The 576,716-nt window shown below is 42.9% G+C and overlaps 6 protein-coding genes and 1 long non-coding RNA gene across 29 annotated transcripts in view; 3 read left to right on the plus strand and 4 right to left on the minus strand.

The window, feature by feature from the left end:
- Positions 1–4,254: 4,254 nt before the first annotated feature.
- Positions 4,255–160,711, minus strand: HLCS (holocarboxylase synthetase). Of its 2 annotated transcripts, none has more exons than XM_053308220.1 (11): positions 160,451–160,711; positions 153,721–153,873; positions 152,282–152,444; positions 149,786–150,738; positions 143,478–143,657; positions 117,783–118,054; positions 29,872–29,939; positions 28,365–28,525; positions 22,200–22,314; positions 14,981–15,194; positions 4,255–14,170 (listed from the first exon to the last, which is right to left on the minus strand). In XM_053308220.1, the coding sequence occupies exons 1-11, from the start codon at positions 160,709–160,711 to the stop codon at positions 13,999–14,001; spliced, it is 2,712 nt and encodes a 903-aa protein (XP_053164195.1). In that variant the 3' UTR covers positions 4,255–13,998. The 2 variants fall into 2 exon arrangements, 1 of the variants encoding a protein (XP_053164195.1); XR_008319210.1 differs by lacking the exon at positions 4,255–14,170 and adding an exon at positions 100,610–100,718 and having other exon boundaries at positions 15,172–15,194.
- Positions 160,588–173,736, plus strand: PIGP (phosphatidylinositol glycan anchor biosynthesis class P). Of its 12 annotated transcripts, none has more exons than XM_053308222.1 (5): positions 160,588–160,816; positions 165,081–165,179; positions 166,958–167,030; positions 167,687–167,805; positions 172,591–173,736. In XM_053308222.1, the coding sequence occupies exons 1-5, from the start codon at positions 160,765–160,767 to the stop codon at positions 172,719–172,721; spliced, it is 474 nt and encodes a 157-aa protein (XP_053164197.1). In that variant the 5' UTR covers positions 160,588–160,764; the 3' UTR covers positions 172,722–173,736. The 12 variants fall into 12 exon arrangements, with proteins under 12 accessions (XP_053164197.1, XP_053164204.1, XP_053164208.1 ...); XM_053308229.1 differs by lacking the exon at positions 160,588–160,816 and adding an exon at positions 161,569–162,144 and having other exon boundaries at positions 165,085–165,179; XM_053308233.1 differs by lacking the exon at positions 160,588–160,816 and adding an exon at positions 161,569–162,128 and having other exon boundaries at positions 165,085–165,179.
- Positions 173,737–176,817: 3,081 nt separating this feature from the next.
- On the plus strand, positions 176,818–316,027 carry TTC3 (tetratricopeptide repeat domain 3). Of its 5 annotated transcripts, none has more exons than XM_053306857.1 (46): positions 176,818–176,955; positions 187,513–187,592; positions 191,670–191,715; positions 192,382–192,520; positions 193,432–193,519; positions 194,475–194,528; positions 195,760–195,883; positions 197,586–197,671; positions 198,190–198,284; positions 199,233–199,295; positions 199,770–199,824; positions 204,649–204,811; positions 204,914–204,962; positions 217,339–217,447; positions 231,970–232,021; positions 232,902–232,959; positions 234,192–234,267; positions 247,113–247,250; positions 248,363–248,443; positions 250,332–250,444; positions 252,327–252,453; positions 253,390–253,509; positions 253,615–253,716; positions 255,021–255,113; positions 256,586–256,647; positions 257,666–257,802; positions 257,901–258,218; positions 265,683–265,952; positions 266,736–266,782; positions 269,740–269,793; positions 271,268–271,347; positions 273,833–273,991; positions 280,235–281,150; positions 289,615–289,680; positions 290,154–290,303; positions 291,745–291,884; positions 302,335–302,403; positions 303,657–303,753; positions 305,208–305,308; positions 306,066–306,153; positions 306,373–306,477; positions 307,217–307,635; positions 310,341–310,458; positions 312,053–312,280; positions 312,633–312,719; positions 314,424–316,027. In XM_053306857.1, the coding sequence occupies exons 2-46, from the start codon at positions 187,524–187,526 to the stop codon at positions 314,529–314,531; spliced, it is 5,919 nt and encodes a 1,972-aa protein (XP_053162832.1). In that variant the 5' UTR covers positions 176,818–176,955; positions 187,513–187,523; the 3' UTR covers positions 314,532–316,027. The 5 variants fall into 5 exon arrangements, with proteins under 5 accessions (XP_053162832.1, XP_053162831.1, XP_053162834.1 ...); XM_053306856.1 differs by having other exon boundaries at positions 176,848–176,973; XM_053306859.1 differs by having other exon boundaries at positions 176,848–176,973; positions 273,932–273,991.
- Positions 316,028–319,619: 3,592 nt separating this feature from the next.
- On the minus strand, positions 319,620–355,714 carry VPS26C (VPS26 endosomal protein sorting factor C). Of its 6 annotated transcripts, none has more exons than XM_053309210.1 (8): positions 355,564–355,714; positions 350,246–350,389; positions 338,830–338,979; positions 336,479–336,559; positions 326,657–326,731; positions 322,764–322,914; positions 321,280–321,432; positions 319,620–320,212 (listed from the first exon to the last, which is right to left on the minus strand). In XM_053309210.1, the coding sequence occupies exons 2-8, from the start codon at positions 350,318–350,320 to the stop codon at positions 320,130–320,132; spliced, it is 768 nt and encodes a 255-aa protein (XP_053165185.1). In that variant the 5' UTR covers positions 350,321–350,389; positions 355,564–355,714; the 3' UTR covers positions 319,620–320,129. The 6 variants fall into 6 exon arrangements, with proteins under 6 accessions (XP_053165185.1, XP_053165183.1, XP_053165182.1 ...); XM_053309208.1 differs by lacking the exon at positions 355,564–355,714 and adding an exon at positions 355,418–355,556; XM_053309207.1 differs by lacking the exon at positions 355,564–355,714 and adding an exon at positions 355,373–355,524.
- Positions 355,715–395,969: 40,255 nt separating this feature from the next.
- Positions 395,970–576,716, plus strand: part of DYRK1A (dual specificity tyrosine phosphorylation regulated kinase 1A) — a 192,351-nt gene continuing 11,604 nt past the window's right edge. The window contains exons 1-12 of one of the 2 annotated variants that reach the window (XM_053307634.1): positions 395,970–396,552; positions 450,253–450,327; positions 486,377–486,537; positions 552,601–552,800; positions 558,175–558,267; positions 559,801–559,989; positions 560,308–560,455; positions 566,064–566,350; positions 567,487–567,633; positions 567,842–567,982; positions 573,983–574,289; positions 574,724–574,848. In XM_053307634.1, the coding sequence (XP_053163609.1) occupies positions 552,678–552,800; positions 558,175–558,267; positions 559,801–559,989; positions 560,308–560,455; positions 566,064–566,350; positions 567,487–567,633; positions 567,842–567,982; positions 573,983–574,289; positions 574,724–574,848 (1,560 nt within the window). In that variant the 5' untranslated portion in view covers positions 395,970–396,552; positions 450,253–450,327; positions 486,377–486,537; positions 552,601–552,677. The remainder of the gene's footprint in view (positions 396,553–450,252; positions 450,328–486,376; positions 486,538–552,600; positions 552,801–558,174; positions 558,268–559,800; positions 559,990–560,307; positions 560,456–566,063; positions 566,351–567,486; positions 567,634–567,841; positions 567,983–573,982; positions 574,290–574,723; positions 574,849–576,716) is intronic. The other variant, XM_053307633.1, reaches the window with a different exon arrangement.
- On the minus strand, positions 456,223–458,513 carry LOC128350053 (uncharacterized). Its single transcript, XM_053307635.1, has 2 exons — positions 458,170–458,513; positions 456,223–457,956 (listed from the first exon to the last, which is right to left on the minus strand). The coding sequence occupies exons 1-2, from the start codon at positions 458,369–458,371 to the stop codon at positions 456,347–456,349; spliced, it is 1,812 nt and encodes a 603-aa protein (XP_053163610.1). The 5' UTR covers positions 458,372–458,513; the 3' UTR covers positions 456,223–456,346.
- Positions 560,632–573,342, minus strand: LOC128350054 (uncharacterized). The gene is made up of 3 exons (XR_008319135.1): positions 573,009–573,342; positions 565,725–565,855; positions 560,632–560,757 (listed from the first exon to the last, which is right to left on the minus strand). It is a non-coding gene; the product is annotated as an uncharacterized LOC128350054 (long non-coding RNA).

Here is a 576,716-nt window from a genome sequence, read left to right on the forward strand (position 1 = left end):
TTGGAGTGGGCCCAGAGACTAGATTGTAAAATGCCCCACCCTCACTGAAGCTCAGCTCATGAAGTAAAGAAATCTTAAATGAGGCTGAATAGTGGTAACAAAAAGCATAGTTATATATATTAATAGACGCTTGCAGGAGAGAGGAGAGACAACACCTGCTCCTAGGTAGATCCCAGGGAGAGAGACTGGGTGCCTGCCTGTTTGCTTCTCCTGCTGCCCCCGTCTGTTATCTGCCCCCCAGGACTGGCTGCTGTGCTGAGGTGAGGCCTTGCAGGATTGGGGCCGGAGAGAAGGGTGACTTGGCAGTGTCCTGCATTCCATCTGCCTAGAGCTGCCTGCTCAGGCTTATATAGGCTTCTGCCAGGGGCAGCGGGCCCGCCACCAGCGGGGTCACCACTGAAGGGGCGACACCAAAGGGGTTTGCCATTTGGGGGGACAGAGAGGGCCAGGTCTCTTGGTCAAGGTATTTGTATATGGGTGGGGATTTAATAGTGGAGCTTCTGTTTTAATTTGTCCTTGGTGAGATAATCTTAGAATGTGTCTGGGCTTAACTGGAGATGGGGAGACGGGGCGTGTCTACTGACTGTGGGGCGGCCGTTCTGGCCGTGGTGGGGAACAGAAGAAGCAACATTGGCAGGTCAGCGGGCCATTACAGGGGAAGAGGACTTGGAAAGCTAATAGCTGTTTCCCCTTCCGGCTGTCTTGCCAGCTCTTTGACCTTGGGGAGCAGTGCTGACCACCCATGGAACCTCACCTTGCTCCTCTGTAATGCCAGGTCGGTCCAGAACAAATCAGAAACCATCCATGATTTGATTATGGATGAAGGCACCGACCTGGTATGTATTACAGAGACCTGGCTGGGGGAGGCTGGGGGCCCAGTGTGGTCCCAGCTTCTTCCTCCAGGCTACTCTGTTGAGGTGTGGGTGAGGGACTGTGGACAGGGAGGTGAAGTGGTTGTGGTCTATAAGAATAACCTTTCCCATACCAGGACCCTTGTTAGAGTGTCGGACCATATTGAATGTGTGTACTTAAGTCTGGGGACCAGGGATAGACTGGGACTCCTGTTGGTGTACCAATCGCCCCGCGACTCAACCGAGTCCCTAACTGAGCTGACGGACTTGGTCTCGGAATTGGTGTTGGAATCCCCCAGGCTTGTGGTGCTGGGGGACTTCAATGTTCACTTTGGGACCAATTTGTCCAGGGCAACTCAGGAGCTCATAGCAGCCATAACGACTATGGGCCTATCCCAAGTGGTTTCGGGGCCGACACACATTGCTGGTCACACGCTTGGTTTGGTCTTTCACTTTGATCAGGGTGGTGTTCCGTGAGTGGGGAATCCTGTGATTTCCCCATTGTCATGGACGGACCACCATCTGGTTAAGGTCGGACTCACAATCACTTCCCACCTTCACAGGGGCGAGGGACCTATTAGGATGATCCGCCAGAGAAGGTTATTGGATCCAATAGGATTTCAAGAAGCCTTGGAGAGATTTAGTGTTGGCTCTGCTGGTGATCCTGTTGATGCCCTGGTGGAGAATTGGAACAGCAAACTCACTGGGGCAGTAGACATGATTGCTCCTAAGCGTTCTCTCCGACCCGCTTCAAAATTGGCCCCTTGGTATACAGAAGAACTACGGGGGCTGAAGCAGTAAGGTAGACGACTGGAGCGCAAAGAGCATTTGAAGACCTATGCTCAGGCGATCGTGCGGTGAAGAAGTGATTCTTTTCTGCCTGTATTGAATCCGCAAGTTCACGTCCGGTGGAGTTGTTCAGGGTTGTGAGAGGGTTAGTGAGTGCCCCTCCTCCCTTAAATAAGAACCTCAAACTATCGATTACCCACTGTTTAATCAATTCCTTGTGGAAGAAATCTCTTGTATACGGGCCAACTTAGACTCCATCTCCACAATTACATCAGTGTCTGATGTGGAGGTGTCCAGTGACTCCTCTTGTATGATTAGGTTGGATCAGTTCCAGTCTGTGACTCCTGAGGATGTTGACAAGCTGATTGGAATGGTGCAGCCTAACACCTGTTCTCTTGACCCTTGTCCGACATGGTTTATATTATCTGGCAGGGGGGTTATTATAGAAGGCCTGGTAGAGATTATAAATGCGTCTCTGAGGGAAGGTAGGCTGCCTCCTTGTCTTAAGGAGTATATTATTAGACCGCATCTGAAGAAGCCTACCCTGGATCCCTTGGACTTGAACAAATACAGGTCTGTCTCCAACCTTCTGTGGCTGGGCAAGGTAATTGAGAGGGTGGTGGCCTCCCAGCTCCAGACAGTCTTGGATGAAGCTGATTATCTTGACCCATTTGAAACTGGCTTTTGGGTGGCTATGGGGTGGAGACTGCCTTGGTCGTCCTGATGGATGATCTCCAATTGGCAATTGATAGAGGAAGTGTGACTCTGTTGGTCATTCTGGACCTCTCGGCGGCTTTTGATACTATCGACGATAGTATCCTTCTGGAGTGTCTGAGGGGGTTGGGAGTTGGAGGCACTGCTTTGCAGTGGTTCCACTCCTACCTCTCGGGCAGGTTCCAGATGGTGTCCCTTGGAGACTGCTGTTTTTCAAAATCTGAACTCTTGTATGGTGTGCTCCATGGCTCCATATTGTCTCCAGTGTTGTTTAACATCTACATGAAACCGCTGGAAGAGATCATCAGGAGATTCGGTAAAGGGTGCTATCAGTATGCTGATTACACCCAAATCTATTCCTCCATGTCAGCATCATCGGGGGAGGGCATAACCTCCCTAAATGCCTGCCTGGAGTCAGTGACAGGGTGGATGAGGGAGAACAAACTGAGACTGAATCCGGCTAAGACGGAGGTACTCGTTGTCCGGGGTCGGAACTTGAGAGATGATTTTGATCTGCCTGTTCTGGATGGGGTCACACTTCCCCAGAAGGAACAGGTATGCAGCTTAGGGGTGCTTCTCTATCTGAGCCTCTCCCTGCTGTCCCAGGTTGAGGCAGTGGCCAGAGGTGCCTTCTATCAGCTTCGGCTGATACAGCATCTGCATCCGTTTCTTGAGATAGATGACCTCAAAACAGTGGTACATCTTCTGGTAACCTCCCGACTGGATTACTGTAATGCGCTCTATGTGGGGCTGCCCTTGTACGTAGTCCAGAAACTACAGTTGGTCCAGAATGCGGCAGCCAGGCTGGTCTCTGGGTCATCTCGGAGAGACCATATAACTCTTGTATTGAAGGAGCTACACTGGCTGCCGATATGTTTCCGGGCAAAATACAAGGTGCTGGTTATAACCTATAAAGTCCTAAAAAGTTTGGGCCCTGGGTATTTAAGAAAACGCCTTCTTCTGCATGAACCCCACTGCCCACTGAGATCTGCTGGAGAGGTCCGTCTGCAGCTGCCACCGGCTCGTCTGGTGGCCACTCAGGGACAGGCCTTCTCCGCTGCTGCCCCGAGGCTTTGGAATGTGCTCCCTAGTGAAATAAGAGCCTCCCCATCTCTGACAGCTTTTTAAAAGTCTTTAAAAACACATCTCTTCACCCAGGCTTTTAATTAATGTGGTTTTAATGCTGTTTTAAAATATTATTTTAAAATTTTTAAATTGTTGTAATGTCTGTGTTCCCTCACCCCCTCATTTTTGTCTTATCGAATGTTTTACTTTGTTTTTATTCTGTTGTAAACCACCCAGAGATGTAAGTTTTGGGTGGTATAAAAATGTTTTAGTAATAAACAAACAAATAAATAAAATATAACCTATGTGCCACAATAGAACATCATCCTAAATTATTTTTTTAAAGGTTTTGTAAACTGAGGATGATGAAAGTAATTTAATGGTACTAGAGAAAGACTTGCTGTTCCTGTAGCTCCAGGTCTTAACACTCACATCAGTTTAGGAGAATGAATACAACTGAAGGAAGCCTGGGTGGGTTCGTGGCTGAGGGAGTCAGTCATGTGGCTTGCCTCGGGGAGGGGGAAGGCAGTGGGCCCCCAGACAACTGTCTCCTCTTGCCCTATTATAGTTACACCCCTGCTCCAAATAAAAATTGTAAGGATCAAGGTGATTACTTCCTTTGAAAATACAGTTATGGCAGACCTCAGGTGTGTTTAGTCTGTAGAGGGCATCTTTGTGACAGTACCAATGCTTTCCCAATGTATTTTGTATTTTAAAAACCCTATAAAAGGAAAGCATGAATCATAGCATAAAGATGTAAACAATTCATGATATTTTTTTAGACAGCTGCAGTATATTGACTTGTGGGACATATACTTCAAAATATTACAGAAGCTTATACACTACGAATACAAGTTTATTCTTAATCCTGAGTACTTGATGGAAATTTTATAACTCTGGGAAGGTAATCAGTTCTGCCTGGACACAATTCTTCTTCTCATTCTCTTCAAATCCACATACCAACACACTAGAGTTGCTGAAGAAATGTTGCTGTCAATAAATAATCTCTTCATTTATTTTCTTAATATGTAATGAGGAGTTCTATAACTTAGTCCAGAAGAAAAACTCATATTGCAAAAAAATATAGGCACTATAATGAAATATTTTCAAAACCACTTCATCAAGCAAACAGTCTGAAAGGCGACATCAGCCACACAGCAGAAAAGGTGTTTTACTAACCTGGACATTTTAATAGCATTACACATTTTCAGTGGGCTACTTCTGGATTTCAGGCTGCCTGGCTGGCTCCTTCAGACTTTGTCCAGACACATTTTGTATATTAGTCTCTCACAAAGACCGTTATAAAATCGTTTTTGTACAGAAATTGTGAGCAGTTGCCAAGTTTTATGCAGAAAACAATGTGATTACCAGCTGTACAGAACTCTCTATATACACCTTTAGTTGAGTGTCCTAAAGGAAGGCCCACAGACTTTCCCAATGCTACAGCTGCTAGCCAGAAAGACCTTATACAGCTGTTCTGTATAAAATAGGAATTCTTTTTTAGTACATCTGAAGCATTTTTTAAAAAGTCAGGCTTATGACAGTTTGTAAATCAATGTTGATGTTCCTTTCTCCTTCAAGACAATATGTCATCTTGTATGCACAAGAACAGGACATTAAAAAAGCAAATACAAAAGTGATACTCCCACTTAATCTACTTTTGCTTCAATATGTCCACACTTCATTAGTTTTCATTTACAAAAAGGAAATTAAATGAAGGAAAATTTCCAGTGCAAAATTTTCCAGAGTATAACTTGAAATAAAATAAACCATGTTTTTTCCCATAATTGTACCAAAATTTTGTACTCTTGTTAGTCCGGTAAGAAAAATCCATGGTTTATTTATTGATTTAGAAAAGTTTCTACCCCATTATTCTATACAAGCTATTTAAAGCAGATTACAATACTATATACCATACAACACCTATAAACGAAACATTTTACAACATAGAAACTAACATATACAAAAAATGCAGGATCAGAAAAACATTAATATTTTATTTATTTATTAAACTTCTATACTGCCCAAACTTTCGTCTCTGGGTGGTTAACATAAAACAAAACACAGATAGAAAGTTAAAACAATTTAACAATTTAATCAACCATAAAATTAAAACAGACAATTTTAAAAAGCTGGGAAAGCTTGGGTGAAAAGATGGGTTTTCAGATGTTTTTTAAAAAATTGCCAGAGATGGGGAGGATCATATGTCAACAGGGAGCGCATTCCATAATCTCGGGGCAGTAACAGAGAAGGCCCGTCTCTGTGCAGCCACCAGACGAGTTGGAGGTAACTGGAGATGGACCTCTTCAGATGACCTCAATGGACGGTATGGCTCATAGTGAAGAAGACACTCTCTTAAATATCCAGAGCCTAAGCCATATAGGGCTTTATAACTAGCACTTTGTATTTTGCCTGGAAACCAATTGGCAGCCAGTGAAGCTCCATGAGCAAAGGAGTAATGTGGTCTCTCTGAGATGACCCAGAGACCAACCTGGCTGTTGCATTCTGAACCAACTGAAATTTCTGGACTACGTACAAAGGCAGCCCCACATAGAGCGCATTACAAAAGTCAAGTCTAGAGGTTACCAACAGATGTACCACTGTTTTGAGGTCACAGATCTCAAGAAATGGGTGCAGCTGGCATATCAGCCGAAGCTGATAGAAAGCACCCCTGGCTACCACCTCAACCTGAGAAACCAAGGAGAGGTGTGGATCCAGAAGTACTCCCAGACTGCAAACCTGTTCCTTTTGGGGAAGTGTGACCCCATCTAGAACAGGTAGATCAAGATCATCTCTGGAGTTCTGACCCCGCACAATAAGTACCTCCATCTTATCTGGATTCAGCCTCAGTTTATTCTCCCTCATCCAGTCCATTACTGCTTCCAGGCAGGCATTTAGGAAGAATATGCCAGCTCCTGAAGAAGTTGACACGGAGAAGTAGATCTGAGTGTCATCTGCACCAAATCTCCTGATGATCTCTCCCAGCGGTTTCATGTAGATGTTAAAAAGCATTGGGGAAAGTATGGAGCCTTGAGGGACACCATACTTAAGCTCATATCTCAAAGAGCAACAGTCTCCAATCGACACCATCTGGAATCTGTCCAAGAGGTAGGAGTGGAACCACTGTAAAACAGTGCCTCCCACCTGCAACACTCTCAGATGTTCCAGAAGGATACTATGGTTGATAGTATTAAAAGCCGCTGAGAGATCCAAAAGGACCCACAGAGTCACACTTCCTCTGCCAATTCCCAATTGGAGATCATCCATCAAGCCAACCAAGGAGGTCTCCACCCTATAGCCCGCCTGAAAGCCAGTTTGAAGTGGGTCTAGATAATCAGTTTCTTCCTAGACCACCTGGAGCTGAGAGGCCACCACCCTCTCAATTACCTTGCCCAGCCATGAGAGGTTGGAAACAGGCCTATAATTGCTCAACTCTGAGGGATCTAATGCAGGCTTCTTTAGAAGAGGTCTAATGATTGCCTCCTTTAGACAAGGAGACATCCTGCCCTCCCTCAGAGAAAAATTTATGATCTCTACCAGGCCTCCAAGAGCCTCCATGTTAGATAGAACAAGCCATGTTGGACAAGGGTCAAGAGAACAAGTGGTAGGCCTCACCGCTCCAAGCAGCTTCTCTACATCCTCAGGAGTCACAAACTGAAACTGATCCAGATGAATCGCATAAGAGGAGTTGTTGGACACCTCCAGTTCAGACATCAAATTAATTGGAGTCTCCATCTAGGTCGGCCCAAATCCGAGAGGTTTTATCTGCAACAAACTCTTTAAACACATCACAGCGGTAACTGATGACTCCAAATTCTGGTTCAAAGGGGGCGGGGCGGATACTAGTCCCCTCACAACCCTGAACAACTCTGCTGAGTGTGAACTCGCAAAGGCAATACAGGCAGAAAAGAACTGATTCTTTGCCGCACATATTCCCTGGGCATAGATCTTTAAATGTGCTCTATGTTGTAATCTGTAGGATTTGAGCCGAGTCTTTCTCCACTTGCACTCCAGTTGCCTACCTTGCTGCTTCAGCCCCCGTATACCAGGGGCCAATTTTGAAGTGGGTCAGAAGGGACACTTGGGAGCAATCGAGTCTACTACTCTGGTGAGCAAGTTGTTCCAATTCTCAACCAGAGCATCAACGCGATCCCCGGCAAAGCCAACATTGAATCCCTCCAAGGCTTGTTGGAATCCTAAAGAATCCAATAACCTCTTCAGGCGGACCATTCTAATAGGCCCCTCACCCCTATGGAGGTGGGAAGTGGTTGTATGTCCAACCTTAACCAGATGATGGTCTGTCCATGTGGGGAGATCACAGGAGTCCCCACCCACAGAACACCACCTTGATCAGAGTAGACGACCAAATCAAGCGTGTGACCTGCAATATGCGTCGGTCCAGAGACCGCTTGGGATAGGCCTATAGTTGTCATGGCCGCTATGAACTTCTGAGCTGCCCTGGACAAATTGGTACTGAAATGGACATTGAAATCCCCCAGCACCAAAAGTCTGGGAGACTCAAACGCTAGTTCCGCAATCAACTCCGTGAGCTCAGTAAGTGATTCCGTTGGGCAGTGGGGCGATCGGTACACCAAAAGAAGTCCCAATCTATCCCTGGTCCCCAAACTTAAGTAGACACATTCAATATGGTCTGATACCCTAACAGGGACCCTGGTGAGGGAGATGTTATCCTTATAGACCACAGCCACTCCATCTCCCTGCCCACGTCCCCTCACCTGCTCCTCTGAAGAATATTCTGGAGGAAGAAGTTGGAAACAGACTGGACCACTAGCCTCCCCAACCAAATCTCGGTAATACATGCCAGGTCAGCCCCTTCATCCATGATCAAATCATGGATGAGTTCAGGCTTATTTTGGACCGACCTGGCATTGTAGAGAAGCAAGGTAAGGCTATGTGGGTTGGTAGCAGTGCTCCCCGAGATCAAAGAGCTGGCAGGACAGCCAGAAGGGGAGAAAGCTAATAAATTTCTTACTACCCTTCCCCTGGAACGGCCTGCTGACCTGCCAAAATTTCTTCTTCTATGCCCCACCACCACTGGGATAGCTGCCCCATAGTCAACGAAGGCGACTCCTGTCTCCCCATCTCCAGACGAACCCAAACACATTGCAGCAACTTCAACCCAATTCCCAAACAGCTAAAAACTGATTAAACAGAAGCCCTCTAGCCCTCACCCTCGTTCTCCCCCAAAGGGGTGACCCCCTTTGGTGGCGACTCCACTGCCACAAGCAGCGTTCCTATAAAGCCCAAGGCTGAGCAGATGACCCGAGGCACAGCAGAGTCACTTAGGGGCTGGTCTCAGTCCTGCACACACTCCCCACAGATGTTACCTAGAGGCAGCAACCCCACAGGGGACGCAGGAGCAGGCAGGCAACAGCAGAAGGAGCCCCCAGGACCCACCTGGTCTCTCAACCCAGGCAGCACTGGGTGGGAAGCAGATGGACTTCTCCCTCTCCTCTGCTGGGCTCCGCTTCAATAGAGCAAGTTCTATTCAGTCAACAAGCAAATGCCTGTTAAAACAAATAGTCTTAACTGCTATGTGAAAAATAAACAAGGATGGAGCGAGGCAGACCTTCCCCAGGAGGGTGTCCTAAAGCTTAGGTGCCCCTACAGAAGAAGTCATGCCTGTCCATCTAATGATGAGAAGGCACAGAGCAGGGTGTCTGATGCTAACTTTACTACTTGGACAAGTTCACGTGGGAGAAGGCAGTTTTAAACATACTGCAGTACCCAGACTATACAGGGTCACATTGGCCCCATCCAAAACCATTCAGCAGGGCAACCAAGCTGGTCTCAGTCCCACAACTAGGATGGAAGCCATATAGGAATGGTTGGATCCAAATAATCAGTTCCTACAGAAATACTTGGAGCTGAGTCTTCACAACATGTATAACCTTGTCCAAATAGGTTTTGATGCCAAACCATAGTGATTAACATCATTAGAATAGGGAGACCCTCATTTCCCATGGGGTCTCCTTTCACAGATTCATTTATTTGTGGGCCCCCATCCTGCATACTAATTCAGTTATTGTGGGGGTAACAAGTTCAGCTTATTAGCGGTTTTCTATCCCCCTCAATAACTGAATTTCCACCCGTTCGCTCATACCAGTTGGGAACCAGGGAGAGTGGCCATTAAATGGTCACTCTTTCCACTGCTCAGCCGGCATGCTGGGAAGCTTAAAGCGGAGCAAGAGTGACCAGGTGCCTTCCTTGCGGCCTTGCTGCTTCTTGAATGGCTGCTGCTTAAAGTCTCCCTGCTTCCCATTTGGCACACAAGGAGGGTTAAAGAGTTGGCATGATTGGTTGGAACACTCTTTAAGTGCCCCAGCCGTTTTCACGGCCTTAAGTGCTGAATCTTACCCCATATTTTGACTTAGGTTAAGCACTCAAATATCACGGATTCACTGTTCACTGTGCAGCAATTAATTAGACAAAAAGAGTAGAGAACCTACAGATATTTCAGCTAAATTAAATTTCATGGATTCTCTCCTGTGTCTGAAACCCTGAGGAGCTGCTGACAATCAGTGCACAGAATACAGAATGGTCAGACTAAATGTAAGGCAGCTTAATAAGTTTTGTGTTGAATACACCCTTATGCACATCACTATATACAGAAGTACACCTACCCACACAATCCATTCATCCTTTTTTTGCAGCAGATGACTCATGAGGGCAGAGCATATTCATGCAAGAGCTTACACTCATGAGTGCGAAAATGTTTTACTTGTTGAGATTTTGTGTGAACATATGAAGTTGCCTTATATTTGGTGAGACCACTAGTTTACTCTCCAAGTTCTCAAGCAGAGGTCTTTCCCAGTTCCTCTACCAGAGGTTGTGTGTATGTTGTTGTTTTTTTAACTGGTAATTGAACATGAGACTTTCTACATACAAAGTATGTGCTCTAACATGGAGAAGTGGATCCCTGCGCTATGGAATCAGAACTGCTCCTGTGCCCCCATTATGCATACAGCCTATATGCCAGGGTGAAGTGTGTTCTTTAGTCCCCATTTCCTTTTCTAAATTTGAAAGTTCCAAACTTCTTAGGATTTCTTCACAGGGACAATGCTTCAATCCCAATCATTTTAATAGCCCTTTTCTGTTCCTTCTCAAGCTCTCTGATATTTTTTTGAGATGAAATGATCAGAACTAAACACAGTTGTCTATATATGGATTCACCATAGATTTATATCACATATTTTTTCAGATTTTTCCCTAATGATAAATTGGATTTTTGTCATTCTCCCTACATAAGAAGTTGGCATTCAAACCTTTTGAATGATTAGAGGTGCCCCAAGTTAAGACACACAGCACTAATTTCTTTAAAAAATTGTTTTGATACAAACTATTATAAAACACCTAAGCAGTAGGCATCACATTAGCAAAATCATTCCCCTTCTCTCCTACACAGAACATCTCTTAATAGTGCCTGCTGCAACACGTGTGCAAAAGAAAAGAAAGTTGTTTCCTTCCATTATTCAAACTATTATTTATGCATTTGCAAATATATCAAGATTTAATCTCTTATTTGACTAAGATTTAATCAACCAAAATTCTTTAATTATGTTATATCCCTAATATACCTGTCAGCATATATGTAGTTAGGATTTACCCCCAAAAGGTACAACACTTTGTACTTAGACTTGTACTGAATTTCATCTGCTATTCTGTTGTTCACTCAACGATTTTGAAAATTTTCTTTTGGAGCTCTTTACTGCCTACTTGGAATCTCTTTATAGCTAGTTACCATTCTGAATAATCCACAAGCTTGGTTATCATTCATAAAACAAGCCAAAGCATATATTCAGTTACTAAAACTGTGTATTTATTCTGCTTCCTGATTTTTAATAAGTTCCTGATTTTTAAGAAGTTAATGATCCATAAGGGGACATATCCTCATTTTATGATGAATAAATTTTCTAGGGGGCCTCTGATGAGGAACTTTAATACATCCTAAGAGTCCTAAAAGCTAACTGTGGCAAAGTATCCATTTTCAGAAGCCATGCTGATTCTTACGTAGTAAGACTTGTCCTTCTATATATTTAACCACTAGAAGATTATTAGCAAGGCATTTCCCTATGTATTTATCTTGAGTACCTCCTGAGGGGGGAAAGTCATAAAAGCACAGGCATGCTATTCCTCATGAGTGGCACAGCCTTGCCTTTATTCATAATTCTGCAGCTAACAGCACACGTCAGCATTAAAAAGCGTGGAGGTAAAACATCTGGGTAAGAAGCCTGCCCGGAATACAAAAGGACCTCTCAAATACATTGCTGAAATTTCCATCTATTTCATTATACCAGTTCATGTTTAAAGAACACCTGAGTTATGAAATCAATATATAATATGCAATAATACATATTATATAAATAGAAAAGCTGTGAATTTAGAGTCCCAGAGAGTCTAGCATAATTGTTTCACTTTTTTGTTTGTTAAACAATATTGCACTATATAAACAATTATGGATGTTACAGTGTAAAACAATATAGAACAGGGGTCAAAATCCTCACTTTCAATTAAAGAACAGCTTAATCTCCAGTAATTTATAGTCAAGCTATCCAGCTTCCAATATGCAGGGATTACTCTAATCCACCATTACAGGACAACTTCTTTGCTTTCTTTAAGGCTTCTTGGATTTGGTATTTGAGCCAATAGAGTTACATTTTCTAATATTTTATGAAGTGAACTTTAACCTATAAAAACCCTGCTTCTTCTGTCTGTAAGACAGGCATGCACTTGGGGTCACTTTCTTAACTGAACATTAAGGAGTCCATTAGAACCAATGGCAGTTCTCATTAGGTCAGGTTACCTACAGTTCCTTGGCCTTATGTGTAGGAATTGGTTTCAGACTACTATCTAAGTGACCATGCTACAAGCTTGAATCCTGCAGGCCTCAGCAACAAAGCCCAGAAGCATATTCCTGCATTCAGGAGCTTAGGAAAGCACAGCAAGACGCTGAACATATCACATGTCTACTTGTTTTTGGTATTTTATTATGAAATTGTCAGGGTCAGAGGACTCAGCTGTGTATCCAACAAGGAAAAATGATACACATGCAAAAGCAAGATCTCTAAAAGCTACAAGATGAAAGAGCACGGAGTTTAATGCACAAGGTATGACCCAGCAAATAACACTGCGGTTGGGTTCTGCCACACATTAAGGGAGGAGGATGTTATAGATTTATATACAGATAAATCCTTTTTGTAGGCACTGCTATTTATGAAATGCTCCAGCAAAAGGAAGCTACCAAATGGTACAGTTAAACTCAGATCTACTTCTAAATAAGTAGAAGGCTATAGAGTCTTAAAGGAATCATCTCATAATACCAAAATATTTATGTGTAACCCTCAGAGACATATTTTAGAAGCCAAAATGTCCTTTTGGAGGGAGGAGAGGGCAGTGAAAATTGCTCCCCCTCCCACTCCATGTGCATTTGTCTGCTTAGCAACATGCTGGTTGAGTTCCAAGACACGGTTTCTGCAGGCACACTACTCTGTTTTTGCTCAAACAATGTTGCACAGAATGAGCAAGTGTTGGATGGTGGTGGGGAGGTGATCAGTTGGGAAAATTTTGACCTTTGTACATACTAAGCTTTTGTAAAGACTGAGGCTCCAAACCAACTCAGAATATGCAGAGCCCTTTCTAAAAAGCTGAAAGTATTCTTGATCAGCTGTTGTGTGAGGAAGAGGGAGTAGGGGTGTGTGTGGGTGTGTGTGTGTTGGGGGTGGGGAAGAGAATTAATCCCATTAATAATTGTACGTTATGACTTACAACTAATTTTCAAAAAGTATAACTAAACTTTACTTAGCATTTAGCCATTTTACACCAGAGATAGTGTGGTGTAGTGGTTAGAGTGCTGGACTAGGACCAGGGAGAACCGAGTTCAAATCCCCATTCAGCCATAATACTTGCTGGGTGACTCTGGGCCAGTCACTTCTCTCTCAGCCTAACCTACTTCACAGGGTTGTTGTGAGGAGAAACTTAAGTATGTAGTACACCGCTCTGGGCTCCTTGGAGGAAGAGCGGGATATAAAATGTAAATAATAATAATTTTTCCACAGACCGAGCTACTGTTAAACTATTACATTCTATCATTTTAATATCCTAAATACTATTTCACAAAATGTATTCATTCCCTCCTATGGATGCATACAAAAGAAAGCAGTATAAGTATTAGATTTAGAATATAGACTATAAATGGAAGTACTAAGATCTACAAGAACAAGATTACACAAAGTTCCCTATAACAAATTTCAGTTAATTGATTCATGTCAAACATTAGAAATTAAAGCTTTCATGCTGACCATAAGGTTCCTCTTATATCTATATGTAGACTAGAAAGAAAAACAAAAACAAAAAGCCCCCCAAATCAAGGGTCATTGAAGTGAGTTCCTAGGAAATTAAATGATGCAAAATTATTATTTTTTTGCTTGGTACACAGTGTTTGAATTCTTCAGCCTCAGGTAATTTCGGTTTGATATACTGACTCCAGGCAAGCATAAGCCAGTAGTGTTGAACACAAAAATGTCTTCTTAAAGAGTAGGTGTTTCACCTCATCCCAAAATTACTGCTGCTTTGGAATTATAAGGTTTCTTAACATATCAAAAGAATTGCCATCAGGGTGCACCGTCACTATGCCTTTGCCTTCCTCATGAACTTGAAGGAATCCACAATCATCTATTCCAACGATCCAGGCTACCGGCCCATCATCACTTCCAAGGCGGATTTGCTTACCACTGCAAACAGAACACAAAAATTGCTCACTTAATTAAGACAGCAGCCAACATGACCAGGCAGCCCTCTGTTAACATGAGGGACCTGCCAGGGCTGCCATGCAGCTTGAAAGACAGCCCCAAATGCTGGAGTATGGTGGGGATGCTTTGGAGGGACTTCAGACTGCTTCCAGGCAGCCATGCAGGGCTCCTTCTCTTAGAAACACTCAAGTAAAAGCAGTTTTAAGTCGCTCCACAGCAGTCCTGTCGTGCTTCACCATCAGGGCTGCCTTTCAAGTTGTGCAGCCGCCGCGATGGGTCCTTAACACTGACAGAGGCCTATTCCTCATGTCATCCAATGTATAAGGTTCCATAAAACAAAATTATGCTAGTTTTAACTAAATTCCTCCCCTTCATCAACCTTTATTTGAGATCTGATTATTTGAATTTTCTAGATTCATTTTGTGTAGTCCCATACTTTAGCAAACATTCCCGTTTAACCAATCATCATCATCATCATCATCATCATCATCCAGGACCACTGTATGCTATGCTTACAGAGTAGCATAAGCAAAAGATGCATCATTGCCCAGAGAAGATTATACATTTGATCAGCCAAATCCTCTGGATGTATTTTCAGACAACTGAATGACACTGTGGGTGAATAAATAATTCAATATTGAAAATGTGCTTATGTTTTTTAAAAAAAAGCTTTGAAAAATCATTATTAAGAGAATAATGTATCATTCAATTTGAAGGATAAATTAAGTTAGAATTGTTTCTAACGGAAACATTATGAAAAGCTTAGAAAATTGAAAGGATAAATTTATCTACCTGTGCACCCAGTACTTATAGTACAGGGGAAGAACTCCATTAGGCCCTTGCTCTTGAAAGGTGTTGATCAGTTTTTCCAGCACAGTCACACTTCTTGCAATCAGGGAGTCGGCACTTAAAGGCTTCAAGTTTGTATTATTTATCTTATTGTGCTCCATAATGAGATCATTGATGCATATAGTAGGATTGCTGTTATTTACATTAAATCCACAGCCTGAGGAAGAACAAGTAATCAAAAAGGTGGAATAGGAAATGTTCCATTTCTCTACACAAGTCTCCTGTTTGTTTTAATCACAAGACAAACCCATTCATCCAGACAGCTGCAAAAATCTTTCTACAGTTTTCCAGGAGAGCTGTGTTTTCAATAATGATGAAAGATGACACAATCTTGTATAAACTCAAATCCATCTTCTTTACTAAAGACCAGTCAGCTGGGCTCACATTTATAACAGTGCTTGCCCCTCTTTCCCCTCTAATAAAAGCCCATTCAAACAATTCCAAGGCAGTCCATATCCAGACATGTACCCTATGAATAAGCCTCATTTAAAAACAGGGACATTTTTGTGAAGTAGTGCAGCATTTTGTCAGTTGTTACGTGGTGAAAATAAACATTTCCTGTTGGTAGACAGGTAGGCACCCATCCCAGTCCACTTCTGGGAACAGACACTGTGATTGTGCACACATTGCTTCCTACCTGCAAGGGCTGTCCAATTAATTTCAATGGAGAAAGCACATCTGCAGGAACATTCTTCAGCCTGTGTCTGTTCCTTAAGTTGAAATAAATGGGGCATCCCATACATCGAATGGATGTGTGCACACTGGAATGCATACAAAACTCTGGATACAGGCAAGTGCATTTTAATTTGAGAGAGGGAGAAAGATGTGGCTAAGAAATGCTGCTATTTACCACAGTTCCAAAAACTGCAGGTTTCCCCTCAGCTTCCCTGAGAAAAGCCCAGAGGATTCCACCATCAAGCCAACTTTCAGATTTCTAAGGCTCTCTTGCCAGACGCTGTTTGAGCTTCATTTCTCACCCAGCTTTCTAGCAAGGGATAATATTATTGGCAGAAAGCCACTACGTTCAAATACAGTTCTCAGGACCATCTCGATCAGGCCTCCTAAACATGGCTCTAAGAAGTGTACACACAAATTTGGTGCTACCTGTTTATTCCCCACCCCTGCTTTCTTAGTAACGTAGGTTTTCCACTCCATAGGCAGGTGATGGCAGACCCAGGCTTGTCAAGTGTACTCAGGGTTAAACTCCCTGCTTCCACAGCAAGCTTTTGATACCATTACTCTAATAATTTATTACTAACATGCCCATTAAATATGGAATTAATTACTTGGTGGTATTCTTAACATTGACTTCAGGCGAATTAGGTAACTTTGACATATAAAAAGTGTGGAATGATGATTCTAAGACCTGTTTGTCAAGAACATTCTCTATTAACAAAACCCACAGATCAACATAAGATTGTGGGAGTGCTCTTTAAAAACATTCTGAAGTAAAATATAGTGGCTGGCTGACATCCAGAGCAACTAAGTGTGGATGCGCCAAGAAAATGTCTGCGCTGTGGAGAGCTTCCCCACTAGTGCTGAGCCCATGCGCACTGTGTGCGAGAAAGCAAAGGTCAGCAATTTGTCCTGGCTCTGGAAGTGATGTATGTCACTTGAAAATATGTTCCTGAGGGAACCTTCAGGGACATATTTTTGGGTCACACAGGGCACTTCCAGCACCTGAGGAAATAACCCAGATTTGCTCCTCACCACTGCACACCTGATGCTGCACAGCTAGGAAAGCTCTCCACAGCGGGGTTGCATCTTCCTGGCATGACCACACTGTTGCTCTGGGTGTCAACCAGTACTCCCCCAACTGGGTGAATACAAAGTTGTCTAAAGGTAATAATCCACTATAAATGCTCTTGAGAATGTATAAGGCTTGGGAAGAGGTAAATTTAATTGATGCTCATGATTATCAGAATAATATTATTATTTATTTAATTTATATACCGCCTAACTCCAAAGGCTCTAGGCAGTTCACAAAATTAAATACAATGAAGACAAAATAAAACAAACTGTTAAAACAATAATTTAAAACATTCAAAAATTACTAAAAGCCAGGCTAAAAAAATGCATCTTAAGGGCTCTTTTAAAAGCTGTTAAATAAGTTTCCTTGTCTATAGGGAGCGCATTCCACAGCCCAGGAGTGACTACAGAGAAGACCCACTCCTGAGTTGTAGCCAGACGAGCTGGAGGCATCCAGAGACGGACTTCTGCCAATGACCTTAATATGCGGTGGAGACCACGTAGAAGGCAGTGTCCTCCCAGTAACTCGGTCCTGAGCTGTTTAGGGCTTTAAAGGCAATTACCAGCACTTTGTATTTTGCCTGGAAACCTATTGGCAGCCAATGCAGTTGTTTTAAAACAGGCATAATATGGTATCTCTGAGAAACCCTGGAGACCAATCTAGCTGCTGCATTTTGGACCAATTGAAATTTCTGAACCACATACAAAGGCAGCCCCACATAGAGAGCACTGCAGTAGTCAAGCATAGAGGTTACCAGAGAGTGCACCACAGTTCTAAGATCATTATCTTCAGGGAACAAACGCAGCTATTGTATCAACCAAAGTTGATAGAAAGCGCTCCTGGCCATAGCCTCAACCTGAGAAACCAGAGTAAGGCCACAGTCAGAAGCACTCCCAAGCTATGTACTTGATCCTTCAGTGGGAGTGCAACTCCATCCAGAACAGGAGGTTCTATCATGTCCCTCGAAGTATAACTCCTTACTATGAGTACCTCCATCCTGTTTGGATTCAGTTTCAATTTATTATCCCTCATCCAGTCCATTACTGCCTGTGGTTAGACATTTAGTGGGGTTATGCCATTTCCAGAAGATGATGTCCTGGAGAAATAGATGTGGGTGTCATCAGCATATTGATAACACTCTGCTCCAAATCTCCTGATGATCTCTCCCAGCGGTTTTATGTAGATGTTAAAAAGCATCGGAGATAGGATGGAGCCCTGAAGGATACCATACAAATCCCCTTGTTTCAGAGAGCAACTATCTCCTAGTGACACCATCTGGAATGTCACTGATGTTCTATGCCCTCCCTCAGCAAGGCATAGAACAGAACCAAAAGAACTATTTTTCCACATTCGTTTCACTGGAGGTGAGGGTGGGTAAGAGTGATTGCCATGAATGAAGATGGGCTTTAAACACACACATTTTCTCTCTCACACAAATACAATTTTTAAGAGTAATTCAGCAAGATGGCTGGTTTTTGCAGATTGAAAATTGTGAAATGTCAGAGTCCCAGATTTTTCTCTTCTGATATGTAAATGGCATGAATCTCAAACAATTTTTCTAATTCCAAGAGAACCACTATCCCGACAGGCTCAAGAGCAGAGGTTCTTCCCTCCACCCCCTCACCTCCACCTTCAAAATAGGCTTAGGTAACAGAAAGATCTGGTCAGAGGAGATACTGAACCATTTCACATGCTATTTTAAAACAAGCAACATTTTCTGGCTCTAAAACGAACTGCTAAGCAGAGCAGATTGGTGATCCAAAGAGGAAGAGTTTGGCTTCTTGTAGTTGATAAGTATCCTTGTGTTTTGCTGAGGATCTTTAGAGATTAAGATGCATGTTGGGAACTTTCTTCCAGTAAGCTCTCCTCCCACCAGTTTAACTACATGTTAAAGCATGTGATTGACCCTTGTGTGCTTGATTTCTTCTCCTTAAATAGCAATGATAGAAGAGGGGGATGATAAGGATCAGGGACACAGTGTGGAGTTGTTGTTTTTTTTAAAAAAAACACTTTGCCCCTACTATGGTTCCAATCTAGATTGAGGAGCCCCCCTGTGACTGCTATTTGTCCCAAAAGAGTAACACAAAGGTCAAACAGCAGCCACAGAGGGACTCCCCATTCTGGACTGGAAAGGACCCCCTATTCCCATTGCTGCAGTCCCAATCCAGATTATTATTATTATTATTATTATTATTATTAATTGATGTGTGTGTGTGTATGCAGATGCTATTTAGGAAGAAAAAAATAAGCACAGTTAGGGCCCCTGGGAGACAGTTGACTTATATTGAGTGCATATTTTTGAGGCTGGGAACTAGGGACAGTGCATATTTTTGAGGCTGGGAACTAGGGACAATCTGTCCCTAGATTGGGGGTTCTGTTGGTGTACCGTCCACCCCGCTGCCCAACTGACTCCCTAACTGAGCTGACCGAGCTGGTTGCGGAGTTGGTGTTGGAGTCTCCTAGACATTTGGTGCTGGGGGACTTCAATATCCACTTTGGGGCTGGCTTGTCTGGTGCAGCTCAGGAGTTCATAGTGGCCATGACAACTATGGGCCTATCCAAATTAGTTTCTGAACCAATTGACGTTGCTGGCCATGCACTCAATTTGGTCTTTTGTTCGGATCAGGGGGGTGTTCCGTGGGTGGGGGATCCAGTGGTTTCCCCATTGTCATGGATGGACCACTACCTGGTTAAGGTTGGTCTCACAGCCGCAATCCACCCCTGCAGGGGTGGTGGACCTATTAGGATGGTCCGTCCAAAAAGGCTGCTGGACCCAGTGGGATTTCAAAAGGCCTTGGAGGATTTTGACATTGGTGCGGCCGGTGATTCTGTCGATGCCCTGGTGGGAACCTGGAACAGGGAACTCAACAGGGCAGTAGATATGATTGCTCCTAAGTGTCCCTTCTGACCTGCTGCAAAAATGGCCCCTTGGTATACTGAGGAGTTGCGGGGGCTGAAGTGGTTGGGTAGGCGACTAGAGCGCAAGTGGAGGAGAACTCGGTTTGAATCTGACAGGATTCAGCATGTGACCCATTTGAAGGCTTATGTAGTGGCAGTGCGTGCAGTGAAAAAGAGATTTTGGTCTGAGCGAATTGTGGCTGCAGGTTCACGATCGGCGGAGCTATCCTGGGTTGTGAGGAGTTTAGTTTCTGCTCCTTCTACTTCCAATCAGTCTCCGGAGTTGCTCTGCTGTGATGCCTTTAATGGGTTCTTTGCGAATAAGATCTCCTGCATTCGGGCCAACCTGGACGCCACTATTTCTGCAAGGTCTATGGAGGAGGTGTCCAGTCATCCCTCTTGCAGTATTAGATTGGATCAGTTTCAATCTGTGACTCCTGAGGATGTGGACAAGCTGCTGGGGGCGGTGCGGCCTACCACCTGTTCTCTGGATCCTTGCCCGACTTGGCTGCTTCTATCTAGCAGGGAGATTGTTGGAGGTGGCCTAGTTAATATCATAAATGCATCGCTGAGGGAGGATAGGATGCCCCCCTGTCTGAAGGAGGCAATGGTTAGACTGCTCTTAAAGAAGCCTTCCCTGGACCCCTTAGTGATGGATAATTACAGGCCAATCTCCAATCTCCCTTGGTTGGGCAAGGTGATTGAGAGGGTGGTGGCCGACGAGCTCCAGGCAGTCTTGGAGGAAACTGATTATCTAGACCAGTGATTCTCAAACTTGGGTCCTCAGGTGTTATTGGACTTCAACTCCCATAATCCCCAACCAAAGGCCACTGAGGCTGGGGATTATGGGAGTTGAAGTCCAATAACACCTGAGGACCCAAGTTTGAGAATCCCTGATCTAGACCTATTTCAAACTGGCTTTAGAGCTGGCTATGGGGTTGAGACAGCCTTGGTCGGCCTGATAGATGACCTTTACCGGGGAATCGACAGAGGGAGTGTGACTCTACTGGTTCTTCTGGATCTCTCGGCGGCATTCGATACCATCAATCATGGTATGCTTCTGGATCACTTGGGGGAGTTGGGGATAGGGGGCACTGCCTTGCAGTGGTTCTGTTCCTATCTCTTGGGTAGATTCCAGATGGTGGAGGTTGGTGACAGTTGATCCTCAAAACAGGAGCTGTTATATGGAGTCCCTCAGGGCTCCATTCTGTCACCAATACTTTTTAACATCTACATGAAACTGCTGGGTGAGGTCATCAGGAGGTTTGGTGCTGGGTGTTATCAGTATGCTGATGACACCCAAATCTACTTCTCCTTTTCATCTTCAGGAAATGGCACTCATTCTCTAAATGCCTGCCTACAGGCAGTAATGGGCTGGATAAGGGAGAACAAATTGAAGCTGAATCCAAGCAAGATGGAGGTGCTCATTGTGGGGGCTCAGAATCTGAGGGGTGAGTTAGATCTTCCTGTGCTGGATGGGGTTACACTCCCCCAGAAGGAGCAGGTGCGCAGCTTGGGAGTACTCCTGGACCCAGGCCTCACCCTGGTATCTTAGGTGGAGGCCATGGCCAGGAGTGCTTTCTATCAGCTTCGGCTGATTTGACAGCTGCGCCCATTCCTTGAAGAGTATGACCTCAAAACAGTGGTGCATCAGCTGGTAACCTCCCAGTTTGACTATTGCAATGCGCTCTCTGCCTTTGTACGTAGTTCAGAAACTTCAGCTAGTTCAGAATGTGGCAGCCAGATTGGTCTCTGGGGCAACCCAGAGAGATATTATTATTATTATTATTATTATTATTATTATTATTATTATTAATTCAATTTCTATACCGTCCTTCCAAAAATGGCTCATAATGGCTATTATGCCTGTCTTGAAACAATTACACTGACTGTCGATATGTTTCCGGGCAAAATACAAAGTCCTCGTTATAACCTTTAAAGCCCTGAATGGCTTGGGTCCGAGATATCTTAGAGAGCACCTTCTTTTACATGATCCCCACCGCACGTTTAGGTCATCTGGGGAGGTTTGTCTCCAGTTACCACCGGTTCGTTTACTGGCGACTCAGAGGCAGGCCTTCTCTGTGGCTGCTCCCGGGCTGTGGAATGCACTCCCAGCAGAAATTCGTAATCTTAATTCCTTACTGACCTTCAAGAGAGCCCTCAAAACCCATCTGTTTGGCCTGGCCTTTCAGGGTTTTTAATTAGTTCTAATCGTTTTAATGCTAACCTGGTTTTCAGGGTTTTAATTGTTATGATAGTTTAATTGTTTTTTTAGATGTTTTAATTGGGGTTAATATTTATATCTCTGTTTTAATTGTTATTGGTTTTAATGGTTTCTGTTTTTAGTTGTAAACCGCCCTGGGCCATTCCGGAAGGGCAGTATAAAAATTGAATAAATAAATAAATAAATAAATAGTGAATATTGTTTATTCCAAAAAGGATTTACATTGTTAATAATGACAAAAGCAGCTTTAAATTAATCAACAGAAATATTTGAAATAATATATGTCTTACCAATAAGTATGTGGAATGTATCTCCTGTTAATGTGGAATTTACTAAAACCCCACCAAGCTTCATAAGGTCACTATAGTAAATATCATTTGGCCATTTCACCCGGAGGTCAATATCCTAGGAAAATAAATATGCATGTTGATAGACTTACATTACTTTATTCTTAAAGTCTACAGATCAGATGTTCTTTCAAATATGTTAAGAAATACTGAGACCAAAGAGAAAAACACTAGAATCAGACATGAACATAGGAAACATAGGAAACTGCCATATACTGAGTCAGACCATTGATCTATCTAGCTCAGTATTGTCTTCACAGACTGGCAGCAGCTTCTCCAAGGTTGCTGGCAGGAATCTCTCTCAGCCCTATCTTGGAGAAGCCAGGGAGGGAACTTGAAACCTTCTGCTCTTCCCAGAGCGGCTTCATCCCCTGAGGGGAATGTCTTGAAGCAGTGCTCACACATCAAGTCTCTCATTCATATGCAACCAGGGCAGACCCTGCTCAGCTATGGGGACAAGTCATGCTTGCTACCACAAGACCAGCTCTTCTCTCCTGAGACCAGTTCTCCTCTCCTAGGAGAAGGTTAATGTGATTCCTGTGCTTCACTTAAAAGAAACAAAATATATAGCAGAACAAAAAGGGCTAGGAATATAGTTTTATATTAAAAGCACAAATACTGGAAGGAAATAGAATCAGCACCAAGAAATAGAGAATTGAGAAAGAACGTCATGGAATTCAAATGTATGTTTCAAGGGCAAATTTGTATTGTATTGGAAGCCTTGCAGGATAAAACATGGCTGGGAGGCAATTTGTAGCAGGGAAGGGGATAAGTAAGCACCCTTTACTACCCTGCTTCCAACTGCCCTCTTATGTAAAATCAAAAGAGGGGCTCGTTTCTTTCTTTCTTTTTTGAGAGTACGTTATCTTTTTATATTTTGAATGAGAGAGTATACGTTTAAAATTATGACAGCAAGAGTTTGATTATTTTCATTTTTAGTTGCCTCTGAGGAACACACACACACACACACACACACACACACACACACACACACACACACAGATATTTTTTCTGGATCAGGCTCAAGGCCAATCTAGTCCAGCATCCTGTTTCTCCCAGTGACCCATCAGATGCTTCTAGGAAGCCCACAAGCAGGAGATGAAGGCATGCACCTTCTCCTGCTGTAGCTTCCTTGCGACTAGTATTCAGAGGCATCCTGCCACTGAAGCTGGAGGTAGCCTATAGCCATCAAAACCAGTACCCATTAATAGATTTGTCCTCCATGAATTGGTCTAAGCCCTTTTTAAAGCCATCCAAGCTGATGGCAATCACCATACTCTATGGCAGAGAATTCCATAGATTATGTGCTATGTAAAAAAAAGTCTATCTGCTTGAAATGCATCAAGTGTAGGACTGTGCATGTTGGTAAAAACTGGAATCGTGCTTCGAAATTCCCAGTCCCCACAAGGAGGCAGCCCCTCAGAGGAAACTGCTCCAATAGGAAGGTGGTACCGTAGTGGTGGCCTTTTAAAAGACCCCTGACAAAGGGAAAAGGAACGTCCAGAGGGTGAATGGCAAGTGATGAGAGGAAAGCTGGGCACTAGTGCAGGGCAGTTGGGAACTGCAAGGATGCCTGGGGGATGCAGTTCCTCCTAAATTTCTCCCAGAAGCTTGGGAGGAACTACATCTCCCAGGCATCCCTGCGGGGCTTTAGCAAGCTGGTCAAGCTTTTTACAGTTAAGTCACTCCATTCCAATCTGCAAATATCCTTTACATTTTTATAATAGGAAGGTAGGATTTGTGAATACACATTTTTGTTTTAAAATGGTTTCTATGTCTTCATATGAATTTCGATACGAACCAATACAAACATTGGTTTAGACTCAAGGTGCATTTCTGCATGCTGGAGGTATCTTCCACTTACAGAAGGTAGTTTTATACTTCATAAACGAGTGTTCCTCCAGAAAAACTAAGTCCAACCACCTTCTTCCATTTGCATGTCTTGTTCAAGTGGAAGCCATCCTGCTGCAGCAAAACTCCACTGCCACATGTCCTCCCTGCTTCTCCAGCACAGAACTTCCTTTCTTGTTCCCAGAATTCCCAGCAACAGCTCTCTAGGTCCCCCCGCACCTGTTTGACTGACCGGTTGAGTTCTGGAGTTCACCAGCCTGTCAGTCAAGACAAGGGCCCACTTCCTGTTAACTCTTTAGCGGGAGGGGAGACTGGTCACTACAGTGCTTTACATCAGTTTGTTGGCAAAACCTCTTTTTGAACCAGCAAAAACCTTAAGCAAGCAGACGAACATTGTTCAAAAAAAGTCAATTTGAGCATACACAGAAATTTTGTAATGAGAACTTTCAAAGAGTTTGCTTCCTGAAAACTGGGTTTTCCAGTCTTTGCATCTAAGCAAGGCAGTTCTAGTTGCATTCCTAAAGACTGCTTTCCTCTTATCATGTTAATGATTATGTAAAGGCTCTAGTAAGTGCCTCTCCCTGGCATTTGCTGCAGTGTATTCAGAAAAACTTGCTTAAAAAATACATCAGAAAAGCTAGAATTCGGAAGATAAAGTCTGATTTGTGTGGGGGCATTTCAAAAGATCTTGAATGGACTTTGGGGTAAGTCTGGCCAGTGTGTGAATGCACACACTCTTCCAGAGGAGATTCGCAGTAACAGCCCTGTGTGGAAACCCTCCTGAACTTGTACAGATGCTTTGGGTTGTATCTGAATGGGTGTTTGAACTCCTTTCTATCGCCCTGTGTTGTATTTGGTAAGTGTTGTATTTGGTAAGATCTAAGGCACTGAGAGTAGGAAGACGGAATGCATGAGGATGTAAAGGTTTTCGCTGTGTAACAAAACTTGTTCATTTTCTCCATAGTCTCCTAAAGAAACCTTCTCCTTCAAAAGGTAAGTTCTCTATCTCCTCTTTTCTGGTTGGTGGAATAGAATGGAGCCAGGCATGGCAGCAGAGGGAGAGCGCTCCAGCTATAGCTCTGGATTCGGTTTCGGTCAAGTGTTTGGCAGTTCTCAAATGTAGCTTGGTTATCTCTGCAGATTTAGCCAAAACAGACTTTTCCCCTGAAGGATTCTGAAACATCATTCAGGTTTGAAATCATCCCACAGAGAGAAGTTATATTTCACCATGCATGCCATATAATTGGCGATTTTAATGACCAGGCAAGATGACGAATATGAGAATCTACCCATACTGTCAAGTTTCCTCGCTTCTTTGTTACATGGCGCGGAATGCGTCTTCCCCGACTTGCTAGACATGGCACACTCTACTACAAAAGTAAGGTGGGGGATGTTTAAATAAAAGAGGACGAGACTATTCCTGGATTCTGTACAGCCTCTCAAAGTATATAGACGTAGAAATGGAAGCAGCTGGGCTTTACCAGGCCACCTTTGCCGAATTAGCCAATACAGGAAGCATTGGTAGAACGGAAGACTGTGAGGAAGAGGAAGTTAATACAAAGTCATATACGGGATCAGGGACCGCTTGTGTAAGTGTCTTGACCTCAAGGCCTAGAGCTTTGGCCATGTCTAAGATGGGCAGCCTATACAATTTTTTCTCCTGTACTGGAGAACCAGACAGAAGGTTGGTAACATTCTCATTAGGAGACATCCCAGAAGGTTGTTCAGTTAAGACAGAGTCATCCTGAGAGGAAGATGTTGAGCTGTATTCACCATCAGAAGTATCATTCTGAGGTGGTGTTTTATCAGGCGGAGGCTGAGTATCAGAAAAGCTTTGGAGGAAAGACTGGCAGCACAGGCTCATGAGAGATGTCAGGTATCACAGGTGGTGTGGAAGGTATAGAAGGAAGGGTAGAAGGACTGGCTGGATCTTTTGGTGCAGGAGCATTCAGCTCTTCCCTAAGTTTCCTTGCCTTCCAAAGGTAATATTCATCAAAATCATATGGAAATGCTGGAAAGAGTGGGTGGTAAGGTTCTCTACAATAGCGAAAGTCCCTTATGTAGCCATGGTCCAATCCACCAGGTGAGCTCCAATAGTCTAAGGCATGAGAGGTGGGAGCCAAGTAATGGTATCACTCATGCCAAGGAGTAAGGTGACTGCTTTGGTATAAATTGCTTAGGTGATCCAGAAGGAATTTTGGGCACCTGAGGAGGACTGGATTCTTCATCTGTGTTCAAATCGAGCAACGGGAAACCTTTAAAAGTAGAGCCAGAAGGTATTGATGTAGTAGATCCCATAAGGGATTCCAAATACTTTTTTTGAATTTCCTGAAGCACTGGAGAGCCAACTGCAGATGAATGATGGTTGCATGCAGCAACAGAATGAGCCAAATGTGCCGAAGGCGGGGCTGGTGAGGAATCCAGCCTGATCATAGATTCAGCCGGTGTCAAAACTGTCAAAGGAGGATAGCTTGACTGATTCCTTATTGATGTTGTCGTCGGCAAGACCTGGGGGTGTTGAGAAGTTTTGGTAGGTAGAGCCTTTGATGTCGAGGTGATGGCTTTCAGTATAGAGTAAGCTCCTGGTGTCGGAGAAGAGTGACAAAGTGTAATTGTCGATACGGTCAGTGTCCATAAAGCTGACAGGGACGGTGAGATGTTGTGGTGTCCATAGTAACTCCTCTGCACTGTCGAAGGCGATGGTGTGTGGGGTGAGGTCTTCAGTATCGATCTTGACACTGAGGCAGAAGACAGAGAAGACTTTCGACGTTTAAGGGAGGAGATGTGGCTCGGCAAATGATTCATTCGCTTTTAATGCAGGGATTTTGAGTTAGACTAAGATGGTATGGCCGGAGTTTTAAATGTAACCTCACCCAATCACTGGCACAAGATGTTGCTTGGAGCTTGACAGCAAGCGTCAGTTAGTACTGACACCAGTGGAGTGGAGAGACCAGGTGATCTGGGTCCAGGAGTTGGAGGGCATAAAGTCAGCTGTTTGGGGTCTATCTAGAAAAGGACAGACAAATCTTGCAAGCTCTCGAATTGTAGCCTTCACCATGGCAAATTAGGCACTCATCTTGACAGTCTGAAGAGGATAGAGTCCTCTTACAGGAGGTGCACCTCTTGAAAATATTTCTAAGGTCCATACAGAAGGGGTAGAGTGGTAACCAGAGTAGAGAGAAAAACATAAACAGACTGTGTCAAGCTGAGTAGTCAGCTCAGAGTCGAAAACTAGTCCAAGAGAGTAACGGTAGATGGTCTGAAGTCAAAGCCAATAGTCAAATCAAAAAAGGTGACATAAAAACACAATGGGCTTCAAATGGGTTCATTTGCTCTGGTGTTATCTAACTAATATCAACAGGATTACACATGTATAATAAATGACTGAACTATCCTCATAATGTATAAGCTCTCTTTTTGCGGATTCCTGCATTAAACAGTCAATGCTCTAAACCACAGAGAACTATATGTTGCTTTATATTCGTCCATGAAGCATTTTTTACAGTCAAGTTATGAACTCCTGAAGTTGGGAAGTGTTAATAGAAGACAACCCCTAAACTATACAAAAGGCTACTGGGTACAACTGTAATGAAATTCATGTGTAAATGTGTGCAAGTCATTGATTTTGTATAATATAGGAAACATATGTTTTCATTAACTAGTCCTGTAAAATAGCAATGTTTTACAGTTAGCCAATATTAAGAATTCGTTACATTCAAAGGAAATGGATGAGGTACTAAAGAAGATTGGTTTGTAATTTGAGTGCTGATGACAGGACACTTGATTCCCTCTTGAGAGGATATGGTTAGCTTCTTGCTTCAGAATTTAGGCAAAGATTTTTAACATTAAACAAGGGCTGGGGGAAAAACTTTTTTAAAGGATGAAGTGGCCACTGAAACTGCTCCAACAAAAACCCAAGAGGCAATTGTCAGTTTTATTATTTTTTCTTCTCAGTTTCCCCTCAATATTTCTATAACCAAAAATTTTAAAAGTCTAAGAGTTAGACAAAAAGGCAAATCCACTGTTATAAAGCACATTCAATCAAAAGGGACTGATCACTTCACCCTCATCAGTAATACATGTTGTACACTATGGAAACATTGGTCTTATACATGAAGGGGTGGAAAAACTTGAGGGCAAAATAAATGAAATTCCCATGGTGGAGTGATGGTAAGGAGGTATGCCAAGTATACATTTTAGCTATTTTAGGTCAAAATAAGTGAAAAACAATGGAGTGGGAACATGAAAAGACAATACCTGATATCCAGGTATTGATCTGACAGACTCCACCACTGCCAGAGAAACCAGATGCTGAATAAAAGGAATCCTTTGTCCTAACTGGGAAGATGAAGAAATGGTGATATGTAAAGTTGATAATGCAGCTCCTACAGGACTCAGCCAGGTGTTCCTGCCACGACCTTAAAAAAGGAAACCAAGATTAAAAGTTATCTACTCACAAATAATATTTTGGCAGATGGAAAGAATGTTTCATCAAGTCGTTTAGAAAAACCTTTGTACAGTTAAGGCCAAGGAACAATCTCTTGCAGAAGGAACCAAAATCCATTCATAAGCACCTCACACCAATTCATGCATGAGAAAGAACACCCAATATATTCGGAATGAATAAACATTGCTTTAGTTGTATATTTTTTAAAATTCAGAATAACCATTGGGAAAGGTCATTCAATGCAATAGTAACTTGGTTAATGTAGGAATCAAAAGTCCATGCTTTTCTGGTTCTTTTGTATAACTGAAACAATATCTGACAATAGATCTGGAAGTTAAAACTTGTTATTTCTGGAAGATGAACATTGCTTTCTGGTTACAGTTTGCGCCAGTAAAGTTTTGGTATGGCAGTGCTGGCAACCTACAGTTAGCAGTAGCAATGATAGCTTATGAGGTAAACAACTTTCTAGTAATTACTAACATAAGGCTGAAAACAGTTTGGGGGGCTTTCCAGAAGACCAATAAGACAAGGATTGAAGAATAGAACAATATCGGACCTCTGAAAAGTATACAGTGTACTGTGCTTGACTGGCCAGCAAACTCGCCTGACCTGACCCCATAGAGAATCTATGGGGCATTGCCAAGAGAAGGATGAGAGACATGAGACCAAACAATGCAGAATTGCTGAAGACAGCTAATGAAGCATCCTGGTCTTCCATAATACCTCATCAGTGCCACAGGCTGATAGCATCCATGCCACGCTGCATTGAGGCAGTAATTGCTGCAAAAGGGGCCCAAACCAAGTACTGAATACATATGCATGCTTATACTTTTCAGAGGTCCAATATTGTTCTATCCTTCAATCCTTGTTTTCTTGGTTCCATGTAATATTCTAATTTTCTGAGATTGTGGATTTGGGGTTTTCGTGAGCTGTACGCCATGATCATCACAATTATAACAAATTAAGGCTTGACTTATCTCGCTTTGCATGTAATGTGTCTGTCTCATATATCAGTTTCACCTTTTAATTTGCATTACTGAAATTAATGGACTTTTGCACGATATTCTAATTTTCCGAGTTTCACCTGTATTCCAACAACAGAAGTACTATCCGGAGGAAAAACATCAGGGGCTTGGAAAAACTTGCATGAAAAATAGTTAGAAAAATCCCTTAGGATGGTTTCACTGTAGAGAGCTATAGTTACTTTAGCTATTCAAAATTATATGTATTAAAACACAGGGTTATCTATAAGACACGAACTTGCATTGCTGCCTTAATCAAATACATTCCACCAACACTGGATTCCCATCAATTTACCTTTCCCTTGAGTTTGTTGAATTGCAATCGCTATTAGACCTATTTCCTGTGGCACCTTGAACATCAACCTGCAAATTATACAAAGAGAATGCCTGTAGAACATTGTGTGGCTTCCATAAAAATATTGTAGAGGTTTTTACACTATAAATATTGTTTCAGTTACAGGTAAAAAGGGTAAGGGAATATTCAAAAGATGAAATGTATTGAAAAATATTAACATGAAATATCAAATCTATAATGAGACACAAGAGATTATTAAGATTAAGATTATATTTAATCCAAGTACCTGCATTTCCTACACTTCTTGAAGTGCTTATTCTTAAAGAGTGTCACTATCCTTCATAAGTGACAACTGGCAATTCCAGACATTTGTTTCTACTTACAGCAAATGCATGCTCGTTCACATACAGCAACAGCAGCAGTTTCTGATTATTTAGAAAACCAGTACGGTGGCAATAAAGCAGTTTAAAAGAGACACTATCCCTTGAGAACTAATTATGATTTAACTACAGTAAATAAATCTACACCTTCTGAGAACTCTAGAGAACACTGGCTTATTTTAGGTTTGTGCTCTGCTTTTAAAATGGTTTCACTTAAAAGCTTTCCTTTGGGGGATAAGTAGAAACTCACACACATTCAAACACCACCAAATGAGTAAATGTTAAACCTTTTTGTGAGAATATTCTTTAAGCTGCCTTGGTAACATTTGAACAGTGCTGAGATCTTTTTCATTTTATTTTTAGATTTGGGAAAGATGAGATTTATTCAATGGAAAAAATGCATTTGCTAGACATATTTGTCAAATTATTAAAGTTTCGAAAGTCTGGAAATGCATTTTTATGGCAGAGGTTACAGAGATGCCCACAACATAAATTGTAGAGAAACAACTGGTATACAAAGTAACTTTTTCTGAATATTGGAATATTTAAGAACCTCAAAACCCTGGAATTAAAGCTAGTGACCCTGAAGAGAAGCAGAGTTATAAGCACAAGTGCACCCTCTGCTGCTCACTGGGAATTAATGGTTGGTTCCAATGGTTACTGAAGGTGCTTCCAAATCCACTCCCACTGTGGTGTGAAAAGTGATATTTTATATTTAGTTCTATAAGCTAGATAAATTAGACATAAAGAACACAAAAAGTGATTCAAAATGTTTTTGAACATCATAATGGCTCAGTTTTCATATAACTGTAAAAGGAATAAGTTATTCTGAAGTCGTCGGTAACTACAAATACTTGAACCACATAAGAGGTAACGTGATGTTTTCTCACATTTATGCAAATATCAGCAAGTCAGTTCTCTAAGAAATGGCCAGAAGATCTCTTTGCCAGTTCTACTTCCATTATACATTAAATACAGCTTGATAATTGTTTCTCTTGGCCATCATGAATTGCTTATTGAGACCATCTACCATCAGCCATTGCTGTTAAAGTATATTTTGGGCGCTGGAAGAAAGATTATGAGAGAGGTTCTTTGTATCCATTTAAGTTTAATATTGTCTTCTAGAAACTCTGCAGGTAAGAGTTAAGCACTGCTTCAGCTTCAATGCTACATTCATGTTATACCCCCCGCCCCTAATTTAAATCTGGAAATGGTACTATGGACAGATTATAAATATAGGTGAAGCAACTGGCATTCCCTCAATCCTCTGTCTAGGCAGAACATAACAGGCAAGTCATATGTTACAAGGAAGAAAAATCAGGAGAGGAAAAAAGTTAGTTATGACACCAAACACAAGTCTCCAGAACAAAGATGTGATTAAGGAAACATATGCATGGAGTTGCTAAGTGGTTTGGCTGGAGTTACTAGAGTATACCAGTGACAAGACTGAGCTCCTGTGCTACTGAAGGCCAAGAGGAAATTCTGTACAGAGAAATACAACATAGAAAAGTTGCTAATACCTAGACTGAGACTACTGGAGTCAGACAGATTTATTTATGCTATCTGAGATAGCTCTAGGGGCATTACCACACAGTTCCAAGACCATAATAAAGTGCTTGTGAATTTTATAACTTATATCCCTAGTTTTCAGAAAATAAAGTTTGAGAGGGATTTCATAACAGAAAGAAGCAATTGTAAACAGTTTTACATTCTAACTACCTCTGTGCAGAATCATATCTCTGTTGATGCAGAAAAAGAGAAAAGGAAAAGTAGAATCCTTCCTGAACTACTACTAACAGACAAAACAGAATGCAGACTTTTGAGCCTCACAGGACTCCTATTCATTTAGAAATGATAAACATAGAAGAAAATACCACAAAACAGCATAGATTGATGTTGCATACTAATCACATTAATTAAGAATGCAGATATTTCACATATTCATTCATAATCATTTCACATATATGATGTTTCCCCACATTCAAGAAATACTGTCAAAGGTTTAAATCACAATAATAATAATCTACTTTCATGCTGATGATTCAACATGCACCAATTGCAACCATAAGCATAGGTATATGTTCTGAAATTTTATCTGAGGTTAAATGAACCTGCAGTTTGTTTAACCTCGGCAGGCAACCATCAGCACAATCGCTGCCGAGTTAAAAGGCTTCCACCTGCCTGCCACCATTTCCGGCAGTGAGTCAGGGGGAAGAACTGCTGCACTTGTGCCGCATGGTACTCTGGGATGCAGGAGTGGGGAATCTTCCCGCTCCCAACTCCTGCTGTGGCTGCGCTGCTGTGGGCGTGTGGCACGGCAGAGGGGAGGGCAGCTGCTGTTCATCTGTCGGGGATGACAGGGGAGCTCCTGCTTTCCCTGCAGCCCTTCACAGTGGTTGCTGGAGTTTGTGTGCATGACCTCATTGGGTGACACGATGCACAGTATTACAGAGACAGCAGTTGTGGAACTTTTCAGAAGCAGCCGTTGCAGAAGCAGCCTTTCCACAAGATTCCCCATTTGTGACAATGAGGAAACCTGCAGAAACGTTGCTTCTGCAACTGCTCCTTTTCACCAGTGTCATCATGGCTGCCTTAGAAGTCTGCGGCAGCCCTGGGACTTGGTGTTATGGCTCTGTAATGCTGTGTATCATGTCAATGAGTAAAATCAACATGTTTAAATACAATAAAAGTAAGAAAACTGTACAGCTAAAAACTTCTTCCTTACACATTACTGAATAATTTGTGGAAGGGTAGAATCAGAGCTTGTTTAAAAGCTAGGAAAATTGAGATATGGCAAAAACTTCTCTAGAAAGGAATTTCACAACTGTGGCACCCTCACCAAGGAGGTCCTCTGCCCTGGTACTTTCCAGTTGAATTTGAGAGAATGGTAGGCCAGAGAGTAGGGCCTGATTAGTGTAATAAGTGCAGACTGTCCAGCCCTCACCAACATTCTGGTAGCTACAGTTTGAATCACTCGAAGTTTCCTAATGATCTTTAAAGGCAGTGATTTATATTAGTCTAGTCTGGATGGGACCAGTGCATTATTAACTGAGGTCACTAAATGAGCTGGTAAAAAGGCACTACTAGCTATTGCTATCATCTGAGCATTCAGCGATAACAATGGATCAAGGACCTACCCATCCCATGTTGCATACCTGATATTTCAGGAAGTGTCCAGCCCCATCAAGGACTGGTTGTGCATGTCCACTCAGATAACCAGTCTTCTCAACCCATAGCATCTCTGTCTTGCCTGGAATAACTTGTCTGGACTGCCTCTACACACTGGTTCAAGCTATTCTCATTAACCATTTATTTATTTACTGCCCAAAACGCGAGGGATTTACACAATCCCTTTGCTAATCTCATCTTCAAAATTTCTGCTTTTATAAAATGTTGCATTTTGAAGGCACATTCACTGATGTGCAATGAATTAATTTCAAAAATGATAATGGTGCACTAGGCCAAATGGGAGAGTGAAATCTTCAGTACTCAAAATAGTGCTTCAGCTTAATCTCAAATTATCATTTCACATTGAAATGCTGAAGCATTAAAGTTTACAGAAAACTTTTATAATCCATGGAAAATAGTAAAAACAGGCAAAACTTTTTAAATAGTCTGCATTAGATCATTAAGCATTTTTAACAAAAATGCTTACAGCATAGACTGAAACCAGTATTAGTTTAATACAGAATAGTTAACTGAAATTTCATCAAGTCTAAAGACGCTTAGTCTTCATAGCCAGTAAATGACTTTTATTATACCTACTTAAAATTGGAACTAAAACCACAGAAACTATGTTTGACTAATGTTAATGACCTGACATCTATAAATTTCATTGATGTTGTGGTTTTCAGACTGAAACTCTCATTAACGTGCCCTGCTGTGTTATGGTATTGCAGAGGTATTACAAAAAACAACAAAAAGCAACATTACATTCCAGATGTTGAAAAACTTGGGGATCAGAAGTAACCTTTGCCACCTTTATACTGAGCATTTGAAAATTATTCTATTCATGTGACTTTATTAAGGGAGTCTGTGCTTCTATTTACAATATATGTTTTAGAACTGGAAGCATTTATACCTACCACAATACATTGCACTTTTAAAAACAGAAGTTTAACCCCCCACCCCCGAAAAAAAAACACCACCACCACCAACAACAACATTTTAACTAGACAGGGCTGGCTTAACTATGATACTAACAATGCTATGAAGTGGGTAAGTCAACTTGGGGTTCCAGATACAGTTTAATTATCTAAGAACATTTATGTGGAACAAGTACCAACTTACTCCGTTGTCAGGTTCTTTTAAGAACCCTACATAGCAGAGTGTATGGGCACTGCTTCTTCATCATCTGACAAGTCACAGTGAGTATCCCAGTAGTGAGGTAATTTTAAATGCTGGCAGCTGTCCTATACAAGGATCGGAACTACCATGCTTTCTAATATTGTGGCAGATCTCAAACGTGGGATAAATGTGTGTGTGTGTCTCCATCAGTCTCCAAAAAATGTGTGAGAGTATTGAAAGAGGAGGAAATTGACAAAATGGACCAGTTGTATTATTAGTTCACTGCTAACTAAGAGGCACCTTTCAAAGTAGTAATCCTCTTATATTTAGTATTCCTTCAGTAGCTGTTGCTGGAATCTCCCTTGTGTTTTGTGAGCCTTTGGGGGACAACACTGTGAGCCTTTTGGGAAAGGGCACTATATTATTAATTAATTAATTAATCAATCAATCAATCTATGTAAACTGCTTTGAGAACATTTTCATTGAAAAGCAGTATATAAATAGTAGTCATATTTGCTGTTTCTGCCTCATTGACAGAGTCATTCATAAGAGTATTCAGTAATCCAAAAATGTTTGGTTTAATATTAGAGTTAAGTTGCATTACATTTTCACTTGTGCTCTAAAAAGCGTGGAAATTACAAGTTAAGATGTCCCTCTTAACTTCCACACCATATACACTATAAAGACTTTTTATGTCTTGTATATTATGCTGGCTTTACAAACAAGACTCAATGCATCCACACTTTGCCTTGATCTTACAGCTCATGATTGCGCTGAGGAGGGAATGCCTCCAGGCAGAAATTCAACAGGTGTAGCTTTTCCAATTACTTTCTAGAGATGCCCCTGATGAATTTCTGCCATGTGTTCCTTCATAAGTCCATTGGCCACTTTGCTGCTGCCTCACATGCCGTCACAAGGCACTTCCCCCACCACCTTGGTTTCCCTACCACCTTGCTACTACCTCCATGAAGGGAGAAAACATAAGCCCATAAAAGGAAACGGAGAAGAAAGGGAAAATTTCTTTAATTATAGAAATGCCAGAGTGCTACTAGACTCTCCTGATCAAGCAGCGATGTTCAGAATAGTACATGAGCCAGCTGGGAGGACAAATGCTAATTGTGATTTTTGACAAGGTCCACGCCCTTAGAGATGATAAACATATGACAGCATTGCAATACTTTCAGCTTTCAGTGTATTAGCATGCTTTTATTATCCTGACCATTCGGCCTGCAGTGGCCAAATGTGCAATGATGTTTTAAAAGCTTTTAAAAGAAATGATTGCTTTTTACAATTTATCAGAGGATAAAAAGTATGCTATGTCTAATAATAAAATAAGTTATACTAACAAAGGCAAATTGATAGAAGTATTGTTACATAAGGTAAATTAAAATAATAATTTAGAATTAGGCTACCCAAAGTGCCAGGAAACATATTCAAATAAGAAAACAGATGCCAAAACTGATTTGCCAACAAAATGCCAGTAAAATTTGAAAGGTTGGTTCAGACTTGCTGGTATAATTCCAAAGCTCAAAGCTTAAAGGATGTCTTTGTTCAGTAAATCCATTTCCCTGTTAACATTGTCAAGACCACAAAGTAACAGAAAAAGAGGGAGTTTTCAACAGAGATGTATGAGGAGAACCTCAAATAGTTTTCCTTAAAATAAATAAAGTCATTCTGAATATATTTCCTTGAACACACAGGCTGACATTCTGACTCACAAAGCAACAGGAGAAGCACCGGTGCTTTTGAAAAGTTCAACTAACTCAGTGGCACTGCTGGCAGTGGGAGCAAATTATGATGACCCTCCACTTTCCATAAAACATTCTGTGCCATCTGAAATATGTCCTGAGGGTTCAAGTGAGTTTGGGGGCTGGCGTTTTCTGAAGCAAACAGTTTAGAATATTCTGAGATTGGTTGCAACATCCGAACCTACCAATCTTGACATCTTCTGAGAAAAGATGTTGGCACTTGCATCGGGATGTAAACGGGGAGTGTGTGCTCCCAGATCTGAGTAATGTACAGAGCTTGGCTTCAACTGAGGTTAAAGTGAATTTCAAAGCTCACCTTTGGGCTTCAGCTGAGGTTCTTGAGGGTTCAAGTGAGTTTCAGGGCTTCAGTTCTCTGAAACAAATAGGTTAGAATAGCCAAGATTGGTGGGTTCAGATGTCACAACCAATCTTGGCATAATCTAAACGAGAAAGGAAGCAGGTACTCACTCAGGGATAGGAGCGGGCAGTGTGCACTCTTGGGGCTGGGGGAGGTTGCTCAGAGCTCAGCTTCAATTTGGGTTTTGCATGTCATCAGAAGCTGCCCATAGAAATAATAGTACGATGCTAAGTTTACAACGAACTGTAAATGCGCTGTACATAAACTTTTACATAGGAGTCCTAAGTAACAGAAGATTTATAAGCCAATTTTAAAGATTAAAGTTAAAAAACTTTCACTTAGGAAAAAACCTATACATAAAAACATATGGAATTTGATGTGCTACAGCCAATATTCCAAGAGATTCCTCAACTTTTGACAACTGGATAGCACAGATAAAACTAACCTCAATCATTTTGCCCTTGCTGAATTATTAACTTCCTTGCTGTGATCAGCAACAAAAGGTGTGCATATATAGTATCTTTCTATGGTGAAAACATCTGTGTCTACAATATCAGATGATCAATTCTTTTCACACAGGCCACCAAGAAAATCTTCACCTGCTAACAATGTCTTATTACAACAAATCTGAGCTGGATTCAAAGTAATGATCTAAGTCAAAAACTTCATATTACATTACCAATATATCATTTCCCCCCAAATTATTTTTAGAGCCTCACTGAACAGAAGTTGTCTAGAACACTGAAATGCAAACTTGCTTACATGTAGATAATTCTGCCTTTAAATGAACACCTTTTAAAAATCATTACCAGGCACTATTGTCATTTCTAGACATTTTAGCTTAATTTTGGAAGAAGAATTATAATGTTATTTAAGGGAAAGAACAGTAAAGGGATATCCAATAGCCAACATTTGGGAGGCTATATTTTTTATAATGCCCTAATGATACTATATTCACTGGCAGAAAATGCAGAATTAAACCATAAGGTTAAGTCAACTGAAGTAAGAAAAAGCAATAAAATGCAACATTTAATATTTCCTGATCACAATGATCAGATAATTAAATAATGCTATGAAAGTATAGATAATAAATAGATTTCCTAAATATCAATACAGGGATTTAGCTCTTATTTTGGTATATACTCTGACAAGATTCTCCAGTTACTAAAAAATATGTCTCCCAAAAATCAAGGGAAATGTAAATCTCCCCCACAAAAGCATGAGACTTACTGTTCCCTAAATGTTCAATTTAAGGAACAGCAAGTCCCTTGCTTTTGTGGGGGAGGATTTACAGATTTCCTGTTTCAGACTTTTCTAGTAACTTATATAGTAAGACTACATAAGTACCAAATTCCAGCTTTCTATATGAAGTGTAGAAGTACCACTACTGTAATAATTCCAGGTACATGTATTCCATACTGGAATTTTATTTATACACAAACACACACACACACACCCCAAGACTACATAGGATATATCTGTAGATATATATGTTGAGATCTCTCTCTCTCTCTCTCTCTCTCTCTCTCTCTCTCTCTCTCTCTCTAATGTATATCATACATATGACATATATGTATATATGTAGATATATATGTAGACCAATTACCAGATAAGAAAAAACCTGCGCATTTTGCTATCTAACCGTCAAAATCTGTCATATGAAACATTGTAGCAGAGACCAAGGAATACTGAGATGAAAAATTTGGCTATAGAAATTCTGTTATACTTTCACACACTTTAAACAACTTTGCAGTTTTCCAGAAGCAGCAAAAATGTAGTATTTGTTGCTTGCAGAATAAAATATATATTTACTATTATTTTTATAATATAGAGCAGAGTGGCTCATGGGAACATACACGTTAGATTTCAGTAATAGGGTGCCTGTGAACACATAAGAACCATCCTGCTGGATCAGGCCCAAGGCCTATGTAGTCCAGTATCCTGTTTCACACAGTGGCCCACAAGATGCCCTCAGACAAGAGGTGAGAGCATGCCCCTCTCCTTATGTTGCTCCCCTGCAACTGATATTTAGAGGCATCTTTCCTCTTAGGATGGAGGTGGCACACGCTTAACCCAGAAGTTTGTTAGTATAGTTGTTTCAGTACCAGAACAGACCTCACAATTCTTTCATGCAAAAATCTATTCCTGATGTCTCTGAACGCTTTCTTAATTTTAGCAGTCTAATTTTTTGCGGGGTGGGCAGGGTTTGCTGCTGCCATAAACAACTGTGGGTCAGAAATCTTTGATGATTACCAAGAAATCTACCAGTAGATCCTGACTATCTTCAGTCCACCCCTGACATAGACCAGAGATACTTCAAGCACTAGAAAAACAGAGGGAACACTTTAAAAATCTTGCTAAACATGCAGGATGTGAACTTCCAATTAGCAGCAAACGTTCTTCTAAAGAGCATGTCAAACCATGTGATATGAGAGTCACATGTACAGGTATATGGAATTTCCCCTTTAACACAATTGAACCGTCCCTAAGATGGGGGAAAGTGGGGCTTGCAGTTGCAGTCAAGAACATATCTATGCTACAAGAAGGCATATGATGCTTGTCAGCCAGACTATTAGTCCACCTGGCTCTGGGTAGTCTAATAGCGTTTCAGGCAGTGATCCTTCTCATCACTGGCTACCTGAAACATGCCCCCACAAGGCAAACTGTATTTACTAGTACTTATTACTGTCCTCCATTGGCAATGTTTTGAAAAAAGAGAGGAAAAAAGCTGCTGCTGACATGTTCAGCACAATTTTTATATAAACTACACCTCTCCACAGATCTCCCAATCAGCATAACCATAAGCTCCTTCAAAGGTTTGTCTGAAGGCTTGCTGTACCCGTGAGCAGCAGGGCAGAGGGGGTGGAAGTCCTGCTGTGTCATTCATCCCCATGCCCCATCGCTCATGGGTCTGACGGGGCTTGTCTGAAGTGGGAAATAACCTCTCCATGATGACGGGCAGATTTGTTTGGTGGTTGCAGTCTAAAAAAAGTGGGCCTGGGGGAACAAAAAGATCCAGTGCATGCAATGAAAGTGGGCTGAAGTATGTGCATCTTTTACACTCCCCAAATGCCTGGCTGCGGGACAGTTTATCACTCTGGAGTGACTTAATATTTCAAAGCTGGGCTCTGGGGGAATTTAAACAGCAGAAGTGATCTCTTTCCCAATGTATCCCAGCCTTTTACAGCTTCCTTATATCACTGCCATGGTAAGCAGCAAAAGGAGGAGGCGGCGGTACAGCACAGCAGCAGAATAAGCAGCAGATAGGAGAGCGCTAATATTTTAATTCCCACAATGCCTTGTCCTGATGTAGTGTTGTTCTGGAGAGGCACTGTGAAAGATTGCATATTAGGGGAATTAACATGTGTGATTTCTAGCCTCTCAGCACTCAATGCTGGGAAAAAACTGAAAAGGGGCAGGGGAAAAGAAATTTGGGTTGGTGGGGGTTCTAGGGACCAGTATGGGCCCTTAGTAACTGCCTGCAGTTGCCACTAGATGATGAATGGGCCTGCCACAAAAGGTTATACAATTGCTATTGTGGATGGGCCTTAGAAAAACTATGTCCTTTTTGATTTGTAAGTGTAACTATTGCATAAAATAGCAACTGAAAACAAATGAAGACAATGTCAGGAACCCTGTAAATACCTAGAGTTCACTTTTGTAAGAGAGACAGTAAACACTCTTTCCAAAATCCTTATTTAACTGATACGTAAAATTCTTTCAGGCCTGTGCAAAACCATCAGAACAATGTGGTTCCCATGATAAGCATGTATGTACAAAAGGATTAGCATGCCATCCTTCTACTTGCACAATAAGACAAGAAAGCATTCCAGTGTATTTTTCACTCTGAAAAGGGTAAGGTACCCTTTTTACAATGCACAGGGGTTGTGTCAACAGAACAGTCTTAACAGCCATCCATCTTTTTACAACTGTGCAGCTGTTTATTAGTCTCCAGACATACACAGGGCTTTTCACTTTTTTAGACTGCAACCACCAACAAAAGGTGCTAAAAATACAAATAATAACTCACTTTATATAGGTAGTTCCTATGATTTATAGCATCTTTATTACATACATTTAAAAGGAGAACATTAAATCTATCTACATTCTATAGAAATCATTAGAACGTAATGCTCTGAACGTTTTTTGTGACAAAAATCTTTGGCCACCATATGGTGATTCCTTGTGAGAGCTCCAGTATGGACACTGAGCTGTCCTTCACAAAATCTTTCCTTCGTGTCCACTTTATTCAAATCTATTTTCAGTTACGATGTAAAAGGCTACACATATAAATAGTAACAATGACTCCAAAAGTTAGGAAATAAGCCAACTTTGATATATAGCAGCAAATATTGCTACTTCATGAATCTGAAACTGTCATAAATGTTCTTGATTCAATCCTTACCCACCTCAGGAAAACTATTTGTTGGGGTAATTGTTCTTTCTCTTTTTCAGTTATTTTATCTCATTACTAAAATTACTTAAGTGCTCTACTCTCTAAAATCACAATTATTAGCTATTCCAATCTTCAAGCCCAACATATTCACAAGTTGCAGTAGTTACTTTATAAAATGTTTGCTTGTGAGCAGCAAAATAAAAGTGAAACAATAGTAAAGTAAGTTATATGTTTTAAAAAATCACAAATACTACAACAACAACAAATATTTATATACCACTCTTCAACCAAAGTTTTCAAAGTGGTTTCCAAAGAAAAAGAAATAATACATAAATAAGATGGTCCCCTGTCCCCAAAGGGCTGACAATCTAAAAAGAAACATAAGGCAGATACCAGCAACAGCCTCTGGAGGGAAGCTGTGCTGGGGTTGGATAGGGCCAGTTACTCTCCTCTTGCGAAGTATAAGCAACTTTTCACCATGATCTTCATTTTGGAGAAGCTTCCTCTTCTGAAACTCAAAATGTCTGTGTTAGACTGCCTTGGTGATTCTCTCACCGCATGTATGCTGAATTTGATATATAGCAGCAAATACTGCTACTTCATGAATCTGAAACTGTCATAAAAGTTCTTGATTCAATCCTTAACCACCTGAGGAAAACAATTTGTTGAGGTAATTGTTCTTTCTCTTTTTCAGTTATTTTTTATTTTACCCCTGGTGGTGCAGTGGTAAAACTGCCGCCCTGTAACCAGAAGGTTACAAGTTCGATCCTGACCAGGGGCTCAAGGTTGACTCAGCCTTCCATCCTTCCGAGGTCGGTAAAATGAGTACCCAGAATGTTGGGGGCAATATGCTAAATCATTGTAAACCGCTTAGAGAGCTCTGGCTATGAAGCGGTATATAAATGTAAGTGCTATTGCTACTATTGCTATTTTATCTCATTAGTAAAATTATTTTTTAAGTGCCAACATTGAAGACACTGAAGATCAACATTTAAGACCAGCCTAGAACAATTGGTCTTAGAACCAAGCAGACAGAAGGAGACCTTGGACTTCATCCTGAGTGGCACCCAGGACCTAGTGCGCAATGTCAGTGTCATCGACCCTTTAGGGAACAGTGACCATAGTGCCATCTAATTCAACATACATGCGGGGAGAGAATCACCAAGGAAGTCTAACAAAGACATTTTGAATTTCAGAAGAAGATACTTCTCCAAAATGAGGAGTATGGTGAAAAGAAAGCTGAAAGGGAAAATCAGGAGAGTCACTTCACTCCAGGGTGCATGGAGTTTACTCAAAACCACAATACTAGAAGCCATTATAGTGTATACCCAAAAGGAGGAAAGGTACCACTAAGTCCAGGAGGATGGACTTGGCTAACAGGCACCGTCAAGGAAGCCATAAAAGGGAAGAAGACTTCCTTCCGAAATTGGAAGGCCTGTCCAAATGAAGAGAACATAAAGGAACACAAACTCTGGCAAAAGAAATGCAAAGTGACAATAAGGGAGGCAAAAAGAGAGTTTGAGGAACATTTAGCTAAAAGTATCAAGGGGAATAACAAATACATCAGAAGCAGGAAACCTGCCAGGGAGGCGGTTGGACCATTAGACAATGAGAAAGTGAAAGGGATTATTAAGAAGAGTATGGAAGTTTCAGAGAAGCTAAACGAGTTCTTTGTGTCCATCTTCATGGCAGAGGATACTTTAGGGATGGAGGTGAAATAACTGAGTCAGATAGAAGTGACAAAAGATGATGTTCTAAACTGTCTGGGAAAACGAAAAACTAACAAATTGCCAGGGCCGGATGGCGATCCAGGAAATTACAGGCCGGTTAGCTTAACAGGCAAATTGATGAAAAGCATCCTCAAGGATAAAATTGTAAAGCACATAAAGGAACAGGCCATGCTGGGAGTGAACCAGCATGGCTTCCGCAAAGGGAAATCTTGTCTCACAAACCTTTTGGAGTTCTTTGAGAGTGTCAACAAGTGTGTGGATCAAGGCGATCCAGCTGACATAGTATACCTGGACTTCCAAAAAGCTTTTGACAAAGTTCTTCATCAAAGACTCCTGAGGAAACTTAGTGGTCATGGGATAAGGGGACAAGTACATGTGTGGACTGCTAACTGGTTGAAAGACAGGAAACAGAGGGTAGGGATAAATGGAGAGTTTTCACAATGGAGGGAAGTAAGAAGTGGGGTCCCCCAGGGATCTGCACTGGGACCGGTACTTTTTAATTTATTAATAAACGTTCTAGAAGCAGGGGTAAGCAGCGAGGTGGCAAAATTTGCAGATGATACTAAACTCTTTCAGGTAGGGAAATCCAAAACTGATTGTGAGGTAGGGATGTGCACGGTCCGGAGAAGTCCGGACCGGCACCGAAGGGGGGCCTTGTTTTTAGGGCGGGGAGGGCTTGCTTAGCCCTCCCGCCTCCTTGCCCCCGCTAGCGCCCGTATTTAACATTATAGGGGCGCTGGAAACCAGCCGCCCCCCCCGCCGCCGCCACCCGCCGCGAAATCACTCTTAAAAACATCCAGCCCTCCCTCCCTCCCAGCTAGCTGCCCGCCCGCCCCCCCACCCACCCACCCAGTCGCTCACCCCGGTCGGTAGATACTAAGCGAGAGGAGTTCCGGCACAGAGCTCCTCTCGCTAGGAAGGCCTCCGGGAGAATGGTGGCTTGCGCGCGCGCGCATGCGCGCGCCGCAAACCACGCCGTTCTCCGGAGGCCCGGTCTACCCGCCGGGAAAGGGCCGGGTAGACCGGGCCCTTTCCCGGCGGGTAGACCGGGCCTCCGGAGAACGGCGTGGTTTGCGGCGCGCGCATGCGCGCGCGCGCAAGCCACCATTCTCCCGGAGGCCTTCCTAGCGAGAGGAGCTCTGTGCCGGAGCTCCTCTCGCTTAGTATCTACCGACCGGGTGAGCGACTGGGTGGGTGGGTGGGGGGGCGGGCGGGCAGCTAGCTGGGAGGGAGGGAGGGCTGGATGTTTTTAAGAGTGATTTCGCGGCGGCGGCGGTGGCGGCGGCGGGGGGGGGGCGGCTGGTTTCCAGCGCCCCTATAATGTTAAATACGGGCGCTGGCGGGGGCAAGGAGGCGGGAGGGCTAAGCAAGCCCTCCCCGCCCTTAAAGATATACCCCCCACCCGGACCCGAACCAGCCCAGTCCGAACCGGTCCGGCAGTTCGGCCATTCTTTGGAATGGCCGCCGGACCGGTTCGGGCACACCACTATTGTGAGGAGCTCCAAGAGAATCTCTCCAAACTGGGTGAGTGGGTGACAACGTGGCAAATGCGGTTCAATGTTGGCAAGTGTAAAGTGATGCACATTGGGATGAAAAACCCCAACTTCAAGTATACGCTGATGGGATCTGAGCTGTCGGTAACTGACCAGGAGAGGGATCTTGGGGTCGTGGTGGACAGCTTGCTGAAAGTGTCAACTCAATGTGCGGCAGCTGTGAAAAAGGCAAATTCAATGCTAGCGATAATTAGAAAGGGGACTGAAAATAAAATGGCTAATATTATAATGCCCTTATACAAAACTATGGTGCGGCCACACTTGGAGTACTGCATACGATTCTGGTCACCACATCTTAAAAAGGACATGGTAAAAGTGTAAAAGTTGCAGAAGAGGGCAACCAAGATGATCAGGGGTCTAGAGCACCTTTCTTATGAGGCAAGGCTACAACACCTGGGTCTATTTAGTTTAGAAAAAAGACTGCGGGGAGACATGATAGAGTTTCAGCTGAGTGTCTGCTTTCAGAAGATGAAAGTGAAGTTCTTTTTAACCCACCAACTTGTTTCAAACTATAATTTCTGATTCTGGTTTGTGGCCAGTCACAAGTCATGATTCAGTTATATGGACATAAAGGTTGCCTTCGGATATAATGGGAAACCTGAGGCTAACTCACCTCAGGTTGGTCTCTTGTGACATCTGCATTATCGGAACTGCCCTACCCGGACCCAACCATGGTTCTGATTTCTCTTCCCCCAACTTCCCATATAATCCTCGGTTTGTAGTAAGGTACACTTACCAAACTGAGCGTCCAGAGGCTGGGACAAGTTGTTTGGTTTGGGCAGATGGCCCAAACAGGAGTTCAGGGAGGAAGCTCCTCCCGCTGCTTGAAATCCTTTGGCTGGCACGGCTTTCCTCCTAGGCTTGGAGGAAACTCGTGCAGCCTATTCCTGCCCCTTTGCAGTCTCCCAGACTTCAGATCTTAATCATCTGGGAGTGCGCCATGGGATACAGAGGTAAACTACGCGTCTGTTGAACCTGCAGTTACAGCTATGTACAAAGGCAGCCAAAGCCCAACCACAGTTAAGGCTCCTTAACCATAGGTAAGTTTTATGCTTGCACTAAGTTATGCATACACACAAACTCTTCTTTATCTTAGCTTATTTTCAGCTTGAATATGATATTCCAATTCAGAGTCAAAGCCTACTTGGTATCTGTCATTGGATAACTAAAAAAATATCCATTATCCTTTGGAGAACAGATATCTTCACTTGCGTGTTTCTGCTATGCTGTCAGTTCTCAACAGCAAGTCAAACACCACTACTTAAGCTTGATTTATTTCTTGAAATAACTATTTCTAAGGCAGTTTTTTAAACTGTTTCCAGCCACAGTACTTGTCTATCAAAGTAGTAACAGGATACTGGATCTTTTTGTTCCCAGGGACATATTTTCAGGAGGTAGCTCCAGAGGGAAGGGGAGAATTGTCAGAAATTGCCCTCCAATCCATACACAGTGGAAGTTCTTCCCTTATACTAGTCTGGATGTTGAAAAAGTATTTATATTTAATTTATTATAAATATTATGGACCTCTTTCCATTTTAAAGAATATTGTCAAGGTGGCTCACAACATATACAACATTACAATAAAAACACAGAATTACAACACATAGATAGAAAGCAGCAGGTAAAAACTTAATTCCAATAGCATCAACAAAACTGCAGAGGCAGTTCAACAGCAGATCTCTCAAAAGTCTGTGGAACAGCAAGGTGTTTACCTGGCGGAAAAAGGCCACCAGAAAGGAAGTGAGGCATGCTTTCCCAGATAAATTGAGTTCCACAGCTTGGGTGTGGTAGTCCTTCATATCTGCTGATCCCAAGCCACTTAGGACATCAAAGGTAAAAAGCAACACTCTGAATCACAGGTGTAGCTACAGTAGTGACTGGTGGTGATGTGTAGTACCAACCATAACCTTTTAGTTACTGTGTCCAGTACTAACTGTGCTGGTAGTTACACAGTACTCCCTTCTCCTGTTTGCTTACACTGTGTCACCTGCAAAAACCACATACAGAAACATTCAGACATTTAACTCTAGTTTGCCAAAGCCAGTGTTTTGACCTCTCTTTCAACCTTTTTGTTTTGGGGACGTAAGTGGGAGACCCAGAGACTCCAGGGCCTTGTCTATCACAACCCACTGATGAGTTGATTTCCTCCCAGCAACTGTGTGTTCCTAGCTCTGTGAATCTGAGGGATGTCATCTCCTGTTGGTTGTGAGGATAACTTTGACCCTGCCTAGTCTAACTTGGCTTGATGAAGTCACATCTATCTCCCTCTCACCCCCATTGTTCCCTCTCCTTCTGTTTGATGTGGACAGCCCTGTTTGTTTCTCCCTAATTAAACTGGCCTGTAATCTGTAATTGTTCCTGCACATTAGGCCTGAAGAGAGAAAAATGGATTTGCAAGTTTTTACTTTTTAATATGTCTGGTATTTTCCTCTATCTATTGTCTAAATGGATATTAACTTCATTAACATTTTGCTTGTGCTGTAGTATAGAAAGTAGCTCTGCATTAATATTAAGAAAGGGGGTAGATCAAATATAATTGTGCAGAACATCTCAAAATTATTGTTTTTAAGTCACATGGCAGCAATTTTTCTGGTACATCACCAACTTAATCAGTCACCCTACACCCCTGCTTGGAACTGGGTCCAGAAACAGACTGGCAGCCAGTGAGGTTGTTTCAGCAAAGAAGCTACATATTCTTGATATCCAGTTCCAATCAGCAGCCCACTGATAGCATTCTGGAGCAGCTAAATGCTTTTCAAAAGGCACCCCCATGTGCAGCAAGTTGCAACAATTCACAGAGGTAGATCGTGCACACAACCTTGAGAGGGGCAGGTAGAGAAGAACCTAACCCCTCCCCCGCCACCAGATGGTCAGTACTGTTCAGAGCAGCTCAGATTACTGGAGGCCGGGAAAATGAGTCCCAATCTCCCAGCACAATGCCCAGCACGAGCAGCGGAGTGCATCAGGGGATTTCCCCATGAGTTGGGCGCTCTAGGTGATCCCAGTGCTGCCATGAGCAGCGCAACCCAGGGCTTAGGATGAAATTAAGGTGTGTGGCAATACAGCCAGCTCTGGCTTTCTCTAGGAAAAAGTGCAGTTGTTGCACCAACCTATATTGGGAACACACATTCCTGCCACCTGGATATTCAAGTTCAAGGAAGGGTTTGCAATCACTCCCACACTGTGTATCTTCAAGCGAAGTGCAACCCCATCCATAAGAGGCTGTACTCTAATTCTCAGATCAGCACTTAATGTTGCCCTCCTTTTTAGGATGTTGTATGGGGAAGTGGGAGGTGTATGTTTTAAATAAAATAAAAATCTATCTGTAAAATTTCCAGAGCTTTTCAGAAGTGTGCTTTTATCTTTATTTGCTCAGTGTAAATATGTTAGTTTAATTCCAACTGTAGGCTGCTTCTGATCTTATTTTTGAAGTCATCAGTGAGCACACATATATTTAACAGGAAATAAGATGTTCAAACAAATTGCTTAATCCATACAGGACAGAAGTGTTCCTTATCAAGAAAAAGGAGGGCAACATTAATCTTATGAAGTCTCTAGGATCAGTTGCCTTTAGTAACTATACTTACAGTAAAAGAAACATTTGGGCTCTTTTCTTGGATATTTTTTATTGGCAGTGCCGCAGGAAGGAACATGACCTCCTCAGCTCTGTGGTGGGTTAAGGAGCCTGATTGAACATTGGTGCTAATTAAGAGCTCTTGTTGTTTGGCAGGACCACCAGAGTACCTTCGGCACTTGTTCATGACAGCAGTACCTCTTTCAGAAATTAACACTTGATGAGTGCAGACAGGGAGCCCAGCTGGTTCTCCTGAGTCCTTCAACTATATAAATGAAGTGTAATAAGAACACTGGTGACTACTAAGGGAAGAAAGGCTATTCGTGACCTCTCTGTAAAAAAACAGAGTATACTTTTACATTGACTTAATTTTCTTCATTGGGGTTAGATAATGCACTTGGGGGGGGGTTTCTACAAATAGAGCCAAAATAATAGGAGGCAGCAGTATTTCTGTACCAAATATTTAGTTGTATTAATAAACCTAACATGTTATTTTGCTTCTAATATCAACTACATGTGTAGGAAGAAATTATAGGGGGAAATATGCTTTGTAGAGAGAAGCATTTACATTTGTTTAATCACAATGGCTAAAAATATTTTTTATGCCAGCTGTGATTGTGAGCAATGTCATATAAATTTATTCTGAGTAAGCCATATAAATGCATGACCTATTAAGCCCATCCTTTTAGAAGTATTATTTAAGGTTTCCAAGATCTCAGTACTAGCTGACAAATATATTTTAGACAGTGGCCTGGCCTACACATGCATCAGAGTGAGGTGAGAATCAGATGGCAGAATCCTGAGGTGGAAGAATGGATTGCATCATTTCAGACTGTAAGTGGGGCATCTCACATTATTGAGTGCACCCCTACATTTAAAAACAAAAAACAAACACCTGTCTGAAAACAGAAAACAAACACAACAAGCAGGCTCAGCTAGAACCTCTCCCTGCTGTGCTAGCTTTTTACTAAAAGGGAGGGTGTTGGTGGCGGGCGGGGAATGGCATCACATGCCTGCAGTCTGAAGTATTACAATATAATATTCTACCGCTTCAGTGTTCTGTCCTCTCATTCTGCTGGACATGGTCTATATCTGTCAGAAGAGTGGTTATGGGGGTATGTTTTCACCTTTGAAAGCAAAAACTGTGTGGGCTGAGAGGACCTGATATCAACAACAGACTCCCCAAACAAAACCCGATAATGGAATAATTGCACTAGTGATCATACTAATACGATAACTGGTTTCCTGTTTGGTTAGGCATCAGACAGCTAAGGTGGAGTCACAATATCCAGAAATCCTGACATTTTAGACTATTAAAATCAAAGATGGATATTTCCTAAAGCAGCTATTTTCAGATTTTGTATTAGCATTTGCAGCAGGGGGGATGTGGATCAGGACTGCTGCACAGGGGTGGGTTTAATCCTTTTGCCCTGCACTGTGGTCCTGAAAAAAATCCTTCCCATAAATCTGATACTGAGTGAATCTTACTTCCAAGTGAACGTATACATGATTGGGCTACAACTGCTGACTACATCCAGATGAGCAGTGATCCAGTCTTGGGTTAAAGGCAGGACATTTTTGTTTCTTTTTATTTATATGCTGCTCTTTCTCCAAGGAGCCCAGAGCAGTGTACATGGTTATTTTCCCTCACAACAACCCTGTGAGGCTAGCCAGAGAGATACATGACTGGCCCAGAGTTACCCAGTAAGCTTCATGACTGAATGGGGATTTGAACTCAGGTCTTCCCAGTCCTAGTCCAGCACTCTAACCACTATGCTGTGCTGGCTCTCTTGATGAACACAAGGGGAAAGAATGATAAATTTGTCTTTTGCAGTTAAGCTTGAAAAGGAAAAAAAAAATCTGCTGTAGCTATTAGTAACATTAGATGCAAAAGATACTGCCAGGCCTTTATATGAGACTACAGTTTTTACAAGCCACCTAATGGCGCAGCGGGAAAAGGATTGACTAGCAAGCCAGAAGTTGCTGTTTCGAATCCCCGCTGGTATGTTTCCCAGACTATGGGAAACGCCTATACTGAGCAACAGTGATATAGGAAGGTGCTGAAAGGCATCATCTCACACTGTGGGCAATGGTAAACCCCTCCTATATTCTACCAAAGACAACTACATGGCTCTGTGGTCTCCAGGAGTCGACACCGACTCGACAGCACACTTTATCTTTACAGTTTTTACTGCTGCTGCTTTGTGTTTTGTGTGTTACTTATATAGGTTTTTAAGCTTTTAAATAGAGAGATATTATATTTATATTTGTATTTTAATTGTGAATTGTTTTAATTATATTGTAAACCACTTTGGGATTATTTTAATGAAATCAAACAACAAAAAAACTTATGGTACAGTGCAAATCACACAGCCAATGTACAATACACACATCTGCATGATTTCAAACATACCTGTATCTCTTGCTCTGACAGAATCTCTAATTATGTCTCTGATAATTAATAATCATAGTGGGGGGGGGAGGGACACTTAAAGTGGTGTTACCCTAATATGGGTACAATAAAACAACAGAATAATTGTATTATGCACAGATATATTCTAAAAAAAAATTCTTAGCAAACATTTTGTATTACTGAATAATGAATTTTAAAACTGATGCAAAGGAATTTAATGGACAATACTAACTTATCTTTAAAAAGTCATCTTCCCCTTAAAAATATTAACTTATATACTTAATGACAGAACATTTAAATAAATAATAACAAATGATACAAAACCTATACCCCCATTCTGAAATTATTATTTTTAATCAGTGTGCTACTTTAAATGGGTTCCCAACAAAGTAGTCTACTAACAAGAGAGATCAGCAAGATAAAGCAATAGTTTTCCCCCTTTCCCTCTGGAAGTTCTCATCCTCAGAAGCAGCTCACCTTAATAAGCTGGGGGTGGGCGGGTATCAAGCGAGACACAGCTACTCCTGGTTTCTGGCAGCTCCAGGCAGCGGGACACTTGTTGATGCATGACAAGGTGGGATGGGAGAGTGATGCAACTGGAGTTGCCATGACCAGAGGCAGCTGCACCTTGTTTGGCACCCCACCGGCTCATTAAGGCAAGCTGCTACTGCTCATCCCTATTAAATTGCTACTAGGAACTCAAATAAACCACCATCCCCAAACAAAGGAAAGGAAAGATTGTGCCGTCGAGTCAGTGTAGACTCCTGGCAACCAGACCACAGAGCCATGCAGTTTTCATGGTAGAATACAGGAGGGGTTTACCATTGCCATCTCCCATGCAGTATGAGATGATGCCTTTCAGCACCTTCCTATACTGCTGCTGCCCTATATAGGAGTTTCCCATATTCTGGGAAGCACACCTTCAGGGATTTGAATGCCATTAGGTGGCTTCCACCCCATACAGCATGAATTAATTTCTATGATGCGGACAGCACAGCAGTGAAGTGCTTTAATGTGGGAGTAAACTACTGCTTCATTTTAAGGTTCACTGTGAATGCTGTCACAATCTGGGAGCAAATTTTGGAAAGATGAGTTTCAATTTGGAAACTCACAATTTAGGCAAGGACTCCAGATAATGTGTTTCATTTCCTTGACAAATTCATCAGTTCCTTTTCATTTGAAAATAGCCACATTGGCTACAGAATGACATGGCTACAGAATGACAGAATGACACATTGGCTACAGAATGACAGAGCCCCTGGTGGCGCAGTGGTAAAACTGCCGCCCTGTAACCAGAAGGTTACAAGTTCGATCCTGACCAGGGGCTCAAGGTTGACTCAGCCTTCCATCCTTCCGAGGTTGGTAAAATGAGTACCCAGAAATGTTGGGGGCAATATGCTAAAATCATTGTAAACCGCTTAGAGAGCTCCGGCTATAGAGCGGTATATAAATGTAAGTGCTATTGCTATTGCTATTGCTATGTGTCACAACTATGGTCTGCAGACAAAAAGGTAGACTTTTCATAGAATCATAGAGCTGGTGAGGGGTTTTAAGGTCATTCAATTTAACTCCCGGCTCAAAACAGGAAACCCAGAGCTAGAGCATTATCAAGAGATTGCTGCCCAGTCTCTGCTCAAAGACATCCAGTGAGACAGAGTCCCTTAGACAGCCCTCTTACCCTTATGAAGTTTGTCCAAATGTTCATCTTAAATCCACCCTCCTGTAACTTAAGCCTATTCAATACAGTCCTACCCCCGCGGGGCAGTAGAAACAAATCTTTGCCCTCTTCTGTGCGAAAGCCTTTCAAGTATTTGCACAGAGCCACCATGTCCCTCCTCAGTCTTTTCTTCTCCAGGCTAAACATACCCAGTTCCTTCAACCTTTTCTCATATGGCTTGCTTTCGAGAACCATCTTTGTTGACCCTCTCTGAATCTGTTCCTTCCTAAAGCGCAATGCCCAGAGCTGCTCAGAGCACTCCAGGGAGTTTTTCATACCCAGCTTTTAGTTCGCATCTACTCTGGAATGGAGGTGTGTGAATTTACCCTCAAGTCTATGTGAACTATCAGGGAGGACTTTACACACAATTCGGGTTTTTCATTGCGCATTAGAATGTAGCCCCATTTATATCCAGAGTTTTAAAAATCTACTTTTTGTGTCGGTTTTTGGGGGCAACTTCAAACTCACAGTAAAGTCTGCTGGTTGTGAAAGCTTCTGGCCATGGGTGTAGCATAGATTGGACAAGCAGGGACAAATGTCCCTGGGCCCAGAGGGTCAGGTGGCCCCCAAGCAGGCCGCCTCTGCCCTGCCCTGCCACTATTTCTTATCTGTTGGCCTCTGGGGGGGTGAGCCGAGCGAGGCAGGCCACCCCCGATGGAGGAGGAATGCATTACTAAAATATTGCAGATTGTGTTCTGCCTGGCTGCAGAAACAAGGGCATTGAGAACTGGCATCCATCACAAACAGATCCAGTGCGGGACAGCTCCAAAAAGCCTTTGACACTGTTTCCGAGTTGAGTCCATTTGTGAGACTGAGCAAAATTCCTGCTCAAGGAAGCTGTGAGTACCTTAATCTTGTCTTCAACATAAACTACTGAGATAAAGATTTGATGAAAGAGGCACCCATTCCACAATCAACTGTTTAAGGCAAGAAGTTTGTGAGTGATATAGCACTTTGCTGTAATGCTGTCAATGGCTATGAGTACCAATTGGTTTCAGAGACTGGAAGAAAAACACACAAGGCATTGAAAACAATATTGAAAGTTCCAAAAAGTTTATATAAGCTTTCTCATGAGGTGGCAGTGATTTTCAAAGAAGATCTTGTATTGGTCAGGGGCCCTGCCCCGCGGACGATTGATTGTGAATGCCTTCTTGTGATGTTGGGCCTAAGTGACAAGATTGGGCTTCTGCTGATGTACCGGCTACCCCGCTGCTCAGCCACTGCCCTGGCAATGGTAACTCATGCCCTTGTCATCTCTCATCTGGATTACTGTAATGCGCTCTACCTGTGGTTGCCTTTGAAGATGACCCGGAAGCTTCAGTTGGTCCAGAATGCAGCTGCCCGCCTGCTTATGGGTGCTAGGAGATATGATAGTGTGACACTTCTCTTGCGTTCGCTGCATTACCTATTTGCTTCCAGGTCCAATTCAAAGTTGCCTTTCTTTCAGTTCCTGGTCGCAGGGAGGTCTGTAGTACTAGGGCCTGTGGAATGGCTTTCTCTGTTGCCGCCCCTTCACTTTGGAATTCTCTGTCATGGTCTTGACCGGACTTGGCTGCATGCTGTCGACATATAGTGACGAATGTTGTTTTTCAGCAGGGAGTAGCCGACTGACGACGTGATATATAGTGCAAGCAACGAGAGCTCCCAGCTGGCAGGGATTTAAGGCTTATCAGCCCTCTGCAATAGGCGTTTGCTTTTCCTAAGAGTCTCTAATTGATCCCTGCGTCTCATGACACGCTGCTGTTGGGGGGTCGGCGGGGGTTGGTTACATAGCTCTTCTTCCAATTGGTCTTTCACGATTTCTGCTGCCTCAGGTTGTTGTGCCTGCTCAGAGTCATTATCCACAGCTGTTTCATGAATACTGACAGCCGGGCTCTGCCCCTCAGACACTCCTGCATCGCCTGGAAAGTTGACAGCTTCCCCTTCCTCTTCGCTGTCGGAGATCGAGGGCGTGACATTCTCTTCCTCCCCAGATTTGGTCTGCCTCCTCCCTTTCAGCCTTTAAGATCTTATTGAAGACGTTTCTTTTCCGCCAGGCGTTTGCCCTATAAATCTCTCTCTTTTTAAAATCTCAGATGCGGTTCTTGCCTTGTACACCACCCTGAGTCTGTGGATTGGGCAGAATATCAAATCTTTCAATAAGGTAGGTAGGTAGGTAGATAGATAGATAGATCTATGAATTTGTAAGGAGCACTGATGTCCACGAAGTGAGAGCCTCAGCATATCACTGAGGCATCTGTAGTGACAGTAATTGTCACGCCCTCGATCTCTGACAGCGAGGAGGAAGGGGAAGCTGTCAACTTTCCATCCGAGTCAGGAGTGTCTGAGGGGCAGAGCCCGGCTGTCAGCATCCATGGAACGGCTGTGGTAGATCCAACTAATGATTTAGAGCAGGCACAACAACCTGAGTCAGCAGAAAGCGTGAGAGACCAATCAGAAGAAGAACTAGGCAATGAAACACTGACACCACAACAACGCAGGCGCACTAAACGCAGAACGCAATTAGAATCTATTAGAAGGAGCAAACGCCTCTTGCTGAAGGCTGATAAGCCGTGAATTATTGCCAGCTGGGAGCTATCGGCTTCCACTATAAATCCTGTCACCAGCCGTCTACTCCTTGGTGAAAAACAACATACGTCATTCAGTCGACAGCGTTCAGCCAAGCCGTGAACTTCCCTGGCATTCGGCCAGACCTTGACAGTAATGGTATGTGCAGGTGGTGCGAATGTAGGTTTGATACAAATATTCATCAATGAAAAGCATGATTGACTTGAGAAGGAACTAAAAGAACTTCAACTGAAGATGGTGGGAAGACATATAAATGTCAAAGAACTAGCTTTGGATCTGGCACATACAAAGATGGGTGAAGAGTATGATTGAAGTGGTAGCTGTCAGGAGAGACTGAAAGGGTTGGGTAGAGATAGCAGGTGCAGATAGCAGTATGAATGAAGTATGACAGAGTATGAAAGCATGTGTGCTTTCATAGTCAGAGCCCAAAATTGCTCCTATAAACTTGATGGACTTATAGTTGAAGATAACTTTTTTAGGTTTAACATGAGAGTTAGATGATCCAGAAGTAATGATCTGTGGACAAGTGGGTGATATGATCCAATAGTTGATGTAACGAAACACTTTGATCCTTTCCCAACAGAGATGAGCTGTCAAAAATGCCAAACAAACTTACTTGTTTGGCCTGGCCTTCCAAGGTTTTAAAATTATTTTTGTATTTTAATTAGTTTTAAATGGTTTTTAATTGTTTTTTAATTGTTTTAATATTGTTTTTAGCACTGTGTCTTAAATGGTGTGTGTTTTTATGTCTTTTTAAATTTGTTGTACACTGCCCAGAGCCTTTGGATGGGGTGGTTTATAAATGTAAGGAATAAATAATAAATAGAAATAAACACTTTGTAAAAACTCTCAGTGCTGTGGATTGTCTGAGCCCATGCAGAACCAGAAAAACTGGATGCTTGAGTCAGAATGAAATATGGTAGTATACATCTGTTAGATATATGGATGTCTAGAGGAAAGACAGTGTGAAGCAAATTCATGCTGAAATTCAATACAGTATAAAGGTGTTAACATCCCTTATATCCATGACAGGACAGAGGCCTCCATCTCTCTTTGATACCAAGAAGTACCTGGAGTTAGGACGTTGGTATCCTCCTTGATTTGTACTTGACTAGCAAAGTGAAAACTCTGTGACAGAGAACGGGGGTTGGGGTAGAGGGTAGTACAGAGAAGATTGGAGGGTTCAAGAATTCTTACTCCGTTCTGCATAAGTACTCGCTGAAATGAGACGGTGCTGATTGGACTAGATGGCATGGTAGAAGCCAGGCAGACAATATGAGATCAGCAGAGGCCAAGAGGTAAAATAAGCAAAGCAAAGGCAGAGTCAGGCAGGCTAAAGTCAAACCAAAGAACAGCAGGTACTGAGGGCAAGGTGAAGGTAGAGTCAGGCAGGCTGAGGTTGAACCCATCAGGGCTCCACATGAGTTGTTGCTCCAACAAGGACCTGGAGCAGACTGCAGGCTTTATCAGTGTAGCTCTGGTTCGGAGAAAGTTAACTCCACTCCCAGACAAAGGATCCAGATTGTTTAAAGGGACCTTGCTTGCTGTTTTAGTCTCAGGCACTGTTGAGGCTGTGGTGGCTCTGTTAAAGATCATTCAGAATCTTGAGTCTGATGGCAATGCAATGTCATACCCAGAAGAGCTGAGTGGGGTCTTGGGTCATGGGATCCTTGGAGGGCTCTGAGGGTCCTGGGTCTACTAAATTATGCTGCAGTTCAGAGTCCTGTAACCCCATCCCTATCCTCCTTCTCAAAGGTATTGTCCAGAGTGGATGGGAGGGCCTGACTGTGGATAATTCCAGTCTTTAATTGGGCCCTATACATATATTCCAAACTCTGAGAAGTGGCAAGGACTGCCGAGGGCTTATCTCAAGACTGTTTAGCAACCTCCAAGCAATCTGGAAGCACGGGGAAAGCAACAGGTGGATGGGCAATCAGGTCAAATATGTTGGCATAGTCTGGTGGACTTGCAGACCAAAAGATGAGGTCATTCTGTCTCCCTGTTCCAGAATATTCCATAAGCGTTTTAAAATTCAGCTTGGATGGGCCAACTCTAATCCACAGTGGTAGAAAGGATCCTGCTAGGGCAGGGGTGGTCAGACTTGGCCCTCCAGCTGTTCTTGAACTATAATTCCCATCTTCTCCAGCCACAATAAATTAGAGGGCCATCTGGAAGTCTAGGCTTGCCCACACCTCTGCTAGGGTATCCATAGCAATAATTTATAAAATGGTACAGGGTTGGATAGATGCAGATAAACAAATAGAGTGGGAACTGGAGCATAAGGTCTAGAACCAAAGGCATTCCAAAATCAGGAAGCGAATATACAGATCTCAAGTCAATAAGATGACTAAATTAGAGGCATGTTAAGACCACGGAAAGCTCTGGATGTCAAGAGAAGGCACTGACAGATAACACACAAGTGGCTTGTGCTTTCCTACAAGGAAAAGGAAAACTTGAGAAGTTTTGGATTGATGTGCAACCTGTATGATAGGACTGCACAATTTGAGACCTATCATACCTGGCCCTCCAGCAGTTTTTGGACTACAATTCCCATCATCTCTGACTACTGGACACTGTGGCTGAGGATGCTGGGAGCTGTAGTCCAGCAAGAGCTGGAGGGTCAAAGTTGTGCAGCCCTACCATATGGTATTTTGAAGCTTGTGCATCTCCATTTTGTAAGGTATTTCTTTTTTTGGCATTACAGTTGAGTCATGAGGCACCTGCACATCCACTTCTGGCATTTCCTTGCCTGGTTTGGCTTACAAGAAGAGTACCTCACAACAGCCCTTCCATCTCAGCCATGCAATCCCTCAATTTTTAATTTTGCACACACAAAAGTGGATAGATGGTGTTGCCAATTTACATTCATTGTTCAGAAACAAATATAAAAAGCAAGGACAAAAATCAGAAAGATATCCACTTATTAAAATATTTTTTATAGGCCCTGCATATTACAAATTCATTCATTTAGGTCTTGCATATAATAAATTCATCATTTCTACATATCTATCACTAATAAGCTTTGGAGCAATGTAATATGACAAGTGATTCTACTCTGTTAAATGCTTTCTTGCAGCTAGAAAAAGCTATTTTAATGATAGGTATGCATTCTAGTTTCATTCTTCCCTAAGTAATTCAGTGTGCAAAGGTAGCTCTATCTTAAGAGTTTTCAACAGGTTTCTCTAACAAAGTATGTGGAAATAGCTATTCTAATTTGGGGTTAGGTTCCTGGAAGTTTAAAAAAAAGGCAAAAACGGTTTTAAAAGGCAGAAATAAGAGCAATAATGTACTGTGCCATGGTCTCCAGCTGTCCAGCAATGCCCCCCAAACCCCTAATTCTGCCCATTTTCCACAAAAAAATCACAGGGATTTTTATTTTTTATTTTTTCTCAAAAGAGCCACAGAATGGCTCCATTCAGCACAATGGTGGCTGGACATGACCTCAGAGGTCATTTCTGGCTACCTAGGAACCACGGATAGGCAAAATTTTACAGTTTTTTCAACCATGTATAATGAGGTCGAATATGCGAAACCATAGTTGCTGGGACCACAGATAACCTGCAGAGACACATGTTCAGTCTTTCTTTCTGCAGAAAAGAGCAAATATTTGTGGAAGAGGCAGAGTCTCTTTCGAAATAATACAAATCCCTCCACAAAATACAAAGTGCTAGTTATTACCAATAAAGCCCTTAACGGCTTAGGTCCAGGGTATTTAAGAGAGCGCCTTCTCTGTCATGAACCCTGTCATCTATTAAGATCATCTGGAGAGGTTCGCTTACAGTTGCCGCAAAATTTTTTGGTGGTGACTCAGGACCGGGCCTTTTCTGTGGTTGCCCTTGGGCTTTGGAACATGCTCCCTGCTGTAATAAGAGCACCTCCTTCTCTGTTTGCTTTTAAGAAGACCCTGAAGATATACCTGTTTTCCCAGGCCTTCAACTATTATGATTTTATCTTTTTATGATTTCTAATTGTGTTATGTTTTATGTTTCAATTCTGTACACCGCCTAGAGATTTTTATACTAGGTGGTATATACATCCAATCAATCAATCAATCAATCAATCAGTAATAGATAAATAAATAAATAAATAATAAATAGGTAAATCAAGCCACAGCAAATCAGTAAAGCAGGCAATACATACTATGTTATGTAGCCATAACGTACAGAGGCTACTCACACAATGGATGGGGTGATGGCGGCAAGCGTGGTGGGGAAAGCAGGGTGGAACCTATCTTCCCCAGATGAGCAGCCCTCTTCTGTGTGGTGCACGGCTCACACACACATACACGATCCATGCTGCTCTGGGCAGCACGGATGTATGGAGTCAGGGAAAATTAGTCCAGGCCTCCAGAAATCCCTTAATGCATTGCGTGACTAGATGCCCGACCTGAGCACATACATGACCCCGGCCCCGGGGTTAAGGATGCTAGGTTAGGCTGCTAGTAAGACTAGCCTTACTATGTTATGCATGTGTTATCACCTAAAGATGAGAGTAGAGGCAGTATATAAATCCATAAAATAATTAAATATTGCATATGGGCGAATTCACTGATGTCACAGGAATAACCTGAATGCAACTAAACACGTTGATCACTGAATTCTTTTGTTCTTTATAATTCGATAACACGATTTTTGTTCTATATAATGCTACATTCAATACACTTTCATATGGTATCACTTACACCACTTCTTTTGATTTTAAAACAGATAGGAATGAAGAACTGCACTTTTACATGGATGTTATGTTTGAGCAAAATAATTTTCTTGTATTTCTGAATTTCACATAAGAAATCTCTCTCTTTTGGTTGATTACACTTGTTCCACCATCTGTAAGTCAACATTTAAAATACACAGAGGAAGATGATGCAGTTTATGAATGAAAAGTGGCTTTGTGATAGTCTCACTTCAACTCCTAAACCATAGTGATCTAATCTATACACAGTGCAAGAAGAGCGCTTCTGGATCAGACCAAATATCTATTTAAGTTCAGCATTCTATTTCTAACAGCAGCCAGACAGATGTCTCTTGGAAATTCACAGGCAGCAACTTTTCAAGAGAAAACTGGTGTAAGGTTTGTTAGCAGAGGGCCAACATGCAGATTTCGTGCCTGGATTTATATATTTTATTATTTTGCAAAAACATACACTTAGATTCAAAGAAGCTGTTCCACAAGCAGAAATCATTTGTACTTGTATAAGATGGGCTCCCCATTTTTCAGTGATTTGTCTACTAGCTGTAGCCCTCTTTATCTCTCCAAAAGCTGCTCTTGAACACTGGAGATCTTCCAGAACAGCAGGAGATATGGCGTTGGTAGCTACAGCAAGCAGGAAAATTAGCAAAAACCAGGGAGCCTGCCCTGCACAAATTAAAGTGCTTCCCACTCATGCAAGGCACCTTTGGATCCAAGCCACAATTTGTGATTTATATAAACAGTGAGGCATATATATTTAATCTGGAAATACATTAATATTTACACATGCAAAATCTTAGTTATGATTAATGGTGGTAATATTTTAGCATTTCAAAAACTACATAATCACACTTGCAAATACATTTAATTAATTCCATATTTACATTGCTTTCTTTTATTAAAATGTATTACCACACATTTGTCGCAATGCAGCTATTGGTCTTTGTTGATAGTTTAGTTGTATACTACAGACATTATCTCTAATGAACAAATATCTACTTGCCACATACTGTGAACTTCTTGCTGTGCTTGTCTACTTTCTGCTTTAGCGACTATGCAAGAAAGCAGAGTCAAAGCATACAAGAGAAAAATCCAGGGACAAGTTGTTTTAATTTTTTTAGAACTCTGTTCATGTTGTCATTAAAGCATCATTCAATTATGAAGCTTTATGGTCCAAAGAAGACTGGACAGTCTATTATTCCCCAGGCTTTCAAGTTTAGTTGTGCAATTTGCAAACTGCAATTGGTTAATGAAGCTAAACTTAATTAGTTCAACTTTCTGCAGCTCACATCAAACAACGCTGTTTGATATATTCTGCAAGAGGACCAAGACTCCTACAGCTGGCTAAGTGCCACAATGAAAAGGCATCTATACTTAATTCTGGGAACTGAAATGAGCTGTTTTAAGTAGAGCTTTTATTCCATTTTCTGAGACTGCTCTACTCTGACCTTCCCAAAATCAATCCTTGAGGATTAACATGTAAAGCAGTGTCGAATTAATTTCAGAAAGCGAATATGAGATCAGCCTAGGATCATACAAAACATCTAACTCCTAAATACACTAATGCTTCTAGGAGCTCAATGAGAAGCTGTCAATAAAAAAGGGAGGGGGTGAGTTAGGAAGATTTGAAGCATAGAGCAATCTATCAGGCTGGTTAGAGCTTTGCCTACTTCTGTGGCATGGCTAATGCATTCCTCTAGAAGTTAATCCTATTTCTAAAGACTCTCCCGTGAGGAGCACATAGGCCATGCCGAATGAGAACTAAAATGCATTAAAATTCTAAACAACGTCACCAAAAGGCACACTATTGGATTCTGAATGTTGACAATAAGATGATTCATTAAAAGTGCAAGGCCCTAAAAGTTCACTTTATATTATATGTAAAATTAAGATACTTCATTTAAGACACTAAACTTTTCATTTCAAAAAAATAAATAAAACAAATTTAAACAAAATGATGAGAACTTTTTTTAATGGGCATTAAGAACATGTATTTTTGTATAGATATTTGTTGTCTAATTAAATCCAGTAAAAATGTCTTAGAATATGTCTATAATACTGTATAGAATGTTCAAAAATATTTCCATTCTTCAGAGTATTTTACTGTATATATTTTGTTATCTAAGGATTAACTTTTCCAATATGTAAACTCTCAGCGTATAACACTATTACATGCTCAGCTCTGAAAACAAACCACTGATACATCCACACAATAAGTTCATATTTGGATTTGGCATATTTTTCCAGCTATCAATTATTTCAGACTCGAGTCAGACAATGAGGTCATTCACACGACCAGATCTACCTGGGCTAGCACAGCCCTATCCAGGTAGACCTGATTGTGAGAACTGCGGGATCAGTCCCAATCCTGGTGCTTCTTCCCCATGTAGCCTGGATTGTTAACCTGGGCTAAAAGTGAGGTAAGAGAGTGCCCACCGCACAGTTGTGTGGGAGCATGGGCTGCTGGCAGCCATTGCTACCACAGAGGCCGGGGGAAGGAGAGACCTGTCCTCTGAAATTTCCACAATGCACAACACTGTGCATAGTGGGATTCCTGGTGGCTGGGCAGTATTTCTCTGTTTCTCTCTTGCTATGCAGCTTGCTGCAGCGGCAATCGTGTGTGAGCATGGAGTGGCAGTCGTGTGGGGGAAGGTAGAAATGATCCCACCTTCCCCCCCAGCCCTAGGTAAAATGGTTGTGTGAATGGCCTTAATGAGTATCATTGAACAAAGTCAAACAAAAACATTGCAAAAAGGTGCTGAAAAGTCAGACTTCTACTACTACGAATATTTATATACCTCTCTTCAACCCAAGTTCAAAGTGGTTTGCAAAGAAAAATACACAAATAAAATGGCCCCTTGTACCCAAAGGGCTCACAACCTAAAAGAAACATAAGGCAGGTAACCGCAACAGCCACTGGAGGGATGCTGGGCTGGGGCTGGAGAGGGCGTGTTGCTCTCCCCGTACTAAATATAAGAGAATCACCACTTTAGAAGGTATCTCTTTGCTCAGTTAACAGGAGTAACTGTCATGGAAAGGGAGTGCAAGGAAGGTCCTTCCTCTCTTTTCTGACTAGGTACACTCCCACTCATGTCAAAATACTTAAAATCCATGCCCCTACCTTTACGCATTAATTTAGCTAATAAAGGGTTAGCAATCATGAAGAGAACACGCAACTCAACATGCAGCTAAGTTGCCAAAGGTAGAAATCTTGGGTTGCAACTGTGCGTGTAAAGAGAGGTGTGTGTGTGTGTGTTCATTTTAAAGTAGGTGTTGGATCTCTCTAGTATATATGGTCTTACTAGGTCGAAGGGGTTTCCTCTATATGTTTTAGCAAATATTTTTGGTTTATTATATTTGCATATTATGGGTTATTCTTGTATATTTAATGGTTTGAATAATCAAGTTTTATGTTTAAAGTATGGAGATATTTTAATAATGGGATAGATAGAACATATGATGTATTTTATATATTTATGTACTTCCTAAAGTGTATATGTACAGATTTCATGTTATATTTTATTATGCATAGATATTCCTTGAAAACTATATTAATTAATCAAAATGTGTTGGAATAAAACCTCTATTTTGCAGTTGTTGTTTTGTTGTTGTTTCAACTGCCTCCCTTGATCCCCATTGGAAGTGCCTCTCAATGAAGACATGGCATGTATACTTTAACTACCATGTTACAGTGGCTCCAGTCCTACCTGGAGGATTGAACCCAGAAGATGATGTTGTGGGGACCTGGCTTTACACCAAGCACTGAAGTCATGGATGGATTGGTACCACCTAGGCTGGACAGTGTAATGCTTTCTATATGGGGCTGCATCTGAGAACTCAGAAAGCTTCAATTGTGCAAGATGCAGCTGCAAGGATGCTGTTAGGACACCCATTTTGCTTTTAATGATGTTTTTAATATTCTTTCTGTAGCTTTTTAGTCACTCATATGGCTATGTTGCTGCTGTTTGGATGTATTTATTATGTGTTGTAATTGTTTTATTGTGGCATCCACTTTATAAGCAGCCTTGCAAGAACCTGGCGCCAAAAATGTCAGATACAAATCTTTCAAAATATTAATAATAATTATGCGCCCCAACTCCTCAACAGGTAGAGCACAAATGATGTGCATTGCAACTCCCATCTGCACCCAGCACAATTACAGAACTAATCACCTAGTTTGACAATAACTTTTAGAGGGGCTGGTCTTCTCTGGGAACAGTTCTTGTTTGAGGAGAAAAAACCCAAGATGACCAAGGAAAACAGAGTATTTACCTGCTACTTAACAGTATTCAATTGTTTTGGGCGTCTTTGGGGCTAAAGTGTGAGCTTTTTTATGTACATGAGATTTTAACCCTAGCTGACAGAATAAGAGGTATTTTATTAGGCTCCATATTTAGGATATTCCCTCAATGGCTAAACTGATATAGAGGATTCTGATGTTTTCAATGTGCAGAACTTCATTCATTATAAAGCATGTATGTATGTAAATGAAATATGGATTACTGTAGAACTTATTGATAAGTGGTTAAAAAAAAATTGTACTAGCTTAACCCGCGCAGAGCATCTACGCACTAGTACTTGATTGCTCCCCTCACACCCTGCCACAGCCCCCCTCACCTCAGAGATCTCTTGACCCTCACCTGAGCTGCACTCCTGATCCTCATCCTCCATCTGGTTGCTTCCATCCCCATCACCCCACTTGGTTGCGGCTGCAGCATTGCTGGCGTTTATTGCCATGCTGCAGCCTCCTATCCTCGGAGACTTTCCCACTCTTACCCCAGCCCCGCTCCTGCTCCTCCTCACAGGAGCAGGAGCAGCAGCTGACCAGCCCTTCCTCACTGCCACCACCACCACTCGTTCCCCTCAGGCCACTGAAAGGCCTGGGCCCGTCCCTTTTCTGCCTGCCTCTCCCTGCTAATGGCCCAAACCACAGTAGTGGTTGACTGGGCCATACTTTGCTGTTGCCGCCATGGCCACTCATTCTCCTCAGGTCACAGGCTCAGGCCCATCCCTCGCCCTTCCTTCTTTCTCTATTTCCCTCTTTCTCTTTCCTCCACTCGCTCCCCCCGTCTGTCTTCCCCTCCTCTCTCTCTCTCTCTCTCTCTCTCTCTCTCTCTCTTTCTGTCCCTTCCTGAGTTAACAGATCTTGTTCATCTTGTTTCCTCATCTAATTCACACAACAGTAGCCTCCTTCTACTGAAGGGGCTCTTTCCTCCCTCACAACCCCTCTTCGCAGACCCCTGCCCACTATCCTTTCATATATAGAGATTCCTCTCCTCTACAATCAAGAACATCTTCCAACCAGTAACAGTTGCATTCCAACTGACCTTAACCATCACAGGCTCCTCCTCCCTATCTGCATATGGAATGCCCACTGTCCAATCAGGTGCTTCTGCTCACGAACTCTTGCGAGAGCTGCCACACATGGGATTAGCCACAGGTATGTCTTAAAGAATTAAATATATATAAGATAGATAGATAGACTGGAAAGAAATTAGCTTGGTTTGATCAACGTTTTAGGCTTTTAAAGAGACTGTTCTTTCATGTCAACTGATGTCTCAATATTGTCTAGACCAGGGATTCTCAACGTGTGGGTCCCCAGATGTTCTTGGACTTCAACTCCCATAATCCCCAGCCCCAGTGGCCTTTGGTTGGGAATTATGGGAGTTGAAGTCCAATGACATCTGGGGACCCACACGTTGAGAATCCCTGGTCTAGACGGTAGCCATTTCTCAGGAAGTATTAGGCCTTACAACATAGAGGAGACAAAGGGGAATTTCTACATGCACACAGAAAAACAACAACAGGTGTTGCAAGGAAAGTAAGACAAATATACTGGGCTTGTGAGCAAAAGGGGAATAATCAATTAGGGGTACGCGCAAAATTAGGAGACTGGATTTTAGCCAATCAATATGCATGTTAAGAAGTGGTAAACAAGCTGTGACATGTTTGGACATGGATTCCAATGAGGGAAAAGGATTTAAAAGTTTAAAGACAATTGTGATAAGGATCTCCAGCTCTTCAGAGGAAGCCTGTGTGCTCTCCTGAATTCTGGTCAACTTCAGCTAGCTGGAAAGAAATTTGCACCATCTCTGCTGCCATCTGTCTGATTGTGGTGAGTACAATAAACTGTTTGTATTTTGTTAACTGAATAGATTGTGCATGGCCACCTTTCCTGTGGGTTAAGTAGAGTAGATAGTTCTGGGGGGCCCTGTCTTTGTCTCACTGTGTGTCTACTGAAGTTGTGGCCACACCCATAGGCATACAAGTAAACTTCTAAATTTATTTAAATTAAATTATTACATTATGTACTTCTAACATGAATAGACATGTAACAGTTTTTATTTTTGATTCAGACAGTCACATAGGGCAGAAAATAAGAGAGGAAGGTCAACTTTCCAGTATGTTATCTGGACAAACATACACTGCACAGGCATATTAGAAAATATGCTCAATCTCACACAAGCATGTAGCTGTTCATACAAAATACAACACAGGAACCAACCCTGTCACAATGCAAATTATATTATAAAAGATGACAAGTCAGGGGTTTTTGAGTTCAGAGATAATCTGAATTATGCTGATACATGTAAACTAAAAAGGGCACATGAATTATTGTACATACAGAGGACACCATTCCTGTTCAGTGGAAGACCGTAATCTGGGCACAGATTTGTTTCTCTAGTGAAATTAATCAGAAAACTCTGATTAAACTCTGGCTTAAAACTCTGGCAGAACTGCATCAGAGCTCCAGTAGGCATAAGAATGATGTAGATCTAAATGACAATAAAAACATAAAATTGATCTTTTTATGATATTTTTGAGAAGCTCCATATCATTTATAATTGTCTAGTCAAATAAAATATGAAATAACCTGAAATATACTTGCAATATAGTGAAATATTAGCAGGCAAATACATTTACTAAGGAAAGCAGAATATTCATTCTAAATGCCAAATGATGAAAAATCACCATATACCTTTAAGACAGAAATGTGACAATTCTGTAACCCTAAGGCAAAATAACATATGAGAAGAGGTAATTTGGTACTAGAAACCATGATTTAGAATTTAAAGAAAAGGTAATTTGGTACTAGAAACCATGCTTTAGAATTTAAAGAATATTGATAGCAAACTTGAAAAGCATCAGTATTATCAGATTAACACTCTCATACGCATGTACAGGATTGGGGTCATTTTTCCTTCTGAATGGTAACAAAGTTTGCACTTAATTTTCCTTTGCAGAATATCAATTACTATCAGGTTACTAAGGTCAGCCAATTAGAGAGTAACACTCAGAGTGACTAAAAAAGGGGTCATCATAACCTACAGAGTTAAGTGTTATCGAACTGCCTTATGTATAAAGATAGTCACATATTACAGGCATGAAATGGGTAATGTGCTGATCAGACATTTTTACAGTTTATGAAGCCCTTCCTAATATTAACACTTAGAAACAAACGCAAAGCAAAAGTTGAAACACGAGTTAAAGTATTTGCTTTATAAACAATAGGATAAACCTCCTAGTCTTATTAAAAACACAAATTTACTGTACAGCTTGCTACATACTTTTGTTATCAGAAATGTAACTGGGCTTTGCTAGAATACAGGAGGGGTTTGTTTGCTTATTTATTTCATTTATATCACGCTCTTCCTCCAAGGAGCCCAGAGACATACTTGTTTAATTGTTGTTTTAAAATTGTTAATTGTTATATTGTTTTTTAATTCGTTTTAGCTCTTTACTGTTTAGTGGTTTGTTTTAATTGTAAACCGCTCTGAGCCATTTTGGAAGGGCGGTATATAAATCAAACAAATAATAAATAAAAAATAATAATAATACTTCAGTTTCTCTTTCACAACAACCCTGTGAAGTAGGTTAGGCTGAGAGAGAAGTGACTGGCCCAGAGTCACCCAGCAAGTATCATGGCTGAATGGGGATTTGAACTCGGGTCTCCCCAGTCCTAGTCCAGCACTCTAACCACTACACCACGCTGGCTCCTCCACTGCCTCCTCCCGTGAAGTATGAGATGATGCCTTTCAGCAACTTCCTATATCGCTGCTGCCCAATATAGGTGTTTCCAGAATTTTAACTGGCAACCTCTGGCTTGGTAGTCAAGCCATTTCCCTGCTCCGCCATTAGGTGGCTCACTAGCCAGCCATTGTTTGTGGCTTCTACCAATTCCCTCTCTTCCCTCAAATCCTTTCCTGGCACACCGACAGAGGACTTAGGAGGGAAGCAGGTCTTCTGTCATTTGCAATGGGATATGGAGATGGTAAGAAATAGTGGGAGCCTTCTCCTGCTGGCTCAGAAATGATTCCTGCTGTTTCTTAGCTTCTCAACAATGGCAGTGGAAATGAGATCTGGAGAGATCTGTGTGGCGCTTCATGTCCTGCTTGTCAGAGGGCTGGGGGCACTTACCACGTGCGAGTTGGAAAGTGAATTTATGGATGCCTGTTTCAATTGCCAATTGAAGCTGAGTTAGGAGCAAATGACCAGTAGTTCAGCAAACAGGCACAATAAAGTACAAAAGTGGTACCCTCAGCAGGATGATAAGATCAGGTAGAAAAGTATTTGGGGATGGATTATGTCCATATTTAATTCATGTATTGTAGAAATGTATAGAGTTAAGAAGAACCAATAATGAAAGGAGTGGACACCCTCTTTCATGGAAGGAAGGAAGGAAGGAAGGAAGGAAGGAAGGAAGGGGATAGGGATGAATGAACTAGGTTTGTTTTCTTATGTTCTAAGATAATTTACAAACATTACTGAAATCTACACTATTATGTTTAACAGAAATTTAGTAAATTCAGTTTAGGCTTTCTAAGTGATAACAATCTATGCAATTGGCTAATAATATACGAATGCTAATAAATCAGAGGAGTAATTTAAACTAAAACCTTTCAAAATATATCTGGATATTCCCACATTACGTATGTGACTCAGGGAATTAAGCAGACCAATTCAAGCAGTTTGAAACAATCTACAACTCTGTGGCTTGGAATGAGGACTTCGCAAGGATAAAATCCTGTAATTCTACTAACTAGAAAGCACTAAGCAACTACTAGTCTCAAAGGAAGCTTAGAGCTCTCTCTAACTCTCAGAACCTGACTGACGGTTGAAACTATTGTGGAAGGCAGGGATGCAAACGCTACAAAAGCCTCAAGCAAGAGACAAATCAGAAAAAATCTAGTTCAGAACTATCATGACATGGAACAAAGCATTTAACATTCAACGTGATGACAAGAGAAGCTTCTGAAAAGTGAAATAAGGGCGCACAAATGGGAATAGCACAATATATAAGGTATGCAGTGATTAAAAACACTCTTTTTAGAGCAGCTTGAATTATTAAAGTTATCTAGGCAAACTACTACCTCAATGAAACATGCAATATCTATATAATACCTGTGGTTAATCCCATGTGTGGCAGCTCTCACAAGAGTTTGCGAGCAACTGCCAATTAGCCATGGTGATGGGGAAGAAAATGGCGAAGGTTGCAGCGGGCGGCGGAGAGGGTGGCACAGCCTCCCTCTCCAGCCTGCCTGCCGGCCAAAAGGCAAGAGCACTGGGGAGGAGTGGCAGCGGGCAGCGGAGAAGGCAGCGCAGCCTCCCTCTCTGGCTCACCTGCCAGCCAAAAGGCAGGAGCTCTGGAGTTGGGGGCGGGGGGAGGGGAGAGAAGATGATGGCGGTGGACTAGAGACGCAGATGCTCTGCGGCTGGCCCAGCTAGTATCAATATAATATGTTGTTATTTCTAAAAATTCTAGGTACTCCTTTGGTCACAGAATAACAGTAGTGTTCCCAATTCACTGCCAAATTTGGTCAGTTTTGTTGACTTTTGCGTCTTCTTACAAGTATGAATGATGAGGACGACTGTTTTAATTTCAAGCATTCAGTGCAATGGACCATATAACTGAAGTCAAGATGAGAAAATGCAGTAAGTTTATGGTGGGGGTAAAATGGTCATCCATCTGCTATTAAATAAATAAATAAATAAATAAATAAATAAATAAATAAATAAATAAATAAATTTGCTATAAAAGAAAGAACATTCATGAATAGTCCCATTAAAACTGATGAGACAAGTTAGTGACTGATTAACTTGCCCCATTACTTGCAATAGGACTTCTCATGAGTAATTTAACAAATAATCTGCCCAGAGATGGATGTTTGGGGTGGCCTACAAAATCAATCAACATACATACATACATACATACATAAAGTATCCATCAGTCTTTCACATTTACCGTATTTTACGGACTATAAGACGCTACGGACTATAAGACGCACCTTAATTTTAATCCAGTTTTTCAGAGTTTTAACATATTAAACTGTTAAAACATATAAGACGCTCCTGAATTTTGGCGGATATTTTTTGAGGAAAAAAGTGAGTCTTATAGTCCATAAAATACGGTACTTATGTGCAATTGCATAAGCAAAATATATTGGGGAGATAAGGACCTTGATCCAGTGAGGAGTACATATGGATCATGGTTTTTGCGCACACAAGAGATAGTAGCAGACACGCAAAACACCCCAAATACATCAGCTCAGTTGGTGTGTGTGGAAGGCACACTAATCCTGAAACAGTGTGCACAATAGCTACTTGTCTGCTGCTGTCTTAGTGGAGCACCCTCCCTATCCCACTTGCTGAAGGGAAAAGTGCTGCTCTGGCATCCTTCTTCCCAGTCACCTGTTGGGAGGGGACGGAGGGTCAAGTCAGTGAAATTAAACCATGCTTCCATAGTACTGAACTATTAAACTGAAGAGGGTATTCCCAAATACTGCAGTTTTATTCACAACTATTGTATATAGCCACAAATGTAACAAATATAAGAAAATCAGTATTAAAGTAATTGACTTCAATTTGTATTATACTTTTTTTTTGCCACAGGGTATGCTTTCTTTTTTTAAATGGTAATTTGCTTGCCTGCTTCTACAAAAGGATTTAGTGAGTTCAGAAAGTACTTTTAGCACAGAAGAATTAAATTCTATATTAGCAAGGATTATACCAATCAATGGTACATTTAAAAAAAAAGGATTAACAATTAAAGATTCAAAGTACATTACCATTGATCTTCAGCATAAAATAGTTGTGATCAATAAAGAGCTAATCTGTAAATTTGATTAATTGAGTAAATCCTGTTTACTTTAGTACAGCATAAGCATAATTTACAAAACTAGCCCACTTTTAGTTATAGTTTGAAGCATTAGATCAGCCTTTATATATCTAAAGAGTCTAGATATTTTTCTTTGAATCTGAATTATGTATGTTTACACAATAAATTACCTAAAAATTACTAAAATTCACCAATATTTACAAATTTCCCATATTTTCGCTTAGCTGATGACTGGGGGGTGGGGTGCGGGAAGGATATAATACACACATTGTTTGAAGTATTTCTCTCTTTTATACTAGGCAACAATTTACAAATCTAGTAACCCATAGGAATTTTGTGACATTATCTAAAAACAACTCAAAGAACTGGAACTAGAAGGTGAGTTCACAAGACATTGGAAAAAAACTGTTCACTCCCCAACCCCAACTTTAGGGTATGGACCACATATCAGAAAAGTAGGTGTTCACTTAAGACATTTGTAAACTGTCATCTTGTTTCAACTTTACAACTGTGTTTCAACTTTATAACATTTGCGGTGGGAGGGGAGGCTCCACTAGACAACTGCTGGTGTATGGGGGCTAGAGGAGGTGGCGGCAAGTTAAGGCTCATATTATCAAGACTGGGAGACGTGATTGCTGCTGCTGAATCTGAGGCTATAGAGGAACTGGATGACTTGCCTGTCAGAGAAGCTCTTCCACTGCTGCTTCTGCTCCTGGCTCAGCACACGTGCCCAGGAGGAGGAGGAGGAGAAAGAAGAGGGAGAGGGAGGTCAGCTATCCGCTTGTGTCCCTTCCTTCCATTGAAAAGTGAAAAAGAACCAGAAAGGGACTGGAAAGCAAGGGTGAGCAACTTCTAATTATCTATAATCAATTTATCTGCTTTATGTGTGTGAGTGACACACTACCACTTTAGATATCAACAGAAAGAAGTAAGGGATCATGCCTTGGTTCAAGAACCAAAACCAATTTATAATATTATTCCTATCTCCTTTGTAGAACCTTTTATTGCGTATAAAAGAAAATTAATCCAACAAAATTCTGTAAAGAATCCAACAAAATTCTGTGAACAAGAAAAAACATAGCAGATGTTTTGACGTAAAAGCATCATTATCAATACTTGACATTTAACAATGTTTGTACCAGCATCCTTATATAGCAGAAGTGGAAACTCTCCCAGCCACCTGAAGTTATTGAGAAAAACCAGGGAGAAAAGATAAGAGTACTTTCCCAATCACAATACCAACAAGGAGGGGGGAGAGAAAAGGAGCAAGCTAAACAGTGCACCCTTTAGAGGCCAATATATCTCAGAATTTCTTTGAGTTCCTCTTTGCCATTCATCCTTGGTTTCAGTCATTGTATCAATATACAATGCTTCTATGATTTTTATTTTAAGGGTGCAACGTTCTATTTCCAAAATACACATTTTGAGTGACATAGTTATTCCTTTATGTCTGTCTCTCATGTGTATGGACCAAGGTCTCTCTCTATTAATATACTTTGCCTCTGCCAGGTGTTCTTTAAACCTAGCCAGTAGTGGCCTTCCAGTTTCTCCATAACATAACATTCACCACGGTCTACACAAGTGATCTTATAAACAAAACCTTTCTGTTTACAAGTCTTCACACACTGAGCAAGCTTTAGTTCCACATTTTCTATCATATAGTCTTGATCTCACTAAATGTTGCCTTAAGGTCTTAGCTGTTTGACAGACCACATTGGCCTTGACCCCATGCTTCATTAGAATTCTATGAGACTGTCTAATAAGACTTTCTCTTATATGCAATAAAAAGAAGGCCTACAAATGAGATTTGCTTTGAGTGTCATCATGCGTATTTCATCGCCACTATATCAGCTAATTATTTCCTATGGAAAAATAGGTCCCAAGTTAAGATGTTTAAACTTAAGAAACAATTTTCAGCAACCAATTGTGTTGTAAGTCTGAGGACTTCCTGTACACCAATGGGGAAATATTCTGCTTCTATTGTTGTTCATGCTTCAGAAGAGGAAGTAAGAGTAAAAACAGACATTATTTCTGCTTGTTTTGTTTCCCATAAGCAAAATAGTAGCCACAGCAGGGGGTAATCAGGATCAGGACCACAGTGCATGGGCAAACATTTAAAATTTCCTCTCATACTACCAGTAGCATACCTAGGTAATTTTGGTGCTCAGACTGTACCTGCTGCGAGGCCCCCTGCTGTGGCTGCGAGCTTTCCTCTGCTGCCATGAGGTCAAACCACTGATTTTTTTCAATAATTCTAGCCCCCCGGGGCAGGGTGGTGAGCCAAGCAGGCCTCCCTGGTCTCTCCCTGTGGTGGCGGCAGTGGTAGTGAGTGGAGTGGGAGAGGCCGCTGGGCCTGACCGTCTGGCATAGCAGCCTCTGAAAACTGTGAGGCTATCCAGCATGCCTGCACATTTGCAATAGAGCATCACTCTACTATAACTGCGCAGGTGCAGGAGCGCCCTGTAGTTCTCAGGGGCCACTGGACCGGTCGGTCAGGCTCAGCAGCCACTCCTGCTCTCGCCACTGCTGACATGGTGGGAGGCCTGCTCGGTTCACCCCCCACCCCCCAGTGGCTAGAATTATTGAAAAAAATTGGTGGTTTGGCCTTGCAGCGAGTGTGGGGTAGCAGCAGGAGCCCCCCGGCCTTTGGAGACCTCCCCAAACCCTGGAGGGGGCCCCAAGGTCCAGGGGTAGGTGTGCCTCTGCATACTACAGCATCAATGAAAACTGCTTCCCTAGGGTTGCTATAATTCCTAAGAGAGAAGCTTACACTGGTGTCTATGGAAGCTTCCTTCCTGGGGCTTAAAGAAGTTTGGGGAACAAAACTGCTGAACATTTTTCTCAGGACCATGATGGAATCTAACGTGTAAAATGCTCCTTCCAACATTGTGGTTACTACATTAGTTATGGGAAAAATTGAGTTATTTTGAACTTGTAGTACAGAGCTTTAGGACACTGCTGTCAGCCATTGCTGACAGAGGTAAATTGCCATCCAGAATGCACTTATGGATTTAAGCTTTCAATAAATGCAGGCAGAGCTACAGTCTTTATACGTTATTATAGTTATTTTCAGGTTACAAGCTTATTACTCTTTTAATGCTTTGTCCAATTCTGACAATTTTACACACAGAGGAAAGGTCTGCACTGACAGTTTTCGAAAACAAATTTATTCCAACGAGAATTAAAATGGCAGAGTAATAAAATTTTCTTTTAAAATGTTTCTAATAGAAGAGAGACTTGCACCTTAACTAATGGGCACAGCTCAACTCTAAAAAGATTCTTAACATCTCCAACAAGAATGTAACAGTTTTTAAAGCCTTTTCCCCCTCCCAGCAGAACTACCACATGTGAGCGTAACTAAATATTAGAAAGATCAACAGGTCAAAACCAGAGAAGTGAATGGCAATTTTTACACATTGATAGAGCTGTTTTCCTTACTGAAGTATAATTTTAGACAAATCTGCAAATGATCTGCAATCATGGACATTTTGCCAGCTTATAATGACTGCTACTGTTTCTACATAGTCCAATGTGAACCCATGAGATTATATTCAAGGAAGCAGGCCTTTTCCAGCACAATTAAAATTCCTATACAGCAACATTTAAGGAGCATACACATTGAAATTAACAACAATTTCTTCTAAAATAAAGAAAAACAATTATAGTTTATATAAACTCCACACAATCAGTGGCGTCGTGGGGGCGGATTTTCCTTTCATACAACAGAATGGGACATGTCTGCATGTGAAGGGTTCTATGGCTAAGTTAATATGTGCCACTATAGAGATACTGCTAAATCTGCAAAGTCAGTATGCCACACCGCAGTAATAACACCTGGAAGCAGGAACCATGTGAGCCATGGTTACTTCCTCCAGCAGACCCTCCCATTAGGGTCAGGCAATGTATGACTGATTTAAAGGTTTTATGCTTTCTTCTCATCTCTTCTCTGAACAAGCTTAGACACAAACAATCCTTTCTCCACCTTCCACTCCTAATGGTCAGGGGCGTATCTAGGGTAGGGTAGGCAGGGCATGTGCCCCGGGCACCACTTGAAGGGGGGGCGCAATTTCTTAAAATAAAAAAATAAAAAATGGCCACCAAAAACAAAATGGCCACCGTGCATACTCAAATGGCCTCTGTGAGGCCCTAGGCCATGCCAGGCCATGCAGAAGCCATTTGAGCATGTGCAGTGGCCTTTTTTTTTAAGCAGCCATTTAAAAAAAAAACACAATTATTTTTAAAAATGGTCACTGCACATGCTCAAATAGTCCCTGTGAGGCCCCAGAGGCCTGCGGAGGGAGAGGTAACCTTTTCAGACCCACCCCCACGGGCTATAGGAAGCACCCCAAAGGGGCTACAGGTAAAAAATATTTTTAAAATTTAATATAATATAAGTCACTGTACACATATTCAGTTTGGCACTATGTACAGAGAATCAGGGTTGTGAATACTGAGTTGAAGCTTATGATCTAGGATTGTATTCATTTGTTCTTACTTTGCCTCTTATGATAAGTGTGTATGTGTGTATGTATGTATTTGTTTATTTCGGCCCAAGGCCAGCATAAATACAAGAAAAAGAAGGGAAACAACAACAACAAAAACTTGTGATAAGTGAGTTAAATGTGAGTTAAATGTGATAATATGGCTATTAATGGTGAGTTTATCTTTGAATCAGTGTGAAATTCTTAGTATTAAAGCCCACTGGGAGTTTCTTGTTCTCTTTCTCTTATTTGAACTGTCTTTCTGAAATACTAGAATATATTCCAAGCAGTGACACAGTTTACTCTGCATATCCTTTGATTATTTTCAGAGTATCTGGGAAAAGCCAAATTCTCCATTTATTTTTAAAACTTATGTAATAGTGATGCTACAGTGCATAGTAGAGAATTAGATAGGCACTTCTGTTTAGTTTTCCAAGTACACTTCAGCATAGTATTTGGGTATTTCATGAGCCCCAGCATACTGAAATTTGTTGTTTTCCAGCATTTTTTGGTCTGGCTACGTCCACTGCTAAATAGTTTTTGAAATTTTAAAAGATTAGCGAGCTTGACTTGTATTTTTGAGCTGATATTATAGTAAAGTTATCTGAAAGATGGGTGTCAGATGTTTGGACAGGGGGCGCAATTTCAGTGCTTGCCCTAGGCGCTATTTCCCCTAGATACACCTCTGCTAATGGTACACACTCTACAATGTTGCTTCCTAAACATGGAAAGAATAACAAACAGTAAATCCTAATTTCTGTCAAGTGACATGTAACATTCCAATATTCCATTTCCACAAAATCTGCTCCAGGCAGTGTGCCATATATGCTATACTATGAACATTTGCTGTCATTTTTATTTTTATCTACTGTGTACAAAAACTTCAATTGTTTTAGACATATTTTATGTATTACATTTATATCCCACTCTTCCTCCAAGGTGCTCAGAGTAGTGTACATGGTTATTTTTATCCTCACAATATCCCTGTCCCAGAATCACCCAGTGAGTTTTGTGGTTTTTAAAATCTGTCTAGTCCACTTCTGGGCTAGATTCAAGGTGCTGGTTTTGACTTTTAAACCCCTACAAAGCTTGGGGCCAGGGTACCTGTCAGACCGCATTCAACCATATGAACCTGCCAGGGTCCTCTGCTAGACATCCCAGGCCCTGCTCATGGCCCTGACACTCACAGAGATCTGACTGGCAGGGACTAGAGAAAGAGCTTTTGGGGTTGTGGCCTTTGGAACGCCCTCCTGGAAGAGCTTCGCCATGCTCCACCCCTCAGTGTTTTAAAAAACAATTAAGACACATTTTAAAAAAAGAGGCTTTTAAATGTTTTATCCGCTGCTTACTGGTAGGGTGTTTTTTTTAAGTTCTTAGTTTTAAGCTTTTTAGAAATAACTTTTAATTTGAAACCTCTGATATTTGTAATTTTAAATGTGGTTTTAGCTTGGGTTCTTAAAAACTTGTTTAATTTTATTAATCTTTTACTTATACTGTATCTATATTTTCAATGTTGTGAGCCACCCCGAGCAGTAGTGTAATGGTGGGGCGAGGTATAAATATTTTAAATAAATAAATAAAACAAAAACTTTCAGCACCTTGTGCATGCCAATTATACATATGTATTATTTAGCTCTTCAAAGTCTGTACAATTTATTCATTATGGGAAAATAGGATCCTGATCACCCACTCCAGGTCCTATGTGACGATAATATTTAAATAGGTCCTACATGCATGGAGTCCAGTGGGTGGAAACCAAATCCCAGTTTTCCCCTAGATTCAGACTTACACCTGTTGGAGTCTATGGACACAAACCCCATTAAACACTGTGCCTAATGTACTTGGGCCATAGTCTAAGATGTTGGTCATTACCTTTAAAACTCTAAATGATTTGAGCTCAGGGTATCTTGAGTACTGTCTGCTCCCATGTGATTACTATCTGCTTAAGATCCGTCCGTGTGTGTGTGTGTGTGTGTGTGAGAGAGAGAGAGAGAGAGAGAGAGAGAGAGAAAGAGAAGCTGTATAGGGTTTTCTATGGTCAAGCTCAGGCTCTGGAATTCTTAGGAGATTCAGACTGCCCCTTCCCTCTTGCAGTTTCATTGACTGGTTAAGTCATGGCTGAGCCTCTGGAGGATATTGCGGAGTCTCTGTTATTATTGTATTAATATGTGGTTTTATTTTGTAGATAGCTTTAATCATATGTTTTGTCTGATTATATTGTGAGCCACTTTGGCATGCATGCAAAAAGTGGCATAAGAATTTAGCAAGAAAGCAAGCAAAATAAACAAACAGTATGTGAATGTGAGGTGGGCCTAGAAGCAGGGTAGGTACATCTCTGACCAAGTGGGGATAGATTCCACTCCAGTCTATATGTAGACTTTATGTACTAGGAACATAGGAAGCTGCCATATACTGAGTCAGCCCATTGGTCCATCTAGCTCAGTATTGTCTACACAGGCTGGCAGCAGCTTCTCCAAGGCTGCAGGCAGGAATCTCTCTCAGGCCTATCTCGGAAATGCCAGGGAGGGAACTTGGAACCTAGATGCTCTTCCCAGAGCAGCTCCATCACCTAAGGGGAATATCTTACAGTGCTCACATATAGTCTCCCATTCATGTGCAAGCAGGGTAGACCCTGCTTAGCTATGGGGACAAGTCATGCTTGCTACCACAAGACCAGCTCTCCTACTCTGGTTGCACATATGAATAGGGTTTATGTTTTACAATGGAGGATTTCAGCCGCAATTTTAAAACTTTATTTGTTGAATAGAAGCCTAAATGATGGGATTATCTGAAAACAAACAGTGGCTGATATCCCAAGCAGCCCAGCGCAGACATTCTCAACATCCCCATAATGCTCTGCACTCATTGTGAAGAGTATGCTGTCTTGCACAAGAGCACAAATACTCTTTAGAGTTCGCTGGCACTCGTGTTGGAAACATGTTGTTTGACCATCAGGGAAGTGTTTCTCATTTAAAAGAGCACTGGATGTCAGCCAGTAAGTTTAATATTCAAGCCCCCACCAACCATCATAGTTTTCTGAAAAGACTTCATAAACTGAAGATACATATAAATGCAAGGGATAGCACATTAAAAGAATATCTAATAGTGAAACATTGGTTTCCTATGACTGTTCTAGGTGGAGCTATGTTTACTTTATGTGTTTAATTATGTCATATGTCAAAGGAGATAATGGTACAGTACAGCATGTTTCTGAAGGCTCTTCAAATAAAAAGACATAAAGCTCATCAACAAGAAATGGTGTGCAATATTTTTAAAAAGCCAATAACTTTCTATTTTAAAATTGTGGGAAAAAGCACAAATATTCAAGGCCAGTAAGAAGATGCATGAAGTGCCCTTATAATTATAACTGCTTTGGTGGGCAATATTGCGGGTGAAACAGATGTTAGGGACCTATTAATGAAGGTTTTTCAAACATCTGCTTACAATTTGAAGGCAATTGTAAATACAGCACAGAAGGTCAATTGGGCCAATTAAGGTCTATGTGCAAATCTACTGCTACAGGTTTCTTTTCAGCTTATGCTGACTGTCTTTTAGCACAGGAAATAGTATTTAATAGCAACTTTGTCAATTTTGATTGTGATTTTATACAACAACAAACACTGATCACATGCCCTATGCTTCACTAAATAACCCATTTTCCTTCCTCCGTTTCCTCCATACCTACAGCACACCACCAAGTTCACTAAGGTGCGGCAAAAAGTGGTGGGACAAGTTATAGGCAAGTTGATTATGCACATAAATGCTTGACTCTGCTTTTAACAACCAAATCAGGAACTCTGCTAAAGAATATCCAGACATTCTCTAGCAAAAGCAAAACACAGAATTTACAGAATCTAGAGTATTCCTAACATATAGTTTGAATAACATTTCAGTGACAGATATGTGGTCACAAGAAATGTTAGGATGTTAATTTTATTAGACCAAAATTTCTGACATATTTTGCATCGCATCTGTCCTCCGAAGAGCTGAGGTCTGTGTACATAGGTTTATTCTATTTTATCCTCACAACCACCCTGTAGGTGGGTAACAAACCTGAGACACAGATACATTCAGCTGGTCCCCAATTGAGCTTCATGGTAGAATGGGGATTTGATCCCATACCCCCCCAGTCCAAATCCAATACTTCACTACATCATGCTAGCTCTCAGGGCAGCACTACATATTACATGCACACTTAAAAAAAAAAAATGCCTGACAATTGCTTTTCCTGGAGAAATGTAGGTTTCCGGGAGAGGCTTACAACAGAAAAATGGCAAGGTTGATTAAGAGTGATTGTCTTCCCACTACAAATTATTCCCTCTCAAGCAATTTTTCTCTTTATAGGGTTTCCAAACGTGTTAGAGAGACCACATGTTTGGAACCTCACCAGAGAGGTGGTGAACATGGCTTTGAGTGATGATTTGGAGTACAGAAACAGCAGTCAGGGAAAGGGTTAACTATCCTTTCCCCTGCCTCTACTTCTTTGTTCCAAATCCCTTTCCCAAAGCTTATATTCCATGAGTAAAGCAGATGTCAGGTTGTTATACAAGTAACATGTAATTAGGCCCTTATACCATTCTGACTATTAATAGTAATGTTCTGTATTTGAGTACAACCCTGGATCTGCTTGCTGATGCACCTGAGTGGCCACCAGTTCCCACAATTGAAGTTAAGGAAGTGATTTAACCCTTCAGAAGATTAAAGCACCTGGTAAAGAACATGATTCCACCTGAAGATTTCATTCTGGATCCTGACTGGTGGGCTTCAATTTTGGTCCAATTATTAACCTACATAATTTCATCAGGTAATGTTTCAACCCGATGGTTATCCAGTATAGTGGTGCCAATGCACAAAAAAGGAAATGCATCAGATCCAAAAAATTATAGGCCTATTTTTCTTTTTGATGTGGCCTCCAAAATATACACTTGGCATCTCATTTACAAATTGTAGTCAGAAAATTCCATCATTCATGAAGAACAGGCAGGCTTTAGGAAAGGTAGGAATAAGATTGACTAGGCATAGGTACAATCTGATATAATTTCTAAATAGACAAAGAGTCCAAATGCACATATTCTCAGCTTTTATTGACTTCTCATCTGCTTTCAGTCTGGTGGACAGACCAGTTGTGGCATATACTATACTAATTGCAACTAACATTGATAAGAAGCTGTTGTGGCTCATTTGGATTCTGCACCAGGAAAACATGATGCTGGTTACATGGAGCCCTGACAGAAACCATCTACATCAACAGAGGGGTAAAACAGGGCTGTATTGGGCTCCCTTTCTTTTTAATATATGTGTTGATGACATTAGTCACCAGGATGCCATCCCCTTCCTTTTTTGCTCCCTCTGTTTGAAATCGTAAGGAAGCAGTCTTACTACATGGTGATGATCTGGTTTTGCTCCCCCTAAACAGAATAGGACTAAAGTAAATGCTGGCCAGCTTTGGACATTACTGCAAGGAGGACAAGTTATTGGCTAATTATCAAAAACCCAAGGTTGTGGTTTTGGGGGAAAGATCCCAGACTTTTATATGGGTACTGGATGACCATTCCTTGGAGCAGGTTAACTCCTTTAAGTATCTGGGATTGAATTTTGATAAGAAATTACATTGCAAATGTTATCTGGCAGTACTAAACTATCTAGTGCCAGGTGCATCACTCAACTGCAAAAGCTCTTTTATTCTAGAGGCGGACAATTAGTAAATCCTGCTCTTACGGTTTACACTGCTAAGGCCTTAGCCCACATATTATACAGAGCAGAAATTGGGGGGAGGGGCTAAGGCGGACCTAGAGATCCTTCAGAATAAATTCCTGAGAAAGACACAAGGGCTTCCCCCAGGAACACCATCGCTCAGGGCGGTTCATGTTGTGAACCGCTTTGAGCCCTATCGGAAGGGCGGTATATAAATCTAATAAATAAATTAAATAAATAAATCTGCCCTAATCAGGGCAGAATTGGGCTTGCTGTCCATTGCAGCCAGGATCCAACTGCACTATCTTCACTATTGGCGTAGGCTAAACAGCAAGGAAGATGTCAGTCTTACTAAACAGTGCTGGCTGTAACAATTAAGAGAAAGGGGAGGGGTTCAACAATGCCAAGACCTGCTGAGGAAATATAACCTTTCTATGAAATACCACCTGTCTATTGATGATTATGCATTGAGAAACTGGGTCTTTAATCAAGACGCTAGGGAGGACAGAGTAGTAATTAACTCGTACTTCTTAGACTGGTTTTCTAAAATCAAGAAGAATCATTTCATGGCATCTTGTTTTCAAAACCTAACTTGCTTCCAGATATGCAGGGCCGAACCTGAAACATAGTAACTTTGTAAACTTAGCACAAATATGATACAATCTCCACAAACTTTTATATGAAGTAAATTGACTAAAATACAAAACTGATTTATTATATCCCAGATTTTAATTATCTTTTCCTGTCCTCATTGCAACGTTCAGCATGTTCTTTACTAACAAGAATAATTTTCTTGTGTTAATTGACTGGCCCAGAATTAGACAGGCTGCTATGATCTGTTGATAAGTATGAAACTGTTTATTCTCTTTCATGCTAAAAATGCCTCAAAATGTATGAACTGTGTGTAGCCTGCTCAGAGAGAATGCCTAGAAGAAAGCAAATATATGTCAACACCCTCCTGTCCATCTAAAACATATTGGCATTTGCACAAAAGAGCCAAACAATTATTTGCATTTATACCAGCTGGAAGTAGATATGATTGAGTCTGAGGAATCATAACTGATTTTATGAGGATTCCAAGAAAAACTGTATCTTAATAAAAGCAGTTTTATCTAAATTTATATTTTGCTGCATCATATCAGTAAAACATATGATTCATTTTCATCCAAAAATGTGATTATCTACATGCTTTATGTCTGCAAGACTACTAAAAGATGAGATTATATTGTACTACTAAGAAAAATCTGGCTTTATTCCCATCCCCCACTGCAATTATTATGTTCTACGTATTATAACAATGACATTTTTTAGAAAAACTGAGGTTTACTTATTAAATTTCATTACTGAATAGATTTAAATAAACTGGGGATGATATAAAATGGCATGCCTTAAATCCAAGGGACTTCTTAAAATGTGGAACAAGCACTAGCAATGCACAATCATCTTATAAGAAGCTTGTACAGTCTTGTAATTTGTAACTTTGAAACCATATTTACTAACAGGTGAAAAAAGAACCTATGGCCTCTATGACCAAATTGTTAAATCTGAAAGCAAACCTCAGAACTCTCAGAAAAACTTGTTATGCTTTCTGAACTCTCAGAAAAGACAATTAGGCTTTGCTCAGCTGGGCCCAATGTCATTTGCTTTGCAAATCTAGCACTTCATCCATCTAGCCTGCAGCTCATCAGCAAGGATATCCACTATGTTATAATTTTTTGCAGACTCATTTCCTCCATATTAGATAGTTGAATTTGTAAAACAAGACAGTGATTTATTTTCTCAAACATAATAGTGAATAATAAATATTTTAAAATATCTTATTTCAACACTTTTCTTTTACACATGCATACATCTATTATATACAGGAGAACCACATTACTCGTGGGGGTTTCGTTCATTGCCTACTGCTGTGAGTAGCGGAACAGTGAGTAATGAGGCATTATGGCTACGAGGAAAGGGGTGAAGGTTCCAGGGTGGAGGGGAAAAGCCAAAAAAACTGGCCCAAAATGTCAAAAAAAAATTTAGAGTGGCATGCACTGTGGGTTCTACATGTGCCCAGAAATGCCCACCAAAGGATGAAATGGCTCCAAAACCAGCAAAAAATCATGCGGAAAAGTCTGATTTTTTTGAATAAATCAACCTCAAAGTGGCTCCTTGAGACAAAATGGAGGGCAGCAGTGAACTCCGCGGACACTTCCAGCCCTCTGCAGATATGTGGGCTTTAACCTTTTATAACTGCAGATATGTGGGCTTTAACCCTATCGTATCCGCAGATACTGGAATCAGGTATCTATTAGACATCCTGTGGATACATGGAACTGCATATAGCGGTTCTGCAAATAACAAGGTTCTCCTATATTCTGAAGAGTTTTTGTTTGTGGGTGGGGTGGCGTTTATGTGACAGAAAGTCATACTTCCGGATTACCCACAGATATCAAATTTTGCATGGACAATCCTGCCATTGAAATTATCTAAATGCATTACATTTTAAATCAGGGAAAGGTTTAAATAGGTTTTTAAATATTTTTAGAAGAAATGCTGAATATAATTATCAGATTTTAACTGTTACTGTTTTCAACAGATTTTTAACACTCAATAATCAAATAATAAAAAATGATATAATTTATTTATTTATGAAACTTCTTATATACCGCCTCATCCAAAGTCTCTAGGTGGTGAACAACAGAAATACCAACAACAATCAATTAAAATATTTATTTATTATTCTTGTTTACACAGTCAGACAGGTGTTATTAACTGGTTTGTTTTATCCAGACATCGAGTCCTTCCCAAGGACCTCGGATGTCAGAATATTGTTATCAATATTGTTCTTGTTGTTACTATAGATATCGTCGCAAAATATAGGCTGTTCCCAGTAAAGTTGCTTTTTGTAATTGGCTGATGGTGATTTCTGTGGCCCCCTATGGTGTTGAGCTGCTCTTCAAGGTGGTTTGGAATTGCATGTAGGGTGCCAATTACTACTGGGATTATTTTGGTCGTCTTCTGCCACAGCCTTTCAATTTCAATTTGCAGATCTTTGTATTTGGTGATTTTTTCTATTTCTTTTTCTTCTATTCTGCTGTCACCGGGTATTGCTATGTTGATTATTTTAACTTGTTTTTCTTTCTTCTTGACTGCAGTTATATCTGGTGTATTGTGTGGCAGATGTTTGTCTGTTTGTAGTCTGAAGTCCCATAATATTTTTGCATCTTCATTTTATACCACTTTTTCAATTTTATGGTCCCACCAATCTTTGGCTACAGGTAGCTTGCATTTTTTTGCAGATGTTCCTGTGTATCATCCCTGCTACCTTGTCATGCCTTTGTTTGTAGTCAGTCTGTGCGATCTTTTTACAACAGCTGATTAGGTGGTCCACTGTTTCATCTGCTTCTTTACAAAGGCGGCACTTGCTGTTTGTTGTTGATTTTCCCCCTTTGCTCTTATTGCATTTGTTCTTAGTGCCTGTTCTTGTGCAGCCAGTATTAAACCCTCTGTTTCTTTCTTCAAGTTGCCATTGTTAAGCCACTGGAAGGTCTTGATGATATCTGATTTTCCAGTTATATTGTGCAAATATTGACTATGTAGTGGCTTATTTTACCATTTTCCTGCTCGGTTCTTGACTTGTTCTTTCATGCAGGCCTGCTTTGTTTCATAGGTGTTGAATAGTTTCGCGTTCTTGACCATTTGAAGTGCATCTTCTTCACTGTCCCTTATATATTCTTCAAGGCCTCTTTTCTCCTCCTCTACTGTTTGATGGACTTGCAGCATTCCTCTTCCACCTGAGCTGCAAGGGAGGTATAGCCTATCGACATCACTGCAGGGGTGCAGAGCATGAGTGATGTCATGATTTTCCTGGTTTTACGATCTAGTGTCTCTAGCTCTGCCTGGGTCCAGTCTATTATTCCTGCAGTGTATCTGATAACAGGTATAGCCCAGGTGTTTATGGCTTGTATGGTGTTCCCTCCATTGAGTTTGGACTTTAGGTTTTTTCTAACTCTCCTGATGTATTCACTTCCAATTTTTCTTTTAACTTCAGTGTGTGCAATGTTATCAGCCTGGAGAATGCCCAAGTATTTGTAAGGTTCTTTCTCTTCCAGGTTCTTGATCTTGCTTCCATTGGGCAGTTCTATTCCTTCTGTTTTTGTTATTTTTCCTCTGTTCATTATTAATGCAGCACACTTGGTCTAGTCCAAACTCCATTGCTATATCGCTACTGAATATACAGACAGTGTTTAGCAGTGATTCGATTTCTGACTGGGACTTTTCATACAACTTCAGATCGTCCGTGTACAGCAGATGGTTGATTTTACTTGATGTTTTAGATGTTTGGTATCCGAGGCCTGTTTTGTTTAGTATTTGTGAAAGTGGACTCATCGCGATTACAAACAACAGAGGATAGTGAGTCCCCTTGGGAAATGCCTCTTCTAATGCTAACCTGTCCAAGTGTCTCGCCATTGATTGTTAACTGTGTACTCCACATGCCCATTGCTTTTTAAAAATAAATATCTGAATGTTTTTGCTGACACCAGTTGTTTCTAAACATTTTTGTATCCATGTATGAGGCAATGAGTCTAAGGCCTTCTTGTAGTCAATCCATGCAACACTTAGATTTGTTTTTCTTCTCTTGCAATTTTCTAAAATCATTTTGTCAATCAGCAGCTGGTCTTTTGTGCCTGTGGTGTTCGGGAAATTTCATTTCTGTTCAACTGGAAGCTGCTTATTAGTTAATAAGTGTTGCATTACTTCATCTGCTATTATTCCAGTAAATAATTTGAACATGGTTGGAGTTATTTACTGGAATAATAGCAGATGATGATGATGATGATGATGATGATTGGTTTTGCCTGGCAGAAGAGGTGTGACTTAAGAAAGGTCTTAAATTCAGCCAGGGAGGGGGAAGAGTGTTCCAAAGAAGAGGGACGGCCACAGAGAAGGCCCTCCTACAGGTCCAGGCACCATGCACGACACCAGGGCCCAGGACTAATAATGCACCCCAAAAGCAGATGTTTCTCAGATTCAAATTTTCAACCATTAAGATTTACCATATATGGTAATTATTCAGTAAATTGCTTGAAGTTGATATTCTACACATTTCAAACAGTTCTTTTACTACCCTTCTGTGAGTACATTCATAAAAAATTCTATGATATATATTTAATTTCTTGAACTTTCCTATCAGTGTAATATATGCAAAATGATTCTTCCTGGTCAATGACAGCCTGCACTTCTTAGTTTTAAATATTTAAAATGATTTATTTCAATAAATCCAGTAGCCCAGGACCTACTAAACTACAAGGAACTCACTTTTAATTTTCTACCACAGATGTTCTTCTTTCTTCTCTCTAAGGTGACCAGATGCAAATAAGGATGGGGCAGCAAATAACTGCAGTATCAGGCAGTGGTGAGAAAAAATATACCTGTCAAAATCCCCTCTACTACACCACAATTAAAAGCTATAGGAGGTCTGTCCTCCTCTGCACTGGATATGTCTGATTTTCCCCCCTGTTCATACCAAAAGAAAATAAAAAATGAAATGGTGATGGTTCCATTAGTGAAGGACTGTAGTGTCCCTACCTATCAGTTGGAGGTCAATGAACTACTAGACAAAACAACATTAAACTAGAACAGAAGCACATTTCATGAAAGAAACTGGTTCCTCTATTCAATATAATATTTTAAATGTTACCGAAGCGACCACGTCCTTATTCTATACACTGCATATCTCAGATTCATTTTTAATGTAGGGAGTATCTCACATTTGTTTTCTTTTACCCCAAGCTTTTCAAGAAAGATTACCCACAACTACCTAAACAGGTGGGATAGTGCCAAAGTGGGGTGCTCAAAGATAGTGCCAGAAGAGTCAGCATGGTGTAGTAGTTAGAGTGCTGGACTAGGACTGGGGAGAACTGAGTTCAAATCCCTATTTAGCCGTGATAATTGCTGGGTGACTCTAGGCAAGTCACTTCTCTCTCAACCTAACCTACCTCACAGGGTTGTTGTGAGGGTAAAACTAACTAGGTACACTGCTCTGGGCTCCTTGGAGGAAGAGCAGAATATAAATGTAGAAATAAATGAATAAAATAAAAGAATAAATTAGACACAGATAGTTCTTAGAATAAAATTGCAGTTTTAAAGAAAAGCAAAAAAGGATCCAAACATACTGAAAGCAAATATTTATTATAATAGGATCAGTCTATTGGGAGGAGCTAGAACTGTGTGGGAGTGAAAATAAACTGGATTGTCTGTTGATAGACCACCTGACAGTTCATATCGTTTCATTTATTTAGTGGTTTATCATTGCAAGTGACTACACAAAACATTTGAAAGGATCATTTCATACAGTGAGTACTTGACTTGAGGCTGCATAACAAATTCATAAGAGTACTATTCAATACATAACCACCAAGAAAAGATTTGCTATTCAGGATGCAATTACCTAAACTGGAATTTGGCATCTGCTCTAAAGTTAACTTTGCTGCTCTTACAGAAGTATTGACAAATTCTGAATGGCTACAGTTAAGCCTCAGTCAGTATACCAACTTTTCCAGCTGAATGTATGGCTCTTACAAGAAGTCATTTTCTCTGAAGTCTGAAGAAAATTGAAAACAGAAACATAGCAGATCCAGATCAAGCTGCAATCCCATCCTACAACTTGGGACCAGCTTTACATTTCTCACTGTATATATCTGTCTTTCTCCTCTTCCCCCCAGCCATCTGTTTTTCTCATTTTCTCACTTTCTTCTCCCAGCTCAACCCTTTCTCTTTTTCATTCCTAAAAATAACCAAAAAGGCAAATAGTGGAAACAGAAGTGCTACAATTCATCTCAGATTAAGGAAACACCACATTCAGGTCACAAACCACAGGTTAAAAGATCAATGGTTTAAGCAATACAGACCATTATTAAACCACTTAAGAACATAAGAACAGCACTGCTGGATCAGGCCCAAGGCCTATCTAGTCCAGCATCCTGTCTCGCACAGTAGCTCACAAGATGTCTCTGGGAAGGCCACAGTCAAGAGATGAGGACATGCCCTCTCTCCTGATGTTGCTCCCTTGCAACTGGTAAGACTTTGGGTAAGATGCACTTTCTTAGCCATAAACATTCTCTAAGTACTCCAAGTATATTTAAGGAAGTTAAATATTACAACTTCCTATAAAAATTAGCAACAATTTTGGAATAGGAATATCTTTACGATGGATGCTATATATTCTGTGGGTTATCAATTCACTACAATAGAAAAGAAGGGGGAAATAGAAATTTAAGATCCTCTCCAAGAGCTTAAGAGATTAATAAATATAGTATGTTGTTCTAGAGTTTGTGTGGAAAACTCCAAGGAGGTTGATGCTAGGCAGATCAAATTGAAGAAGCTCCCCTAGGAATAAAAGGTAAAATATATAGGAAGCTGAAACAGAGATGGGCAAGTTTAAAGTTGAAAGGAGAATGACAATCAGGGTAGGAGCAAAACTTGAATCAAGGGCTATGCAAATATGCCAAGTCTTGATGTAGGCAATGCTGTAGCAATTGTCTGAGCACAGCTGGGAGGCAAACAAATCCTTGTCATGAAATGGCGGTCTTGAACCAGTTAGTCTAGAAGCAGAGCCTAGGCACTTTATTCCCCACTTGATCTCAGCAGCGCCCAGGAAAAGAATGTTATCAGCCAGACAGAGAAAGTTATCAGCAGTGTAGTACCACCCATAAAATTGTCAGAACTGGTACTGCATCTCTTCAAGCCAGCTGACATGAAGGGCTTGGTCATGTCAACCAAACCCATATAACATCTGCTTGCTTCTTCAATCTGACCAGCACAACTCGACAGGGCAACAGCGCAGCCTTGCTTCTACCTGAGTGCTTCACTTAGTGCTCCCCCTTAGCATAGCACTAGCTGGGTGGGTTCCGATGACCAGTGACAAGTGCAGCTGCCACCAACTGCTAGTTCCCAGGGTGCATGTGTTCCCTGCATGAGCCACAAGTTCCAGTCCTGGTGGGCATGTGAACCTGCCAAAATTGGGTTGCCAAGCTTTTCCTCCACCATCTGACATCTGTAACTAAGATTTGAAGTTGGGTGGCAGATGTTGAGTGATGGAGGGAAGTGCAGCTCAGCAACTCAACACTGGCAGGTTTGCACAACACACTGGAACAGGAACTTGCAGCTGCACTGGGAGCACACACTTCCTGGGAACCACTGGTTGGAAGCAGCCATACTTGCCGCTCCTCATCGGAACCTACCTTGTGCCTTCTAACTTTGGCTCTTCTGCTCTTCATCTACCCAGTCCAGCAATTGACCCTAACCTGTCGTGACCCTCATCTGCCTGCTCCACAATCAGTGCCACCCTTGCTGCTGCCTGACTCAGAGCCAAGCCAAGGCCTGACAGTCCCAGGAGAAGAGCACAGCTTTGCATTGTTCAAGAGCAATTTCAAACCTTCAGCCAGTTCACTGAAACTGGAAGCAAAAACTGACACTGCAGATCTTGACAATACAACAGATTTAAGTGATATTAAAAACATATATTCAAACCTTTAGTATTCATAAACACCTGAGGATTATCAAATCAAAATCCACATAAACTAAAGGCAAATAGCACAGAAAATTTTCCCAGAAATAGTCAACTATCTGTGGCCTGAATCCACTAACTAATTCCTCATCATTTATAGCTATCCACAGTTTTATATCTGAAATTCTAAATTCATAAATGAAATCAGCAACATTATCAAAAATGGAAACACAGGAAATGTACAGATGTGAACTGTGGAGTGCAAACACAGAACTAGATTTTCTTATATGAAAGGATTTCCTCTAGAAGGCAAAGTGCATGGAGCTAGAGACTGTTAAGTGTTTGTATGCTTATGGCAAACTGAACAAAATGCTCCAGTAAAGTAGAATTTGGCAAACACTGCCATTATGCATGCCAAATATTTTCCCTTAGTTTGAAGGAAAATGTAGCTATACACAGAGTTTGTTTTTGAAGGAACTCTTTGGCTAAAAAAACCTAAAACCATTGGCCCAGCATCATTTGTGGAGAAGCTTGTCAAGGAGAAAGGGATGGGGAGAAGCACAATGATTATACTCAACTAAAGTAGATAGATCACAGAATTAGGCCTTGTGCAGACTTTTAAAAAACAGCTTTGGGATTGGCTGCAACAAACACCTTCTACATCCTGCTTTTGGTGCAAAAAACTCCTGCTTTCATCATCTAGTTTGTGTAACACAAACCCCATCACAGACCCATGGGTTAACATCTTTCCCCACAGGCTCTTCTGATGGTTTACAAATGAATAAAAGACAAACTAGAATAGACAATAAACCTAGGTACACACCTACACCCACTTTGAAAAAAGTTGCTAGCAATGCTTTTCTGCAGGCTCCCAGAAGCCCCCCCCCCCGCTTGTTTTTGAGTCTCCAGGCTTGGAGATCTCACTCTTGTCGTGCTCAGGAGTCTGACAGGATCGTGAACCCTCAGCTTGTGGCACATGGGGACAGGTCACTTAGTTGACAGTGGGCCAGTTGCCCCTAAATTTGCCCCTAAAATTTACTAATAAGCAAATTGGAAAGGGGATCAGATGCACACCCTCCTTATGTTGAGATACCCTAAGTAGACCCCAGTTGTTAACTAAAGCAGGTTAACTTTCAGTCAAGGCCACTCTGCACTCAGAGTGAACTGCCCCAGCTTCCCCTCTTTTTGTAATGGATAGCAGCAAGCTAATGCACCAATTAACTCAGCAGAAAGGACACAAATAAGGCTCCCGAAGCTAACTCTCCCCGCTCACAAAAGCGGTTGAGTCAGCGATAAGGACCTTGAGGTGCACCCATTCAAAGTACTGATTGGATTATTGGACCCTCCGTCCATGCAGATTTCCCCTTCTCAAGTCTATGCACTCGATTTTCATGACCATCAGCCTTGGCTTGCCCCAGCCATTCACACATTGTTATACTCAGGAAGAGTGATCAACAACAATGCAATCCTTGTAGGTTCCACCCAGCACACCTATTTAGCAAAAAAGGGCAAAAGTAATGTTGCCACAGGCCATGTTCTTGGGTATATCAAGCCCCAATTCCATGACCCAGTGTGCTCTTTGCATACCATTTACCTTTGAGTCACCAGCTCCTTGGGTGATTTACCGTTCACAGGCCATCACACCAGGCTGTGTCAAGTTCTTCGTGCCACTCTCCAGATCAGCTTTCTTGCCAGTCTTCCATGCCAACATAGGAAGCTGGTTCCACGGAGAAGGCACCCTCATAGATTTACCTCTATTACTTAACCCCTCCGATCTTCTCACCAGCTTCTGACTGGGCTGTTCTTGAGGAACGAGGTCCTCCAGTTGTTCCAGGAGCCCCAAAATCTCTTCACCCAGATCAGGTGATATGAACATTTGCACCTTGCTGGACCCAACTCTATCCCTATTCCTTTTTCTTAAATCCAACCACTTCCTTCTCTAGTCCATCTGGGAATTTATACAATTAGGACTTTAAGCTAAAATGCCTCTTTGCAGTTGAATGTATCTTTAATAGGATTGCTTCAACCACACATTTCTTTCCATTGTATCCCCTCTCTTCAATAAACCCTCCTTTTGATTTTTGAAATTTCAACCTTACCTCAGTCCAATAATTTCCACAACTTTGTGCAAATTTAATCTGACGTGGAACTGTTCCTTTCTGAGCTACTCCCCCCCCCCGCAAGCAATTTTTGGGGTGTTCAAATCACCCCAGGGCAGTTCCATTAACAGAGCCCAAATGACTTGACTAGCAAGCCAGAGGTTGCCGGTTCGAATCCTCGCTGGTATGTTTCCCAGACAATGGGAAACACCTATATTGGGCAGCAGCGATATAGGAAGATGCTGAAAGGCATCATCTCATACTGTGCGTGAGATGGCAATGGTGAACCCCTCCTGTATTCTACCAAAGACAATCACAGGGCTCTGTGGTCGCCAGGAGTTGACACTGACTTGATGGCACACTTTACCTTTAACTAGAAGTCATAGGAAACCTAGAGTTGAAGGGGCTTGTCTAGCCAACCCCTGCTTGAGACAGGAAATCCAGAAGTAGATAATCCCCAACAAATGGCTGTTCAGCCTCTCCATCAAGACATCTAGTGAGGAACAGTCCTCTCTGCTGCCACCTCAAGTAATTTGTGCCATAATCAAATTACTCATACCATTAAAAAGTTTCTTTAAATGTCCAATTAAAATCCACTCTCCAATAACTACTTTGATTGTTTGATTAAGTGCCATCAAGTCAGTGTCGACTCTAAGCGACCACATGGATAGATTCTCTCCAGGGTGATCTGTCTTCAACTTGGCCTTTAAGGTCTCTCAGCGGTGCATTCATTGCTGTCGTAATCAAGTCCATCCACCTTGCTGCTGGTCGTCGTCTTCTTCTCTTTCCTTCAACTTTTCCTAGCATCAGGGACTTCTCAAGGGAGCTGGGAATTCATAATGTGTCCAAAGTATGATAGTTTGAGCACGGTCATTTGTGCCTTGAGTGAAAATTCTGGATTGATTTGTTCTATGATCCATTTGGTTGTTTTCTTGGCTGTCCATGGTATCCTCAAAAGTCTTCTCCAGCATCAAAGTTCAAAAACATACTTTTTCTATCTTGCTTCATCAAAGTCTAGCTTTCACATCCACAGAGTGTCACAGGAAAAACCATTGTCAAACGATTTGAATCTTTGTAGGTATAGACACATCACAGTATTTAAATATCCTTTCCAAGGCCTTCATTGCAACCCTACAAAGTACTAGTCTGCGGCGTATTCTTAACTGCTGGATCCTTTACTGTTGACAGTCAATCCTAAAAAGAAGAAGCTATCCACCACTTCAATGTCTTCATTATCAGTTCTGAGGCTGGTTTCTGTACCTGTTGTCATCAGTTTAGTCCTTTTTACATTCAGTCATATGCCGGCCTTGGGCCGAAATAAACAAATACATACATAAATTTAGTCATAGTCCCATCTTTTTACAGTGCTCCTTGACTTTCATTACTAGAGCTTGCAGATCATCCGCATTCTCAGCTATCAGAGTGGTGTCATCAGCGCTGCGCAGGTTATTGATGTTCCTTCCTCCAATTTTAAAACCATGCTCATCTTCTTCCAGTCCAGCTTATCTCAGTATATGCTCAGCATCTAAGTTGAATAAATAAGGAAAAAGCACACAGCATGTCGTACTTTTTGCCGATCTGGAACCAGTTTGTTTCACTATGTTCTGACTGGACTGTGGTTTCCTGTCCTGTGTACAAGATTCTCATGAAAACAATGAGATATTCTGGGATGCCCATTTTCCTAAGGATATTCCACAACTTGACATGGTTGACACAATCAAACACTTTTCAAGTATCAAGGGGAAAACAAAACCTTTTTTTAAATACATCAGAAGCAGGAAACCTGCCAGGGAGGCGGTTGGACCATTAGACAATGAGGGAATGAAAGGGATTATTAAGGAGGATATGGAGGTTGCAGAGAAGCTAAATGAGTTCTTTGCGTCCGTCTTCACGGCTGAGGATACTGAGCATATACCTGTTCCTGAACCAGGCTTTTCGTGGATGGAGGCTAAAGAACTGAGTCAGATAGAAGTGACAAGAGACAATGTTCTAAACTGTCTGGGAAAACTAAAAACTAACAAATTGCCAGTGCCAGATGGCATCCATCAAAGAACTCAAAGAATTCAAATGTGAAATTGCCGACCTCCTTGCCAAAATATATAACTTATCCCTGCAATCAGGCTCTGAACTGGAGGACTGGAAAGTAGCAAATGAAACACCAATTTTCAAAAAGGGATCCAAGGGTGATCCAGGAAATAACAGGCTGATTAGCTTAACATCCATTCCAGGCAAATTGATGGAAAGCATCCTCAAGGATAAAATTGTAAAGCGCATAGAACAACAGGCTCTGTTGGGAGAGAACCAGCATGGTTTCTGCAAAAGTAAATCTTACCTCACAAAACTTTTGCAGTTCTTTGAGAATGTCAACAAGTGTTTGGATCAAGGTGATCGAGTTGACATAGTATACCTGGACTTCTAAAAAGCTTTTGACAAAGTTCCTCATCAAAGTCTCCTGAGGAAACTTAGCAGTCATGGGATAAGGGGACAAGCACATGTGTGGATTGCTAACTGGTTGAAAGACAGGAAACAGAGGGTAGGTATAAATGGAGAGTTTTCACAGTGGAGGGAAGTAAGAAGAGGGGTCCCCCAGGGATCAGTATTGGGACCGGTGCTTTTAAATTTATTCATAAATGATCTAGAAGCAGGGGTAGGCAGCGAGGTGGTCAGATTTGCAGATTATACCATACCCTTTCGGGCAGTGAAATCCAAAACGGAGTGTGAAGAGCTCCAAAAGGATTTCTCCAAACTTGGTGTGTGGGCGACAAAGTGGCAAATGCAGTTCAGTGTTGGCAAGTGTAAAGCGATGCACATTGGGATGAAAAATCAAGTATACACTGATGGGATCTGAACTGTCGGTGACTGACCAGGAGAGGATCTTAGGGTTATGGTGGAGAGCTCATTGAAAGTGTCAACTCAATGTGCGGCAGCTGTGAAAAAGGCCAATTCCATGCTAGGGATCATTAGGAAGGGGATTGAAAATAAAACTGCTAATATTATAATGCCCTTATATAAATCTATGATGCGGCCACACCTGGAGTACTGCGTACAATTCTGGTCACCACATCTAAAAAAGGACATGGTAGAACTGGAAAAGGTGCAGAAAAGGGCAACCAAGATGATCAGGGGCATACAGAACATAAGAACAGCCTGCTGGATCAGGCTCAAGGCCCATCTAGTCCAGCATCCTGTTTCGCACAGTGGCGCACCAGATGCCGCTCGAAGCCACAGGCAGGAGATGAGGGCGTGCCCTCTGTCCTGCCATTGCTCCCCTGCAACTGGTACTCAGAGGCACACCCTTGAGGCTGGAGGTGGCCCACAGCCCTCTGACTAGTAGCCATTGATAGACCTCTCCTCCATGAAGTCATCCAAACCCCCCTTAAAGCCATCCAGGTTGTTGGCCGTTACCACATCCTGTGGCAGAGAGTTCCACAAGTGGATCACGCGTTGTGTGAAAAAGTACTTCTGTTTGTTGGTCCTAGACCTCCTGGCAATCAATTTCATGGAGTGACCCCTGGTTCTAATGTTGTGTGAGAGGGAAAAGAATCTCTTTCTCTCCACTTTCTCCACGCCATGCATGATTTTATAGACCTCTATCATGTCTCCCCACAGTCATCTTTTTTCTAAACTAAAAAGCCCCAGGTGTTGTAGTCTTGCCTCGTAAGAAATGTGCTCTAGGCCCCTGATCATCTTGGTTGCCCTCTTCTGTACCTTCTCCAGTTCAACAATGTCCTTTTTAAGATGTGGTGACAAGAATTGTACGCAGTACTCCAAGTGTGGTCGCACCATAGTTTTGTATAAGGGCATTATAATGTTAGCCGTTTTATTTTCAATCCCCTTCCTAATGATCCCTAGCATGGAATTGGCCTTTTTCACAGCTGCCGCACATTGAGTTGACACTTTCAACGAGCTGTCCACCACAACCCCAAGATCTCTTTCCTGGTCCGTCACCAACAGCTCAGATCCCATCAGCATATACTTGAAGTTGGGGTTTTTCGTCCCAATATGCATCACTTTACACTTGCTAACATTGAACGGCATTTGCCATTTTGTCGCCCACTCCCCCAGTTTGGAGAGATCCTTTTGGAGCTCCTCACAATCCGTTTTGGATTTCACTACCCGGAAGAGTTTGGTAGCATCTGCAAATTTGGCCACATCGCTGCTTACCCCTGCTTCTAGATCATTTATGAATAAATTAAAAAGCACCGGTCCCAGTACAGATCCCTGGGGGACCCCACTTCTTACTTCCCTCCATTGTGAAAACTCTCCATTTATACCCTCTGTTTTCTGTCTTTCAACCAGTTAGCAATCCACACATGTACTTGTCCCTTTATCCCATGACAGCTAAGTTTCCTCAGGAGTCTTTGATGAGGAACTTTGTCAAAAGCTTTTTGGAAGTCCAGGTAGACTATGTCAACTGGATCACCTTTATCCACATACTTGTTGACACTCTCAAAGAAGTCCAAAAGGTTGGTGAGGCAAGATTTACCTTTGCGGAAGCCATGCTGGCTCACTCCCAGCAGGACCTGTTCTTCTAGGTGCTTTACAATTTTATCCTTGAGGATGCTTTCCATCAATTTGCCTGGAACGGACGTTAGGCTAACCGGCCTGTAATTTCCCGGATCGCCCCTGGATCCCTTTTTGAAAATCGGTGTTACATTTGCTACTCTCCAGTCCTCTGGTACAGAGCCCGATTTCAGGGATAAGTTAAATATTTTAGCAAGGAGGTCGGCAATTTCACATTTGAGTTCTTTGAGGACTCTTGGATGGATGCCATCCGGCCCTGATGATTTGTTAGCTTTCAGTTTTTCCAGACAGTTTAGAACATCATCCCTTGTCACTTCTATCAGACTCAGCTCTCTAGCCTCCATCCCTAAAAAGCCTGGTTCAGGAACAGGTATATGCTCAGTATCCTCTGCCGTGAAGACAGACGCAAAGAACTCATTCAGTTTCTCTGCAACCTCCATATCCTCCTTAATAATCCCTTGCACTCCCTCATTGTCTAATGGCCCAACGACCTCCCTGGCAGGTTTCCTGCTTCTGATGTACCTAAAGAAGTTTTTGTTATTCCCCTTGATACTTTTGGCTAAAGTATCAAGGTTCTTATGAGGTTCTTATAAGGTTCTTATGCCCTTCTTATGAGGCAAGGCTACAACACATGGGGCTATTTAGGTTTTTTTTTAAAAGGACTGCGGGGAGACAGGATAGAGGTCTATAAAATCATGCATGGTGTGGAGAAAGTGGAGAGAGATAAATTCTTTTCCCTCTCACATAACACTAAAACCAGAGGTCATGCCATGAAATTGATTGCCAGGAAATCTAGGACCAGCAAACGGAAGTACTTTTTCACACAACACATAATCAACTTGTTGAATTCTCTGCCACAACATATGGTGACAGCCAACAACCTGGATGGCTTTAATAGGTGTTTGGATAACTTCATGGAGAAGAGGTCGATCACTGGCCACTAGTTGGAGTGCTGTAGGCCACCTCCAGCCTTCGAGCGAGGCAGGATGCCTCTGAGTACCAGTTGCAGGGGAGTAACAGCAGGAGAGAGGGCATGTCCTCAATTCCTGTCTGTGGCTTCCAGAGGCATCTGGTGGGCCACTGTGTGAAACAGGATGCTGGACTAGATGGGCCTTGGGCCTGATCCAGCAGGGCTGTTCTTATGTTATTTCACATGACTTCCAAACTATTAACGCAGCTTAAAATCACACCAGCCTTTTCTGCAGATGCATCACACTGATGACTCATGTTCAGCTTGCGATGACTGTATTCCTGAGATGTTCACATGTGCTACTGCAAGTCTTGTATCCCTCATCCTATACTCATGCATTTTATTTTATTTTTGGTCTGTGCAGAACTTTTCACACGTCTCTGGGCTAAAATCACAAGAATACTCCAGCTAGATTAGGCCCAGGGTCCATCTAGTCCAGGCTTCTGTTTCCCACAGTGGCCCACCAGAAGCTCTTGCCTCTGGGAAGCTCACAGCAAGGCATGCCCCATTTCCTGCTGTTGCTCTCCTGCATCTGGTATTCGGATGTATCTGAACCTGGAGGTAGCCTATAGCCATTCATATATTGAAACAAACAAAATGAAATTCAGTAGTTTCCCATTCTATCAAGGTCATTTTCAATTTTAAACCTGTTTCCTGGAGTGTTAGCTATCCCTCCCAGATTTCGTGTGTGTGTGTTTCTGCAAACCTGAAAAGGATTTCCTCCATCCTTTTACCTAAGTCAGGCCTGCTCAACTTAGGCCCCCAGCTGTTTTTGGACTACAACCCCCATAATCCCCAGCCACAGTGGCCAACAGCCAGGGATTATGGGAGTTGTAGGCTAGCTTCTGAAGGAGGGCCAGCATTGAGCAGCCCCAACCTAAGTCATTGATAAAAATGCTGAAGCATACGTGGCCCAAAACAGAGCCTTGCAGCATCCCACTCACAACTTCCCTCCGCTTCGATCAAGAGCCATTGATGAGCACTCATTGAGTACGGTTTTTCAAACAATTGTGAAACCACCTAGTATTATCATCTATTTATTTATTTATTTAACATATTTCTAAACCAAACTTGTGTCTCTGGAAAATCTAGCATGCATTTGATCAGTCTGCTAACCAAAATAGAAATAAGGGGAGAATTCACATTCAAGAAGGAGAGAGAACATTATTCCACAGGCCACTCCTGTTCCCTAAAAACAGGGATTTTGTGTTTGGGCATGTGCACCTCTAACAGAAATTCTCCTAAATATTTGGTTTTATTTCTAATGTTGCCCATTCTTCAAGGCTTAGAATAGATAGTGACTTTTTCAAACACAACCACAGAATATATTAATATTATATGGGTTCAGCTGTATCTATAGTTTCATGACTTAAAAGGTAAAAACAGAGTTACATTGTGAATCATCTTGTATGTTCAACTATGCAAAATAGAATACAGAACACAAGTTCTTTCCACAGTTTTCAGCAAATGGCATTTTATTAGTACAACGTGTTAACTGTCACTAGATCACATACATTTTCATAACTCTTATTCAGACCTTAAAGGTCACAATAGCTATGTCTGTGACCTTTATATACGTAATTACATATGTGTGTGAACTCCTGAGTCTTTGCCCACTTCAATGCACAAATAGCACTTATGTGAAACTAAGCTTTCCCATCCACTTCAATGGAAAGAGCAATTCTACATCCAAGGAATGCAAATGTGGAGCTGCTACGCCATTCACAATCCATAGAAAATAATTGACCGTATTCAACTTTGCATTGTTAAAATTCTTGTGTGGCAAGAACAAGGATGCCTTTCTACTATACTTACTTCAACATTACTTTAGTGTGAGGTGAATGGCTCATTTTGCCAGGATATCAATATACATCCTTCACTGAAACAGGGATTATTTTATAATACTTGCCCTCCTGCTGTGATCAACTCTGTGCTGTCAGGCTTCCATTTGTCATGATCAGCATTCCCTCTAGTTATATTAATAAGATTCTCTTTTTCCTTTTGCATTTAGAAACCCACCATAATAGCACTCTGGTGATTATTCAGGAAACATTAACAACTTATTATCAATATTGACATGGTGCCCAGGACAAAAGCCTTCAGGAAAGCTGGAATCTGGCCTAAGAAAGGTCTTCCACGCTAATGCCAAAAAATGAGACAGAATTTCAGGAACACCATGTGTGCTAACAGTCTGTCAGAACTAGATCTGGGCAACCAATGCAGGCATTAGGAGGTTATGCAAAAAGTTATTCAACAGTGTGATGAAGCTGGGGATAGTGGTGATGTGAACTCCAATGAGAAGAAGAGACATGCACAAAACGCAGCTGGATGACAGAAGGTCGCTGGTGAAAATATCAGGATTCACCAATTACACTTTGCTACCATCACCTTTACCATCACCAGTGATGTTTAGTGATGCTACTATCATGTTAATGATACCAAGAAATAGAGAAGAGAAGGCAGTAAGGGCTTCAGTTTGTTCAAGTTATCAAAGCAGTTAATCACTGACATTATACTAGTGCTATATTCATCATCATCATCATCATAATTCATATCTGAAAAACTGCTTACTATTGCCAGAAACATTACATCTGATTGTATTTCTAAAACAGACACTTTCAGAATTTGCTAAGCTACCCTGAGTATTTTTTTTAAAGTTACTGTAATACTCAAGATGACAAATGTGACTAGTCCATAACTTCTCACACTGTGGAACCAGATCTAGGGAAACCATCTGGCACACTACCGAACTGTACAAACATGCAACATCCATACCAATAGTAATCTAGTTAAACACGGGGGACTACGTCTAGAGATTATATTCCAACCCTTCATATAATGAGGTGGATATGAACCAGTGTATTAGATGACTACTTGCTTACTGAATTTTGAAATGTGAAAACCACAGATGGAGCACCTAAGATTTACTATAATGTATAAAACTGAAAGTACACACTAGGAAAGTGTAAATAGCAGTTTATTCCCCTAATGGCATCATGTAAGAACTCTAGAAATTATTATTAGTAGTAGTACTATTTCAAATATTAGGTATGCTACAGACAAAACAAAAAACAATCCACAGTATATTCCCAGTATATTACAGGGAAGTGCTACTGACTAAAATAAGACTTGCCTCAATGTTCTGTTTATTCAGTTTATTTGTGGTAGCTGACCAGAAAAATATATATACATGCAGTCCAAACAGTAATAATACACTAATCCAGGTATTCATAAACCTCATGGAATCTAACTATACAGGTTCTCTCTTACTACGAATTCTAATAGTGACAAGGCAAAACTTAGCGACTGCATAAGTTATTTTGTCATTGCTGTCAGATAAAAGACAGCATAGAATTCATATGGGCATTAATTTGCTAGAAGGGACACTATTAATTCATAGCGATGGTTCCTGTAGAAACTACAATAAAGTAGCACATGGGATACTGTCTCAATAGCTCCTGCCTTTCAAGGACAAAACCGCTCTGCATAAGGGACTTCTAAAATCCTACCCTCTAACACACTAGAACGTCAAAGCGTTCTAGTGTAAAAGCTCTACGGTATTTTGCTATTGTAAGCTTATCTAAATAATTTACAGGTTTCATATTCAAAATCTGGTTAACCACCATTAATCTCCTTGATATAAAGCTTCTATCGGATTGCCATGCTACATCACAAATTATTTGGGTGAGCGCCAGCAAATGAGCCAGCACCTTGGACTCTTAATAGTCTTATGGCTGCAAGAATAATACTTCCATGTAATATGTTCAGAAATGGGATGCCAATCTTCTATAAATATGATTTTCTCAGAAAACCTGTACGGACTTACATGGCTATACCCTATCTACCTTTTGAATAATGACTAATTTGAAACCTCTAAATAAATCCATATAGTAAATTATTTTTGAAGTAAATTACTTTAAAAAAAATAGAGTAGGTGGCATCCAGACCTTTGGTGGAGAGCTGTGCTGTTGATGGCAGTTCCTTCCATGTGCAGTAGAAGAGTTGAATTCCAAGAATCCCTTCTGTTGTGGAAAAAGTTCTGAGAGTGCAACTCTTCTGCGAGCAGAAGGAGACACTGTCAGTGGTGCATCACTCTGCCAGATTTGGACACCACCCATTATTTATACTGCACAATTTCAACTTGCTGAAAGCTAGTTAACAATAGAGATTTTGCTTCCCTTTGTGAAGCTAACTGGCAATCTTGTACAGCACAAGAATAATTCAGAACGACTGCTTAAATGAATAGCATAAAACAAAACAGGGGATAAACCTAATCCAAAAGGTAAACCAAAGCAATACTAAAGATCAGGCAAAATTACTACGACTACTACGAATATTTATATACTGCGCTTCAACCAAAGTTCAAAAAGCGGCTTACATAGAAAAATAAATAATACATAAATAAAACGGTCCCCTCTCCCCAAAGGGCTAACAATCTAAAAGAAACATAAGACAGATACCAGCAACAGCCATTGGAGGGGTGCTGTGCTGGGGCTGGATAGGGCCAGTTGCTCTCCCTCTGCTAAATATGAGAATCACCACTTTAAAAGGTGATACGTTCCAAGATCATTTATTTATTTATTTTATTTTATTTTATTTTATTTTATTTTATTTTTATACTGCCTGATATGTACATCTCTAGGTGGTGTACAAAATTTAAAATAATATTTAAAAGTCAACACAGATTAAAATACAAGAGGCACAGTTAAAAAAATAGTATACAACAATTATTAAAACAATTAAAATTACTCAAATGAATTCTAATTAAAAGCTAGTGAGAACATTAGAGTCTTGAGGGTCTTCCTGAAAACAAACAGAGAAGGAAGTGCTCTTATTTCAGCCGAAAGCATATTCCAAAGCCCGGGGGCAGCCACAGAGAAAGCCCGGGTTGCCGCCAGACGAGCCGGCGACAACCGTAACCAGACCTCTCCAGTAGATTGTAACAGGTGGCAGGGTTTATGACAAAGGAGGCACTCTCTCAAATAGCCTGGACCCAAGCCATTAAGGGCTTTATAGGCAATAACCGGCACTTCATATTTCACCCAGAAACATATCTGCAGCCAGTGCAGTTCTTTCAAAACCGGTGTTATGTGGTCCCTTCGTGTTGTCCCAGAGACCAATGTGGCTGCCGCATTCTGTACCAATTGTAGTTCCCGGACTATGTACAAAGGCAGACCCACACAGAGGCTATTCCCACGATCGACAGAAAGAAGAGCTTAGCCTGCTTCCCGTCAATCGTTGGAAACACTGGGCTCATGGGCGAGCCCGGTGCTCCCAAGATGGCTAGCCCTCCTAGAACACCCTCCCCTTAAATGAGGTTAACGGAGCGAGCGCGCTGTTAACCTCATTTCTTTGCTCATGTGTCACCGCGGTGTGCGGCGACACACGTGTAGACCCCTGACCGGGAGGCTGCAACCAGCCTCCCAGACTCGGGGGTCTCTCCAGGATGCCCTGCACACTTGCATGGGGCATCCTGGGATTTCCGGGGGCTGCGCAACCCCCGGTCCCTGCAGCCCCTGCCAGCTCCGTGATGGAGCCAGCAGTCATGTGGGAAGCCGATCCAGCCACCCCAGAGCTGGTTGTGGAGTTCGTGTTGGAGTCACCAAGGGTTTTGGTGTTGGGTGGCTTCAATGTTCACTTTGGGGCTGGCTTGTCTGGTGCAGCTCGGGAGTTCATAGTGGCTATAACAACTATGGGCCTGGGCCTATGACAACTATGGGCCGTGATGTGCATGGACCACGGAGGCGCAGCCCGACGCTGGGGTGGTGGTGTTATTTTAAGGGCGGGGGGTTGTACATACCCTTCCCGCCGCTTTCCCCCCTCCGGCACTCCAGTTTTAAGCCAAATCGTCAGCTTAAATCGTCAGCATTCCTTCCTGCTGCCCCTGCCCCCTTATTGTTGTCTAAACCCGGAAGTAACACGGGTGCATGCACCCGCTGCCGCGTGTGCCGCCGCCATGCGTGCACCTGCCACGCACATCACAGTGACGTGCGTGATGCACACGGTGGCGGGCAGATGTGCCCGTGTTACTTTCGGGTTTAGACAACAACAAGGGGGCAGGGGCAGCAGGGAGGAACATTGCCACCCCGAAGATTTGGCTTAAAACTGGAGCGCCGGAGGGGGGAAAGTGGCGGGAGGGGTAAGTACAACCCCCCTGCCGGCAGTTCATCGGACCGCCGGACAAGCGAACTGGTTCACAGGCCTCCAACATGGCCTGCGAATCGGTTCATGCACATCCCTAATCCTAACTGGTCATAGGGCCAACACACACTGCTGGTAACACCCTCAATTTGGTCTTCTGCTCAGATCAGGGTAGTGTTCCATGGGTGGAGATTCCGACTGTGTCTCCATTGTCATGGATGGACCACCATCTGGTTAAGACTGGTTGCATGGCCATAACCCACCTCTTCAGGGGTGATTGACCTATTAGGACGGTCCGCCCAAGAAGGCTGTTGGATCCTATAGGGTTCCAAGAAGCCTTGTGGGGCTTTAGGGTTGGTTCTGCCAGTGATTCTGCTGATGCCCTGGTGGAGACTTGGAATTGGGAGCCTATCAGGGCATAGACACTATAGTCCCTAAGCTCTTCTCCACTCTACTTCGAAACTAGCACCATGGTATACTGAACAGCTACAGGAACTGAAGCGGCAAGGAAGAAGACTAGAGCGTAAGTGGAGGAGGACGTGACTTGAATCCTATAAGACACTGTAGAAAGCCCATTTGAAGGCTTATTCTTTGGCAATACATGCAGTAAAGAAGCAATTCTATTCTGCACATATTGCGTCTGCAAGTTCATGTCCAGCGGAGTTGTGAAGGGATTGACTCAGGTTCCCTCTTCTCTGAACATAGATCTGGATATTTCATTATCCCACTGTGATGCTTTTAAAAATGTTTTTGCGGATAAAACCTCTCGCATCTTAGCTGACTTGGACTCCATGGTTATGGCAGGGTCAACTGCAGAGGTGTCCAGTATCTCCTCTGGTTCAATTAGAATGGATCAGTTTAAATTTGTGACTCCTGAGGATGTAGACAAACTTCTTGGAGGTGTTCAGCTTACCACTTTTCCTCTGGATCCTTGCCCAATGTGGCTAATAACATCTAGCTGGGAGGTTGTTAAGAGATAGCCTAGTTGACATCATAAATGCCTCACAGCAGGAGGGCAGGATGCCTCCATGTTTGAAGGAGGCAATTCTGAGACATTTGCTTAAGAAGCCTGCCCTAGAGCCCTCAGTGATGGATAACTAAAGGCCAGTTTCCAACCTTGCTTGGGTGGGCAAGGGAATTAATTAATTAATTAATTAATTAATTAATTAATTACATACTCGAGTTTCTCCTCACAACAACCCTGTGAAGTAGTTTAGGCATTAGAATTGAGAGGATGGCAGTGGCTGATCAACTCCAGACAATTTTGGATGACACTGATTATCTAGATCCATTTCAAACTGGCTTTAGAGCAGTTTTTTGGACAGCTTGATGGATGATCAATATCAAGGAATGGGCAGAGGGAATGTGAATCTGTTGGTTCTTTTGGATCTTTCTGCAGCTTTCGAGACTATCAACCATGGTATTCTTCTGGATCGCTTGGGGGATTTGGGAATAGGTGGTGCTGCTTTGCAGTGGTTCCGTTCCTATCTTTCCAGTAGATTCCAGATGCTGTGGCTCAGAGATAGTTGCTCTCTGAAATGAGAGCTATTGTATGGTGTCCCTCAGGGCTGGATCCTATCTCCAATGCTTTTTAACATCTACATGGAAACCGCTGGGCGCGATCATCAGGAGATTTGGAGCAGGGTGTTATCAATATGCTGATGACACCAAATCTATTTTCCCATTATATCATCATCAGGAAATGGCATAGCCTCCCTAAACGCCTGCCTACAGGCAGCAATGGACTAGATGAGGGTTAATAAATTGAAGCTAAATGCAAGCAAGAAGGAGGTACTCATGGTAAAGGGTTTGCACTCCCCCTGAAGGAACAGGTATGTAGCTTGGGAGTGCTTCTGGACCCAGGCCTCACTCTGGTTTCTCAGACTGAGGCCATGGACAGGACTGCATTCTATCAACTTGGGTTGATATGGCAGTTACATCCATTCCTTGAAGATAATGATCTCAGAACTGAGGTGCACTCTTTGGTAACCTCTAGCCTTGACTCCTGCAATGCGCTCTATGTGGGGCTGCCTTTGTATGTAGTTTGGAAACTTCAGGTGAACTTCAGTTCAGACCAACTAGATTGGTCTCCAGGGTTTCTTTTTATTTTACGTATGTATTTTAAAATCTTTAAAGTTAGATCTCTGTATTTTTTTAAGCTTAATATCTTAATTGTGTATTTTTAATAGTCTTGTTTTAATTTTACTATGTGAACTGCCTTGGGATTGTTTTAATGAAAGGCGGTATACGAATTTAACAATATAAATAAATAAATAAATAAATAAATAAATAAAAATGCCTGTTTTAAAGCAACTGCATTGGCTTCCAATAAGTTTCCTGGCAAAGTGCTAGTAATTATGTTTAAAGCCCTAAACGGCTTAGGACTGGGTTACCTGGGAGATCACCTTTTTCTGCATGATCCTCACTGCACTTTAAGATCGTCAGGAGAGGTCTATCTCCGTATACCTCCAGCTCATCTGGCAGTGACTTGGGAACTAGCCTTCTCTGTAGTCGCTCCTGGGCTGTGGAATGAGCTCCCTATAGACATTCGTGGGTTAACATCTTTACCAGCCTTTAAAAGAGTCCTTAAGACACACTTTTTTAGCCAGGCTTTTAATAACTAATAATCTTAATATTTGGCCCACAGAAATTATTTAATATGATGTATCTAGTAGCAGATATGCTAATTTCCAAAGATGCTGGTTAGTTTGTCATAAAATGAAGAATTAAGCACAGTATTAATATTTGAAAACTTGCACAGTGCCCTTAACACATTTGGCAGACCTCATCCAACAGTATATATATTCCTTATAGTGAAGGTAGAAAAATTGTGAGTGATAAAACAGAATTACAGAACTTTTTATTATGTCTTTCAGAAATCTAGGATTGTTACCTTTTATGAGCCATGTCTAATTTGTACGTGGCACATCTGGCATAACAGATACTATGCATAAACCAGGAATGCTTGCAATAATACATTTCCCAGTGTTAAAATAAACACCTCAGCACTTTACACTTTGGCACAGCACTTTCGCCACAGTGGGGAAGCACTTATCTACTTTAACACTTTGCTACTTATGAATTATCACTCAATTACCAAAAAGCGATTTTAATCCAAGGGACGACAAAAAGGTTTCATGTTTTCTTGACATTTTGATTTAACTGGAATAAGTAATAAGTAAATGTGTAAAAATTCCTTTCAGTATCTCTTTCAGACTCTTAATGCAAAAAATATCCCTAACAATTCTCAATTCATTCTATTTATACCAAGTACTACAAAAGTCATGGCTCTGCACAGACCAGGGATTTTAAAAATATTTCATTGTGGTCTCTCTTATTCAAGAGAGACATTCAATTTCCCAGTAGCACTCTCTGAAAGGAAGCACATCCAACAAGAAGGCAGGGACTATAGTTATTTGAGCTTGGAGAGAGACTAAGGAAGCAAAGGATTGTTGACATAGAGCTAAACGGAGGGCAGTGGGGATTCCATATTGCAGACAGGGAAGAGGAGCCTGTGATGGTTAAGGTCAGTTGGAATGTAACTGTTACTGGTAGGAAGGTGTGCTTGACTGATAAAAGGATAGTGGGTAGGGGTCTGTGAGTCGTGAGGGAGGAGACAGCTCCTTCAGGAGGAGGCTGCCACTGTGAGAAATAGATGAGGAAACATAATGAACAAGATCTGTTAACTCAGGATGGAAGAGAGAGAGAAGAAGAAGAAAAGAAGGGAGGGGAAGACAGACAATGGGGAAGAGTGAGCAAAGAACAGAGATAAAGAGAAAAAGAAGGAAGGTCAAGGGACAGGCTGAGGCCTGTCAGTGGCCTGAGGGGAACGAGCAGCTATGGCAGTGTTGGCAGCGAGGAAGGGCCTGGTCAACTGCAACTACTGCTGCTGCTCGGGGCTACCGAGCAAGGCCATTGGTGAAGGAAGGGAGGCAAGGGCCCAGGCTTGCCAGCATCCTGAGGGGAACGAGCAGTCATGGCAACGACAGCAACAAGGAAGGTCCCAGTCAACCACTGCTGCTCCTGCAGGAAGGAGCAGGAGTGGGGCTTGGGTGGGGAGGTCTCTGGGTTTAGGGGGATGTGGCTTGGCCAATCAGCACCGGCAACATCGCAGCCGGGACCAGGAGGGTTGAGGGGGACAGAGCAACAGGACAGACCAAGAGGGCTGAGGGGGATGGAAGAGGAAGAGAAGGAGTGCAGCTCAGGTGAGGGTAGAGAGTTCTCTGAGGTGAGGGGAGCAATCAAGTACTAACGCGCAGATGCTCTGTGCAGGTTAAGTTAGTAAGTAGGAATTCTTTGGTATTATAAAACCACTAGGAATTGATGGTCCACATGTTCTACAGCATTAGAGGGGTGGAAAAGGAGCTGCACCTTCACAAGATACCGTTTTGGAGCTTAGTCAGAGAATTAGTGAGCAGCTCTATGGAAAGTGGGAAGCAATTTTTACACATCTCTCTCTTTAAAAGTGATATTTGGCTGTCAGGAATACATCCCTGAGGGTAACGTAGTCCTAAGAGACATATTCCCAGGAGCCAAAAAGCAATTTTAGAGGGAGAGGAAATCAGCAAAAATTGCTTCCCCCTCTGGCATGTTTGGCTGCCTAGTAATGCTCTGGCTGAGTTCCAAAGCAGCTTCTTATGAGGACACAGAACCTGTTTCACTCTTCTAATGCTGTGGAACAAGTGAGCCTGTTATTTTAAATGAAAAGTGTGAGTTAAACCCAGAGCTATACTCCACCTATTTTATTATTAAAATAAGATTTAGACAAGCTTTTTAGCTGAAGTTTTAGCTGATGTTTTTGGTTGAATTTTGTGATGTGTGGCAGTTCCTCACCCTCACTTACCTGCTCGTTGTTCAGGGTATACAGGCCTCAGAACGGTGGGGAGGGGGTTAACAGCCACCCTGGTTCTCTTCCACCTGCCAGAGAGAGGGGTTGCCCTGATCTTCCCCGGGAGCCTTCAGGGCCTGCCAGCTCCCATCTCCTCTGACCATCTTATCCCTAGCCAAACCACTCTTTAAATCAGGGATCCTCAACGTTGGGCCCCCAGATGTTAGTGGACTTCAACTCCCATAATCCCAAGCCACAGTGGCCTTTGGTTGGGGATTATGGGAGTTGAAGTCCATTAACATCTGGGGGCCCAACATTGAGGATCCCTGCTTTAAATAACACCCTACATTCAGGGCACTCCCTTGTTCCTCCCCCCAGCTCCTCCTCAGCAAGACCTGCTGAATCCCCATTAGCCCTCAGGCTGCCTCTTAGGTTGCTCTCATGCTAGGCCCCACCTCTGTTTCTGGTGCCATCATGCAGCTCAGTAGCAAAGGGGCAGGGCAGGCCCTCCTCTCGTCGCAAGCAAGCAATGGCCAGTTGGGCCATGTCAGCTCAGCCCTGAGCAGCCAACCCCCAGTTTCCTCATTTGAGAGAGTTTGGGATCCAAGAGCACTCCCAAGTTCCGTACTTGTTGTTTCTGTGGGAGTATAACCCCATACAAAATGGGCAGTTCTAAACCACCTCTCGAGTTCTGACCCCTGCCCCCAGTTAGTAAAGGTAAAGTGTGCCATTGAGTCGGTGTCAACTCCTGGTGACCACAGAGCCCTGTGGTTGTCTTTGGTAGAATACAGGAGAAATTTACCATTGCCTTCTCCCACACAGTATGAGATGATACCTTTCAGCACCTTCCTATATTGCTGCTGCCCGATATAGGTGTTTCCCATAGTCTGAGAAACTAATCCAAATACGTTGGAGGTACTGACTGGGGGAGCCAACTAATGGTGCAGCAGGGAAATAGCTTGACTACCAAGCAGAAGGTTTGAACCACCAACTCTCTGCTTGGTAGTCAAGCCATTTCCCCACTGTGCCATTAGACGGCTCATACTAGCGGGGATTCAAACTGGCAACCTTCTGCTTGGTAGTCAAACCATTTCCCCACTGCGCCATTAGGTGGCTCCATCTTATGTGGATTCAATTTCAGTTTGTTATCAATTCCAGTACATTACCACCTCCAGGCAGGAATTTAGAGAAGTAATGCAATTACCTGATGAAGTTGATAGGGAGAAATAGATTTGGGTGTCATCAGCATATTGGTAACACCTTGTACCAAATCTCCTGGTAATCTCTCCCAGCAGTTTCATGTAGATGTTAAAAAGCACTAGAGACAATATGAAACCTTGTGGAACTCCAAACATTAATTCCCGCTGTGCAGAACAGTCTCCAAGTGACACCACCTGGAATCTGCCAGAGAGGTAGGAACAGAACCACTATAAACCCATGCTACCCAATCCCAACTCCCACAGGCAACCCAGAAGGATACTGTGGCTGATGGTATCAGAAGTCACTGAGAGATCCAAAAGGATAAACAGAGTCACATTCCCTCTGTCAATTGGAGATTATCCATCAGGCTGACCAAGTTCATTGGCCGCCCAAAAGCCAGAGAGAGTTTGAAATAGGTCTGGATAATCTGTATAGATTATCTAGACCCATTATATAGATCATTTTAAAGTTTGTCCCGTTTAGGGAATAAATGTCTCAATATTTTGGTCATAATCAACAGCATTAACTCCACTCGCTCATTAGACTAAAAGCATGCACAATTCCAATTACAACAACATAACTACAAAGAATTTCAGCTATGCAATGATATAGTAATTTCCAAAGATCTTAGTTACTGAATGAATCAAGTTATGGTATATCCCCCCACCCCTGCCCTATATAAATCACCTTTCTGGAGTCAGCCCATTGTCTGTCTCTAGATGGGTCAATTGACCAATTAATAATGGTCAATTGACCAGTTAACTGACAGCCTATTACTTGCCATGGTCAAATATTCCATAAAGTCAAGAATGCCAGTGTGTAGGTAGCAGCTTATCTTTTCCATTGTATGATGTTATTTTGTTAACAAGCAGAGAAGTAACAGCTGATTGTCCCTAGCCCTACTGCAGTCCAGGGCAAACTTAACATAGTAAATATTCTCTTATTGGCCACATTGTACTTGTAGACTGGCCCTAGTATTCCAGGAAGAAACATCTGCTAAGGTGGCAAAAAGGCATCTTCTAAAGTGGTGGCTCTTTCATATTTAGATATGGGAGAGCAACTGTTCCTATTCATCCCAATACAGCATCCCTTCCAGAGGCTGCAGCTGGTATTCCCTTGTGTTTTCTTTTAGACAAAGAGTCCTTGTGGGACAAGGAACCACTTTCTCTCCCTTTTCTATGTAACAGATACTTTTGTTGTTGAAAAGTGGTATATAACTATTTTAAAAAATAATTGCAATAGCCAAAGAAAAGAATTGTTCAGTGAATTATTCACATTTACAGTAACTTTCCCTAACATTTTAAAGTTATATAATTCATTACATCTTTAAAAAAAAAAAGCTGATTTCACTGTTTCACAATAACAATTAATTTACTTTTTGTAACTAGCATAAGTATCAAACCTGTTGATAATTAATATATGTTTGTTGTTCTAATAAAAGCTCATACTTAAATATCTGACCCTTCTTTCACCATCTTTGGCTGGCTAAATGCCCCACCATACACCCCAAATTGCTTTTTTAAAAAATGGGCAACATGTGAATATCTTGTTCCTCTTCCTGTAAAACAGATGGAGACAACGTGATGGAAAATGCTAACATTCCAGCAGCAGTGATCCTTACTAACCTGACATGGTCTGCTAACTTAGAATCATTCCTTATCAACATGCATCATCAAAAGTGATATAAAATTTTAATATTCAGCAAGCAGGTGGCCACCAGCTACTCCTCTTATACCTCAACATCTGGTTATGTAGTCTGTGTACAAAGGGTTGAGGGGTGTTTTTTTTTTTAATTTTTTTTTTAAGAAAAAGAGAAGTCAGTTGTATAATCACAACAAAAATGTAAAATTTAAGCTGCCAGATCCACTTTCCAGTCTGGAAAAGTTCAATTTTTACAGCACTTAATTTTCATCATTTGTTCAATTAAAGATAAAAAAGAGAGAATTTAATGAAATTGTAGTAGTAAAACCATTCAAATTTCACTATTATCTCATTCTTGGCATAATCGGAGAAATCCGCCACAAGTAGTTTGGAAGCAAGAATAATCAACAAAATAGCACAAAAGAGAAAGTGCTGCTTTCTCTTCAGTACCCATTTGCTATACTCAGCAAGGAGTCATAATGACCAAAAGGCAAGGACACTTGACTACAACCTTTGAATTGAAGGATGAGGCTTAAAGTTTGGACTTGCTTTCTCTTCCACTTGCACAAGACTGGTTTGCTTGGTTAGGTTCAAATCCAAACCCGATAAGAACTGGACCAGTTTTGTTCAGTTTTGAAATCCCCAAATGAGCAGCCCAGTTCAACTCAAATATGAACTGATTTGGGCCCAGTTCAGGGGTAAAGGTAAAGTTGTGCTGTCAAGTCAGTGTCGACTCCTGGTGCCCACAAAGCCCTGTGGTTTTCTTTGGTAGAATACAGGAGGGGTTTACCGTTGCTGTCTCCCACGCAGTATGTGATGATGCCTTTCAGCACCTTCCTATATCACTGCTTCCCGATATAAGTATTTCCCATAGACTAGGAAACATACTAGTGGGGATTTGAACCAGCAACCTCTTGCTCCCTAGGCAAGTTACTTCCCCACTGCACCATTGGGGTGCCAGTTGCCAATCAATTTAGTTTTTAAAAAGGTTGACTTACCGCCACTGAGGGCTTCTGTGGGTTCGGGGTGTGTGTGTGAAGGGGGGGCCTCTGGAGGCTCCCCCTTCCACGCTGGCCTTCCCTATGGGCTGTTTTGGGGACATTTCTGCCCTGTTTGCCCACATGGTGGCCATCTTTTGGCCCTCAAACTTGACCAGTTAAGGGCTCGAACTGGCTCAAGATTCACACATTGGTTCATACATCCCTATCTTGCACCAAATGATCACATTCAGACCTTAGAACTGTGAATGTATGGCTGGGTTACTGCACCATAGGCCACTGAAACTGATACATTAAAGTTGCATCAACTGAATTTATGGAAACCACTCTGAACACTTTCACTATAACATTTATGCAATATTTTTTCCAGGGGGCAGGGGGGGGAGGCATGGACAAAGTAGATTATGTTGTACAACTGTGCACAGAAAAATACCAGAAATTGCATTCTCACTTGATGATCTAATCCTCCTTTATAGAATATTTTGCATGATTTCCTGGAGTGATGCCAATGACTGGGAGTGGACAGCACATTCAATTACAGATTTCCTCCTGTTGAAATATTCCTCAAGCTAGGAAAAATGTGCCTGATTTCTTTTTTACTGATGGCAAAACTATGTTACATTCACTGCATAGTTGAATTTATTTCAACTAAGCATTTATTTTACAAGTATAAATAGCAGCTGTGGTGGGAGTGGTGGTGGGAATGTGGCATGTGAGGAGGCAATATTTAACCCTTCTCCATTGTGCTGTGGTGCAGACTAAAATTGCACCACTGAACCGGCTATTAGCCTTGGGAGCGAAGCTTCCACTGACAACTACTAGATATATTCTACTCTTTTGCCTTTTATCCTCTCAATACTGTATAGGGTAAGCAATTTAAGTCTGCTTCTGCTACTCTTTATAAATCTGTGGATTATAAATGCATACATTTTAATATTTCAAATAGTAAGAACAAGTTTAGCTCTACTTTGTATATGAATGAAATAAATAGGATATCATGCAAGATCCAAAGAAGAAAAATATTTGATTATCACCAACCTTTATTAAGAATTATCAAACCGGGGTGATAGGAGAGGAAGAGAGGAAGCACATTAAGAATGTTTCAAGATGGCTGTCACTATGTGTCAACTGATGGGATTTATTTGCCTATCCCACATATTTGTCTTCTATTTAAAAGTAAACACAAATACAACTGCTTTTCCATTTTTAATTCATGCACCTAGTACAACTAAATCACCTCAGCAATGTTAGCCTCTTCTCTCCCTCTTTTGTCCACTGTTTTTCATAGACATACTTGACTTTAACACAAAAGGGTATTCTCTTCACTTCAGTTACTGTAACAATTCACATTTTATGCATATTTAAAATGAATAATATTCTTTTGCTAACCATGACATCATTCTCCTGCTCAATAATCTGACCTTTTGTGTCTGAACATTTGTGGAAGAAAAGTTGCAGAAAAAATACAGTGTCATAAAAATAATGTACAACTGTTCATGTGATGCCTAAAAACATGCAGAATTTGAACAATAATGTGACAATCCGATCATGCAAACAATGAAATTAAAGGTGTGTTGTTTTTAAAACAAAACCCCAGAACCTGTTCCTTTCATTCTTTGTGCGAAATGAACATAAAGGCTGTACACATAATATCTCTTCTATATTCATAATAGACCAAGTTCTTACTTTTCTCAATTTCTCTACAAATCGTTTTCGGAATAAATAGTACCCCAAAGATAATATAAATGTGCTGTAGCAATCCGGTTTGGGAGCAACAAGTACCCTGAGTTATCCATACACTTTTTAAAAACTGAGGTTGCATTAACTGTGACACTAACTACAGAGTAAAAAATCAATACCTTATTTACTATTCAACTTTTTCTGGGGAGGAGTAAAATAACAAAAGTGGCACTAGGATATATGTCACACTACAACGTATGCTATATTATGAATTTAGAAAAGATAGTGTGTACAGCCTGAGACTGAGTTAGTCATAAGTCCCACTATAATAACTGGAACTTAAATTGCTCCTGAATATCTTGTCCCATTGGTTTTGATGGCACTTAGTCATGACTTCGTCTGGATGTTGTCCAAGAACATCAAGTAAATTACTTCCCTGCGGATTAAAGCTAAGATCCAAAGAATCCTGTAACTAGTTCCTTTCTCCCCTCATATGTGCTAGACTTTATAGAAGATTTCTAGGTTTGTTAAACTAGAGCTTTCCACAATGCTTAGGAAATTATGGTTTGAGCCCTGATCCTGGTTTGTGGAGAGTCCGGAAACCACAGTTTCCTGGTTCATATGTTATGGTAAGATGTAATTTAACAACCAGGAAGTCTTTTATGAAGCCAGGTGCACCAAGTAAGAGGAGGGAGCACACGAGCTCATTGCTTATTCCAATCCAATGCCCAATGGTTCGTTGTACTGAGAAGCCAGCTTTTTCAAGCCAGTTAAAAAAAATAAAAATGTAAAAGAGAAAACTATGAGGGGGAAATATATAATTTGCAGTCAAGCATTCTAAGTATGACACATGATGTGCTGTTCATTATTGGAGCAAAATCATGAATACTCATGACTCTTATCAACTTTATACAATATGAAGACACACCTTTCTGTCAGCCCTTACTTGTAGAAAGTTCTGGCCACTTGGGCCAGATTCCAAAAAGCTGTTTTGACACATGAAGGGGCTTGCATGAACCCAATGGGATGTTTCACTGTATTTATTTGAATAGCTAATCTTTTCAGCATATTACAATTTGCTTATAAAGCCCCTTCAGTTTCAAAAGTGATTTGTGTGGTGGCATAGGAAATAGATGCTGGAGAAAACACAAACCTAAATGTTCCTTAGGCTCATGGAATTAGTTTTAATCTATCTTTAATCTAAAGGTAAAGATAAAGTGTGCCGTCAAGTCGGTGTCAACTCCTGGCAACCACAGAGCCCTATGGTTGTCTTTGGTAGAATACAGGAGGGGTTTACTATTGCCACCTCCCGCACAGTATGAGATGATGCCTTTCAGCACCTTCATATATCGCTGCTGCCTGATATAGGAGTTTCCTATAGTCTGGGAAACATAACAGTGGGGATTCGAACCAGCAACCTCTGGCTTGCTAGTCAAGTCATTTTGCCGCGGCACCATTAGGTGGTTCAGCTTTATTCTACACATAAGTAATTTGCTTGATATTATTTGGCAGCCTCAAGACTAGTCAGTCACGACTAAGAACCACTGAAATCAGTAAGACAAGTCATTCATGACCAACTTAAGCCCCATTAATTTCAATGGAATTTAGTTATGACTAAGTTAGTCAGGATGTTGCCCCTTGTTATTCTTAAATAATACCAAGAGAAATAAATTAAGGCTGCAACCCTTATGCACACTTTCCTGCTAGTAAGTCTTACTGAGTTAAATGGAATTGATGTCTACATAATCCTGTTTAGGATTGTGCTGAAATTCACAATTGCCTCCTTGCCTTCAAGATACATATCAGGATCTAAACAACCATGCAACTAATTCCATGAGCCCGCAGGGGGTTTAGCCTTTTTAAAAAAAAACTCAGTTATCCCACATGTTACATGGCAAACTATGTCGTAAGGGTTGTTTTTTTTAAACTTAGGGTAGTTTCAAGGCAGTTTGTGACATGAAAGGTGTTTTTTGTATTCAAAGCACACACAGACACAAAAAATATCCTGCTGAGTTAACACAAACCCTTTACATGAGCTTAATCAATCTTTAGATTCTACCTACAGTTCCTTACTACAAAAAGCATGCAGAAGTTTCATGACCAAATGTTTTGAAACATGCTCCAAGGAACGCAGTGTAAAGATTATATTTAATATTTAATTGCTAACATATATATTTTAATTATTCTAGCACACTTGTTCTATAAATATATATATATATATATATATATATATATAACAAAACAGGGACTTTGATTTAAATCAGTTATTGAAAATGGGCTTTGTTTGTTTTAACCTTGATTTAAATCACTGATCTAAAACTGTCTTTATGTAAATCAATGAGCTTTATCACTACATACATATATTGAGCAACCCTTGAGTTATTCTTAACCTACATAAAATAATGAACAGATTTATACAAGCTTATAGAAGGAAGTGTTAACCTGTTCTTGTTACTGGTATTATGTCTGACTGACACACTATAAAATGAGGTAAATTTAAACTTTCAATTTCCACAACTGTGACAGTGACAATTTTGAAGGAATTATTTTAGAATGATAGCCCCAATGGATTTAACTAAATGTCTAATGAAAAGTCATAAAGCATTCCAGATCATTCCAAATTATTTAATATTTAAACAAATCTTTATTTTACAATTTTACTAATACTCCTTAATTTAAAGGTACTAATAGAGGTGTTCACACTTTGCTTGTTAGTTGTACATGCAAATATATGCCAACAATAATACAGCTTGTATAATAATATGTAGTACATCAATACAGGCCATCTGGAGAGCTAATGAATAATCAAGGGACTCCAAATTAAACTACAGAATTTTTCTTAGAATCTTTAGGACAACACTGTCAAGTTCAATCTATTCATTTAGACTCCAGAATCAATTTTTCAAACTTTATGACAGGTCTAATAGTTCCCACCTGTTTCTCTTGCTTGACTTTTGACTGGCAAGTTACCAACAAGGGTGGAAATGTAGACAAAGACCCCTATTAGACTCTGGCTGTTTCTCTACTGTGAGGTCACTCAGCCATTAAATTAGTTCCAGCCCACTTTCTCCTATGTCTCAATTTTGGGGAGATATGTAGATTTGGGGGATTGGGATGGAAGAGCTGGTATTCAGCTTGTGAAAAGATTTGGAAGCCTATTAAATTTAAGCTTCATTTCGTCACAGTCTAAATTCACCTGCAATTTCAAATGGAAACTTGTAATTTCATTCATTGATTCACAACAGACTTCTAACCCCTTAATTCTACAATAGAAAACCCCTAACATTATAGGATTGTTTCAAAGAAAACAAGGCTTGTTCAAGCCTTGATCTATAAATTTATAACCAGAATCACACAGAATAAGAATGTTGCAGTTCTGCTATAACTCTAGCACAAGTTCCAAAACAACCACACAGCTAGGTGATCATGCTTTGAGAGACATTTTCTATCACACCATGTAACAAGCTGTTTCTGAAACTCAGAGTAGTTTTCAAAGCAAATTGTAATAGGGTAATGGGAATGGTGGTGGCCTGATATTCAAATGGGTGGGGAGGGGATCTTTACGCATCATACCCAAGTCCACAGGTCTGCCTAAAGTAACTCTTAGGATCCCAGTCACTGAACTTATGCTACTCAATAATATAAGATAGCAATACATAAGCAACTTACATGAAGAATAAAAGTATATTCTACTTTTTATCCAGGCACAGATCAAAGCAAGCAAAGGCAATTTATATAAAAATGTATATAAATGTTCACATTGCAAACGGGGGGGGGGGGGGCGTTGTTTCCAAACTAAACATACTACTTAAGACTGCTCCACAAGGTAGTGATTTCTCCAACTGCCCAGTATACTATTTTAATCCACATACCCATAAATCAATTGAAGCTTACTGCTGTAATTTAACTACACTTGGCTCTGAAGCTAGTTCAGGGAAATAAAAATTAGTATGTTTTTTGCATATGTCAGAAACTGGTTATCTTACAGAAACTAATGTAATTTGTGATAGAAAACAATGCATGTTAGGTAGGGAAACAGTACTGTAAAGCCTGATCCTATGTATGTTATTCGGATGTAAGTACTACTGGGTTCAATGGCGCTTAGTAAGTGTGTTTAGGATTGTATCCTGAATTTCTCTATTCAGGCTAAGTTAAGGGATAGGGTAATCATAGAGGGATGTAGAGCAACTTATCTTAGACACTGTACAAAATTCCACCGTTACGATCTTGTCAAATTTGAAATATTTAACTTCCACTACAAAAAACAAAACAGAGGGCTAAGATCCTATGGCTCTGGAATGCACCAGCAATAGAACACAGGATAGCACTGGGCTTCTAGTGGTGGCACAAGACCATCTCCTTCAAGCACGGGGAAGGATTCAGGGTCCATGACCTGCACTTTATCGCAACTCAATATTTATTAAAAGATATTTTATGTGTGAAAATGCATATGTTAGAACATTTGTTTAATCTCCTTTGACAGACTTTGCAGGTCATTTTTAATGGTCCATTCTCTCCTATTCCAAACCTATTTATAGTAAAAATGGGAAGTCCACAAAAATGTGTGAACTCTCTTCTCTTTATGCCAAATAATTTATAGAAAGTGGAATTGTCATCAACATAATCTCTTACCCATCAAGAAGATTCATTGTGGTTGATGTAACTTCAGCAAACAGAACTACTTTCCCAAGGTCCTGTGTGTTTAGATTCTGTTTATATCTCTCAAGGCTGAAATGATCAGATGAGAAAGCCTCTTTTCCAGTGATGACCGGCATGACTGAAGATGTTACTTCTAGCTCTGCACTGCATGATGATACAAACTTAAGGGAGACCTTGCTAGATGTGATTAATCCTTCAGCATTCACACTTCTTCCAAGCCACTCCAGAAAAGAACATTTGACTTCCTGTTGGATATAAAATAAGTTATATGACAAGGTGCTAAAAATCTGATCTTTTCCAGCTTGTATAACATATTTTTGAAAAGGGGCAGCTCTAAAAGATGTTCCTGTTGCTTTTGCCCATCTCCATGTCCATCAATATTAATGCCTTACTACAGCTGCTATCACAACAGGTGGCAGCTTGGAAAATGCACAGAGATAGTGTCTTTTTATAGAATTTCTCCATGCTGAATGTTAAAACCAACTGAAATATTTTGCTTCAATCTTGTTATTTTAGTTAGATGAGTAAATAGGGCTCTTATTAAGCACCAGGGATTTTTATCATTCAAAATGCTATTATTTGTTGTGGTGATGAACCTTATGCACACAAATATAATGTACATTAAAATAAGGAGATTCAGTTCAAGTGCATCAAAACTTTGACAGCTAATTATTCCAACAGCCCTTTTCAGAAGCAAATCTGAACCTAGCTCAATGGTTGAAAGATAAGTAGCACTAACTGGTATCTTTTTTTGTCCCAAGAATTGCCATTTACTCATAAACTATTTTATTTCAAATGTCCATTTTATGTTTTATAAAGGGGAGGAAGTGTTTGTTGGTGTCATAAATGTATCTCCATAGTTTTGGGGTCTCCTTTCCATTGATTAAATCCACCCATGGAATTGTCCAGGCATATAGATCAGATGCAAATATTAATCAAAATGAAACAAGCATCTCCCTGTGAATTATTTTTTCAAGCCTGTTAATAAGTATAATCTGCATTCAGTTGAGGAGCTAACTGCTTTGATTCTAGGACTTGGAACTTAATACTATTTACAGGCTGTAAACAGAGAGGTGTGCATTGTTTTGTGGTAGCCTCAAGTGGCCACTTATAAATGAAAAGTGTTGGTTCTAATGTTCAAATATCTGACCTTCTATTCCCTTAAGATCTTGTCAGGATTACTACATAAAGCATGGAATTGTGAGACTGATGTGGTGGCGCTAGTTAAAAATCCCCAGCAATGATTCCCAGCATCAGATTATGGGAAATAATCCAAACCATGTATCAGTAGCCATGTATGTGTGATAAACTAAACCACATGTAATTAGCCAAAGATGCATACATTTGCTTGAACTGTGTTCCACACAGACACCTGCAGCCATGTGAAAAGTACCTTTATACCAAATCTTACTATTCCCGTCAGGATTTAGAAGGTGGTAGTATGAAAACACCATACAATTCTGTTAAATTTAACCTTAGTAGCATTCCAGGTGGCTTCTGATACTACCCTCAGCCAGCAGTGTACCTTACAAATTTGACCACTCTAAACCAGAGGAGAACGTTCTCGCTAGCACAGTTTAATGCTCTGCCTTCTGCCATTCTGGATGGCAGATTTAAGAGAATACCACTCAGGAAATGGCTACGTCCATGTGGTTCTGGCATTATCGAGTCCATCTCATGTGCTTTTATACTGTTTATATTATAGGGACATTCACATTGCCTGGGATTGAACCACTTATAAAAAGCATGCCAGGTTGATCAGAAGAGTATTACACTTCCTTTCTTCTGGCAGACCAGTATACAGCAGTTACAGCTGGGGTAGCAAAATTCTGTGCCGCAGCATGCAAATTGAGAAGGTAGCAGTTGATGAATTGTAACTGAGACCTCTCTATGTATATGTTTTGATACTCTATCACCCAGTCCTGTTTTTAATTTTATTCAAAATATCAATTCAAAAATTCTGTTAAAACCGTTATGTAGATTTATTCTCAAATTGGTAAAATACTACTACCTAAATTAGTTTTATTTAAGTAAGACAATATTAGATTCAACCCCCCTGAAGACATTTTGTTTTATAAGTTTCAAATATTATGCAATGATTTTATGTTCACAAATTAAATCCCTCTTTTAAAATATATTTTAGAATTATGATTTTTACCATCCATGAAGTAGGCCTCTTCAAGCAGACATGGACACTCTAATCCAATTTGTGTACATATCTTGATTAAGTCTGCTGTTAGGAACATGGACACTTGAGTGCAATCCTCTGCTTGTTGAAATGAAAGACATCGCTAAATGTTACAGATTACTTGCTTGGGACCAATTCCCATACTTATTTTTGAGATGGTAGAGCTATTACGTCACCTCATTGGTTTCACATTTGAATGTTTCTTATCAATGTATCATTATAGAACCATGGTAGGCATTCAGTGAGTAAGGGGAAAGTTAGAAGACTACTAACAAGGTTCATTGATACAGTAAATACCAGCTACCGTCAAATGGCACTTAACTCATTAACCTGAGATAGTAAAACTGCTCTCATGATTGCTTCAGTCAAGAAAAAGTGAACATACAACCCATATCTCAACAATCTTGCATTACACCATATACTTTACAAAGCCCTGCTTCTGTGTCAGGAAACAAACCACAGTGACTTGACTTGCAGATTTTCACTCTGACAAACTTTGAGTTGTCCTGATAAAATCTAAAAGAAATTTTATACACAATATAAAAGCTGCTTCATCTGTTACTTTTTAGATGGCACAATTTTAAAGTACCATGTATTAAAACCCATGGCTCACATTCTGTGCAGCATCAGTAGGGCAGAGCAGCGTCCCGGCAGAAATGCTGTTTTGGAGCTCAGCCACTGGGTTGCTGACTGCACACTAAAGGGAGGGGAGAGAGATTTTCATCGCTTTCTCCAAAAGTACATTTTGGTTTCAGAAATATGTCCCTGAGGACTGTGAGACATATTTCTAAAGAAGTGCTTTTGGAGGGAGAACAGCAAAAGTAGTTTCTACATGCATGCTGCTCTGAAGCACCCTACTATGCTGTGAAGAATGTGATCGCATATCAGTATTTGTGAGCAGATGTCCGGCAATTTCATCATAGTTGCACTATGAAGGCAAATGACAAAGACATTCATTTAGGCCTTTTAAAGTAATACAGATGCCAATATTAACTCACGTCTATTAACATACGTACACACCTGACAGTTCTCTGCTGGGATAATCAAGAGCCATTTTTGCCATGTGAAAATTATTGAATTCTTTTTCAAATAGTGTGCTTACTATTACATATTTGTAGTGCATGCATCAAAATAGATAGGCTCTAAAAATTATGTCAAATTATGAGGCTTCATTGTTCTCTTTTAAAGGGAGGTTATTTTTCCAACATTTGAGAAATGTTTATCTAATGGAAAGGTATAAACTCCATATAACATTTTTAAATTTTAATTTTTACACAGTGGATTACTGCTGGCTTTCAGAACAGATATGGGAGAAATCTATAAAACTTAGTGGACACATTCATATTGCTTGAGCTCAAAGTGAATTCTGTAAGGCCATGTGTTTATTAAAATTTTCTAACTGGCAGTTGAAGACTATACCAAGACAGAGCAGCAGTAGTTTAGTGATGACTATGAATAACCTATTTCTAACATAGTTGAATTTTATAGATATCACACCTTCATAGAGCCAAACTGTTATTTTTGTAGCTTATTTTCACATGTAAAACGTTTGGTTCAGATACCACCCTTTCTCAAATTTAGAAAGGAGAGGAAAGGTATCAATAATGTCTTTGATTTTAAAAAGTATTGCATTCTGGGCCTGAACTGGGGGGAAAATTAAATGCTGTACATACTTTATTTGTATTATATTACACTTAGACATATAAAAGTAAAACCATCAAGTGTCCTTTGGATACCTTCCAAGTCGTACTTCCAATCCAAGGGTAACAAATTATTTTCTGAAATAGTAGCAATTGAGGTGTGATGCTGGCCAAAAGGAAAATAAATAAATAAATAAATGGTGGTAACACCCAAAACTAACAATGGTAATACTTGAAACCGAAATTGGGGACAAAGTTTTGGATAACCAAAGAAAAAGAGTGACATCTTGATATAATCTCAGTAACCCAATCGATAATATTTTTTTAAAATGTGCAACATGTTTATGTTTATTAAGACATAAGTCTAATTAAGCTCAATGGAACAATGAAGCCAGTTTGCCATCTAACTGGTCTAACTCAAGGTCGAGCCGAACTCCCCCAGCTGGCTTGGGGATGGTTCGGGGGTTCTAACATTAAATTTTAAATTTTTAAAAAATTCACTGCTTTTGGGGGGCACTGCTGTGGCAGCAGATGGCCAGTGTGCATGCATGGCAGCCTCCGTTAACAAGGGGCATGACTGGGATCACGCAGATGGCCAGTGTGTATGCACGGTGGCCTCTAAAATGACGACCACCATCACAGAAAGGCCCAGAAAGGGCTGAAAATGGCCCAAACTGGGCCATTTGTGACCAGGGGGAGGGGGGACCTGCAACATTTTAATATTAGAGCACCTGAACCAACTCGAATTCAAGACAAGCCAGGGGGTCTGTTCAGGAGGACAAAACCAAACATGCCTGGTTCATTTTGAGTCCAGTTTGGACTCGAACCAAACCAGGCAAACTGGTTTTGTGCACACCCCTAACTTCTACTTAAATATACATAGGATTCTGTAGCCTTCGCATTCAAGAAAACAAGAGTAACTGGGCTGCCACATGACAGGGTTTTTTTAAACCAGTCCAGTGCTGCACGTGGGTGTCTCTCAACTAAATTATTTTAGTTCAGACCCAACTGTAACCAATGATCAGGCCATTTAAAATCTGCACAAATACAAATTAAGTAGCATGTACTACAAATCAAAGAGAATTCTGGATTTTTTTCCTCTGAAGGAGATAGCGGATATATTTGGGAGTCTAAATTTTCATAGAAGTTTTTTTAAAAAACCAAATTAATTGGCAACCTTATTCTGAATCAAGGACAAGCGTCAGTTTTAATTTCTTTTAACATTCAAAGTGTGCAATATATATATATATATATGTATGTAAGTACAGTGCAAAGTATTTCATTTCCAAGGATTCACAAGATAAAAGCTCTGAAACTATGACAAACAAAAACTCTACATAATCAATCTACTACGAGAATTTATTCAGTTTTCAACCAAAGTACTCAAAATGGTTTAGATAGAAAAATAAATGAAATTGGTTCCCTGTCTCCAAAGGGCTCACAATCTAAAAATAAACACAGGGTAGACACCAGCAACAGCCACTGGAGTGATGTTGTGCTGAGGCTGGAGAGTCTCACAATGCCACATACGTTATAGCACCATTCTGTGCTGTCAACCTAGAAATTAGTGTGGAATAGAAGTAAGGAAAGAAGCCATCTGAACACTCCAGACCGCTGTGATCCTTTCCAAGGCGTGCAAATATACGCAACCCCTCTCCAACTGCACATGAATATACTTAATTGTGACAATTTCATAATTTAGGAGGAAATTTTAACCAGAATTCATTAGAGAGCCATGTCACCATTGCATACGAGTTCTGCTTCAGATTGTTTGTAAACATCAATATCTTTTAGTTTTGAAGGAACAGGACTACCCTGTCCTATACTGTGTTACAGAATATGTTAATACATAAACATTCAGAGACTAATATAATATAATTGAACCATAGCAAAGATGGTTCTGGAATGCCAGGCCTCTGTAAGGTGCACTCTGGTTTACTTTTTCTCACTCAGTTCTGTGAGAACAGTCTGGAAGCAATCTTCCTAGCAGCTGCTCTCATCAACAAACTGTTTATTGTAAGAAAGTGCTTAGGTCAAAGGCTAAACATCATCCTAAGCTGAAAACATACATTATAAAAAATTAATACCGTTCATGCATAGGAAAACAGAGTCTCATATAAAAAGAGAACCATGTTAATGTCAGAAATGCCCAAAGCCTATTTAAACAAGTAGTTTTGTATTTGAATGAACAGCAATTTAATACACAAGAAATAGCTAATTTCCTTTCAACTTTCATAAATACGTAATTTCTAACAAGTAGTCATAACAAGGCAGCACATAATCTATACTTTATGTTGTCAATATGCATTTAATTTAATATTTAAAAATATTGTACAAGATTAAAATATTTTGACCATCTGTACTATCAGTGATGTCTCTTTCAGTCACAAAGGCAGCAGACCTGCCGCCATAAAGGATTAAGTTTGCCACAGCTACTTCAGCAAAATATAATAGCATTTCACAGTACTAAAAAAGCTATCAGTCATTGACAAAAACCATGGATACTGAATTCTTTATTGCAGTAATTCTAATGATATCATGGCCTGTACGTTCTTTTAGAATATTTAAGTGTGACAATATATATTTTAGAATGATGCTTCTAGAAAACTTCCATGACTGGATTTAGCTAACAACAGCAATCTGCCAAGTAGAAGATGATGCAATAGTTTTAAAAGTTTTGTATCAGCCACTGATTTTAAATATCACCAGGAATTTAGATATTTCAGAAAGCATAAATTAAATCATTTCAGGAATAATCCAGACACAATTTATCAGTACAATACCTAGGTATACAAGTGTCCCTCATAATTCACGGGCGTTCAGTTCTCGCCTACAGGTGCAAATGCAGAAACCGCAAACAACAAAAAACCCTTACCCCATGGGAATCTAGCGGTTAGGTTTCTACACACACACAAATTGCTAGAAATCAACGGGGGGGGGGCATAAATAAGAAAAATAAAGTACTCTTAACTTTCTCTCCAGATCTTCAGCAATGCCCCCCAAAGCGCCCCCCCCATTTTAGGGCGGGGGGAATCATAGGAATGTATTGGTTTTTTTAAAAAAAAGAGCTACAAAAAGGCTCCTCACTGCCTCCAGACCAGAAATAACACCTGGGAATGACTCTGGAAGTCATTCCCAGTGGGCCTGAAACTGTACAGACGTTAAAGTCACCTATTTTTGCTACTGTGGATATGGAAACAAGGTCTCTAGGAATGCACCGTAGATATGCAAAACTATGGTGGCTGGAACTGCGGAAAACAAGGGCTGCCTGTATATAATACCTAGCATATATACACACAGTAATACACACAGTAACACAAAGAACAATTAAAAAACAGCTTCGTTATAGAATATTTTAGCTGAAACTGACTGCAACACCTATTTAAGGGCATAGTAAGAGTGACAGCTTTTCAAACACTCTCCACTTTATAATAGTGCCAAGGTTTTGTGCACAACACTTTTTAAATTGTTACCTTTTAGTGCTCTAGTTCCATGACTTTATGCATGAACAGGTGCTACTATACAAATTCAAGATTATTAAAATCACTTAAAAAAACCCTACACCTGTAATTCTGCACAAAAGCACATCTTAAAAGTCAAAATGCAAAGATCAGTACTGGGACAGCAAGCATTTCATTTAAACACAAAACAACAAAAATGCTGAATTTATCTCAAGTCAGAAGTTTAGGTTGTTTTTAAATTAAGTTGATGTGCATGTGTGATTTATAAACACACAGAGATGCCATCCAAAAAGTGAGGCAAAATAAAAGGCAACACTCACTGTTCATTACAATGTTTTCATAAAGCATACTAAAAATATGACTGCTAACAAAACAATTTGTTAATCTTCATAGTAACAGAGACCAATCTATCTTTTCAACTCTTCATTTGAAATACACATGCATCAACTGAACTTCTGAAAGTACTAATCCTAGCAGAGAAATTATTTGGGTTAACATGGAACCCAGAACTACAAACCACTGTTAGCCTTCAACTAGTTTTACAACATCTAGTTATGTATCCCATACAGTGGATCCAAAGTTTTTGAGCAGAAAGCATATGATCTACAGTAATGCTGGGAAAGGACTGAGGCTCTTACAAGTTCCACATGTGCCACAACTCCCTCGAGATGCAAAATTAATGCTCCTTGTTAATATATTCCATATCTTTTTAAAAAACACATGTGATTAAATAAAAATTCATTTTAAAACATTAACATTTTCAAAAAAACTTAAGATAAACTTTCAACACACTTAAGGGGAAAATATACATGTCTTTCCCAAAACATCTACAATTATAACCAGATATATATTTCAAGACACAGACTCATCACTCATCCACAAAATTTGCTATGAAACCATGGGCACCCACAGTCTCTCTTAACCTCAATCTAAAAAATATTAACAGTAATTATTTGGATAGTTAAGTAACTGATGCATTAATAATCCTCAAAGTACTAATGTAAAGCTGAGTGAGCTAAAGGCTACTTAGCTTTTTACACAAATTGGAAATGCTATAAAATAATACCATCAGTATTTTCTTAGCAGTAACACAATATTTAATTGTTTATGCTATGCAATGTTATTCTGACTAAAATGAGGGAGCAAGGCATGTTTCTTGGAAACAGAAAATATATATTTAGTACCTCAAAACATTCTCTGAAGGCAATTTTCAGATATTTGCCATAAGCTGCAAGTACTAAAATTATCTTTTTCACCTATGGAAAAAAATCCTTTTAAAGGAGATGACCAATGAAGGTGAAAGAAAGACCAATAAAGAACAAGTGGTTGCCTACAAGCTTGCAGCATTCTGGACTAACCACAATAATTTCATTTAAAACCTGCAAATACAAGGTTCTTTGAAGTTTCCACCACATGCCAAAGAAGCGACTCACTTGTCTGTTTAAATTTTATGATTTTAAAATGAAGTTAACTTACCAATTCAGCAGTGCTTACAGTTATAATAGCATTTTTTTAAAAAAGCCATGCTATATGAATGGGTGTCCCCCCATATGTACATATGGTTTCCTTGAATCACATCCTCAGAATAAAAATGCAGCTACTGAGTTTTACTTTGGAAGTCTTTCAGTTTTTGTGAAAACACGATAGAGCTATAAAGCAAGAAAATGTTGTAATCCACAAAAACCAAAGCAACCAGAGTGGTGGTCCTCAGCACAATATTTAAGAACCATTCACTTGAGTAAGGGGGGGAAATGAAATCCACAAGAAATAAGTAAACAATGGAGAGACTGTTGCACAGTTCCTATTATAAAACATAAAAAGTTAATTACCAGTATTTAACAAAAGGTGAGGCGGGGCGGGGGTTGGACAGTATTTTCTTTGGGATGAATCATCTGGATTTGTCTGCTACAGTGGTTCTTCTAATCTCCCCACCTATATGACAGCTTTAATAACGGACCTGTTTCTGTAGGCAGCTGCAAAAGGGTGTTCGGTAGTGGTCTGTGGCAGAGAGGACAGAGGAAGTCCAGCTATTTTAATTTGATTGTAAGTGCAGAGGACAAAGCCTAGTTGTTTGTTTCATTTTCCTGAAAGCACCAGGAAAAGGAGGGGGTGGTGATGGTGAAAGAGAATGGTAATGAACCTATATGAACACAGTTTGAATCAATATACAAATAAGACAATTTATGGAGAAATAGTTTACAAATATTGGATATTCAGTGTAACTGGTGAGTTATCCAGAAGTCTGCCTTGCCAGCTAAAGACACACTGGAGGTATTTGTTGACTCTCACGTTGTCTTCAAAAGATAACATGTATACCCATTTTCTGCCAGTTTAAATCATAATTGAACACAGTATTGATGTAAGTCCACAATAATGATCTAATCTGACTAAATCCAGGTAGAAAATAGAGGTCAGATATTTGCTTAATTATATTCAATCATATTGTAGGAATGACAACTAGTTTTTATCTATAGCTTGCATCCAATTAGATAAAAACTAGTTGGGCCAGGCGCAGAGCATCTGTGCCTCTGCTGACCCACTTCTTCTCTCGCCCCTGGCTGCCCATGTTTTCTGGCTGGCGGGAGTAGCCCGCTTTTTCTGCCCCCCCAACCTGATGCTTTCGGGCTGACCACCTGCCCCCCCGCCAATTCCCGGCGGCCGGGCTGGCCTGCCACCGTCTGCTCCGAGGCCGGGCCACTGCCTGCTCCGCCGGCCGCCCACTGGCGGGAGCAGCCCACTTCTTCTGCCCCCCCACCTGGCGTTTTCTGGCTGGTGGGCCAGCCAGAAAGTCGGCCTGCCACCTCTGCCTGCCCGCCAAGTCCCAGAGGCTGGCCTGGCCTGCAGCTGCCTCCTGCTCCCGGTGGCCAGCCTGGCCAAATGCCTCCTCATCCCTATTTTCGTCCCTATCGCTAGTCCGGCAGCTGCTCGCAATCTCTCGCAAGAGCTGCCACACATGGGATTAGCGACGGGTACACCTAGGAGAAATAAATATATAGATAGATGGTAAACGTTCATAGGATGGCTGGGACTCCCATTTCAGCAATAAAAGAGTTTTATACATTATAACATTAATCACAATCCAGGTCATGATGATAACATAGCTGGGTAACTCATTAAAAGAAGGAACACATAACACATATATTTCTGCTCACTTTTTCAGCAAATCACAGATCATTATTTGGTCCATGGATCTCTTTGGGGATCAAACTGTTCTTTGTAGGGTTTTAGCTAACCCCGGAAAATGGAGCTTTCATAGGCACAGAACAGAGGAAGAAGGTATATGAATATAGAGAGAGAAAAACCAGCTCCTCCAGAGAACACTGGCAATTCAGTAGGGAGAAAGCTATGCTTTTTTGCCTGGATGGTTTACCTGGTCTTGGCAAATGAAGTTCTCTCATCAATTGTATATAAGAAGCTTGTAGCTCATGACTAAAGTAAAAAATAATAATTAAGTTATTTTAGTAACTTTTTAAGAAATGCTAATAATGTTGAGCTAGGGCCATTTATTCTACTTTTTATTGTTTAAATTATATTGGGGAGGGAGGTGGAAGATTCCCCTCTAAGTTCTTTATGTCAATAGAATGTTTATCATTTTAGGTCTTAAGTTCATTACATTGATTTTAAAATTAAATTGACTATGGTTTTGTCAAGTCAGTGAGTACTTGATTCATGGAGATAATTCCCACTAGTCTGATAAAATTTAAAAGGTCTTGGATTTTGTATAATTCTTACTTAAATTTTACAATTTACACACCTGTTGATGTTTTTACTTGTTTCATTTAATGTTTATGAGGGACCTCATCTAGTCATATTAGCCTTTTTCTGTTTATGGTTTATGTGCAGGATGTTTTGCTTTACATATGTGTCAATTACCTTAACATGTAATGGCCTATGGCAAAACAATAATCATCTTCATTATGCTTTTTCAACAATAAATTAATAAAACACTATTTCAATATAAAAGTAACTACTTTGTATCTTTCACTCTATATGGCATTAAAGTATCTCTGAACTTAACATTTAATTCAAACCTTATGTTCCTACAGTCCAATTTATCCATAAATAGTGCTCTTCCCTCTTGAGGCTTTAAATTTATCTTTCTTCTGCTAGTAATTCTGAATATATACTAACCACCATACAAAACTAACTTCAGGTCACAAATGAGGCAGTTTTTAGGAACCTAGGTTTTCTCCCAAAAGCCTAGGAAAGGACAGACAGGAAATATGCTTATTATTCCCACATTAAACTTTATACTTCTAGTTAGAAACAGCAGCAGCCCCGTGAGCCCAGTTTGGAAAACCTTTTTCTCTACCTTCTCCCTACACACAGTGGGGTAATGAGTTAGCACTTTTCCACCAAGTCCAGCAGGGACACCTGTCCCACAGCCAGCATACCCAGGAATCTACACGTGGGAATCAAGTTTGAATAGTGTTTATGCATGAAAAATCCAATGCCTGCAAGCCATTCAAGAAGGTGATTCCACATCCCCTAAATCCGGAAGTAGGCCATGTGATTTGGACCTAGATGTCAACACTCTAATAAAACAGTTTGCGCATGTGTAGATATCTGGGAGAATTCAAGGCAGAACAGGTGCACCCATTGTGTGCAGCAGGGAGGTGTGATCCTGATTCTTCGTTACATGTATGCAGGGGAGAGTATGATCTGATCTAGGTTAGAAATGAGCAAGTTGGAACATGTACTATAAATTACTTCAATATCACTTCCCCCCCGCTTACAAAAAATGCACATTAGAAGCAAGATTACATCTCAAGAATTGCCACCGAGCTCTTGTGGTCCTGCTCCAAACGCTCCCTCCATCAGATATATGGCAGATAGGTACAAGGGATAGGGGCTGACAACCTAACCATGCATGTTAGGAGCCTCTATGGGGACATGAGAGACATAAGCAACTCTTCCAGTCTTCCTTTCCACATGCTGTAGTGCCAAAGACGAAACTTCCCAGCTCTGCCTCCACTCAGCCAAGTGACATGTTTCCTCTTTTACAGAATACTGCTGGAGCATGGGCAGCACTGGAAGGTTTTTTCCTCTGGCACAACAGCGCACGCAGAGGAGAACTGGATAAATTATACACAGGCCTCCCATTGCATCCCTGCAAAGCCTTTTAATGTGCACACTTTGATAGGATGTTAGCCACAAAACTATTTATTATGGCTTGAATGCAAATGACCTTGAATGACTGGGGGGGAAAGAAAAGCTAACCAATCATAGCACAACACAATCTCAAACATTAAGCACAACTAGAAATGTTGATGAATATCAGTATTATCTTTGTTTTTCATTTCCACTCAGTATTTTCCATATCAATTCTGGGATATGAGACTGATACACTATTGGTGGAAGAAAAGTGATAAGAACAAAAATTAAGGTCTTAATTAACATTAATTAAGGTCTTAATCAACATTAATTAAGGTCTTAATTAACATTAAGACCTGGCAGTTAAAAAGATATGTTTATTTGTATTCTTGCTGGTTTGCTTACTAATCACCACTGACATACTACTGACTAGTGAATACATCCATTTCAAAACAGAGGTTTGTGTTCAATGGAATTTACTTCCAAGTATGCATGGAACTGCAGCTTAACATTAAAAATTATACAGTTTCAAGATTGTACCAAGGACTTGCAGGTTTCTTTTAATCTAAAAGCAGCTGTCTGCGTGCTCCTCATTGTAAGACCAGCATAATGCCTGCATTCCAGCCATATGTACAGATATACTAACTGTACAGCCACCATTTCCTTGTTTGTTAAAAACCCTATGTAAACTTCTTGATATCCGCATTCTCATGACTGGTATCACTTATTTCAAATGTCAGTTACAAATGCTACTGGTAGCCACTGGCTTGACTGATAGTGACACAAACACTTCACAAGATACCCAATAAAAGAAAAATACTATCAAAAGTAAAAACTGGATCAAGTTCTATGACCCAGGACTGAGTGTAGCAAAGATCACGGCAAATACTAAAGTGGAACTTTAAAACTATCAGTATTTTACAATCATTTTTTTTTAGAAAGGACCTGCAGTCGAGCCTTCTTTGCTAAAATATAAGAGAAAATTTCGCACACTCAGCAAAAGAGGAAACACCTCTGTATCTTGCAATCAGACTATATTTGAACAATGTCATTTCCCAAAATTGAGAGATGCCACCTTGGTTCTTTCCAGGTCTCTCATGTACGTTAGCTAGAGGCCACATTGAAGGGTTACAGAATCTTAAGCCTTTGCAGATTTGGAAATATTCAATTTTTGCCAGATCTTTACTGCTGATGTCATAGTTAAACAAACTACTGCCAAATGGAAAAGGCTCTCCAGAGCATTCTTTGTAAGACACAAAGTCTACATATTTAAAGCCACCCACCTGCTTCACACCAATCCCCTATAACTTTAAAGACTCAAAAGGCTATTTGCTATGACACATTTTAAGGCTGAAACTGAATCCAAAACAGTCACTTTCTTTAATTACTCCAAGTGCAGATGGTTCAGGCATCATGCGCAATTTTTTTTAAAAAAAAAATCAGTCATATTGTTACCAGACCTCAGACATTGTTTGAGTCTCTAGATTTTATTCTGAAAATGTAAAAACCAGTTATGGGAATGAAAAAGTAAAATAAATCACTTTAGTCCCACTTGTGAGCATGCTTACCTTTTAGTAAAATTGAGATCAGGAGAACTTCCTTCTAGAAAGGTTTGTTCAGGACTAAGACATAAATGGTCTTTCTCACACAACATCAGTCTACACTCTTGAAAGTTTGCACACATGTAGATTTACCACAGCTTTTTACAGAGGCAAGGAACAAACCAAGTATTTCCTTCTCTAGAACCAATTATGGAAATCCTGTGCACTTGTTGTCCACAGTACTGGGGGTCAAGCTTGCATTAAAGGCTTGGAGAGTTCTTTAACATGAGAATGTAATGCAAAAAGGAAGCAAAGTGAAAGACTCAAACAGATAGCTCCCTCATCCTTGTTTTCACACTTCTAGTCTAACTTACATTTGTAATAGGGCCAAACACACCCAATGATAAAATATACTTACATCCCACCTTTCTATTTTTAACCCTCATCTGGATTTTGGGGTTGATCTCTACCCACAGCTGCATAAAGGTGCATAAACAAACAAACCACTGCATTCCCCACTATCCTCTTATTGTCAAACTCTTACCTACACTCTAGTACATGACACCACTCTGAGCTCTTCGGAGGAAGAGCGGAATATAAGTGTAAAATAAAATAAATAATAATAATGATGATTATGTATAGCCCCTCAGCAGTTATGGTATTTATGTTATTAATAAAAATATATGACACATGGTAGAAAACTACCCCCAAATGAATGGGCTTTCTTTGGTGGCTTCTATCCCATTCCCATCATAAGTAAACTGGGAGAAAAACCACCTCAGAAATGAATAGGCTTTCTATGGTGAGGTGGTTTCTATCTCATGCCCATGTTAAACTCTTTGGGATGGGAGAGAACACCCTGTTTCTCTTTGGAAACTTCAGTTTCAATTCCCTTGATGATGATAGTGTCTCAAAACAAGTGTGAGCCACTGCATAGTTCTGTGCTCTCGTGTTAGGGCAGATGAAACTAATCCCTCCCACAATGTCAGACCTAGTGAACAAGTAGAGCATTCAGAAGTATCTGATCTCACAGAAACAGGGATTTTTGCCAGCAGAATAAAGCCAAAGAGATCACAACAGCAGCAACCACAACATGTCAGCTTCAGTAAGCTTGGCATCAGTGGATCAACCGTTCACAACACATCTCTCGTCTTTTCTCATTTATCATAGTGGGAAACAGCCCAGAAGCGGGGTGGGGGTGGAGGTTGGTTCCAGACGGAGAGAGAAAGAAGATTTAGAGGTGGGATGTGTGGCACTGAACAGTCAGCTGAACCTTACTCACCTGCCAGTAAAGGTACCAAGATAATGGGTTGTGTGATAAGCAGAAATGGTGGTCGACAACCAGTCTATCACTTGCCCACTGTACAGTGGTGAGGTGGGATCAGGGGCACTGTTCCCTCTAACAGGGATTCCAAGACATTGTTCACTACAACTCCCAGCATCCCCAGCTGCAATGCCCTTTGGCTGGGGATTATAGGAGTTGTAGTCAACAACTTCTGGAAATCCCTGTTAGAGGGAACACTGATTGAGGTCCCTTGGTGAGAGGCCAGACCATGAAAAGTTTAGGCTAGAAGGAGGCAGTGAGTGAAGCAACTCCTTCCCCTACAATCTGAGAGAGAACCATCATGAACCCTGAGGGATGAATCCAAACACTGCCTCAAGTCCTGGAGAGACATTGCCAGTCAGAGTAGACAATGCTGCTCTAGATGGACCAACAGTCTGACTCAGTAAGCAGAAGCTTCCTATGTTCTGTTGGGAAAACGTTGACCTAACAGAAGTGAAATATCTTAGCCTGTTAGTCCTAGCTGGTGTTTCATGCCAGTCATGAAGCGCTGCAGGGACTGTGGGCAGTACCTTTGGGGCCCTCCTATTTCTGTGCCATGATGCAGCTGAGATGATTTGAGGACATCACAAGTAATTTAAGGTTCCCAAAGCCACATGATAGGAGAGCAGAGTGATTCCCAAGCTGGCAACCATTAGAGGAATCTGGACCTTGTTTGTGTAGGAGATGCAGGACAGCTACATTCCTGGTTTGACCTAACAGTTGATGAGCAGCTGTTGGATTTCCAAGGTGCTGCACCTTCTGGCAACACATGCCAAGGAAGCCAAAGAAGTGCAGCTTGAAAACATGGTGGTACTGTGATACAAAAACACCTTACCCACTGACAGGAGATTTTGACCTTGGGAAGCAAACTGGAGAACTACAACAAAAGACAAGTAGGCCTACAAGTTGTGCAGTAATGTGTACACCCATGGAACATCTCTTGGGGCTGCTTCAGGTGAATTGCTCCTCTACATGCACTCTAAAACCTTGTTGAAGCACGTGTAGAGGGGTGATTCAGATAAGCATCCCTCCCATGCAATTAACAGATGTGCCAAGAGTGCATTGGCACATCCACTAGTGACATCAGGGGAGGTGTGTTCTTGCCACAGACTTAGTATTCTTGTGTGTGCAGGGCAGTGTTCCTCTGAACCTGGTGAGAGACAACTTTTTTCTGATAGTATAGCTGGCAGAGGCTCTCCTGAGCAAGGGGGCACTATGAGATATACCTGTTTGGGCACTATGAGACACAACAAGCCAGACATACCCCCAGAGATGCAACCACATTCACTCTCATCTGTGTTTGTCTTGGATGGACAGCAAATATTGGTATTGTGTGTGCCCAGGAAAATTGTGCCCAGGATAACTGACAAAAAACCAAGGAAAAGAAGTGTTGATTGTGAGTGACTGGACTGTAGGAGAGGAGAGCTGGTCTTGTGGTAGCAAGCATGACTTGTCCCCATAGCTAAGCAGGGTCTGCCCTGGTTGCATATGAATGGGACACTTGATGTGTGAGCACTGCAAGATATTCCCCTCAGGGGATGAAGCCGCTCTGGGAAGAGCATAAGGTTTCAAGTTCTCTCCCTGGCTTCTCCAAGATAGGGCTGAGAGAGATTCCTGCCTGCAACCTTGGAGAAGCCGCTGCCAGTCTGTGAAGACAATACTGAGCTAGATAGACCAATGGTCTGACTCAGTATATGGCAGTTTCCTATGTTCCTATGTAGAATGCACCTGACCAGCTCCCAGGTTGCCTTTAGCTCATTCATAATGTGTCCTTTCAGCTGAAATGTGGAGAACAGAGATGTTGACGTATATATCCTCATTAGTGTGAGGCTTAAAATGTTCATTTTTCTTTCCTAACAGCTTACATTCTTAGTGCATGGCACAGGGCACCATATTTGGGAAGTGTTGGTCTGAAAAGGTTGAGGGGGATCCAATGTATCTAATGGGACTACTTGCGAGTAGGAAGTCCTACTCATGTAAGACGCTCTCATGAGAACGTCTTCTTCGTTATGAGCCCCACTGCCCATTGAGGTCATCTGGAGAGGTCCATTTCCAGTTGCCGCCAGCTTGGGTGGTGGCCACACGGGGACGGGCTTTCTCAATTGCTGCCCCGAGACTGTGGAATGTGCTCCCTACTGAGATACAATCCTCCCCATCTCTGACAATTTTTAAAAAGCACTTAAAAACCCACCTCTGCACCCAAGCTTTCTCAGCTTATTAAATTTTTAAGGTTTCAATCTCTGGTTTATTTTTAAATTTTTAAATTGTTTTATGTTTTTGTATACGTTTTAAACTTATGCTATTGTTAACTGCCCAGAGACAAAGGTTTGGGGCGGTGTATAAATTTGAATAACAAATAAATAAATAAATAAATAAATAAATGTGTAAAAATAATTACTCTGGATGAGGGTTAAAGAGACCTCCAAGGTGGTGAACAAAGATCAATGAAACATTACAACAAATCAAAATATGAGAAGTATTGTAGTGACCAGCCTCCCCGCCCTCTAAAGAGTTAACCAGGAGTGAACCCTGTCTTGACTGACAGGCTAGTGAAATCCAGGGCTCAGCCAATCAGCACACCAGGTGGGTGGGACATAGAGAGCTGTTGCCAGTAAGAAGGGAGTTCTTTGTTAGAAGAAGCTAGGCTGGAGGTGTGGAGAAGGACATGTGGCCATGGAGGCTGGCTGAAAGAGAATAACTTTGCAGATCCTTGAAAGACAGGAAGGCAGGAAGCTTGAATTCTCATCAAGCATTTGGTGAGGAGAACTGGTCTTGTGGTAGCAAGCATGACTTGTCCCAATAGCTAAGCAGGGTCTGCCCTGGTTGCATATGAATGGGACACTTGATGTGTGAGCACTGCAAGATATTCCCCTCAGGGGATGAAGCCGCTCTGGGAAGAGCATAAGGTTTCAAGTTCCCTCCCTGGCTTCTCCAAGATAGGGCTGAGAGAGATTCCTACCTGCAACCTTGGAGAAGCCGCTGCCAGTCTGTGAAGACAATACTGAGCTAGATAGACCAATGGTCTGACTCAGTATATGGCAGTTTCCTATGTTCCTATGTTGAGTTCAAGGCAAGGAACCAGGACTTATGGCTTTGATAAGTTTAGTTTAGGGAAAGGTTTATTCAATCAAACTTTGCATTAGGGATATTATATTTCTTTGTTGTGTGCACGCATTTGCATATTCCTGATATTGTTATATTATTATTTACCTGTAACGTAACTGAAATAAAGAACACTAGCCTATGCTCCATACACCTAGGACGTTGCAAAAGCCTCTGTAAACATTTAAGTGTGCATTAAGACAAGCTATTTTTGTAATCCTACTAAATATTCTTAACTGTATTTAAAGCTGTGAAAGCCTCAGACAGAAGCAGTCTGTAGTAATTAGATAAAAATTTTTTTAGTTCTTTTCTTTCTACAAGCCTCTCCAAACTGGTTTTTGACTCAGGACTGGGGGTGCGAGGGGTTGTTCAGTTTTCTATCAGGCTTGCACATGGAAAATTTCCATACTTGTCCAAGAGCAAAATTAAGAGACTTTTCTCTGGGATTATCCCACCCCAAACCCAGAGAATTTCTGTAGACAAAAGGGGTGGCGGCGGCAGCATTTTAAACCTGCCAGGGATATAGACTAGTCTTATGAGAAGCTTAGCCCCAGGCAACTCAGCAGGGATGATTCGGCTTTTCTTTCCCTCACGTGAGCTAGCTCTGAGACAAAGGCTTTAATCCACTACAAGTATGCAAAACAAAACCAGAATATAATCCACACAATTCATCACCTTGCCAGGTTTCCAGCAAATGCTTTACAAAAATGCCAGCTCTCAATAGCACAATGGAAGGCTATAAACAATGGAGTCAGATGGACCTCTCTTGATTGAGCATTCTACGACTGTAGCACTGCAATCAAAAAGTTTCCGTCTCATGTTCTCTCCTGCTCTATCTCAGTTGATGAGGTGAAACAGAGATGGTGACCTAAGTGATCAAGTAGGACTGCTTGGGTGGAGATGGTCCTTAAGATATTCTGGTTCCAGACCATTTAGGGCTTTAAGGTCAAAACTGGTATTATTAATTGGGCCCAGAAATAAGTTGATTGTGTGGTGAAGATGTCTAACACTACAGTTGGATGCTCCATATGCTTTGCCCCAGTCAAGACTAGCAGCTGTGTTCTGGAACAGCTAAAGGTCTCACCAGACCTGGTCTTGTTGCCAAGGAGCTTCTCTCCTTCCCTGCAACCAGCATGACAAATGAATGGGTGATTTTAAGTGATAAGGGATACTGTAATACCATATCATTCAAGACTACCACAAATGCAAATATCATTGCTTAGTTGAGCAATGGAATAACCCACATTGCCTTTTCAAACAGACCACCACCCACACTGCTAGTCTCAAAGCCATCATGCCCAAGAAAATTCCCACCAAAGATCAGTCTGCCTCCCTCCTCTGCTGCCAGAGTCTGCTTCTTTGAGGTGTTCAGAAAATGCCAGATTCAGCACCCTTGATTCCCTCTCCCTGGATCTCTGTGACTATGTGGTAAGGGGCTAAATGTCAGCCAAAACACACCGTATATTCAAAAAAATCCCTCTCATTGGAGCAATTGCTAGTTGGTTCTCTGCAATGCCAGTCAGCTTCCAAAACCTGCCTCCTGTGTCTGCCCATCTACTCAGCTGAGCTCTCCTTCCATCCTTTAGTGATAAGCTGGAGTTTGTCTTGGGTCACTGTATCTATGGGATGAAGAGCCAAATGCCAGCCAAAGTGTGCCTGTCTTTTCTCTCTCCCTCTAGGGGTCACAGGGGAATAGGACCAAACGCCCTTCTAAACTTGTCCATTTTCCATCTGAATCCATGGGGCAAAGAGCCAAAAATTAGTGTGCCTGACATTTTCTCCTTGGGTTCTTTGCTAGCTGCTCCTTCATCCTGTTCACCTGGCTGCTTCCTCCACCAAAGCAATTTGCTGCCAAAGTCAAGTACACCTCACCCACCCCTTCTAATTGAGCAAAGAGAAACCTATTTAGCAAGGGCAGAATGATTGTCCCTATTCATCTCAGCATTGCTTCCCTTCCCAGTGCTAATATCTCCCTTGTGTTTCTTTTTAGATGGTGAGCCACTTTGGGACAGGAAGTCCTCACATTATGTGAACCATTTGGAGAACTTTTAAAAAAATCAGTATATATTCTTAATAACAGTAAGACTTATACATTGCGTTACTGCCATGCCAAGTCTGCCTGACAGGTACACCCATGTCCACTTTGTTACTCCTCTTCAGTGTCACTTTAAATGTTTATTTACCAATTAGGTTAGATGGTATTTAGGTTGAGAGCACCTTTAATAGTCCCTAAAACGGGGATTCTGTTTCTTATCTATAAGAAATCCAATATGTATGACTTGGTGGGAAGGGCACCAGAATATCTGAAAATTCTATGCCAACTGGATGGGAAACACTGATTGACATTCAGAAAAACCTAACACAGGTGGTGTTAATCCCTCACAGCAGTGCAGGGCAATCTCGTGCACGTTTGTGCAAGATTGCAAATACTTTGAAGAGCTAGTTCGCCCTCTGCAAGCACTCCTTAGACTGGAAGTATGTTGCTGGTGGGGAAGCAACATGTTTCCAGTCTAAGGAGCACTTCCACAGTGTAGAAAACTTCTTCAAACTATTTGTGCTCTTGCACAAAAGCACATAACCACCTGCATTTTGCTGCAAAGCAGCGGGGGGGTGGGGGGTGGAATTAGCAACTCCTACATTAGGCTGCTCTGGATGTTGGCCACTGAAATTAAACTCAGCAGAACAGCAGCTGGCTCTCCCATAGACATGAGTGGGTAATGGAAATGAATGTGTGTTAATGGAAAACAATGAAATAGTAGTGAATGAATAACAATCTAAATGCAAAATTAAAGAGTGAATGCATCTGTTAAAAACAAATGGAGTAAAAAAGAAAAAAAAATCATTTCCTTACACTCTCCTCAAATATAATAAATTGAATGTCTCGGATTCTACAACTTCCCTTACCAATGAAGTGTGTGACTCATATGCAGAGGCACTGAGTGCCAAAAAAGGTACACACAGAGGGCAGGAAAAGCCCTGGATAACTGGGAAGATGCTGAGATATACAGTCATAGACAGTGGGAAGCTCAATGTTGTTGTTTTTTAAAAATCAGAAGGGGAAAAATATTTGTGCTGCAAATGCATAGTGAAGGATTCTGGAAGACAAACAGCACAAGTTAAAGGCTCTGCAAAGGCAGAGGAAAGGAATACATATGGGGAATGAGGAGGATTACACTGAGCTTGCATTCCACTCAGCCTCTTTACATACCAGGGGTGGTAGAGGAAGACTGATCGGAATGTGAGTCAGACTGCCATCTGACATTATCTAAAGTTTTTTTTAAAGGATAACAGACAACATTATCAGAATACTTGGAGCATTTCCAAATTTCTGACCATATGAGGTATGGATAAATGAATCTGACAGTACTGGGAAAGGAAAAATGAAGAAATGCATTAAGAAAAATAATGGCAGGTAAGGGCAAGGACAAATGAAGAACACAGGAAAGTGATGGTTGGTTTGACAGGTATATATGTGAAAATCCATAACTAGCTAATAATTCACAGCTCCTATAGCTCTGAAGATCAGTTGCAGATTAAAACAGAGATCAGTTTCTGAGATTAATATATATGAGAGTGATAAGACACATAAGAGTCCAAGTGAAGAACAAAAAATCATATAGCGAGAGAGCATAATATTTAAAAAACAAAACAAAATAAAAAACAGATTAAAAAACATTGTACATCTTAAAAAAGAAGTACATAAAGTACTGGTAGTCAGAAAATAATAGATTAAAAGGTGTCCCAAGGACAACAATAAATTATAAAGTAGCAATGAGAAATCAAATACATGCTTTAATTCACACAATTAAATTCACGTATTACTGTTAAGGGGGGGGAAACCTTGTTGATAGTGGCATTTACCTTGAAGTAAAGGTAAATGGTAAAGTGTGCTGTTGAGTAGGTGTTGACTCCTGGCACCCACAGAGCCCTGTGGTTGTCTTTGGTAGAATACAGGAGGCGTTTACTATTGCCTCCTCTCGAGCAATATGAGGTGATGCCTTTAGAGCATCTTCCTATATCGCTGCTGCCTGATATAGGGGTTTCCCATAGTCTGGGGAACAAACCAGCAGGGATTCGAACTGGCAAACTCTGGCTTGCTAATCAGGTCATTTCCCTATTGAGCCATTAGGTGGCTTTGAAGGAAAGGAGCTGTTAGCAATTTAGAAAGTTAGACTAAACAGAAAGAAAAAAAGAAGTGTATACCGTATTTTTCGGACCATAAGACGCACTTCCCCCCCCCCAAAAAAGTGGGGGGGAAATGAGGGTGCGTCTTATGGTCCGAATGCTGTCCAGTAGTGGTATGCACCAGCCGCCCCCGCCGCCCCCCCACCTGATTAGGGGCCAAATCGGCCCCAGCTACTGCCGCGGCCGCCGCCAACCACCCGCCCTCCCAGCTGCCCAAGTCCTAACCTTGTACGCTGGTCAGGGACCCATAATTGGAGAAGGAGAGAGGAGCTCGCAAACAGAGCTCCTCTCTCTGCAAAGCCTCGGCCCGAACTGGCGCTTTGGGAGCAAAGGACGCCTGGGAGTTCCGAAGAGCGTCGGAACTCCCAGGCGTCCTTTGCGCCCAAAGCGCCAGTTTGGGCCGAGGCTTTGCAGAGAGAGGAGCTCTGTTTGCGAGCTCCTCTCTCCTTCTCCAATTATGGGTCCCTGATCGGCGTACAAGGTTAGGACTCGGGCAGCTGGGAGGGCGGGAGGGCGGGCGGCGGCAGTAGCTTGGGCTGATTCGGCCCCTAATACTGGGTGCGTCCTATGGTCAGGTGCGTCTTATGGTCCGAAAAATACGGTAAATAAAACAATAAAGAGTATTTAGAAAAAGGATGCAATAAATATGTTCTAAATATACAGAAAAGGAACTCTAAGTGCCTGAAAAGGTTTGCGTACAGTAAACCACATAAACAGAAAATGAAAAGCTATTTTTAAATACATTGAATTTAAATTAAATTCAATACAACTGCATTGAATTACCAAAATAAGTAGAACACTTAAACCATGAACATTTTTAATGGTCTATACTTTTGGGGGGGGAGTGGGGGATGGAGCCTGTTACATAATCCCCTGCCAGTGTTTCCTCTAACAGGGATTCCCTGATGATGTTGACTACAGCTCCCAGAATCCCCAGCTGCAACGGCTTTAGCTTGGAGATTATGGGAGTTGTAGTCAACAACACCTGGGAATCCCTCTTGGAACATTGTCCCCAGCCACAATTAATTGACGATGGGAATTGTAGTTCAGCAACATCTGGAGGTCCACAGGTTAGGAACCCCTGGCCTCTTACATTTAGAGAGAACAAAGCTGCTTAGGAAGTGATTTTTTACTATGTAGATTTCTACTAGACTGCACTAGTACATGGAAATGAAATGCCTTTAATTCATTCATCACTCCTTTAATATTTCTGAGCACAAAGATTTACTGTGAGACCACCTAGGTCCCCACCTTCTCTGTCTTCTCCTCTGGTTCCCTCCTAGCTCCACCCCTGGCAAGCCCACACAGCCGAAGCTGGCATGGCTGCTGCCACTTCCTTCAGCACTGCCTCCATAATTTTCTTTTCTCAGATGTGATCAGTGCAACCGCCCCTCAGCCAGGACTCCACATGGTGCCCCACAGCTATACATATGTTATTTATGGCAGGAAGGGATGGCCAGTTATAGATATATATACCCTCAAATTTGTCACTTGTTCCAACTGTGGCTTGAAACATGTTGCTATCTGGTACACAACAAACCTTTAAACAACAAAAACAAATCCTATGGCAAATTATTTTCAGTCTACCAAACACATCTAACAGAGGTAAAGCAAATGCTTCTGTAATATAGCTGGTTGTGACCTATTATATGTGCATTTTTAAAAGACAGAAGAAAAAAACTGGTAAAATTGTGTACTTCTTGCTTTCCTTGAGGAAGTGGGCTTAATTTTCAAACTTTGCCTAGGGCACACAAATGCCTTGTTCTGGCTCTACTACCAAATGGTTACAACAGCACAGAATATTGCCTTTCAGAGAGTGAATGCAAACCTCCAATTTATTATACTAAGATTCTGAGTTCTAAAGATAATTAGAAGCATCTATGAATCCCAGGTTCTCTTTGCCTTGAAAAACACCAATTGTCCCACCATTTTCTTTCTAAAAGAGATCCCTTAATCTTGACTACCACCTCCATAAGCAAAGGGAGAGAGAGAATAAAATTTTAAAATCTATAAGAAGAACCAAAGATAAAATATCCGGAACACATATTCAATATATGTATGTAAAATTGCAAAATTATTAAAACGCCGTGTTTGTTATTCATGACTTACAATTTTTGTAGTGCACACGTTTCAGCATAGTTTGCAGCACGATATCTTTTGAAATTCTTTAACTTGTTTACTTATCTGAAGACTTACAAAACAGTATCTGACTGAGTGACTGACTTGCCTCTGCCATTATCACTACTGATGAAATAATAATTTTAATTGTAGAAATCACTACTGTACTAGAAGTCCATTATGCACAAGATAAGCTCCAACACAGTTTAGAAGTGCCACCTTGTGGTAAAAACAAAAATCATTTACTGTGTTTAAATACCATCATTTCTAATGTTCAGGAACAAGTCATATTGGGTTTTTTAAAAGCAATATGACATTGTAAACACTCCAGTCAATTCTAGAACAGTACAGAATGAGTTTTATTCAGATGTGCATACAAGTTATGCCCTAGAATGAAGGTGAAAAGAATGTACTGTGTTTTAATACAAATATTAATTTTCGAAACAAGACATTAAAGGTGAAATAGAAGACAAAGGTGAAATAGAAATAAACACAGTTTAGCTAGCTAATAGAATCAGACAGAGGACACAATGATTGTCAAGTTGACATCTCTCAGTTCTTGCAGCAAACTAACTGCAGGGGAAATCAGTTTGTCATAGCACGTTTTTCTTCATTATAAACTACAATAAATTACCATGGAAATACACCACCAGGAAATTGTTGTTACCCAAACTACACATCCAATATTAGTCAGGAATCTAAAGGAAGAAGACATACCTAAGTTGTATGTAGTATTTATAAATTTAATAAAGAAATGAAATGTCCCATGCAGTGCTGCTGTTCAACAGATTAGATGCTTATGTTTGTGACAGAGCCACTACACACATCTATCACCCAAATACCATCTAACCACACTTTTGATTATTATACCTATCACTGGGCAAGAGCAACACAAGGTTAGTTATGTACATGATAAACTGTTGACTAATTATCACAACATTTTTTAAACCAGACCACAAAAATTTAAGAACTACAGTATTTTTAAATGCCTACTTTAAACTAAACACAGTCTCACCTTATCAGAAGAGAGCAGGTAAAGGGGAGTCAATGAGGGAAGCTTACTTAATTCACATCTCAGACCAAGCAGTGTCAGAATTTCAGTAAGAACTTCGTATCTTTTGGCATTGCTTATTTTGAGTGAATTGAAATCATCTTCTTGACAAAGCATATTTTTGACATTCACCTCCAGATGTGCCTATAAAAATACGGCAGGGGAAAACCCAACATTTATTAAAAGCCACTTTTCAGATGTGGGATTAATATAGCAACTGCTTAATCAATTATAGCTCTTATAGTCTCACCCTGTCACAATGAATTCCACTTTGATTTGGGAATTAGAAAAAATAAGACCCCCCAATGGCATCCTTCAAATGGGAATGCAGCTGTTGCTGAGGGCAGCACATCTGCTTTGGATGCAGGATGTCCCAAGTTCAATTCCTGGCAGCTCCAGGTAGGGCTGGGGAAAATTCCTGTCTGAAACCTTGGACAGATGCTGCCAGTCAGTTTAGACATTACTGAGCTAAATGGACCAATGACCTGACTTGGTATAAGGCAGTTTCCTGTGTTCCTAACTACTCCTATTGTATGTTACCTTCTGGCTCCTGATGTCACTTGGCTTTGACCCTTGCTGTGCTCCTGACCTCTGGCTTGTCTGACCATCCTGGTTCCTGCCTGCCTGGCTTCACCCTGGTGAGCTCTTGATTTTTCACCTAGGGATTGCTGCCCACAACTCAGCTGCCTGATAGAAACATGTACTTGAATCCAAATAACCACATTCTCAGCGGAAAAACAGGTTGCTTACCTGTAACAGGTGATCTCTCTGGTGATCCATGTTCACTTTGCAGAAGCTCCATGGAGGAAACTCTAGCTCCGATAGGTGCTCTGCGGCATTCTGAGGTACGAGGAAGCACCTGTTAAAACAGGTGGGAGAGCGCCTTCCCTTTCAGTTCCTGATTCAGCTGCTGCATCAAGAACGTTATTAAGAACATAAGAACAGCCCTGCTGGATCAGGCCCAAGGCCCATCTAGTCCAGCATCCTGTTTCGCACAGTGGCCCACCAGATGCCACTGGAAGCCACAGAAAGGAGTTGAGGGTGTGCCCTCTCACCTGCCATTACTCCCCTGCAACTGGTACTCAGAGGCATCCTGCCTTTGAGGCTGGAGGTGGCCCACAGCCCTCCAACTAGTAGCCGATGATAGACCTCTCCTCCATGAAGTCATCCAAACCCCTCTTAAAGCCATCCAGGTTGTTGGCTGTCACCACATCCTGTGGCAGAGAGTTCCACAAGTGGATCACGCGTTATGTGAAAAGGTACTTCCATCTGTTGGTCCTAGACCTCCTGGCAATCAATTTCATGGAGTGACCCCTGGTTCTAGTGTTGTGTGAGAAGGAAAAGAATTTCTCTCTCTCCACTTTCTCCACACCATGCATGATTTTATAAACCTCTATCATGTCTCCCCGCAGTCATCTTTTTTCTAAACTAAAAAGCCCCAGGTGGTGCAGTCTTGCCTCATAAGAAAGGTGCTCTAGGCCCCTGATCATCTTGGTTGCCCTCTTCTGTACCTTCTCCAGTTCAACAATGTCCTTTTTAAGATGTGGTGACCGAAATTGTACGCAGTACTACAAGTGTGGTCGCACCATAGTTTTGTATAAGGGCATTATAATGTTAGCCGTTTTATTTTCAATCCCATTTCTAATGATCCCTAGCATTGAATTTGCCTTTTTCACAGCTGCCGCACATTGAGTCGACACTTTCAACGAGCTGTCCACCACAACCCAAAGATCCCTCTCCTGGTCTGTCACCGACAGCTCGGATCCCATCAGCATATACTTGAAGTTGGGGTTTTTCGTCCCAATGTGCATCACTTTACACTTGCTAACAATGAACCGCATTTGCCATTTTGTCACCCACTCACCCAATTTGGAGAGATCCTTTTGGAGCTGCTCACAATCCGTTTTGGATTTCACTACCCGGAAGAGTTTGGTATCATCTGCAAATTTGGCCACATCGCTGCTTACTCCTGCTTCTAGATCATTTATGAATAAATTAAAAAGCACCGGTCCCAGTACAGATCCCTGGGGGACCCCACTTCTTACTTCTCTCCATTGTGAAAACTCTCCATTTATACCTACTAGAACACAGAGTTATTAAGTTGTGAAGAAGTTCAGGAAATACAGATAAGAACAAAACATGCTGTAGATGCATGCTAGCAGTGGGGTAAGACAAGAGGGTGCTGTGAGTGAACATGGATAATCAGAGAGATCACCTGTTACAGGTAAGCAACCTGTTTATCTCTGAGGTGATCCGTGTTCCTTCACAACTGGGTGAGTGACTGGCTCTGGAGATGGAGGTGGGTACTAGCATGCTAGAGCACTTTCTTGAGAACCACCAGACCAAAGCTAGCCTCGGCAACAGAGCAGAAATCCACAGCATAGTGTTTTATAAATGGCAGGTTTGAAGACCACGTGGCAGCTTTGCAGATGTCAGCCATACTGATGCCAGGCATGTGGGCTGCAGAGGTGACATTGCCCTGGTGGAATGGACCCTGACCCTTGCTGGAGGCTGAACCACTTGCTGTCTGTAAAAGGAGAAAATTTAGTTCCACTAGCCAGGATTCTTTAAATACTTTTTGAGACGTGTTTGACAAACCTATCCTTTTAAGGGAGGTCAAGTACAGAAGGATTTGCCTAATGGAAGTGGAGAAGGGGTCAAAGCCCCTTGATGAGGCATAGGACATGGAACGTTCCCACTTACACATGTAATTCTTCCTGATGGAAGCCTTCCTCTCATTGAGGAGGATCATGTCTAGTAGTTTAGCCTCCACACCATCAGATTGAGGTTTCCTAGGGCATGGTGGAGGACTTGGCCAGCTTCACTGGAAAGCAGGTGACTGTGTTGGCCCTTGGACAGAGTCAGGAGTGCTGGGAACCATGACTGCCTAGGCCACAATGGGGAGAATGCCACTGGCTAGACACCAGTCCCAGAGATGCAGAGCTAGGTTATTTAGGGTCCTTGTTTGGGCGGAACACAGAAAGGAACTAGAGCTGCAACCTGAGCATTTTCAGACAGGTGTGAGTGGTCGTTGTCATACAGGATGCCATCAGTCCCAACAGGCATTGTATGGAGTGGGCCCTTTGCTTGGGAGAGAGCTGAAAGGCAGATATCAGGATGCTAAGAGATAGGATTTTGTCCTTGGGGAGGTAAGTGTGCTTTGAGGCCGCATTCAGGACAGCACTAATATACAGTAAATGTTGTTGAGGTGTGAGATTGGACTTCTTAAGATTCACAGTCAGGTCCTGATCTGCGAGGAGAGAGATAAAGAGTAAACTGGATATCAGAACAAAGGGAGGATTCACTTCTTTCAGTCAGAAGCCAGTCATCCAAGTACGAGTAAATAGAAACAGTCTGCGAATGCGCTCATACACTTGGTGAATATGCAGGGTGCCATGGATAAGCCAAATGTGACTCTGTACCGATAGGCATGGGAGCCCAGACAGAAATGGGGGAACAGTTGGTGGTGCAGGTGTGTTGCAATATGAGAGTAAGCATCCTTTAAGTCTAGCATCAAAAACCATTCTTCATCTGATAGCAGAAAAAAATGGCCTGAAAGGAGATCATCCAGAATTTGCTTACACATACAAACTCATTAAGCTTCCTCAAGTCTATAATAGGGCAAAGACCCCCATTGTGTTTCTGGACCTGGATGTACCTAGACTAGAAACCACTGTGCATCACCTCTCAATGGTGAATGAGGCACTGGAGTAGAATGTTTGCTGCGGTCCACAGGAGCTGCAGGATGTTTGAAAGTGTCAGTAGGCTCCGGAGTATCCAGTTCAGATAGCAAACCTCTTAGTTTCATAGTCTTCCACCAGCAGTAGTCATCAAATTCATAGGGAAGACCTGGAGAGGCAAAAAGGGTGTTTTCTCTGTATCTGTCATGAAGTTGGAGGTGACCTTGATCAAAAGCACCAGGAGAGCTCACGTAATTGACAGGACACATTGGCAGGTGAGGACCTGAATAATGGTAAAGCTCTTTTACCAACTCATCCAAGTATGAATTAGAGCACCTAGGTGACTGGCACAGTGATGAATCCAATGGAGTCTTGGGCACAGCAGATACAGATCCTGTGTCACCATCATCCAGTCTCTCAGTAATAGGAAAACCTTTAAAAGTTGCAGTGGAGGGTGTTGTATTTGTAGAGCCCTGTAATGATTCCAACCAGCGCTTAGCCAGAAGACGCAGTTGGGAACAGATCCAGAGGGGATCTCTGTCCTCCTATATGGGAGCTCACCCTCACCACCCCCTTTAGGAGAATGGCCGGGTGTGGAGGCCACGATTGGTGATGGAGGTTGTGAAGAAACAGGAGGCCCGCTGGCATCATCAATACGGTCAAAACCGGTGGTTTAGCTGGTGTTGAGGCCAGGGTTGAGGTTGTTGGGACCATTGCCATCAACATCCAAGTGATCTTCTTTGGCAAAGGCTCCAATCCTGGATGCTTTGATGTTGAGGAAGTGGTGGATATAGCAGCAGTTGAAGTTTATGGTTTGGGGGCAGCGGCTTCCCTTGAAGTCAAGCTCGAGGTCAGCTTAGATAAGAGGGTCTCTGAAGCTCCCGTTAACGGTGAGAAGGACCCCTTAGGCTGGGCGGTGGATGGGGATGGCATGTATAGCAATGCAACAGCCAAACCTGACACCAACTTCAAAATCGGAGAGGAGGATATAGCTGCGCCCGACACTGACCTTGATGTTGTTTTAAAGGAGCAATGGTGCTTGTGCTCAGGCTGATCTTTTAGAATAATCTTCCCATTGCATCTTCTTCTTATGAGCACGGTCCACCTACTTTTTGACCGATGTTGACTTTTTAAAGGCCAAGTCCTCACGATGTTTAGAGAAGCTTGATGTTGACTGGATGGATGTTGGCGCCGATGCCAGTGGGCTCAGCCAGGGCACTGGACGTCGAAATACATTTTTGTAGAAAGCAGCTCTAAGTCTAAATTCTCTGCTTTTTCTGGTCTGCTTGCTGAAGGAAAGGCAGATAATACAACTACTGGTGTTGTGGCTTCCCCTGAGACATATCAGGCAGTCTTCATGCCTGTCAGAGGATGGTAAGGTCCCTCTGCAGGACTTTGAAAGTTTTAGGAGAATCCATAGTGATGTGAGAGACGAGCGGAGTCGTAACCACAATTTCACCACGGTTGCTAAATTTAAGTGAAAGACAAATGGATAGTTATAAAACAGTCCGGAATCAAATGGAAGGTCACCAGTATTTAACTAGAGGGGAATCCAAGTGGGTGATCGAGAGCCAGTCCAAGTAAAAAAACCAAGAAGAAGATACAACCAGAAGGAGGATCCGACAGAATAGTCAAAAACAATCCGAGTCAAGCTGAAAGTAAAATAAAGACAATTTTTCTTCACAGGGAGAGAAAAGCATGAACCTTCACGTTGCAGCGAGCACAGTGGACGAGAAGGAACTGAAAGGGAAGGCGCTCTCCTATCTATTTTAATTGGCATTCCCTTACTCCTCAGAATGCCAGAGAGTGCCAATTGGAGCTAGATATTCCTCCACGGAGCTACTGCACAGGTGCAGAAGACCCAGTTATGAGGGAACATGAATCACCTCAGAGGTCTTTTTGACACCTCTTCCCACTACAGCCTCTAACGCCTTATGAAAAGCTGTTTTTAAGGGTCAGAGATATCCTCTGGAACAGTGTGCAATTTGGAGGAGGCTGCAACCAGAGGTTGGGCGGGGGAAGTAGTTAATCTCTCTCCCTCTCTCTCTCCCTCCCCCCCCCCACACACGGCATTTTGAATCCATGCCATGGACAACTACAACTCAGCAAACCTTTAGGAATAATATTTAAGACACAGATGCTATGAGTTGCCATCCAAAACTGTAAAACAGAAAGGCTCCCTTCACCAGCATACTCAACATATGAAAGGAAAGCAGGACCACTGTCACTGGTCCCATGCCTGACATCAATGTCTCTGCCAGCTCCACCTCAGTTCTCTGCATGTTGAGCACAAAGTCAGAAATGGATATCTATTAACAAACACGTTCAACAAAAGAAAGAAATGCCCATGCACATACAGCTTGCACATGCTCCCTTTTCAGATACTGCATTAAATGTGCAGAAGTCAGGGGTGGAGTTGGCAGGGATAATGATGTCAGCACACACCGTCCTTCTTCTCCCTCTACACATCAGCTATACGTGTAGTGGATGGAACAGGCCTCTTACCTAACAAAAATAAATTTGCTTGCAAATCTTCTGTTTTCCTGCAAAAGTTATTAAGAATACATTGGAGGAAAACAAAGTGTTACTTACCTGACAAAGAATGGCTTCACCTCCACTATTTCCATACGGTAAGTGGACAATCATCATATCTTTATCTGTACTATCCAAGTAACCAAGTGGCTTCACAGGGCTGAATTCTTCTCCAATCTCTCTCTCAAAAACGTTCCCACTGGCTAATACATTTAAATTAATCTCATGATTCTTAGCTTTAGAAAACACGAAGGCCTGCACTATACCCATCAGTTCATTTTTACTCTTTACTTGTATACCACCAAAAGTGAAAGAGGTAGAAAGTCCCAAAATTTTTCCACCTTTTAACATGAAAGCTTGAAATTGTTTGGACACAACATCTGAAATGGGCTCTGGTGCAGCGATAATCAACAGCAATGTGTTATCAATCCAGGGAACACTGAGAACTTGTTCCTCTAACAGTTGGTAAACAGTGTAGGCATTAATATCAACACATTCAGTGATGACTGATTTTATTTCTTCAAATTTGACTTTTCCAGGGTCAGAACCAAGATAAATTAAGATATTAGTTGATGTCCCAGCAAGGTTTACACTTTTCAGGTCTTTTGCCAGATAGTCATCGCTAACATCTTCTAGACTGCCATTATAATCATCAGGAAGATCTGGAATATTTTCAGCAGAGGCAAACTTAACTGACTCAATTGTGCTATTCTCAAGTTCCAAGCACTCATTGCAGCTAGAAAGATGCAGGTGATGATGCTCACCAATATCCATTCCCTTTTCAGATGTAGGCTGTGGCTGTTCATTATGTTCACCTCCTTTCTGCAGTTTGCAGTTCTCTCTCTGAACTTCTTGATCACCACCTCCTATGCAATCAACAGATTTCATTTCTAGTTTAGTGGCAGTCTCAAAAGAAGAATCCTGACTCATTTCAAGAGGCTTAGACTTCTCCACCTTTTTGGTACTTTGTGCCAGTTTTAAATCCTCCAGTGCAGACTCCTGTAAGTGAACAGCTGACACATTGTAAAGTTAGTAAACAAAATACATAATAGTAGCCATGCTGAATAATTTTGCTTTTAGAATGACATACTACTCTACTCTTACAAAATTGTGCTAAGCTGTCTGCATTTTACTACCTGCATCTTTGCAATGCAACATAACATTAAGCTGTACAAAGCTAGAGTTTTATTTTTAAAAATTATACAACTATTAGATTTTGCCTTTTTTTTTGAAGTCCCAAACCCTCCCTCCAAGACACAACTGCCGACCTAAAGACTGCTAGCTCCCCTGCTGCATGTCTGGAGAATATTTAATTATAATTTTGCATTTATGAAGTTTCATAAATGCCCAAATACAAAAATGATGATGCAGTCAATCTCATGCACATCAGTGATTATTTTCAAAATTCAAAATGCATCAACATCAAATCCTACTGCACAAAGGAGTTGCTCCAATAAGTTTGCATGTTTTAACACACAATGTATAATGCAGAATAATTTAATAAGTTAATCCTGTGGTGGTCAACTTTTTTGGCAAGTGTTTCACAAGTCAAGTCCAAAGTACAAGATAGTGCCATTCATCACTCGAGTGAGCACTACGGTACCCACACCACTACATATCTTGGAGTAGGTATGTATATGTCTCTAGTCTACTGATCCAAGCAGCATGCAATATCACAATGTTCGAGGCAGGCAGGCCTGACTTCCTGCCATAACCTCCACTCCTGTCCAGCTATGCCACAGTTTCCCACTGCCTTTGCCATTTGTGGCACCCTTCAACACACAAGCTACTTGTGTTTCAACCCTACTTAGTGCCAAATTAATTGTTTATATATAATGTTTTAGATCTATAACACATCAACGCCAAGCACACCTACTTGGAAGTTAGTAAAATCGAGGATAAAGAGCTGGGAGATGCCCCACCAGTGCACGATCGTAGCTGCAGGGAGCACCGTGATTACTGAAGTGGTGATGAGCGGAGAAGGAGCAGGTATGGACCTGCTTTCCTCCATGTTAAAGGGGCCAGATCCTCAGTTTTAAAGGGACTGTGCTGTGATTTGGATGCTGAATCACATTTCGAGCACATCCTTAGTTAGGACTGGACTTTAACTTCATATGCACATGATAAACATTAGTAATAATGTTAGCAAGGAACATTAGTAATAATGTTAGCAAGGAGCCCCTGGTGGCGCAGTGGTAAAACTGCCGCACTGTAACCAGAAGGTTACAAGTTCGATCCTGACCAGGGGCTCAAGGTTGACTCAGCCTTCCATCCTTCCAAGGTCGGTAAAATGAGTACCCAGAATGTTGGGGGCAATATGCTAAATCATTGTAAACCGCTTAGAGAGCTCCAGCTATAAAGCGGTATATAAATGTAAGTGCTAAGTGCTATTGCTATAATGGAATTGCATGGGCAGAGAACAGCGCACAATGAACTTTACCCACTTTCTTGCACAGGATGCTGTTGAAGCTATGCTGGTGCAACCCACCTTGCATACCATTACAGACTAGGGTGTCCAAAGTGCACAATCACACATTTTCTTGTAAATATACTTACACACAATTTTATTAGGCACCATTCCATTATCCATTTGGAGTCTGTCTTCCATGAATGCTATCCCAAGACTACTGAAGTTATCTATGCTGGCTTCAGCAAATAATATGAAGGGTTCTCCGGGTTTAAAGGCCAAAGGGGAACAATAATCTGACCACTTCACAATCTGTGTAACAAGACAGAGAATATTTTGAAGATTAATTAAAACACATACACACCCACAAACACTGAAGGGGCATTACAAGAGTTAAGGTGACAATGATCTGCTACTTCTGGATGGGGCCACACTTCCCCAGAAGGAACAGATATGCAGTCTGGGGGTGCTTCGGGATCCAAACCTCTCCCTGGTGTCCCAGATTAAGCCCCTTTTGTTCACCCAGGCTTTTAATTAGACTTACAGTTTTTAACATTGTGTTAAATTTTAAATTATTTTAATACTAGCTGTACCTGCACAGATCATAGGTGCACTAGGGCTTTGTTGCTCTTCTTGCCCCACCCCAGCCCCTGCTTTATTGCTCAGTGTCAGCCACCCACACTCACTCGCTCACTCTCCCCCTCCCCACCGCTCGGCTTGCTCACTCGCCCACTCACTGCTCACTCTATCAATCGCCCCGCCTAATGCTCACTCACTTGTCCCCCTCCCCAACTCATGCTCGCTCACTCGCCGCCCTCCCCGCTCCTCTTTCCTATCTGCATATGGAATCCCCATTGACCAATCACCATGGTGCATCTGTTCTGTTACCTCCGATTGGTAAAGCACTGTGTGGGTGGGGCTTGCCATGTACGTCCTTAGTGTATTATATATAGAGATTTTAATTTTGTTTTAATTTGTACTGTTTTATTGTTAACTGCCCAGACACCTAAGTTTTGGGTGGTATATAAATATGTTAAATTAAAAAAAAAATTAAATCCCACCCCAAAAAGTTTACAATTCCAGTTGATTCACAAGTACATCCTTTAGAGCTAGAAAACTCCATGCAGATAGCAGAAGAGAACAAGAGAGAAATACCAATTTGTACCAGAAACATTAACAAATATAATTTAAACTTTACCAAAATGAATAAGTACACTAAGAACTAAGAATCTGTGATTTAGGACACAATCCTCTGGAAAATTCTCCTCTCCTATGCAAGCCCCATAAAAAAGAATAGCAATGGAAAAGGATTACCAAGCTCTTGTGTAGTTCTCACTTATTGCAAAGGGGTTTGTAGGGGAATAGCTTCCAGCGGATTAAATCCAAGCACAGATAAGTAGCAAACAAATAAATATGTAATGAATACATATTGTTGTATCCATAACTTATTGTTGTATCCATAACCTGAATACAACAATGTGATGCTTTTTACTTCTAGTAAGTGTACATTTCTTTAAAACACAAGGTAAGTTATTGATACAAATTATTAAAGAACTCTTAGGAAGAGCACCTTTAAAAACTAATGTACCTTTTCTGTTGAGCAAGTTACAGCCTGCAAATTACTTGCTTGAATGGAAATACTTTCAGTCACAAATGTGATATGTTCTGCTTCAAATAATTTGTTTGAATAACTAGAAGGTGATACAATAAGCAACGTCCACTTGCTTAAATCATCAAGAGCCTTAAAGAGAAAATAACAGATGCTTCAGCAAGATTGGGGAAGTCTACATTTCTTTTGTTCCCAGAAGTGAGTTCTAATATGTAATTTTAGGAACATACAACAGTTAAGACAACTTCATCTCATTTTTATGCTTTACATTACAAATATATTTAACTTACCTGGCCCATGCTAAAAGGATTCCTTTCCTATTCTGAACATACCATATCATATGATTGTTAGAATGACCACACTATTAAAGGTATATTTTTACAACCGCTTAATACTGGTATGTAGAGGAAAGGAGTCTACTACTTTTCCCCATAAAAATGTAATCAAGGATAACAAGAAGATCACATTAACATGAAACGGGGGGAGACTAATGCCACATCCAGCCTGAAAATCCAGTGGTAAATCTATGATAGTGATTCTGTTGTATAATTTGTTAATAATATTCAACAGAATAATTGATTTTATTCTATGCTCTGCTTTATTTATTGTCCTAAACTTTATATTACTTTTACTGTTGAGAGCCGCCTCGAGCAGTATTATACTGGAGGGAAGAGATAAATAAATAAATAATAAAAACTAGCTTAACCCTCACAGAGCATCTGCACGCTAGTACTTGATTGCTCCCCACAGCCCCACTCACCTCAGAGATCTCTCCATCCTCACTTGAGCGGCACTCCTGCTCCTCCTCCTCCATCCCACTGCTTCCATCCCCCTCACCCCTATTGGTAACTCCTCCATCCCTTTACTCTATCTCCCCCCTCACCCCTCTTGGTTGTGGCTGCAGCAGCATTGCTGGCACCTATTGGCCAAGCTGCACTCCCCTATCCCGATATCTACCTACCCTCACATGAGTCCCACTCCTGCTTCTCCCCACAGGAACAGCAGCGGTTGACTGGGCCCTTCCTCGCTGCCGCCGCCGCCGCCATGGCCGCTTGTTCCCCTCAGACTGCAACTTGAACATAGGAAACTGCCATATACTGAGAGTCAGACCATTGGTCTATCTAGCTCAGTATTGTCTTCACAGACTGGCAGTGGCTTCTCCAAGGTTGCAGGCAGGAATCTCTCTCAACTCTATCTTGGAGAAGCCAGGGAGGGAACTTGAAACCTTCCCAGTCCAGCTTCATCTCCTGAGGGGAATATCTTGCAGTGCTCACACATCAAGTGTCCCATTCATATGCAACCAGGGCAGGCCCTGCTTAGCTACGGGGACAAGTCATGCTTGCTACCACAAGACCAGCTCTCCTCTCCTTCAATTTTACACCCACTTTTATTGATATATTCTGCTTATTTCACCCTCAGATTGCATGGAATAAATTACTGCATTAAGACATCAGACCAGTGTTCTGATTTTTTTCATCTGTGTGCGGAGTGAGTTTTGTTCTGGGTGGCAGTATCAAGGCAGTGTGCATGGACATGTATACAGTGTGGGGGCCTTCCTTATTCAACCTGTGCGGGATCTAAAATTAAGTGAGCAGACATTAAAAACCTTGTGAGCGCACGCACATGTGCACGCCTTAGAGGGAACACTGTATCAGACTAATAGAATCCACCTTATTCTAATATTTAAATATGTAACATTCCTAAAGCACATTTTCGCCAACTGTAAATACTTGGCTTTGAACTATATCATGCATTTTAGAGTCAAGGGTACAATCCTATTAGCCAGTGTGGCACCAAGTGTCCAGCATGAGGCATGACTGACTGATATATCAAAATAATTCCCTCTGCTGGTATTATAAGCCATCCCTTGATATCATGCCAGTTCAACAGTACAAGTCAGTACTGTCAACTTTGATAAAGCATAGCAATGTCATGTCAGCTGTTACTTAGTGAACAACTAGGGAGAAGGGGCATGGCAGCTAAAGGGCTAGAAACGTGATGTCTAGCACTTGGTATTTCAGTGTGCACAGAGCCAGCAGCTATGCCTCTGCAAGCCCACACAGTTCACCAGTGATAATGGCATTTCAGCTGATAAGTAAAGTCGTCAAGCATGGGATGCTGTGATTATGTTGGTACACCTGGCTCCACATAGTCACAACTATAGGAATTAGATATAATGCACAAGTAAATACCATGGACCCTTATCGGTTACAAAAGTGTAGATAGTTGGATGAGTCCATAAACAAGCCTATGCATATTTATTCAAACGAAGTTCTACTGGGAATTATTCGAAGTAAATTCTGCTGGAGATGGAGAGACGTGTTCCCTCTAACAGCAATTCCTAGGGGTTGTTGACTACAACTTACAGAATCCCCAGCTGCAATGGCTTTTGCTTGGGGATTATGGGAGTTGTAGTCAACTACATATGGAAATCACTGTTAGAGGGAACACTGGTCTTGTGGTAGGAAACATGACTTGTCCCTTAACTAATAAGGGTCCACCCTGGTTGCATTTGAATGGGAGACCACATGTGAGCACTGTAAGATATCTCCCTCAGGGGATGGAGCCAGTCTGGGAAGAGCAGAAGGTTTCAAGTTCCCTCCCTGGCTTCTCCAAGATAGTGCTGAGAGAGATTCCTGCCTACAACCTTGGAGTAGCTGCTGCCAGTCTGTGAAGACAATACTGGGCTAGATAAACCAATGGTCTGACTCAGTATATGGCAGCTTCCTATGTTCCTAATAAGTGTTCATATGACTTAATGTAACATTTTAACAAGCTCCAGCTTCTTACTTTGTCAAGTTTACCTAAATCACATGTGTGTTTGAAGTGAAACATTCTTAGTATTCATACAGTGCTTTGCTTTCAAAGCACTTCATATATCAATAATTCTTTCCCTAACGTTTTCATAGATGTCAGCAACCTTCTAACATATGTTGCCAATATTCTTATCTCATATTATGGGGTGGGGAGAATAACGTGCAATTGGCTTGATCCATACTCCCTGCCTTAGCCCCCTTCTTGGTCCAAGTTATCTATCTATCTATCTATTTATATTTGTGTACTGCCCCCAAACATCCATCTCTGGGTGGTTTATAGCAACATTAAACAAATTATAACAGAAATTAAAATCTTAAAACAATTTAAACCTACAAGCCTAGTTAACAAGATCGTATGAATAAATGTGTCTTTAGAGACTTTTTAAAAGTTGTCAAAGATCAGGAGGCTCTTATTCCAGTAGGGAGCACATTTCAGAGTCTTGGGGCCAAATAATTAGCTAAATAAGGATCTGCATCAAAGCTCCAATCCGCTGTTTGGCACAGGAATACATCCATACTTGACGTTACATGTAAGAGTCACCTCACAACATATGCACTTTGGATCAATTTTTAGCAATGGGTATTTGTGTTATCTGCCATAAAACAAAGCAGCACTCAAAGAGCACTGAAACAGTTGAAACAGTACCAGAAAACTTCACACCCCAATGTATCACAGAGCTATATGCACCAGGGAACTAGAACTGGCCAGAGCTCCCCACTACATATATCAGGGCGGGACACATAGAGTTGCCACCGTGTAATGTATGAAGTAGCCCTGTGCTTTTAACACAGAGAAATAGAACATATGCAGCTTTCCCCCCCATCACTCTCAAAAAATGTGTGTAGCACCTATTCTTCTTTAAAGGTAAAAACTTATTTTCCTGAGCATTCAGTTAGTCACTCCTGTGAACTGGGTCAAGGAGCACTTTTTAAAGTGCTATTAATTTAATATTCCATCTTATTTATTTAAAGGCGTAACAGGAGGGGAGCAACTCTTCCACTTTATCTCAGCATGGCATCTCTCCAGTGGCGGCTGCTGGTGTTTTCTTTGTGTGTTTTTAAAAGACTGTGAGCCATTTGGGGACCAGTAACCCATTTTCTCATACTATTTGCTACATAAAGCACTCTGGGAGCTCTTTTTTTGTTTTGCAAAGTGTTATATACATATTTTAAATATTATTATTTTCTATAATTTTAGGAGTGCTGTTTTAGGCTGAAATCCTAAAATCTGCATTTGCCTCAGAGCGAGCCTCACTGAACACACTGGACTTAGAACTAGTGGTGTACATGGAACTGGCACCAGCCAGTTCGAAGATGGGGGGGATCTCTTTAAGGATATGTCTTTCAGGTGCACTTTCCCCTCCTACTGTATTTCCCCCACCGGCACTGCCTTTTAAATTGGTCGAGCGGGGTGGCAGCATCCTTCCTTGCCATCCTGGTGCCTCCTTGGACTGGAAGTTGCCGCTGCACGTGAATGCACAACAACCAGGTGTGGAGCCTGACTGCCAGTGGCCCGTGTGCAGCCACGCCGCTCACCCCGCCCCCTGCATCTGACATCAGACGCGGGTGGCGTGGTCTGGCTTTTTCCGTTCTTCCTGGGGGTGGTGCCAAAGGAACCCTCGAGGAATCAGTTTGGCTAAAGCAGCATGAGTAGCAGCTGTTCCAGCTGAACAGAGCTGCGTGGCTCCGTTCGGGAGTTGGAGTCTGGCCAGCACTGTGTTCGCAGCACCGGCCATTTAATTCCTAAAGGGGCCATGCGGCCCCTTTGGGGGCTAGACTTGGGCTGGCGCTGCATTTGCGGTGCAGCCATGAGTGGCTCTTCCCTGCCTTGAAGGCAGAGAAGAGCCGCTCCTGGCTGTGCCGCAAACACAGCAGCCATTTAACTCCTGAATGGGGTCCGTGCAACCCCCGTTTGGGAGCTAAATGAGCATCCCCGCGTCTGACATCAGACATGAAGGATGTGTCAGGGCCACGAGGCGTGGCCCCTGATTGGACGCAGCCTGGGTTCTTTGAACCCGTTCGCCCAATGGTGGCTCCTCCCCTGGCAACAACAACTTCTGGTCACTTCCAGTCCAAGGAACCACCCAGGGTGGCAAGGAGGTACACTGCCACTCCGCTGGACCGTTTTAAGAGGCAGCACCGGTGGGGGGAACGCAGCAGGAGGGGTAAGAATACCCTCCCCTATCCTTAAAGACATCCCACCCACCTTCGAACTGGCTGAACTGCTGGTCTTTTGAACTGGTTTGGAAGCCTAAGGGCCTCCAAACAGGTTCCATGCACATCCCTACTTAGAACTGCAGTATCAGTCATTTTTTATATTTGTAGACTGCTGTTTTATATGCACTGTTCTATATGTTCAATGCATAAGCAGTCTATGCATGTACAGACCTCCAGTCTACACACAGAGACTGGAGGTCTTTAACCTCTTTTAAACGGCAATAAAAATACTGCCTCTCCATGCCAGAAAAAACTATCCCTGTTAAGTGTCTGCCTATGATACAGCTTTCAGGCTCCCTAACAGGGAAGGCTGTCCCTAGAGGGACAAGGAGCTGGGGGCAAATCAGCATGTGTGGGGTCTCCTGGGGAAGTGGTTGTGGGGGAAGAGTGCATGCAGCCCACACCTGGGGGCTGCCACCTCCCACACACACGGGAAGAAAGCAGTTTCTCCTGGCTCCCTGCTGCATGCCTCCTCTATGAGGCAGCCACTGGTGGGGACAGGGAGGAAGCATGTGCAGGGTCAGGGGTGCCCCAGGAAAAGCCCATTTGAATATCACTGCACCACCCTGTTCAGAGGTGCACCTAGGCAATTTTGGAGCCTGGGCCTAAAGGCCTTTGAAGGCTCCCCACACCTGCAAATGTAAGCCTAGTTCTGCTCCTCCAGGCAACCCAGAACAGACTAAAGAGGATTTGGGGGCCCCCAGGGGCTGTGGAGGCCCTGGACTTTGGCCTCAAAGTCCAGGGGTAAGAGCACCTCTGACCCTTTTGCCTGCCTGGGTACCATCCTGGCCACAGCAGGCAGGCAGGAAGGTGCCAGGCAGGTGGCGGCGAGTGCATGCCTGCTCTCCTTGCTGCCACCTCTGCCTGCTGCCACTTTGCAGCAGAGGTAGAGGTCCCCCAGGCCCTGCTCACGCACTCTCCCGTACCAATCCCTGCAGCTCAGTGCCCAGCAGCGGCAGTGCGGCTCCTGCTCGGAGGAGGCGTGCCAGAACATGGGAAGAAATTTTGGTACTCTTCTCCCAGCTAGGGTTGCCAACATTTCATTGCCAGAATGAGGGACATAAGTTCCAAAATGAGGGACACAAGTTGCAGGGGGCTGGCTGGTGGATTACAGTGGTAATCAAAAGCCTGAGTATCACTGACATATATGTCATTGAATTATATGCTGTTGAATAATGCCAGCATTATTACTATTTTAGAACATATTCAAGTTATACCTATAGGGACCAATATTTCATCCCTGAAATGAGGGACGCCCTGCATAATGAGGGGCAGTTGGCATTGGCAACCCTATTCCCAGAGGAGGGAGTGCCCAGAGTTCCTCAGAGTCCCCAGGCTGCACACACCTCCTCGAGCAGCAGCCACTTGGGGGACAAGGTCAAGGGCACAAGAGCACGCAGCTGCAGGGCTGGGGAGGAGAGAGTGCACGTGCAGCCTGCACAGGGCCTACCGGCAGTGCTCTTTCTTCAAGCAGCAGAAACGCTGGCGCCAGGCTGCGGCGGGGTCTGGGGAAACCCAGGTCGCCTCGCCCAAAGGATGGGCTTGCGCTGCGCCCAGGATAAGAAGTGCCCACCCTTTTAACACTATGCTCGCTTGTGTGAAAGATAAGCCTCCCCGCGCCCCAAGTTTCGATAGAAGAAAGGCCCCGCCAAGCCTCCGCCCCTTCCACATCACACCTGAGTCTCGTCAGTGCAGAAAACCTTGTCCCCCACCCTGAGACAGATGCTCTCTTCCGAGGGGTGGGGAGCCTCCTGCCTGCGAAGCGGAAGGTGGAGGGGCTGGTGCGGTGCTTGGCGAGGGCACCGGGGGCCGGAGCAGCAGGAGAAGGTGAAAGAACAGCGGGTTCGGTGCAGCCGGCGCACTGTGCGGCGGATGAGCCCAGCAGAATAGGCCCGCCAGCGCGCCCAAAGATACAAGTAGCAGAGCGTGATCAGCATGGCGCACTAGCGACGCCCGGGGTGGGGAAAGGAGGCGACTCCGAGGGCCGCTTATGCCCTCGCCCCCATCCTGTGGCATCAGCAGCTCCGGAGGTGAACGAAAAGGTGTGTGCAATGCAACAATACAGCGGTGGTACCACCACTTCCTGATTGGCTGCCCCGCCCCTTCACTCGCAACTGCTTATTGGCTGACCTAAGGGCAACGCTGATTGGTCAAAGTACTTTTCCCTCCCTCCGTTTATTATGTCATGGTTCTGAACGAAAAGAAACGCAGACATGCAGCGCCACTTGTAGTATCGCTTTGCCCTATGGCTTCAAGTGGAAAGACTGAGCATGCTCCCTTCTTGCCCGTTCTCTAAGCCTTTCACAGAAAACATTCGTCTTTGGGATGCACTATTGTAGCAATAGCAATAGCACTTACATTTATATACCGCTGTATAGCCGAAGCTCTCTAAGCGGTTTACAATGATTTAGCATATTGCCCCCAACATTCTGGGTACTCAGTACCCATTGTAGTCATTCTTTATGTTTCAGAGTAATTTTGTTACATAATTGCACATCCAATCACATGTGATTTTTTTTTGCAGAATCTGGATTGCATCTCTTTGATATTTTAATCAGAAATGAAATTCTGATAGGGGTTTTGGGCAGAAAAAGAAAAGGAGCTTCATTTAACCATACTGAGCATGCTCCAATGCTTTTGAGCATGCTCAGGTGCATAGTGTACCACTCGTTGATGGATATGGATATGTCCTTTCTTCCCCTATCAATTCTACCCATAGAGATAAGAAAAGACCAGAGAAACTTGGCAGATCTTCGTGAGCATTTCCTGTCTAACCTTCAGCAAGTTTTCCACTTGAGCATCGGTGATGAAAAGTAGATTGGGCTTTTCAACATAGAGATGCGTAGGGCTAGAGCGACGCCATAGAGAATCTTGGTTAATGCGCGGACGTAGAAAAGTGTAGACTCATATTCATTGTCCAGCTCTCCGGTTGGACTCGGAATTTTAATTGGAAACTTTGCTTGCATAAAAGCATTTCCCGTAACCACCCGCATGTGCTCCGAAATTTGGGTTGAGTGTGGTCTTGGTGGAGAGGGTACTTTATCCGTTGCTGTATCTGACGTGCTTTGTATGACGATTTCTGTTCCACTAGAAATCCTAAACAGCCGTCTACGGAAGAATTGTAGAAGTGACGGTGGAGTTACTTCCTTTGCAGCGTTGTAAGGCACTGTTGTAGGACTGATGAAGCCTTTCTATTCTTTTTAAAATGTAGTTTCAGGAGAGGCTGATCACAGTAGGGGTGCAGGTGGAAGGTGAAACATTCTTTACTGGAGCTGTTTTTGTGGTTTTGGCTGTTTTGGGGAAATCGACCCTTCCCAACTGCTGTCCCACCAGCGGGGGTGGCGGCATAGGAAAGTAAGTGGTAAAGTAGGTGAGTGACGGGTTTGATTGCAAAACCGGCCTGGCTGTAGGAAAGGGTTACACACACGATTTGCAGTTGCACTGAAAGGGTAACTTTAAAAAAATGTTTATACATTAAAAGCTTCCACACGAAATAATACCTACGTTAAAAACCGCAGACGGGTCGGTTTTTTATTGCTCTTTGGTGTGGGGCGGGAGGCTTTACTACAAACCAAATCGCTGCTATGCTAATAACATCCTAGATTTCTGCATCGCTTCCTGTGTGAGTGGCTGTTTATTTCCGCCCTGGGAAAACCAAGGTAGAAAGTGGCCTCAGTGGGTATCTGGAGATCTCTTCTTTTGGCAATCACCAATCTAGAAATTCTTAAGTCCACTCTTATCCTTTGACGCCTATAGCGCTGAGCGCATGCTTGTAAGTCTACTAATTGTGGTCTTTGCCAGGGAAAGCTTCTGTTGATGCTTCCAGAATCACACGCAGGCGGCTGAAATGGTTCATTTAAGCACGCCAATGCCAGTCATGGTAGTAGGCATAAGCATTCGGAAACGCTTCTTCTTCCACTGTTGCGCTAGTAGTCATACTTCATTTGTCTTTTATCTCTCTCGAGGTGTAACGAAATGTGCTTTAATTTAGAACGTAGCCGTCCTTTGGAGAGACGATGCTGGTTCGGTGAGCTCGTGTGCGAGCAGAACGCGCCGCTTTTAAGCCTTTCTAGTGCTCTTTGTGGCCTGTGTGGATGTTGATAACGCGGGGGGTCGGGGGGCAGAGCCCAAATCGAAGGTATATTTTCGGCAATGTGGGTTTTGCGGTGGTTGCAACACTGACCAACTTAAAGTGAGAACACTGTTAATAATTTGATGCCGGTCAGATTTTGCATAGTTCTTATAACTACTGTAGATCGAAACGCAAGTCCAATTTCTTGTTCTTAGAGGCCTGGAACTTTGGAATTACTCTCTAGCTGTGATTGGGTGGCAGGTGCCCCTTCAGATCACAAAAGGAGCAGCAGAAAATAGCCCCTTAGCCTTCTAACTCGGGTCCTAAGCCCTATTAAAATGTATAAGATGATAGTTTCTTAACACTTAAAAACGGTTTTAAAATGTTTGTATGTAAGTCAGAGGATGAGGATTCTGCATACAGTTGGGATAATTTAGGCTAGGAACGAGTCTGAGATGATAATGTAAAGAGACTTGGTTTTCCTACATCGTGAGGAATGTTTGCCTTCTGTGGGGAAGGTAGGTTTAACTTTAACTGGAAATCCAAACTAGCCTCAGCCCCATTCTAACCTGCAAAATGAACACTGGGCTACACTGCAGATCTGTTGTAAGTATCACTCTTTAAAGCTCTGCTTCCCCTCCCCCTTTATGCAAGGATAATAGACTGTATTGACAATGGAATTTGTCTTGCCAGGACAATTTCTAAGTGTCTGACTTTAAAGCTTATCTTTTTCACATGAAACAAGACCTGACTGAGTTAGAACAGGAACTTCTCTTTTGTTAGTACTTTTTTGCTGGTGGGTGGGAGACACCATACTACTGACCAGTCACAGCTATGGTAAAATCAGATTTTTCATTGTATCTCATTTCTGCCCTGGGAGAGATTTAAAAATGGCTGTTGCAAAAAGAACCTGGAAACTCCTTATGATAATGAAATGCATCACTCAAATGTTTTCTAATCTCTCTTGGGCTTTCCTGAATTAGTGTGGCAATGAGTTACATAGAAACATAGGAAGCTGCCATATACTGAGTCAGACCATTGGTCTATCTAGCTCAGTATTGTCTTCACAGACTAGCAGCGGCTTCTCCAAGGTTGCAGGCAGGAGAGCCCTATCATGGAGAAGCCAGGGAAAGAACTTGGAACCTTCTGCTCTTCCCAGAGCGGCTCCACCCCCTAAGGGGAATATCTTACATTGCTCACACATCAAGTCTCCCATTCATATGCAACCAGGGTGGACCCTGCTTAGCTACGGGGACAAATCATGCTTGCTACCACAAGACCACAGTCCTTTGCTCAGAAGAGACACTCTGAAGGTGCTATGGGAATGGGGAAAAGAGAAATCAAAACTCTTTCAAGTGTTTATGAACAAGATACATCCACAACAGGAATAAGTATATCTGGAAAAGCTTGCATCAGTTAAGCTACAGCCCCCACAGGTCTGAGCTTCAGAGTCTGTGTTTACAGTACCAAGGTCCAGACTTAGAAGGAGCATAAGAAATAATGCTAGAGAGATTCTCATTGCAGATGTGCAGAATACCTTTCACAACTGAATAGTCTCAGCCAGCTGTTAGATGTCTGGGATTAAAGGAAAGGTCTTCTCTATTGGAGTTTGTCTAGTGTAGATTTGAGCTCATGTGTGATTTTAGAAATTTAGGATCCTCCATTAGAAAAGTTAGTCTGTTGGGAGCACCTGATATTCTAGTCATCTCAATATGAGCAATATTTATTCACTGCAGAGCTGGGCCATACTTAGCGCCCCCCAAAAATAAAAGCTGAAAAGGCTCATGAACAACAGAAAATAAACCCTAGATTTATTTTTAACTAAGAAGAGCCGTAAGTTGATGATAAACCTTAGAGTCATTATGATAGCTTATAATTTTCTCCTATCAATCTACCATGCTTAAAAGTGCTAGTTATTTTATTACATCACTGTCTACTCAAAGATTAAAATATTTGCATTTCCTATTAAGATTGTCCTGTATGCAGCTAAGAGTAAACCAACTTTCCATCTGAAGTCTTCTGTGTAACTTGAAATATTGAATAGACAAAATACTGGTCTGGTAAACAGTGTGTTGCCTATTTTGTATCTCTTATATACTTACAAACTTGACTGAGTGGCACTGGCATTTCATCAGCTGGTAAATGGAAAATTAAGGTGAAATCCTAAAATGTCTCTGCTTATTTCATAACAGGCTGTAAAAACTCTAACAATTTTCTGCCCCTCATTTTCTAAGAAAGAGAAGATACCGCCATGGTTGAAAATTCTCCAGCACCTTTGCCTGAAAGAGCTATCTATGGTTTTGTCCTTTACTTGGGCTCCCAGTTTGTCTTTAGTAAGTATGTGTGGTTACTGAGTAGCTCATTAAACCCAGTATTTCAGTTGCAGCTCAACAAACCTCTTGTTCACTGTAGTGGATCACCAGCCTTTGCCTCAGAGCAAATCCACGTGAGAGGAAGAAAAATGCTGAATCATCCCCTCTATGTTTCCATGCAAAGGCTTCTCCCTTTAAACTTTCCTGTACTTCCGGTAGTTTAAAAAATGGCTGCTGCTGCCACCACCCACTTATCGATAGAGCTTAAATCCCACCCCACCCCACCCCCCGGGCTTGGGTGGAAATCCCAGGGAAATTCCTTTGCTACTGGAAAAATATACAAAAACCTTCCACGTGCAAGCTTACACGTGGTGAGAAAACTAACAGCTGCCAAGCTCCTGAGGCATGTGTGTGCACCAGAGTGAGACCCCCTTCCAGCCCCCTTTCTTCTGAGTCAAAAATCCACTCAGAGAGGCTTTTAAAATGCAAAGAACAAAAAGGGCGGGGGGAGAAACCTTATTCAAAATACTACAGACAATTTCTGTCTGAGGCTCTCTCAGCTTTTAGCTACAGGTAAAAAAAAAGCAATACTCAGTGGTTACAAGAAAACTTCATAAAACACCCCAGATGATGTTGGGGCAGCACACTTTAAAAATCATGGTTACCCAGTTGCAAAGAATATGGATGTAGGAAAATACAAAAGCTAGCCTTTAAAGCTTACAGATAGACCATCCTAGAACAGTATCAGGGATTTACAAAGCACACAAAATAAATATGTTTCTAACACAAAATCTGACTAATAAACTGTTCTCTAGGGCAGGGTTTCTTAACCTTGGGCCCCCAGATGTTGTTGGACTACAACTCCCATAATCCCCAGACATGGCTTTTGCAGCTGAGAATGATGGGAGTTGTAGTCTAACAACAGCTGGGGGCCCAAGGTTAAGAAACCCTGCCCTAGGCTGAATTCCCCTTTCCTTGAAAACTCACCCACCATCTGATGAGAATCAAGCTTCCTGCAATCCTGTCTCTCAAGGATCTGTAGAGGTCCTTCCATGAGAGAAATTTCCAGGCTAGCTTTTGATCATGAGGGAGCAAAACTCCATTGCTCCTCATTAAGCCTTTTCTGCCCCTGCTTCTCACAGAGGAACCCTTCTCTTCCTCCTCAAGGCTCTCTAGGTCCCACCCACCAGGTGTGCTGATTGGCTGAACCCTGGAGTTCACCAGCCTGTCAGTCAGGACAGGGTTAACTTCTGGTTTACTCTTTAGTGGGAGCGCTTACTGGTCTTTACATGTGCTCTGGTGACTTTGTGGATTTGTGTTTTCTGTTCAAAGTTACATCATCCCCTACTACTGTATAATATACCACCGGCTGCTTTTCAAGCTGCCAGGAGTTTAGATGAAGTGTGGTGGTAAGGAGGACAACTCCATTACTGCAAACACAAATGCTTAGGGGTCATGACCATTTAGGGCTGCTTGGTTTCAGGCAACAATCCAAGAATGCTTGAGAATAAATCCCCTTGAGCTCAGTGGAACTTACACTAAGTAAACATACCTAGGATCTGGATGCATATGGAACATGTAAGCCTGCAGCAGGGCTCCTCTTTTGAATCTTTTATATATATTGTACAGTATCTTGACTTGAAAGCACTTCAGTAATATATTATATTTTTATTTTTATTTTATTTTGGGAAGCCCTTCAGGCCAAATACAAACCTGACCCTTTTCATATAGGATAAATGTTGCATAATGAAGTTGTATCATATTTGCCATAACTTTTCTTCCTTATTTTGTGTGTGCAGTTCTGTACCTTGTGTGGGCCTATGTGCCTGAATCCTGGCTGTTCTCATTGGGGTTAACGTACTGGCCTCAAAAGTAGGTTTAAATAATTCTCCCATTAATGTTATCAACATGAAATACATTTGTGTAAAGATTCATTCTGCTTTTTCAACATGGCTTCTCAAATAAGGGTTCATCCACTCCAGAGTCTGCTTCCAAAGTAGCCAGTAAGATGCCTCTAGGAAGCCTACAGACAGAGCATAAAGGCAATAGCACCTGACATTGACAGACTACATAATGCAGGTTCCATGTAGCTGATCACTGTTGATAAATGTGTTGAACTCTTTTAAAAAGCCATTTAAGCTAGTGGTCATCACCATATGCTGTAATAGTGAACTATAAAATAGTTCTTCCTTTTGCCCATTCCGAACCTACTGCCTATCAATTTCATTTGGTGATTCTGAGTTCTTGTGTTGTGGCAGAAGAGGGAAAAAAAATCTCTGTTTGCTCTCTCTGTACCATTCATAATGTTATAAATTGCGATCATTTCTCCTAAAGCCCCAAATGCTTTAGCTTTTCCTCACAGGGGGTGTGTTCCAACCCCTGATCATTTTAGTGACTCAGTTCTGTACCTTAGTTACTCTTTTCTATACCCTCTTAAGATGGAACCTTGCATTTTGTATCCCCCACCCCCCGCCCTGGATGTTTTAAGCTGTGTATGATCCTGCTCAAGATATTGTTTTGTTTCACAGGTTCTGGGCTGTTGCTTTGCCTGTATACCTTTTCGTTAGTTTGGTAATAGGCTACATACTACTCTTTGGTATTAACATGATGAGCACTGCCCCCCTGAACTCCACACATACCATTACAGGTAATTTAATTGTATGAGACTTCTCTCCTCTTTGTTCTGTAACTGTCAACTAAATACGGTTTTGAGAGATATAAATGTTCATATCAGTTTAGTTCAACATAAGGAGATAAACATGTAGGGAAAAGTATATTATAAAAGAAGCAGGTTAGAATTATCTTGGGCACGCTTGCAGACAGTGTTGAAATTAATGTAATCCTGCAAGTTACAATTGCTGTTCCAGGTACCTTAAGCTCTCATAGCACAATAATCTAAACCTGTAGCCTGCTCATCTTAAGGAATCTCCTCATGGATCTGATTCACACATGCATATACTTCTGAGTCTATGCAGGGGAAGCTTTGTCAAAGATATGGTTCTAGTAGTTTTGCGTTGGCATCAAATTACTTGTATGCAACATACATTGCTATGTGCATAGATTAGAACAGGCTTTCCACTGTGTAAAATCAAGATCAGAGCTCCTGTATTGCACTATACACTGCGATCCTACTTTTTTATCTCAGAGCTGATCTATACATTGAGGGAAATCACATGGTATAGATTTCCTGGGACTATCTTACTTGAAAATACAAGTTCTTAAATATTTAACACTTATATCCTGCTTTTCCAAAATTGCTCAAGGCAGCTCACACTAACAATGAAAGGGTTTCATACAATAAAATAAACTAATAGGACAACCTGAATGTTAAAACCTAAAGTTACCTAAGTTAGCATCCCCTGCTAACTGGGCTAAGAGGCACATTTTACCGTGGTGATTCTCTTTATTTAGCAGGGGGAGAGTAACTGGCCCTATCCACCCCCAGCACAGTACCTCCAGTGACTGTTACTGGTGTCTGTCTTATGTTTCTTTTAGATTGTGAGCCCTCTGGGGACAGGGATCCATCTTATTTATTTATTATTTCTCTGTGTAAACCGCCCTGAGCCATTTTTGGAAGGGCGGTATAGAAATCGAATTAATAATAATAATAATAAACAACCTAAAAATAACAGTACCAAAGCACATCCTGCTCATTCTCAATCTGACAAAGTCTTTCTGAAACAAATGGTCTTTCCAGAGGTCAGGAGAAGGAGTACTGACAAACCTCTAGCAGAATATAGACCTACAAAGCAGTCGCTGAGAAACCTACTTATGATTGGCAACTTAACTTCCTGAAAGAAGGGGCAGAAGTATATAGGGGAGCAAATGGGTGCAGTGCCCCTCCTCCCTCATTGATTCTGCCCCTCATATGAAATTATTTTAGTCCTCAACTTCCTAATAATTCAATAACTTGAAACCTCAGCTTCTAGAATTACAGCTTAAACATACCACAGTGTTTAAAATTAATTGGTTGCATAAAGGAAATGTGAACACGGATAACATATACAAAAGACAAAAAGTGTGAAGGATCTGTCTCAATTCACAAGTCAGACAAATTACAGTACACATCCAATGCCCAGAACAGACAAAACTTGTAAAAAAAAAAAAAAAAAAAGCTATGACAATAATGCAAGACAGGCAGCAACATAAAACATCTTTGTGACAGTAAGGCAGGAAAAGCAGATATAATGTGGGACCAAACAGGGCTCATTCAAATGAATACATGCGAACACAAACCTTGATGGATGAAGAAGGAGGTGGCATATCTAAGAGTTTGCAATTGGAGAAAGGAAAGCGGAGAGGACACGATTGTGATGCATTGCAGAGTATCTCCCCTTGCAACTCTCAACCAGCCTCTGCAGGTGCTGAGGGTTCTTAATGCATCTGTGGTAGTTTAGGCCTTCAGGGCTCCACGTGGAGAGTGCGCAGTGTAGCAGTTTAGCCTAATCCAGGCCATGAGAATCAGAGAGGTGAGTGAGCTGTCTCTCTGAGGCTCAGAAAGTTTGAAGGATAATATGGTCTAACTTTGTTCCCATTTTCTGGATTTGACTTACAGTGTTTTTGATATGTAACTTACAAGAAGCTGATCAGATTAGATTTTACAATTCTAAGAGTTTGAATTTCTTTTGCTTTATCTTGTTCTAGATACTTTTTCTCTACTGATGTAATTAATTAGAAAAATGGTTTTTCATCATGAAGAATGATTGGTTTTAAGTAGTTTTTATGGTGAAAAAAGAAAGAAAGTTTGAAGGAGCCCTAACTTAGCCCAGACAATGGGAAGCTGGAGCATGGTGTGTGAGGGAATGTCCCCCCCCCCGCCCCAGTTTAAAGCAGGTGAATAATATATAATCTTGCCAAGATAGCGAATATGGTGAGAGTTCTGTGATTATTTTAGTTCGTCCTTTCCTCTTTAAAATTAATTTGGTTGCTTGTTCACCTGTTACACGATTCCTTATCAAAACATTTTGCCAGAAACCTCTTTTATGCTAGCCTCCCTCAACTCTCCTCCTGCTCCTTCAATATTTGTCTTTGATTCCCCAGTGAAAAATGTCTTGCTATACTCCTGGGACCAGGGCTCTGGATGTAGATCTTAAAAGGCATGTGGGAAGATATTTTGAATGCTGCTTTTAAAAAAACAACAACCCATAAACCTCCACATTGAAAACTAACATAGAGACTATATTATGCCGGTTTTGAAACAGTTACACTGGCTGCCAATATGTTTCAGGGCAAAATACAAAGAGCTGCTTACCGTATTTTACGGACTATAAGACGCTACAGACTATAGGACGCACCTTAATTTTAATCCAGTTTTTCAGGGTTTTAACATATTAAACTGTTATCAACTGTACCGAAAAGTCCTGCTACCGGTAGCGCCAGGAAAGGACTCTCAGCCTTGCTTCAGTTTGTTCTCCTTTCTTCTTGCCTCAGATAAGTCCTCTTTCAATTGCTGCTACTCCACTCCTTGTTTTCTCTTCAACCTGCTTCTGACTCTATTAAAAAACAACAACACCTCTTTCGTTTCCCAGCTCTCCGCTCCTCACCAGTATGCACATACCAGATGAGGGAGCTCTGCTTTCTTAATTCTTTTCACTTTCTTCACTCCTGCTAGCTCCAGGAAAGGACTTTCAGCCTTGCTTCAGTTTGTTCTCCTCGCCTCAGATAAGTCCTCTTTCAATTGTTGGTACTCCACTCCTAGTTTTCTCTTCAACCTGCTTCTGACTCTATTTAAAAAAACAAACACCACCCTCTTTCGTTTTCCAGCGCTCAGCTTCTCATCAGTATGCACATACCAGAGGAGGGAGCGGCTACCACTTCGGCTTTCTTAATTCTTTACACTTTTTTCAGCTGAATATGCTTGCAGAAAGTAAAACAGAAAGCTGAAAACAATGGTGTTGCTGGTGGTGATGTAATTGCACGATCGGGGAGTTCACAGGCCTAGCGGCGGAGGGTGAGCTGGAGCGGCAGTCCCCAGGCTGCACAGAGTTAATAGCATCATTTAGCATTGTTTGCTGGGGGATACCCCCCCCCCTCGGGCAGGCTTGCGAGTAAAAGACGCGCCTGAATTTTGGTGGCTATTTTTCGAGTGAAAAAATGCGTCTTATAGTCCGTAAAATACGGTATTACCTTTAAAGCCCTGAACAGCTTAGGACCAGGTTACCTTAGCGAGCGCCTTCTCCTGCATGATCCCCACCACATTATGGTTATCTGAGGAGGTCCATCTCCAGTTACCACCCGTTTGTCTGGTGGCGACTCAGAGGTGGGCCTTCTCTGTAGCTGCTCCTGGGCTGTAGAATGCGCTCCTGGCAGAAATCCGTAATCTGAGCTCATTATTGGCCTTCAGGAGAGCCCTTAAAATTAAGAGCCCTTAAAAGTATATCTGTTTGGCCTGGCCTGCCAGGATTTTTAAACAGTTATAAATGTTCAGCCTGGTTCTCCAGGGTTTTTAACTGTTCAAATGTTTTAACTGTTAATTGGTTTTATTTTGCTTTTAATTGTTAATTGGTTTTAATTGTTTTTATTTTGATGAAAACCGCACTGAGCCATTTTTGGAAGAGTGGTATATAAATTAAATTAATAATAATAATTAATGAAGCTATTCTCACGATCACTGAAAAGCAGGCTAAGGGAACTTAGCCTGCTTTCCAGGGATTGTGGGAAGCACCGGGCTCACAGGCAAGCTCCCAAGGTGACTAGCCTGCCTAAGTACCCCCCCTTTAGCCGAGGTTAAAGGAGCGTTTTTTCGGTTGTGTGTTGCCGTAGCGCACAGCGACACATGAGTAGACCCCCAACTGGAAGGCTGCAAGCAGCCTCCCGGGCTCAGGGGTCTCTTCAGGATGCCCTGCGCACTCACGCGGGGCATCCTGGAACTTCTGGGGGCCACACAGCCCCTAATCCCTGCGGCCCCTGATGGCTCAGTGATGGAGCTGGCAGTCATGTGGGCGGCCGATCCGGCTGCCCAGGGCTGCCTTTTGATCATCTGTGGGGACAGTGGGCTAAACTCGCTCTCCCCGCAGAACCCTCTCAGGCGCTTCACACTGATTGTGTGAAGCGCCTCAATAATTAATAAATATCAGAAAGATGATTATCCTAGCCTAGAAACCCTCTTCTTGATATGGTTGGTTTTGATGGAGAGGGAGATATGCCAGAATATTCTGTCGTGACTTTTCTCACCTGCATTCTAAAGTGGTAGAGTCCCAAAAGGATTGCACCGCTTGATCTTGGAGATCTGCATGACTTGCATGGCAAAACTGTCTATAAATGTCAGCACAGTATAATGGAGCTCAAGATAGAATTTGGCTTGAAGCTTTGGGGGAATTTGAAGTATGTATGTTGACTTATTGGAAGTATATATGTATTTTGCTGTAAAATGAAGTATTGCCTTAAAAGAGTCAAAAGTAAATTCTTTCCCCCCACTTTGCATTTTCTGCAGACCACTATGCAAAGAATCAAAAATGGAAGAAACCCCAAGAAGAGGCCATTCCTGCACTAAGAGATATTCCTATCAGTGAAGTAAATAAAATGTTTTTTCTGACTGGCAGAGAGGTTTGTGGTAGAAATTGATGGGGGGGAAATACCTTATGTGCATGTATGTATGTGGTTTTAAAACACACACCAAAATAAAACCCCACCATTGTATAGAAAATTATGTAAATGCTTGAGTAAAAAGTACTGCCAATGAAGTGCTAAAATACTTGTATATAATCCCATTGCAGTCAAGCAGGTGGCTCTAAAACAGGCCTGCTCAACTTAGGCCCCCCAGCTGTTTTTGAACTACAACTCCCATAATCCCCAGCCACAGTGGCCAATAGCTAGGGATTATGGGAATTGTAGGCCAACATCTGCAGGAGGGCCGAAGTTGAGCAGCCCTGCTCTAAAATGAAGCTGCAATACTTAATGTGTATTTTCCAGGGACTGGGCAACCTCTTCCAGGCCATCTCGTGCCTGCAAGCTATATACTACCTCTCTTTGACCAGTAATGGTTCCCCACCTAACTACACTGCAGATATCCCTTGCACGTGCAGTGCAATTAGGTGTATCCTCTATACCCCAGCAGAAGCTCTGTCTGAGCAGGTTCTCTCTTGCTATATCATATCTGGAGGCTTTAAAATTATTATATTTATTTTAAAAGGATTTAGCTCTGTGCCTCTGTTGGAGCACTGAACCAGGAATCCAAAGTAATCTTGTGTGAATGTTTCATTACTTGAAAATGAGATTTGTGGATGTTGGTAGACCTTAAGGATCAGAAGCCCTGTACTGAATAATAGATTACAATGTTGCTAACAGCTCCAAAAATATTTACCTTTAAACTAGATCCTTTGACTTCTAATCTATTTTATTTATGGATTTTATTGTTTAAAGGGTTGAAAAGACAAACTCAACTCTATTTGTTGCTGAATTAGTTTTCAGAAACTTTCTCTTGCTGTTAACCACTTGTTCCACTATACCTTGGTTTTTATTACATTAACAGTTTCCAAAATGCTTAGTGTTGACTCTATTCCCCATTCCTCTTCTTTGCCAAAATGGATATCCCATTTCGTTTTAAAAAGCTCTGCCTTATTAAAACATCTACAATTTCTGCATTTTAATGTGTCTTTTTTTTAAAGCACAAAGATTAAAACAAAACAGCTTACATTTGAAGAAAAGCCTTTGGTACATTTTAAATGCTGTAGTATATATTGCTATGGTTCAAAGGTGGATTTTATGCTGCTCTATAGCAGATTTGCATTTGACATATTTTGGCTGGCCCACTGAGGAAGTCGCTGAACATTGTCTTTCCTTCAAATCAAGAAAAAAATTGATATAAAAGTTATGGTGTTAAGCTGTTTCTACACTTCTTTCCTAATCCACTTTCTCCAATAGAAAAGGGATGGCACACTCTGGATGTCAGGAGAGCTAACCAGGTATATATTGAAAGAACTAAACTTTTCAGAGCATTGGATTCTCTCTTTGTATCTTTCCATGCTTCCAGTTTAGGCAAAAAAGTCTTCTCCATCCTGGCCAGATGGCTTGAGGGTTGTATTGATCATGCCTATAAGAATTCCAGCAAAAGTGCCCCAGGAGGTGTCACTGCATACTGTACACAGAGCTTTGCCACTTCAGTCGTTTTTGCTTCCCAAGCCCCCTTGATAGAAATCTGTAGGGCAGCTACCTGGTCCTCTGTCTCCACCTTCTCCAGTCATTACAAAATACAGACCCTGGCGTCTTCTGATGCTTCCTTTGGGAGACGTGTTCTTGAACAAATAGTCAAAGTCTAGTTCTTTAGGAGATACATCCCACCACTCTTTCACTGCTGCTTTGTCTTATGGCAGATAACACAAATGCTCATTGCTAAAAGCATACAGTTGACCAGAAGTGCAAATGTTGTGAGGTGATTCTTACAACACATACATATAACGCCAAGCATGGATGTATGCCAAACAATGGATTGGAGTCTTGGTGCAGATCTTCATTTAGCTCCAAGACTCTGGAAGGTGCTCTCTACTGAAATAAAAGCCTCCCCATCTCTGACAACTTTTTAAAAGTCTCTAAGGACACATTTATTCATGCAAGCTTGTTAACTAGACTTGTAGTTTTAAATTGTGTTAAGATTTTGATTTATGTTATAATTTGTTTTATGTTGCTATAAACCACCCAGAGATGGATGTCTGGGGGCAGTATACAAATATAAATAAATAAATTAGACTGGGGAGGGGGCTACGGCAGGGAGAATGGATACTTGGTTTAAATAAAACCTCCTGCAAGAACTCAGTAAGTGGCCTTGTGCAAACCAATTGCATGTTACTCTCCCCACCCCATAATATGAAATAAGAATATTGGCAACATACCTTGGAAGGTTGCTGACATCTATGAGAATAATAGGGAAGGAATCACCGCTGTATGAAGTGCTTTGAAAGCAAAGCACAATATGAATACTAAGAAATGTATCTCAACACATACGGTATTTGGGTAAACGTGACAAAGAAAGAACACTGGAGCTTGTTAAGATTTATTTTTATTTATTTATTTATTCATTCATTCATTCTCTATAGCACCCTTCCAAAATGGCTCAGGGCGGTTTGCATTAAAACAAAACAATTAAAATCAACTAACAATTAAAAGAGATTATAAAACCCCATAAAACAATAACAATTAAAAAACATTCAAACAGTATAAAAAACAGTTTACATAGTTTTTGAATGTTACACAAAGGCTGCAGTCTTATTTCTAGTAGAACTTACTTTGAGTAAATATGCATAGGCTTGTTGGGTTGCAGGACTCATCCAACTATCTACACTTTTGTAACCGATAAGGGTCCATGGTATTTACTTGTGCATTATATCTAATTCCTATAGTTGTGACTATGTGGAGCCAGGTGTACCAACATAATCACAGCATCCCATGCTTGATGACTTTACTTATCAGCTGAAATGCCATTATCACTGGTGAACTGTGTGGGCTTGCAGAGGCATAGCTGCTGGCTCTGTGCACACTGAAATACCAAGTGCTATACATCACGTTTCTAGCCCTTTAGCTGCCATGCCTCTTCTCCCTAATTGTTCACTAAGTAACAGCTGACATGACATTGCTATGCTTTATCAAAGTTGACAGTACTGACTTGTACTGTTGAACTGGCATGATATCAAGGGATGGCTTATAATACCAGCAGAGGGAATTATTTTGATATATCAGTCAGTCATGCCTCATGCTGGACACTTGGTGCCACACTGGCTAATAGGATTGTACCCTTGACTCTAAAATGCATGATATAGTTCAAAGCCAAGTATTTACAGTTGGCGACAATGTGCTTTAGGAATGTTACATATTTAAATATTAGAGTAAAGTGGAATCTGTCAGTATGATGTGATGTACTAATTTATTTCGTGCACTTTTGTGACTCCATGTGGAACCATTTGCACGAACGTAATCACAACATCCCATGCTTGACGACTTTACTTATCAGCCGAACTGCCATCATTGCCGGTTACAGGCTGGTTTGTTCTGCAATCAATCCCGTCGCTCACCTACTTTGCCACTTTCGTATGCCGCCACCCTCGCTGGTGGGACAGCAGTTTGGGAAGGGTCGATTTTGATCGCAAAGACAGCTCCGGTAAAGAATTTATCACCTTCCACCAGCGTCCCTGCTGTGATCAGCCTCTCCTGGGACTACATTTTAAAAAAATACACTAGAAAAACAACCTCCCCAGGCGCTCTCATTCGTGCAACAATGCTTTACAACGCTGCCAAACGCCGCTCCTATATCTCTTCTGTCGGCAGCGGGCGGCTGTTTCGGATTTCCAGTCGGACGGAACTTGTCATACAAAGCGCGTCAGATACAACAACTGAGAAGCTGCGCCCAGCCCGGGGCCCACTCTCAACCCTAATTTTGGAGGACATGCTGGCGCTTACGGGATGTGCTTTTGTCCAAGCAAAGCGTTCAGTTAAAATTATGAGTCCAATCGGACTGCTGTGCAAAGAAAGTCTATCCTTTTCTACCTCTGTGCATTAACCATGATTCTCAATGGTGTCGCTCTAGGCCTATGCATCTCTATGTTGAAAAGCCCGATCTGCTTTCCATCACCGAGGCTAGAGTGGAAAACCTGCTTAAGGTTAGACAGGAAATGCTCACGAAGTGTTTCTGGTCTTTTTTTTTTTATCTCTATGGGCGTTTCGGAAAAACGTGATGTCGGGAAGGGATGAAGAGAGGCCAATCAGATGGCAGATTGGGAGCGGGCGGGTTGGAGATGTGTAGTTGCTGCAGGGCCTGGACAAGGAGTGGGCAGCGCGGAGGAATAGGAAGCAGCTGCGCAAAGACTCGGTGAGAGAAAAACCAGCGGTGAGATTGGTTGGGCCTTGGAGTGGTTTCGTCTCTGGGCTGCGAGGTCTTGTGGGGATCTCTCTTTTCTTCGCCCGCTTTAAAAAAGAAAAGCCAAACAGTGAGTGAAAGGCCGTTACTCATCTCTTCTGTGACAAAGGCTGTAACGTGGCTCCACTGTGGCTGGAGATGATGGGAGTTGTAGATTAAAATCAGCTGGAGGGCTGAAGTTGCGCGGCCCTGCCATAGGATCTTCGTCAAGAGGCGCTGCCTCTATTATTTCTTCTAATTTAATTTACGATCTTAAACAGACTAAATCAGAGCAAGCGCCCTGCATTGATAGGGCTGCTCGCATGGCCGTGCGTGTGGTGGTCAGGCAGCTTAAGCGGCGTAGGAAACGCCTCCTTTGTTTAAGAGTGGGCCTTCCCTTCGAAAAGTACAACGCAGAACGTTTTGCAATAAGGAAGGGAGGAGCCTTTGCAGATGGGATGCCTCCGCTCAGCCGGGCGAAGGGTGGGGTGTTGGGTGGGGCAAGAGAGAAAACGTGCAGTCTGGAAGGCTAGGAGGCGATCGTGGATCCATCTCTTTCCGAGCAGGCATGCTGGGAGTGTGTGGGGCTCGCTGCCTCCCGGCTCGCTCCACGGTGAAGGCGCCAAACCTTTTCCCGGCTCCTTTGGGATCCTCTGGGAGGCTTCGAGTTCTCCAACTCTAATCTAGAATCTATCCCCACATGTCATCAATTTGTGCAATTTAAGAAGCCCACCTCGCTTGAAGGTCGCTGTTTTTAATAGGTGGCTGACTGGAAAGGCTTACCTCTTGAATTTCTGCCGTCATTTTGAAATTTCAGCATCGTCATTGAATTCCCTATCGTCAACTTTTAAAAGAAGGAGTGGTGTAAAAATGGGAATGGATCGGAACCTTTTTGCCTGAAACAGACAATAAAAGCCAGTGGGTTGTATTAAATACAATGGTCATATTCAAATGTGTTGCACAGATGCCTGAACGCATGTATTGATTGCATTTTTTAGTTTATGTATTTGAAATATTTATACTTCTTTTTCCAGTACGCTACTGCTCGGGGTGGCTCACAAGAGTAAAATAGATACAATGTAAAATAAAAGTAATAAAATTAACCAAATTAAGTAACCAAGTTAAAAGTCAGGCCTTTTATATACCACCCTATCTGAAGGCTCTGGGCTGTATACAAACAAGAAACAAACAACCTCCATTTAAAATAATTGACCTAAAACAATATAAAACAAATTTTAAAAGTTTAAAACCATTCAAGACCAGTTAAAAATATTTAAGAACAACGTTAAAACTTTGGAAGTCCAGACCAAACAAGTTTTTAGGACTCTCTTGTATGTGTTTTTGTGTGAATGACTGTGCCTATGTTCCTTTTTAAAGTGAACCTGTGTACAGGCCCTTTCAAATACAGGGCATAGTACATGTGTTAAACATGGCTGTGGATAGGAGTAATGCTTGAGTAATAAAACCTTTCTAATATTATACTTTAATTCTTTCCTAATCAGAACTTGTCCCAAAGAGAATAAAATGATGGTTTTATAAATATTGTGGTTTTAAAAAGTAGGATGGTTTTAAAAAGTAGACATACTTCATATTTTTGGAAACAATACGCATGCATTGAATTGTTTTTAAACTCTTTATGGCCAGAACCCAATTTTAACCTAGTTGTTCCATTCCAGTTTTTACAGTGCCCCTTAAAGCAGGGATTCCCAACCGCTAGTACTCCGGATGTTGCTGAACTATAACTTCCATCATCCCTAGCTACAATAAATTGTCACTGGGGATTAGTGATGTGCACGGAACCGTGGAGGCGTTGTCTGATGCCAGCGGGGGTTTCCCTTTAAGGGTGGGGGCGTTGCACTTACCCCTCCCGCCACTCCCCCCTGATTTCAAAAAGTTCAAAAACAGCTGGAAGGCCAAGGTTCCCCACCCCTGATTTAGGTGCTCGCTCCTCGATAAAAAAGCAATTTGTCAATGCCTGATACAGTTTTCAAATATACAGCTTAAAATGTAATGTATGACTTGGACGAATGTATCATATAGGCATATAAGACAGTCAGGATTGATAATTGCCGATCTAGGTTGCACTTGATTGTAAACCTGAGTTGGTTGTCATATAAAATGTGATAAATTCTTTCCAGTGGTTAAAACAGTAGTTGTGTACTCTTAAGTAAATTAAAATCTATCTGTCTATCTATAGAAGTGGCCCTCAGAGTGATCTGCATTGCATAGCGCCTGCTTTAGATTTTCTCTTGGTTAGAACACACACAAGTTGCAGGTAGTCATGTTTGTCTATTAGACAAAACCTAAATGTTACAGTAGGACAATATCTTTCTTAACAGTGGCTGACATCGAAACGTGCTAGGTTTTTCTCCTTCCATCTGCAGCCACCTGGGCCTCACAAAACTGTCTCCCTGACAGTCCCCCGGCCAGCTCTTAGGGACATCACTTTGGAAGTCACAAGCACTGCAGAAAGATGGGGAGATCCTCTAAACATGGTATGTCCACAAAAGAGAGCCAGCGTGGTGTAGTGGTTAGAGTGCTGGACTAGGACCGGGGAGACCCGAGTTCATATCCCTATTCAGCCATAATACTAGCTGGGTGACTCTGGACCAGTCACTTCTCTCTCAGCCTAACCTACTTCACAGGGTTGTTGTGAAAGAGAAACTTAAGTATGTAGTACACCGCTCTGGGCTCCTTGGAGGAAGAGCGGGATATAAATGTACAGTGGTCCCTCGACTTACAAACTACTCGACATAAGTATTTTTCGAGTTACAAACGGCAGTTTTAGATCCGGTTTTAGATGGGGTTTCCTCGACTTACAAATTTTTAGATGGGGTTTCCTCGACTTACAAATTTTTAGATGGGGTTTCCTCGACTTACAAATTTTACATGCGGTTTCCTTGACTTGCCTGCCTGTTTACTGCCTGTTTATTCTTGAAAAGAAATGTTCCTGTGCAGTTTGCAAGCCTTACTGGGGGTCTGGGTCTTTTTTCTAGGCTCCGGAACGCATTAATCCGTTCCCAATGCATTCCTATGGGAAACCGCTTTTCGACTTACGAATTTTTCGACTTACAAATGTGCATTCGGAACGGATTAATTTCATAAGTAGAGGGACCACTGTAGTAGTAGTAATAATAATAATAATAATAATAAATAATCTGCGACGATATCTATAACAGCAGCAACAACATTGACAATAAAATTCTGGCATCCCAGGTCCTTGGGAAGGACTCGATGTCTGGATAAAACAAACCAGTCAATAACACCTGTCTGAATGTGTAAACAAGAAATAATAATAATAGGTTAGTCTGGATAGCAACCAATAACATAAAGTAGTGAGCAAGTTTCTCCAAACACTTCTTCATGCTGAATTTTAATAATAATTTGAGGGGGGAAAGATTATTGAGGGGGACAGAAATTAGGCATGAGGATCACAGCCTTTTCCCAGTGGGCCTCAATTTTTGACCCCTCCCTCTGGATTTATTTATTTATGCTGAATATCCAGCTTGAAGAAAAGCTTTGGAGAAATAGAAAGCTTGCTCTGCTTCTCTTGATTAGAATCAGCCAAGAAAACAGCTGTGAATAAGAGATATGTAATAAACAATTCCATTTACTCACCAGCACTGTTTACTCAGTGCTTTAGTTTGAGCGCACAAGTCCTTGGTGTCCCTGGTAGTTGACTAGAAAAAATCCAAAGGCCTCAATCTTGTAATACTTTCATTAGGACCAATAACAGTGACACACTGGATTGTACTCAAAAGAAACAAGGAAGCTGGCAATGATATACTGTGACATTTAGTTAGAACATTTTCCCTTGAACAAAGAAAGCCCCTCTTCCCCAGCTGTTACTGAAACAGAAGTTTTGTGATCACAGGGATAGGTTTTAAAAGGTGGCTTCTGCTGTTAGGATTGCATGTGGAGCCTTGAGCCATTGGATTATTGAATGTCATTGCTTCAGAATCTTACTGAAAACATTTTTTCTTAGGCAGGCTCTTCAGATTCTGGGGTTTTGGCATACAGTGAACATGTGTGTTACCAGACAGCCTACTTCCCACCTTGGGAACTTTTGGCCCCTGACCTAAGCAAGGCTAAGCAGTATGTGGGCAAGTGCTTGATACCAGGAGTGGAGAGCAAACTCCCAGACAGGTCAGATTGCTGTTTATGTAAATCTGAGCCAGTGCAAACCTACCTAGGAAAAGGTGTTCCACCTATCTTGAATTCCTTGCATACTTAATAAGGCTAGAGTTCCAAGCAAGGCTTGCAAAGGGTCTTAAACAAAAGATTGTTCCTAGGAAGCAGCTCTGTCCTACTGTTACAGGGTCCAGAATTGGGACTGTTGGAATACACACCCCATGGCACCCCTACAGAGGGGCCAGCCTGGCTTGACCTGTGTTTGAGAGAATCAGTCCAGGAAGAAGTTAGTGTCTATCGCTGAGCCAAGAGTAGGGAGGAAGTGTGACTACCATACCCTGCCTCTGTGGGAATTTTCATGACGCTCCCCAACACCCAAACCAGGCTTCTCACATGGCCATTCTCAGGATTCCTGAGACTCCACAAATCGGGTCTCCATGACTTCCCCCCCTTTCAGCATGTCCCTGCATTCCTTGCGTAGATGTCAAAGCCTATCAGTTTTTCTCCTCTGGAACTACAAAGCCTAAGGGCTAACAGGGCAACTTCCCTAAACGGTACTACAGTTATCAAGATAAACCCACCTTCCTGCCTGGCCCCTTAATCCATTGTTCCCCTTTGAAGGCCATTTTCGCATTAATTGGTCCCTCCAAGGCAGGATCTAGATTGACCCCACTGCTGAAGAGTAGTGAGTCAGAAATCCAATATGTGCAATCTCTGGGATGCATCCCAAGGCTGTAGACTCTCTGCTTTTCCCAATTATCACTCCCCAGCTTCAGCACAGAGAACCTGTCTTACTCTTTCTTCACAAAAGACAAGTTGTATATGGGAGCCTTCTCCCTCTTTCTGTGCTCTTGGGAATTTTCCTCTTTCCTTCTCATGGATGGATGTGTGCACACGTGCATTCTTGTGACTTGTTAGGTAAGGCTAGAATATTTGATTAGCTAGATCTGAAAAGTTCATGTAGGAAGCCCCAGCCCAAGGTGGAAACTGCTCTTCACTCCCTCCACCCTCTCTTCCTCCCCTTCATTTTGCTCACATTCCTGCCAGCAGGAATTATAATCCTCTAGGAATTAGAGCCAGCAAGCTATTAGAATCTTCATTCCCCCCCCCCCACCGCCTCCTTGTCTCTGTCTGCACAGGGAATGAAGGCAACTCCCAATTCGGATTTCACAAAGGTGGGCAACAACCACATGTTTATATCATGTCTGTGCTTTTTGAAATTAAATATAATTCTATATAAGCATTGCCTCAGTCTCTTTGTTCCTCTGAGTTCCCTAGCATGTCTTGCCTCTTCCTAGAGTGCAAGCAACACGTTTTGTTGTTCATGTTTGCAAGTTCAGTTTTGATTAAATTCCCCAATTTGATACACACATGTGTAGCATACATGGGGGTGAGCAAGCGTTAAGGTTGTCAACAGTCCTATATTGGGTGGGACGTCCCGTTATGGAGCCAAAAAGAGCTTTTCCCATATGGGACACTCCCCCCCCCCATAATTTGGGAGCTCCCTCTCATCCCGCACCTCCTTTTCCCTTCACATCCACCACCTCCTTGCTCCTCACTCGTCCCTGCCTCCGTATTCTGAGACCCTCCCAGAACAAGAGCAGCCAATACCAGCCACCAGTTAAGCTCTCTCCTCCTGCATCCTGCCCTCCCCTCCTACCCCACCTCACCACCAGTGTCCCTCTAATTTTTTCCTCTCTGAGCAGAATTAATTTTGTTATGAGCGGCAGTAACAAGGCAGTGTGTGTGCATGTGCATTCAGAGTGGGGCTTTCCTAATTCAACTTGAGCGGGATCTAAAATTACCCAAGCGAACATCAGAAAACTTGTGAGCACTTGCATGTGTGCACGCCTTAGAGGGAACGATACTCACTGCCTCTGATCAGCTGGTGACACGCGGGTCCAGCTGGCTGAGGAGCATGTGTGTGTGTGTATCCTTTGTGATCTCCTGCTGAAACTGAATTGCAGGTCAGCCTGGACAGTGGACTCTTGCCAGAGGATTGGGGAGGGGGTGTTCTTTGGATGTGGGAAGGCAGTGAAAGCAACACAAGTGGACTCTTCTCCTGTTTTGTTGTTATCTGCTGTTCGGGCAAGAGGACTGGGAGGTTGGATTGTTGGATGTGGGGAGGCAGTCAAAGCAACATTAATGGACTCTTCTTCTGTTCTGTTATCTGCTGCTCACAAGATGATTAGGGTTTGAGTTATTGTGCAGAGGTGGGGGGCAGCTTATTATATCTTCAGCCTGCAGCTTAAAGTAATTCAATAGCATGTAATTCAGTGTAATAATGCAATTCAGTAACCTATATGACACTGACACTCAGGCTCTTGATTACCCTGGCATACATCCTCCGGCCCCACCTGGCCCCCACCCCCCAAATTGTGTCTCTTATTCGGGCAATGGAATGTTGGCAACCCTAGCAAGCATGGCACTATGCATGCTTTTAAGTGCCTGAAGAGTAGATTCCTTCACTGAAAATTGATCTGTTCCTTGTGGTTCAAATGAATTTGTTTGTTTGTTTAGTTAGTTAGATTTATATGTCGCCCTACACCCATAGGACTCAGGGCGGCTTACAAGCAATAACATACATTATTGTATTTGTAGTTAATATTTAAGTATTAAATATTAAGTATTGTAAATATTTATTGTAATTAAATTAAATATTAAGTATTGTAGTTAATATTTGGAGCTCCTTATGTGTTTTGCTAGAGGGCTGAATCAAATGACTGATTGATGGATTGATTTTATATACCGCCCTTCCAAAAATGGCTCAGGGCGGTTTACATCAAAATAAAAACAATTAAAATCAAAACTAAATAAATTAAACAATTAAAATCATTAACATTAAAATAATGTAAAAACAACATTAAAAATTTAAAACCATAAATCCAATTAAAAGCCTGGGTGAATAAGTTGCCAGAGATGGGGAGGTTCTTATTTCAACAGGGAGTGCATTCCAAAGTCCAGGGACCGCAACGGAGAAAGCCCATTCCCGGGTAGCTGCTAAAAGAGTTGGCGGCAACTGCAGATGAACCTCTCCAGATGATCTTAACAGGCGGTAGGGCTCATGGTGAAGAAGATGTTCTCTTAAATACCCAGGGCCTAAGCTGTTTAGGACTTTATAGGTAATAACCATTACCTTGTATTTTGCCTGGAAACGTATTAGTAGCTAATGTAGTTCTTTCAACACAGGAGTAATATGGTCTCTCCTAGATGACCCAGAGACCAATCTGGGCACTGCATTCTGGACCAACTATAGTTTCCAAACTATGTACAAAGACATCCGCACATAGAGCACATTGCAGTAATCCAGCCTAGAGGTTACCAGTGTATGTACCACCGTTTTGAGGTAGTTCATCTCAAGAAACGGACACAGGTGGCGTATCAGTCGAAGCAGATAAAAAGCACCACTGGCCACCACCTCAATTTGGGACACCAGGGAGAGGTTTGGATGCAGAATGCAACCCCAGACTGTGTACCTGTTCCTTCTGGGAGAGCGTGACCACATCCAGAACCAGCAAATCAAAATCATCTTCCCAATTCCAATTCCACACAATGAATACCTCCGTCTTATCTGGATTCAGCCTCAGTTTGTTATCCTTCATCCAGCCCATTACTGCCTCCAGGCGGGCATTTAGGGAGGTTATGCCTTCTCCTGATGGAGAAATAGATGGAGATGGAGAAATAGATTTGGGTGTCATCAGCATATTGATATCACCCTGCACCAAATCTCCTGATGATCTCTCCCAGTGGTTTCATGTAGAAGTAAACAGCTTCAGAGACAATATGGAGCCCTGGGGAACACCAGAGAAAAGTTCAGATTTTGAAGAACAGTCTCCAAGGGACACCATCTGTAATCTGCCCGTGAGCTTGGAGCGGAACCATTGCAAAGCAGTGCCTCCCACTTGTAATCCCTTCAGACGTTCCAGAAGGATACTATGGTCAATGGTATCGAAAGCTGCCAAGAGCTCCAAAACAACCAACAGAGTCACATTCCCTCAGTCGATTCCCAATTGGAGATCATCCATCAGGCTGACCAAGGAAGTCTCCACCCCATAGCCCACCCAAAAGCCAGTCTGAAATGGGTCTAGATAACCAGTTTCCTCCAAGACTGCCTGGAGCTGTGAGGCCAGCACCCGCCATAGAAGGTTGGAGACAAACCTGTAATTGCTTAACTCTGAGGGATCCAAGGTGGGCTTCTTCAGAAGCAATCTATTGATTGTTTCCTTAAGACAAGGAGGCATACTGTCCTCCCTCAGAGAAGCATCTATAATCTCTACCAGGCCCTCTACAACTGCCTCCTTGTATAAGATAGTATAAGGCACGTTGGGCAAGGATCAAGAGGGCAGGTGGTAGGCTGCACCATTCCAAGTAACTTGTCCACATCCTCAGGCGTCACAAACTGGAATTGATTCAGAGTCATCACATAAGAGGAGCTGCTGGACACCTCGGCGTCAGACTCTGTAACAATTGTGGAGTTTGAATCTGAGTTGGCCCAAATATGAGATAATTTGCCCACAAAAAAAAAAAACCTCATTAAAAAGGTCACAGCTAGTGTTGTTTCCAAGTATCGATTCAAGGGGGAAGGGGCACACATTAGCGCCTTCACAACCCTGAACAACTCTGCCGGACATGAACTTGTGGACATGATACGGGAGGAAAAGAAACTTCTTTGTCGCACATATTGCCTGAGCATAGATCTTCAAATGCGCTCTCTGTTGTAATCTGTCAGAGTAGAGTCTCTCTCCACTTGCGCTCTAGTCATCTACCTCGCCGTTTCAGCCCCCGTAGTTCTTCCGTATACCAAAGCGCCAGTTTCAAAACAGGTCGGAGAGGATGCTTAGGAGCTATCATGGCCACTACCCCGGTGAGTTGATTATTCCAATTTCCCACCAGTGTGTCGACAGGATTACCAGTAGAGCCAACACTAAATCCCTTCAAGGCTTCTTGGAATCCTATTGGATCCAGTAACCTCCTTAGGAGAACCATCCTAATTGGCCCTCCGCCCCTGCGGAGGTGGGACCTGGTCGTGAGTCCAACCTTAACCAGATGGTTGTCCATCCATGACAATGGGGAAATCACCGGAGTCCCCACCCATGGAACACCACCCTCTTCATAGTGAATGACCAGATCAAGCATGTGACCAGCAATATGTGTTGGTCCTGAGACCACCTGGGATAGGCCCATAGCTGTCATGGCCTCTATGAACTCCTGAACCACCCCAGACAAATTGGTCGCAAAGTGAACATTGAAGTCCCCCAGCACCACAAGCCTGGTAGAGTCCAACGCCAAGCCTAAAACCATCTCGGTCAGTTTAGTTAGGGACTCCATTGGGGCGATCGGTACAGCATCAGAAGTCCCAGTCTATCCCTGGTCCCCAATCCTAGGTACAAACATTCACTATGTTCAGACACTTTGACAGGGATCCTGGCCAGGGAGATATTGTTCTTAAAGACCACAGCCACTCCACCTTCCCGCCTACATCCCCTCCCCTGCTCCTCAACAGAGTACCTTGGAGAGAGAAACTGGGACCAGACTGGGCCACCAGCCTCTCCCAGCCAAGTCTCTGTAATACATACCAGATCAGCCCCTTCATCCAGAATCAGATCATGGATGATTTCAGGTTTATTCTGGACCAACTTGGCATTACAGAGGAGCCAGATGAAGCTCTGTGGGTAGTTGACATTGCTTTCCGAGGTCAAAAAGCTGGCAGGACAGCCAGAAGGGGAAACAGCAACTGAGTTTCTGATTTTCCTTCCCTTGCAATGGTCTGCTGACATGTCAACATTACTTGTTCTATTTCCCACCACCACTGGAATAGCTGCCCCATAATCAGTGGATACACCCACTGTCTCCCCATCTCCAGACACATTAAAACTCAACTCACCCAGGAAGCCAAATTAAGATAGCCACTCGCTTTGACACACCACAAGGGATCCTGAGCCAAACAGTCTGGCCCTCACCCTCATTATTCCCCCAAGTGGCTCCCCCAAAGAGGTGACCCATTGGTGGCTGCCCGGCCACCACAGGCAGTGTTCCTATAAAGGCCCAGAACTGGGCAGCTGACCCCAGAAACTGCTGAGTCACCTACCCCTGTCCCCAGTCCTGCACACACTTCCCACATATGTTACCCAGAGGCAGCAGGTCTCACAGGCTTGCTTTTTTTAAAAAATAGTCTGGTTTGTTTGATATTATGGTCTGGTTTATTATTAGTTGATTATTATTATAGTCTGTTTTTTATGATAGTCTGGTTTATTTGCTACTTTTTAATGATAGTTTGGTTTATTTGTTCTTGGAGAAGGAGGTGGTCTTGCTAGTTGAAAGCTTGGATTAAAATATGCAGCAACAGCCAACATTGCCTATTGCCTACATTGATTTATTGTTTTCCTTATTCATTTTCAGGATCATGCAGCATGGATGGTTGTTTATTTGAACTCAGTCCCATCCCATATGGTTCTAATGTTAAACCATGTTGTAAATTGGTAAGTGGCTTAATGAATAATGTCTTGATGCCTGCTGCAGCATGTTAGCTATGAGTTTGGTGCACAGTGACAGCAGCAATAGGATCTGATGGGTTCTATATTGTTCATCTGAGGTGTGTACATCTCTTAAAAAAAAATAATAATAATCAGGGGTCCCCAAACTTATGCTTAACTCATTAGCCATCCGTTATTTGTGGTTGCCGCCAGTTCCATGTTTTCCTTCAGATTCTTTTCTGATACACAGGAAGAGGGCTTGGGGGCAGGGGGAGAAGTGGATCGTCTGTCATTTGCACTGGTATTTGGAGATGGTAAGAAACTGTGGGAGCCCTTCTCTCTTGCTTAGAAAGGATTTGTGCTGCTGCTTACCTTCTCAAAAATGCCAATGGAAATGGGACCTCTGGTGCTGCATGTCCTGTTTGCCAGAGGGCTGGAGGCATTCACAATTTGTAGATGCTTGTGTATAAATACATGTTGTAAGTTATTCTTGAAAAGGACAATGAGTTATAGCCTTAATGCTCAAAGTGTGAGCAGACTTGTGGAGGGGAAGGGGTGCTTTCCCCTTCTTTTGCTGGAAACCCGCCCCCCGCCCCCACACACACTCACTGTCTCTCACTTGCTTGTTGCAGTCCCCTGTAAAACATACCATCTTGCTCTGCAGGGTCCTCCAGTCTCTAGCAGCAGATTTGAGGGGGTTGCACATGAGACTGCAAAGGGGAAAAGGAGATGAGCAAAAATCATTCCTTCTCATTGTGTGAACTGCATTTATTCTGGTCATGCTATAAACATGGTACAGCCCAATATGTTTAGAACCGCAGGTAAAAAGCATTCTATGAAACATTTTCCTGAGCTAGTGTTAAGAGAACAAGTACCTTTGTTGAAAATTAATATGAACGGACAAAATATTATTGATAATGCTATTACCTAGAAGAAGCAGGGGAAGAAAGGACCAAAAGGGGTGCGAGGAAGAAGTTTATTATGATATATTACAAATGATGCTTTTCAGTTAGAAATCCTTCTTTGGGGAAACTCGGTCTGTTAAATTAACCAGGAACCTAGGATGGTTTGAGGCCTTCCTATTTTATACTATTTTTTCTTTACTTTTAGCTTTATCTTCTATCATATGTAAAGAGTTATTTCCTTAATATGGATTTTATAGTTGGACTGGTAGTTTGAAATGCAGATTTGGTAGATTAATGGGTTCCCCCCCCCCTTTTCTTTTTTTCTTTTTCTTTTTCCCTAAACTTCTTTTTTCCTTAAGTTTTAAATGTGTGTTATTGGTTTTTTTCTTTAATTAATTATAATAAGGTAAATTATAGTTTATAGTTGTTAATATCTAGACAACATTGTCTGTTATAGTTGTTAATATGTAGATAACATTGAAGTGGTATCTAAAGTGTTTCTTCAATATAGATCTTGCAGCAGATTTTGAAGGCTGAAAAGCAGGGAGGGTAGGCTTTTGGTTCTTTTTTTTTTTTAAGCTTTAAATTTATGGTGGTTTTTTTTAAAAATTAATATTGTAAGAAGATAACTTTATATTTGTTATTTCATGAAAAGAGATGAGCAGGAAGTCCAACTTTGTTAGTTGTGTTTGTTATGGATGCTATCATTGTTAAAAATCAATAAAAATTAAATGAGAAAAAAAAAATTAACCAGGAACCTGCTTTAAACCAGGGTTGATAAAAATGGATTATTATTATTTTTTAAATTATTTAAAATGGATTTTTAAATGTGAATTTTAAATCTGATTTTAATTTTTAAATTCATTTTTTAAAAGAATATAAGTATGAATGCTAATTATAATTATGTTCTATGAACATCTTAACAGCAGTAAATGGGGATGATAGATAACAGACCTGATCAACCCTATTCTGCAAGTGGTGTACATGCTGTGTGTGCGCATGCACACACACACTCAAGCCGCCCCCTCCCCCCCACAAGTGCAAAGACAAAAAATGGTCAATGAATGAATAGAGGATTTGTGGGGATGGAGTAGACCTGAGCAAGCAAGTTGGAGGAGTCTGGATATAAATGCAAGGGATAGGGGAGGGGAATAGAAAGTGGAAACAAAAATGAACAGAACATATTCATGCAGTCCTGAGGAAAGTCTTTCGGAGTGTATCCTCCATTGTAGAAAGGAAACACCTATTATGACAGTAGGCTGTAAGAGAGACCCCATTTGGGAATATTTTAATGCAGTTCCTGTACCCATGGTAAAAAGGCATGTGTGTGAAATGCAAACACTGCAACACAGAAATGCAAGGCCTGGTTGCCTGAATGAAACAGCATTATGAGAAGTGTTTACCTACCTTATAAATATGAAATGCACATCTGTCTCTGAATATGTATTAAGGTTATATTAGACATCAAAAATATACTTTTACTAGAAAATGATGATTAACTAGAATCTTCCTGACTAGTGAATCATTAAAATTGAGTCCTTCTGTGAAGCGATTTAAATCATGTTTTAAAATCAAATCCACCCTCAAAGATGGATTCAAAACATGTAATGCTGATAGTCTGAATGTAGAAGTATCTTCCTAGCACAGTTGGATTGTAGTAAAAAGGTAAAATGAGGTTTCTTAAGGGATCAAAGTTTATAGGTAAGTATGGCTAAACAGATTTTAATGGAAAGCATAGAAAGACTATAATATGGATCAGGCCAGGTGGCCTTATCTCAAGCTTCAAAGTTCTTCATATTTTGAAATAACACGACTGCAGGCCCTCCTTGTCAGGAGAATCTTCCTTTGAGCAGAAGGCCACCCTATGTATTTCATATCTGGGAAGAGGACCAGTGAACTGAGCAGGGCTCACTCCTCTGCCAAACAAGAAAAGGGGGAGGGGGGTAGAATCTGCATAGAAATTGGGTTTATTTTGACACATCAAGCACAGAGTTACAGGAAGACAGACCTTGCACTGGACGATTAAAGGGAGGTTGCTATAATTCAGTCGTCATGAAAGTCAAACAAACCCCATGGAGGAATACTTCAACTAAACCCATGGAGGAATAAATAAATGTCTGTCAAGTGATGCATTTGATTTACTGCAGAAATTTATTTATTTATTTATTTAACATATTTTTATACCGCCAAAACTCACGTCTCTGAGCATGCATTCATATGAATGCTTACACACCAAGTTTGAATGAGCTGTTGGAAATTAGGCTTGGCCCTCAAAGTGAAATTTAAGTTAACCAAACTTGGTCAGATATGGTCTGTGTCCTCTACACTGTCCTCCATCTTCTCCCCCTCACACCTTACATTATTTACTCCAAAGGGTACTTTATATACCCATACTCTTTAAATAGTATATTGCAAGCTGTTTTGTGTCTGTTTACAGCAAGGGTGTCAACTCCCTCCCGCTGGGTGGGAAATTATCTTCTGTCCCATTCCAGGATCAGTCCTTTTTCAACAGTGAAAAAAAAGCCAGCCTCCGTGACATAGAACAGGCTTTTCTGAGTTCAGATTGTTCTCTCAGTCCGACCTATGAGAAAACTGCTGTTGGACGGATGCTCTGCAAAGCGAACACATTTTGGTACTCTTGTGAGGGAGGTCAAACTCTTCAGAGTTCTACTCAAAATAAGCTGTTGGAGCTGATGGCTGACTATTAGTGGCTAAAGGTGTGTTATGGAGATGCTGCACACACTGAGGCTGCTGTGGGCATGTAAGTTAGCCCTGACCCGGTAGAGAACACATGGTTGTGCAAGCAGTGTTGCCACCATTTCGCTCATGCATGGCAATGGGAGAAACGGTGGCAATGCTGCTTGCAAACCATACATTCTCTACAGCAAGGGTGTCAACCTGCAGCCCTCCTGCTGTTGTTGGCCTACAACTCTCATCATCCCCAGTGAGTCACAGTGGCAAGTAGCCAGGGATGATGAGAGTTGTAGGCCAACAATAGCTGAAGCTGCAGGTTGACACTCCTGCTCTGCAGCCTTTTGAGTCTGTAGCAGCCCCAGTGCAGTGCTCAATGTCTCTGTAACTCTGCGTGTCATGTCAACCACTGTGTTTCCCTTGTGCTTCATATGCTTTGCCTTCAGAATGATAATTATAAATATCTGTGCACTGTGTTGTTTTATAGGTTCGGGCAAGTTCTGAAAGATGCTCATCAAAGAAATATGGAACAGGTGAGTAATCTGACCATGCAAATTAAGAGCCTTTTAATTCTCTATAGTTCCTTAATGACCCAGTTCTGTGCTTTGTTCTGTTGCACAGCAGCAGAGTTAGATCTGGTGCTAGCGGCCCAGCACTTCGGATGTGCACAGAACCGCAACGGGGCAGTTTGAAGGCAGTGGGAGTCTCCCTTTAAGAGCGGGGGAGGGTGCACTTACCCCTCCTGTTGCTTTCTCCCCACCGGTGTCCGTGTTTATTAATGCCCATTGGGGTGGCAGCATACCTCCCTGCCGCCTTGTTGCCCTCTTCTTCCGGATATGACCGGAAGTCGCCGATGCGCCTGTGCACGCCAGCGACTTCCGGTCATATCCCAAAGATGAGGGCAATGGGCTGGTAGGAAGGTACGCTGCCACCCCGATGGGCATTAATAAACACAGATGCTAGTGGGGGGGGGGAAGCGACAGGAGGGGTAAGTGCACCCTCTCCCCCTCTTAAAGGGAGACTCCCGCCACCTTCAAACTGGCGGAACCGCCGGTTCTTCAAACCAGTTCAGAGGCCCATAAAGAGCCTCCGAACTGGTTCCGTGCACATCCCTATCCAGCACCGATACAGACCTTCAGATTTGTGCAGTTATTAAAGATTTGTTTTGGTTCCTTACATTTTATTTCTTTGTTTTGCAGATAGTATCGTCAAAATATGGTGCAGCAAGCCAGTTGCTGAGCTTCGCAAATACTGTGATGTGATTAAAATATATACATTTTGGCCACTTTTATTTGAAAATGGAGATAGCATCACAAATAAACTATATGGAGATTTTGGGTAAACAGATTTTTATTTTTAGCGATCATTAATTTGTATATGTTTTGCAATATTAGAACAAAGAAAGAAATAACGATAGCAGGGGGGATCCCCCCCCCCCATTAAGACATGGGAACAGTAACTATAAATACCCTGGTTCTTCAGAATGACACCTTGAAGCTGGTTTAAATCTGAGGAACAATCTGCAATGGCTTAAGTTGATTATAGGTCAGCTTAATTTCTGTATTTTAAAATGCTTAGCTGGCACGTGGCAAACCCTGCCACAGCTGCAACCAATGAAAATGTGGACCTGTGCCTGGAGGAGGAGACACAGACAGAAAGCGGTCATGGCGGGTGGGGTGGCAGTGGCGGAGATGCAGCCGGAGGGGCACAGAGCTCCAGTGGTGTGGGCATCGGAGTCAGTGGTGACAGGGATGTGGCTGGTGCGATGCTGGCAGCGGAGAGTGGAGACAGAGGCAGGAATGGCAGTAGAGGCGGCACCCTTCTGCTTCCCAAATGATAGGTCGGGCTGTTTTTGGCCCATTTCAGGTTGCTCTGCGTGCGTGTGAAGAGAGCCCCCAAATGGGCTGAAAACAGCCTGAGCTGCCATTTGGACAGCAGGAGAGCCCATGGAAGGAGCTTTCACTGCCTCCACCACTATCCGGATGGCAGGCGGCAGCTTAAGTCAGGGGTGGGGAGGCAGGGCAGGGGCACAGATTGACCTGTGGGGATTAGAGGCAGGGAGAACTAGTGCACAGATTCTCTGTGCTGGCCCAGCTAGTTTAATAAATTGCTTCAATGGATTAAGAATGCCTGTAATTGCTGCCAGTCTTCCAAATCAGGTCATAAATACAAGCATTAGCTGCCCCCCCTTTCCCTCCCTTTAATAGTAGCAGAGAATATCGTTTAACATGAATCTGTTTGCCTCTTAGTGTTTGTCACCGCTGTAAACTAAGTTTGATGACATTGTTTCAAATGGAAACATTAGATGATGTTACAGATATAGTCAAAAGGTTTGCGGTAAGTTATTTTCTTGTTTCAAGTCTGCCTGAAATGTGTCCCTTGTGCTAGCACTTGTGGCTGTAATAGTTGTACTAAAAATAAAATAGAAAAAGACAGCTGCTATTTCAGTGAATTGTAAATACAGCTACCTTGATAATGTCTGTCATGATATTTCCCCCTCAAAGTTCTGTTTCAATTAGAAAATCTCTTAGGGTCACAAGAGCCTTGCTGGATGGCTCAGCAAATGCCTCTAGAAAGCCTACGAACAGGAGATGAAAGCATGCCCTCACCCCCGCTATCTTTTTGCATAGAACCTCTGAACCTGGAGATAGCATATAATCATTAAGACTAGTAGCCGTTGATACACTTGTCCTTCATGAATTTGTCTAACTAGCCTTTTAAGCCAAGCTAGTGGTCATTGCTACATCCTATGGAAGATAATTTCATAGGTTCCCTGCCTCAGGCCAGTCACTGAACTATGTTTTGGACTACAATAAGCCACATTGTTCAGTGACTTTTGAAACCTTCACTGCTGTTGAGTGTGACTTACTGCTGTGGCTTTTTTTTGTAAGTGCTGTGAGTAAAACTTTTTAAAAGAAGGTTGCAAGAAGATATTGCTAAATGATTTTTGCTTTTAATAAGTATCCCTGATATTGTGGTATTGGGCGACACCCAGGCTAACCCTCTGCAGATGCAGTTTGGGGACCCTCAGGGAGATAGTTTTGGAAGACACGGGCAGCTGTAGAGGGAAATTGTTGAAAATGGTCTCTTGCTGGAAAAACCTGGCGCATACATGGAAGGTTAGTCTGTATGTCGGCCATTATTTGCTGTTACAGTCATATGTCACAGATAGTTTCTTTGCTGTCATATTAGGGTCTATAGGTTCCTGCTGTTGTGTAGCTTCATAAACAAGGCACTTTAGCAGCCAATGAGCACACTGATGCCTCTGTTCTTCTTTTCTTCCCTCCCTAAGAATGTTCCACATTTCATCAGTGGCATATTGAAAATTGGAAATGATATAGACAAGGTAAGTTGTTTTTCCTGCCCCCACCTCCCAAACATAGCATTCAAATACTGGAAGTCTTTTTGATTTGACAGAATATCTTTAAAAAAAAAATTAAATGAACATAGGAGTCATGAATAGCAGGTTGGAGCTTTTTTCGATGTCTCTTTCATAATCCAAAATGCAATGGGGTCATAGGAAGCTGTCTTATACCGGATCATACAGTGGTCCTTCTACCTCAGGACTGTCGGCACTGACAGGCAGCAGCTTTCTAAGGTTTCAGGCAGAAGTCTCTCCCAGCCCTACCTGGAGATGCCAGAGATTGAATCTGGGGCCTTCTGGACGCAAAGCAGTTCTGCCACTGAGTTATGACATATGTTAAACTTGTAAATTATATAGAGAGCATGGAGCCAACTGAAAGTGAATACTTTTAAAACGCAAGCATGATGATCCACTAACTTTACTGGTTAACAATCTAATTTAATCTGCGAGGTTATTGGGAAGTCTCTTCATGCATAGACTGAAGTGTTTCACATTTTCTTGATGGGCTTTTTAAGTTATCAAAAATGGTGTGCTTTTATAGCTTTTTTATGGTTTCATTTTATAGAATGGCTTTTTGTGGTCTTCCTTTCACATCATATTATGAATGTGGCCTTGTGCATGGGAGCAAATTTGATAGGGCAGTGAAATTCACTGTGGTAAAGGAATACTGTTTGATTTTTGGTGTATAAGTATTCAGGTCTTGGGACCATTTGCTATCCTAATATGTCATCTAGTAGCATGATAAACTGCAGTTGAAGGCCAACAGTGTACAAATGGCAATCAAAAATGGGAAATTCTACATGTTTGGCAAAGGTTGCTAGTGCCAACAGTAGTATCCCCTACAATACAGATAACCTCTTGTTAGAGTTGCAGTATTTAAAAACTTATAAATTGAGTACCTATATTGACTGTGTCATAATTGGTATAGTATATTGAAAGGGAAGACTAATTAGTGCTGCTGCTCTTAGATTGTATCAAGTACAAATATCCTGTGTTCCTTCTTTTAAATGACTAATAAGGGGTTATTGAAATAAAGCTTTTTAAAAAATATTTTAAAATTTAAAAAATAGTAATACAAACAGATATTGGGGCATTAATTGCCAATAGTGCTCCAGAGGACATTTGTACATGTTACTGGATTATCAGATACTTTTATATAATGCTACCTTACATAGTTAAAATGACACTGACTTTTTTGCTTTTCTTGTAATAGAGAGAATTTGATTTTTGCGGCGCTCTTGCCTGGGTAAAATATGCAGATGACATTGGCCTTTTGCAGAAATTAGAAACACTTGGAGATTATTGTTGGCCTTTCTTAGAAGTTTTCTTTGCTGAATGTAAGTATACAAAATATTGTGGTGTAGTGGTTAGAGTGCTGGACTAGGACTGGAGAGACCCGAGTTCAAATCCCCATTCAGCCATGATACTTGCTGGGTGACTCTGGGCCAGTCACTTCTCTCTCAGTCTAACCTACTTCACAGGGTTGTTGTGAGGAGAAACTTAAGTATGTAGTACACCGCTTTGGGCTCCTTTGAGGAAGAGCGGGATATAAAAAATGATTAAAACTAAAAAAAACAAACAATTTTTTAAAAGGCTTTTAAACTGCTTATCTGCAGTTCCTAGGTGGCTGGAAATTATCTCTGAGGTCACTTCCAGCTACTGTTTTGCAGTCAGAGCCATTTTATGGGGGTGGGGGGCATTTCCTGGTATCTGTTTCTTATTCCTATAAATTCCTTATCTGTGCATCAGGTAACTAACAAGTATGCAGAGAGCAGCCCTTTTAATCCAACCTGCTTTTGTTTTTACTTCATTTCCCAGCCATGAACGCCTCTTAATTTCTTTTGTTTTGCTCATGCAGCTGATTCTACCCTGCCTGCCTTGCCTGCCTGTCTTCATAGACTTTTGTCCTGTTTCTTTAGCAGGACAAGGGAAGGAAGTCAGAGAGAAACTTTGACTCCTTGGCACTAGTACTCTTTTATTGAAGCTTCATGAGGGGTAAAACAGTTATATTCTACCTAACTTTGAGTAGCTGTGCTCTAGCTCAGTTTACATTCACCCCACTCATATGCACAGTTACCAGATTAGTTGGGGTAGTGCTTTGAGTGGCCAGCCTGAGCCAAGGCACTTGTTCAAGTGATCTTTCTCTTGCATTTAGTGGGGAAGAACAACTGTCCCTATCCAGTCCCAACACATTATACCTCTAGTGGTTGCTGGTGTCTTTCTTACATTTTTATTTTAGAGTGTGAGCCATTTCGGGACAGGGGACCATCTTTTATTTTATTTTTTCTCTGTAAACTGCTTTTGAGAACCTTTGTTGAAAAGTGGTGTATAAAATATTTGTTGTAGTAGTAGTGAAGTGGAGAGTCAGGTCAACATGCTGGCACTTCTTTGGGCAGAGTGTAAATCTCAAAATCATCGTGCTGCTGGAACACCTTTTAGCCAGTGTCCATCTCTTGTGGGTCTCCAGCTTCCTTATTTCTTAGAAAACCAACTGTCATGTTGATTTGTTGACTTGCTCTGCCTCCCAGAAAAGTAAACTGATTGCTTCTGAGAAGCGAACTCATTACTCTTCATCACTTTGGGGTCTTAAAGATCGCCCTCTCTTTCAGCCTTTTCTGTTGTTTTTCCAGCGCTAACTCCTCCTCCTGGTAACTTTCAATCACCCACTCACATCAGACACATACATCCTAGGTACACAAGAAGGTGGCTTTTACAAGAACATAGTAAGAATATACTAATCGTGTCACTGTATTGGTTGCGTGCCAAAGGTAATTATCGATTATAAGAGTATGGCATTATATATAAACACTATAATGGGACTACAAGCAGGATGGCAAGCTATACATAAGGCAGAATGGCAAAGTGGCTCAACAGATGACACTTCTTACCTCAGTTTGCCTCACAGTGTACTGTTCTCGGGATCAAGATGCCTCGGCTCTCCTCTCATGGAGGGGACTTCCCAGTACATCTCAGTTCTGTAGTTGGCAGTAGTAAATAGACAAACCTGTTGCCATTTGTGTTTTTGTTTTCTCCTTTCAGACAAACATTATATAAGTAAAGTTGTATTAGAAGACTATAATTTAGCAGAGGGATTTGAATCTCAGACTTGTGATAATTGTAGAAAGGTAAGAGTAAATCACAATATTTACATTTTAAATTCTTTTAGAAGCTGCCAGTAATGCTGAAACACTGTTCTTTTATATCTTTTCCTTTGCAGCACAATAGAACTCTGTAAGAATATACATGGAGTGTGAACTCAGTTTGAAACAACTGAGTCCAGAGTGGTTTTCCTATTCATTTCAATGGAGTGGTGAATCCTTTTAACTCAGGACTCTCTATTGAACTAAACAGGAACCCCTGCTAGTGTGAGAAGTCCACGTGCATAAACGCAACATGTCTGAATTAGAGTGAAAGTGTCCATTACTCCGAAAAGGCATTTTTAATTATCCAAGAGTGATTGGAAGGCTATCCATGCTGTATTTTATTTATCAAAATACTTTTTAACACCAGATGTTTAAGACAAAAATCTTAAATGTAATTTAGAGAGTTTTATTCCTTAAATTAATTCAGTACATCAAGTCTTCATTTACACTTGACAATAGCTTACAGTACAAGTTAATTTTAATTTCATGTTTTATTACAGACTAGTGAGGAATGGAAAAAGAAGGGAAATGACTACTTTGCTGAAGAAAACTTCTCGTTCGCTATCCTCGCCTATACAAAAGCTATAGAATCTTGGTAAAGGGATAAATCACAGCATTATGAATAAATTTATGCAGAATTTTTTTGCAGAGAAGGATGCACAGATAGTCATAGAATGGATGTACATATATCTGAAATTAGAACCATTTTGGACAAAAATTGTTTCCTGTGCAAAGATATTTTGGGAATACTATGAAGATAGGATACAGGAAATATGAAGTGTTCTAATAGGCTGCTGGATTTCCAATCCAGTTTGCCACAAGTTCCAATCAAGTTTGCCAAAAGATCTGGAATCTTTTGAATAGCGACATGGCTTGTGACTTTCCTGAAATGATCTGGTTTCACATGATTTAATCTTGTCCCTGGTTCTCATTACCAAATGTCTATGTAGCACACAATGTCTTTAGTGTACTGAAACAGCTTTAGCTGTGTTTAATCCAGATCAGTCTGCCAGTTATGGCTGTTGTTGTTTTTGCTCTTATAGGGACTTGTGAATACCCCACATTACTTGTCACCTGACTCTTGATTAATGGTTTGTATTTCTGCAAACAGATAATGGGTTCTGTTTGTTCCTTTTGGAAGCCATGCAGAAAGTTTTTACTGAACGCGATTGTGGCTGTAGGTGGTACACTCTGATGTCAGCAAGCTCCAACCATGCTACTTCATAACTGTGTCATTCAGCAGTTTGAACAAAGCTCAGCTAAGTAGACATTGTGGGGCAGCAGAATTCTCTGCTGAATTCTCCCTGCCCAGAGAGGTTGCTCTGTGTACATTTATCAGATACCAATTTGTAGAGCTTTTTAGAACTTAAGTTGAGTTTTACAGCTTCTTCATATCCCTGTAAGAGCATAATAGTTAACCTGGCTATTTTACATGCAAAGTTTCACAAAAGAGAGAGCGAAATATGGTTAAACTTTCAGAAAACCATTTAAATTGATAATTCTTTTGCTTTATAAACTGAATGCAATCTAACTTTCTCTCAAGGCCTGAAAATCACTTTCTTTATGGAAACCGGTCCCTCTGTTTCCTCCGAACTGAGGAGTATACGTAAGTATAATTTTACATGATAGTCATTATTGAGTTTATCTAAATTAAATCAAAATGTAGTATTGCATCAAAATATTTAAAAATCCAAAACATTTCAGTTCCATATTTATAGTTAAATTTTCATTTTTATGATCTAGATTCATCTTTCATTTTAATACTGAACCAGAGCAGAATGATGAAATCTAGTATTGAATCTGAGACTATTTATTTCAGTATAGCCTATCCTACCTACACTTACTTGCCTCAGTCAAGGCATGCACAAAAATGAGCTGATGATAATTACATTTTTAAAGCCAATGGAATGAGGATTTCATCATTCCTAGATCATGTAGGAATAGTTATGGGGTGTAGTGGGGAGTAATCGCTTAAGGGATTTGGGTGGAAGGGAAGAAATTAGAAATGGGCTAGGTCATTTGTCTTTGAATAAGAACATAATGCTCAACTACTAATGACATTAAAAAAAATTGTTTTCAGGAGCGCCCTGGGTGATGGGAAAAGGTCCATCATTTTGAAGCCCAACTGGCCAAAGGTTAGTTTTTCTTCTGAGAAATTTAAATTTGTAAGAGTTTCACCAATTGGTAAACAGGAGGCTGGTAACCTTGCATTTTTGAGCTAAATTTGCTAGCTCTAAACCATTGACCAAGTTGTAATCATTAGGCAGAAATCTACCTAGATTCCCCTGTGTAACTGAGAGCAAGAAAATGTCCTTGCCCTCTTTTCAGTTGAAAGGATGCTTGCCAGTTGTCTTTAGGGCATGCTGTCTTAGGACTTCGTCATCGCACTTTTAGCAAATACATGATCTTTAAGAGGGTCCACGGTCCCTCACAACTGGGTTTTGTACACATGCGTAAAATGACGGTGGAAGAATCACAAGCTCTTCGTGCTTGTAGCGCACCATTATTTAGGCGGGAAAGTGCCCAGTTGCCTCAGTTCCTCCATGACCGCTGCATAGGCTACGTCAGGAAGGTTCTCTGTCGCTCCTCGTTCCCATGGAGAGGGTTTCTTAAAACTATTATTACTCTTTCTCAGCCGTTTGATCTCGGCTGAAATCCCTACACTGGTGAATGGAACCAGCTTCTCTCTCAGGCACTCCATTCGACCCACCTGCTCTGAACCTCTCCATCACCTTGGAAGCATCCTTTTAGAGCTGGAGCGTTTACTGCCCAACTTTCAAAACTTTGGGCTTATGGACCCACTACAGTTCCACCAGCACATAGACTTGCTAGAGCTCTTGGCTGCCTTTTATGCCCTGAAATCCTTTCTACCCCATCTCAAAGGAAAAGTCTGGCTTCTCCTGGACAAAACCATGCAGATGGCCTATATCAGCCATCAGGGAGGAACTGCTTCTCAGTTCCTGTGTCTCCTGGCAACTTGCCTGTGGGATTGGTGCATATGACATTGTGACTGGCCTCTAGGCCTGTGCATCAAGGGTGTGGACAACCTGCTAGCGGACAGCCTCAGCAGGGATTTTGATCAGTCCCTGTCACACAAATGTTAAAACCCTTCAACATTTATTCACACTCTGGAGAACACTGTCTGTGGACCTGTTAGCAACGTTACTCCTCTCCCACTGATCTCCAGAGTACTGGTCAAAATTTTACAGGAATCCTCAAAGTGCATATTTATTACCCCATGGTGGATCAGGCAACCCTGGTTCCCTATTCTCCTTTACCCTGCCAACAACCTCCATCTCTGCCTTCCCCAACATCAGGACCTCTTGTCTCCAAACTTGGGAAAGGTGCTCCACCCCGACCTCCAGATTCTCAACCTGACAGATTAGAGGCTAAACGACTAGACACTATCCTTTTGAATGAGAGGAAGGAGTCCACATGTAGAAATTACAACTGCAAGTGAACCCATTTCTCTCTCTATGCTGGGTTGACCCCTTTACTGTCTCAGTCTGCCAGGTGCTGCTTTACTTAACCTCTCAAGTGCTCAGGACTCTCTTATGCCTCTCTCAAGGTACACCTTGCAGCCCTTTCATTTAGACATCCAGGTTGGGATGGGAGGTCACTTTTTTATCACCCAGATGCAAAGAAATTTTTGACAGGAATAAACAGTCTCTTCCCTCCTGTCCAGTCACCAGTAGAGTCTTGGAGCCTGTCCCTTGTTTTATCCTCACTCAGTAAACCACCGTTTGAGCCTCTAGATTCCACTTCCCTTAAGCTGCTCTCTCTCAAAACTGCTTTTCTTGTCGCTATCACTATAGCTCAGAGAGTGAGTGAGCTTACAGCTCTGCGGTCTGATTCTCCTTACACCAAGTTTCCTCCCACAGATGTAGTTCTTAGGCCTGACCCTTCTTAAGATGGTGACTGACTTTCATTTAAACATTCAAACATAAATCAAAATGAATTAAAAGATTTAAAAATCCAAAAGATTTTAGCTGCATGTTTAAACCAAGACATTATTTTACCTACCACCTTCTCTAATCATTCCACTGTACTTGAGAAGCTCATGCATTCACTTGACATGAGAAGAGTGTTGCTGTATTATCTGGACCTGACAAATTCCTTCAGAAAGTCCAATAAACCTCTGTTTCCTATAGAGGTAACAACAAGGGCTTACCTATTTCATGTGAACATTTATCTCACTGGCTGGTTGAATTGATTTACCTCTGTTACAAGCAGCAGGGTGTTCAACCCCCTACTTTCATCAGAGCCCATTCCACTTGGGCCATGGCTACTTTGGCAGCCCACATGTCTGGAATCAGCATGCAGGACATTTTGTAAAGCTGCCACCTCAGCTACAGACTTACACTTGGTTAGGCATTATGTCTTGGACATACACTTTGCTGGCAAAGCAAATTTGGGTTGGGTGGTTCTTAAAACAGTTCTTTAGCTGCATTCTAGTTCCCTCCACTCTAATGAGCATGCTACTCACCCAGTTGTAAAGGTAAGCAACTTGCTTATCTTTAAGGGGATCCATGGTCACACCACACACACCCAACCTCCCCTTCAACTAGGATGCTTCTAGATATAAATAAATATATAAAATATTTATAGATAGATATAAATAATATCTATTTATAGATATTAAATAGATATAAATAAATATACAAAAACATGAGAAGGGGAATAAGATCTCCCACATTTTTTTGGATGGAATTCTCTTACCTGTATATCTTCTCTCCACATCAAGTGCACACATTGTCCACTTAGAAACTGAAGCAATTGGGCGCTTTCCCACCTAGATAATGTTGCGATGCAGGCATGAGACGGTGGGGCGAAGACCATCCCAATAGGAGCTTGTGATTGTTCAACAGCTGTCTTGAGCATGTGCACAAAACCCAGTTATGAGTAACTATGGATCCCCCTAAAGATCACCTGCTAACTAGGGATGTGCACAAACCTGTTCAGAAGCAGAAATGTGATGGGAGAAGCGGGCTGGCGGAGGCACAGATAGTCTATTAATTTTATTTCTCTATGTAAACCACTTTGAAAACTTTGATTGAAAAGTGGTATATAAACATCATCATCATCATCATCATCATCATTATTATTATTATTATTATTTTATTTTATTTTACACAGTCAGACAGGTGTTATTGACTGGTTTGTTTTATCCAGACATCAAGTCCTTCCCAAGGACCTGGGATGGCTGAATTTTATTGTCAGTGTTGTTGCTATTTTTATAGATATCGTCGCAGAATATGGGCTGTTCCCAGTAAAGCTGCTTTTTGTAATTGGCTGATGGTGATTTCTGTGGCCCCTATGGTGTTGAGGTGCTCTTCAAGGTCTTTTGGAACTGCACCCAGGGCGCAAATTACCACTGGGATTATTTTGGTCTTTTTCTGCCACAGCCTTTCAATTTCAATTTGTAGATCTTTGTATTTGGTGATTTTTTCTATTTCTTTTTCTTCTATTCTGCTATCCCCTGGTATTGCTATGTCGATTATTTTGACTTGTTTTTCTTTCTTCTCGACTACAGTTATATCTGGTGTATTGTGTGGCAGAGCTTTGTCTGTTTGTAGTCGGAAGTCCCATAATATTTTTACATCTTCATTTTCTTCAACTTTTTCAATGTTATGGTCCCACCCATTTTTTTGGCTTGTATTTTTTGCAGATGTTCCAGTGTATCATCCCTGCTACTTTGTCATGCCTTTGTTTGTAGTCTGTGCAATCTTTTAACAACAGCTGATTAGGTGGTCCACGGTTTCATCTGCTTCTTTACAAAGGCGGCACTTGCTGTTTGTGGTTGATTATTATTATTATTAATTCGATTTCTATACCGCCCTTCCAAAAATGGCTCAGGGTGGTTTACAAAGAGAGATAACAAACAAATAAGATGGCTCCCTGTCCCCAAAGGGCTCACATTCTAAAAAGAAACATAAGACACACACCAGCAACAGTCACTGGAAGTACTGTGCTGGGGGTGGATAGGGCCAGTTACTCTCCCCCTGCTAAATAAAGAGAATCACCACTTTTAAAAGATGCCTCTTTGCCCAGTTAGCAGGGGTCATTTGTTGTTGTTGTAGGTAAGCAACTTGCTTTTATATGTGATTTAGATTTTGCTTGTGTACCAGCTAAATCTGCAATATTTGAGATAGCTGTGTACTATGTTTTTGCAACACGTTATACCGTTATATACGCTTAGTGTACATGTAGCGAGAAAGAGCGCACTTGAAAAGAGACAAGCTTGCAAAATTAGTATAGATGTAGTTGTTTTAATCTAGAGTGTTATGAACTGTGAAACTGAGTGCAAAAATAATAAGCAGTAAGCAATAGTTAAAATGCAAAGTCTATCAGAAGTCTTATTTGTGCATACTGTAACCATGTATTGTGTAGAGTTACAAAGCTAAGCAGAAAGCCCTGTACTGACATGCTATGTCACCTCACCTTCCACTGACCACAAGTACAGTGTTTGTCTTTTCAGACATATGCTGAATGCTTGATCAGTGAAGAGCAGGCCTACATAGCATGTTTGGTGGAGCTTTCCACTTAGCAGTATAACCATATGTACTACGCATGAATAAGGCTTTAATCTCTGTTTATCAGAATTCAGTATAGTAAATGTCCCCAATGTCAGCGTAAGTCTGAAAATTATATAGCATTCTCATAACAGAAGATTTGTGCCACTTGATATTCTGAACCAAGGAAGAATTTTATTTAACAGTTGCAATTACCATAAGGGTTGGAATGATACATTTGGAGAAATATATCCAAGTGCCTCTCAAGTCCATACCAGCTGTAAAAATTAGTGTTGCATTTAAGACTATTATAAGGGTATTTGATGGAAAAATTAGTGTTGCATTTAAGACTATTATAAGGGTATTTGATTTAAAAATAATAATTGTGAAATTTGACAAAGCTTGCTATTTTAGGGTGTCAAGCATTTTGTTTATAACTTTTTGTAGGGACATTATCGATTCTGTGATGCTTTGTCGCTTTTGGGAGAACACAGAAAAGCACTGGAAGCCAATGAGAGAGGTCAAGAGTTGTGTGGAAATAGTCTTGAAGGAATTAAGGATCTTGTTCAGCAACATGAAAAATTAAAAAAGCGAGTGGAAGAAATTAGAGGTAATCTTTCACCACTTCTAACCTTTTTCTCTAAATAAAGTAAAATATTTTGTATGATAACACTTATTCACTAGTTTGTTTTGTCTTTTTAAATTTATTTAGGTGTGAAACAAAAGAAACACAGAATAAAGAAAATAGCATTTCAGAAAAAGTAAGTTTGGTTACAGGTTAGATCAAAGTTAGATCAAAGATCAAAGTAAATTAAAAATCAAATGACTTAACAAACTCAGTATTCTACTGGCTTTAATTTAGTACCAGTAAAGAAGTAAATAGGGCATTAAATACAAAAATCCAATTTACTATTAGTTAGAATGCTTGGGTGTGCATCTGAGTGCTTAGTTTCCTTAAACTTTATATGTGTTTGAAAGAATATATTTTTTAAAAGATATAAAAAGAGAATTAATCCAGAAAAACTATTGACAAAGCTTGACTCTCACAGTCACTAGCAGGTGTTAGAATTGTTTTCTGAATATAGAGGGCTCAGGACTAGTCTACTTGTCCTTGAAGAAGGGAGAATGATGCTTGACAAGTGCAGACAGGCGGCTCCCTATTCTACTTTATGCTGATGATGGTGTCATTTTGGCTCAGACCCAGATTGACTTGAGGAAAGCTCTTAAAGCTTTTGCTCAGCATTGTAGGGAGAAGCACTTGGTTATCTACTATTAAAAATTGAAGATCATGTTTCTTAAAAACTTATTTAAGATTCACAAATGGCGTACAGATAACCATGACATAGAATAAGTTAACTGTTTTAAATATTTGAGACTCATTTTCTAGGCATCTAGAAGGAAGACTGCGCAAGTTAACTATGTCTATTCCCTGGCTCAAAGAAATGCTGTGGCCATATTAAGATTTCATTGAACTAAGGGAGGGAATTTTATTCCAGCTGCCATTAAATTATTTATATCATAATCAACAGCACAGCTTCTAGATGAAATGCAATTAGGCCCTTTTTCCAACTTTGGGCCTTTTGAAAAGTTAAAACTAGATTCTTAAGATTGTTGTTTTTGACCCCTAGAAGTGCTACATCTGGGTGGTGATCTGGTAACAGCCATACAAATGGGTTCTGTGCCTGTGCGGAACACTTTGAGTAGAATCTGTTAGCTCCTTGTGACACTGCCCAACCACCCACTGTGTGTGCTTTGCACCTGCTCATATCAGCGGTTTGGTGCCTGATAGTTCAGTTTCTTTCTGACCGCCAGTGTGTTCAGTTCTTTGTTAGTTCTTGGCTCCTCAGGAAGTGTTTATTGGTAAATTTATTGGTTTTGACTCAGATTGTGACTGGAATTATTAGACTGCCCTTTGGGAAACCTTAGTATTATTTCTTGTGTATGACTTTGAATAAGATTATTCTTTGTTTAACGGACAACAGTACCTCAGCAGTGTGATAGAGAATGTATGATTACAGACTGGTAAAGTTAACAATTCTGGGAATGCCCTTTACAAGAATATGCCTAGAGAAAAGACCACCGTTTAAGAGGTGTATGCACTGTAAGGGGAAGATCCCCTCTGTGGACAGCCACGACAGCTGTCTCCTATGTTTGGAGGAAGGACATAATGCCAGTGTTCCCTCTTAAGGTGTGCACATGTGCACGCACTCACACGATTGATGTCCGCTCAGTTAATTTTAGATTCAGGTTGAATCAGGAAGGTCCCACTCTGAATCCATGTGTGCACACACTGCCTTGATATTGCCACTCAGAACAAAACTCATTCCGTACACATGAAAAGAATTAGAGAACATTGCATAATGCCACCATGTGCTCTGTCAGCAGCTCGTTCTCGAAACAAACTTTGAAAAATAGGGCTACATGTTTATGAGTGGCTTTGTTGGACGAGGCACTGACACTGAAAGGTGCTAGCTCTCCAGAGGCAGTGGCCATAATTTTGAAATAGACATCCGGGACTGCAATGCAAACACAGTCTTAAATCCCGATGCCGGGACCTTCGACATCGAAGGGCTCTCCCTTTAAGGAGCCACAAGTCCCAGAGGAGCATTTGTCTCGCTATCAGGAGAAGGATGGGAAAGGTGAGAGGACAGATCAGACTCTCCTTCTCCTAAAAAGCATAATGAAGAGTGAGCAGAGGGAGAGGTGTCTATCGGCGCCCAACAATGCAACCCCTTCTCCATCTGGCTTACAATGCCTAATGCATCAATTGCCATTGAAATTGACGCTGGAAAGGAGAAGGACTGCTATGGTATTGACATCTGCACCTCGGCGTAGAATGGCTTGTTTGTCTACAGGCACCTACCCCACACCAATCCCCATTGACGCCAAGAACCCCCGTGTCTAAGTTGATGTTGGGACAGACAGACCAATTGCCTGTGGTGTTTGATGTTGACGTCGACACTACTGACAACACCAAGACCGTCTTCGATCCCAAAATGGCTCAGAACATCCTCTCCATGCTAGAATCAAATGAAAGCACTCTTTTGGCGGTGTTGCGAGGCTTCTTGAGCCAGGGTCTCGATGGCAAGGAGGAGGATTTGGTGGAGGTGCCGAAGATGCCTTCTATGACCTCTTTTCAATCCACCTCTAAGGGGTCGCGGCATTCTACTCCGACAGATAAAGAAAGGAGAAAGCTAAATGTATTGGTACGTAAGGCATATGCAGCTGCATACCTAGGTATTAAGACTGTCAACTATATGACGTGTTTATCCAGGTACACACATTCCTTATGGGATTCTCTCCTTCAAGAAGAAGAAAGTGTTACACCGGAGAAGTTCCAAAAGAAGTTTACTGACACGTTTGCAAAAACGACTTTGGCAACCAGACAGCAGCTAGGTAATGCTAAGCTGCGGAAACGGAAACGGAGTCTCATTGACTAGCAATGACAGTTCTGCTGAGGAGACATGTGTGGCTAGGCTCTACCAACCTACAGCAGGACATGAAAGACAAGATAGAGGCCCTGCCTTTGAATGGCAAGGGTCTGTTGTGCGACGATACAGATACTACTATGGAAAAAATCTAAATACACAGCAACGACTTTTACGTCATCTTCTGCGATGTCCAGATACTAACCATATAGTTGAAGACAAAGTAACTACCACCAGAACGACAGGGAATTCCATAAACCCTTCCAGAAGTATAATTTAAAAACATACTACCAGAAATAACAGCCAGGGGGCTTGTGGTAAGGCTCCCTGAATAGGAAAGGCAAGGATAACAAAGTAGAAATTTAAGTAAATGCAGTTGCATATACTTGGACAAAATTATTTGCTGTGTTTTTTATCTTTATGTAATTGTTCATGCATGCTTCGAATGCATTGATGCTAGCTCTCAGAAATATATCAGTGACCCATGACTCTTATTGTTTGTTCTGAATAAGCAACAGTCCTGACTTTCAGGTTGTGTGCCTGCCACTTAATTTCAAAAAGAGATTGAATTTGATACTACTTTCTTTGATTTTTTTAAAAATGTAACTGTGTATTTTATTAACTGGGACATGTCGATCGTGTACTCTGCACTATGTACACGACTAATTTGCCTTAAGGGCCGCCATCTCCCATATGTTAATGCTCAGGTTCTCAGATTAGCTTCAGAAGCCCTGTTCTCTGTCTTGCCTCGAAGAGCTGTCTGGCTTGCACCAGAGGGCTTTTTCAGTGGCAGTGTGCTGCTAATGTGGTTTCACTGATCAGATAAAAGGCCTGACAGACAGAAAGCATTTTCAACAAGAGACCTAGCCTGACATAGGAACATAGGAAACTGCCATATACTGAGTCAGACCATTGGTCTATCTTGCTCAGTATTGTCTTCACAGACTGGCAGCGGCTTCTTCAAGGTTGCAGGCAGGAATCTCTCTCAGCCCTATCTTGGAGAAGCCAGGGAGGGAACTTGAAACCTTCTGCTCTTCCCAGAGCGGCTTCATCCCCTAAGGGGAAGATCTTGCAGTGCTCACACATCGTCTCCCTTTCATATGCAACCAGGGCAGACCTGCTTAGCTATGGGGACAAGTCATGCTTGCTACCACAAGACCAGCTCTTCTCTCCATACCTCCTGACATACCTCCCTGTGGAGAGAGAGCCACATATTCACCCGTTCATGGTTCCCTCCATGTTACAAGTTGAGAGAGCAACAGTTGATCTCTGAGGTGATCCATGTTCCCTTGCAACAGGGACTCTCCTGCACCTGCGCAGTAGCCCTGTAGAGGAATCTTTAGCTCCATTAGGCATGTTCCAGCATTCTGAGGCGCAAGGGAGCACCTGGTAAAATAGGCAGAAGAGTGCCCTCCTCTTGAGTTTCTCCTTGTCTGTTGCTTGTGCTGCCTCGCAATGGTTCTTGCTATGTTCTTCCCTCACGTACCTGTTGAGAATGTGATTACTTTGGTTTTAATTTGGCTTGACTTGGATTGTTCAGCTTTTCCCTGGTTAGTAATTTCTCTCGTATTTTTGGACTTGGACCGGTTTGACTTTTGTCTCAGATTTTCCCTCAGATTTCCCTCACTTCCCCCCCACCCCCGACTGTTTACAGACTCTCTTTGGCTTTCCCCCTTTATTGAGAAATTTCCAGTGAATATTTTTGGCTACAACTTTTACCGTCCCTCACTTTGGTTATGTCTTCTCCTAAAAACTTTAAAAGTTATAGATCTTGCAGAGGCACCATGCCTTCCTCAGATGAGGATTGTTTAATTTCCCTGGGGGGCAGCCACAATACCAGCTCCTGTAAAATATTTCCTTCAAGAAAAAAACACAACTTAGTAGAGAATTGAAGCTTAAAGTCTCCCTCTATGAAAATACTCTTTGCCCGGGGATGCCCAGACTGAGCCCTCCATTAACTCAGAAACCTTCATAAGAACAGCCCTGCTGGATCAGGCCCAAGGCCCATCTAGTACACCATCTTGTTTTGCACAGTGGCCCACCAGATGCCGCTGGAAGCCACAGGCAGGAGTTGAGGGCATGCCCTTCCTCCTGCTGTCACTCCCCTGCAACTGGTACTCAGAGGCATCCTGCCTTTGAGGCTGGAGGTAGCCTTTAGCCCTCCAACTAGTAGCCGATGATAGACCTCTCCGCCATAAAGTTATCCAAACCACTCTTAAAGCCATCCAGGTTGTTGGCTGTCACCATATCTTGTGGCAGAGAATTCCACAAGTTGATTATTATTTTTTATTTATTTAGCACATTTTTATACCGCCCTAACCCAAGGTCTCAGATTATGTGTTGTGTGAAAAAGTACTTCCGTTTGTTAGTCCCAGATTTCCTGGCAATCAGTTTCATGGGGTGACCTCTGCTTCTAGTGTTATGTGAGAGGGAGACGAATCTCTCTCTCCCCACTTTCTCCAGGCCATGCATGATTTTATAGACCTCTATCATGTCTCCCCGCAGTGGTCTTTTTTCTAAACTAAAAAGCCCCAGGTGTTATAGTCTTGCCTCATAGGAAAGGTGCTCTAGACCAGGGATTCTCAACGTTGGGTGCCCAGATGTTATTGGACTTCAACTCCCATAATCCCCAGCGGCCTTTGATTGGGGATTATGGGAGTTGGTCTGATAACATCTGGGGACCAAACGTTGAGAATCTCTGCTCTAGACCACTGATCATCTTGGTTGCCCTCTTCTGCACCTTTTCCAGTTCTACCATGTCCTTTTTTAGATGTGGTGACCAGAATTGTACGCAGTACTCCAAGTGTAGCTGCACCATAGTTTTGTATAAGGACATTATAATTTTAGCTGTTTTATTTTTAGTCCCCTTCTTAATGATCCCTAGCATGGCATTGGCCTTTTTCATAGCTGCCGCACCTTGAGTCGACACTTTCAATGAGCTGTCCACCATGACCCCAAGATCCCTCGCCTGGTCAGTCACTGACAGCTCAGATCCCATCAGCGTATACTTGGGGTTTTTCGTCCCAATGTACATCACTTTAAACTTGCCAACATTGAACTGCATTTGCCACTTTGTTGCCCACTCACCCCGTTTGGAGAGATTCTCTTGGAGCTCCTCACAATCCGTTTTGGATTTCATTACCCGAAAGAGTTTGGTATCATCTGCAAATTTGGCCACCCTGCTGACTACCTCTGCTTCTAGATCATTTATGAATAAATTAAAAAGCACCGGCCCCAGTACAGATCCCTGAGGGATGCCACTTCCTACTCCCCTCCATTGTGAAAACTCCATTTATCCCTACCCTCTGTTTCCTGTCTTTCAACCAGTTAGCAATCCACACATGTACTTGTCCTCTTATCTCATGACTGCTGTGTTTCCTCTGGAGTCTTTGATGAGGAACTTTGTCAAAAGCTTTTTGGAAGTCCAGTATACTATATCAACTGGATCACCTTGATCCACACACTTGTTGACACTCTCAAAGAAGTCCAAAAGGTTGGTGAGGCAAGATTTCCCTTTGCGGAAGCCATGCTGGTTCTCTCCCAACAGGGCCTGTTCTTCTATGTGCGTTACAATTTTATCCTTGAGGATGCTTTCCATCGATTTTCCTGGAATGGACGTTAAGCTAATCAGCCTGTAATTGCCCAGATCGCCCCTAGATTCCTTTTTGAAAATTGGTGTTACATTTGCTACTTTCCAGTCCTCTGGTACAGAGCCCGATTGCAGGGATAAGTTATATATTTTAGCAAGGAGGTTGGCAATTTCACATTTGAGTTCTTTGAGGACTCTTGGATGGATGCCATCTGGCCCTGGTGATTTGTTAGTTTTCAGTTTTTCCAGATAGTTTAGAACATCATCTCTTGTCACTTCTGTCTGACTCATTTCTTTAGCCTCCATCCTCAAAAAGCCTGGTTCAGGAACAGGTATATGTTCTGTATCCTCTGCTGTAAAGACTGACACAAAGAACTTATTCAGCTTCTCTGCAACCTCCATATGCTCCTTAATAATCCATTTCACTCCCTCATTGTCTAATGGTCCAAATGCCTCCCTGGCAGGTTTCCTGCATCTGATGTATTTAAAGAAGTTTTTGTTATTCCCCTTGATACTTTGGCTAAATGTTCCTCAATCTCTCTTTTCGCCTCCCTTATTGTCACCTTGCATTTCTTTTGCCAGAGTTTGTGTTCCTTTCTGTTCTCTTCATTTGAACAGGCCTTCCAGTTTTGGAAGGAAGTCTTCTTCCCTTTTTGGCTTCCTTGACATTACCTGTTATCCATGCTGGCATCCTCCTGGACTTAGTGGTACCTTTCCTCCTTTTGGGTATACAATCTAACTAGGCTTCTAGTATTGTGGTTTTGAGTAAACTCTACACACTCTGGAGCAAAGTGACTCTCCTGATTTTCCCTTTCAGCTTTCTTTTCACCATACTCATTTTGGAGAAGTTTCCTCTTCTGAAATTCAAAATGTCTGTGTTAGACTTCCTTGGTGATTCTCTCCCCGCATGTATGCTAAATTTGATTGCACTATGGTCACTGTTCCCTAAAGGGTCCATGACACTGACATCACGCACCAGGTCCTGGGTGCCACTCAGAATTAAGTGCAAGGTTGCCTTCTCTCTGATTAGTTCCAAGACCAACTGTTCTAAGGCACAGTCATTCAGCATATCTAATTTGACCTCTTTGTCCTTACCTGACTGTGAATTTACCCAGTCTCTGTGTGGGTAATTGAAGTCACCCCTTATTACAGCTCTGCCACTCCTTGATGCCTCCCTGATTTCCTCCTGCAACTCCCAGTCACTATCGGCGTTTTGATCCGGAGGGCGATAGCACGTCCCCAGTAGCACGTTCCCTTTCAGGCCTTGTATTGTCACCCACAAGGTTTCTGTGGAGGACTCGAGTCCACCTAGGTTTTCTACCTTGTTAGATTTTCTCCCTACTTTAAGCTACAGTGCTACTCCACCTCCAAGGCGCCCCTCCCTGTCCTTCCTATAGAGTTTATATCCACAGATAAGTGTCCCACTGGTTCTCACTGTTCCACCATGTTTCTGTTATGCCCACTATATCTATTTCTGTGTTAGCAACCAAGTACTCCAGCTCACCCATCCTGGCTCGAAGGCTTCTGGCATTGGCATATACAGGTGAAACTCGGAAAATTAGAATATCGTGTAAAAGTCCATTAATTTCAGTAATGCAAATTAAAAGGTGAAACTGATATATGAGACAGACGCATTACATGCAAAGCGAGATAAGTCAAGCCTTAATTTGTTATAATTGTGATGATCATGGCATACAGCTCATGAAAACCCCAAATCCACAATCCCAGAAAATTAGAATATTACATGGAACCAAGAAGACAAGGATTGAAGAATAGAACAATATCGGACCTCTGAAAAGTATACAGTGTTCTGTGCTTGATTGGCCAGCAAACTCGCCTGACCTGACCCCATAGAGAATCTATGGGGCATTGCCAAGAGAAGGATGAGAGACATGAGACCAAACAATGCAGAATTGCTGAAGGCCGCTAATGAAGCAGCCTGGTCTTCCATAATACCTCATCAGTGCCACAGGCTGATAGCATCCATGCCACGCCGCATTGAGGCAGTAATTGCTGCAAAAGGGGCCCAAACCAAGTACTGAATACATATGCATGCTTATACTTTTCAGAGGTCCGATATTGTTCTATACTTCAATTCTTGTCTTATTGGTTCCATGTAATATTCTAATTTTCTGGGATTGTAGATTTGGGGTTTTCATGAGCTGTACGCCATGATCATCACAATTATAACAAATTAAGGCTTGACTTATCTCGCTTTGCATGTAATGCGTCTGTCTCATATATCAGTTCCACCTTTTAATTTGCATTACTGAAATTAATGGACTTTTGCACGATATTCTAATTTTCCGAGTTTCACCTGTAAGCACCTATACGCTGAATCTCTCACCTGATATATACTATCTTTCTTTTGACTCTTTGACCAGCTGGCACAGGCTCCTGTCTGATCTTTATGTGGTTCTGCTCTGTCCCCTTCTGTTTTATCTGAATCCTTTGCACCCTCACACTTTAAAGGATGGCTTTTGCCGAACCTGATACTGCCCTGCTCCCGTCGGCTATTCCACTGGCATTTTAAAAACTGCTCTGCAACCTTTTTGATTTTAAGCGCCAGCAGTCTGGTTCCATCTTGGTTCAAGTGAAGCCCGTCCCTTTTGTACAGGCCTTGCTTGCCCCAAAATGTAGCCCAGTGCCTAACAAATCAAAACCCCTTTTCCCGGCACCAACTTCTCATCCACACATTGAAACCTCTCGGCTTTGCCTGTCTCACTGTACTTGCGCGTGAAACAGATAGCGTTTCTGAGAATGCTACCTTGGGGGTCCTGGAATTCAATATGCTACCTATCTGCCTAAATTTGGCTTCCAAGACCTCCTGACTACATTTCCCCACATCGTTGGTGCTGGCGTGCACCACGACAGCTCTCCAGCACTGCCTAAGAGCCTATCAAGATGCTGCGTGATGTCCGCAACCTTTGCACCAGGCAGGCAAGTCATCGTTTGATCCATACGCTTGTCATAAACCCATCTCTCTATACCTCTAATGATCGAATCGCCCACTACAAGGAGGCCCCCACCCCCCGGAGGAGTATCCCCTGTGCGAGAGGATATGGGCTCATCTTCCATGGAAGGGGTCCCTTCTAAAGGAGCATTTCCCTCTTCCTCAGACCAATGATCTTCTTGCCTGAGACTTTCATTCTCCCTGACAGCAGAGGAGCTATCAGCCCTGGAGTGGGATGCCTCTATCATGTCCCTGAAGCTGTCATCCACATGCCTCTCTGTCTCTCTGAGCTTCTCCAGATCCACCACCTTGTTCTCAAGGGAATGAACGTGTTCCCTGAGAGCCAGGAGCTCCTTGCACCGAGCACACACCCATGACTTCTGCCCATGGGGCAAATAGTCATACAATTGAGCCAATCTGTGCTGGCTCTGAAACAGTCTCATTCAGCATCGAGATGATTCTTTCTTAAAGCCTGCAGCAGTTGATAAAGGGAAGGAGCACTCTTGCAGCAAGAAATGAGACCGAAAGCACTCCCCTTTTCGGGATAAAACTGCACTAAAGTGTCCTAAACATTCTGAGTTATCCTCTAAGGCCATGTCTGGCGCCGCTGTACAGCATCGAAGTTGGCATCAGGATCGGCACCGACGACTCATACTCAGTCTGTCTCATCGGCACAACCAAAAGGCTCCTGTTCACTCCTGCCTGTGGCTCCAAAGAAGCATTCTTAATTTTCAGTGTCAAAGTCTGCAGGAGGGAAGCCACCCCCGATGTTAAAATACTCCTTGTTGGAACCAAGGAAGGCTACTGATCCAGCACCATCAACATCTAAGCCTAAGACACCTTTGGCTCCAGTTCTGCCAAATTCGTCTTCTCAGCTCTGGAAGCCTTTGGCCGTGTCAGCACCGGTGATGACTCCACCTGCTACCCAGGACACTGTGAGCAGGTTCTTCCTTGTTCGCTCCCAACCACCTTTGCTTATAGTCAAGGAGAGTACCTTGTCACTTTCCTTCCAGGTACCCCCAAGGTACCGAGAACAGGAGAGGTCTATCATTGGCTATTAGTTGGAGAGCTAAAGGCCACCTCCAGCCTCAAAGGCAGGGTGCCTCTGAGTACCAGTTGCAGGGGAGTAACAGCAGGAGAGAGGACATGCCCTCAACTCCTGACTGTGGGCTCCCCAGAGGCATCTGGTGGGCCACTGTGCGAAACAGGATGCTGGACTAGATGGGCCTTGGGCCGGATCCAGCAGGGCAGTTCTTATGTTGTTAGGGTGGAATGGCAAATTGGTCTTCATCCTCCAAGCACTTTTTGAAGGGCATTAATTATCTGTATCTACTGGTAAGGGAACTGGTTGAGCCTTGGAGCCTGTCTCTCATGCTCTCTCCCCTCATAGAGGCGCCCTCTGAACCCCCTGCTCTCTCTTTCTCTGAAACTGCTATTTCTAAAAATTGTCTTCCTAATTGCTATTGCCTCTGCCAGGCAAGTTGATGAACTCTCCGCCCTGAGCGCTGACTTACTCTACACCAGATTCTTTCCAGAGAAGGTAATGTTTCATCCTGACCCTAACTTACACCCTAAGATATTCTCAGACTTTTACATCAGTCAGGACATTATTCTACCTATCTCTTTTTTTCAATCCGTTGAAACCTTTAGAGTGTTCCATTCATGCCCTGGATGTCTGTAGGTGTCTTCTATACTTCCTAGATCGCACGAAAGCTTTTCGCCGCTCCAACAAGCTTTTCATCTCCTACTCAGGTCCTCACAAGGGCGCCACAGTCTCCAAACAAAGGCTGTTTAACTGGCCAGTACAACTGATATTTTTCTGCTACAAGAAACAAGGCATAAAGCCTCCAACAAGAGTCAGGGCCCATTCTACTAGGCCCATGGCCACTGGCCACCTCATATGGCTGACATTTCCAAGACCTGGTCTTTGGACTTACCGTTTTGTAAGACGCTACACTGTGGATCTACCTTCTGCTGGTAAGGCCAGTTTTGGTCAGGTGGTTCTTAAAGTGCTTTGAACATGATAGTACCCATCTCCTTCCCTGGAGCTAGTCTCTCAGCCAGTTGTGAGGGAACATGAATCACCACAGAGATAAACAGGTTGCTTACCTGTAATAGGTGATCTCTCTGGTGATCCATGTTTACTCACAACACCTGCCCAACTGTGCCCTCTGCTAGTTTGCATCTGCATTGTATTTTTTGTTTTTGCTTGGACTTTGGTCTTTTCCCCACTCTCTATCATAAGTTTCCATATAGCAGCTGATTCTCTCCTGCTATTTTACTGGGCACTCCCTCGCACCTCCGAATTCTGGAGTATGCCTGTTGAAGCTAAAGATTCCTCCGCAGGGCTACTGCTGTGAGTGAACATGGATCACCAGAGAGATCACCTGTTACAGAATCTGTTTTTCTGAAAGCTAACCTCAAAACTCTCTCACTACCTCTTATAAGGTGGGTTGTTATAAGAACCCAGTCTTTCACTTCCGGGATTCTGTAGGCAAAACTCTGGGTATTTCCTAATTCCTTCCTAGAAGAGGAGGAGAAACAGTTTGGAGGGAATTTTCAGAAGACTGCTCAGCGTGAAACCAGTAATATTCTGTAGCTTTGCATGCTAGAAATAGAACTGTCTTCTAATTTGAAGGAGCTAGTAAAGGTAAAGTGTGCCGTCGAGTTGGTGTTGACTCTTGGCGACCACAGAGCCCTATGGTTGTCTTTGGTAGAATATAGGAGGGGTTTACCATTGCCATCTCCCACGTAGTATGAAATGTTGCCTTTCTGCATTTTCTTATATTGCTGCTGCCTGATACAGGTGTTTCCCATAGTCTGGGAAACATACCAGCAGGGATTCAAACCGGCAACCTATAGCTTGGTAGTCAAGCAATTTCCCCGCTCCGCCATTAGGTGGCTTAAAAGAGCTAGTACAAGGTTTTAATTGGGAAATAAAATTAGTACAGTATATAATGTATACAGATTATTCTTAATGTAAATGCTAACAAAAAATATGTTGAAAATTTGTGCTAGGATGTTGCTTATTTTATTAGCAAAGAAAGGTTATATAAGTATTGTTCCAGATTTTTAAAGCTGTTCAAACAATAGATGATGATCTGGGATAATTCTTAGCAATCTGTGCTTTGTTTAATTTTATGCTGTCCTTTGCATTATTTGTTTAGTTCTTCAGAATCTGCTCCAATCAGTATCCAAGAATTTAAAAAGTCTCAAATTGAAAAGAAAATTCAGCCTGACTCTCTCAACCACCTCTCTCATCAAAAGACTACAAAGGTAGTTCATTCCTTTATGTATATACATTACAGATTAATGGTAGGTGTTGTTTAAAAAGAGTGGTGTCAGATTTTTCCTTCAGATATGAGCATGTGTACCAGGGCTTTTACAAGTAAACGTGCATAGGATTGGAATGTAACTGGCATCCAGAAGAAAGGGATAGTAGATCTGGATTGTGATCTGTTGCACTCATAAGAGTGGGTTCTGTGCCTGCACAGGACCATTCGGGCAGAATTGATTAGCTCCTCAAAGCTCTTAGCCCTGCCCCCTGCACATGGTGCATTTCCCCAGTTTGGGCGGGCTAGTGTTTTCTCCTCACTTCCTTTCTGACCGCCATTGTGTTGATACCTTGGACAGTGAGCTCCTTGGACTGGAACAGTTTTCTGAAGAAAAAAAACAAATGATTGATTTTTGCTGTGTTGTGACTCTGACTAGACCAGACTATTCTTATACTTAATACTTTGAACTGTCAATGAATGGACAGTTTATTTGGTAAGGACTTCAGATTGGACTTGAAATTGACTTGAGTATTAATCCTTATTTCTTTATTGTGCTATGGATAAGAAAAAAACCTTTAAGTGCTGCTTCCGCTGTAATGGTAAACTCCCTCCAGCAGACAACCACGATTTGTGTCTACTTTGTTGGGGGAGGAACACAACACCTCCATCTGTAGGATTTGCTTAACCTTCTCTCATCAAACAAGAACAGAGCTCTATGACTGAGAGCTGCCCTTTACAATGACGTGCTCTGCCCCAGCATTCCAAAGCCCAGGTCTCTGGTTGACTCTCCCGTGCCCTTGACAGTGAGTATGGTGTTGAAGTCAACATTGGGCACAGCATTGAAGCCAAAGTCAGGGACTGCCACTGAGCAGTCTAAATCCTCAACTCATGCTTTCTCGGCAGCCACCACCAGCACATTTAAAGTGCCAAAGCCACCTTCGGATACTTCTCATTGCAAAGCAACACAAGTCTCAGCATCGGGGTTCCAGTGCCAAGGAGGCACCTCAGCACAAGAAACATCGGGAGAAGGGTGCACAGACTGCCACTGAGTAGGCTTCCACTGCATCCCGAGCTACACCCTCCCCAAAAGTGCTCTAGTTGGCACTGGTGATGTCTTGGTCATGCCCAGTGACTCCAGAAGTCGTGGCCCTGGATTGTCCGTTGCCTTGAACTCAATGTTGAGCTTCAGCATCCACCTCAACATCAAGGACGGTATCGACCACAACTTCTTCCGATTGGCGTCGGGAGCGCTCTCTCTTGCCAGCTACGATGCCGCAACAATCGCCATCTCCAGCTGCTCATCTGGCACCACAGGCTTTGCGTCCTTCACCAGTGTCCTTCACCATCAGTGTCGATGACGACGACATGGAAGTCAGTGACGCCCAGCGCCTTTTAAACTTGCTGGACTCTAACAAAAGCACACTGTCAAGCTTGACGTTGTATGGCTTTCTGGGCCATGGCCTCAACACAGAGGAGGAAAGAATCTCCTTCTCTATACTGAAGACGCCAGGTGCTTCTGCTCTCTCAGCCTTCCAGCCTTTCCATTATGTGGCTGTCCGGCTTTCGACCCCACAGCCCTCTAGTCCACACTCCTGGAGGGGGCTGCAAAAGATTATGTTGCCACACATGATTTGATGTACGGAGGTGGTTGGGGAGATGCATCTCATGTGCACTTACGCTCCCCTGGGCTTCTATCAGACTATCAAGACTACAAGCTTTGGAAGGCTTTATGTCAACTGTTGACGCCGATTCATCTACTACTTCTACTTAGGGTTCATCTGAACATCCCAATGAATCCCTTCTCAAAGTGGTACTCTCTGACAATACTTCTCAGAATGAAGAAATGAGTTCTTATCATCACCAGATCTCTGAAATGGATTTAGCACTTGGCTTGGAGCCGAAGAAGCAAACTCAAGATGTAGAGGATCTTTTCTACAAGTTCTTCAGTTCCATCGCCTCCACCCAGCCAGTGTACCTTCCTATGCTGCCAGTCATATCCAAGGCGACCAGTCATATCTAAGTCTCTGTGGCAAACATTACAAACTTCTGCTCCGACCTCCAAACGTTTGGAGAATTTATACAGAATTCAAGAAGAGCGAGATGACTTCCTGTTGAAGCATCCCCTTCCCTAATTTAATTGTGGTGGATTGTGAATCTTCCTCCAAATCTGAGAAATGACACACTACTCCAGGGAACAGAGGGGTGCAAATTGGATGTCTTGGGAGGTAAGATTTACTCCACCATGCTTGGCAGTGAAGATTGCTAATTATACTACCTGCTTTGCCAAATATGCTCATTCCCTCAGGGATGAACTCTTCCAAGAAGAATTTCTAGCCAGATTTAATGAGGTCCATGCCAAAGTGACTCTCTTCACTAGACAACAATTGTCCAATGTCAAACACTTGGCGGAGACTGAGTCTTGGTCTTTGGCGAGTTCCATTGCTTTGCGGAGACATGCCTGACTGCGCTCCACTACATTACAATCTGACATGAGGGACAGAGTGGAAAATTTAACCTTCAGTGGGAAAGGTCTTTTCTGTGAAACAACAGACTCCACTATGGAGTCCATCAAAAAATAGAAGTCCGCGGCTGAAACATTTTTCAGCTACCCGCCAATATGGGTGGAGGCAATACTCCTAAAAGCAAAATGACAAGGGATTTCTGCAAGCCATACCAGCGCTTTGGAAGGAAGCCCTTCAACCAGAAGTCTAGGGCCTCACAAGGCCAATACCCCAAACCCGTTGATTCTAAAAAAGAAGCACCTTTGTTCTCGAGGTCAGTCCACCGAATCACCTCGTCCAGGAGTCACAATCATTGACTTCCTCTCCATCCTACCTGATGCCTCCAACATCAGGCTTGCAAGTCATTCCTTCGCATGGCACAGTATAACACCAGACTGTTTGGTGCTTCGTGTAGTCCAGACGTGCTATGCCATAGGGTTCAAGACCTTGCCATCATTCAATGGGATTAAGTACAGCCTGCATCCCCACTGCTGTTGGAGGAAGTTCAGATTCTCCTGGACAAGGGGGCAATATTGCCTGTTCGGTGGACAGATCAGTGGAAGGGTTTTTACTGCTGCTACTTCCAGGTCCCCAAGCGGGACAGGGGATTACGCCTAATCATGGACCTAAGGTGGCTGAACCGTCATGAGGACATACGCATGTTTAGCATGGTGACATTGCAGAGCATCCTCCCTCTACATGGGGAGGAATGGTTTGCAGTGTTGGATCTCGAAGACGCGTACTTCCACATTGGGATACAGCTTAACCACAGATAGTTTCTCAGGTTCACGGTGGGTTGCCACGCCTACCAGTACAATGTCCTGTTCTTTGGACTGGCAAAAGTGCCTGTGTGTTTACAAAATGATTAGCTGTGACCATAGCACACCTCCGGTTGCAGGGACTGATAATTTCCCCCCTTTCCTCAACTACTGGCTCCTGGCAGGAAGGATAAAAGGTCAGTTAGCTTCGCAGGTTTTGACAGTTCTGAGCTTACTCAAGGACTTGAGTGTCCAGGTCGACTGGTCAAAGTCCAAACTTGAGCCAGTGAAGTGCATAGACTACATAGGGGCTGTCCTCGATGTGGAGGCACAATGGGCTTTTCTGCCTGAAGAGCACTTCTGTGCATCAGGACCCTGATAACTACCTTCATAACGCAACCAAGACAGATGGCTCACAAGATACAGAAAATGCTGGGCCTTATGGCATGGTGCAGCTCCACTGTGCACTACACAAAGCTTTGACTCGGATGCCTTCAGCTCTGGTTTCTGACAGTATTCTGACCAAATGTGGACAGCTCTCAGATGCTGTTGACAATTCCTTACCTGATCCTGGTTTCACTCCAGTGGTGGACGAAGGAAATAAACTTTCTGTCGGGTGTCTCCTTCTAAGTGCCTCAACTGTCTGCCTGGGTCACGATGGATGCTTCCCTGCAAGGCTGGGGAGCCCTCTGCGGGGATCTTCAGGTACAAGGTCTGTGGTCTCAGAACCCGTGCCAAATGCATATCAACTTTTTAGAACTGCTGGCAGTGTTCCAGGTGCTCAAATCCTTACAAACATCTCTCACAGGCAAGGTGGTCCAAATCAGCTTGGACAATACCACAGCCATCACTTACCTAAACTTCCAGGGAGGGATGGTCTGCCACTCCTTTTGTATGCTAAGCCTACAGATTTGGAATTGGGCCATAGCACGGCAGATAACCTTGACTGTGATCCACATCAAAGGTGAGAACACCTTAGCGGATCATCTCAGCAGGTCACAGCAACACAAATGGGTGATCAATCTGCAATACCTCTAGCTGTTATTCAGGACCTGGGATATGCTGGTCAATGACCAAATAAACTTATCTATTTTCAGGACCTGGGGGATCCCGGAAGTCAACTTGTTCACAATGTCGATGAACAAGAAGTGCCCCCAGTATTGCTTGAGGGCGGGCATCTGCTACAACTCCAGAGGGGATCCCTTCCAATTCAGCTAGGGTTGAAAGTTGCTATAAATCTTTCCTCCTTACCTTCTTTTTTGAACAGAATTTCAGTGAAAATCCTTCAGGAATCTGCAGATTGTAGATTGATTGATCCATGGTTGCCCCAGTAGCCATGGTTTCAACAGGCACTCAGACTGTCTAAGGGTCACCAGAGATGGCTGCCTCAACACGAGGATCTTCTAACGCAAGATGGCGGAAGGCTCTGCCATCCCAACCTGAAAACTCTCAGCTTGACTGCCTGGAGGATAAGCTTTTGAATGACATCCTCCTCAATGACTGGAAGAAATCTACTCACATCAACTACAACAGCAAGTGGAGGCGATTTAGGCTGTATGCACAAAGGCATGGTTTTCTGCCTTATGCTGCTACTACTTTCCAGGTTTTACTATCCCTCACAAATCTGAAGCAGCAGAAGCTGGCCAACATTTCCATCAGAGTTCATCTGGCTGCTATTTCTGCTAGTACCGTAGTCCCGGATGGGACAAAAAGACAGTTTTCTTACATCCAGACTCCAGGAGATTCCTAAAAGGTCTGAGCAATCTTTAGCCTATCCAATGGTCTACTGAACAATGGAGCCTGTTGCTTACTCTGTCTGCTCTAACGGAGCCTCCTCTTGAGCCCATGGGTCCTTCCTAAACATGTGGCACTTAAAACAGCCTTTCTGTTAGCCATAACGTCTGCTCAGCAGGTCAGCGGACTAAATGCCTTTCGCTTTGATGCCCCTTACATTAAATTCTAGGAGGAAAAGGTGGTGCTTCGTCTAGACCCTGAGTTTAGGCCTTAAGTAGTTACAGACTTTCATATCAACAGAGACATCATTTTACTTTCCTTCCGAAACCCCACAACGGCTCTGGAACGTTCAGTGCATTCTTTCGATGTTAGACGTGCACTCCTGTGCACAAAAAATGCCTTTTTGTGGGTTACAAGGGCAAAGTGAAAAGTTGCCAGATCTCTAGACAAAGGCTATCCCTCTGGATTGTGGAACTCTTTTTCCTGGCCTACAAGCATCAAAAGGTGGAGCTCCCTAAGACCATACAGGCTCACTCTACCAGGGCTTATGCTACTTCTGCTGCCCATATGGCTGGTTAAACTCAGACATTTGCACTTCAGCAGCAACATGGAGTGCTACTTACCTTGTTGAACTGTGGACTGATCATATATGATGATTGATTCCAAATGTTGGTCCTTCAGGAACTGAAGAGAAAACACTAGCCTGCCCAAACTGAGGAAATTTTACCACATGCAGGGGGTGGGGCAAATCTCTTCGAGGAGCTTATCAATTCTGCCCTAATGGTCCCTCACAGGCACAGAACCCACTCTTGTGACTGCAGTGGATCACGTCCAGATCAATAGTTACAGGTGAGCAACCTGTTTTTACTGAGCAAAATTCCATTTGCATGTGAGAGAAAGTGAATGTCCATGCTGCTTAGTTTGTAGAATCATAAATATTTGTAACTAAAGAATAGAAAACATTGGATAGCTTGGATAGATGGAGGGTATAAAGTAGTGCATAAATTCATCCATATGGGCTTAGTGAATGATCTTGGTGATATATAGGATGGCATTTTCTGGTTTCTAGCACCTGTGGTGATTTGCTGGACTTGAGTCTAGTAGGAAACCCACAGTGATAAATGAATTAAAAATGCATGGGTTTCTTTTCACTTAAAATCTAGGGGATTTCAGATGATATTCCATTAGTGGCTTGTTGAAGCCATAGTTTTCCAGTTTTAAATGCTGCAGACCAAGAATTGAAGCTTTTGAACTGCTTCCATGTGGTGGGGGGGGGGGCGCGCGAGTGAATGAGCCGCAGGCTAATTACTGCTCATAACTCCAAATCATGATTTGGCATTACATCTGAATTATTGTGTGAAAGGGAGGTTTGTTTTTGTTCCTGTGCATGCACTCACAAGTTTTTTTATGTCCGCTCAGTAAATTTTAGATCCCATTCAGGTTGAATCAGGAAGGCCCCACTCTGAATGCATGTGCGCTCACACTGCCTTGATACTGCCACCCAGAACAAAACTCATTCCACACACAGATGAAAAAAATTAGAGAGAACACCAATTTCTTCTTGCCAATAGAGCGCTAACTTAAGAATCGTGTCCTGATTTAGCAGACCCATAGGCTTGAGTCTAAAGTAGCATGAGCCAGAGCAGTTTACGTGGTGGCACTATTCCTATTGTTCAAATGCTAGCTTGCCTGTTGCAAAGCAAGCTTTAGTGCTAGAGTTAAAATGGCTTCCCATTGCTAAATGATTGCAGCAATTATAGACAAGCTTGGCTGCTTGATGCAAAAACACAAGCTTCGCAAAACACCAAATGTCCCTCTGTGAAAAACTTGCTTTGCAGTGGGGAACGGTTTTTCCCCTACCCATTAATTTTGTCATAAGTCAGCTTGAGCATTTTGAGAATGAGATGGAGAAACAAGGTATAAATGTTTTTAAATTAAAATTGTATAAACCAGAAACTTGGTAAATAGGTTCTAGCAGGCCTGTTACCTAGTCACCAGTTTTGGTACTGTTTTCTTGCACCTCTCTCGCTCTGGTGGAATCAAAGCACATGTGTTTTTCTAAAGTTCCAAAGGTTAGCCCAGACTTTTCTTGCCCCCTGTGCAACCTGGGATGGGGTACCTATCACTACTTGGGCAAAGTTTTGATTCCATCAGAGTGGGAAAGGTGCATGGAGACAGGGCCTGGGCCTGGTGATGAGGTCATAGGCCTCTGGAACAGGTGATGGGAAATAATACCTGTTGGCTTCAAGTTCAGTAGAAGGCTCCACCAAAGGAGTTAAACTCAGCAGAAAAAATACTATCTTTATTCCGAGCTGAAAGAACACCAGAGTTGGTGCTGGCCAAGCATCTCTGGAAAAAGCATTCCACTGCTTTGTCACTGAAAAAGATCTATTTCTGGGTGCCACCCGCCTCTCCTCCACAGGTGTGGCCATTGGAGCAGGACCTTTGGTTCAGATCTTAATGAACAGGCAGGTTCATGTAGGACTTTTGTCTTGGGTTGATTTTAAGTCCTTGCAAGCTAATGGCTGACATCCACACTAGTGGTTGGTTGCTCCACGATGTTGTGCAGCAACTAGTGGAAACTTTCTTTGGGTGATATACAAGGTTGCTCAACCTGCTACACAATGAGTCAACATTTGCTTTTGGAAGAATTTATTCTAGGACAGACTTATCTTTCTTTGTGCTTCAAGCTTGTGCTAGGTGAGGGCTGCCCAACTTTGGCCCCCTAGTTGTTGAGCTGCAACTTCCATCATCTCTAACGATGAGAATGATACCTATGATAGATATCATAGTCCAACAGCAGTTGAGGGGGACAAAGTTGTACAGGCCTCTGCTAGTGAACAGCATTGCTCTAGAGCAACAGTAATCTGGCCGTAGGTAAGCAAGTCTTACTCACTTGGTTCTGTGCTGCCTAGTTATAATCTTGAGGATGAGGCTGATGACATTGGGAAGTCCTTCCACATCAAGAGAACATGTTGATTTGAAGTATGCAGTTGTTCTTGGTTTAACCAGACCCATCTACCTGACTCGCTGGGTGTGAATAGTAGAAAGAAGATTATTACTCTGGGATAATTGTCAATATGAAGCTTATTTGGATTATTCTCTCCAGTGCTAAGTCACTCTGTGACTGGTTAAGAATATGAGAAGCATGTTGTTGACTCTGATCAGCTGTCTCTGTGATGAAGAAAAGTAACTCTTTAGCACTTTAAGAGTGAAGTGAGGAAAGTGAGTCCTTTAGAGAAGTGGAACTAAAAACAATGCGTTAGACTTGAAGGCCAGCAAAGTGAGAATGAATAAAGTGAAATAATTGCAGTACTCCTTGAAAATGAGGCGCCTTAACCTCCAGTGGTCTAAATGAATAACCAGGGCGGAACATGCAAATTCAAGAAGCACTGCTACACTGGTTTTACTTAAATGAGTCGGTAGTGGTTTATTTAAGGTAGTAGAAACAGCATACAAATGATAGAATATGGTGATAGGGGCATGATTAAAACTTAAATAAAATTTTAATAAATGAGTGAACCTTAAAGACTGATAAAATAGCATGACAAAGCATACATGAACACTGGCAAGATGAACCCACAATGCATTTGGGTACATAACAATGCAAAGCAGTTCTTAGTAGCAGGTAATTTCCAATAGTGACACTAACCCTATTCATATATTTTAGAGCACAGCAGTTGCTCACGCTTGTAGCTTGGCGAGTGGGGAGGAAGTCCCGCCCCAGAGCCGTCACTCCCTCCTTCAAGCCCGCTACTCAGGGTTATAGCACTGTTTGTCTGAAGGGGAAAGCACCATAACCATGATGGCAGGTTCTTCCATGAGTAGCAACCTTGGGTGATTCACGTCAGCACCGCTGCATTCTATAATGTATGAATAGGGCTTACAGTAACTCTTGCATTCTCACACTCCCTCCTGCCCTTCTAGAGACACATGTTTTGGGCGGAATAGAAATATTTTAAATAAATAAAATAAAACATTGAAAATGCTGTAAAGTTTTTCAAGCAAAATCATAACTGTCTGGGAATCCAGCAATGTAGTTCAGTAATATCCAGGACAATGGCTACCACTCTCCCATCTGGATGGGAGCCTTCAAGTCAAGAAAGGGGAAAACATGTTGATTTGAAAACAGGCAAAGAGATGATAAACAGATAAAGACATTAGGGCAAGAAATTAAGAGGCATCCTGGAGAATTGAAACAAGTTGTTCTAGTAAGAACTAATCGGCCTACTTTCCTTTCACTGTCTCTACATCTGGATTAAGTTTGATGCAAATAGAGGTCCACAAGTTAGATCTCTTGCACCTCAAATGTTAATGTGTCCTCCATCTTGGATTGGGGTGGATGTCGTCATTACAGACTGCACCACTGAGGTATCCCTGCGTGTCACTCACTATAGCTGTTCCAAATTTCGTTCAAATCGGTTAGACAGTCCTCAAGTTAGTGCACTTGTGCCTCAAAAGTTTATGCATCTGCCATCTAGGATCAGAGCGGGTGACATCATTATGAACTACACCATTGGGGCATCTCTATTTGTCCCTACAGCTGTAGCTAATTTGGTTCAAATTAGGTGGTTCACAAGTTAGCCCACTTGTGCCTCAAAAGTTCAACATCATCACAAACTACACCGTTGAGGTGTCCCTATGTGTCGCTACAGCTGTACCTGATTTGGTTCATATTGGTCCAGGCACACACGGATGGACACACACACAGAATGCCGGGTGATCTCATAAGCCTGCTGGAAAGTAGGCTAAAAAGGGAGAGGAATGGATTGCTGAAGAATAAAATGGGCAAAGAGATGCTACATTGATAAGATGTCCCTAGGAATCAATGCTGGGCACTCCATCTATTAGCCCTTTTATATCTTTTAACCTGACCAGATCAACGTGATAGGTGGAAACATCAAAAAAAAATTCCATTCTCTCTTTCTTCATCATTGTCAAGCTCCCTGAAACCCCCTTTGAAGTCCCATTACCCCAAAACATGTGCCACCAGTCCAGAGCCATGTCTTCAGAGTGCTAACCCAGCATCTTCTGGCAGCCCATCTTGGCTCAGTTCCTGGACATTGTTATGATTTTGCTGTGTCTATCTTCAGAAGAACACCATCTGTTATCACCATTTGTTTTCAGAACTTTCAGCTGTACTGCTTGGTGATTCAGTAAAGTTCACATGTAGGCAGAGCCAGGCTGTGTTGTGCTTCTGAGCAGTGACAGTCCTTACAGCCCCAATATCAGGTCATGACATCTGAAGTTTGATTCAACAAGTCTGCAACTCTTTTGGGGTAGCAGAAATTAAGCAGGAGTTTCCAGGATAGGACTGACACTCCTTTTCAATGGGGCAAAGACATGAAAAACAGGTATGACACAGTTAAGTGGGATGTTGATTCGAATGCTTCCAGAATGCTGACTGGATATTGAGCTAGTAAATTATTGGGAATTTTCTTACAATTTATTGCTTGCTGCATACTGAAATGACCAGTTGAAAGGTTTCTTATTTAGGGACCGCAGAGAAGTTCAGCTCCACCAAAGTCATAACTCTGACCCAATGATATTTCAATCAGTCCTTATTACAATCTTTGACCAGCATAAGGCAAACAAACTGTCATCAGAAGGAAAAGATCAAAACTATAAAATTATAGTTTAAAACCAGTCAGTGTTTATGAGGGCTGTGAAGGCAGTGACTATAGCAACTAAAACCATATTGCTATAAAACTAAGAATTATGAAAAACTATGAAATTGGTTAAAAATTTGAAATGTGGTAAGCTAAAGCTAAAACATGTTATATTATTGAAAATAGCCTATATCTATGAATACAGTTTGAAGGTGATATCATAAGCAGAGTATTGCTGTAAACCAAGATCTATCTTTCTGTCTATCTAAAGATTAGGATTAAATTTAAATTAGGATAAGAACTGTAGGACTGGGGAGCAGGAGATCAGAGGCATCAGTACAGGCATGAGCTGTGTAAATAAGTTTGATAAAAATGTATGCATTGTGTGTGAATTTGTTTACTACAAAGTTTGTATCTGAGCGTGAAGCATAGGCAAAGCAGCATTGAACCTAGTATCAGTTGGCTGACGAGTGGTAGATAATATTATAGTTATATTATAACTGTAATCAATGACTTTTAAGGTACATTCATGTCATTGATTCCAGTTCTCTACTCTAATTAAGCCAGTTTTCTCTGCATGCAGGAATAAATACATATCTTAGAAAACGTGTGAAGGGGTTATCTGGGGCCTGTAAGTAAGTAAATAAAAGGAGAGGAGAGCTGGTCTAAGGAGAGGAGAGCTGGTCTTGTGGTAGCAAGCATGACTTGTCCCCTTAGCTAAGCAGGGTCTGCCCTGGTTGCATATGAAAGGGAGACTTGATGTGTGAGCACTGCAAGATATTCCCCTCAGGGGATGGAGCCGCTCTGGGAAGAGCAGAAGGTTCCCAGTTCCCTCCCTGGCATCTCCAAGATAGGGCTGAGAGAGATTCCTGCCTGCAACCTTGGAGAAGCTGCTGCCAGTCTGTGAAGACAATACTGAGCTAGATAGACCAATGGTCTGACTCAGTATATGGCAGCTTCCTATGTTCCTAGATGGTAATAGAAGCAAGAGGAATTGGCAAATGTGTTGAGGTTGTGTGAGAGAGTATATATTCTTAAGCTTCAGTAGTTGTTTTTCCCACTAGGGCAGACTTTCTTTTTCTGAAATCAGCCTTTCCATATTAGGAGAAACCCTTCAGTTTTAAAGAATAACTCTGAGAACATTTTGGTTGAAAAGTAGTGTGCAAATATTGATGGTGATGGTGATGATAAAGAAAATACAGCCTTCAGCATTTCATTGAGATGGTGGGTAGTGTCTGGACACTTACAAATCACTGGAAATCAGTAAAATTTCCAAATGGGTAAGATAAGTAATTTATAGGTTGAATTGCTCTTGCTCTCTTTAGGTGTCAGAAGTAACTTGTAAATGGCAAATTGTGGGCTTCTCAATTTCTATTCATTGTATAAGAAATGTGCTTCTTTAATGCCTGGAAGTGATTTTCTGTGAAAATTTGGTTTGGTTTCTGCGAAGGAGTGATACAAAAACATTTTGTATTTGATTTTGTTCGTATTTCGTTCTAAAATGGTTGCCCATTTAAAATAAGTATGTGAGTTTGTTGATCAGTTTCAACTGAAGGTTAAAACCTCAGCCAAGGAAACTGAAACCTAAGAGGAAGCAAAACAATTACTAAGGGGACAAGAGGAAATGAAACCAATAATGTCCTCTTGGTTGGTTAAGCATTGGAGAAGAAAGTTTTAGAACATATAAGCTAGAGCCAGAGATCAAGAGAGAGCACTAAATGACAGGCTGCTGGAGAAGACAGGGCTGAGAGGTTAGTTGTGGATCCTAACTAAAATAAGGAGCTACTGGCAATTCTAGTTGTAGATGGATGTGTTTATTGCTCTTTGTTGTATACCCTGTTTTTCGTATGGGGTATTTTTGGATGTATGAAGAATGTTTATACTTTTCTCTAATAGACCAAGTGGTTTTATTTTAGTAAAAAATTGTTTGTTTATATCCTCTGGTCTCCAAAGGTTCTTTGTTTCTCACTTTACATCTGAGGGCCAGCCCACTCTACCTGCAGTTATATTGAGCCTTTAAAGTGATTTGGGGTTGTTTTCTGTGGTGGAGGTGGCTACAAAGAAATTGACTTGTATCTTATAGGAGTAGAGGCCATAGGGAGAAACCTGATGCTGTGAACTGTCTGTGACAGGTTCATATTTGTAGGTAATATATTGTGTCCTCCTGTTCTCTAGTCTAATAATAATAATAATTTGATTTCTATACCGCCCTTCCAAAAATGGCTCAGGGCGGTTTACAAAGAGAAATAACAAATAAGATGGCTCCCTGTCCCCAAAGGGCTCACATTCTAAAAAGAAACATAAGACACACACCAGCAACAGTCACTGGAAGTACTGTGCTGGGGGTGGATAGGGCCAGTTACTCTCCCCCTGCTAAATAAAGAGAATCACCATGGTAAAAGGTGCCTCTTTGCCCAGTTAGCAGGGGTTAGGGTTAGGGTTGTCTAAACAAGAAGCAGCATCCCAAGACGGGGCTCTGCAGACAGGAGCAGCTTTGGTGCTCATTTCCCATCATGTACTATGACACAAGGTAAACAAGCTGTAATCGGGACATAGTTAAGAGGGAGAAAAACCTGCTCCTCATCTCGGACACTGGGTTTGCGCCATCTGTATAAGTAAGTGGCGCTCATTGAGTCCTGTGAGACAAAGTAAAGGACTGCATTTGAACCCTCTGAGGCTGGACCCCACCCCCAATCATGAAGGGTCCAGCTTCCACTTAGAGGTGGTATGCAGGTATGGTGCAGTGTGTTTCTGTGCGGAGTGCACAGAGGTACAGGAGAACTGGTCTTGTGGTAGCAAGCATGACTTGTCCCCCTAGCTCAGCAGGGTCCGCCCTGGTTGCATATGAATGGGACACTTGATGTGTGAGCACTGTAAGATATCCCCCTCAGGGGATGGAGCCACTCTGGGAAGAGCAGAAGGTTTCAAGTTCCCTCCCTGGCATCTCCAAGATAGGGCTGATAGAGATTCCTGCCTGCAACCTTGGAGAAGCCGCTGCCAGTCTGTGAAGACAATACTGAGCTAGATAGACCAATGGTCTGACTCAGTATATGGCAGCTTCCTATATTCCTGTGTGCTTTCCATTTCTTCAGGGATCCTTGCACTTTGTAACATAGCAGGTAGTGCTCCATGTATTAAGGTGCTACCAAACTTACTTTTGATTTGGAGCACAATTGGAAAATTATGGTAATTTGGAACTTAAGTCTTACAGAGGAGAGGAGTTCTTGGTGGAATTATGAGTTATTCCATTTTCTTGGATGAAGACACATGACTCAGCAGTCCCTTCGGTCAGAGAGCTTTAATAAGCTGTATTCTCATCAAACGATAGAGAATAGAAAATAAATTTACAAAGGACCCAGTGTCCAGGAAAATCAGTTGTTTCTTTAACTTTGCATAGTTGTAAATTTTTGTTTTAAGCGGAGTACTTGTGAAGATGTGCAGTTTCCCTTATAAGAAATAGTAAAACGTGCCGTCGAGTCGATTTTGACTCCTGGAGCCCACAGAGCCCTGTTTTCCTTCGTAGAATACAGGAGGGGTTTACCATTGTCTCCTCCTGTGCAGTATGAGACGATGCCTTCCAGCATCTTCCTATATCCCTGCTGCCTGATATAGGTGTTTCCCATAGTCTGGGAAACATACCAGCGGGGATTTGAACTGGCAAGAAAGCCGGCTATATAGTGGACATAAATCATTTTAAAGCAGGTGTTGGGCAACTTGTGTTAAAAATTGTACCTGTTGCAATGTTCTTGGCAGTAGCCAAGGTAGTACATAATAGTATTGGTTAATGCTCAAATCTTTGGATTATGTTTAAAGTATAAATGTTTGTAATGCTTGGATTATATTTTCTTTTGTCTGAAGCTGCAATTTTATCCAATAAGTTAGTCACATTGGGAGAAAAATTCACATTTCATCTCGTAACAGGTGACTGCACCAGCTAAAGAAAACAAAGACTGCCTTTCAAATTCTACATCAGGTGAGTTAATAAAGATTTCTGGGTCATATGTGCTCATATGAAGGACATCTCAAATCATTAAGATATCCTGAGTGTGAGAGGTAGATCTTAGAATGTTGAAGTAACATTCTAAAACACATGTAACTGGTCATGCAGAAATGGGAGTTGGATGAAAGGGATGGTTTGCACACCTTTTGTTTATCTTACCAAGTATAGTGCGAACATGACAGATATTTATATACTGCTTTTCAACAAAAGTTCCCAAAACAGTTTACATACGTACGCTCCCTGTCCCAAAAGGGCTCACAATTTTAAAAAGAAACATAAGATATTGTTACATAACAATATTTAATCTACAATTACATAAGTAGACATTATGTAATTGGCTTCCACTATTTAACTTGAAGCATTTAGATCCACTCATTTTTGAATAGCAGTTGCAAAAAATTTTGTTATGCAGAATTATTAAATTTTTGAGTCATCTTTTATTTGAGTAATCTCAATTACAGTGTTCTACTGTATTTAGTAAGTCCTGTTGGCAGAGTGTTTCACATGTATGCAGGTCTGATAGTCATGGTTTTTGAGCCCACAGAAAAACATTCTGTTGGCTGGCTAGCTAGTTCCAATGCAGTGTGACCTTTAAAACACAAAATGAAAAAGCAAAATGATATGATTCCTTAATTTGGTTATGTAGATCTTAGTAACAAAAAGTATCTATTGGTATTTCCTTACAAAACACAAGAATGTCCCTAAATATATTTTGCATGTTGTGCATATAAGAACATAAGAATTTATTTTTTAAATCACAAACCCATCCAATCCATCATTCAGTTTCCAATAATGATAAACCAGGTGCAATTTCTGAGTTTCCATATAAAAACTTATATTTTTCTCATGACAGTACTGAATGAAAATACAGGGAAAACAAGAAGCAAAATGGATGATTCTGAAAAAACCAGGTAATTTCTCCCCACCCCTTTTTTATTATGGGGGCAGTTTGCAATGCTGCCTCCCAATTTGTATCATATTGAAAACTTCCTGTTGAATTTTTTTTAAATTTTGACCACTTTCTTTATTTGAACAAATCCCTCTCCCACAGGATGTGGTGATGGCTACTAGCTTGGAGCCCCTTTAAAAGGGGCTTGGACCAATTCATGGAGGATAGGTTTATCAATAGCTACTCATTTGGTGGCTATAGGCCACTTACAACCTTAGAGGTAAGATGCCTCTGAATACCAGGGCAACAGCAGGAGAGAGGACGTGCTCTCACCTCTTGCCTATGGGATTCTCAGAGGCATCTGGTGGGCCACTGTGTGGACTAAATAGGCCTTCGGCCTGATCCAGCAGGGCTGTTCTTATGTAATGTTTTTTTAAAAAGAGAACATGCTTTTGAGTATCCAAAAACCTATCAGGCATAGGTAGTCAAAACACATATGGTAAAGTGGCATGTCCAGCCTAATGATGATACATCGGTATAGCCATATGTAATTTAAGCCAATAAGTGGGAAGGTTTTCAATTGAGTCTTTCTGGAAGGGATCAAGTTTTGTAACACTCAACCGTACTAATGGCTATAGGCAGAAGTCAAGATGAATTTGGAACACTTGTGATATAGAAAGTCAGCTTGCTTACCAGGTCCCAACAGACTCAAGTGTATAGGAGAATCTTGATATTTACGGGGGTTCCATTCCCTGCTGCAACCACGGGTATGCAAACTGTGAATATCGAGTCATTGGGGCTATGGGATTGTTGGGGGGGGGGGTAGGTTCCTGGACGTTGGGAAAATAATCAAAAAATGGCCAATTTGGGGGGTGAAATGCAGGGGTGGGGCAGGAAAGCTGCCTACCATACTTCACTGGTCCCCTTGAGTTGAGCTGTGCCCCCAAATGGCCAAAAATCGGTCCAAAATTGTGGTGTGTGGTGTTTTTTTTTAAGGATCTGTTTTGAGGATCCAGAACACAAAATGGCTTTCCAGTCATCCCCAACCCGCGTATATTTGAAATTAACCCCTTATTTCCCCATCCCCCCCCCGCATATACCAAGGTCGGGTGTCAATTCCCTAACCGTGGGTACTCTAATCCACAGATATCAAGGTTGTACCGTATTGCAAAAAGATCTATAGAAGCAAGCTTTGGGATGCATGTGTATCCAAGTATTTGATGGCAAGATTAACTTTGTGGTTTTTAATTGTAGAGACCAACTGAACTTGAAAGCTGATTCTCAAAAATATCTCAACAAACAGGATACTCCCTGTAGTACTGTGCATCAGGTAACAAAATAAACGCTTAATGCTTTATTAGAAAAGGGAGGAATATGGTAGTGGAATTTATTGAATGGTGATATGCCAGCTATACTGTGTAGGTCTTGATTCAGCTGTGTCTGAATTTTATGTTCTTAAACATTCATTTATAGCCCTATTCACATGTTATGTTGAACACATGTACACACTGTGTATAGTGTGCACATACATAGATCTGTACACAAGTACAATTATTAATGCATGAATGTTGAATGCACAGAAAGCAGTACTCTTCCTCTATATTAGAGAGGATCTGGATCAAGATCCGTCGATGCCCATAAGAATGGGGTTCTGCGCGGGAGCCATGCGGGAGCTATGCCTGAGCTAGTCGAAGCGCCAGGCCACGCCCGCATGCTAGAGCGTGCTATTTAAGGTGTGCCCGTGGCGCTAAGTCCCTCATTTCTTTTCCGACTGCCCTTGCGTTTGGACCTTCAGTCTGCCACTTGGTTAATCAGAAAGTTCCTCTATCCTAGTGAGTTCTCTCTATTGTTGGTTTTTTCGGATTTTGACTACGGATTGATTGACGGACTATGATTGTTTTTGTCTTGGAACGGCTGACGGACTTCCCTGTGTGTGTTTTGACTCGGACTGGCCTACGACGATCCCCCAGACTCTGACCCTTGCATGGACTTAACTACGGCTCGATGGCTGAGGAGAAGAAATCGTTCAAATGGTGTGAAGGTTGTAAGGCAAAAGTCCCCTCAAAGGACCTTCATGACCTCTGTTTGTTGTGCCTGGGAGAAGAACATGACGTATCTGCTTGCAAAATATGCCTGTCCTTCTCAAAACAGACACAGAAAAATCGAGCTCTCCGTCTTCAGGCTGCTATCTATGATGATGTTTTGAGCCCATCGACTCCCGGCACACCTCGCCCTTCAACGTCGACATCAGCCTCGAAACCGGCTCCGAGATTGACTTCGGACCCTCCAGTGTCGACATCTGACAAACATCGATCGAAGTCGACATCAGCCTCAAGATGTGACTCGGACTCGACCAGGACTTCTAAGATAGATATGTCGATGTTGATGAAACTGTCGACCTCAAAAACGTCTTCGGCATCGGAATGGCGTCAACACACTCTATAGCAAAGACGGCTACGAGTGCACTGGATGAACGGAAAAAGTTTACCCAGAGATCCGCTTCTGATCCGCCGACTTCGCCATCGAGGAAGCAACACAGATCATCGACACCGACGATGCACCGAAAACCATTGCCAATAGCAATAGCAATAGCACTTACATTTATATACCGCTCTATAGCCAGAGCTCTCTAAGCGGTTTACAATGATTTTAGCATATTGCCCCCAACATTCTGGGTACTCATTTTACCGACCTCGGAAGGATGGAAGGCTGAGTCAACCTTGAGCCCCTGGTCAGGATCGAACTTGCAACCTTCTGGTTACAGGGCAGCAGTTTTATCACTGCGCCACCAGGTTTCCGTTGAATAGGCGTCCAGGTTTCCGTTGTCAAGCTCCCTTCGACATCGACAAAGGCTTCGGCTTCAGTGAGTGCTTCCCCACACCCCTCTGCGTCGACCTTGATACCGTGTGTGGGTGCGCCGGGTCCCTCGGTGTCGAAGACGGTTGACGTCGACCAGGACTTGTCGGTTTCAACCTTGATACCGATACCCGTATCGATGCCGATGGCGTGGTCACACTCACCTGCAGTAACTCCGCTGGCATCCTCCACTCCATCGACACCGGTAAAAGGTGCTCTGGTTTCTTCTGCATTATACATTCTGGTCCTCTCTACATTGATGCAAGTCACCCCCCTCCCCGATGATATCGGCCCCTATTAACAACCTTTGAAATCATCGATGTCGATGTGGAAGAGAATCTCCCAGCAGCGACTCAATCACTTCTCTCTCTTTTGGACTCTTCCTTGAGCAAGTGCTCAATATCGACCTTCAAAGGCTTCTTGCCTGCAGACGCAGAGGAACCTCATCAGAATGAGCCTTCTGCGACGGCCCAAGAAGCGTCAACATTGACAGCAGCCCCTCTGCATTCCCCATTGACCTGGCACAGCTGTGGTTTTCCCCACACTGCCTTAGGTATGGAGTCCCTGGCAGCACTGTACGCTTTTGATGAGGACAGACCCTGGCTGCCCACTGAGTCATTCGCAGCATCTGCCCTGGCACGTCCTATAACCGCTTCAACGGCGACGCAGACGGACGTTTTGAAGGTGGTCCAGGTCGGATTGCAAACAGCCAAGGTATCAATCCGAAATGCGTCAATGCAAACAGATTCCACTCCAGCAACCTCTGCCACAGTAGCAGGAACACAGACCTCCACAGACATTGAAGAGAATGGGCCGATCCCGAGGTCTCGTTCGGAGCACTATGGATCATCTGACTTCAAGTCAGACTCAGAGGAGGAGAGTACCATTGTGGATCCTCCAGTGGATGTAGCACCTCCGACCTATGTCTCCCCAAATGATGAGTTAAAGGCCTACCACAAGCACATCCGGGTGATGGCTGATGCCCTGGGTCTCGACATTCGTTCCCAGCTTGCCACAATAGATGACCTGGTGTACAACTTCATGCTGAAGTTGCAATCAGCGTCACCAGTAGCCTTGCCTATGCTGTCTGTGATCACAAGAGCGGCCAAATGTGCATGGGAGGTGTTGCACACATCCACTCCAACATCAAAAAAATTAGAGAATTTGTACCGTATTCAAGATAAAGATAATGGGCACCTCTTGAAGCACCCTGCACTGAATTCTTTAGTGATCTATTGTGCCTCTATCTATTGCGAGCACTCCGCAAACCCAGGCTTTCTGATCGTGAGTAGCTGCGGCGGTGCGGCTACTCACGAGGAGACCCCCAGAGTGGAGGCGAAAAGCCATCTCCCAGCTCCGGGAGTCTTGTCAGCATGCCCTGCACGCTCACATAGGGCATGATGGAGCTTGCGGGGGCCGATGGGCCCCAGCCCCCACCGGCTCCGTCACGGAGCCGGCAATCGTGTGGGTGGCCGATCCAAATGCCCAGGGCTCCTGCCGCGATCGTCTGCGGGGAGAGCGGGCTTAGCCCACTCTCCCTGCAGTATCGGCAAAAGTGGGTCTCACTGATCGTAAGAACTGCCTCATTGAGTTCATAAATAACTAGATACAGGTGGGCCTCATCTGCTGGGGTTCCATTCTCCGCTAAAACCGTGGATAGCAAAACTGCTGCTAACAAGACATTGAAGCAATGGGAATCGGTTGGATTAGGTTCCAGGAGGCAGAAAAACCAGCCCCCCCCCCCCCCCGCCAAAGGTGAATGTATGAAATAATAGAAATAAAGTCCTGTATCAGGCTGCAAGTCTCCAGCCTCAAAATCAAGAGGGATTTCTGCCCCCGCCAAGAGCCACAAAATGGTCCTGTTAAGCCATTGGCTTAGTGGTGGTCAGAAATTACCTCGTTGGTCATTTCCGGCTATCTAAGAACTGCGGATAGTGTGTTTAAACCCTTTTACCACATATTGAGGTTGGGTGCACATATTGAGGTTGGGTGCACACGGTCCAATAGTGGATATGTGAAACCACAGGTTCCAGGGCCATGGATGATGAGGCTCACCTGTATTCTTTTAAACTCAAAAAGAATAAAAAAATTCAAGACTGCCTGAAAGCTTAAAATTTAATAAACTTGTCAAAATCCTGTAGATTTTTAAATAAAACCTGTTATACTGGCATGTTTGTGCCAGTATAGTTTCAACATTCTGCCATTATAAACCCTGAACAGTCTATTGCTTATAAAATCAGAAGTATCCATCAAATCTCAATGAAATTTTTAACACATCAACTAAGAGACAAGAGATGCACCCCTCCAAATTTTGTGCAAATCTGTAGAAATATGGCTGGAAAATGTCAGATCTAAAATTTTACTGCTAAAAAGAGAGGTCTGACTGTTGATCTTTTTTCTCCACAGATAATGTATATTTTTAGGTGTCTTTAGAATTCCCCAAAAATGCAGCTTCATGCTGGACTAATGCCTTTTGCTGGTTTGAAAAACATCAATTATTAGTTATTTTTGAGTAATTACTGTTTGAAATCTCCATAATAGCAAGGAAAAATAGCTAAGGGGGCAGATCAGTGATTCTGCCCACTGAGGGTTCTGAAGCAAGAGTTGGGTGCCTGATAATTTGTACACCGCCTAGAAGCGATATATAAAATTAGATAGATAGATAGATTATGATAAATAAATAAATAAATAAGCAAGCAGAGTTTATGAGCACCCTGGCACTTGTATAGTTAAACAATTATTCCCTCCCTCTCCCTTTCCTTTTATTGATTTTAGGGTTCTCTCTCTGTCTCTTTATTTCTCCTCCTCCCCCCACCCCACCAAAGTGGGGGAAGCAAAGCCTCTCAACAAAACTTGGAATAAATTACTGAGATGTAAGTCCATTGATTTCACTGGAGCTTACTTCTGACTAAGCGCACACAAGAATTGGGATCAGCAGAATTGGGACCAGGCAAGAATGTAGGTTCTTTCCTCATCCTCTGAGCACCTCAGCAAAGCATAGAATAAGTTACTGAGCTGGTGGGAACTATTTATTTTTCTGGGGCTTACTTCTGAATAAACATGTATAGGATTAGGACCAAGGATTCCATGCTAGAAAGTTCCAAAGAAATGCAGCAAAGAAATCCCAAAAACCATTCCCACCCAGCACCAAGAAACCATCATTCTGATCTAGACTGCTCTTGAATATGGCAGTTCTACACAAGAGCCAAATTGCCTGTGAATGTGGAAACTTCTGACCATACTTAGGAAATGAAGTCTCCATTTTCAAGGACAGTCTATACCAAAATACTAAATCAGTGGTACTGTGGGTGAGAATGGTTTGTGGGACTTGGTTGCTACACTTCTTTGACACTTTCTGGAAGCATGTGGCTGAGAAAGAGGGTGCTGTGTTGGAGTACCCATGCCTTTTCAAGGAGCATTTTAATAACTGAACCTGTAGTTCTGCATGCAAACCTATAAGGAAGTAAACTCCATTAAATGCATGGGATCTGCTTCCACTTAATGAGGAAACAAACAGTTAAACAGTGTTGTAGAAATGCATCAGGCAGAAATTCATCAGAGGCATCCCTGGGCAAGCTGCACCTGTTTGTTTTCTGCCTGGCTGTATTCCCTCAACCCAATGTCCAGCTTAGCCCGCTCTCCCTGCAGTATCAGCAAAAGCGGGTCTCACTGATCGTGAGACCCGCCTCATTGAGTTCATAAATAACTAGATACAGGTGGGCCTCATCTGCTGGGGTTCCATTCTCCGGTCTTAAATTTCCCAGCATTCAGTTTCATGGGATAACCCCTGGTTCTAGTGCTGTGAGAGGGAGAACATTTTCTCTGCCCACTCTCTCTACTCGATGCATAATTTCATACACCTCGATCATGTCTCCCCCTCTTTTCCAAACTGAAAAGCCCCAGATGCTGTAGCCTTGCCTCATAAGGAAGCTGCTTCAGGCCCCTGATCATCTTGGTTGCCCTATTCTGCACCTTTTCCAGTTCTACTGTGACCTTTTGAAAAACTAAGCAGCAGAGGAGACTCATGGGAATAAATATAGCTATTGGATCTGGTTTGTGATCTGGTAATATCCATAAAAATGGGTTCTGCACCTGCGCAGAACACTTCGGGCAAAATTCGTTAGCTCCTTGCAGCACCGATCGACCGCCACTGTGCGTGCCCCACGCTTGCTCACATTGGCAGTTTGGCACCTTATAGTTCAGTTTCTTTCTGACCACCAGTGCGTTCGGTTCTTCGTTATTTCTTGGCTCCTCAGAAAAAAATTTAGTATCTAAATTTAAAATTTTTGATTCAGACTGTGTCTGGACTTATCGGACTACACTTTGGAAACTCTATCATAACTTCTTGTGTATGACTCGGACTGGGGAAAGTTATTCTTTGTGTAACGGATGTTGGTACCTCAGCAAAGCGATTTAAAGTGTATGACTATGAACTGGTAAAGTTGTCGACTTCAAAATGTCCTTTTCAAGCCCAACGCCTAGGGAAAAGACCACCTTCATAGGAACATAGGAAACTGCCATATCTAGCTCAGTATTGTCTTCACAGACTGGCAGCGGCTTCTCCAAGGTTGCAGGCAGGAATCTCTCTCAGCCAGGGAGGGAACTTGAAACCTTCTGCTCTTCCCCTTCTGCTCTTCTTCATCCCCTGAGGGGAATATCTTACAGTGCTCACACATCAAGTCTCCCATTCAGATGCAACCAGGGCAGACCCTGCTTAGCTATGGGGACAAGTCATGCTTGCTACCACAAGACCAGCTCTCCTCTCTTCAAGAGGTATACCTGATGTGGGGGAAGATCCCATCTACGGACGGTCATAACCGCTGTCTCCTATATTTTGGGGAAGGGCATAAAGTGGCCGCGTTCTCTATCTGCAGCTCGTTCTCGAAGCAAACTTTTAAAAATAGAGCTGCACGCTTAAGGGTAGCATTGTTGGAAGTAGCCCTAACTCCAAAGGGTGTTTCCACATCTCCAGAGAGATGCGCAGTTTCCACTGCGCTGGAAACTGCAATCCAATAGCAGTCTAAATCCTCGATGCCAGGACCGATTTCATAGAAGGACTTTCCTTTTAAGGAGCAGAGTGTTCCTGAGGGGTGCACTTCTTGCCACTGAGACAAGGATAGGAAGCGCAGAAGAGAAGATTACTCGGGCTCTCCTCTCCCAAAAAAGCACAAGGGGAAGAGTGAATGAAGGGGAAAGCGTTTGTCGGTGCCCAGCACTACAACTCCCTTTCCGTCTGGCTTACAATGCCTAGCACATCTATCGCCGTCAAAATTGATGCCGGAAAGGGGAAGAAATGCTATGATGTCGACACCAGCACCTCGGCATTGAGCGGATTCTTTATTGCCGGTGCCTACCCCATGCCAGTTCCCATAGATGGCGAGAACCCTGGTGTTGTCAGAACAGAGGGACTGCTCGTCAAGGACCCCAGTGTCTATTTTGGAGTGGAGATACTGCTCGCCGGTGGTGTTTGATGTCAATGCGGTTGACGACACTGAGGTGCTTTTCTACCCAGAGGCAGCACAGAACATTATCACCATGCTGGAATCGAATGACGGTACTCACTTAGCATCGACATTTCAGGGCTTGAGCCATGGTCTCTATATGGAAGAGGAAGAGTTAATGGAGGTGCCAAAAACACTCCATGTACCCCCTTGCAATATGGGATTTCTTTGACAAGCTTATTGTTTGGTGGATGGGGTGATGCGTCTACAAATTCCACCCCTGTGCGCCCTGCTGACTATGTAGAATAAGGCGTATGGAACTGGTCCAGATGGCAACACAGATGACTCCCCCTAGAGTTGTGGAGCCTCCTACAGAACAAATTGCCACTCAGATGACTCCACCGAGAGTATTGATTCAGGATGCTGCTGTTCAGATTAGCACTCCCGTCACTGCACAAAATGTGAGACCAATCTATGTGGGTCAAGATGCTGGTGTACAAGCATCCTTGCCTCTGTTGGTACCCAAACCAGTGAAACAAAAGTATGTCTACACAGATATGTTTATGAGATATAGGGAAGAAAGTGTGCACTGGAAGTACTCACGTGCCAGGTAAAACATTAACATGAGTTGCTGCGGATTCAGGAACTGAGAAGAGTGTGGGTTCCGGCTCCTCCATCTTCCACTAGCAAGTCTGAGTCTCATCTTGCAGAGCCAGTGTCCTCAGGGGGTGACTATGATTCTGACTTGTCAGAGTTAGTTTTGACAGGTTACATTTCAGACCCAAAGGATGATGTCCCAATGAAACCATCAATTTCACCAACAGAGGAAATGAAGTCCTATCATCTCCAAATTGTGGAGATGGCAGAGGTGCTTGGTTTGGATTGGGAATGGAAATTAATGGAATTAGTGATGTGGATGACTATGTATATAATTTTATGAAAAAGTCAAACATGGCTCAGCCAGTATACTTATCTATGCTTCCTGTAGTAACGAAAGCTGTTCATACGACTTGGCAAGTGCTGCAGACATCAACACCAACTTTGAAAGGGTTGGAAACAGTGTTCTCTCTAATTTTTTTCGTCTGTTTGTGGAATCAGTTTTGTTCTGGGCAGCAGTGTCAAGGCAGTGTGTGCACACATGCATTCAGAGTGGGACATTCCTGATTCAACCTGAGTGGGATCTAAAATTAACTGAGTGGACATCAGAAAATGTGTGAGTGCGCGCACATGTGCACTCCTTAGCGGTAACAGTGGTTGGAAACTCTGTAAAGAATACAGGAAGAGAATGATTACTTGTTCAAACAGTCTAATCCAAACTCTTTAGTTACTGACTGCGCATCTACCGCTAAAGGATCATGACGTCATATCACCCCAGCAGATAGAAGGGAGAAAACTGGATATGTTGGGACATAATGCGAATGCATGTCGATTGATTGATTGATTGATTTGTTTTATATACCGCACTTCAAAAAATGGCTCAGGGTGGTTAATGTCTAGGCATTAAGGTTGCCAACTATATGGCATGCCTATCCAGATACACACATTCCTTATGGGACTCTCTCCTTCAGGAAAAGGATGATATGACACCAGAGGAATTCCAGAAAAAAAATGCTGACATATTTGCCAAGACAACTTCGGCGACAGGACAGCAGCTAAGTAATGCAAAGCACTTAGAGGAAACTGAATCTTGTTCTTTGGCAACAGCAGTCTTACTAAGGAGACATGCCTGGTTATTCTCTACGAACTTGCAACAAGATGTGAAAGACAAGATAGAGGCTCTTCCTTTTGATGGCAAGGGTCTGTTCTGTGACGACACATACGACAATGGGAAAATGCAAAAAATCTATACAGCAAAGACTTTTACATCTACGAAATCATCCCTTACATATTCCAGGTATCAACTATATGATCATAAACAAGGTGGCTACTGCCAATATGACAAGAGAATTTTGGAAACCTTTCCAAAAGTGCACAGTAAGAAGCATACTTCCAAAAGAATAAGAGCAACCAAGTGGCTTGTAGTAAGGCTCCCCAGCAATCTGAACAACATTTTTGATTGCATAGTGAGCCCAGGTAAAAAACCAATGGGAGAGGCAACACCCTCTTCCCTAAAAGCAGTGATGTCATAAATCCAGTGATATCTCCAACATTAACATCAAACATCAATGTCGGTCATAACATCAGACTGGCAAGTCATTCTTAAGCATGCAATAATATAATATCAGATGGGTGGGTGCCTTGTATAGTCCAAACCGGTTATGCCATCGAGTTCAAGATGTTGCCAGTCTATGACGGTGTGAAGATCACAATAGCGTTGATGAAGGAAGTTGGGTCACTGCTAGAAAAAGGTGCAATCTCCCCATTACAGTGGGCAAGCAGACACGGGGAATTTTACACCCGATACTTTCAAATCCCCAAGCAGGTCTGTAATGGACCTGAAGTGGCTGAATCTATATGTCGATGTGAGAATATTTTGGATGATTACGTTGCAAGCTACCCTGCCTCTTTTACACGGGGAAGAATGGGTTGCAACATTGAACCTAAAGGATGAGTATCTTCACAGTGGCATACACGGAAGTCACACAAAGTATCTGAGGTTCACAGTGGGCAACAACATTTTCCAGTACAATGTGCTACCCTTTGGGCTGTCGACAGCACCCAGAGTATTTACCAAATGCATGGCTATGGTGGTGGCACATTTACAGTCTAGATGACTGGCTTCTGATAGCAAAAATGAGAAGAGTTACTTTCCCAGGTAAATTGCATGACAGCTCTCCTGGAAAGGTTGTGCATCCAAATCATTTGGAAGAAATCACATTTAGTACCCGTCACAAGACTACAATACGTAGGTGCGGTTCTTGATATAGTTCAGCAGAGAGCCTTCCTGCCAGAAGACAGTTTTTATAGGATACGGAAGTTGGTTCTAGCAATGAGTTAAGCCCAGTTGAAAGGGCTCAGACAATTTAAGTATTAATGCATCTCTTGTGTGGCCACGGTCTACTTTGCCAGATTATGCATGAGGAAACTACAGCAATGGTGGTTGGCGGCATTCCGCATGTATGTGGAGAGCCAGAACCTTCATCTATGCATACCAGACTCGGTTCTGAATTCTGTTATGGTAGATAAATGATATGAACCTTTTAGAGGGAACACCATCCAAGGTACCGGTACTGGAAGTTTGCATAACAACAGATGACTCTCTGACCGGATGGGGAATGGGGTGGCTCACAAGTCAGACTTGGAGGCTCAGGGGCTCTGGAGTGCTACTCAAAGAGATTTGCATATAAATTTTCTGGAGCTGCTGGCAGCCCTTGAAGTGCTACAATGGTTTCAAAAGCCTCTGCTGGGGGAAACAATCCAACTGTAGATGGACAATACAACTGCTATAGCATATGTGAACAAGCAGCGGGGCAGTGTTCTGCTTCCTCTGCAATTTAAGCCAACTGATATGAAACTGGTGCATACCACGGAAGATACATCTGGTAGCATTACACATAAACAGGATAAACAATATCCTGGCAGATGCCTTGAGCAGGTCTCAAGTGTTCCTTCAACAACACGAGAGGGACGTAAACGTTAGCTGCTTAAAAGGCCTGTTCCAAGCCTGGGGACAACCCACAGTAGACCTTTTTGTGACAGATGCAATGCCAAATGCAGTCAATACTGCTAAAGAGCGGGTCTAGGAAGACGATTGAACGGTGATGCATTCCAGTTCCAATGGATGCACAGCTTCTTATATTGGTTCCCACCATATCCACTGCTCAACAGGGTCGTGGCAAAGATTTTACAGGTCAACACCCGTTGCATACTGATCACCCTGTGGTGGCCAAGGCAACCTTGGTTTCATTGAATACTCAGATTATTGGCAGGGCTACATGTGCATTTAAGGCAAACAACAATGGATCTGCTTACCCAGGAGCAAGGACATCTGCTACATCCAAATCTTCAAACACTAAGGCTAACGGCATAGCGGATAAACTTTTAGACGGCATCTTGCTGAATGATAAAAAGATGTCCATGAGGAAAAGCTACAATGTGAAATGGAAACAATTCAGAACATACACAGCTTCAAGGCCAAGGATGACTCCATACGTGATATCTTACATTACCGACGTGCTCTTCTGTTCTATTTGTGGAGGGTGTCTACAATTAGAAAATCAAAATTTATGTTAGTCACTTATAAACTGAAAGATGGAGGAAATCCAGTCTCTAGAAAAAGGATCTCTCATTGGCTAGTAGAGGCCTATCTACCTGGCCTACAAGATGCAGAAGGTGGATCCGCCTAAAGCAGTAGAAGCCCACTCTATGAGGGTGTATGCAGCCTCAGTAACACACTTGTCTGGAATTAATTAATTACATGGCTTCTACATGGGCATTGGAAGAGACATTTGTAAAGCACTATGCAATGGACCTCCGCTCAGTAGCAACAGCTAATTTTAGGAGGGATGTACTCAAATGAATTTTGCAGTAGCTGCTTGCTCCAGGAGTGATGTATTTTGTGAGTCACCCATTCTTATGGATGTTACCAGATAAACAGGTTGCTTACCTGTAACAGGTGATCTGATAGTGATTGGGTAACATTCGTAAAACCCTCCTATCCATCCATCCCCTCAACAGAAACTGCAAGCAATATGTTCCAAGTCCACACACTTAAAGGAAAGACTGCATTGGAGCAGCCATCAAGAAACTGAACTGTAAGGTGCCAAACAGCCGATGTGAGCAAGCGCGGGGCAGGCACTGTGGGGGTTGGTCAGCGCCATGAGGAGCTAACAAATTTTACCTGAAGTTTCCGTGTAGGTACGAAACCCATTTTTATGAATGTTAAGCAACCTGTTTTTCTTTAAAAGAAATGGAGAAAAGCAGAGGTGATTTAAAATGGCAAGAAGTTGCAAGAAAGGTGCAATCAGTGATGAATCATTGCATAGAACAGAGGAAGGCCATTGGCCATAGTGGAGACGATTGGCCATTGAACTCATATACAAAGTGTCACTGATTTTAATGAAAGTTGCATTATAAAAATACTTTAAGGCAATATCCTAGGCCCGTGAGTTAAAATTGAGGCACAGAAATCAGATGCATATATTTTTATATACTTAAGTATCATTAAGTCCATCAAGTCCAGGGTGGCTTATAATTCTCTTCCAGCATTTTGGTAAATAGTATCACTTTCAGGGGCAACAGTTCTTGTTTACTCTGTACGGGAAGAGTGCTGCTAAAAGTTTCATATCTGTAGCTAACTCATGCATATCCCCTGATATTACAGTTTAAATAGTATATATCAAAACATTTTGGGAATAAAGACCAATAGCCTTACAGTAACTTACAGTAACTTAGGCTAAACACAAGTGTGACCATGCCACCTTTGTGGTGGACTTAAGTTTTCAACTTGAGCCTTTAATCTTGGAAACTCTTTCGTGAATTGTGATGTTGCAGTGTAGGTAAGAAGAATGAATCTGCTTCAAATGCTACACTAGTTCTCCTTCCAAGGAGGAAGCTATTCTGAGATGGGTAACTTCTCCCATCCCATTCTAGAGGAGAAGTTTCAGAGACGTTATCCTGTTTCCCTGGAAGGGAGTTCCTCCAGTCCTGCCCTACTGCCTCTGAATGAGCAGGATTGATTGCTGTTTGGCTGTTCAGCAAGCCTTGAAATGCCTATGACAGTTTTGTCTCTCTACCCTGTCCCCCTGCCTGGGCTGGTTGGAATATGGTCAGCTGACAGCATGGTAAGATTCATGCTCCATCCAACTACAGAATTCTGCTGGGAACCAGTAGGACAGTTGCCCACTGGTTCTATTGGTCCAGACAGGCTGCATAAAAATAATGTTTTTTAATACAGTGAAGATAACTTTCCCTACTTACTTAAGGTTGATTTTTGCAGGGGGATTTACCAGTATCGCTAGATGTTTTAAAGACTTTCATAAAAGATGGATGCACATCTTTAATGGATCAACGTTTTCGCAATGCTGAACAATCTTTTGCGCGTTTATTGAATATTTTAGATCCATCCCAGCTACAGGTAATGTAAAGGATAGATCTGTTAAGATCAGTTTAGACTTTTTCTTGGGGTTCTTACAAGAACAATAGAATACTAGCTGGCCTGGGCACAGAACATCTGTCCCTATAGTTGTCCCTTTTTTCTCCCCACCCCACCCCCGGCTGCTGCCGCTTTCTCTCCCCCGGCTGCAGCTTTTTCTCCCCACTTCCCGCTGCTGCTTTCTCTCGTGAGAGCTGCCACACATAGGATTAGCCACAGGTACATCTTAGTGAATTAGTGATCCCAGCTAGTATTTCCACAAATAGAATTTCTGTTTGAACAAGGGGGAGTAACTTGTTGATCCTTGCCCTCTTCCTCTGCAGACCCCTGTGTCCTTCAAAAAAAGACCTGGCTGAACCCCAGAGAGTTGGTGGGGAGGGGACAGGAGCAGGGTGTTTTCCCCCCCAAGGGGCACAGAAGCAGGGTGTTCTCCCCCCCCCAAGGGGCACAGAAGAAAGGGAGATCAATGAAAATTGCCCCTCCTCTCTTGCACAAACATTTTTTGTTTGTATTTCACAATGTTTCTCCTCCTGGTGCTGTTTGTATATGACGGCCAGCCTTGTGTGTCCAAGCAAGAGGTGTGTGGCTTTCTTCATCCTGCACTTGATAATCTTGCTCCTGTCCTCTTCAGTGCTTTCCCACTTCTCTCAGCACTGCTCCAGAATTTTCCTGATAACACTGCTTCTCTATCATGTACCTGAGAAGAATAAATACATTTTGCTATCCTTTGTTTAATTGAACAAGGGTGTTTTTTTTAGCATTACCTTACATTTTCTGCTTGTGAAATAGAGGCTCTTGTGGTTAATATAGTTTATGATGGTTACACAACTGAGGGATGCTCTTGTGAATGTAAATGTATTATAGAATAACAGTGAGTGCTCTTTGGTTCCCTTCTTGAGGACAGCGGATTGGATCCTGATTTTGCAATCTGTAGACAGGAGTTGTGTTCTGTGGGCAATTCTGTGAGTGCAACTTACCTTCCATTCATGGAGGGTGCTTCTGTTCATGGAACACAAGGTCCAGTTCATAGTGTGTCATTGAACATACATGTTTTCTTGTCTGCTATTTATTTGTTTGTTTTTAAAACATTGCAGGAGCTGAATCTTGCTCTTATTGACTATGTTGTGGTAATCTATGGGTATGCTACTGCTCTCCTTGGAATAGGGCAGCTTGAGGTAAGACTTCATACTATTGTGTCTGTGACTGTGTTCATACAGTCATACTATTGTGTCATACTGTTGTGTCAACATAGGACATACTATTGTGTCAACTGACATTTATTGAAATGCCAGTTATGGCAGTGAACAATTTATGACCTGAACTTATTAGGACAGGTTGTTGACAGTAGTGGTGTGCACGGAAACGCACCTCCGCGGTCTGGCGCTGGGAAGGGGGGCTCTTTAAGGGCGGGAGAGGGTGTACTTACTCCTCCCGCTGCTTTTGAAGGCATTGGGGGGGGGCAGGGTACCTCCCCGCCGCCCCTTCCCCCGTTTCTTGTCAAAAAACTTCAAAAGCCTGACTGCGTGTGCGCGCACGTGACGTGCACATGTGTAGTCAGGCTTTTGACGCCTTTTGATGAACGGGGGGAAGGGGCAGCAGGGAGGTACCCTGCTGCCCCAAATGCCTTCAAAAACAGGAGCGCTGGAAGGGGGAAAGCAGTGGGAGGGGTAAGTACACCCTCCCCAACCCTTAAAGGTCCACACACACACACACACCCCGGTGTCAAACCGCCAAACCGGCCCCAGGTCCGGACTGGTCTGGAGGCCCTTAGAATGGGCTCCGGACCAGTCTGTGCACATCCCTAGTTGACAGCTTGTTTCCTTCTAAGGGACACACTAGAAAGTCTCGTGACTAAAAGGTGAAGCCAACAAATCTTGTTTTTATATGCAATAATGTAAAAATATAAAAATATTGTCAAAAGCCACATACTAGTATATTGTGCTATCTTTTCTTCTGTAACTTGAGCTAATATTTCAAACATTTTCATGTGCTTATGTACATATATGAAAACAAATTACTTGAAGCAAATGAATGGTGCGATAGCATGGGGGAATCCAAAGGTACATAGATAGGTAAGGGATTTAGAAAACTCAAGACTGCTACCCTGGTATACAATGCAGTATATGCTATATAGCACAAACATACTTGTTTAACCTACTGTACATTGTCATCGGCAGAAGTTCTTAAATGTATTTAGCAAGACTTTTTAAGGATGAGAAGCTAAGAGGGGATAGATGTTGTTTCCATGTATCAAAGATACTTGATACATTATGTAGAGCATGCATATTATGTACTATTTCATGTATTTCAGTCCCTACTCTGAGAAAGTGCACCTTCAAAAAATCTTCATCCAATGTAAAATTCTGCTTAAAAGTGCTGATGTGTAAAATATGTGTGTTAAGCAAGAATATATAAATTGTCCATTTTCTGAATTTGTCACAGGATTTGATGTTAGCCAAAGGTTCTGCTTTGGGTTATGACCCATAGTGTAGTACTCCAGCATTACTCAAACTCAGGAAGATAAATTCCAGGGCAAGCAATATCACATCTTACAAATGTATTTATTTTAAGATGTTTACCTTGCTCTTCTATGGAGTACACAGAGCAACTAAAGTATATATTGCCTGTTTGTAGAAAGTAACTATACGGTTTATTTTAACATTGCTGTTCTCAGAAACCATGCATTTTGCTGTTATTAAATCTGAGTGTTTTGGTCTTTAGCAGCGATTGCAGCCAAATGCACATATCATAAGAATCTGCACTTAATAACTTTTTTTTAAATTAGCTCATAATTATGTTAATATCAGTAGGGCAAAAAAATCACTTTGCACAGATAAATATTTTCCTTTTTTCTCCTGGAAATTAAATTATGCTTTGTATATGGAGTAGAAGCATAAAAGCCTTATTTTAAAAGCTGATTTATGAGAGGGTAGAAGCACAGGATGCTTTCAGGTGGTATGGAGTTAGCTTAAAAGTTATATTTCAGGTCAATTTTGTATCATCTTAAACAGATGACTGTGTGGGTGTTGAAATGATTCTTGTACTGTTACATTTACTTCAAAGGAACTGGCCAAAGCTGAAGATCAATTTAATAAGATAATTGAGCAGTATCAGAAAGTGAAATTTAATTGCTTAGCACATTATGGAATTGGGAAAGTATATTTGAGACAAAACAAGTGAGTAGTGTTTTGCTTTTAAAAGTGAGCTAATTTCCATAAATAAAGCTTTCGTGCTCTTTAATGAGCTGATATTTTAAATGTCTTTTCTAATTATTTATGCCTGCTATATTTGTCTACCTGCTAGATTGCATGCTAGATTTGTCTTGTTTCAAATAGCTGAAGCCAAATGACACATCCAGCCCACTGGCATCATGCAGAGGTGCACATTTTCCAGCATGAACCTTCACACAGGGCCCAGCTTCCAAACTGGTGTTACTGGTTCCTTAGAGAGCTTGGAGCCATGCTGCATTTCAGCACTAACTTAGAAGGCATGTGGGGAGCACTGGAAAGGACTACACTTACTAGCACACCCTGCGTGCCTTCCAAGATGGCACTGAAACACAGCAAGGCTTCTGCTCTTTAAGGGGCCCCTGGAACCAGTGAGCAGTTGATTTGGAAGCTGGGTCCTATGTAGAGGTGTACATTGGAAGTGTGCACCGCTGCGCAGTGCCAGCGGGGCTGTGCATGTATGGCTTTTGCTATTCAAAGCTGAATAATTGCACAGGCATAATAATTGCTATGGTAGCACCAGAGAAAAATAGCTGGTGGCGGGGACAAAATAGGTTTTGGAGAAGGAAACGTTCATGTGTGTGGACTCTTGGTAGAAATGCAGGAAACTTATTTACTTGTTCAGTTCTCCATCAATTTATGGTGGGGGCAATTTCTCACCTTTGGCTCCCTCCAACTTCACCCACGCATATTTGAAAGAAATTAATAATTTTTATTTGTAAACCATGTTGAGCACTTTTGTTGAAAAGTGGTATATAAATATTCATAGTAGAATACATCTGGTGAGAGATTTAAAACATGTTAATAGTCTTTGATCAGAAAGAAATGTACTAACCAGTAGTTGCATCTGAGTGCTCAGGGTCCTTTCAGTTTAGGAGCACATTCTTACCTTTTGTTATTAGTCCCTAGAAGAAAAGATCAGATTCAGCTCCATGAGATACATGCAGGCAGGCCAGCAGCAGGGGATAGAGAGGGCTTCCAAACTTGCTTGTCTTCTCTTTGCTTTGCCTGCCTTTCCTCACAAGTATTTATTTTTAGCTTTTGGCCCCTTGGTGCACTGCTGCTTCCCATGTGCTCTCAGTGGTTGCTTCTCCCTAAGTTAATGTGTGGGCTGCTCCTTCTTTTGATGGCTTGTAAGAAACGTCTTTGGGGAGGTGGAAGATGCTGCCCACTTGCTCAAAGGAAAGTAGCTGCTGACAGAGCAGTAAGGAAGAGAAGAATCCAAAGAGGAGAGCTGGTCTTGTGGTAGCAAGCAGGACTTCTCTCTCTAGCTAATCAGGGTCCACCCTGGTTGCATATGAATGGGAGACTCCATGTGAGCACTGTAAGATATTCCCCTTAGAGGATGGAGCCACTCTGGGAAGAGCATCTAGGTTCCAAGTTCCCTCCCTGCAGCCTTGGAGAAGCTGCTTACAGTCTGTGTTGACAATACTGAGCTAGATAGACTAATTTTCTGACTCAGTATACGGCAGCTTCCTTTGTCGCTAATTGGCAAAGCAGGATTAGTAAGTGGTAATGGTATCAGCATGGAGGTTGTCCGTGCCAAGAACACTAGAATGGAGAAAGCATGCATCCTTGAATTGGATTGGCTCTTTCCTGTGAAAGGGAGCTTAGAAACTAGAATAGATTTGATTTTTCCTCCTCAGAAAGGCATAAATGTAGCTAGCCAAAAATTCTGTAGCTATCTTCCATTTTCATACTTAGTTAAACTTTTTGGGGAAAGAATAACACTCAGCTGCTTTGGGATCCAAAATACCAATTACTCCTCCATTAGGGACACTTGGATAAAATAAAATGTGATGTGCAACTTAAGTCTTTGCTTACATTATAGGTTTTTGGATGCTATGGACCAATTTACTAAATCAAAGATTGTGATTAGCCATAAGATTGTGCCTGGTATATTAACTTGGCCTACAACTTCGATAGTTATTGAAGAGACACGGACAGAGAAATTACAGGTAAGTAAGAATGCTATCTTGTAAATAAAACAGCTGACCATAAGCCACTTCATGTATTGTCTTTCTCGGATGAATTGAAGCTTCATTGTGGATTGCATGAAGATGAAAATTAGGAAAGCTGAGAAACCTACATTCGTGTTCACTGTAGACTGGCATGAGTGACTCTGCTCATCCTCTTCAGTAGGCAACACTTTTAGAAGCTGCTTCTTCCTCTGGGGCATGTCCTTCCAGTTTGTTCTGCCTCTATAGTCCTTCAAGTTCCACAAGGCTTCCTTTACAGGAAGGATGGCAGCCTTCTGCATTTCCAAACAGGGTGATCTCCTACACAGTAACACACTTTTTGCACATGAATTGCCTTTCATTGAGTCAGAGCCATGTTGGTTGATAGCTAGTTATGTAGAGAAAACATGGTCATGAACTTCCTTAAATTAATTTTAACTGTCTAGGTGAACAGATCTATTTTTGAACTAATTTCACTGGCAGAAAAAAACCCTAAAATGTCCCTTCATGTATTGCCCCGGAGATGTGGGAGTCACTTTCCTGTGACTTTGTCCTACCTTGCTCTAGTAATGTTGGGAAATCTCTAGCCATATGAGCAGGGTGAATCACATGGATTCCTTCCACCTGATTGGTGCCCAGATGTGCGAATTAGGAGTGTAAATAATAGAAGACAACCTTACCTTCTCATGTAAAAAAATAACCCACTACTGTAAGGGGAAATGAAAGTCTTCAGTGCATTAATGTGATGATGGGTCACTTGATGAGGCTGTGAATTTTGGTAGCATTCTTAGCATATGTTTTAAGTCTAGTTTAAATTGAAGCATATCAGAAAATATTTTAAGCACAGTCTTACTCTTTCAAAGTTGGTTTGAATTTTCTTGTACAAAAACTCAGGGAGGAAGCTACAGTACATAACTTTGATTTTACTGTTTATAGGCTATGTTGGAGGAGTGTATTAAGGAATGCAAGTTTCCTCCAAATCCAGATGCAGTTTGTCGCTACCAGCAGTGCCAAGCACATAAAATGAAAATATATTTTAATGATCCAGACTTCAAGGTAAATATGAAAGTCTGTTGAATAGAATCTTAGAAAATGACATATTTATGTTGACTTAGTCTTAAGAGGCCTAGTACTTATATTTCTGTGGTCTCCAAATTTCAGGGTTTTATACGTGTTACCTGCTGTGAACAGTGTATAGTTGAATTTCATGTAAGCTGTTGGAAGAAGCTGAAAGGAACAACAGACAAAGATAAAAATAACAAGGTAACATCCACATTCTGATGACCTGTTGCACTGAATTGTACTTCAAAAGAGACCAAATTTGTAGTGAAAGACAATGAACGAAATAGGCATGTGGAGAAATGCATTTATAGGATACTTGCCGTGTTACTGCTGAACACATTATTACTTGCAGTCCTGGCTCTCCAGAGGTCATGCAATAAGGGAAATTCTAGAAAGATTCTAATGTCTCAAAAGACAAATGATTATTTCCTTTGTCGTTCTCCCCCTTGCCCCCAAATTTATTCTAATCATAGTTACTCCACAGAGTTGGGAGCAGCCAGTTAGAGCAGCCAGTTACCTGAAGACAGCTGCTTGTGTTGGTCCTATTTCTTCTTACTGAAAAATAAGGCCAGGAAATCCTTTATTCGAGTTATTTGAAGTAGTGGTAAATATTTGACTGTGTGTAGTCGGCTCATGCTCTGAAACAAATGAATACCACCTTCATCTGTCCTATTAAATTTCTTGTGCATAAAACTCGAAGAAAGTGCTATTTCTTCTCTTCAGTGATCAAGGTATTTTGGTATATAGAATGTTATCTAATGCAATTTCTTCAGTGTCTTTGTGAGAGAGATGAAGATGATGTTCTGCTCCCAGTCCAAGATGGATCAGAAATGAAACACTTGTTAGGGGTGTGCATGAACCAGTTTGGCGGTCTATTAACAGACTGCCAAACCGGTTCGAAAGACCAGCGTTCGAGCCGGTTCAAAGGGGTGTGTGTGTGGTGGGTAGTGTCCTTACTTCCCCTGCTGCATTTTCCCCTCTGGTGCTGCTTCCAAAACTGCTGCCGCAGGGCAGCCGTATATCCTCTTGCCGCCCCAGTCAGTGTCATACCAGAAGGTGTGGGTGCACATGCGCAACCGCCACTTCTAGTATGATGTTGACCTGGGCGACAAGAGGGTATTCAGCTGCCCCACAACAGCAGTATTGGAAGCAGCGCTGGAGGGGGAAATGTGGCAGTGGAGGTAAGGGCACCCTCCCCGCTGTTTAGAGCAACCCCTCCCCATCATCTTGGTGTGCAAGGAACCAGTTCCATACACATCCCTAACATTCATTACATTGAGTTAATGAATTAAAAATAATTTCCCTTCAGTTCAGATTTAGCTGTAGTAAAGTTGATAAAACAAAGAAAAATTAGCAGAACAGTTTTTTTTAAACTAAAAAATTGTGCATATGTTCCACGTGACTATTCATGCAGTGCTTAAATTCTGTTTTTTGAAAATGTGCATTCAGCTGTGCTTGTAGTGAAATCCTACCCACAGGGATATGTTTTCTGCTGATACCCACAGGATTTTCTTCAAGAGATGTGTTTCACTCCAGATTGTAAAGGCCTCATTACTAACATTGTTGTCTTCAGTGCATCTGGTCTTATCAAACATAGGGTAAGAATTATAACTTTGCATCATTGGAGTATTAAAGATAGAGAATTCTCCAGTCCTGGGTCAGTATTGGTTGTATGAGAAATCCTAGTACTTTACTTAATTTAAAAAGTTGTATAGTCTACCCTTCTTGAAAACAACATGGTTCATATTCATAGACTATAATAACCAATGCAAATTATAAAATTAATACAGTAACAATGGCCTACATCCAGACCAATGTTTTGTAAGTGCAAAGATGTAGCAGAGTTAAATTGTGCAAAGAAAAGAATTTCTGTTCCAATCTAATTCTTGTGCTAGTGGAAAGTTGACACATTGAATAACCTTGTATGTTTCCCAGAAAAGGTCTTCCACGAGTGGTTGCACAGCAGCTCCACACACTCTTTAAGTGTGTGCAACGTGTTTTTTTGCAGTAGCGCAACAATCCTCTGGATGTCAGCCACTGTAAACTAGTAATTAAGCAATGAATACCACACAGGTCACTAAATTGCTTTTAAAAGAGAAAGGTTTTCATTTATGACTGTAAAGCTTATAGCCCTGGCACAGACATAAAGTTTGGGACTCTTACTTTCAGTTAATGTGCATAACCAACTGTTGACTAAGAGCTGGGGAGCCAGCTCTAGGACTATGCAGTCCCCCACCCCCACCACCAGTTTCCCCTTCAAAAATGAACTAATCCTTGTCATATAAGTGGTGAAATGGTGGTGCCAGTGTAACATTTTAAATGCAGCTAAGGTGGGAGGGGGAATTGATTCAGCAGAGAAACCATTGAGGGAAATAAGGGCATAATCATTTTGTTTGCTGCTGGTCTCTTTGCCACAATTAAGGGAGCCCCGAATGTTTCATGTTCAGTGGCCTGTGGTATTTCCTTGAAAGGGGAATTCATAAAATTGAGGCTTACACTGAGGGGGCCCTATTTTGCATTTTGGGTCTAATTGACAAGAATAGTAGCCCTATTCATATGTTCAACACATATACAATCTGTGTACAGTGTACACATCTGTACACATGTACTATTCATACAGTATGTTCAATGCATGTACTGTAGTAGCTCCCTGTGTGTAACTTACATTTGAAGAGAACTGTAACCAAGTACACTTTTTAAATGAACACACACAGAATTGTTCACACACAAAACCTGTGCATGTGTACAAGATACCTGTATGTGTGTCCTATGTAATTCTTGAATAGAGTTTAAGAGATATTGGAAGTCTGTTAGTAGATCAGCAAATGATGATGGGCCAGAGGAAGAAAGTACCACACCAGTAGCTTCAAAAATTGATTAAAAGAAACCTTCATTTTCTGAACGAGTGTCTAATTTATAATAATGTGAACAAATTTCCACTTTGTTTTCATATTAATATATGTTGATCTAATGGCAGAGCAGTATCTATTCCCCCCCCCCATATGATCTTAATGAAAAAGTATTAAGAAAAAGAAAAATCTTTGAAACAACTACTTTTCTTCCCCCTTAGTTTGAACATAAAATAAAACCCAAGGAACTCCCAAGGCCTGTTGATAAGCAGAAATGTTTGAGGTAAGTTTCCTAGCTATCCAAGTAGAAATGCTTCAGGAAAATTTCCTAGCTATGCAAGGAACACAAGCTATTAGTTTTCAGAGCAATGCGATTGCCGGAGGACAAGATGGATGTTGAATCTCATTTCCTGGAATGGGAGAGGAAGGGGTGGGGTTTGTGTGTGTGTTGCAGTTGTCTCACACTTGTGCATAGGTTGCTTGTTTTCCAAGCACATGACCTTTCCAAGGGCAGAGCCTCTGCATGTCAGGTTGGAAATCATGGCTGGTCATAGTACTGCAGTGTGCTCAGTTGTATTCACGGCAGGGGATAGGTCATGCCCTTTGTTTTTAATTGGATTATTATTTGGACATATATTTTCATTCATTTTGCATGGGCCCTTGGGGTGGAATAGGCTAGACAGTAAAATTACTATTTCTATAAATTGTGAAATCAAGGCTTCATGCTGCAGACTAATTATATGAAAGAATAAAGCACAAAATCACTTAAACATGCTTAGTTTTACCATAATATGGGCAATTGCTTTTAGGAATAATATACAGATAATATATTATTAATATTGAGAGTTACAGATATTCTTGAAAATCAGTTCACAGTTAATGGCATCACCCATGTGTGAGCTTTGGGAGCAAGTGGTCTTGCCACTGAATTGATGACTGGTCTGTGTCATCAGTGGCACATGGAGGTGCCAATTTCTGTGAGCTGGCATCTCTACATGGGACCTCCTTATGTGACCACTGTGATTTATGCAGCTGAGCAGAACATTGAAGGGGTACTGATCACACAAATCACGATGGCGATGTGTATATAGACTTGTGTACGCAGTCCCCATGTGGAAGTGCCGGTTCATAAAGACTGCCTCCATGATCTGGCACTCTCTTGGGGACAACTATCTGGTTTTAAGACTTCCATGTCTGTAAAACATTGGTGGTACTGATCTTTTAAGTAAAGATTGAATGATTGAGAACTGTACATACATATATATTTTAAAATGCTATCGGGCTTCATTGTTGTTTATCAGTTCTAGGAGCTTACAAATAAAACAAGAAAAAAAATTAAGGAAAAAGTGTATGAAAGAAGTAGCCTTGAAAGCCACAAAAGACAGTACAGAAGAATGTCAACGAGGAACCAGTGGCCTACTTTATGATAGTCATAAAGGTATACAAATCTTTGAGAATCTCCATGTTTCTTTGTGTATAGTGTCCTACCTATCTCTAGAGCCTGGCAGTCATTGCATTTTATTTGTTTTATCTTAGGAAATATTCAGAAGTGTTTTTTTACTGGTGATAAAGTCCTGCAACTTATTGTACAGAATGCTGAGAAAATAAAGATAGGCGTACATGATGCCTTCAGACTTCTTAATGGATTGCTTTCATGTGGGGTAATTAGCGAAGAGGATTATGCTGTATTTTCAACTAGTAGTGTTTCATCAAATGAAGTAATGGAACAGCTCATAAAATACTTAATCCAGAAAAACAATAGAGTGAAGACAAGAATTTTTGTTCATGTTTTAAGTGAGCTTGAAGAAGTGGATCCCAAACTACATGACTGGATGAAACATCTTGATGATAATGGTAGGACTGTGTTCTCTATTGCTCAATAGTAATGTAAATTTCTTTTTTTTCTTTTCTTTTTTTTTTATTTCAAATTTTTATTAACTTTTACCAATAACAGTCATAGTAAACACAATTACAAATTGACTTCCCGCGCACTTCTTTTCGTGATAACAACTTTTCCATTTCTATACATATATACATCAATGCCATTTTTTTTGTTATCAAATATCATCTATACATTATTTTATAATAATTTCCTTTTAGAGCATAAGATACAGTGAATTTTAAATCAGTTTTCCATAATTTTTCCCAGGTTACCGTTTCTATATTGCACCCCACATCTTGAGCCCACTTTTTCATAAACGTTTTAACCACTTCCTCTCTTGTCTCCTCCAAAAGTAACACTTTATACATTTAGAAACTAATTGTCAGAACTTAAAATCTAATCATCAAATCCAACTTAAAAATCTAAATAATTATAAAATTCAGCTTTGTTTTCATTAGGGGCATAAGTTCCAATTATTACCATTTTAATTCCAAATATTTGAATTTCCAGTGCTAATAACCTATCTTCCTCATCTTTAAAAATCAATTTAGATTCAAATTATTATTTGACATTAAATACTACCCCCCCCTTTTTTTTTCTTGTCTAGGTAAACAAATCCTTGTCCAAAAGCCTTATTAACTAAAAAAATTTTCTCTTGCTTTCTGATATGTCTTCTACAAACACACAATGTCCAAATTTTGTTTCTTAAAAGAATGAAAGAGTCTGTTTTGTTTTGTTTTTTGTATTTAACCCATTAATGTTCCAAGAGAGAGTCCTCTAATCTCTATTTAGTCTAATTTGAATTATGTGTTGAAGGAGCTGGATGCTCAAAAGATAAGTTTTTTAAAAATATATATTTCCACCAGAATTCTTGCACTTTAAGGAGCTCTGTAAATCTGTTCTTCTTAGCCTTATTAAAAAAAAGAAACTCCCTCCAATAATTCCCCCCTGAAGTATATTCCATTGGGATTCAAAACATCTGTCAAAAATTTGTAATCCTTAGTTTTCCTTGGAATTCTGGCTGGTATTTCTTTCATTAAGCAAAGAACTGCCTCAATCTGTAACTTCACCTCTTCAGCTGAGATTCCCAAAAGTAATATAAACTCCTCCACCAGCAATTTTTTGATGTTTTGGCCAATTCTTTCTGAAATACCTCTGAACCTTGAAGATCTCTCTTTTTGTCTAAATTCCAACAATAGTAATGTAAATTTCAGGCAAAATATTTCCACTCCTTTATATTTACACTCTGTCCAAATACCACATGATCTGGATCGTGATCCGTTGAGCTCCATAAGAAATTGGTTCTGCACCTACGCAGAATCCTCCCTGTGTGGAGTACCACTACTCCTTGTGGCGTTCAAGCCCTGCGCCTCGTGACCACGTGGATGATATTTAAGGCGGGAAGAACGCCACTCCCTCAGTTCCTTTTCTATGGTCATAGCAATCACATCTCAGTTGTTGCAGCTCCGCAACTTGGTTCTGCGCTATCCAGTGAGTTCTGTGTACTTTTTTCTAAAAAGATGTCTGATTATTCTGGTTTTGACTTCGAACTTCAATGACAACAACTATGGAAAAGCCCAAGAAGACAGGGGAAAAAACTTTTAAATGGTGCTCCAAGTGCGGAGCTAAGCTTCTTTCACAAGATCATTATGATTCTTGTCTGATTTGCCTTGGCAAAAGCCACAATACTTCGACATGCAAGATCTGTATGTCTTTCTTGAAGCAGAGAAGGCGAAACAGGGAGCTTAGGTTGTGAGTCGTCCTGTTTGAACATCCTGAGCCCTTTCATGCCTTCAGCATCTATGGCTGGGGCTGCCCGGTTGTCTGCAGCCCAAGGACTGCAGATCAAACACAGACTAAATCCTCGGCCCTTTCATTCAAATCTCCAAAACCACCAAAGAAACCTAAGGAAAAACGTCACTCGAATGAGGAGAATGCGGGAGAACCGACTATAAAGAGGCAAAAGACCCACGCCTCAATACTGGGGAAAACCATCGAGCTTACAGGATGTAATAAATAACCTCAATGTCAAGACTGTTGACCCTGAAAGAAGCAACACTTGAGACCACAAACGCCGAAACCATTGACATCAACCTTCAACACCAAGCTGTCCTTCGATGCCAAGCCTTACTACGCAGCTACAATCTTGGACATTGAAGCCGTCGATGCAGATGCCTGGGATGGCCAACATCAATCTCTATATTGATGTCAGTCTTAATGCCGAAAAGAATACAGACCTCATCAATCTCACTGGCTATGATGTGTCTGCAGTCCTCAGTGCCATCGATGCCAACAGTTCAATGTCAGGGCATAACTTCAGCTCTGTGTATACCAGTTTTAACGGAGTCATGTCAGGTGACCCCTCGACGTCGAGAACTGACAACCTTTGACATCTAGAGTGATGGTGATGATATCAAGGGGGTGGAAATTGGGCTGGATCCTTCTACTGCCCAAACGCTCTTATCATTTCTGGATTCCAACACAAGCACTCCATCCACTTCAACGTTCAGAGGCTTCCTGCCTCAGGCAAAAGACCAACAGGTCCTGTTAACATCAAGTCAGTCAGCATCAGCAATGCCAGTTAGTTACACAAGCTAACTCCCCTGTTTGCTATGCACTGAGAGCAGCCCATCTTGCCACTATGTCAAGTTGACATTCTTGCAGGTTTTCACACTGCTCTACTTTGGCCACTCAAACCCACTGCAGCTGGTAGTCTGGGTCTCTTTTCTCCTGGTTTGTTGTATGACTACCACAATGATAGGTCATGGAAATCCTTTCACTCTGAGAGACAGACACAAACATATCCTTTAATGGCAGCCATAACACAGGGCATGTCTGTAAAAATCTTGGCAGTAGGTGATGCATCAGCTACTCTGATACTGGTAACTATAGCAGCCCCCACTTCAACACAATCTACTTCACCACATAACATCAGATTGTTGGGTTCTTAAGATATTATCTTCAGGATACACCATTGAGTTCAAGACAATGCTGGTTTTCAAAGGTGTCTGCTTCACACTGGCGACACCGTTCTGCTGGAAGAAGTGAAGGATTTGTTGATGAAAGGGGCTATAGTCCCTGTACCATGGGGAAGGAGGTGGGAGGGCTTCTACTTGTGCTATTTCCAAACCCCAAGAGAGTAGGGGGAATTCAGCCAGTAATGGACCTGAGACACTTGAACAAGTTTGTCCATGTGAATAAGTTTCAAATGACAGCGTTGCAAGACATACTGCCACTCTTGCATCAGGAATGGTGGCTTGCGACATTAGGCCTACTTGCACAATGGAATTCAAGAAGCTCACAGGAAATAACTGAGGTTCACTGTGGGCAACTCAGTGTAACAGTACAAGGTACTGCTGTTTTGGCCTGTGTACTGCTCGATGCATTTTCGCAAAGTGCATAGCAGTGATTGTTGCACACCTAAGGACAAGTGGAATTGGAATTTTTCTGCAATTGGATGATTGGCTTATAGTGTCGAGAGACAAAAAAGTTACATTCTCAAATACCATATGTATTGCAACTTCTCCAAGAGCTGAGCATAGAAGTGAACTAGAAAAAAATCCAAACTAGACCCAGTGTCATCAATAGCTTACACAGGAGCAATCCTAGACACTCAAGCAGGAAATACTTACCACAAGAATGGTTCCAATCTAAGTAACCGATCCATCTCTTCACAGTACAGCCCACTCAGCCTGCAAGGCAGATTCAATATCTCCTAGGTCTCATGGCCTCCTGCAAGACAACGGTTCAATATACACATTTGAAGATGAGGAAGTTACAATTGTGGTTCCTCTCAGTCTTTTGCCCAAATGTGGACAGTCTTTTTCTAAGACTGATCAATCAATCAATCCAATCTCTACGTTGGTGGACACTTCAGAAAACCACCTCCAGGGAGTCTGCCTTCAAACTCCGATGCCTACTGTCTGGGTGGCAAACAGACACCTCTATGATGGGTTGGGGGGCACATTTCAATGGCTGCAAAGTACAAGGGCAATGGAGCTGTCAGCAGAAGCATCTTCATATCAACTTCTTAGAGCTTCTGGCTGTATATCAAGCAATGAAAGCCTTTCTACCAATGCTGAGAGACCAGTTAGACAACACCACTGTGGTTGCCTATTTATCCTCTGGCAATACACATAAAGGGGACAGACAATGTTCTAGCAGACCTTTGATTTTATTTGAGTCGGACCTTTGCGCGAAGGGATCAGCACAAATGGGAAGTAAACACAAGATATTTACATCCAATATTCAAAGCTTAGGACTGGCCTGAGAGAGGGATCTGTTTGCAACATCACAGAATGCAAAGTGCAAGAACTTCTGTTCCAGGGCGGGACATGATCCTCTGTCTCTATGGGACGCAAATTACTACATCCCGACATAAGCACCTTAAGGCTGACAGTGGTGCAGATAGACGTTTTAGATAAGATCATGCTAAATCAGCAAAAGCCATCAATTCAGAAAAACTATACAGTGGTCCCTCGACTTACGTAGTTAATCCGTTCCGAACGGACGTTCGTAAGTCGAAATTTTCGTAGGTCGAAAAGCGCGCCCACGGAGGTCTGGAAACATTCGTAAGTCAAGGAAACCGCATCTAAAAATTCGTAAGTCGAGGAAGCCGCATCTAAACCGCCAACTACTTCCGGTCTTTTTTGTCGTTCGTAAGTCGGAAACGTTGGTTGTCGAGTAGTTCGTAAGTCGAGGGACCACTGTACTAGAAAATGGAAGAGTTATGCAGGCTCTCAAGGTTTCCGCCCATTGAAAGTATTAGTCCGGGAGATGCTTCTCTACTTAACTTCTCTGAAATCAGGTCTTTCTAATGTTCATTTAGCAGCTCTGTCACCAATGCATCCAGAATGGGATGGAAAATCATTGTTATTCCACCTGAGCTGCAAAGGTTTCTTAAAAGGCCTCACTAATCTGTATCCACCAGTAAGACAACCGATAGCGCAATGGAGCATCTCTTTGGTTCTCTCTCTCTGCTTTAACTGAGGAACTTTTTGTTGTTTTTATATTTATAATCCTGCTTTTCCTCCATGGAGCCCAGAGCCCATACATGGTTATGTTTCTTCTCACAACAATCCTGTGAGGTAGATTAGGCTGAGAGAAGAGTGACTGGCCCAGAGTCACTCAATGAGTTTCATGGCTGAATGGGGATTTGAACTCGGGACCCCCTGTTCTTAGTCCAACACTTTAACCACTATACCACACTGGCTCCTCAGCAAATCTTAAGTTGGTCACCTTGAAGATTGCATTCTTAGTTGCAGTCACTACAGCCCGCAGTTAGTGAACTGAAAGCTTTGCGTATGGACAAACCACACACAAGATTATATCCAGATAAAGTTCTAATGCAAATAGATAACATATTCTTAACAAAGATAGTGTCTGATTTCCACATAAACAAGGACATTGTACTGCCAACCTTCTTCAGAGACCCTTCAACCTCACTAGAGAGAGCACTAAACTCCCTAGATGTAAGAAGAGCACTACTTTTCTATCTGGCTAGGACGAAGATTATTTGCAAGACAAAAAGACATTTCATCACTTACAAATGAAAATCAAAGGGTCACTGTGTGTACAGACAGTGCCTTTCACCCTGGCTTATTGAACTTATGACTACTGACCTACAAATAACAGAAGGTAGAGGCACTGAAATCCATAATATTTCATGCTTACGCAGTCTCAGTGGCCTATTTGTCTGGCATATCCTTCAAAGACACATGTAAAGCGGCAACCTGGTCATCAGAAATGCCCTTTATAAAACATTATGCCATTGACTAGCACTCTGCAGCGGAGGCTAATTTTGGGAGAGATGTACTTAAAAGGGTGTTACAATAACGACTGTTACCTCCACCTGAATGAGCTAACTAAGCACCCATTTTTATGGAGCTCAATGGATCACGATCCAGATAAACAGGTTGCTTACCTTTAACTGATGATCTGGTAGTGATCCGTTGACATCCATCCCATACCTCCCCATTGAAGTAGTTCAAGCCTCTGTAATAGAATTCACCTGCTATTTCCTGCAAGGATGGGCGCCTACTCCAGTGGTCGTCCAGGAACTGAAGGAGTGGTGTTCTTCCTGACTTAAATATCATCCATGTGGTCACTTGGGTCAGGGCTCGAACGCCACGAAGAGCTGTGGTACTCCACACTGGGAAGATCCACACAGGCACAGAACCCATTTCTTATCTCCCAACTGTTATTTATAAGATTTGTTCACTTTAGATAAACAGAGTTGGTTGCAGTTGCTGCTGATGTACAAAATAAAAGTTGGGAACTGGTCATGTAAATAATTCTGTTCTCCAAATAGTCCCCTGTAATATTCATACAAAAAGGAATAGTGGCTGACATACTGTTCAGCGAGCCACAGATCCAAGAGGAATCCATGCTCGCTGCTTCTGAGCTACTCATCAGTCTGTCAACACTACTAGTAATGGTGGAGGCTCCTCCATGCCATTGATGCATTAAGTCCTCACAGCTGTGACCTAGAATGGCTATTTGCTCTCACTCTTCCCCCCTGCCCTGGCAGATCACCATAAGGTTCCTAGTCAGCAACTAGGGATAATATGTGCATCCATACATGTGTCTTGGATGACACACAAAATCTGTTCTAGGATAGTTTTGCATCTGTCTAAGTAATGTCTATTGTATAGTCCTTTTTTAAAAGAGAAATGAATCCAAACCTCAGTCAGGAACAAATTGGCTAACAAGGTGTGAACATAGTTGGACCCATGTTGCAAATAACGTTTTTTAGATACAGCTAGACCACTAATAAGTTTTTCCATTCCTGTTTCATTGCCATAATTACTTCATTTAATAGCTAATAGTCTAATTTGGCTTGGGTCCAGGGTACTTACAAGAGCACCTCTTTTTGTCATGAACCCTGCCACCTATTAAGATCACCTGGGGAGGTCCAGTTACGATTGCCACCAGCTCACCTAGTGGTGACGCAGGACTGGGCCGTCTCTGTGACTGCTTCAGGGTTTTGGAATACACTCCCTTTCAAAAGAAGAGCAGCTCCGTCTCTGATTGCTTTTAAAATGACCCACCTGTTTCCCCATGCTTTTAATTAAAATCAATTTTAAACTGTTTTTATTCTGTGGAATTGTGTTAATTGTTTTTATATTTGTTATATTTGGATTATATATACATCCTAGCGATATATATCTCAGGTGGTATCTAAAAATGATAAAGAATTTCTTAACTTTCTGGCAAATCCAGTCTCTAATTATTTTTATATCATCTTCTGTTTAGTTAGTCTGAAAAATCTTAGGAATGTAACATTCCATAACTTTCCTGAATATGTTCTCAAAAGAAGTTACTTGGACAAATGAGGCTAAATTTAAGTACTCCTTAAAGTGTAAGCAAGTTAAATGTGTGTCCTGAGGATAGAAAAGCATGAAGTTAATTTTTTTCTCTTAAATTTTATTTTGCAGGTTTAAAAGCTACAGAAGTATTTTTCAATTATTATGGTGTTGATATTTTGGAACCTGAGCTTAGTTTCATATCTCTTCTCTGGAGTGAGAAATATGGTATTAAACTAAACAGTATATACACCTGCTCATGTCCAGATTATGTTGAAATAATGAACTACTTTGAAAAACTGTCAGTCATGGAACTTCGTCGTGTGTTATGGCTATTAGAAGAAAACAGAGAGCATTTTCCCCTTTATCACTCTGTTTTAGATGAATATTTTGATGAAATGGGTAAGTATACTAGGATGAACAAAGGAATCGGCTACCCCTTTAAAACATAAATGTACACCAACTATATCTGTCACCCATTTGATTCTTATTTCTGGGATCTGTACTAGAATAAGTTCCCAGGAGTCTGGTGCAAGTCTTGAAGAAAGGTGCAGCTAAAGTCTGTCTGTAAAAGAAGTTTCAGTTTCTTATATCTATACTTGCCTACTCCCCTGAGATCCTAAAGGCGTGAGTTCCTGAGCTGGGAAAGGGTAAACTGTGTGTTCAGTGCAGATGGTGCAGTCCACATGGGGAAAGATGTGCACCATTATATATTGGAAGGGGGTGGGTGTAGCTCTCTGAATTACCTGATGCTTCTGTAAGGATGAGCTCTAAGTCAGATAATATTTAAAATTAAAATATCTTTGATTAGTGGTAGATGTGTTACTTATGTGGTTGTGATTATAATGGTTTATGAATTCAGTGTAGTTTCAATCATAACTTAACTTGTCATTTTTATTTCAACCAAATCTAGGCATGACTGATTTCTTTTGGTTCAGGGCCATTGGGTCTGTTCACTGAAGTGATAGTTTATACTCTGTTGGAAGAATTCAATCCCCTTATCAAATGTCAGAATATGGTAATGGTTTGAGCTGCAGTATTAAATATCCCTATAATATAATTTTAAGCATGTTTGCAATTATGAGAATGGAGGACCTTTTTTTAAAGTTATGGAAATAGTTTGAAATAGAGACTTTGGAATGATCTCTGTGTGTCTTATTTTTTAAATATTTATTTCTTAAATAGAGAATCCTTTTACTGTATTAAAGAAGCAGGAAATTGAAACTACTGCAGTAAGTTTGGTTTAATCTACTTGTTGAAACTGAAACATGGATACATTTTAATACAAATCGTTTCTAATAGGTGTGGGTGAATGCTTACATTTACCAGTAAAGCTTCAGATTTTAATATGCCCAGAGAAAAATGTCAGTAAATGAGTAATTTCTGTAAATATCATTTCTATGATTTACAGCTTAAGGATATTTTAGAATGGCACAGGTATAAATGTCAAAAAGAAGGTTCACTACATTACTCACCGGGTCTATTCAAATCAAACCAAACTTCTGATATCCATTGTAACACATGCTAGCATGGTAGAGACATAATGTGTCCTAGTCTCTTAAAACTAGGATTCAGATTAAAAGCATCCTGAACTTGGAACTTTCTGCCATTTATATAGAGCACAACTATAAATGTTTTGCTTCTCAAAAAAAACCCTTGATGGATTTGTTTAATCTGAGAGGTAGCCCTGCATTTGTAGTCTTTCAATGCCTTTTGGTTTTTCCCTACTTGTCATCTTCCAGTGGTCCAGATATTGGTGCGATCTCTTCTCCATCCACCAGAAACAGAAACAGGGTTTTTTTAAAATTAGTATGCTGGGGTTTAGACTAGGAAGTACCTCTTGCTTCCCTGCTAGAGCTTGCCTCTGTGTGCTGCAGATTCAAGTCTCTGGTTGACTGCTTGGCTTTAGTCAGGGGTTTCTTCTTTGTCTCTAGCCCATGCTAATAGTACAGAACTAAAGAGTTGCTGGGGCCAGCCTCACAGCTGCTGCTGGTCTTCCTACCCCAGTGCATGGGGTAAGTGAAGCCAGACCTTTTGCTTTGGATTTGGGCCCTACTCTCTATCCTTGTCTCTTTCTTTCCCCATTACCTTGCCTTGGCATGTGTTGTTTCCTCTAGTGTTGGTTGCCATTTTTTCTTGGCAACTCTCATATAGGGGTATCTCAGCCTTTGAAGCTGGCTCTAGCTAGGAGGGCAATTTTTTTACTGGGTAAATGAAAATACTGGCCTTTGGGGCCAGGGGGACTGCCGTTAAACTGCCTGCTGAGGCCCCAAGTGGCAACCTGGAGGCTAAGTAGCTAGACCCTCAGTTGCCTAGCACCATGGCTAGGGTCTGGATCTGCAGTACTTCTTAGTTGCTGAAAAGTGATACATAAATATTTGTGAACCCTAACTTCACATATATGTTGATGGGGTCTGAGCTGTCAGTGACTGACCAGGAGAGAGATCTTGAGGTCATGGTGGACAGCTCATTGCATGTGTCAACTTTAATTTGCGGCAACTGTGAAAAGGCCAATTCCATGCTTGGAATCATTAGGAAGGGATTGAAAATAAAACTGCAAATATCATAATGCCCTTATGATATGGTGCGGCCACATGTGGATTAGTGTGTACGGTACTGGTCACCATACTTCAAAAAGGACAGAACTGGAAAAGGTGCAGAAGGGGGCACTCGAGGTGATTGGGGCCTAGAGCACCTTTCTTAAAAGGCAAGTCTACAGTACCTGGGGCTTTTTAATTTAGAAAAAAAGCATTGAGGAGAGACAGAATAGAGGTCTATAAGATTATGTATGGTGTGGATAGGGTACATAGAGAGATTTATATTCTCTCTCATGACACTAGAACCATCCCATAAACCTGGTTGCCAAGAAATTTAGGACCGACAAAAACACGAGGTTTGCTAGCCCTGGCAAATCACACACACACAGACTAGGACTTATCCCTTGAAACCAGCCCCTCAAAATCTCCCCTTCTCCTGTTAGTTAGTTTGAAGGGGGGAAAGGCTAGATGTTGTTCTGTTTAGAAAATCTTGCTCACCTACTCAAGCTGCTTCTGCTTTTCCCAGAGTAGGCTTCAAACTGATGTTTGTGGTTCAATGAACCACAAACTGAAGACAGAAAGTTGAACTATGTCTCCAGGTTGGTCTCCGGGTCATCTCGGAGAGACCACATTACTCCCTTGTTGATGGAGCTAAACTGGTTGCCAGTAGGTTTCTGGGCAAAATACAAAGTGCTAGTTATGTTATAAAGCCCTAAACAGCTTAGGCCCTGGTTATTTAAGAGAACGTCTTCTTCGTTCTGTGCCCCACCTCCCATTGAGTTCACTTGAGGAGGTCTGTCTCCAGTTACCGCCAGCTCGTCTGGTGGCCACACGGAGACGGGCGTTCTTGATTGCTGCCCCAAGATTGTGGAATGCGCTCTCTACTGAGATACGATCCTCCCCATCTCTCACTATTTTTAAAAAACATTTGAAGACCCATCTCTTCACCCAAGCTTTTTCAGCTTTTTTAATTTGTAGGTTTTAATTTTATGCTGTTTTTAAATTGTTAAACTGTTTTAACCTTTTATATTTGTTTTAATTGTTTTTATGTCACTGATAACCGCCCAGAGACGAAGGTTTGGGCGGTATATAAGTTAAACAAATAAATAAAAATAAATAATTATTCATCTCAATGCCCTGAAGCCCTTGGTTATGACTTTAAAGTCATTTTTAAAAGGAAATTTCTGAGGAGTTGATGACTTGTGTCATAACTATTCACATCACAAAGTGGTGTGAATATTCGTCAATAATTGTTCATAGAAATTATACTTTCATTATTGAACAAATTGGCAAAGCAATTTCATTTTAATAGGAATATACCAGAAAAAAGGATACATTATCAGTTGTTTATGTAATGCATATAAGGGGAATGCATAATTTCACTTTTTACGTAAAGACCCAATATAGAACCTGCATCTTGGTCTATGGGTGGTTTATTACCTACATGTGGTTGTGGTGTTGTGACATCATCAATGGCTTTAATGGAAATTGTGTGCAGCCTCATGTCTCTGCAGAGAAATAAATGTAGAAATTGAGAAATGCATGTAGATCCTGTTTCTTTGGTAGTCTATATTATACAAAGAATGAAACAGATAATTTCCTGCAAAGTGTTAATTAGTGATGCTAAACATTTGATTTCTTTTTCCTTCTAGAATAATGGTATCAAAGTTAAAAACAGAAATCGAAAGAAGCCAAAGGAATCAAGGGTATACAATACCTTATTTTTAGGGGACCACATTCTCAGCTTTGTTAAACAATGGTTTGGGGGCTAATACCCTTTGTTCCTACATGTTGCATGTACAGTATCTTGCAACAGTTGCAATCTTGGCATGAGAGAGAGAGAACGGGAGGATGCAATTGTTCTACATCTTCCTGATTTAAATTAAAGCAAAAGAAACATAATCATGATGTTAGCTGAAGCCTAAAAGAATTCTAACCATAACAGTGATACTGTGGACAAGTATGTACGTAAAAATGCCAATAATTTATAAATGGAAATAACACACAGTGAAGTACTGCAAGTGCAAGGAAGTTTGCAGAAGCAGACATACTCCCCCTCCTCTTCAAGGGACCCCCTTTTTTAAAAACTGCTCTTTGAAGGTCAGGGGTCTCTCAGAAATGACGTGTGTGTGTGTGTGTGTGTGTGTGTGTAGGGATGGAGCGGAAAGAGAAGACTCCTCACCACCCATTTTCTGGAAATACTCTTCTCCCTTCAGCTCCTTGTGCCACATTCCATTGGGTTTTTGAGTCTGAGTAGGGGGCACTGTGGCTGTAGTGGGGAGACGGGGGAGGGAAATTCTACTTCTGCAAGCTAGGTTATGCTTGTGAAAATTTAAATGCAACCCTTAACAGGCTTTCAGTCATAAATGTGGTACGTGTTTGATCTAAAAAGAGAAAAAATAAAGAGAGGCATGGTCGGACACTGGGGGGAGTGTGTCTTTAAGGGCAGGGGGTAGTACTTACTCCCCCCGCCCCACTCTTCCCCCTCCGGTGCTGGATTTTCCTAAAACGTTATTGGGGCGGCAGAGTTCCTCCCTGCCGCCCCTGCCCCCGTCGTTGTCTTCAAAGTTAACAAGCAGAAAAAGCTGGCGCCACGCATGTGCCCATTGCGGCGCACGCACGCTCATTGCCACCACCGGCACGTGCGCCGCATATGTCACAATGATGTATGCGGCGCGTGTGCACCAGCAGCAGCAGCGTGCACGTGTGCCGCGAAGGGCGCATGCGTGGCACCAGCTTTTTCTGATTAACTTTGAAGACAACAACGGGGGCAGGGGCGGCAGGGAGGAACTCTGCCGCCCCAAGAACATTTTAGGAAAGTCCAGCGGCTCTTAAAGACACCCCCCCCCCCGGACCGGCCAAATCCCGGACCGGTCCGGAGGCCTTTTGTATGGCCCCGGACCGCTCCGTGCACACTCCTAGTTCTCACCTAAATAGTATTCTTCCTGTTCTGAACATCTAGTTTTGAAGAATCTCTCGCTCTCATTCTGGGGCTATTTGTAGAGCAGTGGGAAGCTAGTTCACTTACATCACCTGCTCAACAGTCGTGTGTTGCAGGACATCTGAATAAATGTTAATCTGTGAAGAACTTTATATAAACAAATCCCTTGAATTCTAATGGTTGATTGAGTTTTGAAATGTTATGTAAATAGGCTAACTTTTCTTTCTCTTGTTGGTTAGGCTGTTTTAGTTCTGTCTGGTGGAGTTGGTGGTACAGTGACTCGAGAGGAAGACAATATATTTTCAGAAGAAAGTACACTGTAAGTTCTAGCATGAAACCAGCCCAAATTAAGCATCTTTAAATCACCTTGATTTCAGTTGGGAAAGTTAGATATGTGTCCATTAAACTCCTCTTCCCCCGCCCCTGGTATATGCAAAGTGGCACATGGGATTTATTTATACTTACATACATACATACATATATATACACACACCTATGACCTAAAATAGTTTAAAGTAAACTTCATTTTTTAAAAAGAAAATAAACTTATAATCAGGCAAAGGAACTGAAAATCTTTTAGGGAGATTTGGGGAAGGAATATCACAATTGCTTACAATCACAGTTCCAGTGTCTTGGGAGGCAGTGGGGGAGAATGCTTTGAAAGTCTGGCATCTATAAATCCACGTCCCAGCTCTCTGTTGAGTAGAACACCCGGCACCACACAGATCTCCTCACCATAGATCTCATTTCCCCTTCTATTTTTGAGAAGATAAGAAACAGCAGGAATTTTTTCTGAGAAGTGTTTCTCCCAGTTTTTCTTATCTCCATATTCCAGTGCAAATGACAAGACCCACTTTTCTCCTAAGCCCCCTGCCTATTTGCCATAAAAGGATCTGAGGGAAGAGTGAGATTTGTGTCAATCACAAATAATGGCTGGCTAGTGAGCTAAGACAAAATTAATAGATCCCTGGAAAAAGATATCTTTGTAACCTATGAACAAGTGACTGTGGCTGTAAACTTGAAGCTCCGAGCTTCATCCTTCCCACTGGATGTGGAACAGCATGGCAAGGGGTGGTGAGAGGTGGCAGTGGGGGCAGAGAGAGAGAGAGTGAGATCCCTAACACTCAGGGAGACTGCTTAGGTGGTGGCTGAAGGATGGCAGGGCTGCCAATTTTCACTTCAAAAAGTAATCAGATATAGTAATCAAAATATAAAAGATAAAGTAATCAAAATATATAATTTGATTCCAGAATGTGGTGGGTGGAGACTGATATGTTTCATGTATTTCCACTGGGCAGTGGAAGCTACCATGTAGGCTTTCCTCCTTCACTCTGTGCCACTCCATAGCCAAGTGGTTCTTTGGTGGGGGGAAGGAGGAAAGCCCCAGATAGGAGCTTCTTCCTCCCAGCCTCCTGGGAGCCTACTGGATGTGGAATGGTGTGGCAGGGGTGGCTAGAGTTGCTGCAGAGGCAGAGAGAGGCATTCCCACCACCCACGGAGACAGCCTGGATGGTGGCTGAGGGGAAGCAGGGCTGCCATTGAAAAGGAGATGGGGGCCGCTGGGGAAGCATTAATGTGGAGAGTCATGGTGAGAAGCAATGGTTGAGGGAGGAAACAGCCTAGTAGGCCGGGGAAAATATGCCACCTCATGGGTCATATGTTGTGCAGGCCTGCTATACGGTCATTCTATTATAAAATGAATAATATTTGAAGTTGAAATCCTACAAATTTCAAACTGTTCGTTTACTTCCCTTTTGCAAGCACATTAGTTAAAAATTCTATTAGATATATTTAATTTCTTGAACTTGCCTAGAAGTGTAATCTATGCAAAATGACTTTGCCTCATCAGTGACAGGCCTCGCCTATTAGTTGTAAATAAGTTGCCCCTAACAAATAATCTGGGCAAAAAGAAAAAGAAAAAACAGGCCAATTGATATAAAAATATGTTTTTATACATTTTTATTTTTGTATAAACTAAAGTGCTTAGAGCCTTTGGAGTCAGGCAGCATATAAATTAATCAAATAAAGAAATAAATATTAGCTGGGAGATGAAGCTTGACACTGCATATATTCCTCCCCTACCCTAATTAAGAACAGAGTTTGTGGCATTCAACTTGGATTGTTCACTTGCATCCAAGTTGAAGATGGCTCCCTGGTATGCTGTGATAACATTTGAGGGCAGCCAGTCTTGTGGTAGCAAGCATTTGCTAAGCAGGCTCTGTCCTGGTTTGCATTTGAATGGGAGACTACATGTGTGAGCACTGCAAGAGCTTCCCATTAGGGGATGGGACTGCTCTGAGAAGAGCATCTGCATGCTTGCATGCAGAAGGTTCCTCCTCCATTATATTTTGTAAGGAGGTTTTAGAGAGAAAATCCACATCTATATGTTTCATTGTTCAATTTCTGAAAAGGCAACAAAAATTATTTTCCAGTTACTGATGGGACATTTGCAAGTAAATACTCTAGTTTTTGTCAGTCTGATCTAGACTGACAAAAACTAGAGTATTTACTTGCAAATACAAATAAAGTAACTAGGAAAGTAAATAGTTTTCCCTGGCAGCTGTGAAAGATTGAAATACTTCACTGTACATGTTGTATTCAGTAAGTTGAACAACTGGGGTTCTTTTTCTTTCTTATTTCTTTTATAGATACTGTTATATTAATGTATATATTATCCTTTATTGTTGTTAATGGCCTATAGCGGGCTGGGGGGACTGAGCTTTTTATTGTTAAATGTGTATTGTAGGCTTTCCAATTTATAAGGAGTCTCTTTTCTTAAAGTCTCTTTCTTGTCTTCTCAACAGAAGTTTTATGAATCCTTCTGAACCATTCAGAATACCAGATAGTCTTTCTGATCAGGTGGAGATATTTGAAGCTTTGTATAATAATAATGTTTCTTCCAGTAGCAATTATCAGAGAATGTTGGACAATTATCCAGACCCAACTTGTGAAAGCTTATATGAGTAAGTGGCTATTTCCTTCTATATTAGGTCTTATTTATTAAACAGTAAGTAAAGCAAGATGAGGAAGAAGTTGGAATGAACAAATAATCTTAAAGGTGATCCGTAGTACTTTCATAATCCTGGGTTTGGGGCCTGCGCAGGACCTCACAGGTGGAATTTTCAAACTCCTTGTGGTGCTCAGGAACTGCCTCTCACACCCAGCGCATCTGTTTATTTTGACAGTTAGAATGCCTCCTTCCTTAATTCCATTCGGACCACCTTTGCCTCGTTGGATTTGGTTCTGTGAAAAGAGACATTGTTGTTAGTGATGAGCCCGGACCGTTCTGGAGGCCATTCTACAGGCCTCCAGACCGGTCCGGACATGGGTGGTTTGGGGTGGGGGGTTCCTATAAGAACAGGGGGAGGGTTTACTTACTCCTCCCGCCGCTTTTCCCCTCCGGCGCCCATAGTTCTGTTAGTAATTGGGGCGGCAGGATACCTCCCTGCCACCCCTTCTCCCATTTGGCTGGCAAAGGCTTCAATAAGCCTTTTGCGCGCGCGCATGCTTCACATCTCTGAAGCCGCCTTCAGCCTTTTTCTCGCTGCTGCTTTATTTTTTGTCGGCAGCTCAAACTCAGCTGCTCCCATTGCAAGAGAGGAGGCTGGTGGGAGGGGACAAGGTAGGGTTCCAGTAGTCGCGAGCGAAGAGTGGGGAGGTGACCGCTTGCAGCCCAGTCAGTGGCGGCTGCTACTGCCGCTGCTTCGTGCATGTAGTAACCCTTTTGCTGGTGTCCCAGTTCGTTGCTGCCCAGCTGGCTGGAACTGCAATGGGAGCAGCCGAGTTTGAGCTGCTGACAAAAAATAAAGCAGCAGCGAGAAAAAGGCTGAAGGCGGCTTCAGAGACGTGAAGCGTGCACACGCACAAAAGGCTTATTGAAGCCTTTGCCAGCCAAATGGGAGAAGGGGCGGCACTTACTAACAGAACTATGGGAGCCGGAGGGGGAAAGCGGTGGGAGGGGTAAGTAAACCCTCCCCCCGCTCTTAAAGGAACCCCCCACCCCAGTGCCGGACCACAGTTCCGTGGTTCTGTGCATACCCCGAATTGTGAGTGTGTGTGTATGTGAGAGAGGGGGGAGGGGGGTTGGACTGGATTTTTTTTTAAGAAGATGTAGCTTGGCTTGGGATTACTGTTGTTTTTGATGGACCAAAAGAAAACTTTAAATAAGTGTGGGGCGGGGGCGTGGATTGCCCTTGAACGATCACCACTGCTCCTGCTTATGTCTGGGTGAAGACCTCAATACAAAGACTTTCAGAATTTGCACATCTTTTTCTCAACAAATGCTGAAAAAACGGGCTCTGAGGCTCTGAGCAGCGTTATATGAATAGACACTTTGACCTCCAACATAGATGCCAAGGTCTCCACAACCCGCTATGCTGGTGCCAACTTCAATATCGAAGCTGCAAATGCCTGAGCAAGTGTATGGCTGATGTGTCAAAGGGCTCTGCCTCAGCATTACACCACAAGAAGAAGAAAAGGTCCTCGGATGAGGAGATGCGCCTGGCTTCTCCTTCAAAGAAAAGGAGAATGCATGAGATGGAGTCTTCAGTGTCAAAGTCTCATCAGACTTCTCAGTCTATGATCAGGTAGCTAAGCCACGGCAAAGTCTCCTCTTTTGACACTGAGGCAGACATTGGAATTGGTGTCCACATAGGTGTTGAGGAAGTCTCCTTCTACCCTGCCACCAATGTTGAAAGTCTACACTTTCAGCCCAGTACACGCAGTCAACGTCTACAACGCTTCCGACTTTGACAGACACCATCTCATTCTCCAGGTCAACTGTCTCCATCAACATTGATTATTTAAATAAATGAGGAGGATCAATTGACCGAGTTGGAGCCAAGAACTTGGGAGGAACTCTGGAGCAGATGCGTTCCAGAGAACTTGGAAAATTGAACTACTTTACATGTTCTCTCATTTTCTTCTAATAAGCAGGATGCTGGCTAGGGTCCTTAAAGAGAATGTAGCCTGCATATTGCTGGCCCCCTGGTGGCTGCACCAGGCATTGTTTTCAAGTCAACTGCATCTGTCAGTCAGGAGCTACTGGCGACTACCACAACATCCAAATCTACTGTCTCAGGATGGGAGTCAGATACTGCATCAGATCTACACATACTAAAAATGACAGTGTGGAGTAGCAGCTGTTAAATTAAAAAAAAATATTAATGAGCAAAAGCGTTCCACAAGAAGAAATTATGCCTGCAAGTGGAAAAGGTATGAGTTTATTAAGGACTCTCTCTTCCTAACGAGGCCACAGTGAGACAAGTTCTTCTGTATGTGACTACACTTAAAAGTTCACGTTTGACCAGTGTTTCTTATAAAAGTATATTTAACAGCAACATCATCTAAAGATACCTTAAGACACATTTTTTTTAGTAATTTTACTTAAAAAATACTTTTTTTAGGCTTTTAGTAATTTCTGAGTTTTAAATTTTTAATTGCTGTTTAGGTTGTTTTATTGTTGCAATTTCCGAATGTGTTAGATATTTTTAATTCTTGTTTTAATTGCTGTTTTTGTTGGTCTTTATTTTTGCAAACTGCCTGGAGCCTCTAGAGTCAGGCAGTATATAAAATAAATAAAATAAAAGGGTTGGGATGGCTTCACAACATTTTCCTATCCTGATTGTAAAATATATTTAAAAGGTCTAAACAATCTCCCCCGATATGCCAACCAATGGAACAATGTAATCTTTCATTAGTTCTTTCAACTTTTAACAGGAAAGCCATTTGATCGATGGCAACTGTCCCTTCAAAACCACATTAAAGAATGCCTTTCTGGTTGCCATAACAATGGCAAAAAGGGTCAGTGAGTTGATGGGTTTTTAAAAATTCAATTAATTAATTAAATAATTAATTAACATATTTTTATATCTCCCAAAACTTACATCTCTGGGTGGTTTACAACAAGATAGAAACAAAGGTAAAACATTAGTTAAAAACAAGAAATTTAAAACACAACAATTAAAAAAACCCAAAAAACAATATTCTAAAAACAACACTGAAACAATCAAAACAGTATCATTTAAAAGCTTGGGTGAACAGATGTGTCTTTAAAGACTTTTTAAAAAGTTGTCAGAGATGGAGAGGCTCTTATTTCACTAGGGAACGTATTCCAAAGCCTCGGGGCAGCAACGGGGAAGGCCAGTCCATGTGTAGCCGCCAGATGAGCCGGTGGCAAATGCAGACGGACCTCTCCTGATGATCTCAATGGGCGGTAGGGTTCATGACAAAGAAGACATTCTCTCAAATACCCAGGGCCCAAGCTGTTTAGGGCTTTATAGGTTATGACCAGCACCTTGTATTTTGCCCGGAAACGTATTGGCAGCCGGTGTAACTCCTTGAATACAGGAGTAATATGGTCTCTCCTAGATGACCCAGAGACCAGCCTGGCTGCCACATTCTAGACCAACTGTAGTTTCCAGACTGCGTACAAGGGGAGCCCCACATAGAGAGCATTGCAGTAATCCAGTCTGGAGGTTACCAGCAGATGTACCACTGTTTTGAGGTCAGTTATCTCAAGAAACGGGCACTGCTGGCGTATCAGCCAAAGCTGACAGAAGGCATCTCTGGCCACCGCCTCAACCTGGGACACCTGGGGGAAATTTGGATCCAGAAGCATCCCTAGACTGCGTACCTGTTCCTTCTGGGGAAGTGTGACCCCATCCAGAACAGGCAGATCAAGATCGTCTCTCGAGTTTCGACCCCGCACAATAAGTACCTCCGTCTTATCTGGATTCAGTCTCAGTTTGTTATCCCTCATCCAGCCCATTACTGACTGCAGGCAGGCATTTAGGGAGGTTATGCCCTCTCCCGATGATGCTGACATGGAGAAATAGATTTGAGTGTCATCAGCATACTGATAGCACCCTGCAACAAATCTCCTGATGATCTCTCCCAGCAGTTTCATGTAGATGTTAAACAACATCAGAGACAATACGGAGCCCTGAGGGACACCATACAAAAGTTGAGATTTTGAAGAACAACAGTCTCCAAGGGACACCATCTGGAACCTGCCCAAGAAGTAGGAATGGAACCACTGCAGAGCAGTTCCTCTCATTCCCAACCCCCTCATACGCTCCAGAAGGATACTATGGTCGATAGTATCAAAAGCCTCCGAGCAGTCCAAAAGGACCAACAGAGTCACACTTTCTCTGTCAATTCCCAGTTGGAGATCATCCATCAGGCCGACCAAGGCAGTCTCCACCCCATAGCCAGCCCAGAAGCCAGTTTGAAATGGGTCAAGATAATCAGTTTTCTCCAAGACTGTCTAGTCTTTCCTCCAAGACTGTCTGGTGCCTTCTGTCAGCTTTGGCTGATACGCCAGCAGCGCCCGTTTCTTGAGATAACCGACCTCAAAACAGTGGTACATCTGCTGGTAACCTCCAGACTGGATTACTGCAATGCACTCTATGTGGGGCTCCCCTTGTACGTAGTCTGGAAACTACAGTTGGTCTAGAATGTGGCAGCCAGGCTGGTTTCTGGGTCATCACTCTCTCAATTACCTTGCCCAGCCACGGAAGGTTGGAGACAGGCCTGTAATTAATCAGCTGTGAGGGATCCAAAGTAGGTTTCTTCAGAAGCGGTCTAATAATTGCCTCCTTAAGATAAGGAGGGATCCTGCCTTCCCTCAGAGATGCGTTTATAATCTCTACCAGGCCTTCTACAACAACCACCCTGCCAGATAGTAAAAGCCATGTTGGGCAAGGATCAAGAGAACAAGTGGTGGGCCGCACCGTTCCAATCAGCTTGTCCACATCCTCAGGAGTCACAAACTGGATCTGATCCAACCTAACCACATAAGAGGAATCTCTGGATACCTCCACATCAGACACTGAAGTAGTTGTGGAGACGGAATCTAAGTCGGCCTGAATACGAGAGATTTTGTCCACAAAAAATTCATTAAACACATCACAGAGGGTAGTAGATGGTTCCAGATTCTGATTCAAGGGAGGAGGGCACATACTAGCCATCTCACAACCCTGGACAACTCCGCCAGACGTGAACTTGCGGATGCAATACGGGCAGAAAAGAATCACTTATTTGCCTCACGTATTGCCTGAGCATAGGTCTTCAATGAGCTTTATGTTGCAGTCTGTCGGATTCAAGCCAAGTCTTTCTCCACCTGCACTCCAGTCATCTACCGTGCAGCTTCAGCCCCTGTAGTTCTTCCGTATACCAAGGGGCCAGTTTTGAAGCGGGTCAGAGAGGACGCTTAGGAACTATCATGTCTACTGCCCTGGTGAGTTTGCTGTTCCAATTCTCCACCAGGGCATCAACAGGATCGCTGGCAGAGCCAACACTAAATCCCTCCAAGGCTTCTTGAAATCCTGTAGGATCCAATAACCTTCTTGGGCTATTAAGACCTGACGTTCCATATACACAGTTTTTTCCTGAAAAGGTTGTAATGTGAATGGACCCAGCTTTTCAGCCAAAGGTGGTATCTGACTTTCGTCTGAATCAAGATATTGTGATTCCAACTTTTTTTTTAGGAACCACACCTTTTGGAGACATTCTTGCATGCCTTGGATGTGGGGAGAGCACTTTTGTTTTGTTTATATAGAACAAAGTCATTTTGTAAAGGCATGAGGCTAAGTCTTTTCTCTGCTTATGTAAGTACAGAGATGTGGGTTTTCTGGAGAAGTTTTTTAAATTCTCTTCTCATATGCATTGAAAATTTCTCAGAACTTTTTACTTTGCAATTTTTCCTGAGGCCCTAAATAGATTGTGATCTGATTTGGCATGTTGTTTGAATTATATATTTAGTTTTTAAAACTACCCATTTAAAAATCAATAGAACATATATGTACTCTCTCACATACTCCCTAGAGTTATAGTGGTTCCCCCCACCCCGGTGATTATCTCCCACATAGTTCCTGAAAAACATTAACTACAACATTGAAATTGTCAAGCTTGCCTAATACTACACTGGCATCCATTCATATTTATTATTACTAACTAATTTAATAAAGCAATGCATTTTTAGAAACGGAAAATTTTCCACGCAAAAATAAAATATGGGAAATTTTCAATCGCATGCTTAGGTATGAAGTCTATGTTGTGGAGTGTGAATGTTTTCTTTCAAAACTTTTCAGTTTCCTTAAAATATGTCATGTTATGCTGATGTAAAGAATTGTTGACATGCTAAATTAGTCACTATTGTACAGCTTCCTATTGAAATAAGAAATAACTCTTACTGTTTTCCACAGCTATTTTTCTCAAATCTTGGAAGAACATGGCCCCATGGAAATTGATAATCCTTTGTTAGTTGGAGAATATAAATGCTTTCCTGCAGGTACTCGTAAGATTGTGGAGGATGCTGGTGGTCTGAAATCTTTCCTGCTGGTATCTTTACGTTTTGTTATGATGGGTGACCTTATTGGCTTGATGAAACATGCTGTTATGCTGAAGGAAAATGCAGATGTCGCTCAGGTTGAAGGAAAAGTTAAAAATGAAGACAGTTACTCGGCCTGCTTAAATAGTCAAGAAGACAGTTCCCAAAGCAAACCACGTTTAAATCCTGCTGCTAAGGAGTTCAAACCCATCTTTTATATTAATCAACCTTGTGCACCAATATCTTCTGATAAAGTAACCAGCAATACTGTCGAATATACAACTGCAAGCCATTCTTCTTTTAGTCCTTTTGTTTCCACATGTTCTCTTTCTTGTCAGACAACTGACTCGATAGCATCATCACTGCCTATGTCAAAAATATCTTTGCCTTCAGCTGTACCTGAAAACTATTTGACGTTTCTAAATGAGGTTCCTACAGACTATCAGGATGATAGAACGTTTCCAATGATTACTCAAATACCACTTATGCCAGATATTTCAGATCCGTCTAATGATATATATGCAGATTATGATGCTTACCTTGATATTGATCTAGAAGCAATATCAGGGAACAAATACAGCTTTGACAGTCTTGAAAAAAGTGATAAAGTGCAAACATCCCAGAACCCTGAGTGCATATCAGCGAGGTCTGACAGTCACCCCTATGACAATACTTGTGATCAGTTTGAGAGTCATCATAATGAAGCTGAATGTAGTTCTGTTATAAAAATGGAAATGGAGAATAAGCCTGCAGCAAGAAACTGTCCTCGTTCAAGAATGATTGCTGTTCAGGTAAGAAAAAAATTAACGTTCCTCGAGTTGCTGTAACTGGGTTGATCTGTCAGTCTTGTCCTTTCAATATGGCATAAAATGGCTGTCAGTGTTTTTTTTATATCTTGATTTTTATTCTTTTATTAAGGGTATGAAAAGTTGATTGATACTGGGTTGGATCTTTGACATGTTGACTGTCACCTAACTTCTTAAATCTAGTTAAACCTGACAACATAGATACTTTTATGTGATCACCACATAAAGCTTATAGAATTATATCTCCCCTCCCCCCTGGCCAGACCAGTGTAGTACTATATAGGGAAAACATCATGTATGAAATATGAGGCCTGTTGATTTCACTGGAAGTAATCATTAGGGTTATTATGTAAGATATGATCTGATAGTGGTTGACACATGCAGGAAAGCTCTCTGTTTTTCTGGTTCAGTTTCATTTATATTCATCTGTTGCCTTCAGAACATGAGCAAATGTAGCTTTGCTTTGGTTACTGGGAGTACAGAAGCCCACTGTGATGTCATTTAAAATATTTTTTACTGAGTGGATCCTGCATTATTGGCTCATATGATAAAGCTAATTTGTTTTCAATTGTCTTAAGTCTGAGCTTTATACATTTCTTTAAATCAGTGTAGGAAATTTCAGATATCTAAGATTACTCCCTCTACATCATTTTCTTCTTTCCTGTTTGATTTTTCTATTGAAATAATTGATTTTTGCACACAAATTGAGGCCAGAGTTGAATGTTAGCTGGATATTTTCTTTTCAGATTGGTGAATTATGCATACAAGAAGCACAGCTTTCTTATAAAAGACTACTGGAAAACATTCTCGTTATCATCCAAAATTTAGCTTCTTTGGCTCAGGGACTAAAGCTTGTGTAGAGTCTCATATTTGTTGTCAGAACTGCTGTTACAATTGTTCTTCTTTACCCTGCTACTTTCTAGTGTTATCAGTTTTACAACTTTGAATATAGTGGGTTTTATCTCAAGTGTCCCTTGATGCAAATGGAAGGTGCATGGTGGTGGCAGCAGTTTTCACTTATCTCACCCCTATAGTCCTGTTTCTGGAGGGTTCCCTGACATTCAAAAGTTAATTTCTGAGACACACATGTGCTGCTGTGCTGAAGAAGGGGAAATTCGCTTGCGCAAGATCTGGATCGTGATCAGTTGGCCATCCATAAGAATGGGTTTTGCACCTGCGCAGGAACCTTATGGGTGGAATGCTGTAGCTCCCTTTAGTGCACACATTCCACCTCACGCACTTGGCATCACCGTTATTTAATGCAGGCGGGACACCATTTGCTCCAGTTCGTTTCTGACCAACTTCTCGATAAGACCTCATCACTTTAGCTCCTCGGCTTGGAACAGTTCCTTTGTAGAGTTCTCCGATAAAGAGGAATTGAAAATTGTTTTCTTCCTGGAATGACTTGGACTGTTAACTAACTATTTTTCCTGTATGATGGTAAGTATACCAGAGACAAGGACTCTTAAAATATGTTTGGAGTGTGGGGCGAAGTTCTCCAAAACGGAACACCAATACTCATGGCTTTGAGGCAGGTCACCCCTCGACGAAGAGAGGCTTCATCGCCTCCTCCAACTTTCAATATTGAAGTCTATGTTGGAGACCTAGAAACTGGCTTGGACCTTTCGACAGCACAGACTTTGCTGTCTATCCTAGGCTCCAAAAATAGCACACCTTCGACTACAACCTTCAGAGGCTTCCTATCACATACTTTGGAAGGGCCAGATAACTATCAGGGTGTGGAGACAGTCACCTCAACAGCTGTGAGGACACCTATTGTGTCACCAACACCTGGCCACCAAACAACTTCACTAAGTTAGTTCCACCCACCAACAAGCAATGCTTTGACAGCCTCTCATTCGGCTGCTCCAGCGGCAAGTACTTCATAGTACCAACCAGGGCCAGCGTAACAACCAGAAGCCCCCAAACAGCATCTTTTATATGACTGTGTCCTCCGTTAACCCAACAAATCTCTGCCAATTCCACCTCACTAGTACCTCACAGTCGTCCCTTGCCAACCGTGGATTTCCCAATCTCGCGTATTTAAGTATCCATGACTGGGAAATTGTGACCACCCTCTCCAGCTGCAACCTGAGTAGCCATGGTTTGTTGACATTTTTTTCAAATTTGGGCATGGGTGGGGCTATTTCCATTGGTCAGGGGTTGATTTTCAGGGGTCAAGGGGCGATTTTTCTATTCTTCACCTTATTTTTTTCTCTTTTCTGCCTGCAATTCCCATATTCCTTGATTCCCATGCATTGCTATCCCTCATCAACCACAAATTCGCCAACCGCGAGGATTTCCAGGAACTGAACCCTCACGGTTGGCGAGGGACGAATGTACCATCATCAGTTGTATATTCCACCAAACTGGCAAGCCATGTCCCCTCATGGCAACATCGGATCGTTGGGTCCTCGATAATTACTGTGGGGTATGCGATAGAGTTCAAAGCTCTGCCAGTTTTTACAGGTGTCAGGTACATTCGAGCAACACCGTCTCTGATCAAAAAGGTGAAGGACTTGTTGGGAAAGAGAGCCATTGTCCCAGTACAGTGGACAAGATAACGGACAGATTGTGTCCCTGTTATTTTCAGATCCCCATGAGGGGAGGCGAGACCCGCCCCATCATGGACTTACACCATTTGAGTAAATTGGTGTGAAAAAGTTCCAAATGATGTTGTTGCAAGACATATTTCCACTAATATTCCAAGAACACTGGCTTGCAAGGCTGGATTTAAAGGATGCTTACTTTCACATAAGTAAGGAAGACCACAGAATGTACCCGAGGCTTACCATGGGCAATTCAGTATTCTAGTACAAAGTATTGCCATTGGGTCTATCAATGGCACCAAGGGTTTTCACAAAATGCATGGCAGTGATAATAGCACATCTAAGGACAAGAGGTGTTGCAATCTTCCCTTCCCTGGATGACTGGCTCTTGGCATCAAAAGATAGAAAAGAGTTACATTTTGAGACTATTATTTCTTGTTTACACAGTCAGACAGGTGTTATTGACTGGTTTCTTTTATCCAGACATCGAGTCCTTCCCGAGGACCTGGGATGCCAGAATTTTATTATCAATTGTTATAGATATCGTCGCAGAATATGGGCTGTTCCCAGTAAAGCTGCTTTTTGTAATTGGCTGATGGTGATTTCTGTGGCCCCTATGGTGTTGAGGTGCTCTTCAAGGTCTTCTGGAACTGCACCCAGGGCGCCAATTACCACTGGGATTATTTTGGTCTTTTTCTGCCACAGCCTTTCAATTTCAATTTGTAGATCTTTGTATTTGGTGATTTTTTTCTATTTCTTTTTCTTCTATTTTGCTATCCCCTGGTATTGCTATGTCGATTAGTTTGACTTGTTTTTCTTTCTTCTCAACTACAGTTCTATCTGGTGTATTGTGTGGCAGATGTTTGTCTGTTTGTAGTCGGAAGTCCCATAATATTTTTACATCTTCATTTTCGACCACTTTTTCAGTGTTATGGTCTCACCAATTTTTGGCTACAGGTAGCTTGTGTTTTTTGCAGATGTTCCAGTGTATCATCCCTGCTACCTTGTCATGCCTTTGTTTGTAGTCATTCTGTGCGATCTTTTTACAACAGCTGATTAGGTGGTCCACTGTTTCAACTGCTTCTTTACAAAGGCGACACTTGCTGTTTGTTGTTGATTTTTCGACTTTTGCTCTTATTGCATTTGTTCTTAGTGCCTGTTCTTGTGCAGCCAGTATTAAACCCTCTGTTTCTTTCTTCAAGTTGCCATTCTTAAGCCATTGCCAGGTCTTGGTGATGTCTGATTTCCCACTTATATTGTGCAAATATTGACCATGCAGTGGCTTATTTTCCCATTTTTCTGCTCGGTTCTTGACTTGTTCTTTCTTGTAGGCCTGCTTTGTTTCATTGGTGTTGAATAGTTTCACATTATTGACCATTTGAAGTGCATCTTCTTCACTGTCCTTGATATATTCTTCAAGACCTCTTTTCTCCTCCTCTACTGTTTGATGGACTTGCAGCATTCCTCTTCCACCTGAGCTGCGAGGGAGGTATAGCCTATCGACATCACTGCGGCGGTGCGGAGCATGATTGATGGTCATGATTTTCCTGGTCTTACGATCTAGCGTCTCTAGCTCTGCCTGGGTCCAGTCTATTATTCCTGCAGTGTATCTGATAACAGGTATAGCCCAGGTATTTATGGCTTGTATGGTGTTCCCGCCATTGAGTTTGGACTTTAGGATTTTTCTAACTCTCCTGATGTATTCACTTCCAATTTTTCTTTTAACTTCACTGTGTGCGATGTTATCAGCCTGGAGAATGCCCAAGTATTTGTAATGTTCTTTCTCTTCCAGGTTCTTGATCTTGCTTCCATTGGGCAGTTCTATTCCTGCTGTTTTTGTTATTTTCCCTCTGTTCATTATTAATGCAGCACACTTGTCTAGTCCAAACTCCATTGCTATATCGCTACTGAATATACGGACAGTGTTTAGCAGTGATTCGATTTCTGACTGGGACTTTCCATACAACTTCAGATCGTCCATGTACAGCAGATGGTTGATTTTACTTGATGTTTTAGATGTTTGGTATCCGAGGCCTGTTTTGTTTAGTATTTGTGAAAGTGGGGTCATGGCGATTACAAACAACAGAGGGGATAGTGAGTCCCTTTGGAAAATGCCTCTTCTAATGCTAACCTGTCCAAGTGTCTTGCCATTGATTGTTAACTGTGTACTCCATATGCTCATTTCTTTTTAAATAAATATCTGAATGTTTTTGCTGACACCAGTTGTTTCTAAACATTTTAGTATCCATGTGTGAGGCAATGAATCGAAGGCTTTCTTGTAGTGAATCCATGCAACACTTAGATTGGTTTTTCTTCTCTTGCAGTTTTCTAAAATCATTTTGTCAATCAGCAGCTGGTCTTTTGTGCCTCTGGTGTTTGGGCTATTTCCTTTCTGTTCAACTGGAAGCTGTTTGTTAGTTAATAAGTGTTGCATGACTTCATCTGCTATTATTCCAGTTAATAATTTGAACATGGTTGGCAGGCAGGTTATCGGTCTATAATTACTTGGAAGTCCACCTTTTGCTGGGTCTTTCATGATGAGATGAGTTTTCCCAGTTGTTAGCCATTGTTCAATATCACCTCCTTGCAAAATGTGATTGAACTGTTTTGATAGTTGTTTATGAAGGCTTGTTAGGTGTTTAAGCCAAAAGCCATGCAGTTCATTGTTGCCTGGAGCAGTCCAATTTTTAATTTTCTTTGCTCTTTCACTTATTAATTCTGGTGTTATTATTAGATCTTGCATTTGTTGGTTACATTTTTGACCCGTTTCATCCAGCCTGCTTTTTTATTATAATCTATTGGATTGTCCCATAATTTTCCCCGGAATTGCACTGTTTCTTCTTTATTTGGTGTTTCTGTGTTTCTTGCAGTTTCTCCTATGCTTTGGTAGAAACGTCTCTGATTCGACTGGAATTGGAGATTCTGCCTGTGTTGTGTAGTTCTGGCTTCATATCTGCTAATCTTCTTTGACACTGCTGTTATTTGCTGCTTTATTATTTCCAGGACTTCTCTAATTTTCCTTGAATCTAGGTGGTATTTTTGGATCAGATACTGTTTGGTGTTTTCATTCTTCAGCTTCTTGTCTTTCATATCTTTCAATTTACTAGCATCTGATCTAAGCCTGGAGATTTTATTTTCTAATCTAATCTTCCATTTAGGTGATGTACTACTTTCTTTTTTTACAGGTCCATTGATCTTATATCTGAGCTCTTGTGTTGTTATTGTTGCTGCACTGTACATTAGTTGGTTGGTTTGTTTCTTGCCAATTATTGGTTGTTATTTCTGCAAGTGCAGCATTGACATCTTTTAATACCTGAGCAAGTTGTATTAAAAACCCCAAGGCGGTTTACAAAAATTAAAACATACAATAAAAAGCAATAAAAACATCAAGCTAAAAACATATAAAACAGGGATAAAAACAATACAACAGATAACAGATTATTATTATTATATACCACCCCATGCTAAAAAGTCCCTGGGCAGTTCACAATGTAAAAACATTAACCTAATTAAACAATTTAAAATACAATAAAAACTAACACCAAACCTATAAAACTAACTAAAAGCCCAATTAAACAGGTATGTTTTAGGTCCTTCTTAAAAACATTCAGAGAAGGGGAAACTAATTTCATTCGGAAAGATGTTCCAGAATCCCGGGGCTACTCTTGAAAAGGCCCGGTTTCAAGTCATCACCAACCAAGCCAGTGGCAACCGCAACCAGACCTCCCCAGATGATCTTAACAGGCAGTGGGGTTGATGAAGAAGGTGTTCTCTTAAATACCTTGGACCCAAGCTGTGTAGGGCTTAATAGGTAATAACGAGAAATTTGTATATCGCCCAAAAACTTATTGGCAGCCGGTGTAGTTAACGGGTGTAATATGAGCTCTTCAGGCAACCCTGGAGACCAACCTGGCTGTTGCATTCTGTACTAACTGCAGTTTCCAAACTCCGTACAAAGCCAGCCCAATGTAGAGCACATTGCAGTAGTCAAGCCGGAATGTTACCAGCATATGCACCACTGTTTTAAGGTGGCTTATCTTCAGAAATGGATGTAGCTGCTGAATCATCCGAAGCTGATAGAAAGCACTCATGGTCACTGCCTCAACTTGAGAAATCAGGACTATGTACTCACAGACTACATACCTGCTTTTTCTGGGGGAGTGCAACCCCGTCCTGAACAGGCAAATCTAAACCATTTCCTAAGTCTCGACATCCCACAGTGAGTACCTCCATCTTCCTTGGATTCAGCCTCAGTTTGTTCTCCCTCATCCAGCCCATTACCGCCTCCAGGCAGGCATTTAGGGAAGTTAGGCCATTTCCTGATCAAGTTGACATGAAGAAATAGATTTGGGTGTCATCAGTGTATTGATAAGACCCTGCACCAAATCCGCTGATTATCTCTCCTAGAAGTTCATGTAGATGTTAAAAAGCATTGGAGGCAGCATGGAGCTTGCAGAAGCAATGCAGGCATAAAAGAACTGTTTTCTTTGTTGCACGCATTGCCAGAGCATAGATCTTCAAATGCACTCTGTGTTGTAGTCTGTCAGATTCAAGCTGAGTCTTTCTCCACTTGCGCTCGAGCTGTACCTTGCTACTCCAACTTGCATAGTTCTTCCATATACCAAGGAGCTAATTTAGAAGCAGATCGGAGAGGGTGCTTAGGAGAAATCATGACTGTTGCCCTAGTGAGTTCATTATTGCAAATCTGAACCAGGGCATCAACAGAATTGTTGGCAGAACTAACCTTAAAGCCTTCTAAGTCTTTCTGTTGACCAAACTCCTCTTCATTTTCTACAAGTGGAAGAAGAAGGGTCATTGTGTTTCTCCAGACACTGCCTGTCATGTTGGAGTGTAGAACTAATTCTTTTGGCCAATAAGCTCCAGAAAGTAGAACTGCCAGGATCTTATCAGGGCACATTCCAATCAAGCCTACGCAGCCCATTTATCTGACATAACATTCAAAGACATCTACAAAACTACAATCTGGTCATCGGAGTTGCCATTCATTAAGCACTATGCCATCAACCTTCACTCAGAGGCAGAAGTGAGCTTTGGGAGAAGTGTGTTAAAAAGAGTGTTACCATTACTGTACCCTCCCCCAAGGGAGCTAGCCAAATGCCCATTCTTATGGATGACCAATGGATCATGATCCAGGTAGGAACATGGTTCATGATCCAGGTAGGATCATGGATCATGATCCAGGTAGGAACATCCAGGTAGAAGCTGCCATCTACTGAGTAAGACCATTGGTCCATCTAGCTCAGTACTGTCTACACAGACTGGCAGCAGCTTCTCCAAGGTTGCAAGCAGGAGACTCTCTCAGTCCTATCTTGGAGATGCCTTAGAACCTTCTGCATGCAAGGATGCTAGTGCTCTTCCCAGAGCTGCCCCCTCCCCTAAGAGGAATATTTTACCCAATAAACAGGTTGCAACTGAGGTAATCCGTTGATATGTGTAAGACACCCACAATCCTCCCCATTGCAGTAGTCAATAGGTATGTTGTATAGAAGATAAAAATTGATCAAGGAGAACTCAACTTACCTAAACGTACTGTGGATGATCAGCATTTGTCCAGGAACCGGAGAAAATGGCATCTCGCCTGCCTTAAATAACAGTCACACCAAGCGCGTGAGATGGAGAATGGGTGCCAAAGGGAGCTATAGCATTCCACCCACAAGGTTCCGAAGCAGGCACAGAACCCATTCTCATAGATGTCAATGGATCACCCCCAGATCATCAGTTACAGGTCAGCAACCTGCCCCCCTCCCACTCTGTTAGCACTCTATAGTATACAACCCATTGTGTAATCAGACTCATGCCTGTTCAAAAATGCATTGCTCATTGAATTATGGCATGTTACTAGCTTCTGTTGAAACAGTTTCTGAATCTCTATATTTTAGGTAGATCAAGAGCTAACAGATGAGGGAGTTAATACTTTGCCTCTCCATCCATATGAAACTCAACAAGTAAGTGAATGTTTACAGTTGGTTCAATGAAATAGCAAAGGCTTATTTCAGAATTGAAGCTAATCTGGTAACTAAAAGATATGCTGCTGCTAAAAACTCCCCAGCCTTAACTCCCTGTGAGCTTTGCCTATATGCACTGTCATCCGCATTTTTGTAGTATGTTCTAGTTGGTTTTCCAATTTGGGTATTAGCTTCTGGGGCATGGAGATCCTAGATTACATGGAATCCAGTACTTTTCTGAGTTTGTAGCTATTATGCACATGAACTCCTATGTAGAAAAAGCTCTTTGAGACTTTGTGCTACCTTTGTGAGAAATCAATATTCCTTTGGGTGACTTTTTAAATGTCCAGTATTTTGAAATATAAGAGAACTATGGAGACATGAACAGTCCTAAATTAGTAGTAGTTTCTTTTGGGTATGCAAACTAACTTAAGTGGCGTAGCATGTAAACGTTTACAATTATGCTACCTCAGGGCGATCTGTTGCGTATCGAAAAAGAGCATCACGTACTACAAGAACAACTTAAAGAAGCAAGTGAAAAATTTGAACAGCTTCAAAGTCGAAGCTCTGAAGAAACCAGTATGTTAGAAGATGAGTTAAAAATGAGAATTGATGGAAACAAGGTAAAATTGATAAATATTGCTTATGCATATCCCTGCTGGCACCCCATTAAAAAGTTCTCGGTGAAGGATCAGGGGATCCTCCACAATGTCATGAAATGTGGCATGAGAGCAGCAGTTGGAGATGGGAATTGGTAGAAATTGAGCTAGCATGTCAAAGTGGACACAAGGAGCTTTTGAATCCAAGCTCTGTTGTGGAAGCATATTCTACTGAAATCACCCTCTATAATAAAAGCCCTGTGTGTGATCCCGTGCGCCCGTGCCTTTTTCGGCAGTTCTGGGCATGCGCGGAGCGCATGCTCAGAACTGCCGAAAAAGATACGGCCGCCCAGACACAAGCGGCCATGTTGTCTAAGATTAAGGGCCAATTCGGCCCATGTATTTGCCGCCGCCGCCCGCCCTCCCAGCTCCCCAAGTCCTCCTTTATTAACCCCCCCCCCACATTTAAGGGCCAAATTGGCCCATGCATTTGCCCCCCCGCAGCTGCCGCTGCTGCCCGCCCACCCTCCCAGCTGCCGAGACCTCCTTACCCATACAAGACCTCTACAGCCCCGGGCCACGTCCTTCGCTCGATCACATTTGCTATTTAGAGAAGGAGAGAGGAGCTCGCATGCAGAGCTCCTCTCTCTTTAAACTCTCTTCCCTAACTGGCGCTATGGACGCAAAGGACGCAATAGGCGTCCTTTGCGCCCAAAGCGCCAGTTCGGGAAGAGGCTTCAAAAAGAGAGGAGCTCTGCATGCGAGCTCCTCTCTCCTTCTCTAAATAGCAAATGTGATTGAGCAAAGGACGTGGCCCGGGGCTGTGGAGGTCTCGGCAGCTGGGAGGGCGGTCGGTCGGACGGCGGCGGTGGCCGCAGGGGCAAGTCTATGGGCCGATTTGGCCCGTAAACGTGTGGGGGGGGTGTTTTTGGATCAAATAGCAGCTGGGAGGGCAGGCGGGCAGTTGCCGGCGGCGGCCGCGGGGGCAAATACATGGGTCGATTTGGCCCTTAATCTTGCACAACATCCGTTTCTTCGCAGCCCGCCTGGGCCCTGCCGCCGCCGCCACCTCCCTCGGCCACTGGCTCAGACTCAACAACGCAAAATACTGCAGTGGGGCCAATGGCGGTGGAGGCGGGGAGAGGATTGGGCCTGGCCCGCTGGGCATAGACGGAGGGAACGGGAGGTAAGGGGGGGGGAACGCTAGCGCCCCTTATTGTAACGGGCTTAAAAATACTAGTTGAGATATATCTCTATATTAATGCACTAGCCTAAGCTAGCCTACCCAACCCACCTGCCTCTGGATATAAATAGTCCTGATAATCATTACTCTTCTAAAACATGTAGAATCATGTATTAAAAAAATATTGGAAATAGTTTTGTAACTCATAGTCTAGATGCTTGAATACTAACACTTTCAATAAATTATCTATCTTTTGTCTTTGTTTTTAAAATTGCTTTATAGCTCTCTCAGAGAGAACTAGATTGGTTCCATCAAGATTTAGAAATGGAAGTGAAAAGATGGCAACAGGGGAAAAAAGAAAACCAAGACGGATTGAAAGTGGGAAAGAATAAAGTAAGAAAACTAACAGAAACCAATGAAATGTAAGTTTATTCTTTTAAAAAACTGGTTAGTGGAGTAAGGGATACCTATAGAATACTGAAATTCCAAAATTTTCTCACGTTTCACTTCTACTACTTCCAAGCTATAATTGGCAACTTTTAAAACTGTCTGCCATCTTAATAAGATGATGTTCCACTGGCTAAAAGCAAGAATAGTGTCCTCTGTGGCAGTTTGCAAAAACCTAACCTAGTGTTGATATTGGAAGCTCAGACTTGCCTGACTCCAGAAGTTGGGCAGCATCCATTTCACCTGAAACCACGTGGGTTTTACTGGAAGTGTGTGGACAGCTATTGCTAGATGGGACTCTAGTCCTGCTGGGGTGAACTCCTTAGCCAACATACCTTGTGGAAAAATAAATCATACGGCAGTGGGGCAAATAGGCGTATTTATGGTGGCCTGGACTCACCATGTTACAGTGCCATCATTGGGCTACAGTATATGAATATTTCATGAAGCTAATGAGGCCATCCAACCATCTCCACTATATTCTCTTGTCTTTGCTGCTGTTAGTGCTGTTAGCCTACATCCAGACTAGTATTGCACTTGCATGCTGTGGTCACACTAGTGCAAAGACATAGTACAGTGATGTTGTGCAAAGTAAGAGACTTCTGTTCCAGACTAGTAGCACAATCTTATATATGTCATAGAGAAGGTCTTCTTTTAAGAACGTAAGAAGCTTTAATCCAGCATCTGGTTCCTCCCAGTGGCCAGTCAGATGCCTCTGGGAAGTATTCAAGCAGCAGATGAAGGCATGCCCCCTCTTCCGCTGTTACTCCCCCGCAACTGTGCATTCAGAGGCATTATGCATAAAGCCATCCAAGGTATCATAAAGCCATAAAAACTCGTAGCTAATGGTAGATTTGTCCATGAATTTGTCTAATCCCCTTCTAAAGCTGTTCAAGGTGATGGCCATCACCACATCCCGTGGCAGAGAATTCCATAGTTTATGTGCCGTGAGTAGCCCTCTGATCATTCTGGTTGACCTCTTCTGTACCCTTTCAAGCTGTAATATCCTTTCTCCCTCGAAGTAGGAGGTCACGGCTCACAATGGGTAATCTTCCGTTCCTTGCTCCAGATAGACAGGAAGTCTCAGGTGATTAGATAGGTGATGATCCGTCCCCTTCTCCCAGCATGCCCAGGTGCACTTCCCCAGTTCCTTCCTGTCTTAGCTCCTGAATAGACGCACCTGGGCAGGCTCCTGCCCGGGACCATCCTTTCTACTCTTCTTTGGTGAGTTTTCCTTTCATTTACATGGATCTTTCTCAGGCAGGGGATACCCTACAGGGATCCCTTTCAGAGAGCACCGGGGAAGACCCAAGGGAAAAAAAGAAAAAACCTCATAAGAGGTGCTGCTATGCCTCTTCCCCTGAACCACATGGTCAGGGAAAGAGGAAAAAGAACTCTCAAAGGGAAGAAAAATGAAAGCGAGGTTGTGGGGAGGAATCTGGCTACTCTACCTGCTCTGCGGCAGAGTGAAAGGATTTTAGTTCAGACCGCCTGCAGCGATTCACTGCGGCGGCTGGGAGACCGGGGAACACGCGTGGTTGGCGGGCCGGATGGGGGGAGCGGGTCCCCTCTCCCCCTCGCCCCCCATGCCCATCCACACCGGGCTTGTCCTGGGGAGAGGCCTCAGCCCCCCTCCCGGTCCACTCCCCCCCAATTGCCCTCCCCTGCCTGGCAGGACGATTGGCAGAGAGGCGGCTACAGCCACCTCCATTGCACCCCCCGCCGCGTCTGCGGCGTTGATCACTGCCATGTCCGCTGGGGCTGGGCGGACCGCCGCCACTGGGGAGCCTGCAGCCGCTGAGGAGCCCGCTGCCTTTTCGGCCGCCTCTGCCATTTCGGCCGAGGCTCCCGCCATTGCCCTCACCTTGGGGACTGCCGCTTCGGCAGAGCCCACAGCCACGGCGAACCAAGGAGGGCCCCTCACTGAGCGGACTGCCCCCTCGGGAGAGTCCACCGCCATTGCAGCCGCTCCCGTGCTTTCGGCCGTTTCTGCCTTGGCGGCCGTGGCTGCTTCCAGTACGGCCATTTCTGTTTCAGCCATCCCCCCTGCGGGGACCGCCTCCGGGGCAGCCGCAGCCAAACGGCCCCCATCGGACTTCATGAGCGCAGCCACCTATACCGGCAGACGAAGCATTAGAGCAAACCAAGCGGGGGTGGGTGGGGAAGGAAACATCCCCACGCCGGCTAACAGTAGACACTCTTCAGCACCAACCCCTAATCCGGGGGACCACAGTGAGCCCGAGGAGTCTGATAAGGAAGAAGGGGAACATTCGGAGGAGGAGACCCCCAGATTCTGAGCCCCATCCTGAGATTGTTCTCCCAGGACATGTATGAGGTGATGCTATCCAAGGCCAAGAGGGTCATTAACACTGCAGCCCCTCAGCCAGAGCCACAGGAGACATTAGGCCAGCTGGCACTGGATGTTTCTCCTGTAGCGGGGCACCAACGCCCTGTGGTACCCTTCCCGTCACTCTTCCGGAATACCATGCGGGCCGAATGGGCTAATCCTACAGCCATAAGACACACAAGTTCATTTCCCAAGAGGCTTTATGTTCTCCCCGATGAGGCTATGGCAGAGATCGCAGTGCCCCAAATAGACCCACCCATAGTGGCTCTAGTGTCAGGGGCAATTGTGAATAGGGAAGGGGATGAACAACTTAAAGGCCCTGAGGATAGGAAAGCGGATGCCCTCGTACGTAAGGCCCACGAGGCGTCGGCTGGCTCCATCAGGGCCTCGGCCATCGCATCCGTTTTGTGGGTGAAAGACCCCCTTACCAAGCTTGAGCCAGGCCAGACTGTACTCAGACAAGGCCTTAATAAACTGGCAAAGGCTGCAGCCTTCATGGCAGATGCAAGCCTGGATTCTATTCAAGCCTCTTCTAGAGCAATGGCGGCTAACGTGGTGCTGCGCAGATCACTGTGGCTCAAAAGCTGGCAGGTGGATGCGAAATCTAAATCCAACCTGGCCTCCACACCGTTCAACAGCGGCAACCTTTTTGGTGAGGCGCTAGATGAAGTCCTGGTAGAGATACAGGACAAAAAGAGGGCCATGCCCACGGGCCGCAGAGACTCATGTAGATCGTTTCGTCTTAACCGACGTTCCTTTCGTCCCTACAAGCAGGGTACCACTTTCTGGGGCCAGTGACAGAACCGATTTCAGGGACAACCCCAGTGGGGATCCAGTAACCACTGGCACCAGAAAAACAGGTCAGGCCAGCAACAACAGCGCTTCTCCGCCCCCCAGACGGGAGGACGGCAAAACCGTAAGCAAAATTGACTATTTGCCAATGAGGCCAGGCTGCAACACTTCACCACCAAGTGGGCAGCCTCCACAAAGGACAGGTGGGTCTTAAATGCACTGGAGTCGGGTGACTGCCTGGAGTTCAACTCCTTTCCACGGGAACAGTTTCTAGAGGGCCAGGAACAAGATCAAACGCCAACAGATGGAACAGGCCTTAGCCCACCTGCTACAGATTCGGGCCATAGAGCCTGTACCCTCGAACGAACTAGGGCGTGGCATTTACTCCATTTTGTTCTTGGTACCCAAGAAGGATGGAACCTAGCGGGCAGTCCTAAACCTCAGACGGCTGAACCGCTATATTCAGAAGCGACGCTTCCGGATGGAGTCCCTGCATTCTATCAGGGAAGCAGTAGCACCTAGTGACTACCTGGCATCAATAGACCTGAAGGAGGCATACCTTCACATACCCATTGTCCCTTCACATAGGAGGTTTCTAAGGTTCTGCTACAACCGGAAACACTTCCAGTACAGGGACCTACCATTTGGGCTCTCTTCGGCCCCACGTGTCTTCACCAAGGTGCTGGCCGCCTTGGTGGGCCACATTAGGGATGTGCATGTCTCCGAACCAGTCTGGATGGGCACGGGGGGGTTGTAGCTTTAAGGGCGGGGGGTAATACTTACCACCACCCCCCGCTGCTCTTCCCCCTCCGCCGCTGTGGTTTTTGTAAAAGTTTCTGGGGCGGCAGCGTTCCTTCATGCCGCCCCTGGCCCCGTCGTTAGCCTTCCAGAGCTCAAGTACGCTACACGCATGCGCCCGTTCCGGCGCGTGTGTGCAGTCGCCACTGCGCGCATGCTCCGTACACGTCATAGAAACTTTTACAAAAACCACAGCGCCGGAGAGGGAAGAGTGGCGCGCGGGGGGGGTACGTACTAACCCCCCTGCCCTTAAAGCTACAACCTTCCTCCGTGCCGAGCCGCCGGACCGGCTCGGAACCAGACTGGTTCGGAGGCCTCCAGCATGGCCTCCGAACCGGTTCAGGCACATCCCTAGGCTACATGAGGCTTAAGGGCCTCACGGTCCATGCTTACCTAGACGACATTTTAATTCGAGCACACTCCCTTCAGCAGGCGAACACAGACGTCCTGAGGGTCCGCCAGTCACTACAATCCCATGGGTTCCTTGTGAACGAGGCCAAGAGCCAGTTCCAACCGTCCCACACCATTCAGCATTTGGGAGCCTGGTTCGACACAAGGGCGGCCACCATATACCTCCCTGTAGACAGGAGAGAGAAACTGCAACCAGATCCAACCGCTCCTAAGCCGAGCGCAGGTGGAGGTCATGACACTGGCTCAGGTTCTGGGGTCCATGATTGCATGCATCGAATGCCTGCCATGGGCAAGGTGGCATGCACATCCATTACAGTGGATGCTACTACCCTTCCAGGACGATATCACAAGCCGCACAAGGCGACTGATTCCACTCCCACGTCAGGTCCGGCAGTCCCTTTGCTGGTGGCTGTCCCAGAACCTGGAAAGGAGGGACCTCCTAATGGAGCCCGAAAGGATCACCATCACTACAGACACCAGCCTGTTGGGATGGGGAGCCCTTTGCAAAGGGCAGACAGCCCAGGGACTCTGGACTTCGGAGGAGGCCCAACACAGCATCAACTGGTTGGAACTGAGGGCCATCAGACTGGCCCTCCGTCACTTCTCGGGAGTCTTACAGGGGCAGCATTTGTTGGTCAGTACCTACAACATGACTGCCAAGGCACACGTGAACCGACAGGGTGGAACCAGGTCCAGATTCCTAATGGAGGAGTCGTACGCTCTATTCCTGTGGGCAGAGTCCCATCTGCAGTCGATCAGGGCAGAACACCTGAGCAGTATTTCCAGTGTCCAGGCAGACTGGCTCAGTCACCAGACAGTGGACCAAGCAGAGTGGGCGCTCCACCCCAAGGTCTTCAGGCAAATTCAGAACAGCCTGGATCTGTTCGCGTCCCCAGAGAACACCAAGCTACCCCGCTTCTTCACAAGGTTCTTCCATCACCTCGCAGAAGGCACAGACGCTCTGAATGCCCCTTGGCCACAATGTCTCCTGTATGCCTTCCCACCGATAGGACTGATCCCTCGGGTGGTGGCGAGGGTCCGTCAGAGGGCAGCTCAGCTCATTCTGGTGGCCCCCTTCTGGCCAAGGCGTCCATGGTTCGCCGATCTGGTGCTGCTCTCAGTGGTGGAACCAATGCCCGTTCCCCTGCGGCCAGACCTGCTGTCCCAAGGGCTGTTACGCCACCCAGACCCGGCATGGCTCCAACTTCACGCCTGGAGCTTGGGCACGCACTATTAGCAAACAAGGGATACTCCAAGCCGGTGCAGGACACAATTCTGGCTGCCAGGTGCCAGAGCACCAATAGAATTTATCAGACAACCTGGGCTGCCTTCCTCAGATGGTCAAGGCATAAAAGAGTCGACCCAGCTTCGGCCAGGGTTCCCCAGGTTCTGGCCTTCCTCCAGGCAGGCCTAGATCAAGGTCTAAGACCCAGTACACTAAGACGGCAGGCTTCGGCCTTAGTGTCAGTACTCAAGCTTAAAGGTACAGGTGGCCTGAGTTTACACCCCCATTTGTCATGTTTTTTACGTGGGGCTACCAATCTTTCTCCACCTCCAGTTCATCGTTTCCCTTCATGGAACCTCAATAAGGCCCTAAACGCTCTCACGCGCAAACCCTTCGAACCACTGTCGACCATTCCCTTGAAATACCTATCGTACAAAGTTCTCTTCCTAGCAGCTATCACCTCAGCACGCAGGGTGTCAGAACTGGGAGCACTCTCGGTTCGGAAGGAGCTCTGCATATTCCAGCCAGACACGGTGGTCCTTAAGTTGGATCCTACCTTCATACCTAAGATCAACTCGGTCTTCCATCGTTCCCAAGTACTGGTGCTACCGTCATTCTGTCCCAGCCCGAAGCACCCACTAGAGCGTAAATGGCACACCCTAGATGTGCGCAGGGCCCTGCGCATATACATTTGAAGGACCAAAGACTTAAGAAGGTCTGAGGCTCTTTTCATGTCCTTCCATGCCAGGTCCTTGGGGACCAAGGCTTCCAAAACTACCCTGGCTCGCTGGTTGAGGGTTTGCATTGCCACAGCCTATCAGGCCCTGTCAATCCAAGTGCCACGGGGAATTACAGCGCAGTCCACCCGCAGTGCAGCTACCTCGGCATTCACAGCTCAGGCACCACTGGGGGAGATTTGCCGCGCAGCCACGTGGTCATCCCCCTCTCCCTTTCTAAACCACTATAAAATTGACTCTCTAGTCGCAGAGCAGGCAGCCTTTGGGAGGATTATTCTGCAACAAGTGGTGCACAGCTGAGAAGGATCCACTTCCCCCCCACGGGTACCTGTACTGCTCTGGTAGGTCCCATTGTGAGCCATGACCACCTACTTCGAGGGAGAAAGAAATACTGGCCCTAACGTGGAGGGTTCTTTCTCCTCTGAAGTAGGAGGTCACGCGGCCCACCCGTGGATCTGACACATACTTTCATCAATATACTGCACTCATTGAGGCGTCACTAATGACTTGTATATCAGTACTAACGATTCTAAGTCTCAGGCATTCTGTCCTCTGCCCTTCACCCCTTGCATGCTGATCTCTAGCCCGTAGCACTGTGAGCTAGGCAAACAAGCCAAGAAATAGCACCATGAGCGGGGACTACCCGTCATGAGGCACGACAGTCGGAACTGGGGAAGTGCACCTGGGCATGCTGGGAGAAGGGGACGGATCATCACTTATCTAATCACCTGAGACTTCCTGTCTATCTGGAGCAAGGAGCGGAAGATTACCCATTGTGAGCCGTGACCGCCTACTTCAGAGGAGAAAGAACCCTTCACGGTAGGACCAATGTTTCTTTTTGAGATATGGTGATCAGAACTTTACACACTGTTGCACATTTGGACAGAGGTGTTAGGCCCAGACCTTAGGGAGCAAGTATGAGGCCCCGCCCTCCCCACTTCCCTGGAGGACCCCAGCAGCATGTCTGTCCACCACCTGTGGTGAGAATCTCTTCCCCATGCAGCCCGCAGCACGAGTTCTGCAATGCCTCACTTCCCCATCCAGCACACCAGCAGCCTGGTGCTGGCTATCCAGAGATTCTCTCCCTGCCCCCCAGCAGGCGGCTGCTGCTCCCCCTGCCCACTGATCAGTTGTTCAGTGGGTGGGTGGGGCTAGCTGTTCGGGTGGGTGGGGCTAGCTCCTCTGCCTGCCTCATGGCTCTTCAGCAGCATGGGATGGAAGGCTGCTTAGCAGCAGAGAGCTGAGCTGGGCAGGGAGGGGACCAGTGCTGGCTGACCCCAGATTTGTGCAAGCCCTCTGCTCTCCCCACCACTGCCTATTTGTGTGCTGTGCCTGCCTTGTTGTTGGATCCATTCAGATGGTGTGTGGTTGGGATTATATGGGATTTGTTATCCCCCCATTTTGTGTATTTCTAGGATGTTTTGGCCTAGAGCTTTGATACTTGACACAGATTTGGGACAGGATAAGAGGGCTCTAAATATTTAATTTGAAGCAGATTGGTCAATCAGTTGGTTTTAAATAATTGCGGGGGGGGGAACAAACTTCAAAAAAATGTCACATAAGTGGCTTCTTTCATGACAGAAAATTACAAAACCTTCTGGAACTGAAGCCCCATACCCCCAACCATCATTGTTGGAGCTGGTTGAGAGGAGAGCTGGTCTTGACGTACCAAGTATGACATGTCGCCTTAGCTAAGCAGGGTCTTGCCTGACTTGATGTGTGAGCAGTGTAAGATATTCTTCTCAGGGGATTTAGCCACTCTGGGAAGAGCAGAAGGTTCCAAGTTCTCTCTCTGGCTTCTCCAAGATAGGGCTGAGAGAGATTCCTGCCTGCAGCCTTGGAGAAGCCACTGCTAGTCTGTGTAGACAATACTGAGCTAGATTGACCTATGGTCTGATTCGGTATATGGCAGCTTCCTATGTTCCTGTTCTGCCCCCATGTGGAGGAATCCCTTTGCCTTAATTAAAAAAGGTTGAAGCACCCCACTTTTCATCCCAACCCTTTAGATCTCCTGGAATGGCTTGGCCTAGGATTTTGATATTGGGAACAAGTAGGGCAGAATGGGAGAGCTCTGTATATTTAATTTGAAGCAGATTGGTCTATCCTTTTTTTTAAAATGATGTTTAAACTTTTAAAGAGTGGAAATTGTGCACACAAATATGCTGTGTGAAGGTGTAGGAGTGAGTGTGTGTGTGTGTGTGTGTGAGAGAGAGAGAGAGAGAGAGAGAGATTGCACATTTATTTTGCAAGAGAGGCAATATCCCTTTACAGATACAGTGAACCCCACTGCACTTGGAATACTGTGTGTAGTTCTGGTCACTGTATCTGAAAAAGGATATTATGGACCTTGAAAAGGTGCAAAAAAGGTCAACCAAAGCCCATCATAGATTTGATATTATATCAAATATAATATCACCATAATGATATTATAATAGTAGCAGTTTTATCTTCAGACCCCTTCACAATGATCCCTAGCATGGAATTTACCTTTTTCACAGCTGCTACACCCTGAGTTGACACTTTCATACCATGACCACAAGATCTCTCTCCTGGTTAGTCCCTGACAACTGAGACCCCATCAGTGCATATATGAAATTGGGATATATTTAATTTTTTGCCCCAATGTGCATCACATTACACTTACTTTCATTGAACTACATTTGCCATTTTGTTATCAACTCACCCAATTTGGAGATACCTTTTTGGAGCTTCTCACAATCTGCTTTGGATTTCACTACCCTAAATAGAACATAATAACAGCCCTGGTGGTTCTGATCCAAGGCCCATCTAGTCCAGAATCCTGTTTCACACAGTGGTCCACCAGATGCCATTGGAAGCCTACAGGCAGGAGTTGAGGGCATGCCCTCTCTCCTGCTGTTACTCCCCTGTAACTGGTACTCAGAGGCATCCTGCCTTTAAGGTTGGAGGTGGCCTATAAATAGTTGAGTGTTATCTGAAAATTTGCCCACCTTGCTGCTTACCCCACTTTCTAGATCGTTTATTAATAAATTGAAAAGCATCAGTTCACGTACACATCCTTGGGGGACCTCAGTTCGTTCTTCTCTCCATTGTGAAAATTATCTGTTCCTACCCTCTGTTTCCTGTCCCTTAACAAGTTATCAATCCATAAATGAACCTGTCATCTTATCCCATGACTGGGATAAGCTTACTTAATAACCTTTAATGAGTCTATTATACAGTTTGATGAAGTTCTAATTTACAGTGTCAACTGGTCCACCTCTATCCACATGCTTTTTGACACACTCAAAGAGGTTAGTAAGCCAAGATTTACATTTGCAGAAGCTGTGCTGATTCTCCTTCAGCAGGGCCTGTTCTCCTATTTATTTATTTATTTATTTATTTATTTTTGCATTTATATACCGCCTTTCGTTAAAAAGATAACCCCAAGGTGGTTTACAAAAGTTAAAAACATACAATAAAAAGACAATAAAAACATCATGTTAAAAATATAAAAACATATAAAAACAGGCATAAAAACAATACAACAAATACAACAAATAAAAACACAGAGAAGCTGCAGTAGAAAACGATCATGTAAAAGCCTGGGTAAAAAGCCATATATGTTTAATAGTGTTGACTTTTAATTTTGCTTTTATTATGTTGCGCAATATCATGGAGCACCATGACTTTGCACACTCTGTAGACATTAAAGTGCGTGCAGCTTCTCTCATTGCACTAGTCCATCACTAATCGGGATGTCAGTGAGTGCCAGTGTGTATAGAGGCAGACTTAATTGTCATTCCACCTTGCACATCATCCTAAGTACTAGTATGCACCAATAATATTTTACTTTAATAATTCTTGAGCCTTAATGTTTTCAGGCCCCATTTTATATCCTGACAAAAACACAGCTATAATTCAGACTTCATGAAATGTATGGGAGTTTCACTTTGTTTGACTCTTCATTCTGTTGTGTTAAGTCCTCTGTTACATTCCGCAGTTTATAGCACATCTCTAGACTTGGTAATCTGGACAGAAAAGAAAAATTCTCTGCCATCAAAATCTTAAGGATTGGGTATGGGCAATGTAGTTAGCTAATCTTGTGTTCTGAATAAACCTTGTTTCTCCTGAGACATCTGTGTATGTTATAACAGATATACAAGGACCATTGATGAGAAGGATAAGCAGTATAAACTACATTTGGATGAATTTCTCGAGATCAGGTAAGTTTAAACTTGCCTCACTGAGCAGTCTTTCAGTTGGACATTAGAAAATCACGGCTTTCCATATAGGGAAACAAACCCCTCATTTGAATGCTCAGAATTCAAGTTATTAAAGGTATGTTTGGAGGTAAGGCACCAGTCCAGGCAGTTTCCTTGCTAAATTTTAGAAGGTTGTTTACCCTGTAAATCCATTTTAAGCTAGTATGTTTGATTAGTCCAAATTAAACTACGACTATTTATTGCTGTATGTAATTTATTTTTCTAAGTGAAATATTTGTTAAGCAGTTTTTTGTTGACTAATTCAGTCCTGCCAAATATGCAGGAACAATATATCAAAGTGCCGTGAATGTATGTTTGTTTGTTTGTTTTGTTTTGTTTTATTTTATTTTATTTTATTTAGCGTATTTCTATACCACCCAAAACTTACGTCTCTGGGCAGTTTACAACCAGATAAAACCAAAAGTAAAACATTAGTTAAGAACAGAAAGATATTTAAAAACACGACAATTAATTAAAAAACAATATTCTAAAATATTACAGTCTTGTCTTCCCATGTCTCTGCTTTTACATCATGTTTTCCAACTGTTATGAACACTTTGGGATCTATCTTGCCAATGCTATTAATGTATATGAGAATTCATCCACACATTGAGAGGGGGCTGACACACACACACAACAAACTGTCCAGATGAGAGAGCACAGCTGTGTTGGTTGAATGTGTATCTTAGATCACTATGAATATCTGGTTCACAGCTTAGCTTAGCTGCTGAGTGGTGGGCAAATCTCTATCCCCGGCCCTTCTGTATAACATAGTGATAATACTGAAATTCCTTGTAAGTTTGAAAAAAATGTATGTGAAGTTCTTTGAACACTTATCAAAACTGAAATCAGAGGTGTGGGTTTCTTGGGAAATTTTGAATTGGAAAATCTTCCAGAATACTTTCCATACAAATTCCCCCTCATTTGCATAAAACTTGCATTTTTCTTTTGAAAAATGTTATACATATTTTTCTGATGCGCTAGATGGATTGTGATCTGCTTTAGTGGGGTGTCTGACCTATTTGTACATATATATTTTTAAACTCACTTTATCTCAAAGGTTTTTCAAGTAGCCAAGCAGATACTTCAGAAATGGAAAATTTTCCACAGAAAAATAAGTGCCCCACATCTCTAACTAAAATATGCTTGCTTGTTTAGTAAAATTGAAGTCTATTCCAAGCATGTGTTTAACTGTGTTTGAATTGACTCCACAGTAATAAGTTTGAAAATGAGAAAGTGAAAATGGAAGAGCTTATAAAGAAGAGCCACAATGACTACCAAGAGTGTATTAAGCGAGCTGTTGCAGCAGAGGTAAACCATGCTATGCTAGAACCTTGCTCACAAATGCCTACTCCCACTCTTCACTACAGTTACAAAATCCTCTTCTCCCACGGCTCCTTAAAGTTATAAAATCTTTCAACCACAGCTTAGAAGCTTTGCGCTGAAAAACGTAACTCTGTGACTATTCCAAAGCATCCTGTGGTGCTTCAGCATAAATAGTTTTTGTTGGTTAGTATCCTGTGTGCCTCAGAACACTGCAAATGGAAAAGGTCCTTTTGTATGACCTCTGCCTTCAGTTTCTTCTGTGTGTCTAGAAATGATTGCCATTTGAAAATATTCATGAAATAAATAAATTGCCTTTCATATATTTGCCTGATTACAACATAGTAAGGAATAGTTCTCAGTGAATATTCCTTAAGCACAAATGTGGCCATCTCCAAGAACTATCAGCCAAAAAACCACTGAGGGCCAGTGTGGTATAGTGTGGTATCTAGTATGGGCCTGGGCTGGGGAGGCCTGATTTCCCTGCTTGGACTGAGAAGCTCACTGGCGCAGTCACTCTCCCCATGTACACCATACTAAACTCCTTGAGGATGGCTGGTCTAGAAACAGGAATTAATAGGTCCTGTCACACCCAGCTCTCTAAGAGGTTTCTAGCCGTTTGTCACCTTTTAAAAATCATGATCCAGATTGTACTTCAATCTCATCTGCTTCTCCTTCTTGGTTATGGCTTGTTCCATGCTGTCTTAAAAACGTTTTCTTGTGTTTAAAACTGACTTCTAGTTTTCATTTGGATTTTATATAAGCCACCATTAGAGCCTATTTCCTGTTATAAGGGCAAAGTATAGCATTCTAATGCCTGCTATTTGGTTGGTTTGCAATAATTTACAATAAGCTTAACATCATCTGAATTCACAATCGGTAGTATCCAGAGTTCTGATGGTACCAGTGCAAAGCCTGTGGTGCTGCAGTGGAAAGGAGGAATAACTGGAAACTGAGCAGAGCAGTCCCCACCTCATGGTTTCTAGATATTCCCTCTCCCTCTGTGTCCTGCGCATTTCCCATGCCATTGCCAAAAGTTTCCACCTCACTAATGGCTTCTCAGGGAACTTCAATAGGGAGTTGCTGGTGAGGGAAGTTTTTCCTTTTGCTGGTGTATCTTATACCAGTGGTACACTCTGGATGGTACTAATTGAATATGGATTATATTCAATGCATTGTGTTGAGATGAGCTGGGTAGTATTCTATAATAAGCTATAAATTCTGTACATAAAATCACCTTTCAGATTTCTTGCAGGGGAACAGAATAGCAGCCCAGAGGTTTGGATGGGGCACAGCAACATCTGGAGAACTGAAATGTCATTTAAGGCAGTATTACAGGCAGATAAACTCATAGGAATGACATGGGTTAATTGTATCCATGAGAGTGAGTTCTTTTATCCAACTAGGTGGTTTGATTTTAATCTCAGTAAATTTTATTTTAGGTATCGGTGCTTGAAAATTGGAAGGACATGGAATTATATAAGTTACACAGAAGAGCAACAAATGAAGAAGCTAATCTTAAATATTTTAAGTTCATGTCCAGGTATGGCTAACAACAAATGTAAATGCTAGAATTCGTGCTTTTCAGTTTGGCTGGAAGTTTCCTCAAAGGAATCATCAGTATTTTGCACTGACTAATGCTGCTTTCTTAATAAAGTAGTAATGTGTTCTGAACTAATAATTTTTACTTTGCTTAACAATAATTACTGGCATAAAATTCAGTGTAAGTTATCCAGGAAGCTTTAGGATAGCAATAGCAATAGCACTTACATTTATATACCGCTTTATAGCCGGAGCTCTCTAAGCGGTTTACAATGATTTAGCATATTGCCCCCAACATTCTGCCCCCAACATTCTGGATATTCTTATTAGAATGTTGCATCTGTGCGCAAACATTTCTGTAGATTGAGGATTCTTGGTGAGAAGATATTTTAAATGTCACAAACCCCAGTGCATCTGACAAGACTGGGTTGCTGTGTTTGTTCCAGGTGCCATGATATAGATTTAATATATTAATGAGGTGTGACCAATTAAATTCAAATATCTTCTGAAGACTAAATTACTAAACTGTTCATTCCTGGGTATCTTTCTTGAAGCTCTTGAATCCCAGTTGCAGGGGAGTAACAGCAGGAGAGAGGGCCTGCCCTCAGCTCCTGCCTGTAGGCTCCCAGCAGCATCTGGTAGGCCACTGGGTGAAACAGGATGCTGGACTAGATGGGTCTTGGGCCTGATCCAGCAGGGCTGTTCTTATGTTCTCTGTTACAATGGCATGGAACTAAACAAAATTGTAAATTTTTCAGCCACTCAGCAGTACCTCAATCAAAGTTACAAATTGATTCTTGGGAGTCCTTTATTTCTAATATCAAGGAAGAAATGAGAAAGACGGAGGTATGTCTGCCATACTTCTACTTTATTTCGTTTGTTTGTTTATCGCATTTGTATACTACCCCATATAAAATCTCTGGGCAGTGCGCAAATTAAAACACAATTAAAAGCTTAAATCATATAAAACAAATTAAAATAACCATCAATAAAACTTTTAACTATTTGGAGTAATTTTCCTCCTCATGTCCCCCATTGCATCTAAACCTTTTGTTCTTTCCGCAGAATCAGTTTGAAGAGAGAATTTGTATGGTAAAAGATGGCATTGTTCTAAATAGTATTCCCAAAGTGGAAATTGCAGAATTTCAGCTTCCTTCTGGTCCATTGTCAGTAAGTGTCTTAACAATTGTATGCATGTTTGTATGAGGTTTTTCTGTGGAATACTAATGGCCCACTGGATTCTCACCATCAGTACAGATAATGGGGCATCTTTCAGGATTGTCCTTCCTGTGGTGAGGAAACCCAAGGAGCTGGTTCCTGAAGCCACTGCCTTGAAGAGCTGAAGGGTGATGAAATGTTTGGGCAATCCTATCTCCATCTCCTTGCCTCCAGCTTGTCAACCAAGTTGCTGCCCCTTTGCTGCAAAGCAACAGAAATTTGATTGAAGGGCTTAGAGATGGTGAAATGTGAAGGGAGCTATGATGATGCAGCACTTGATTAACTTTTTCAACAAGGTGAAAGGCAGTAATGTCCTTAAATACTTTGACAGAAAACTTTAGGCACTGTTCTGCTTACAGTGTTTGTGGGGAAGGAAGTATAACTTAACATCTATGTTAAATTTTTACTCTCCGTAAGTATGCTATTATAAACCGCCCAGAGAACGTGCATTTTGGGCGGTATAGAAATGCATTAAATAAATTTTTAAAATTATGGAAATCATTATACTGTATGTGAAGTAGAGAATGACTGACTGCCTGGAGAAAGCAGATGACATTGTAATAGTGGCTTTGTTTGAATTTTTATCATGGAGACATCAGTATATCAGGCTCTGAAGTGCAAAAGCATTACAGTATTTGAAAAGACTGTTTGAATAAATTACCCACTCTATTTGTGCTATTTTTCCCCCTAGGCAATGCATGAGAGGCCACCTATTAATGATCCAGCCATCGTAATGTATTCAGCTGCAGTTCCACACCTGCCCCCTAACTTGTTTGCTACATTTTCAAGTAGTAAAGACAACAGTGTTCAGCACTCCACAGTTAGTGTGGATACTGGAAATAAAACATCCCACCAAGGTTCTAAGCCTTCATTTGGAAATGAAGACTTGGGAGAAGCACCTCCTGAATGCAAGAGAAAGTTGCATTCAGATAAAGTATGTCTACCCCAGTCAGTGGGTGACTCTGGAGTAGATAACCAAGATGTCCAGCTAGAAGAACCAGCAGCTTCTGTGGGATTGGACCATATTAAAGATACAAACAGGCCACCGCTTCCAAAACCATCTAAAGATATCATTGATGAACTTGGAACTATATTCCCACATTTTACAAGGTATTTCTCCATGGAAATGATGTTGGTGTTCTTTAGCTTTGGGTTTTGTAGTAGATTGATTTCTCAGGTTTCAGCTGGAGATCTCACTTCTTGGGTGGGTTTCCTTTCTAGTTGAGACTGCTTGTCTCTGATTTTCTATTTTATAGAAGGTACAGCTGTATAGCAACTCTTTAAAACAGATACATGGCAGGATAATGCACATTTTATTTTCTTCTGACTGTATACTTCTCTATATTAAATAATATGTGCTAATAGAAGCACTTCAAAGCAGATTGGTGTATTAAAAGTCTCACATGATCTATCTCATTACTGTGAACAAGATACTGGGGCAACTGAATCTTATCTTTGTGGTTCATTCATCATGAGTCTTGCCTTAGCATATGTATGCCACTGAGGCACACAGTTGAGAACTTTGGCATTGTCTCCTTTGTTTGTTTGTTTAAAATATTTATACCCTACTCTTCCAGTATACTACTGCTCAGGGCAGCTCACAACTATAAAATAAATACAATGTAAAATAAAAGTAATAAAATTAACCAAATTAAGTAAACAAGTTAAGTTAGGCTAAAACCACAATCAGAATTAAATTTAAAATTAAAAGTTATTTTAAAAGATAAAAATTGAGAATTCTAAAAACTCAAGAACCTACCAGATATAACCAAAGATGGAGCATTAAAAAGCCTCTTTTTTTAAAAAAATGTGTTTTTAGTTGTTGTTTAAGAACATTGAGGGGAGGGAGCATGATGAAGCTCTTCATGGAGAGCGTTCCAAAGCCAAGGGGCCACACCCCAAAAGGCCTTGTCTCTAGTCCCCACCAACCAGATCTCTGTTAGTGGTGGGGCCATGAGCAGGGCCTAAGATGATGAGTGGAGGGCCCTGGCAGGTTCATATGGGCGAATGTGGTCTGACAGGTACTCCGGCCCCAAGCTGTGTAGAGCTTTAATGGTCAAGACCAGCACCTTGAATTTAGCCAGAAGTGGACTGGTAATCAATGAAGCTGCCATAGGATGGGTGTGACACTCATGAAGCAACTTGTGCCCATGAGCATCCTTTCAGCAGTATTCTGGACCAGCTGAAGCTTCTGAACTGCCTTCAAGGGCAGTCCCACGTAGAGTGCATTGCAGTAGTCCAATCTGGATGTTACCAAAAGCACGAGTGACTGAAGTCAGGTCCGACTTTCTCCAAGTAGGGTCGCAGCTGGCATACCAGCTGTAGCTGGTAAAAGGCACTTCTGCACACTGCCACCACCTGAAACTCAAAGGACAGTGTCAGGTCCAGAAGCACCCCAAGCTGTGGACTCTGTCTTTCAGAGGGAGTGTGATCCCGTTCAAGACCAGATTTATCTCATTACTTAGATGGTCAGTTCTACCAACCCAGAGCACTTTCGTCTTATCTGGATTAAGTTTCAGCTTGTTTGCCCCCATCCAGTCCAGAACAGCCTCCAAGCCCTAGTTCAGAGCATCCATTGCCTCCCTGGTGTCTGCTGATTTAAAAGATAGGTAGAGCTGGATGTCATCAGCCTACTGATGGCACCACAGCCCACACCCACGATGACCTCTCCCAGAGGTTTCATGTAGATGTTAAACAGCATAGGGGACAGAATAGAACCCTGTGGCACCCCATAAGCCAAAGGCCAAGGGGTGGAGCAGGCATCCCCCAGTATCACCACCTGAGTACAAACTTCCAGGTAGGAGCGGAGCCACTGTATAATTGTGCTCCCAAGTCCCAACCCAGAGAGACGTCCCAAAAGGATACCATGGTTGATGGTATCAAAAGCCCCCAAGAGGTCCAGGAGGATCAACAGAGTCACACTCCCTCATCCAGGTCAGAAGCCAGACTAGAAAGGATCTAAGTAATCAGTTTCATCCAGGACTGCATGGAGCTGAGTTGCCACCACACTCTCCAACACCTTGCCTTATCTGTATACCTGTGTATTACCATCCACAGGAAAGTGTTCCTCAGCTGTTTCTCTCTCTCATTACATTGATTGGTGCAGAGCTAAGCAGAGTCTCACTTCCAAACTCTGAAATTATGTTGTTCAAGGGGAGGATCCATAGCTCAAAGCACATTATTATTATTTATTGGATTGGATTGCATTTGTATACCGCCCTTCCAAAATGGCTCAGCTTTGCATGCAGGGAAGTCTCAGGTTCCTTCTCTGACATCTCTACATAAGACTGGGAATACCTGTCTGAAACCCTGTAGAGCAGTTGCCAGTCAGTGATCAATGGTCTGATTCAGTGTAAGGTAGCTTCATATATTGGTTGAATTTTTAGATCTTGAATGTCCATTTCTTATTGCTCAAATACTTGTTTCTTGATTTTAGTCCTAAGGGGCTTTAGTGCTATGTGGAATGTTTTGTCTGGGTTTAGATTATGTGCTATCCAACTTGCATACATTTTTCTGAAATGGCTTAAAGAAATTGCATGTTCCGTCAGACTGTTGTCAGGTCAAGTTCCATCTTCTGAACTAGGAACAGTGCAAAATAGATATCCTCATTTTCACTGTTGCCAGCAGACTTAATTATTAAGAAGAAATTATAGTGGAGGCAGCAGCTTTTACTATGTGTGACGTTGCTAATGTGCATGTTAAGCTTTTGGTTTTAGCAGTGGTGGCGGGTAGGGGGCTGACATTTCTGCAAGACACCGCTTGCGGGTAATCACATTGTTGTGAGGCTCTGCTCTTCTTCCTTCTCTCTTCTGCAGCTCAGATTTCAAGAACTTTATAAAAGAAGTAGAAGTGAAGAACAGGAAAAAGCTCAACCCCAATGAGCTCCTTACCTTAGTGACAGAACTTATTCTGGATCATCCAAATAAGAAAAAGGTATCATCCCCACCCCAAAGTCTGACTCTATGCAGTTGCAAAACATGGCAAAAACATGTAATGTATGTGAAATAAGATGAGATGTGTGGAATACTAAAACTGAAACAAATTCCAAATGGATACTTTCTTTTACTGTCTTTATAGTACAATAATGATTGAAAGGGAGCAGATGATGTAAGGAAGTATGTTGAGAAGAGGATTAAGAAAATTCAGTCTGTTGCCCCTTCTCACTTTTCTTTCAGTTTAGGACATTCAGGCACTGCGTATACAGAAGCCCTCAGCTTGGAATTGGAGCTAGCTGTGGAACCAATTTTGGCCCTGCTGACTGTAGGCAGACACTTGGTTCAACAGCAGTCCAAGAGTGGAGGTCATTGGGATGGGTAGCAGCTGACTGCTAGAGTGCTATTTTCTTTCAAAGATATTTAGTGCACAGTGTGACCAGTTATTAATGTTTTTACTGATTTTAGGGATCAAAAGCACACTAAAGAGTCTGTTAGTGTACAGAATCTTTCTGTACACCAGAAAGTTTCTGTAGCCTTCTTAGTTCAGGTGGTCTCTTGTTATGGCATTGAGTTCTCCCAACTTGATTAGAAGTTTCATGGTCTATTAAGGCCTTCTTTGTCTAATAGAGCTCAATATTTCAAAGCTCCATGAAGGCTATGAATTTACCTCCGATTGAGGCAGAATTCCGACTAGATCAAAGCAACACTGATGGATAACTTGGAGAGGAGGTGCACCTGTGATTGGGTTAACTGTAGCCCTATGAGATTAGCTGCACAATCTGGAGTGTGTTTCTGAACCTGTCTTTTGTACTGGAAAATCAAATGGTTGTGGCCAAGGGTACACTTCTAACAGTTGCATTGGGATACACTAATTTGGCTGTGCCTTTTGGAGATCAGGATCTGCACACTGTCATCCATTCTTCTCTTACCTCAATACATAGCCACTTAAGCCCATGGAGTGGAGACAGCATGTGTGTCACCCTGAACCCTTTGAAGGAAGGATAAAGGTAAAGTGTGCTGTTGAGTCGGTGTCAACTCCTGACAACCACAGAGGAGGGGTTTACCATTGGCTCCTCCCGTGCAATATGAGATGGTGCTTTTCGATTTCTTCCTATATCGCTGCTGTTCGATAGGTGTTTCCCATAGTCTGGGATTTGAACCAGCAACCTCTAGCTTGGTAGTCGAAGGGTAGTATTAAAAGAAGGGGGGGGCCTGTTTTTGTAATTTTGTTTATGTCTGAAATATTAATCTGGGATGTCTGTTTTAAGTGATATCTTTAAAGTCTTTAAAGACACATCTGTTCACCCAAGGCTTTTAACTAATATTGTTTTAATGGTTTGAATTCTATTTTAAAATATTTTAAAAATTTTAAGTTTTGGTAACGTTTTAAACTTTTTGTTTTAACTAATGTTTTACTTTGTTTTTATTTTGTTGTAAACCGCCCAGAGATGTACGTTTTTGGCGGTATAAAAATATGTTAAATAAATAAAATAATAATACCCTTCTACCTTTATTAGCTGTCCTGAGTATTGGAAGGATAGAGGGAAAATTTAAGAAAATATTGTCAGAGTTTCTATTGTGTTTGTCTACAGGTTCAGTCTGTCACAGGGAAAACAGAGAAGCCACCCTCTCGTGCTTCAGGACAGAGTGGAAGTAAGACTCAAAAAGTATTAAAGTCTCTAGGACGAAGTGTGCCTAATCCATCTGTGTCTAATGAGAAGGCAAAGAAAACCACCTTTCCACCTCAGTCAGTTCAGGTGCCTTGGAAAACTGTTGGAGGAGCATCAAAAACGAAGTGGAAGAAATCAAGTGATGTCACTGTAGGTCTCCTGTGTCAATATAGCTAATTCCAATTTTTAAAATAGTATTTGCTAAATATATGAATAATTTGATACTGAAGTGAATCACTTATGCTCACACTGCTTGCTTTATGTCTGTCATTTTAAGGCTCTAGCCTTTAGGAAAGCAGGCAGTTTTTAGTATCTTAGAAGTCAGAAGATGAATTGGTGGACGTCCCCTCCATTCACCGGGAATCTAAATTGATTCATCTAACCCAGTCCTTTATATTCTCATTGGAGGCAGTTCTCTTGGGTCTCAGGCAGAGGCATCTGTTCAGTATCCCCATTGTGTTTTAAGACCCTAAAATGTATGTAAATGCATTTGTTTATATAGGACAATGATCCCTGTGTAATATGTCATGAGGAACTAAGTTTGGAGATGTTGCATGTACTAGACTGTGGACACAGATTTCACAAAGTGGTAAGTGGGACAAGCAGTCCAAAAAGGTAACTCACAATTTTATTGCTTATAAAGCTGTAGACCGAGGTGCACAACTTTGGCCCACCAGCTGTTGGACTACAACTCCCATCATCCCCAGCCACAGTAGCCAGTGGTCAGGGATGATAGTTGCAGTCCAACAGCTGGAGATCTGAAGTTGTGCAGCCCTGTTGAAGACAAATGCATTGTGTGGACTGGGTGATCACTGAAACAGTCAGCAATTTGCATGATTTTTGGCAGCCTCATTTCCATCTGTTTTCATCAGGAGCTGCCTCTGACTATATGTTTGACTACTCAGTTCAAAAGTTGCATGGATAGTTGTTTGCAATGGCTGAAGGAACTCCTCACATGAATTGACAATGTAGTGCAATCCTGTGCATTTCTACTTGGAAGTGTGTTACACTTTGTCCAATGGTGTCAGTACTTAGGATTGCTGCCTTCTTTGGTCAAAAATATTTGCTAAAAAAAGTTTGCTTTTTTAACTGCTTCCAGGATTGGGCCTGAGCAATGAAAAGCACGATTCAAAATGATTTAAGTTGAAATGGCCAGTCAGACCCAAAATCTGACTTGTCATTTCTGCTAAGTGGGCTTTTTTTTCTGAAGGCCAGAAATCACTTCCTGGTAGTGTAACCCAAGCTATCCTTAGTCATGCATGTGGCCAGTCACATGGTGGCTGTAAGGCGTCTACAACAAATTGGCAGTTCCTAGGATTACAGCAGCACTTTTCCAAACTGCCCTTCTGGCTGTGCCTATAGATATGCTGGCCAGATACTATGGCGTCCGTGTATTTTTATCCCTGCGTGGATGGTACCCTGTTTCCCCGAAAGTAAGACCTAGCAGTAATTTCTGATGTACCGCTAATTGCCCTAGTGCATTTTTGGGGGCTAAAATTAATATAAGACACTGTCTTGTTTGGGGGGAAACACGGTAGTTATGACTGTAGAGTGGCCATGAATTACCAGAGCCAACCCTTTTACTTTTATTTTCAGCCAAGTTGCATAAGAGCAGAGGGTAAGGCTTCTTAGCAAGCTTGAGCACCAGTATCTCTTATTTTGGAAAGTTAGCACTGCTCAGAATGTCTATATAAATGTCAATGATTATTGCTAGGGTTACAAGCTTTCAGATACACTGCTTTAGTTCACACAACTTAACCATTCAGTCAAACCTTTCATTTTTAGAGATGGTACAGACAAATTTTGACTGGGGCCAGGTTGCAAACTCAGAGCGTGCTGGTTTATATATTGGAGCTATTGTTCTGGTATAACTAATAGGAAATGCACACAAAAAAGCCCTCTATTTTCTAAGAACAAATGGTGGTTATGATTGAATTGCTAGTTAGCTTCTCCTTCCAGTATTTCCCAATTCAACACACAATCCTTTAATCTATTAACAGTCCAAATCATATAATCTATCAGCTTTTTAAAATAGTACACTGACTACTGATCCTTTGAAAATGTTTGAATTCAAAGCTTGAAGCAGTTTTGGTTTAACTGGTCTTAGAAAGTGTTATTGCAGCTTTTATGCATACTGAAGAATTAAAAGCTATGTTTAAAACACAGATGTAGGTTGGCCTTTTATGAGAAAGTGTTAACACTGCTTTTAAATATTTTAAGCAAAATATTGCCTGTCTTATAGCTGTGACTTGTTTCTAACAAAAGATTTCTGAAATCTTCTTGTTTCATATAGTGTATTGGGCCATGGATTAAGGAACATAGTACGTGCCCAACCTGCCGTCGTCACGTTCTGTTGCCTGAAGATTACCCTGAGCTTCCTGGTCGAAAGAGAGCTACTTAAATTTTGTTGAACTATATAGATTAGCAAGAACATGCAATTCAAATTATTTAGAACCATGATAATGAAGGTGTGTGTAGTCTGTTCTGCTTATGGAGTAGCATGATAGATACAGTAAATTCCTTTAAACGAGAGAGAGAGAGAGGCAAATAGTAAATTTTGCAAATATTACAAGTTCTGCCATTCTTCCCGATTGCTTATACAATACCCGATGGGATTCCACATTTGTTTTCTTGCCAGTAGTAAACTGATTTTTATCTATCATGTAACTTGGTTGCATCACTACAAAACTGATTTCACAGCCTTCAGGCTCTACCCAATAGATGTCATTCTCTTGAATAAAAAAATTGTATTAAAAATTTTAATGATAAATCAACTGCTAGTGTTTCTGAACTGTATGGTTTTTGAATCGAGATCATGGACCAGCTGATACGAGTTGGCAGAAGCCTCACCATTGTTCAGTGAATTATGAGTCTGATTCCTGTTGATCCTTGGTGAAACAGGTGACCATCTTCAGATATTACGTGCGTGCAGTAGCACAGCTTGAAGATTCCAGCTGAAGGTTCAAACATCCAGAAATTTGATAAGTGTACAGTTCTTGCATTAGTGCCCTGCCCTTCATTGATCACTCCTGGCGTCAAATCTAAAGTACATTATGTTGGATCCAAAGAACTGAGAGTAGAAGAAAGCTAGGTGCAAATGCATGCAGTGTGTATAAGGGGTAGGCTGGCACTCCACCGTTAAGCTTATTTTGACATGGGTATATGACAGCCCTTTGAGCAGGATATATATATTTTTAACATAAGCTGGATCCAAATTGTCTGAGTACTTGTGTGGCAATACACCAACATTCTTACAGAAGCCTATTATTTCCCCTCAATAAGCACCAATAAACAAACCTGCTTTAGCTAGGTTGGTTTTTTTTAAAACTAGAGTTTGGTTACCACCCTGAAATAATTACTTCTGAATATAGTTATATTTGAATATAAAATTCCAAACACTGGATCTTACAGAAGTGACTGGGTTTCTGATCCATTCCCTTGTGAGGACAGTCCCTACATGCAGACAGCTGTATGTTTTCATCCCCCTCTTAGTCTCACAAATGTGCTCAGCACATGCCACACCATGTTCACTGGTCATATCCCCATCCAGACATATGGGCATGGCTTTGTTTACATGAATCACCTTTATATGGACTCTAAAAGGTTATTCAAATTAAGAAAAAATCAGATAAGCTGGTCACCAAAACTGTCCCATCACCAACCCACATGTTGTGCTATATCACTGAGCTCTATCATAATTCTTACTGTATCTTCCAATTTTAATTTTAAGTGTTAAAGAACTTTTAGAAGTGTCCAGACTATCCTCAGCATTTTAGGCATATTTAATCTATTGCCTGCATTTACTATATTGAGATGGCCACTTCTGTAATCCACATAATGCATTATGTCAAACTTTACATTTTGTGAACAAATAAATTGTGAACAGTATCAACCATATGCAGTTGTCTTGACAGGGTTTTTTTTTGAAATGAATTTTAGTTCAGTGCTTTAATATCCAGGATAACTCCTTGTAGGTTTCACTAGCTTTCTTTTGCTGGATCTGAGCAGGCTTGGTGTCAGCACGCAAAAGGAAGCAATGCTGGGCCTTCATCCCCTTCATTGCATCACATAAGAGCCACTGTGGTGTAGTGGTTAGAATGCTGGACTAGGTAGAACCGGGGACACCTGAGTTCATTCAGCCATGATACTTGCTGGGTGACTCTGGGCCAGTCACTTCTCTCAGCCTAACCTACTTCACAAGGTTGTCGTGAGGAGAAATTTAAGTATGTAGTCCACCGCTCTGGGCTCCATGCAGGAAGAGCGGGATATAAAATGTAAATAATAATATTCAGTAGCGATATAGCAATGGAGTTTGGACTGGACAAGTGTGCTGCATTAATAATGAACAGAGGAAAAATATCAAAAACATAAGGAACAGAACTGTCCAATGGAATCAAGAACCTGGAAGAGAAAAAAACACTACAAATACTTGGGCATTCTCCAGGCTAAAAACATTGCACACACTGAAGTTAAAAGAAAAATTGGAAGTGAATAATCAGGAGAGTTAGAAAAATCCTCAAGTCCAAACTCAATGGCGGGAACACCATACAAGCCATAAACACCTGGGCTATACCTGACCCAGGCAGAGCTAGAGATCCTAGATCGTAAGACCAGGAAAATAATGACTATCAATCATGCTCTGCGCACCCCCGCAGTGATGTAGATAGGCTATACCTCCCTCACAGCTCAGGTGGAAGAGGAATGCTGCAAGTCCATCAAACAGAGGAGGAGAAAAGAGGCCTTGATCACCAAGACCTGGCAATGGCTTTAGAATGGCAACTTGAAGAAAGAAACAGAGGGTTTAATACTGGCTGCACAAGAACAGGCACTAAGAACAAATGCCAGCAAGTGCCGCCTTTGTAAAGAAGCAGTGGACCACCTAATCAGCTGTTGTAAAAAGATCGCACAGACTGACTGCAAACAAAGGCATGACAAGGTAGCAGGGATGATACACTGGAACATCTGCAAAAAATACAAGCTACCTGTAGCCAAAGATTGGTGGGACCATACAATTGAAAACATGGTAGAAAATGAAGATGTAAAAATATTATGGGACTTGACTACAAACAGACAAACATCTGCCACACAATACACCAGATATAACTGTAGTCGAGAAGAAAGAGAAACAAGTTAAAATAATCGACATAGCAATACAAGGTGATAGCAGAATAGAAGAAAAAGAAATGGAAAAAATAACAAAATACAAAGATCTACAAATTGAAATTAAAAGGCTGTAGCAGAAGAAGACCAAAATAATCCCAGTAGTAATTGGTGCCCTAGGTGCAATTCCAAAACACTTTGAAGAGCACCTCAACACCATGCGGCCACAGAAATCACCATCAGCCAATTACAAAAAGCAACTTTACTGGGAACAGCCTTTATTCTACAATGATATCTATAATAATAACAAGAACAATATTGATAATAAAATTCTGGCATCCCAGGTCCTAGGGAAGGACTCAATGTCTGGATAAAACAAACCAGTCAATAACAGCTGTCTGACTGTGTAAACAAGAAATAATAATAATAAATGAAGACAACTATTCCTGCTGCTACTGCCTAGCAGGCTAAACTAAGATGCCCCTTAACAACTCTTTAGCATTCTTTTCTGCTTACTTGGCTTTCTTCCCAGTAGCTGGCCAGCTGTGTCCACTTCAACTCCACAAATGAACTTGGATAACAGATCCTCCGATGCCAGGGGACACCCTGTTCTTTAGCCAAATTGGCAAATTTCTGTATGAGGTAACAGCACTAGGAGTTTTCCCCAGGGATAGGAAGAGAATAATCATGTAGTTTGCTTCAGAAACCCAAACCTATCTGCTTTCTCTAGCACAATACTGAAACGTACCATACAGAAGGATCAAGCATCCCATCAGCTGGACCATATCCACTTGGATCTTTTAAAAGCAGAAGCCTAGGAGGTTGAAACCAGCATCGTGAATGCGAAGCAGACAGAAGGCTGATGTGATGTCACATTTCCCAATTAAGACTACTTGTCACAGGACTGAACCATCTGAACTGCTGAATCAAGAGAAGCATACCTTCACTCACTAAGAATTGCTATGGGCTATGACAAATGATAAATACTGCCTTCTTGGGAACCATCTCCAAAGGCAGTATCTGTAAGGATGGGATGGATGGCTAAATAGCTGCTCTCACTGATTTGTCAGTTTGCCTTACTGCATGCCAGGCCTATACCCAACTTCACATTCTATGCCATAGTATAGGTCCTGGGCCCCTGCTATATAATGTAAATATCTTCCTGAAAGTCTGCTAGGATAAAACCCCCTCCATCTTTGCCAGTTTAATGTGGAGTGCCTTTTGTAGGCTGATCCCAACCACACTCTCACCTGGATCCCTTCCTTAAGGAATTAATGGAGCTCCATTCATATAGAGGATTTGGATCTGTGCTTAAAGACTTTTGTTAGTGTCCAGCACAAAATTCCAACAGAATAGATTGGTTTGGTCCACTGATCCCATACTGGACATATGCTTCTTGCCCACTATGAGCATGCTCAGCTACTACAAGTAGCACTGTAGTCACAGCCCTTATTGGCTGTGTGCATCCTAAACCTATAAAATAATACTGAAGTCAAGTGGTACCTGTGTATTCTGTGAATTCCCCAAATTCCAGATATTTGACAACTGCTGGTCGATTCCAAAGCAGGGCTGGCAGGAGAAGTGCAGAATAAAACAGGCAGCTCACTTTCGGCTAGTGTATTTCTGACTCGTACTGCTCTTACTTCTTAATCTCACATTCACAAAACAAGTAGGGAGAATGAGTCTATATATTTCTATATCTTCTCTTCTGCAGCGTGCAGCAATGCTTCAGTTGTGCACATACAAACTCACAGGGCAGGGTTCTATTTAGTGAGGTCATTCTACCATAGTGGAAGGTCAGGGCATACCTGCTTCCCATGTTGAATTGCCCTTGAAGCTTCTGCTGTTGCCAAGGTCTTTGCAAAGGCCTCCCATCCCTACAGCATCAAAGCACCCTGCACCCAAGAAGATGAAAAAAAATCTCCCCCCGCCCCCGAGGGGCATAGGCTTTCAAGTGTCCATGGAATAAAGACCATATCTTCTTGTTTGGGGACGGTATTCTCTGGCTCCAGGGAGCTTTGGCTGACTGTTCCTTCCATCTCTTACTCCCCTTGAAACACCAGATGCACCTGGCTGATTCAGGTAGAGGGTGGAATATTACTATGGCGGAATCCCTTTTGTTCATGAGCAGTACCCTTTAACATGTCAAAATGTATCCTGAATTTCAAGCCCAACCCATCCCAAGGGTTCGAGGCAGCTAGCAGGAAACCAAGTTCTACACCCACCAAAAGCCAAGCCAAGAATGAGATGAAATTCACCTGAGACAATCTGATCAGGACATGGCACCATAATATTCTGAGTGCAGATGAACCAGATTTGATCCTTATGACCAATCCTTCAATCCACAATTGTGTGCTATTTATATTATATTAACCATTGCACAGGTCAGTAGTTTCCATTACTCTTGTTTTATTTAGATTTAAAAGCAAGGTGTCCTAATAGGACTTGCAAACTTCCAAAATGAATATAGTCTTATCACAGCAAGCAAATTCCAAGGCATGGGTAGGAAGTGGTTTTGGTCCAAATGCCATATTGCCAACCAGTCCACATTTGACTGTTAGGCCTCCCTACTTTTCCAAATATACATGTGCAAGACACTGCAAAAATAGAGGCAATGTTAAAGCAGACAGATTAGGCAGAAGGAGAGTCAGCTCTTCAACATAGTCTGATTAAGTACCTCATGCAAGCAAGGACAAGTTTCGTTGGGTTTTTATTTTATACTGACCTCATGAGATCACTTTTAGAATGTCAACTTGTGATTCTTATTACCATTCAGAACATCTAATTCTTACTGTTACAGAAATATCACATAGTTTTGTCCCTTCAGTTCCAGTGCACTGGGTTCCCAACAGATGGGAGGCATCTGGTCCTACAGTGTCCTGAAACAGTTCTAGTTTAGTCACATCCTGCAGAGCTTCAGTGGAAAATTCTCTGTGATGAGGTGATCGTCATGCAAGAGGACAACAATGTTAACTTCAAATTCTAGAAAGAAAGAAATCCTGGAATTAGCAGAAACAACATAATACCAGCTCTATGTCACAGGCTCAACAGTCTTAAATATAGTTTTGCCCTATAAACTAGTTTGAAGATGGTAAGCATGTTAGAAGACCTGGTGAGCCTGTTGGGAGACCATCTTTCAGCCTAACCCACATTACAGGATTATTGCAAGGATGAAATGTGGGGATGTACATTTGAGCTCTTTGGAAGAAGGGCAGGTTAAGTATGTAACTAACACAGAAGAAATTCTTAAGTGGACAGCTGATTCATGCCCAACTACAGAAATGCAAAGCAGTGCCATTCCTTGGGCACCAGATACTATACCCAGCTTATTTTACAAGCAGGTTTCACACAAAAGAGCCTGCAGGTGCTTCCACGTCCCGGGCATGTCTGTGAACACATCTCCCCAAGGTTTGTATGGATAAAGTCTCTCTCCTTTCCCTTGGAGAGTTGCGCAGCCTGTTTTACCATCTCTTTATATGGCTGAGGCAGCACAGACCTGGTTGGTTCTCTTGCCTTTGGGGAGAGATAGTTGATCAGTAGAGGCCATATTTGTTACCCCACACACTGGAAGTGGCTGGGGAACACCTCAAGGCCATTCTTCTCAAATACACAATCTGTCTTGGCAATAGACAATTGCAGGATTAACACAGATGGGGCACACCAAGATACAGCGGATAGTGTTGCAAAACAAAAGGCAAATCATTCCAAAAGCAAGAAAAACTGCTTTAAAATATTTCTAGTCCAGCAATAAGTAAACTAGTTGGTCTTTCTACCAAAAGACCAAGGTACACCCTATTCCTGTTGTGAACCTGGGAAGCCAGGATTTTTCAAAACTTTAAAAGAAATTCTAAACTGCCACCTCCAAGTCAAACTTAGCTAGTGCTTCAGCTTTATTGGGAAAACAAGTAGCAAGTCACTTTGCTTTTTGCAGTTCCTTTCTGGATCCATGAAAATTGCTAGTCAGCACCTATCCATGCAACGTCCATTGGATACTGAGAACTGAGATTCAAAATGCCTTTCACGCTAGTAATTCAAAACAGATCTCTTACCAACTTTGAAGTTTGTAGTTTCTAGTGTAGGGCAGGTAAATAGCCTGGGGAACACCATGTAAATTGGAACAGGAAGATTTCTGCAGACATCTCCATCAGCAATCTGAATATTCTGGATCTCTGTGGCATCTCTAGCATAGCCTTCAGCACAGCCTTTACAAAAGTGGAATTAAAGAGTGGTATTGAGAAGCAACCAAATCTTGATAATATATCCCAGTGTGAAGTGGGCTGCTTCATATTAGAAAATTCCTAAACAAGAGCTATTTTCAAGTAGGAACCAATGTGGTAGAATAAACATCCCTAGTGTGTGATGAGCCTACAGACATGCAAATTATAGTATGTAGGATTGCACACAAGATTTAGGGATATGCACAAAACGGATTTTGTATTCTGTTTCCAGCTTGAAACAAAATGCAAAACTAAACAAAACATTCTGTTGAAACAGTAATCAAGCTGACTGTTTCAATGGAACAAACTCGAAAAGTTTCAAGTGTTTTGGCCATAGGGAATGCAAAACACCCCATTGTTCCGCATGGATAGCTTACTAGGGACACCAAGGTGGGTTGGGTGGTAGGGCACGATGGGTAGTACCTACCAACCAATCCACAAAATAAATAGGCCAATGGACATTTTTAACCTTTCTCCAAAAAACCCATAGGATTCTATGGGGGTCAGCTGAGCTTAGAGCTGAGTTGCCCAGGCCATAACTGCTCTGTCCTCCTGTCTCTCTGTGGCAGGCAAGGTAGAAAGAGCAGGAAGAAATCTGAGCAGTAGCAACATTCTTAAGATATTCCCCCTGGGGGATGAGGCCACTCTGGGAAGAGCATCTGCATGCTTGCTGAGAAAAGAAAACCATAAAATCAAACCAACCTTCCTCCAATCCTATCCTCTTCTTCAAGAGAGGCACAGTATAAGGACTCTCTCTCTCTCTACCTCCCAATCCCTTCAAAAATATTTTAAAATTTCCTCCTCCCTCCCCCCCAGCCAATGGGGGGCACCGTTGCCTATAACAGTTAATTTGTATAACAAGCCAACCAAGAAGCAAGATTGCAAACCAATCGGAAGCTAGTGCCAGAAAACCAATCAGCAAGGAAAAACAGACCTCCAAAATGGTACTCAGACCATCAAAATGGGAATTGTTCTGCTCTGAGCGCAAAACAGGCCCTTTATTTAAAAGGTGTTCTGTTTCAAGCTTGAAATGGCCTGTTTTGAGTGGAAATGTTTCGCCAGAGAAATGTTCTACACATCCTTAATAAGATCATATGCTATGGCCTATGTAGCTCCTTACCATATCAGAATTAAGTGCCTTCTCCATAGACATTTTCTTACATATAAAGCAGCCTTTATTGTGGCTGTCTAAACAAGATGATATATCAAGAAAGAAGTTATTTCAATTGCATTTTAAATAATGAGGATGCAAATATTGTAGTTATTAACATTGCTTTTAAAAACTGGAACACATTAACACATGCATAAATACTTACCACAGGTTTCTACTCGTACTAACTGAAGTTCAATACTCTTAACTGCAGCTTCTGAGTTCACCACCACCAGCTCTCCTGTTAGTGGCTGTGTTATGATGCAGTTTGTTGAGTTGAGGTGACCTCTGATGAGAAACTTTGGGAGTGATGCTCTCTAAATGCAAAATTCAATAAGAGAAAAAACTAGTCAAAAATATCCTGGAAATAGGATCTAGTTCTCTACATCACCTCTTTAAGAATTAAATAAAGGATGGAATACTGAAGAATTGCCCAACCAGATCTTTATCATATCCTTTTAATCTCAACTCTGGCTATGGGTTGCCTATTCCTAATATGGCAAAATTAAGATTTAATCCTAAATCACCTATCCAAACTTTTTTCCCCCAGTGTCACGAACCTACTTGATGTACACGTACTAGGAATTTCTTAGAAAATTCTGACATAGTTGCAAATCTTAATTCCTAATTATCTGAAACTGGCTTCCTAATATTGAAACATTCATTCAGGTTAACTGATCTCCTCAACTCTAAAGGAGATGGTGTTATGGATGTGTGGGATATTACTAGAGAGATTATTTCAAACACATACAGGGTTGTGCCAAGGATTTCCCTTAGTAAGATTATTTCAAAAATTCCCAAAGATTACTTCCAAAAAACCCCAAAAAACCCACCCCAACCAAAAAACACCATAATAGGCCAAATAAAGTGCCCTACCATGCTCTGTGGGTCTCCTAGCATCCAGTAATGCCCCGCCAATGTCCAAAACAGTTCCCCAAATCACAGAATTTTCCCAATATTTTGCTGAAATGAGTCACAAATGGCTCCCATGGACAAAATGGTGGTCAGAAGTAACCTCCGAAGTAACTTCTGGCCCTCTAGGAACCATGGATATGTGGTTTTTAACCTTTGCATATCCGCGAATATTGAAATTGGGTAATTAATTAATTAATAAGTAAGTAAGTAAGTAAATAAATAAATAAATAAAATAAGACACACATGAATATGTGAAACAGCGGATATAGAATCTATGTATAATGAGGTTCTCCTATACTCTTCTCATTACAGTGACTAGAGTCAAACCCAGGAAAAATACTGTCGTCCATCATATTAAGCAGGGCTGTTTTTGGAATAGAACTCCCAAAATACTCTGATAAATACTCGAACTCGAATTAATCATCATCATCGTCATCCCCAGCTATAGTGGCCAATATAAAAGGATGATGGAAGTTCTAATCCAAAATCTACAGGAGGGCCAAATTCATGCAATCCAGATATATTGTTTGTTTATTTTATTTTATTTTATTTATTATTAAAACTTTTATACCGCCCTTCCAAAAGGCTTAGGGCAGTTTGATAGATAGATATTATCTATCTATCTAGCATAGTTGTATACTGCCCAAAACTCATATCTGAGTAGTTTACAATAAAACACAGATTAGAAAACAAAATTTAAAATTTAACACAATAATAGATCCTATAAATCTAATTAAAAGCCTAGGTGAATAAATGTGTGTTAACAGTCCTTTAAAAATCTGTAAAAATCTAAAAATAAGATGGGGCAGCTTATTTCAACAGGGAACACATTCCAAAGTCTTGGGTTGGCAATGGAGAACGCCTGTCTGAGTAGCCATGGGGTGACAATGGAGAAAGCCTGTCCCTGAGTAACCACTGGTGGCAACTGAAGAGGGACCTCCCCAGGCGATCTCAATAGGCAGAAGGGCTCACAACATCATATAAAGTATTACAGGAAATTGCCCTTTTGGATACCCTGGAAACCCCTCCGTGCACCCCTTTACATGGTGCTGGCATGAAGGGCCTGTATTTTGAAATCCAAGGCCAGATGCATGTACACGCTGGCAAAGGAAATGTCAGAAAAGTCACAAATATGAGGTCCCTGCCAACAGGTCTCATGCCCTTGAAGTCATGCTGATGCCCCAAAATTGACTTTCTGTATCAAAATCTCCTTAGCCTTCCTGAGACTGATGAATCAGAGTCCCCATAGCCTGTTAGTTTACTTAACATGTTTCAAGTGCATTCCTTCCTGTATTCCCCAGGAAACCCATGAACCATCCTGATCTCTAAATATCATTTAGTCCTGGGTCAAACAAAAAAAGCCACCTTTTAATCCATCTGGGTGATTGTCCCAGCAGATATGGCAATCACTTGTCCAGCGCCAAGGTTGACACATTAACAAATCATTTACCAAACTCTATGCTCCTTTGTCCTGACTTCCATAGGATAGGAATTATCTGGAATATTCCAGGCACATGATTTTTGCCCTAAGGGAACTGCATTTTGCCCCTCACTCTCACTTTCCAGACCTGACCCCAGGTTCATGACTTCACACTAGTCTGACTATTCATCAGGTACGTAAGGGGATGTAGTGACCCGCCCTTCCCATATCTCCAGGAATTTTTAATCCCCCCCCCCCCAGACCCTCTTTAAGGGTGTGCACAAACAGTTCGGCGTCAAACCAGTTCGACTCGAACCAGGCCGGTGGGGTGATTTGGTCCATCTCAAACCAAACCAAGCCCAGTTCGGGTTCAAACCGAACCAAGCCCTTTTGAAAGTTCTATCCAAGTCCTGAGGATGGGTCCTCCAGTCATAACCATCATGGTCCCTGTGGGCGCTGCAGACCAAGCTCCCTGTCTAAGAGCCTTGTCTTTCCATAATATGACCCCATGTTCTGTTCTGCTGACAGCTCTTATTTGATTAGCCAGGAACCACCTTAATCCCTAGGTACCCTGTCCAGGAGTATCCCACTGCAGCTAATTTGCATTCATCACGATGTTGGGCCTAGCTGAGCCTGATCCATCCAAGAATGCAGAGATCATCCCCAGACTTTCCTAATCTACCTCCCCTAAGCTGCTTGGATCCACGGAGCAGCACAAACCCCTTGGAAGTCTGCAGGATTGAGTGGAGAAGGGAAGGCACACACATGAGGTTCTATTGTTAACTATATGTGTCAGGAGCCACACACAAGCAGGACCCTCTGGGAAGATAAGATAGTTTAATTAATGAGAAGGTAAGCCAATGAAGAGCTGCAGCACAATGCACCCCTGCTCTCATGGATCAACTTTCTCATGGGAATCCAAACCCCTGGCCGGCAAGATGCTGAGTATAGGTTGGGCTTTCCCCAACAGCTTGCTTGAGAGCACTCTTCGTTACAGTGGGCCACAGAACAGACTCAATATCCAGAATTTTTTGCTTCATATGCATATTTCCGCCTAGAAAGCCAGCACAAACCCTTCCTAGAGTTCCAGGTAACTAGTCCCCCGCCAACTTTCTCTTGGTCTGGCACCGGGAGTCCCATCACTGACCTGGTTCCTCTGCTTCAATTTAAGTTAACATCAGAGGAGTTAAACACCGTTTATTAACAGAGTCTACTTGTAGTTCACATGTAAGAATCCACTTTGATTTATTCACTTTTTATCTGCTAAGTGTTAAACTTTAGAAAATCAAGGTTTTTACACACAAGTCAACATACGTGTACTACTGTCATGTGGGAATGCCCACCTAACCCTTGTTTTCAATCCATCTTAATTAAAAAAAAAAAAAATTATTGCACTTCTGCTGTTGTTCATTGTCCTGAACAACCCTGCCTGCTCATTCTGATCCTGGAGGCGAGGTAACGTACACTCATAACAAAAGGGTTGGTTCAATATGAAATGCAATATGAATGAGCTTTGTCCCCTACTCATTTCTGTTTTAGTGGCAAGCCATAATCTACCATTGTATCTTAACAGGACATCAGAGCATGCAAGGGGAGCAGGGAGTGCACAAAGACAAGGCTCATTCATGTACAGCCAAGTTATGATTTCACATAGCATTTGAACTGACCCAAATTATTTTAAGGCATGAGGGTGGTTATATTTCATCCAGTGAGAAGGGTCTTACCTCTTTCACATTCTGTAGAGTTTCAGGCGTAATAGTAAAGTCCACTGGACTTGGGGTTGGTTTACCCTTTTGAGGCTGCAGAGTGAAAAGGAGATAAGAGATCTATAAATCTATTATTCCATTTATGCAGCCTGAGAAGTTCTATAGCTGGAGTCATGTGTTGCTAAAATTGGGATGGGCCACTATAGGAACAGTAACACTAGCCAGAGGATGACTTTGGGAGAAAGGAGCCACCAGATCACTCTCTTTGGCAGTTCTATTTTATTTCACAGATATATACCCCACACATAAGAACTCTCAAGATGGCTCATAAGCTGATGTGCAGAAAGGTCTGCATCACATATGCAGAGCCCAAGTCCTGCAAAGCTTTGAGCTGCATTCAGAAGCACTCTGAGCTGTAGGATTCCATGGAACTGTTTTAACACCATCAAGATACTATCACAATGTCCAGCTCCAAGCAGCAGCTGTATTCGAAACTAACTGCAAGCAGCTTCACATACAACAGACTGAAGTAGTCTAGTCTAGTCTGGAGGTTACTAGGCCCCCTTCCTGTTCAGGAAAGGCTGCAGCTGATATACCAGTCTTAGCTAGTAAAATGTGCTCCATGTCACAGATGCCACTTGGGCATCCAATGACGGAGCCAGATCTATGAAAACCCTTTGGCTGCAAACCTGATACTTTAGAAGGAGAGTAACCCTATCAAGAACAGACTGAACATCCAATTCCAGGATGGACACTGCCCCCGCACCCATCCCAATACCACTTTTGTCCTGTCAGGATTCAGTCTGTTGGTCCTCATCCAGTTCATTACTGCATCTAGACACTGATTTAACACTTCCACCCTGCTCAACTGAATAAGAAGTAAAAGAGAGATAAAGCTGGCTATTATAAGCATGCTATAACACCAAATTCCAAATCATCAAAATAAATAAATCAGCAACTTCATGCAGATGTTAAAAAGTATGGTGGACAAAATGGCACTCTGTGGTACTCTGGGGGCAAGCAATAATTCCCCAGAAGCACTGGTCTTCCAGTTACAAGATCAAAAGCCAGCCAGAATGAAATGGATTGAGAAAAGTCTTCCCGGAAGTAATCATTGCCTTCTTATAAGAGGTGATGATTCTGATTGCCCTAAAGGAGGCATTGTGCAGCCACTCCTGGAGAAATTCTCCTTGAGCCCCAAGGATAATAATAAGTATTAACAAGTCACAAATTTTCCTTTCTTGGGCCAATTACTAGAGTGAATGGTTATTTAACTCCCCACCCCCCTGACACACTCTTAGATTCTTCTTCCCCTTCTGATAGATGTTATCAAGTCAAGAAGAACAAGGTTGGGCATACCCGTGTCTGACTGGACTCTAAGCACAACATGTCATTAGGCACTTACAACCAATACTTGCCCATTGACGAAGCAACTCTTAATGCAGTGATCTTCTCTGAAGTTGTGGCAGGGGTGCACGCTTTCTGCCGTGGACCTGTGCTTAGCCCAGCAATCCCCTCAAGCAACGAGTGGGGAGGACATGTGCCACGGAGGAGCCCGCCATTCCTTCAGGCTGCCGCCCCTCAAAACTGATGTCTAGGTGTGCTGAAAAACAAGGGGGGATGACTTCCCTGCTTTTCAGCAGCCTGTGGTGCCTGGTGAGGCACATCCCTACAGTGAGTGGGGAGGGCATACACCACTAGGGGCTGCTAGCCCATGCATAGGCCTGCAGCAGAAGGCATGGCGGGCAAGCACCCCGTCAGCGGGCAAGGGAAGGCAAGTCAGGGGCCACCAGCAGCCCACTGAATGATGAACACTGTCCTAATGAATTAAGTTTATGGGATTTACAGCAACTCACCATCAGAGCATTGTTGATCATGACAATTTATTTAATAATGGAGGCTTAAAAGGATACTAAATCTTTCAGAGATGAGTTTCTTATAAAGCAGATCATCAATAATATGCATTCAATTTCTCAGAAATTTTTTTTCACTATATCAATCAATCGAGTAAAATGTTTTCCCTGGGTATTATTGACTGAGTATGGGAGAAGGCTCAAGATGGCGACAGGCTAACAGCTGCATTTAGTTCCTCCACTCATCAGCTGGTTTTATTTTGTTCTGGCCCCTTTCTGATGTGTCTTTCCCTTATCAAATATTCATTGTGCCAACAGCATGCTAGTTGCCATACATTCGTGTTGAATTGTTATAAGAGAAACAGAATTTTCATTAGAAAGCTGAATCCTGTTTCCACAGGGTTTTTTTAAACTGCACGTCGCATGAAAAACTCTTTAACTGAAATACAGTTTGCTTTAAACACTCGTTTTTGTGTGTCTTTTAAAATATATTTTAATCCTCTCATTTTCTTTTCTTCTTTTCAAATTTTTAGACATATTACTTGCATCTTTTTTATCTTTTTTAGGAGCCCCTGGTGGCGCACTGGTAAAACTGCCGCCCTGTAACCAGAAGGTTACAAGTTCGATCCTGACCAGGGGCTCAAGGTTGACTCAGTCTTCCATCCTTCCGAGGTCAGCAAAATGAGTACCCAGAATGTTGGGGGGCAATATGCTAAAATCATTGTAAACCGCTTAGAGAGCTTCCAGCTATAGAGCGGTATATAAATGTAAGTGCTATTGCTATTGCTATTTGGGCTGAGTGCCCAAAATACCTCCACTAGCCTGGATTTGGAAGGTGTTGGTGGCATTTTGCATGAAGATTTGGATGGAGATCAGAAAGTAGAGAATATATAACTTATTATTTAGAAAATGTGAAAACAACTTCTCCCAGATTGTTAAAAATTTACCAAATGGGAAATAAAAAGCACTCCAGGGCCAGGCCAAATTTACAAGATTTGCAAGAGGCTCCCAAACAAACAGGATCAATGAACTGCTTGCTTCTAAAGAAACTAAGTGACTTGAATTTTATTTCCACCTCAAAAAGGTCTCAGTGTTAAAGCTGGAGGAATGTCCCACTCCAGAGACTCAGCTATTCCCCCGACGCTGAACTGAATATGCACAGAGAAGCTATACCTTCTACTGCAGATGAGGGATTGTTCAAGAGTTCTCCTCCCTTGTGCAAATAAAAAGATCATCACAAATCACAAGATAAACAGGTTGCTTACCTGTAACTTATGATCTGGATGTGATCCATTGTAGCCATAAGGAATGGGTTCTGCGCCTGCGCAGGGACCTCGCAGGCTGATTGTCTAGCTCCTCTTCACGCCCCTCCACCACCTGCACGTGCTGTGCTGAGACCGTTAAGATTGGTGGTTGGGGCGTCTCCTCCTCAGTTTCTTGCAGACCGCCTCCAGGGGCAATCTGCAAGTTGAATAGTCCCTTCTCCCCCAACTGGTACTGCAGCGGGGATGGTCAGGGAGGGTACTTATGGCTACAAAGGATCACATCCAGATCATAAGTTACAGGTAAGCAACCTGTTTATCTGGACTGTGATCCGTTGTAACCATAAGGAGTGGGTGATTAGCAAGCTTCCCCGCTCTGGAGGTGGGTGCAGTCGACCCAAAGCCTACGCTAACACCCTTTTCAGTACAGTCCTTCCGAAATTTGCTTCACGTGCCATTCTCAAATCAATAGCATAATGTTTGATAAATGGCTGCTGAGATGACCATGTGGCAGCCATGCAGATATCTGACATCTTGATGCCTGACAGGTGGGCTGTTGATGCCGCATAAGCCCTAGTTGAATGTGCCTGCACTGTTCTTGGCGGTGCAACTCCCTGGCACAGGGGTGTAACTACTATTAGGCAAGGGGAGGCAGCTGTCTGGGGGGCCCCACGCCTCGAGAGGCCCCCCAGAGGCAAGTCACATGTGAAGTGTGTGTGTGTGTGTGTCTGTGTGTGTGTGTGTATCAGCTAGGGGCCCGTTTTAAAGTTTTGTCTCTGGGCCCACTCCAGCCTTGTTACGCCCCTGCCCTGGCATTTATATGCCTGAAAGATTAGTTCCACTATCCAGTGCGCAAGATGTTGGCGCGAAACCGGACGACCCTTACATCTCCCCTTGTATGAGATAAAGATTTTCCTACTCTTCCGGAAGGCACGAGTCCGCTCCAAATAATACAGAAGGGCCCTTCGCACTTCTAATGAGTGGAGTACTCTTTCCAAATCAGTCTCAGGGTCCTGAAAAAAGGTAGGCAGAATTATCTCCTGATTTATGTGAAAGTCAGTAACTACTTTAGTGCGAAAGCGCGGATCCAGCCTCAAAACTACCTTGTGAGGATAGAATTGAGTATACGGCTTAGCCACACGAAGCGCTGTCAACTCACTCACTCGCTTCGCAGATGTGATTGCTACCAGAAAGGCAGCCTTTAAGGATAGCAGTCTAATGGGTATCGTAGCCAGCGGTTCAAAAGGATGTTCCATAAGTGCCGACAATACTAAGGACAAGCTCCACTGTTCCAATGGCTGACGCACAGGTGGATACAAATTGTTAAGGCCCTTTAGGAAACGTTTACTTTCAGGATGGGAAAATACAGTTGAGCCATCCTAACCCTTATGTCCAGATGAAATGGCTGCCAAATGGAGCTTGATAGAAACGTTGGCTAGTCCCATCAATTTCAGTGATGTCAAGTAAACCAAAACCTCGCGTGGCGTGGCATGTAAGGGCTTGATCCCCTTTCCTTTCATATAAGTTCTATACCTCTTCCACTTGCAAGCGTAATTACGCCTAGTGGACTCACACCTGCTATTCAGCAAGATATCTTTCATAACCTGATTCTCCAGGCTGTCATTTTCAAGCCCTGAACTTCGGGATGCAACACCCTTCCCTGTTCCCTTTGTAACAGGTCCTGTCTTTTGGGGAACCTGTGGAAGATACCTCGCGATAACTGCAGAAGCGGAGCAAACCACGGTTGGCGTGACCACCAAGGGGTCAGTAGAATGCAGTCTGCTCTGTCCCGAATAATTCGTGCTACCACTCGACCCAGAAGAGGTAGCGGTGGAAATAGATATAGGAGACCCACACCCCAGGTGTGTTGAAATGCATCCCCCAGGGACCCCCGACCTATGCCCGCACATGAGCAATAGTTGGCACACTTTTTGTTGGCATGCTTCGCAAACAAGTCTATAGAGGGGACCACCCATTTGTTGAATACTTCCTGGAGATACATGTCCTTTATCTCTCACTCGTGCCTCTGTTCGTAGTTGGTGACTCTGCTCAGCCTGTCGGCCAGGCAATTGTCCACCCGCCCATATGTGGAGTGCTATTGGATAAACAGCGTGCTGCATGCACCAGTCCCACAGTCTCTGGGCAAGCAGAGACAGTTTGAGAGACTGTCCCCCCCTGGTGATTGATATAGGCAATCGCCGTCGTGTTGTCTAATTGCAGCTGCACAGTCTCTCCTCTGAGAAGCGGCTCGAACGCCTTCAGGGCCAGAAACACTGCTATGAGCTCTAAGTAGTTGATATGTTGCTGAGTTTGAGGTTGTGTCCAGGAGCCCTGGATGCAGTGGTCCATGCAATGCACACACCCCCCATCCTGTTAAGGATACATCCATTGTCACCCAACGGGTTGGGGTTAATGCTTCGAACAACACCCCTTGTGTTAGATTCTGCATCTCCATCCACCAGTGTAAACTGCTCAAGACTGCCTGTGGCATGGTTAGGCGCATGTTCTGACTGTCCACATTGGGGCGGAAGTTGCGGAGGTACCATTGCTGTAACGTGCGCATGTGCAGACGCGTGTACTCTACCGTGGTAGTGCAGGAGGCCAACAGACCCAGCAGCTTCTGAATCCGCACCGCAGATTGACACAGGGTGCCCATAAATTGCTGGATGAGTGAGTGTATCTGGCGAATGAGCTCTTGTGGCAAAAATGCCCTCTTTCTTTCCAAATCCAGCACTGCACCAATGAAGTCTACCCGCCTCATTGGGGAGAGCTTCGACTTTTTCCAATTGATGTTGACCCCAAGGTTTTCCAACAGGCCGATCACCGGATTTATATGTTGGACCAAGATCTCCCTGCTGTGATTGACCAGGAGCCAATTGTCTAAATACGGGTAGACCATCACCCCCTGCGTCCTCAGGTAGGCAACCACCACCGCCATAACTTTGGTAAAAACTCTTGGTGCTGTTGATAGACCGAACGGGAGAACCATGCACTGGTATATCTGATTCCCCACCATGAACCGGAGATATTTGCGGTGGTTCTCTTGGATGCCTACATGAAAGTAGGCATCCTTCAGGTCCAATGTCGCTGCCCATACTCCGTGGGCCAATAAGGGCAGGTTAGCCTGCAGAGTGATCATTCTGAATTTCTTGGTCTCTATGTAATTTGGTCTGAATTTCTTGGTCTCTATTTCTTGGACCCCTCAAGTCCATTATAGCCCGGATCCCGCCATCTCTTTTTGGGATCTGGAAATAACGGGAGTAATAACCCGATAGTCTGTTCACCCACTGCACTGGAGCAATTGCCTGCTTCTCTAGCAGAACCCTGACCTCCTCCTGTAGTACTTCCGTGGCTGGCGTGTATATCAGCCCCCAAAAGGGAGGCTTCTCCACAAATTCCAATGCATACCCCGTCTGTACTATCCTTAGAACCCACCGGTCTGATGTTATGTTGTGCCATGCTTGAGCATGGCTTGCCAGTTTGATGGTATTTCTGACAACTACAGGACCGATGGTGGGGGTCCTGGTTAGACTGGCTGGCGGTGTTGGAATCAGGCCAATGTTCTGAACGTGCAGTGGATGAATCATCCCATCAAAAGCTCAGCTTTGCAGCGTCCTTGTTTTGCCGTGTTGCATTCTCTGTTGTTTTCTGGTTATACCCCTAGGGTGTTGATAGGGTCGGTATTGCCTCCTATAGTCCTTTCTATCCTGGAATCTGTTGGACCTCTGACGTGAATAAGAGCGGCCCTTTTATGTAGTCCCTGATGCACCAGACGATGCCATAAAGGTACGAGCCGTATACTTCAACTTTAACAACTCCATGGACGTGTCCGTCTCTTCATGGAACAGCCCTTTTCCATCAAATGCCAGAAACTCCACCCTGTCCTTCATATCTGGCTGAAGGGTGGTGGAGCGAAGCCAGGCATGCCTACGCATGGCCACAGCGGTAACCATCGTACGTGATTCTGTCTCTGCCAAGTGCTTAAAGGCACTCAACTGCTGCCTTGTCACTGCCATGGTTCTTTCATAGGTTTCATTAAACTTTCACTGGAAGTCCTCCGGTGACATGGAAGTTGAATCCTGCAGCAGTGCATCCCACAACAAATGATTATATCGGACCATACAGGCTTCATAATTGGCAACTCAAATCACCAGACTCGTCGTGCTATAAATCTTCTTACCCATGACGTCTATCTTTCTCCCTTCTTTATCCGCAGGTGATGTATGACGGCGACCACCCTTTGATGTTGAGGCGCAGTCAACCACCAAAGAATTGGGAACTGGGTAACGCAGCAGGTAAGTGTTGTCTTCCTCAGTAACTCTGTACAAATTTTCCAAACACTTAGAAGTTGGAGATGTGACATGCATCTGTTCCCATGCCATCTTTGCTGCCTTACTAATCGCCGGAATCATAGTAAGAGCAACCAGGTGTGAAGTCTTCAATTTCCCCATCATGTTATACACTGGGTCCACAACATCTGTATCTGGAGACTTCAGGTTCATCCCCAGAGCTTCCGCTATATCCCTTATTAGCGTACGATACGTCTTCAACTCCTCCATTGGTGAGGTAGAGAGACAAGGCGGGACGTCAGAGGGAGGGTCTGATCTTCTACTGATGTTGTCAGAGTCGGAGCTTGCTGCACAATCAGCATCCTGGCTGTCTCTCCCCCCCCCGGGGAGGAAGGTGGCTCTGAGGGTGGGGGAGAAGATTTCCGCTTCCTTTTGCACCAGGCTTTTCAAGGGGTTGTACAGCTGGCGGCAGATGTTGCAGGGCTTGAGGCTGACGCGGCGCAGCTGGTGGGTGAAGTGGTGCAGCTGGTGCCTGAAGCGGCACAGATGACAGTTGGTGTTGCACAGCTGGTGGCTGAAGCTGCATGACTGGCAGGGGTTGAGGTGGTACTACTGCCTGCCCTTGAATAGCAGGAACCTGTGGCTGCTCTACAGGGCGTTGGACACAGGGTAGTTGCATTGCCTTCCAGCGCAAGTAATCTGCATAGTCACCAGGTAACATGTGCCGGAATCCACAACTGTGGGTTGGAGGTCCAGAAGGTAGTCCCATAGCGGGCTCAACTGCAGATGGCAGGCGAACTCCTGTCGACTGAACACGTACAGGTGAGTAGGAAGGTGTCCCGGGCAGCCGAACCGGATCTCCCTCATCACGCTCATCATCGAGGCCAGTGCTCAAAAAGCCTTGGAAAGTTGATCCAGACGGAGTACTGGAAGCTGAGTCCATTAGGTCACGCAGTTCCATCCCCTGCACTTCTTCCTGCATGCTGTAACCCGGTGTTCTAGGAGTAGAAGGAGACTGAAAAGGGGTCTTTGCCGGAGAGAGCAGATGAGGAGCTCTTCCTAAAGCTGCGGTAGTAGCTGAGGCTGATGTTGACATCGAGGTTGTGCCATAAATCATGCCCTGGTCTGGCAAGGTTGTCGACGTCGATGTCAATGTCGATGTCAACGTTGAAAACAGCAATGGTGCTGTCAATGTCAACCATGGAGGTTGAGCTGTCGATGTCGATGCCAATATCGAAAGAAGCAGCTGAGCCGTCGATGTCGACGTTGAATGCGGCATCGCCACGGCCAATGCTGAAGCGGTTGACGCCGAGATAGACTCATCCGAGTCACCTTCAAAAACTTGTGCCGTTGTCGGGGAGGGGGTACGTTGCGCCCCTGATCTTGGCGCCTCCAACCCCTTTGCACGCTCACGATGTTCGTGCTTCCCCTTTTTAGAAACATCCTTGGGCTTTTTGAAAACAGCTTTTGAAGATTTCACAGCACTCGCCCCCACGGTTTTAGACTGCTGCTCTGCAGTTCCACAGTCATTCGACTCCGGAGAGTCTGATGCGCCCAATGACGATCGGATCCCTGACATCGAAGGGTAGTCCGATGAGGTGCCCGGCCGTGTCGGTGGGCGGAGTGCCTCATCATATAACGCCGCCTTAAGGCGCAGTGCCCTATTCTGCCTCGTCTGTTTTGAAAAAGAGCAACATACCCTACACGCAGCAGTATTATGCTCCTCTCCTAGGCACATTAAACATGCGTCATGGTGATCTGTCGACGGCAGCTTGGCCTGACACTTCTCACATCTTTTAGAAGTTATCTTCCTCTCCATAGCCAGATTGCTGGTAATGGAGGTAAAGCACAGTCACCAAATCCAATAGTCCGTCACACAAACGCAATCCGATATCCGTTCCAAGGTCAAGTTGTAAAGGTGAATGATCTTTCAACAAATCCGTCTAGCAAGAGTAAATCGTAATCAAGTCCAAATCCAAGTTCAAATCAAGAGTCCAAACACTTTCTAAAATTTCTCTCGAGGAGCAACAGCTACGAGGTTTGATCTCAAAGGCGGTCAAAGAGAAACTGAGGAGGAGATGCCCCAACCGCCAATCTTAACGGTCTCAGCACAGAACGTGCAGGTGGAGGAGGGGCATCAAGAGGAGCTAGACAATCAGCCCGCGAGGTCCCTGTGCAGGCGCAAAACCCATTCCTTATGGTTACAACGGATCACAGTCCAGATCTTGCTGGTAATCAGAGTCTTTTGATTGCACACACTGTGGTAACAATTTTTGAGAAGCTTATAAGAATTGGACAGATAGATTCACTTAGATTGTCTTTTGATGCTTTTATTCAGAAGTATCAGGACTTGAGAGTATTTTCAGCACCACCCAAATACCACTAAATAAATATACAGGTACACGTCTCATATAGATCCATGATGGGTCAACTTACTGGTGAGTGGACAATAAATTCACAAGTCTTGGTCAAATCCTTGGCCAGGAGAGAGCGTCGCATGTCACACCGAAGGGTATACTATGCAAAAACAAAAAAAGTAACATTTCTTCAGTCTTAAAAACAGAAAGAAAGAAAAATGAGTACTACTAGTCAATGCCTACTGAGCCAATTAGGCATTCTAAGCAAGAACCAGGTCTTTCTAAAGACTTGTCTGGATTTATATAAAACTAAATAAATATTAATACATACTTTAAATCTATCCTAGCTGAAAAATTGGCTTATTTGCTTTATCATTAAGACTTCTACCCACAACCTGCATTGTAAACACTTAACATAATTATATTATATTCAGGAGGAGACTCAGTGTCTGCTTATCCTAATGTAACTCTATTAATCTCAAAAGGAAGAACTCTTTAGGGAGCAAGTTAATTTATATCCTCTAATTTCTAAAAGTAGGAGAATAAGAACCAAGAATAAATATTTGAACTGATTGTCATTTGAAACAGAGCTTTGGGGTGAAATTTCTGCAAACAGCAGACTTTATTACCAATACTGTATTGGTAGTAAGTCCATTGCTGCTTATCTTCATTTCTCAAAGCAGACAGTAACAAGTTGTTCTAGTAAGAACCAATCAGCCTACTTTCCTTTTACTATCTCTACATCTGCACTAAATTTGGTGCAAATTGAGGTCAACAAGTTAGATCTCTTGCGCCTCAAAGGTTCATGGGTCCACCATCTTGGAATGGGGTGGATGTCATCATTACAAACTGCACCACTGAGGTGTCCCTGTGTGTCACTCACTTCAGCTGTTCCAAATTTGGTTCAAATTGGTCCTCAAGTTAGAGGTCCTCAAGTTAGTACACTTGCGCCTCAAAAGTTTATACATCCACCATCTTGGGCCGGGGTGGATGACATCATCACAAACTAGGCCATTGAGGTGTCCCTCCCTATGTGTCCCTAAAGCTGCAGCAAATTTGGTTCAAATCAGTTAAGCAGTTCACAAGCTAGCCCACTTGCACCTCAAAGGTTTATGGTTCTGCCATCTTGAATCGGTGTGGATGACATCATCACAAACTATGCCATCGAGGTGTCCCTGTGTGTCACTCACTGCAATAGTACCCAATTTGGTTCAAATGAGTTAGGCACTCCACAAATTAGTCCGCTTGTGCCTCAGATGTTCATGAGACCGCCATCTTGAACTGGCGTGGATAACATCATCACACACCAGGCCATTAGGGCATCCCTATGTGTCCCTACAGCTAATCGGTTAGGCAGTTCACAAGTTAGTCTACTTGTGCCTCAAAAGTTAACCTCTGGCCACTGCCTCAACCTGGGACACCAGGGAGAGGTTTAAGCACCCCCAGACTGTGTACCTGTTCCTTCTGGGGAAGTGTGACCTCATTCAGAACTGGCAGATCAAAATAATCTCCCGAGTTCTGACCCCACACAATAAGTGTGCTGCTAAACAATTGGTGCTAAACAATAGCAGCAGCCACTGGCACTGCCCCCACCACTAGCCAGACCTAATGAACCAACAAATGGAAGGGAATAACCCCTAGCACAAATTCTTGTAGTAAAGTCACTGCTCCACTGAAGTCTCCATCAAAATTCCCAGTAACCCCAGTAAAATGAATCACATAGTTTCCGTTCAATAAAAATGGATTTAGCATCAGATGACACCAAAACCATATCAATTATAAGGTAAATGTCTATAGAAATAACTCAGCGTAGGTGTTGGTGTAGTTTTTGTCATGTTGCTGCTCACAGCAGATGTTCTATTTAGAAGAAAGCCTGAGCCAAGACTAGGTGAGAGGAATCTCATTAAATAAGAAAAATGGTTGGCATGAGGAATGAAGTTTGGAAACAATATCATGCAAATGCAGACACATCACACATGTGATTTAAGTGGCATTCAAAGCAAACAGAAAGGTAAATACATGTCGATCCTGTCTGTATACCTATTTATAAAGAGTTCTTGAGTTACTCTCCTTTCTTGTGCCATCCTATTGGTGCATCATATAAGATGCACCATCTGAAGAAAAGCAGAATGACGAAAACAGGGCCTTAGAATGGCAAGGAGAAGGGCTGTCTCTGGAGCTGGACACAGAACTAAAAGAATTGGGTGGGGCTATCCTTTCCAGGCTCTTAAAAGCTTCTAGCTAATTTATACAGTCCTGCCTCTGGAGCATGTGGGAAGGATAACCCACATGAGATGTCCTCATCCAGCAGCAGAGAATTATAATTTTCTGTTACAGCTTATTTGTGATCCTTTAAGCCTACATCAAATCTTAACAACAGTGTTTACAATTCCCTGCAACTGTGCATTGACCAAACTAAATCAGTCCTACCTGGATGTTGACAAAAACTCCATGGTAAGTTTCATACAGAACTTTGTTTCCTTTCACTTGAAGTGGAAACTCAAAAGGAATTTCTGTTTTACCACTAGGCAGTTTTCCAGGTTTTACCATTTCTACGGTATTGTTAATAAGCTGGATAGGCTGCAAAAAAATGAAACATGGAGAGGTTTAAGAGAATTCAGGCTGCTCTTATTTTACTTTAAGTACAAGCAACAGAACATCTTAAACTGCATATCTCAGGCACACAAGAGATGGAACAGTGCTTATTTAAGAATTTTATGTTTTTACTTTGTTTATTTGTACATGAATTGAGAAGTGAAAGTCCAAGACTGTCTTTGCACAAGTGGTGGGGAGGGGGCAGAGTCATTTTTGCTGATTCCCTCCCCACTGTTCCCTCTGCTATCCCCTGCATCCCACCAAGGATATATTTTCAAAGTGCAAAAGAAAAATGGAAGCAGCAAAAATTGCCCTCCCCGCCTTGTGCAAGTAGAAAAATTTCTGTTTGCAGAAGTATTAGTCTGGATACTTACTATCCCTCAGCAATATTAAGCATTTATAAATTACGGTTCAACATGAGAAATTCAGAAAAGGTGACATTCCACAAAGTCATTCATCATGTTTATGCCCCTCCCCAAAGATACAGAAAGCTGACCAAATCACTATGAAGGAGTTTTGGGGCTGGGACTAATTATCTTTATTAATCAGCAGAGATTACAGTTTGGAGATAAAAGGCATACCCTATGATGAAAACAAACTTACAGAAGAGGGATTGGGGAAGGAAGGAAGGAAGGCCAACAGAATCATGCACAACAGAGTTGGATATTTCTTTGAGAGTTTCTAGTTGAGAGTGTCTTCCAAAAAATAGAACGTGTTTTGTTTTGTTTTTTGCAAGATCCTTCAACTTGTTCCAAATGCAAAGCTGGCAGAAGAGAGCCTCTGTTAAATAAACCTCACTGATTTATACAACCCAAGTCTATGCATGTTTAGAGTAAGTGTGCACAGGATTGTAAGTGTGCACAGGATTGCATATTAGAACTTCTATCCGTGACACTCAAAGCAATGTCTATACAGACCCTGAATTAATAAATCAGGTTTTTTTAGTTTTACTCTAGCCTATATAGTAGTAATGCATCTAACACTGATGCAGATATAGATAGTGTCTTACAAAAGGTGCATCTTCCACATTTTATTTATTTATTTAACTATTTACTTATTTATTTATTAGATTTATATACCGCCCTTCCAAAATGGCTCAGGGCAGTTCACAACTTATTTTATACTGCCCAAAACTTGCATCTCTGGGTGGTTTATTTACAAAATAAACATAAAAAGTTACAATTTACATTACAAAAGTTACATTACAATTAAAAATTTAAAAATAAAGTTAAAATTATTAAAACAGTATTTAATTAAAAGCTTGGGTGAACAAATGCATCTTTTAAAAGTTTTTAAAAGTTGTCAGAGATAAGGAGATCAAGATCAAATTAATCTTTTAGCCGCACCTCTTTCTCCAGCCAGCCAGATTTTCCATGGAGTTTTTCAAGGCTCCTGGCCTTTAGTTTCCTGGCACCAATTTTACTGGATGTCTACAACGATGCTTTTTAAAAATAAGTACCCCCCTCCTTCTTTTAATTAAGCTTATATAACATTTTCCCTTAAACCCAGTAAAGAGTCTAGATTATGCACTAGCTATAGACTTCTCTCCCTGTTAAATATTGATGCTAAGATATTGACAGCTACGTTGGCATGCAGGGTGCAGACTGTGCCTCCTACCATTGTTTATCCAGTTCAGAACGGATTTATATCTGGCCACCAAGTATCAGATATCATTAAATTGCTGATTGATGCATTAGCTCTATCCTCAGAGAAGCAAGACTCAGCCGCTATAATTTCTTTAGATGTACAGAAAGCATTCGATATGGTCCATCTGGTGTTCCTGAAACATGTTTTGATCAAATTTGGATTTCCCCCAAGTTTTTTGTCTTGGGTCATTATATTATGCAGGTCTCCCAATTCATGAGTCATCTCCAATGGAATATTCTCCCCTTTAATTAGGCTAGAACAGAGCGACACACATCAGGGATGTCCTCTATCTCCTCTCCTCCCCACCCCTCACCCCATATGGTGTTACCCCAGCTTGTGCTATTAGGGTTTCGCATAACATAAAGACTATTACATTAGGTGGGATTGAGCACAAGCTGATTTTATATGCAGTTGATATTTTTTACTTTGTAGGTTATGGGGCTTCAGGTGGTGTCCAGAGTCTTTTGTCTGTTTAGGTATAGTAATCTCTAGGAAACTTACTCAATTAGTAAATTTAAATTTTTCCAAATTCTTGGTTCAAATTAAAAATGATTTAGATTGGTTGGCTACGATTCTGTTGAGTACCTGGGATAAAATCTGCCAAAAGCCCTGCAGGGAGGAGGACACCTTAACATCTATTAAGAGATGCCCAGTGGTGAGAGCCTGTGTTGCTGTCGTCTACAGTTATCAGCCTGCCAGCCTGTGTGCCCCCTAACTTGTGGGGCTGTGGTTGCTGCCCTGTGGGTGAGTCTGTGAGAGATCGAAGCCAGGGATCGAGCCATTTGTCCAGACTAGCCATCTTCCTGGGCTTATAAAAGGGCTGCTGCCCTGTGGCGGTAGGGACAACACCAAAGGGGGTCGCCCCTTTGGGGAATAATGAGGGTCAGGGCCAGGTGGTATTATGTTGACTTCTGTTGTTTTTAGGTTCTGGGTGTTTCAGATATGTCTTGGTTTGTCTGGGGATGGGGGGGGGGGTGTCCACTGACTATCGGGTGGCTATTCTGGTGGGGGGGGATAGAAGAAGTAAAGTTGGCAGGTCAGCAAGTCATTAAAGGGGAAGGGAAGTCAGAAATCTATTAGCTGTTTCCCCTTCCAGCTGTCCTGCCAGTTCTTTGACCTTGGGGAGCAGTATCAACCTCCCATAGACCCTCACCTTGCACCTCTGTAATGTGAGGTCTGTCCAGAATAAGTGAGAAACCATCCATGATTTGATTCTGGATGAAGGGGCAGACCGGGTCTGTATTACAGAGACTTGGTTGCGGGAGGCTGGTGGCCCAATCTGGTCCCAGCTGAGAGAGAGAGAGAGAGAGAGAGCACTCTGTTGAAGAACAGGTGCAGGGACATGGGAGGGGAGGTAGAGTGGCTGAGATCTCTAAGAATTGTCTCTCCCTGATCAGGATCCCTGTTGAAGCATCTGACCATATTGAATGTGTGTACCTAAGTTTGGGGACTAGGGATAGACTGGGACTTCTGTTGGTGTACCAATCACCCGCTGCCCAATGGAGTCCCTAACTGAGCTGACGGATCGTTTTGGGTTTGGTGCTGGAGTCCTGCAGGCTTGTGGTGCTGGGGGATTTCGGTGTCCACTTTGTGACCAATCTGTCTGGGGCAGATCAGGAGTTCATAGCGGTCATGACAACTATGAGCCTATCCCAAAGGGTCTCAGGACCAACACACGTTGCTAGTCACATGCTTGATCTGGTCTTTCATTCTGATCAGGGTGGTGTTTTGTGGGTGGGGACTTCTATGATTTCCCCATTGTCATGGACAGACCACCATCTGGTTAAGGTTGGATTCAGTCACACCCCATCTTCGCAGGGATGAGGGGCTCATTATAATGGTCCACCTGAGGTGGTTATTGGATCCAGAAGGGTTCCAAGAAGCCTGGGAGGGATTTCATGTTGGCTCTGCAGGTGATCCTGTTGACAACCTAGTGGAGAATTGGAACAGAAAACTCATCAGGGCAGTAGACATGATCATTCCTAAGCATCCTCTCCCACTTCAGAATTGGCCCCTTGGTATACAGAACTACAGGCGCTGAAGTGGCGATGTAGATGACTGGAGCACAAGTGGAGGAAGACTCAAATCTGGCAGATTACAACAAAGAGCACATTTGAACATCTATGCTCTGGCAATATGGATGGCAAAGAAGCAACTCTTTTCAGCCCGTATTGCGTCTGCAAATTTACATCCAGCAGAGTTGTTCAGGGTTGTGAGAGGGCTAGTAAGTGACCCTCCTCCCTTGAAACAGAACTTGGAACCATCTATTACCTGCTGTGATGTGTTTAATGAGTTTTTTGTAAATAAAATCTCTTGTATTTGGGCTTACTTGGATTTAGACCCCACAATTGCTGCACAATTGATCTGATTCAGAGATGTCCAGTGATTCCTCTTATGTGGTCAGGCTGGATCAGTTCAAGTTTGTGATTTGTGAGAATGTGGACAAGCTGCTTGGAACAGTGTGGCCTACCACCGGATCTCTTGACCTTTGCCCAACATGGCTTATACTATCCGGCAGGGAAGTTGTTGTAGAAGGCCTAGAAGAGATCATAAATGCTTGTCTGCGGGAGGGCAGGATGCCTTTCATCTTAAGGAGGCAATTATTAGACCTCTTTTGAAGACGCCTGCATCGGATCCTTCAGAGTTGCAACTATAGGCCTATCTCCAACCTTCCATGGTTGGGCAAGGTAATTGAGAAGGTGATGGCCTCCCAACTCCAGGCTGTCTTGGATGAAACTGATTATCTAGACCCATTTCAGACTGGCTTTTGGGTGGGCTATGGAGTGGAGACTGCCCTGGTTGGCCTGATGGATGATCTCCAATTGGGAATTGAGGAAGTGTGACTCTGTTGGTCCTTTTGGACCTCTTGGTGGCTTTTGATACTCTTGACCATAGTATCCTTCTGGAGCGTCTGAGGGGGTTGGGGTGATGATGACATTCTTCAGTTATCTTCTACCCTTGGCTTGCCAACGGCTGTAATAAAAATTGATTGATTGATTGAAGTTATCTTCTACCAGTGAATACTTTAGCAAAGGGTCCATAGATATTGGCTCCATAGATATTGGACCATCTAGTCCAGCATCCTGTTTCACACAGTGGCCCACCAGATGCCATTGGAAGCCTACAGGCAGGAGTTGAGGGCATGCCCTCTCCCCTGCTGTTACTCCCCTGTAACTGGTACTCAGAGGCATCGTGCCTTTGAGGCTGGAGGTGGCCCTCCGACTCGTAGCCATTGATAGACCTCTCCTCCATGAAGTTATCCAAGCCCTTCTTAAAGCCATCCAGGCCGTTGGCCATCACCACATCATGTGGCAGAGAATTCCACAAGTAGAGAATTCCACAAGTTGCTTATGCGTTGTGTGAAAAATACTTCCGTTTGCTGGTCCTAAATTTTCCGGCAATCAATTCCACGGGATGACTCCTGGTTCTAGTATTATGTGAGAGGGAGAAGAATTTCTCTCTATCCACTTTCTCCACTCCATGCATGATTTTATAAACCTCTATCATGTCTCCCCGCAGTCGCCTTTTTTCTAAACTAGATAGCCCCAGGTGTTGTAGCCTTGCCTCATAAGAAAGGTGCTCTAGGCCCCTGATCATCTTGGTTGCCCACTTCTGCACCTTTTCCAGTTCTACAATGTCCTTTCCAGTTCTACAGTGTCCTACAGTGTTCTAGATGGGAAAAATTGTTTCTGATAAATACTCTAGAGCCTATGAAAACTCATAATGCCAAAAAAAGTAAATCTTTCAGGTGCAAAAGGACTTTTAAAACAAAGTCTGTCATTTCTTGTACAGGAATTAAAACAAACCTCTTGACTTACTGGCAAAACACAGGTGGTATATAAATATAATAAATGAAAATCCACTTCCTACACCCTTCCTTGGTTTGGGGCAAAAAAATGTAAATATTGTATAATGTTTGAGCTTTTAATAACATTACACAGATATATTTGCAGGGAAGAAAATCAGCACACAAAGTTCGAAAGAAGCAGTAAACACACATGAAAATCACAAGTGTGTGTGTTCATTAACTTTAATAAAGCCTGAATCAATATACAACTCCATTCAGTTTAATGAAATCGCTATCCATTTTGAAAATGTATGCAAGATTGCTGCATGGTGGGATTGGATTTCACAGCTTGGATTGGATTTCAATAGTCCAAGGTCAGGGGTATTGAGATTATGCTTGGAAGGCAGTTGGTGCTGTGTATTAGTAGGGGGGTACTTGGTGCATGCGTGTTTCAGATTATAATTGTGAGACATATCAACGCCTGGCTAATATAATAATAAGCCAAGCCAATATCTATGGACCCTTTGCTAAAGTATTCACTGGTAGAAGATAACTTCAATCAATCAATCAATTTTTATTACAGCCGTTGGCCAGCCAAGGGTAGAAGATAACTGAAGAATGTCATCATCACGAACTACACCACTCAGGTGTCCCTTTGTGTCACTCACTACAATTGTACCAAATTTGGTTCAAATCGGTTAGACAGTCCTCATGTTAGTGAACTTGCACCTCAAATGTTCACGTCTGCCATCTTAGATTGGGGTGGGTTATATCATCACAAACTACACCATTGAGGCATCCCTATGGGTTCATACAGCTGTAGCAAATTTGGTTCAAATCGGTTAGGCAGTTCACAAGTTAGCCCATTTGTGCCTCAAATGTTTATGCGTCTGCCATCTTGAATCAGGGTGGATGACATCAACACAAACTATGCCGTTGAGGTGTTCCTACAACTCTACCTGATTTGACTCATATTGGTCCAGGCGTTGCAAAACTGATGGGCAGTGGGGGAGGGGAGAAAAAACAGACGGACACACAGAATGCCAGGTGATCTCATAAGCATACTGGAAAATAGGCTAAAAAGTGCAAGGTGATTTCCTACTATGGATCTTACAGCAGGATTTGGAATTTTTTTTAAAAAAATGCAGGTTGCGTAGATTAACTGTGTTTGTAAGGGTCTAAATTTATGTTTTGAATTATTAATATAGCAAGGGTAAATTTTATAGCTGATGTTTCATGAAGAGAGGTGTGCGGGAAGTCCAGTTTCGTTTATTCTGTTTGTTATGAATGATAATATTATTGTTAAAATCAATAAAAATTGAATTTGGAAAAGAAAGAAAAAGTGCAAGGTGAAGTAAAAATAAAATCCCTCGCCTGAATACTCAATAGGAATGTGCTCCAAATTGCTTCAGTGCACATCCAAGGGCAGCGTGGGGTTCCCTTAAGAAGAGACAGGCAGGTCCTACTTGCCCGTCCTCCAAGCCCCTGCCAGCCTGCCGTGGCGTTATTGGTATAGAAAAACTTCTGTGCAAGCAGCAGCTTGGGCCACTTGTTCCTCTAAAATGCCACACTGTGGCGATGGGATGTGTGCCTGGCATCCCTCGCGCATGCGCTGATGCCATTTACGTGCCAATGCCGAGTGAGAGATGCCGGAGACCAGAGGCGTAACTAGGGAAAATGGCGCCGAAATTGCACCACCACCACCCCAAACATCTGACACACATCTTTCAGAAAACATGTCTTTTAGCATAATATTAGCTCAAAAATAAAAAAAAATTACAAAAATACAAGTCACAACAACCCTGTGAAGTAGGTCAGGCTGAGAGAGAAGTGACTGGCCCAGAGCCACCCAGCAAGAAACCAAATGTCAACCTGAGGTATGCAGCTGAAGGCTATGTGCCTATGCAGGCAGCGGGGCCAGCCAGCCAGTTAGGATACCCATATTTCAAATAACTTTACCATAATATCAGTTTAAAAATACAAGTCAAGCTCATTAATCTTTTAAACAACAAATTATTGCCTACCTGAAAATTATAACTATCAGCAGTCAAACACTCAGGCAGTCAGTGATGATTTTTCCAGCAGCATAAGCCCCCCTTCTATTCTAAATCCAGCAGAATTTGTTGGATATGATGTGTGTTTGTCTTATGTTTCTTTTTAGATTGTGAGCCCTTTGGGGACAGGGAGCCATCTTATTTGTTCATTATTTCTCTGTGTAAACCACCCTGAGCCATTGGGAACTCACATCCTGCATTCTGTTTTAAAGAAGCTGCCAATACAATCAATCCACAAACATTTCTGAAAGATTTGTATTGTGGCAGGGGAGAGTTTGCTACCCTCTTTGCCCTCAAGTGTGATGACTTCAGGAAAGGTGGCATGCCATCTCCTGTCTATGATATTGACCCAGGGCCACTTGCAGATGCAAATAATTCTTATCCATCAGTGAACTGCTACAACATATGACCACACACACACACACAACTGGCAATTAAATTGTTTAATATGTTAACTGCTGAAGACGAGAACACAAAAGAAAAAGAAACTACCAGATAAATCCAAACATTTCTTCACCTGTTACAAAAATGCATAGGCTAGTACTCTAAGGTATATACCCCTTCTACACATTTTAATAAACTGAAATTATAAGCTCTCATTCTTCAACACAGCTTAAAAATTGTTTAGCTAGAAATAGCAAGAAAGAAAACAAACATATACTTACACTATTGGGGGAGGGAGGAAATCCCTTAAAAACTTTTTTAAAAAATTCAACAATTCAGCCAAGGAAGGCTGTAGCTGCTTCGCTGTCTTTATAAGGAAGCAACCCACACAAAAGATAAAGGGGGAGAGAGAAACGAGAGGGAGAGAAAAGCGAGCAGCAAAGCTCCGAGAAACACAGGCAAGGTCCCTCTCGCTTTATCTCTCTCCCCCAAGCGGAGTTTGGAGTTCCTAAGTTTTTGGAGTTTGGACTCCAGTTCCTCTCTCTCTCCCAAGCGGAGTTTGGAGTCCCCCCCCCCACAAGCGGAGTCGTCCCCCCCATCAACTCTGGCAAGGTTGCATTTGAAAAAGGGAAGCAGAGAAGAGAAAGGGGTGGGAGGAGTGGAAGGGAAACATTGATGAGAGTCCTGGCGCCCCTGTGCTGCTCACCGTCTCCAAAGCTATCTTCAACTGCATGCACAACGCACCTTTTCAAGCTCTCAGTTGAGACTTTCAACACACACTGACACAGACACATACCAAAAAAACCCCAACTTTGCACAGTGTTTATATTTTAAATCCTATTTGCTCCAATATTGATCTCCATGTTATTTTAGGACTTAGGCATTCTCACACAAGAAACCTCCTCCCAGATTCACACATATCAACAGACTCCCAGACCGAAGAAAAGATTGCTGTACTTGCCCCCACCCACCCATGCTTCTTTTAAGAGATCAATGACCTAGAGCACGTTTTAAGAGATCAATGATCTAGAAGCCCCCCTCCACTTTCAGGAAGTTGGAACTCACTTGTGCAATCTTCCCGCCCCCCCAGACAAAGACCAAACTCTGGTCCCTGCAACATGCCCATGCCTCACAGCAGGCTCTGAGCGCACACAGTTTCCCTTCCCGACTCCAGTCCGCACCAACCTTCCTCCAAGGAGGACTCTTTACATTGGCTTGAGGGAGGGAGCGTGAGAGAAGAGGAAGATGATCATCTAAGGATTGGGAAGCAGGCAGGGCTAAATCGAAGCTTCCAAATCCTCCAGGGTGCAGGCAACCAAGAGAAGGCTGAGTGCCCCACCCAAGTACTGTGGGGTGGGGAGGTCACCCATGACCCTGCCACCCCCACACACTCCCAGCTTAGAGAGAGACTCACCCCCGAGAGCCCCAAACAAGTCTAGAAAGAAGAACCAAGCAGCGCCGCCTCAACACGTGGGACTGGAGGGAGGTCAACTGCCCACCACCACCACCCCTCCCCCCCCAGTAAATTTGATTAAAATAATTTCTTTTTTAAAAAAAACCCACGGACACACCTGGATGCTGCTGCACACACTTTATTTGTTGTTCTCTCAATGTGTGAATGATGATCCGATTCCTCCTCCGACCTACTCCGCGTAGCACTACTGCAGCCAAAGAAGCCCAGAACTGAAGAGAGAGCCGGCCCTGCAAGCATACTCAGCAGACCCCCGCTTCTTGCCACCTCGCCTCACCCTCCCTGGCTTAGCAAAGGGGACTAAGTAGTAGTAGTAAGCAGAAGCACAGGCACAGCTTTACCTATTGTTGTTGCTCTCGTCATCCCTCCTTGCTCGGCAGCCAGCCAAGCCGGCTGCGCTGCAGTGGCAGAGGCAGCAGCACACATGATAGGAGGGCAGCGCACTGTGCTCCTCGTCATCGCCCAGCCACACGGCGCACGCTCTCTCCGCTTGCCAGGAGCCAATGGGAGATAGCGCCGCCCCACCCGGACAGATCTTGCGACTGGTGAGTCGCAGGGGCGCCTGCGCTGACTCGGTGGGAGGGGGAGGGGGCGCCGCCGCCACTGCTTGGACCCGAAATTAAAAAAAAAAAAAATCACAAAAATTTGTGCAAGTGGGGGCAGGGCATGGCAGGCACTTTGCGCCCCCACCTCAAGTGGCGCCCAGGGCACGTGCCCTGCCTGCCCCCCCCATCGGTACGCCTCTGCTGGAGACACATCCCATTGGCATGGTGTGGCATTTTAGAGGAGCAAGCGGCAAAAACTGCTGCTTGCACAGAAGTCTTTCTGTACCAACAACGCCGCAGCGGGCTGGCGGGGGATTGGAGGATGGGCAGGTAGGACCTGCCTGCCTCCTAAGAGAACCCCACGCCAAAATGTTTCAGTGCCAGGGAGCCGAAGTGTTTTGGCGCATCTCCAAAGAGGTGCCAGAATGTTTCAGGCTCATCGCTAATACTCAAACATCTGCATAATCCTTGAGAAGTGGAAGATTCTCTCAGTCACTAGGAATCCTCAAGTGTGTCCGAACCGGTCTGGAAGCCATTGTAAAGGCCTCCGGACTTTCCAGACCAGTTCGGATCTGGCTGGTCCGGGTCCGGGTGGGGGGGTTCCTTTAAGGGCGGGGAGGGTTTACTTACCCCCCCGCCACTTGCCCCCGTCCAGCGCGCGTATTTAATGTAATAATTGGGGCAGCAGGATACTTCCCTGCTGCCCCTTGTCCCTCTGCAATGCTGCCAGCTTTGACTCACAGTTTTGAAAATAAATTACTGCTGCCCAGTGCCAATAATGAAGTTGAAGAAGAAGCCGGCCTCCACTTCGGCGCCTCTCCGCCCGGTGGCTCCCCCAGGAGCCGCCGCCACCTCCCAGCAGCCACTGAGAGCGGCTCTGCCATGGAGGACGCGCCGCGGCAACCCTCACTTCCGGCTACCATGCGACTTTCCCCCACATACAGAGTGGCTGCATTCTGCCGCTTTTATATTCACTGCATATAAAAACAACTGAGGACTCAATATTTTTCTTTGAATGGTTTTGTCTCTTTTAAACAGTGACCAAATTAGAAATCTTTAATTTAAAAGAGTCATATTATTAATAGACACACTTCACTGCTGCTTTGCTTTAGGTAGTCACTTCCATTCAGTGGCTGACATCTAAGCTAATGATGTACGCACAGAAGAAACTTTTACACGGTTAACAGGAAAAGGAAAATTTCTGCCAACTCCCACTTCCCTATACAGTCTTCTGTGCCTCCCAAATACATCCTTAAAAATATTAAGTTTTCCCTTCAATATTTTGACTCCACATAAATAAGAAATATGTTTTAGAAAGTTTTCTGCAATCAAATTTGGTGTGTTTTAAGAATGCTATTTATACCTTAACTGAGTTGTAGAAGGCTTCAAACACACCCACGCTTTTGGCACTGAGCTGTAGGTTTACAGATCCTTCCATTGTTAAGGAGATTCCTTGGTGCTGGACAGAATCTTTACTTGTTATGACCACCACGCCAGTGAGAATTTCCTATGCCAGGAAAAATCAACAAGAGAATTGAATCAATCTGTTTCCCATTCTTTGAAATTCAGTGGCAACTAAATATGGTTATTATTGTCATTAAAAAGATCATCCATCAAGCCTTGCTAATCAGAATTGTTGGTAAGGAAGTACAGCATACCACAGGCACAATTTGCTTGTCACACCAGTACCAGCTGCTATGCAACACTGTTACATAGCTAAATAAGAAGTAATTAACAAACTCAGCTCCAGTTTCTTGTATATCACTCCTTTGTCACATGTTTGGGAATCTCCAGGATGAAAGGTACTATAAATGAAAACATTGCTAGCATTGTTTTATGTCACTATAGTGGCACATAACTTCTTAAGAAAAGCAAGCCCATGTATTGGTGAGATTATGTTTCATAATAAAATAGATTTGTGTGCAGCTTCCTTAACTATGCCAAGGGACTGAGAAAACTGTCCTTCAGGTGAATGCTGTAATCATGAGCAACACAGCAGGGCTAGTAAGGGGGAATAATCAACAGGCAAGGCAACAAGACTTCTGTATCTGCTTTGGACTGTGTATGCAAGTACCCAGTCCTTTTACAAGAACATCTGAAGAGGGCAAATGTGTTACTAGGACTTTTTTTTTTTTTTTACCAAACAGAACACTTCCCCTAAATTTACATACTGCACCATTCCCTCCTGTCCTGACCACCTATATTACTCCATTATTATGATTAACCCCTCAGGGAAGTAACTTGCCTAGGAGCAAGAGGTTGCTGGTTCGAATCCCTGCTGGTATGTTTCCCAGACTATGGGAAACACCTATATCGGGCAGCAGCGATATAGGAAGATGCTGAAAGGCATCATCTCATATTGCGTGGGAGATGACAATGGTAAACCCCTCCTGTATTCTATCAAAGAAAACCGCATGGCTCTGTGGTCACCAGGAGTTGACACCGACTCAAAAGCACAAACTTTACTTTACTTTCTAAGTCAAGTCTCACTGAGATACAGTGACTGGACATTTTTGACAGTTGACAAAGACGATTTAAGTACTGAAAGGCCTATAGGCGCTGTCCCGCTTTTTCAGCAACTGAGTATTCAGTTTCTATACTTGTTATTACGCATGTTAAGTTCATGTGCTTTTGCCCTCTACCTCCACAAAGTCACCATTACATGCACAATAGAATCACCCACTTCTCAGAGAATTCCTATAAAGTTTTATGGGTGTGTGTGCGCGCCACCCATAGTTTTATACTGAGCCCTATGCAGCCATACATAGACAGGACAGCTCCTCGGGTTTGTGTTCCTAACACATTTCAATATAAATCTTTATCAAGCAAATATTCAAGTCCTTTATAAACCAACTCAATAAGACCAAATTGTATTACTCTAAAGCTGCTAGGAGTCCACTGCACTACAAATTGGTTTATAAAGGACTTCAATATTCCCTTAATAAATATCTATCTTCTATCTACATAATTCTCTAAGGCATACCCATGGCTAATCCCATGAGTGGTAGCTCTCGTAGACTTCACAAGCAGAAGCACCTGATTGGGCAGTGGGGATTCCATATGCAGATAGATAGGAAGAGCCTGTGAGAGCAGAAGCACCATGGTGATTGGGCAGTGGGGATTCCACATGCAGATGGGGCGGGGGAGGAGCCTGTGATGGTTAAGGTTGGTTCAAATGCAACTGTTACTGGATGGAAGATGTTCTTGATTGTAGAGGAGAGGAATACACACACACACCAAAAAAAATGGGCAGGGGTCCGCAAAGAGAGGGGTCATGAGGAAGAAAAGAGCCCCTTCAGCAGGAGGAGGCTGCCATTGTGTGAATTAGATGAGGAAACAAGATCCGTTAACTCAGGAAGAGAGAGAGAGAGAGAGAGAGAAATGAAGGGAGAAAAAGAAAGACAAAGGAAAAGAGTGAGCGGGGTCGGCTGCACAAAGGCGCTGCAGAAAGCAGAGGGCCGGCAGGGAGGCCGTTGTTACTGCCCACCTGCCATCAGAAGGAAGCTTGCCGGCTGGGGTCGTGAAGCAGGGAGTTTGGGGACTGAGGATGGAAGGAGTTTGTGGTGGTGCTAGATAAGGCAGCAGGGAATTCAGTGGAAGGGGACGGCTGGCGGTTCACCACCTCAAAAAGCGCCAAGGAGCTTGGGGCCAGCATGAGGGTACTGTGGAGAGCAACTGGGCGGCAGGGAGGCCATTGTTCATGCCTGCCTGCCACACCTGCTGATGGAGAAATGAAGATTGAAGGACAGTTGGATGACAGGTAGACAGGTGAATGAAAGAGTTGTGGGGAGGGGAGAACGTGAGCGAGAGAGTTGTGTGGGGAAGAGTGATACATGGTGATGTGGCAAAAAGTGATGAGAGAGTGATGTGTGGTGATCTGATGGGGAGGAGAGCGGGCGAGGGAGCCCCCCCCCGGGGTGCGGAGAGCGGGCGAGGGAGCCCCCCCCCGGGGTGCGGAGAGCGGGCGAGGGAGCCCCCCCCCGGGGTGCGGAGAGCGGGCGAGGGAGCCCCCCCCGGGGTGCGGAGAGCGGGCGAGGGAGCCCCCCCCCGGGGTGCGGAGAGCGGGCGAGGGAGCCCCCCCCGGGGTGCGGAGAGCGGGCGAGGGAGCCCCCCCCCGGGGTGCGGAGAGCGGGCGAGGGAGCCCCCCCCCGGGGTGCGGAGAGCGGGCGAGGGAGCCCCCCCCCGGGGTGCGGAGAGCGGGCGAGGGAGCCCCCCCCGGGGTGCGGAGAGCGGGCGAGGGAGCCCCCCCCCGGGGTGCGGAGAGCGGGCGAGGGAGCCCCCCCCGGGGTGCGGAGAGCGGGCGAGGGAGCCCCCCCCCGGGGTGCGGAGAGCGGGCGAGGGAGCCCCCCCCCCCGGGGTGCGGAGAGCGGGCGAGGGAGCCCCCCCCCGGGGTGCGGAGAGCGGGCGAGGGAGCCCCCCCCCGGGGTGCGGAGAGCGGGCGAGGGAGCCCCCCCCCGGGGTGCGGAGAGCGGGCGAGGGAGCCCCCCCCGGGGTGCGGAGAGCGGGCGAGGGAGCCCCCCCCCGGGGTGCGGAGAGCGGGCGAGGGAGTGATCGGCCCGAGGTTATCTAGAGTCACCAAAGTGGCCGGGGCGGGCCTGGTCTACCCGCCATAGACAGCTATAGAGGTAGACCTGGCCTCCACCTGCCGGGTAGACCTGGCCTCCGGGCCACCGGCCGGCCACGCCTGGAGACGCCGCCGCTTCCCTCCGGGGAGGAAAGTCCCGCCCGGGCTTAATTCTCCACTTTTCGGGGGGTGGGGGGTGGGGGGGTGGGGGGTGGGAGTGTGTGTGCGTACATCCCCGAGCTTAAGGCTCCCCTTCCCCAAGCTGTGACACACACCCCTTCCCGGGCTTAACGCCCCGCTTGCAGGCAGGCAGGCAGGCAGGCGAGGGGCGGCCGAAACTGCCGACAAGCATGGGGAAGGGACCGAGTCGGGAGCGGAGGCCCGGTCTACCCGCCATAGACTGCTTTGGAGGTAGACCTGGCCTCCGCCCCTGGGAGGCCCGGTCTACCCACATAGGCCTGAATGGCCGGTAGACCGGGCCTCCGCCCCTGGGAGGCCCGGTCTACCCGCATAGGCCTGTATGGCCGGTAGACCTGGCCTCCGCCCGCCGGGTAGACCTGGCCTCCGGGTCTCCCCGGGGTGGGGAGAGCGGGCGAGGGAGCCCCCCCCGGGTGGGGAGGGCGGGCGAGGGAGCCCCCCCCGGGGTGGGGAGGGCGGGCGAGGGAGCCCCCCCCGGGGTGGGGAGGGCGGGCGAGGGAGCCCCCCCCGTGGTGGGGGAGAGCGGGCGAGGGAGCCCCCCCCCGTGGTGGGGGAGAGCGGGCGAGGGAGCCCCCCCCCGTGGTGGGGGAGAGCGGGCGAGGGAGCCCCCCCCGTGGTGGGGGAGAGCGGGCGAGGGAGCCCCCCCCGTGGTGGGGGAGAGCGGGCGAGGGAGCCCCCCCGGGGTGGGGGAGAGCGGGCGAGGGAGCCCCCCCGGGGTGGGGGAGAGCGGGCGAGGGAGCCCCCCCGGGGTGGGGGAGAGCGGGCGAGGGAGCCCCCCCGGGGTGGGGGAGAGCGGGCGAGGGAGCCCCCCCGGGGTGGGGGAGAGCGGGCGAGGGAGCCCCCCCGGGGTGGGGGAGAGCGGGCGAGGGAGCCCCCCCGGGGTGGGGGAGAGCGGGCGAGGGAGCCCCCCCGGGGTGGGGGAGAGCGGGCGAGGGAGCCCCCCCGGGGTGGGGGAGAGCGGGCGAGGGAGCCCCCCCGGGGTGGGGAAGAGCGGGCGAGGGAGCCCCCCCGGGGTGGGGAAGAGCGGGCGAGGGAGCCCCCCCGGGGTGGGGAAGAGCGGGCGAGGGAGCCCCCCCGGGGTGGGGAAGAGCGGGCGAGGGAGCCCCCCCGGGGTGGGGAAGAGCGGGCGAGGGAGCCCCCCCGGGGTGGGGAAGAGCGGGCGAGGGAGCCCCCCCGGGGTGGGGAAGAGCGGGCGAGGGAGCCCCCCCGGGGTGGGGAAGAGCGGGCGAGGGAGCCCCCCCGGGGTGGGGAAGAGCGGGCGAGGGAGCCCCCCCCGGGGGAGAGCGGGTGAGGGGCCCATTTTCAAATTTTGTCTCTGGGCCCACTCCAGCCTTGTTACGCCCCTGTGTGAAACGTTCCTCCATACTCATCCCTCACCAAAAAAAGGGGGGGGGGTTGTATACAGAAGTCAGAAAGGAGGTTTCCAGGTTGTTTTCCTTTCCAACATGCCCATTGTCCTAGGAATACATTTATTTACGCAGCATTCCAATACAACCCGGCCTCTGAACTAAATGATACCGGCATCTTAATACTCGCTCCACACAGACTCTTCTCCTAAGCAATGGTCAGCTATGCACACTGACTTGCAAGTCCACTGAAGTGGAACTTTCAGCAGGAAAGCAAGCATATTTACTCAGAAGTCCCTATTAACTTAGCAGGACTTACTCCCAGTTACATGTACGGCGACGACAACCCTTCCTCACCCACCAATACAACATTCACACGTGCCTGCTCTTCAACACGACCACCTCCTGTGCCTTTACTACTGCTCACCCCGCAATGATACACCTTGTTAGCCCGTTTAATCTTGATATCCAGCGCCGTCCCCATGGCGGCGACCCCTCCCCTCTCTTCAGTCCACTCGAATCACGTGGCTTTCTAGCCCGCGTGACCGTCTCTGGCCATGTGACTCAACCTACGTTCTTTCTGGGCGGGTAGACGCAAGGGCGGTTGATGCTCTCATTTCCGTTTTTTCATCTCCCGCGCACCGTTGTCCCGCCCACATTTAAGAGAGTGTCTGGCACCACAACGGTCATATCTGGGTCAGTAACGCTACACCTTAAGGCGCCGTTTATTTTTAAACTAGATGTGCTGTGTACGTCATTCCAGTGGCAGCTCCAGTCTCTGCCCTTACATTTCGCCTTAGCGGTTGCCTAGCAACAGCGCAGGAGGCGGTGCCTTGAAGTTTTCCTTGCCCTGTCCCGTTTCATTATTACGGAAGCTAGAGAGAGTACGCAGGAGAGCAAAGAAAGGGAAAACAGAAAAAACCGTGATGGTGCTCCTTTTACGGCTCCCGCCGAAAACGCGGAGGATAAGAAACTACATTTCCCAGCATGCAGGCACGGGGAGATTAAAATTCTTATTATATTACGCAATAGCACAACGGTCTAACGACGCCTGTTGCATGCCCGGAGATGTAGAGGGGTCGCGCGCTCTCTCTCCTGTTTAAATTCTTTGCTAGGGAGCCGAGCAGCTGTCCTGTGCACAATTCCAGCAGCCCACGGAAGGCAGTGGGTCTTTAAGAAAGCATGCATAGGACTGCATTTAAAACAGTTCATACACTTGGGAGCCCAATATTAGCTGTAAAAGCGGCGAAGTCTTCTGAGAAAAATTAGTAGATTTACTATATTTCGCAGAGCAAAGCCTGCTTCATCACTCATGAAGTGTGATGCTAGATTAGCGGATTATGTATCTGTCAGCTGTGGATGCACTTCATAACTCCTTCCGCTAAACCACTTTGAGAACATTTGTTGAAAAGTGGCATATAAATATATGTTGTAGTGGCTTCTTGTCCATGAAGTGTGTGTCACAAATACTTCTGTTCGTCTTTAAGGTGCCCCGGGACTGGTGTTTTCGCTCGAACAGATGAACGAGGCAACAATGCTTCTTGCTCATGAGTCTGCTGTATACAACCAAATATTATGCATGTGTATTCCGACGTGAGTTCTGTTCTTCAGCGCAGGTTACTCCCAAGTAAGCATGCATAGGATTACCACCTTATTGTGTAAAGTTCCCCCTGCAATTCTAAGTACTGTACGCTGGTTTGTAGAAAGCTGGATGGCTACATCTACAGGGAGAAAGAAACATTTAGAAGTTAATCAATAAATCCTATGTACTACGTATTTAGACAAGTACACAGAGAATATGCCTTCACTATTATTAGCGTGTTGTGTTTGTTGAAGAAATCAGAAACGTGGCTGGATGGGTTCCTGGGGATTGTCTCATCATTACGCTAAGATTCTCAAGGAGCTTTTCAAGGGATATGCAAACATTTTATATTAAGTGCTATACTTACAAACATTAGTGCATGACCCTGCCCTGTCCTCATTTGATGAATGGAGAGTAACTTCTTCAGGGGAATGGCCATTGTTCATAACTTGTGCTACTGTTCATAGCTTTTATTGTGTTTTAGTTTATAAACTGAACCAAACTGGTGTCATAGACTTGACTTTGAATAGCAAGGGTGCATACAGCCAGCAAAGTCTTGCTTTTGCTTTTTAAAATAAAGTACAGATTCACGAAAGAGGAACTCCTTTCTGCATGTCAGACTTAAAAAACAAACTTTGAAAAGTGCTAATAATTGTCTGAAAAAAGGACCTTGGAGAGTAGAACATGCCCAGGAATTATTTGCAAATAAAGTTTTTCCCCCCTGCAGTTTGTATCACAACAGTTTTATCCATTTTTATCACAACAAATGCAGAGTTATAACTTATTTGCTAAATATTGTCAGAGGATCTTCCTTGCAGGTTGTGCTTCTGTTGTAAGACACTGCATTTTCTCAGCACTGGCTGTCTATTTTTATTTATTTTATTTAGAACTAATCAGCCGACTTTCCTTTTACTGTCTCTACATCTGGACAAAATTTGGTGCAGATGGAGGTCCACAAGTTAGATCTCTTGTGCCTCAAATGTTCATGTGTCTGCCACCTTGGATCGGGGTGGATGTCATCATTACAAACTGCACCATTGAGGTGTCCCTGTGTGTCACTCACTACAGCTGTTCCAAACTTGGTTCAAATCGGTTAGACAATCCTTAAATTAATGCACTTGCGCCTCAAAAGTTTATGTATCCGCCATCTTGGATCAGGGTGGGTGACATCATCACAAACTACACCATTGGGGCATCCCTATGTGTCCATTCAGCTGGAGCAAATTTGGTTCAAATCGGTTTGACTGTCCACAAACTAGTGCACTTGCACCTCAAAAGTTTACGTGTCCACCATCTTGAATTGGGGTGGATGACATCATCACAATCTTTGCCATTGAGGTGTTCCTGTGTGTCCCTAGAGTTGTAGCAAATTTGGTTCAAATCGGTTAAGCAGTTCACAAGGTCGTTCACTTGCACCTCAAAGGTTTATTGTACCGCCGTCTTGAATCAGGGTGGATGACATCATCACAAACTACACCACTGAGATGTCCCTGTGTATCACTCACTACAACTGTATGTAATTTGGTTAAAATCAGTTAGACAGTCCACAAGTTAGCCCACTTGTGCCTCAAACATTCACCACCTTGGATTGAGGTAGAAGACATCATCACAAACTATGCCATGGAGGTGTCCCTGTGTGTCACTCACTGCAGCTGTCTCAGTCACTTCACTCCAAATCTCTGGATGATCCACCTCAGTGGTTTCATATCAATATTAAACATCACTGGGGGTGAAATTGCCTTTTGTGGCAGCCCATAGGACATTTCCAATAGGGTGATGCAATAACATACTCACTAAACAGCTTTTCTGCAGACCAGTCAATCAGATATTGGCAGACACACAGCAAGCAGTGCCTCCAATTCACACAAATTCTCTAGAGGAATATAATGGTCTGTGGTGTAAGAGCCCACTGAAGTAGCTTAGGTGAATACAACAAGGGGAGGGGCATTTGGTTTTTGTTTCATTTTTGCAAACACTGTACTAGTGCTAATTCTATTCAGAACTAATTATGCTACATCTAATCAGTCTCACAAGAAACATCCTTCTGCTCTTCTTACTGAAGGGACTTTACCTACCCAGGGCCCCTCTTCTCATCAAGAGCTCCTGCCACCATCATAATTGTTGCTGCCCCTCCGGGGCATTTCTTTTTTCAAAAGGGTATGATATGTATTTTCTTTCTTTCTTTCTTTTAAAGAGGAACAGCCCTTCTTTCTTTCCCAGGAGCTTCTGTGAGCTGGAGAAACTTCATCCCTTTGCATCACTCCTGCCAGCTTCCATTTCTGGGGACGCTCACCCAGTTTCTGAGAAAACTCACCCATCTGTGTCTTTCCCTGGAAACGTTCATGTTGTCATTGCTTTTGCTGCTATTCTATAAGATATTCGGTTTGTTCCCCACTACCAGTGGGCATGCAACTATACTAGAGCAAAGCAATGCGCTGGTGGTGGGTACACACACACTGAATATTAAATTCACAGCAGATAGCCTTTTAAGATAAAACTGGTAGAAGATGTATTTCCATTGGTATATTACTCCTATGACTATCAGTAAGATGGATAGTAATTATCCAGGGAACTGTTGGAAATTTAAGCGGCATCCGGGGACATTTTATCACATGTTGTGGACCTGCACTAAAGCACAACAATTCTGGAAAAAAATCCACCACAAGGTTCAGCAAATTCTAAACATAAATTTCCCCTGTTCACCTGAACTCTTTTTGTTAAACATGACTAAGGCCAGTCTACCTACTAAATATACGGAGCTATCTTTATATATGATTACTGCTGCCAGGAATCTTTATGCTGCTAACTGGCGATTACAGGAAATTCCAATTTTGGATGATTGGCTATTAAAATTATGGGAATATGCTTCGATGGCTAAGGTGACAGCTTATTTGCGGAATAACTCGGAAGAAACATTTACATTAGCCTGGGAACCTTTTATAAACTTTAACACAGCACAAGGTTTGCATTCACACCCAATGTTTGGCATTTTTAAACATCGAGGGTTGGCTTATCCATTACTTACATTGGTTTGTAATTTTTGCTACAGGACAAGGACGAAAGAAGGGTGGAAGGGAAATTTTGGATTGTTGTTTGTAACAAGTTATATATAGTCTTTGAAATGGGAAGCTCAAGTGATGTTTATTTTGTCTTTTCTTTTTATGTTTAAAAAACCTGAACACACACACACCAATTTCATGATATTTCCTAGATTCTTGCTGAAGCTTCGGGACTTCCGGTTGGTCTGCCAGCGTAGCTGCACGCTTCTTTGAAAGGGGGAGACCGAGGAGAAGAAAATAAGAGGGTTTTGAGCTTCAACCCCCCCCCCCCCCCACGTCATCCTGGATTAAAGGGTTGACTTCAAGATAACCCACCGCTCCTCCTATGCCAGCTCCTTAACTCAAAGATTGTGTTGAAGAACGCAATTTTTGTTTTGGGCCGAGCAGCGGAGGCAGGGTTCCATCAAGCTTACTTCTCTCTCGGAAATCTTTATGACCGAAGCCAGTTGGCAGCCAATTTCTATGCTTTGGATTTAATTAATTACTTAAAGTTCAAGAAGCTCGCCTCTCAAGTGATTGATGATATCTTGCTGGAATTCTTCCTGCGTTTGTGGGAAAGAAAAGACAGAAAGACACCACAGAACTTAAGACACAGCTGTAAGTTCTTTCGGATTATAATTAAGGAGGGGAATTCAATCTTCTTGCTAAATATTGGAACTTAAGAGCTGAATTGATGATCAAAATTTTTTAATACTTGGGAAAAGATCTTCTTAGTGGGAATTATTATTTTTTGTTTGTTCTTTCTCTTCTTTTTTACTGCTGTCGAGCGAAGTTTATGGAAGAGGTGTTTTGCAGCTTGCTGTTTGCTGTTGAGACTGTCTATCACTTTGCCAACCAATCAGAATAACAGGCGTTTCACGCTACCGTGAGAAAATTTTAATTGCCAGTGATAAGATACAGGAGCTGTGGTGCTGAACTGTTTATACTTGGGAAATAAACACAGGCTTTTACTTTCTTTTTTGAGATCAAGGACATTAAACCCTGCTGTGAAAGTGTTTTTTCTTTTTTAACCCTTCCACTATACTACAAAAGGGAGAGAGATAATGCAAAAAAAAAAAAAAGTCTCAGCAGACCCAGATACATCTACAAACTAGGAAATCTTCCCTTCCGAGTCCAGGTGTGGGGGAAACTAGAATGCCTTTGGATATGGATCAAACACTATCTGAAATGAAGCAAATACTTCAATCAAACGCTATTGCTCTTAAACAAGTTACTTCGGATATACAACAAATTAAACAAGATACAAAGACATTAAATGATAGAACATCAAATATTGAAGAAACAGCCAAGAAATTAGCACAAGATAATAAAGAATTTAAATCAAGGGTTGACACTTTGGAGAAGGATGTGGGTTCACTGAAAGATGACAAATAAAAATTATTAGATCAAATGGCATTGTTGGAATTAGAACAAAAAGAGAGATTTTTAAGGTTCAGGGGCATTCCAGAGAAAGCTGACCAGAACATCAAAAAATTACTTGGGGAGGAACTTGCACCACTTTTGGGAATTACAGCTGGAGAGATGGAGGCACAGATTGAGAAAGCTTTTCGTCTAAATTCGGATTTTGCTACAAGAAATAAATTAAAGACTGCTTGGTGCAATTTACCTAAAAATCAATTACTGAGCGAATTCTTCAGGCTCATTTTGCTACACCCCTCACTATTGAAACCCAGCAGATAAAATTTTTGAAATAAATTCCAACCACAGAATCCTAAGAAAAGTAAGGATTACAAATTTTTGACTGATGCATTGAATGCCAATGGAATACGCTTTAGGTGGGAAATACCAGAGGGAGTTTCTTTTTTTTACAAGGGCAAGAAGAATAGATTCACTGAGCTTCTTAAAGTGCAAGAATTTTGGTGGAAATACAAAAATGACTTATCTCCTGAGCATCCAGCCTCTGCAACACATAATTTGAATTATACTACATGGATCACAAACGAGATTACAGAATTTTTTCTTGGAACATTAATGGCTTAAATTCAAAAGTTAAAAGAAATAGAGTCTTTCATTTTCTTAAGAAACAAAATTTGGACATTGTGTGTTTACAGGAGACGCATATTAGAAAGCAAGATAGAAAATTTCTGGTTAATAAGGCTTTAGGGCAAGAATTTGTCTCTTCAGATAAGAAAAAAAAAAGAGGGGTAGTACTTTATGTTAAACAACAATTTGAACCTAAATTGATCTTTAAAGATGAAGAGGGTAGGTTATTAGCACTGGAAATCCTAATTTCTGGAATCAAAACGGTGATAATTGGAATTTATGCCCCTAATGAAAAGAAAGTTGAATTCTATAACTACTTAGATCAAAAGATGGCGGAGTTATCGAATGTCAATTTGATTATATTGGGAGACTTTAATGGTGTTGTTTCTACATCTTTGGACAGAAAATCCAATATGTCGGATAGTAATTTACAAGGTAAACTTCCCAAAGCATTCTTTGATTCAGTAGATCACATGGATCTTTATGATTTGTGGAGAATTAAAAATTCCAATACAAAAGAATATACTTATTTCTCTGAAAGATATCAGTCACATTCAAGGATAGATATGGTTTGGACATCTAAAGCTATCACACCATATATGAAAAGAATGGATATTTTACCTAGGACCTTCTCAGATCACAATCCAATTGGTTTTACATGGAAGAAGAAAGGAACAACTTCATTTCGTTGGAGACTGAATGAATACCTCCTGAAAAAACCAGACGTGGTGGAGAAAGCTATAAAGAAGTTAAAGGATTATTTTGAATTGAATTTAAACCAAGGAATGGAGAATAAAACTGTCTGGGATGCAAGTAAAGCAGTTATGAGAGGTTTTTTTATACAGCAAAATGTATATTTTAAAAAGCAAAGAGGATTGAAAAAAGAGACATTATTGATGCAGATCTCCAAAAAGGAAAGGGAATTATTATGGGCTAAAGATAAGAAGACGGTTACTCAAGCTATCAAAATGCTACAACAACAACTCTCTATGTTAGTAGCAAATGAACTTGAACGGAATTTGAAGTATGCTAATCAAAGGACATTCGAGTTCTCAAATAAACCAGTCAAGTTGTTAGCTTGGAAAATTAGATCTGAGAAGAAAAAAAATTACATATCCAAAATATTTACAAAAAATGGGCTCTCTTATGATGGAAAGGAAATAAGAGCGGAATTTTTAAAATACTATCCAGAATTATATAAAGGTAAAATAGTTGAAGATAAAAAAATTGAGCAGTTTCTTAGGACCAAAAATATTCCAAAACTTTCCAAGGAACAAATAGAAATTATGAATGCTCCGATAACAATCATGGAAATAACAGAAGCTATAAATCAAACTAAGCCCAACAAGGCCCCAGGGTCTGATGGACTGTCAGCTTTGTACTATAAGTCATTTAAAGATCAAATTTTACAACCTTTTCAATGGACTATGAATGATATTTTACAAAAAGGGATTATGCCGGATTCGTGGAAGCATGCAAATATTGCAGTAATCCCAAAACCAGATCAAGACCTAACGCTAGTCAAAAATTATAGACCAATCTCACTTTTAAATAATGATTATAAACTTTTCGCTGCCATTTTGGCAAGAAGAATGAAGGTTATATTAAGGCACTTTATTCATGAAGATCAAGCGGGATTCTTGCCAAAGAGACAACTGAGAGATAACGTGAGAACAGTCTTGAATGTATTGGAGTATTATGAAAAACACAATGATAAACAGATGGCGATGATCTTTCTGGACGCAGAGAAAGCTTTTGATAATGTTTCGTGGCAATTTATGTGGAGATTATTAGAGGTAATGGCCATTGGCAACAATTTTATTAGGGCAATTAAGACAATTTATTCGGAGCAATATGCTATGATTATTGTAAATGGGGAATTATCAGACAATTGTGTAATACAAAAAGGGACCAGACAAGGATGTCCACTTTCCCCACTGCTTTTTATACTGGTTCTAGAAGTGCTTTGTAGAAGTATCAGAGAAGATGACAAATTACATGGTCCCAAAATTGGGAAACAAGATTACAAATTGAGAGCCTTTGCAGATGATGTTGTGTTTTTCTTAGAAAATCCAATGGACAAGATTGAAAAGCTTTTGGTTAAAATACAACAATTTGGCCAATTGGCTGGATTTTATATAAATAAGACTAAAACAAAAGTTTTGACTAAAAATATGGATCAGAAATCCAAGGACAGATTATCCGAAATAAGTGAGTTGAAAGTGGAGAAGAAAAATAAATATTTGGGGGTCTGGTTAACAAATAATAATTCTCTGTTGTTCACAAACAATTATGTTAAAATATGGAATACAGTGAAAATTGATCTACAAAGATGGTCCAAAATGAATTTGTCTTTAATGGGAAGAATTTCAGTGGTGAGAATGAATGTTTTGCCTAAAATGTTATTTCTCTTTCAGACTATTCCCATAATTAACACTTCAACTTGTTTTAAGCAATGGCAGAAGGACATAACTAAGTTTGTTTGGCAGGGGAAAAGACCAAGAATTAATTTTAAGAATCTAACAGATGCAAAGGAAAGAGGTGGTCTTACCCTGCCAGACTTAAGGTTGTACTTTGATGCTGTTTGTATGACATGGCTAAAAGAATGGATAACATTAAGAAACCCTAGAATTCTGGACTTGGAAGGATTTGATAGAAGGTTTGGATGGCATGCGTATCTGTGGTATGAAAAAAGTAAAATACACAAAGACTTTTTGAATCACTATGTGAGAAGGAGTTTAATGAGGGTGTGGTTAAAATATAAAAATTGGTTGGAACCTAAAACTCCGTTATGGATATCTCCGACTGAAGCTCTATCACGCAAAGAAGTAAATATGCAAATGTGTTGGGGTACCTATAGGGATTTGTTACATTTTCAAGACAAGGATTGTAAGTTAAAAAGTTTAACTGAAATACAAAATTTGTTTAGAGATTGGTTTCAGTATCATCAGTTAAATGAGATATATAAGAAAGACTTTAATGTTGGATTTGAGGATCAGACTTCAAGTTTTGAGAAGGAATTATGTCAAAATGATGAAAATTTAGTTTCTAAAATGTATAAATTGTTACTTCTGGAGGAGACAAGAGAGGAAGTGGTTAAAACAACCATGATAAAGTGGGCTCAAGATGTGGGGCGTAATATAGAAATGGCAGCCTGGGAAAAGTTATGGAAAACTGATTTAAAATTTACTGCAGGCTATGCTTTAAAATAAAATTATTATAAAATGATGTATAGATGGTACTTGACACCAAAAAAATTGGCATTAATGTATAAAAATGTTTCAAACAAATGTTGGAAGTGTGGACATTCTGAAGGTTCTTTTTTCCATATGTGGTGGACCTGTGGGAAGGCTAAGGCCTATTGGAATATGATATATAATGAGTTAAATAAAATATTTAAAATGACATTTCCTAAGAAGCCAGAATCCTACTGGGAATAACACAAGGTTCAATTTCTATAAATAATTTAACATTCTTCTTGTATGCTTCTACGGCGGCCAGAATAATATATGCATTATATATATATGAACTGCCTTCAAAAGAAGATTGGCTGACAAAAATTTTGGAATATGCGGAGATGGCAAAACTTACAACACTGATAAGAGACCAAAACTTAGAATGTTTCAAAGAAGATTGGAAACCATTTCTGGTGTATCTAAAAAACTATTTTCCTACCATGGACCTTACAGCTGGATTTGAAATTTAGAGAGAAAAGAAAGAAAGAAAAATGCAGGTTGGGTAGACTAATTGTGTTTGTAAGGGTTTAAATTTATGTTTTGAATTATTATTATAGCAAGGGTAAATTTTATAGTTGATGTTTCACGAAGAGAGATGCGTGGGAAGTCCATTTCTGTTTATCATGTTTGTTATGTATGAATATTATTACTGTTAAAATCAATAAAAATTCAGTTTGGAAAAAAAAGATTCTTGCTGAAGCTTCCAGCACAGGTCATTGTTAGAGAATGTGAGATAGCAAAATAAAATGGTATTTGTTTGATGATCCATGATTTCAGCTTTGATTTATTGATTAAAAAATGTATATAGACATTTTATATATGTTATGAAATATATCAAGAGTCTTAGTAAATTAATTAGAACCTGAAATAACTGAACATCTTTTAACTACTTTATTTGGACTTTTGAATATTCAATAACCATATTATTATTATATTTTTGGGTTAAAATCAATTCCTTATACACAGCTGGATTTTTTAATCACATTGGAAGAATCTCAGGAATGAAATAAAATTTACAAGGTATTGGGCACATTAATAGAACACATTAGTCATGAAAAATGACTAAGAGGAAAAATTAAATCTCAGTGAAAAAAGTATCAATCACAATACATCAATATTTCAACAACTTTAAAATTAAAACTCATATGGCTTCATTCAGTTGTGCCTTTCTGTTAATTTACTGCTATATAAATGGCCTTGTAATTTAAGGTATGTGGCTGACTTGTTATTTACAATCCTTGTCTTCTGATTGGCTAGTTGTAGAGATGGAAGTGATAGCACCCACATCTTTTTTTTTAGCTTTCTTCGTTATAGACTAAAATAAAATTTAAAAACTTGACCCCCTCAAATAACATTCCAATTCAGTCTGTTATCCAAATATGGTAGGTAAATGGTCACCAGAATAAAGTTCATTGATATGAGTAGATTTTAATAACTCAAATGTCTTGAGGCTGGAATGGTTGAAATTTAAAAAATAGCGAGAAATTATCAAGACAATTCTTGTTGGGAATAGTTGTATCAAAATGAACATTCTAAGAATTATAATGTAAGTATAGAATAGCCTTTAGAGTTATTTCAATTACACATATTAGATTGTAGCTTTTTGATGGTTCCACAGATTTACTATAGGAGAGGAGAGCTGTTCTTGTGGTAGCAAGCATGACTTGTCCCCTTAGCTAAGCAGGGTCCACCCTGGTTGTATATGAAAGGGAGACTAGATGAGTGAGCACTGTAAGATATTCCCCTCAGGGAATGGAGCCGCTCTGGGAAGAGCAGAAGGTTTCAAGTTCCCTCTCTGGCTTCTCCAAGATAGGGCTGAGAGAGATTCCTGCCTGCAACCTTGGAGAAGCCGCTGCCAGTCTGTGAAGACAATACTGAGCTAGATAGACCAATGGTCTGACTCAATATATGGCAGCTTCCTATGTTCCTATGCCAGCTATATCTAGGGGTGAGAAAAGTGTCACAGAGGTTACTTTTCTTGAAGGTAATCACTACAATTTTGTCCTCCAAATCCAAGTTTAAATATTGAAGGTAAGCCTGGGTGGGAAATTGTATGAAAACAGAATAAAATGTAACCAAGCTTCAGTCAAGAAATCCGATAAACAATGTCTAACAACTAAATTGCTCGATGGAAGTCCCACTTAAATTTATAGAATAAATTAGTCAGGACTAATATGCTCTATTAATTTAAATGGGACTTCCATCTAGCAATTTAGTCAGGATGTGAGCCAATGTGATTTGAACGTTTCCATTTTTCCCCCCTTTCCCTCTTTTGAACTGGGATGAGATTAATTTAAGCTGGGTAGACTTTATTGGCTCATTCCTTAGTTCACTGTGGTTGTTTCCACATAGTTAGCCCTGAGAGAGTTTCTTAGGTTATAATTCAGATATATATTGTGTTAGGATGGCAGTCTTGCACAATCTTAGGTTGGAAGTGGGCCTGAGGAAGAAACTACATAAGGAGAGGACATTAGAAAAAACTCTGCTGGATCAGATCAGATGGTGAAGGGAAACTGACCAAAAAGGCACAAAGACACTTGTTCTCACCTATCTCCTCTTTGCATCTGGTATTCAGTGGTTTACTGTCTCTGAACTTGATGTTCAATTTAGCCGTTATGGCTAATAGCTATTAATTTGTCAATCCCCTTTTTAAAACCACCTAAGTCAGATGAGATCACCACATGTGGCAATGAAGTCTGTACATTCATTCATTATTCTTTGTTTTATTTGGCCTGAATTTATTGCCCATCAGTTTCATTGCATGCCCCCAAGTTCTAGTGTTATGAGGGAGAAGGATAAACATTTCTCTCTAATCACTTTCTCCACACCATTTATACTCTTAAAACCTCTGTCATGTTTTCCCTTTGTCACCAAGGTCTAAGGGAAGACATGAGCTTAAAAGTTACAAACCAACATTTTTTGACCTTGAAGGTTTATTATTTTATTACTCTTTTCAGAACAATTTCCAGGTCTACTGCATGATATCCTTTTTGACCTGTGGTATCCTGAACTATGCACAGTAGGCCAAACACTATAGATTTATTGGTGACCTTCTTTTCAAACCCTTTCCTAATAATCTGTTAGCAAGGAATTTGCCTTCTTCACGTCCACTAAACGGTGAGTTGACATTCTCATTGAAATATCCACCATAACTGCCAAATCCCCTTCCTAGTTATTCACTGCCAGTTCAGAGCGCATCAGTTTATCTGTCAAGTTAGTCTGTTTTCCCCCAAACTGCATCAATTACTTCAGCCTCATTTGCAATGCCTAATATGTCCTTTTAACTTCCGTGGGACTATTTTGAATAATTTTCCTCATTGTGTCAGCCATAGGTCCGAATTCAGGTAAAGTTAGTAATTACTAAATCCCATTGAAGTCAAGTCCCATTGAAGTCAAGAAGTTAGTTACTACTACGGGAGTTAACCACAACTAACTTTAGAAAGTATGGGACCTCTAATTGCTACAATCACAGTGTCAAGGCCAGGCTTTGCCTAAGGGTGGCTGTGTCAACATGTAAACCTGAATTACATTTTCTCCTGCCTGGACCTGTAGCTGAGAGAGGCTATAGAGGGCACCCCCCCCCATTTTATGTGCTCCTTCACCCCTATTTTTAGAAACAAATACTTTAAAAAAACACACACTAAATTTTGCTTGCACTTAGGACTGACGGGGGCCAGAGAAGCTGGCCCTCCTACTTAGTGCCCCCATCAACCTTTAGGCTGGTTACGGGCCTGCTCCTGCCAGTGAACTGTAGTGCTCAGAGGCTTCATTCTACTTGCCAGTCACAGAGACTGATGCTGTGTATTCCTCTTCCCTTTTGTATCTGAAGAGGGCTCTGTGATTTGATACAATCCTAGATAGCCCACTGGGATAAGCCTATCCTTGTGCTAGCCTATGAGGTCGACAGCTCAAGCCCAGCTCCCCAAGAGACAAAATTTTTTGGAAACTCCAATTGGCTCAAAATATGGCTACCAAGGTGCTGGTAGAAGCAAGACATCACATATTACACCAACTCTACACCAGTTACAAATTGGTTGCCAGTTTGTTTTGGGACTCAATGAAATGAAGTTGACTGATGCTAAACAGTCTGGGATCAGATTATCTTAAGAACTGTTTGCACCCATATCCTACCCGAATCTTAAGATAAGTTTTTCTGGCTGTGCTCTCTGGCTTGCTCAGATTCAATTGGTAGGTACCAGGAACAGAACCTTTTAGGTGATGGTGATGGTGCTGCAATTGGAACCTTCTCCCCAGGGAAATTCACGATTCCTCCTTTCTTCCCACTTATCTAGTCCTGTCTGTCCTTACTTAATGAACTGCCATTAGGAAGGAGAGAGAGGATTCTTGACTCCAGTAGGCTATAACTGAGGTATCAGAACTGTGATACAAATATATTTCTCTATAAACATATCAAACTCCTACTTGAATCAAAAGAGATTATTTGTTGTCAGAACTGTTCCAGTAAGATTATTCCACAATTTTAGATCTCTAATCTCTGGATTTCCAAGAAGACATCACATTATTTACTCCAAAAGCCTGTTACTTGCTAGTTAATCTATAGTGTCAGAAGCCTCTATCACAATATTTTATTCCTTTTTTCTTTCTTTCCCCTATAGAGTTTCCCTTCCACTCCACTTTTTATTGAGATTAAAAACATTTTAAATACATCTTATTGCCAATGATATTTTACTGCTGAAATTTTACTTTTATTAGAATACGTTTTTATTGGTAGTTAAATTTTACTTTTGAAAATTGCTTGTTCATTATTTAACATGGATTGTTCATTTAATTAGACTATATGACCAATCTACAGACATTATAAAGATTCTATTTGCCATGTTTCTTACTTCTTTAATACATAAGCTTCTTACTTATTTAATACATTATTATCCCACCTTTTTTCTAATGAACTCAGGATGGCATATGTGGTTCCTTGTTTATCCTCACAACAGCCCTGTGAGGTACATTAGGCTGAGAGACAGAGACTGGCTCAAAGTCACCCAGTAAGTTTTGTGGCTGAGCAGGGGTCTCTCTGGTGTAATTCCAACACTCTAGCCACAACACTACACTCCCAATAATGTGGAACTCTGGCTATGATTGGGGGTGGGGGGATAAGTATTGATAGTGCTAATTTGTTTGCAACTAATTTTGGTAAATTAATGCATTCTTTCTTTAAATATGCCTTATAAAAATAAGAGGAAGTTGCATTAATTTATCTAAATTGTTTTTAAGAGCTTATCTATGCTGCAGTTTCTATATGAATTTAATTAACCAACTTCTTAATATAAGTGCACAACACTAGAATTGCCCCTTAGAGTTTGTTAATCTTCCATATTGCTGCTTGGCATAGTTATTTGTGGCAGGATTCAACTGATACAAAAAGCTGTTTCGGAGCCAACCCAAGGGCTTCTGGCACCCTAGAAGTATGACTGGTGGTGCCCCTCTCCCACCAATGCAATATTGTATAGAGAAAAATGAGCAGCCCAGAATGAACTGTTATTGTTTTTTAAAAAAATTTGATTGTTATTATTTGTTTTAAATTGTTTTTAGTATTTGTTTGTTGTGAACCGCCCTGAGACCTTGGGTTAGAGCGGTATTAAAATGTGCTAAATACATACATCTATTTATTTGGCATTCAAAATGAAAATATAAAAATAAAAGACATATTTTAATTGATTTTTAGATGTTAATTAATCCTAACACAATTATACTATATAGGGTATAGGGTATAAACTATAGGATACAGGAGAGAGCAGACGTGTCTCTCGGAGCTCCTGATTTCGACCCAGGAATTGGTATTGGAATTCTTCGGACCTTGATCGATGAACACCCTTCAGAAAGCAGAGGCTCTCCTTCCGAGAGGGGAATTGTCCCCTCTCGGAGGAGATGTCATCGCGGAGCGCTCACGGAGCTTCGCCGGGCTCGGGACCAGATCCGGCCTCGGACCCGGACCCAGGAGGAGGATGTAAGCGAGCGGAGCACCAAGGAATCATAGCGAAAGCCTGGTTCAAAGACAGGGAACCGTGAGCAGGAGGAAAAGACGGAGAAAATGTAGCTCAAGATGCCGGGAAGAGTTCCACGGCCGCTGGGATGGCAACGAGTAGAAAGCGGATCGGAAGCATGATGAAAGCGGTCTTGAAAGGAGTGCAAGGGAAGACGAAAAAGAAGAAGGAGACGGAGAAAGAGAAGAAGAGAGTACATAGCAACATCGAGAAGTAGCTGACACTTTTATAATTTTTCTGCTAAAAATTGTGTATAAATGGAAGTACTTTATTATCCTGGCAAAGTGAAATAGCCTATTAATGTGATGTGGCCCCCTTCATCCAATGCTCCATAATTTGTCTAGGACTGATTGTATTGTTTAAATATATATTTAAAATTATTTCCTTTTCACACCTAAAGCTGAAATATGCTACAGACATACTTGGTATTTAATTCTGGTAATCTAGAACCCGAAGGCTGATAAATTATTGAGAGAGAAAACAGGAAAGTAATAATACAGTAATTAAATGAAAAGCCCTAGTAACAATATTTTTGTTCATTTTTGCAATAACAAATACATTATTTTACAACAAAACATGCATGGGTAGATACTTAACAGCTGAAGTAAGTAGTTGGATAGGTACAGGTCTGTCCTTAGGGCATGGCAAGCAGGGCGACCACCCTGGGCCCCGCTCTTTTAACCCCCATTGGAATTAACTGGAAGGGGCCCCTGACTGATTTGACCCGGGCCCCGCACCCCGCCAGGGCTCTCTAAGGATAGCCCTGAGTAGGTACTTACAAACCATTCTCAGCAATGTACTAGTTATTCCAAAACAGTTACATTGCAAAATGTGTGCTTTGACATCCAGGACATCGGAAATTAAATGCACAAAGTTTTCCACAGTTCAAGAGTTTTACATTTAAAGTTTTAACCATTTTAAGCTGTACATTGTGTTTCAAGTAAATAACATATGATGCACTATGAGTAAATAATACATAGAAGAATTATGAATGTACAATACCACAGCCCATGGCATTGCAAAATGCATATTGCAAAAGGAATACTTTTGTGAAGCTTTACTGCTTGGAATCACTCTCACGCACAGACAGTGATGCAAACTCTCACTTGGTTCTGTTGAATTGCAATGAGAGGTGACATCACATTGGTTACCAGGGGAACTTTCCTGGTGATGATTGGTTCTCCTGGGGACTGTTGTTTATATCACAGCAGCCTTGTTTGCTGGATTGTCTGGTACCATACTTTGGCTATAGAGAGATGATGTCATCAGACCTGCAGTAACTCCCCAGGAAAGATTTAAAGAGAGAGAGCAACATGCTCTATTGTCCTGTGGCCAGCTGATTGCCAGGCCCTCTCTTTCCCATGTGTAGGCATCCATCAAGTAGCAGGCATCCAGCACTGTTGATTTTGCGCTGCGCAGCTGCTGACTGGTGGGTTCTTGTGCATACGCAAGAGCCCCCCGCACCAGTTGGCTGGTGTGTCAAGAGAACTACCAATAGTGCACCTGTTCCCCATTGCATCTCAGTGCACCACCAGATTGAATCTTGGCAATATCACTGTTTCTGATAATGAGGAAGCTTCTGCCTGAGTGCATTCCTCTGATTAGATGAAATAGGTCATTCTGGCCAGGCTTTCCTTAAGTGCCCTCAGGTCATTAGTGCAATCCATAGGAGAACTAGGAAATGCCACTCTAATAGCCACTGCCCGCCTGAGCATGCACATTAGGGATGTGCACGGAACCAGGTGGGGGTGGTTTGATGGTGGAGGGGGGTGCTGCTTTAAGAATGGGGGAGGGGGCACTTACCCTTCCCTCCGCTCTTCCCCCGCCAGTGATCCTTTTTTCTAAAGTCCATTGGGGCGGTAGCGTACCTCCCTGCCACCCCGTTGCCCCCATTTATCAGATACAACTGGAAGTATCCAATGTGCCTGTGTGCACCCATGCCCAGTGTGCACAGGCACACTGGAGACTTCCGGCTGTATCCAGTAAACAGAGGCAATGGGGCAGCAGGGAGGTATGCTGCTGCCCCGATGGACTTTAGAAAAAAGGAGCACCGGTGGGGGAAGAGCAGAGGGAGGGGTAAGTGCACCCTCCCCCACTCTTAAAGCAGTGCCCCCCCGCCATGTAACGGGCAGAACCGGCCGCCGTTGGAACCAGTTCATAGGCCCTTTATGGGGTTAACCGGTTCCGTGCACATCCCTAATGCACATAAGGTGCTAAAATGGATCAAGCATGGAAGTACTGAGACTGGAGTTTCTCTCTCTCTCTCTTAATGAGCAAATGCCCAGATAAACCAAGGAACCAAGGACAGATTCCCTCCCACAGATAAGATTTGATTCAATCAAATGAATCTACTGAAAATCAGTGCCCTCTGTTCCCCTCCAGATTGCCTCCCTTGGGAGGACACCTGTTCAGCCTTTTGTTTTAAGCAGAGGCGTATCTAGGGAAAATAGCACCTAGGGCAAGCACTGAAATTGCGCCCCCTGTCCAAACATCTGACACACATCTTTCAGATAACTTTACCATAATATCAGCTGAAAAATACAAGTCAAGCTCGCTAATCTTTTAATATTTTTAATACCTGTTGTATTGTTTTTATGCTTATTTTTATAAGTTTTTATTTTTTAGCTTGATGTTTTTATTGCCCTTTTTATTGTATGTTTTAATTTTTGTAAACCGCCTTGGGGTTGTCTTTTAAATGAAAAAATAAATAAATAAATAAATAAAAATATTTCAAAAACTATTTAGCAGTGGATGTAGCCAGACCAAAAAAATGCTGGGAAACTACAAATTTCATTATGCTGGAGCTCATGAAATACCCAAATACTATGTGGAGGTGTACTTGGAAAACTAAACAGAAGTGCCTGTCTAATTCTCTACTGTGCATTGTATCATCACTATTACATAAGTTTTAAAAATAAATGGAGAATTTGACTTTCCCCAGATACTCTGGAAATAATTAAAGGATATGCAGAGTAAACTGTGTCTCTGCTTGGAATATATTCTAGTATTTCAGAAAGACAGTTAAAATGAGAGAAAGAGAGCAAGAAACTTCCAGTGGGCCTTAATATTAAGGGTTTCACACTGATTCAAAGACAAACTCACCATTAATAGCCAGATTATTAAGACATCACATTCAACTCACTTATCACAAGAAGCAAAGTAAGAGCAAATAAATACTATTCTAGCACATAAGCTTCAGCTCATTATTCACAAGCCCTGACTCTCTGTACATAGTGCCAAACTGAATATGTGTACAATGACTTATATTAATTTTTTTTAAAAAAAAAAATACTTGTAGCCCCTTCTGGGGGCTTCCTAAAGGCTGTGGGGGGGCATGCAAAGGTTACCCCTCCCCCTGTTGGCCTCTAGGGCCTCACAGGGACCATTTGAGCATGTGTGATGGCCATTTTTTAATATATATATATATTTTAAAATGGCTGCTGAAAACAAAATGGCTACCATGCGTGCTCAAATGGCCTCTGCATGGCCTAGGGCCTCACAGAGGCCATTTGAGCATGCACAGTGACCATTTTGTTTTCAGCAGCCATTTTTTTTTTATTTTTTGATTTTAGAAAAATGGCGCCCCCCTTCAAGTGGCGCCCGGGGCACGTGCCCTGCCTGCCGCACCCTACATACGCCCCTGGTTTTAAGAGACATGTCTACAAGAGCACACAGCCTGACCATCCGCCACACCTTTTGTCTAAGTATCTCCGCATCCACAGAACAATGGACTCACCCAGTTTCTTGCCCTTAGGCTGTTTTGAAGTTATAAAAGATAAAGCTGGAGGTGACGGCAGAGTCGAAGGTGGAGGTGACGGACATGGTGATCAAGGTTTTGGGGAACAGCACACTGCTTGCGTTGCTGCTCCCACCATCCCAAAGCTTTTTGCTTTGCTGTTCCCACCATTCCCTACCAACTCTGTCCCCAATCCCTGAGTTAACCTGTAAATGTGCATTGGAGGCTATGCAGTGCCATTCTCAGAGCATTAACCCCTTAAGGGAAGATTATTACCAGCACTCTTGCTGAGGCACTGACCACTGCCTTTACTGTAAACCTTTGTACTTCAATAAAACTGAAACTTGCTTTCAATAAACATATCTTTGCTTCATGGTGCCCTTCTGAGTACTCCAACATGGGTGTATGCTATCCACTGTCAGTTTTCTCGGTACCTCAGTGTACAATTTGGCTGTATGCAGGTTTGCACTAAACTGAGCTAAAATTCCCACAGTAAGCTAAAGCATAGTCACAAAGGATGGTAGCTACCACACCAGAGCAAACCTAATAAAAGATTAATTAGTGGAGAAGATGCGTGCAGTGGTAAAACTAGTCACAGTTATAGGCAGTCAATACTAAATCTGTTAACACATTGGTACATGACATTGGTATTGGGACAATAGAGCATTGTCTGTCTCTACATATTGAAACCTTTTCTGTTGAGTTACTGTGGATCAGATGACATCAGCTCAGCCGAGAGCTTGCATGAGTCTCTGTGTGTGAGAGAGTGACTCCAAGTAATAAAGTTTGACAAAGTATGCCTTTTGCAGTGTTTCAGAAAACAGAAAAAATATCAATCAATCAATCAATCAATCAATCCTTTATTATTACAGTCTTTGACCAGCTAAAACTACAATATGGCAGGCAGGGGCAGATTAGCCTTTTTGTCACCCATAGGCAAAAAGGCTTTTTGCAAATAAATACCTCTCTGTGGCGGCAGTAGGCTGCGGGGAGGGGGTTTGGAGGGAAACTTTCCCTCTTTGCCTGGGGCATGGTGGCTGCTGCAGTGATGGGGGGGGGGAAGTTCCCCCATGGCATTTTTTTTTTAAAGATGCCACTGTACAGCAGCGGCAGTAGCTGTGGGGAGGCGAAGAGAGGAGAGGTCCTCTTAACAAACTTTACCTTTTACCTAGGGAGGGAGAGTGGTAATTTGTATTAAACGAGGAATAATCGCATGAGACCCAAGGCTTAAGAGACCTTCCTTAAAAACTGGATCAGGGGAAAACCCCTCAAAGGGAGGGTTGAGAAGAGTGGCCAAGCTCTGAGGATTCACTTGCCAGGGGCTTTTCATATATTTGCAGTTTTCTGCCAAAATAGTTTCAAGACAGGACAGTCTGGAGATGTTGCACCACAAACCATCCTTGAGAAGAGATCTAGGTTCCAAAGACAAATCGCTCTCCTCATCCGATGATTCCAAGGCATGGGTGAGAGCAGAAGCGTTATGGGCTTCCTTCACTCTAGGCAGATCACCCATTTTCAGATCAGGGGAAATGACAGGAAAAGGCTCAAAAAAGTTTGATTGGCCATGGTGCTCGGCAGACAGACAGCTCTGAGGGCACACCGACTTCTGACATGGTTAAAGTGATGAAATCTTCTGATTCTCCTGGACGGAGTAAAACTAACTCGGGGGGGGACCCTCTTAGAGGGAGCCGTGTGACCAGAATTCGAGGTGCAGGCCAGGGAAGCAGGAGATAAGTGGATCCCCTGGTCTGCTTTAAAAGTAAGATGGTGCTCTTTAGCAGAGTGCCTTCTATTTTAATGGCCCAGAAGAGGCTTCTCAGTGGGAGCCTGTGGTTCCACTGGGTTCTTCAAAGGGGCCCCTTTGTGGATTACACATGGCTTCTTAAACTCTGTAAAAGCTTGCCTGGGATAGATATCCCATTTATCCAGATGGTTCTTCATGCATAGCAAAGACTGTGGAATCAAAGGTCTTTCGAATATGAGCTGCAGTTTGAGCATGTGGGACGGAGTGGATTCCAAAATAGAAAAAGAATCAAAATCAATAGCATGGCGCTGGAAAGCTAGCAAAGATGCAAGTGAGCTAGCAATTTGTGCTTTGGAATTCCACCTATCACGGTTAGTTGTATTCAAACAGATTTCCAAAATAAGTTGAGTAGGTTGGTAAACCAGTTGAGAACAAGACGTTCCTTGAGTGAGTGCAGAATCAGCCAAGGTTGAATGAATTAACCATGGGAGCACCCCCCCTAGGACTATGGTAATACTCAAGTTCCGTGAGGAAGATAAAATACCGGGATGAATATCAGTCTGCACATTAACATCAGCAACGACAGAGGTTTCCTTGGAGCCCACAAGATCAGCTTGGGGGTGGGGCGCTTGGGAACCCTCCTCAGTTCAGTAAGCAACACATCTAAATGTCCTGTTATTAGTGATAGGCGATGGAAGAGAAGTTTTAGGGACTCTTGCACCAAAAGAACCATACTGGCAGAGATTCCCTCAGCAGGATCCAAAGAAGGTCTTTGGTAGGGGACTTGCTTGTGTGCAGGAGCAGGGAAACTGGTAGAGTTGTCCAGAAGGATAAGGGAGGGTTCTCTCACTGCACCCTCCTCACTGCCTCCATCAGAAGTCGAATGGGAATCAGAAACCAGAAAGCATTCCATCGATTGACTGCAAGTACTCACCTCAAGATTCATTGAGGTGTTAAGCAACACAGAAGCAACCTCCTCCACCTCATTTCCCTTGTGATTGTGCAGATTGAGGAAGCTGAGAAAACGAAAGTTCACTCCTCTTCATGCGGGGATAGATATCTCCTCCAACTTTAGTAAAAAGGTCATTTGATGAGGAGTGAAGCTTTTCCCCACCTTTTTAAATCTTTGGAAGCCTTCTTTCTATGCTTTGCTCCCATGGTGTGTAGCTCTCGGCTTTCGGCGTCTGGTGTCTGGTCTTCCTGGAAAGGTGCTGTAAGTTCCAGGGCCACAGTTACTTAAAAAGCAATTGCAAGTACTAGTAACCATTAGCACATAATAAAAAACATTCCAGCCAGATTAACAACTGGCAGTTTAAAACAGATAAAAGCAAGAGCACAAAAGCTCAGAAGCTGAAAACACATGCAGCTCCGCCAACAGCTGCCAGAAGTTCCTCCGGGAAGGAGAGTGGGATGGGGTGCAGCGCTGGTGGCGGAGGCTGCAGGGAGGGGGTGAGGAGTGGAGAGTTCCCCCTTTTACTGGGATGGGAGGCTGCAAACTCTTTCCAGCTACCCTCCCCGCTTCCAACTGACTGCACAGGTGTCTTGCCTCTCTGCTGAGCAGCCCGTTTCCTGCTTTCCTCCACATGGAAGAATCAGAGACATGGGACTTTGGAGTCCCATGCAGTTATTTGGGAGGAGGGAGGGCAGTTGTTAAGGGGAGCTCACCCCTCCTCACCCTCCCCACAGCTACTGCCACTGTGCAGTGGCATTTTTTTCTGTTGTGCCCCAGGCAAAGAGGGAAAGCTTCCCCTTGACTCTGCTCCCCAAAGCTACTGCTGCCACCGCGCAACAGCAGTTTTTTTAAAAAACACCATTGGGGGCAGGTTGTAGCAGATTACTAGCCTTTGTCTCAGAGCAAGCCTATGTGAGGAGAAGAAAAATGCTGAATCATCCCCTCTATGTTTTCCGAGCAAACACTTCTCCCTTTAAACTTTCCTGTACTTCTGGTAGTTCTATGGCTGCGGCCACCATGCACTTATCGACAGAGCTTAAATCCCACCGAGCGCCGGTGGAAATCCCAGGGAAACTCTCCAGCTTTTGCTACTGGAAAAGTATACAAAAACCTTCCACATGCAAGCTTACACATGGTGAGGAAACTGGTGGTTGCTGAACATATGAGATGTGTTGCACCAGAAAAAAGCCCCCTTTCCCTGAGTTAAAAATCCACTCAGAGAAGCATGTAAAATGTAAAGAACAAAAAAGCCGTTGGATGGCATCCAGAGCCTTTAGATGGGGCGGTTTATAAATAAATAAATAAATAAATAAAATAAAAGTGAAGAAAAGCTTTATTGAAACATTACAGACTGCTTCAATCTGAGGCTCCCTCAGCTTTTAGTTATAAGTACAAATGCTCAGAGGTTGCAAGAATACTTCAAAAAGCACCCCAGATGATATTGGGATAGCACACTTAAAAAACCATGGTTACCCAGTTGCAAAGAACATTTATCTATCTATCTATCTATCATATTTTTTACTGCCTGATTTGTATATCTCTAGGCAGTGTACAAATTTTAAAATATTTAAAAGTCACAAATTAAAATACATGACAATGAAAACAATAAAACAAAATTATTAAAACAACTTTAAAATTATTAAAATTAATTCTAATTAAAAGCCTGAGAGAACAGGAGGGTCCTGAGGTTCTTCCTGGGGGGAAAACCCCCCCAAAAAACAGAGGAGATGCTCTCATTTCAGTAGGAAGCTTATTCCAAAGCCCTGTGGCAGCCCCAGAAAAAGCCTGGTCCTGGGTCACTACCAAACGAGCCGGTGGCAACCGTAACCAGACGTCTCCAGAAGATCATAACAGGTGGCAGAGGTTATGACAAAATAGGCACTCTCTCAAATAGCCTGCACCCAAGCCATTAAGGGCTTTATAGGTAATAACCAGCACTTTGTATTTCACCCAGAAACATATTGGCAGCCAGTGCAGTTCTTTTTGAACTGGTGTTATGTGGTCCCTTCATGTTGTCCCAGAGACCAATCTGGCTGCCGCATTCTGTACCAAATGTAGTTTCTGGACTATGTACAAAGGCAGCCCCACATAGAGCGCATTACAGTAGTTAAGCCTGGAGGTTACCCGCATATGTACCACTGTTTTAAGATCATTCACCTATAGAAATGGATGCAGCTGACGTATCAGCTGAAGCTGATAAAAGTGCTCCTGGCCACCGCCTCCACCTGAGAAACCAGGGAGATATTTGGGTCCAGGAGCACTCCCAAGCTACGTACCTGATCTTTCAGGAGGAGTGTAACCCCATCCAGAACAGACAGATCTAAACCATCTCTCGGGTCCCAACCCCACCACAGTCAGTACCTCAGTCTTATTTGGATTCAGCTTCAGTTTGTTATCCCTCATCCAGCCCATTACCGCCTCTAAGCAGGCATTTAAGGAAGATATTTTTATTTATTATTTATTGTTGCATTTATATACCGCCTTTCATTAAAAGACAACCCCAAGGCAGTTTACAAAAGTTAAAACATACAATAAAAAGACAATAAAAATATTAAGCTAAAAAATGCCATTTCTTGATGAGGTTGACATGGAGAAGTCAAGTCAAGTCAAGTTTTATTTACGGTCCTAGACCAAACAATCCATGCATGCAAACAGCAGAACAATTTATAGAAAACTCTATAGGTTCTCATTATACATCTTAAAAGCAATATAACAACATTTGGCTACGGAGTTAAAATTTAAAACATTTTCATCAGAAAGTAAGAATTTAACAAGTTGTTCAGCAGATCGATCTGTCTGTTTACAGACCAGAGGTAAAATTAAGTGCTCCCTCAGTTGCCTATGTAATTTACAGGATAATAGAATATGCTCAATAGATTCTATTTCCCCACTGCCGCATCTGCAGTAGCGTTCTTCCAGGGGAACACCATTGTATCTCCCGGCTAATAATGCAGAGGGAAAAGAATTTGTTCTTGCCCTTGTAAATGCCCACCGGAATTTGCTGAGTGTAAATGGGACAAATAATTTGCTGGTGAAAGATCCCATCTTGTTCTTACTCCTTTATAGAATTCTGTCAAAGAGGCCCAGTTATTTTGCAATTTGATATCTGTCAAACGCTGTTTTACTATTCTTTTAGCATTTGACAAGCCTAACTCCAGCAGTTGTTCAGGGTCTATTCCTAGAGCAGCAAGCTTTTTACTAACTACAGTGCACCACTGCGGTTGTGGGTTTAACGATAGAAACTGAGGAATTAGGCCCACCGGGCGTAGGTGGACTCTCAACCAAAAGTAAATAATTAATAGCCAGGCACGAGATTCAATCTTTATGAGGCCGGCCTCCATACGCAGTATTACATTTGCGGTGCATCTTGTAGTCCCAAAGATAGCTCTCAGGAAACCGGATTGAATTCTTTCAAGCATAACAAAGTTCGCATAAGGTCCCAATTGGCTCCCGTACAACAGCTGAGGGATAACCTTTGCTGAATATAGTTTTTAAAGCTGCAGGAATGAAACCTGCTCCCTGCATTCTGAAAAATCTGTTAATTGCCACCACACTGCGTTTTGCTGAGTCAGCTACCATTCTCATATGTGCCGCTTTCCCAGCATTTTGTTGAAAAACCACCCCAAGATATTTTATTTGATTGACCTGTTCTAATTTGTGTCCATCCAAGGTCCATGTAAATATCCTTGGTTTATTTTTAAAGCACATAATTTTAGATTTATTATAATTGATCTTCAAGTGTTCCTCTTGGCAATAAGATGTTAGAACATCTAAAGCAATTTTGAGCCTGACCCTGGTTTGAGATAAAATAACCGCGTCATCCGCATACATCAGGATCGGGATCTTTTTGTTGGCTAATTTAGGTGCGTGGATATCAACATTTTGCAGCCGATTAATCAGATTGTTAATGTACAGATTGAATAAATAAGGGGCCAACACACACCCTTGCCGCACACCTTTCTCTGTTGGAATTGAATTGGTGAAATTGCCGGCAGTGTCCAAACATACTCTTAAAGAGGAGTTCTCATGGAGCTTGATGAGCAATAATAAAAGCCTTTGATCTATAGATGTACTAGCCAATTTAGTCCATAGTAGACTCCTTGAAATTGAGTCAAAGGCCATTTTAAGGTCCACGAAAGCGGCGAACAGTGGTCCTTTATGGACCCTAACTTGTTTGTCCACAAGTTGTTGTAAAATTAAGCAATGGTCCATAACTGATCTATTCGGTCTAAAACCTGCTTGCTCATCATGGATTATATGCTCCTGCTCCATCCAAGAGCAAAGTTTTACACACAGATGTTTGGCGTACAATTTACTTATTATATTCAAAAGGCTAATTGGCCTGTAGTTAAAGGGATCCTCCCTATTGCCTCTGGCAATATTACTTCTGACATCCAGAAGTAAATCTGGATGTCATAAGCATATTGGTAACACACAGCACCAACCCTCCTGATGATCTCACCCAGTGGTTTCATGTAAATGTTAAAAAGCATTGGAGACAGTATGGAGCCTTGTGGAACACCACACTTCAGTTTTCGCTTAGCGGAACAACAATCTCCAAGTGATGCCATCTGGAATCTGCCAGAGAGATAGGAGCAGAACCACTGTAAGACAGTGTCACTCAATCCCACTTCCCCAGGCGGTTCAGAAGGACACCATGGTCCATGGTATCAAAAGCCACAAAGAGATCCAAAAGGAGCAGCAGAGTCACACTCGTTCTGTCGATAGGCAGTTGGAGATCATCCATCAGGCCAATGAAGGCAGTCTCGACCCCATAGCCCACACGAAAGCCAGTTTGAAATGGGTCTAGATAATCTGTATAATCCAAAACTGCCTGGAGCTGAGAGGCTACCACCCGCTCAATCACCTTGCCAAACCATAGAAGATTAGAAACAGGTGTGTAATTAGCTAACTCCAAGGGATCCAGCGTAGCTTTCTTCAAGAGTGGTCTAATAATAGCCTCCTTAAGACAAGGAGGCATCCTTAAGAACATGGATGCAAGAAAATACAAAAACACCTTTACAAGTTTACAGAGTCTTCTGCAATGCCCTAACTGGGTGGGCTCAGGCTTCACTTAGTTTTACAGGTAAACAACAATAGAGCAGTTTCAGGGATATGCAAAACACACAAAAGGAATAGAAGTTTCTAACACAAAATCTGATTAACAAACCTTTCCCTATGCTGAATCCCCTTTCCCTTGAAAACTCACCCAACACCTGATGAAAATCAAGCTTCCTGCAATCCTGTCTCTCAAGGATCTGCAGAGGTCCTTCCATGAAAAAATCTCCATGCTAGCTTTTGACCATGGCAGAGCATAACTCCATTGCTCCTCATGAAGCCTTTCCGCCCATCCTCTCTCACTTCCAGCCTACTCCTTTCTAACAAAGAAACTCTTCTCTTCCTCTTAACTCCTCTCTAGGTCCCACCCACCTGGAATGCAGATTGGCTGATCCCTGGAGTTCACCTGTCTATTAGGACAGGGTTAATGATTATTCTTTGTGGGAGAAGAGAGGCTGGTCAGTGACTGATCACTACAAGGGAACTTTCTCCTCGACCCCACCCCCACCTTTGCTGCAGTTGATGCGAGCTCCTTTGGACTTGGTAGCACTGGCACGTTCGGACCCTGCCAGGTCAATGAGACACATTTTGGCAATACGGACATCCCCAGAGAGGAGTGGGAAAATTTGAGGAGCGGCAAGCCACTCCTCAAATTTTGCCACCATAGGCAGTTGTCTCCTCTGACTGTCCGGTAATCCACCATTGCAATACAGTATATCACAAAGAAGTGTTCAGAACCAAGCTCAGCATAACATAAATCATTCAAAGTGTCCAGAAACCTTAAAGTCCAGACTTAACTGAAGTTAGCTCATTGCCAAGCACTATGTGCAGCGGCACAAAGTCTGGCAACACTAAATGTAATGGTTGGGTTCTGATCTGAAAGGAGGATGATATAAAATTCATTGGACCTACCTGGCAAGGTCAGTAGAAATAATATGTACTTTGATCGACAATATGTTCCATCCGCAATTTTTATTTACCAATGGACACTTCAAATTTGGCGCTCTTTAAAGCTTGCACCTAGTTTGCCTATAGAGTCAGGCTGGCCCAGAGTTAGGCTGGCTCTGAGCTGTATGCTTTCACCTAACAGCCTACTCAAGTTTCCTAAAAAATATTACTGCCATTGGACTTACACCTAAGCAACTGTTAATAGGATTATCGCTTTAAATCTTGTGCACGCACCGTAAGTATCCAATCCTATGCATATAGTTGTAAGCCCCATTGAATTCAGTGGGACATTTCCACATAAACATGGATAGGATTATAGTGCATGGTTACTATACTATTCACAACTACTTGGATGTTAGGTTTCAATCTAAGCAAACTCATTGGGGAGTAAGTCCCATTGAACTCAGTGGCACTTCTGAGTAAACATGTGAGGCTCAGGTTGTCTTATTAAATGCAGTGGAACTTAGTAAGCATGTGCAAAAGTGGGCTGCACACTGGCACTTTAATTCTAAATCTCTTTTGCACAATGCCAGAGTAACAGTTTATAGAGGGGTAGCTGTGTTTGTCGGTTGTAGTAAAAACAGTAGGAGTTGGTGTTATGCCAGAGTAATAATCTTTCACGTCCCAAGTAACCTCGCTGTCCCCTCCCACCCTCGACTGAAATACATATTGGCTGGTGCTGTGAGTCTTTTGATTGGTCCATTAGACTGATTTAAGAATAGCAGTCAGATAGGTCTATTTGGAATCAAGTCTCACTGAATTCAATATCATTGCATCCAAATAAGTGTGCATGGGATGGCTACACTAGTTTATTTATTATTTATTTGTTCAATATCTAGACTGCCCTTACAAAATAGCTCAAAGCGGTTCACAAATATTATAAAACAGTTAAAATCAATCAATGATCGGGAATGAAAATTTTAAAATACAATAAAGCAGCTAAAAAAAAAAATCAATTCAAAACCTTATAAAAACCTGATACATTAAAAACCCTTTGAAACAATTTCAAAACCCTGGAAGGCCAGGCCAAACAGGTAGGTCTTTAGGGCTCTCCTAAATGCCAATAAAGAATTCAAATTACGGATTTCTGCAGGGAGCGCATTCCACAGTCTAGGAGCGGCTACAGAGAAGGCCCACCTTTGGGTCGCCACCAGATGAGCTGGTGGCAACTGGAGCCGGACTTCCTCAGATGATCTTAGTGTGCGGTGGGGATCAGACCGAAGAAGGCACTCTCCAAGGTAACCTGAACCTAAGCCGTTCAGGGCTTTAAAGGTACTTTGTATTTTGCTTTGTATTTTGCCCGGAAACATATCGGCAGCCACTGCAGCTGTTTCGAAACAGGCATAATATGCTCTCTCCGAGTTGCCCTGGAGACCAGCCTGGCTGCCGCATTTTGAACTAACTGAAGTTTCCGAACTACGTACAAAGGCAGCCCCACGTAGAGCGCATTACAATAGTCAAGCCTACTTGACTATTACAGTAGTCAAGCCTACTTGACTATCAAGCTAAATCAACATTTAACAATGCAATGCACTCCCTAGTGAAATAAGAGCCTCCCCATCTCTGACAGCTTTTAAAAAGTCTTTAAAGATAAATCTGTTCACCCAGGCTTTTAATTAATATTGTTTTAATGGTTTTAATGCTGTTTTAATATATTGTTTTAATATATTGTTTTAAATTCAAATGGTTTTAATGCTGTTTTAAAATATTGTTTTAAATATTTTAAATTGTTGTAATGTTTTAAACTTTTTGTTTTTGATTTAACTAATGTTTTACTTTCTGTTTTTGTTTTATTGTAAACCGCCCAGAGATGTAAGTTTTGGGTGGTATAAAAATATGTTAAATAAATAAAAAATAAAAAACCCCTCAAGGTCCTCCAATTGATTCCTCAGCTGTGGTTACCAAGTCTACCTAAATTATTACAACTAAATTATTGTCTAGTCTTCTATTAGAGGTCTCCAGTGGTGGTGATCCACCCAGGGGCGTAACGAGGGTGGGGCAGGCAGGGCATGTGCCCTGGGCGACATTGCAGGGAGGGCGCAAACTGCCTGCCATGCCCCGCCCCCATCCTAACTGAGGTCCGGAGAGGCGCCCGCCCCCAGAGAGCACTTGCATTTATTTCGGCCAGCGTTTGCTGGCTGAAAGCGTCTATTCCCCTTTCTCTTCCTCCGGAGAGGGAGAGAAAGGAAGAATAGAAGCTTTCAGCCAGCAAGCTCTGACTGAAATGACTCCGAAGAGCTTGCTCACGCTCTTCGGAGCTGAAAGGCCACGTCCCCTTTGCATGTGGTGTCAAAGGGGGCGTGGCCTCAAACTCCAAAGATCCAGAGCAAGGAGTTTGAGGCCACTCCCCTTTGCATATGACATATAAGGGGGTGTGGCCTCAAGCTCCAAAAAGCCTGAGCAAGCTCTTTGGAGTCATTTGAGGGCTTGTTTTCAGGCAGCAAACACTGGCAAGTGCTGGGGAGGGGGAATCCTAGTAACCTGGGCGGGGTTGCTTGTTCCCATTTGCAAGCACTGCGGCTGCCTGCCCTGCTGGCTCGTCTTATGTTCTTGCTGCAAGTCCTGACCCACCCCAGAGTCCAAAGTAAGTAAATTGCCTGTGCCCCACCTGCTCTCAAGTAGTCTCAAAGAAATTATATCTGACTGGTGCTTTCTCAGACTGATGCTTCCCCCCTGCCCCCGCAGAGGATGTTTGTTTCTTTTTAAAAATGTATACAATAAAAGAAATGTAAGAGAACTGCAACAAACTAGTTTTTCAGGAGAGGCTGAAAGGGTTAAATGAACAGAGAGTTTGTGCCTAGAGAGGTCCAGAAATGTGAATGCTCTCCAGGTTCCATCCTGTCCCGCCTCCTCCTTGTTAAAAAGACCCCTTGTGTTTGCATTTTCCAACTTGTGAGCAGTTGTGGCTTGCAGTTTGCAAGGCAGGAGGTTTTTCAATGGAAATCCTGCAAGAAGAGGGTGAGTTCAAGGAAGAGAAAGGAAGCCTTGACTGTATAGAAGAAGGGAAAACCCATTGCTGGTGGGGAAAAGGAAGGAACAGGACTGCAGATGGAGTGCTCAGCTGCAAAGGAGGAGAGAGTTCCTTCCTTTTAGTTGTATATGGAGGGAGGGAATTTTGGTAGGTGCAGCTTTTTAACTGAGAAAGCTGATTTACATTTTCATTTTTATGAATTCAAAATTCTCTACATCCAACACATTGTACTAAATAGCCATTTAGCTCCAAAATACAAGAAGTTTGCAATTGATGTAAACATTTGCTTCCCTCAAACTGCCAAAAATTTATATTCAGTGAAACAGAATTAAAACTAACTAATTTCCTTTGCTGAATTAGATATTATTCTGAACTTCATGTGATTTAAAAAATAATTGAAATGTAAATAGTCATTCAGTTAAATAAAGCCAGCTTTACATTTATATTAGTGTAATTTCATTTCAAAGGAGCAGGTTAAAATTAATCTAGATTCAAATTTTGTGTGTTCAATATTAATCCAAGCAAATTGATCTAGATTTAGATTTTGAAACATAAATAACACACCTAGCTTGCTTCCACTAAGAGTAAAATTCAGTAGAAAGTTATCCATAAACATAGGAGATATTCCAGTAGAACATGACCCTATTCTGGTCATAGGGAAAAGATCTGGGTGTGTGGGGCTCTGCTTCTTAAACACTGTACTTTGCTTATCCTTTAATTAAATATATGTATATTATAAAGTGAAATGACTTTTGAGAGACAGGAATTTCCTTGCAAATATGACAGTTCCTTGCATATAGAACAGCATATAAAAGACCTTGCTGTTGCCCAGGGTCTCTGATGCACTTCCTGCTTTATTGTATCCAGCTTTATGCTTACATTGTCTGTGTTGCTTGGTAAATGAAACATCATTTTATTTTATTTATTTAACATATTTTATACAACCCAAAACTTAGGTCTCTGGGAGGTTTACAACAAGATAAAAACAAATATTTTATGTATTTAACATGTTTTTATAGTGCCCAAATTCTTTTGCCAAATTCTTGTCCATTGCCTATCACCCAGAACTAGTTAATGTGAAGCAAAATTTCTTGTGGGAATGTCATTTTTGTAAGAAACTGTGCGGAATAGATACATATGTATTGATCACTACACATGGGTTTCTGCACAACACCTGCACAGAAGAAACTTCCATGTAGAAAATGTGTCTCTTGCTGGGACCCTGTATTTTCCATCCATGACTGAGATATCTGAGAGTTAGGATATCTGAGAGTCAATAATAAAAGAACAGCACACTGCTTGTGACAGGAAGGGGCAAATTACAATGATTTCTTAGTCTGGCAAGGGCTGGTTTTGGCCCTGGCAGAACTTGGCTGTCTGCTCCTGTTGCAAATTCCTCTGTCTAGTGTGGCAAACTAATGTATCCTCCTCCCTCCTGGTGCCAAAGTAAGCACTAGTGTGGTGAATGCACATATACCCCATCATGAGCCAACTGTCATCACAAGACAAAGGCTCTCAGGAATTTGGGCAGGTGATCCTTTAGGACAAAGTCATGGTTTTATAAAGCATGAGATGAGAAAGAAAATGACACTGGAATCCTCACATAACTCCTGACTGTTGTTCTAAGTCTTTAATAAAAATGGCTCATGTTTTCAGGTTTTGATCAACAACCATGTCTAGATGGTACAGTGTTCCTTTTAACAGGGATTTCCAGATGTTGTTGACTACAAGTCCCATCATCCCTGTTTGGACAGGGGCGCAATTTCAGTGCTTGCCCTAGGCGCTGTTTTCCCTAGATATGCCTCTGGATCCACCACATCTCTAGGCAGCTTGTGTCAGTATTCACTCTATTACACTTTAAGAAGTCCCTCTTCATGCCTAGATGAAAACATTTTGGCTGCAGCTTGAGCCCATTGTTGTTAAGTCTTGTCTATGGTTGACACAATAGTCACCTTAAGTGTCGCAGCAGGGAAATCAGTGGCGGAGCGGGACCACCGGTGGACTGTGTGTGGCCGCGGCCACAGCCCCGCTAACCCTGCCCCCGCGTCTGACGTCAGACGTTGGGTTAGCCACGCGTGTGGTCTGCCACGGTGTGGTCTGCCGGAACGGAGCCTTGGGCTCTGTCCGTTCGGCTCAGCCCAGAGAGGGGAGAGTTGCCGTTTAACTGCCGAAGGGGCCACATGGCCCCTTCGGCAGTTAAACGGGTGTGCACTGCTAGAGCAGCTAGAATGCAAATTCCTGGATACACACAGGACTCAGGAGGAAAGGACCATGTCAACTGGAAATGGTGTGTCTCGATCCTAGCTTGCAATTTCACTGAAATCCATGGAATCTTAATTTTTTTAAAAAATGTGATATATCATCACGGACCCCTTGGCCAGAACTAAGAATGTTAAGTCAGGTACTGGTCCGCGTACACAGGAGTAAATATGACTTGGACTCCCTCCACTTTCAGGCCCCCCAAACATTGCATCTCTCTGCTCTCCTAAATGACACGTGTCTTAGGGACTGGCAAAGGTGGGAGAGATGGTTTTGTTAACACAGACAGAAGCGCAAACACACTTGATATTATACGCTCATGCCTCTGTTAGAAGAAAGCACAACAGCCCTGTTTTCCTTGGAGACTCTTCACTGCAGAAATCTTGGGGAAGAGAAAAACCGGATCCCGGCATGCAGTCAGTTTAGCCGGCCCAGGGACCTTGGGGGTTAGAACACTCCCTTCCAACCCAAACAGGTTCCCTAGCGGAGCGCTGCGCCTGCACCTGGCAGCCCTTGTAACTTTCAGCGGCTCTAGCCTGGAGCTTGTGGAAAGACTCGACACATAACTCTGTCTGGACAGAAGGGTGGGGGCATAAAAAGCCAAGTCCAGGCTCCATGGGGTCACTGGGAAGAAACCTTGGGCGCCATGCCATCCACAAGATGTGAAAGCCCACGGGCAACTCTGCAGCCAAGCCCACAGACACGGCATTTTCCAAGCAGGAGCCCTTTACAAACCCTGCGTCCACGGCGCTGCAGTTTGCAGGGTGCGATGATTATTAGCTACTGCTCTGACTTGCATGTCTCCAGCCTGGAATGGTGGCTAACAGCCAGCGCCGGAACGAACAGCTCTTCCTCTGCTTGAACTGCCTGATTTAACTTTCGCAGTGCAGCTCGAGCCCAGGAGCGTCTCTTCCCTGCCTTTGCAGGGAAGAGCCACTTCTGGCTGGCGCTGTGAATACAGCGCCACTCCAGCCTTTGTTTAGCTCTCCCGAAGGGGCCGTGTGGCCCCCGCTCGGGAGCTCAGCTAAATTAGCCTCACCTCCCTGCGTCTGATGTCAGATGCGGGGGGCGTGTCGGGGCTGCTCTTGCGGGCCCTAATTGGTCCCCGGCCCAAGTTCTTTGAGCCCGTTGGCCCAATGGTGGCTCCACCCCTGAGGGAAATGCTTGACGGCCCATATTCCTAAAGATTGGGGGCTTGCGGTTGTCGTCCCGATCCACAAAAAAGGAGTATGGGACGACCCTATGAACTATAGACCAATAAGTCTGCTTAGCGTAATTAGTAAACTCTACGCAAAACATCTGTGTATTAAACTTTGTGAATGGATGGACTAGGAGGGCATTTTAGAACAGGAACAAGCAGGGTTCAGACCAGGTAGGTCAGTGTTGGACCACTGCATTGTGTTGCAACATTTAATCGAAAAATATGTGCATATAAGGAAAACCCCACTTTATGCTGCTTTCATTGATTTTCAGATGGCATTTGACTCTATTTCAAGAGGCATTCTTTGGGCAAAACTGTTTCAAACATCAATTGACAGGAGGCTATTGTTATTAATTCATAGACTTCATGAAAATTCAACTCTCTGCGTACGCCTTGATTACATGGGTCATCCCTCAAAGAAAATACCCACAAAAAAGGGAGTCAGACAGGGCTGCATATTAGCCCCTTTTTAATTTAATTTCTATGTGAATGGCTTAATCCAGCGGCTACAAGGTACGGATACACATGTCCCCAAACTAGCTGATAAATATCTATCGATTCTTATGTACGCCAATGATGCGGTGATCCTGTCCCAAACCAGAATAGGTTTAAAGAAAGGTCTGGGAGTGCTGGCCGATTATTGTAAAGAAGCGCAGCTAGTAATAAATTACACCAAAACAAAGATCCTCCGTTTTAGTAAAAAAAATTGTAGCTTCAACTGGTCAATCGATGGCCGTAGAATAGACCAGGTAAAGCAATTTAAATACCTAGGGGTAGTTTTTCAGTTCAATGGCCATAAAACTGCCCATATCAGATCTGTTGTAGATAAGGCCAAACGCAGTATTACAGCTATACTGAAATTTTTTTGGTCTCAGGGGGGACATTACATTCCAGCTGCCACTAAACTTTACACGGCCAAAGTAGTCCCTCAACTTCTTTATGGGACACAATTGGGGTCATATTCTAACTTTAACGAACTTGAAAAAATCCAAACAGGTTTTTTGAGAATGCTATTTGGCGTACCTAATTGTGTGCCCAATGTGGCAGTCCGCCGGGAGGTGGGCCTACTCAAATTGGAATCCAGGGCATGGCTAATAAGAATATTTTACTGGATTAAACTCCATCTTTATCCGACGGGATTAATTCCTAAATTCTTATCGGTTGAGCCACAATCATCCTGGAGTAGGAAGGTAACAGACAAACTTAGTCAGAGTGGATTATTTCCTGCCCTACTGCTGGAGGCTGGCGAAAACAGAGCCCGTAGACTGGTGAGACAGAGATTGATAGACATAGATTTACAAACCGAGAAGGCCATCTTACCACTTTTCCACAAATCAATCTATGCTAAGGCGGATCTTACTCCGGCAGCATACTTATTTACAATCACCTTCAGTAAATTTAGATGGGCCTTCTCTAGGGCTAGGTTTAACGTTTTCCCATCGGCTTTACTGTACGGGAAATACGCAAAATTACCCTATGAAGAAAGGAAATGTCCTTGCGATCAGGCGGTTGAAACTATGGCCCACATTTTATTGAAATGCCCTATATATCAGGACATAAGGCATCAACTAATTGGTCCATTATTAAAAGATCTGAATGGAAAAGACGACGACCTGGTGGTAACGTACTTATTAGAAGACAAGGATATATCAACTTCTGCCACGGTAGCCAAGTTTTGTTATGTGGCCTCAAGATTACAGCCCTCAAAGGAATAGAGTCTCTGAGGCTTCTGGGAAGCTACAATATGCACATGTACTCCATTTTAAGTGATTAACTGGTTTTTATTTAATGTTTTAAATTTCCTGAAAGTATGTTTTGTTTTCTCTTTTTGTAAATGTAAATGTGTTGTAGCATTTGGTCAAAGACCGTAAATAAATACTAAACTAAGCTTGACTAACAAGCAGAAGGTTGCTGGTTCGAATCCCCGCTGTTACTATATCGGGCAGCAGCAATATAGGAAGATGCTGAAAGGCATCAACTCATACTGCACGGGAGATGGCAATGGTAAACCGCTCCTGTATTCTACCAAAGAAATTCTACCAGGGCTCTGTGGGTGCCAGGAGTCGAACTCAACTTGACGGCACATTTTACCACTTTATGGTGACACAAAGCACAACTGCAGGTTTGCAGTGAAGTGCTGGTGTTATTTCACTTCTGCACAAGGTGCACCACTTTGAGTAGCACAACAGCACTCTGGAAGTGCTAGTTAGTTCAGAAAAATGTTGCTGATGGCCAAGCAACGTTTCCAGTCTAACTAGTGCTTCTGGAGTGCACTATTAAAAGTATTTGCACTTTTGTACAAAAGTGCAAGATCATCAGCACATCACTGTGAGCCTGCAGCAGCACAAGAGGATTGGCACTGCCCATGTTACACTGCACTGGATGCTGGACTGGGAGAAAGAATGGAAGGAATACATTCTGCACAAGATGTCTTCGTACAGAAATTTTGTTCTGTACAAGATTTGTGTGGGACCATGGGTGGGGTCACATGACAATCAGAAAGAATGAAAGTTAAGTAAAGAAAGTCCTCTGCCACTCAACATTCTCTGCCTGACATCTTTAACCAACATTTGAAACTGGGCAGCGAATGTTGGGTGGCAGAGGGAACCAGATATTCTCTACCCAACACTGGTGGGTTTGGATGCTTCACCAGCAGCCCATGTTCCTTACTTTCTGACAGTCGTGTGAACCCACCCTACAGGTGAAACTTGAAAAATTAGAATATCGTGCAAAAGTTCATTAATTTCAGTAATGCAAATTAAAAGGTGAAACTGATATATGAGATAGATGCATTACATGCAAAGCGAGATAAGTCAAGCCTTAATTTGTTATAATTGTGACGATCATGGCGTACAGCTCATGAGAACCCCAAATCCACAATCCCAGAAAATTAGAATATTGTGAAAAGGTTCAACAGTCTAGGCTCCAGGTGTCCCACTCCAATCAGCTAATCAATCCATAACACCTGCAAAGGGTTCCTGAGCCTTTAAATGGTCTCTCAGTCTGGTTCATTAGGAATCACAATCATGGGAAAGACTGCTGACTTAACAGTTGTGCAGAAAACCATCATTGACACCCTCCATAAGGAGGGAAAGCCTCAAAAGGTAATTGCAAAAGTTGGATGTTCCCAAAGTGCTGTATCAAAGCACATTAATAGAAAGTTATGTGGAAGGGAAAAGTGTGGAAGAAAAAGGTGCACAAGCAGCAGGGATGACCGCAGCCTGGAGAGGATTGTCAGGAAAAGGCCATTCAAAAGTGTTGGGGACTTTCACAAGGAGTGGACTGAGGCTGGAGTTAGTGCATCAAGAGCCACCACACACAGACGGATCCTGGACATGGGCTTCAAATGTCGTATTCCTCTTGTCAAGCCGCTCCTGAACAACAAACAACGTCAGAAGCGTCTTACCTGGGCTCAAGAAAAAAAGAACTGGTCTGTTGCTCAGTGGTCCAAAGTCCTCTTTTCTGATGAGAGCAACTTTTGCATCTCATTTGGAAACCAAGGACCCAGAGTCTGGAGGAAGAATGGAGAGGCACACAATGCAAGATGCTTGACGTCCAGTGTGAAGTTTCCACAGTCTGTGTTGATTTGGGGAGCCATGTCATCTGCTGGTGTTGGTCCACTGTGCTCCATTAAGTCCAGGGTCAACGCAGCCGTCTATCAGGAGATTTTGGAGCACTTCATGCTTCCTTCCGCAGACGAGCTGTATGGGGATGCTGACTTCATTTTCCAGCAGGACTTGGCACCTGCCCACACTGCCAAAAGTACCAAAACCTGGTTCAATGACCATGGGATTACTGTGCTTGATTGGCCAGCAAACTCGCCTGACCTGAACCCCATAGAGAATCTATGGGGCATTGCCAAGAGAAGGATGAGAGACATGAGACCAAACAATGCAGAAGAGCTGAAGGCCGCTATTGAAGCATCCTGGTCTTCCATAACACCTCAGCAGTGCCACAGGCTGATAGCATCCATGCCACGCCGCATTGAGGCAGTAATTGCTGCAAAAGGGGCCCAAACCAAGTACTGAATACATATACATGCTTATACTTTTCAGAGGTCCGATATTGTTCTATTTACAATCCTTGTTTTATTGGTTTCATGTAATATTCTAATTTTCTGGGATTGTGGATTTGGGGTTCTCATGAGCTGTACGCCATGATCGTCACAATTATAACAAATTAAGGCTTGACTTATCTCGCTTTGCATGTAATGCGTCTATCTCATATATCAGTTTCACCTTTTAATTTGCATTACTGAAATTAATGAACTTTTGCACGATATTCTAATTTTTCGAGTTTCACCTGTATGTGAAAAGGGTCAGAGAGTACTTATACTATTAATGTAATAACAATAAAATAAAAAACAGATTATTTCACCTGGGGATGGATTCTTAACTGGAATTAAATTTGGCCATGTCATTACCATCTCCTGCTGTTTCTAGCATCTGACATGGAGTGCTGGTGAAAGTTGGCATGGCATTGCTGCAAGAGATTTGTGCTTTGCCAATATATGGAAGGGCAATTCTCAGTGTCTTGCACCATATTCAAAAAATCCTCACAGCTAGGAGAGCTGGTCTTGTGGTAGCAAGCATGGCTTGTCCCCTTATCTAAGCAGGGTCCACCCTGGTTGCATATGAAAGGGAGACTAGAAGTGTGAGCTGCACTGTAAGCTATTCCCCTCTGGGGTTGGAGCCACTCTGGGAAGAGCAGAAGATTCCAAGTCCCCTCCCTGGCTTCTTCAAAATAGGACAAGATTTTTATTTTTTTATAGGACAAGATTTTTTTTATTGAACCAACAAACTACCAAAGCATACAGTACGTTGCCAAAGCACAATTATATACAAAGTGGTTGTTTGTACATGATAGATCTACAAAGATTTACACACAAGAATTTGGAAATACACAAGTTATGAAGTATATGCAGGTAGTACTGTAACTCGGGGGTGGGGGATTACAAGGCACATCAGGTAATGGGGGGGGGGGGTTTACGTCCGACGGCCATTTCCACAATTTGTCCCATTGCTGTTTAGAAGACTGTTTAGAAGGCTTCTTCAAAATAGGGCTGAGAGAGATTCCTGCCTGCAACCTTGGAGAAGCCACTGCCTGTTTGTGAAAATACCGAACTAGATAGACCAATGGTCTGACTCAGTATATGGCAGCCACCTATGTCTGAAAATTAACTGGGCAGCATCCAAACTATTTACTCATGACTAAGTACCATTGACATGAATGAGACAATTTAGGTATGACTAACTTAAGTCCCAATAATTTCAGTGGGACTTAATCATAATTAATTTAATCTGGATACGACCTGCCATAATTTATATTATACATTAATTTGCCGGACCACACAAATGCAGATGTTTAAATATCTTGAGAGTCGGTGAGCACGGCTGTGCGGGAACAGAAGTTGGGCATTAATTTCCAGCTTGCAGAGGAAAGCAAATTGTACAAGAGCGTCTTCTTGCCTCGCCGGTAAATTTGTACATCCAGCATAAGGTGTAATCTCCTGTGCTGTAGCTTCTGGGTGCTCTTGCTTGGGACGGTTTGGACCACCTCCTACCCAACCAGGTCTAAATGCAAAATTAGATGGACGCGTTACGCGTACACAACAAGGAGTCTTTATGGAGCACAGGTTTGATAAAGCTTCAGCTTGAGGACCTCCCTCTGTAATCTTACAGTATTCAGTCTTCGAAGATGAGCAGGGCTGATCACAGTTTTTCCCCCCGCAAGAACGCCGTAAGGACAACACCAAGAGAGAATCCTCGCCGAGCAGGCGCTACAGAAAACGATAGCGGTGCATGCCTCGGAATTTATAATGTCTCACACGACCACTGAGAAGGGATTGAAGCAGCAGTCACCAAGGCGACCAAGCCCCGCCTTCCCCCCTCCCCATCAGCTCGGATTCCCGCCTGGCATGGGCGGGGCTCTTGCGGCGTGATTGACAGTTGCCATGGGAACAGGTCCTTCCAGTCGCCATTTTGTCAGTTGGGTTTAAAAAAAAAAAATAATTTCCCTTCCCGCCCGAATTATAACTTTGCATAGATTATTCTGCCCCTTGGGTTTCGCATGAGGGCGAGGGAAGCAGATTTACCCACGCTTGCCAGCGGCCTTGGGAGTTAGGAGAAGCGGGGCGAGTCGGTGTGCGTATAGACTGGAGTGCTCAGGAGTGCAGCTCCAGAGAAGCCGGCTCGGCGGCATCAGCGACAGCGGCGCTCGGAAGGGGGAGGAGAGCGGGGGGTTGGCTGGCTGGCTGGCTGGCGGGGAGGGGGCGCGAGGGAGGGAGAGTGAGCGAGGAGTTCGCGGGGGCTCGGTTCAGCGCTGCTCTCCCCCTCTCGCCCGCGCCGCTCTGCCTGGCCTGGGCTCAAGCAGCAGTCGAAGCTCCGCCGTCGTTGCCGCGCTGGGTCCGGGCCCCGCTGCCGATCGCTGCGCAGGTTTGGAACGCGCGCCATTTTGTGAGCGATAGAAAATCTGCCCGGCCAGGAAACGCCGCGGATCCGCCCGCCGGGCCGGGCTGCCCTCCTCCCGCAAGAGGGAGGTGCGCTGTGGGCTCCGCTCCGGGGCTAAGGCCCTGCTCTGCTCTTTTTCTGCACGGCGCCCCGAGTGTGGCGGGCGAAGTGTGGCAAGCCGGGTGAGGAGACTGCGGAGAGAGGGAGACGGGGCTGGGCTGGGCCGGGCCGCTGGCTGAGGCGGGGAATGAACTGAACCCACCCGCCGCTCCTGACGCCTCCACCATCTCCTCTTCACATCCCTAGCAAGGAGGCCTTGGTCAGGACCAGGACGACTGCGGCCCCGGAGTGGAACTAGAGGCGGCCACCGCCCCATACACGGGTAAGTGGTAGGGCCTCTGGCAGCGGGGCCGCCGGCTCAACGGCACAGGGAGTGAGGGGCCGCTGCCATCTTGAACAGGCAGCCTGCGCCGCCCCGATGGGGAGAAGGAGAAGGCGGCCAAGCTGGTGGTGGGAAAGGCAGGCGCCGGCTTCTGTGTGATTACTCTCGGCTGGGCCCGGAGAGGGATGAAGAAGGATCTCGCCTCTTCTGAGCCGGGAAGGTGACGACTGAGGCCTGGGAGACCCTTCCCACCTGCCCTAGGAATTGCTCCAGATAGCTCGGCTTTGCTCGTATCTGAGCCGGGGTTGCTGGTGAAAGAAGGGAAGAAGTTCTGTGGTCCTCGCAACCCTCTTGGCAGGTGGGCAGAAAATCAGGAGTTCCGAGTTAGCACTTGTGGGGGTAGTTTAGGTGCTGGATTGCATGGACCTGGATGGTTGATATGGAAGGTCGAACGTGGTCACGAGAACTCTTGTCAGGTTTCTGTCACTCCAGGGTATTTGCAGCATTTACATCGTAGATTTTCTGCTACCCAGCAGGTAGCCACTTGGCCATTTCATTCTGTTGCTAAAGAAACTGAAAACAAAAAGAACACATCCCAGTCACTGGATATCTTACTGTCAACTGTTGGTGGGGAGTAAATTCAGCTGAAATACTACTACTATCTCCCAAGAGCGATTGAATTTGTGTTCTTTAACCAAACTTTAATCTATCCCGAACTGCTTTTACTCAGAACTAAGTCGTATTGATTTAAGAAGGATTTCCACGTGAGCTTTTTGAACATGCCTATGGAGTCTGTATGAAGACTTTAGCTCATGGAGTTTCCCATCAAGTCACTTTGGTTAGTTCCTTCCTTGCTCTCCAGACATTGGAAAACACTCTCTTTTGTTTAGTTAATCAACAGAAACAGTTAAAAAAAAAAACAAACCAAACATGATCTACATTATTTAGAATATTTATATGCTAGTTTTCAACAAAATTATCAAAAGTGATTTTGAAGGCATTATTTCCATGGTAATGTATGGTAAATTATTGTCAGTAAACATGTATGTTCTGAAGTCACTTCAGCGCCTGGGTTCTATATTAGCAGAAGAGAAACTCTTCAGGTACCGAGTTCCAAATGATATGATATGTGTCTTATTGGAGAAAATAAGTTAAATGTCAACCTGACCTGTGTATAGTTCTATAGAATTAGTTGTAGCTATGTGAGTGACAGAGAGCTGACATAATGCCATGCTAGAAAGAGTGGCACCTCAGTCTTAATTATTTGTATTGGTCAGTCTGCTTGCAGCATTGACCTCATATCATGGAAGATGTTGCTTTGGCAAAGCATTCAATTTACCCCATCCTGTTATATTTGCTGGCAAACCAATTTTTGAGTTTGGGTGTACTGTTCAAAAATAAACCTGGTGTGTTGTAGTTGTAGGTAAGGGTAGCTATATCTCCAGTAATTCTGAGCTATGCTGATAGGAAAATATTGGCTTTTATTGTATTTATATAGAGTTAGTTTTATGGTATGTGCTGCAGTATTTAGAATTCTAAGCAATGTTGACTATTTCGTTATGAGTGTACTTCCAGTATACTTCTAAAAGTGCCATGTCAGTGGCAAGCTGCACTGAAAATTACAATCTTAGTACTGCTACCTTAAGTGCTGTATCAGTGCCATCCCTTTGGAAAATATTTCCTTAAATACCACTTATAAATTTATCGTAACTATCTGCCTTAAATATGGTACTAAATAAACTGGTCATTGGATTTTCAGCTAAGTACAGCTGAATTATTTTGTTTTCATTTTAAGTTTTGATTTATTTTGTAAGAGCTTGGAGAGGGTGGGGAAGAGTTAAATGTTTAGCACTGGAGTTTAAAAACAACGAGTTAGGCTTCAGTCCTGTGTAAACTTACCTATGAGTAAGCCCCACTGAATACAGTGGGACTTCCTGCCAAATAGACATTGACAAGATTGTGCTATTAGTATAGAAAAGGTGGACTGTCTTCTTTTGGAGCTTTCTCTGATTTTATAAAATAGAACTGCATTCTTATCAAAAGTGCCTCACTTTACAGAATAAAAAATTAATAAATGTATGTCAGTATGGCATGACCTAGCTACATGATATGTTAAATTACCAAACCAAAGTTGGGGTGTATTTAGAAAGATAATCATAGGTCTGCTTGTTCTAGAAAAAACTGCCTATTTCAAACTAAGACCAACTATTGATGCTATTCACTATCTTTATGTATGAATAATTTCAGAATTGGTACTAAGGAAGATAAGCTTGAACTTTACTTAATTTTGACAAACAAGGGACCATACATGGCAACGAAAAAAATAAGTTAATTACATATACATGGCTTGGGGCCGGAGTATTTGTCGGATCACATTCTCCCATATGAACCTGCCAGGGCCCTGTGTTTATCATCTCAGGCCCTGCTCATGGCCATGCCCCCAACAGAGATCCGATTTGCATGGACTAGAGACAGGGCCTTTTTGGTTGTGGCTCCGTGGCTTTGGAACGCCCTCCCTGAAGAGCTTCGTCATGCTCCCTCTCTCAGTGTTTTTAAGAAACAACTAAAAACACATCTATTTAAAGAGACTTTTAAATGTTTCACTTGTGTATATCTGGTACGTTCTTTAGTTTTTAGTTTTAGCTTTGAGGTTTTAATTTAGAATTTTAAAAGCTAATTTTAATTGTGGTTCTACCTTGGATTTTTAACTTAGTTAATTTGGTTAATTTTTATTAGTCTGATTTTATATTGCAACCGTTGTATAAATGTTGTGAGCTGCCCTGAATGGTAATGTACTGGAGGGGGGGGTAATAAATATTTTATATATATATATATGATAAATAATATTTCATTTATTTATTTATTTATTTATTTAACACAGTTTTAGTTTTGGTTTTTAGTTTTAGTTTTTGTATAATCATTTTGAAACATTTATTTCTTGTCACTGCTTTTGTTGCACTCTTTCGGCAATAACCACATTAGGATTTGTGCAACTGAGATGCTTCTGCTCATGCATGGAGGGAGGGGTGATATTTGCTGATCCTCTCTAGGGATGTGCATGAACTGGTCCACAGGCCATGCAAGAGGCCTGCGAACCAGTTCGTAGTGGTGCCAGTTTGCAGTTCGATGCCAGCAGGGTGTGTGTGTGTCTCCCTTTAAGGGCGGGTGGGGGTTGCACTTACTTCTCCCGCCGCTTTCCCCTCCTCAGCGCTCTGTGTTTTTTGTGGTTTTTTTAGTTTTCAGGGTGGCAGCGTTCCTCCTTGCCGCCCCTGCCCCCATTGTTGGCCGGAAATACTGGAAGTACAGGCTGTGCTTGTGTCCGCTGCCACGTGCACACATCGCATGTTGCGTGTGCATGTTGTGTGTGTGATGTGCGCACATGATGTGCACGGCGGCAGACGAACGCGCAGCCTATACTTCTGGTATTTCTGGCCAACAACGAGGGTAGGAGCGGCAGGGAGGAACACTGCTGCCCCGAAAACATTTTTTAAAAACGGAGCACTGGCAGAAGAAAAGCGGTGGGAGGGGTAAGTGCAACCCCCCACCATTAAAGGGAGACCCCCACCGGCGTCGAACTACGCCTCTGTGGTTCCATGCACATCACTAATCCTCTCTCCTTCTGTCTACAGCCACCTGTGCTGCAGACAGAAGAATATTCAGAAATATATGTCCCTGAAAGTTGGGGAACCCTAGGGAATATATTTTTGGGGCTGCAGAGGGAAACGGGGCATTGACAAAAATTAGGCCTCTCCTCCATGAGTGGAAGCGTTCCTCTTGTATAAATCTAAGTCTGGATGTTGTCCTCTGAAAACGAGATCATTTTTTAATTATGTGAAAGGATCTATTGTATGATAAAGTGCAGAATTCTGACTACTGGATTCAAATATTGTCTTTGACACTGGAGAACTAGGATTTCACAAGCTGTTTGTAAACCAGTCTTTCTTTTGAAGGTTTGGAAGTCAAATTTAGTAGCATTATATCTGAAAGTTTTAACACAAGATTGGATGAATTCAACTTGTGAAGCATTTAACTTTTTCTTTTGAATAGCTTAGGAAAGTAACCCAAGTTTATAGGAGGTTGTGGTTGCAACTAACATTTCAGCAGAGACCATAACTTGCATATAATATTATTTGCTGATAGGAATCTTGAAAAATACATCAACTTTGTATAATATGTAATGAGTTTCACCTTCAAATTTAGTTGTTGTTGTTATAATAATAATAATAATAATAATAATAATAATAATATTTTTACATTTATTTCCCGCTCTTCCTCCAAGGAGCCCAGAGCGGTGTACTACATACTTGAGTTTCTCTTTCACAACAACCCTGTGAAGTAGGTTAGGCTGAGAGAGAAGTGACTGGTCCAGAGTCACCCAGCTAGTATTATGGCTGAATGGGGATTTGAACTCGGGTCTCCCAGTCCTAGTCCAGCACTCTAACCACTACACCACGCTGGCTCTCTTATATCAAATGTAACTTTTAAATTATACTAGTACTTCAATCCTAAAAAGTTTTCTTGTAGTCAAATCTGTGGCTTTGATTCTATGCAAATTAATCTGAGAGTGTGCCCTATTGAACTCAGTGAAATTTATTTCTGAATAAACCTAAGCTCTTCACATAAGGAACTACATTTTATTTCTTCACAAAACTGATGATTAACTCTAGGAATTCACTGCTGCAAGATGTGGTGATGGGCAATCAGTATTCCGTCTAAGGATACTAAGAGTGCACACACTTTTTTTGATGACTGCTCAGTTAATTTTAGATCCCATTCAGGTTGAATCAGGAAGGCCTCACTCTGAATGCACATGTGGACACACTGCCATCCAGAACAAAACTCATTCCGCACAGAGATGACAAAAATAAAGGGACCACTGCTGGCAATATCTTAGGTGACTTTAAAGGGGAATTAAACAAATTCACAGAAGATAGGTTAGGTCCGTGAGCTATGGTTAGCAGCTGTTATCCATGGTAGCTAGTTAGAACCTCCAAGTTTGGAAGTATTATTCTATTGAACACCAATTGTGTCAGGGTTGTTGTCTTGCTCTGCTGATAAGTTTGCTGGAAACATCTGGCTGACCAGACTGGAGGGGGAAACGATTCTGAATTAGATGGACATTTGGTCTGATTTGACTCTTCTTAGCGGGCTGCAAACCATTTAAGGACATCTAGTTCTAGGTGTGCTTGGGATCAGAGTACAAGAATATTAAATAGGAATGTGTTTAATTACAAAAGAGAAGAGATAATTCTAATAGGCTATAAACTGGTAGTGTGTTTACATATTTGATAGACAGCAGTGTTCCCTCTAACAGGGCTTCCCAGATGTTGTTGACAACAACTCCCATGATCCCCAAGCAAAAGTAATTGGAGCTGGGGATTCTGGGAGTTGTAGTCAACAACATCTGGGAATCCCTGTTAGAGGGAACTCTGGTAGTCAGTGATATTTTTCTTATGAATTTTACCATAGCTTATATCCCTCTACAAAAATCTCTTCCTTAGCCCATTAACAACTTGCTGCTGTTCTCCTTCCTGCTTTGGATCTCAGTCTCAATTTGGCTAGGGATAACACTAGAAGAGAGGTGAATGTCAGGTTGTATCTGTTTAATTTGTAAAAGAGCTCAGAAACATAGGTGGTAGTTTGTAGTGAAATGATGGGAGGAAGCTAAATGAAACTTAAATCTCTGACAGGCAAATCAAAATATTAAGTACAGTACTACCCTAATTTTGCCTAAACATAATTTAATTGTGATCAGCTATGTTTTGTATAACATATTAGTTACACACAAAGCTGAAATGGTAACTTATCTGGTAGGTGTATCCAAATATTTGTTTGGCTACAATTTCATTTTAGCAAAAATGTCTTTTAAAATGCTTTTGAAAACTCAAACAATAAGTTTGCAAGCCCATGGTCTTTGGTTTATACAACTTTTCTTATTTACTATTTAATGTCCTAACTTGCAACAGACTGGATTTTACATGGATGGCAGCGTAATGAATAATAATGAGATTTAAATATAGTTTCACACACTGAATGGATCCTGCAGGATTGGATGGATCTTTGTGGGAGAGATGGAAGATCTTGAACTGTGTAGGTTTAGGGCTTTTTGTTAGTTATCTGGTTGGGCTGAAGTGTCTGACCAATGGGTTGGATAACATTGTTGGCTGAAGTGACTTGCTGAGATTCTAGTATGTGTTAATTGTATGCAATAAATGCTTTATGACACTGGTAAAGCCTAATTCTCACTAAAACTGTAAACTTATGTCTGGGTTGTGCCACATCATATTGCCAGCCAGGGCTCCCATGACTGAATGCTTAATTTTTATTTTAAAACAAAACTTGTACATAGTAAAGTAGATGGAGAGAAGATTAGATTTAAACCTTTTCTCCAGACACCTAGCTTTTTGTATTGACTTTCTTTTTTGGTATGGAGGAACAGTCAATCATGTTAGCAGTCTGAAGTGATATACTATAATTAAAACACAGGTTTACCACCTCATTGAGAACTTTGGGAAAGTCTGTGAACAGGAAGAAGAAGTTTAGATAGGAACAGGTAAATACAATGATCACAACGAGTGGGAGTAAAACAAAGTGCAAAACTAAGTAGGACTAGGAGAGATCTCTGCCTGAAACCTTGGAGAAGTTGTTGTCAGTCAGTGTAGACAGTAGTAAGCTAGATGGACCAATAGTCTGACTCTGTGTAAGGCAGCTTCCTATGTTCCTAGAGCTGCTTGCACTCAGGGGGCCTATAGTTTCCTACAGAGATGCAGATGTTCAAGGAATAAAACTTCACCATAGCTCCCGCAAAACTCTAGGGTTGAGACTGCCCAACCTTAGGCTGTATTGTCAGATAATATTGTATGTGATAATTGAAAATTCACTTCAGTACATGTGAGACCATTTGAAAAATATATTCAGAAGTTGGTCTGTAACCTTATATTTAGATGTAGTATCTTGACATGCCCCACTTATCATTGCCTCAGTTGCTGTCCCGTGTATGCTTATTTGGGAATACATCTCACTGCACTTGCGTCTCTCAACTGACAGAATTAGGCAGTTGTGCAAGTAGTTCTTGTGTTGTCTACTATGCACTTTTAATAGAGATATTGCAAATATCAGTGTGTTATCTCACAATGAATGCTCAAAACTTGGTGAAAGTTGACAATCCCGAATGAATTTTGCAAAAGTTCAAAAGAGAGATGTACTTGTTGGTATTTGCCAACAAGTGGGCTTGGGGAATGAATATATCTATATCTAAAATTTATTTATTTACTTACAGACAGTTACAACATTCAATGTAACTTACACATTCTGGTAACTTTGTTCAAGTTATACTGAGCATTTTATTGAAGTTATGTAAGTAAGAGACGGTAGGTAGGATATGATGGGAGTGTTCAAATCCTGTGCTCTATATAAGTTCCTGTTTAATTTCTATGTTTGATCAGACTATGCAGGGAAATACAGCAATTCACCAAATGTATTTGATAGAATCCTGGTTTGTGCAGGTAGTTTATTATAGTTTTTGATCTAGACAGCATTGCAACATTACTTACTAGGAAAACAGGGTAATGTAGTTTCATAAACTGCAACAGTAGAAGCTTATATATGCTAACAGACTGCCACAGTTGCATACCTTAGCATAGTTTTGTATGCCATGGAAAGATTAGTTATTTTTGCCACACATCTCTATCTCACGGTAACACAAAGGAAATTGGATATGAAAAGGGAAAATAAAATTTGTGGCATCAACTAGATTGTATTTTGAAGATAGTTAATTGGTTATATCTGTGTTTATGTCTATTTTCCTCCGTGTCATTTAAAAAAAAAAATCACTACTATTTTTGGAGTCAGAGTTGGCAGTAGCTGAAGATAAATGACTATGGCATTCCTGAGCACCTTGCTAATATCTGTTAACACTGGCTTGGTGATGGCCAAGAGACCATATCACCAGCCCTCCCTCTACCCAAAAGCAACGTACTAGGTAAGCAGTTATGTTGTATTAAAAACAAAATTACAAAATCCAATAATGAAAAACCAATGGATTTAAAAGCTGTAGCAAACATTTAAAGTCAACAAACTTTGAGGCCTCTGTAGGCTTAGCAGAAAACTAGCAGTCTAAAAGTTCCAGTAAAGTGCATCTACGTTGTCTTCACTGGAAGGGAGTTTCAGGACACTGATGTCTGCTACTGAACAAGTATTAGAAGGTGACTGACAACAGTGGTACCTAAAGCAGCATATCCTTGTGGGATATCGATGCAACTAAGGAGGGAAGGAAGGAGAACATATTCTTAGAGTAGGTGTGTTCTAAGAAATCCTGGACCTTGGCAGTGTTCCCTCTTACAGGGATTCCCAGATGTTGTTGACTACAACTCCCAGAATTCCCATGCAATAGCCAAACAGCCAATCCCTGTTAGAGGGAACACTGGACCTAAGATCATATAAGTTCAGTGTTGTGTGTCCTTTGATTAGTTCCTGTTAGGAGTTGGGCAATAGTATTTTCTCCCAGTTGTCATTCTTGAACTGTCTTCAAGGGACAGCTCATAATATTTATTATGTTATTGGAGCATGCAAAATAGTGGGCAAGCCTTTTGCCACTATAAAGGGACATACAACACACTCGTGAATATGCTCCTTGCCACAGAAGTTCCCTGGATGTCTAAAAGCAACTCTGAATCCAGAAGCAACCATAAGGGAGAATGTGATTCAGTTGAGAACAAGCATATGCAGATCAGCATGCCCACCCACCAATAGCATATCTGTCTGGTCTGGTTTAAGTTCCAGTTTATTCATCTTCATTCTACCCACTACTGCCATGGTTCTGACCTTGCTGCCACACATCTGTATTGGACAATGAGAGCTCTGAGGGTGAGGAACCTAGATTGACTCCAGATCAGTGTTCCTTTCCCCCCCATCTGCACGCAGAATGAGTTTTGTTCTGGGCAGCAGTATCAGGGTAGTGTGTATGCATTCAGAGTGGAACCTTCCTGATCCAACCTGAGCAGGATTTAAAATTAACTGAACAGACATTTAAAAAGTGTGTGTGCACACACCTTAGAGAGAGCACTGCTCTAGAGCCCCTTGAATAACCATTACACCCTTTCTCCAAGGGGCCAATCATGAACTCTCCCTTGGAGCCGTCTGTGCAAAGACAGGATGAAGGGAGCAATGTACCCTCTAAGGCGTGCACATGTGCAGTGCTCTTTTTAAATGTCCACTCCGTTAATTTTAGATCCCACTCAGGTAGAATCAGGAAGGCCCCACTCTAAATGCATGTGTGCACACACTGCCTTGATACTGCTGTCCAGAACAAAACTCATTCCACACACAGATGAAAAAAAATAGAGAAAACACTGGAAGGGAGCTCAAAGGAGGGGGCACCAGAAGAGAAACCAGTCCCGAAGGAGCCACCACCATATCCCAGGGACATGCCTCTGCCCTCATCCTCTGACTGAGAGAACTCTCAGGTCTCTCAACCTCCAATAAGGGAATTGCCCTCTCACCATAGGAATTTATGCCTGAGAAATGTCAAGGACCCTTTGAAGGAAGCAAGGGGAGGAGACTCTGACAGGGATCCTGGGGCAACGCTATATAAGACCTCGGTTTGGGCTGAGCAGTAACCGGAGCAACATCATTGTGGAAGTGCTCTGCCTGATACCTATGTCCTATTCTTGAAACCCTAGTTACCAATCCTTGCACTGCCTGACCTTGCTTTTGCCTGCCTCTGTGTATTGTCCTTGGCTTCTGACCCTCTTCCTGTGGACTACGCCTCTCACCTACTCCTGTGGATTGCTTTCTGGTGCTGGATCCTTGCTTGTAGGATCTTGACCTCATTTGCTCCTACAGACTGACCATGGACTACTGACCTTTGGCTTGGTCACCTGGACTTGATCATTCTTAGTGCTGACAGATACACCTGTGCCTGACGGGCACACAGTCATGCACTCATGACCTCAGGAACTCATGGAGGATTGTGCTATAATTGACACCAAAGGAAAACAGAAACAAAGTTGAGTGTTATCAATACTGGTGATGTGCCTCAAACTCCTGCAAGATTTTTCCCTGTGGTTTCATGTGGATGCTAAAAAGCGTGAGAAACGAGATGGAATTTCTGAAAGCTTGTGATAACTTCTATAGGGAAGAATGGAACTGTACCCCAAACCTTCTGGAACTATCCCATAAAATAAGAGCAGCACCACCATAAGGCAGTGCTTCAGATCTACCAAATTAAAAAAGAAAAGAAAAGATGGAATTGAACTGCTGAGAGATCCAGAAGAAGAATCAACAGGGTCACACTCACTGTGTCTGTCTCTCAGAATAGGTGATCAATCTAACAAGACAGTTTCTATCCCGAACCCCAGCTGGATGCCTGATTGAAATAGATCTGAACAATGTTTCATTTAAAAAACAACAACCCATAAGTTATATGCTTGCTCAAGTCACCTTGGTGAGGAGTGGTCAACTGGATACAGACCTGTAATTCCCTAGTATTATGTGATCAGAAGAATACTAATTATAATGAAGACTTTACCTTATTTAAGAATTGATGGCATTTGTCCTTCACACAAAGAGAAACCTACATAATTACCAAAATGGAATGTAATAGACTTTCTAGCCAGAATAACCAAGCACCTCTGTCCACATCCACAGGTGTCAATGGTCGAAACTTACCCAACAAAAATTGGACAAGAGGGAGATGGTTCAGAGGTGGCTCTGTATACTCTGTGCTTAAAATGCAGTCCAATCTGGAATGGATCTGATTGATTTTTATCCATAGAGTACTCCACAAAAATATCAAAGTTGTTTAGGTAGAGTTTTAAAACTGCCAGTGGTTGGATGGATGGTGGTTTTATTTATTATAATTGTGCACTGCCCCAAACTTCTATGTCTGGGTGGTTTACAGCCACATAAAATTTTTTTTTAAACGGAAATTAAAACCTTAAAACCAGAAGTCTAGTTAAAAAGCTTGGGTGAATAAATGTGTCTCTGAAGACTTTTTAAAAGTTGTCAGATGGGGGAGGCTCTAATTTCAGCAGGAAGCACATTCCAAAGTCTTGGGGCAGCAACAGAAAAGGCCTGTCCCTTTCTAGCCACCAGATGAGCTGGTGGCAACTGCAGATGGATCTCTTCAGATGATCTCAATAGGTGATGGGGCTCATAGTGAAGAAGATGTGTTCTTAAATACCCTGGGCCTAAGCTGTTGAGGGCTTTATAGGTTATAACCAGCACCTTGTATTTTGCCCAGAAACCTATTGGTAGCCAGTGTAGTTCTTTTAATATTTATTTTATTTTTTATTTATTCAATTTTTATACCACCCTTCAAAAATGGCTCAGGGTGGTTTACACAGTGAAATAATAAACAAGATCGATCCCTACCCCTAAAGGGCTCACAATCTAAAAAGAAACATAAGATAGACACCACCAGCAGTCACTGGAGGTACTGTGCTGCGGCTGGATAGGGCCAGTTACTTCCCCCCCTGCTAAATAAAGAGAATCACCATGTTAAAAGGTGCCTATTTGCCAAGTTTGCAGGGGTGATAAAGGAGTAATATGGTCTCTTTGAGATGATCTGGAGATCAACCTTGCTGCCACATTCTGTATCAACTGCTGTTTCTGGATTACATACAAGGCAGCCCCACATAGAGTGCATTGCATTAGTCAAGTCTGGAGGTTAGCCTATGTACCACTGTTCTGAGGTCGTTTATCTCTAGAAACAGATGCAGCTGGCATATCAGCCAGAGTTGATAGAAAGCATCTCTGGCCACTGCCTGAGCCACCAGGGAGAGGTTTGTATCCAGAAGCACTCCCAGATTGCATACCTGTTCCTTCTGGGAAAGTATGACCTCATCCAGAACCAGCAGATCAAAATCATCTCCCAAGTTGCGACCCACACAATAAATACCTCTGTCTTATTTGGATTTGGTCTCAGTTTATTCCTTATCCAGACCATCACCGCCTCCAGGCAGGCATTTAGGGAGGTCATGCCTTCTCCTGATGAGGTTGACATGTAGAAATAGATTTCTCCATGTCAGATGTTGGGCTGATGCAATCCCGTCATTTGAAAATCCTCTGCTAGATGAGATGGTGTGGATGCAGTGGTAGCAGAGAAGAGACCCCTTCACTAGCATCGTAGAATCAGGCTTCAGATGGGGTCTAAGTGTTCAATTTGCTTTCATTACAAGTTTTTCTCTATTTCTGCTCCAGGCTTTCCCCCTAGTGCCTCATTGTCCATAGTCCTCCAGTAAAGCAGAGGGATTCTTGAGCATAAGCAAGAGAGCTCCTAGGAACTATTGTTTTTATTGCCTGCATGAGGGCCATACTAGTTTAATTATATCACTGGCCCTGGCATGTTTGCTTCCCACCTGGAGTTAGCATATATATGCTAACTACAAGATGCAGGCCGAGACTGTGGTAGAGGTGGAGGTTTTTTAACCTCATGTTCCCACACTTAAGTGGTGATGTATACTGTGTTACTCCTAGCCTGTGCACATGTTTTTTTGAAAGGGGCGGGAAAGCAAGTGCACCAGAGCCTATGAAGTTATTAGAGCCTCATCTAGTTTGTTCCTGAGTTCCCTGTTCCCACTAGAATAGTGGGAACAGGGAATAGCTTTGAGAGAATAGTCATCTGAGTGTTCCCCTATGGTTGTCTTGAAGCTGTCTGGATCCATTAGGCTTTAGGACAGGCTAAAAAGGTCCTCTGTCTCAGTTTCTCAACGTTTTTGGAGTCATGGACCGGTACATTATTTGTGCCCAGTTTCCCGGACCAGCAGTTAGTAAGGGGGTCACTTCTCAACCCCAGGCACCCCCCCCAAAAAAAAACCACAATTCTGGGCAGCTCTCTGGAGCTCATTTCCAGGCAGTAGGGATGTGCATGGGTCCGGACTGGCACGGGGTGTGTGTCTACCTTTAAGGGCGGGGGGGGTAGAACTTACCCCTCCCGCCGCTCTCCCCCGTCCGGCGCTGCATTTAAAATTGAAATTTTCAGGGCGGCAGCGTTCCTCCCTGCTGTCCCTGCCCCCATCGTTGCCCGGAAGAAGCTGTAATAGAAGCACGCATGTGCGCGTTGTGCTGCCGCCCCGAAAACTTCAATTTTAAACGCAGCGCCAGAGGGGGAAGAGCGGCGGGAGGGGTAATTTCTACCCCCCGCCCTTAAAGGTAGACACCCCCTCGGTGCCAGACCGGTCTGTTTCCGAACCAGTTCGGAGGCCTCCAACATGGCCTCCGAACCGGTTCGTGCACATCCCTACCAGGCAGCCCTCACTGCTGGATAATGTTCATTTCAAGGAAGTGAAATGAACATTATCCAGCAGCGAGGGCTGCCTGGAAATGAACTCGGAAGAGCTGCTGGCCCCTGCCAGCCCAAAATTATTTTTGGGGGGAGTAATTTTTATTAGTGATGCCTCATGGACCAGTACCCAACACCTTTCAGACTGGCACTGGTCCGTGGACTAAGTTCCATTAATTACAGTGGGGCTTAGTGATGACTAGCTTAATCTGAATGCAGTCCAATATCTGTATATCTCCCCCACCCCACCCCCAAACAACAACAAACAAAAGAAAACACATTTGTATGTTTATTGTATGTTTACACTATGATTGCTGTGATCATATTCGGGGGTCCAGAAACACAGGATTAGCTCACTAGCCAGCCATTATTTGTGTTAACCACAAACTCCCCCAATTCCTTTCTGGTATTGAGGCAGAGGGGTTAGGAGAGAAGCAGAGCTTCTCTCATTTGCACTGGGATATGAAGAGGGTAAGAAACAGTGGTAGCCCTCTCTTCCTGCTCAAAAGGGATTCTTGCTGTTTCTTACCTTATAAGAACAGCCCTGCTGAATCAGGACCAAGGCCTATCTAGTCCAGCATCCTATTTCGCACAGTGTCCCACCAGTTGCCGCTGGAAGCCTACAGACAGGACTTGAGGGCATGCCCTCCCTCCTGCTGTTACGCCCCTGCAACTGGTACTCAGAGGCATCCTGCCTTTGAGGCTGGAGGTGGCCTACAGCCCTCCAACTAGTAACCAATGATAGACCTCTCCTCTATGAAATTATCCAAACCTCTCTTAAAGCCATCCAGGTTGTTGGCTGTCACCATATCTTATGGCAGAGAATTCCACAAGTGGATTATGCGTTGTGTGAAAAAGTACTTCCATTTGTTGGTCCTAGATTTCCTGGCAATCAATTTCATGGGATGACCCATGGTTCTAGTGTTATGGGAAAGGGAGAAGCATTTCTCTCTATCCACTTTCTCCACACCATGCTTGATTTTATAGACCTCTATCATGTCTCCCTGCAGTCGTCTTTTTTCTTAACTAACTAGCCCCAGATGTTGTAGCCTTGCCTCATAAGAAAGGTGCTCTATGCCCCTGATCATCTTAGCTGACCTCTTCTGCACCTTTTCCAGTTCTACAGTGTCCTTTAGATGTGGTGACTAGAATTGTACACAGTACTCCAAGTGTGGCTGCACCATAGATGTGCATAAGGGCATTATAATATTGGCAGTTTTATTTTCAGTTCCCTTTCTAATGATCCCTAGCATGGAATTGGCCTTTTTGATACTTTCAACGAGCTGTCCACCACGACCCCAAGATCCCTCTCCTGGTCAGTCACTGACGGCTCAGATCCCATCAGCGTATACTAGGTGGGGTTTTTCATCCCAATGTGCATCACTTTAAACTTGCCAACATTGAACAGCTTCAAAGATGGTATTGGAAATGAGTCCTCTGGGTAGAGATCTAAGTGGTGCTGAGTAACCCGCTTGCCAGAGGTCTGGGGGCACTTCCTCCTGGCAAGCTGGCAAGTGGATTTTTGGATGCCTGATCATATTGTACCTAATTTAGTTAATGAATTTCCAGATAGTTTTCAAAGTGTTGCCTATGCGTGCACAATTCTCTGGAGATTGCATCCCTTGTAAGCCAATTGTGAAGAATGACAATTTTAAAATGTAGTATCGCTGTCCTTAAAATGTAGTAGCAAGTGAACATCATGATATTGCTACCAGTGCTGTGATGGGTATGTTGTCATGACTGTAGTGTAACAGAATTGCTTATGTCATTAACATCAGTAAAACATTCTGATGGTAATATTGGATGCTGCTAAATGGCACCATAACTATTGCAAATACAACATGCGGTATACCGATATAGTTCTCTACATCAGCTTTACTTATTTAGACCAAGTCAGTGCTTTTGTAGGGAGGAAGGAGCAATGAATGTATTTCTGTGCAGTGTCCTAAAAATACAGCAAAATGTTCATTTTGCTCACTAAAAAAAGGTTAATGGTGTAAAACTGCTTTTTGCCTTTCCTGTTTTCACATTCAGGTGCATTAGTTTGTTGTTGGTACAGTTTGCATGATAAACAAGAGAATCTCCCTTTTGGCCATTACCTTCACCAGCAAGAGTGATTTGTACATGGGTCTGTGATGGGGTGTGCATTCATTCATTCATTTATTTATTTATTTACACAGTCAGGCAGGTGTTATTGACTGGTTTGTTTTATCCAGACATCGAGTCCTTCCCAAGGACCTGGGATGCCAGAATTTTATTATCAATGTTGTTGCTGTTATTATAGATATCGTCGCAGAATATAGGCTGTTCCCAGTAAAGCTGCTTTTTGTAATTGGCCGATGGTGATTTCTGTGGCCCCTATTGGTGTTGAGGTGCTCTTCAAGGTCTTTTGGAACTGCACCCAGGGCGCCAATGACCACTGGGATTATTTTGGTCTTTTTCTGCCACAGCCTTTCAATTTCAATTTGTAGATCTTTGTATTTGGTGATTTTTTCTATTTCTTTTTCTTCTATTCTGCTATCCCCTGGTATTGCTGTGTTGATTACTTTAACTTGTTTTTATTTCTTCTCGACTACAGTTATATCTGGCGTATTGTGTGGCAGATGTTTGTCTGTTTATAGTCGGATGTCCCATAATACATTTGCATCTTCATTTTCTACCACTTTTTCAATTTTATGGTCCCACCAATCTTTGGCTAGGTAGCTTGTATTTTTTGCAGATGTTCCAGTGTATCATCCCTGCTACCTTGTCATGTATTATTATTATTATTATTAATTTTGATTTCTATACCGCCCTTTCAAAAATGGCTCAGGGCGGTTTACACAGAGCAATAATAAATAAATAAGTTGGCTCCCTGTCCCTAAAGGGCTCACATTCTAAAACGAAATATAAGATAGACACCAGCAACAGTCACTGGAAGTACTGTGCGGGGGGGTGGGGTGGATAGGGCCAGTTACTCTCCCCCTGCTAAATAAAGAATTAATTTTAGCAATTTGATTCAAACTCAGATTGATTAGTCAAAAACAGCTGGCTTGATTAGCTGTCCCAAAGAATCAACCTCGAAACACTCAAATCCATTTGACTGCTATTTTGATGTCTGTTTCCCCAGAGAAAACCGATCTCAAAATTGTACTTTTTTTCCGGGGAGAGCTGGTCTACCCATTGGGATCAGTAGGTAGACCAGCCTGCTTTGGAGGATTAGTCTCCCCAGTAGACCAGTCCTCTGATGTGGGCTGATGCGGTAAGTTTGGAGAGGAGAGCTGGAGCTGATTCCAATTGGTAGACCAGCTCTCCCTGGGGAAAAGGGCCATTTTGAGGGCACAGTGAGGGTGGCAAAGAAGCAGTTCTTTTCTGACTGCATTGCTTCCGCAAACTCACGTCCAGCTGAGTTGTTTAGGGTTGTGAGGGGGCTAGTATGTACCCCCTCCCCCACAGTTACTCGCTGTGACATTTTAAACAACCTTTTTGTGAGTAAAATTTCTCACATTCGAGCCGAGCTGGATTCCACGGTTATTGCAGAGTCTACTGTGGAGGTGTCCAGCAACTTCTCTTATGGGATTAGATTGGATCATTTTCAGTTTGTGACTCCTGAGGAAGTAGACAAACTGCTTTGGACTATGCACCCTACAACCTGTTCTCTTGACCCTTGCTCAACTTGGCTTATCTCATCTGATAATTATATTACCAGAGAGGGTCTGGTAAATATTATAAATGCTTTTCTGAGGCAGGGCAGGATGACTCCTTATCTTAAGGAGGCTATTATTAGACCACTTTTGAAGAAACCTACACTGGATCCCTCGGAGTTAGCTATTACAGACCTGTTTCTAACCTTCCATGGTTGGGCAAGGTGATTGAGTGAGTGGTGGCATCTCAGCTCCAGGCGGTTTTGGATGATGCAGATTTTTTCCCCTGGCTGGCGCTCATCAGTCTGGGTATGATCAACTGTGCACGCTCAAGACAGGCTGGAAATCAATTAACTGTACTTCCTCCCGCCGGAGGGCGCCAACCCCAGTTCCTCTTCTTGCTCAAGCTTGCACACATAGGTTTGGCTCTGCTGGCTTTTGGCCTAATTGGTTTAGCCTTTGTTATTTTTCTTGCCCAAAATATCTCAAATTTGTTTTTTTCCTTCTATTTGGCTGATTGGCTTTTGTTTTCTCTTTGTTTCTTTTTGTTTTTGTGTTTTTCTCGACCGCTTCCGTATTGAGCGGGCTCTTGTTATGTATATATGCTGGCTGAGGGGCTATGTCGAGAATCTCTGTCCTTAGGGTCTAGGGACCCCGATATTCTGAGGAGTCGCATCCAGCTGTAGCTGGCACTTTAGCAAAGAAAAAGCCTCTGGGACATCCAAACCCGCTCCGGCGGCTGCTTCAGTCCCCATGCCCTTCCCCCTCTTTCCCCTGCGTAAGACACTATGCGCAGCAAGCAGCAGGCTAAAGGGGAATGGTGTAAGTTGCTGTGGCACAGCCGGAAGGCTTCAGGGGCTACAGCGTGAGATTCAGCACAGCAAACAAGGCGCTAAACAGAGCTAGCGGGTGGAGAGTCAGCTACAGAGAGAAGTCCGACAAGTTTAAGAGCCAAGCTCTCTCCGACTCTGTTTGCCGCAGTGAACGCCTGCTTATTTAAACAGTGGCAGGCTTACTAATAGCCACTAGAAAGAGCGGAAAATGGGGGAAGGACGATTTAGAGTCCATTTGTCTGGAGAAGGCAAAGCTGCCCACCCCGGCCCTTGCCGGGCTGCCAGCGCACCAAGGATCAGAGAGACGCCATCAGGTTGCAGCGACCTGCCGTCTGGGGCTGGGAGGCCCTCAGGTAACCTGTTCCCTTGCAATAATGGGCCATATCAATGCACAGTAGGAGGGAAGGAACCTCCTCCCCCTCTTTCCCCCCAGCTCAGCTGCCGTCCTAGGAGAGAAGCCACGAAGCTCATAGAGCGTGGGCGTTTTTTCCAGCCTCCCTGGCTTAGGCGCAAAATGCTCCTTCCCGAACAGCTTTCCTCTGTTCTGATTGGGTCCTAGGCTGCCAAGGCCCTCGTGTTCGCTAGGACCCTCTCTTTTTCCCTTTTGGCTCCTACTGGTCTTAAGTTTCCCCTCTCGCCACCCGATCCTTGCCATTCAACTTCCTTCCAGATAATAGGCTGGTCGGCGTTTCTCTGATGTCCCTGCATAGGGACTCTGATTTGGAGGGGGCGAGTTTTCTAATACAGATTCAACCAGTAATTTTTGCCTTTATGGTGGTGTGTGTGTGCGCGCATAAGCAAAACAAACAAACAAAACAGGAGTTTTGTCTGACAAACCGGAGGTAGCCTTTCAAGCCCCTGCTGGTTTGTCCCCCAGACTAGGGGGAGTCACTGATGCCAGGGAGCAGCGATGTGTGTGGATGCTGAAAGGCATTTTTTCTCTCTGTACAGGAGAGGGCAAAGCCACCCCTCCTGCAACTTTTCCCAGCATGCTTGTTTAGTTCCATAGTTTTTGATGTTTCTTTTTCCAAGAGCTAAGAGTGTAATAAGAACATAGCTCCTGCGGATGTGCACTGCCTTCTGAGCTGGACTGAGAGGTCCCCCTCCCCCACCTCTGCAGGCCCTCAAGTTTTCTGCTGTGCCCTTCCTGCTCTCTTTAAGCAAGTTCTGCCAACAGGACGGCAGATTGCTGCTTCTGCTAACCCATGTTTATTTATCTTTTTTTACATTTTTATTCCACTCTTTCTCTAAGGAGCCCAGAGCGGGGCACATGGTTGTGTTTCTCCTCACAACAACCCTGTGAAATAAGTTATGTCTCTCTCTCTCTCTCTCTCTCTCTCTCTCTCTCTCTCTCTCTCTCTCTCTCTCTCTCTCTCTCTCTCTCTCTGTCACGGCCTTGTTGGACATGCCAAGCGGGGACCTGCCCTGGCCTGGATGCTCACGGCTTCCCGCCCAAGTATGGAATGAGCACACTCCAGTTGCAGTGTGGGCAACTGAGAACGGTTTACTTGTCGCAGTTACTTAGTGAAAGCACACAGTGATCCTGGTAGAACTAAATACTAATATTTGTTGGTTAACCCACTTGCATGAGAAGTACCTGGACAGCAGTTCTATATTATTGATGGGTAAGGGGGGGGGGAGAGAGAGAGATGTTTCCAGCTGCTTCTAGGAGAAAGGTAAGATTGTGACTCAGCAAAGTAAGTGCGGAACAGTCAGACCAGGGATCACGGAGTAGAGACAGGTAGTACAGTCAGGGAGACCCTTAATCACCATCTCTCCTCCCATTGCTTCTAAGTGGGCATTAGGGCAGTTGGTGCAAAGGCAGTGCACTAGAAGTCCATCTCTGACCTCCGTCTCATCGCTGGTCGTAGTGGATCACGACTCACATCTTACGAAGTATCTGGCATCCGCCTCTGGATAATGGCTTCATTGCCCCATCTGTCAGCAGCTCTATTGTACAGCGGTAATTCAACTGGATCACCACTTTCTCTTGCATGTCTCGAGCATAGTGGTACTTTGGGAATATGTTTACTTCCTGTTTTAATCTTCTCCATCTTCTCCATCGCTGTTTTCAGCTGCTTCCAGATATTAGCATCCATGGGTACACTGACTTATTGGCTTCCATCAGTCCCAGGCACCCTAGCAGGTCCTTTATCTCCTGCCTTGTTTCAAGGAATGTCTCTCTTTCTCCTCTTCTGTTGGGATGCCAATGTTTTAGGGGAGGCTTCCGGGTTTCCCCGCCTCTGTTTTCCTTGTCCAGGGGCTGTACGGTCTCTAGACTGTCTTGCTCTTTCTCATGGCATGACTCAAATTTCCAGCAGGAGTCAGGAGGCTAGCCCATCTATTGTCTCTGTATCTAGTATTCAGGCAGGGGTCAGCCTCTGCTTGTGTGAACCCTCCTTATGTTGCAGTCAATTCACATTCTCCCTCCTTGCTGGCTGCTTATGCTAGACCTGGATTCTCTTTGCAGTTTTGCCTCACTTAATAATGTTTTGCCTGAAGTGTAGTTTACAGCTGGTGCAAGTATTTCTTCAGTGGGCGTCCTTCCATGTCTTGACATGTAGTGGGGTCTTGCATCTCTCCTGCTTTAGCCATTAGTGAGAGTTTAGGTGGAACACCCCCTGTTGGCCTTCTGGGAGCGCCACAGTTCAGTTCAGGTTATGCAGCCACTTCTGAAGCTGGCACTGATTCCTCAGGATCGCTGACTGACTCAGTGTTCATTTGAGTCCAACCACAGGGCTCCTCACTCATCTGCATTTCTGGTTAAAATGTATGACCCTCCCCCTTTATTGGCCTTCGTTTTTTATCAAGTTGACCCTCCCCCCCCCTTTGTCTTCAGGACATATGCACTAGCTGTTGATCCAAATACTTGGATGTGTTCGGGAAGGTTTTTTCTGCCTTGCCAAAGTTTAAGGATATTTTTTCCTGTTGCCTCATTTTGCACTCTGTTCTGCAGGTAGTTTGCAGTCACCACTGCTTTTCCCAGTACTTGTCTGCTACATTGGCATATTGCAGCAGACATCGGTAGTTCTAGTAGAGTGGTCCTTGCCTTTTTTCTGTGGGAATGTTATCCTGGGAAATCCCATTTGCCTTCGTAAATTATTTCATCTGGTTCAACATGATTTCCCCTTTCCGCCTAGGGTTCAGTGGGGAACTGCTTGACTAACAAGCAGAAGGTTGCTCATCTCATCTCATACTGCATGAGAGGGGCAATAGTAAACCCCTCCTGTACTCTACCAAAGCAAACCACAGGGCTCTGTGGGTGCCAGGAGTAAAAATCTACTTGACGTCACATTTTATCTTTTATACCATTGTCTGATTGCTCGCACGGGGTTTGTTTTTCTCCTGAATTGGTTGTTCACCAGTGCAACTTATTCTTTAATTCCTCAATCACGGGGTTTTTTTCTCTCAGAGCGTATGCATGGCATACTCTGGAGAGGTCCTCAATTGGTATTTTTCTTCCAGCCAAGCTTGGCTGCAACGGGCCACGAATATCAGAATGGGCCACCTGCAGAATTCTCTTGGCTCTTCTCTTCCTTTCTCCTTGCAGAGCGCCATGTCATTACATCCTCTTATCTCACGCTTCTTGTGAGGAACATCTAACCTGGCTGCTCTTCCGGTACTTCAGTCCCGGCCTGGATCTTCTTCGGGTGCTTCTTCTTCGGGGAGGCAGTGGATGTTAGAGGCTGTTCTGTATTAGATGGGGGCAAACATGTTGAAACTACATCCAGATAAGATGGAAGTGCTCTGGGATGGCAAAATTGATTATCCAAGTACTGAGGTAAATCTAGTCTTGGACAGGGTAACACTCTCCTGAAAGTCAAACCCACTTGAATGCAGCTTGAGGGTAGTTCTAGACCTGACACTGTCCCTGGAGGCACATGTGGCAGCGGTGTGCAGAAGTGCTTTTTAGCAGCTACGGCTGGTACGCCAACTGTGACCCTACTTGGATAAGTCAGATCTGACCTCCATCACTCATGCTTTGGAGACATCCAGATTGGACTACTGCAGTGGGCTCTGTGTGGGCCTGCCTTTGAAGACAGTTCAGAAGTTTCAGCTGGTCCACAATGCTGTTGCAAGGGTGCTTGTGGGCACAAATCGCTTCATGAATGTTACACCCATCTTGTGGCAACTTCACTGGTTACCTGTCCATTTCTGGGCTAGATTCAAGGTGCTATTCTTGACCTTTAAAGGTCAAGCCCTACATGGCTTGGGGCTGGGGTACCTGTCAGATTGCATTCACCCATTTGAACCTGCCAAGTCCCTCTGTTCAGCATTTTAGGACCTGCTCATGGCCCTGCCACTAATGGAGATCTGACTGGTGAGGACTAGAGACAGGGCCTTTTCAGTTGTGGCCTGTAAACTTTGGAACACCCTCCCAGAAGAACTTCACTATGTTCCCTTGTTCTGTGTTTTTAAGAAACAATTGAAGACACATCTGTTTAGAGAGGCTTTACATATTTTATTTGATGCTTATATCTGATAGGTTCTTAGTTTTTTGCTTTTTATTTATAACTGCTAATTTGAAACTTTTAAATGTTTTAGCTTAGTCTTAACTTTTTAAAACTTTATTTTAAAATTGTTCTATAATGGATCTATTTTATATATGTTGTAAGCCACCCCAGGAAGTAATGTACTGGAGGTGCGGGGTATAAATATTTTAAATAAGTCTGGTATTGTAGATATTAATCTGCCATTTACAGTATTTATTTATTTACCACCTGATAATATGTATCTCTAGGTGGTGAACATAATCCAAAATATGACTAATATAAAGCAGAATTTAAAAAAAACCAAAAGCAAACAGTTTAAAATTAATTTTAACTAAAAGGGTCTTTTTGAAAGCAATCAGAGTTGGAGAAGCTCTTATTATGACAGGGAGCATATTCCAAAGCCCTGGAATATATGTAGTCAGACCATTGGTCCAGCTATCCCATACTGTCTGACTATAGAGGATTTTCAGGGTCTTGGGCAAATGTCTTTTCCATGACCTGCTATCGTTTAGTTTAACTGGAGATCCCCGGGACTTCCTTTGCAGAGCATATGCTCTGCGATTGAGCTATGGCCCCTCTAGTATTATAGATCTGGTGTTGTATACACTCCGTGGCATGTACTGTAGAAGGATAAAGTGAAAGATTGGTTTTGAACAGAAAAGTGAAAGTTTATTTATTTATTTGATTTATATACAGCCTTTCCAATTTAGAGTAGGTGCTTTGCTTTGTGAAGGAATGGCTCCAAGATATAGATTTGCAGGAGGAGTCGGCACGGCTACCCAAGGGAATATATTTAAGTTCTCAAACTTTTAACTATAAACCGGCTGAATATTTAGACCAGATCTTAGTACCAAAATTTAGGAGATTTCTGACCCTCATGCGATTGAACATTCTCCCTTCGGCAGAATTTGATGGTAAATTCAAACGACTTCCTTATGATCAGCGCTGTTGTCCCTGCCGCTCAGGGGATATAGAGCCTATCACCCATGTTATTCTTTATTGCCAGTTTTATAAGAACTCTCGCACCAAATTTATTGCTCCTATTTTAGCCATTTATCCTGGTCACACAGACCAGTTTTATTTGGAAATTATGATGGCCAATTTTAAACCTGTAATTTCAGATAATGTGGCAAAGTTCTGTTTTGTAGCATCGAAGCTCAATAAAGACTGTATTAGTAATTTGAACAGTTTGTGATTTTGTACACTTTTGAAATTCTTGAACTTTCTTATTAATGCTATTAATTGTTATTGATTGTTAATCTGGTCTGTGACCGCAATAAACACACTACTACTACTACTACTACTACTACTACTACTACTACTACTGCCCTTCCAAAAATGACTCAGGGCGGTTTACATCAAAAGTTGCAACAAACTTTAGAAAACTTCAAAAATGATTTAGGTTTTGAAGAATCTCACAACATTAATAGTTATGCTGAAACTTGAGCAGTACCACCAAATTAAGAAACTGATGGATAGAAACAGATTTGTATTTTTTAAAATCCAAGGTACATTAGTTTTTAAATGGTGGTGATGCACATATTGGGCTGTAAGAGGAGAGCTCGTCTTGTGGTAGCAAGCATGACTTGTCCCCATAGCTAAGCAGGGTCTGCCCTGGTTGCATTTGAATGGGAGGCTAGAAGTGTGAGCACTGTAAGATATTCCCCTTAGGGAATGGAGCCACTCTGGGAAGAGCAGAAGGTTCCAAGTTCCCTCTCTGGCTTCTCCAAGATAGGGCTGAGAGAGTTTCCTGCCTGCACCCTTGGAGAAGCCACTGCCAGTCTGTGTAGACAATACTGAGCGAGATGGACCTGTGGTCTGACTCAGTATATGGCACCTTCCTATGTTCCTATGTTTTGTAAGTTTATGTTCCGTGTTCTGTCTCTAAAACAGATGTAGTTCAGTCATATGTTAATGTCTAAGAACATAATCCAGAGGTGTTGTATGGTGGTAGTTGACTGCTTTAAGCATTTTTCTATTGGTATTTCACTCGGAGTAAACTCCAAACAATTTCTTAAACAGTGGTAGAGTGTTGACATGAGAATGTTGATATGCACTTGATGCAACTTTTTCTGGACTTCTTGTTACAATACTCCACTTCCACTGGCAGCCATAACAAATAAGTAGTTTGAGGGAAGTAATGGTAGAGAAACATTGCAAAACAAGTCTGGTGCATGGATTTTCCTGCATTGTGTGTACAGATGTGCCCGAACCATGGTTTGAAGTGTGGTTCGAGCATCTTTAGGGAAATGCAAAAGGGGACTTTAAGATAAAGGAAATCAGGTACTTACCTGCTGTCTGCTGCTCCTTCCAGCTTCCTGCTGGTGCTACGCTGGTCTCAAAAAGCCCTGTGCACCATCAGCACAGACATGGCAGTCCACAGTTCGGGCACATCCCTAACTGTGTGCTTTAAGTTACACCAACATTCAGTGTTGCAGACAATGATATGGAATTTGGGAGGGATATCTGAATTGACGGTTTTTCCCAGCGAAGTGTCTAGAATATTTTCTGATAGCCTAAATAAACAGTAGTCTTATTTGGTATGTGTGTTTTGATTTATACATTTAGTAAACAAAGCTTTTAAAAGTGTGTTGATTTTGCTTGTGGTATAAATATCTCTAAATCTCTCTGTAATAGCTGCAAGTTTTTGAACTGAAACATTTGATTAGGGCAAGAGTTTTCAACCTTAAAAAAAATTAAATGCACTTCATTTGCCTCAAGGCTTCAGCTCAGGCACCACTACCCCACCCTGTGCGCACCAATATGTTTAGATGTTATCGTCCTGAGACAGACTACAGTCACTGGCTCAGATAAAATACGTTACTCATAAGTCCCTTTGAGATTAATGGGGCACCTTTACTTGTCCAGTTTCAATGGGATTACTCATGAGTAACTTCATCTTTATTTTGAACCACTGATCCTCTTGAATTATTAAAAACTGAATATGCAAGAATCCAGTAATTGACTGTCCAGAAGTAAATATTTCCAAAGTTGGTGGAAAAAAATATAAGCTAGAGTAATCTGCCCGAGAATCAGGCAAACAAAAGGAAAGACCCAGCTATGCACAGTGGCTTCCTTCCTTCTCCTGCACTCCGGTAGGGTGTGCATGGAACCGCACAGCTGCGGTCCGGCACTGTGGAGGGGGTTCCTTTAAGGGCGGGGAGGGTTTACTTACCCCTCCCGCCACTTGTCCCCCTCCAGCGCTCGTATTTATTTTAGAAATTGGGGCAGCAGGATACCTCCCTGCCGCCCCTTCTTGCTCCTCAATGCAAAAGGCTCCGACAAGCCTTCTGTGCACGCCGCGCGCGAGCTTCACGTCTCCCCAACGCTGGAGGCCTGCTCTACCCGCTGGCAGGGGCTGAGGCCGGCTAGACCGGGCCTCCCTTTTGCTTCTGGGGATGGACCCTTCACAGGCTGGGGACACCCTAGCTGGCTCCTTATCAAAGGGCACGGGGGGGGGGGAGAGAAATAAGGCGGCTAGTAAGAAGGCCACTAAATGGCGCCGCCATCTTTCCTCGGGCGCACATGGCATGGGAAAGAAAAAGAAACCCCCTCAACCTAAGGGAGACAAGGGCAAACAAGTAACTATTCCTGCCCCTAGGCAAAGCGAGCGCATTCTTATCCAGGCTGTCTGCAGCGACTCGCTGCAGCAGCCCAGGAATATGGGGACCATGTGGCCGGCGGGCAAGCGGGAAGCGGAGCTCCGCTCTTTCTAGGGCCCCCGATTCCACCCACCCCAGGTCCCCGGGCAGAACCAAGGACACACGTGGCTGGCGGGTCGCAGGGGGGAAGCAGGGACTCCCTTGCCCAGCTTCCCAGCTGCATAGAAATTCAATAAATAAATAAACTAGATATTGTAACAGAAGACCTGTGGCGGATTATTTCAAATCAATATGTGGTTCTTTACTTCTGCTAGAAGTAACATTGCTTGAAATTTTGAAACCATGGAGAGGGGGGACAGATTTACCAGGGAAAATCTAAACATTTTTCTTATCTTTTGGTCATATTTAAACTTTACTGTTTTAAAGATACAAAATGAACTCTGTACAGTTTAGCACATGTGATTTTTTTTTTTTTAGAAACCAAAAAGGAGGCATTTATACTTTTAAAATGTCATAAGTATGCATAATTATTCACATATGTAAGCTAGAGATCAACATGCAACCTGCTACAAACTGAGGAATCTAGACGTGCCTGAAATTTTACCATTTGAAAAATATGGCATTGGAGTTGAAAATAACATTGTACATCAATAACACTGAACAGCAACACTATAGTAAATAAAATATCATGTCTATTATCTGAAATTTGAAAGACTTCCTCAGTCAGTATTAACTAGACTAGAAATGGAAGACACACATTTTCTTAGCTCTTTCTATTGATAATATTATTGTTAATATTACTCTGTATTGCTCTGTATCCCTGTAAAGTAAATAATGGAAATTGAAGGCAGTGAGTGACATCTGGACTAATAAAGCATTGTTGCTATGGAAGATGCATCACATTGTCACACCAGTGCTTCTGAAGAGTTCCAGAATAATGCTGCACTAGTGCTTGTGTGGAAGAATTTTGATAACCTCCCTTTCCCCCGGAACCACTCTATGCCACCTGAAAATATGGCCCTGAGGGCTGCCCATCCCTCAGGGACATATGTTTGGGTGGCACAGAGCACTTCTGGAGGGAGGGGAGGTTGTTGAAAGTTGCCTCCCACCCCCCCCCCGACACACACACTGCATGAGCTGAGTGAGTTGAACTGTTTAGAAGCACTGGTACTTGGTTAGTCTGGATCTTAGCCAATTGCTTTTAAGAAAATTGTAAGTAATCTGAAATATTACATGGTTTCTAATGGTACACACACTTTGTCTCAATTGCTTATGGTCAAATCAGTTTTGTAGGTCCTGGAACAGTATCTCTACCATTCTCCTTATCAAAGAGCAAGGCAGGCAACTATTCACAAGCAAAGGAGGGCTCTAGGACTTTGTGTGCTCTAGTAAAGATGAGTGTCTGCACTCTGAGAGTGGAAATGGATTTAGGATTTGTATTCTATATAACTTTGTAGTGTACAGTACTGGAATTCTAATTAACATTTTTTGTCTTATATAAAACATCTTAATTGTTAGGCAGCCTTTTGAAGCAACAATGGGCAAGAAGTATGATCTTTTAAAACCACACCTTGTAACACATTTCCATGTGTAAATGGGAAAAAAATTCATATGTCTGTGTTTCAGTTTCCCCAAAATTTTAAGTATTTTTGTTCTGGCATTTTTCTTGTGGGAGTCAGGATCCCAAACACCACCACTTTTTCTGTCCCCCGCTCCCCTCCGGCCTTTACATCTCTAACCTCTACTATTGTTGGCTATATGTGTGTCTCCTCTCTGCCCATTCTTTCCTAGTTTTCCTTCCCATAGATTCCTTTCCCTTTCCTCAGATTCCTCCTTCTGAACAATTTACTCTTTTGAAGTTTGAGAGAGCATTTTCTGCCCTCACCCCCTTCTCGTTGCCTTTTATCATCTTTGGCCTGTTTTCCTAGGCTTTCCTTCTTCAGTCCTGCATTCCTAGGTTCTTCTACCTGCTCTACCTCCTTCCAGTATCTGATCAACTCAGCCAGTTATTATTTATTACATTTATAAACTGCCCACCCCCCAGTCCAGAGGCTCTAACTAGTAACTAGTGTACAACTAGTTTAAAAAACATAAAAACAAGCATTTTAAAAACACAAATGAAAACAATATAAAAACAATTGTTACACAGTTTAAAACCAATTAAAATACTTTTAAACAATTTAAAAACCTTGAAAGGCCAGGCCAAACAAGTTTAACCAGGCCAGGTCAAACAAGCTTTAGGGCTCTCTTAAAGGTCAACAGCGAGCCTAACTGCGGATATCTGCCTGGAGTGCCTTCCATAGGTCAGGAGCAGCTATAGAAAAGGCCCGGTTCCGAGTCACCACCAGATGTACTGGTGGTAACTGGAGATGGACCTTTCCAGATGACCTCAACGTGCGATGGGGATCATACAGAAGAAGGCGCTTTCTAAGGCAGTTCAGGGCTTTAAAAGTAATAACCAGCAATTTTTATTTTGCCCAGAAACACATTGGCAGCCAGTGCAACTGTTTTAAAACAGGCATAATATGGTCTCTCCAGGTTATCAGAGACCAATCTAGATGCCGCATTTTGAACTAACTGAAGTTTCCAAACTACGTACAAAGGCAGCCCATGTAGAGCGCATTTCAGTAGTCAAACCTGGAGGTTACTAGCTGATGCACCACTGTTTTGAGATTGTTCTCTTCAAGGAATGGACGCAGCTGTTGAATCAACCAAAGTTGATAGAAAGCGCTCCTTGCCATGGCCTCCACCTGAGATACCAGCGTGAGGCCTGGATCCAAGAGCACTCCAAGCTGTGTACCTGTCTGTTCTGGGGGAGTGTAGCCCCATCCAGCAAAGGGAGATCTAACTCACCCCTCAGATTCTGATCCCCCACAGTGAGCACCTCCATCTTGCTTGGATTCAGTTTCAATTTGTTATCCCTCATCCAGCCCATTACTGCCCGTAGGCAGGCATTTAGGGAGTGAATGCTATTTCATGAGGAGGAGGAGGAGAAATAGATTTGAGTGTCTTCCGCATACTGGTAACACCCTGAGCCAAATCTCCTGATGGTTTCATGCGGATGTTAAAAAGCATTGGTGACAGAATGGAGCCCTGAGGGACTCCATATTATGGCTCCCACTTTGAAGAGCAACCGTCGCCAACCTCTACCATCTGGAATCTGCCTGAGAGATAGGAGCGGAACCACTGCAAAGCAGTACCTCCTATCCCCAATTCCCCCAGGCTATCCAGAAGGATACCATGGTCAATGGTATTGAATACCACTGAGAGAGCCAAAAGAACCAGAAGAGTCACACTTCCTCTGTTGATTCCCTGGTAAAGGTCATCTATTAGGCTGACCAAGGCAGACTCAACCCCATAGCCTGCTCTAAAGCCAGTTTGAAATGGGTCTAGATAATCGGTTTCCTCCAAAACTGCCTGGACCTGGTTAGCCACCACTCTCTCAATCACCTTGCTCAACCATGGGAGTTTGGAGACCAGCCTATAACTATCCATCACTGAGGGATCTATGGAAGGCTTCTTAAGGAGTAGTCTAATCATTGCCTCCTTCAAACAAGGAGGCATCCTACCCTTCCCACAGAAATGAGTTAATGATATTAACTAGGCCATCTCCAACAATTTCCACATTGGATAAAAGCATCCAAGTCGGGCAGGGATCCAGAGAGCAAGTGGTAGGCCGCACCACCCCAAGCAACTTGTCTGTGTCGTTGGGTATCACAGATTGAAAATGATCCAATCTGATACTGTAAGAGGGATTGTTGGACACTCCCTTCATAGGCTTTGCAGAAATAGTCAAGTCAGCCCGAATACAGGAGATTTTGTCCACAAAGGACCCATTAAAAGCACCACAGCTGAACAAAGTATCTGGGGACTAGTTTTAAATGAAAGGAGCCTGAATCAAATTCCTCACAACCCGGGACAGCTCTACTGGACATGAATCTGGAGAAGCAATGTATGCAGACCATAATTGTGTTTATGCTCCACATAAACCTTCAGATGGGCTCTATGTTGTGTCCTGTCAGTTTTGAGCCAAGTTCTCTTCCACTTGCACTCCAGTTGCCTTCTTTGCTGCTTCAGACCTCGCAACTCCTCTGTATACCAAGGGGCCACTTTTAAAGCAAGTCGGAAGGTACGCTAGGAGCAATCATGTCTACTTCCCTGGTGAGTTCCGTATTCCAGGTTCCCACCAGGGCATCAACATAATCGCTGGCAGGCCCAACATCAAAACCCTCCAAGCCTTTTTGGAATCCTACTGGGTCCAGCAGCCATCTTGGGCGGACCATCTTAATAGGTCCTCCACCCCTGCAGGGCTGGGTTGTGGCTGTGAAACCAACTTTAACCAGTCCATGAAAATAGAGGGAACCACAGGATCCCCCCCCCCCCAATGAAACACACATACCCCCATCCGAACAAAAGACCAAATCAGGTGTGTGGCTAGCAAACATGAGTTGGTCCTGAAACTAGTTGGGATAGGCCCATACTTGTCATGGCCTCTATGAACACCTGAGCCACACCAGACAAGTCAGCCTCAACTCCCCCAGCACTAAAGGTCTGGGTGTCTCCAACACCAACTCCAAGACCAGCTCTATCAGCTCAGTTAGGGAGTCAGCTTGGCTGCGGGGTGGACAGTACACCAACAGAATCCCCAATCTATCCCTAGTTCCCAGTCTCAGAAAGACATACTCAACATACCCTGTTTCCCTGAAAGTAAGACCTACCCCGAAAGTAAGATCTAGCAGTAATTTCTGATGTACCGCTAATTGCCCTAGTGCATTTTTGGGGGCTAAAATTAATATAAGACACTGTCTTATTTTTGGGGAAACACGGTAGGTCAACTGTCACACAGGGGCCTTGGTAAGGGAAATAGTATTCTTATGGACCACATTCACTCCACGCCCCTGCCCACTTCCCCTAGCCTGCTCCACAACAATGTTGCCTGGTGGGAGAAGTTGGGCCCAAACTGGGCCACTAGCCTCCCTCATCTCAGTTATATAAGCCAGGTCAGCTTCCTCATTCATGATTAAGTCATGGATGATTTTGGTCTTATTCTGAACCGACCTGGCATTGCAGAGGAGCAAGGCCAGGTTCTGTGGGTAGTTGGAACTGTTCCCTGAGACCAGAGAGCTGACAAGGCAGCCAGAATTGGACACAATTACTAAATTACTGGTTTCCCTTCCCCCTGTAATGGCCAGCGGCTCTGCCAATGCCAATTCTTCTGTTCCCCACCACAACAGTAATAGCTGCCCCAGAGTTACCAGACACCCCCCACACACACACACACACCCCATCACCCTTCCTAAGAGAACCCAAACACATTATAACAAAAGGCCTGGCACAACCCAATAAAAGGAGGACTAACAAACTTTAACCCAAACCTCCAACCCCACCCTAATATAATCCCCCCCCCATCTGAGTGGCAGCACTATTCAAGTAGACCCTCTTCTGGTGTGTTTTCTTCTTCTTTTCCTTTTCGTGTCGAAAGTTTGTTTTGTAAATTTGGCTGTAAAATTGAGAGGTTGGGCAGAAAACCAGGATTCTGCCCAGGTTGGGCAGAAAACCTAAAAACCAGGAAAAACAAGTTTTTGTGTGGACCTATCCACACAAATTAGGACTTTATATCAGGTGCAAAATACTATTGATCTTAAAATAATCCCATTTGTTAATTTTAAATGCATGTCTAACCTATGCTAAGAAAGGGAGGGGAGGAAGAAGAGTTGTGAAAACAGAGTATTTTTATGAAGATCTCCAAGTAAAGAGTAAAACAAATGATTTTCTGGATTTCGAAACAGACTATGTGGTCTGGTTGACCAGTGTGTTGATAAAGATGGGGAAGGGCAGTGCTTCAGTGTTTAGTTTCTAAACCTAGAGGTGCTGGGGCTTATCTATATGGGATCTATACAGTTGCCTTGTAAGACCTGCTTCTTATTTTTAACTCTGTGGGAAGGGGACAAGCTGCAGTTGTCCATTAATATTTGAAGGATTGGCATTTTGCTCATACTCAGAGTCACACTGCTCCTTAATTTTAAGCATGTGCAGACGATTACTGTTCCCTAGAAAAAGGTGCTCTTCTACAAATACTTGTCCATTTCCTTCTTTATCTGTCTGTGCCATGTACAGGAGTGTCCCTTGACCTTGTCTGTGAAATGTTGGAGGGTATGCAAGTATTTCTGATGCTTACCCTGGTTTCTTCCACTTATTGTTACTCTGTCCTTTCCTCCCCATCGCAAGAGGTTCTTCTGCCTTAGCTCAGCCATCTCCCACCTTTGCAGGCATCTTTCTTTTCATTGCCCCCAAATTGACCAGTCTAACCTATCTTTATTGCTGGCCCAAAGGTAAGAAATATGTTTTTCACACATTGTTAGATTTCTTGAAGGGAGTGAGGGTGGTGGAATCCTAAGGAATTTTAGAAAAAATTAAGGTGGTGATTTGTAGTTCATGCAGCAGTAATTTATTCTTGATAGTAATCCTCACAACTTTTTCTTTTCTGAGGCTGCAGTCATGTGCACTGTTAACTTGACGGAGTAAAAGTGCTGAGGATCAGATTGTTAGTCTACTTTTCTTCCCAAAGTGTCAGGACTCACAATCAGTGTTCTCTCTCTTTTTTTCCCATCTGTTTGTGGAATGAGTTTTGTTCTGGGTGGTAGTATCAAGGCAGTGTGTGCACACATATATTCCGAGTGGGACCTTCCTGATTCAACCTGAGCAGGATCTAAAATTAACTGAGTGGACATCAGAAAATGTGCGAGTGTGTGCACATGTGCACACCTTAGAGGGAACAGTGCTGACAATGTGCTTGTATGTAACTTGTGCCTGGGGAAGTATTACTATTTATTTACTTAAAATATTTATATTCCTCCCCTCCAGTACTACTGCTCAGGGCAGCTCACAACATCAACAAAACAGATACAGTGTAAAGTAAAAGACTAATAAAGTTAAACAAGTTAAGGCCAAAACCACATTTAAAATTATAAATTTTACAAGTTTCAAATTAAGTTATTAATAAAAAGCTAAAAACTGAGAACCAAAAAACCTACCAGATATAAGCAGCAGAAAAAAACCATTAAAAAGCCTTTTTAAAAAGATGTGTTTTTAATTGTTTTTTAAAAAACACTGAGGGAACATCATTATTTTCTTGGAGCATCAGTAATCTCTAGCTGTAAAATAGAACTTTATGGTTAAGAATATTGATACAATTTGCTGTTCTTTTAAAAACTGCAAAAGAAGAAGAAAAATCCCTGCCGTGATTCCAGTGGCTGGCTTTGGGCTTCTCTTCCAGTCTGTGTTCTCACCTCTAAAATATGAATATTGATCGATTGCCTTTGATCAGGTCTATTGGTCGACTTTGGCCATTTGTGGAGTTTGATGTAAGAATCCCTTATCCCAGGTTTTGACAAAATTTCTTTGATCTTGTTCAATGGATACTTTACAGTATTATAGGACTTAGTGACAGACATTGTGCAGGGAAAGGGTAAATGGGCTTCTCTTTATCCCCTTAAAAGTAACTTAAGTAGAACAGAAACAGGGCTGCCTGGGACAAAGAAAGGTTTTATGAAATAACACTCCCTCTGAATACTTTTGGATCAGAGGGAACAGTGTGGCACAGTGAGTGTAGAGAGGAGTAGGATGACCATCCTCTCAAGGTGTATTTGCAAGACTCATTTGCTAGCAACAAAATTTGAAACCTTTTTAATATAAACAATTGCAAAGTTGCACAGATACTAATTATATTGCTTTACTGGTATCCCATGTTTGAAATACTCAATGAAATGCTAAATAACACTTAGCATGACTAAATAAGCAGTGTAAAAAAAGACATTTATTGGCACATGAGCGGCTTCTTTTGTTTTAAATGTTAAACTTGGGTACTGTGAGTATGGATGTGCATGAATCATGATTTGATGTGCAAGGGCAGCGAGGGTGGGGTGCTGGCACCATGCGAAGGTTGCTGGCAGGCATGTTGTGCCAGCAGGGAACTGTGGCGAGTGGCAGAAGAGCAGGCATGGACCTGCTCTCTTTCCTTTTAAATGTGCCTGGGCTGTATGTCGAACAAATCATGATTCATGCACATCCCTGGCTGTGAGGCAGTTGTGACAGTTTGTGGTGATCCATAAGGAAGGTGACCCTAAGAAACTACTAAATGCGAGGTGACCTCTTTTCGCTCTTAGCTTCTCACCTCACTTTCTTCTCTGATCCCATTCCAATGAGGAAAGGAGAAATTGCACAAATGGAAATAATCCTCAGTTGATAGCAAATCATTGAAGGATAGTAGAGTGGGGTTAGCAACTGGCAGCCAGTGGACCAAACTTTATCTCCAGTGGGTACTTGTACTTTCCTGATGTTAATCCACAGAGAAAAGCAGTATGTATAGGGACTGCAGTTATGGCTGGCTGTTTGCTTTGGTGTATAAGATTGACATGTTACACGCAAAGTGGCCCTCTACAGAAATGGTGAATAGGCCATAAATAGTCAGTGGTCCTTACGAAGAGGTAAATGAATGCTCCAAGATGCTGTAATGGGACATTTGCTTTTTAATATGTATTAATGACCTAGTAAGGAATCTGACCATTGGGGAGGCTAACGTTGCAGAGGGAAGAAACGTATTAAAAATTAAATCTAACTATAAATGGTTGTACCTAAACAAAAATAGAGTTAACAGAACTTGATCTATATGGTCACTAATGCTAGTTGTGTGTGGTGAACCAGTCCTGAGAGTTCTATAAGAACATCACAGCATTGGGAGAGTGAAAATTAAAATGACAGATACTTTGCAACCCGTTGGCTAAGTTAGCTTTTGCCACTCAGGCAAGATATCAGTGTGGAAGCTCTCTGGGCAACCACAGCGACCACCCAGACAAGTAACATAATCAAAGTATAATAGCTATGTGGAATAATGATTGTCCCTTAGAGCAGTTATAGAGCCAGGAGTTGAGGACTCATGAATTTATGCTAAGAGTGATACTCAGGATCTTCTGATTCTGAGCATCACTAACTTATATCAGAATCCCACGCATGTTAACCAGTGTTCCTTCTAATTTTTATAATCAGTGAATGGAAAGAGTTTTGTCCTGGGCAGCAGTGTCAAGTTGGTTTGTGCACATAACAGTCAGAGTGTGTCTCTCTCTCACACACAAACACGCACGTGTGTTGACTATTTCACAAAGCGCGGTGCACAAAATTCTTAACCCTCCCCCCCTGCGGGGTAGGGGACCTGCTGCCGCTTGTCCTCTTCCCCACTTCTAGCTCCGGTCTCTCTGGGCTCTGTCTGGGGAGCCGCAGTGGGGGAGGGGGAGCCACCGCCACTGCATCCTGTCCTCCTCCTGCTGTGGCTGGAACTAGAGGAGGCTCGGCTGGCAGGAGGAGGCAGCGACCCGGCCAGGGAGGGGGGGGGGAAGTGTGGAAATGCTTCCCAGCTAGGGAGAGGAGGAAACAGTGTGCTAGGCAGTTGTGCGACTGTGGCAGGCGTAGCAGAGACTGCACACCTGCCAGAAACTGCTGCACGGGGGCCTGGAAGTTGGTGTGTGCCTGCACGTGTGCACCTTAGAGGGAACAGTGATGTGTTAGCTTAAAAGCCCCAGTGTTTAATGAGGCTTATTCTAGGCCTCAGCAACCTTTCTTTGGCTCTAGGCCAACATTTTGGAGACAGATGGACTTCTGTTGGAGCATTTCAAATAACATCGTACAGTCTCAGAAACGTGCTTGTTCCCTTTTGGTTGTTTCTACTTCTTATAGCATAGTGGAGAAATACCTATCAAATGGTGGGGATGTGTATGTCAGTGTGGCCATAAAGAAAAGCTGCAGGTGGGTGGGTGGGTGAGTGCGAGTGATTGCTCTTCTAATGGTGTGCCCAAATTTAATTCTTATGTATTTATTTAGTACATTTATATACCTCCCCATACAAAAAGGTTCCTAGGTGGCTCACAATATAAAACCAATTTGAAACATCAACACAATTAAAACCATTTAAAATGCACTTACTTCTTGACTGCTATTTTCCAGGCCTGCTAAGCATGCTAATATTTTTCACTTTCTTTAATGTGTACTGTGCTGGTTGATAGGTATGCAAAGAGGACTGATAAAGTAGGGATTGGTGTAATTCCAGGTTGTCCCAATAGCAATGATTGTCTTCCCATGTTTTATTTTAAATATTTAAGTCATTTTTCTATCTTTTTTTTTTTAAACCAACCAAAAACATTTGAAGTACTCTACAAAACTTTAGGGAGATGTGATATTTTCCTATTTGTGAACAGACTTCCAGTTTCGTTGACAACAGTGAACCTTAAGTCAAAGTAATGGTAATGCACTGGTGAATACGCTACAACGTCTTCTAGTTTAAGTGTAAATCTGTAGCTCTCCTTGACATAGATGTGTCCCAAGACTGAATAGAAGCAAGTCAAGAGCCTCCAATTGTCCATTTGCTTCCTTCCTGTATTTAGTGCTGATCAAGGAAAGAACGTCCCATTCTCTCCCATCTCTACTCCATTGATGTTAAAAAACAACAACCCAAAAAAACAGAGACTGCTGAGATTTAGGGTTGGGGTCTTATCTCAGATTAACTAATTGTATTCGTTAATAGTGGTCTTAATTATCTCCCCCCTCCCCGCCGTCACAGTCTAATAGAAGGTCAGAAGCATATACTTCACTGTTTATTAGTTAATTGTCTGCTGTATTTGGAAATCTCAGTCCTAAGGTGAGCGCTTTGCTTTAAAAAGTTTAGTTGTAAATGGTATTTTTGAATTTTCCATCTTATAACTGTGCGATGGGCAATTGTTCCTCACCAAACCTTTGCTTCTGTTGCAGGGCAAATGAAATTGTAAACAGAAGCAGCATGACTACTTTTGGAACTGATTAATCCTATGTATATTATGCAGTCAGCAAATCTTTTACTTAACAGTGAACTGAGGAAAATAATTATCTGAAGCTAAATAAACCTGGCACATTTTAATAAAGAACTAGCTGACCTGGTGCAGAGCATCTGTGCCCTTAGTTCTCCTTGTCTCTCTTCGTCAATCTTCATTTCATTTTTTACCTCCCCTTAGCCCCAGTTTGTTTTGCCCCAGCCCCAGTTCGTTTCCCTCTCTGGCTGGCCAGGCTGCCCCCTCTCCACCGCTGGCTGGCCGTACTGCTCCTGGCTGCCACTCCGCTGCTGGCTGGCCATGCCACCGTGCCTGGCTGCCACTGCTCCACTGCCCCTTCTCCGGCCAGCTGCCCTTGCTGCCCCTTCTTCGTGGCTGGCCTGGCTGCCTGTCTCCATCGTTAATTGGCAGCTGCTTGCGAACTCTTGCGAGAACTACCACACATGTGATTAGCGACGGGTACACCTTATATAAATATATATAAAGAAGATGTCGCCTAAATGAAAGGGAACCATTTTATTTATATTTTGATAGGTTTTTTTTTAATTGACAATAAATAGAATAGTGAATAATAATTATTAAATTTATATAAAACCAGACTTGGCTTATGTGAACTCTTTCACAATAATATACAAAACAGTAGTTTGTATCTAATGAAGAACTTCATACAACATGATCTGGACCGAGATCTGTTAATATCCATAAGAATGGATTCTGCACCTGCTCAGGAACCATGCGGTAGCCATGCCGCAGCTTGTCGAGGTGTCCAAGCCCTGCCCCCAAGCCAGAGTGTGCTATTTAAAGGCAGGCTGGATGCTACGTTCCTCAGTTCTTTTCTGAGCGCCTTTGCGTTTGGACCTTAATCTGCCGCCTCTTAGTCAGAAAGTTGTTCGTGAGTTCTTCATTCTTTAAAAAAAAAAAGAAAAAGCACTGATATCAGTTTAAGACCCATTTCTGGCTGACGAATCATTCTTGACTCCTAACATGGACCAGCTGATGAACTAAGATTGGATTTTGACCCACGGAATGAACTAGATTACTCTTCTTTGCATGTCAAAATGGCTGCTGAGAAAAAAAATCCTTCAAAAGGCGTGAGGGCTGTAACGCCAAACTCCCCTCGAAGGACCTCCATGACCTGTGCCTGATTAGTTTGGGTGAGGAACACAATATCTTCGTGTAAAATTTATTTATTTATTTATTTACACACACTTATATCCCGCTCTTCCTCCAAGGAGCCCAGAGTGGCGTACTACATATTTAAGTTTCTCCTCACAAAAACCCTATGAAGTAGGTTAGGCTGAGAGAGAAGTGACTGGCCCAGAGTCACCCAGCAAGTATCATGGCTGAATGGGGCTTTGAACTCGGGTCTCCCCGGTTCTAGTCCAGCACTCTAACCACTACACCATGCTGGCTATGCCTCTATGCCTATAGTTTTCTAAAGAAACTCAGAAGAATTGGGCACTTGGCCTCAGAGTGGCGATTTATGATGAGGTGTTAATTCCCTCGACTCCGGTCACGCCTCAGCCATTGTCTTTGTCGTCGAAAATGCTGCCGAAATCATCCTCAGCCCCTCCTTCGATACTGATTCCACAATGGTCGAAGTTGGTGAGTTCAACGTTGAAGCATGGGTCGACTCCCAGGCATGGTTCGACATCGGCCCATACCTTGGCATCGACTCCCAAACATGCGTCAACTGCGACCAAGTACAAATAAAAATCCTTGACATCGACCTCAGCATCTGAGTCCTCGCTATCGACATCGAAGCCACCAAAACATGTGTCTTTTGCTACTGACTGCGACCTTGACGTCAAGGGCCAGTCGGGAGGGTCGAAACCATTGAAACGTCCTGGGACTGACTTACCCTCAACTCCTAATGGGAAGTGTCAGAAACTTATCGACTTTACTGGAGAGCGCACCCCATCTCCATCCATGGTGCAACTCCCTTCTTTGATACCGATGGGTTCCTTGGCATCGGCACAGCCGCCTGAGGGCAAACCTTCGGTGCCAATTTCGGTATCAATATGTCTTCTCGTTAGTTGATGCCGATACCGATAGTCTCAATGTCGAGAGTGCATTCACTCTCTCCAGCACCAATGCCGGTCTTTTCATCTCCTCCGTCGACACCGACAGTTCGTCCTAGTATTCCTTCAACCCTATATACTACAGTGATTTCAGTGTCGAGACAGGTCACTCCTTGTTACCAGTCTCCACTCCCTGCCTTCGATATTGAAGATGACGCCAAGGATACCGCTGTGGGCCTCAACCCTTCCATGACGCACACGCTCCTCTCAATGCTGGATTCGTCTTAGAGCACCCCGTCAACATCAACCTTTAGAGACTTCCTCCCATCGGAGGTCAAACCACAGACCACCTCAGCTCCACCAACACGTCCTTCTTGGCTGCCCAGTTATAGAATCTTCTTCCCGATGTGGGTCATAATATAGATATGGCTGCTTGGGAAAAATTATGGAAAACTTATTTAAAGTTTACTGCATGTTATACTTTAAAAGAAAATTATTATAAGATTATGTATAACTGGTATCTGACACCGAAAACATTAGCATTAATGTATAAAAATGTTTCAAACAAATGTTGGAAATTAGGGGTGTGCAATTCGGATTTTCGGGTGATTCGGCTCGGACCCGAGCCGAATCACCCCCGTTCTGTTTTGTGCCCGAATCTGGGTCACCCGAATCACCCTTGATTCGGTTCGGATTCGGATTTAATCCGAATCTGAATCCGAATCGATTCGGGGGGGTAAAAAGGGTCCCAGGGGCAAAATTTTGGGGTGGGGTGGTAGTGCCCAATGGGTAGAGTCTACCACCCCAATTTCAGGGGGATTGGGCAAAGTCCTGATTTTTTGTGAATTTTTAAAGTTTTAGTGACTTTGGGGCAGTTCGGGGGCATAGCATGGGATTTGGGCAAAAGGAGTGGGGTGGGGTGGTAGTGCCTAATGGGTGCAGGCTACCACCCCAATTTCAGGGGGATTGGGCAAAGGGATGATTTTTGGTAAATTTCTGAAAATTTCATGTCTTTGGGGCAGATTGGGGCATATTGGGGCAGAAAGTGGGGGCTGGGGCAGAATAGTGGGGTGGGGTGGTAGTGCCTCATGGGTGCAGGCTACCACCCCAATTTCAGGGGGTTTGGACAAAGGGGTGATTTTTTGAGAATTTTTGAAGTTTTGGTGACTTTGGGGCAGTTTGGGGGCAGAAAGTGGATCTGCCCCAAAAGAGTGGGGTGGGGTGGTAGTGCCTCATGGGTGGAGGCTACCACGCCAATTTCAGGGGGATTGGGCAGAGGGCTGATTTTTTGAGAATTTTTGAAGTTTGGGTGTCTTTGGGGCAGATTGGGGGCAGAAAGTGGATCTGCCCCAAAGGAGTGGGGTGGGCTGGTAGATAGTGCCTGATGGCTGGAGGCTACCACCCATCCCCAATTTAAGAGTGATTGGGCAGAGGGGTGAATTATGGTGAATTTATTTGTATGAGGTTTGTCTTCATAAGGTGAAGTGTGCTAAATTGATTACTTCCTCATATTATTCATAGTAAAGGAAAGTGTGAAAAAGTGAAAGTGGGGTCATGAGAGTTGTTTAATTGAAAAAAATCTCATTTGCTATGATAGAATGAGAATTCACACCTCAGAAGTTTTTTCTGAGGTGTGAATTCTCATTCTATCATAGCAAATGAGATTTTTTTCAATTAAACAACTCTCATGACCCCACTTTCACTTTTTCACACTTTCCTTTACTATGAATAATATGAGGAAGTAATCAATTTAGCACACTTCACCTTCTGAAGACAAACCTCATACAAATAAATTCACCATAATTCACCCCTCTGCCCAATCACTCTTAAATTGGGGATGGGTGGTAGCCTCCAGCCATCAGGCACTATCTACCAGCCCACCCCACTCCTTTGGGGCAGATCCACTTTCTGCCCCCAATCTGCCCCAAAGACACCCAAACTTCAAAAATTCTCAAAAAATCAGCCCTCTGCCCAATCCCCCTGAAATTGGTGTGGTAGCCTCCACCCATGAGGCACTACCACCCCACCCCACTCTTTTGGGGCAGATACACTTTCTGCCCCCAAACTGCCCCAAAGTCACCAAAACTTCAAAAATTCTCAAAAAATCAGCCCTTTGTCCAAACCCCCTGAAATTGGGGTGGTAGCCTGCACCCATGAGGCACTACCACCCCACGCCACTATTCTGCCCCAGCCCCCACTTTCTGCCCCAATATGCCCCAATCTGCCCCAAAGACATGAAATTTTCAGAAATTTACCAAAAATCATCCCTTTGCCCAATCCCCCTGAAATTGGGGTGGTAGCCTGCACCCATTAGGCACTACCACCCCACCCCACTCCTTTTGCCCAAATCTCATGCTATGCCCCCGAACTGCCCCAAAGTCACTAAAACTTTAAAAAATCGCCAAAAATCAACCATGAACCGAATCACCCGAATTTTTTGTGCCCGAAATTCGGGTGATTCGGCTCGTGCCCGAAAAAATTCGGGGGGCATCGTGGGTGATTCGGTTCGGCCCTGAATCACCCGAAATTGTTCGTTTCGGGCACAGATCGTTCTGTGCCCGAAATTTTTTGCACATCCCTATTGGAAATGTGGAAAATATGAAGGAACTTTTTTCCATATGTGGTGGTCATGTGGGAAGGCAAAGGCTTTTTGGGATATGGTATATAATGAGTTGAAGAAAAATTTTTAAATGACATTTCCCAAGAGGCCAGAATCCTTCCTGCTGGGAATAACCCAAGGAGAGTTTTCCAGAAGAAGTTTAACATTTTTTATGTATGCAACCACGGCAGCTAGGTTAGTATATGCACAGAAATGGAAAGACACTAAAATGCCCTCCAAAAGAAGTTTGGTTGATAAAAATTTTGGAATATGCTGAGATGGCAAAGCTTACAGCACTTATAAGGGATGGAAATTTGGAATCTTTCAAAGATTGGGAACCATTTTTACTTTACTTAAAGAACAATTTTTCTAATATGGACTTTTCAGCAGGGTTTGAAATATAGAAATAGCAGGTTGGGTTGGGTAAAATCGAGTAGTAATGTGGAATAGCTATGTTTTGAATTATTATAGCAATGGTTTATATGTATAGTTAACATGAACCGCTCAGATAGGAAGCGGGAAGTCGATATTTACTTAATTAAATAAATGAATGTAATTTGAATGTAAAGCAATTGTAAAAGCCAATAAAAATGCAAAAATAGAATCCTCTTCCCTGGCACACCTGCGGTTTTACCCACATTGCGCCCATTCATGTAGTCAGTTCTAGACCAGCAATTACCACCTGCCCACCCACAGTGCCTTACGTCTGCGAAACAGCCAAGCCTTGGAAACCCCCGACACCGGTTCTGTCCTTCTTGTCGTTGACCACATTACCTCTGGCAACTTCCCGAGGGCACGCCACTTCGTATCTCTCCACGGCTACTCAAACCAGCACTCCGAGCATTGGACATCAGGCTTCTCAGACCAAGCATCCTGCGACCCATTATGTAGTAACTCAGACAAGAGCATTACCTTTCTCTCCGGTGACCACAGTAGAAACCCAAACTGCTGTTCCTTCGTCACCAACGGGTTCACCCTCCGAGCATTATGGCTCTTCAGATTTTCAATCAGACCCTGAAGGAGAAGAAGCCATCGTGGAGCCCTTGGCTGATGTGGCCCCTTCTATTTATGTCTCCCTTAATGAGGAGATGAAGGCATACCATACACATGTTCGGGCCATGGTGGAGGCACTTGGTCTCGATCTGAGATTCAAACTAGCTACTATAGACGACTCCGTCTACAATTTTATGATTAAGACACAGTCCACTGCATCGGTGGCCCTGCCTATGCTTCCAGTTATTACACGGGCAGCAAAATGCGCGTGGAAGGTCCTACATACCTTCACCCCCACATCTAAAAGTCTTGAGAGTCTTTACTAAATACAGGGAAAAGATAATATTTACCTGTTGAAGCACCCTGCTCCCAACTCGTTGGTGATTGACTGCACCATTTTCTAAGTTTGGAAAATGCCATACGGTCCCACCTGAAAAAGGAGGATGCAAGTGAGAGGTGACCAATTATGCTGCATGTACTGCCAAGTTTAATTCTCGCCTTTGGGAGAATTTGCAAGGGGACCTGGACACTATCCCCACCAAAAAGCATACTTACCAGAAGAGAGGTACATCTGCATCTGGGATCTGGTGACTCTCTTCCAGCGACACCCTGTACAGCAAGCGCAGTTAATACAATGCCTGCTCGGCCTTGTGACCTCCTGCAATACAGTCATCCACTATGCCCGCCTGAAAATGCAGAAACTACAGATGTGGTTTCTGTCGGTCTTCCATTCCATCAGACACAGTCAAAGGAAGCGACTGGAGATAACCACCCCAAGACCTACAATTGCTGACCTGGTGGATGGAACGCAGAAACCTCAGTGGGGTACTGTTCCAAGCACCATCGCCATCAGTGTGGCTGACAACAGATGCTTCCCTTCGAGGCTGGGGTGCTCACTGTGAATGTCCTCAGACCCTAGGGAAATGGTCCCCACACCAGGCTCGGCTTTATATCAACTTCTTGGAGTTGCTAGCTGTTTTTCATGCACTTCAAGCTTTCCTGCCAGTCGTACAAGACAGAACCGTCCAAGTTAAACTCGACAACACGACGGCTCAAGCGTACATCAACCGTCAGGGCGGAACTGTATCCCGCAGTTTGTGTGCTCTCAGTGTTGAGATGTGGCACTGGTGCATCCGACACAGAGTCTCCCCAGTTGCCGTGCATATCAAGGGTCTGGACAATATCCTGGCTGACAACCTCAGTCGGGTTTTCCTCCAGGATCGGCAACACGAGTGGGAGCTCAAATCAGAATACATAACTCCTTCCAGCATTGGATACAACCATCAGTAGACTTGTTTGAAACCTCAACAAACACGAAATGTGCCCACTTTTGCTCCAGGGCGGGACACTATCCCTGGTCCTTAGGAGGTACCTTTCAACTGGACTGGTCACAGGAGACACCATATATATTTTCTCCACAGCCGATAATCGCTAGAGTCGTAGCTTGTCTTTCGCGTCCTACAGCCTGCATTCTCATAACACCGTGGTGACCAAGGCAACCTTAGTTTCCACAGGTATGCAGACTGCCCAGGAACCTGTATTACCAGCTAGCTCAGAGACTGGACCTTCTCTCACAAGATGACGGTCACATCCTTCACCCAGACATTCACACACTCCAGTTGACCATTTGATGAATAGGCTTCTAAACCATATCTTACTCAACCAAAAGAAGGCCTCTACCAGACGCAATTATTTGATCAAGTGGCTCCAGTTCAAGACCTATGTAAGGTCCCCTGATTTTCTACCAAGTCAGGCGTCTGTCCAGCAAGTACTGCTGTATCTCTCCACTCTGAAGTCGCAAGGACTGGCCAACGTCTTGCTGAAGGTCCATCTGGCTGCCTGTTTGTCAAAGTACCCAGGTTGTGATGGAAAGACACTATTTTCTCATCCAAAAAGGAAAGCCTTTTTGAAAGGCCTTTCAAATGTCTATCCTCCAGTGAAAGCCCCAGTAGAGCAACGGAGCCTATCTTCGTTGCTTTCCTCACTTCCCCAGGCACCATTTGAACCCATGGCTACAGCACCTTTGAAAATGGTTTCCTTAAAGACTGCCTTCCTGATCGCCATCACCACAGCACAGTGAGTCAGTGAGCTTACGGCTCTTAGAATTGATTCTCCATACACAAGATTCTATTAAGATAAGGTCCGGATGCGCCTAGACTCCTCTTTTTAAAAAAACAAACAATCCAAAAGTTGTGTCTAGTTTTCACCTGAACCAGGACATCCTTCTGCCTACCTTTTTCAGGAATCCTTCCTCTGCCCTGGAGAGATCCATGCTCTTGCTAGATGTGTGCAGAGCTCTCTTGTTCTACATGGCACGCATAAAGGACTTTAGACGCCTCCACACGCCTCTTCATAGCCTACAAAGGCCCCACCAAGTGCTCTTGTATTTCTAGACAACAATTGTCAAGGTGGCTCATCGAGCTGATCCTGCTCACCTATAGTCTACAGAACAAGACTCTACCAGAAGCCATCTGGGCCCATTCCACCCGAGCCTATGCTTCCTTGCCTGCACACCTTTCCGGAGTGACCTTCATGGACATCTGCAAAGCAGCAACCTGGTCGTCGGAATTCCCCTTTGTTAAGCACTACGTCATCTGCTGCTGCTGAGGCTAGCTTCAGGAGGAGTGTTTTAAAAGGGTGTTGCAATAATATCTATTGCAGCCTCCTTCATTGGGAGCTTGCTAAACACCCAATCTTATGGATATCAACAAATCTTGATCAAGATAAACAGGTTGCTCACCTGTAACTGATGATCTGGTAGAGATCCGTCAAAAGGACCCTCCTGACCTCCCCTCTGCAGTAGTAGTGCTCTGCTATGTGCGTAGTGTTGTGCATGCCATTGCTCTTGATGTCTCTTTCAACGATGATGAACTAATCTCCTTACCTGGATGGTTGTCCTCCACGGTGGTCGTCCAAGAACTGAGGGATGTTGTATTCAGCCTGCCTTTAAATAGCATGCTCTGGTGTGGGGGTGGGGCTTGGATGCCTCGACAAGCTGCGGCATGGCTACCGTATGGTTCCTGTGCAGGTGCAGAACCCATTCTTATGGATGTCGACAGATCTCTACCAGATCATCAGTTACAGGTGAGCAACCTGTTTTTCCAAAGCCGACAGTTTGTATCAGATAGGAGAAACATGGGTTTACTCAACCTGAGTTTGGAGCTAGAGTAGAAGCTAGAGTTGTATTCTCAAATATACCCTTTTACTTTCTCCTATATGAGTGGCTTCAGTTCATTTATATGAGGAAAAGTCAGCAACACACATGAGAGACTCTGTTGCAGTATGTTGCTATAGCTGTTGCAGCTTAAATAGGGTCATCAGAGAGGCATTATAGCATTGAATGGCAAAGGGAACTTTGCAGTCAGGGATAGGATCAGGCTATAAGTCTGTGAGGATTTGTTTTGGTGAGTTTGGCAGTTGTTCACTATTTTGATTGAGGATATACTCTAGCTATCTCAAGTTGGGTGGTATTTCAAATATGTCTTATCAGTCTAAAGTTTTTTTCATATTAAAACAAATTTGCTTTTAAAAAATAATGGAATAAGAAAATAATACGTTTTATGCCATAAAGGATCAAAGCAGACATCAAAAAGGTGACTAATTGTGGTTTGTATCAAATGCACAAAATAAGTTGGGGAGAGAGAGAGAGAGAGAGATTCTTTTCTGTTGATGGATTGTTAACTTTGAGCAAAGGTCACCTATTGGTTCAGTTTTGCATACTGTACTAATTTTAATTAAAACAGCCCTCTAGTTTGCCACTCGCAAAGGATACATAACAATTCTTTCCAGGTTAATAATTGCTAGACATTCACTCATGTAACCAATAGGTGGTAGATATTTTCCTACATATTAGGAAGGTGTGTTGGGTCAAATCCTCTAGTATATAGTCCGTTTTCCCCAGTACCAGCCATGTGATCTTGTTTAAGATAAGGCTCATGTTAAAGTGTATAAAGGAAACAAAAGCTTTGGTTATAGTGCAGTGTGAAATGCTGAATTTCAGGTACACAAGTACAGAGATTTTCAGCAAAGGCTTGATTCCCCCCCACCCCCTTTTGTCTGTGCCTACTACACACTTGCCTTGTAAATTAGTCACATAACATAATGTGATTTCACAGATCATTTTGTTTCCTTTTTCATAAATATAGTGTAGATACCAGTTACTCCTCAGATCTTCAGTAGAAAAGCATGGGGCACTATTTTGTTATAAAACAAAATCAGTTTTGATATGTGGAAAAGTTGTTGATAAAGTCATATGCTTATATACAAACAATTCCAGATCCACTTATTATTCTTGGAAAATGATGCATGACCTTTCTGTTTGAAATAGCAATTGGTATAAGAGGGGTGTGTGTTAATATTTTGCTGCATATATTTTAATAATATATATGATAGGGTGATAAATGGACTAGTATAATTTAAATAACAGCATTTTAATTTTTCAGACTACTTCAATTAATATGTAACATTTATATGGTACTTTTTGACTGTTTAAAGCATTTCACATGCACAATTTCAGACTTTCTTAGAAGATCATTGTACTGATCAGTAGTATTATCTATTGCAAGCTAAGACTGAGAAATAGAGTTCTGATAAAGCCACCCATTGAGTTTGTGGTTAAGGAAAGAATTGAATTGGAGACTTCATGGCCCACAACCCACTATACAATTCTATCTCTCTACAGCTGTTTGTGTTTGTGTTTGCAGATATGAGAGTGTACTACTAGTTCCAATTTATAGATAGCAAATAAAGCCCAGTGAATAGTATGGGCGGGGGGTGGGGGTGGCTGATGCTCTAGCAGTTTTGAAGCTAAGCGACTGTGGACTTGGTTTTTGCACTGCACTTTCTGACAGGAAGGGAGGAGGAGGACAGTATAAGTACAGTACAATGAAGTGAAAGTTGAGTACCCAAGGTTGTGCATTAGCCCTGATCTGGAGCTTCTCAAGTCTAGCAGAAGACTATTTTTACGTTGTTGCATGTGGGAATCCTTGCTGCTAGGAATAGATTTAACATTGTCGCTTCTGACAGTGCTAATTACCTGTTGGCAAGGAAAGAGGTATCCTGGTCGTTGATCATCTCCTTGAGTATCTATATACAGTGTGGGAATCTCAGGTTCTGGAAAAGTGCCCCCCGACCCCAGAACGTCTTTTGCATGAAGTATACTGTACTAAATTACACAGAATTTGTACATCAAAGCCTGTTTCTGAGGCATGTGGATCACTCTTGCCAGACCAGGTCATGTAGTCTATGTTTGAGGGGGCAATTTAACCCAGATTCTAGTCCAACCAGGGGCATAGTGAGACCCCTGGGGGGCAGGGGACAAAATATTTTTTGGGGCTCAGTGGTCCCTCTAATTTTTTTCATCTCTGTGTGGAATGAGTTTTGTTCTGGGTGGCAGTATCAAGGTAGTGTGCGCGCACCTGCGTTCAGAACGGGGCCTTCCTGATTCAGCCTGAGTGGGATCTAAAATGAACTGAGCGGACATCCAAAAAGTTATGAGCGCACGCATGTGTGCACGCCTTAGAGGAAACAGTGTTGCTCCCCTCCCACTTCATGCGTGCAAAACGTGCACGGCTCCAGTGCCCAAAGCCACACTCTCTGTATCTGACATCAGATGCCAGGGGCAGGGCAACCAACATCTCCCTGCCCTACCCGGCTGCCGACCCCTGTCCTGCCGCCGCTATTTCTGTTTACCTCCAGAGGGTGGGAGGCTGGTGGGCAGGCGCTTTAGCTGGCTGGCTGGCTTCTCCAACCAGCCTCTGTCTGGCCACTCCAGCTGAACTGAGCACCTGCGTAATTCAGACATGGACATCACATTCTTGTTCATCTTGGGCATACGATGTCCATATCCAAACTGCACAATTAGGCCGGACAGAGGCTGGCTGGAGAAGCTGTCCGGTCAGCTACAGTGCCCGCCGCTGCTGCTCGGAGACCTCCACCGCTTGGAGGCCAACAGAAATAGCTGTGGTGCAGTGGCAGGGCAAGGGAAAGGACAGGGGCAGAGGTGGCCTGCTTGGGGGGGCCCCTGACCCTCTGGGCCCAGGGACATTTATCCCTTTTTGTCCAACGGGTGCTATGCCCATGAGTCCAACCCTATAAATTTTGATCATACTTTCTCAAGGTATATTTCTGTCAAAATAACAAAATTATTTGAAACAGCACTTAATGTTGGCACAAACTTTATACAATCACCATAGCTGAAGTCTCCCATGTGTTTTTTGTATTATTGTATAGTATGTTTATACTAATTTGACAAATACCAAATGTTTGTGTGTACAATGGAGAATTGGCTTGCTATGGGAATTATAACTGTTCAATGTTTTTCAATCATGTATAGTTGACATTCTCTCTAGAGTGTAGGTGATATGTAGTTTTAGATTATTGCATCTGTACCAGTATTTTAGCATTACCTGTAAAATTACATTTTGTTCCAGTTTGCTTAAAATTGGAAAACAATTATGATGTTGCTAGTAATTGCTCCCTATATTTATAAAGTATGATCTGTGTGTGGATTATCCCATGCGATAAATGCAGGAAAGGCGAGAAGAGAATGACTACCTATGGTAGAGACCCCTTACTTTCAGAAAAATAGCAGGGAGTCAGAAGTACCCCTGCCTAACCAGAAACGCATAAAATTGGCTGTGGATTGCATAATGCACTTCTTTTATGCCCCTGGGGAATATTTAATAAAACCCTAGGAGCAGAGGGTAATGTCGTGGGGCTAGCCATGAGCCAATTGAGGATGAATAAGTTGTATGAACTGAGCAGGATGTCAGCACAGCAGTTGGGTGGGAAGATTTTTTTGGTCATCTTACTTATTGGCATCCTGCCTAAGAGAGGGGAAATAAAGCTCCAGATATATGCATGTGGACATCCCTGAAGCTCCTTCCCCCTCCACCACTCATGCACACCTTTGCAGACAAGCAGGGGGCTGAGCCCCCTGAAAGTGTTCCAAGGAGAGGGAATTGGGCTCAGAGGCATGTAGTCAGCCCCAAGCTTCCCCTTTCTTCAAAAGAGTCTTTAAAATAACAAATGGTGGCTGAGCCTTCCTTTGCCACCAGAAGGATCAGGGTGGTGGGGTTTGGGCTCAGAGTATATATTGTTGGAGCTCTTCCTCAGAGCACAAAGGCTGTGCATTAGCCCTGATCTAGAGATTCTCAAGTCTAGCAGAAGCCTATGCTTATGTAGTTGCATACGGGAATCCATGCTGCTAATAGATTTAGCATACTTACTTCTACACAGATGATTTCAGTTTTAAAGGTGGGCTCAGCTCTTCACCTCTCTAAGGGTCATCTGGGTTGAGAAGGAACCACTTTCATCTCCCTTCACAATATTTTTTTCTGAGTACTGATAGATGGGATGAGACTAAGTAATTCCTCTTTCAACTCTTTGTAGAGGATGAGCAAGAAATTAATTTCCTCAGCCCACATAACTCCTCTATCCTTTGTAGGTCTAGGGCTAGCACAGGGCTGGGCAAACTTGGCCATCCAGCTGTTGTTGAACTACAACTCCTGTCATTACCAGTGACAATAAATTGTGACTGGGAATGCTGGGAGTTGTAGTTCAACGGCAGTTTACCCACCCCTGTGCTAGCACATTCACATTGCCTTTTGTTGCATGGAATATTCCATGATAGTGGAGCAACTTGGGTTTTCTGACAGTGTTGTGGTTTATTGTGCACAGATGTTTTGGCTCAGAACAGCACAAAAAGGCTTTCAAGGCTTTCAAGGCATATACCCAGAAGAGAGAGAAATAATGCACTTCCATAGTTGTGCATGCTGTTCTTATAGCACAAGGATGGAAAGAGCAGTGAGTGCAAGCACAGTAGCGCTGTAATTCTAAAAATAGCATTTTGGGTGCTCTTGTGCTTGGATTATACTTATAGGACTTAGAGTGTCAGGAGGAGTCTTTAGTTATTCAGCAGTTAGATGTTCCTTTGTCCAAGTGTTCAAGTAGTTAACTGCAACACTGTACTGGGATTGGAATTTCTGTAATTTCTCAAACTTGGGTCCCCAGATGTTGTTGGACTTCAACTCCCATAATCCCCGTTGGGAATTTGGGAAATAAAGCCTTTGGCCACTGTGGTTGGGGATTATTTCCCAAATTCCCAATGGGGATTATGGGAGTTGAAGTCCAACAACATCTGGGGACACAAGTTTGAGGACCCCTGTTGTAAGTGATATTCTATGCATGTCGAATACTGCTTTTTAGATAAATTATGTTCACCACTAAAGATGTCTCTAAATTACAGTAGGCTTGTTAGCTTGGTTCCATCCATTATTTTAGATGGTTTGTTTTCTTATCATAGGTCTTAGTCGAATATCCCTTCACCTCTATTAGTTTCTATGTGCTTGTTATCTTTTTTCTCTTTATTTACACTAGAGTTTAATTCTCCACTCAAGATATCCTCCAAGTTTGAGCAACTAGAGCCAATTCTGAAGAACTTTTTTGAAGTTTAATTTCCTTGTTTTTTTAAAAAGGGAAATGATTGAATTATGTTTGCTTATTATTACATTTTTATACCACCCTATCTAAAAGGCTCTGGGTGGTATATTTATTTATGTGTGCGCAATGTGGAGTTGTGAAGAGCGTGTTAATTTTTTACTACTATAATATTTGCAATTTACCCAGCACTTGAAGTGTTCAATTTATTTTATTTACTTGTTTAACATGCATAGGAATGTATCATGCTTCTTAGTACAACCATTACAGAAGATGATCAAAATTAGTGGGCCAGCCTCATTAATCTGTGATATAATGTACTAATACTTTTTTAAAAATTGCTTAATATAGATCTTGTAACAGTTATCAGTGATACTAGAGGTAGCATACTTCTCAGTACCACGTTTTAGGCACCAGCAGTCCAGAAGATGTTATATTATCCTTGCAATGTATTCACACTGTTACCACAAGCTTGTAACCAAGGACTAAGACTAACTTTCTAGTTAAACATGGCACACAGACTCATTGAGCATATAGTAAACCCCTCATCAGCTGTATTATGTTACAACATACCTACAATGCAATTCACTTTTTCATCATTTGCAGATGGAGATTTAGAAAAACCTAGGACTAAAAAGCCAATTCACTAGACTTGTTTCTTAGAACTGCTTTTATTGGGTTATAGTGTGTTGTTTTCCTTTCCAGCTTCTGCAGGGTAAACTTTGAAACTACTGTGTATCAGTAATTTCTCAACAGAACTTCACCAAATTTGGGGATAAGGTGGAACTTGACACTTGATCACTCCCTGCCAAATCTCAAGCAGTTGGGGTAATCGGTTTCAATTCTATGATCAATAAAAATTTCTGGGTTTAACATGAGAGATCATGGTTTTTTAATAGATTCAGGGGAGGTCCACCTGAGGGTGCTGCCAGCTCGTCTGGTGGCAACTAAAAGGCGTGCCTTCTCTGTAGTTGTCCCAGGACTGTGATATGCACTTCCTGCTGAGATTAATGATGCTCCATCCCTGTTGGTTTTTAGGAAACAAAGTCATATCTCTTCAGCTGAGATTTTTAGCTAGTTGGAGTGCTTTTATTGATAGTTGGTGTGCTTTTATTGATATTTTAATCTGATTTTTATATGTATCCACTGTTAAATTCTAGGTTTGTTTTATGCTGTAAACCACCTAGAGATTTGGTTAGTGGGCGGCATAAAAATTTATTATTTATATATATATATATATTAAAAAAAACTCCCAATTTTACAGGTACTCTCATACCTATAGAATCATTGCTAATGTATCTGTAATTTTTAAGAACTCTGTACTAAATTTGGGGAGTTGGGGTTGTGTTCAAAGTCTAGTTACTCTGCCAGATTTCAGAGATTAGAAATCTCTGCTGTTTTATGACCAAAAGAATATTCCACTCAGACAACTGCCATTATTTTTTGGGGCAAACATTTTGTCACAAAATTAAGTCCCACTTCTGCAATATGTTGTGACACTTGTCCAGACTAGACTACCTTGCTATAATGGGGACTTCAAAGGCTAATAACTCAAGAAATACTCAGTGTGTTTTTTCTATTGACCCAATTTAAAGTACACGCTCTCTCTCACTCTTAAAGGGGCAAGAAAATAAGGAGCATTACTTGCAGCCAAATATGTGAAAAATGGATTATTACAGCAATAGTTTTCAAACTGTGTATTCTAGTCATTCTTCAGTGGATCTGTATGAAATGCTGTTGCTTCTTCCATGATTACTCTGTTCCAAATTTCAGGAAGTTTTAACAACTGGTTTGGATGTTTATGTCCAAATAGAATGTTCAGGATTTATAACGGTAGAATGCGTTTCCCCCCCATTTCACCTTAACTATATCGATACTGCCATGCTTGTATAATTTTAATATACAACTTGTTTAGTAAAAGTAGCTCTCTTATAAATGTCATGGAGAATAAGGAAACCACCTTCTGCTCAATGAGAATACTTAATTATTTAGATATTTAAGGGAAAGAACCAAGTTTTTGCATTTGATATGTAATAGCATATTAGAGGTAGTTGCTTATACAGCCAGCAGACCAGTTAAGGATCTCATTTTAGTAGGAGCTTGTATGTATTTGGTGTGAAAAAGACACTCTCTGTGACTGATAACCTATGTCTGAAAACCTGTCAAGAACAGATAAATATAAAAGGACAGATGTTTGTTAGCCCATTTCAAATGAAAAAAAAAAATGTGTTGTATCCTTCTATTTCTGCCCCATCTTGTCAGTCAGTTAATTAGTGACTTTATTAGCAGCGGTGTAATCAAGGTGTGCTCAAGATCAAAAGATAATGCCATTCAGCCAGAAAGTGATTTTAAGAGAGAGTCTGTTCTTATGGAGGAATGTGCTGTTAAACTGTCCTCAAAAGTAGACAGAGAGCTAAATTGTGGAATAAGTTACACTATGGCCAGCAAGACAAATAGCCATTCTGAATGTGTAGATTGGGAAACTTAGGTTGATACAGAAAGTGTTATAAAGATTGACTCTTACATTTTGGATGATTCATATAGTCAGCATAAAATATAGCTACTGTATGGAGCTAGTGTTGATGCTTCTTCATGACACCAACTGGATGCGGGGGCCATACATTTTGAAAGCCACTGGCACTCCACAATTATGTGGAGAAGAATCTGGCATTGAGGCTCTCTCCATGATTGGGGGAATCCACATCTGACTCTCAAATTTTAGGTCTCAGGTTTGGGCACATGGCACACAAAAGTATTTCCAGTGGCATCTTTGTGGGGATCATCAAATCTGTTGTCGTTAGTAAGACTCATTACACAGCTAACTGCTGTAGTCAGCTTAGTGTAACACTGAGTGGCCATTTTGGAGCAATAGTAGTGCTGACATAATGGTTGAACCATTTCTAGGGCTGCTGTTTAAAGATGTTCTTTCTGACATCTGATTAATGTTTCTTTATGTTCACAGTGTTTGCTGCTGGCCTCTCCCCTCCCCCCCACCCCACAGGATGATATGAAATTTGAAAGAAGACGATGCATACAGGTAACTCTTAAGCTTCCATATACTTTTAGAACATGTTTGGAACTTCTTAAAATACTGGTTTGTATATTTGCTCTTATATAGTCCAGCTTGTGAATCCCTACTTGCCTTGTAACTTGTGCCTAGCAAGTCTCTAGGGTACCAGGCTAGGATGCTTTTTTAAAAAAACTGGAAAAGAATTTCAGTGCTATTGATACCGCAGATGATTATCATGGATATTTATTGGCAGGTTGGCTAGGAACATTTTTGTACTTAATTTGCAATGTAAGCAAGCAAGCAACTAGAGTTTTGTAAGATGGATATATATGTCTTAAAATTGCATCTTTTGCTTCATGAAAATGACTAGAAAAGATGACTTGGTGTTATTCAGTATTAGATCAGCTAGTGTATATAGATATAGATGTATACAATTTCACAATTGATATGGCCCATAGAACAGTGGGGGCTATAATCTGGATTGTGTCACCAGAGTGAAGCAAGGGAATAATAATAGAGCAAATAATTTCAGCAACTTCACCAGAGACTGCCTTCTGAGGGAAGCTTAATTAATAATCCATATACTATCCTGAGCTTGCATCCCTACTTCTTGTACATCAATGTTTAACTTTCATAATCCATTTCCCCATCACTAATTTTTGGGTCATAGACTGTCACTGATTGGTACTGCGTTTGTAAGTACTAAAGTAAGTAAACTGAAACTAATCTTGTTAAATAAAAAAAGTTCAGACCTTGAATTTGCTGCTTAAGGTTTAGGACACAATTCACAACTTGTGTGGTGCAAGAAATACATTAAATATTTATTTTAACGTGTGTGGGTTTTTTTGCATTACCTATATTAATATGGTATTTAAATAATGGCTCCTATAAGCCCAAAGTGTTCACCATCAGATGGGGCTTCATGTTCTTTGCTTATGACTTGTCAATTAGGAGGTACACCCAGATCAGTCATTCACTTAGAAACCCAGTGATGGAACTTTTCTAAGGGCAGGTAATCCTTATTCTTATGTACTTGAAAATTGGAACTTGCAGGGAGTGGATTTAGTGAAATATGTCTCCTAGTTTAATTTAGAAAACAAGTGCATATCAGCTATCTTAAAGTTGAGAACCAATGGGTTATATACACAATCATTTATTTTCATGTAGTGTTTCTCATTGCTAATTTTTGTCTGGTAATAGTGGTGGTAGTGCTTCAAGCCAGGTATAAGAAGAAGTGAATGTTTGACCAGATAGTTGCTGTCTTTAATTGGAAACAATCTATTACTGTGAGATATTTCAGGTTTATGTTCATGGAGAAGTGATATTCCCGATCAGGAAACTAACTCCTAATATTTAGATGCAGGTTTTGAATTGTATTCAATAAATAGGAAATTGGTTAAACAAATGTAGATGAAATCTTTTTCCCTGAGCACCTGAAGGTATATTCCTACAATTTACACTACCCTTTGTCTTAATGTAACTCATTTTGTTTTATTTTGAGGGTGTACTGATATTCAGTATGCAATACAGCACAATACAAATCTGACAAAGCTTTAAATACCAGTGTCTCTCATCCCATGGCAGGTCTTCATTTTTGTTTGCTTCTGTTTAAAATCTATGCATATTTAATTCAGTAGAAGAGGAGGAGGAGGAGAGAGGGAGATTTATGCATGCATGCAAATGATTTCCTGATTGACCATCTTGGTTGCATCAGTCCTTCATGCATACACAATGTTACAGGATATATTTACATAAAACAAGTGACATAGAATTGAATGTAATATTTTTCTCTCAATTACATTCTTTGTATTGTTTTATTGGACTTTTTGAGGAATCACATGGTTAGACAATTTGATATCAATTATAAAACATGTAAAAATATTTATCAGAGGATAAGTTAGTCACTTTACTCATTTGTAGATATAGCATTTGAGGCAGGCTCCTCACAGCTGGATTTACTGTAGGGATGTGCACAAAGCATTTTGGCGGAGCAAGGAGTGGGACCTTTAAGGACGAGTAAAGCAGTCCTTATCTGCTCCTCCACTGCCCTGCCACTTTTCCTGCTGTGGCGCTGCAATGCTCAAAGAAGTCCGCACATGGCCACTAAATCAGCACATCAGCTGTGTGTGGACTTCTGAGCACTGCAGTGCTGCAGCTGGAAAAGCGGTGGGACAGTGGGGAAGCAGATAAGGACTTCCTTTACTCATCCTTAAAGGTCCCTCTCTCCAGAGGCGTAACTATAGGGGGGGCAGGGGGGGCACATGCCCCGGGCGCCATCTTTTCTGGTCACATGGGGGGCGCCACCATGACAAAATTTTTTTTAAATTTTTTGTTAATACAAATGTTTCCTGCTCAGTGCAGCAGCGCTGCAGCAGTCAAGGGAGCATGTTGTAGCCCCCTCCCCCATGAGTGGTCCCTTCCGTGCCCCCCGCGCCCCCCCCATTGCTTTGCTGGCGCCTGGCGGCCAGTCAGTGGCCTGGCTTGGCGGCGGCGGCGGGCACTTGTGAGGAAAAACCTAAGTATAATGTAGTATGTTGGGGGGGGGGGGCGTGGGGGGGCGCCATTTCAGTGCTTGCCCTGGGCGCCGTTTTCCCTAGTTACACCTCTGCCTCTCTCCGCCCCACCAAAATGATTCAGCGCATCCCTACTAAACGTGCCAAATTGTTTCATACACACCCCTAATTTAATGCTTTCCATAATCAATATACCCTTGTGGACTATCACTGTGCCCGCACAACTGATTGCATAGATTACAGCATAATGGTTTATTTTCTTCTTTTATTGGAACAAATTGGAATTCATAATATCCAGTTGAGTTAATATAAAATGAAAATATTTGCCTTTTCTCAAGTTAAACATGTTGCTATCAAATATTTAAAAAGAAAATAAAACGAAACAAATTCTTTAGCTAGCCAAGCCATCAGTTTCCATTGAAGGCTAGTTTCAGGCCCTGCTCTCAGCATCCCTCGCATGGCATCAGCACACAAATGGCGTGCCCTCAAGCCTCCTCGTAGCGGAGGTTTGAGAGAGGGGCAGGTAAGACATGCCTGCCTCCTTTTAAAGGCACACTCCATGCCAAAATGTTTCGGCTGCAGGGAGCCGAATTGTTTCAGCACCTCTTCAGAGAAGCTGCGAAATGATTTGGGCTCATCCCTACATAGGACTGGTTCAGACATCATGACTCCTGCATAAGTGCTGCATGTAGCAGTGAGTTGTATCCAAAAGTGCATTGCACAAGTGGAAAGGCACTTCCTGCTTCTCCCTAATTTCTGCCAGTTTCCCCCCTCTCACTGCAACCCCTCAGTACCCTGTTTTGGAGGGTCTCCTGACCTTTAAGTGGACTTTTGAGTTCAGCACAGGCAGGATGGACTGATTTTTAAATCAATGTGATTAAATCATCAAGAGAAAAATTCTGATTTAAATTAAGTGTCTCTATACTTAAACAATGCTGCAAATCTGATCACTAAAACGTGTTAATTTACAACTCATTAGACCATCTGGAGGTTCCGATAACGACAGTCATACTTGACAGAAGAAATGTACCTTAGCAAACTCTGTAGCAGTTCCAGAAAATTGAAGAGCCTTGCTTTTTAACAATATCACTTGAAGCTTTAGGGCTGAATGAAAAAGAGGTGGCACTGAGCACCAGTCCCCACAAAACCCCTCAGAGAAAATTAAAAACAAAAAACTTGCATATGAAGAAAGACCCAAGTTAGAGGATGGACGTCTGTCTTTGCTGCTAATGTTTGATTTTGCTCCATGATTGGCCACAGACTCGCTTAACACAGCCACACCAGGAATATAGTGTAACATTTGTTGTAGACCCATTCATGTATCTTCTTCATAAGCCCCCTGTCCCATATGAATGTGTTTTCCTCTGCACCTGTGCAGAGCCTTTAGGAACCTTCTAAAGCTTCTCCTCAGCGTTTTTGATGGTAGCCCCACTCATTTGGGCACATGGTATATAGACCTCGCTGGTGTTACTCCCCTCAGTTCTTTGTGGACTGCCGCAGTTACAGCTCTGTTGAGGACACTTCACTTTATTCCAATTCAGTTCAAGGTGCTTAGTCAGACTTTTTTTTAAAGTCCTGCATGATCTTGGACCAGAATCTCTTTAGGAGTGCCTACTTCTGTTTGAACCCTTCCCCAATTTGTTTAAATGATCAAATAAAGCCTTGCCCAGACTCCCATTGTTTAGAGAGATCATGTTGGTGGTTACTAAGAGCAGACAATTTCCTGTAATGGTGTACTCATTATAGAGCTTGCTTCCTAGGAACTTCTGCCATGCCAACTTGCTGCTTGCTTTAAATTTAGTTAACATTTTTGTTTTCAAGATCTCTGGGGTTGTATAGGTAAATGCTATTAGTTTAGTTTAACAAGATACAGAGATAGTGTTTAAGAGAATATGTTTCTGTACTCTTATAGTATCTATTCTGTTGTATGTTTTAAGATGGCCCTTTGTATTTACTGTTGTCTGCTGCTCTTGAGCTGCTTTTCGATGTAGACCTAAAAGCAGTCTGGAAACTTTAATATCTCTAGGTTTCTAGAGCTAGGTGCCATTGAAAACTGGTGGATTATAAGGCTCACAATATTGTGGGTATTTTCATATTCACAGTCAGTGTTTACATCTCATATACGTATGCTGGAAGTGAAGCATCTCTTGGAAGACATTTGAAAGGAGCTGCAGCCAGTCTCATGGAAGGTGTGTGGAACTGAGGTTTTGTGGACTTCTGAGGTTGGAGTCTATGATGACTGTGATGAATCCATCTTTAAAAGGGTGCATATGGCTACAAAAGATATCAAAGTTTTTTAAATCTTATATTAAATTTCATTCAGTGTGTGTAACAGTACTTAGTATAGTTAGGGATGGCAAACTGTGAAATGATAGGTATCTGGAATGTTGAGAGTTGGAAGATTCTGAGCAGCTGTATGTGAAGTTTTGAAAGTATTTCTATTTTGAAACACAGACAGCATAATAATAGTTTGTTATTTTGAAATTGTTGACTAAAGTGTTGCCAGCAGCAGGATATAAATTTACAGCAGCATTACTTCTGAGTCCTAACTGTGTAATAGTGTGTTTCACATTCCACAATACTCGTACAGTTTTTACTATTGATGGTTAAACTATACCCAAACAGGCTCAAATCTGGAAGAACAAACTGTTTTCTCCCAACAGTTTGTTGCTCTTGCCCACATTTCCAAGACTTTTTGGATCCTATCACACTTTCAGTGGTGCCACTGGAAGTGCAGCAGGATCTGATCCAATTCCTCCCTTCCCTGGTTGCCTCTTCAAAAATTCCATACTCTCTCATTTACCTTTCTTATGGCTCCATCGGCACCATGTTAATAGAAGCACCTGTCCCCTCCCTGGCAATACCTGGCATGGAATCATGGCAGGCTGCCAGATGCAAGGAAGTTGCGAATTGTTGTATTTTGAGTGCTGCCGAGTCGGACTGCAGTGCCGACCCATGGTAGAAGTGCTGGAGAAAAAACTATTCCCAGACCTGCTTTTATCTGGCAGCTATGGTGACTCCATGCTAAACAGAAAGGGGAGATGGGGGGGAATGCTATAATTGGCAAGTAGGGATGTGCACAAACCAGGGTGGATTTGATTTAAATCAAACTGATTTAATTCACAATTTAAATCACGATTTAAATCACTAGTCAGTAAGGCTTGATTTAAATCATAGTTTTCTACATAAAGACTAATTCTTGCTGGTATAACTTTAATATGCAAGTAGATGAAGATTTTTAGAATAACAACTTTTCATATTAGTTTTTTTATCCCCAGTTTAATAGGTTAATCATTCATATTTGGACAACTTTTCTGTTGTACTTAGGAAGGAGAAAAATAATCATTACCTTAATAATAACAATTTAAATAGATTTATTCAACTGAAACAGTAACATTACAGCATATGTTATTTGCTTAAACAAACATCCATGTTTGTTAACTAATTTGGCTAAACAAAATATATATATTTTAAGAAACTTAGACTGTCAGCCCAGCCTACACATGAAAAACTTAAATACTGTCCTCTGTAGCTCACTCGTCATCTTCATCTTCTTCTTTGTTCATAATCTGGAAAAGAAAAACAAGCTTTCCTGCTTTATCGGGTCCCAAACGATTTCTCAATTTAGAATGAATGAGTCCAAAGGAAGAGAATATTCTTTCAACGCCTGCAGAAGAAGCTACTGCTGTTAAAAGTGAAATCATTACTTGAACAGTCTCTAAATCCAAGTGCTTAAGTGACTTCCACCAGTTCACTGGTGTGACTTTCTTTGAAATATCTTCAGCAAACATATATTTCTTGAATGGTTCCCCCTTAGCTTTGAAGTTTATTATAGTTGGCATTACAGATGGATGATTGCTGGATACCCATGTCATAGCTAACTCCTCTTCCTCAGCACTTAAGTTTTGACCCTGGTACTGGATATTGACAATATTTGCCAAAAAATGAGCTGGAGACAGTACTTGTCCCATTCGTTTTTTTAATGCTTGTAATTTAATTCTGTCCATGTGTAGTTCTGTTTTTAAGTGTTCACTCAGTTCCTTCCAAATTTCAACAGCATCAGCAATAAAACAGCTATTTTTCTGTATTTTGTTTAAAGATTCAGAGATGGGTTTCAGGATGCTCAGCATATGTTCAACATTTCTCTTAAGCCCAATGTTGAGGATTCTGGCCGTGATAGTGCCATCTATTTTATCTCGATTTTGTTCACAAACTGTCATCAGAATAGGCCAGTTCTTGATATACTGCTCAAAACAGTCCACCACAGAGTTCCATCTAACATCTTGTGGGAGCGTTAGCTTGGTTCCACCCATCCTTTTCAGAGCTGCTGCAGCAAAGTGATTGTTACGGAAGTATTTAGCAATTTCAACAACATTAGTCTTTATTTCTGGAACACTTAAGTCTTTGGCTAAGAGGTGCAGCAAATGAGCACTGCAACCATATGTTATTAGCTTTGTATTCCCTTCCTGCTCTTCTAAATTTCTTCTCATCTTGGATACATTTGCAGCATTGTCTGTGACCAAACTGCGTACTAGACATTTGAATTTTTGTTCACATGTTATTATAGCTTTTACTGCCACTTCTTGTAAGTATTCTGCTGTGTGTGCATTTCCTGACGTATCAATTGTTTGTGCAAGGAAGACTTTCCCTTCTTCTGTTGTTATACAAGCACATACAATAGGATCATTGTGGACATTACTCCACCCATCAATACTTAGGTTAACAATTCTACCCTCCAGAGCTGTTGCACATTGCTCCATTTCTCTGTCATACACTTTATCCAGCAGTTTCCCTGCAACATCTGCTCTGCTGGGTGGACTGTATCCTGGTCTCAGTGACTGAACCATATTAATGAAATGTGGGTTCTCAGTCAGACGGAAAGAAGAGTTCGTTGCATAAACAAACTGGGCAATTTTTTCATCAATTAACTCTTTTTCTAATCTGCTAGTTTTTATCACAAACTTATCTATGGTGGTTCCAGGAGGGAAGGGTTTTTTCTTTCTTTTAGGTGATAGTGATATGTGGCTGTGGGTGTCTGATGATGATGCTAATGAAGCACTATCCTGGATGGATAACTCTGAAACTGTAGAACAGGAGGATGGTGATCTTGAAGGTGGATAGTTTCCAGAATCCATGAATTCCCCTAAACAAAAAAGTCAATGCTGTTATTTTATTGTTTATACAATTTCTGCTTATTGTACACAGCACTGCCCAAAAAGGAATATTTGCTTTTCTTCATAACTGTACCAAATGACAGTAACATGCAGTAATAATAAGAAATATAATTTTGCTCAAACATGACAGTTCAAGGCAGTCTTTAGAAATATTATATGATTCAATAAAAACGTTTACCAACCTGAAGATCCTGCCTGTTCAAATGTGTTTCTTTGGTCATCTTCATCACAGCACTTCTCATGATGTTGCCTCATTCGGGCCACCAGGCCTTGCATTTCTTTGTTGCAGTGTTTGCATTTTGCACGCATGCCTGCCTTACCGATAGGTAAAGGAACTTCATTAAAATATTGCCAAACTGGGTCTCTTTTACGGCCTGCTGCCATTATAGGTTTTTTCCTCCAAGGAAAGAATGTGATAAACCTCAGGTCATACACACAAAAAGATCCAAAGACTTGTCTGTCTGTGGCTATGCAGTATTGTGCTCAGAAAGTTTCACTTTCATTTTGTACTGCTTGTCTGCTTGCCCCTCCCTCCTCACACTTAGTTTCACTCTCTTCTTGTGCAGATCTATTCCACTCCAAACAATCAGAAAAATATTGTTTCTATTCTATTTCACTGAACTTCTTGAAACTTAGCACTGAAGGGGTTGATTCTATATTCATAGGTTTGTAGAACAATAGGATTAAGGTCTTTTTCTCAACTCTGTTCATGTCATAACATTTTTGCTGTGAAGAAGAGGCATGTGATCTCTGCTGAGTCAAATTCAGTTTTGAGAACTGCAAAAGTAAACCAAGCATCTGTGATAATATCTTGTAGGCAGAGAAACTGCCCAATAATCTTACAAAAACCTCTGGAAGAGCATGACATTAATGGAATTTATTTACCAAAAAAATTAAACATATACAGCCTTATTCTACATAATTAAAAAACTAATCTTTATTTCATGATGGAATAACCTTTGGATGGTAATATATTTTCCTCAAAAAGCATTTTATTTTAAATAATCTGATTTAAATAAAAAAAATCTGATTTTTTTGATTTTTTTAAAAAAATCATTGATTTTTATCCACCCTGGCACAAACCGAAGTTTGTGCACAAGTTCAGTGCTGAACAGGTTTGGGTGAGGTCTGAACTGATTCAGCGCTGCCAGACATGGGGTGGGGGAGCTGTGAGTGGGGGATCTCTTAAGGAGGAAAGCCAGTCCTTAACTGCTCTGTGCCGCCCCATGAAGCTTTCTGCTGTGATGGCACTCCCCCCAAGAACCTGCATGCAGTGCCGTCACACAAATGGCATCCACGCATGTATGGACACCATGTGTGTGCTCGCGCTGTGCGTAGTTTTTTGGGGGGAGTGCTGTTGCAGCAGGAAGCTGCATGTGGTGGCAGAGAGACTTGCTTTCCTCTTTAAGAGATCTTGTTTGCTGGACCCCCACCCTACCTCCAGTGGCGCCGAACCTGTGTTCGTGCACATCTCTGTCAGGAAGTAGGTGAGACAGATATTGCTGACTACTAATGGAACATGTGAATAGGCATAGATTTTCCACAAGCTCCCATTAAGGCATAGACATGCTCCAAAATGTTAGTTTCCTGGATTTGAAGTTTAAGGAGTGAGAGAAAAAAAACCAGGCTTTTAATAAGATTTATGGTTTAAATTTTTAATGCTGTTTTTAAATGTTTTTAATGTTAATGGTTTTAATGTCTAAATTATTTTAATGGCTTAATTGATTTATTTTTGATTCTAACTCTTAATTGTTTTTGATTGTTTTTATTTGTTGCAAACCACCCTGAGCCATTTTTGGAGGGGTGGTATATAAATCAAATAAATAAATAAATAATAAAATTGTAAAGAACCTGGTTATAACCACCTGAAGTTGTTATTGAGGTTGCAAAGGTTGATGTTTAGGATAAGTTTGACAAAGACAATTACTTGTAGTTAGCTGTTGCATTCCCCTATTTCAACTTTGAATGTTGTTGTTTTTGAGGAGACAGCTGGTATAGCTATCAGTGGTAAGATGAATATAATTTTCTAATATATATAATTAAAATTGAATATAACACCTTGTAACTTTAGTCACACATAAGGTGTTTAATAGTAAAGGTAAAGTTGTGCTGTTGAGTCGGTGTCGACGCCTGACGACCACAGAGCCATGTGGTTTTCTTAGAATATAGGAAGGGTTTACCATTGCCTCCTTGCGCACAGTGTGAGATGATGCCTTTCAGCATCTTCCTATATCGCTGCTGCCCAATATAGGTGGTTCCCATAGTCTGGGAAACATCCCAGCAGGGATTCGAACCTCTTGCTCCCTAGGCAAGTTACTTTCCCGGTATTGTATAGTCTTCTAGATAGATTAGGAAGATAGTTCTTTGCTCACTTATGGGCTATTTATAGGTAGCAATTTGAAATATCTCAGATCCTCATATCACTTAATTCTGAGGAAGCAGACACAGCTTTAGTTGGATGTGACTTTAGTAGGAGCAGTCTTCAACTTAAGACACTGTGAGTTAAGACAAACGGCACTTAAGACATTCATGAGTTGCCACCTTGTTTCAGTTTTACAAAAATTGCTGCAGAAAAGGAGGCTCCACTAGACAGCTGCTGGTGCGTGGGCTAGAAGAGAAAGAAGCAACAATGGCAGCTCAGGCTCATGTTGCCATCGAGAGTGGCAGTCCTGGTGGCAGCTGCTGCTATGCCTGAGGCCACTGAGGGATTGGCTTGCCTGTCCAAGATATTCCTGCAGCTGCCACCATTATTGCTGCTTTGGCTCCTCCTTCTCCCTAGGTTCTGCCGTGTTGTATCAGCAAGAGGAAAAGAGGCTGACCCTTCCCCCAACCTGCACTCTGCTTCCTGCACACCTTCTTTTCTTCCTTGTTTAACTTGTCCAGGAGAAGGCAAACTACCCAGTTACCTCCCATGTTTCCAAGGAAAAGTGAGAGAGAACCAGGAAGGACCTGGGTAGGGAGTGGATGGCGAGGGTGAACAACTTCTAATTCTCCACCATCAACTTCTGTGCTGCATGTCTGTGAGTGACAGACCACTGGCTTTGGCAGCAGCAGAAAAAATAGGGTGTCTGGCCTTGGTTCAGGAATCAAATCTCGATTTATATGAGTTATCCCTTCTAACTGGGAAAAGAGGCACCTTTTTAACGTCATTATCTTATTTAGCAGAAGGAGAATAACTGACCCTGTCCACCCTCAGCACAGTACCTCCAGTGACAGTTGCTGGTGTCTATCTTATATTTCTTTTTAGATTGTGAGCCCTGTGGGGACAGAGATCCATCTTATTTCTTTTATTTATTCTCTATGTAAACTGCTCTGGAAACCTTTGTTGAAAAGCAGTACATAAATATGTTTTTGTGGTAAAATTGGTTTCAAATTAAAACGTTTTTATTTAAGACAATGTTTTCAGGAACCAGTTGTGAGTCTGAGAACATCTTGTAAATACATAATTAAGAGATTTTGCTTTGGGGGCAAAATGGTTGCATCTCATTACTTTAGCTTTGGGAAAACAGTTGCTTTGTTACAGACTTTCACTAGTATTTGCACTAGGAGTTTTTTCAGCTCAAAGGAATAAAAATTTTCAAGATGTTCCATTTCCCCAGAGATAGGGTATTTCCGCCTCCCTCTTAGAAACCAAATGCTAAAAAGCATCTCTCTCTTGAAACAGAAGAATGACATTTGTAGTCTTATACGTATTTGCAGTATATGAAGGACACAGTGCTCTATAAGAACTTGCAAGTTTAGAAAAAGTGGGTGTATTTCATCATCAGATTACCCTTTATAGATATTGTGCAGCAGTGCACCTAGACTTGAGCCATAAAGTCTACTTAGAAAGATTCAAACTGTTTGGATATTTGGAAGCTGCTCAGAACTCTGGAAGATAGAATTAAAACGCTTATATAAATACATAGTACAATGGCACCTGGAGAGAATGGAGACTGCCTTGACTTTTTCTCCTGCTGACAGATTTATTTATTAGAATTTTATTCTGTCCTCCTAAGGAGCTCAGGGTAGTGTACATGGTCCCTCATGTATCCTCCCAACAATCCTATGAGGTAGGTTAGGCGAAGAGAGAGTGGCCCAGGATCACCAGTGAGTTTCATAACTGATTAAGGATTTGAACCTGGGTTTCCCAAGTCCTAGTCTGGCATTCTAACCACTAAACCACACTGGTGGATTGTACTGCAGTCTACTGTGAAAGAACAATATGTTCTTCTTTGATTTGAAACCAGGTAATCTAGACCATTCTATAAAGTATGAAATATGATAGATCACTTTAAGGATGTAACTGGAAGTATGTTTCTTATAGGCAATTGCTCTGGTCTTTAGTACTGCTTATGGTGCTGGTGTAATGTAGTGACTTAACGGCAAGAGCTGTGAACCTCAAACCATAGGATTCAGAACTTGCCTTATGTCTGACAACGTGGTGAGATTATTTGCTTTTATTGAGGTTTTTAAAAAATTAATAATAATTCTGCTTTTCAGCAAAAAGTTCTCAAAGGAGTTTACATAGCAAAAGAAATAAGATAGTTCCTTGCCCCAAAGGGGCTCTCTCTCTCTCTCTCTCTCTCTCCCTCCACTAGTGACTGTTAAGCCCGTTACATTAACGGGCGCTAGAAGAGTTGTGAACAGGGGAGCTGGCTGCGCGCCTGCGCCAGCTCAGTCCTCTCTCTGACTCGCTGGAGAGAGGACGTCTGTAGCAGCTCCTAGGCCGGTCAGGAGCACATGGCCAGGCCTAATGGGGCGACTGTGCTGGGGGCTGTAGCGGCGGCGGAGGGCTCTTAAGCCCCCCCTCCACCGAGAATCAAGGGCGGCCCCCTGCTTAGAGGCCATGGGTGCGGCCTCCCTCAGTGGCGCTGCAGACGCAGCATAATCGAGCGGCCGCTCCCGGGGGCTGTAGTGGCGGTGGAGGGCTCTTATGCCCTGCCGCCGGGGATCCAGGGCGGCGAGCGGCCTCCCCACCACCGGAGTGGCTGCTCCGGGTGGCGCCACAGACGCGACCCAATCCGAGCGGCTGCTCTTGGGGGCTGTAGCAGCGGTGGAGGGCTCTTAAGCCCTGCCGCCAGGGATCCGAGCGGCCTCCTCACCAGCGGAGCGGCGCGCGCGCCACGCATGTGCAGAACACTTGCAAGAGACACGGACGCAGGTACCTTAGGGTTTTATTATATAGGGGGGATATATATATATATATATATATATATATATATATATATATATATATACACACACACACACACACACACACACCTTGGTTTGAAAAAGATATTTAATCTGAGTAGGATAATTTATTAGTACTTATACTGGGGGAACTTGTTTGGACTTCCGAGGAACTTCAGCCTCATGTTACTTTATTATGGTCCGCTCCCGTAAGCTGAGTAGAGAGAACCGTCGTTGTAATGGTGGCAAGTAAAAGACAGTTGTCCTGTAGGAAAGGAATCTAGGTTTCTGATCCTACAGGCTGATTACATTCACTGATGGTTTTTTCCCCTTTATGAAAAAAGGGAAAACATACTGGCTGACATCCTAATGAGCCAGTGGGTGCACAAGGACATTGTGCAGGTAAATTCTGCTATGTTGGGAGCTTGTGATTCATACTAGTGCATTAGTGTAATGCTGTTGTGCTAGTTTAAGTAAGTTATGCAAAGAAAGGAACATTTGTTTGAGATGTATCTCCCAAGAAGATCTTTTCCAGATTGGTGTATCTCTCAAGAAGATCAAAACAAAAAGATAAAAATAATTCAAGAAGATCTAAACTTTCTAGAATTCTCCTTTCTAGACTGGTGTATCCTTCAAGAAGATCAAAACAAATGGCTTTCCCTGAAAATAAATTTATTACAACAATGTGATGAACTAGCTAATGAGGACTGTCCACAAGTTCCATTGAGTTGGCTCCACAGTGAGTAAGCTGTTTGTAAGATTGTCGATGCTAGAAAGTCAAGCAGGAATTCTATCTATGTAAAGCTGACTGTATACTGACAAGCAGGATATCGTTCTTCTGCAAATGACAGCCATCAGGACGACTATTTGGATTCAGTGTTGTGTTTAAGATATTTGCTGTGTGTTTCAACAATACTTTGCAAGCATAATGGGATGACTTGTTTGAAAGCTTCTATTTTCATGTTCTGGGGGTTACTGAGTATTGTTTGAAAGCTTCTATTTTCATGTGCTGGGGGTTACTGAGTATTGTGATTTCAAACATCTAGAGCTGCTTAGAAAAGTCACTTTAGAAAGTCAACAGATTTCACAGAGGCATTGATTGTTTATTGAAGTAGGTATCTGATGGATGTTCTTTGCATATTGCCATATTATTAGTGGGGAGTTCTTGATTGATTGATTAAGTGCCGTCAGATCGGTGTCAACTCTTAGTGACCACATAGATAGATTCTCTCCAGGATGATCTGTCTTCAACTTGGCCTTTAAGGTCTCTCTGTAGTGTATTCATTGCTGTCATGATTGAGTCCATCCACCTTGCTGCTGGTCATCCTCTTCTTCTCTTTCCTTCAACTTTCCCCAGCATTATCAACTTCTCAAGGGAGCTGGATCTTTGCATAATGTGTCTGGATTATGATAGTTTGAGCCTGGTCATTTGTGCCTCAAGTGAAAATTCTGGATTGATTTGTTCTATGATCCATTTGTTTGTTTTCCTGGCTACCCGTATCCTCAAAATTCTTTTCCAGCACCAATAGTTCAAAAGCACCAATACTTTTTCTCTCTTGCTTTTTCAAAGTCCAGCTTTCGCATCCATAGAGTGTCATGGGGAAACCCATTGTCTGACTGATTCTAATCTTCATGGGTATAGGCATCTAAATATCCTTTCCGAGACCTTTATTGCAACCCTACCAAGTGCTAGTCTGCGGTGTATTTCTTGACTGCTGGATCCTTTACTGTTGATGGTTGATCCTAAAAGGCAGAAGCTATCCCCCACTTCAGTGTCTTCATTGCCAATTCTGAGACTGGTTGCTGTACCCATTGTCATTAGTTTAGTCATCTTTACATTTAGTCGTAGTCCCCTTTTTTCACTGTGCTACTTGACTTTCATTACTAGAGCTTGCAGATCATCTGCATTCTTAACTATCAGAGTGTTGGGGGAGTTCTTACATTTAAGGTGTTTAAACTTCTGTCCCTTGTGAAACATGAGTGTCTGTCTGTCTCTCTCTCTCTCTCTCTCTCTCTATATATATATATTTGGCGCATTGCCACATATACTAAATTTAATTTTAAAGGTTTATTAAAATACAAAGTATCTTTAAAGATGTATACTAATGGATGTAGTTTATATTTTTTAACATATAATAATGCAGTTGTACCCTAATTACCGCTATACTGACAAACTCCATCTCTTATAAGATGGGGCGGTGACAAAACAAGTTATATTTTCCCATTATCATTACATTCTGAGGATTGTTCCCCCCCCCCCAATTAATATAGCACTGTGAGAATGGGAGAGTGAAAGATGGGGAGTAATAACTAAAATAGCCGACTTCCATTCTTCAGACTATCTATCTAGCTATCATCATTTTCTAAGGCATACCTGTGGCTAATCCTGTGTATTCCTCTCACAAACCTCTTGTGAGAGTTTGCAGGCAGAAGCACCTGATTGGGTAGAGGGCATTTCATATGCAGATAAGGAGGAGGCGCCTGTGATGGTTAATGTCAGTTGGAATGCAAGTGTTGCTGGTCGGGAGACATTCTTGATTGTAGAGGAGAGGAATCTCTCTATATATCTATCTATATCTATCTATCTATAAAGGATAGTGGCCAGGGGTCTGTGAAGAGAGGGAGGAGCTCCTTCAGGAGAAGGAGGCTTCTGTTGTGTGAATTAAATGAGGAAACAAGATGAACAAGATTTATTTAAGATCTATTAATTCAGGAAGGGAGAGAGAAAGAGAGAGAAAAAGAAAGGAGAGGAAGAAAGACAGAGGGGAAGAGTGAGTGAAGGAGAGAGAGAGAGAAAGAAGGGAGGGAAAGAGAAAGAAGGAAGGGTGAAGGACCGGCCTGAGCCTGTCAGCGGCCTGAGGGGAATGAGCGGCCCTGGTGGTGGCGGCAGCAGCAGCAACAAGGAAGGGCCCAGTCAACCACTGCTGTTGTTTGGGGCTACTGAGGCCATTGGCGGAGGGAGGGAGGCAAGAAAGGCGAGGGCCTGGGCCTGTCAGCAGCCTGTGGGGAATGAGTGGCTGGGGCAGCAGCAGCAGCAAGGAAGGGCCCAGTCAACCACTGCTGTTGTTTGGAGCTACTGAGGCCATTGGCGGAGGGAGGCAGGCAGACAAGGGAAGGGCCTGGGCCTCTCAGCAGCCTGAGGGGAACGAGTGGCTATGGTGGTGGAGACAGCAAGGAAGGGCCTGGTTAACCGCTGCTGCTGTTCCTGGGGTGGTGGTAGAGCAGGTTGAGGGTGGGGAGGTCTCTGGGGATAGGGGTCTGAAGCTTGGCCAATAGGCACCAGCAACACTGAAGCTGTGACCAAGAGGGGTGAGGGGGGTGGAGTAAAGGAATGGAGGGGTGACCAAGAGTGGGATGGAAGCAACGGGATGGAGGAGGAGGAGAAGTGTGGCTCAGGTGAGGGTGGAGAGATCTCTGAGGTTAGGGGGGCTGTGACAGGGGGTGAGGGGAGCAATCAGTCACTACTGAGCAGATGCTTTGCGCAGGTTAAGCTAGTATTGACTTAATATTAAAAGCAGTTGGCAATTAGAGACTGTTGCTAAACAATATTTTTTATTTATTTTAAATTAGCAGGCAAAACTGTTACTTGATTGCTAGGTTACCACTTTCTAATCATAAAACCCTACTATTTTGAGACCAACTTTCTAGTATTCATTAAAACATATGTCAGTTCTCTTCTAAACTTTTAGAATTAGCAACTTAGTTATTTGCATGTTACTAAGCCCTGGGCTTGAGACTTGGGCACTTGTTAATGCTTAACCTGTCAAGGTGTATTAGCTATGAGATGGGATTTGGATCTCCACCCCACTCTTCAAGCATATGGAGTCACACTGAAATGTATTGTATGTAGTGATGTGCACGGTCCGGAGAAGTCCGGACCGGCACCGAAGGGGGGCCTTGTTTTTAGGGCGGGGAGGGCTTGCTTAGCCCTCCCGCCTCCTTGCCCCCGCCAGCGCCCGTATTTAACAGTATAGGGGCGCTGGAAACCAGCTGCCCCCCCCGCTGCCGCCGCCGCCGCCGCGGCAAAAGAACTCCCCAAGCCAGCCAGCCCTCCCTCCCTCCCAGCTAGCTGCCCGCCCGCACACCCACCCACCCACTCGCTCACCCGCTCACTGGATAAGAAACGAGAGGAGCTCCGGCACAGAGCTCCTCTTGTTCGGAAGGCCTCCTGCAGAATGGCGGCTTGCGCGCGCGCATGCGCACACCGCAAAGCACGCCGTTCTCCGGAGGCCCAGTCTACCCGCCGGGAAAGGGCCGGGTAGACCGGGCCTCCGATCGCTGAGTAGACCGGGCCTCCGATCGCCGGAGGCCCGGTCTACCCAGCGATCGGAGGCCCGGTCTACCCGGCCCTTTCCCGGCGGGTAGACCGGGCCTCCGGAGAACGGCGTGCTTTGCGGCGCGTGCTCAAGCCGCCATTCTGCAGGAGGCCTTCCGAACGAGAGGAGCTCTGTGCCGGAGCTCCTCTCGTTTCTTATCCAGTGAGCGGGTGAGCGAGCGGGTGGGTGGGTGTGCGGGCGGGCAGCTAGCTGGGAGGGAGGGAGGGCTGGCTGGCTTGGGGAGTTCTTTCGCCGCGGGGGCGGCGGGGGGGGGCGGCTGGTTTCCAGCGCCCCTATACTGTTAAATACGGGCGCTGGCGGGGGCAAGGAGGCGGGAGGGCTAAGCAAGCCCTCCCGCCCTTAAAGGCATACCCCCCACCCGGACCCGAACCAGGCCAGGCCGGACCGGTCCGGCAGTTCGGCCATTCTTTGGAATGGCCGCCGGACCGGTTCGGGCACACCGATAATTGTATGCAGGAGGAGACATGGAGTCACTGAAATGTTTTGTGGAGTGGTATCATGTGGTCTGAGTAATCATAGGTGAATGGTTTCGGAAGCAGAGTTCTGGAGAACAGGTAAAAAAATTAAGGTGTGACCATGGAAGTTCAGAGAGAAAAATGTTACAAAAAGTAAGGTGGGAGATGGACAGAGCATGAATCAGAGTTTTCAGTAGAGAGACTAGGGTAGTGCTGTACAGAGAGAAGCAACATGACTTGTTGACAGAGAAATCAATCATACAAACCAAGGCTTTGTCCCTGGTCAAGAGGGTGGGTGGTTGTGATGTTAGTATACTGGGAGGAAAGCTTGGGAAAACAGCTCAGGAGTTCTGTATGTATAAGATAACAGGACAACAACTTCTTTAGAAAAATATCTTTAATATTTTTCTGTATTAGCCCGAGTAGCTAATATAGATTAAAAAGAATAAAAATGCAAAACCAAACAAAAATAGCAGAACAGTGCTAAAAGCCAGATTAAAACACAAAAAATGAAATCTGAAAACTGGGCAAATGTTCAACCAGGTGCCAAAAGGGCATCAGAGACTGCACAATGCACACCTCCCTGGGAAAGAGTGTTCCAGAGTTGGGGCATCAAAACTGTGGAATCACCAGTAATCAATTTCCTGTCATTTGCCCAGGAAATTGATTACTGGGCAAATGTTAAATGTTTTAGATTTCCTGATTTGGTTGTGTTCTTGGCTACCTTGACTCTATTCATTGGAGTAGCTGTTCCTTAGGAATTTGATGCGTGTTGAACTTTGTTTGGATTCAGTCAGTCAGTCAATCAATATTTTATTACGGTCTAAGAACAGCACATTCGATTGGATTCATAAAGTCAGTCTGACACAGAGTCGGGGCATTCTAGGTGCTGTGACTGAATGGTAGCTAAGCCTCCTGGCTTACTTGCTCAACAACTTGTGGCATGTGGTTTGTTCCAGCCAAACAGCAGACAAGGGCCCTGATATGCCTTTCCTACTTTGGAGCAGGAAAGGGAGGAGGTCTGTTAGTTAGTTAGTCCTGCATGACCAAGGCACTTTGAGTGCATTTGCAGCTTGGCCAATAACTCCAAGCCTGCCTCCCAACCTTGAGTTGATGCGGGGCCTGGGGGGAGATAGGAGAAGAGGAGATAGATGGATGTATACCAGATGAGGTTATTCGGGTTAGTTATTATGTGGAAAATCTAGTAAGTCTGATATTGTATCACAACTCTGTTGATTAAAATCCTGTTGTTTGAATTTCTCCTTATACTGTTCAGAACATTTGTTAAATTCATTTAACAGATCAGTATTTTTATTGGTTTTTGTCGCAACCTCTCCATTGACTGAGATTTGGTTGGTGGGGACAAGAGACAAAGCCTTTTCAGTTGTGGCCCCTCCATTCTGGAATGCCCTCCAAGAAGAGCTTCACTGTCCTCTCCCTTAAGACTTAAAAAAAAATCTTAAAACTTCTTTGTTTAGAGAGGCCTTTTAGTGTGTTACTAGAGCCTAATGAGTTTTTAATCGTAATTTGGTTTGATTTTACTGTTTTTATTCTACATTGTGTGTAGACATACAACATAGACACACAAATTTGGGGCAGTAAACAAATATAATAAATAAAAACTTTGTTTTGTGTTAAATTTCATATTACTTGTATTGTTTTTCTGCATTGAGCCTCCCTAAGCAGTATTGTACTGGAAGATATAAATATTTTAAATAAATAAATTCTTCAGCTGTCTATTAAGGTCCTCATGAATCTTGAGTTCCGAGATAAAATAAGAGTTGCAGGCAGTTGGAATGATGTACCATTGTTCTCTATCTCAAGGAGCTCTCTAGTGTTTGAAATATCTTTAGAGAAAATAGATAATTATGAATATTGTTCCTAATGTTACTCTTGGTAATAATGATTCATGCCTGATTATAGCAGAATTTTATAGAAAAAACAGTTACCTTATTCAATTTTTAATTGTTTGATTTATGTACTGCCTTTGATAAAACTCATCACTAGGTGGTTTAGAAAAATTATACAATAAAATTCCATTAAATCACATTAAAATATTAAAATCAATTAAGATAAAAACAAATTATCATCTGCTATATATTTTGAAGAATTTGTGTGAAATAGTCATAGTTCTCAATGACCTACAGTTACCAAATTTTGCATTAATAGTCCTGCCACTGAAATTAGCTGAATGAACTACGTTTTACACTGGAATATGCTGGGGGAAAGGTTTAAATATTTTAAAAAAGAGATTCTGAATATAATCAGCAGATTTTAACTGTTGTTCTCAACAGATTTTTACTACTCAATCAGTAATTCAAAAACATCATCATGCCAAAGAGAAGCAGAAGAACTTGCTCAGTTTCAAATTTACTATGATTAAAATGTACCATATATGGTGGTAATTCAATAAAATGGATATTTGAAGTTAAAATCCTCTGAATGTCAATTTTTTTTAAGTATATCAATAAAAATTCTATTATATATAGATTTAATTTATCTATCAATGTAATCTATGCAAAATGACCTTGCCCAGTCAACAACAGGCCTCACCCACCAGTATAATCTAAAGCAGGGGTTGATAACCTTTCAGAAGTGATGTGCCAAGTCTTCAGGGGCAGCTCAAGGAGGGGTGGTGCTCAAAGTGAAGCTGGCGTTCCTGTCTCACTAGCCCACCCTGGTCTCTGCACCAGCTAGGCCATTATGCTGCTCCACTCCCACATTACTGGCTAAATCACTGGCCATGCTTCCACTGGACTTAACATCGGGCTGCGAGTCCTGTGCTGATCACTGTATCTCTTCTTCCTGCCACTATTGAGTATTGCTGATTGGTCCATCTCTGTGTCCTTCAAGAAATGTTTGTGCTTTCTCTTCTCCATTTTTGAAGCAGAGAAAGCACAGAAGTTGATTGCTGGAGGAGAAAGATAGCATGCTCTTGAGGAAGACTGGCTGCTACGATGCCCGCTGCCTGCCTCTGGCTGATGTGTTGTTGCTTGCTGTAGCAGGCAGTGGACATCCAGGATCAGCTGGGATGGTCTTTCTGACTGTTTTGGCTGACTGGCTCTCATAAGTTCACATTCACTTTTTCAGAGTGTGCGTGTTCAAGAGAGAGTTATCCAGCACAGCGAAAGAGATTGTGCTACGGATCCTGGATGTCCTTGCCTTCTACAGCACTTGGTAACATGTCAACCAGAGGCATGCAGCGCACATTATAGTGGCCAGTCTTCCTAGCAGTGCGAGTGCCATGCTAAATAATTTTGCATGCCACTTCTGACACACATGCAATTTGCTGACCGCTATCTTGAATGTGTGTACTTAAGTGTGTACTTAAGTCTGACCATATTGAATGTGTGTACTTAAGTTTGGGGACCAGGGATAGATGGGGACTTTTTTTGGTGTACTGATTGCCCCGTTGCCCAACTGAGTCCCTTACTGAGCTCATGGACTTGGTCACGGGACTTGCGTTGGAGTCTCACAGACTTTTGGTGCTGGGGGACTTCAGTGTTGGTTTCGGGACCAATCTGTCCGGGGCAGCTCAGGAGTTCATAGCAGCCCTGACAACTATGGGCCTATCCCAGGTGGTCTCTGGACCGACGCACACTGCGGGTCACATGCTTGGTTTCGTCTTTTAGTTACTTACTTGCTTACTTATTTATTTTTACATTTATATCCCGCTCTTCCTCCAAGGAGCCCAGAGCGGTGTACTACATACTTGAGTTTCTCTTTCACAATAACCCTGTGAAGTGGGTTAGGCTGAGAGAGAAGTGACTGGCCCAGAGTCACCCAGCTAGTATTATGGCTGAATGGGGATTTGAACTCGGGTCTCCCTGGTCCTAGTCCGGCACTCTAACCACTACACCACGCTGGCTATCTTTTACTCTGATCAGGGTGGTGTTCCGTGGGTGGGGACTCCTGTGATTTCCCCATTGTCATGGACGGACCACCATCTGGTTAAGGTTGGGATTACAACCACTTCCCACCTCCGCAGGGGTGAGGAGCCTATTAGAATGGTCCGCCTGAAGAGGTTATTTGATCCAGCAGGATTCCAAGAAGCCTTGGAAGGATTTAATGTTGGTTTTGCCGGTGATCCTGTTGATAGCCTGGTTGAGAATTGGAACAACTTGCTCACCAGGGCAGTAGACACGATTGCTCCTAAGCGTCTCCTCTGACTCGCTTCAAAATTGGCCCCTTAGTTATACGGAAGATATACAGGTGCTGAAGTGGCAAGGTAGGCGATTGGAGCGCAAGTGGAGAAAGACTTGACTTGAATCTGACAGATTACAACATAGAGCACACTTAAAGATCTATGCTCAGGCAATATGTGTGGCAAAGAAGCAATTCTTTTCTGCCCATATTGCTTCTGCGAGTTCATGTCCAGCTGAATTGTTCAGGGTTGTGAGGGGCCTAGTATCTGCCCCCCCTCCCTTGAACCAGAATCTGGAAGCATCAGTCACCCGCTGTGATGTGTTTAATGAATTTTTCGCAGACAAAATCTCTCGGATTTGGGCAGACCTAGATGGAGACTCCACAATTAATTTCATGTCTGAACTGGAGGTGTCCAATAATTTCTTTTAAATGATTCAACTAGATCAATTTCAGTTTGTGACTCCTGAAGATGTGGACTAGCTGCTTGGAGCGGTGAGGCCTACCACTTGCTCTCTTGACCCTTTTTTCCAACATGGCTTATTCTGTCTAGCAGGGAGGCTGTTGTAGGCGCCCTGGTAGAAATCATAAATGCTTCTCTGAGGGAGGGCAGGATGCCTCCTTGTCTTCTCCTTGAAATTGAATAATAATAATAATAATAATAATAATAATAATAATAATTATTATTATTATTATTATTATTATTATTATCTTAAGGAGGCAATTATTATACCTCTTCTAAAGAAGCCTGCACTAGATCCCTCAGAGTTGAGCAATTATAGGCCTGTCTCCAACCTCCCGTGGCTGGGCAAGTTAATTGAGAGGGTGGTGGCCTCTCAGCTCCAGGCGGGCTATGGGGCGGAGACTGCCTTGGTTGGCATGATGGATGATCTCCAATTGGGAATGGATAGAGGAAGTGTGACTCTGTCCTTTTGGACCTCTCAGCGGCTTTCGATACTATCCACCATAGTCTCCTTCTGGACCATTTGAGGGTGTTGGGGGTGGGAGCCACTGTTTTACAGTGGTTCCGCTCCTACCTCTCGGACAGGTTCCAGATGGTGTCAATTGGAGATTGTTGCTCTTCAAAATCTGAGTTTAAGTATGGTGTCCCTCAAGGCTCCACACTCTCTCCAGTGCTTTTTAACATCTACATGAAACCGCTGGGAGAGATCATCAGGGGATTTGGAGCTGGGTGTTACCAGTACGCTGATGACACCCAGATCTACTTCTTCATGTTAGCTTCTTCAGGTGATGGCATATCCTCTCTAAATGCTTGCCTGGAAGCAGTAATGGGCTGGATGAAAGAGAATAAACTGAAGCTGAATCCAGATAAGACGGAGGTACTTATTGTGCAAGGTCAGAACTCCAGAGACTATTTTGATCTACCTGTTCTAGATGGGGTCACACTTCCCCAAAAGGAACAGGTGTACAGTGTGGGAGTACTTCTGGATCCACAGCTCTCCTTGGTTTCTCAGGTTGAGGCGGTGGCCAAGGGTGCTTTCTATCAGCTTCGGCTGATACGCCAGCTGCGTCCATTTCTTGAGATCAGTGACCTCAAAACAGTGGTACATTTGTTGGTAACCTCCAGACTTGACTTCTGTAATGCTCTCTATGTGGGGCTGCCTTTGTACGTAGTCTGGAAACTTCAGTTGGTTCAGAACGCGGCAGCCAGGTTGGTCTCTGGGTCATCTCGGAGAGACCACGTTACTCCTTTGCTGATTGAGTTACACTGGCTGCCGATAGGTTTCCGGTCAAAATACAAAGTGCTAGTTATAACTTACAAAGCCCTAAACGGCTTAGGCCCTGGGTATTTAAGAGAACGGCTTCTTCGCTATGTGCCCCACTGCCCATTGAGGTCATCTGAGGAGGTCCGTCTCCAGTTACCACCAACTCGTGTGGTGGTCACACAGAGACGGGCCTTCTCAGCTGCTGCCCCGAGATTGTGGAATGCACTCCCTGCTGAGTTACTATCCTCCCCATCTCTGGCTATTTTTAAAAAGCATTGGAAAACCCCTTTTCTCCCTCGAAGTAGGAGGTCACTGCTTACATAGGGTTATCTTCCACTCCTTTGCTCCTAATAGACAGGAAGTCTCATGTCTTTCAGGTGTCGTAGGTCTGCCCCCTTTCCGGGCATGCTCAGGTACGTCCCCAGTTTCTTCCTGTCTATGCTCCTGATCAGACACACGAGGCCATAGGCCCGCTCTTCTATCTAATTCCATCCACTTTGGTGAGCTATACCTTTCTGTTCTGTTTACCGGGATGGACCCTTCTCAGGCTGGGGATACCCTAGCTGGCTCCTTATCAGAGGGCACAGGGGAGGAAGAGAAAAATAGGACAGCCATCAAGAAGGCCACTAAGCGGCTCCACCATCTTTCCTCGGGCACACATGGCCCAGAAAAGAAAAAGAGTGCTCCCCAGGTTAAGGGAGACAAGGGCAAAAAGTTAACTACTACTGCCCCGAGACAGAGCGAGCGCATTCTGATCCAGGCTATCTGCAGCGGCTCGCTGCAGCAGCCCGGGAATACGGGAAACCATGTGGCTGGCGCACAAGCGGGAACCCCTCTCCCGCCCCCCCTAGGGCCCCTGATCCCCCCCAACCCAGGTGCCCAGGCACAAGTGGCAGAACAGGGGGGAAGAGGAGACTCTCTGGCACAACCTCACCCAATCTCCTTCCCTTCCCCTGCGAACCACGTGGGGGAGACAATACAGCAGCCGCTTAGCGGCTTTTTGGCCGGCAGGAGCAGCCCGCGTGCCGCGGCTTCAGCCGCCGCCGAGAGCACTGTAGCTCCAGCCCCTGCAGCAGCGGTGAGCTCCATTCCCGGCCCCAACCCCCCGAAGGGCTCCTCGGCTGCACGTCCCTCTGCAGCAGGCTCCGCTCACCTCCCTCCGGTGACCGGAGTGCCAGTCAGCCGGGCGGCGGAGGCGCTCGGCTCAGGAACGAGCGCCGCAGCAGCGGGCTCCTCCCCAACCAACTCTGGCTCCGGGCTTTCCGCGCCAGCAGCCGGAGCACAGATCAGCTGGGTTGAGGGCTACAGCCAGGAAACGGGCTTAGCGCACACCGCGCCGCCCCCTTCTCCCGCGGCGACGGCAGCGGTAATGGCCACTGAGCTAGATCTGGCCAGGCAAGATCCAGCCAGGGGAGTTAGCCCCCTAACACAGCCATCGACGGGCTCAACACACCCGGCCCCTCGTTCCGTATGTGTGCCGGTACTGCCTCCTCCCACCTCGCTTACACTTCAGGACAGGGTGCAGCCGCCCAACCAGCTAGCAAAGGCTACTATGCACACCTTGGGAAGGACACCTGCGGGGGTGGGCGCAAAGCCTGGGAGCCTCTCACCCTCAGTAGGTTCCTGCGAGCGCATGCCAGTCTGGGCGAAGCCTCGATGCCTCTCACCCAGAACGACCCCCTACGGGCACAGACCAGGATGGGCGAAGCCACGGTGCCGCTCACCCATGCCACCTTGGTTCAGGCGCCGGGCAGGCTGGGTGAAGCCTATGGGCCTCTCACCCCCAGCACAGGAGGCCCGCCACACAGAGCAGGCGAGGAAACAAGACAAGAACTGGCGTGGCGCCTACTCAACGCTCGCCTGGACTCACTGCCATGCTCTGCTGCCGAGGAGAGGGCGGCCAGACTGCAGCCGCAGCCGTAGCCGTTGGAGCCCCCAGTGGAGCTCGTACGGGATAGCACCCCGGACCTCCACCAGGTGAGTGGCATGCACGGGGACCCCAATTTGCAGCAGGACATGTCTCTATGGGTCCGGGACATGATGACCAGAGAACTGAGAGTGAGCGCCAGAGACCTCTCACGCTCGGTCAAGGAGATGGTGGCCCTAGAAATGAGGAGATTTACAGGGGCACCCCCCAACTTATCACGTCAGCCCTCGGCCAGACATTATCGCTCTAGCGCTTCCTCTTCACCCTCCGACAGCAGCCCAGAAAGGGCAGCCCCGACCAGGGGGCGGTCCAGGAGGGGGCGCCGCCAGCCCCCAGGGGGAGAAGGCGTGGACACCCAGAAAGCCAACCTCCCCAGCACCAGTAATGGGAGAGGAGCGGGGGCCCCCACATCAGCTCAGGGCAGACCGCCCTCAAGCAACCCCATAAGGGTCACCCCAGATCGGGGTTCAAATCCCGATGTATCAGGGGAGGTGGTATCTGACAAGGAGGAAGGGGAGCTCTCCGAAGAGGAGGTTCCCCAGAGACCCAGCCCCATCCTGAGGCTCTTCGCACAGGAGGCATACAAGGTTCTCCTCTCAAAGGTCAAGAGGGTCATTAACGCGGCGGCCGCCCCACCTGACACACAGGAGGCGGCCGGCCAGCTTTCACAGGAGGTCTTTCCTACCCCTTCCAGTCAACACCAACCTGTGGTTCCCTTTCCACCTCTCTTCCAAAAAACTATGTTGTCCGAATGGGAGAACCCCGCCTCCACTAAACTTCTAAGTTCCTTTTCCAGGAGGTTCTACATGCTGCCAGAAGAGACGATGGCAGAGATTTCTATACCAAAAGTGGATACACCGGTCGTGGCCTTGGTCTCTGGCGCCATTATGAACAAAGAGGGGGATGAACAGCTGAAAGGGCCAGAGGACAGGAAAGCGGATTGTCTCTTGCGCAAGGCCCACGGGGCCTCAGCAACGGCCATTCGGGCCTTCGCATCAACATCCATTATGGCCCGGGCCTCGGTGTTGTGGATAAAGGACCTCCTCACTAAGATAGAGCCCGGTCAGACGGAGCTGCGTCTAGGTCTGAATAAGCTGGCAAAGGCCGCCGCCTTCATGGCAGACGCGAGCCTAGACTCTATTCAGTCTTCATCCAGAGCCATGGCAGCGAATGTGGTCCCACGCAGGTCTCTTTGGCTAAAGAACTGGCGAGTGGACGACAAGTCCAAAGCCAACTTGGCCTCCACCCCCTTCAAAGGTGGTAACCTATTTGAGGAGGCTCTAGACGAGGTGTTAGTGGAGACTCAGGATAAGAAAAGGGCCATGCCAGCGGCTCGCAGGGATGGCCGCAGCTGCTTCCGCACTAACCGACAACCTTTTCGCTCCTCCAAGCAGGCCTTTCGTTTTCGAGACCAACGCCCCAACAGGTCGCAGGGACGAGCCCAATGGGGAAACACCAACCGTGGGAACCAGAGGAACAAAACAGGTTTCCGCCACTACACGGCCCCCCCAGTCCGGGGGAAGACAAAACAGGAAACAAAATTGACTATCTACCAGTAGGGGCCAGGCTCCAGCACTTCGCCCCCAGGTGGACGAGGACAACAGGGTTCTAAACACACTCCAGTCCGGCTACTGCCTGGAGTTTACCACACGGCCGCACAACCAGTTCCTCATCTCTCCAAAGTCCAGAGAGCAGAACAAGCACATCCAAATGGAGCAGGCTATTCACCATCTGCTCCACATCCAGGCGATAGAGCCTGTGCCATCGACCGAGTTATGTCATGGCGTTTACTCCATCTTGTTCTTGGTGCCCAAGAGAGATGGTTCGTGGCACGCAGTCTTAAATCTCAGGCAGTTAAACCGTTTCATTCGCAAGAGGCGTTTCCGCATGGAATCCCTCCATTCCATCAGGGAGGCGGTCGCCCCCGGCGATTTCCTAGCCTCGCTAGATCTCACAGAGGCCTATCTCCACATACCTATTGCTCCCGTTCACAGAAGGTTCCTCAGGTTTTGTTACAACCAGAAACATTTCCAGTACAGGGCCCTACCATTTGGTCTCTCCTCGGCCCCAAGGGTCTTCACCAAGGTGCTGGCTGCCCTGGTGGGACACATGAGATTAGAGGGGCTAAGGGTCCATGCGTATTTGGACGATGCACATTCCTTACAACAGGCGGAAGCGGATGTTTGCAAGGTCCGCCTACTGCTCAGTACACATGGGTTCTTGGTGAACGACTCAAAGAGCCAGTTCCGGCCGTCCAGGACGTTATTACACCAGGGGGCCTGGTTCGACACGGGGGCAGCGACCATATCACTTCCCCCGGAAAGGAGGGAGAAAATCCGCAAGCAGATTCAACCTCTCTTGCAGAGACGCCAGGTAGAGGTCTCGTTACTGGCCCAATTACTAGGGTCCATGATCGCGTGCATAGAATGCCTACCTTGGGCAAGGTGGCACGCGTGTCCGTTACAGTGGACGCTGCTGCCATTCCAGGATGAGATTGCCTCCCGTTCTGGCAGGAAGGTCCCCCTACTGCTTCGGGTGAGGCAGTCCTTCCGATGGTGGTTGTCCCCTGCAGCAAAAAAGGGGAACCCCTTAAGGGAACCCATTAAGGGAACCCAACAGGGTGATCGTCACTACGGACGCCAGCCTGACGGGCTGGGGGGCGCACTACAGGGAGCAGACTGCTCAAGGCCTATGGTCCCCAGAGGAAGCCCCTCACAGCATCAATTGGCTAGAATTGAGGGCCATCAGACTGACCCTGTTACAGTTTTCATCCCACCTTCGGGGAGAGCACGTATTAGTGAGAACAGACAACATAACAGCCAAGGCCCACATAAATCGGCAGGGGGGTACCAAGTCGAGATCCCTGATGGAGGAGTCCAACTTACTCTTCCAGTGGGGTGAGAGTCATTTGGCCTCGATCAGGGCAGAGCACCTGAGTGGGGAGGCCAACATCCAGGCGGACTGGCTGAGCCGCCAGACAGTGGACCAGTCGGAGTGGGCTCTCCACCCCGAGACCTTCAGCCTGATACAGCAACACCTGCGGTCTCCCCAGGTGGATCTGTTCGCATCCCCGTCGAACAGCAAGCTTCCCCGTTACTTCACGCGGTTCCAACACCGCCTTGCGGAGGGAACTGATGCCCTGAACTCTCCTTGGCCACCAGGTCTCTTATACGCCTTTCCCCCAGTGGCCCTCATTCCAAGGGTTCTGGCAAGAATCTGAGAAAGGAAAGCACAGGTCATACTAGTGGCACCCTTCTGGCCCAGGCGACCTTGGTTCGCCGACCTGGTACTGCTCTCGTTAGTACCCCCCGTACCTCTGCCGCTAAGGTCAGACCTTCTGACCCAGGGGCCTCTGCACCATCCGGATCAAGGGTGGCTCCAGCTACACGCTTGGAGTTTGAGAGCAAGCAATTAGCAGAGAGAGGCTACTCAAAGACAGTACAGGACACCATCTTGGCGGCCAGGCGGCAGAGCACAAACAGGATCTACCAAACTACCTGGACCGCCTTCCTCAGATGGGCAAAGCGTAAGAAGGTGGACCCCTGCTTGTCCAGGGTTCCCCAGGTACTCGCCTTCCTACAGGCGGGGCTAGACCAGGGCCTCAGGCCCAATACTCTGAGACGACAGGCCTCAGCGCTGGCGTCGGTCCTCAAGTTGAGGAAGGCTGGGAACAACTTGCTCCATCCTCACCTTTCCCGTTTTCTGCGGGGAGCAAACAACATTGCACCCCCGCCTGTCCATCGTTTTCCCTCATGGAACCTTAATAAGGTCCTAAATGCCCTTACCCTGGCTCCCTTCGAGCCGCTCTCCTCCATTCCCCTCAAGTACCTTTCCTACAAGGTTCTTTTCCTGGTGGCCGTCACCTTGGCCTGCAGAGTGTCAGAGCTGGGAGCGCTATCTATAAGGAAAGAGCTTTGCGTTTTTCAGCCTGATGCTGTGATTTTAAAGACCGACCCTACCTTTGTTCCAAAGGTAAACTCCATGTTTCACTGGTCTCAGGCAATAGTTTTGCCCTCCTTCTGTCCGAAGCCCAAGCACCCACAGGAACGTAGCTGGCATTCCCTAGACGTGCGCAGGGCCCTGCGCACATACATTCGGAGGACTAAAGACCTAAGAAGGTCTGAAGCCCTCTTTGTGTCCTTCCACGCTACTTCCCTGGGCTCCAAGGCGTCCAAGGTCTCCTTGGCACGCTGGCTACGGGCATGTATTGCTTCAGCATACCAGGCCTTGTCCTTACAAGTGCCCCGCGGCATCACGGCGCACTCTACCCGAAGCGCAGCCACTTCGGCAGCCTTCTCGGCACAGGCACCATTGGGGGAAATTTGCCGCGCAGCCACATGGTCTTCCATTTCCCCCTTCCTCAAACATTACAAAATTGATTCGCTAGTTGCAGAGCAGGCGGCCTTCGGGCGCACAGTACTGCAACAGGTGGTGGAGCACTGATCCACTTTACCCCCCGGGATCCTATACTGCTCTGGTAGGTCCCTATGTAAGCAGTGACCTCCTACTTCGAGGGAGAAAGAAACATTGGTCTTACCGTGAAGGGTTCTTTCTCCTCTGAAGTAGGAGGTCACGCGGCCCTCCCGTGGATCAGGAACCATCTAGGATCAGGCCAGGCCTCCTTCTGACTATCGCTCTTAGCCCGGCACCACAGGCAGGTTCCGGCTGACCGCTACGGCAGCACCAAATCATTACCAATTCGCATATATTCATACTAATACCTCAGGTCTTCTATCCTATTCGTGTCTAAGCTCCGGACTTTCCTTGCATGCCTTCCGCTATCTGCTTCTACTTATTCCATTGTCAAACCTGAACAACAACAGGCTGATCACCAGAGGCAACAGTCGGAACTGGGGACGTACCTGAGCATGCCCGGAAAGGGGGCGGACCTACGACACCTGAAAGACCTGAGACTTCCTGTCTGTTAGGAGCAAAGGAGTGGAAGATAACCCTATGTAAGCAGTGACCTCCTACTTCAGAGGAGAAAGAACCCTTCACGGTAAGACCAATGTTTCTTTTTTAACCCAAGCCTTCTCAGGTTTTTAATTTAAAAATACTGTTAGTTAATTTTATGGTTTTTAAATTATTGTATTGTTTTAACTTTTATATGTGTTGTACGTTTAACTGTGTTAACCTTTTATGTGTTTTAATTGTTGTTAGCTGCCCAGAGACGTAAGTTTAGGCGGGGTATAAATTTAATTAATAAATAAATAAAATAAATCTAAAGTATTATACTGGCACAGTAGTGCTAGTATAAAGTTGTTTCAACGTTCTTCCATTATAAACCCTGAACATTCTATTGGCCATAAAACTGAAGCAGTCTGTCAAGTCCATTTGACTGCGCACCGACATCAACTAGGTGACAAGAGACACCACTCCTCCAAATTTGGTACGGTTTGGTTCAAAAATGGCTGAGGTACAGCAGTTTAAACATCACTCCTAAGAATAGATGCCTCCTGCATTTGTTACACTTTTTTTGGCCAACAGATAACACCTCTTATTTCAAAATGTTCTTTAGAAATTCAGGTATATGCTGGAGCATAATCCTGTATTGCTTTGGAAAAAATGATCCAGTATAGGTGCTTTAATGTTCATTTTGACCACCGAGAGTTCTGAGGACAGAGTTGGGAGGGAGCAGTGTTCCCCCTAAGGCATGCACATGTACACTCACAAGTTTTTTTTAAAATGTCAGCTCAGTTTACTTAAGATACCACTCAGGTTGAATCAGGAAGGACCCACTCTGTACGTGTGCCTACACACTGCCTTGATACTGCTGCCCAGAGCAAAACTCATTTTGCACACAAATTAAAAAGGTTGGTCTCTGGGTCATCTCGGAGAGACCACGTTACTCCTCTGTTGATGAAGCTACACTGGCTGCCAATAGGTTTCTGGGCAAAATACAAAGTGCTAGTTATAACTTACAAAGCCCTAAATGGCTTAGGCCCTGGGTATTTAAGAGAACGTCGTCTTTGCTATGTGCCCCACTGCCCATTGAGGTCACTTGAGGAGGTCCGTCTCCAGTTGCCGCCAACTCGTTTGGTAGCTACACAGAGATGGTCCTTCTCAGCTGCTGCCCCAAGATGGTGGAATGTGTTCCCTACTTAGATACGAGCCTCCCCATCTCTGGCAGTTTTTAAGAAACTTCTGAAAACACATCTCTTCAACCAAGCTTTCTCAGCTTTTTAAAACTTGTTTTTAAATTGTTTTGGCTATTTAATTGGTGTTTTATGATGTTTTAATTGTTGTAAACCGCCCTGAGCCTTTTGGAAGGGCGGTATAATTTTTTTAAGTAAGTAAGTAAATAAATAAATAAATAATAAAAATAGAGAGCTCACTGGTTGGGAGGGGCAAGTCTTGGCAAGTGACTTCCTAGTTTTCAATGCAGCTGCTTGATAAGGATAGTCTAGTAGTGCTCTGGCATGCACACATTCCCTTGCTGTGCTCCTTTTTATGGGCTTTTATTTTCTCCTTCCATTGAGACAGCAGCAAGGAGCCTTGTCAGGTCATACAGGTGGGGCGAAGTGGCTAATGGACTTAGGAGGGAGGCGGTGGCGATAAGGTGGCTAAAGGTAAAGTGTGCCATTGAATAGGTGTTCTGGCGACCGCAGAACCCTGTGGTTGTCTTTGGTAGAATACAGGAGGGGTTTACCATTGCCTCCTCCCACGCAGTATGAGACGATGCCTTTCAGCATCTTCCTATATCACTGCTGCCCGATATAGGTGTTTCCCATAGTCTGGGGAACATACCAGTGGGGATTCGAACCGGCAACCTCTGGCTTGGCCCTTGAAAAGGCACACAAAGCAGAGGCAGACTGCCTTTGAACATGGACTTTCTACATTAGAGAGATGCTGCCTGTGAATATGGAGGCTCCATTGAGCCAGCAAGGGTAGGAGCTACTGTTAAACTTCCCTTTTTCACATTCACATTCCCAACCAGAATTGCCTTTTCAAAATAACTGCAAATTCAGTCATCTAAAAAGCTTTCAGTTTAAGATGAGAGTTAAGATGCTTTCAGTGTTCACTTGTATTCTGAAAAGTGTGGAAATTGCAAGTTAAGGTGCCCATCTTAACTTCTGCACCGTATAAGCTGCCAAGATTTTGTACAGTCTCATATATTATGCTTTAGAAATGAGACTCCATGCACCCACACTTTGCCTTGGTCTTTCAGCTGGACATTGGTCTGGAGAGGATGCATCTAGGTAGAAGTTTGGGCTGGAGAGGATGCATCTAGGTAGAAGTCCAACAAGTGTAAGACTATTGCTAGAGAGTCCTCTGATGAATTTCTGCCTGATACATTTTTACAGGGCCCAGTGCTTCCCCCAAATGCTACCTGTGTAGTAAATGTCCAGCCAGAAATTTAAGAAGTCCACAACCCAGCCACAATAACTTCCTACAGATATACCTGGTTTCTTTCTGTTTTATGCCTCCAGAAGGCACAGTTCTTTACCCAAATGCTATGTAGTATAGCAGGACTGGAGACCTTTACACGTGAGTAAAGGTCACCTACACTTGTGAGTAGACCCCATACTCTCTTATGAGAACTTTGCCTCCTTACAAGGGAATAGGCCTTCCATTTTTACTTGCCAGTAGACCTGAACTTATTTGTGGGCAGACATCACATGCTTACTCACAAATAAACATGAGGAAGACCAGTTGTCTCATATATAAGATGTGAGACTCACACTTGTGAGTAGGCAGTACATCCTTATTTGTAAGTAGCCCCTCAGCCTTAGCAGCAGATGTCACATGTGTGAGTAGGTCTACTCTTGAGAAAGCATGCAAGGTTTGCTCCTGAGTAGTGTTGCAGGTCTATTCACAAGTAAGGGTGTAGTTACTCATGAGTGAAGTGTTTATTGGCTAGAGGTGTTTGGTGACTAGTCAGTACTGGGCTTTCTCTGTGGCTGCTTCAGGGCTGTGGAATGTACTCTCTGTCAAAATAAGAGCATCTCTATATGCTTGCTTTAAAAAAGATCCCTAAGACACACCTGTTTTCTCAGGTTTTTAATTGAAACTAATTTTAAACTATTTAATTGCTTTTATTATGTGAAAGTGTGTTCTGTTTTTTATATTGTATTTTCAATTATGTCAGTTATGTACACTACCTAGAGATGCATATATCAGTTGATATATAAATATGATCAATGATTAGTGTTACCTGAGTGTGTGGTGTCTATTCATAAGAACCCAAGATATATATAATGTTGTTTTCTCATTTTCTATGGTATAGGGAGGTCATCCTAACGTGATGGGTTTGTCAGCCTCTGCATGCTCTAGACAGGACCAATCAAATTTCAGGCTCAGCTTATATAGTCAGGCAACTGTCAGTCAACTCCCCAGTTCCAGTCCTGTCTTGCTCTTAGACTGTGCTTGGTTCGAGAGTTCCGTAACTCTTCTGCTATTTCAGGTTATTCAGGCTAGTTCTATCCTTTTCTCCTTTCCCTTTTTTCTTCGGTGTGCAAGGAGGGGAAGGGAGTTCGCAGCTCGAATTGGTTAAAATTGTTTATTGTTACTACAATTTCGACTTGTCCATTTGGATTATGGAAGCGTCCCAGGTTGGGGACCATTTGAGGGGTTCTCTCTCTGAGGGACCTCTGTCAGAATCTCGGGGCAAGGACCCCATGGCATTGCTTTTTACCGCCTTAAACCCTCCCGAGTTAACTGCTCTTCAGCCAGGAGGTTTACCCTTGCCGATCGCAGCTTCGATATCGGCTGTGGAAAGTGCTATTGAGGTGTTCTAGCCTAAAAAGGCGTCTAAAAAGTCTATAAACACCTCAAGGATTCTGAGGGCACTAAAAGGCGAAAGAAGCGCAAACTCGCTCTGGGAGCTCCCCTCAGTGAGCGGCTGCAGTTGCAGGCGGTTCGTGGCCAACAGCCCGATTTTTCCCCACCCAATAAAGTGCCGGCAGCCATTTTAGAAGCAGCTCCGGCTGCTGGAAAAGCCGCGCTTGGCGCTTTGAAAGTTGCGGCTATTCAGGGGAAGGATTTGATTGCCGTTACCGCTGTGCCCCTAGTAACTGCATTGGGCAGTATTGTGGATGGAGATGTTTGCGCCATTGACCCCCCTCGGGGTCCGAATTTACCGCTTGACCCACCAGCGGGTCCGTTGTTGCCTACAGTGCCTGTAAGGTCAGTTAAACCGCTCCTGGTTTCAAATAGCCCTAATCTGATTTCTGGCTCTCCCCCAGACCCTCCTCAGGGTCCGTTGTCTATGGATAACGCTTCTTCTAAGGGACCTGCTTTGCCTGCTGGCAGTATCTTGCAGGGGCTGCATGTTTCGTCTGATGTGGCACAATGGCTGGGAGATTTCATTACAAGACAGTGTCTCTCCGTGGTCACTCCCTTGTTGGGAACTAATTCTGTTCCAGTAGTCCCCGGTACCTCAGTACCTCTTACAAGACAAGGGCATACTAGACACCCTTCATTTCCCTCTTCTCCTGACTCCAGCCCTGCTAGGCGGGCTATTCCTCTTGGTGAGAAGGAGAAATTCCTGGGAAAGCGTCATAGATTTTTTCGTAAGAGAAGGCAGCCCAGGTCATCATCCTCTTCGGAGGAGGTGCCTGCCATGGTCCCTAGAAGACTGGTACCTGTACCTTCTCCTATACCTGCTGTTCCTGGTACGCTACCTTTGGCTTCAGTACCAGCTTTACCTACGCTGGTTCCTAGACCTGTACCACAACAGCCACCACAACGGCCTCCACCAGGGGGTGCGCAGCCTAACGTCCCCATGTCTTCAGACACACATTCTTCCGAATCTGAGAAAGAAGAAGGGGAATTGTTGGATGAGCAGGCACCCCGCAGAAAAGCCTAGTTCCACACGGCTTTTTTCCTTATCAGAATATGAGGTCCTCTTGACAAAAGCTAAAAGGGTCATTAAGGATGTAGCCCCAGAAACTGGGGTGGTGGCTGCGTCCAGCCTAGATCAGGATGTTTTTCCTTCAACGGCTGCTTTGGCGGCTACAGTACCCTTCCCTACCTTGTTCAAGGATGTCATGATGGCGGAATGGGGCGTCCCTGTATCTTCAAAGCCTACCTTGTCTATTCCTAAAAAGTTGTATAACCTGCCTAATGACATTATGTCTGTTTTAGTGGTTCCTGTGGTGGATGGCCTGGTGGCACAACTGGTGTCAGGTGCCTTGATGAGTAAGGAAGGCGAGGAACACCTGAAGTTCCCTGAGGAAAAGAAAGCGGATCACCTGCTCCGCAAAGGTCACGAGGCTTCTGCCACTGTTACTAGGGCAGCAGCAACTAATTCAATTTTTGCAAGGGCGTCTCTCCTTTGGACAAAGGAGTTGATTAAACTCATACCTCCTGAAGATGTGGTACTCCATCAAGGGGTGAATAAGCTTGCTAAAGCTGCTGCTCTTATGGCCGATTCGTCTCTGGATTGCATTCAACATGCTTCCAGGGCTATGGCTACGGGTATAGCAGTTCGAAGGGAATTGTGGCTCAAAAATTGGCATGTGGACTCTAAATCCAAAGTTACATTGGCTGCTACGCCTTTCCTGGGAACAAAATTAGTTGGGGAATCTCTAGAGCCTCTTTTGATCAATACCAAAGACAAGAAAAAGGCTATGCGTAGCGAATTTTGGAGGTCCTTTCGTGGGAATTCCTCCTCCTCCGTATCAATTTTCCTTTCGTCCCAACAGACCTTTTGGCCGATCTCCGGGGGGTCAATACAGAGATAATGCCAGAGAGAAACAAGGCCAGTCGTTCAGACCCGCCTGGCGTCAACCCTGGAACAACCGTGGCAGAGGAACCAACAGATTCCAGTTCCGAGGTTTCCCCAACGCCGCTGCTCAGCAAAATCGTAAGCAATGACGCGATTCCGGTGGGAGGCAGGCTTCTAAATTTTTCAGAGGCCTGGGCGGTAACCTCTTCCGATCAATGGGTTCTCCGCACTGTTTGTCAGGTTTACACTATAGATTTTTTGACACCGCCTCCCGATTTTTATTTGGTGACACCTACATCCAGGGTTCGGTCGAAGCGGTTGTTGATGGATCAAGCCATTCAACATCTGCTGGATATTCGGGCTATAGAGCCCGTACCGTTGACAGAATCATGTGTAGGCGTATTTTCCTTGATCTTTTTGGTACCCAAAAAGGACGGTACCTGGTGAGCGATTCTAGACCTGAAGCGGTTAAACCGTTATGTCAGGAAAAGGTCTTTTCGTATGGAGTCTCTGAAGTCAATCAAGGCCACAGTTCGATCAGGGGATTTTTTGGCGTCCATTGACCTGTCCGAAGCATACCTACATGTACCAATTCATCCAGCCTATCGGCGATCCCTGCGGTTCTCATACGATCAGAAGCAGTATCAATACAGGGCCCTCCCATTCGGGCTATCCTCGGCGCCTCGTGTATTTACCAAATTGATAGTCGCAGTCATTGCACACATCCGTCTTCAGGGGATACATATTCATCTGTATCTCGACGATTTGCTTCTCCAGTCGGCCTCCCGGGGACTTGCTACCAGGACTATACATCAGACGGTTCAAATTTTGGTGGAGCACGTTTTTGTGATAAACCATCAGAAAAGCCATTTACAACCGTCCCAGTGCCTCCAACACCTGGGGGCATTGTTCAATACTCGGACGGCCACGGTGTCTCTAACACCAGAACGCCGAGAGAAATTGACCTTGATCATCGCTCCGTTGCTTCACAAATGCAGTTGTCCTCTCATGCTTCTTGCCCAGATCATGGGGATGATGATAGCGTCTCTAGAGTGCACACCTTGGGCGAGATGGCACTCCAGGCCCCTTCAGTGGGCCATTCTGCCTTTTCAAACGGTAATTATGGAAAGGAGGCAGTTGATGATCAGATTGCATTGCAAGGTCAGGGCTTCGCTGCAGTGGTGGCTGTCACCAGCACTGGAGAGAGGACTGTCCTTCTGGTCACCGGCGAAGCTGGTGGTCACTACGGACGCAAGCCTCTCCGGATGGGGAGCTCATTGTCTCATACACCATGCTCAGGAAGTGTGGTCCGGGGCGGATCTGAGGAACAACATAAACTGGCTCGAGTTGAAAGTGGTCCGCTTGGCACTTCTCCATTTTCAGAATCTAGTGGAAGGGAGGCATGTCCTCATAAGGACCGACAATGTGACTGCAAAGGCCCATGTGAATCATCGGGGGCACCAGGTCCAAGGCTCTCATTCGAGAATCAAATCTGTTATTCGCTTGGGCGGAAAAGCATCTAAGATCGGTCATGGCGGAGCACCTGAGCGGCGTTGCAAACTTACAGGCAGACTGGCTGAGCCATCAGTGGCTGGACCCTGCAGAGTGGGCTCTGCATCCAACTGTCTTCAATCAAATTGTAGACAAGCTGGGGTTTCCTGTGTTGGATCTCTTCGCGTCTCACCACAATGCCAAGCTATCCAGATTTTACACTCGCTACAGCTGTCCTCAGGCGGCCGGGGTGGATGCTCTTACGTCACCATGGCCTCCGGGTCTACTGTATGCCTTCCCGCCGGTTCTGATTATCTCTTTGGTGATAGCCATGTTTCTTGCAGAGACAGCAGAACTTATTCTGGTAGCTCCTTACTGGCCTCATAGGCCGTGGTTTTCGGACCTACTAGACCTGTCCATTCTTCCACCATGGCCCATTCCTCTGAGATCGGATCTCCTTTCTCAGGGGCCCCTGTTTCATCCGGATCCAGAGTGGCTACGGCTTCACGCATGGAGATAGAGTTCTGGGTGCTAAAGTCTAGGGGTTACTCTCCTCAGGTTCAGGATACTATCCTGGCGGCCAGGAGACCATCTACTTCTCGCATATATCAGCTCACGTGGTCGGCTTTTTGCACCTGGGGGGGTCAAGCACTCGGTTCACCCTCCTTCGGCAGGTGTGTCGGAGGTCCTGGATTTCTTACAGGCTGGCCTTGATATGGGTCTTCGCCCGAATACCTTGCGCCGCCAAACTTCGGCTTTGTCTTCAGTGTTAGATCTTTCTGTTCCAGGATCATCGGGGTTGCACCCTCACATTAGTAGATTCTTGCGGGGTGCAAACAATTTGGCTCCTCCTCCAGTACATAGATTTCCTTCATGGGACCTTAACAAGGTCCTAAATGCTCTGACTAGATCTCCTTTCAAGTCTCTCAGGGAGGTATCTTTGAAATTATTGTCTCTTAAAGTCATTTTCCGGGTGGCCATTACATTGGCCCAGAGAGTTTCTGAGTTGGCTGCCTTGTCAGTACGAAAGGAGTTATGCATCTCCAGAAAGACTCGATAGTTTTGAAACTAGATCCGACTTTCTTGCCAAAGGTAAATTCTGTATTTCATAGAAGTCAGGAGGTGGTCCTGCCTTCTTTCTGTCCTAAGCCATCTCATCCTAAAGAAAGGTCTTGGCATACCTTGGATGTGCGTAGGGCTCTTAGGATATACATTGACCGTACCAGTTCGTTTAGGAAGACTGATGCCTTATTTGTTTCTTTCCAGCCTTCTTCGATGGGTGCTAAAGTTGCTAAAGCGAAGTTGAGCAGGTGGATTAGGGCCGTGATCGCGCTGGCTTATGAATCTTTGCGCTTGCCAGTGCCGCTTGGTGTTACGGCTCATTCTACAAGGAGTGCCAGTACCTCCGCTGCCTTTTCTGCTCGGGCACCCTTAGAAGAGATTTGTAAGGTGGCGACTTGGTCTTCTGTGTCACCGTTCGTTAAACATTATAAGATCCTGTCTTTTCATGCAGCACAGGCTGTGGTGGGGAGAACGGTGTTGCAGCTGGTGGTTTAACCATCTGCTTCCCTCCCGTATTTTCTGTTGCTGGGGTACGTCCTGTCACGTTAGGATGACCTCCCTATACCATAGAAAAAGAAACATTGGTAGACTTACCGCGAAGGGTTCTTTTTCGGGTTATAGGGAGGTCATCCGGCCCTCCCGCGGATGGAGGGTATATAGTTCTTGTTCTTTGGGAGGTGGGGTGGCTCCCAGGGTTGAGTTTACCTTATCTTTTTCCTGAGATTGTTGTGGTTGCCCGTCTGGGTGTTAGTTACTCTGTTTTCCTCTTCAGTCTTATTCTCTACTACGGTCCTGGAACTGGGGAGTTGACTGACGGTTGCCTGACTATATAAGCTGAGCCTGAAATTTGATTGGTCCTGTCTAGAGCATGCAGAGGCTGACAAACCTGTCACGTTAGGATGACCTCCCTATACCCCCCAAAAGAACCCTTCACGGTAAGTCTACCAATGTTTCTTTCTCTCTCACTCACACTCCCCCCACCCACACCTGATACATGCATCTCTAGGCAGTGTACACAATTTAAAGCACAACAAATATAAAATGGAGTAAAAATAAAATAATTACATGAAATAAAAACAAACAGTTTAAAATTAATTTCAGTTAAAAGCCTGAGAAAACAGGTGTGTCTTGAGGGCAAACAGAGGAGGAGATGCTCTTATTTTGACAGGGAGCATAATATATTCCAAAGCCCCAGGGCAGCCACAGAGAAGGCCTGTCCTTAGTTGCCACCAAATGGAGCTGGTGGCATTCATAACCAGACCTTTTCAGATGATCTTAGGCGACAGATTCATGACAGAAGGTGTTTTTTTAAGTATCCTGGACCCAAGCCATTAAGAGTTTTATAGGTAATAACCAGTACTTTGTATTTTCCTCAGAAACATATTGGCAGCCAGTGCAGTTCTTTTAAAATCATTGTTAAATGCTCCCTTTGGGCTGTCGTGAAGACACAGGAACATAGGAAACTGCCATATATTGAGTCAGACCATTGGTCTGTCTAGCTCAGTATTGTCTTCACAGACTGGCAGCAGCTTCTCCAAGGTTGCAGGCACAAATCTCTCTCAGCCCTATCTTGGAGAAGCCAGGGAGGGAACTTGAAACCTTCTGCTCTTCCCAGAGCAGCTTCATCCCCTGAGGGGAATATCTTGCAGTGCTCACACATCAAGTCTCCCATTCATATGCAACCAGGGCAGACCCTGCTTAGCTATGGGGACAAGTCATGCTTGCTACCACAAGACCAGCTCTCCTCCCTCTACCACTCTGGCTGCTGCAGTCAGTACCAGTTGTAGTTTCCAGACCATGTACATAGGGAGCCCCAAGTAGAGTGCATTAAGCCTGGAGATTACTAGCATATGCACCACTGTTTTAAGGTCTTTTTCTTCCAGAAATGGGTGCAACTGATGTATCAGCAGAAACTGATGAAAAGTGTCCTGGCCACTGCCTCAACCTGAGAAACCAGAGAGAGTTTTGGATCCAGGAGCACTCCCAAGCTGTGTACCTGATCTTTCAAGGGGAGTGTAACCCCACCCAGAACAGGCAGATTTAAACCTTTTGTTGGATATTGATCACCCACAGTCAGTACCTCTGTCTTATTTGGATTCAACTTCAGTTTGTTATCCCTCTTCTAGCCCATTACCACTTCTAGGAAGGCATTTAAGGAAGATATGCCATTTCCTGTTGAGGTCGATGTGGAGAAATAGATCTGGGTGTCATCAGCATATTGATAACACCCTGCACCAGACCACCTGATGATCCCAGCAGTTTCATGTAGATGTTAATTAGCATTGGAGACAGTATACAGTTTTGTGGAATGCCATCCTTATTCTCACTCTTCAGAGCAGCAGTCTGCAAGTGATAACATCTGGAATCTACCAAAGAAGTAGGAAAAGGAACCACTTTAAAACAGTGCCACCCAATCCCACCCCCCTTAGTTGACCCAGAAGGATACCATAAGAGTAAGAGTGGATTATCTGCTCATGAGTAAGTAAGAGGCCTACTCACAACCAAGAATGCAATGTTTTCTCAAAAGTAAAGTGAGTATGCTCACAAGTAAGGTCATGGTATTTGTGAGTAAGGATGGGGCCTACTCATATGTAAAGATGTGGGTGCATGGAGCCTCATTCTAAAGCAGCATAATATACAAGACTGTGGTGCAGCAGGGAAATGACTTGACTAGCAAGCCAGTGGTTGCTGGTTTGAATCCCTGCTGGTATGTTTCTCAGACGATGGGAAACACCTGTATCAGTCAGCAGCTATATACTGCACGAGAGATGGCAATGGTAAACTCCTCATGTATTCTACCAAAGACAACCACGGTGCTCTGTGGTCACTAGGAGTCGACAACGACTAGATGACACACTTTTACCATTACAAATTCTTTACAGCTTATATGACACGGAAGTTAAGATGGGAACTTTAACTTGCAATTTCCATGCTTTTTAGAACATGAGTGAAAACTGAAAGCATCTTAACTCTCACCTTAAACTGAAGTTTTTTTGGACGACGGATATTTTCAGTCATCTACAAAAGCATTCTATAATTTTATAAGCTTTAATAATCTTCTTAAATTTCTGACTACCTGATTTGTATTTATATCCAGACACAGTCATATGGTACACATGTATATGATACATAACAGACGCTGGTGCAGTTCAGACATTCTGAAGAACCATGGATTGTTGAATTAGGAACAAGGTCAGCACATAAATTTCCTCCACTCCTCACACATCTGATTGAACTGAAAACTAGAGGTGTGAACAAAACTGGAAAACCTGGTTTGGTTCAAGTAGAACTGTCACGCTATTGCTGGACCCAGTCTGGCTCTAGTCTGAACCAGTTTGGGCCCGGCTTGGGGGAAACAAAAAAAGAAAATGGCAGACTTACCCCTATTGCAGGGCTTCAACTGTTATGCAGCTCTCTGCGCTGCTGGTGGTGGCCATTTTGGAGGCCGCTGCGCATACACACTGGCCATATGCATGGCTATCGGATTGTGACCCCAGCCATGCAGATGGCCAGTGCACATGTGTGGTGGCGGTCTCCAAAAATGGCCACCGCCAGTGCAGAGAGGCCTGTAATAAGCCAGAAATGGGCCAAAAACGACCAGGGGAGGCCTGCGGGGTGGGGGAATTTAGGAGACTCTGCTGTGGCCACAGCAGCCCCTCCGAAGCCCCCCAGTGCCAGTAGGTTTGCCATATTTTTTGTTGCTGTTGAAACAAACAAAACACTCCAAATTGGGCCCAGCGAGTTTGGATCAACCTTGAGCCAAATCGGGCCCAGTCTGGCTCGAGCATGAGCTGGCTCAGCCTCAAGCCAGCTCGCAGATCCCTATTGAAAATTTCCTGGTTTGTTAAACCATATTTTCCATGATGTCAGGATTGTAAAGTATTGAGTAGGGAAATGACTTGATTAGCAAGCCAGAGGTTGCTGGTTCGAATCCCTGCTGGTATGTTTCCTAGACTATGGAAAACACCTATATCGGGCAGCAGCGATAGAGGAAGATGCTGAAAGGCATCGTCTCATACTGCATGGGAGGAGGCAATGGTAAACCTCTCCTGTATTCTACCAAAGACAACCACAGGGCTCTGTGGTCTCCAGGAGACAACATTGACTCGATGGCACACTTTACTTTTACTGCCTACAAATCAGGATATTAGATTGGGTCCAAGATTTGGACACTTCATATAGATACAGGGACAAAGTTTGCATCTCTGTCCTCAAGCATGCTCTGCAAGTTAGCCTCAATTGTTTACTTTTAGCAAGGGTCTTGCAGCACAGGTTGGATCCCTGGGCAGCTACTTGATTTACTAAACCTTCCATAAACCTTTCCTGAAAAACAGTTTGGGAGAGCTAGAACTATATTGAACAGACTACCTGGAGTTAAAATCTTGAATTCCTTTGCCTGCAGTTTCTGGGACACAGTTCCAGGGACACTTAGATGTGCTCAGGAATTTCAATTCATATGAGTTTGCTTTGGGTTTCTTGGTTTTAATTGTGGGACTAAGGTTGACTACGGCAGTAGCTGAATCCTGCCAGCATGTCCCTTGCATCAGACTCATCAAACTTGATGCTGGTGCTTAGGAATTCGAAATATTTTTCCAACTATGTGCAGATGAACATTCATAATAGCTTCCTTGTATCTTGTCAGGTTTCTTCCACTTCTCTTTGTGTCTCTTGCAATTGATATTATTGAATACCTAGTTGAGGGTAAAGTGCTACATTAATAATAATGTAAAATTTGGTGCAGAGTGCCTCTATCTTGTATTTGGTAACTATGTGATGTGTGAAAATATCACAGTTTCTCTCTACTGTGTGCTAAGTATCTGCCTCTCATTAGATTGATTTTACTCTGCTAATAGTCTGAGAGGAGCCATTGTAAAAGAGCCAATAACTACCAAGAAACAGCCAGATACGTTTCCTTATGCAAATTGTGGGTTTTGCTTATGGATTAGACTTACTTTATAACTTTACCTTGACTTGGGCAGTTTGACCAAGGCAAATGCAGCATCCTGGGATAAAAAATAAAAGATGTAACAAGGATTGCTCAGAATTCTTCCCAAACAATCTTTAGTAGATTTGAAGGCTTCTCTGGGTGGAATGCTGGTTGTAATTTGGTGCGGTGGGGGTTCACAAAAATTTGCGACAGTTTAGTTGGGGGTAGTGGCCTTCAGTTCACAAAGTTTTATAAGGTTTCTAGGAGGGGAAACGGTAAGGAGGGGCCATGGGCTCCATTAGAAGATGTTAATGCCTTCTGTAGTTGTGCAGTACATTCAGGGTCATGGGGATCATGAGATCTATCATTCTCATTGCCTAGCTGTTCATGCACTAAAGCAGGGGTTTCTAACCTTTGATAGTCCAGATGTTGCTGAACTACAACTCCCATCATCCCCAACCACAATACATTGTAGCTGGAGATGATGGGAGTTTTAGTTCAGCAACATCTGGAGCACCATGAGTTGGGAATCCCCACCTTCAAGGCCTCTTTGTAGTGTATACTAGCATGTAGAAACCTAGGGTAGCTGTGGAGTTGGTATGTAACTCAGTTTCTGTAGAATTTGGATTGAAATCTGGAAGTTCCATGGAAGCTGCCCTCAATTTGGAGAATGTGAATTTGTCCATGATTTCATCCAGCTTTATTCTTGTGATTCATCATCAGGGTTTTTCTTAAAACACGCACACATTTCATTTATGCAGTTAGAAATATTAATCACATGGAGTAGAAATTTTTTATGGAAAAATCAGTTTATTTTTCTATGGAAGATTTTCTGTTTATAAAATTTTCTGTTTATAAAATTTCTACTTGGTTACTTGAAGAACTTTTGAACTATAGTGAGGGGAAATTAATATGATAAAGGTCCGTCTTTATTGTATACATAGGTCACATAACATGCCAAATCAGATCACTATCTATTTTGGGCATAAAGAACATTTGTTTTAAAAAAAATGTAGAAATTTCCAATTCAAAATTTTCTGGAAAACACACTTATTTGCACTTATTAGTTATGTCTAAGGCTTGTATTCCAGGCATTTAATGCTTATTAAAGGTAAAGTGTGCTGTCAAGTTGATTTTGACTCCTGGCGCCCACAGAGACCTGTGGTTTTCTTTGATAGAATACAGGAGGAGTTTACCATTGCCTCCTCCCACTTAGTATGAGATGATACCTTTCAGCATCTTTCAGCAGCACAACTTTACCCTTTACTTTACCTTCCAAGGCAAAAGTCATATTAACCAACTTTAACACAAAGATGAGGCAATACTGTACTACTTGAAAGCGGGAGTAAATATTGCTAAAGGTTGTATCTGACAGACAATCTTAACTAAATTTGAATCCTAGCTTGTGGTTTCTGTGTCGAGAATAGTAGTGACAATGACTTTATTTTGATGTGCTTGTGGTGTGAGAGTATATCTAGGAGCAGAATTCATTAATTTGAGTTGAAGCAGCTCCCAGGGCCATCTTTAGGGCAGGGCGACCAGAGCAATCACCCCCAGCCCAGCGCTCCTACAGGCCCCTCACCTGCCTCCCTGCCCTATAACCAGTGTGGGCTCTGAAATGCCTCTTCTGTGCCCCACGTGGGCAGCATGGGGCTGGCCAGGAAGCCTGCCACTGAAATGTTCTCCGTGCTGGGGCAGGCTGCCATCTACAGCTCCCTCTAGACTACCCAAGCACCAGCTGTTCGGTGGGTGGGCAGTGCTTCCAGAGGCCTCTCTGCTGGCCTCCCTGAAGCTCTCCAGTACAGGCTGGCAGACTGCCAGCAGGCAGCAGAGGAGGCAGAATGGCCAGCGTTGGCTTCCCACCAGAGCGCTGGGCATACCCCCTGCCCTGCCCCACAGCTAGCTTGCTTATTTATTTATTGATTGATTGTTAAATTTATATACTGCCTTTCATTAAAAACAATCCCAGAGCAGTTCACACAGAAAAAATTTAAACAAGACTAGAAAAATTACAGAGTTAAAATATTAAGCCAAATATAAAAACAGAGATCTAACTAAAAAAATTTAAACATTCATGCATAAAATATCTATACAAAATACAAAGAAGAAGCAGTGGAGACAAGCACATAAAAGCCTGGATAAAAAGCCAAGTTTTCACATGCTTTCTAAAAGCCATAATGGAAACCGAGGAGCGAATAGCCATTGGGAGAACATTTCAGAGTCTGGGGGCAGCAACCAAGAAGGCCCCGCATGCACAACAGCCGAGCCTCCCTCATTGTCAGCACCCAGAGCAGAGCCCCTTCAGATGACCTTGTCAAGCGGGCAGCAAACCTTGGGAGCAGGTGGTCCTTCAGTTATCCAGGGCGCAAACCATTAATAGCAATAGCACTTACATTTATATACCGCTCTATAGCTGGAGCTCTCTAAGCGGTTTACAATGATTTTAGCATATTGCCCCCAACATTCTGGGTACTCATTTTACCGACCTCAGAAGGATGGAAGGCTGTCAACCTTGAGCCCCTGGTCAGGATCGAACTTGTAACCTTCTGGTTACAGGGCAGCAGTTTTACCACTGCACAACCAGGGGCTCATTTTTTAAGAGGTTTAAAGGTCAAAACCAGCACCTTAAATTGGACCCGGAAACGAACTGGCAGCTAGTGCAGCTCTTTCAAAATGGGTGTTGAATGATCCCAGCGGGAAACTCCAGATAAAATCCTAGCTGCCACATTTTGTACTAGCTGCAATTTCTAAACATTCTTCAAGGACAGGCCCACGTAGAGCGCGTTACAGTAACCCAGCCGTGACCTGACTAAGGTGTGGGTAACTGTGGCCAGATCTGCCTTCTTGAGAAAGAGATGCAGCTGGTGCACTAGCCGAAGCCGTGCAAAGGCATCCCTGGCCACTACCTCCACCTGAGCTTCCAAAAGCAGAGCGGGGTCCAGCAATACCCCCAAGCTACGTACTTGCTCTTTCAAGGGGACTGCAACCCAATCCAGAACTGGTAGAATCTACTCATCCTGATTGGCTCTTCTACTGACCAACGTTACCTCCGTATTGTCCGGATTCAGTCTCAGTTTATTAGCCCACATCCAACCCATCACTGCACCCAGCCCCCAGTTCAGGACATCCACTGCCTCCCTAGGATCAGGTGACAAGGAGAGATAGAGCTGAGTGTCATCTGCATATTGCAGACAACTCAGTCCAAGTCCCCAGATGACCTCTCCCATGGTTTCATGTAGATGTTGAACCATGGCTGGCTGATGGTATTGAATGCTGCCGAGTGGTCCAGCAGAACCAACAGGGACTCACTCCCCCTGTCTAGTTCCTAGCATAGGTCATGCACTAGAGCGACCACGGCAGTTTCAGTCCCATATCCAGCGTGGAAGCCAGATTGAAAAGGATCCGGATTATCTGCATCATCCAAGATGATGAGAGAGGAGAGCTGGTCTTGTGATAGCAAGCATGACTTATCCCCTTAGCTAAGCAGGGTCTGCCCTGGTTGCATTTGAATGGTAGACCACATGTGAGCACTGGAAGATATTCCCCTCAGGGGATGGAGCTGCTCTGGGAAGAGCAGAAGGTTTCAAGTTCCCTCTCTGGTTTCTCCAAGATAGGGCTGAGAGAGATTCCTGCCTGCAACCTTGGAGAAGCTGCTGCCAGTCTGTGAAGACAATACTGGGCTAGATAGGCCAATTGTCTGACTCAGTATACGTTAGCTTCCTATCTTCCTACCCTCTGCAGCTGGGATGCCACCACACGCTCTGTCACCTTGCCCCAAAAGAGAAGGTTTAGAGACAGTTTGATAGTTGTCTGGGTTGGAGGGATCAAGGGAGGGCTTTTTAAAATAATGGTTTTACCATCGCCTCCTTGAGGCACGATGGCATCCTGTCCTCCCTTAATGAAGCATTAATAATCACCTCCAACCATCTGCCTGTACCCTCCCTGGCAGCTTTTATTAGCCATGAAGGGTAAGGGTCGAGAACGCACGATGCCGCCTGCACACTGCCCAAGATCTTGTCCACATCTTCAGGCTGCATCAACAGAAAAGGATGTGCTGAGCCTGTGCCTTCCTCCTCAGAGCCAGCAATGGAAGGTATGGGATTCACCTTTTTTTGTTATCCCCTGTTGCCCCCCCCCCCGCATATTTATGGAATCGTTTGCTATAGGGCTTTGATATCAGATGCAGATGTAAGGCAGGGTGGGAGGGCTCTGTAATTCGAAGTGGAACGGACAATCTGTCCTATAAGTTCATGGCAGAAAATTACAAAAACCTCTGGAACAGAAGCCGCCTCCCCGCTGCCATCATTCCACCCCTGTGTTTGGAGGAATCTGCCCTTTGCCTTGATAAACAAAAGGGTAAAGCACCCCCTTTTACCCCACCCTTTAGATCACCTGGAACGGCTTGGCATAGGGCTTTAATATTGAGCACAGATGTAGGGCAGGGTGGGAGGACTCTGTATATTTAATTTGAAGTGGATTGGTCAATTTATTGATTTTAAAAATAATTTTCTCCCTAAAAATCAAATAATTTTTCTGGCAGTAAAGCTGCCAGAAAGAGTTCTCTATATCCATAGAGTACTTCACACCTAGTGAAGTGGAATTAACTGTAAACAGCTGAATAAACAATGTTGGGTTTTTTTGGTAAATGCTCAAGTTTCTTTGCAGTCCAGAAGGTCTGAGTGAGAACTATTAAGCAAGGGTCATGTGTTCTGCTTTTATTCCCCCCACCCCCGCTCACAAATGCACTATGTTCAAGCTGGTTGGACATGTCCAAACAAACTCACTCACAATATTTTCACAGTATGTCATCCGTCAGTATGATTCTATAATCCATGTGAAATTTAAGAGGCCCCGCACATGCTGATTTGCCCCAGCCCTGTAAACTCCCGCCGCCGCCCCCAGAGACAGCCCTGGAGGCACCTATTGTTCCCCCAAACAGCATTGATTACCCACTATAAACACAAACTGGTAGAAGAACATGGTGCATCTAGTGTTCTCTCTAATTTTTTTCATCTGTGTGCGGAATGAGTTTTGTTCTGGGTGCCAGTACCAAGGTAGTGTGTGCGCATGTGCATTCAGAGTGGAATGTTCCTGATTCAACCTGAGCGGGATCTAAAACTGACTGAGTGGACACCAAAAATTTGTGAGCGTGCACACGCCTTAGAGGGAACACTGGGTGCATCTATTAATCTGATGAGTGCAGATATAATTATACCAAATGCTTTTGGTGTCAATATAAACTAGTCATTAGCCATACTCTAACTGAATTAGCAGCTTCTTTATTTAAAAAGATGTATCAACATATTTCTTCATTATATTTAATGTAAGTACTGAGGGCAGTAATTAAGTTTTAGTTGTTAAGATGGGAATATCAGATTATCTTGTAAAAACTTGTTAAAATTCCAAAAGATAGTTGGAGCAGGGAAAGCAGATTGACCCTTGCTTGTGGCCTGGAAGCAGAATTGTTTCTGAGCTCCTCAAAGGTCCACCTTTCCTTAGGATTTCACCCTTCTCTTTTTAATAAGTCAACTCCTCCCTTTGCCCATTTCTTTTTCACATCCTAAATCAAGGATTTGCCTGAGGTGGCCCATGGAGCTGACCTTTTCTATAGAAACTTTAGGCCAAAAAGGGAAACTGACAACTTTGGTTCGAATTTAGTTAGAATTCAAACTGAACTGCCTGAACCAGTTCCATGCACACCCCTAGTAGAGATGCATCAGAGATAAAACTGTTGGGTGTATCTATACAAAGTTGTGGCTAGATTGGAAAGCTCTTGAATTTCTGGTTGGACACAATATAAAAGTGGCATTTTGGGAAAACACTATGCCTTGTAGAGATGCATTGGGCATCTCTAGTAAGTGTTTGAAGGAGCTGCACCTGTTGAATTTCTACCTTTTTGCATTGTTTCCCAGCCCAAAAGACCAAGGCAGAGTGAGAGTGCCTTTCCAAAGTGGCATAATATTGAGACTGTATAGGGTGTTTTTGTGTGGGTGTTTTTTTTACAGTTTATATGATGCAGAATTTAAGATGGGCAAGTTAACTTGCAATTTCCAAACTTTTTGGAGCATGAGTGAAAACTAAAGGAAGAATGAAGTTTAGCCATAGCTCTTACCCATGCTGGCTAAGTTGACCCTCCAGGTTTATAGGCTGTATATCTCTGATGTTCAAAAGCAGTCTGCAACTACCTTGTGTGCTTTTGCAAGGTTCCCTCCTGCCTCACCAATATCTCATTGCTTTCTAAGTTCATTTACCAATTTATCTCACTTTGTATGACTTCACAAGGCCTCTTTCCACCTTTCCCCTGCCTCAGTGAAAGTAGAAATGAAAAGCCTATAAAGGAAGGGGAAGGGAACGTATAAGTATTAAAGTTCCAGAGCTCTCAGAACTTGTCAGTGTTTTATCTTCCCAATTCTGGCTTTATTACTGTCAGTGGGCAAAATAGACGCTAAGTGCCCATAGTTAATTCTAGCCTGTCACTGTGGGGACTTCAGAGGCTAATAATTTGGGAAATACTGGATTCCATTTTTCTTTCACAACACAAAGGATTATGTTTCAGTAAATATCTGGATTTTTAAAACATGTAAAGGGACATATTTGTGTGTGTGTGTGTATATATGTGTATATATGTGTATATATATATAAAATATGATAGCAAAAAGGGTAGCTAACACTTAACTATGTAATCCTCCTCCTTTTATTATTTATTATTATTATTTTATTTATTTTATTTGTATGCTGCCCTTCCAAAATGGCTCAGGCTGGTTTACAATTAAAACAAACCACTAAAACAGGAGCTAATATTTAAACTGCTGCATCTCAGCCATTTTTAAATGGATATGCACTGTATTTGGAAGGGTGATATCTCTTATTACATAGTTGTCTTCAAACAGTCAGGCAAATTTGTAAGATGGCTTCAATTTGATGGCCAATAGAATGTTCAGGGCTCATAATGGTAGAATGTTGAGACTCCACATCTTAATTATACTGGCACTGCCATGCCAATATAATAGGTAGCCACACAAGGGCAGCACTGCAAAAATACTTGCATTATTATGACCAGAAGTCTGCAAATATGGTTGCCATAGTGACCAAGAATTTAATTCTAGCTATCAGAAATGATGTGTAGTCTCCAGCTATGGTATTTTGTCACCCACCCTATTTTTGAACAGTCATAGAAAATTAACTAGATTGCCAGAGCAATTTCTGCTGCTCCTGCCATGCTCCTGCAGTTCTCTGATTGACTACCTATGCCAAGGTTGGCAGTGGCTTTTTTTAAAGGTTCTTTTACTTCCCTCATTTTGCTGCTCTTCCCTCATCTTCACCTCAGCAAGGTTATCTTTCAGTTCCGGCCTTCCCTGACTTGCTTCTTTTGCACCCCCACTTCTCACCCCAGAAAGGAAAGTGGTGGTGGGGGGCAGCTTTTTTCTCTCCACTTCTGTGCTGTTCTCCCAAGGTTGATGAGGGTGGATGAGCTGTTATAGGTAACAGACACTGAGGAAAAAACTTGGAGTGGATTTCTTTTGTGGAGGAAAATATTGTTAAGTGACTTTTTAAACTGCAAACAGATTCTTACTTAACTGTGCTCTGATACCAGTGAAGCCCTGTGTCTAGGTGGGTGTGAGTGTGCCTATGACTGGTGTATTGGGAACAAAGATATGTTTTAATTGTGAATTGCTGCTGGTTGGGAGTTGAGAAAAACTAGAACTGTATTTTTAGTAGAGGGGAGTCTGTTCTTGAGTTTTTATGGTATACTTGCTGCAGAAATTGGAGTAAAGTTCCTTTCTCGAAAAAGATATGTAGAGACTCAGGATTGTAAGGTGCAGTGCTACTTGTCCTATAAGCTGTTTTTCTTAATTTGAAGCAGGGAAGACTCCATTTGCTTGGTGGAAAGCAAAAGGCACTGGCATGTGTTCAGAGACATTCTTTGTGTATTTTCACTGGCTAATAGAAATAACTGTTGGCTATCAAGACAAGATAGCATTTGTGGATCCCTGAAGAATGAATTAGCCATGTAGTCATCGTTGTCAGTGATGGTAGTATTTTCTAGAGTTCTTGAGCATAAACAATAGAAGGAGACAAACTGTGCCTGCAGGCTAACTATCAAATATATCCACCCACTCCAACTCGCTCTCCAGCCTTGCATGCCAAAGAGCCAAAAGGACGCAGGGGAGAGGAGCGTGGCAGCAGTGGAAAGAAGGAGAAATGCCTTAGCTCCAGCTCTGGAGTTTGCGGTAGAGAGGAGAGAGACTGGTGGTGCTGGGAGGAGGAATGAAGAACCAACCAGCAAGCTAACTGGCCATCTTTGCTATGGAGTGCAATAAGTGGGAGGAACGCCGCTGTATTGGTGCACGTGGGGGGAAGCAACACGGTTGGGGGCAGGAATGCAGCAGCCAGGCCTCCCCCAGCTCTTCAGAATGGGGAAACGGGGAACCAAAAGGAACGGGAGATGAGACTGCTTCATGGTGCACAGTATAATTGTTTTAATATACTTCAAACTTAGCAACTTTTCAATTATAGTTTTGAACAACGAAGTTATATTTAAATCTGCAGCATGCTTACCACAATTGTTTTACATTATAAGGCCTCCTATAGTATTTTCCCATTCTCTACGCTGTTTCCTTGATAGAGTATTAAATGATTTCTGTCATGTGGGCATTGCATATGATGTATTCAGCCCCTCTTTAGCTCTTACAGTAACGGTTTGGCATGCTTGCTGTACATTGATAGGGTAAATGCTTGCCATTTTTTCTCTACCAACTGTTTAAATATATCTTGTGTCTACAAGTGTGAAAGGGCTTGCATTAATTTCTCAACTTTTATTAATCCTTTTCGTGCATTAAGTAAACTTTACTTTCTATTGTACAATTTTAAAAAAATGATGAGAAAGTTTAAGATTTGTAATACCTAAAATAAAAGACTGTCTTTTTTGTCAGTAGTGAATGGTATATTTAGGTTTTACTTTAATGTTCAGATTATGATTTAGAAATCCTGTTAGATGTAGGTTTTCACAGTCATGAAGTATACCCCACCAGGCTTTCACAGATTTTGATTTCCCTTGGTAGTCAAGGCGAAGTTTGTGGTCACCAAGACCTTGTCTTTTCCCTTGTGCACAATCTTATACATTTTTATGCAACCCCACTGTGTTCAATTAGGCTTACTCCCAGATAACAATGCATAGGATTGAAGGCTTGGTGCCTGGTCAGGAATGTGTTGTCTCTCTCTCTCTCCATATGCCCCCGTTTTGAACTTTTAGCCAGAAAGAGAGGCTGGGTTTTACTTTTCCCCTCAGTACCCAGAAGTAAATACTGGACCCTTTGCTGTCATGAAAGGGGTTGTGAGTGCTACTGCTACCACGAAAACATTCAGCTTGGAATTGGAGAGTGAGATGTGAATCTTCACCATAGCTGTGCTGCATTGTGGTGATTACGTAAGAACAGCCCTGCCGGATCAGGCACAAGGCCTATCTTGTCCAGCATCTTGTTTCACACAGTGAACCACCAGATGCCTCTGGGGAGCCCACAGGCAAGAGGTATGTGCATGCCCTCTCTCCTGCTGTGACTCCCCTGCAACTAGTATTGAGTGGCATTGTGTCTCTGAAGCTGGAGATGGCCCATAGCCACCAGACTAGTAGCCATTGATAGACCTGTCCTCCATGAATCTGTCTTATTCCCTTTTAAAGCCATCCAAACATCACCACATCCCATGGCAAGGAATTCCATAGATTAATTAGTAGAGGTCTTACCTCTACTAGTTGTAAGCTGGGAAGGAAGGTGCTCTTCTCACTCTCACTACAGGGCAGGGGTATGCAACCTTGGCTCTCCAGTTGTTGTTGAACTGCAGTTCCCATCACACCCAGCCATGGAACCTCTGCTAAATTTAAAGTTTATGAAACAAATGGGGAATGGCACTGCAGACGATCTTCAGTCTCTTACTTGTTTCTTTTATCCATGATTTGTACGTGGCCTGCCCTCCTTGATTTCCCATGAAGGGCCTCTATGCAATCCCAGGCTGCCTTGCTCTGCCCTGCTCTTGGCATGCCCTCACCCCATCACCCACTTCTCAAGCATTGGTTGGTATTACAGAGGGGGTGGTCTTGCCTTGTATGAGCTCCCTTGGCTTTTTACCTGATTTTGGAGACCACCAGACTCCTTACTGAGGGCTATCCTACAGTTCTCTCAGCTCCCTACAGAAGGCAAAGGAACTGTTGAAGTGCTAATCCTTCCATCCCCTAGCTGCAGTCCTGTATCAAGCTGTCTCCTCTGCTATCTATGTTTGCTTACCAAGCATCATTAACCATTTCCTAGCCACTCCTAGATTAGAAGAAAGCAACACTAAAGCCTGTTGGGGAAGTTGAGAGATACTGAAGGAGCCAGAAGAGGGTGAGGTAAAGGCATGGAAAGACAGGATTAACTACAAATAGGTGATCTGAGTTTACATAGGAGGGAATAGGGAAAAAAGAGTGTATTTAGATGGTGGAAGAAAGGCAGCATAATAGTAATTGTATTGCTGAGCAAAGGGGTGATGGCCTGACAGAATACACAAAAAAGGGAGAGTTGTGAAGATGGAAGGGGAAGCTGAGGGAAAATTCCTGTGTAGGGATGTGCCCGAATCATTTCAGCGCCTCTTTGGGGAGGTGCCGAAAATATTTCGCTCCCTGTAACCGAAATGCTTTGGTGCAGGGCAAGAGGTTCCTTTAAAAGGAGGCAGGAGGTCATACCTGCTCCTCCTGGAAGCCTCCGCCACCCGTGCTGCCCCATTGTGATGCCGTTCTCAGAGGAGCATACCTATGAAAACGGCAGCCCGTGCTGCTGTCTCCTTTAAACCGCCCCACCGTGGCGACGGGATGCTCCCCTCAGCATCCCTCGCATGGTGTAGGCATGCAAATGGTGTTGGTGGATGCAGGGCCAGCAACAGCATGCGATGGGTAGGCACAGGGAGGCAGGCGCTTTCAGGAGGGGCAGGTAGACCTGCCCTTCTCTTCTTAAGGGAACCCATTACTGCCCTTGGGATGGTGCCAAAGCAAATCGGCGAGAATCCCTATTCGGTGAATACAGCATTACCGGGGGGAGCAGGGAGGGGGGAGATTATAGATTATCGCGGAATTTTAGAGCAATGGGAGAGAAAGGGAAGGCATAGTTGGACAGTGGTGTTTTATGGTGAGCATAGAGATAGCAGTGATGTTGTAAAGTATTACGAATTATCTATAGTGCATTGCCTTCTATACATGTATCTCTTATGTATAAAGGTGTGTGGCAAATCACCACCATTGAGCTAACTGGCAAAACAAAAGGGGGCAAGGCTTAGCTCCAGTCTTGCTAATAAAGAATAGAATGCAAGGCGCAAGGTAGAGAAAGAATGTGTTAGGAAAGGGATTTCAGCAGAACCTGTGCTGTCGTTGTTGCCGTGTCAATGGGCTACTGCTGGACTTCATTTTGGTGGGGCTGAGAATAGTGTGAGACCAAAATGGTCTTTATTTCTCTGCTAAAAGTCTCTAGATTTAAAGGAAGAGTGAATCCTGCCAGCAACTTTGTTTCTAGACAAAGATTGCCTAGAACAATGAACTTCAGTATTTTTCAAGTGGGGCCAATTTGGCATAAAATCTTAAATTTGAAAGCCATTTCCCCCGTGCTGATCTCAATGCACTGTTCTGCTTTCCCCAGTTTCAGAGTGGAGGGCTTTAAGAGAAACAGCCCCGTTGAGCACCAGGCCATCTTGGATGGCATGCATGAGCATTAGGAAGGCTAGTCTTTCCAAGTGCTTTCCCTGTAGAGCTCCATGGCAGGGGTTCCCAACTTGTGGTACAAAAGATGTTGCTGAACTACAACTCCCATCACCCCAACTACAATTTATTGTGGCTGGGGATGATGGGAGTTGTAGTTCAGCAACATCTGGAGTACCAAAGGTTGGGAACCCCTGCTCTACAAAGAAAGCATTGGCAAGGACTACATTTCTCCATAAGAGAAACTCAGTACTCCATGCCTGCCTCCAAGATGGCACTGGGGTTGAGAGGGCTATGTATCCCTTAAAAGAGCCCTACTGTTGCTGGGGAAAGTACAGCACTACATAGTGGAAACAGTTGCTCCTGTATGAGGCTAAGGGGATTGCATGGAGTATTCTGCTTCAGCTGAAGTTTTGCACAGACCTAACAAAAATTAGTCAGAAAGCTGCACTTAGAGTCAATAGGAACTTCCACTGGATCCTGGGCCTTGTAATAAAGAACACTGACCTAGATGTTGCTAGGCAGAATAGGGGAGATTTTTGAGTTGGAACCAATGAGAGACACTTGCAGCTACTCTGGGTTAGTGTCTCTGTGGGAAGCAGCCCTTGGAGGGAGCAGCTGAAATATCAAACTATGATTCTGAGAGTTGGTTCAGATATAACATGGAATTAAGCCTTAACTTAGGTATGCAAACCATCTTCAAACCCAGGTAATAAACTAGTTAGTGCCATGGCGTGGGTTCATACAATAAAAGCAACCTAGGCTACATAAAATAAGCCAAGGTTCTGTGTGTCTGAGTCGTCCTTACTGTGGTGAAATAAAATATGGAACTCTGTATTTGCTTTTCAAGCACATACTCATGAGAGCTTACAAATAGCACTTACATTTATAGCACTTACATTTATATACCGCTCTATAGCTGGAAGCTCTCTAAGCAGTTTACAATGATTTAGCATATTGCCCCCCAACATTCTGGGTACTCATTTTACCGACCTCGGAAGGATGGAAGGCTGAGTCAACCTTGAGCCCCTGGTCAGGATCAAACTTGTAACCTTCTGGTTACAGGGCGGCAGTTTTACCACTGCGCCACCAGGGGCTCTTAAATGACTTTCAGAGGTGTAAAACACAATTAAAACTAAAACTGACACTACCCTCAAATGAGTCTGAACAAGTAAATGCATTAAGTATCCAACTGCCTGAGAAATGCCAGATGAAATAATTTCTTATTCACTTCCTTGAATGGTAGAGAATTTCATAACAGTGGAGAAACCACAGAAAATGTTACTGATTAAGCCATGATGGACATCTCTGGCGGGAGAAGTCAGGCATTCTAAATGGGCATGGATAGAAAATTCACGAGGGAGAAAACATTCAACGATACTGGGCTCAGATTGTGTAGGCCTTTCTAGGTCAGCACTAGCACTTAGAATCATTCTTGGAGATACTGGCAACTAGTCTAGCCTGGCAGGTATGCTGGACATGCTTGTTAGTTTGAACCTCTGAAAAGAGGCATGCGGATATATATTTTGTAGCAGCTGACACTTCCAAGCAGTCTTCTAGTTCAGCCCCGCATACAGGATATTGCAGTAATTATCCTAGAGCTTACTTGGGAGTAAACTGGTTACTGTGCTTACTTGGGAGCCTCACAGAGTACACTGTGGGATGTGCTTCCAGGTAAACATACATAGTGTGACGTACTTACCCATCAGTTTGGACAGGGGACAACGGTTTCACAAAAGATTGGCAAAAAAAAATATTGTCAAACTTGATTAGTCCAAATAAAGAAGATACTTGCCAAACAAAACGTTGCCTGGGTGACAGTTCTCAGCAAGAGTTCAGTCTAGAGCACTCCAGCACCCCTGACCTTTGGCTACAGTAGCTGGGGATGATGGGAAGTTGTAGTTCAACAACAGCTGGAAGGTCAAAGTTGTTTAGTCCTGGTCTAGAGTAAGGGATTAACCCCCTAAAGCAGGCATCCCCAAACTGCGGCCTTCCAGATGTTGCTGAGCTACAACTCCCAGCATCCCTAGACACAATTTTTTGTGGCTGGGTATGCTGGGAGTTGTCGTTCAGCAACATCTGGAGGGCTGCAGTTTGGGAAATGCCTGCCCTAAAGAATGCTTGTGCATGTGCCTATAAAGCAACAGAGTTGCCAGCATCCCCCTATTTTGTGGGAATCCATGCTAGAGAAGGAAATATTCAACAATCCTGATGATGGTTCCTCATACCTTATTAGGCATATGGAGAGTATATCTTCATGATAAACCCCTGCATTTATCGGAAACCTGTTGGAATTCGTTTCTTATTTTCATTGGAACAATCGGCAACACCAGCATAGCTGGGGGTAGGAAACACCATTCCTGCTGTAGTCCACTTTTTCACACCTTGCTGTTCTTGCAGCCTGTGGGCTTGGTTCAGCAGGAATGCAGCAGTGCCTTTGCATCCTCACCCTGACCGCCCACTAGCTGTCTTTATCCAATGGAACCTGTGGTTTGCATATGGGGGAATGTTGTGGTGCTGAAACAAGAATAATGTCGTCTCCTGGTGCTCTCTGTTCTTCTGTGCCTCATTGGCTGCTCTCTTTGTTTTTTCTGTTGATGGTAGAAAGTGGTGAGCTAGCCACTGAATCACAGATTCCTTCTTGGAGAGGCTTAAAAGCTCCTTGCTCTTTCCCAATAGCGAGATGCTTTATAGACCTTTGCACATAGACCACAGAAGCTCTCTCTGTTGTCAGTACAGCCTTTGCAGACACAGAGCTCTTTCTTAATCCGAGAAAGGGCTCAAAAGGGGCAAGAGGAGGAAGCCTTCAAAAGCTTACCTCCCCTGCAGACGATCCTCTTGAAGAGTCTGGGTGTGGAGTTGATCGCGCACCCAGACATGCAGCTGCCTCCCGCCCCGCCCCCCAGAACTCTCATGATGCCCCATGATAGTGCATTGGGCATTATGGGGATCCCCCCGACGAAGGCTGGGAGCCCTGCAAGCAGCTAGGGCTGGCAGACAATACCAAAAATGGGGTTAACTTCATTTAAGAGGCTGGCCTCTTTACTGCTGGGAGCTGCACGGCTCCTGGTGATTCTTATGATCTGTAAAGACTGGGCTTGGCTTTTCTAGTCTGGTTTAGGCTGATTGTAAGAACAGCCTCACTATCTGCCTGGTTTCAAACATACTTTCCAGTAGCGAGGACTAGAAACCTGATTTAAAATGAAAGCAGTGTGTCTTATAATTCTGCATTAGTTGTTTGATGCTGTCAAGATATATGAGGGGTTTCTTGTGTTTGTATATGTGGTAAGCCACCAGTTTTAACATTGTTACTCTTGATAATAGTCCTAAAGTGAATTAGTTAATATTCCAGGTGGTCAGAGGATGCATTTAGACTTTATTTATATTTTCTTATGTAGCTGAATGTTGATATACTTCCAAATTTCCATCAGTACATGATTTGGGGAGCCTTTTAGTTATAACAAAATACAGAGTGTACCCATGTTGCTTAGTGAGTGAAATGATGCCATCTGGGCCAGTTTTTCTGTAGGAAAGTACAAACTCCTGAGGTACACAGAATCATCAAGGAGTTTAGGATATTTGCAACTTTTTTCTTTTAAAACTGCGTAGCATCTGTTTGCTTCTTGTTTCTGTGACTACCTGATGTCACAGGTATTTAGGGTAGGGGAGCCATAACATGAAAACCATCTGGTAAGTCGAGGTACACTAAGGCACTGCTCCCCTACCGTTTTAAAAAAGAACCTGGTAAAACATCTGTAGAGCATTTTGGTTTTCAGTCTGATGTGGAGATTCTACATTGCACTTTTTCTTGTAACAGCTCTGATTTTAAAAATAGTAGATATTATATGCTGTCTTATAGTAGAGTTTTTGGAACCACATTCTAAGGAAATGTGCCATTTTTTCATAGTTTACATAAGATTATAGGAAACCTAGATGGTCAGTGATGTTGCTTATGCTTTGTGTGTACATGTTCATCTATACAGATATACATCTAAATTTGTATGCTAATTATATTTTTGCTTATGATATAACTTGAGATGCAAGTAGTTTTTTCTTTGCATCTGATTTTTTTTTGCCAATTTATACAGAGGGAAGGATAGTCTAATTATGCTGAATGTTGCAGAATATTAACTAAGCTTAATGTGTGTGAAATACTATATAGCTTTTCCTATTTTATATGTGTTTGTTGGTTCTCACTCATTTTGGATTCCATGTAAGATGGGGTGAGAAAAGACATCTCAAAGTAGTGCATTGCAAGCAATATAGTAGCAGGTATATATTCTCAGTATGGATATTTTTCATTGCTTAAAAAAAAAAAAGCCCCAGATAACTTCATTTCCCTCTTGTTTTTCCTAGACTTTATTAATGCATCATCATTAGGAAGTATTTGAACACGTTTTGAAAGTAATTAAATGCTTTAAAATATCCAGCAGAATTTTAAGCAAGCATGCTGTAGCTGTATTGTGAAAAGAGAAATTTAACTGCTAATGCAGTACTTAACTCAAATCCTTGGATATCATTATTGCATTGCCTTGTCCTTTCTTTGGGGGTGAAATGTAGAACATTATTCTAATCCTGTGCAGTTGCAGCTTATTTTGCTTTAAACTTGAAAGTGTTAACAACAACTTGAAAATGTGACAAAGCTCAATTTCATTTCTTGTTTATTGCTTGTTTTCCGATTGGACAATGGGAAGCAGCTCTACCCTGGCAACTAAAGCTTGCTATTTGCATAACCCGCTTTGATTGGCCAGCTCGCTGACTAAGTCTTCCAATCATATGGTGTCGTTTTAGTGGTAGGCTATGCTAATTAGCTGCTGTTGCTGGGGTTCAGGGTGGTTTCTGTGTGCTGTTCTGCTGCATTGTGTTGCCTGGTGAGAGACATTGATAAATGAGTATTTAATGATCTGCAGCAGTTTCCACTCACTGCAGGCAGACATAGATTTTAGAGCAGAAGTGGAAATAAGGATTTAATTTCTCTTGCCTACCTATAATGAAAACACAGATCTTTTAAATCTTGATGTTGAGATTTTCATGCAGATACAAAATATTTACCTTGGAATGTGTATTTTCTAGGATTTTATGTGTTAGATGTACAGTGTGTGGTGCTTTCCTGGGAGAAGACTGTTGTAATTTATCTTTGCTAGTAATTATGGATATCAGATTAGGAAAATTGCTTCAATAAAAATCATTGTATCAGAAAATCTTAATGTAATATTAAAATTCGGATACTTAAAGGACAGAAGCCAATGCTTAAGAAATCTTTGTAAAGTAGATGCAGTGAATTATGTATCTGAATATGGTTATGATTAGGAAGTTGTACCCACTCTTGGGGGGGGGGGGAATTCATGACATATCCAGTAATACCATGGGTGGTATTATAAAACCATGAGTATTATGGGTAAAGAAAATGCAAGATTTCTTTCCATGCTATGTAAGTCCCTCTAAACATTTGTCACTTTCACCTATCATTTATATACTGGATAGCCATGCATAATAATTTTACTTGTCCTGCCTTCTCATCTGTGGGTCAACAGTTGCCATCCCACCAGCCTTACACTAATGCTTACGGTGTCAAACATTTATGCAGAAATTTCTTGTAACAAGAATGTTACAGTTCTTATCTTTGTAGTGAACTTTTAAAGTAATTTGATGTAACGGGACAGAGCAGTCCAAAACCAGTGCTGCTGATTTCACTTTCACATGACAGCAACATATGAATTCATCTAAGAAGCAAATTTTGTTCATGCAAAACTCTCTATTTGGTACTCTTAAGCGTTAAGTTGCTTCTCTTAGGAGAAGCACCATGAAAGTGTCAACTTGGATACCAACTTGTATGATCAATATTAATAGGTGGAAAAGAATTAAAGTTTGATTGCATTTAACTGTGGAAATGGTATTGTATGATTTCACATTCTCACTTTTAGCACACTTACAGAGTGCGGTGTTTAATGCAGCATGGCCAGCAAAAAAAGGTCTGTTACTTGATTTTTACCACTTGATTAAAAAAGAATCAGAATGACACAGTTTATGTGATGATTTAGACCTGTAAGGGCCTCTTGGTGGCTGCCTGTGTGGAGAGTAAGGATTTTTTCTGGGCAGCCATTTAGGGGAAGCTTATGTCAAGTGGAAGAGAGTAGTTTTTCTTTCGGATTATTAAATGTGCCCCAAATGACTAACACAAGTGGACCTTTATGGACTTATTTTCTAGGCTGAGATAACTTTTGTACTATTTTATATTTATGTGAGAGCTTTTATGTAAAATATCATATTGCAATGACAGTATCAGAAATTAAGCACAAACCAGAAAAACCTAAGTGCACTTAAGTCCTAGGTGTGCATTGTAGAGAGTTCCATTGCAATCCAATAGGACTGAAGCACACCTAAATTCATTTGAACTGCACTCATACAGTCTTATCATGAGTGCTGTAGGGAGGTTCTGGTGAATATGAATGTCTCCATTCACTCAACTTTCTATTCACTTTGGAATGTGCATACTATAGATCTCTGACATTGCAGTGATTTTGAGTTTCCATGCATCCAACAAACTTCTCAATTGTGATTATTATAATCCTATATAATAAGATGCTTGGTGTCTGCATCCGTGTCTTTTTCGGGTGTTCTGCGCATGCGTGGTGCGTGTGCGCAGAACACGGCGAGGGAGACACGGACGCAGGCGCCGGCCACCATGTTGGCCGGGCGGAGGAGAAGCGGCGGGCCGAGGAGAAGCGGCCACAGCTGACGCCGGGTGGGGGGAGGAGCAGCGGCAGGCCGAGGACAAGCGGCCGCACTGAGGACAAGTGGCCAACATGGCGGCCGGCTCCTCCACCCGGCCAACATGGTGGCCGGCGCCTGCCGGTACTCGGCCCAGCCCTCTCTCAGGCCAGGTACTCGGCCCATCCCTCTCTGCCTGCCTCTGTCGTCCCGCCTTATCCTCCTTAGCCGCCACCCGCTGGGCAGCACGCGCTCCCTCCTCCCTTCCCCATCGGCTCCTCTCAGGCGGTGGCGGCGGCAGCAGCAGCAGCGCCCGGACTCTGGAGGAAGGGCAGGGAGGGAGGGAAAGACGGAGGAGGGAGCCCACTGGGTTGGCGGAAAAGGAAGGCGAGGGGGCGAAAGAGCCCCGGGTGGTGGAGGAGGAGGGGGGGAGTGTGTGCCAGAGGGGGAGGGAGAGGGAGCTGAGCCCGGAGCGTGCCTCAGAGGACGGGAGGATTCCCTGAGGAAGAGGGGAGTGGCCCCGGCCCCGCCCTGCCCCGCCCGGCCCAGTGTCACCTTTCGCCGCCACACACACACACGGAGGGGCTGGCTCAGGAGCCGCTAGGGCGGGCCGCTGCCTGCTCCGCCGCATCGAGCTGTCAAGCAGGCGAGCGCGAGGCATCCTCGCCTCAGACGCCCTCCCCCACGCGCGCGCAAGCGCAAGAGAGAGAGGAGCTGGCCTGCTGGCAGGGTCGGTGAGTAGTACGTGCGAGGGCCGAAGGACCAGGCCCTGCCCGACCAGGAGCCCACGCGGCTGCCGCTGCTCCCGCTGCTCCCCCCGCTCATTCCGCCTTGGCACACAAGGGCAAGGCGCCGCTCAGGCCTCTCTGGCACACCTGCCCTGGCTGGGTCGAGCTCTCTCTGCTTGCTGCTCCCGCCCTGCTGCCCTCCTTCCTCCCCACCCTCCTCTCTCCCACCACCCTGCCTTTTGCCTTGCACGCCCACCCACCCCTGCTCCACCAAGCATGGCCAGCCCAGAAGATGTGTCAGGGCAGCCCTGGAAAGGGTGTGTTTGTGTGTCTTCTCTCTCTCCCATGCCTCTTGATAGGGACATAACAGCCAAACTGCTAGCCACAGGGAGTTAAGGACAATGGGGGTGCTGCTGAGGAGGGTGTGTGTGCAATGCATGTTCTCCATCTCTCTGAGACACAGACACACACATCCACACATTCAGGCTACCAGCTAGCCATTATTTGCGGTTGCCACCAATGCTCTCTCTTCCCTCACTGGGCCTTCCTCTCCCGGAGCCCCCTCCATACACGCCCGTGGGAGGCAACCAAAATGCCCCAGGACATGGAGTCTCCATTCCACACAGAAGAGGGGAAAGGAAGGAAGGAAGGAAGGAAGGAAGGAAGGAAGGAAGGAAAGGGGAGAGAGGAAGAAAGAGAGATAGAGACAGAAAGAAGGAAGGAAGGAAAGAGGGAAAGAGAGAAATAAAAAAGAAAGAAGGGAGGGAGAAGAGGGAGAAGAAAGGAAAGGAGAGAGACAGAGAGAGAGAGAGGGAGATAGAAGGAAGGAAGGAAGGAAAGAGGGAGAGAGAGAAAGAAAGAAGGAAGGAAAGGAGGAAAAAGAAAGAAAGAAACCCTTGAAGAAAGACTGTTCTTGCAAACAATTCTCCACAACTCTTCTAGCACCCGTTAATGTAACGGGCTTAATGACTAGTATTTATATAAAGTGGCTTATACAGAAAATAAAAGATGATTCCTTATCCAGAAAGGGCTCTGTCTAAAAAGACCATAGACACCAGCAGCAACTACTGGAGGGATGCTCCCTGCTAAAAGGTTTGTGACTCCTGAGGATGTGGACAAGCTGCTTGGAACGACGTGTCCTACCACATGTCTACTTGACCCTTGCCCAATGTGGCTTACACTATCTGGCAGGGAGGTTGTTGTGGAGGGCCTGGTGGCAATTATTAATGTCTCTCTGAGGGAGGACAGGATGCCTCCTTGTTTAAAGGAGACAATTATTAGACCTATTCTTAAGAAGCCCATCTTGGATCCCTCAGAGTTTAATAACTACAGGCCTGTCTCCAACTTCCAATGGTTGGGTAAGGTGATTGAGAAGGTGGTGGCCTCCCAGCTCCTGGCAGTCTTGGAAGAAACTGATTATCTATACCCATTTCAAACTGGTTTTCGGGCGGGCTACGGGGTGGAGACTGTCTTGGTCAGCTTGATGGATGATCTCCAATTAGGACTTGATGGAGGAAGTGTGTCTCTGTTGGTCCTTTTGGATCTCTCGACAGCTTTTGATACTATCGACCATAGTATCCTTCTGGAACGTCTTAGGGAGTTGGGTGTAGGAGGCATTGCTTTGCAGTGGTTCCGCTCCTATTTCTCGGGCAGATTCCAGATGGTGTCACTGGGAGACTGTTGCTCTTCAAAACGTGAGCTTTTATATGGGGTCCCTCAGGGCACCGTATTGTTTCCAATGCTTTTTAACATCTACATGAAACCGCTGGGAGACGCTTGTCTGACGCTGGCAGACAGGACCTGCCTGTTCTAGATGGGGTCACACTTCCCCAGAAGGAACAGGTACGCAGTTTGGGAGTGCTTCTGGATTCACACCTCTCCCTGGTTTCTCAGGTTGAGGCAGTGGCCAGAAGTGCTTTTTATCAGCTTTGGTTGATAACGCCAGCTGTGTCCGTTTCTTAAGATTCATGACCTCAGAACAGTAGTACATTTGCTGGTAACCTCCAGACTTGATTACTGCATTGCGCTCTATGTGGGGCTGCCTTTGTACGTAGTCTGGAAACTACGATTAGTATAAATTGCGGCAGCCAGGTTGGTCTCCGGGTTATCTCGAAGAGACCATATTACTCCTATATTACAGGAGTTGCACTAGCTGCCAATAGGTTTCCGGGTAAAATACAATATGCTGGTTATAACCTATAAAGCCCTAAACAGCTTAGGCCCACGGTATTTAAGAGAGTGACTACTTCTGCACGATGCCCGTCGTCCACTGTGTTCATCAGGGGAGGCCCATCTGTGGCTACCTTCAAGTCGTTTGGTGGCCACTCAGGGACGGGCCTTCTCAGTTGTCGCTCCGAGACTTTTGAATGCGCTTCCCACTGACATAAGACTCTCTCCATCTCTAGAGGTTTTTTAACGATCTTTGAAGACTCATCTTTTTAACCAGGCCTTTTAGCTTTTGTATTTTTAAATATTGTAAATTGTTTTTGGTTTTAGGCAGCTTTTTGGAGTTTTAATTGATTTTAATGTTTTGTGCTTTTGTATTGTTTTATGATTGTGAACCGCCCCAAGACTTTGGTTTGTGGTGGTATAGAAATTAAATAAATAAATAAATAAAATATAAGAGAATCAACACTTTAAAAGTGTGTTTCTTTGCTCATTTAGCAGGGTTTACTGAGATGGCTGTTTTAAATGTATTAATCTTAACACACTGTGTAATAATATGACTCTGCCTAATTTTAAAAAAGCTTTATTTTAGGAAAGGAAAATTGTTAGAATAATAATTGCACTTCAAATAAATGGAAACAAGATATTTCAAAAAGCATATTTATTTATTTATATCTTGCTCTCTCCATGCAGCTCAGAGCAGCACACATTATTTTTCTTTCCTCCACCTTTTTCCTTACATCCCTCTGAGGTAGGTTAGGGTGATAGATAGTGACTCATCCAAAGTCACTCAGTGAGCATCACAGCCGAGTATGGGATTGAATTTGTGCGTCCTGATCCAACACTTAACTGTACCATGTGATGCTCTTTTAAGCTTTTCTTTTAACACTATTTTTTCCTTAAGACCATTAGTCTGCGTTTGTATTGTATAGAATCAGTTAACTAGTATTTTTTACAGATGTAAAAAATGGCTGACATCCAGACTAAATTTGTACACCCTGAAAATAATTTTGCACACACAAAGGGTTTGTGTTTTTTGACGATCTTCCTTCCCATCGAGCTTCCTTCCCATGTTAATCTGGATCTCAACCACTGGAAAGGTCACTGATCTTCCATAGTAAACCTTTGTACAACTAAGTCTATAAGTCAAGATGAGAGTCATTTGAAACTGCCAGATGGATTGTGAAACTGAAATATATGTTGACCTCAGAGCTTTTCCATAAGCGAAAGGGCACACTTTTCCAGTTTTGTAACTAAGTACAAAAAACAATGAGTTTTTTTGGCTTTAATCTCCAAGGCCAAAACACAACACTGTATACTGTATGAAGCTCACTGGATAAATGCAGTACAGTCCGTTCACTCTGTCCTGAATGCCATACATTCAAAGTGCTGTAGTATGGCTTAGGCTTCTTAGTATAGAAATAAGTTGAGTCTTGCTTTATCTGAAAAGAAAATGTCAGGAAGCGTATTTTTCTGAAAACTGGAAAGTCAGTACATGCTAATAGAGGTTCCAAACCAGGTGTTGCTATATAAGAAACTAAAATTGCAGTAAACTTTCTAACATCCAAGTAATACGTAATGATTTCTACCAACTTCAGGTTCAAGTTCTGCTTAGATGTTAAGCTCTTTGGGATTTTTTTAAAGTCTGAATTGTCAGGTTGATTGTTACATATACTAGCTAGCTCTTGTCTGAGGATGCACCACAGTTTGTCATTGCAGGCCTTTTTTTTCAATGGGGGTGGTGGTTTACAGGACTTCAGTGAGAAGTAATATTCTAGTCCTTAACCAGTGTTTGTTCTCTCTAATTTTTTTCATCTGTGTGTAGAATGAGTTTTGTTCTGGGAGGCAGTATCAAGCCTGTGTGCGCGCATGTGCATTTAGAATGGGGTCTTCTTCATTCAGCCTGAGCGGGATCTAAAATTAACTGAGTGGACATAAAAAAACTTGTGAGTGTGCTCATGCCTTAGAGGGAACACTGTCCTTAACCTCACCTGGTTGCCACAGGGAACATGGAATTAAGGTTAAGGACAAGGAAAAAATGCTATATGAGCAAGTGGCAGTGTCCTATGCTACAGCACACACCCATCTGGTCTTCTGGGCCACCCAAGTGACCATTAGCTATGGCTTACTCTTCCCACTCAGCACCAGCACTGATTCTGTGCCACCTCCTCACATTGCCATAACGTGATTGGTGGGGATAAAAGAGGACTCACCCAGACTCTTCCCAACCCTTGCTCCCTTTGACTGCCAGGAACACTGTTGGTGCTTCAAGTGCTGCTGACAACACCACTGTCTCCAGGGGTGCAATGAAAAATGTTTTTTTAAAAAGGCATCTTCTCCAATTCCCTGAAGCACTCAAGGACAAAATTTGGTGAGCAGTATGGATGTGAATGAACAAAGGTTCGTATACCAGTTTGGCACTGCATGGAGGGAGAATCTTAAAAAATAAAAAAGAGGAGAGCAGGTCCTTACTTGGTTGCCACCACCACATGCAGCTTGCTGCAGCAGAATTTGTCCCAAATATCCCTGCACAACACCAGCATGGCACCAGTTTGGCACCACTGGGAGGGCAAGTGGCAATCTTCTTTTTGAAAGGGAGAGTAGGTCCTTTACCTGTTCTCTGCCACCACATGCAGCTTCCTGCTGCTATGATGTTTGTCCCAAGTACTCCCACGTGGTGCCAGCACACATGGCATCCACACATGCATGTGCGTGAGTACTTGGAACAAGTGCAGCCGCAGCAGGAAGTTGCATGTGGCAGCGGAGAGCAAGTAAGGACCTGTTCTCCTTTAAAAAAAATATCCCATTCACCTCCCTCTTCCCCACGGCACTGAATTGGTTCAGTGCCGAACCAGTGCACAAACCTGCCTTAATACACATCCTTGGTGGCTACCAATAGGTTTCCTGGCAAAGTACAAAGTAATCCTTAAACAGCTTAGGATCAGATTACCTGGGAGAGCGCTGCCTTCTGCATGATCCCCACCACACATTAAGGTCTCTGTGTGCCACCAGCAGGTGTGTTAGTGACTTGGGAGCGGTCCTTCTCTGTAGTCTGTCCTGGGCTGTGGAATGTGCTCCCTATAAACATTTGTGGTTCAATATCTTTAAAGGTAAAGCGTGCCATCAAGTCAATTTCAACTCCTGGCGCCCACAGAGCCCACAGGGTTTCTTTGGTAGAATGCAGGAGGGGTTTACCATTGCCAGCCTTCAGAAGAGCCCTTAATTCATATTTTTTTAGCCTGGCTTTTTTGTAATCTTGCTTTGAATTGCTGCTTTAACATTTTGTTTTTATTTTGTTTGTTTTTGTGAACCACCTAGAGCCTTGGGAGTCAGGCGGTATATAAAATACATACATAAATAAATAGTGAGCGGGTGAGCTTTGGGAGGTTAACTACAATGCTGCAATACTTGGTGTGGTGCATTACCAGCTGCAGGAGGGGAAATTTCATTGAGTTCTGTGCCGATTCTCTCCTGCATATCCAGCAGTATTCCCACAGTGGAGATGACTATGCCCTTACTCTTCAGTTGTGATTTGTGTGAACCCCAGAAGTATACAATATAGAAAGTTGTACACAACTCATGCACCGCAATACATAATTTCACATACATAATTTTATTTGAAAATATGGATTTCTATTTCATATATGCACATGTGCGCGCACACACACACATACTAAGCAAGACCATACTAAACAAGTGCTCAGAAGTTTCCAGAAGTAAGGGCTGCTCATTCATGGATAGGCAGAATTATAAATATTAATAGGTTGAGAATTGAGCAGTTGCAAAGCTCATATACGTAGATAACATAACTTGGGAGTACAATATCATCTGGTGTGTTTAGTGGATTATTCTGCAGAAATTCAAAATTACGTCTTCTGGACCTAGAAGCTGGATTCCAATGCCTGTGATGACCAGTGTTCCCTCTAACAGGGATTCCCAGTTGTTGTTGACTACAACTCCCAGCATTCCCAGCTGCAATGGCCTTTGGCTGGAGATTCTGGTTGTAATCAACAACGTCTGGGAATCCCTGTTAGAGGGAACACTGGTGATGACTCCATCACTCAGTGTGTTTCACCTTCTCCTTTGTCATATAACTGCTGTGCTCTAAGAGGTGGTGCTTGCTGACCCAGGATCCTGTGTGGAGGCTGCCTCACCCCCGCTGCCCAGTTGGCCACATATTCGCAGAGGTAATTTGAGGTTAGTACGGCAGGTTGTTGTCATGTTAACTTTTCAAATGGCCATGCATGCATGGAGTCCAACTGAGCAGCAGGGTCAGGGCAGCCTTCCTGCAGGATGCTGGGTCAGCAGCCACCGCTGCATAGAGCAGGGTAGCAGTGATGGGTAAGTTTGCTGCCATTTAAAGTTGTACTCCCCTGCCCCCCACCCAACCGAGTGACACTTAGCAGTCGCTTCTGGCAGAATGTTCGGTAAATAGGCTGAGTTTAGACATAGCCTATACTAACTGGGCAAGAGGCACCTTTTAAAGCATTGTTCCTTCTAAGACATGCGTGCACTCAAAAGCTTTTGGATATCCATTCAGTTCAATTTAGATCCCGCTCCAGTTGAATCAAATCAGGAAGGCCCAATTCTGAATGCAGGTGTGCACATGCTGCCTTGATACTACCACCCAGAACAAAACTCATTCTGCACAGAGATGATAAAAATTAGAAGGACCACTTTATTAAAGTGATGAGTCTTTTGTATTTATCTAGGAAGAACAACTGTCTTCGTTCAGTCTATCCTAGTACCTTTTCAGGGGCTGTTGTTGTCTCTTTTGTGTTTCTTTTTAGATTATAAGCACTTTTGGGACAGGGAATCACTTTCTCATATCTTTTTCTGTGTAAACTGCTTTGAGAATTTATTGAAAAGCAGTATATAAACATTTTTCATGATAATGTGAAACCATAGTTTGTTTAGCTGAACCATAAGTTAACATCGAATCCTGGAAAGGAAAGATTGTGCCGTCGAATCGGTGTTGACTCCTGGCGACCGCAGAACCATGTGGTTTTCTTGGTAGAGTACAGGTATGGTTTATCATTGCCTTCCTCCCGTGCAGTATGAGACTATGCCTTTGCAGTTGTCACTGAAGTGAGCATCCACCTCCAGCACCTTCCTATATCACTGTTGCCCAACATAGGTGACTACAAATATATATTTACTAGCTGACTGGGCACATAGCGTCTGCGCCCCTAGTTTGACTCTTCCCCCCCTTTCAGACCCTGCTCCCTGACTCTGTCTTCCAGTGGGTGTCTCTGACGCCCGCCTGGCCCGCTTCTCTCCCCCCCGCCCGCGGTTTACCTTGCCTCCTCCTAGTTTCTCCATATCCTCCAGCTGCTGCCTCCTCCTCCTGGTGGCCTAGCCGCCTCCTGACCCCGGCAGGTGCGCAGGCCACCGCCGTGGCCGCCACCATTTCCCCTATTTCTTCTACACTCTCCTTGCCTCCTGCCCCAGTCTCGCTTCTTGCCCTTCTTCCCTGTTCCCCTTCTGATCCGGCCTCCTTCAACGGCCCTCCTGATTCTTCCTCCCCTTCAGCCTCTTCTCCCAGCCCATCCCATTGCCACGCCTCCTCTTCGTGCCAGCCCAGCTGCCTCCTGATCCCTCGGGCCCTGCATGCCTGCTGCTGCTGCCTCACTGAGGCTGCGGCTGGGCCGCAGCCACCACCTCACTGCGTCCTCTGCCATTTCCCCCGGTAGCAGCTCAACAGCCTCCTGCCCTGCGCTAGACTCCACTGCTCAGCCAATCTGCTGGGTGTTGGGACACATCCCCATGGGCACGTTTCCAAGAATATATATTTACTAGGCATAGTTTGGGAAGTACACTGGTGGGAATTTGAACAGCCTCTTGGTCACTAGGCAAGCTACTTCCCCCCTGCAACACTGCAGCTTATGTCTAATCCTGAGCCTGTCTCAATCTGTGGTTTGCTTGAGGCCGACAAACCAGGAACTGAATCCAGCATTTGAAATTGGTTTGTATATCACTAACTGTAGTTTGCTGTTATATCTGAATTCACAAACCATTGACAAACACATTTAGGGTTTCAACAGGCTTCCGTAGCAAGGATATGGGAGTAAACTTACAACCTGATGAAACTGAGTTTTGAGTAGAAGGGGAAATAAAAGCAAGCAACTCTAAACCATGGTTTGCGTATTATAAATCTGGAAGCTGAAACCATGTTGTGGATTCTTACCTTTTGGTTAGCACAAACCATGGTTTCATATTAGCTGAACCAAGCCATTAGCAGAAACATTAATATTTAACAGTATGGATTCAAAGCCAGTAGCAGAGATCAAATGGTTATGATATATAACATGGGAATCCACCGAGTTCTTCTGGGCAATGCCTATAGCAGCCTGCTTTGGTCCTCAATATCAGGTCATAATGTATAAACTATTATTGCTTTATGATAACTGGCAAATATGACCTTTCATAATAGGTTAGTTCAATTTTATGAGCTTATATATTAGCATGAAGTTCTGATTCCATTTTAAACTAGTTTTATTTTACAGGATAAACTTATAGATGAAACTTTTAAAAATCTGATGTAAAATATTATGTGAATTTTATGATTTTTACTTCCTAAAATATGTTTTACTTCTATTCCTTTTCACTGACTTGTAACAGAGGGGAATATATAGGTGACGTCTGCTTAAACTCAGAAGCAAAGGAGATTTCGAGCTCTTCTGAGTTAGAGGTTTACATCACACACTACTTTTCTAATTCACTTTTCTAATTCTTTCCCAAGTCCATACCTGCCCCCCTTCTTTTTTTGCCAATCAAGTAATACTATTTCAGAAGTTTAGGTAAGTCATCACCTGTCCAGTGGTGCCACGCCCCCTTATAATTAATATAATGGCAATAATAAGCACCTGCGCCACGTGATTGTAGGGTGACTGAATGAAATAGGGATCATAAAGCTCTTTTCACAGTTATATGGACAATTCTGGGATGAAGAGTCTATGAATTATTTTATCTCATTTTTTAAAAAGTCAAATGCACAGGGTTGATTTGATATAAGTCAAGTTGATTTAAATCACGATTTAAATTGTTTCACAGAAGGACTCTATTTTAATCATTTAAATCATACTAGTTAGGAAGATTCTATTTAATAATCATTTTCTATAAAAGTACCTTCTTGTTGTCTAATGTAACCTTTAGAGATAGATGTAGATTTCATTTTTAAAAGGTAGGCACACACTTCTCATAATGCTGTTTCATTTGGGCAACCAGACCTTGCACTTCATTGTTGCACTGTTTGCATTTTGCATGCATGCCTTTCTTACCCACAGGTACAGGAACTTCATTAAAATATTTCCAAATGGGGTCGCTCTTATGGCCTGCTGACATCATAGATATTTCCCTTCTACAATGGAGGGTACACTCAGAAAACGTTTCCTCAGGACTTCATGAATATGGTTTTTTCACTTTTGGTTACACTTTCTATTCCCCTCCCCATACTATGCGTTTATATCCAGACTCCTTCTCCTTGTCTACTCCATCCGCACAAATCTTCATTCATTGACCTTTGTCTTTATGTTTTTTGGAGGGGTGAGAAGCAAGGGCTTGATGACTGTGTATGTGTGCTGCATGTATACCACCTGCAGAACAGGACTGATCAGGTCTGTTATCTCCCATCCCCATATACTGCCGTTAACATGTTCATAGAATATAATTAGAAGTTATTAGTATTCATGATGATATCTTTGACCTAGGTTCTTTTTGAACTGTTTTTTTAAAATCAATTTAAATGTTTTAAAAATCCATTTTTTAAAAAAAATTAATTGATTTTTAACAACATTTCAAAGCCAGTGTAGTCAAATTAGACATTCTTAGAATTAGTAATAGGAGGCCTGGCTTAAGATTCTAGTTCAGCCACTATTAGCATGGTAACTGCCTTCACAGGGCTGTTAAGGATAAATGAGAGAAATCTGTGTTTTAATCTACTTAGTCTTAAGGAAAAGGTGGGGGGAAATTCCAGAATGAGAATGAATGCATACTTTCCCCCTACAAAAAAAGTTACCAGTGCAGAGTTTTAAGTACTTTGAGTCACTGTTCCCTGTAAGGCATGTGTACACGCTCACAATATTTTTGGATATCTGCTCAGTTCATTTTAGATCCCGCTCAGGTTGAATCAGGAAGGCTCCATTCTGAATGCAGGTGCGCACACACTGCCTTGATACTGCCACCCAGAACAAAACTCATTCCGCACAGAGATGGAAAAAACTAGAAGGACCACTGCTTTGAGTGTACTTGCATGTGCGCACTAACCCCCACACCCGTCCACCGCAATCCCGTTCTATCTCAGTTTTTCTTTAAAAGAGTAACACAGTTGTAGAGGAAGGTGGATTAATACATTTTCTTGTATACTTTGGAACATAAGAAGCTGTCATATATTGGTCTATCTAGCTCAGTATTATCTTCACAGACTGGCAGTGGCTTCTCCAAGGTTGCAGGTGGGAATCTTTCTCAGCCTTATTTTGGAGATGCCAGGGAGGGAACTTGGAACCTAGATGCTCTTCTCAGAGCGGCTCCATCCCCTAAAGGGAATATCTTACAGTGATCACACTTCTAGTCTCCCATTCATATGCAACCAGGGCGGACACTGCTTAGCTAAGGGGACAAGTCATGCTTGCTACCACAAGACCTCAAAAAAAAAAAAAAATCTTCTCAGTGGCCAGTCTTTTAACATGTACATCTTTTGAAGATATTAAGAGAAGTAGATGAACATATTTTTGGAGTAAGAATGCAGTTTAGATGTAATAAAAGATGTAATAGTCGCACATCACTATGAATTATGAGAATCTAGTTTAGTTTAATTTACTTTAGTGGCAAAACATAATAACTGTTGAACTTACTTGAAGGCTTGGGATCTGAAATGTTGTAGTGGAGAACTGTGAGGAACAAAAACTTGCAATGTGACAAGATTGGCACAGCATGAAGTCTCTGAAATGCTGGTAGTTGTCTTTGGACCTAGAAACTATAGGTTACAAATGAGTCATATTTAGCATTTGGCTTTGTCTATCTACGTTTTTCTATAGCAGGGATGCACAACGTTGGCCCTCCAGCTCAGGGGTGCAGCCACCACTGAATGAGAGGGACAAATACTGGCCTCTGGTGTTTGAGGGCTACCTTTGTCCTCCACCCCCAGGGTACCTAGCTGATCAGTGAAGTGCCCGCCGACTGGGAATGGCATGTCTGCCCCAGTGCTGGCAACATCCCTTGATGCCAACATGCTGTCACGCTTCTGACACCAGGACAAGGGATCTGGCCAGCATTGGGCATGGATGTACCACCCATCTCTCAGCAAAGTTCCCATCGACTGGGTGACACATCTGTGCCCGAAGCTGGCCTTGACCTTTGAACTGGTGTCAGAAGTACTCTGGCATGCTGGTGTCAAAGGGCATTGTTGGCATCAGAGTGCAGATGCTCTGCTCTTAACTCTTCCAGATGAAGAGTGCTTTGTTTACCAGGTGGGTGCTTTCTCTCCCCTGTGAGAGAAAACAAAGGAAGCACCCAACTGGAGAACAAAGCACTCTTCATCTGGAAAACAAAGCACTCACTGGCTGGGAGAAACTGACATAAGATCAGCCTAACCATCTAGCCAAGGCCTATCTTTTCCAGCATCCTGTTTCACACAGTGGCCCACCAGATGCCTCTGAGAAGCCCAAAGGCAAGAGATGATGACCTCCTGCAACAGCTCCTCTGCAAATGGTATTTAAAAGAATCTTGCCTTTGAGGCTGGAGGTGGCCTATAGCTCTAATTGATCTGGTCTCCATGAATTTATCTAAGCCATTTTTAAAGCCATTCCATAGATTAATTAAACACTGTGTAAAAAAGGACTTCCTTTTGTTGGTCTTAAATTTCCTGGAAATCCATTTCCTGGAATGACCCCTGTTTTTTGTGTTGAGAGAAGGAGAAAAACCTCTCTCTATCCACTCTCTATACTCCATGCATAATTTTATAAACCTCTACCATGTCTCCCTGTAAGTCACCTCTTTTCCAAACTAAAAATCCCCAGATGCTCTAGCCTTGCCTCATAAGGAAGGCCCCAATCATATTGGTGCCCTCTTCTGCATCTTTCCCGGTTTTACAATATCCTTTTTAAGGTACGGGGACCAAAACTTGTATGCATTACTCCAAATGTGGTCGCACCATAGATTTGTATAACGACTTTATGATGTTAGCATTTTAATTTTTAACCCCCTTCCTAATGATCCCTAGCATGGAGTTTGCCTTTTTCACAGTTGCTGTTCCCTTCGTCGACACTTGCAACAAGCTATCCACCACAACCCAAGATTTCTTTCGTGGTCAGACACTGACAGCTCAGACCCCATCTGTGTATACGTGCAGTTGGGTTTTTGTTTTTTGTTTTGCCTCAATATGCATCACATTACACTTGCTTCCAGTAACACCTGAGGGCATGAACTTGTGCACCCTTCTTCTATAGGAATACATTTATATTGTTGGTTCCACAATAAAGATCCTAAACTTAGAGGAAATGCATGTCCAAATTAGTGTTGCACTCATGCTTGTTGGACTGAAATAAGCAATTTGGGAGTTGCACATGAACAACCCGAAACAGATAATCTGTTTCAGCACAGAAGAGAAGGTCTGCCTGCTCCCAATCAAACAGATGATCAATGGTATCCAAAACGGATCAGCTGGCTTATATGTGAATAGTCTTTGGAACTGTTCAGATGTTACAGGATTGTTAGACCTCACCTTTTTAAAGGAATAAAACTGGAGATGGCAACATGAGGATTAGGGATGTGCACAAATTAATTTGGCACGGCCCACCGAATCATTTTGGCGGGGAGGGGAGTGATACCTTTAAGCATGAGTAAAGCCGATCCTTACCTGCTCCTTTGCCGCCCCACTGCATTTCCTGATGCGCCACTCAGAAGTCCGTGCTTGGCTGCAGTGCCCAGCAGCCTGTGCATGGCAACGGGATGCACATGGATGCAGCCATGCACAGACTTCTGAATGGCACAGTGCTGTACCAGGAAATGCAATAGGGCAGCAGAGGAGCAGGTAAGGACTGGCTTTATTAATTCTTAAAGGTTTTCCTGCCCCGCTGAAACAATTTGTGCATATCCCTCGTGATAATATGGACCACCTGGTCTCAGTGGCAGTCTGTAAAGTCTTACTAGATTGATGTCTAAGCTTTTTTTTTTTTTAATGCTTCTGATCTTTGTGAGAAGTCTTGAAAATGTTGTAGGCATGATACTGAAAGGCTCAAAAACCAGAAAGCAAATTAAATGATCTCAAATTGTATTAAGAGCATAAGAACAGCCTTGGCCCACCAGATGCCTCTGGGAAGCCCACAGGCAACAGCTGAGGGCATACCCTCTCTCCTGCTGTTGCTCCCCTGCATCTGGTATTTAGAGGCATCTTTCCTCTGAGGTTGGAGGTGGCCTATAGCCCTCAGACAAGTAGTCATTGATAGACCTGTTCTCCATGAATTTATCTACGCTCTTCTTAAAGCCACCCAGGCTGATCACTGTCACCACACCTTTTGAAAGAGTTTTCCATCAGTTAATTAATGCATTGTGTGAAAAATTATTTCCTGTTGTCAGTCCTCAATTTCTTGGCAATCAGTTTCATGGAATGACCCCTCATTCTAGTTTTGAGAGGGGTGGGAATTATCTCTATCCACTCAGTTCACACCATGAATAGTTTTATAGAAATCTATCGTATTGCTGCTCAGTCATCTTTTTTTCTAAACTAAAAAGCCCCAGGGATTGTAGCCTTACCTGATAAGGAAGGTGCTCTAGACCCCTGATCGTTTTAGTTGCCCTCTTCTACACCACCTCCACTTCTATAATGTCATTTTTGTGGTGTGATGACCAGAACTGTATGCCAAATGTGGCTGCATCATAGATTTGTAGAAGGGCATTATGATATTAGCAGTCTATTTTCATTCCCCTTTCTAGTGAAAATTGGCCTTTTTCACAGCTGCTGCACCTTCTGTCGACACTTTCAGTGAGCTGTCCACCATGACCCCAAGATCTCTTCTGTTCAGTCACCAACAACTCTGTTCAGTCACCAACAACTCAGACCCCATCTGTGTATATGTGAAGTTGGGGTTTTTTGCCCCAGTATTTGAAATATTGGGGCAAAATTATTGGGGCAATATTATTTCAAACTGATTCTATTTTTATTTTTTGGAGGAGCTATAATTATTTTCAGCACTGGGCTCTAACAGTCCTAGAATAGCCGCTGTCTGAAACTGAATCATAATCTTTAACATACTAATAATAGTTTCCTGAATAGCATGCCATTCAATGTGCAATGTCGGATGCATTGCTCTGTGATGACAAATGAAATCTGACATGGGTTCTACCTATATCCTGACTTTCTTCATAGCCAGACAGTCAAAATTATGTTACAAGACAAACTGGTTTCTACTACCTCCTTATTTTTGCATAATTTTGCAATTTGAACACTGTTTTGCATAATTCTATTTCTACTAGTCAGAGGACCCATACTGTCTTCCTTCAACTGTTGTGTTGCTTACTTAAAACAATTTCTATAAAAATGCTTATGTGTTCAGAACAACATGAACACACAAAACCAAATATATGTGTGTGGGGTGTGATTGTGAAGTTTTGCATATTTTATTCGGCAGTTTATCTGTAAAAATAATAATACTAACAAGGTATTGACTCCAAGAAAGCATTCAGTGGAGTACAGTGGTGGTATTTATTGTTCAGTTTTTGAAAGATATAAAATGGGACTTAATTTTAAGAATGGGATAAAGAAGTTTAACAGCCTTCCCAAAGCAAATGTTATAGCAGTTGTTTTTAATCAGACTCTATAAACTGGACTAGAGGTACAAGATAGAGTTGCCCCCTCACCCCGTGGCTTTATCTGTGTTAAACCATTCTCAATAAACTTTAGAGGCAAGGACAAATCAGAAATGTAAAGCCTATACACATGCTGTGTTGTTATCTGTGTCAACGTATGGGGTCTTTAGGGGAGATGCTCACTATAATAATTCCAGTATGGTCTTGGACTATAAAGTCAACAAGAAAAATATATATCTTTTCAGTGATAATTGATAAAACAATCATAATAAAACAAAACAGTAATTAAAACACAGTCCTCACTAATAGATAAGCAAGCAAATCAATTACTCCAACCCAATTATATTCTTGAAGAGTTGTGTAGCTGCTGCTGCTTGAAATATGAGCAACGTGGTAGACAGGCAGGCCTCTTGTCTGGTGTTCCCACTCCATTTACCTCAGATGGCTGGACATCAGAAGGCATGTGGGGAAGATGCACAGTCAGCAACTCTTCAGTTGGATATTTCGTATAAAAAGAAGTGGTCCTAGAGATCCTCATCCCAAACCATTTATCACTTTAAAGATTAAGAAGAACAAATGAGTTGGGACTTGGGAACAAACTGGTAAGCAGAGTAGATGAAATAACACTGGGATTATATAGGGATGTGCACGAACCGGCAGAATGCTGGCTTGGCAGTGGCAGGGGTTACCTTTAAGGAGCAGGGAGGGTGCTCCCCCCCCCGCTGTGTTTCCTCCACTGGCGCTGTTCCCAAACTTGCTGACACAAGGTAGCCGTGTATCCTCTTGCCGCCCTGGTCAGTATCAGACCGGAAGTAGCTGGCGCATATGTGCAACGTGCACATTCACACCAGCCACTTCTGCGAAGTCTGACGCTGACTGGGGCGGCAAGAGGGTATGCTGCCGCCCCACCCCAGCGATTTCGGGCACAGCGCTGGTTGGAGGAAGAGCACCCTCTCTGTTCCTTAAAGGTAACCCCCACCACCACCAAACTGCCAAACTGGTTTGGCGGTCCAGAAAAAGCACCGCTGAACCAGTTTGTGCACATTCCTAGAATTATACAGGTTGAACATCCTTCATCATGCAGTTGGTAGTCTGACTGTTGCATCCTTAACCAATTGAATTTCCCAAACATATTTCAAGGGCAGCCCCCCATAGTGCACATTACAGTAACTGAATCTGGGTGCAACGAGAGCAAGAATGAAGTGCAGTTACTCCAGAAAGAAGTGCAGTTGGAACACCAGATGAAGTTGTTGAAAAGCATTCCTGGCAACTATTTCCATCCGCACTGGGTCCAGCAGCAATACCAAACTGTGCATTCACAAAAGAGCGCAACACCATCCAAAACAGGCTGAAAACCTAAACCTAGATCAATGCAGACTACTTTTTAGCTTTCTTCATTTTCAGTTCCCGCTAAGATATTAAATACATGACTTAAATGTCTTTGGCAGAAATTTGAAGCTTACTTAGACAGCCTGTATACTAGAATCCTCTTACAATTTTTAATGAAACCATTTGACAAATGCAATTTTGCTTTTTAAAACTATCTTGATCACTATGTACTGTATTCTGGCTTATTTCTTTATTTATTATTTATTTATTTATTTATCAAATTTGTACACCGCCCCAAACTTTAGTCTCTGGGCGGTTAACAATAGCATATTGTTAGTTAATGAATTGTGACAAATTATGACTAGAGCAAAATTTTGTGGTTTAGGTTGCAGAATTTGAATGGCAAATCTGGATGGTAAATTGTGCCCCTTGGTAGCTCAAAAAGAAATGGGATAAACTTAGATCTAGGTTTAGAACAGAATTATTCATAGTTAGATCATTTTTTGTTATATAAACATTTAAGAGCATTTTCAAGAGTCTCTTCCTCGTTGTAGGGGAAAATGTTAATTATTTAGGATATAGAAGGTATGCATCTACCCATGAATTGAGAACATCAGCTACATCACTTCCTAAAGTTCAGTTGGTTGTGACCCCAGGCAGGGTCTGTCTTCAGTAAACCCCTAGGTTGTAGAATGACCTTCTCCTGGAGGCCCAATATTTTGTTTCATTACAAATGTGGACAAATGTGTTAGTACCCCTCCACGAAAAAAGAACCCACAATTGTCTCTGAAATAACTTGAAGCTGACAAAAGTAATTGACACCCATCATTATTTATTCTGCATTTAATGAATATCAGACTTTGCATTAGAGTTTTGATGCAGCAGAATATTTCAAATAATAACACAAATGAAAATGGCATGGACAAAAATGATGGGACCCTTAACCTAATATTTTGTTTCACAACCTTTAGAGGCAATAACTGCAAACAAGCAATTCCTGTAGCTTTCAATGAGATTTCTGCACCTGTCAACAGGTAGTTTGGCCCACTCTTCCTGAACAAACTGCTCCAGCTGTGTCAGGTTTGAAGTGTGCCTTCTCCAGACTGCATGTTTCAGTTCTTTCCATAGATGTTCGATAGGATTCAAATCAGGGCTTATAGAAGGCCACTTCAGAATAGTCCAATGTTTTGTTCTTTCCTTAGCTATTCTTGGGTGCTTTTAGTTGTGTGTTTTGCGTCATTATCCTGTTGGAGGATCCATGACCTGTGACTGAGACAGAGCTTTCTGACACTGGGCAGTACATTTCACTCCAGAATGTCTTGATAGTCTTGAGATTTCATTGTTCCCTGCACAAACTCAAGGCACCCCATGCCAGATGCAGCAAAGCAGCTCCAAAACATAACCGAGCCTCCTCCATGTTTCACAGTACGTATGGTGTTCTGTTCTTTGAAAGCTTCATTTTTTCATCTGTGGACATAGAGCTGATGTGACTTGCCAAAAAACTCCAGTTTTGTCTCATCTGTCCAAAGGACATTCTCTCAGAATCACTGTGGCTTGTCAGTATGCATTTTAGCAAATTCTAGTCTGGCTTTTTTGTGTTTTTCTTTGAACAGTGGAGTCCTCCTGGGTCTTCTTCCCTTGAGCCCACTGTCACTCAAAAAGCGACGGATGGTGATGGACCTTGACCTTGGAGTTCAGCTTGTATCTCTTTGGAAGTTGTCCTTGGCTTTTTGTCTACCATTCTCACTATCCTTCTGCCCATTCTGGGGTTGATTTTCCTCTTGTAGCCGCATCCAGGGAGGTTGGCTACAGTCCCATGGACCTTGAACTTCTTAATAATATTTGCAACTGTTATCACAGGAACATCAAACTGCTTGGAGATGGTCTTATAGCCTTCTTTGCCTTTAACATGCATGTCTATAATTTTCTTTCTGATCTCCTCAGACAACTCTCTCCTTTGCTTTTTCCGCAGTGATCTGATTTTATCTCTCATAGTGGGTTGTGTTCTCATATCATGTCTCAGGAAGACAGGAAATGGAGTTTGAAATTTGCATGCCATATCTGGTAGCTAGGTAGGCAGAGCCCCAATCCCCAGTTCTGTTCCTGTCTCGCCTCAGGCACCACGTTGCTCCTAGAGCTCAGTCTTTCTTCGGCTTCTTGAGCTGGTTGGTTGTATTTCCTTTCTCCCTCACCCTCCTTCTAGTGTGCAAGGGTGGGAAGGGAGCTTATTATTTATTATTTTCTAAATTCCAAACACTTTTTATTTTTCTTGATTTGACCATTGACTGTTTGGTTACGTTATTTCTGTTTGTTTCTTCTGGGGTTTCCTCAGTTTTTTCTAAATGGATCCCTCACATGCTGGGCAGTTGCTAGAAGGCTCCCTCTCGGAGGGACGCGCTTTTGAGTCCAGGGCTCTGGCGGGCTCTGGGAAAAGCTGTGAAAAGGGTTCCAGGGACTGCAAACGCTCAGCTCCCAATCCTCCCGCAGATGCAATTCGTGCCTCATCATCTGCTGGGCTTGATTTGCCACCCCCCGCTGTGCAAGCTATTGAGGTGGAGGCTGTGCCTCGTAAATCCTCTAAAAAGAATAAGAAGCACAAGGAGGAAAGCACTAAGGAGGCAAACAAACAAAAACCAAGTGGAGATAAGCATAAACTCCACAAAAGGAAAGCGAAAATACCAGGCGCGCATCTGAGTGAACGTTTGTTATTGAAAGCTGTTTGCCAACAGCGGCTGCCGAAACGCCTCCCTCCTGCTGTTCTTCAAACACAAGGAGGTGCTTCAACCGAGATTATAGGGACAGGAGGTGGTTCAGCCCCTCCAAATGCGATAGCTGGTGAGCACTCGGGAGAAGGGAACCCGGCTCCACCAACAAATCATCACTGCTAGTAGTCCCAGCTCCATGCCAACTGGGTCCAGTATAACTCTGGCATCCCAGCTTCTTACAACTGTGAGTAACCCTACTCCATCTCTGGATGGGCAATTTAAGCAGCCTGCCCCTGCATTTGAATCCTGGCTTAGAAATTTTATTTGGACTGAGTTAACAGCTAAGCCTACTAGTACTGCTAAGACTGCAGAAAATCCACCTTCTAAGCCTATTTCCCTTTCATCTTCCCCTGGGTCCAGCCCTACTAGGGGTGTTATTCCACCAAGAAGGGGAAGTTTGTACCAGCGCCACCCAGGAAGCGCATTCATAAGAGACCAACCATTCCCCTGATCCCGGGCTCTTCTTCTGATGAGGGTGTTCTGCCCCCACCCCCAAAAAACCTCACCTGCCAGCTCCTTCCCCTGCTCCTCAGCTCCCCTCTATTCCTCCCCCTCCCCCTTTCAAACCTCTGCCTTCTCAATCTGAGGACTCCTCTGCCTCATCTTCCACAGAAGAGGGGGAATTATCTTAGGAGGAACAGCAGGCTGCTCACACCACTTCCTTTAGACTTTTTCAACAGGTGGATTTTGAACTCCTTATTAAGGCACGGCGTGCTATTAAAGACATCACGCCAGAGGCTATCATGCCACCCCAGCCTTCCCTTGTCCAGGAAGTGTTTCCCTCCACCTCCTCCTCCTCTTCCCCTCCTATTCCCTTCCCTCCTCTTTTCAAGGATACCATGATGGTAGAATGGAAGGTGCCCTTTGCTTCCAAGCCTACTAGCTCATACCCAAAAAAGCTGTATAATTTGCCCGAGGACGTTATGTCTCTTGTAGTCCTGCCTATTGTAGATGCCCCCGTTGTGCAATTGGTCTCTGGATCCATGATGAATAAGGATGCAGATGAACAGCTGAAGGTGCCAGAAGACAAAAAGAACGACTTCCTGCTTCGGAAGGTCCATGACAGTGCAGCCAATGTTATTAAGGCGGCGGCAGCCAACTCTGTTTTTTCCAGGGCCAGAGTTCTGTGGGCCAAGGAATTGATTCCGTTAGTACCTCCAAAGAATAAACAGCTGCGACAAGGCATTAATAAGCTTGCCAAGGTGTCTGCCCTTGCGGCTGACTCCAGTTTAGACTGCATCCAGCACGCTTCGCGGTCTCTAGCAGCGGGGGTGGCAGTGAGATGATCCTTATGGTTGAAGAACTGGAGGGTCGACCTTAAGTCTAAACTCATTCTGGCGGCCTCTCCTTTTATGGGAGCTAAGCTTTTTTGGAGAATCATTAGATCAAATCGTGGTGGATACCAAGGATAAAAAGAAAGTTATGCCCACTCCTCGCAGATATTTCCCTACGACAGGGCAGGCCACTAAGAGCTTTTTTCGTCCCTACAGTTCCTCCTACCAACCTTACTCCCAGTCTCCTAGGGAACAGCGACCCCCCTATGGCTCCTTTAGGAACAACTGGCAACAAAGACAACAACAACGCTTCCGTGGCAACACCAGATTCCAATGCAACAGAACTGGATTCAGACCTGGAATGCAGCAGAGTCACAAACAATGACTACCTACCAGTCGGGGGCCGGCTCTGCTTCTTTGCCACTAGTTGGAGCCTCTCTTCTTTGGATGCATGGGTACAAGACACCATTACTCAGGGTCTCCGATTGGAATTCTCACTTCAGCTGCACAACCACCATACCTTCACAACACCTACCAAGAATCTGATCAAGCTTCAGCGGATGTCTCAGGCTCTCCTTCATCCGATCCAGATACACGCTATAGAACCAGTTCCCCCAGAAGAGCACTTCCAAGGGGTTTATTCCCTCCTATTCCTAGTTACAAAAAAGGACAGGTCATGGAGGGCAGTACTCAACCTCAAACATTTGAATCGCTTCATCAAAAATCGGACCTTCCAGATGGAATTCCTCCGTACGATCAAAGAGGCGATATGCAAGAAAGAATACCTGGCGTCCATAGACTTGTCAGAAGCATATCTCCACATCCCAATCCTGCCAGCCCATCGCAAATATCTCCGCTTCCAGGTTCTCAGCAAGCATTTCCAGTACACCTACATGCCCTTCAAGCTGTCTTCAGCCCCCAGAACGTTTACCAAACTCATGGTGGCCCTCATTGCCAGAATGCGGGAGGAGGCACTCCATGTCCATCCATATTTGGATGATCTTTTGATCCATTTGGCATCTCTTCAACAGGCCCACAAAGATGTCCAGAGGACCATTGCCTTGCTGGCAGCTCACGGTTTTGTGATCAACCGACTGAAAAGCCAACTCTTTGCCGTCTCAACATGGTCCAGGACACCATCTCTCTCTCTCCAGAGCGGATATCCAAAATACAGGACCTGATCCAACCACTTCTACACAATTCGTGGACAGACCTGTCCACCTTAGCACAACTCCTGGGATGCATGGTTCCCTCATGGAGTGCACCCCATGGGCACGCTGGCACTCCCGCCTGCTCCAGTAGCTCCTCTGCCCCCTTCAAGATCTCATCGTCTCCAAGACACACGAAAGACTACCAATCTTGGACGATGTCTGTCTCTCCCTGCAATGGTGGATCTCCCCAGCTGTCCACATGGGCTTGTCCCTGACCCTCCCGCACAGAGTCACAGTGACCACTGATGCAAGCCTGGTGGGATGGGGAGGCCACTGCCTACAACATCTGGTGCAAGGCACTTGGACACCTGAGGAGTCCACTCTCCGCATCAGCCTTCTGGAACTGCGGGTAATTCGGCTATCTCTGATTCAGCTTCTCCCACATATAAAGGACCATCACATCTTGGTCCGAACAGACAACGTGGCCGAAAAGGCGTACGTTTCAAACCAAGGGGGATCCAGATCTTGGGCAATGATGATGGAAGCCAAGCTCCTCTTCGACTGGGCACAGCTACATCTGAACTCACTCAGCCGAACACCTGAGTGGAAAGACCAACCTGACAGCAGAGTGGCTCAGCCGCCAAACCTTGGATGCAGTGGAATGGTCCCTGCACCCCGGAGTTTTTCACCTGGTGACAACCGTCTTCAGGAATCCCGAGGTGGACCTCTTCTCGTCCCTGCAGAACCACCAATGTCCTCAGTTCTACACCCAATTCCACTGTCCTCAAGCAGAGAACACAGATGCCTTCACGGCCCCATGGTCCCCCGGCCTCCTGTACGCATTCCCCCCTACCGTCATCATCGCCAAGATTCTCCAGAAATTAGTGCTAGAATGGGCGAGCATCATCCTCATCACTCCAAGGTGGCCAAGACACCCTTGGTTTGCAGACCTCATATCGCTATCTGTCCAGGAATCTTGGCCCCTTCCCAACCGTCTGGACCTCCTTCTCCAGGGACCCCTGCAATACCTGGATCCAGAGTGGCTTCAACTGCATGAGGGGAGGTTGAACGCTCCCACCTGAAGAGAGCAGGCTACCCCGCGGCGGTACAGAACACCATTTTCGCTTCCAGACACCCTTCTACCAATCGTATTTATCAGGCCACCTGGTCCGCCTTTTCCAATGGATATGCAGCAAGACCGTATCTCCCACCGCTGCCAAACTTCCAGACATCCTCTCTTTCCTTCAGGAAGGGAAGGAAATACCATATCTCCTTCTGTTGCCCACCACCACTGTAATAGTCACCCTAGGGGCAGCGAACACCACTTCCATCTCCTCCAGATAAACCCCAAAGCACATACCTTTTTTTCAGGCCAAAACTACATGTAACTGAGGAAGTATAACTGGTGACATCACATCCCACCCCAGCCCTCAGTCCCACCCCCAGAGGCTACCACCAAAAGGCAGGCCCCTTTGGCAGCTGGCTTTGGCTGTGCCTATGGCACAGCCCCAGCTTTTAAAGCAGTAATGGCTGTAGTAGTCCCTCCATCCAATCGACCCAGTTGAAAAAGGTCTTGCAAACAGCCAGGAGAAGAGAGAGGCCACAGAGGAGGACAAGAGACATCACTAAATGGCATAACAGTCTGTGTTAACAACAGATCTTATAGTCTCCTGATGTTTCAGCAGGCGAGATAACAAACAAACAAAAAGCAAAAACAAAGTTCCACCATCTCTGCTTCCAGATGGTCCCTCCTGCAACCAATTTGGTGGGAGTGCCCAATTTGCCTCTCAAGCATACTCCCACCCCCACCCTGGTATTCATGGCTGTGAAATCCAATCCCACTATGACACTGCCACAATATTATGCACATTTTCAAAATATATAGCAGCCAGGTTCATCAAATGGAATGAAGTTACATATTGACTCAGGCTTTATATTACAATTAAATATTTCTTTCCAGTGGTTCCTGACTGTTATAGACTTTGACTCCAAAAGATATTCCCCTAAACATGAAATCCTATGCACATTTGCCTGTCTGTAAACACCATTGAAATTGATGGACTTGCTTCTGAGTAGAAATTGAGAGCTGAAATATTTCCAGAAAACTTTCCCATACTTAATGTATCCATTGAATTTTTTCCCCATTTCTAAAAATTATTTTTTTCATAAAGTACATTAGTAACAATGAATGGTTGCCAATGTAATATTGACATCTTTGAAAACTTAGTAATTTCATAATTGTAATTCTTTTTCAGGTGATTATCTCTAGGAAGTGTGTGAAAGAAAGAAAGTTTTATTGCTTTTGTTGCAGATTTAACCCAGCCTTTGTCTCAAGCCCACATGAAGGGAAGAAAAATGCTGAATCATCCTCTCTCTTGCTTTCACCCACAAAGGCTGTTCCTTTAAAACTTTTCCTGTTTCCCCGGTAGCTTAGTTGCTGCCACCATGCCCACTTTTTAATAGAGTTTAATCTCCCATTGGCATGGGCAAAATTCCAGGGAACTCTCCTTCTTTACCAATGTAAAAATACAACCATCCAACAAAAAATACACTTCCACGTGCAAGCCTACACGTGATGAGACAACTTGGTAGAGTTGCTAAGCAATCAAACATGAGACGTGTATTGCACCAGAGCAACCCCTTTCCCAGCCCCCCTTTCCTGAGTTTAAAATCCACTTAAGAGGCTGGTTAAAATTGCAAAGAGCAAAAAGAAAAATAAACTTTATTCAAAATACTACTACAGACTGCTTCCATCTGGGTCTTTCTCAGCTTTTAGTTACAGGTAAAAGGAATACTCAGGAGCTACAAGAATAGTTCAGAAAGCACCCTCAGAAGATATTGGGGTGGCATACTTTAAAAATTGTGGTTACCCAGTTGCAAAGAACATAGATGTAAGAAAACACGAAAAGCACCTTTCAGAGTTTACAGAGACTTTTGCATTGCCCTAACTGGATAGATGGATGTATGCTATTGTTTCTTAGTGTAGTTACATTACAGATAAAATGCAATAGAACATTTGCAAGGATATGCAAGGCACACAGAAGAAATATAAGTTTCTGATCCAAACTGACTAGCAAACTGTTTGATAGACTAAATCCCCTTTCCCTTGAAAACTCACCCCTCACCTGATGAGATTCAAGCATCCTGCAATCCTGTCTCTCAAGGATCTGCAGTTCTTTTTGTAGCCATCTCCATGGTTATACCACCTCCTGTTGCAAGCCCAGCCTGGCTCCAACTGTACAAAAGGACGTTCTCTTCCTGCCGCATGGCCCTCAAGGTCCCACCCACCATGTGCTGAGTGGCTGATGCCTAGAGGTCAGCCAGGACAGGGTTCACTTCCGGTTCACTCTTTAGGAGAAAGAAAGGTCTGTTCAGTGACTGATTATTCATTTATTTATTCGATTTCTATACTGCCCTTCCAAAAATGGCTCAGGGTGGTTTACACAGAGAAATAACAAATAAGATGGAACCCTGTCCCCAAAGGGCTTACAATCTAAAAAGAAACATAAGATAGACACCAGTAGCAGCCATTGGAGGTTTGCTGTGCTGGGGGTGGATAGGGCCAGTTACTCTCCCACTGCTAAATAAAGAGAATCACCACATTAAAAGGTGCCTCTTTGCCAAGTTAGCAAGGGTCGCTACATGTTTGTAAATAGAAGGCTAATATGGTGGGGATTCCCCCCCCCCCCGCCAATCAGATCACAATCTATTTTGGACACCAGGAAAATCTGCATAGTAGGGGTTTTTTTGAGGAAGCCTTATACATTTTTTTTTAATTGCATAGGAAAATTTTTTGCCCTGAATATTTTTCTGGAATTTTCTTCAAAATTTCCCAGAAACTCCACATCTCTGCTTTTGAAGGAGTATGGATAGGCACAGGCTGTAAAAACGCACAGGCTGTAAGATTTGCTTAACAAAGGCTTTTTCCTGCCAGCTGTAATGCAACCTTTGCATTTCTAACAAGCATAAGACTGTTACCATTTCTAAATGTTTGCTCTGTTTCTCTAAAGACTCGTTTTAAACCAGAAGCTCCATCAAAGCAATGGAGAGAAATTTTCAGTCCTAGCCTGAATGATGGATTTCTGTCCATCTTTTTCTGTCTCTGATCTGCAATTTTTGTCAATCACAGGGCATGCTTTTTGTGTTTAGCTTGGAATCTCTGCTAACTGATTATCAAAGATGAGAGAATTGGTCCCACCCTGCAACTCCTTCAAAATGACTCCTTCAACTTTCTCTTTCTTTAGTATCTGTGCTAAAGATCTAAGAAAGTAGTAAACTTTAAAGCTGAGCTGTTGAGCGTCATCCTTATCAGCTCATTGAGTCCATTATTCATTCTATTTGCCAGAGTTGAAATGGGCAGTCACCAGAAAGTGTATGGTGGGATATTTTGTGGAATCTTCCCAATGCCCAAAATTGATTATTTATTTTATACATTAAATCAGATTAGGATCTGATTTAATGTTTATGTATACCATTCAGATTTAATTGACAAACCCCACTCGCAAATTTATTCACATTGCACATGTTCACAAATAAATATACTTAGTGGGTATGGGTAATATACTTCATATATTACTAAGTGTGATATACACACTTCCTGTGGAAAGGTGCCTGGGAGAAAAATGTAATCAGTGCCTAGTTTGGAATCTCCTAAAGATTATCCTCAAAAGATTTTGTGTAGGCTCTACAAGGTGGCAAGTGAATCATCCAGCACTACATTGACAGTCATTCTATTTTGTCTATCCATGTGGTTTTCTTGGTAAAATACAAGAGTGTTTTACCATTGCCACCTCCTGCGCAATATGAAATGATGCCTTTGTTGTCACAAGTGATCGCCCGCCTCCAGCACCTCCTATATCACTGCTGCCCAATATAGGTGCCTGCTTGCTTTAGCTGGGCAGCTGAGACGATCTTCATGTTTTGGGTGACCCTACTGGGAGTATACCTCCCAGGAACACCCACCATGATCAGGTGGCATAGCTGGACTTTGGGTGGGGCGGGGGACTTGTACAAACAAGGAATGTTTTCCAAAAGATCTCTGAACTCAGGAGGTTCCTGAGTTGCTTTAAGGGATGCCAAAGGACAGATAATAACTGATTCAAAGAAGATCAAACAGAGATGCAAAGAGTTTACTGAAAATCTGTACAGCAGGGATGTCAAAATCCCAGATACTTTAGAAGATATTCCCTACTTGCAAGAACCTCTAGTACAGGAAGATGACATTAGATCAGCACTCCGGTCATTTCCAAGTTGGAAGGATACAGGAATTTATGGAGTAGCTACAGAAATATGACAGAAGAAGAATCAGTCAAGGCTCTAACCAAACTGCCAGCCAATTAGGAGAACGACACAGTGGCCAACAGATTGGAAAAGGTCAATCTACATACCCATACCAAAGAAAGGAGACCTAAAAAATTGTGCAAACCATTGCACAATATCCTTAATTTCACATCCTAGCAAAATAATGCTCAGGATCATCCAACTCAGATTAGAGCTCTATGTGTAAAGGGAAATGCCAAATGTTCAAGCTGGTTTCTGGAAAGTCAGAGGAACAAGAGACATCATTGCTGATGCTTGCTGGATAATAGAGAAAGCCAAAGAATACCAGAAAGAAGTCAATATGTGCTTTATTGACTGCAGAAAAGCTTTTGATTGCATTGACCACATCAAGTTGTGGAATATCCTTAGGAAAATGGGCATCCCAGAACAGCTCATTGTTCTCATGTGAAATGTATACACAGAACAGGAAGCCACAGTCCAGATGGAACATGGTGAAACAGACTGGTCCCAGATTGGCAAAGGAGTAAGACAAAGCTGTATACTTTCTCCATAATTATTCAATTTATATGCTGAACATACACTGAGAGAAGTTGGATTGGAAGAAGATGAGCATGGTTTTAAAGATGGAGGAAGAAACATCAATAACTTACGCTATGCTGATGATACCATTCTGATAGCTGAGAATGTGGATGATCTGCAAGCTCTAGTAATGAAAGTCAAGGAGCACAGTAAAAAATGGGACTATGACTAAATGTAAAGAAGACTAAACTAATGACAACAGGTACAGCAACCAGCCTCAGAATTGATAATAAAGACATTGAAGTGGTGGATAGCTTCTGCTTTGATCGACCATCAACAGTAAAGGATCTAGCAGTGAAGAAATATGCCGCAGACTAGCACTTGGTAGGGTTGCAATGAAGGCATTGGAAAGGATATTTAGATGCCATGACGTGTCTGTAACTACAAAGACTAGAATCGTTCGGACAGTGTTTTTCCTGTGACACTCTATGGATGCGAAAGCTGGACTTTGAAAAAGAAAGAGAGAAAAAGTATTGATGTTTTTGAACTTTGGTGCTGGAGAAGACTGTTTATTTAGATTTTGAGTCTGTGGTTGTGATTTCCTGGGAAACGGCCTACTTTATAATCCTAGCCTAAAAGGCCCCCATGACAGCACAATGCCCGCCCACCCCCAACCAGCACCTTTCATGTCTGATTCCTTTTGGCAGATATTGAATGCATCTTGCTAGTTTTTGGTGATCTTCAAGTAGGATGGGGGCCAGGAGGGTTAGAGTCCAGTTAAAGTTAGTCAAGTTTTCTCTCAACGACATTGCACTGTAATGCAATGGTGTCCTGTACTTGCTTTCATAGTTCTACTGGTGGGTGATCCCTCTAACATCTCTAGTAGCCCAGCCTACATTATATGGCATAATTGGTATAGCTCAAAAAGAGATGGGGGTATGTCAGCATCTGCAGGCTTGCTCATTTGACCATGTAATACAACATAGGAGGAGAGCTGGTCTTGTCACAGCAAGCATGACTTGTCCCCTTAGCTAAGCAGGGTCCACCCTGGTTGCATATGAATGGGAGACTAGAAGTGTGATCACTGTAAGATATTCCCCTCAGGGGATGAAGCCGCTTTGGGAAGAGCAGAATGTTTCAAGTTCCCTCCCTGGCTTCTCCAAGATAGGGCTGAGAGAGATTCCTGCCTGCAACCTTGGAGAAGCTGCTGCCAGTCTGTGAAGACAATATTGAGCTAGATGGACCAATGGTCTGACTCAGTATATGGCAGCTTCCTATGTTCCTAACAGAGAGGAAGGTTGTTATTACACTATGTACTATTGTGGATGAAGCTAGAACTGGGGCTGCAGTATTGTGGCATGTTTGAGTGGAGACAAGATTTTTCGAATTTTGTCTTTTGAATAAAACTTACTAGTTATTTCTTTAATAATTTAAGTTCTTCACTCAGCTCACTGACTTGTAAGTTGCTTCATGAGGAATTTTGACTGATATTCACATCTCTCCCTCCCTCCCCTGGTATTGCTCTTTATCATAAAGTTTTATCTGATTTTGAATTTATTTGTGTGAAAGCTATGGATCAATTGTTGTACTGCTTTTCTTCTTTATAATGCTTTTTTCAGTGCAAGGTCCTTTAAATTAAAGACAGATAATCTGATAGTAATAAAATTTTATTTAGAGATTTTGAATGGGGAAAATTATCTGTCTTTTCAACCTCTGGATGTATGGCTTATTTAGCTTTGCCATTGAACATTTAGAAGACATGGATAGAGAAGAACATGAACATCTTAATGGCTCTTAATAGTTTGACATGGACATCCTACTCCCACATACTTGGAAGTCAGTCCCAAAAGTAAGACTCAGTGTGGCTTACTTTTGGGTAAACATGCATCAAATTGTGTTGAGAGTGTTACATTAACAGGAGGGTGGTTTGTTTGTTTTTTGTTCTTTTGTTTTTGTTTTGTTTTAACAGTATTTTGCCATTCACAGAGACATAGCAGGATTGAAGTTCAAAGTAATAAGTTTTGAATACTTGATACTGGAAATTGATTTATATAATGCATTGCCATCCCAAGATTCTGAGTCAGAAAGTCTAAACAGTTCCGTCAATTTGACTATAAATGGTGTCTTTAACAATCCGGGTGAAAGAGTTTAGCATCAAATCTAGTTAGCTAAGGAACGGCCAGAACTTCAGAAGGAAAGGCCTTGTCTCTATTTCCTGGGCCCGCAGTTGAAGTTACTCAAGGTACTAGTAGTAGTTTCTTGAATCTATTTAGGAGTACTGCTTTAGTATAGAGATGGTGCATACCAATGCATACATTGCTTACAGAAGAAGCAAGTTTTCTCACGTGCTGATTTTCGTGTTTTACTGGGAAATACTCTGTGTTAATATATTGTTCACATAAATGTGAGTTTTGTCGAAGTATGAAAATTGAATTCCTATGTTTGTTTTGTGCATCTATTTTATAGGGAAATTTCCTGGTTGAATTTTTTTAGAATTTTGTAGTGTTGAGAGTAATCTCACAGCATTAACTTGCAGTTTTCCATCAAGCAACACTTCTGAGCTTTTGTATCTAATGAGTTAACAGGTTTTTCAGTCAGTACATGCTAGAGCCTCAGCTATGCATGTGCTTGCAGCAATATCCTTTTTCTGTATTTCTTTTTCTGTATCGAGAATGGTTATCTGTTTTATGGGTAAAAGTGACTTACCTTGAAGAGACAAAAATAATTGGGTTTTGATTTAGGATATCTGCCTGGCCATTGTTGCAGTTGGTGAGAGACACCAGGTAGCTAGTCAGGCTAAGAAATATTTTGTATAGATATTTACATTTATTTATCTATCATATTTGTACACCACCCCTAACTTCCATCTTTGAGCAACAGATGGAAGTTTGAGTTTACAGCAACACAAAATAAAATAAAAAAGAAATTAAAACCTTAAATCAACTTAATACCACAAGTCTGGTTTAAAAGCTTCAGTGAATAAATGTGTCGTTAGAGATTTTTTAAAAGTTTGCCAGAGATGGGGAGCAGCAGGGAGTGCATTCCAGAGTCTCGGGGTAACAACAGAGAAGGCTTGTCCCTGTGTATAATTATTTATTATTATTATTTGATTTGATTTGATTTGATTTGTATACCACCCTTCCAGAATGGCTCAGGGCGGTTTACAATTAAACCACTGAAGCAGTAAAGAGCTAAAACAAATTAAAAAACAATATAACAATTAACAATTTAAAAACATTTTAAAACAACAATTAAACAATTACAGTGACTTAAATCCTGAAATCGGGTTTTTAATTTTAAAATAAACCAGATATTAAAAACCCCAACATTTAGGACGCTGGGAAAGCTTGGGTGAAAAGATGGGTTTTCAGGTGTTCTTTGAAAATTGCCAGAGATGGGGAGGATCGTATCTCAGCAGGGAGCGCATTCCACAATCTGGGGGCAGCGACCGAGAAGGCCCGTCTCTGTGTAGCCACCAAACGAGTTGGCAGTAACTGGAGATGGACCTCCTCAGATGACCTCAATGGGCAGTGAGGCTCATTATGAAGAAAATGCTCTCTTAGATACCCAGGGCCTAAGCCATTTAGGGCTTTGTAAGTTATAACTAGCACTTTGTATTTTGTCCGGAAGCCAGTGTAACTCCATCAGTAAAGGAGTAACATGGTCTCTCCGAGATGACCCAGAGACCAACCTGGCTGCCGCGTTCTGAACCAACTGGAGTTTCCGGACTACGTACAAAGGCAGCCGCATGTAGAGCGCATTACAAAAGTCAAGTCTGGAGGTTACCAACAGATATACCACAGTTTTGAGGTCATTGGTTTCGAGAAACGGGCGCAGCTGGCGTATTAGTTGAAGCTGATAGAAAGCACCCCTGGCCACCGCCTCAACCTGAGAAACCAGGGAGAGGTGTGAATCCAGAAGTACTCCCAGACTGCGAACCTGTTCCTTTTGGGGAAGTGCGACCCCATCTAGAACAGGCAGATCAAAATAGTCTCTAGAGTTCCGACCCCACACAATAAGTACCTCCGTCTTATCTGGATTCAGCTTCAGTTTATTCTCCCTCATCCAGCCCATTACTGCTTCCAGGCAGGCATTTAGATAGGATATGCCAGCTCCTGAAGAAGTTGACATGGAGAAGTAGATCTGGGTGTCATCAGCGTACTGGTAACACCCAGCTCCAAATCCCCTGATGATCTCTCCCAGCGGTTTCATGTAGATGTTAAAAAGCATTGGAGAAAGTACAGAGCCTTGAGGGACACCATACTTAAGCTCAGATCTCGAAGAGCAACAGTCTCCAATCGACACCATCTGAAATCTGTCCAAGAGGTAGGAGCGGAACCACTGTAAAACAGTGCCTCCCACGCCCAACCCCCTCAGACGTTCCAGAAGGATACTATGGCCGATAGTATCGAAAACTGCCGAGAGATCCAAAAGGACCCACAGAGTCACACTTCCTCTGTCAATTCCCAATTGGAGATCATCCATCAGGCCGACCAAAGCAGTCTCCACCCCATAGCCTGCCCGAAAACCAGTTTGAAATGGGTCTAGATAATCAGTTTCCTCCAAGACCGCCTGGAGCTGAGAGGCCACCACCCTTTCAATTACCTTGCCCAACCATGGGAGGTTGGAAACAGGCCTATAATTGCTCAACTCTGAGGGATCTATTACAGGCTTCTTTAGAAGAGGTCTAATGATTGCCTCCTTAAGACTAGGAGGCATCCTGCCCTCCCTCAGAGAAGCATTTATGATTTCCACCAGGCAGTTTACAACAACCTCCCTGCTACATAGCACAAGTCATGTTGGGCAAGGGTCAAGAGAACAAGTGGTAGGCCTTACCGCTACAAGCAGCTTGTCCACATCCTCAGGAGTCACAAACTGAAACCAATCCAGTCAAATCGCATAAGAGGAGTCGTTGGGCACCTGCAGCTCAGACATCAAATTAATTGTGGAGTCTCCATCTAGGTCAGCCCGAATCCGAGAGATTTTATCTGTGAAAAACTCTTTAAACACATTACAGCGGGTAACTGATGACTCCAAATTCTGGTTCCAGGGATGGGGGGCAGATACTAATCCTCTCTCATCCCTGAACAACTTCGCTGGACGTGAAATCGCAGAGGCAATACGGGCAGAAAAGAACTGCCTCTTTGCCGCACATATTGCCTGAGCATAGATCTTTAGATGTGCTCTATGTCACAATCTGTCAGATTTGAGTCGAGTCTTCCTCCACTTGCGCTCCAGTCACCTACCTTGCCGCTTCAGCCCCTGTAGATCTTCTGCATACCAAGGGGCCAAATCTGAAGCGGTTTGGAGGGGACGCTTGGCAGCAGTCATGTCTACTGCTCTGGTGGGCAAGTTGTTCCAATTCTCAACCAGGGCATCAACAGGATCACCAGCAAAGCCAACACTGAATCCCTCCAAGGCTTCTTGGAATCTTAGTGGATCCAATAACCTCTTCAGGCAGACCATTCTAATGGGCCCCTTGCCCCTGCGGAGGTGGGAAGTGGTTGTAAGTCCATCCATGACAATGGGGAAATCACAGGAGTCCCCACCCACGGAACACCACCCTGATCAGAGTAAAAGACCAAATCAAGCGTGTGACCTGCAATATGCGTCGGTCTAGAGACCACTTGGGATAAACCCATAGTTGTCATGGCCACTATGAACTCCTGAGCTACCCCGGACAGATTGGTTCAGAAATGAACATTGAAGTCCCCCAGCACCAAGAGTCTGGGAGACTCCAACATGAGTTCCATGACCAAGTTGGTGAGCTCAGTAAGGGATTCAGCTGGGCAGTGGGGCGATCGTTACACCAACAGAAGTCCCAATCTATCCCTGGTCCCCAAACTCAAGTACACACATTCAGTATTGTCCAATACCCTGACAGGGACCCTGGTAAGGCAGATGTTATCCTTATAGACCACAGCCACCCCACCTCCCCGCCCACGTCCCCTCACCTGCTCCTCTACAGGATATCCTGGAGGGAGAAGCTGGGCCCAAACTGGACCACTAGCCTCCCCCAACCAAGTCTTGGTAACGCATACCAGGTTGGCCCCTTCATCCATGATCAAATCATGGATGAGTTCAGATTTATTATGGACCGACCTGGCATTACAGAGGAGCAGGGAAAAGCTATGTGGGTTGTTGGAAGTGCTCCCCGAGGTCAAAGAGCTGGCAGGACAGCCGGAAGGGGAGACAGCTATTAAATTTCTGACTACCCTTCCCCTAGAATGGCCTGCTGACTGTCAACGTTACTTTTTCTATTCCCCACCACCACCGGAATAGCTGCCCCATAGTCAATGAAGGAGCCCCCTGTCTTCCCCATCTCCAGACAAACCCAAACACATTACAGCAACTTCAACCCAAGTCTAAAACAGCTTAAAACAAATTAAACAGAAGCCCTCTAGCCCTCACCCTCGTTTCCCCCCGAAGTGGCTCCCACAAAGGGGCGACACTCTTTGGTGTCGCTCCTTCGGTGGCGGGCCCACCGCCACAAGGAGCCTTCCTATAAAGCCCAAAACTGAGCAAGTGTCCCGAGGAACAGCTGAGTCACTCAGGGGCTGGTCCCAATCCTGCCCACACCTCCCACAGATGTTAACCTGAGGCTGCAACCCCACAGGGGAAGTAAAGGCAGGCAGGCAAGAGCAGAAGGAACCCCAGCACTCACCTGGTCTCTCACTCCAGGCAGCACTGGGTGGGAGTTCTGTATCAATGGAGGTTTCCATACTATGTACAAAGGCAACCCTACATAGAGTGCATTTCAGTACTCAAGTCTGGTGGTTACCAGCATAAGTACTGCTGTTCTGAGGTAGTTTATCTCAAGAAATGGACACAACTGGTGCATCAGCCAAAGCTGATAGAAAGTGTTGCAACTTGAGACACCAGAGAGAGGTTTGGATCCAGAAGCACTTCCAGGCTGCATACCTGATCCTTCTTGGGAAGTGTGATCCCACCCAGAACCAATCAGATAAAAATAGTCTACTGAGTTCTGACCCCGCACAATAAATACCTCTGTCTGTCCTTCAGCCCATCACTACTTCCAGGCAGGCATTTAGGTATGTTATGCCTTCTCCTGATGACAACGACATGGAGAAATAGATTTAGGTGTCATCAATATACTAATAACGCCCTGCACCAAACCTCCTGATGATATCTCCCAGTGGTTTCATGTAGATAATGAAAAGCATTGGAGACAGTATGGAGTCCTGTGGGACACCATATAAAAGTTCATGTTTTGAACAACAATTTCCAAGTCTCTGCCATCTGGAATCTGCCCGAGAGGTAGGAGCGGAACCATTGCAAAGCAATGCCTCCCACTCCCAACCCTCTCAGATGTTCCAGAAGGATATGATACTATGGTTGATAGTATTGAAAACTGCCAAGAGGTCCAAAAGAATCAACAGAGTCACACTCGCTCTGTCAATTCTCCATTGGAGATCATCCATCTGGCTGACCAAAGCAGTCTCAACCCCATAGTCTACCCAAAAACTAGTTTGAAATGGGTCTAGATAATCAGTTTCCTCCAAGACTGTCTGGAGCTGGGAGGCTACCACCCTTTCAATTACCTTGCCCAACCATGGAGATTTGGAGACAGGCCTTTAGTTGCTTAATTCTGAGGAATCCAATGCAGGCTTCTTCAAAAGAGGTCTAATAATTTTCTCCTTAAGACAGGAAGGCATTCTGCTTTCCTTCAGAGAAGCGTTTATAATATCTACCAGGCCTTCTACAACAACCCCCCTGCCAGATCAAACTGCTTTGGAACTTTTGTTGAAAAGTGGTATATAAATATTTGTAGTAGTTGTAGATAGAACAAGCCATGTTGGACAAGGTTCAAGAGAACAGATGATAGGCCACACTGCTCCAAGCAGCTTATCCATGTCATGAGGAGTCACGAACTGAAATTGATCCAGCATAAAAGGAGTTGCTGGACAACTCTGCATTAGACTCTGCAACAGTGTTCCCTCTAAGGCGTGCATGTGTGTGCACGCTCACATGGGTTTTTTAAATGTCTGCTCAGTCAATTTTAGATCCTACTTAGGTTGAATCAGGAAGGTCCTATTCTGAATACATGTGCACACACACACTGCCTTGATGCTGCCACCCAGAACAAAATTCATTCCACACACAGAAGTGGGGGGAAACTCATTAAAAAGTCACAATAGGTAATTGATGGTTCCAGATTCTGATTCCCTGGGGTGGGAGTATGTACTAGCACTCTCTCAACCCCAAACATTTCTGCTGGGTGTGAGCTTACAGATGCAATATGGGCTGAAAAGAATAAGTTTTCTTTAAATAACTCATTGATTTAAAATCATTTATTAAAAAGTCATCCTCTGAAGTCAATTTGTTTTTTTCACTTTCAAGCTGTCTGTGGAAGATGGAAATTCTACCAAGATACTCTCTTTCAGAGTGATATGTTATAACTGGAGCTGCAAGATTTAGTTGAACTTCAGTTCAATTAAATGACTTTAAAAACAAAAAAAAACACACACCCCTTATTAGTTAATAAATAGGTGTCCCAAAATAATTGAGCAGGAGATTTTAAGTATATTTGTAATTTTCATTTTTTTAAACATAATGGCCCATATGATGCACTTTGTTATACAATTGCAGTGATGTGCCCCAGGCTGCAGATTAGAGGCAGTGCTCTTGCTGGTTCGGAGTAGCAATTGTCGAAGTGTTGTTTCCATAGGTTTTCCCATTGTCACAAATAGGGAAACTTGCAGAAATGCTGCATTCACAATCACTGCTCTAAAACAGTGTTGGGGCTGCTTTTGGAGTCCACAGCAGCCCCAGGATACAGTGTTATGGCGCCATAACATGGTGCGTTATGTCAGCCAATTTCGTTTAGAAAAATCTTAGTTGTTAAGGTGCCATCTTAGATTGTTTCCTCTTTTTTTTCTTTTTCACATAAGAAAGACTGCCTTTCCTAAGATGCATGCCCATGTCACAGCAGGCATCATCATTTAAAACAGATAGAAAAGAGAGCTTTCCTCTAGAACCTTTTTATTCATAAACAAATGTATTCTCCTTAATTGACAAATTATTAAATTAAAATGCATGTGATTAATTGTCTATAGTTTCTTTAATTAGGTGGCAGCCCTAATTGCCACTAACTATGTCTTGATCTGGTTGCCTATGTATGAGCAAGATGAGATTTTTGGAATGGTAATTAAGTTTTTGAATTAGATCAGCTACCAAAGCCTTTTTGTGCACATAAGGCTACATATATATTCAGAAATGTTTTGTGTTGTGCAGCTTTATATAAATGATGCTAGGTACTTATAAAGTCTAATTGTGATTTGAAAGGGAATGGTGCTTTTATCTTGTGCTAGCTTCTTACTAGAACAGCTCCTTTCCCATTGGGGTGGTACAATCTGTAGGAAGATGGTTTTTGAAAGCTGTGGGAAGGAGGTTTTTAATGTGTGCTTAGTGACAAGTGTGCTAAAGCTGATCAGCAGCGTTCCACCAGTCTAAGAAGAAATGCTGCTTAGATGTTATGGCGGAAGAGTTTGTATAGATTTGTGTTGTTGGAAGTGTTAAGCCTGGTTTACACTATCACTCACAACATTGCTATCAGCATTCTAAATGAAACAGAAGTAGAGTAATTAGAAATAATTTTATTTTTGAGAGTATCAAATTTCCAATATTTTACTCCCATTTTATAATTTCTACTATTTTACTACAATTATATAAAACAGCAGAAACCAAGTGACATGTTTCACAGTGTTACAAGTGCAGAGCAAGAGCTGTGTCCTTGCAGAGAGGCTACTGCAAAACCTAGCCAATGGCTTGCCATGCAGCCATTTTTGGCAGTTCTTCCCTCCTTCCAAAAGTACTCTTTGACCTCCAGGAATTACATCCCTGAGGGTCATGCAGCTCTCAGGGACATTTCTGGAAGTCAAAAAGTACTTTTGGATGAAGGGGAAAAACAGCAAAAATTGCTACCCCTCTGTATGTTATTGGCTGTGTGGCTGGCTGAGCTCCATAGCAGCCTTTCTGTGAGGGTGCAGCTCTTGCTCGACCCTTGTAACATGGAAAATGTCAGCCAGTATTATTCACTCACCATTTGGGTTAAAAGTAAAGTGTGCCATCAAGTTGGTGTTGACTCCTGGCAACCACAGAGCCCTGTGGTTTTCTTTTTCTTTGGTAGAGTACAGGATGGTTTACCATTGCCATCTCCTGCTCAGTATGAGATGATGCCTTTCAGCATCTTCCTATATCACTGCTGCCCGATATAGATGTTTCCCAAAGTCTGGGAAATATACCAGCAGGTATTCGAACTAAACGTACTAACCAGTTATGAAAGGCCACTGTCCTTTGCTCAAAAGTGTTTACTTTATAAACATCTTTGCCAATCATCATACAATATAATATTTCATGTGCTTATGCTATGACTTGACACTGGAGACCAGAGATTGGTACCATCTACTTGTGTGACTTTCTACCTGTGTGACTTTCTACTCCTAATTAATTTCTAGTGAGTACCTGATCTCTGCAAGTGCTCAAAGTCAGTACCAGTGTTCCCTCTAATTTTTATAATGAGTGAGCAGAAAGATTCTTGTTCTGGGCGGCAGTATCAAGGCAGTGTGCGTGCACGCACACACAAACACACACAGAAAATATTAATGTGCTGTGCAACACATGGTGCACAAAATTTAATTTTTCTTTAAAAATTATCAAGGAATTAATGTGCATTCACCCCACACACCAGGACACACAGGAATTAATGCCCCCGCGCACACGCACACACACCAGGACACACATACGCAAGGAATTAATGCACACATGCACACACACGGAAGGAATTAATGCACGCACACACATGCACACACACATTTCAAAATATTTTTAATTTTATTTTTATTACTTATCAAGGAATTAATGCACGCACACACACACCAGAAAGGAATTAATGCTTTTAGTGGTGGACTGAATTTGACAACAGGATTGCTTTTTGTGTGTTTGCTGTTATATTATTTTTTAAAACTTCAGAGTTTTGGGATTTCAAACTTTAAAAAAAACAAACAGCAAAGGTTTTTCCTCATCCGCTCAACATCTTGCCTGTTCTCTGGGCTGCCGGGGGCTGCCTCTGCCATCCACCTCCACCTCCTCCAAAAACACCTCTGTCCTCCTCTGCAAATCAACAGAAATCTTGCAAGAGGGGACTTTGGCCTCTCACGAGACTTTGGATGAGATCTTCATCCAACGTAAGAGGAGGAGGAGAATGGTGGTGGCATTCCGGCTGGGGAGGGGGGAGAATCAGGACTTGCCAGGGAGAGGAGGAAACCAGGAGGTGGCGGCCTGGCCAGGGAGAGGGGGAAACTGCGACCAGTTGGGTGGCAGTAGTGGGAGCAGCACTGCATGCCTGGCAGAGAGCTGCATGGGGGCTGACATCTTGTGCGTACACCTTAGAGGGAACACAAGTCAGTACTCTTAACTATAAATATTATACCTACCAATCTGAGAACATGGACATTTACATCCAGTCTCATGGAGATCACTTCTCTGCCATGTGTGTGTGTTGGAAAGGGCAGACTAAAACAAAAACTAACATTGGAAAAGAAGATTTGTTGTTAGAACAACCAGTTCGTGTGCATTTCTGTATAGAGTGTCTGAATAATAAATTGCAATGTTTGATTTAAAAACCAGTAACTTAAATCTGCTTCTTTTTCTTAGCATTGTAAATCATAATTTCAATCATTGATTTAAATCACTGTGATTCCAATATATGCATCCTGTGGAAGATGCACATAGATCTTTCTTTTCTCTATTATGACTTGGGCATTTGCCAAACTGTATGTGGGGCATGGAGTAGGGAGAAAGAGGCCACTATTGAGCCCTCTGGAAAATATCTATATTAAAGTGCTGACTCTGCAGAGGTACTGGACCATGACCTTAGAATTGTATAAAGAAAATTGCGGAAAGGGAACTTTAATAGTAAACCTTAAGTGCAAAAATGAAGTAAGCAGAAAGTGTGGGGTGTGTCTTGTGCACAAACACACAGAGACATATTTAACTTATTAAGGAAACTGGGCACATATATAAATAATATAATACAGTCTATGAATATTCAGCAGCTTACATCTCAAGGTTTTTAAAAAACTGGACAGAGGTGGATCAAAAAATATAAAATCTGAGGTGACATTTTTTGACCCACCTTTGTTCAATTTTAAAATAATCAGATGCGAACTGCTGCATATTCATAAAAGTTTTTTTCTGTTTGTACAGTTGACTTCAGTGAAAACTGTACTAACCTGTTGTGCTGTCCTTTCTAGGAGGAGAGACTTCAGCATGCAAACCTTCATCTGTTCGGCTTGCACCGTCATTTTCATTCCATGCTGCTGGCCTTCAGATGGCTGGACAGATGTCCCATTCGCATCAGCAGTACAGCGATCGTCGGCAGCAGAACATAAATGACCAACAAGTGTCTGCCTTATCATATGCTGACCAGATTCAACAGCCTCTCACAAACCAGGTATGGGATGTTTAGTAAATGAATCTTTGTGCTAGTTTCTGCTTCAGCTTTCTAAAACTGTAATTCTTTTCAAAAGGTAATTAGTTGTTGAGGTTCCATACCCTCCTCTTCAGTTCACTGCCTCTTAATTCTCCACTGCAAAATGTCAGCTGGCTGTTTGGAAATTTAATTTGGATGATAACTTACAATTCCAGTGTGTGAATATGAGATGGGAAATCCATGATTCGGAATCTTCCCTCACCCATTAACTCATTAGGGCACTCTGCAAATACGTTCTTGATTGGATAACAGTTTCTGTTAACTGTGCTTGGAACTCTATTTCAGTCCTTGGCGCAGTGGGAAGCCCTTAACCATGCTGAATGTCATTGTAACATTTCTTGTTAAGCTGGTGGTGGCAATTCACATGCCTAGTGGGGGAGTTGAGAGTACATGATCCCACAAAACATTTCTAATTGCTGAACCATAGTTACGTAACTGGGAGCATCTGCACTGACCATAAGTGTCCTTACACAACTCACTATCTCTCAATCCCTGCAATATAGGGATACTTATGCTGTGATCTATCATGCATATATAGAGATTGGGGTGAGAGTGGAAAATACTGTAGAGTGTATTAAATAGTACGTGAAGTGCTTTCAGTATTCAAGAAGAGCTACAAAAATCAGTGAAGCTGTTCTCATGTGCTGCCTAATGCAGGCTAGGGAAGCCCAGCCCGGGTTAGGCTGCATGTGAGAACCACCGGGATCAGGCCCAATCCCGGCAGGGCAGTACCGCCTAGCCTGGCTCTTTAGTCCGGCTCCTAGCGAGCACTCCCTTAACCCAGACTTCCTGATCGTGTGTTTCCTTGGGCTGCCTTCAACTTGAGGAGACACAGATATGAGCTCCTAGAGTGTCCATCCCCTGGGGAATCACCCAATGCACTGTGCTTGGCACTCAGTGCATTGGGGGATTCCCGGATGGCTCTTCAGAGGTGGATCATGTGAGAGTGTGGACAGCGCTCCCAGCAACATTTCATCGATCATATGGGGGATGGTGAGTGAAGTGAAGCTTTTCCCCCACATACCCGATCATGTGAATGGCTTTAGTGTGTTTTATTTTACAGGGGTGGTAACTCCAATCACTGAGATTCTTCTTCCTTCTCACAACCATTTAATTCATTGTGATTATGATAGGACTCGCTTGATATTTTTGCGAGATGAAGCCAAAATATTCATAGCTACTTCTGATAGTGTTCCTGTGGAGATACTTAATTAACTCAATGAAGACCTACTCAGATCTTTGTATAATAGAAAGACACAGCACACAACCATAAGCCTATGGTTGTGTATTGTGTCTTTCTAGTATGCAAGGTGTTAACTGCATCTGCATTCCTCATGTGGGCACCTGAATCTAAGGGTTTTTTGTTTTCTTAAACCAGCTTGTCTGCAACTACAACTAAAGACACTTCTCTCAGAATTGGAGGAACATTATAATTCTTCTTCAGCAAGGTTTATTTCCAAATATGACAGTTAATTATGACTCTAATAATGCTTTCCACCAATTTATCTTGGGCAGATGTTAGACTAATGACCCTGTATTTTCTTGGCTCCCTCTCCCGCAAATTCTTGTTAATGATTTAGTGGGTATCTTTCAGTCTTCTGGTACAAATACTGATTTTGGTGACAAATGTACATATTTTTGTTAGATCAAAAATATCCCGTGTAAGTTCTTTCAGAAGTCACACTTTTAGACATTTTTGGTATATAGTGTGTCCAGGTATATACTGTCAATTGATGACTCACTGATGCATTAATTTTTAATATGTCGATTTGACACAGGCCTAACTTCTTGTCACATCCATTTGACTTAAGACGTCTAACATCCATGCTGATGTTCCAGCTTTGTAAGGGTCCTGTGCATATGATTGCAACTGAAAAACTTTACAATGATCTCTTAAAGTACCATTTGGTTTTGAGGTGGCTTGGTGAATTCAAGACTATGAATAATAGAATTTTAGAGTTGGAAGGGATCTTACAGATCTTTTAGTCCAATTCTTTGCTCATTGTAGGTACAAACAGCTGTCCAGCCTCTCTTTGAAGAACTCTAGTGAAGGAGAGCCAACCACTGTGAGATACAGATGGTTGCACTGTTGAATAGCTCCTACAGTTAGCAAATTCCTCCAGATGTCTATCTAAAATTGGCTTCCTTGTAATTTCAGCCCCTTGCTTCTGGTCCTGCCCTCAGGAACAAGTCCACTTCATCTTGTATATGACAGCCCTTCAAATGTTTGAAGATGGCTAGAATATCTCCTTTTATTCTTCTCCAGGCTAAAACTTATCTCTTGCATTTCTTTGTCAAAAAGTATGCTGTCACAGGGAATATTGTTAAAAATATGAGATAACTTTTTTTAGGCTTCAGGCTCCATCTGCTGGCTGGATAAAATTCACTTTTATTCCTCCACAGAGTTTGCTACTGCTAGCAAATGTAGTTATTATGTTGAAGAAAAAAGCCTTATATTCTCTTGAAATCACCAATCCTAATTTCTGATAACATGCGCTTGCATCATTTTCATAGAAGCCTGGAGATCTAATGGGATTATCAGTAGTTTACATTTTCAGAATAAAGGCAGAAATATTTTCCAGTAAAATTATTACTGTTTGTTAAGAATTTTGACAGATCTTATCTTTGAGCTGACGTTGACATTGTGGCTTAAAATTCTTACCCTGATTTTTTGAACCTGAAAGAGGATTATATCAAGTGGCATTGCTCAGTGTTTGCAAATGTTGATCACTTAGAGAGATTGTAATCAAGAAATTAAAACAAATAATGAAATTTAGCCTCCCAAACACAAGCTTTTTATCCTATTGTCCACCCTACACTTCCCCTTCTGGTCAGCCATCTTGTCTCTCAGTCCCTTTCTGCTGGATTCTCTCAGGGCTCGTTAGCTGTCCCACCAAGATCCCTGCTATTGCTCTTACGTTTTCTGCCAATCCAGGAGACCTTATATCCTAGAGTTAGTGAATATTCAACAGAATCACACAGCTTGGGATGCTGACAGAAAGGCAGGCAACTCTGTGTGTGTGTGTCTGTGTGTGTGTGTGTTGAATTATTTCAGTATTTTGCATCATCCTGCATTTATGCCATCCATATGGACAGATAGCATCCAAAAAGATCCAAGCATATCATAACTTTTGTATTGTTTGTGTAGGGTACTGACATCATTGTGACGCATTCACATACTCGGCCAACCAGTCATGCTCACTTTGTTTTGAAATAAGCCTTCTAAATATATTTTGGATCATTCAAAAAGTCTAGAATGCAGAACTATATATCTTGTGCAAGATGATGGCACAAAGTCTTCTCAAGGTGCAAGGATACTTTTGTAAACTATGCTGATAAAATGGAAAGTTCTATCAAAAACTGATCAAAGTAGTATTGAGGGGTGGAGTTCATTTTGTATTGAGGCTACATTTTTATATTTTTTAATAAGGCAATGTGATAGGGCATGGGCAATAATATCCAATCAGGTGTCCAGTGAGGCTATATAGAGGTATCAGAAATAAAAATTTGGAAGTGATAAGGACTGCAAGATCCTATCTTTAATAGCAAATAAACCTTGGAGTTGAAAAGTAAAGGATCAGTCTTGTGCTGAGTTTTAACTTGCATAGTAAAGAAAGGTTTTATTATTTGTGACATGTGAGCTCCAAGTAACTGGTTGGAAAGTATATTGGAGAACAATTATTTCAGTTAAGAAGTACAGTTTGAACTTGTCATCTGTGAACACATTCTATCCAAATGCTTCCTCTTCTCTGCCCTCCAAATTCTCCACAGATAGAAAAACAGTATCTCAGGAATTTAATGCTGAATGCTTGTCCCTGACATGCTAATTTTATATAGGTATGGTTTGTATTCATATGAAGGAGTATTTAAACATTGTTTGTGTACTCTGTGTACTCTCTTCAGTCCAGGAAAAAGTTTACCAGTGGCTTTCTGCTGGGTGGAGAAACTGGTCCACATATCCAGAAAACGTCAGCTTCAAAAAACAAACAAAATCAAAAGCATTTGAGACATAAAATCCTGGTTTCTCTTTTTAACAAAACATTGGCCTTTAAGGTCTCTCAGCGGTCCATTCATTGTTGTCGTAATTGAGTCTATCCACCTTGCTGCTGGCTGACATGCTTCTCTTTCCTTCAACTTTCCTTCAACTTTCCCTAGCATTAGGGACTTCTTAAGGGAGCTGGGTTTTCACATAATGTATCCAAAGTATGATAGTTTGAGCCTGGTCTTTTATGTCCCGAGTGAAAATTTTGGATTGAATTATTCTATGATCCATTTGTTTATTTTCCTGCCTGTCCATGGGATCCTCAAAAGTCTTCTCCAGCACCAAAGTTCAAAAGCATCAATACTTCTTCTCTCTTGCTTTTTCAAAGTCCAGCTTTCGCATCCATAGTTTGTCATGGGAAGAAACATTGTCTAAACGATTCTAATCTTTGTACTTATGGACATGTCACAGCATCTAAATATGCTTTCCAAGGCCTTAATAGCAACCCTACCAAGTGCTAGTCTGTGGCATATTTCTTGACTTTACTGCTGATGGTCGATCCTAAAAGGCAGAAACTATCTACCACTTTAATGTCTTCATTATCAGTTATGAGGCTGGTTGCTGTACCTGTTGTCATTAGTTTAGTCTTCTTTACATTTAGTCATTGTTCTTTTCTTTTCTTTTTTACTGTGCTCCTTGACTTTCATTACTTGAGCTTGCAGATGCTCTGCATTCTCAGCTATCAGAGTGGTGTCATCAGCGTAGCACAAGTTATTGATGTTTCTCCCTCCGACTTTAAAACCATGCTCATCTTCTTCCAATCCAGCTTCTCTCAGTATATGTTCAGCATTTAAGTTGAATAAATAAGGAGAAATTATACAGCCTTGTCTTACTCCTTTGCCAATCTGAGACCAGTCTGTTTAACCATGTTCCGCCTGGACTTTGGCTTCCTGTTCTGTGTATAGGTTTCTCATGAGAACAGTGAGATGTTCTGGGTTGCCCATTTTCCTAAGGATATTCTGCAACTTGATGAGAAGCAAAATGTTTTAAAAAGCTGCCTGATGCTGAGAGCAATCCTGGGAAAAGGGGACAGGGTAGAACAGTGCAGGTATTAGCACTGGGCTCTGCTGTTGTGCTTGGGCCCTTGTGTCTGAAGGTGCCACATTTTGATGCTGGGCCTGAAAAGATATTAGATTTACCTGTAGTATTATAACATTTTAAAAACATTTGTCCCTTTTGTCAAGTATGGGAATTCCTTTTGAGGAGGCTGTAACAGTGTAGTCCATTATTTTGAATTACTGCTAGCTTTTATTCATATGTTTAAGTTAATTGTTCAACATTGTCACTTTACAGAGGCGGATGCCCCAAACCTTCCGTGATCCAGCAACAGCTCCTCTGAGAAAATTGTCCGTAGATTTGATCAAAACATACAAACATATTAATGAGGTAAGATTTTCATAATTCATCCAGTTCTGTTTTATTTGCACATAATTTTGCACTGTTCATTATAAGTAGCTCTTTCAATTATGAAGTGACTCCTGATAATTATGATTTGATGCTACTGCTGCGTATGTACTCTTTTCAACAAAAACTTCGCAAAGCAGTTTAAGTAGAAAAAGAATAAGAATATGGTTCCCTGTCCTTAAAGGGCTCACAATCTCAAAAAAGCCCTCAAGATATACATCAGCAGTGACCACTGGAGGGATGCTGTGCTGGGACTGTTATTAATACATTTAATTAAGATATTAAGAAGCAAAGTGTGTGTGAGTTGGCGAGAGGAGGGATTATATATATTGCTACAGACTAATTTTGTTAGAACACACAACACTGTCTTCAAAGGAATACCTGCTGCTTGAATATAGTTTTGGTAAATGTAAACTGCTATGTAAAAATATCTATTGATTTAAAAACCAATATACATTGTCCAACTCCAATTGTATGCAGAACAAACATATTGTCAATTTACTATGTTTTCATATGGCCATGGGTATTTAGACTTAGGCCATAGATATTTTCCCCCATACCCTGTAACATAGTTATAGTGGCTGACATTCAGCACAGTGGAGTGCTGCTGTTGGGGACCCACCAGGGCTGCTGCACCATGTAAGAGGCAGCCCCAACAGTCTTGCATGACAGAGCCATGGTGGAATGGCTTAAAAGATCCAGGCCAGTTACGCAGCACTACTTCCATTGAAAACAATAAAAGTAAGACTGTGCAGCTGACCGGAAGCTGTTTTAAATAATTCCTCAGCGGCAGTTCCCTAACACCAGCATTCTGCTATCAGCCAGTATTATCTTTTCTAATTGTGCATTGCTAAAACTATTCTCTGAAGTTTGAAATTATACTTAGCTCTGAAATTCGGATAGTACCAGCAATGGTGTATTGGACTAGGACCAGGGAGACTAGAGTTTAAATCCCCCACCAACCATGAAACTCACTGGGTAACTCTGGGCCAGTCACTTATCTCTCAGCCTAACCTACTTCACAAGGTTGTTGTGTGGAGAAACATAACCATGTACACTGCTCTGGGTTCATCAGAGGAAAGTGGGATATAAAATGTAAAAATAAAAATGAAATAATATAACCATAATATCCAATTAGTAGATATAAGTATAACTTCCAATTTCAGAGAAAAAATCTAGTAATGAGCAATTGAAAGAGAAAGCGATCTAAACATATTACTAAATTATTAAATATATACTAAATTACTAAACAATATTACTCATTACTAAAAAAATTAATATATCTAAAAACAGTTTCATGTTGTAAACTGGATAGTATTGTGTGTATACTTAATGCCATTATTTCCCCACAGCAAACATTTTTTCCATCTTCTATTTATTTCGGTGATTTATTTTTATTTCTGAGCTAAAGGTGTTTCAAAACAAAAATACAGAGAGAAAAACTAACACTATCATTCTGCATTGCAATGCTTGTGATTCAAGTTTTCGTGCTATGATTATCTCTCCTCATCTCAGGTTTACTATGCAAAAAAGAAGCGGCGACACCAACAGGGCCAAGGAGATGATTCTAGCCACAAAAAGGAGCGGAAAGTTTACAATGATGGATATGATGATGATAACTATGATTACATTGTGAAAAATGGGGAAAAGTGGATGGATCGTTATGAAATCGACTCTTTAATAGGCAAAGGTTCTTTTGGACAGGTAATGCATGATAGCTTGAGAAATAATTTGAGTTGTAAGCAACATGATGAAGCAAACCAAATAGCTCTTATTGCCAAACTTGCCCCATCTGCTAGCCCCTTCACAATATATATGCTCTGAACTGACAAATGAGAAAAACATTCCCATTCCTACAACAATTGATGTGTTCTAAGTAAAGTTATGAAGGATCATTTGGTTAACTTCACTTTGCATCTCTGAGATTCTGATATTTGATGTTTAGATACTGATTTTTGGATTTGAAATCTTAACTTGTAAATGTGAGATGAGATATATTTAGTGTGCCCTTTTATTCTACAGGTTGTAAAGGCATATGATCGTGTGGAACAGGAGTGGGTGGCTATTAAAATAATAAAGAACAAGAAGGCTTTCCTAAATCAAGCCCAGATTGAAGTGCGACTTCTTGAGCTTATGAACAAACATGACACAGAAATGAAATATTACATAGGTATTAAAATCTTATTTTTAACCACTTTGAGTCCTTGAGGACTTGCTGGAAAAAATACCACCTATATCTTAATATTGCCTATTTATTATAATGTTAAAGCAGTGTATTTTCATTTTTTTTAAAAAGAAAGGTATTTAATTTTTTCAGTATGAAGAAATCTATTGATCTTTGCTAATGTGCACTTACCGCCAGATCCATGAAAAGCTGTTTTAAAGAGCTCTTAACTCTTCTGCACTTTCCTAGAGTCTTGTTGCCTTGTCTATTTGGTCTGGATCTGTGTTGGCTGCACTTTGAAGGATAATCTAGAAGCACAGAACGATTCTAATTGTTTCTAATAAGTGAAATTCATTCAAAGGCAGTACGTTTCAGAGTATTGTAACAAATGGTGGATGGTATCCATGACTGATGTCAACTCTTTCCCATATTGGTCTTGCTGCATTAGTGAAAGGTTTGACAGCTATGTCATCTCCAGCCATTTCAGCAGAAGTATGTATATACTGGTATCCCATTTTAGGTTGAGTTAATAGTATTTTACATTTTGGAGACTATCAGATGTTAGTAAATAAAGTTTGGCCTTTTTCAAATTCAGACTCATCCACTGCTTTGTCAGCCTAACTACCAGCTGAAGCTTCTCAGTAGGCAGAGCCAATAGGGACAAATTTGCTGTTATATCTGAGAGTAAAGGCAGTACTTCTGTTTGATAACATTGCCAACAGTATTTACAAACTTTCTCAACAGTTTATGCCTTAAATACCCACCTCAATTTGATGGAGCAATAGCTAATGATGGTAGAATGTGCAGTAAGCAAACTACTGGATTTTAAATGCCAGGTTGTAAGCCCAGTCCATCCAAGCCCAAGTAGTAAGGTTTAGGTTTTCCAAGAATAGAATTCATGACATAGAGAACAGATTCTGTCAGAAGAATCACATTATCTCTATATTATTCTTATCCCACCCTTCTTTCAAATAGCTCAGGTTGGCATACATAAGGTCCCCTCACATTTTAGCCTCTCAATATATATGACAGATAATGACTGGCCAAAGGTCACTCAGAATCATGGTTGGACAGGGATTGAAACTTCATTTCGATGCCTTCGACCATGGTACCGGCTTCTGGGTCACCTGAGGGAGCAGGGATTGGATAATACTGTTTTACAGTGCCTGCGTTCCTCTCTCTCTGGTAGATTCCAGATGGTGTCACTTGGAGACTGTTGCTCTGCAAATTGGGGGCTAATGTATGGAGTTCCACAAGTCTCCATGCTGTCTCCAGTGCTTTTTAACATCTACATGGAACCGCTGGGAGAGATCATCAGGAGATTTGGTGCAGGGTTTTATCAATATGCTGTTGACACCCAAATCTATTTCTCCATATCAACTTCATCAGGAAATGGCATTCCTTCCCTAAAATAATGTCTCTTGACCACCTTCTTCACAGTAGTTAGGAGCATCCTCTCTCACAAGGAAGCCTCCTGAGCCCTGCTTGGTCAGTCACTCCCCTTTTGGTACATGTTATAAGTGAATTTTGTAATGACTTTTGTAATGCACTCTACATGGGGCTGCCTTTGTACGTAGTCTGGAAACTCCAGTTGGTTCAGAACGCGGCAGCCAGGTTGGTCTCTGGGTCATATCGGAGAGAACATGTTACTCCTTTACTGATGGAGTTACACTGGCTGCCAATAGGTTCCTGGACAAAATACAAAGTGCTAGTTATAACTTAGCCCTAAACGGCTTAGGCCCTGGGTATCTAAGAGAGCGTTTTCTTCATTATGAGCCCCACTGCCCATTGAGGTCATCTGAGGAGGTCCATCTCCAGTTACCACCAACTCGTTTGGTGGCTACACAGAGACGGGCCTTCTCAGTCGCTGCCCCAAGATTGTGGAATGTGCTCCCTGCTGAGATACGATCCTCCCCATCTCTGGCAATTTTCAAAGAACACCTGAAAACCCATCTTTTCACCCAAGCTTTCTCAGCTTCCTAAATTTGGGGAGTTTTAACATCTGGCTTATTTTAAAATTAAAAACCTGATTTCAGGATTTTGAAACTGTTAATTGTTATATTGTTTTTTTAATTTGTTTTAGCTCTTTACTGTTTTAGTGATTTGTTTTAATTGTAAACCGCCCTGAGCCATTTTGGAAGGGCGGTATACAAATCAAATCAAATCAAATAAATAAATAAATAAATAAGCCAGGAGAGGCAAAGCCACTTATCAGTGATAAGTGGCTTATAACTTAGATAGCTTGGAATAAACAGCTGTGATGTTACATATCATATATAAAGCAAGCTACTTCCTATTAGTAACCATGATCAAAAGATCTGAAGGAATGGCAAGTTAAAATACATTAGTTTAGCCATGTTGTGGTTTACAAAATGAGCACACAGCAACATACACTCATGAATCAGTACCATTGAAATCAGTGAGACAAGTTTCAGAAACTCCACACTTGTCTGACTGTTGTATCTCCTGTAAGAAGATCCGCAAAGATGGGAACCCTTCTGCTGCTCTTATATGCTACCATGAGTGAGATTTAACTGTAATGTGATGACACTATACAAGCCAAATGTATAAGTAGCTTATCATGCAACCAGCTGATTTAGGAAATGCCCATGACATCAAAGGGAGCAATTGCTAAAAACAGCTGCTAGATGCTAGATTTGTCAGGTTATTTCTCATGATGGTGAAGCTAGCAGAAATGATAAAACTTGCTCCAGAAAGGGATAAAAAAAGATATTTCCTGATAATATGGGCTCCTTCAGTGAGAGAGATGGTGTGTTGGTCACACGAGTCATGCATGGTTTGACAAATCCCATGTGCTAGCTTGGCATGTAGCTTGGAAATTTAGGCATGACCACTGAGACAGGCAATGGATAGATATGAGCAGGAGGCAGCAAGCAAGGTTGGGGTGGGTTACTCTCCTCCTGCTGCTGCTCACATCCATTCATTGCCTGGCTTAGGCAGATGATGGTTGGATTTGAGGAGCAGCAGCAATCTACCTTGCTAGCTGCCTTCTGCTTTCACCTGTCCATCACCTGGCTCAGGCAGGTAATGGACACGTGAGCAGGAGATGGTGGGGGCAAGCAAGGGCAAGGGAATGAAAAGCAGGGAGTCTCCCCCACCCCACATCAGAGCAGAGGCTTTTGGGACTGAGTGGTGAGTGCATCCCTCTGAGTGGAGGGCACTGCTGGGGGTGAATGACGGGTCTGCCTTCTTCCCCAGTAGAGTGGAGTATGTTGCTGACTGGTGAGACACATCACTGGTGCTCACACAAAACGTATGGACATATAATGGATACACATAAGAACAACACACAAAGCTGTGAATAAAAACTATGAACTAATGAAAATAATGGACACCAGTGTTCTCTCATTCTTTTTCATCTTTGTGTGGAATGAGTTTTGTTCTGGACGGCAGTATCAAGGCAGTGTGTGTGCACAAGCATTCAGAGTGGGGCCTTCCTGATTCATCCTGAGCAGGATCTAAAATTAACTGAGTGGACATCAGAAAATGTGTGAGCGCGTGCACATGCACATGTCTTAGAGGGAACAGTGATGGACACACACAAAACTATTCAGGAGGGAAGAATTATCTGTTTAAACTAGATGCCTGAAATCCTAAAGACAGAAAAATGAGCCTGGCTCCTAGATCTAAAGAACATTTGAAAACGCCTTTCTCCAATTATGCCCCTGGATTTTGGAATGTACTCCCTGTTGAAATAAGAGCCTCCCCATCACTGGCAACTTTTAAAAAGGCACTGAAGACACATTAATTCACCCAGGCTTTTAATTAGATTTTTAGTTTTAAAATTTTTAATACTGGATTTTTAATGTTTTAAATTATTTTAATTGCAAATTGCCCAGAGACGCAGGTTTGGGGCAGTATAGAAATATTTTTTAAAAAATAAATAAAGGATCAGACTAGCATATCTTCACTAGCAGCCCTAAAGTTAGGCATTATTACTGTAAATGGTAACATGATTCAACATGTGATAGTTATTACTTTTCTTTTTCATTTGCTACAAATTTTGATAAGGGCTCAAAGCACTATTATGTATATAGTACTTGGTAGACACTTTGTCAAAAAGCACTGAGATGGGGAATCAAGCACTGATGTGTATGCCTTGTCTCTTGTGTTTCAGTGTTTTTACACTGAATATTGTGTTTCAGCGTTTTTACAAAGCTGTGATGAAAATAATAGCAGGGATAAAATGTTCTAAACTAGATAGATGTTCAGAGTTGTCTAACTACTTTATGTCTTTCCTGTACTCTGGAATGAATTGCCTTGCTATTGCTGATATAGAATGTAGATCCAATCAATAATGCATTGACAAGCTCCAAATCAGCATTGAGTTTTCTGAAATTTGACTTTAAGTGCTTCATTGATTCCAGACATCAAAATAGAGGCAAGATTCATTCTAAGCAGCAGTATTGTTTGCTTATAATTGCTGTACCCAGTTTACTGACTTTCAGCCTGGTCTACAGATGTGTGTGTACTGAAATCTGTTAGAAATGTTGGTATTGCTGGTAGTGTAATCAAGCATGGGGAAAACAAGTTTTATTCTTTTCTGTTCAGTAGGTCTCCGTTTTTAAAAAAAAGAAAGAAAAAGCTTCCACTGCCACAAACCTTTCTTTCTACATGGCAAGCATGTCGTCAGTGCTCTAAATCTAAATGATGTATTTATTTAAAATCGTTACATCCTGCCTTTACTTACAATAAAACAAGACTGCTTATACTTGGTGTTGAAAAATGGCTTTCTATTACTTTTCTCAAATCACAATGATGCAATAGCTTTGCTTTACCAGTTAAAATAAAGAAGAGTACAGGTGGCCCTTGTTATTTGTGGGGGTTGTATTCTCGCCTATAGGAGTGAGTACAGAAGCTGCAAATAATGAAACCTTGAGTCAATGGGAATGGTGGAGAGTTAGGTTCTAAACCAAAAAGGGGGGACAAGGGGGGCAGAAATAAGAGAAGAAAAGGACAGTGCCTTATTCTCCAACTATCCACCAATGGGTCGTCCCCCCACCCAAGCCCCGAAAATGGTCAAATATTTGCAAATGTTATTTATTTGAGAACAGCCACAGCATAGCTCTCTGCTGGAAATGACATTTCTGGCCACTCAAACTCGTGGATAGGTGAATTTCTACCTGTGGATAATGAAACTGGGTCTCTAAGACCCAATCACAGATACACGAAACTACGGATATGGAGTCCACAGATAACAAGGGCCAGCTTTACTGTTGCCAAATTGATACATAGTTATCTAGATGAAACTTACATTGTAGGAAAGCAAATCAGTCTTAAAACTTGTGTTGGGCCAGATTTTTGTGAACACTTTGGAACCTTGACTTTCTATTGACTTGTCACTGATACCCTTCTTAATAGTGTCACTGAATGATATGCATTCTCCTGGAAAAGATATTTGACAAGATATCAAAAACTTGTTAAAACACAAGTTTATTTAAATAATTTAACTAGATATTTAATTGTTGCTTTAACTATAACTTAAATAACTAGAAACTGATCATTCTGTGAAGTATGTTAAGTACTACTTGTTGATGTTTACATTTGAAAGTACACTTGTCACTTAAGTTATTTTCTTCCTTCTTTTTTGTAGTGCATTTGAAGCGCCATTTTATGTTCCGAAACCATCTGTGTTTAGTTTTTGAAATGCTCTCCTACAACCTTTATGATCTGTTGCGGAACACAAACTTCAGAGGGGTTTCACTGAACTTGACGCGGAAGTTTGCGCAACAGATGTGCACTGCACTGCTTTTTCTTGCAACTCCTGAACTTAGCATCATTCACTGTGATCTAAAACCTGAGAATATCCTGCTCTGTAACCCCAAACGAAGCGCTATCAAGATAGTTGATTTTGGCAGTTCTTGCCAACTGGGACAGAGGGTGAGCATTACATATTAACATAGATTCAGAACAATTTGAAGAGTAATATCAGTTTCAGAGTATTTCAGTAAATCATGTATTTCTATTTATAGGGGAGCGTCCATAATGTTTAGTCATAACAAAGCACCATTGAAATTAATGAAACAAGGTAGTAATGGCTACAGTATTCTGACTATGGTTAGAATCAAGCCAGAATCAGTCCCTGACTGATCCTAGCTTATTCTGTCCAAAGCTGCAAAAGAAACCTTGAATTCAGATAGTGATTTGTTTTGCAACATTTGGATAGGATAAGCCAGGATTGGTTGGTTCGGACACAACAACCAATTCTGGCTTGTTTTCTAATCATAACTAGTAGTATTCTACCAACTTGTGCATGGGGGTGGGGCACATCACGTGCTTCTAAGGCAGTGGTTTTCAACGTGTGGGTCCCCAGATGTTGCTGAACTACAACTCCCAGCATCCCTAGCCCCATTGGCCTTTGGTTGGGAATTATGGGAGTTGTAGTTCAGCAACATCTGGGGACCCACACGTTGAGAACCACTGTTCTAAGGCTTAGAGATGGTGCATGAAGCCAAGGTTTAATCTTGACTTCACATGACATCTGAACCAGTCAAAAGCAAAATAATTTTATGATTTGTATTAAAATAAACGTTTTGTCATTTTATGGTGTTTGCTGTTTTTAAAATAATTATGAATATATTGTTTTTCACTTGCCTTGCATTTCAAATAATAGTTTTCGCTTCTAATTCATTTATATTAAATTAAAGCTTTATTAGAGTTTTTCCCCTTCAAAATACGACAGGTAGGTATCATATTATGGAATAAAAATGACAGATATTAATAACATCAATTCCCCCTGTATTCAATTAAATAACCATTTTTAAATATAAAGAATAGAATCAGTTGGCTTCTGCAAATGAACATTCACTTTCACCAAGAGTAAATGTAGTTTAGAGCGTGAGGGTCATGCATTGAGTCCTTACCCTCTTCTATATATTTCCAGAAGGGTTTCCACCTGGCACAGTATAATACACATAGGTTTTGATCAGTATCATTTTACAGTAGTAAAGATATTAATTCATTTATATTGAAACTAGAAATGCACTTGATCTAATAACTTTGTTTTTAAAATACAGATATACCAGTATATCCAGAGTCGTTTTTATCGATCGCCAGAGGTGCTATTGGGAATGCCTTATGATCTTGCAATAGACATGTGGTCCCTTGGTTGTATCTTAGTAGAGATGCACACTGGAGAACCCCTTTTCAGTGGAGCAAATGAGGTATGTAAATGGATATGCTTAGAGACTGCCATTACCAACATTAATGATTGTGGAAAATTAGCCCTTACTTTGCTTCTTTGATGGAGATAGTGCCAACTGTTTGAAAGAGAGAGTAAATTTACCTCTCCATCTGTTCATATTGTGTTGAACTGCCTTCATAGATTTAAAAAAAAAAAATTCTAAAATATCTGATTCTCCTTTTAAATAGGTGGATCAAATGAATAAAATAGTAGAGGTTTTGGGTATAGCACCTGCTCACATTCTTGACCAAGCACCAAAAGCAAGAAAGTTCTTCGAGAAGTTGCCAGATGGCACTTGGAACTTAAAGAAGACCAAAGATGGAAAAAGGGTAAGCTGAGTATTGTGAATCTTTGCCCTAAACTCAGTTGTTTCTAGCTCCATTGATTTAAATAGCTGCTCTGAACAATCTCCCATTTTCACTACCTCTTTCGCAGGCAATGAAAATAGGCTTCTTCGACGTGGTCTTTGTGCTTTACACAATTGGGCTTTGCACCTGTGCATCAGAGTTACTCCAAGCTAATTTCTCCTCCCCACCCCCTCTGGCAATATGTGCATATGCAAGGGCTCCTTCCTTCAGTCTTTCTTTGTCCACCTACAGATAGACATCATCAGTGAGTTGCTTTGAGCTAAAAAGAACCAAACACAACCCTCGTATTCTTTCTCCTTCTACCTCTTCTTCTATCTATTATTAGTTGGTTTTATATGCTTTTTGATTTTGTGTCATCTCTCCCCACCCCACCCCTTTCAGAGGACATCATTTTTCTACTTTTATCCCTGCTTATGGCCAGCAAGGTTTAAGTTTTGTGCCTATTGCAGGGCCAGACTCCCCTCCACAGACTGGCACAATTGTTGCCTTTTCTGCTTTAGTGAGGCCCACAAAGTAGAATTGTGCGCACACTGCACTAAATCTGGCAAACAAGCCAGGAAGAACCAGGCCCTTGGCCTAAGGTTGTGGCTTTGGGAATGAGCATTGCAAGCCCAAGAAGTGTCTGCACCAGGCGGATTCTTCCTTGCCATCCTAGGGCTCACAGCCCCCCACCAGGCCCTACCCATGGGTGCCCCTGCTACTAGCTCCTCAAAATGGCCTTCTGAGCCTGTGGCTCTATATTCTACTACCCACATTGCATCCTCTTCAGTACCAACAACGGATACCATGATGCTGACTTCTACTTCAGCACCCTTGGGTTTGACCGCTTTGAACCCACAAGCCAAAAAGAAGTGCAATGCTTCGCATGTGGAGGCTGCCAAACCATCCACTAAGCCTCCCAAACACGAGCTTTCTGTCCTTACTACTACTTCCTCTGTACCAAAGCCAAAGAAAAAGAATAAACGCTTCCCAACAATTCCAGCCCAACAACTTGTTTCTACACAGGTTCCGTGCAGGAACCCTCAAATCTGAACTAGACCAGTTCGAACCTGAGGATGAAGACCTCTTCAAACTCAAGGTAGAACTCTGAACAGCCTTATCAGCATTCTGAGGCGGACTACCAATATGCACAAGACATTCAATTTGATCTCTATGCAGGCCACAAAGAAGGCCAGCAGTTTGATGAGGAAAGCTCACTAGACATGGATGATTTCCATTCGGAATTAAGAGGCATGTTGTGCTAACCCCAACTGCAAACATACCTCCCAGTTTCAACAAACCTCCCAGTTCCACCCGCAAGACCAGGGTCAGTTTCACTACATTGAACAATACTATTCTAACTGGGACAAATGCCCTGCCTACCAGTCATACCATTCCACTAATCCTTATTACAGAGACCCAGGCATTTATTATTCCTCTGCAGGACACTATGCCTCAAGAGATTATCCTCATCCTCCATCTCACTCCCAGCTGGACCAGTGGGACTACAGCCATCCTCCCAAAGATAGTTCTCATTCTCTTCAGTGTATTGGATCCAAACCTTCTCTTCACACCACCATGAGTATGCCGTTTCCTACTACCGATTCTAGACCATCACAGTGCCAACAGCAAACTAGACATCAGGCTCCTCCTGCTCTACCACAGAGGGCACCTTCTCGACCACCCGCCAATCTTGAGACACAGGCACAACCTCAAGAGCATACTGCTGCACACAACTTACAAGCACCACACCAGCTGTACCACTTGAGATCCCTCTAGAGTCCCAGCCAGCACACAATACAGAATACACCACAGACCCTGAGTCTGAAGAAGGAGATGCCCAATCTACTATCTCCACTCAAACATCCATCTCCACTAATATATCTGATACAAAACTGGGCTCACCCTCTGAGGACTACAGACTTTATGCAGACCACATTTCCTGCATGGCAACGTCCTTAGGGGTACAGCTAACTCAACAGAACAAGTCAGACCCAGACGTCCTGTTTGGTCTCATTGAGGCAGATACTCGCACCCCCATCTCTCGTCCTATGAATGCTGCCCTGATGGACATTGCAAAAACTTGCTGGAAGAAACCATCCTCTCTATCTCAGCCCACCAATCTCCTCGGAAGCTTTTACAGAGTATACACAGAGGACAAACAGGTGGGAGTTTTTCCTCAATGCTACTCCACACCTAACTTGGTGGTCATGGAATCATCTCTCTAAATACAAGTCCTGCCCTGCCTATATACCTCCAGACAAGGAGGGCAGGAAATGGTACATGTCTGGTAGGTGCCTATATTCCATCTCGGCCCTCAAGTTAGCCAATTATCAAGCCTATAATGCATGCTGCAACCACTTCTTGTGGAAACACCTAGCTTCCTAGGAACATTTAGCTTCCTTCCTGGATCATCTCCCTCAAGATAAAAAGGAACCTGCCAAAGTCTTCTTCATGGAGGCTGCTCATCTGGCCAAACAGAAACTCTACTCTTCCAGACACTCAGCAGAGTGTGCCTCTAAGGTCATGGCCACTTTGGTTGCCATCCGCCACCATGCATGGCTCCATTCCTTGGGCCTAGGCTATGATGTCCGTTATCATATAAAAGACCTTCCCTTTGAGGGCAGCATACTCTGGAGAAAAGATAGATGAGACCCTCCAAAAGGTCCAATGTCTTTGAAATATGGCACACTCTATGAGCTACCAACCACAATCTTCCAGACAATACAAATCCACTGTGGAACCGTAGCCATCCCTCAGAGGCTCTCATCTCAATACCATCAGAGCGACCATTCCTTTTGTACGCCTCGCTTCCAGCCTTATGGCAAATGCTCCTCTTACACTACACCATGCCCTGCGGCCCCAATGTCCAGACCGCAGACCTCCTTTCTGACTCTCCCTTCCAGCACCGCCTGGGGACCCGCTTAGCTCTATTTCTCTCAGCCTGAGAAACCATCACATTAGATTTGTGGGTCCTCACAATTGTAAGAATTGAATACGCATTAGAATTTTCATCTATACCCCTATTCAATCAGCCTGTCGCTACTAGAGCCACCCCTGTCTACTGATGGAGGTGACTTAGCTACTCGGCAAACAAGCTATAGAACCAGTCCACAACCCATCCCAAGGATTCCACACACCATAATTCACAGTTCCCAAACACGATGGAGAACTCTGTCCCATCCTAGATCTATGGGAACTTAACCACTCTGTCATGTATAAACGTTTTCTCATGATCACCGTCCTGTTCCAGCTACAACAGGGCACCTGGTTTGTCTCCTTGGACTTCAAGGATGCATACCACCACCTCACTATCTGACCTCAACGCCACCATTCCATTCGCTTCACGATAGGCAACACTACCTACCAGTTAAAATCCCCTCCTTTCGGACTGGCATCCGTGCTGAGCCAAGTGCATGGCTCCAGTAGTAGCCACGCTACAGCCGCAAGGCATTCAGGTCTTCCCATTTTTGGATGACTGGCTCCTAGTAACAAACACACTTCAGTCCATCCTACATGCCCTCGAGACTACTATAGCCCTTCTGAATGACTTGGGCCTCCAGATCAACTACGAGAATCAAAACTTCATTCCACCAGGTGCATTGAATTCCTCAGGCAGCATTTCCACTCAAGACGTGCATTATATCTCCCAGATGGCAGGATCCACGTGCTTACTGCTCTAACAAATTGGGTGGCACAAGACCACCATCACACAGCATGTGTGATCCAACAGCTCCTGGGCCACATGGCATCTATGACCCATGTGCTCCCACATACTTGCCTCTGCTCAATGGGTATAACAAAGCTGGTTTCTCCAACATTTCCACCCACAGACAGATCCACAGGCTCAACATGCCTTCTTCAGTCTGCCAATCCCTCCTGTGGTGGTTGGAGCCCTGCAACCTCAGCATAGGCACTCCATTCCATCCTCCACAGCCTTGTTATATCCTCACTACTGACACGTCAGAGAAAGGCTGGGGAGCCCACATTCTATACCTCCATCTACACGGTTTCTGGAACAGGGAGGAGGCTTCCCACCATATAAACTTTTTCTAATTTCTAGCTATCTTCAAAGCACTCAAGGGCTTCCTTCCACCACTACGCAGTCACAGTCCAGACCGACAACACCACAGCCAAGGCCTACCTAAACAGACAAGGAGGCATAGGCTCGGCCACCCTCCTCACCCTTGCCCTAGAACTATGGCACACTCCATCACACCTGTCACCATCCACATATAAGGCACACTTCATCACACCTGTCACTCTTTGTTCCCCACACAGGTGCCAACAAGGGACATCATGCTTCTCCTCATACTATTGCACATTGAAACATTGACCATTGAATTGTTCTATCAACTAGCAAAAAAAGACATACCCATCTCCTTGAAAGCTCACTCCACTAGAGCTGTAGCAGCCTCTGCTGCCTTCAAAAGAGCAGTCCCATTGGATGTCATCTGCCAAGTTGCAACATGGGCATCTCCACACTCTTTCATTCAGCATTATGCCCTAGATGTCCAATCCTGGAGGGATGCAGTGTTTGGCACTGCTGTCCTACAATCGCTTTTTGCCTGACTTCCCACCTCCATGTAAGGTATGCACAGGGTGCAGCTTGCTATGCGCCCAGACATGTAAAGCACAGAGACCATGTTGAAGAATAACAGGTTGCTTACTTGTAACTTGGGTTCTTCCAGTGGTCATCTGTGCTCTGCCCTCCCTTCTTCTCCTCTTTGAGTTCTTTAGGTTACTGGACTCAATGAGTGAAGGAGGGAACCTGCACACTTGTGTATATTGCCAGAAGAGGTGGAGCTACTGCCTAAGGAGACATTAGCTTGGAATAACTCCAAGGTCTCTGCACAGTGGCAAAGCCCAATCATGTAAGAGCACAAACAACCACTGGAAGAACCCAAGTTACAAGTAAGTTACAAGTAAGCAACCAAGTTACAAGTAAGCAAATGTGGGGTGAAGACCATGAAATTTTGCCAAAGTTTTTGATGTAGGGACAGATTACCTGTTATTGCTGGTGGCAGCATGGCAGTATCATCTTTGTTAAACTGAAAATGTCACACCTCTACAGGTGACAGCAGTGCTTAAAGTTTCTTTGTTTGTTTTTTAATATTCCGCTTTTCATCAAAAAAGTTCTCAAAGTGGTTTGCATATGGGAAAAAAGGTGGTTCTTTATCCCTAAAGGACTCACATCTGAAAAGATAAACAAAGTAGATACCAGCAACAGCCACTGGAAGGATGCTTTGTTGGGTTTAAATAAGCTCTCCCTCTGTGAAATATAAGAGAATCACCATCCACTCTGAATATTGCCTCTTTATCCAGTTAGCAAGGTACTGCTATTTTTCCTGGAGAGTGGCTCCTGCTGACTGCTATTTTCCCCTTCAGAATGCTCTGTAGAGTAGCACTACATTATGGCATGATGCTTTGTCATAATGAATGGTGCTGTCATAATGTAGCATTTCCCTATGCATTCTGTGGGGGTGGGGGTGGGGATGGTGCATGGCAGGAACCAGCTGCTGATAAAGGCAGCAGTGCTGTTGCTGCCATTTGCAGAGGTGTGGCATTTTCAGAACAGTTATACTGCTGTCACCACCACCAATAAAGATTACTAGTCCCCTGACCAAACTTTTGGCAAGGTTTGTGTCCCCCTTCCCCAAATGGCTCATACACGTGTCTCCTCCTCACTAAAGTCCCCCAAAAGTAACGAACTGCACTTAACTCTGAAATCAGGTGTATTCAGATCAGCTGTAAATTAGAATTAATTTCAAATAAAAATACTTAGTTTTTAACATGGTGTCTAATTTCTAGTCATTGTTCATTTTAAATATATCTACTCTTCAGAAACAAAACTAAGTCTAAAACATGTCTAATTTTAAGAATAGTGGTGTCAGTATCTTAAGAACTGATAATATTCATAGTTTGTGGCTAAGTTGATGCAATAATAAGAAAACTGAACTATACATTTTCATTTCCCAACAGGAGTACAAACCACCTGGAACCCGTAAGCTTCACAATATACTTGGAGTTGAAACAGGAGGACCAGGGGGGCGTCGTGCTGGGGAATCGGGTCATACTGTAGCTGACTACTTGAAGTTCAAAGACCTCATTCTAAGGATGCTTGACTATGATCCGAAAACTCGAATCCAACCTTATTATGCCCTGCAGCACAGTTTCTTCAAGAAAACAGCAGATGAAGGTACAAATACAAGCAACAGTGTGTCTACAAGTCCTGCTATGGAACAGTCACAGTCTTCAGGAACCACTTCTAGCACATCTTCAAGCTCAGGTATGTTGTGATTATCTCATTATTATTTTAGAAACTAATGAAGCATTTGTAAGAATATTTATTAACTGGATGAAATTTTATTTATTTCTATAATCTTAAATTTCCCTTAAAAACAAAACAAACTTTCAGTCTGATAAAAACTGTTTATCAAGTTTTTTCTTCCTTATCAATAGCAACCTCTAACTTACCATACATCAGAAAATAGTTTTTAGATGTAGTCTTACATTCCTGTCTTAATGTGGAAACATCTGATGCTATACTTCTATTTGATGCTGTACTTCTGCTAGTTTTGGTGTAGTTTTAATGTTTTTTTTTGAAGTGTCTGAATAATAATGCTAGTTAGCCACCATGAAGGTCCCAAACTGGGATAGAAAGGCAGAATATAACTGTTTTAAATAATTCCTATAGCATCTATTTTGCTTTCTTTTTGAAAGGTGGCTCTTCTGGGACAAGCAACAGTGGAAGGGCACGGTCAGATCCTACGCATCAGCATCGTCATAGTGGTGGACACTTCACTGCTGCTGTGCAAGCTATGGATTGTGAAACACACAGTCCACAGGTAAGATTCTTAAATGAAACCCCCTGTTACTATGAACCAGAGAACTGAAACAACCTAACAGCCAAATATAAATATCATGGCTATCTGGCTTTCATACTCCCCCTGCACCCTGCTCCCATTCCCCCTCCCCCTGCTTCCCCCCTTGAATTACTGTCTCACATTGAAATCCAGCACCTCTTTATACTCTATTGTAGTGGCCAACATCTCTTCTCTGAATTCTTAATTTTGCTGCATTGTTCCTGAACTTTGCAATTTAAGTTGTTGATCTCATATGACACCTAAACCATTGTCAGGGCACATAGCAATTCTTCTTCATGATCTCTCTGCATCACTTGTATGTGATTGTGCCTGCGCAGAGACTGGCTGAAAATCTTGTAAGAGCCTGAGGAGAGAGATTTTTGGTGGTAACCCCACCCCTTATCTAGTCCTTTGGAGGCTTTCCTGCCCAAACCTCATTTTTTTGCCAACTGGAGCTTCTGCCCCTAACACAGCTGCGCCTAATACTCATTTGGGACCAGTAAAACCTAAAAGAAAGAAAAAAAGAGCAAAGTCAAATCCCTGAAAAAGAAAAGCCAGGTCCCCAATACAACAGGTGATGAACCTGCAAAAATGAAAAAGGGAAGGAACATGTAGCACAGAAATCTGAAGAAGCAGAGCTTAGCAATATACCGCGCCCCACTCTCAAGCCTTCTCAAGTCTCTGAAAACTCCCCTATGATGATCCCCTTGATACTCCTAACAGTCCTGACAAAGGTTTAGAAGGGGACTACGAGCTCTTCCCAAAAGGAAACAACCCCTATTTAGATGAGGAGCAACCGCTCCTAGGAACCATGATGGGTGATTCAAAGGGTCACATGAGGGATGAAAACCACCCTTATGAGGAAGAATGCCCAGGAGACCTCCAGAGACTATGCTGACTACAACTACCAGGAGAATAGGTACAGGTGCCAGTACCACCGTTGCTGTGATGGTCGTTATTCCATATGTTATGACTATCCCAGGCACGCTGACTGCATTGATTATTCTTAAGATGTCTGCCACCGTGATTACCCTCCGCCACAGCACTACCTGTGGTCCCACAGCAGATCACCATAATGCCAGAGTCACGCAGTAGATCTACAGCATGGAGGCTCAGAGCTGAAGTCCCACTCATTATATTTATGTAGAGCGTACCATGGTGGCACCACCTAAACCAGTTGGTGCACAGCAGCCCGCCTATGCCCAAGCCCGCTGTTCTACGCAAGAACAAACTGGCTCAAGCTAAGCAGACTAAACAAGCCACTCCAGCAGGATTTACATCAGAACCGCTTAAACGTTCTGGCACTTCTGGAACCTCTGACACAGCCGACCTAGAACATCTACTGATAGGAGAGGGGAGCTGGTCTTGTGGTAACAATCATGACTTGTCCCCTTAGCTAAGCAGGGTCCGCCCTCGTTGCATCTGAATGGGAGGCTTGATGTGTGAGCACTGTAAGATAGTCCCCTCAGGGGATGGAGCCGCTCTGGGAAGAGCAGAAGGTTCCAAGTTCCCTCCCTGGCTTCTCCAAGATAGGGCTGAGAGAGATTCCTGCCTGCAACCTTGGAGAAGCCGCTGCCTGTCTGTGAAGACAACACTGAGCTAGACGGACCAATGGTCTCTCAGTATAAGGCAGCCTTCTATGTTCCTATGTACTTAACATGAGGCTTACTCTGATGGGGATGTCAACTGCCTCATGCAAAAATCTCAGAATGACCCATCATTGCACCCAGCAAGTGATATGCTGGAACCCAGCTCCAAATAGGAATTACCTCCGGAAGAGTTGTACATATACTCTGAATAAATAGCACAGATGGCCAAAGCGCTGGGTGTTGAAACCCATCAGAATGCAC

Source organism: Hemicordylus capensis, chromosome 3 (assembly GCF_027244095.1).
Source record: "Hemicordylus capensis ecotype Gifberg chromosome 3, rHemCap1.1.pri, whole genome shotgun sequence".
Classification (NCBI taxonomy): Eukaryota; Metazoa; Chordata; class Lepidosauria; order Squamata; family Cordylidae; genus Hemicordylus; species Hemicordylus capensis.

Excerpts from the sequence above, each read along its gene's own strand:
- HLCS (XM_053308220.1), bottom strand. The coding sequence starts at position 160,711 with ATGCTGATCACGCTCTGCTACTTGTATCTTTGGGCGCGCTGGCGGGCC. Across the intron at positions 153,874-160,450 it reads TCTGCACTGACGAGACTCAG|GCTCTTGATGATTTAAGCAA; the intron begins GTGTGATGTGGA and ends TTTCTCTTTAAG. Across the intron at positions 143,658-149,785 it reads GTGAAGCCATTCTTTGTCAG|GCACATCTGGAGGTGAATGT; the intron begins GTAAGTAACACT and ends GTATTTTTATAG.
- PIGP (XM_053308222.1), top strand. The coding sequence starts at position 160,765 with ATGCCCTCGCCCCCATCCTGTGGCATCAGCAGCTCCGGAGGTGAACGA. Across the intron at positions 160,817-165,080 it reads CTCCGGAGGTGAACGAAAAG|AAAGAGAAGATACCGCCATG; the intron begins GTGTGTGCAATG and ends TCATTTTCTAAG. Across the intron at positions 167,031-167,686 it reads TTAACGTACTGGCCTCAAAA|GTTCTGGGCTGTTGCTTTGC; the intron begins GTAGGTTTAAAT and ends TTTGTTTCACAG.
- TTC3 (XM_053306857.1), top strand. The coding sequence starts at position 187,524 with ATGGATGGTTGTTTATTTGAACTCAGTCCCATCCCATATGGTTCTAAT. Across the intron at positions 187,593-191,669 it reads TTAAACCATGTTGTAAATTG|GTTCGGGCAAGTTCTGAAAG; the intron begins GTAAGTGGCTTA and ends GTTGTTTTATAG. Across the intron at positions 204,812-204,913 it reads GCGAGTGGAAGAAATTAGAG|GTGTGAAACAAAAGAAACAC; the intron begins GTAATCTTTCAC and ends AAATTTATTTAG.
- VPS26C (XM_053309205.1), bottom strand. The coding sequence starts at position 355,474 with ATGGGGACGGCGCTGGATATCAAGATTAAACGGGCTAACAAGGTGTAT. Across the intron at positions 350,390-355,351 it reads CACGTGTGAATGTTGTATTG|GAAATTCTCACTGGCGTGGT; the intron begins GTGGGTGAGGAA and ends TTCCTGGCATAG. Across the intron at positions 322,915-326,656 it reads CTCTACAGAATGTGAAAGAG|AGAGCATCACTCCCAAAGTT; the intron begins GTAAGACCCTTC and ends TTTTGCATTTAG.
- LOC128350053 (XM_053307635.1), bottom strand. The coding sequence starts at position 458,371 with ATGGCAGCAGGCCGTAAAAGAGACCCAGTTTGGCAATATTTTAATGAA. Across the intron at positions 457,957-458,169 it reads TGAACAGGCAGGATCTTCAG|GGGAATTCATGGATTCTGGA; the intron begins GTTGGTAAACGT and ends TTTTTTGTTTAG.